This window comes from Furipterus horrens, unplaced genomic scaffold (assembly GCF_987537825.1).
Source record: "Furipterus horrens unplaced genomic scaffold, mFurHor1.1.pri manual_scaffold_1, whole genome shotgun sequence".
NCBI classification, from domain to species: Eukaryota; Metazoa; Chordata; class Mammalia; order Chiroptera; family Furipteridae; genus Furipterus; species Furipterus horrens.
The window spans coordinates 96688578-97185074 of record NW_028327171.1 but is presented as its reverse complement, the minus strand read 5'-3'; the positions used below and the strand labels follow the sequence as shown (position 1 = coordinate 97185074).

General features: G+C 40.3%; 5 protein-coding genes, 1 long non-coding RNA gene and 3 pseudogenes across 12 annotated transcripts; 4 read left to right on the top strand and 5 right to left on the bottom strand.

Moving 5' to 3' along the window:
• The first annotated feature begins 1184 nt into the window (after nt 1–1184).
• On the top strand, nt 1185–64562 carry SPICE1 (spindle and centriole associated protein 1). 3 transcript variants are annotated; one of them, XM_090276687.1, is made up of 18 exons: nt 1201–1412; nt 4571–4666; nt 9439–9486; nt 11298–11441; nt 14219–14321; nt 15148–15254; nt 25440–25552; nt 40652–40794; nt 40994–41131; nt 41493–41758; nt 44349–44480; nt 50371–50515; nt 51418–51642; nt 56270–56760; nt 58852–59062; nt 61128–61230; nt 62178–62265; nt 63474–64562. In XM_090276687.1, exons 2-18 carry the CDS (start codon nt 4571–4573, stop codon nt 63525–63527), a joined length of 2607 nt encoding a protein of 868 aa, XP_090132813.1. In that variant the 5' UTR covers nt 1201–1412; the 3' UTR covers nt 63528–64562. The 3 variants fall into 3 exon arrangements, with proteins under 3 accessions (XP_090132832.1, XP_090132813.1, XP_090132823.1); XM_090276706.1 differs by lacking the exons at nt 62178–62265; nt 63474–64562 and adding an exon at nt 60864–60933 and having other exon boundaries at nt 1185–1412; nt 61128–61178; XM_090276697.1 differs by lacking the exon at nt 40994–41131 and having other exon boundaries at nt 1203–1412; nt 63474–64561.
• A 4111-nt stretch (nt 64563–68673) lies between these two features.
• CFAP44 (cilia and flagella associated protein 44) lies at nt 68674–222241 on the top strand. The gene is made up of 35 exons (XM_090276613.1): nt 68674–68722; nt 77700–77804; nt 83878–84033; nt 84547–84706; nt 86682–86844; nt 89688–89790; nt 96679–96895; nt 100702–100816; nt 104237–104401; nt 106203–106358; nt 106776–106823; nt 107389–107488; nt 117115–117209; nt 121047–121256; nt 121885–121995; nt 132345–132506; nt 133516–133752; nt 142126–142271; nt 142880–143150; nt 145483–145538; nt 145706–145868; nt 147536–147666; nt 166004–166200; nt 168652–168826; nt 183668–183845; nt 197267–197767; nt 203066–203269; nt 203928–204123; nt 208181–208291; nt 209484–209614; nt 210905–211021; nt 212224–212425; nt 218933–219093; nt 220125–220259; nt 221796–222241. Exons 2-35 carry the CDS (start codon nt 77705–77707, stop codon nt 221967–221969), a joined length of 5547 nt encoding a protein of 1848 aa, XP_090132739.1. The 5' UTR covers nt 68674–68722; nt 77700–77704; the 3' UTR covers nt 221970–222241.
• LOC150021554 (ubiquitin-fold modifier-conjugating enzyme 1 pseudogene) lies at nt 167678–168167 on the bottom strand (annotated as a pseudogene).
• A 1148-nt stretch (nt 222242–223389) lies between the features above and the next one.
• Nucleotides 223390–294627, bottom strand: BOC (BOC cell adhesion associated, oncogene regulated). 5 transcript variants are annotated; one of them, XM_090276636.1, is made up of 21 exons: nt 294201–294627; nt 291711–291744; nt 289753–289843; nt 259341–259517; nt 258362–258640; nt 241034–241180; nt 239167–239310; nt 237413–237706; nt 236789–237061; nt 235439–235746; nt 232095–232257; nt 231589–231699; nt 230907–231113; nt 230351–230532; nt 229896–230001; nt 229406–229528; nt 227027–227245; nt 226065–226300; nt 225809–225888; nt 225105–225298; nt 223390–224095 (listed from the first exon to the last, which is right to left on the bottom strand). In XM_090276636.1, the coding sequence occupies exons 4-21, from the start codon at nt 259420–259422 to the stop codon at nt 223908–223910; spliced, it is 3336 nt and encodes a 1111-aa protein (XP_090132762.1). In that variant the 5' UTR covers nt 259423–259517; nt 289753–289843; nt 291711–291744; nt 294201–294627; the 3' UTR covers nt 223390–223907. The 5 variants fall into 5 exon arrangements, with proteins under 5 accessions (XP_090132762.1, XP_090132773.1, XP_090132752.1 ...); XM_090276647.1 differs by lacking the exon at nt 291711–291744 and adding an exon at nt 286357–286534; XM_090276626.1 differs by lacking the exon at nt 291711–291744.
• Nucleotides 293930–349412, top strand: LOC150021550 (uncharacterized). Its single transcript, XR_016511144.1, has 3 exons — nt 293930–294379; nt 298907–299055; nt 349210–349412. It is a non-coding gene; the product is annotated as an uncharacterized LOC150021550 (long non-coding RNA).
• LOC150021551 (transmembrane protein 14C pseudogene) lies at nt 321695–322345 on the bottom strand (annotated as a pseudogene).
• Nucleotides 349413–466908: 117496 nt separating the features above from the next.
• On the top strand, nt 466909–480031 carry RMP64 (ribonuclease MRP subunit p64). The gene is made up of 9 exons (XM_090276591.1): nt 466909–467074; nt 470300–470454; nt 470795–470874; nt 471236–471367; nt 472093–472170; nt 473501–473862; nt 474193–474254; nt 476290–476549; nt 478494–480031. Exons 1-9 carry the CDS (start codon nt 466972–466974, stop codon nt 478954–478956), a joined length of 1695 nt encoding a protein of 564 aa, XP_090132717.1. The 5' UTR covers nt 466909–466971; the 3' UTR covers nt 478957–480031.
• A 2193-nt stretch (nt 480032–482224) lies between these two features.
• Nucleotides 482225–496178, bottom strand: GTPBP8 (GTP binding protein 8). The gene is made up of 6 exons (XM_090276600.1): nt 495798–496178; nt 493146–493244; nt 491280–491410; nt 490278–490377; nt 488364–488482; nt 482225–482794 (listed from the first exon to the last, which is right to left on the bottom strand). Exons 1-6 carry the CDS (start codon nt 496131–496133, stop codon nt 482722–482724), a joined length of 858 nt encoding a protein of 285 aa, XP_090132726.1. The 5' UTR covers nt 496134–496178; the 3' UTR covers nt 482225–482721.
• Nucleotides 484342–484778, bottom strand: LOC150021548 (mitochondrial import receptor subunit TOM22 homolog pseudogene; annotated as a pseudogene).
• Nucleotides 496179–496497: the final 319 nt, after the last annotated feature.

Here is a 496497-nt window from a genome sequence, read left to right as displayed (position 1 = left end):
ACAAGGATGGTAATTTTGTAGGTTGAGCTGAATTCAGCAGACATTTATTAAACAAGCCAATCAAATAACAAGAACTAGAGGTTGGCAGTGAGGAGGGCATGGGAAATAAGCTCTATTTTGACTCTGTTGTGTTTGAGATAGTTGGGAGATGTGTACAGAAGGCAGTTGTCCCGAGGAAAGATATGAATTCTTGATTAGTGACTTGTTCCATTTCACAGTGTGTTTGTGTGCCCAGTGCATTCATAACTTTGTGAAGGAGTTGGGGAGAGCAGTGAGGGAAGATATGATTAGAAACTAAGCTCCATGAGAGCTGGCACCATAGTATTAGACTTGTTTACTGTTGTATCTCTAGTACCCAGCCAGGGCCTGGCATGTGGTAGATTCTCAAAAACAATAACAGGATGGTCTCCAGTGGGAAGAGGAGAAGACTGGGATAGAACTGGGCGAAGATCTTGATTGTGTAGTATGTGAGGAGGTGCTAACAAAGCCTACAAAAAAGTGGAGAAAAGAAAAGGAGAGAAACCAGGAGAACGAGTATTGTGGAAGCCAAGGGAGGGGAGACTTCCAGGAGTGGTAGTCTGTAGAGCTGGAAAGGCCTGAGAAAGAAGGGAGCAATATTTTTAGTAATTAGGAACCTGTTAATATTTTAGATTTTCTAGACTGTGCTAATTATTTGACACCTAGCACTGTAAAACATCAGAATATCTTCACAGTCTCACATGCCAGCATGTAAACTACAGCTCTTTTATGATACCTGGTTTCTGTAAGTAGCACAAAATCTTTTTGTTAGAAGACCACAGAGTCTGATCCTTGGTTAAGAAAAATGTGGTCACCATTATTGGTGATGTTCAAGATGACATTTTTCAGTGCAAAGGTGGTCCCCATGTTGCAAAAGTTTGAAGTGTAACTAGGGCTTAGTAAACAGAAGTGGTGAAATATGCCTCTCCTTTATGAAGGTTGGAAGCTCAGAAGAAGGATAGCAGCTGGGTTACACCTTTGTGATTTTACCATACACAGGCTGCAGTTTAGAGTTGGCCAGTATGTTAGTTTCCTATACTGTATAACAAATGACCACAAACTCAGTGGCTTAAAACAGTATTCATTTTTTATCTTACAATATATGTGGGTCAGGAGTTTGGACATGGTTTAACTGGAGACTGTGTAGTCTCACAAAGTTGTGATTAAGGTGTTGGTGGGATGCAGTTTCCTCTGGAGGCTCAGCTTAGGACAAATCTGCTGCCAGGTCCACCTCACTCAAGTTGTTGGCAGAATTCATTCCCCTGTGGCTGTATGACTGAGAGGTCTCGGCTTCTAACTGACTTTCTGCTGGAGACTGCCCACAGGTCTTTGTGTTTCCTACCACATGGCCCTTTTTAAGAGGCAGTCACAACAGGTCAGTTTGCTTTTTCAAGGTCAGTAGAAGAGAATCTTTTGCTTTTTCTCCTAAGACAGAGTATAATACATATATTAACATCATTGGGAATATACAGGCAGTTCTGTATTCAAATTTTTATATTCTTAATGTGTTTTCTTATGTCATTAATATTCTTTTAATATAATTTTAATTCATCAGATAGATTTACTGACATTTCATGATTCCCTTTTGTTTCTGCGGAATAAATGAAGATCTAAGTGGTTAAAGAGTTAAATACAGTTGAAACCCTTTATTGAACAACTTATATTTTTCCCACATCTTCTTTTATAACAGCTTTATTGGGATATAACTCACAAACCATAAAATTTACCTCTTTAAAGTGTACAAGTCAGAGGTTTTTACTGTACAGTAGTCCGTTTTATTCATGGTTTCACTTTCTGGGTTTTAGTTACCCGTGGTCAACCACAATCTGAAAATATTAAATGAAACTTCTAGATATTTTGAGAGAGAGAACATTTACATAACTTTTGTGACAGTATATTCTTATAATTATTTTATTATTAGTTATTGTTGTTAATCTCTTACTGTGCCTAATTTATAAATTAAACTTTATCATGGTTACGTATGTATAGGAGAAAACGTAGTATATATAGGGTTTGGTATTCTCTGTGGTTTCAGTCATACACTGGAGTCTTGGGACATATCCTCCTCTGATAAGGGGGGACTACTGTATTCGTAGAGTTGTGCCACCATCCCCACTATCTAATTCTAGAACAGTTTCATCACCCCACAAAGAAACCCTGTGTCCAGTCACTCTCCATTCCCTTCTCCCTTCAGACACCACGAACGCTAATCTGCTTTTTATTTCTATGGATTTGTATATCCTGGATATTTCTTATAAATGGAATGATGCAGTATATGACCTTTGGTGTCTGGCTTCTTTCAAGGTTCATCCATGTCATAGGATATATCATTACTTATTATATTGCCAAATAATATTCCATTGTATGTATATACCATATTTTATCCAAATTTATCCATTCATCAGAGATTTAGAATATTTCTATTTTTTGCCTGTTAAGAATAATACTGCTAAAAATATTCATATTTAAGTTTTTGTATGGACACATGTTTTCAGTTCTAGGACTAGAATTGCTGGGTCATGTGGTAACTCTGTATTTAACTTTTTCAGGAACTGCCAAACGGTTTTCCAAAGTGGCTATATGCCATTTTACATTCCCACTAGCAATATTTGAGGATTCCAGTTTCTCCACATCCTTGCCAATGCTTGTTATTTCCATCTTTCTGGAAACCATTTTATAACCATTTTATTGGATGATTTTGATTTCCAATGTCCTAATGATTAATTATGTTGAACATCTTTTCACATGCATATTGACTGTTTAAAATATCTTCTTTGGAGAAATGTCTATTCAAATCCCTTAGCTATTTTAAAAATGGATTATCCATGTTTTTATTGTTGAGTTTTAAGAGTCCTTTATATATTCTGCATACATGTTCCTTATAAGATACATAATTTGCAAATATTTTTCTTCCATTCCTTTGGTTGTCTTTTCATTTTCTTGGTGAAGCACGAAAGTTTTTAATTTTGATGTAGTCCAATTTATTTCTTCTTGGTTGCTTGTGCTTTTGGCATCATACCTAAGAAAACATTCCTTTACCAAAGGTTCATGTTTTCTTCTAGGTGTTTTATACTTTTAGTTCTTACATTTAAGTCTGTGGTCCTTTTAAGTAATTTTTATGTATGTTATGAGGTAGAGGTCCTACTTCTTTGTTTTTTTTTTCATAAAGATATCCAGTTGTTCCAGCACTGTTTATTGAAAAGACTGTTATTTCCCCATTGAATTGTTTCTTGGCACCCTTGTTGAATATAAACTGACCATAAACATAAGGGTTTGTTTGGACTTCTGTTTCATTCCATATTTTTTTAAATGGTATTTATGGCTCTGTTACTCGCTTCGTTACCTTCACTGTTGATTAACTCTTTGTCCCTTAGTTGTCTCATCTTTAAAGTGAGTAATAAATAGTAAATACTTCATGGGATTACTGTGAGGATTAAAGGAGATAACATGTGGGAAGAGATTAGAACAGTACCTGGTCTGTAGTGAGCACTCAGTATGTGTTAGCTAATTGCCATCATTACCACCACCACTGTCATGATCACTATCCTCACCATCATCACTAGTCCCATCCTAAAATTTAAATGTTATTTTCTAATTTTATGTGATTTATCTCCTTTACTGGATTATAAACCCTGAAATAAGATACCATGTTCAAAGAGTGTGATTGATGATATAGGACAGAGAGCAAAGAGGACTGAGGGCAAATTCTTGGGAAATACTTACATTTAAGTATCTTTATTATAGGAGACCAAATGATTTTTTTAAATGTACTTAAGGAAAATACTAGAGTCTTTGTTTTGGGATGATATTGGAGTAAGGCAGTCAAGTGGAAAGTTTTGTAATTATTTAGGTTTATAAAGAAGTTCTAGAATAGGAGTCATGTCCTAGTGTTCAGGGACTATGAGTCTTTTAAAAATTTTGTGAATAAAATGGTTAGTCCAGTGTCCTTAGCATTACTATTTTAAGAGTGCTGAGCAAATGTTGGCCATTTCTAAATTCCAGTTTAGTATCAATAATCAGCCCCATTTAGTATTATGTGAAAACTATACTAGAAATGGTACCATAACTTATTTGTTCTCTAAAATTTAGCCATCTTCATTACAGTAAGCACGTATGCATCTAACAGTGATTTGAGCATTAGAATGCTTAAAAAAGAACTCCCTCTCTTTTTCTCGCATGTGACTGACATTTTCTATATTAATTGTGAATTTATATATCTGATGACAAACCGTATGACTACTGTCTCAGTGCTCTGCTTTACTTCATAATATCTGTATTCCCAGAGTGTTTTTTATTAAGCAAATAAAGAGAAATTATTGCTTTAAGAACCCTTTTTATTATAGTTATTGGTTAACTTTCACAATTTTCTATTAACAGTGAAGTGAAAGAACAAGGTATTTTGGTAATCTGCTCCTTTCACTATGCTTAAATTTTCCTTCTGATGTTTTAAAATTTATTTTCCTAGATCTCTTTTTTCCCCTCTATGGTGATACTTAATTACTAGGTTTTTTTTTTTTACATTTTAAAAGTTTGATATGATTATTACTCCTAGATGTCATTTGTCAGAGTGAACCGTTACAGTCCCCGGGGAGGAGGAAGGAAAGCACTGAAAGTGAAGAAGAGAACTTCAGTGAAGCAAGAATGGGATGTAAGTCTAGGTGGGGTAAGAAACAATGTAGCATAACTCTGGAGGAATAGTTTTGCTAACAGGCCCTAGTCAGTCAGAACAGTGTTCTGAATGGGGCTCAGCATGTAACAGGGTGGCATGGGTCTATGGGCATGTTAAATCCTAGGTCTCAGGGGGAAGAGCAGAATCCTATGCGGAATTTTTTTTTTTTTTATAGAATACGTGAGTTGAGGCTGTATCTTCTACTTCTTTTGAAGAGTTGGGATCTTATGGGGTTGGGAATGTGCTTTGAAAAAGTTCCCTCACCTCCACTTTGAGAACTCACTGCTTTAAGACCACTCTCGCTAACCCGTGTGACTGATGTCTGAATTTTTGGGGCACTTTTTATATTTCCCCATAGCAATCAGTGATGCCATAATCACATGAGGAGCATTTTTGGTGGAAAAAGGAGATGATTCTTGCTCTCTAACCCCTCAACTTGTTGCTCACCTCCAGAGGCTGGTCACTTGCAGTACAAAGATTCTCTTAAGATAAAGGACAAGTCTCAGGTACCTGGGACACGATTCATGGCTTCTACCCTGAATACTGCCTCATATTATCAAGGGAATATTTATCTTCTGTAGCCGGTACTTGGATTTGGACCATGAGACTTTTAAAAAAATTTTATTATTTTGTTTTTTAAAAACATGTTTATTGATTTGAGAGAGGGAGGGGTAGAAAGGACTTTAGATGCCTTTGCTTTCTAGTTTGGAATTCAGGGATTTTTTTAGACTTGGAAACATCTGGATTGTGACCAACCATCTTAGCCAGTTTTCCTGAGCAAAATGATGGCCTTTGGAAGTGGAACAGAGGGATTTCTGTATTTAAATTTGTTTTAGTACCATCTGATTGGCTATAAACTATTTTTTATAAGGGTGTGATTCTAAGGTAATAAAACTGATGGAAGGGAAAAAAATGCACACAATAACATAAATATTGTCCCCCTTCAGAGTGGTTATTTGGGGGGAGTTCAATTTTTATTCCAATATGCTGCCATTGCTGAAAACACAGTTGAAACTCATCATTTGAAATTGCATCAGAACTTTTCTCATTTACTTTTATCTCCAGTGTTGGAAAAAATACATTTTTTGAAGGTAGACTGAACTTGAAAGTAGTTGTAAGTTGTCTGGAGTGAATGTTAAATGAAGGAAAAGAGATAAACTGAATAATACTGTTTTGATAAAAATAGTGAGATGTTTTTTGAAATAGCTTGTAATTAGATTTAAAGGCAATTTTAAAAGAAAATTGCTTTAAGTGGCAATATTATTAATGAAATTATATTTTCTCCCATAAGAACGAATTCCAAGCATATCACTTAACTTATATACCTTAATTCTATTATGATTATTAAAAATAATTCTCACAGACTTCCGGCCAAGATGGAGGCCTAGACAGCCACTCTGCGTCTCCCTCCACAATTAAGAAGGAATACAACTACCTCAAAACTAGAGACAACTAGACTTCCAGCCAAGATGGAGGTGTAGACAGACATGCTGCGTCTCCCTCCACAAATAAGAAGGAATGCAACTACCTCAAAACTAGAAACAACCAGAAGTTCCAGAAAATCAAACTGCATGGAAGTCCAGCAAAAAAAGATATAAAGAAGAAATACCCAGACAGGCAGGAGGGGTGGAGCCGGGGTGGGGAGGATGTGGTGTGGTGGCGGCAGCAGTGGTGGAAAAGTAGAGTTACATGTTTTAAAAAGTTGAGTGGGACCCCTGGGGAGCTCTCCCAGCCCCAGACCAGGCTGCACAGCTCACAGTCCCAGCGCCGGGGAAAATCAAGCCTCATTGCTTCTGACTGTGCAAACCAGTGGGGGTTGGGACGAAGGCAGAAACTGTTGGTCTCTCAGCAGAGTCCGCTTGTTTAAAGGGCCCCCACGGCCCTGAATGTCCACAGACCCAACCATTCTGGGAATGATGGCCAGGGCAACAGCTAGAGAGGCGCCAGTGCCATACGGAAATGACTGAAGTACCTGGAAAAGGGGTGAGTGCTGAGCAAGTGGCATTGTTTCCTCTCAGAGCCCTTCCCCACATATAGCGCCACAAAGTGGTTGCCCTGTACGGACAAATACCTAAGGCTCTGCCCCTTACAACGTAATAGGAGTGATAACTCTACCTAAGACACAGAGGCAAACAAACACAGGAGTCTGTCAAGATGAGGAGACAGAGAAGTGTGGCCCAAAAGAGGGGATGGATCAAGGTTCCAGTGAGAGAACTAAGCAACGAGGAGATAGCCAACCTAACAGAAGAAGAGTTCAAAACACTGGTGATAAAGATCCTCACAGGCTTGACAGATATGCTTGAGTATGGCAACACATAAGGGAAGAAGCGAAGGCTATGCCAAATTAAACAAAGGAAAATCCACACAAAACCAATGGTGAAGGGAAGGAAACTGGGTTTCAAATCAATGATTTGGAACATAAGGAAGAAAAAAACAGTCAACCAGTACAGAATGATGAAACAAGAACTGAAAAAAATGTGGAGAGGCTTAGGAACCTCTGGGACAACTTTAAACATGCCAACATCCGAACCACAGGGGTGCCAGAAGAAGAGAAAAAGCAAGAAATTGAAAGCTTATGTGAAAAAAAAGGAAGGAAAACTCCCCAAATTTGGCGAAGGATATAGACATACGAGTCCAGGAAGCACAGAGAGTTCCAAGCAAGCTAGACCCCAAAAGGACCACATGAAGACACATTATAATTAAAATGCCAAAGGTTCAAGATAAAGAGAGAATCTTAAAAGCAGCAAGAGAAAAGCAGAGAGTTACCTACAAAAGGATGCCTATAACACTTCCAGCTGACTTCTCCCAAGAAACTTTGCAGCCAAGAAGGGGCTGGGAAGAAATATTCAAGGTAATGAAAAGCAAGGACTTACAACCAAGATTACTCTCTCCAGCAAAGCTATCATTTGGAATGGAAGGAAAGATAAAGTGCTTCCCAGATAAGGTAAAGCTAAAGAAGTTCATCATCACCAAGCCATTATTATATGAAATGTCAAAGGGACTTACTTAAGAAAAAGATTAAAATTATGAACATTAAAATGACAACAAACTCACAACTATCAACAACTGAATCTAAAAAATAAAAACAAAATCTAACTAAGCAAACCAGAATAAGAACAGAAGCATAGGTATGGGGATCATTTTGAAGGTTATCAGCTTGGAGGGAAAAGGGGGAGAAATGTGGAAATGGTGCAGGGATTAAGAAGCATAATCGGTTGGTACAAAATAGACTGGGAAGTTAAGAATAATATAGGAGAGGGTGAAGCCAAAGAACTTATATGCACAACCCATGGACATGAACTAAGAGGGGTGGGATTGCTGGAGGAAAGGGGGGTACTGGGCAGAGGGGAGCAAAGGGGAAAACAATTGGAACTACTGTAACAACATAATAAAATATACTTAAAAAAATAATAATTCTCATGATTTTATAGTTGTATCTTTTATTTTTCTAAATGAATATGAAAGGAACAAGAGTTCAAGCATAGAAAGCCTTGAGGTAAATACAAACTATGGCCAAAAAGTTAAGTCTGAATATATCAACAGCTACTTTACCAGGCTCAGTTCTCTATATTTCTCTTAGTAGTAAAACTCTTTAAGTTGTTTTATTTCCTGCCTTATCAAACCTGTGTAACAAAATGGCTGAAGTCATTTTGGAAAGGGCCAAATGGCAGGACTGCTATTTGGAGCTGTCTAGGTTGTGCACTGCACAATGCCAAGAGGGTATTATTTACCCTATAGACTAGGATATTAATGGTACTCCCCTGAGCTGTGCAGTGTGGTATCCCCACCATGTTAGTTTTGTGCCTATTATTTATGTGACTATCTTCATATTTTATGAAATTATACAAACTCTATCTCTAACCATGATAGGTTCCATGCTCAAGGTATTTAAATGGTCACAAATTGAACCATCCTATAATGATAAGCTTATCTTTTAGAACGTTTTAGCAGTGCCTCATTTCGTGGAATACAGTTGGGAAACTACAACTTTAGCTTTTACTTATTTGTATTACATACTACCCTCTTTTATTCATTGTTTTTAATAAATGTATACTTGCTTGCTGAATTTAGTCCTCATTCTCTGTAAGAACTTGATAGTCTGTTGTTTTCTCCAAGACACCTAGAAGTAATCCATACTAATATTTAAATTGAGAATACTGGTTCCTGAAAAGAAAATACTTTTTGGTCCTAGGAATTTGAATTCGTTTTCAGCCATTAAAATCAAGTACATACTCATACCTAAAAACACACAAATGAACAATTATCTGTTAATATGTATGGTATAACTTTCTGAAGAATGTGGAAAAAATATGGTTAAGAAGTTTGAATAACAAACTAGCATTTTATTTCAATTTAAATAAATTTATTTTATATAATATAAAATATACAATAATTTTATTAATATTTCAATTAAAAATGGAAACTTTATCTTGCTAAACTGTTATGATCAAACCTCTTAACTCTTCAAAGAAAGGTTTCTTGGAGAGTAGCATGCTTAATTAAATATAGTCTTTTAACTGAGATTTATCTGGCATATAAAGGAAAACAGGAAAACCAATGTTATGAAAAATAAACTAAAACTTATTTAAAATAATTTTTTAACCTAGTCTAAAGGGAATTTTTCCTGTAAGAAAATTACCCAAAAAAGTGAATAACTTTAAAATCTTACTTTAAAAAAATCCAGTAAATGCTAATATTTTGTAAGAAACTTTTTTTTTTTTTTTTTTAAAGAAAGTTCATCTTTTTTGCAGAATACCGTGAATGATCTAACAGTTCATCGGGCAACTCCTGAAGATCTGGTAAGTTTAAAATCAAAAGTTAAGATTTATTTAGTGTTTTATTTAATAATCAGTTTCTAACTTTCAGAATAGAAGCCAGAGGTACTTACTGAAAGTTGTTATATTTAGTCTTGGTTTTATCAATATAAAATAAAAAAGCACACCTACTGGACTCACTGTTTTTACAAACTAAGAATATCAGTTCGCATGTAGAGTCAAACTTGGGTTCTCAAACGTCTCCCATCCCAACAGTTTGGTTCTCTACCACGTTGTTCACAGAAAAAAATGTCTGTTGTTGGACAAAGCTTTGGTGCTCCACCGGAAAACCCTTTCAAGCTGATATAGTGGAAACTCGGTTCTCAAACTTAAATTATTCAATTTGCAATTGAAGAGGTAGAAAAGAGGGAAGGGAGGATTTTCCTATTTCATTAATCAAAGAAACACTTGGGAAATGGGAAGAACTACAGTTTTATTGAGAAATATCACCCTGACAAAGAAGTAGCAAACCCTGCAATAAACCTTTTCAGTGACAATGCAGTGTTTCACTTTAGGCAAATGTTAAAGCGCAGACAAAAACAGACATCATTGGATAGGTTTTTAGTGAGACAGAGGCCCCAGTGAGCCTGAAGTAAATTCTAGTGAAGCAAGGAGAGGAAAGAGAAAGAATCCCAGAAGAACAGCAACCTGACCTTTTTGTGGAAGGGGACTCCCCTTCTAAACAGTAACATCCCTCCATCCCTCCTCTCCATGTTCAGTCATCAGTAGCTCTCAACATTAAAGGTAAGTTCCTGTGTGTACATACATTTTCATTTTTTACTGTACATTTCATTTGCTTTCTGTTAAATTTTTATTTACAAATCATGTCTTTTTGTTTTTAAAGTATTTATTTTTTGATTAAACTGTACATTAGACACATATAGTGTACAAGAAGGGTTAAAACTGAATCATTTGGGGGTCTGGAAAATAATTCAGTTTACATTACTTTTAATGGGAAAAAATGATTCATTTTTTTAACAAATTGCTCTTGAACAGCCTTCTGGAACTAATTAAGTTTGAGAACTGAAGTTCCACAGTATAAGAAGTTCACTATATGTGTGAGTTGTGTGAGTATTATGAAATGGGTGTGTCTTTGTCAAAGATGACTCAGTGGGTTTTATGCCTTTTATGCTGTGCTCTGTATGTATGTGTAATTGTACATGTAGACATATATGTAGCTGAGAAGTTTAATAAAACAATTCTTTATTATGTGCAATGTGTCTTAACATTTTCTATTCTGTATTCTCGTTTATTTAAAATATATTGGTTTTGCTCCAGCTGGTGTGGCTCAGTGGATTCAGTGCCAGCCTGTGAATCAAAAGGTTGCTGGTTCGATTCCCAGTCAGGGCACATGCCTGGGTTGTGGGCCAGGTCCCCAGTTGGGGGTATGCGAGAAATAACCCATGGATGTTTCTCTCTCCCTCTCTTCCCTTCTTTTCTCTTTAAAAATAAATAAATAAAATCTTTAACATATGTTGGTCTTGACCCATTAGTTGATTTTTACCACCCACAAAGTGAGTCCTAGCATGCAGTTTGAAAAAACCACTAGTTTATTGGATAGTCCTGTACGAAGCAAGTATAAATCAATAAACTTTTTGTTCTGTGTCATAGCTAGGTCTAGTAGTTCTAGATATAGAAGACTTAGAATTTTGGCTGTGAATATATATATATGTAAATATACATATGTTGAATCAGAAATAATTTTAAAAGATGAAATATATATTAAGTGATCCTACCATCTGAATAGGCAACTTTTTTGCTCCTGAAACATTCTTTTATAATTTTTTTTTATATAGATACGTCGTCATGAAATACACAAATCAAAGAATAGAGCTTTAGTGCACTGGGAACGCCAAGAAAAAGCTTTGAAGAGAAAATGGAAGAAGCAGAAACCAGAAATTTCTAATCTTGAGAAAAGGAGATTGTCTATCATGAAGGAGGTAATGCTAAACTGCAATATCTTAGAGTTTGAAAGAGAAGAAAGAGATATCTAGGTTTCTCTGTTTGCCCCCAAATTTGATTCACATTGGAAAGACTAGTAATTACTGCATCCTTATCCAATGATTTACATGTGGATTTTGGAAAAAGCAAAACGGACAGTTCTGGCTCCACAACTCTGCAGTGTGAATCACAGTAAGCAAATTATTAACTTCTCCCTAAATTTTATCATCTTCAGAGTGGGAATAACACTACTTGCCTAATGGTATTATTAAGAGATTTCTACAGTGATTAGCACAGTCCTTGGCAAATAATTTCCGCCATATAATATATATAAACTGCTGTTGTTTTTCTCAATTCATATGTAGTGCTATTAGATTATTTTGCAAAATAATGTGTGTGCTTATCCAACAAGTTATTTAGTAAGCGACTGTCTTTGGCTTAATTTTGTGTATATATATATATTTTCATTTAAATTTTTAAAATTTTATTGACTTGAAAGAAAGAGAGACAGAGACACATTAATTTGTCACTCCACTTATTTATGTGTTCATTGGTTGATTCTTCTGTGTGCCCTGATTGGGGATTGAACCTTCAACCTTGGGGTGTTGGGACAATGTTCTAACCTACTTAGCTACCCAGCCAGGGCATCTTTGACTTAACTTTTTTGTCAGTTGTAGGGTGTTTGAATAAATAATCAGATGTGTCAGAATAAGCAATATGGGAAATAAGAGGAAACCAAAGAGAAAAATCCTTCTTTTACTTGGGCTGAAATCATTGTAAAACAAATGTGCTTCGTTGGTAGCATAGAGTCTTGTTCAGCATTGAAGCTTATGGCACTTGGCTGGCTGGCTGACCTTTCACTGCAGCTTTAAATCACACTCTTAACTTTTGAGAAATTCATTAGGCTTCTTAGTGAAATAAAAAAGTCTTGGTCTTATAAGTCATCAGGAAGAATTATATCTTTCAAATGAATGTTTACATGACTTTCTAAAAAGAACAGTAGATTAAGAGAAACCGGTTCTTTACAGATAACTATCTTTCAGTGATCTTAGGCAAGTCACGTATATTTAAATGTTGTGTGGTAATTCTTAGTGAGAGGCCTAAGAACACACATCTGGCCAGGAAAAAAAGGCAGCTCTTTTGAGGTGACTCTGGGCTTTTGCTTTTTCTTCCTTTTCTTAGTTGCTCCTGCTAATGTTCTGAATTTTTCTTTTCTTTATTTTCTCTCTCTGTGTAATTTTTCTAGTATAAGCAATACATTATAATGCTCCATTTATTTCCTAACCTCTAAATGTACAATTTGCCAGATGGCTAATAAGGGATAGAAATTTAGTGCATGGGATAATATAATTTAAGTTGTAACAGTATTCTCAAATTTCTAGAGCGGTACACAGGTTTCCAATGTGTCCACATCTTTGTAACACCCCTGTGGGGTTAAAGCGGTGTTTATATCTTCATGGACACATCAAGAAACTAAGGTTAAAGAGGTTAGATTTTGCTTAGTGTCTTTTGACTGGACCTAGGGTCCCAATCTTCTGGCTCCAAATGTGCCGTTTGTCTTATACCATTCCAAAGGTTACTCTTTGTGGAAAGAACAAATTCAGGACTTCAGTTTCACCAACTGAGTCAGCCAACCTGCTTCGCCATGGCAGGAAGGGGGAAAAGTAAGAAGGTGACATGTTATTTTTCCCTGTGTTTTAAAACAGTAACTGAGATCATATTATGTACTGAGTACATGGTCTAGAGAAATTCTGGAAAGAGCATTTGTTACTAGATGTCCTATTGACTTGAGCCAGTGTTGGAAACTGGACAGTTTCCAACTTTGAGATTCCTTTCAACTTAATAATGCCCTCTATAGTGATAGGTATAGTTGGCTTGCTTTTGCTCTAGCCTGCTTCCTTGCTTATAATTATGTTGAAAATGCATAATCAGAGGCACTACTGTAACGGTATTTTTAAAGTTCTCATCCCTCCAGGATAAAAACCTGAATTATATAAATTCAGAAACAAGCATCACATGTTTGTTTAATGCCCTCAAACTCATATTTTACATCATGTTTTTAAAGTTGTGGGTTATGAAATCACTTCAGTGATTGAGTTTATGGCTCAGAGATTCACACCTTCAAGTTTATGGCTCAAAGATCCATAACATTAATCTGTGTTTTTCAAACTGATCACAACTTGTTAACGGATTGTGAAATCAAATTAGCGAATTACAATCATCATTTAAAAAAGTAGAACAGAAAGTGCCCTGGCTGGGTGGCTCAGTTGGTTGGAGTGTTGTCCTGTAAACCAAAAGGTTGCAGGTTCGATCCCTGGTCAAGATGCATATGAGAGGCAACTGATTGATGTTTTTCTCCCTCTCCCCACTTCTTCTCTCTCTAAAATCAATAACCATATCCTCAGGTGAGGCTTAAAAACTTTTTTAAAAAGTAGAGCAGAAACTAAAAAGAATTGATTTCCAAAGACTAAGTAAGGTTAAATAAAATTTTATTTTGTTACATATTTACATTTACATTTATATGTGGGTATTGGGTCACAGTTTAATAGTGTACAATATTTCTCAGGATTGCAGCCCAGCATTTGAAATCCACTAATTATTGTAATAGCCCCATCTGCTGGTACTTAAGGATATCATCATGGAAGGATTTTAGTAAGGTAGTGACCCATGATGATTATTATGCTTTTTGCCTTTATATGGACTTCTTTGTGATTTGGTAAGTATATATATATATATTTTTTCTGAATAATAATATTTATCACTAATACATGTCTAGATTCTTTCCGATCAATACCAGATGCGGGATGTGTTGGAAAAATCTGATCATTTGATGGCTGCAGCCAAGGATCTGTTTGTTGATTTTCCTCGTAGGCGCACAGGTAAAGTATTCAATTCAAACAAAAGCCTCTTTTTCTTATTAACCATAGCCACAGATGGCTATTTGAAAGCATTTAAAATATTTTTAGGCATACTATTTGTATTACAAATATCCTAGAATGGGTAGCATACAAGAGTTATCAGGTATTCCTTTGTTATAATTTGTTTGCTCTTCACTAAGAATATTAACTATTATAAATTACTCACCTAAGGAAAAGTATGTTGTTATTATCTACTAAAATATTTTATGGTACGATGTACAAGATTTTATTGTCTAAAATATGACTTAATTTTTAGTTTATCAATATTAAATTAACCATATAATTGAAGTAACTATGTTTATATGTAATTTGAGTAAAGTTTAATTTGAAATCTAAAGCAATTGAAGTTTCTTTCTGAAAGGAACTTCCTTTCTTCTCAGATACATAGTATTGCATAGTATTTAATACATAGTATTAAATGTGCATATAATCCATTGCTTATTTTAATCTTCAAAAAAAGGTCATTAGTTTTTAGATTAAAGGTTTGAATCCTGGCTCAGCCACTTGTCAGTGGGACTCTGGGTCAGTTGCTTCAGGTCTCTGAGTTTCATTTTACTGATCTGTAAAATAATAACAGTAACAACCTCATAGAATTTTGTGAGGGTAAAATGGTTTAATATATGTAAAAGCATTTAGAACTGTGCCTGGCATATATTAAGTACTGTATAAGTGTGAGCTGCTAGTATCATTAAAGATTTTCATATGATACAAACCTATAACGGTGTATAGTGTTTGTGAAATCACTTTAATGAAATGAAACAAAATCATCACAACATTTTTTTTGCAGGGTTTCCAAATGTAACAGTGGCTCCTGATTCCTCTCAAGGTCCCATCCTGGTAAATCAAGACCCTATCACCCAGGCCATCCTCGGTGAATCTGTTGTGGAGCCTCAGGTAATGTGCTCTGCTTGCAGCTGAAGTGCTCATGCTGAAACTAAGTTTAAGTTGATGTAGGCATTGTGGTAACCATTTCAAAGGCTTAAATGTCAACAAATAGCAAGTTGTGGTGGCTAGAATTGTTCTTAATCATATTGCACTTTCTGTGGGTAGTGTTTGTACTAAATAAGATAGGACTAGAAAGCTAACCCATAGTGAGTACTTACCTAGAAGGTAGGCACTATTATCCTCATTTAGCAGATTAAAAAAAAACAACAACCTGAGGCTAAGAAAATTTAAGTGACTTATCCAAGATCACATAGCTAGTTAGCATCAGAGATGACATTCAAATCTAGGCTGCCTGGCTCCATAAACTGTTGCCACCATCTGACATTATAGAAACAGCATGGAGTCAGGTGGATCTGTGTCATATTCTGCTACTTACTAGGTGTTTTAAGGTATCTGAGTTGGCTCAGTGTTTTTTGTTAAATGATAATAGAATATACCTGTTTGGTTGTTAGGATGATCAGCTGAGGTATGTTATGTAAAGTGCCTAGCATAACATTAGATAGTAGTTCTTCATTAAATATTATTTTCCTCTAATGTATTATAGTGATACCTCAGCTAACTAAGATAATTCGTTCTGGAATCACATTCATTAGCCAAATTCTCTGTTTGCTGAAACATGATTTCCTGTAGATTTCAATTGAAGATCATTTAATTCATTCTGGATGCTACCCACTATTTAAAGATAAGTTTTATAAAATAGTAAAAGCACACTATAAAAGGGCAAAAACTCGCCAAAGGTTGAGATGAACAGCTACCCAAATGGATGAAGGAGAATGGAAAGTAGAATGAAAAACTGACGATCTTTACACAATTACAGTACATTGTCATCAAATCTGAAGCAGCTTATCTTATCAGGCCTCTCACTTCTCACTGTCTCCAACGTAAACAACCCAGGCGGGTTGATGGGTCTCCCTGTGTGATGTGGTCAGCTCATTCCTTTGTCACTCACATACAGACGGGAAAGATAGGTTTCTGGAATGGCTTAACTGTTCATGTTTGCTACTTTATGTTAGTGCACGCATCCACGAAAACATTCGTTAGCGAGCTCGAAAACAGTAAAACAAATCTTTATTAGCAGAAAAATTCATTAGCAGGATCACTTGTTAGCCGAGGTATCACTGTAGTATGTTTAAAAAATAGCTATCCAAGAAACTTGGCATTTATTGACTAGTTTCGTGGGAAAATTATATTATAGCAGTGGAACTTTAGCTGTATCCTAACCTAATTAGAACTCTAAATCAAAATGTTTATAGAGTTTTGAGATAATAAACCACTTTTAAAAGCCCATGAAAAGCTTAATACTAAAATAAAACTTCTTATGAATGATTAGGACTCAGTACATGTTTAATGCAATTTCCTAGTTTTTATATCTTCTAGAAAAAGGGGGAATCATCAAGTAGAGGGATAATCTTAGGAAATTACAAGGTCCAGAATAATTAGAGACTTGATAAGTATACTTTTTTCTACAAAGACACTTAAATAGACTGTTATATATATATTAAGTAGTTATATCCCTAGCTGAAAACCACTTATGTTTTGGTACTTATTAAAATGTTAGTTCTCCAATAATTGTGGTCTCTGTCATGGGGGTGGGAAAGTGGCAAGAGCTGCGGTTAGAGAGACAGGGAGGAGCGAGGTTATAAAAGGCTAAGGAACAAGAAAGTAAGAGTAGAGCAGCTAAAGGATTTTGGGAATGGAGTCATGGTGAAATTGGCTGTACCATGGAAAATGGGTTGGGAGGGACAAGACTGGACAGAGCCTCTGGGTGGAAGACTTAGCTTGGGATCTTAATGAGAAGTGGTGAGAACCTGACCCAAAGCAGTGGCAATAGGGAAGAAGATAGAGGGCAAGAGGGATAGCTTGAGAGATGAAAAAGGGGTAGAATTGACAGGATTGGGTCGCTGATTGGATGTGACAGATGAGAAACAAAAATAATTTCCAATTGCTAGCTTGAGGATCTGAGTAGATGGTGATGCTATTTATGGTCATAGGTAATATGGCAAGAATGATAGGAGAGGCTTAAGGAGATGATCAGCTTTAGACATGTTGAGGATATGTGTATAGGATGTTTTACCAGGGACATCTTTTAGGCATTTATGTGGTTGGATATAAATGTCTAGGGCTCAAGGAAGATCTGGATGAAGACAGAAATTTGAAAATTAATAACATTTGACTGGTAACTACAGCTTTGAAATTAAATACAATCATTCAGAAAGTGAGTCAGGAGAAAATTTGGAGAGGGAAGATGGCGGCGGAGTAAGTAGCAGTGTTGTCTGCTTGCTCCTATCGTGGAAAGCTTGGGAGAGAGACAGGGAGACCAGGGAGTGAGTACAAACTTCGGACAGCTCAAGTGGGGAAGGGAGAGCGAGAGCGAGGGGAAAAGGGCAGAAGGCCCGCCAGTGCCCTCGGGAGGAGTTGCTGGACCCACCAGGCCCCACGCTCCTACCGGACCACACCCCAGAGGAACAGCTGCAGACCGACCAGCTCACTGCCTGGAATCTTCTTGGAGATTGCTGCCTACTGTGGGCACGGGGATCAGTGGAGTCCTGTAGGGAAACAATAGAAAGGTTTCCATGAAGCAGCCAGAGGTGTGGGAGGACAGCAAGTGGCCCAGACTGTGGGAAACTGTATGATCTGAATCTGGGTGGAGATCCTCCAGTCAGACAGGTCTGGACTGGCGACCCCATGCCTCCGGGTGCACGTATCACATTGCCACTTAAAAGAGAGAAGCAGAACTGGGCCGGGAGACCTGCGTTAGAAACACGGTCTGGGTCAGAGCTCCAGACCGGCAGGCAGGTCGCGCAGGCGAACAGGGAGACGGTGAGCGACCCAGACTTTGGGAAGCGGTGTGAACTGAGACCGGTGCTGGCAGCACCACATACTGGGTGCACACATCCATCACGGTGCCACTGATCAGAAAAAAGTGGAATTGGGCCAGGAAAGCTGCGTCAGAAACACAGTCTCGGTCAGGGCCCAAAGCGGCCTGGCAGAGCGCGCAAGTGAACGGAGAGGCGCTGCCGGCCAGGGACGGACACAGCTCGGTGCTGCAACTTGGTGCTGTGGCTTGGAAAACAGAGACTTCTTGGGAGGAGGAGTGAAGGCAAGATCCAAGGCAGGGTGGGGACTAGGAACATGCTCACTGGCGCACCAACAGAACAGCAAGCTTGAGGACTGCTGGAAGGTGCCGCAGGACAAATGGGAGAGACGCAATGCTGCAGCTCACAGCAGATAGTTACAGCGGGCCCCTGAGTGAGAGAAAAGCAGCTGCAGAAACCAGCCAGAGCTCCTTAGAGCCAGCCAACCAGGGAAAAAAATTGAAACTCATGTAATTTTGACCAGGTGTGGATCCAGAAAAAGAAGACTGCACACAAAGGCTGAACTGAGTAAAAACTTTCTTTTAAATTTTAAATTTAAGTGAAAGAAGGAAGGAAAAAAAATAAAGGAGAAGAAAAAAAGGAGAAGGGGAAAAAGGTTTTTTTTTCTCTTTAAACTCTCTTTAATCTGTTTCATACCATCTCTCCCTCCCATCCTTCATCTTCAATTGTTGTTTGTTAGTTTTGTTTAGCCTCCCTTACACACTAAATATATAGCATACAACTACTATATAAATCTAATACTCTACCACTTTCTTACTTTATCCTGCATTCTTCCCTCTCTCTCTTTTCTATTTTTATTTTATTTTATTTTTATTAATATACAATGTAAATATTACTTACTGTCTTGCATAGTCTTGACACTACCTGCTACTATTACTACTCTATCATCCCCCCTCTCAAAAATCATCTCTTTCTTCATTTAAAACAACTCTTACCTATTTCTCCTATAGTATAATAGTCCTAACCTCTCTACATTTATATTAATACTGGCTTATTGGCTACCGATAGTGGGATAGAGGGTGGGGGATATTTCTGAGGGTGTGGGTTTCTTTCCTGGGCTGTGTGTTTATGTTTTTAACAGCATCTCCACAAAAGAACTCAAGACAAGGTGGCCAGAGTGACTCTCAACCAACTAGCCAGATGCAAGGTCTCACCAAAGAGTAACGGAAATATAACCAGACAGCATAAATGAACAACAAAGAGGGTATCCCAAGAACGTCAGGCTCAGGAGATCAAAGAGGCTGCATCACTGAAACCCCCAGATGTCCTATAAAGAATTTCATACCACAAAGGCAGGAAATCAAAGCAGACAAATCCAAAAAATAAAAACAAACAAGAAGAATCCAGTATGGTAAGATGCAGAACCAACCTCCCAATGAAAGGAAAAGAAGAATCCCCAGAAAGAGAGGTAGATGGAAGAGACATAACCCATATGTCAGACATGGAATTCAAAATAATGGTGGTGAAGAAGCTCAATGTACTCGAAAACGTCAAAATAACTACGACAACCTCCAGGGAAGTTACCAACAGCTCCAAGAAAATTACAGGGAACTTATGGAGAATTAAACCAGCATAAAAAAGGACATAGAAACTATTAATAAGAACCAGGAAGAAATGAAGAATGCAATCTCTGAAGTCAAAAACACAGAAGAATTAATCAAAAGTAGGCTAAACGAAGCAGAAGATCGGATCAGTGAATTAGAGGACAATGTAGAAAAAAATTCCCAGACAATACAACAAAATGAAAAAAGATTGAAAAAGTGTGAAGAAGGTCTAAGGGAATTACAGGACAGCATGAGACAAAATAATATTGGAATACAAGAGGGGGAAGAGGAAGAACAAGGAATTGAGGGCCTGATAGGAAGAATATGACAGAAAATTTTTCTACCCTGATGACAGGAAGGGTCATGCAGGTCCAGGAAGCACAAAGAGTTCCAATGAAGAGGAACCCCAAAAGGTCCACTCCAAGGCACATCATAATTAAAATGGCAACATTCAAAGACAAAGAGAAAATCCTAAAAGCAGCAAGAGAAAAACAGCAAATAACATACAAGGGAGCTCTGATAAGGCTATCAACTGATTTCTCAACAGAAACACTACAAGCCAGAAGGGAATGGTGAAAAATATTTCAAGCAATGAAAAACAAAGGCCTACAACCAAGAATACTCTACCCAGCAAGGCTCTCATTCAAACTGGAAGGTGAAATAAGGAGTTTCTCTGACAAAGGAAGACTAAAAGAATACATCTCTACCAAGCCAGCATTGCAAGAGATGCTAAAGGAAATGATCTAATAAAGAGAAGGAAAAAAAAAAAAAAAGAGGGAAAGGAACACAGGTACAAGGGGAAATGAATAAACACATGTCAATAATAACCTTAAATGTAAATGGATTAAATGCTCCATTCAAAAGACATAGGGTAGCAGAATGGATATGAAAACAGGACCCACATATTTTCTGTTTACAAGAAACACACCTCAAAACAAAAGACTTACACAGACTGAAAGTGAAGAGATGGAGAAAAGTATTCTAAGCAAACAGACATTAAAAAAAAGCTGGGATAGCATTACTCATATCAGACAAAACGCATTTCAAAGCAAGGGCCATAAAAAGAGACAAAGAAGGAAATTTCATAATACTTAAGGAAACAATCCATCAGGAAGATATAACACTGATAAACGTATATGCATTCAACATAGGAGCACCCAAATACATAAAGAAAATACTAGAAGACCACGAGAAGGACATTAACAGCAACACACTCATAGTAGGGGACTTTAACACTCCATTATCAACAATAGACAGATCCTCGAAGCAAAGAAACACCAAGGATATACAGGCATTGAACAACACACTAAACCACATGGACTTAACTGATATATATAGAACTTTTCAGCCCAAAGAAGCAAAATATACATTCTTTTCAAATGCACGTGGGTCATTTTCAAAGAGAGACCACATGATAAGACACACAACAAGCCTCAGCGAATTCAAGAAAATTGAAATTATATCAAGCATCTTTTCAGACCACGATGCCTCAAAACTAGAAATCAACCTCAAAGAAAAAAATCAAAGACATCCAAACTCATGGAGAATGAATAACATGCTATTAAATAATGAATGGATTAAAAATGACATCAAAGAAGAAATCAGGAAATTTCTGGAAACTAATGATAATGAACACACAACAGCCCAAAACCTATGCGATACAGCAAAGGCAGTCTTGAGAAGGAAGTTCATAGCAATTCAGGCATATCTGAAAAGGATAGAAGAATCTCAAATAAAAAAATCTAACCCTAAAGTTACAAGAACTGGAACAACGACAGCAAACAAAGCCTAGGACAAGAAGAAGGAAGGAAATCATCAAGATCAGAGCAAAATTAAATGACACAGAGACTAAACAAACAATCCAAAAGATCAACAAAAGTAGGAGCTGGTTCTTTGAAAAAATAAACAAAATCGACAGGCCTTTAGCCAGGCTCATCAAGAAAAAAAGAGAGAAGACCCAAATTAACAAAATCAGAAACGAAAGAGGAGAAATCATGACTGATACCACAGAAATACAAAGGATTGTAAGAAATTACTACCAACAACTGTATGGCAAGAAATTGGACAACCTAGATGAAATGCACAAATTTCTAGAAACATATAATCTTCCAAAACTGAATCAAGAAGAAGTAGAAAGTCTCAACAGACCAATAACAAAGAATTAAATTGAAACAGTAATCCAAAATCTCTCTGCACACAAAAGCCCTGAACCGGATGTCTTCACAGGCGAATTTTACAAAACATTTAGGGAAGAACTAACTTCTACCCTTCTCAAACTATTCCAAAAAATCCAACAAGAGGGAAAACTCCCAAACTCTTTCTATGAAGCCAGTATTACCCTAATTCTAAAACCAGGTCAAGACACAACAAAGAAAGAAAACTACAGGCCAATATCACTGATGAACATAGATGCTAAAATCCTCAACAAAGTATTTGCAAACAGGATCCAGCAACACATTAAAAAGATAATACACCACGATTAAGTGGGATTCATCTCAGGGATGCAAGGATGGTTTAATATTCGCAAATCAATAAATATAATACATCACCTAAACAAAATGAAAGACAAAAATCACATGATCATATCAATAGATGCAGAAAAAGCATTTGATAAAGTACAACACCCATTTATGATGAAAACACTCAGCAAAATGGGAATAGAGAGCATACCTTAACGTAATTAAGGCTATATACAAGAAACTGGAAGCCAACGTCATACTCAATGGACAAAAACTGAAAGCATTCCCCTTGAAATCAGGAACAAGACAAGGCTGTCCACTCTCTCCACTCCTATTCAATGTAGCGTTGGAAGTCCTAGCCACATCAATCAGACAAGAAAAAGAAATAAAAGGGATCCAAATTGGGAAAAAGAAAGTAAAACTATCATAATATGCAGATGACATGATAGTATACATAGAAAACCCTATAGACTCCACTAAAAAACTACTTGATATAATAAGCGAATTTGGCAAAATAGCAGGGTACAAAATAAATATACAGAAATCTAAGGCATTTCTGTACACCAACAATAAAATATCAGAGACAGAAACAAAAAAGAGAATAGCATTTACTATAGCAACAAGAAAAATAAAGTACCTAGGAATAAACTTAACCGAAGAGATAAAAGACTTGTACTCTGAAAAGTATGTAACACTGAGGAAAGAAATTAAGGAAGATACAAATAAATGGAAGCAAATATCATGTTTGTGAGTGGGAAGAATCAACACCATCAAAATGGCCATACTACCCAAAGCAATCTACACATTCAATGCAATCCCTATTTAAATACCAATGACATATTTCACAGACCTAGAACAAATACTACAAAAATTCATATGGAACCAAAAAAGACCCCGAATAGCCAAAGCAATCTTCAGACAGAACACAGGAGAAGGAATCACAATACCAGACATCAAACTATACTAAAAGCTACTGTGATCAGAACAGTCTGGTACTAGTAAAAGAACAGACATATAGATCAATGGGACAGAATAGAGAGTCCAGAAGTAAACCCAGGACTATATGGTCAACTAATATTTGATAAAGGGGAAGGAACATAAAATGGAATGAGAAGGGCCTCTTCAACAAATGGTGCTGGGAGAACTGGACAGGGATGTGCAAAAACATGAAACTAGACCACCAACTTACACCACACACCAGAATAAACTCAAGATGAGTCAAAGACTTAAATGTAAGCCATGACAACATAAAAGTCCTAGAGGAAAACATAGGCAGGAAAATTTCAGATATCCCACGTAACAATATCTTCTTGGATACATCTCCTAAGGCAAAAGAAATAAAGAAAAAAATAAACAAATGGGACTACATCAAACTAAAGAGTTTCTGCTCAGCAAAAGAGAACATCAGCAATTTGAAAAGGAAATCAACCACATAGGAAAACATATTCGTCAATGATACCTCAGACAAGGGACTAATCTCCAAAATATAGAGAGAGTTTATACGACTCAACATCAAGAAAACAGACAACCCAATTAAAAAATGGGCAAAGGACCTGAACAAACACTTCTCCGAAGAGGACATACAGAAGGCCCATAGACACATGAAAAAATGCTCAACATCACTAGCTATCAGAGAAATGCAAATAAAAACCACAATGAGATACCACTCTACACCTGTCAGAATGGCCATCATCAACAAATCAACAAACAAGTGCTGGGGAGGATGTGGAGAAACGGGAACCCTACTGCATTGTTGGTGGGAATGCAGGCTGGTGCAGCCACTATAGAAAACAGTATGGAGTTACCTCAAAAAACTAAAAATGGAACTACCTTTTGAACCAGTGATTCCACTGCTAGGATTATACCGAAAAATCCTAAAACCCTAATTCAAAAGAACTTATGTACCCCTATGTTCATAACAGCACTGCTTACAATAGCTAAATGCTGGAAACAGCCTAAGTGCCCACCTGTAGATGAGTGGGTCAAAAAACTGTGGTACATTACAGAATGGAATACTATGCAGCAGAAAGAAAGAAGGAACTCCTGCCATTTGCGACAACATGGATGGAACTAGAGAGAATTATGCGTAGTGAAATAAGCCAGGCAAAGAAAGAAAAATACCATATGATATCACCGAATACAGGAAACGAAGGAACAACACCAACAAATGAACTAAGTAGAACAGGGAGCAAAATAACAGTTATTAGGGGGGAGAGAGGAGGCAGGAGGGAGAGAAGGGGGATAAGTAAGGAAAGGGTTTAGTCAGGAATGTGTATAAATGACTCATGCACATGGACATCGGGGAGGGATATGATTGTGAGAGAAGGGGTGGGACAGGTGGGGGGGAGCAAAGGGGAAAAATGGGAGAACTGTAATTGAAAAACCAAAATTAAAAAGAAAAAAAGAAACTGAGTCAGATGAGAAGAGAAAAAAAGTCCAAAGGAAAAACCTTGAGTCATATCAGATATAAGGGAGGAGTAGAAAAAGAAGAACCAAGAAAGGAGATTGGGAAGGAACAGCCAGAAGAAAGAAGAGCCAAGAGAGTATGTGTAATGGAAGTGGAAAGGAAGAGTGTATCAAGATTTTGAAGGTTGTCCTGACTGGTATGTCTTAGTAGGTTGAGTGTTGTCCTACAAAATGAAATGTCACAGGTTTGCTTCTGGGTCAGGGCGCAGGCCTAGGTTGCAAGAGGCAGCTGATAGATGTTTCTCTCGCACATCAATATTTCTCTCCCTTTCTTTCTGCATCCCTTCCCCCTCTCTAAAAATATAAAATAAACTCTTAAAAAAAGGATTTTGAAGGAAAGAAGTGAGTGGTCATTAATATCTGGCGAGTCAGAGAAATAAAGGAAGGCAAAGACTGACAAATATCTATTTGATTTAGGAACAAGTGTGTGATGTTGACCTTGTAGAAAACAGTTTGAGTGATAGAGCCTAGATGGTGAATGTGATGTGGAGGCTGGATCTTTCTAGAAGTTTGGTGGTGAAAGACTGAAGATAGGTAATAGGGTCAGTATAAGAAGGGAGAGACTTGCTCACATTTGAATGTAGATGAGCTGAAGCTAGTGCAGAGAGAGGTTGAAGATGCAGGAGAGAGAAGGGGCAATAGATGGAGGAGGTGAGAGGGTTTGGGTTGTAAAACATATGCAGGGACCTTAGAAAGAGGGGCCTCTCTTCTGTTATGACAAAAAGGAAGAAAGGATGAGTGTATATATAACCAACTGGTATTGTTATTCTGATTTTTGTGTTGAAAAAGGCTCTTAATGAAGTAGATGAAGAAGAAGAAGAAACTGTTAACAGCCAGTCAGAAGAAAGTGAGAATGAGTTGGATAACTCTCTAAATTCTCAGTCTGACATGAATACAGACAGGTATGTATATATGGCATAAATAGCTACGACATTTTTCTTTTTTCTACAGCTATTTTTTCCAGACTTACTGAGATATTATTGACCTATAATATTGTGTAAGCTTAAGGTGCACAACTTGTTGATTTGATAGACTTACGTATGCAAAATGGTTGCCATGGCATTATCTAATACCGACATCATATAACATGATAAGCATTTCTTTTTTGTGGTGAGAACATTTAAGATCTATTCATTTAGCAACTTTCCAGTATTAGCTATAGTTATCATTCTGTGCATTAGGTCTCTAGAAGTTATTTGTCTTATTATTAGACGTCTTTACCCTTTTACCATCTCCCCATTACCCCTACCCCCACAGCCCATTACCCACTATTCTACTTTGTTTCTGTGAATTCAGCTTTTTTGATTCCACATATAAGTGATACAGTATTTGTCTTTCTCTGTCTCACTTATCTCTGCATAATGCCTTGAAGTTTTTATTTATCTTGTCAAAAATGGTAAGATTTCTTTTTTTAATTATATTTTATTGATTATGCTATTACAGTTGCCCCAATTTTTACCCCTCTCTCCCCCTCCAACCAGCACCCCCCACTCCCTCAGGCAATGCCCCTAACATTGTTCATGTCGATTAGTAACGTGTAGATTCTTTGGCTACACCATTTCCTATGTTGTACTTTACATCCCCATGGCTGTTCTGTAACTATGTAATTGTGCTTCTTAATCCCAGACCACTTTACTCACTTCCCCAGATCCCACTTTCCTCTGGCAACCATCAAAATGCTCTTTACATCTATGACTCTGTCTGTTATTCTTGTTTGCTTAGTTTGTTTTTAGATTCAATTGTTAATAGATATGTACTTTTGCCATTTTATTGTCCTTGGTTTTGATCTTCTTTTTCTTAAATAAGCCCCTTTAACATTTCATTAGTTTTGTGGTGATGAACTCTTTTAGGTTTTCCTTGTCTGGGATGCTCTTTATCTGCCCTTTGATTCTAAATGATAGCTTTGCTAGGTAGAGGAATCTTGGCTTTTCATGACTTTGAATATTTCTTGCCAATTCCTTCTAGCTGCAAAATTTCTTTTGAAAAGTCAGCTGACAGTCTTATGGGAATTCCCCTGTAGGTAGGTAACTGCTTTTCTCTTGCTGCTTTTAAGATTCTCTCTTTATCTTTAACTTTTGGTATTTTAATTATGATGTGTCTTGGTATGGGCCTCTTTGCATCCATCTTGTTTGGGACTCTCCGTGCTTCCTGGACTTGCATGTTTATTTATTTCCTTTACCAAATTAGGGAAGTTTTCTTTCATTATTTTTTTCAAATAGATTTCCAATTTCTTTTTCCATCCCTTCTCATTCTGGCACCCCTATGATGCAAATGTTGGAATGCTTGAAGTTGTCCCAGAGGCTGCTTGCACTATCCTCATTTTTTTGGATTCTTTTTTGTTCTTCTTGTTCTGATTAGGTTTTTTTTTTTTTTTTACTTCCTTAGGTTCCAAATCATTGATTTGATTCTCAGCTTCATCTACTCTATGGTTGTTTCCCTGTAAATTGTTCTTTATTTCAGTTAGTGTAGCCTTTGTTTCTCACTGGATCTTTCTTATGCTGTTGAGGTCCTCACACTAAGTTCTTTGGGCATCCTTAAAACCAGTCTTTTAAACTCTGCATCTGATAGATTCAGTATCCATTTCCATTTTGTTTAGTTATTTTTCTGGAGTTTTGATCTCTTCTTTCCTTTGGGTCATGTTTCGTTGTCTCATCGTTTTGGCAGCCTCCTTGTGTTTGTTTCTGTGTATTAGGTACAGCTGCTATGACTCTGTGTCTTGGTAGTATGGCCTAATGTAATAGGTGTCCTATAAGGCCCAGTGGCACAGCCTCCCCTATCACCCAAGCTGGGTACTGAAGGTTCATTCTTTGTGTGGGCTGAGTATACTCTCCTCTTGTAGTTGAGCGTTCCTTGCTATTGGCAGATCAATGGGAGGGATTTACTTAGGCCAGTCAGCTGCATAGATGGGCTGTGACCACTGACCACCAACCTCTGCCATCCGTGGAGGATCAGCTGTGCAGGGATAGGGTGGTGGTACTCCAGCGTGGTCTGTAGTTGTCCGCTGAGTGCACTCGTCCTGGCGTTTCCTAGGTGGTGCAGGCCAAGGTCAGCCTTCACCTGTGCTTTGCCCTGGGCACCCTGCCTGAGCTATAAAGCAATCTGAGATGGCTGCTACTTGTGTTGGGTTTGGAGATTCCCAGGCAAAGCCAAGCTGTGACTCTAAGCTGACTGCTGCTTTTGCTGGGCCTGGGGCTCACTGAGGCCAGCTATTGCTTGTTTGATAGGATTCAGGAAGTTCTGAAGCATGAATGGTTTCCAGCCATTCATATGGAAAAGCAGCATGGGTGGGGATGTCCCTGGGGATCTCAAAGGCAGATCAAACAGTGTTAGCTAGGTCAATGGAGTCTCAGATATGGCACCAGTTCACTGGTTCTGTGGAGGGAGGGTTTAGAAAAGATATAATGGCCTGCCCTTCTGTCTGGAAGAAGGCTATCCCCCATCTCTCGCTTTGATGCCAGACACCCTCTCCCTGTATGCTACTAGTGCCTTTCAGGCTTCCACCCCAGTGCTGGAACTCAGAGGGAGTGAGTCTGATTAAGTCCATGTGTGATTCTTTACGAGAAACTACTTGGGACCCCAGAAATTTCTTCCATCGACTCAATCCCTGATGGTTTTTGCAGCCAGAAGTTTTGGGGGCTTATCTTCCTGGCACTGGAACCCTGGGCTGAGCTGCCTGGTGTGGGGTTGGGACTTCTCACTCCTAATATATCCCTTCCAAGTTTTTAACCACCACACCTAGATGTGGGACCAGCCCATTCCGCCCCTCTGCCCCTTCTACCAGCCTGAATGGATGTGGTTTCTTTAATTCCATAATTGTCAGACTTCCTTTCAACTCAATATCTGCAGGTTCTGAGTGATGGTTGTTCTACATTTTAGTTGTAATTTTGATGTGGTTGTGCGAGGAGGTGAGCTCACCGTGTTTACCTGTGCCGCCATTTTGACCAGAAGTCTCTGGTAGGATTTCTTTTTTTTCTCATGGCTGGATCACATTTCATTGTGTGTGTGTGTGTATCTGTCTCACATCTTTATTCACTCATCTGTTGACAAACACTTAGGTTGTTTCCATCTTAGCAGTTGTGAATAATGCTGCAATCAACATGGGAATGCACATATCTCCTGGGATCCTGTTTTTGTTTCTTTCGGCTGTATACCCAGAAGTAGAATTAATTACTGGGTCATGTGGTAGTTTGTTTTTAATGTATTGAGGAATCACGGTACTGTTTTCCATAGAGGCTGTACCATTTATGTTCCCACCAACAGTGCACAAGAGTTCCCTTTTCTCCACATCATCACTAACACTTTTTACCTTTTGACTCTTCATAATAGACATTCTAATGGGTGGTTTTGATTTGTATTTCCTTGGTGATTAGTAACATTGAGGACCTTTTTATGTACCTGTTTGCTATTTGTGTATCGTTGGAAAAATGTCTGTTCAGGTCCTTTGTCTCCTTTTTTTTTTTTTTGGCAAGAAAATTAATTGTTTTGTTTATTCTAAGGAAAACTTGAAGGGTTCTTTTGTTTCATTTCTTAGCAAATCCTAGCACATTAACAAACCAAAAAAAAAGCCCTGCTCCTTTGCCATGGTACACTTGAAAGTGAAACAAGATATAACTACAGATAATGATGTAACATGAAAAAGCCAAAAAGAAAAAAAAACCCAAAACAAATCAAAAAACAAAACCCAACCTGGTGGTGAGGGAACCATGCTTGTAAACACAGTGCCAACAGCACTGTTTTGGTGGCTGATATTTGTCAGAGCATTTCTTTTTTAATATTCAAAAATCATCTTTCGAAACCCATGGGATTCTACAAAGTTCTTATTTGCTATTCTTTAATGTGTAATATTAGGCTTGATAAATAAAGGGTGCCTCTGCCCTTTTAGTAGGTTGAATTTTTTTTTTTTTTTTTTTTTTTGCTATTGTATGAGTTCTTTATATATTTTGGATGTTAATCCCTTATCAGATATGTGATTTGCAAATATTTTCTCCCATTTTGTAATTGCCTTTTCATTTTGTTGATTGTTTCTTTTGCTGTGCAGAAGCTTTTTGGTTTGATAGTTTCACACTCATTTTTCTTTTTCTTTTTTTTTTAAGATTTTTTTATTTTCAGAGGGGACAGGCAGGAGAAAGAGAGGGAGAGAAACACTGATGTGTGGTTGCTTCTCACAGACCCCCAGCTGGGGACCTGGTCTGCAACCCAGGCATGTGCTCTGACTGGGAATCAAACTGGCATCCCTTTGGTTCCCAGGCCAGTGCTCAATCCACTGTGCCACACCAGCCAGGGCTCATTTTTCTTTCTGTTTCTTATGCTTTTGGTATTATGTATAAAAAATTGTTGCTAGACTAATGTCAAGGAGCTTTTTCCTATATTTTCTTCTAGGAATTTTACCATTTCAGGTCTTTAATCCATTCTGAGTTAATTTTTGTGAGTGATATAAGATAGGGATCTAATTTTGTTCTTTTATACTTCTTTATCCAGTTTTACCAATACTATTTATTGAAGCCAATACTATTTATTGAAGAAACTATCCTTCCTCCTTGTCAAAAATTAGTTGACTGCTTATGTGAGGGTTTTTTCTTGGCTCTTAATTCTGTTCTACTGGTCTTTGTGTCCGTTTTTTTTTTTTTTAATCCTCAACCGAGGACATGCTTATTGGTTTTTTAGAGAGGGGAAGAAAGAGAGAGAGAGAGAGAGAGAGAAACATCACTGTGAGAGAGAAACACTAATCAGTTGCTTCTTGTATGCTCCCTGACCAGGGACCAAACCAACAACCTGGGCATGTGCCCTGACTGGGAATCGAAGCAACAACCCTTCAGTTTACTGGACGATGCTCCAACCAGTTGAGCCACACAGGCCAGGGAGTTCTTTGTGTCTGTTTTTATTCCAGTCTATTTTCTGCTGATAACAATTTAACTTTGATTGCATACACTCTATCCTTTTACTCACCCCTTTTGTTTTTGATGTCATCGTTTACATCTTTTTATATTGTATATCCATTGACAATGTGTTATAGCTATAGCTATTTTAATACCTTTATCCCAGTGTTAAGTAGTTAACATATCACCGTATTGCAGTGTTAGAATAGTCTGAATCTGACTATATTCTTACATTTACCAGTGTGTTGCATATTTTCAAATGGTTTCATATTACTAATTAAGGTCCTTTCATTTCAGCTTGAAGAACTCTTATCAGTATTTTTTGTCAGGCAGGTTTAGTGGTGATAAATTCCCTCAGTTTTTGTTTATTAGGGAAAGTCTTTATCTTGCCTTTATTTCTGAAGTACATCTTTGCTGGGTAAAGTATTCCTGCTTGGCAGTTTCTTTCTTTTAGCACTCTGATTATATTGTTCCATTCTCTTCTGGCCTGCAAGGTCTCTGTTGAGAAATTAAAGGCCAGTTACTATTTTACATCATCTTCTTTTTTTATTAGTTGAAAGTATATGTTTTCTTTAAGAAAGTTTTATTTTGATAGATATAATTTGAAAAATGTTGTAAGAATAGTATAAAAATTCCTGTATACTTTTCATCTAGATTCACTAAGTGTTAACATTGTATATATTTGCTATATCACTTTTCTGTCTCTGTTTGCACACACATGCATACACACATATTTGAGAGTAAGCTGCATACTTCATGTTCTTTGGTCCTTCAATATGTGAGTGGATATTTCCTAAGAACAAGATTATTCATTTACACAATCACAGTACAATGATTACAATGGATAAATTACACTGATTCAACACAATAATCTATAGATTTTCTTCATATTTCAATTGTCTTTTTTTAAGTATATTTTATTGATTATGTTGTTACAGTAGTTCCAATTTTTTTCCCTTTGCTCCCCTCTGCCCAGTACCCGCCTTCCCTCCAGCAACCCCAGCTCCTTTAATTCATGTCCATGGGTCGTGCATATAAGTTCTTTGGCTTCACCCTTTCCTATATTATTCTTAACTTCCCCCTGTCTATTTTGAACCAACTGATTATTTTTCTTAATCCCTGCATCATATCCCCATTTCTCCCCCTCTCCCCTCCCAGCTGATAAGCCTCCAAATGATCCCCATACCTATGATTCTGTTCCTATTCTGGTTTGCTTAGTTGGATTTTGTTCTTATTTTTTAGATTCAGTTGTTAATAGTTGTGAGTTTGTTGTCATTTTAGTGTTCATAGTTTTGATCTTCTTTTTCTTAAGTAAGTCCCTTTGACATTTCATATAATAATGGCTTGGTGATGATGAACTCCTTTTGCTTTGCTTTGTCTGAGGAGCACTTCATCTGCCCTTCCATTCCAAATGATAGCTCTGCTGGATAGAGTAATCTTGGTTGCAGGTTGTTTTTCATCACATTGAATACTGCTTGCCAGTCCCTTCTTGCCTGCAAAGTGTCCTCTGAGAAATCAGCTGATAGTCCTATAGGCACCCCTCTGTAGGCAGCTCTCCACCTCTCTCTTGCTGCTCCCAGGATTCTCTCTATCTTTTACCTTTGGTATCTCAATCATGATGCGTCCTGGTGTGGTCCCCTCTGGGTCCAGCTCACCCATGACCCTCCGTGCTTCCTGGACCTGAATGTCCATCTCCTTCGCAAGATTTGGGAAGTTTTCCTCACTTTTTTCAGTTCTTGCTTCCTCATTCTCCACTGGTCGACTATTTTTTTCTTCCTTATGTTCCAAATCATTGATTTGAACCCCGGTTTCCATCTCTTCACCATTGTTTTTGTGTGAATTTTCCTCTGTTTTGCTTAGCATAGCCTTCACTTCTCCTCTTATGCATTTGCCATACTCAAGCATATCTGTCAAGCCTGTGAGCATCTTTATCACCAGTGTTTTGAGTTCTGTGTTTGTTAGGTTGTCTGTCTCCTCATCTGTTAGGTTGACTATCTCCTCATCGCTTAGTTCTCCCATGGGAACTTGGATCCATTTCCCCTTTCGGGCCATATTTCTTTGTCTCCTCATTCCGATAGGCTCCTTTGTTTGTTTGCCTCCACATCCCAGGTAGAGCTGTCACTCCTGTTACATTGTAAAGGTCGGAGCCTTAGGGATTCACCATGTTGTGGCGCTGTATGTGGGGGAGGGTTCTGAGAGGGAACAATGCCACCTGCCCAGCACTCGCCCCTTTTCCAGGCACTTCTCCCACTTCTATATGGGACTGGCGCCTCTCTAGCTGCTGCCTTAGCCGTCGTTCCCAGAATGGATGGGTCTGCAGATGTTCTAGGACTGTGGGGGCCCTTTAAACAAGCGGACTCTGCTGAGAGACCGGCAGTTTCTGCCTCCACCCTAACTCCCACTGCTCTGCACAGTCAGAGCAATGAGGCTTGATTTTCCCCGGTGCTGGGACTGTGAGCTGCAACGTCCCCAGGGTCCCCCCCGACTTTTAAAAATGTGTCACTGCGCTTTCTGCCGCCACCATACCACATCCTCTCCGCCCCGGCTCCGCCCCTCCTACCTGTCTGGATGAGTATTTCTTCTTTATATTTTTGTTTGCTGGACTTCCATGCAGTTTGATTTTTCTGGAATTTCTGTTTGTTCCTAATATTGAGGTAGTTGTATTCCTTCTTAACTGTTGGGGGAGATGCAGCATGTCTGTCTATGCCTCCATCTTGGCTGGAAGTCTCTACAGCTTCCAATTTTCTCTTTAGTATTACTTATGATCACTTATTTTTTCGTGTTTTATGAACCAATCATGATCACTTACTACATTTAGTTTTCATGTCTCTTTCATCTTCTTCAATCTGTAAATGTCATTAGTTAAATTTTGGTGTTTGCTTATCTTTCGTAACATTTACAGTTTTGAAGATGTACAGGCCAATTATTTTATAGAATGTCCTCTAATATTGCTTTGCCTGATATTTCCTTGTGATAGGATGCAGGTTATACCTTTTGGACAGGAATACCTCTGAAGTGATGCTAAGTCCTCATTGCATTAGATCAGAAGACAGTGATATCATTGGTTCCATATTGGTGCTATTAAGCTTGGTTGCTTTGTTAAAGTGACATCTGCCAGATTTCTACAATGAATTTTAATGTATTCCTTCTATTATTTATTTTGATGTCCATTTTGGCCAATAGGAACTTTTGAAGTCATTCCTGTTGTCATTCCTGTTGATGACTTATCCCCATCATTTTTTTTAAGTGCTTAATTTCTGGCACAACATAATTTTTCAGACTAGTATGTATATTTTTTCCCTTGCCCTGGAATCAGCCATTTGTTTAAAAAGCCCATGCTTATTTTATTGAAGGGTATTTAGAGGCTAAGATCTAGTGTGCTTGTTCACCCTGATCGTCGTCGTCGGCAGCCGTCCGTCTCGAGAGACGATGGTGTAGCTTCTTAAGAGCTGAAGGTACAGAGCCTGGGCAGGTGTTCACCCTGATATGTCATTGCTTTTCTACCTTTTAAGCACATACACACGTGCATGTGTGCACACACACACACTTATATACATATCCACAATAATATCTATTTATTTATAAATCATGATTTTACACTGATATCTCTAAGTTCAATTTAATACTGTTGGATATTTCTTAGCCTTTGCCATATCATATTTGTAGCTCTTTTCCTTAACACTGAAAAACAGGTCTTGAAACATTACACGATATGGTTGATCATATATAATCCTGCAACAAATAGAATGTAGTTTTGGAATTGTTGGTCCCATACTACCAGTTAAGTAAACCTACTACCTAGAATTTAGGATTATTTGCAGATGTTTTACAGGTTATTTTATTCATTTGGAATATATTAGGTTTATTTGTTTCTGTTTGTATTCAGATTTAATTTTTTTCCTTCATCTTTTTGAAAAATAGTACAAAAAGCTACATTTAGGTTAGTGTTACCCTTTTTCTATCCCTTCCAATCAGTCATTTACCCATGTAGGTAATCAGGTTTATTATGTTTTTCTTCCTTTTCTTTTTGAAAATGTAAGTTGATATATATTTTATTATTTTCTATTTTTTCTTACAAAAGAGTGTACCATATTTACTTTTATAACTTAAAAATATATCCTGGAAATCACCCCTAAGCAGTTTATATATAAGCATTTAGGTTGTTTCCAGTTCTTTTTAATTATAAAAATGCTGCTGTGAATAACTTGTGAGTATGCATTTTTTAAAATATTATTGGAGGTCCATATTTAGAGTAAATTGTTAGGAGTAGGATTTGGGGGTTAAAGGTAATGCTATGTAATTTTGTTTAAAAATTGCCAAATTCTGCTTTGTGAGGGTGTAGTATTTTGGATTTCCACTGGCAATATATAAGAATTCCTGCACCAGAGTGTGGCGTGAGACTATTTTTTTCTGATTTCATAGGTGAGAAATGGTATCGTAGTATAGTGTGTAAGCATTTTTTACATATTGAGGATGTTAATATTTTACTAATAGAGATAAAAGTGATTTTTCTGCTTAGATCTTTTAATATGATACATTATATTATGGATTGCCTAATGTTGAACTATCCTTGCATTCCTGAAATAAATTGTACTTGGCCATGGTGTATTACTTTTAATTACTGTGGTGTTGGATGTTGTTTGCTAATATTTTATTTAGTATTTTGCATGAATATTCATAAATGATATTGTCTATAATTTTTAAAATATAGAATATCAGATTGAAGTAATAGCATTATACTTTATTTCAAAAGATGCATCTATAACGTTCTAATTTCTAAGTATTGGAGCAGATTATGTAGCATTGGAACTATCTGTTCTTTGAAGGTTCGGTAGAATTTGGTGGTGAAACACTATAACAACTTTATTTCTTCTATGGAAATGGAATTACTTAAACTTTGTATTTCTACTCCAGTCAATTTTGATGAATAACAATTTCTTGGGACCTTATTGATTTTTTTAGGTTTATCAATATATTGACATAGAGGTGTATAAATAATCTCTATACTTCTTTTTCATTTTTATAAATTTTTTTTTTCAGATTTTATTTATTTTCAGAGAGAGGGGAAGGGAGGGAGAAAGAGAGGGAGAGAAACATCAATCGGTTACCTATCACATGACCCTAACTGGGGACCCAGCCTGCAACCCAGGCATGTGTCCTGACAGGGAATCAAACTAGTGACCTTTTGGTTCACAGGCCCAGGCTGGTGCTCAGTCCACTGAGTCACACTGACCAGGCCTAATCTCTTTACTTCTAAAAATGTTTTCTGTTCTAGTGCTTATCTCTCCCTCATCATTTCTTCTGGTTCCCCTCCCCACTATGTAAAATTTGTTAGTGGTTTGTCTACTTTATTAAATTTTCAAAGAACCAGGATTTTGATTTATTAATTAAAGAGCTACCATTTTTCTCATTTCTTTGTCATCAGTTTTTGTTTTTGTCTTCATTTATTTTCTTGTCCTTTTTTTCCCTTTTTTTGGTATACTTTTTTCTTCTAGCATTTTGAGTTGGGAATTTATTTTTATTCTTTTATTCTTATGTAACAACTATATTTAAGGTTCTGAATTTTTCTCAACACTGCTTTTAATATGTACTGTATATTCTAATATATAGTGTTTTATTATTTTAGAAATTAGGTAATTTCAGTTTATATTTTTTCCTTTTACCTAAGAGTTGTTTAATAGGTTTTTGAGAAACATTTCCAGATAGAAAAACTTAAAGAAAAATTATTTTTAGTTTAATTACATTACAGTCACAGTGTGGTTTGTAATATTTTTACTTGTTGAACTTAATAATGTTTTCTTTGTGACCTAATAATATATGTTTGTTACTGTTCCATATGTGTGCTTGAGAAGAAGGTATATTCTCTATAACAAGGTATAAAATTCTAAATGTGTATCCACAAGATCTGTCTCACTGATGATGTTGTTAACTTTTTCTGTGTCCCATTTATTTTTATTGTATCTTATATTGAGAGTAATGTATTAAAGTCTCTTGTTATTATTGTGTTTCTATTTTTCTTTGCATTTGATGCTTATATTTAATTCTTTCTTTGAGTCAAAAACCTATCCTTATAAAGGTAATTGTTGTGTTTTGTGTACATGAATATCCATAAATATTATATCTTCTATGGCATTTAGCATGTCACACTGAATGCTTTTCGGGTTCAATTCTACTTTGTTTGAGATCAGGAATGAAACCCTTCTTATTTCTAAGTTGCCTGGTTCATCTTTGCCTATCCTCTTATTTTTAGCCATTCTGAATTATTGTGTGCTAGGTGTGTCTCTTCTATTTAATATAGAATTGGGCTTTGGCTTGTTAGCCAATATGAAAAAAAAAATTTTAAGTATATTTTATTGATTATGTTGTTACAGTAGTCCCAATTTTTTCCCCTTTCCTCAACTCTGTCAAGTATCCCCCTTCCCTCCAGCAATCCTACCCCCCTTAGTTCATGTTCATGGGTCGTGCATGTAAGTTCTTTGGCTTCATCCTTTCCTATATTATTCTTAACTTCCCTCTGTCTATTTTGTACCAACCAATTATGCTTCTTGATCCCTGCACCATTTCCCCACTTCTCCCTTTTCCCCTACCCAGCTGATCCCCATACCTATGATTCTGTTCCTAATCTGGTTTGCTTAGTCGGATTTTGTTTTTATTTTTTAGATTCAGTTGTTGATACTTGTGAGTTTTTTGTCATTTTAATGTTCATAATTTTGATTTTCTTTTAAGTAACTCCCTTTAACATTTCATATAGTAATAGCTTGGTGATGATGAACTCTTTTAACTTTAACTTGGTGGGAAGCACTTTATCTGCCCTTTGATTCTAAATTATAGCTTTGCTGAATAGAGTAATCTTGGTTGTAAGTCCTTGCTTTTCATCATGTTGAATAGTTCTTGACAACCCCTTCTTGCCTGCAAAGTGTCTTTTGAGAATCAGCTGATAGTCTGATAGGCACCCCTTTGCAGGTAACTCTCTGCTTTTCTCTTGCTGCTTTTAAGATTCTCTCTTTATCTTGAACCTTTGGCATTTTAATTATGATGTGTCTTGGTGTGGTCCTTTTTGGGTCTAGCTTATTTGGAACTCTCTGTGCTTCCTGGACTTGTGTGTCTATTGCTCTTGCCAAATTTGGAGAGTTTTTCCTCATTTTTTTTACATAAGCTTTCAATTTCTTGCTCTTCCTTTTCTCCTTCTGGCACCCCCATGGTTCAGATGTTGACACGTTTAAAGTTGTCCCAGAGGTTCCTAAGCCTCTCCTTGTTGTTTTCAATTCTTGTTTCCTCATTCTGTACTGGTTGACTATTGATTTCTTCCTTATGTTGCAAGTTGTTGATTTGAACCCCAGCTTCCTTCCATTCACCATTGGTTTCATATGGGATTTTCCTTCGTTTTACTTAGCATAGCCTTCACTTCTTCTCTTATGTATTTGCCATACTCAATCATGTTGGTCAAGTCTGTGAGCTTCGTTATCACCAGTGTTTTGAAGTCTGCATCTGTTAGGTTGTCTCTCTCCTCCTTACTTAGTTCTCCCACTGGAACCTTGATCTGCTCCCTCTTTTGGGCCATACCTCTCTGTCTCCTCAACTTGACTGTCTCCTGTGTTTGCCTCTGTGTCTTAGGTAGAGCTGTCACACCTGTTATGTTGTAAGGGGCGGAGCCTTAGGTATTCATCAGTGCGGGGTGACCCGTTTCACCACTTTATGGTGCTGTATGTGGGGGAGGGGTCAGAGTGGGAACAATACCGCTTGCCCATCACTCACCCCTTTTCCAGTCACTTCACCCGCTTCCCATATGCTACTGGCACCCCTCTAGCTGTTTCCCTGGTGATGGTTCCCAGAGAAGGTGGCTTTGCATATATTCTAGGACCAGGGGGCCTCTAAACAGACTCTCATGAGAGACGGGCAGTTTCTTCCATCGCCCCAGCCCCCGCTGGTTTTCATAGCCGGAAGCAATGAGGCTCTATATTCCCGGCGCGGGAACTGTAAGCTGCATGATCTGGCCTGGGACTGGGATTGCTCTTCAGGTATCCCTTCTGGCTTTTATAATGTGTGATTGCTTTTTCTGACAGCCGGGCACAGTCATTGCCTTCCTGCCACCGCCGCCACTACAGCTGCCACACTACATCCTCTCCTATTGGCTCTGCCCCTCCTACCTGCCTGAATGGGTTTTGCTTCTTTATATCTTCACTATATAACTCCATGCAGTTTGATTTTCTGGTAGTTCTGGTTGTTTTTTATTTTGAGGTAGGTGTAATCCTTCTTATGGTTGTGGAAGGAGACAATGCATTTCTCTGCCTACACCCCCATCTTGGCCAGAAATGTCTACAATCAATTTTAAAACATTTGCATTACCCTAAAAGAAACGTCATGCTTTTTAACAGTAAAGCCTTATTTCTTCCCAAACTCTTGAGCCCTGTCTAATCTATTAGTGTAGTCTATTTTCTATCTCTGTATATTTGCCTATTCCGGACATTTCATATATATAGAATCATGAAGTATGTGGTCTTTTGTGTCTGGTCTCTTTTACTTAGTATGTTTGCAAGATTCATCCTGTTGTAGGTTGTAGATATATCAGAGCTTCATTCATTTTCATGGCTCCATAATATTCCATTGTGTGGATATATCACATTCATCAGCTGGTGGGTATTTGGCCTCCTAGCTTTTTTAAGTAGCAGTCCAATTGAGAAATAGACAACTGGAGATTAAAATACCAGCTTTATCAGTGATGAAGATGATTACAGCAAAAAGCTTAGCTCTCTAATTTTCTACACTACAGCTCTTTTTTCCACTCCCTCTCTCTGCTCCTCAACACAGAGGCAGAGTCTGCTCCAGTCACTTTACTTTGGTGATGAGCAGAGACAGTGCTCTGAGTGTTACCAAACAGGGACCGGCCAGAGCGGGTCTGCCTCAGGTGGGCCTGTATTGTGTGGATTCTTGACTTAATGTAGGAAAGATTTCACAACATGAGTCCAGGTGATTTTGAGAGGATGTTTATTAAAGGTGGGGACAAACGAAGGAACGACTTTGGATAGAAGAAGCAACAGAAGAGTAACAGCAGAGAGCCTACACAATGCTCCGCTTTGGCTCCCTGGAAACGTTACAAGAAAGGAGTGAGCCAAATTAGGGCTGCTGTTATCTCACTGGGAAGTCAGAGAAAGGGGGGCCTTGGAGACAGGATTGGGGGTAAACCTAGGGTGAGCTGCTGCTGCCCATTGCTCCCCTAGTTGCAAATCTTGTGGGGACCCTTAGAGTCTAGGAGGAAGGGGCATGGGTGTACTCCAGAGTGAGATTGCCCCGAGTCTTTGTCCTGAGGATTTTTCATCTTTTTTTTCCCTGTGGGCAAGAATCTTAGGGGAGAGGGTTTCAGCTGAATATTCATCATCTTTTCAGGTGCATTTTTCATATGCTGATGCATTAAAATCAGCTTATGGGGGTGGGTGGGATTATTTTGTGGTCTGTTTTATTGTTTTACTTTTATCTTGATCTGTCTGGCTTGTAATGGGTTTTTTGTTATTTGTTCCCCTGACTTAATCTGTCCTTGGGTTTAGCTGGCACAAGTGACATTAATTGGGTCTCTGTTTTCTGTTTCCAAGACCAGGATATTTAAGCTATGTAGTCTCTGGTTATGCTCTCAGGTGTCCTTGATTAGGAGAGATAAGGTCTTGTGACTCACCAGCTGGCTGTTAATTGTTCAGATTGTTTGGCCTTGCTTAATAATTTTCTTGTCTCAGTTTCTTTACTCCACTTGCCCAGGAATTTTCCTAGCTTCTTAACTATCCTCTCACATGAGAACAGGCTTCTTAGTAGGAGAGAAAAACCAAAAGGAACCAAGCGATGTACTTTTCGTAGAGAAAGAGAGGGGAAGAGGGACCCATACCACTTCAGAATAGGCAAAATGGCCCTGCTTTAGGAGCCAATATAGTCTGGGGACTGGGAAAGAGATGGAATGATTCCACCTAACACTAAGGAGACTGGCATTTTAACCCTCTGTCTTATAAGTTGAAGCAAAACAGACTTTTTCTTTGATTATGAATTTTGAAAAGTTTCTTCAAATCAAACATGTAAACAGTTGAACAGTCTAAATGGGAGCACTTTTTAATTCTAATATAACTGTTGCCCCATAATTTATAGGTTTCTTCTCCAGCTAAAGGAAGATAATTCTGAGTTAATTAATAAACTGTGGACTGATATTCAGCAGAAAATAACAACACAGTCACAAATAAGAAGCTCTCCAGGAACTCCAACATCTGCCTCTCCATCAGTTGAAAAAAAAGGTATATTTTCCCATTGTATTATTTCTCACAGAGTAATAGCTTACTTTATTATGTTATTTCTTGAACACAGTAATTTTTAAAGGAATTATTTGAGTTTTGACTGTTTTAGTCTGAGTAAGATACTGATTGATTTGCCAGTTGAAATGGTTTAAACCTTTCTTTTTACCTGAAGTACTTTTGGAAATATTCTTTGTTTTAGCTGCTCTGAATGCTACCAGTGCTGTCAAGAGAATCCACACCAGGGTTCAGCCTGAAGAATCCACTGAGTCTGTAGATTTGAGCTATGTTGTGGGACAAGTGCTGAACCCAAGGAAGCAAAAACAGCTGTTGAATAAAGGTTTAGTTCCTTAATTTACAAAGATGAATTATTAAACATGTAACTTCATAGGACTATTTTAATGTCTTAGTAAATGTTTTTCCTTTAAATTCATGCAGTTGGATCTAGCTAAGTGAGACTTTGTTGTGTGGTAGCTAAGAAATACCTCCTTTTATCCCATGTAACTCTGTAGAACAATGATTCTAGTATATTCCTTATAGATAGAGTAAACCTGACTTAAACTGTGTAGATTTTTTTGAGAAAATGGTGGTAACTTCTGTAAAAACCTTTCTAAACTGTGAACAACAGCCAAAGGTTTTTATAGTAGTTTTCTATTATAATTTTCCTGATCTTGAAATAGAGTGATTTCTGTCATTGTTAGTGAAAAGAAAACCGGAGTTGCGTGCTCCTTTGAAGCAGAGGAAAAATATGTTATCAGCTAGTACAGCCTCCACAGACTTATCAAATAGCAATAATCCCAGCCTGGATGTCCTCAAACACATGATACATGAAGTGGAACATGAAATGGAAGAGTATGAACGGTCAACAGGACGTGAGGTCAAGGAGCCACAGAGCAGTCAGGGTCTTACAGGCTTCACTCTGTCGCTGGTGAGCTCCCTCTGTCGCCTGGTTCGGTACCTGAAAGAGGTAAGAGCATGAGGTTATTAGAGTCTCCTCTTCAGAGTGCTGCAGGAAAGGTGTGGGATTTTTCGTCTATACTTAATTGGTTGCAACTTCCAAATAAAGTATAGTCAAGTTTTAATAGCTTTCCTTAGAATACCTCAGTTTTAGATTATCTGCAGCAAAGGTACCCTCTGAATTTCCCTCTCCATTCTGATTCACATATCATCTAGCATGTAGGTACATGCTCAGGTAAGTGATGTTGATTTTAATGTGAGCTTTAGTAAAATATAATTAGGAAAGTAAATTCACTATAAATAAAAGGTCTTGTGCTCATATTGAGTATTATTGTTCTGCAGTTACAGATTAAATAGAACTACTAAATGTGTCCTCATTCTACTGCTTTCCTCTGCTTCCTACTCCAGCTTTAGTTCAGTTTGGAGAGCAGCATGCCTGGTATCTGTAGACCCAGACTGGGAAAATTCTCCCTGTTATCTTTGTGACTGGTAACTTGGGCTTTGCTTTAGCATCTTAGTGGGGACATTTTATTGTTGTGAAATAATCTATAAGACAAGCAAAGATTGTTTCTTTCATTCATTTGTGAATAATAATCAGTCCTTGGAATGCTGTAGAATTAGAGTTAGCTATGCAGTTCATCTTTTAAAGTAATCTATTGAACTATTTTTATGTATTAAATTTGTTAAACATAAAATATAAAGATATTTGAGGAAATTTTATTAATAAAGTTGATTCACCTCTATAATTCAGAGGTTTCAATTTCTCTGGCACTGTCTTTGTAAAATTGCCTTTTCTTTTTCTTTTCTATTTAATTATTTATATTTTGGCGGGGGACCCCTACTCTTTAACAATTCCCCCCTCTCAGACTTAAGAAACTTTATAATCTTATAAAGGACAATGGGCGAAGGCCTCGTGCTCCTCTAGCTGCTTCAAGCTGGACATGGTCATTGTCCTACCTACCCTTGGGTCCAGAAATCCCTAATAAGAGTGGGAGTGTGGAGAGAAGGGTGGCCTTCACATGGGGAAGGATCTTGCAGACTCCAGGTCAATTGTCTGTCCCCAGGCAATGGCATGCTCAGTTTAACAAGCTGGCATTCTTATATTCCAGGGGCAACAGATTTGGCAACAGGGTTAAAAGGCATCATTCAATCCATAATCACTAGACAAAAGGCAGGAATTAATTTTCCAATGTCCTACATTAGGAAAAAAAAGGCTTCTTTGGAGGAAGATGCACAAGGCACGTCACACCTGTCCAGAGCCCTTTTGCGCACTAAACTTAGTTTGGGCTGAGAGGAATATTTTTACCTCTGGGCCCATTAGGATAGAAAAGAGAAACCAGTTTTAAACTGAAGCCCTCAGACCACCCCATACTTCCCCAACCCAACCACTTAGTTCAGCCAAACCATTGAATCTCAGGAGGCAGTGATGCAGACAGGATTAAGTGAGGCCTATATGTACAGACAATCACTCAGGTAATGAGATCGTAGGCTTATGCCCTATGAAAACAGAACACACATGTTAATTTATGCAACATAGCCCACAAACCAGTCTTTAAATCTGTGAGGCTGTCTTATTGGAAAGACATCCAGTTGCAAGGTATTTGACATTCTTCTTGCGTATAAATTAAGCATCTTTGATGATGTCACAGACTTATTTTAACTTTCAAATGAAAATAAACTTTAAAGACAGCTGCACTACTTTATAGTCTACCACTGAGCATTGTGATTTTCCTTGTTCACAATTTTTCTCCTTAAGATTACCCTCCTTGTCATTAAAGGGACTGCATTAAGTCCAGTTTTAATTTATCCTGTTCGTTTGCATAAACACAACAAGAGCAGCAAATGATCACATATGATTTTTAGGTTTGCTTTGTTGGAGCTCACACAAGGAACCTTTAGGTTGACCTACAGTCTGCCCTTCAGGGCACAGAAGCTGAGCCACACACCTTTAGTGAAAGATTTATTGTAGTGTCAGAGTTATGAAAGTCTTAACATTCTTCTACTCTCAAGTCAGGACTCCAGGAGTGCATATTGCTCTGTCTGAAAGTATTACAGGCTTAGAAGCATGTACTGTTTTAGCTAATCACTTGCTTTACAAAGGTCAACCATTTAAACCTGTCATTTATTTTAAATCATGTATCAACAGACTTAATTCTCAAATTGGTGATATATTCACATGCTATGAAAGTCAAAGATACAGAAGGGTGTATGATGAAAAAATCTAGTTCCCACCCCTAACTTCCATTTAACCTGTTTGCTTCCTTGTAGCCAACTATCATTACCAGACACCCATGTGTCCTTCTAGAGATGGTCTACGTATATTCAAGCAATATGTATATGTACTTCCTTCTACAAAATTGTAGTGATTAAGTTTACATACCATTCTGTTTATTGTGTTCTACTTAAAAAATGGAAGAGGATAAAGCAGCACATTTTAATGAAATATAAACCTTTTAATAAAAATACTGAAATCTAATTACTGTCACATAATATATACTTTGTCAGTATTCTCTTCTTTGACAACTTTGAGTAGAAACTTTTAGTTTTCAACATGTGATGCTATTACTGGGAGTTTATTTGATTTTTTTTTCTTTTGATAGAGTGAGCTTCAACTGCGTAAAGAAGTAGAGACAAGGCAGAAACTGGAGCAAATATTAGGTGATCATCGAGAACTCATTGATGCTCTGACAGCTGAAATTCTGCTTCTTAGAGAAGAAAATACTGCTACCCAGGTACTCAGATCAGATCCCAAACTTTTCTGTGTTTAGTTGTACAGTATAAAACATCTTCAAGAATGTATTAGCTTTCTTCTGTTTGCCTTTGGTTTAGTTGTGTTAACATGATTATTTATACTTCTTTATTATCATCAACGGTAGTTTTTATTGACCATCTATTATATGTTGGAAGTAGTATTGTAGAAATTTGTACTACAAGAGGTGTATAGAATAGACTTATTATTACTGTATTTAAGAGACATACTAAATATTGAGAAATACAGAATCTACATTTAAATAACTATCAATGTTATAGTAGTTTATTTAATGTTAATGAGTGATATCTTCCATTTCTTTTTTTATTGTTGTTTTATTAAAGTTGTTCCATTTTCCCCGTTTCTCTCCCCTACACTGCCCATCCCCACCCCTCTCCCACAGTCTATGTCCACAGGTCATTATACTAGTTCCTTGATTAGACCCTTTCCTTTCTTACACCCCTTCACCCTCCCCCACATCCCCTCTGGCCACTGTCAGTCTGTTGCTTGTTTCCATGTCTCTGGTTCTATTTTTTAATGAGTGTTATTATAGTTACTTTAAATTTCAAAACAGTAGAGGATAGAATTTGAGGAACCCTTCTGCAATCATATGTCATTTAAAGTTGTTTATAGGACTTCATATTTCTTGGATGAGTTTTCTTTGCCACTTGTCTGGCTAATCACTCCTTTTTAAAAAGATGTATACAGTATTTCATCTAGAGAACCTTCCTGCCTCCATGCTGCATTTAATATTCTTTCTTTGTGCACTTTTTAAAAGTATATTTTATTGATTGTGTTGTTACAGTATTTCCAATTTTATTTCCCTTTGCTCCCCTCTGCCCCGTACCCTCTTTCCCTCCAACAATCCCACACCCCTTAGTTCATGTCCATGGGTCGTGCATATAAGTTCTTTGACTTCACACTTTCCTATATTATTCTTAACTTCCCCCTGTCTATTTAGTACCAACCGATTATGCTTCTTAATCCCTGCACCATTTCCCCATTTCTCCCCCTTCCCTATCCCAGCTGATAACCCTCCAAATGATCCCCATACATATGATTCTATTCCTATTCTGGTTTGCTTAATTGGATTTTGTTTTTATTTTTTAGATTCAGTTGTTGATAGTTGTGAGTTTGTTGTCATTTTAGTGTTCATAGTTTTGATCTTCTTTTTCTTAAGTCCCTTTGACATTTCATATAATAATGGCTTGGTGATGATAAACTCCTTTAGCTTCACCTTGTCTGGGAAGCACTTCATCTGTCCTTCCATTCCAAATGATAGCTTTGCTGGATAGAGTAATCCTGGTTGAAGGTCCTCGCTTTTCATCACATTGAATACTGCTTGCCAGCCCCTTCTTGCTAGCAAAGTGTCTTTTGAGAAATCAGCTGATAGTCTTATAGGCATCTAGGCACCCCTTTGTAGGCAACTCTCTGCTTCTTTCTTGCTGCCTTTAGGATTCTCTATTTGTCTTTCACCTTTGGCTTTTTAGTCATGATGTGTCTTGGTGTGGTCCCCTCTGGGTTCAGCTTGCCCAGGACTCTCTGTGCTTCCTGGACTTGTATGTCTATTTCCTTCACAAAATTTGGGAAGTTTTCCTCCATTATTTTTTCACTTAAGTTTTAAATTTCTTGCTCTTCCTCTTCTCCTTCTGGCACCACTGTGATATGGATGTTGGCATGTTTAAAGTTGTCCCAGAGGTTCCCAAGCCTCTACTCATTTTTTTCAATTCTTGTTTCCTCACTCTGCACTGGTTGACTGTTTTTATTTTCCTTATGTTCTAAATCATTGATTTGAACCCCAGTTTTCTTCCCTTCACCATTGGTTTTGTGTGGCTTTTCTTTTGTTTCACTTAGCATAGCCCTCACTTCTTCTCTTATGCGTTTGCCGTACTCAAGCATATCTGTCAAGCCTGTGAGTGTCCTTATCACCAATCTTTTGAAATCTTCATCTGTTAGGTTGGCTGTCTCCTTGTCTCTTAGTTCTCCCACTGCAACCTTGATCCGTTCCTTCTTTTGGGCCATACTTCTCTGTCTCATCCTCTTACAGGATTCTGTGTTTGTTTGCCTCCGTGTCCCAGGTAGAGTTGTCGCTCCTGTTATGTTGTAAGGGGCAGAGCCTTAGGGATTCGTCAGTACAGGGTGACCTGTTTCACCACATTGTGGCGCTGTATGTGGGGGAGGGGTCTGAGTGGGAACGATGCCGTTTGCCCAACACTTGCCCCCTTTTCAGGCACTTCTCCCACTTCCGTATGGGACTGGCGCCCCTCTAGCTGTTGCCCTGGCCGTTGTTCCCAGAGTGGGTGGGTCTGCGGATGTTCTAGGATGGTGGGGGCCCTTTCAACAAGCAGACTCTGCTGAGAGACTAGCAGTCTCTGCCTCCATCCCACCCCCACTGGTTTGCACAGTCAGAAGCAATGAGACTTGATATTCCCCGGTTCTGGGATGGTGAGCTGCGCAGTCTGGTGAGGAGCTGGGAACACTCCACAGGTTCCCTCCTGACTTTTTAAAACATGTAACTGTGCTTTCTGCCAGCCTGCCACTGCTGCCGCTGCTGCCACCACCACACTGTGTCCTCTACCCCGGCTCCGCCCCTCCTACCTTTCTGGATGAGTATTTCTTCTTTATATCTTTGTTTGCTGGACTTCCAAGCAGTTTGATTTTCTGGAACTTCTAGTTGTCTCTAGTTTTGAGGTAGTTGTATTTCTTCTTAGTTGTGAAGGGAGACGCAGCGTGTCTGTCTGTGCCTCCATCTTGGCTGACCAGCCCTTTGTGCACTTTTGATACTCTCTAGATATTGCTCTCATTGTACTTACCAAATTGTGTTACACATACATATGCACCTGTCGTCAAAACTGTGAGGTGCCTGAGGACAGAGACATTTTTGTTTCTCTTTTTGTTCTCAAATGGTAGTTATTACAACTTTCATTTATCAGCCAAAAGAGACTATAAAAACAATAGTTAGCAGATAAGTTGTGTTTGTGTAAATGGACAGTAGATATAAATCATGCAGGTTTAAAAAATCGATGTATGGTTTATATACCATTTAATTCACCCTTCTAAAGAGTACAACTTGATGAGTTTTAGTGTATTCACAGAGTTGTGCACCAGCATCATTATTTAATTTCAGAACATTTTTACCACCACAAAGAGAAACCCCATTAGCAGTCACCTTCTGTTCTCTCCTCCTTCCAGCTCCTGGCAACCACAAATCTACTTTATGTTCCTATATATTTGCCTAGTTGGGATATTTAATATAAAGAGAATCGTGCAATATGTGGTCTTTTGTGTCTGACTTCTTTAACTTAGCATAATGTTTTCAAGGTTCATACATGTTGTAGCATGTATCAGCATTTCATCTTTTTTAATCACCCAATAATATTTGATTATATGGTGATAATATATTTTGCTTATCCATCCTTTAGTTGATGGACATTTGAATTGTTTCCACTTTTTATATATTATGAATGAATAACGCTGCTATGAACATTCATGTGCAAATATTTTAGTGAACATACATTGTCAATTCTCCTGGGAAGATGGGCAGTTTTAAAATTTACTATTTGTTCAACAAATTTTTACTGAGCACCTACATGGGCCTGGCACTATTCCAGATACAAGAAATACAGTAGTGAACAAAAAAGAAATCTTTGCCCTCATGGAGCTTATGTTCTAAATAAATCTTAAAAAAAGAAGAAAAAGTGAAGTATATTATAGGTTTAATGATGATGGTGATAGGTACTATAAAGAAAAATAAAGCAGATAAGAGGCATAGGAAGTGCCTCTGATGGGAAGTTGTAAATGGAATGGGCCGTGCCTACCTGAGGGGGTGACATTTGAGTGAAAACCTGGAGGAGCGAGGAAGCAAGCATGCAGATAGCTGGGCTGAGCAGCAGAGCAGAGGAACAACTGCAAAGGTCTTGAGGTGGGAGTATGGGTGTTGAGCTCAGAAACCCCAAGGAGACCAGTGTGGTAGGGGTGGAATGTGGGAAAGAGAGAGTAGTAGGATACCAGAGCAGATAAGCCTGGTCCATGGGGCCCTATAGGCTGGCTAAGGACTTAGGCTGTTACACTGAGTGAGATGGGAGACCACTGAAGGGTTTTGAGTAGAGAAAAGACATGATCTTATATAGATTTTAAGAGGATCAGTTTGGGCTAGTATGTTAATACCAGATCAGAGATCACTGCCCTTTCTTGGTTTATGGTGCCCTCAGTGTCTCAAGACACCTCTAGGCCGAAAGAAATACCCAACAGTTCCATTTTTTGAGTAGTTAGGTTCCAGCAATAAGCATTTATGTCTTAACAACTTAGATGCTGTTTGAAAAAAATGATACATGTAAATTGATAGGAAGAGTCACATTTTTTAATTCATGATTAAATAACCACAGTTATTTACTAATGGAATATGTATGCCTGTTGGGCACTGCAGAGCTTCTGAAAGCTTGGAATCATATTGGACACCATCATTCTTATTTCCGTTCCACAATTATTTTTATGCGGTATTGCTTTATAGTATAACTACTAAAACCCAGCTTTGTGATGATAGGACATCATCAAAAAGAATATATCTTGATCTAACGTAGAATCTGTGAACTGCCTCAAGCTCATAGTTCACTGGTACTGGACAGATATTGAACATCTGTGTTTCCCTTGAAAATTTAAAAGGTCCTGTGGTGCCCCTGTGGGTTCACTCTGTTGCCCCAGGTGCCTCAACCTAGCTGAGAACAGTATAGGAGTAAACTGCAGGTGTGACATGGCAGCCTGGTCTAGGTTAGAAGTGGAAGAGGTTGTGAAAAGTGACCAAATTCTGGATATATTTTGAAGGCAATAAATATGATTTGCTGATGGCTTGGATATGGGGTAAAGGAGAGGGTGTAAGAGAACAAGAGTAAAGGGCAAACACAAAGTTTTGGACTGCGCAGTCAGAAGGGTGCACTGCTGTTACTGATGAGGCAGGATGTTCAGGAGAAGTTTGGCTTTGTACATTTTAAGTTTGAGAAGCCTCTCTTTAGATAGAAATATATATATATATATATATATATATATATATATATCACTGGATATATGAGTGAGGAGTTTGCGAAAAATTTAGACTGATATAAAAATGTTCAGTATACTTCATTCAATAGTCCTACTAATAATATTTCTGACTTCTGATCACATTTGATGAAATGTCTGTGTCTTGGAGATAAATTGTGTATATATGTATTTTTTCACATTATTTTATATATATGACCATAAATGTTTTTAGTTTATGTTTATCATTTAAATGCCTGTGTAATATTCTTTTTTAAAAAATATTTATTTATTTGTTTGTTTATTTATTTATTTATTTTTAGAGAGAGGGGAAAGGAGAATGAGAGGAAGAGAAACATCACTGTATGGTTGCCTCTCACTTGCGTCCCCAACTGGGGACCTGACGTGCAACCTAGTCATGTGCCCTGACTGGGAGTCGAACCAACGACACTTGGCTCGCAGGCCGACGCTCAGTCCATTGAGCCACAGCAGCCAGGGCCTGTGTAATATTCTGTTTAGTTTTCCCCAGCTGCTAAACTGTCTCTTGGGTTAGCTTGAGAGTCAGTCAATATCATCTATATAAAAGGTTTTGTGAGTCCAAAGCCCTATAAAAGGTTAATTCTTATTGTTATAGCAGTGTATATATTCATTAATAATATTCTATGAATTATTTATCAATTCCTTTATCATGGAATTCTAATATATTTATAATTATGTATTCTTATGAACGTATTGTTTTAGTACTTGAATGAAAGTCAGAAATTCCTGGAGTATTTAAAATAATGATATAGTTATACAAATCCAGGTGATGATTTGATGTCTGATGTGCCAGTAATGTTATTTCGTTCTTTTTTCTCTAGGCAAGACTTCGGCAGTATATGGTCACAACAGATGAGCAACTTATATCACTCACACATGCCATTAAGAGCTGTCCTGTTATAAATAACAACAAAGAAAGTCTGGCAACGGAAAGGGGAGCCACGAATAGAATTATGGATAATCCAGGTCAGTGGGTCTTATTACCCCCAGTTGGCATTAAAATACTTATAGAGTAAACAAACAAAACTGTAAACTTATATGGGGTTATTGACTGTTTATGCACATACAGCATTGTCACTGCTATAATTGCCACTAATATTGATTGGATACTTGCTCTATGCCAGATACTTTTAAAGTGCTTTACATGTATTATCTCGTTTAATCATCATAGTAGTCGAATGAGGTAGATGTTATTGTTATCCCATTTTTTAGATGAGAAAACTAAGGCTTAACAAGGATTGGTGACTTAACAAAGTCACACAAATAGAAAGGAACATAACTAGTGTCCTAGACCAGTGGGGCGTACTTAGTGCCAGTACTTTTAATCACTGTGCTCCAGGCTCAGGCGGAAAAGACATGGTCTTGGAAAAAAACAAAACAAAATAAAACAAAACCCTGAACTTTAGAAATTCTTAACTTTTATTTATCTTGGGTAATGTTTTGAAAACCATTTTTTCACCTCATGTGCCATCATATGACATAGGCTGAATAGGATTCTTAGGTTTTTTCATGTTTTTTACTTTGATGAGTATATCTGTGTGGAAAGTATTTTAAGGAGTGTATTCTAGGGAGGGATTCTAAGAAGTGACTGACCACAATATGACTTGCATGAGATAAACTCCGTGGCTAGGGCAGGTCTTCATGGGCTAGAGGCCTTCAGTGCTTTTCTCAAAAACAGCTACTTCTTCCCAGCACTGGCCCCACAGGAACTCTGCCTGTGACTTACTGCTGAAAGAAGATTGTGGCCTAAAAAGTGAATGCTTTTACAGGCCAACTGATTTTTGCTTTCTATGGAAATGCATTTAAATACATATACCTGAATGCACTCATAGTTCCTTTAAGTACTAATAATCTCTCATCTTCTTTAGAGGGGTCAGTTGTAAATGCTAATGTCTCCATGCCATTGATGTTCAGAGGGGAAGAAGTGCTTGAATTCCCACAGGAAGACTTGCCTATTAAACTATCACAGGTGCCAAACCCCCAAGATAGTGTGAATCTGGCCAGCAATTTTCAAGCACATATATTTGAGCCGGCTGTGTTATTAACACCACCCAGGCAGAAGAGCAACTCAGAATTCTCTCCTCTGCAGGATGGTAAGCAGGCTTCTTTTAAAGTTATATGATAGTTGTTTTTATGCTTTATATCTGTAATCTGTTGTGTTCATTATTACCTGATAAACAGAACTTAAAAAGATATTGATTATATATATTTCCTTTAAGCTGAAGGAGGATTGGTGGTTTACATTATGTGTGTTGTACCGATGGTGAAATATGACATTGAATTTCATTATATATATGTTCCATTAGAAAAAAAGAAATTATAAATATTATGCCCCAATTAAGGGACTAAAGCTCTTAGCATTAAAACATGGAGTAGGGGGAATCCTGTTTGTCCCTACGGTCCAGGAGCATAGGAACAGGTAAGAAACAAGAGGAGATTATTCTCAAAAGAGTAATGAAAGTTTAACCAAAGAAAGGTGAGAACGGTGACCTTAAAGATTTTGTAAGTCAGGTCTGGTTATTAACCTCTTTCTCATCAAAACTTTTTAGCTCATTCAGTTGAGGGAAATTTGTAATTAAAGTCTATGGACAATTAAAGATTGCTTTAGAGTCTCTTTTGCAGTATATAGTTTTAAATAAAATTTTGAACAATTATTGTTAATACCTAGCTTACAGATTCTTATTTTTAAATGACAAATATGATTTTTTATTTGTCACCATTAAATTTTAAACAGATTCTTGGACTGGGGGCTCACATCCATCAGCTTGTTCAACTCTAGCACCTGTCTCAGCCCCAGTAGCTTTTCCAGAAAACTGCTGCCTTCACCGTGAAGCTCCTTGAGTTCTCTCAATTCAAATTTGGGGCTTCTTCAGCATTTTCACTTTTCTGACAAATACATTGTGAAGCGGATGAATAGATTAGCAAGCCTTTTCTGTCTTTTCCAATGCTATCTGGAATCAGTTTATTGACCACTTCTTTCAAGTCATTTGTCTGCACCTCTCGGGTCATGATTTCCATCAACCTTCTTTGGGATTTGGCAGACCTGTTGATGCTGAGCATAAGAGGTCTTCCAAATCTGATTATTGCATTTTTTAGTAAAACCAACACAGAGTAGATGAACCAAATAACCACTGGTAGTCTAGATAACAACACGAACTTCAGTCATGGTCTGCCATTTTATGACCACAGAGCACATTTTTCGTGGATAAGATCCATGCCATGGACATTAGGCGGTTTTTGCCCTGAATGTCCTCAGTAATTAGCTTGGATTTTCTAAATGCAATTTCATCATTCTGCAGACCAGCTAGACTTACTTCAGAAACACGACTCTTGAGAATGCCAGATGTGATTTTGGTTCCTTGAGTTTGCATGACTAGTGTTTTACCAATACTTTTTATATTGAATATAGCTGATGCTTTCACATCAAACCAATTTTTCTAGGATCGACCACCTTCTTCTTGGATATGCTTGTTGATTTTAGAGAGAGAGGAAAGTTGGGGTGGGGGAGAAGGGGAGAAACATTGATCAGTTGTCTCCCATATGTGCCTAGACCAGGAATCAAACCCACGACCTAGGTATGTACCTGGATTGGGCATTGAACCCACAACTTTTTTGGTGTATGGGTCAATGCTCTAATTGAGCCCATTGGCCAGAGCATTCTTGGCTCCCTTTTTGCCACCTTTCCTAAGGTGCTTGCACTTGCCAGCTACCAAGATGATGCTTAGAGAGCAAAAGGGCCCTTAGCTCACATATCCTAACTTGGAGTTCGTGGATGGTCTTCAGAAGTTCCATGGACTGCTTCATTGTTTAGAAAATTATATCTACTTGTCCACATGTACATTTTTCTGGACCTATAGCTTTCATTTCATTTTTTAAAATGTATTTTATTGATTATGTTTTTACAGTAGTCCCAATTTCTTTTCCCTTTGCTCCCCTATGCCATATACCCCCTTCCCTCCAGCAATCCCACTCCCCTTAGTTCATGTCCATTGGTCGTGCATATAAGTTCTTTGGCTTCACTCTTTCCTATATTATTTTTAACTTCCCCCTGTCTATTTTGTACCAACCAATTATGCTTCTCAGTCTCTGCACCATTTCCCCATTTCTTCCCCTTCCCCCTCTCAGCTGATAACCCTCCAAATGATCCCCATACCTATGATTCTGTTCCTATTCTGGTTTGCTTAGTTTTTGTTTTTATTTAGTAGATTTTGTTCTTGATAGTTGTGAGTTTGTTGTCATTTTAGTATTCATAGTTTTGGTCTTCTTTTTCTTAAATAAGTCCCTTTAACATTTCATATAATATAGCTTGGTGATGATGAACTCCTTTAGTGGTACCTTGTCTGGGAAGCACTTCATCTGACCTTCCATTCTAAATGATAGCTTTGCTGGATAGAGTAGTCTTGGTTGTAGGTCCTTGCTTTTCATCACATTGAATACTTCTTGACAGCCCTTTCTTGCCTGCAAAGTTTCTTTTGTGAAATTAGGTGATAGTCTTATGTAACTCTGCTTTTCTTTTGCTGCTCTTAAGATTCTCTCTTTATCTTGAACCTTTGGCATTTTAATGATGATGTGTCTTGGTGTGGTCCTCTTTGGGTCTAACTTGTTTGGGACTCTCTGTGCTTCCTGGACTTGTATGTTTATTTCCTTCTCCAAATTTGGGAAGTTTTCCTTCATTATTTTTTCACATGAGCTTTCAGTTTCTTGTTCTTCCTCATCTCCTTCTGGCACCCCTATCATTCAGATGTTGGCATGTTTAAAGTTGTCCCAGAAGTTTCCAAGCCTTTCCTCACTTTTTTCAATTTTTGTTTTCTCATTCTGTACTTGTTGACTTTTTTTCTTCCTTATGTTCCAAATCATTGATTTGAACCCTGGTTTCCTTTTCTTCACCATTGGCTTTGTGTGTATTTTTATTTGTTTCATTTAGCATAGTCTTCACTTCTTCCTTTCTGCATTTGCCATACTTAAGCATATTTGTCACATCTGTGAGCATATTTATCACCAGTGTTTTGAACTCATCATCTTTTAGGTTGGCTATCTCCTCATTACTTAGTTCTCCCACTAGAACCTAGATCCGTTCCCCCCTTTGGGCCATACTTCTCTGTTTTCTCATTCTGACAGGCTCCTGTGTTTGTTTGCCTCTGTGTCCCAGGTAGAGCTGTCGCTCCTGTTACATTGTAAGGGGCGGAGCCTTAGGGATTCGTCAGTACAGGGCGACCTGTTTTACCTCTTGTGGCACTGTATGTGGGGAAGGGTCTGAGAGGGAACAATGCCGCCTGCCCAGCACTCGCCCGTTTTCCAGGTACCTCTCCCACTTCTGCACCGAACTGGCACCCCTCTAGCTGCTGCCCTAGGACCGTGAGGGCCCTTTAAACGAGTGGTTTTTGCTTCCACCCCAAGCCCCACTGGTCTGCACAGTCAGAAGCAATGAGGCTTGATTTTCCCCGGTGCTGGAACCGTGAGCTGTGAGGTCTGGTAAGGAGCTGGGAATGCTCTCCAAGTGTCCCTCCTGACTTTTTAAAATGTGTTACTGCCCTTTCTGCTGGCCTCCCGCTGCTGCTGCTGCTGCTGCTGCCACCACCACACTGCATCCTCTCTGCCCCGGCTCTGCCCCTCCTACCTGTCTAGGTGAGTATTTCTTTATATGTTTGTTTGCTGGACTTCCATGCAGTTTGATTTTCTGGAACTTCTGATTGTTTCTAGTTTTGAGGTAGTTGTATTCCTTCTTCGTTGTGGAGGGAGACGCAACGTGTCTGTCTATGTCTCCATCTTGGCCGGAAGTCGAAAAAACTGAACTCTTGATAATCAACCTTCCCTCAATGTTCTTTTTTTTTTTTTTTTTTTTTTTAATGTTCTTCATCTCAGTGACTACATCACTGCCCATTCCATTGTGCACACCGTCTTGAATGCGTGTTTCTCTTACAACTGGTAGTTTATCATTTCAGTTCTACTGCCAAAATGCTTCTCAAATTTATCTACTTCTCTCCAGCTTTCTAGCAATAATACCTTATTCAAAGCTGCCATCATCCTTCTTCTAGATTACCACAGCTGCTTACTGGTCTCTTCCATTCCTGGATCTTCCAATTATTCACAGCATTTAAGAAATGTAAATTTAGTCATTGCCTAACCTTGTCCAGGTCTCATTGCTCTTGGATTAAACTAGAAAATTCAAAACATGGCTTAAAAAGCTCTGCAAGAAGTGAACCCTGCACACCTCTCCAATCTCATATTTTTCCAGTTTTCCCTGATTGCTATGCCACAGCTGGAATGGCCTTTCTTCTTTGCTTTTTCCTGTTCTGAGGCCTTAACATATGTTGTTCTCTCCCTGTAATGTTCTTTGCTCTACTTTTTGCCACAATGTAATTATTTTAAAATTTTACTTCTTCAGAGATGCCTTTTCTGACCATGCTCAGTTTGCATTATTATCTATACTGTTCCCACCCCCAAGATTCTCATATATGAGTTAATATACATGTTAAAATGTGAATTTGGCAGATGGTTTTTCACAAGGATACTGATAAAGATTTAAAGAATATCAATGTCTCTGCACTTGATTGTTAGAGGCAGCATGGCAGGTATATTTCCTGCTAAAATGATTTAGACCTTTAGAAGCCAAATCCTTGTGTCGAAATGCTTCTTTGCCATGCTGGGCTAATGAGATGAGTGTAGTGCCAATCTATGGCTAAATAATGCATGTTTGTTGTTTTAAAATTTTATCTACAGCATTGAGGAGGACTGTTCAAACTCGTCCTGCTCCACGAATTCCTCCAACTGTGGAAGTAATTGAGAAGGACCAAAATTGGGAAAAGAAGACCTTTCCGACTAGCCCAGACATTCAGAATTCAAGTGAAGAGAGTCATCTCTTCACTCAGAGGTGGAGGGTGTCTCACATGGGAGAAGATTTGGAGAACAAAACCCAGGCTCCTTTTGTTAACCTCTCACAGCCCCTGTGCAATTCCCACTCAAACACTCAGCAACCTAGGAACCCCGCATTCTCAGAAGAGCCCCCAGTATTGGGGGATGGGCAACAGCTTAGAACAAAGGAGGCATTAACACAAAGAAAGGACATCGTGGCACGAATTGCTGAATTGACACTGCAGAATTCAGCCATCAAGGCCCATCTGAATAATATTATTGGGCCAGGGGGAGAGCAAGGGGATGGACTTCGGGTGTTAAACAAACAGGAGACAAGTCACCTGAGCAACATGACTGCTGTGAGTACCAGTTAAGGACTGACATGGACACGTAGGAATTTCAGTACCTTACTGGAGCATCTTCAGGGACTTCTTTCCAAAAGTGATCCTGGTTCTCTTTGAGATTGCTACTAGTTGGCTTATGCTTTGTCATGTCCTTATTACCAAATAAGTAGAAGTTATTTGTCAGTTTATATCTCACATACAACAACAGAGGACAATATAAAATAAAAAAGGAGGAATGAATAGGGAAAATAGGATAAAGGTAAAATGTGTAACAGAGCCAAAATTAAGCTAGTATTGAAGTTTTAAATATAACATGTGGAGTTAATATGACTTAAAAATTTGCCACACAACTACATTTTAATTGAAAGCATTTTTATTCTTAAAGAGACTCATAAAAAAGAATTGTGTATAGTCAGCCCTTAGTTCATAAGTAGTTAATTTTTTAGGACTCATAATGCATTTTCCTTTAGAAATGATTTTAGAGGATTTTTAAACTCAGACTTTAATGTGTTGTACATATGAATCAGCTGGGGATCTTGCTAAAAGGCTTTTTCTGATTGAGTAGGTCTGAGGTAGGCCCTGTGCATTTCTGGTAAGTTCCCAAATGATACTGGTCCAAGGATTTTTTACTTTGTGTAGCAAAAGTCTACATATTATGGTGCAGTAATTTTGTAACTTAAACTGTGAGCTAACCTGGTAACGTAAACTTTCATTTCCTCATTTGTGGGGTGAAGAGGGATCCTAAGCTCCAACTGGGGAGAATTTATAACCTTCATCCTCACGCAGGTCCCAGTGATGGGAGAAGTTTCCTTTTACTTCTTTATGAGCTACAGTGGCTCCTGTCAGGCTTCTGAGAGGGGACAGGACAGAGAGCAGTGGGAAGGAGCTGGCAAGCATCTTGGGTTAGGAGTTCCAGGGGTGATTGCATCCATAAGGACTTTGCCAGGGATGGATCAAGCACTTCTAAGAGAAGATTAGGAGATGGGGGATAGTAAGGTGTGGGGATAAGGGCCATGCCTGTCAGCACTGGCTAATGGGCAATAAGGCAAGATGGGTATGGCAGAAGGGACTGACAGAAGAGGACTAGAGAGGAGTATTAGAAGTGGGCAGTAGCCTTCAGGACAGATGTATGTAAGTATAAACTGCCTCAATTTTGAGTCATTTGAAACACTTCCATGTTTGCAGAGCTTTAAAGATTATTTGAAACAGGCAACTTTTAAAAAAAGGCAGCAGAGTTGAAAGTTGAGTTTGCCTCCTTTTCTAATTAGTATATAGACCAGGCTAGAGAGGACAATCTATCACTGCCCTTTTTGTTATCAGGATTGCAAAGTGACCTTTAACATATGTTTTGCTTATTTCTTTTTAAACTAATAGGCATAAGCTACAAATTACTGATTTCTTTTGGAGATTGTTTTTTTCCCTCCAAAGGGACATATTTAGCTAAATGAAATAATTGAGAATGACACACATATTTCAGGAATTTTCAAATTAAACATGTTATATTCCTTGGGTAACTATTTTTTCCCCCTCTTGTATTCCTTTCCAGTCACCAACTGTTGAGTCATATATATATCTTAGGCCAAAAGTGACCTGGAAAGGCTAGCATATGATTGGAAGGAGTGATAAGAGTTCTATAAATCTTTACCAAATAATTTATGGTGTATGTTTGAAGATTATAATTATAGAATTATGTCTTTCAACTACAGCAGACCCTTTTGTATATTGCAATTCAGAACCCAGATCTTGCATATGTGTTACTTAGAAGCCAGGTCTCTAGAAATAAATAGTCTTTGCTCCTGTGAACTTTTGTGAATTTCAACAAACACTAAGAGATATAGGAAAGCTTTGTCCCACAGACACTCTCCATGGACAGAGGGACTATAGGATTTACGTGGCACCAATATTAGAAGGATTATTATCCCTGTTTTAGTCCCAGTTTTTCAGTTAAGTGACTTGTGAATTCTGTTGTTTATCCACCATTCTAGTTTGCACACAGCAAGGGCTGTATTAACTTGCTCACTCTTAGTGCAAGAGTTTATGTTTACAAAAAGTCAGAATTGTTTGGATTATTTTTAATATGGAATCTGTGCCCTTATTTTTTTAAAGACTTTTCCAGCAGCACAGCCTCTAACACCAAGTAGCATGGAGGAACGGATTGCAGAACTGAACCGGCAGAGTATGGAGGCTCGTGGAAAACTCTTGCAGTTAATAGAGCAGCAGAAACTTGTTGGTTTGAATCCTTCCTCTCCACCACTGTCACTGAGTCAGTCACCTCTCAGAGCTTGGACTGATTGGTCACAAATTCATGATGCAAAAGGTAGAGAGTTTAAAAGCTAAGAAATTTTAACTTTCTTGATTTTGCAAGTATTGATATATATTGAACTGAAAGAAATCTCAGAGAACATATATTTCAGTGCCTTCAATTTTTTGTAGAAAGAAACAGACTAAATCACAGAATAAATGACAGAGATAAAACGGAAGGCCAGTCTCCTGTTAGAAAATGATCCCATGGTGCTGCAGTAATCTTCAGTGTCTCGGTTCTGAAGTTACTCTTAAGTGGAAATGGGACTCATTACAGTATATGGTTTACTTGGGACATATGCTGCATAAAATACAAGCATCAAAATTATGATTTAGAATTTCATTAACAAATTACAAGTTATTCTGTTGAAATCATTCAAACATTAATTTGTAAGTTAAACTATTTTTACCTTTAGGAATGTGAAAAGCTAGAGGGAATTCTAAAGGTACTGATGAAACAAAGTAGATCTCAAATTGTTCTTTAGCCAAACCTTGAATTATTAAGATCCTCAAGGACAGAGCTCCATGAAGGCTGAAAAGAGACTGACTGGCTCAGTATAAGGGAGGGTTCTGTCAGGTGTAGAAAGCTCGGTGGTGTGTTCCCTCAGGCGCTCAGGCATTTGGGCTGTAGAAAGGTTAATTTGTCCTCTGGCTAACTGAAGCAGGCTTCCTTTAAGGGATCTGCCAATAAGACTTTTCTCAGTTAAAAGTTATTTCCTTTTTGAAACTATAGACCCAGAATGCAGATACTTTCAGAAATTACTGGAAAACGTTTTCCCAGGGCCCTTCCTCTTTTTTTTAGGCTTCTTCAGATGACAGCTTCGTTTACTGTTCTTCATAGTCACTAAGTCTAGATGCAAGTTCTAATTAGAATGAATAAATTAAATCACTCAATAAGTGTGTACACCTGCTACATGCCTGCCATGCTCTGGGTATGGGATACTGCATCAGACAGCACTAGTCCCTGCCCAACTTAACTACTTTAGTATTCAACTTGGGAAGCAGGTCATAAACAAATAAGCAAACAAATATATGAGATAATGTCAGTTAGTGCTAGGAACAATGAAGAAAAATAAAGCAGATTACTCTTAAGAATAATTTTGTGATTAAATAAGACATCTTCTGTTTTAATAGTTCTTAAGGTAAAAATATTTTTATTTATATTACTTAGTCCTCAACACACCCTGAGAGTAGATGGAGCCGATATCATACCTGTTTGATAAATAAGTAAACTGAGATGTAAATAGGTTATGTTGTTTGTCCTACGTTCCAAAGCAAATTGGTAAATTTGTGACTATTCTCATCATTTCAGTGGTTATAGCTTTTAAGATATTCTTTTCTTAAGTCTTGGTTTCACAGAAACCACTGTGGACTATAATTATAAAATAAAAATAAATCATATGCTATAAAACCTGTTGTTGTTAAGGGGAACTTAGGAATATGTAAACAGGCGTTCATTACCCTTAAAAGCCCAGAAATCACTGGTTTTCAGTATTCATGGGAGCCTCTGTGAAACTGACTGGGATGGACATAAAACATTTCATTAGTAGATACTTAGTAAATATTGGTTGATTGATGACCTACTTCTGAAATAGTGAAAATATACATCATTATTGCCATTGGCCATGTGAGCTCTTGAGCCAACTTTCCCCTCCTATTTAAATAATAGTAATAATGTAATAGATTAGAAGATTTAAAGTTTTACTGAATGACTTCAGTTTTTTGTGTTTTGTTTTTGAAAAATTCAGATAAGTTACTTTTGACAGAAATCTCAAATTCTTTAGGGGTAGCTCTTAATACCTGTTTTTCACTTCTAGATCTGACATGGTACCACTTGTCTGAAGATTCTGGCTCTCTATGAACTGGCATGCTATTGAATTGACACTAGTAACTAAAGTTTCTTGTCTCACAGCTCATTAAAAAAAAATCCTTCAAGTCTATCTGTGGGCCATAGTGATAAAAATATAGACAGGACCCCAAAATTTATAATGTAAAATTTTCAGTAAGGCAGAAATCAAGTTAAATTTTATGTTTTTATATTAGTGAAAGGTAATGAACTAATATTTATTTTTATATTTTAGACGGAGGAAAGAGGACAATTGAGGTATCTATTCCAGGAGCAGAAGCTCCAGAAAGCTCAAAATGCAGTACTGTCTCTCCTACCAGTGGAATAAATACAAGAAGGTAGGGTTACAATGTGAATAGTTACTTAAAAAGAAAAATCAAGAACATGGTATGTGTGTTACTCTTCGTGAAAACAGGAAGTGCATGATATCTGGCTTAGGTTCAGATTCACTGGTGTAAAGAAAATAAAGTAGTTGAGGGAGGGCGAAGAAGAGGCGTAGGAAGCATGGGTTGGCTACTGAAAACAAAAATGGGATAACAGCACATATATAATGCGTTATGGGTTACAAAATTTGGAGATAATATATGACAGGATGAGTAAATTCACCGCTAGTATTTTCCTCCTTTATAATAAAGAGACTGAAGCTCATAGAGCTAATTGTGTGGTTTGCCTGTGTGGATTACATGTCGGTAAGTGGTGATTCTGGGGATGTACCTGCCTGGCTTTCCGTCTCCACTGCACACCTACTGTTTGTTACACTGCACTGCTGCAGGTCTCCTTACTCTTCCACTCCCTGGGCCTTCTTCTTCACCCTTCACATCCTTTTTTTCCCCTTCAATGTTAAAAACTTATTAGTGTGATAGTGTAATGGTAGATACATATTATACATTTGTCAGAACCCATAGAATGTATAACACAATGCATGTACCCTAATGTAAACAATAGATTTAGTTAATAATAATGTATCAGTATTATCTCGTCAGTTGTAACAAATGTACCACACTGATACTGGGTAGGGGGGGAGGGGTTGAGGACTGTATTGTGACTCTTCGTACTTTACATTCAATCTTTTTGTAAATCTAAAATTACTCTTAAAAAAAGGAAAGTCTGTTAATTTTTCAAAAGACTTAAGTTGGTGGAAATACGTTGCAAATAATTTACCTCATTTGGACCTAAGTCAGCCATAATTTTTCAAGCTCTTGACATTATTGAGACTTGTCAGTCTTATATGATTTCTGAAGGTTAATAATGATAGATTATTCTCTCTCTTATTCCTCACAAATAGGTCTTCAGGGGCTACTAGTAATTCTTGTTCTCCATTAAATGCCACGTCAGGAAGTGGGCAAGTCACACCTGTTAATTCAAGAGCAAAGGTATATGATAAAATGTAATTGTGAAATGTGTTTAGGGGCTGGAGGGTGAGGGTGGAAGGTGGCTATTTTAGTGATTTTTATTCTTAATTATTATTTTTGTTAATCTTAAAGATGAGATAAAATTTTCATAAGTAAAGCAATATTAATTCACCTTCATTAGGAAAACAAAAAGACCACATACTTCTTTTGTTTTCTAGGGTAACTAAGGAATAAGATAAAATTCAATAGGATTTTAACAATCCTTAAAGATTAGAAATTATTAGTTTCATGGAGATCTTCCCAAATAATGTGGCAGGACACAGACATGTGCCTTAAATGTGTTGTAGGTATACCGGGATATTGGTTCCCCTCTGTCCATGCTGTGGCCGGGTGGGGCTCGGGGTTGTCAGAGCCCTGGGGCCCATCACTTTCTGTGACCCCATTGTGCCATATCTGAGGTGCTACTGGTTACAGAGCTATGGCACAAAGGGTAAATAAATGCCTTACATATTTTTCATGTGTTCTTATTTACTGTAGAATTGTATAGAAACTAAGCATCTTACAATATATCCAAAATTTTTGCACAAGGCATTTTTGTGTGTTGGTAATAAAGCAAAATATAGTTCCTCTGAGTGTTTGGTCATAGCAAATTGTGAGGATATCTTTAAAATAACAAACATTACATCTGAAAACTTGAGCTAACAACTTCTGATATAGGGGAAATCTTTGCTGTTCTTATTAATAACTTCAGTAATTGGATCAAATAGTGTTTCAATAAACATCAAGTATTTACAGTCCAAATTAATTGATGAGCTTAGATATCCCAATTGTCCAACACTAGAAGATTTGACCTTTGCTGTTTTACCATGTTTTAAAAATGCTTTAAAGTAAGCTATTTTATACAATGTGCTCTCTGTTTCTGGAATTTAGTCACAAATTTCATTTACAACATTAAATAACTGTTACTTTTTAAAAGTTGTACCTATGATTTACATAAAATACTGGATTTATCATTTTTTAAAAAATTAGTTCTCCGACATCAACAAGGATACCTGTTGACCAGGGAATTAGTTATTTGGGAGTGTCTCCGTTAGAGAATAAAAATTGCCCCTAGCAATTTACTTTTTCAGTACCATTCAGTGGCATAAGATAACTTCGATTCTGTGTACTTGCACGGACTCATGGTTATGATTAGTTTCTAAATCCTTTTTGCCTCTTTGTTTCAACAGATTGAGAAACAAAATGAAGAAGGCTGGTTTGCTCTTTCTACCCATGTGTCATAAGTGAGGTCAAGTTTTACAGCTTCTTCTCAGTAGTATATTCTTGAGCTTCTATTCCCCTTTCCCTGTTCTTGTTTTCTAGTTTTTATGTCCTTTTTTCAAATAAAACTACAAAGATCTTGTAGAACAAAGAAATAAAACAATTATTTTATTTTTGAACTTTCAAATAGATTTCCATCAGTTAACCAACCTGCAATCTCCTGTAAATAAAATTTTGGCTATAAGAAAATTAAAGTTTCATATTCTAATATTTCATAAGTATTTTAAACTTTTTTTGAGTAATATATTATTACTTTTATTCAGGATTTTTTTTGTCTAGTATATCTTAAACATTGATCTATTTTATTTTATTTTTCTGAAGAACTGAGTTGCTTTGCATATAACTTAAAATAGAATGCCTTTGTGTGATTAAAGTCTGGATTTCAGAAAAATTTAACACTCTGTTTGGTTTTTTATTTTGGGAAAGTCACTGTAGTCCATTACTTTTTCCATCAAGTGGAATGTACAGCTTTAAAAAGTAGGCATGAGAGTGATTGTTTATATTTGTGTCAGCAGGTAAGAGTGGTTGTATATATTGTAAAATTCTTATACAGTCTTTAAATGTGAAAGTGTCATCAATAATGGTAATGTGCATAAAATAAATAATGATCATAGAGCTCAAATGTCTAAGTGCAGTGACATTGATTGATTGGTATATTTAGTGTTTGAAACAGAATTGAATATAAAATGTTGCTATCAATTTTCCCAGCCCTGAATCTACTAAGCATTCAGAATAGGTCTTTCCTCAAGGCATCTGTTTGACTTTCAAACATTGGTTTCTATTTTAAACTTGGTTTTTGAATGATCTCTGACCCTTGGCTGTATAATGGGAATTCTCAACCTAACTGAGATGGTTATGGGGTGTTAGAAGCACATTGAAACTATTTGTTTGGGAACTTTGTCAGGTAACATTTTCCCTTCTCCCACAGTTGTAAGTCACTGTTCTAGTAAGTGTCCAATGCAGCTTTCTTTTGGGCCTCTTCATTGTTTCAGTGGCTAAAAAATAATATTATTTTCTTCTGGTATCACTGATTTTATTTACATAAACTCATCTGTATCCATTTGCATTTTTGCAGATTCTTCCATCTGTATTGAACTTTTTGAAACTTGTTATTTAATAAATACCGTCCCTCTCTGGAATATAAACCAATTTAGAGCTATTCCTTATATTACTGAAATGTAAGATTATCTGCCTGATTTGTGAATGAATTCTTTTGACATTCATTTTCCTTATTGTTCTCCAACTGGCTGACTCTTTATTATTATTATTATTTTCCTTATATTCCTGTAAACCTCAAAAGCCATGATTCTCAACTTTGGGAGCATTTAAAAAATGCCAAATTGACTACCTGAGGGGCTTGTTGAGGTCTTGACATGCTATTTTTAAAAGCTCAAAGTGATTTAATGTGAAGCCAGAGTTGAGAACCATTGCAAAAAACTTTTACCACTAGCTCACTGGCAACCTGTGGGACGATGTTTAAGTGTCCATCTTGTTAATGTTGTTTTTTTTACTACAAAAGCAGGTTTAAAAACTCCAAGAATACAAGATGTAAAGAGCCTTTCTTTCTTAGGTCTTCTACAATAGTGCTTCTCAACTTCAACTCCCATTAGCGTCATCTAAAATTCCTAATGCCCAAATCCTGATACATACCAAGTAAATTAGAGTATTTGAGGGCAAGATACAAACATGAGTATTTTTGAAAACTTCCTAAGATGGTTCCAGTGTGCAGCCAAGTTTGGAACCATCATTACAAAGATATTTATTGTCGCCTAATCATAAATTGGTCCATACTTGTTTTTATTAGTTAAATTATTAAAAAGTCTCTTTACCAGTTTTCAGAGCAAACTGTATCAGTGGGTCTCAAAGTCTGAACCCCATTCAGCAGCATGAGCATCACCTGAGGTAATTGTTGGAAATGAAAATTCTTGTGCCCTACTCTAAATCTGTTGTTCAGAAATTCTGGTGTCTGTTTTAATAAGTTCTTTTTGTGATTCTGTTGCATGTTCAAAGTTGGAAAACATTGACCTATAATATTGCAGAGGGGTAAACTGCAGTATTTGACTGAGATGTACTTACTACGGTTATATTTACTTTTAAGATTCCAAAGTCAGATTACTTGTTTTTCTATTGTTTAGACTCAAGGTCTTGGATACCATATGACTTCTCCAATATACAATAGAAAGCTGCTAATCACCTACCTGACTAATAAAATTTATAGTTCTCCAAATGGTAGCTTGGGAGAAAAACTAGGTCAATAATGAAGTCCACAGTTGTGATACAATCATTCCTACACTCTAGAGTGAAATAACTTGGGTTAGCAGAATTTAATAATAATTTACTCTTTACTAAGTGCCAGGCACTCTTTTAGCAACTTTAAATGACTTCATGACACCTTTATGTGGGTAGGTACTACTATCCTTATTTCACAGAGGAGGAGCAAGGAGGTAAGTGCTCTCTCAAGGTCACACAGCCAGGGAGTGGTGGCACTAGAATGGTAACACAGGCAGTCTTTCTCCAAAGCCAGTACTCTGCAGCTGTCCTACAATGTGTGTGGTATGGAAGCACCATAATAATAATCGCTTTCCTTTATTGAGCCATTATTGTGGCAGGCCCTGTGCTAAGCTGCAGTATCCCCATTATTTCATTTAAATCTTATGGTAAAGCCCTGGCTGATGCAGCTTAGTGGATTGAGTGCCAGCCTGCGAACCAAAGGGTCCTTGGTTTGATTCCCAGTCAGGGCACATGCCTGGGTTGCAAGCCAGGCTGCCCCCCCCCCCAGTTGGGGGTGTGTGAGAAGCAACCACACATTGATGTTGTTTCTCTCCCTCCTTCTCCCTCCCTTCCCCTCTCTAAAAAGAAAGAAAGAAACAGATGATTTTTTAAAAATCTTACAGTAAACCTTTGAGGTAGACATTAAATGCCACCCACCCCCATTATGCATGAGAAAATTGAGCCCTAGAGGTGAAGGAAGTTGCCTCATGTCAGAATACTGGGAAGAAGTAAAACCAGGACTTGAAGCTCTTTTTTAAATAATTAATTGGACTTCCTCTGACTTATAGGAAATAACTACTAAGGGTGTAAGTATTGCAATTTGGATTCAAATACTATCTCTGCCACTTAGATTAATCTCATCTTTCCTATTTGAAGTCTTTCCTATAAAGTTGTGAGGATTAAGTTAGGTAAATACATGTAAATTTGCTAAGAACAGGTCCTGAGTCACAATAAACATTCAAACTGACAATTTTTAGTGTATAAATAAATACACTATTTTGTTTCCATGTTTTTAAAGACATTGTGTAGTGAATTTATTGTTTTTCTGATTAACAGTTGGACCCAGTGCTTTTAATTTCAAAGTTTTTCCTGAAAAGATTGAGCATATTATTTGAAAATGTGACTAACATGCTATCTAAAAATAAGTTTATCTTATGTTTTCTGACTTTTCAGACAGTTTGGGTGTTCCATTTAATAATAGCAAGGACAGGCTTTAAAAAAAATCCCAGAGAATACTTTCTAAAGAGAATGTTTGAATATTGCCAACAAATGCATGGTATAAAGTTTTTGGAAAGTTGTTATGTAACAATATGGAAAGAAACCAATAAACAAAATGTAATACAGTCATGTTTCCCCATCAACTTTATTGACAAGTAATGTATTCACAGTAAACTACATCTATTTCTAGAGGACAATTCACTGGCTTTATTTATTTTTAAAGAGAGAGGAAGGGAGGGAGGGAGAGGGGGATAGAAACATCGATGTGAGAGAGAAACATCAATCGGTTGCCTCCTGTACACATCCTGACTGGGGATGGAACTCAAATCCAGGTATGTGCCCTGACTGGAAATCAAACCTGTGACCTTTCACTTTGTGTGATAGTACCAGCCAACTGAGCCACGCCAGTCAGGGCCAGATGTAAGTTTTTATTTCTTTTGGGTAAATACCTTGGACATGAAATATTATCATATATGTTTAAACTTTCCTTTTTAAAAATGTTTTACTTAAAGAAACTGCCAAATGGTTTGCCAAAGTGTGTCATTTTACAGTCCCAACAGCAGTGTGTGAGAGTTCTGTTTGCTCGATATCCTTCCACATGTGGTGCTGGCAGTTTAAAAAATGTGACCTATTCCAGTGAGGGTGCAGTATGTGCATTGTTGTGTGCATCTCCCTGGGGGCTACTGTTAAGCCTCTTCCCATGTGTTTATTGATTGCTCATATATATGATGTGAAGTATTCAAATCTTTTGCCAATTAAAAAAATTAGCGCTTTTTTTCTTATTGAATTATGAATCCTTTATATTTTTCTGGATACAGAGTTCTTTGTCACATGTTATGGCAATGATGTCGGCATTTTAAAACAGTGTTTTGCAATCAATAACATTAGATATTTAAAAATCAGTTTGAGCTCTGGCTGTACCACAGAGCACTTGAGCAGACTGCTGAACAGAAAATGTCAAGCTCTGCTGTGCTCTGCGCCCAGCGCGTCCACCAAGGAGCCCACAACATAAAACTTTACTTCCTCTTGAAAGCCAACAGAGATAAGATAGTGTAAAATAAATAGCCAAGCAAATAAACAAAAGCCTCCCGAAGTATCTTTGCTGATGATAGTACTCGATCAGGGGATCTTTTGGGCCATTTTGTATTATTAGGCATTTTCGAAAGTATTCAAAAGTCATTTGGTTTAACTATAACATCCTTAAGATAATAATATAAACTGGATATAAAAATTAAACTGAGGTAATAAACTGGTAGAATGCTGGGCTTTCCTTTTCTTAATTTTTTTAAAAACTTTTTCTATTACAGTTGTCCCATTTTTCCCCCTTTCTCTCCCGTGCCCCGTCCCCCCTCCCCCCTCTGCCACAGACATTCGCCACCCTGTTGTCCCTGTCCATGGATCATTTATACTAGCTCCTTGAATTGGGCTTTACTATTTGGCTTTGAACCTGAGTCACAGGAGACAGAATAGTGGGGACCAAAGGGCGTGTGAGACTCAGGGTCCCCAGCGACACAGCCGGGCCGCGCATGCGCTTCATGCCTGCCTGCCAGCCAGCCCACCAGCCAGTCTCCGCCCCTAGGAGGAGGGAGGCGTCACCACGGTAACTGCAGTAAACGGAGAGCTTGGGCAGATGCTGTGACTAAGATCTCCGCGGTGGTCAGTTCCTTGGGTAAGTTTGGACCACGGCACTGGGCAGGTCCCACAACCTCCCCGGCAAATCTGTTAGCGAGTCAGGGAGTGGTGAACCTCACTTGGACTTTTGTAATTTTTATTCTTTTTTAGACTGTACTGGCATCTAGACCCTTCCCACGTCCTTCCTATGGATCAATTCAACAAACATTTGAAGTGACTAGCATTCGCAGGCATGGAGCTAGACACTGTAGATACAAAGTGGACACAGTTCCTGCCTGCAAGTAGCCCATAATCTGGCCGGGATAGACTGCAGTAGTATGAGTTAGACCTGGCTAAGCAGAAGCAGGGAGTCTGGTGGCAAAGTGCCTGGATCCCCACGTCAAGCAAGCCACCGCAACCCACGCTTAGCTGTGTGACACTTGGCAACTTGAGTCCTCTGCACTTCAGCTCCCTTATCTCTAAAAAGTAAGATTGATGATAATGTTAACCTCATGGGGCTCCTGTTACAATTAAATAGGATAATGTCGGTAAAGTGAATGACTCAGTAGTTGCACGATAAATATTTGTTGCCTACAAGTAGATATAGCAGCATACAAGTAGTGGGTCCAGTCAATTGTGAGTTGTTCCAGGTGGCTATGGACTAAAACTTTTGAGAATGAGAAGGGACTGAGGAGAAACTAGGGACAGGGAAAGTAACCAGGTGAGCTATGGTCCCTAAGCCGAAGGACCTTTGTGCCATGCCAAGAAATCTGAGTTCTTATTTTATGCCAATGAGGAGCCATTAAAGGCTTTACACAAGAAGAGTGACACATTAAAAGCTCTTTTAGAAATACAGGAGGCAGTGCAGAGAATGGACTGGGTGTGGGAGAGTCAAGGGATGATGCTGTGGCAGGGTAGAGCTGAGACACAGAACGAGGACCAGAATGAGTCTAGTGACAGTGGGAACAGAACGGAAGGGATGCATTCAAAAGACTTAATAACTATACCCTTCACGACAGGACTTGCAAACGAATTGCATCTGCTGGGTGAGAGGGAAGGATTCAAAGAGTAACTGCTCTGCTCTTTCATCTTAAAAAGCATGTAACAGAGTCGTTTTGAGAAATATATGAAACAGTATGTGTAGAATACTTAGAACTATGCTTGACACACACAAAACATTAAAAAACATCAGCTATTATTCTCTCCAAAGTTGTATTTCCCATTGTAAAGTAAACACAATATTCGCTTTAATGCAACAACCTCTGAGTCTTAATATGACCTGTTCTGGTGCACTGCTGAAGTGGAGTGTTTGAGCATTTGAGAGTGAGCACTGACCCTGAACTCTAGTGAATGAATACAAGTAATGTCACCTTGGGGAGCTTTTTGTCTGGCTTCCAGATAATCTTCTTGTAGCAGCACACCCCTCTGCATCACTGTGCACTGTGATTTTCTTTTTTCTTTTCACTTCCTAAGGGTTGACTCAAAACTAGACAGAACTGAGTTGGTTAACAGAATTCGCCAAAGATTTCACTAATGAGCCTAAATCAAATGAAAGTAGATTTGAAAAAGTTTTTCCAAATAGACTCCCAAACCTAGCAAGCTCAGTTGTGTAAGACAGGACATGGTTCAGAGCACAAATAAGATTTAGTCATTCTAATTGATTGCAAACTGATTATGATGAGTCAGTATGTGATGAGCCTACCCTCTCACCCCCAAAATAATATAATATTAGGCTGCCTTAAAGGAAATTGTTGGTATAGGTACAGTGATATTTTTTTCATCTCTTCTGGAAAATGTACAGATTCTTCAAAGAAGATACAAAATTGGGATTCATAGATGATACATTGGAAATTAACTTCTTGAGCTATCAAGATTCTGAAAAGACTTGAAACCACATTAGTGGGGAATACAGTATTCCCTCACTTATCGCGGTTATTATGTTCTAGAGCCCCCCACCCTGCGATAGGTGAAAATCCTCAAAGTAGGAACCTTACATTTATTTTAGTATTTATATATATTTTAAGGCCTTATAAACCCTTCCCACACACTTATAAACCTGTTTCCAGTCCCTTATTAACCTTTCCCACTTCCTTATTAACCTTTTCCACACTTTTATAAACACTACTTATGTTCTTAAACATATTCTACACTCTTAAACTTACGTAACTTTAACAGCATACTATACAGTACCACAAAATCCTGCAATATAGCAAAAAATCCATGATAAATATAATATCTTAAAAAATCCCGCGATACAGTGAGGCCGTGATAAGTGAATTGCGATATAGAGAAGGACTACTGTAATTTAAAGAATTGAGGTGCTTTAGTTGGGAAAAGAGAGGGTCTGGGGAGAAAAGTGAACCAGTTGCAATTATTTGAATGGCTATAATACACAGAAAAAAACTTGTGTCCCCAGAAGAATAAGGCCCAAATAGATCCAAGTTATAGGAAGGAAGATTTCAACTTAATATATAATGAACTTACTAAGAACTAGAGCTGAGCATTAACAGAATGTGTTCACCTTCTTACTTGAAATGGTGGAGCTGAAGCTGATTTCTGTTCATTTATTCAGGAATTAATACATTCAACCATTTGACCATTTTACATACTGAGTGCCTATGTGCCAGACACTGTTCTTAAAGCTTTACTGTATTAAATCATTGATGTTTCAGAACAACCTATGAAGTAGGTACTACACAGATGAGAATGTTAAAGCATAGAGCAGTTAAATACTTAATTACCTCACAACTATTAAGAGAACCAGGCTTTAAACCCAGTCAGTCTGACTCTAGCCAGTACTCGAAGCCAGACCAACAAACCAGACTGCTCTTTCAAAGGTGTTGACTTCTTGGGTGGGAGATTGGACTAGATAAGATCTCTTTCAACTCTGAAGCTTCCATGATTATATTTGTTGAGCCCTAGCTGTATTAAAGAGAATATGAAGTAATTATAGTAAAAACAATTACCAGTTCTGAGTACCTACTGGGTGCTTTATATAAACTCATGGCCCTTAGCCCTGGTTTTTATCCCCGGCCGCACAAAAGAATTACATAGGGAGTAAGACCCTGAGAATGGTATGTCATAAAGTTTTTCAAGTGATTCAGAAGTGCAGCCAGAATTGAGAACTATAGGAATAAAAGGTCTCATTTAATACTCTCAGTAACTGACAGACAAGCTTATCATCCCAATTTGACATAAAAGGAGGCCAAACTGGGATGTGAACACCTTCTGCATTCCAGAGCCTCATCAGTTTACAATATAATTTTCCAGTCAATTCATTCTAAAAAAACAAAACAAAACCACCTTATTCCATCTCACCAATTATACTGCTGATCTCCAGGAGACCAGGAGCTGCTCCTACCTGACCAACCTGCTCAGTTGCTTTTTACAAATTCTTCAGACAAGCTCTTTGACTCAAAAAAGCTAAGAGAGGATCTCAGTATTTTGAACTAGTTCTGTACACGGGGCAAATTCTCTGGGTTCCAGTATTTTCTTTCACATTGTACACAACCTGATGTTAACTGGGTTGTAATATTCAAGTTTTTGCGTGGTAGTGTTAGCCACTTGAGGACTATATTATGATAGCACAGGATAAAACATGGTACTTTTGACACCAATTTTCTTTTGCTGTGATTCAATTCCTATGTTTATAAAATGCTTCTGTTGCTATAATTGTTTCTTACCTACCTTCTGATTAACTTAAGAGTGAAGTGTTAGGTCTTACAGGGCCTTTATTAGAATATATATTAACATTTGATTATAGTACGTTATAAATAAATATACTTAGAAAATAGAAGACCAAAGGGTAGAAAATGATATCATGAAGCATTTATTGGTGGAAAGCAGGAAGGAAAGCAAGACTGAAATCATTGAGAGTCTCTTGACCTGCCACTGCTGGCTTTCGGGGTCCATTAGCCAGCGCGCGCAGATGGCCTATGGAAGCTTAGACCAATTCCTGGCCTACAGCCAGCAAGAAAACAGGGACTTCTGTCCTGCAGCTGCTTGGACCTGAATTCTGCCAACAACCTAAATGAGCTAGAAATGAAGATAGTTCTGCCAACACTTTGATTTTGACCTTGTGAGACTAAGCAAAGAACCAGCTGAATCACAACTGTGCCCAGACTTCTGACCTACAAAACTGTGAGATAATAAATGGGTGTAATTTTAAGCTGCTAATTTCTATGGCAACAATAGAAAACTAAATATGTTTATAGACTAAATTTTTATTGAAACTTGCAGACAAAGAATTTTTCATTTAGTTCTTCACAATAGATTATCAGTTCAGTTTGGTTGGTGAACCCAATAACTATCTTGCCTCAAACCCAGTGACATTTGGAGCCTGTGTCATGGCAACTTAAAAGAGTAGTTTAGTTTCCTGCCAATACTGAAATATTGGCTTTTATCAAGGAAATCTTCAACTATAGTCACAATTCCAATCATGACTATCAGACTATCTGAGATCTGGTCAACCTCAGATAGATATGAATCAGTAATTTTGAAGAGAAGCTTATTCTGAGACTATATTTAAAGATGATGCAGGCCGTATCCCCAAAGACCTCCTCTACGGCGAGCTAGCAGAAGGCAAGAGGATGACAGGGCGCCCAAAACTGCGGTTCAAAGACATCTGCAAAAAGGACATGACACAATGCTCCATCAATCTCAACACATGGGAAGTTCAAGCAGACGACCGCCTAGCCTGGAGGCTCGCGGTCAGGCAAGGTACCTCACGCGCGGAGGCTGCGCGCAACGAGCAGGCGGTCCAGAAAAGATCGAGGCGGAAGCAGCGTCAACAGCAGCAACAACAGCCATCTGCCTTCACCTGTACCAAGTGCGGCAGGGATTGTCACTCCCGAATCGGACTGCACAGCCATTCTCGGCGGTGCAGATAGACTCTCAAGAAGCTACGCCATCGTCTCTCGAGACGGACGGCTGCCGACGACGACGATTTAAAGAGAATTGTCACCCTGACCAGTGTGGCTCAGTGGGTTGGGCATTGTCCTGCAAATCGAAATGTTGCCTGTTTGATGCCTGGTCAGTCAGGGCACATGTGTGGGTCATGGGCCAGGTCTCCAGTTCATGGCATGCAAGAGGCAACCAAATCGATGTTTCTCTTGCACTTCGATGTTTCTCTCCTTCTCTCTCTTCCTCCCTTCTCCTCTCTCTAAAAATAAATAAATTAATTATTTTAAAAAATGTTAAGAGAATTGTCAATTTCTTCTTCTTAGATTGTAAACTATTTAAAATCAGGGGCTCTATACTGCTTATCTTTGTATCTTCTCCATGCCTAGCATAATACCATTTATATATAAATATGCTCAATAGTTTTGAGAACTTAACTGATTTAAATTATGAAGAACCTTGAAGGCAAGGGAGAAAATGGCATTTAGGTATGTTTGTAGCTATCTGAAAAGTTTACCCACAGTATGTGATAATCTGTAACCAAGCTGCAATAATTGACATTGCCTTGTAATGTCCATTATTTTTATAATTATTTTTTATCATTAATTGTTTTTCTTTATTTTTTTGTTTTTTAAGTATATTTTATTGATTATGTTACAGTAGTCCCAATTTTTTCTTCCCTTTGCTCCCCTCTGCCCAGTACCCCCCTACCATCTAGCAATCCCACCCACCTTAGCTCATGTCCATGAGTCATGCATATAAGTTCTTTGGCTTCACCCTTTCTTATATTATTCTTAACTTCCCCCTGTCTATTTTGTAACAACCGATTATGCTTCTTAATCCCTGCACCATTTCCCCATTTCTCCCCCTTCCCCCTCCCAGCTGATAACCCTTCAACTGATCCCCGTACCTATGATTCTGTTCCTATTCTGCTTTGCTTAGTAAGATTTTGTTTTTATTTTTTAGATTCAGTTGTTGATACTTGTGAGTTTGTCATCATTTTAATGTTTATAATTTTGATCTTTTTCTTAAGTAAGTCCCTTTGACATTTCATATAATAATGACTTGGTGATGATGAACTCCTTTAGTTTTACCTTGTCTGGGAAGCACTTCATCTGCCCTTCCATTCTAAATGATAGCTTTGCTGAATAGAGCAATCTTAGCCATAAGTACTTGCCTTCCTTCACTCTGAATACTTTTTGCCAGTCCCTTCTGGCAAAGTTCCTTTTGAGAAATCAGCTAACAGTCCCATAGGCACCCCTCTGCAGAAAACTCTCTGTCTTTTTCTTGCTTCCCCTAAGATTCTCTATCTTCAACCATTGGCATTTTAATTATGATGTGTCTTGGTGTGGTCCCCCCCGGGTCTAGCTTGTTTGGGACTCTCTGTGCTTCCTGGACTTGTATGTCTATTTCCCCCACCAAATTTGGAGAGTTTTCCTTCATTATTTTCTCATATAGGTTTTCAATTTCTTGCTCTTCCTCTTCTCCTTCTGGCACCCCTATGGTTTGAATGTTGACACGTTTAAAATTGTCCCAGAGGTTCCCAAGCCTCTCCTCATTTTTTAAAATTCCTGTTTCCTCATTCTGTACTTGTTGACTGTTTTTTTCTTCCTTATGTTCCAAATCATTGCTATGAGCCCTGGTTTCCTTCCCTTCACCATTTATTTCATGTGGATTTTCCTTTGTTTCATTTATCATAGCCTTCACTTCTTCCTTTATGCATTTGCTATACTTAAGCATATCTGTCAAGCCTGTGAGCATCTTTATCACCAGTGTTTTGAACTCATCATCTTTTAGGTTGGCTATCTCCTCATTTGTTAGGTTGGCTATTTCCTTGTCGCTTAGTTCTCCCACTGGAACCTTGATCTGTTCCCCCTTTTGGACCATACTTCTCTGTCTCCACATCTTGACAGACTCCTGTGTTTGTTTGCCTCTGTGTCTTAGGTAGAGCTGTCACTCCTGTTATGTTGTAAGGGAAGGAACCTTAGGGATTTGTCAGCAGAGGGTGACCCATTTCACCATGTTGTGGCACTGTATGTTGGGGAGGGGACAGAGGGGGAACAATGCCACTTGCCCAGCACTTGCTCCTTTTCCAAGCACTTCTCCCACTTTGTATAGGACTGATGTCTCTCTAGCTGCTGCCCTGGCTGTCGTTCCCAAAGTGAGTGGGTCTGCAGACATTCTAGACTCTGGGGGCCCTTTAAACAAGTGGACTCTGCTGAGAGACTGGCAGTTTTTTCCTCCGTCCCAATCCCCACTGGTTTGCACAATCAGAAGCAATGAGGCTTTATTTTCCCTGGCTGCTGGGACCATGAGCTGCGCAGTCTGGCCTGGTGCTGGGAGTGCTCCCCCAGTGTCTCTCCCAACTTTTAAAATTGTGTGACTGTGCTTTCAGCCGGCCTGCCACCGCCACCGCTGCCGCTACTGCCGCCGCCACACCGTGTCCTCTCTGTCCTGGCTCCATCCCTCCTACTTGTCTTTGTTGGACTTCCATGCAGCTCAATTTTCAGGAACTCTGGTTGTCTCTAGTTTTGAGGTAGTTGTATTCCTTCTTAGTTGTGGAGGGAGATGCAGCATGCCTGTCTAGGTCTCCATCTTGGCCAAAAGTCACTATTTTTCAATCAGTGACTTGTACAAACACAGAAAGCAAGCTTGTGTATCCAAACTTGAAAAAATAGGAAATGTACTGGATGACATAATTTGGATTTAAAAGGTCTTTCTACTTAATATTATTCTGTCATTTGATATGACATACCCCCAACCCAGTGGACATATATTCTATAATCCAGTGAGAGAAAGGAAGAAAGGAAGGAAAGAAGGAAAAGAGCAAATGAGCAAAGAACAACAACCAAGAAGAAAAAAGAAAAAACACCGGACACATACACACTCTTTTTAAAGGGTAAACATCATCTTGGTTACCTAGAAAAATGGCTTCAAGATATTAAACATTAATTTAATAGCATGAGTATCCTCTTAGACATATCTTTCTTGATAATAGTTTATATTGAAACCATTTGGTTAATGTGCTATTGTCCCCCCAAATCAAGAGATGGCATCAGTATAATGTCACTGCAAGGAAACAGATGAAATGAACCCTAATGTCCAGATGAAGGGAGGCAGCAGCCATACTGCACTCTCCATTAGTATACATCATACCTGCTTTGGGCATATTAGTCTTTCTTTAGTGAGTAGGAAGTTATAATAATGCACTACTTCAATTAATTCTCCTAACAGCCTTATAAGTAGTTTTGTCTTCATTCCCATTTTACAGTTGACGAACTGATATAAAGTTTGATTAGCTAGTTATGTGGCAAAACTGGGATTCAAACCTGAATCTAATGACAAATATGATCCAAATAGAGCTATAGTTTTATTCTGTTTGGCAGCCATGCCATAGAAGAATGTTGAGGAAACACGAGGTGTCTCATGTGAAAAGTGAAAGAAGGAAGATATAATAGATGTTTTCACATAAAGAGCTGCAACAGAGAAGACACAGACAACCTGTTGTGTCATCCCCCTCGTTAAAATCTTTGGCTTTCAGTTAACATAGAAATAAGTGCTCAATTCCTTAGCAAAGCTTAGAGACAACTGTACAATCTGCTACCTGCCTCCTCTCCAATGTCCCTTTCACTATCCTACTCTAGCCAATAGACTACTCTCCACCCTTCCCAGACACAGCCCTCTCTCTGAAGTTCCTTCTGCCTGATATACTTCTTTCCATTCTATGTCTGGCCAACTCCTACTCATCACCTGTGTTTCAGACACCTCCTCCTTAATCACTAGGCACTAAAGGAAGATAACAGAGGGTTCATTTGAATGGTGGAACATTTAGGGAAAAGCTGGATTTGGGTGGTGTTTCACTGTGGACCTTTTGATAGCCAGCCAGAGGGCACCACGATGACAAGTTTGCCTGAAGAAAGGGAGTAATCTGGCTGTATTCTGCTATTCTACAGAGGTGTCTGATGGTGGCTGTACCCTCCTGTTGGTGAAGTCATCTTGAATACTGTGCAAATATATGATTAGCATCAATACACCTGGTGTTTGGTGCTTGTGGAATTTGTTAGGGGGAAAAAATCTGTTAATGATTTCTATTTTACAGCTTTGTCTCTTTCTCTGTCTCTATTTTGTGCTTACAGAGGAAATGAGGGAGCCTGATGATCAGGATACTGATGGGGGAAAATCAGATAGATCACAGAGCAATGGAACGCAGTCTCCGGGGTCCTCACAAACCACATCAAGATGTAAGTAAAGGATATAATATACACTTGATTGTTGATGATTAAATTCAGCTAAAATAATTCTTAAAGAGTACATATCTGAGTTTATATAAGATAAATGGTTTACTTGTTTAACTCCCTTTCTAAACTCCAAGTTCTTGAAGAGCAAAGTCTTTAAAAATTTTATCTCTAACTCCTGGAACATAGACAACTCTGTGTGGATAATGACCTGTCTGCATACCTGGTCTTGTTCTCTCCTGTGAGGTCTACAAAGTCTTTAATGGACTTTTTTAATACCGTGTGGCAGAAAGAGAGCTGCAGTTTGGGTTTGAGTCCTGGGTCTACCACTTAGAGGTGTTTGATTGTGGGTAAATTATAGAACCTCAATTTTATCACCCATTAAAATGGTAATTGTGAGCTGTTTCAGGATTAAATTGTGTAACATATGTGGAAGGGTATTATAGGCTGATAAATAGAAGGGAAAGACTCTGGGCATTGTGACTTTAGGTATCTTAGCAGAATCTGGACATTTTTAGTTATAATTCTAAATATAGTTTCAGAAATTAATTTAGACTGTTCACCTAAAGGAGTTCTGTTCCTATGGAAATCAATTCATTTACAAAATTTACATTAAATTTTAATTTGAGACATGTCTCATAAATTCATGATTTCTCTATATTTCTCTTATTTTAGATGTTTATCTCCTCTTGCTTGGACTCTTACCACAAGGAATTCCATTCAAGTCTTCCTGTTCAAGTCTCCCTCCATACCATCACTAGAATTAGCTTTATAAAAAATCAGATTGTATCACTCTCCTCAAAAACATTAGTTTGCTTCTCTCTTGTTTAGTTTCTAGTTTTCCCCACTTTACATTTCTGACACAGGACTATCTGCTTTTTAGTTTCCAGTCCTTGGTAGCATTTTTCTGGATGGCTGGATTGAATGTCAGCCCCTCTCTTCCTCTTGGAGGCAGGCCTGATCAAGTGTGGCCTAGGCCTGTGCTCAGTTCATAAAATAGTTCACACATCATGGGTTTCAGGCTCTCAAATGGTGTGAAAGACTTTGCTGGCATCCTGGAACCCTCTACCTTGGTGCTATGAGAAGAAACCTCTGTCCTCATTCAGCCACATACCTGATAGCTGTGTCCCACGCCCACCCCAAGACCTCACCTTGTTCTCAGTCTTGCTGAAATACTTGAGCAACATCTTACCTTTTGGAATTTTCATGCAGAGTGAGCTTCCAGGTTTTCCACCGAAGCAGAGATTACAGTGGACCCTTTCGCAGACAACAGTGGGTTTGTGTTATAACCGAGTCATGTTAAGAAATTTAAGCAAAATATACCAGCCAAACCATCCAGCATTTCTTATAAGGGTGAAGGACTGTTAATTATTAAGACATTGATTTCTGATTCTGGCTTCATATAGTAAATTAGGAAGTATTTTGGTCTTTTCTATTTTTAGATATATTTTGTATAAATTTGATATTATTATTTCTTCCTTAAATGTTTGGTAGACTTCACCAGTGAAGTATCTGGGCCTGTAATTTTCTTAGTGGAAAAATATAAAGGATTGCCTATTTCTTTAGTAAGTTTTGTAAGTTTATATTTTTTATAGGATTTGTACACTTTTTTCTAAATTGTACCATTTGTTGGCATAACTTCATAGGATTTATTTTTATTTTTGATATTGGAGATTTGTATTGTCTCTTTTATTGATTGAGTGGTCTAGTGGGGAGTTTATTTTGTTGATCTTTTTGAGAAATAAGATTTTGGCTTTGGCTTTGCTAATTTTCTTTATTGTTTGTCCTTTTATTTCATTGATTCTTGCTCTTCATTTTTATTATTTCTTTTATTTCCTTCATTCTACTGTTTGTTTGTTTTTCCTTTTCTGTTTTTAGTCTTAGAGTAGAACTTTAGGTCATCAATTCTTGATTTTTCTTCTTTTTCTTATATGTACTGAAAGCTATAAATTTCTCTGTTAGCACTGCTTTAGCTGCATCCCACAAATTTTGATATGCAGTATTTTAATTATTATTTAGTTTGAAGTATTTTTAATTTTTTGTTGATTTCTCCTTGACTCATAAATTATTTTAAGTATGCTGTTTACTTTCCAAATATTTGTAGGTTCTTCAGATAACTTATTGTAATTTATTATTTTTAAGCATATTTTATTGATTATGCTGTTACAGTTGTCCCAGTTTTCACTTCTTTGTCTCCCTCTACTTTGTACCTCCCTCCCCTCCAGCAATCCCTCCCTCCTTAGTTCATGTCCATGGGTTGTGTATGTAAGTTCTTTGGCTTCACCCTTTCCTATACTATTCTTAACATCCTCCTGTCTATTTTGTACCTACCAATTATGCTTCTTGATCCCTGCATCATTTTCCCTTCTCCTCCTTCCCCATCCCAACTGATAACCCTCCAAATGATCCCTATACCTATGATTCTGTTCCTGTTCTTGTTGTTTGCTTAGTTTTTGTTTTTATTTTTTAGATTCTGTTGTTGATAGTTGTTAGTTTGTGTCATTTTAATGTTCTTCTTCTTTTCCTTAAATAAGTCTCCTAAAAATTTCATATAATAAAGGTTTGGTGATGATGAACTCCTTTAGCTTTACCTTGTTGGGAAGCACATTATCTGCCCTTCCATTCTAAGTGATAACTTTGCTGGATAGAGTAATCTAGGTTGTAGGTCCTTGCTTTTCATCACTTTGAATGCTTCTTGCCAACTGCTTCTTGCCTGCAGAATTTCTTTTGAGAAATCAGCTGCTAGTCTTACAGGAATTTCTTTGTAAGTAACGCTCTTCATTTCTCTTGCTGCTTTTAAGATTCTTCCTTTATCTTTAACCTTTGGCATTTTAATTATGATGTGTGTTGGTGTGGTTCTCTTTGGTCTAGCTTGTTTAGGTCTCTGTGCTTCCTGGACTTGTATATCTATTTCTTTTTCCAAATTATAGAAGTTTTCTTTCATTCATTTTTCAATAAGTTTTCAATTTTTTGCTCTTTCTCTTCTCTTTCTGGCACCCCTATGATTCTGATGTTGATATGTTTAAAGTTGTCCTAGAGGTTTCTAAGCCTCTCCTCATTTTTTTTTTTTCCAATTCTTGTTTCTTCTTTCTGTTCTAGATGAATGTTTATTTCTTCCTTTTCTTTCAAATTGTTGAGTTGAATCCTGGCTTTCTTCCCATTATTGTTGGTTCCCTGTATATTTTTCTTTATTTCACCTGTACAGTAGTCCCTCTCTATATCGTGGTTCACTTATTGTGACCTCATTGTATCGCAGGATTTTAAAAAAATATTATATTTAATTATTTATCACAGATTTTTTGTTATATCGCGGGATTTTGCGGTACTGTATATGTATATTGTTAAAATTACATAGGTTTAAGAGTGTAGAATATGTTTAAGAACATAAGTAGTGTTTATAAAAATGTAGAGGTTAATAAGGGAGTGGGAAAGATTAATAAGGGACTGGGAACGATTTATAAGTGTGTGGGAAGGGTGTATAAAACTTTAAAATATATACAAATATTAAAATAAATATAAGGTTTCTACTTCACGGATTTTCATCTATTGCGGGGGGTCTAGAACGTAATACCTGTGATAAGTGAGGGAATACTGTATAACCTTCACTTCTTCCTTTATTTTCTGGCAATACTCAATAATTTCTCTGAGCATCTTGATCACCAATGTTTTGAACTCTGCATCTGATAGGTTGGCTACCTTCATTTTATTTACTTCTTTTCCTGTTTTTTTTTTTTTTTTTTCTGTCCTTTCATTTGGCCATATTTCTTTGCCTCCCCAATTTGGCAGCCTCCCTGTTATTGTTTCTATGTATTAGGTAGAGCTGCTTTGACTCTGTGTCTTGGTAGTATGGCCTAATGTAGTAGGTGTCCTGTAGGGTCCAGTGGTAGCACAGTCTCCCCTATCACCCAAGCTGGGTACTCAAGGTATGCCCTTCATGTGGGCTGAGTATACCCTCCACCTGTAATTGAGCCTTGGTAGCTGTTGGCAGATCAATGGGAGGGATTTACCCAGGCCAGTCAACTGCAAGGACTGACTGTGACTACTAACCACCAACCTCTGCCCTCCGTGGAGGATCAACTGTTTAGGGGCAGGGTGCTGGTGCTCTGACGTGGTTTGTAGATGTCCACTGGATATGCTGGCCCTGGGATTTCCTGGGTGGTGTAGGCCAAGGTCAGCCCCGACCTGTGTTTTTCCCAGGGCCACCCTGTCTGACCTATAAAGCAATCTGAGATGGCTGCTACCTGTGCTGGACTTCCAAGCTATGAGTCTAAGCTGGCTGCTGATGGTTCTGGGCCTGGAGCTCACTGTGGCCAACTGTTGCTTGTTTGATAGGATTTAGGAATTTTTGAAGCATGAGCCATTCATATGGAAAAGTAGTTTGGGTGGGCCCATAAGTTGGGTGAGGCAGAGCCTCTGGGGATCTCCAAGGTTGGTCAAACAGTGTTAGCCAGGTTGATGGAGTCTCAGATATGGTACCCTGCTTACTGGTTCTGTGGGGGGAGGGTTTAGAAAAGGGACAATGGCCTCTGCTCCCACTGATCCAGACATTTCAGTTTCTCCCTGTATACCACTGGTGCCTTTCAAGCTTCTACCCCAGTGCTAGAGCTCAGAAGGAGTTAGTCTGAGTAGGTGAGACCATGTGTGGGTTCTTTAAGAGGAAGTGCTTGGGGGTCCAGCAGTTTCTTCCACTGACTCAATCCCCACTGGTTTTTGCAGCCAGAAGTTGGGGAGACTTATCTTCCTGGCATTGCAACCCTGGGCTGGTGTGCCTGGTGTGGAGCTGGGACTCTTTGGTCCTGAGATATCGCTCCCAAATTTTTATCACCACACACGTGTAGGAGACCAGCCTGTTCTGCATCTGTGCCCCTTCTACCCATCTCGATGGATGTGGTTTCTTTAATTTCATAGTTGTCAGACTTCCATTCAACCTGATTTCTGATATTTCTGGATGATGGTTGTTCTATATTTTAGTTGTAATTTTGAAGTGGTTGTGTGAAGAAGTGAGCCATGTCTGCCTATGCCTCAATCTTGACCAGCTCTCTCCCTGTAATTTACTTTTAATATATTTCTGTTATAATCAGAGAATACACATTGTTATTTTAATCCTTTTAAATATATATTGAAACTTATATCTGAGCAAGTGATGTATCTTGGTGAATCGCCCATGTACACTTGAATGTGTACCTTACATTGGCAGATCTAGTGTTTTATAAATAGCAGGTTAGCATGTTTTATAGTGTTGTTCAGATCATCTGTGTCTTTACTGCATTATTGACTAGTTCTTCTATCAGTTGATAAAATACATGTACAGGGGTATGCAAAAGTAGGTTGACAGTTGTATGGGAAACAGTTTATTCTTATATTATTAGTTATTAATTATTGTATTATTTTCCAAACAAACAACTGTAAACCTACTTTTGCCAACTTCTGTATTATAATATTAACTAAGGAAACTGTGAAAAGTTGAGGGTATATATAATATAATCTCTGAAGCAACTACATATTAATAAATGTTGGCAAAACTGAAATGAATTAATAATAGCACACTAGCCAACTTTTTCTTAATTTTTTACTTTCTTGTAAATATGCTGTGATAGGAAATAGATTGAAAAGGAAGTGAAAATGGAGGTTAACTCACAGGAAATCCTGTTTTTTTGTCTTTTGTAAAGTTACAAGAATGACCAAATGAGCCCTGGCTGCTGTGGCTCAGTGGATTGAGCGTTGGCCTGCGAGCCAAGTGTCGCTGGTTCGATTCCCAGTCAGGGCACATTACTAGGTTGCACGTCAGGTCCCCAGATCAGTTGGGGGCGCCATTGAGAGGCAACCACAGTGATGTTTCTCTCCCTTTCTTTCTCCTTTCCCCTCTGTCTAAAAATAAATAAATAAACAAAATTAACAAATAAATAAATTAATTATTAGAAAAAAAAGAATGACCAAATGAAATGACTTTCTAGGAAATTTTGAGTATAAAATTCATTCACTTGAGAGCACAAACAAATTGGAAGGAGTAGCCACTTTGGAAATAAGAAAATGTTTAATTCAAAATTTAGAAATTATTAAAAGAAATTATTTTTCATAGCCACTACAGAAGACTATGACAAAGTCTTAGAAGATACCACAGACAACACATATAGTGAAGGGGAGAAATCAGGCTTAGAGGACGATGACTCAGATATGGAACATTTGGAAGGGAGTTCCAGTTTAGTTCAAGCCGATTACCAGGAAAGCACTGACGGTAAGTTTTATTAGTTTTCTTGTCACTGTTTTAAAGATCAATTGACCAAGTTGAACAGTTGTAAACCCATAGAAAGAGAAATCTGCAGGGTGTGTGAGTGTGGTGAAGGGAAAGCATGAACATATACTTCATGGTGGTTAGTAGCTCTGGGGTTGTATTCTCCATTTCTGAGGCTCACAGAGAGAACTCTCATGCTCTGTCTTCTGGAGAGTGGGATGGTCTAAGCAGTGGTCTACCCTCGGTTAGTGAGAAGAACTCTCCCTCGGAACTGATTGGGAGTTGCTCTTTGAGACTGTAGACACCATGACCCCAGCTCGGCATTCACCCCAGCACACACAGGCATGTTGGTTCTTCCTCCCATTCTCACTGGTATGAGTGGCAGCCCATGTTTGGGCCAGTAGTGGGGCTTACTGCTAGAGTATGGCAGACTAGGTACATCCCTCCTGTCTTTGTGAAATACAATTTGAGGATTCACCAGACACTCTTCTTAGTTGAAATATTTTAATTTTTTAGAATCTCAGTATATGGAAACCCCTGGCTCAGCTGCAGAAGAGACAGAGAAGGAAGTTAAGAAGAAAATATCAGAGGGCTTCTTTTATGATTATATGGAGCTGGTTTCCATGCCTTTTGTGACTCCGGATTCGAACATACCACTGAATCTTCTCACACTTGTGTATCCACTCGTTACATATGTATAATTTTGGCATTTCAGCTTCTTAGGTCACAGGTTGTCAAACTATAGCCCATGGACCAAATCTGGCCTCTTGCCTGTTCTCCTACATAAAGTTTTATTGGAACAACACCACACTCATTCATTTACATTTTGTCTATGGCTGCCATAATACTGTAAGGGCAGAATTAAATACTGGGTTGACCAAAGAGTTTGTGTAGTTTTTTTCTGTAAAATAAAAGACACATTTTTAACTTTCACCAATGACTTTATTTATTTGGCTATTTTGAGCATGTCAACTATCTTCTGCATGGTATAATGTTGAATGTCTCAGTTTGATTGTTATCAATTTCAACTGCTGTACCCGACTGTGGAGCATCATATAGTGAGAAATCTCCAGCACAAAACTTTGCAAACCACTTTTGACACATTCGATCAGTCACAGCACCTTCTCCATACACTGCACAAATCTCTTTTTGCATTTCAGTTGTGTTTTTACCTTTCTTGAAATAATAAAGCATAATATGCCAAAAATGTTCTGTGTTTTCTTCCATCTTCAATCTTAAAATGGGTACACAAAAATTCACCAATTTTGACAAGGGATTTTTTTTTAATGCATGCTGATACAACAGCTGTCATAATAAAAACTAACAAAATTGTTTTGAATGAAGTTAAAAACACCTAAATGCTACTAGAGCCATCTTACAGAAAAAACCAAATGAACTTTTTGGCCAACCCAATAGTTACAACAGAATCCATGTGGCCCACAAAGACTAAAGCATTTACTACGTGGCCCTTTATAGAAAAAGTTTGCCAACTCCTATCTTAGGTACTTCTAAGAAGCTTGGTCCTTAGACATGTTGAGATAGAAATGCATGATCTTAATTTAAACTAAGGGTTTGTTTGATGCCAAGTAACCATAAAGAGAAACAATGCCTTTCTGGCTGTTCTTTCATGAGACATGATGTGAAGGAGAGCAAAAGGCCTCTTATCCCTGTTTACTTTCTCTGCCAGCTTGGCATCCCTTTTTCGATGCCTGTCAAGTTAAAATCATTGACCTCCCTTCTTGAAACACTGATATGGCCATTTTCAGACATCAGTACTCTAACATTAATTATCAGATGAATTTTCCAAGAAGACAACCCAGAAAAAAGTGGAGCACAAATTAACACGTTTTAATTGGCCTGGGGTATAAGAGACTGTGCAAAATGTAAGGGTGGGGCTGACTGGCACTTGATGGCATTAGGTTTATAAGACAGACACCAAGGAGACGATACCTATCAGGGCCTTTGGTTGGCAATTTAGTGTGCCTGTCTTCAGAGGGGCAGTGCTTATGAGCACTGACTGCCCTCTGGTGAAAGATGGGCCTACAGAGCTAGGGTGGGCTACTTCCTGACTCAATTTTATTTTTACACAGAAATAGAACATGTTGTTACAGTTTCTATCTGTTTCCATCCTTGATGTAACTAAAATTAACTCACCTTGAATCCTGTAACCTGGAGTTTCCTCTCTTGCGTGCTTGTTTATTGTTTGTTTGTTTGTTTTGTCCTCGGACAAGTTACTAACAAAAATTATGCTCTTAGCCTTCTTCTAGCCTATTTTTTCAAATGGAGTAGTATATGAGAGTCACCATAAACTTTTCCTGAAATGCACAGGTTCTGATAACTTCCTGGACCTATTTTCATGGGCAGAGGGGCTTGGGCTTACGCACTTTGACAAAGTTTTCCATGTGGTTTCCTCCAAAAAACTTAAAATATTATCTAAATCAGAATTTGAGGATTTTTCACCTACTTTGGGAACAAAATTGTGTTAGTAATACATTGAATAAATTTGAGTTTCAGAGTAAAATTCAACTACTTCAACCCCGAATCTTTACCCGTGAATTTAGATTTAAAAAATGTGTTTACTTCATGTTGCTTTTCCTTTCTCTAGGTTGGTTATGTTGTTTCACTTCTTTTCCTCAGCAGTTTTTCCTCAGACATTCCTTTGGTTATGACAGCAAAAAGCGGGCCAACCTTCAACTTCTGGACAGCAACACCATCATGTACATAGCTGGGAACCAGCTGATCCTTCTGAATTTGGAAACCAAGGAACAGATCTACCTGCTAAGCAGCAGTGGTAGAGGAATTGGTGTTGTTAGGGTATGCCTTTAGTAACTTAGAAAAAATCCGTCTTTTCTGATTATTCTGTGAACCAGCCAGGTAGGTGCCAACCCCCATGTGCAGTATTTTGGGGTCACATGAGATGCACAGCAGTCTTTAAGGCATTCTCAGTTCAGTGATTGCAAGCACAACATTCGCTGACATTTTCTCTGTGCAATATTGCAATATTATATTATTATCATCCCATTTTTCAGATGAATCTGAGGCTTATGGAAGTTAAGTGACTTTCCTACGATCATGTAGATTTTTTCACATTGAATGCGCTGTTGCTATTCTGCAAAAAATAGCGAAATGAATAGCACATGAGGAGTCAAATAATAAACAGAAATAAATGCCAGATAAGATGTAAGTACATAACTGAGCATTTGGAGATGAAGTATAGATGGGGTTGAATTGTTTCAAGCAAACAACAAAAGGATTTGTGTGTGATTTGAAGCCTGTGTCTTCTTTCTGCTCAGCTGTTTGTCCCCATCAGTCACCTTCTTTCTTGTATCATCAGCCTCTGCTTCCTTAGGCTTTTCAGCCTCAGCATAAATGCATTCTAAGTTAACTTGTTCTCATTTTAAAAGTCCCCTCTCTTTACCCACTTAGTTTCGATCTTTTCTTCAAAGCCAGGCTTATGCTGTCCTGTTTATCATCACCTCATTGAAACTGCCTTTACTGAGGTGACTGATGGCCTTCTGGTGGACACATCAGAGCACCCTTCTAACTATAGCTTACCTGACTCCATCCTAGTGGTTGGCCCCATGATTAAACTTTGACTGTTTTTCTACTCTTTGCCCCTAGAAATAGGTGTCTCTAGATCTGCTCTAATCAGTAACAAGCACCCTGAGGGGCACTTCTTGGTGTCTTTGGCCTCTTGATAGGGACATCTGTTCAGATCATTCTGTGTGAGACACTGAGGGAAAGGAGGAGAAACATACAGGGTTTGGGGCTCATACAAGCAGTAGTTCTATAAGAGACCCTCAAGAGGGTTTCCAGAAGGATCGTGATCTAAATACAAGTATGCCCTGTCCTTGCTCTGCCTGCCAGGGGTGAGTAGACCAGATGGAACCGAAAGGTGCAGTGCCCACCTCACAGCACCTGCTAAGGCGGAGGGCTTCCAGCAAGAGGGCCAAGGCTGGGCCCAGCTAGCAGGGAGCAGTGGAACATACTTTAGATTAGATGAGACCCAAAAGGACATTTAGATTACAAGTGGAGGTGAGTGCAGAGGTTTAGAAGACTCCCAAGTCCTTAGAATCTACTATTTTTTAGTTCCATTTGCTTCTTGGCTCCAAGATCTGGCTTGAATCCTGTGTCTCATATTTACCAGCTATATAAATAACTTCAAGCAACTTACTTAACCTCTTTGTGCCTCAATTTCCTCATCAATAATGGGAATGATAATGGTATCCAAGCTAACAAGGTTGAAGTGAAAATTTTTTGAAAATAATTTATTTATTTGTTTGTTTATTTTATTTTTAGAGAGAGGGGAAAGGAGAAAGAGAGGGAGAGAAACATCACTGTGTGGTTGCCTCTCACTGGCGCCCCCAACTGGGGACCTGTTGTGCAACTTAGTAATGTGCCCTGACTGGGAATTGAACCAGCGACACTTGGCTCGCAGGCCAACACTCAATCCACTGAGCCACAGCAGCCAGGGTGATGTGAAATTGAAGAGAATTAATTCATATAAACTTAGATCAGTGTCTGGCACACAGTAAGCATGCAATAAATGTTAGCTATTTTCGGTGTTATAATTGTATTACTGAATGTCTATTCTATAAACCCAAGCCTTGTTTCAAGTAGAAGTGATGGGTATTTACTTGTATGGAAGAAGAGATGACTTGCATATAGGAAGACAGCCTAACATAGGTCTTTTCACTGCAGATGTGAAGGGAAGAAAAAGACCTGCAACATTATCTTGGGTGCCAGAACTTCCAGTGAGGTCTATATCGGAACCAAGCTCCATGTCCTTAGATATATAATCAGGATTTGCAAAACAGTAACAAAACAGAAGTTTATAAGTACAATATGTGTGTTAAAATAGCTTATTCTTATAACGACCTATTTTTATTTTTATTTTTGGGCTACTCATTTATTCTTCCAGCACATTGGCTTATAAGTGAACAAAAATAACAAAGGAACAATGAAGCTATTCAATTTATATGGCTATTATTTCAAATGCTGTCACAAATAATTTATCCAGGGCATGTTTACTATATTTTCATCTGTGTCTGATTTGGATATATTGTGACTTTCTCACTTCTAATAAGTTTACATTCATTTGTGGTAAGTTTGTTCAAGGCAAAATTTTTAAAAATCGGTATGTAAACTATTCTGCAAACATACATTTTTTCTATACTAAAATTTAGGTTGATTTATATGAAGGGTAAGCAATTCATCTAAATTAGTGGTTCTCAAGAGTGGTTTTCAGACCACAGCATCACATCACCTGGGAACATGTTAGAAATGTATCAATAAATGGAAATTCTTGAGTCCCAGCCCTGATTTACTGAACTAGAAACTCCATGCTTTAATAAGCCTTCCCTGTGATTCTGATGTACTCTAAAGATTGAGAATCACGGTTTCAGCTCTTCTGAAAGCAATTTAGAAATTTTTAGGGTTAAATTTGATTATATTAATGAAACTAAAACCTAAAACAAATATGCTATTTTTCAGATGAATCATATTCATCATCAAGTATTTATCAGATGCCCATATTTTAGTTTTCTATTGGAGTGGATCCTAATAAATTATAAAATAACAGTTTTGATATGAAAATAAAATTTTCAAGATATGAAAATCTTTGTTGTATTATGTTAGTGAGATTTTATTTTTTGTAGGTTCATCCTGATAAAACTTACTTCACAGTAGCTGAAAAAGGAATTTCCCCAAAGATTATCATCTATGAATATCCTTCCCTGAGGCCCTACAGAATTCTTCAAGGTGAGTCCAGTAGAATCTTTAAAATACCAGTGTTCAAGGTTAACAACATATTGAAGAACATGTAACATTATAATATCAGTCAGAGTCCTACAGAGAATCAGAACTAGTAGAAGATTGAAGAGAAATGTAGTCTCAACCTATTTTCCCCAAAGTCCTTGGAATTCACTATTTTTTTCTTTATTTAAAGGAATTGGCTTATGCAGTTGTGGGGACTGGCAAGTCTAAAGTTTGTAGGGCATGCCTGTTAGATCTGTCCAATTGTGACAGGTGGGTGTCGACATCTCCAAATATAATAGTAGATTCATTTATTTCTTCTTGAAGTTTTGTCTGTTTTTGCTTCGTGGTCTGATGTTATTATAGACATACATGTTAACAGTTATTATGTCTTCGTGTAGAATTGAAACCTGTTATCATTATGTAATGCCCTTTTTTTTATCCCTGATAACTTTCCTTACTCTGAAGTCTGGTCTGTCTGAAATTAATATAGCTACTCTTGCTTTCTTTAGATTAAAGTTAGAAAGGTATATTTTTCTCCATCCATTTATTTTTAATATACATGTGTGTTTATATTTAACATAGTTTATTTTTTAATTTTTTTATTATTGTGACAATCTCTCTGTTTTTTTAAATATGCTTTATTGATTATGCTGTTAGTTGTCCCAATTTTCTTTCCCTTTGTTCCCCTCCACCCAGTGACATCCCTCCCTCCAGCTGTCTGCCCCTCCTTAGCCCATGCCCATTGGTTGTGCATATAGTTCCCCTCAACATCTTCCTGTCTATCCGACTCCCTCCTACTATGCTTCCTAATTCCTGAATCATCTCCCTCCCTTTCTCCCCTTCCTCCTCCCTGCTGACCTCCCCCCATAATGTCCCCCATACCTATAAATCTTTTCCTACTCTCGTTGCCTACTTAGTTTGCCTTTGTTTTGGTTCCCTAGCTTCTGTTGTTGGTTGTTGTGATACAGCTTTTATTTTAATGTTCATAGTTTTGATCCTTTCTCCTAAATAAGTCTCTTTAACATCTCATATAACAGTGGTTTGGATCTGATGAATTCCTTCAGTTTTACTTTGTCCTGGAAGCACTTTCTCTGCCCTTCTATTCTGATTGACAGCTTCACTGGATAAGAGTATTCATGGTTGTAGGTTTTTGCTTTGCATTACTTCAAATATTTGCATTACTTCAACTCCTGCGGCGCACCTGAAGCCAAGCTGTATTGACTCCGTCTTTCCCTTGGACCCTTCAGCTGTGAAGAGAGGGGGGGTCTGCTGCATGGGCAACAACAGACCCTCCATATCACCCTGCCCAGGCTCTGTAGCTTCAGCTTCACTGGAGAGGACACTCCAGCGTCATCACAAGATGTCGATTCAACACGGGAGGAGGCAGATACCGTGTCACTCCCGAATCGGACTGCACAGCCATTCTCGGCGGTGCAGATAGACTCTTAAGAAGCTACACCATCGTCTCTCGAGACAGATGGCTGCCGACGACGACGACGACTTCAAATATTTCTTGCCAGTCTGTAGTGTTGCTTATGATTTCGGACGCTGAAATAAATCCGGCAGGCAGGATTATTGACCAGTAACGAACGGAGGACTGTGGCTCGCTCTGACCATCAGCAGAGAGCGGGAAGCCTCATCCTCTTTTTATTAGGATTTCAAAAGCTACCAGAACAGGGGTGTGACATTCCAGCCAACAACAGGAGAATTTTACAAGTGAAAGAATTCTTACAGTAGCATTAATATGTAAACTTCAGCCAGGGTAACTCCTGGTTTAGCTAGCACCTATCAAGGAAGCAAGGAAGACACACTAATCCTCAAGGCCAGCTCCATTTTAAGACTTCATTAACAAGGAAGCAGATGGAGTACACAACAGAACTTGTTTTACCCAGTTTTCCATGACTCAGTGGCCTCGACAGCCTAAAGCTGAAGGCGGAGACAAGAGTTGCTCATCATCTCCTGAGTCATGGGATGCCACCTGAGTGGAGGGGCATGAGAATGCCCCTCCCCAGAGATCTGTCTTCCTGCAACACCAGTCCCTTCTTGCCTGCAGAGTTTCTTTTGAGAAATCAGCTGACAGTCTTATTGGGACGCCTTTGTATATAATCCTCTTCTTCTCTCTTGCTGCTTTTAAGATTCTCTCTTTATTCTTAATTTTTGACATTTTGATTATAATGTGTCTTGATGTGGTTCTCTCTGGGTCCAGTTGTTTTGGACCTCTCTGTGCTTTCTGGACCTCTAAGTCTATTTCCTTCCCCAAGTTAGGGAAGTTCTGCTTCATTATTTTTTCACATAATTTTTCAATTTCTAGTTCTTCTTCACCTTCTGACAACCCTATAATTCGGATGTTGGCCCACTTATAGCTGTCCGATAAGTTTCTGAGCCTCTCCTCATTTTTCTCACTTCTCATTTCCTCTTTCTGAACTGGTTGACTGTTCCTTCCCTATGTTCCGATTTGTTGAGTTGATCCCTGGTCTTCTTGCCCTCACCACTAGTTTCATATGTGTTTTTGTTCATTTCAGCAGGACTAGCCTTCATTCCTTCCCTGTCTTGTTTAAGATCTGCTGTTAGGTCTGTAAGCACTTTCATAAGCAAAGCTCTGAACTGTGCCTCAGAAAGATGTTCTATCTGCTGCTTCATTAGATTAGAAATTTGCTATCTGGTCAGCTGCGTCATTGCGATCTCTATCATGATCTGTGCCATCCTGAACAGTTTTGTGTTTACCTTTGCTTCCTGGGCAGGGCTGTCACACCTCTTACGCTATGGGTGGGGGGGACTCTGTGCACTCATCACAGTCGGGCGTTTTGTGCGGGGGTGGGGGTCCAAGATGAATTCCTGCCATTCAATCTCCGCTGAGAGACCGGGAATCTCCTCCTTCATTCCCACCCCAACTGGGCCTCACAGTCCAAGGCAATGAAGGTCTGGTTTCCCGGCTTTGGAATCGCAAGCTGACGGGTCTGGTCTGCAGCCAAGGGTGCTCCCCAGGAGCTTCTTGCCTCCCCTTAAATATGAGTGTTGGTGCTTATCATTGTCCTGCTGCCGTCACTGCTGCTGCCATGAACAGCACAGCTTGACCTCTCCTCTCTGGCTTCGCCCCTCCTACCTGTCCAGATGAGCACCACTTCTTTATAACTTCATACGTTGGACTTCCATTTATTTTCTGGAACTTCTGGTTGTTGCTGGTTTTGCGGTAGTTGTATTCCTTCTTAGTTGTGGAGGGAGATGGGGCATGTCAGTCTAGGCCTCCATCTTGGCTGGAAGTCTCCTGTGTTTGATTGCTTCCGTGTCCCAGGGAGAGCTGTCGCTCCTACTATGTTGTAAGGGGTGGAGCCTTAGGGTTTCATCAGTAACGGGTGACCTGTTTCACCACGTTGTGGCGCTGTATGCGGGGGAGGGGTCTGAGAAGGAACAATGCCGCTTGCCCAGCACTCGCCCACTTTCCAGGCACTTCTCCCACTTCTGCACGGGACTGGCACCCCTCTAGCTGCTGCTCTGGCCGTCATTCCCAGAGTGGGCTGGCCTGCTGACATTCTAGGTCCGTGGGGGCCCTTTAAACAAGCCGACTCTGCTGAGACTGGCAGTTTCTGCCTCTGTCTCAACCCCCAGTGATTTGCACAGCCAAAATCAATGAGGCTTGATTTTCCCCGGAGCTGGGACAGTGAGGTGCTTTGGTGAGGAGCTGGAAATGCTCCCCAGGTGTCCCTCCTGACTTTTTAAAATGTGTAACTGCACTTTCTGCCGGTCTGCTGCTGTTGCCACTGCTGCCACCACCACACCGTGTGCTCTCCACCTGGGTTCCACCCCTCCTACCTGTCTGGATGAGTATTTCTTCTTTATATCCTTGTTTGGTGGACTTCCATGCAGTTTGATTTTCTGGAACTTCTGGTTGTTTCTAGTTTTGAGGTAGTTGTATTCCTTCTTAGTTGTGGAGGGAGATGCAGCATGTCTGTTTATGCCTCCATCTTGGCCGGAACTCACAATCTCTGTGTTTTAATTGGTACATTTAGACCACTGACATTCAAAGTGGTTATTTACATAGTTGGATTAATATCTATATTTGTTAGTTTTCTATTTGTTGTCCTTGTTCTTTGTTTCTATTTATTTTTTCTCCCACTTTTTCCCTGCCTTTTGCAGTTTTAATTGAGCTTTTTATACAATTTCATTTTTTTCTTTTCTTAGTATATTTAGTGGTTGCCCTAGATTTTGCAATATACATTTACAACTAATCCAGGTGCACTTTCAAATAACATTATACTACTTCACAGGTAGTGTGTGTATCTTGTAATAACAAAACAATAATTCCTCCCTTCAGTCCTTTATATTATTGCTGTTATTTATTTCACCTTTATATAATCTTAGACTCATTTCCCTTATATAAGCATACTTATATACATAAGCATACATAATCAAATACATTGTCACTATTATTATTTTTAAAAAACTTATCTGTTACAATTAAGAATAAGAGAAATAAAAGTTTTAATTTTACCTTCACTTATTCAATCTTTGATACTTTTCCTTTCTCTGTGTATATTTGAGTTTCTGACCTGTATTGTTTTCCTTCTCTCTAAAGAACTCAACATTTCTTGCAAGGTAGATCTACTGGAAACAAATTTTCTCTATGTTTGTCTGTCTGAGAAAGTTTTTGTCACTTTTGAAGGATAATTTCACTGGGTACAGAATTAATGTTTCTCTTGTCTCAACACTTGAACGATTTCACTCTACTCTCTCCTTGCATGGTTTCTGAGGAGAAGTTGGATTATCTTTTTTTTTTTTTCTTTTCTGTAAGTAGGTGTTTTTTTCCTCCTTATCCTCCTTATCCTCCTTCAAGATTTTTTTTTAATCTTTCATTTATTCAGTTTGGTATTCTCTGAGCTTCCTGGATCCGTGTTTTGGTGTTTGATTTTAATTTGGGAAAATTCTCAGTCATTATTGTTTCAAATATTTCTTTTGTTCCTTTCTTCTCCTTCTGGTATTCCCATAACACATATGTTACACCTTTGGTAGTTGTCCCACAGCCCTTGGATATTCTGTTCTGTTTTCATCAGTTTTTTTTTTCTTTTTCTTTTTCAGTTTTGGAAGTTTTTATTGACATAACCTGTAACTCAGATTCTTCCCTCAGCTGTATCCAGTTTCCTAATATGCCCATCAGAGGCACTCTTCATTTCTGTTAAAATGTTTTTGATCTCTAGTACGTATTTCTCTCTTTTTGGTTCTATCTTAGGATTTCCATCTCTTTTCTTACATTTTCCATCTGTTCTTACATGTTATCTATGTTATCCTTTAGAACGCTTAGCATGTTAATCATGGTTGTTTTAAATTCCTGCTCTGATTATTCCAACATCCATGCTGTGTCTGGTTCTGATGCTTGCTGTGCCTCTTCAAAGTGTGCTTTATGCTTTTGGTATGCTGTGTGGTTTTTTTCTTGAGAGCCAGAGGTGATGTACCGAGTAAAAAGAACTCCTTTAAATAGGCCTTTAGAAGTGGTGGTAAGGTGTAGGGGGAGGGGAAGCGTTCTATAGTCCTATGATTAGGTCTCAATTTTTAGTGAGCCTGTGCTTCTGAATTGTGAACTTTACAAATGTTTCTCAGTATTTTTCTACCCTCTTCAGTGGGATGGGATGGCTAGAGTGGGCTGGATCTGGAGACAGGTAACCTTGGAAATATTGCAGGTTTGGTCCTATACCACTGCAATCAAGCAAAAATTGTGATAGCGTGAGTTGTAATATTTTTGTTGGTGGAAGGCTTGTCCTCAATTTGTAAAGAGCACAGCGTCTATGAAGCCCATTAAGCAAAGAGCAGTAAATGAGTTTGCCTGTGCTCCAGCTGCGTTCTCCTAACACCCCAGCATTTTAGGAGTTGCTTCATTAGATTCTCTGGAGGGCAGGTGCTACTAAGAGCAGAGTGCTCTGGGGTGTTTCCAAATGGCTCCTTTCCTCACCTGCTGATGAAAGTCCAAGGGGATTTTTCTAGATATTTACAGTGGAACCCTGGTCAAGCTCTTGGAGGTAAATATTGCAATATTGTTGGGGCCACCTTATGACAGGGTCCCCCTGCAGTTTTTAACTCTCAGACTTGTCCACACCGAGCTTCCCTCAATCCATCCGTCATGGTTCAGGTTTTCTGATCACCATGCTGGTTCTCTTGCTGTTCTCACCGTTTCTTCTCCTGAGTCTCTGCTCTGGTGAGTTGCAAAGCCCTGTATGTATTCACCTGTCAGTCTCTCCAGTCTTGGGGGTGATGGTTCACCCTGTGTACTTCCCGCTCTTGTGGACCCAAGAAGAGTTGTTTTTTTCAGTCTGTTCGGTGTTTTACTTGTTGTTGAACGGAGTCATGACTTCCTAGCTTTTTACATGGGAAATTGAAGTCATCAGTTTTTATTTTGTGATTTTTTTTCCAGTAGTAAAGTTTAAATTACAGATTGAGTTCCTTCTGATAACATGCTTTTGTGCTCCCTGCTCCACTACATAAATGGAATATGTTCTTAAAGTGTTTTTCTCATGCAAAATGTCATTAAGATTTATTTACTCTCCCACATCATATTAGTCATACTTTCTAAAACCAAGGGTGGTAAAGGATTTTAGAATTATTTATTTAGGGGTTCTTGGCATTCTAGCATCAATACACATCCTCAAGGGGGCACATTTCTTTCTTTCTTCCTTTCTTTCTTCCTTTCTTTCTTTCTTTCTTTCTTTCTTTCTTTCTTTCTTTCTTTCTTTCTTTCTTTCCTTCCTTCCTTCCTTCCTTCCTTCCTTCCTTCCTTCCTTCCTTCCTTCCTTCCTTTCTTTTCTTTCTTTCTTTCTCTTATCTCTCCTGTATGCATGTTTTTAAATAATACACTTTTGAAAATGAAATAAATGCTGCACCTATTTATTACATTCATCCTTTCAGATGGGACTGACCTGAGCTACGCTTATGTGGACTTTAACTACAGCGGTACATTGCTGGCCTCTGTTGGTGGCAACCCTGATCATACATTGACCATCTGGAATTGGAAGGAGGAACAGCCCATATTGAGGACAAAAGCTTTTTCTCTGGAAGTTTTTAAAGTTACTTTCAATCCTGAAGATGATGAGCAGCTTACTACATCAGGATCAGGCCACATCAAGTAAGTCACGTGACCAATACAGGTGCTAGTACATTATAGTAAAGGTATTTTCTAAAAGGATCAACCAGCTGGAGACATTTTTGTTGATGTTGTTAACATTAGGATAGTTTTCATTTTTATTTTTAAATATATTTTATTGATTATGCTGTTATAGTTGTCCCAATTTTTCTCTCTTTGCCACCCTCTACCCAGTATGCCCATTCCCCTCAGCAACCACTCCCGTGCCCCTTAATTCATGTCCATGGGTCATGCATGTAAGTTATTTGGCTACTCCATTTCCTATACTGTTCTTAACATCTTCCTGTCTATTTTGTACCTAACAATTTGAACTTCTTAATCCTTGCACCCTTTCCCTGATTGTCCCCCTCCCCCCTCTCAACTGATAATTCTCCAAATGATCTCCATATTTATGATTCTGTTTCTGTTCTCCTTGTTGGCTTAATTTGTTTTTTAGATTCAATTATTGATAGCTGTGAATTTATTGCCATTTTAATGTGTATAGTTATGATCTTTTTCTTAAATATGTCACTAAACATTTTATATAATAATGGCTTGGTGATGATGAACTCCTTTAGTTTTACCTTGTCTGAGAAGCACATTATCTGCCCTTCCATTCTAAATAATAGCTTTGCTGGATATAGTAATTCAGGTTGTAGGTCCTTGCTTTTCATTACTTTGAATAGTTCTTGCCAGTCCCTTCTAGCCTGCAGAGTTTCTTTTGAGGAATCAGCTGATAGTCATATAGAAGCTCCTTTGTTTGTAACTATCTGCTTTTTCTCTTGCTGCTTTTAAGATTCTTTGTCTTTAAGCTTTGGCATTTTAATTATGATGTGTCTTGGTGTGGTCATCTTTGGGTTCAACTTGCTTGGGACTCACTGTGCTCCCTGGACTGGTATGTCTATTTCCTTTGCCAAATTAGGGAAGTTTTCTTTCATTATTTTTTCAAATAAGTTTTTAATTTCTTGCTCTTCCTCTTCTCCTTCTAGCACCCCTATAATTTGGATGTTGGTGCATTTGGAGATGTCCCAGAGGCTTCTTAGCCTATCCTCATTTTTATTTTTGAATTCTTTTTTCTTCCTGCTGTTCTGATCAAATGTTTTTTTCTTCCTTATGTTACAAATGGTTGATTTGATTCTCAACCTTATTCCCTTCATTGTTGGTTCCCTGAAGATTTTTCTTTATTTCACTTAATGTAACCTTTATTTCTGCCTGGGCCTTTTTTATGCTGTTGAAGTAACCAATGAGTTTTTTGAGCATCCTGATAACCAGTGTTTTGAACTCTGCATAGATAGGTTGCTTATCTCCTTTTTATTTAGTTCTTTTCCTTGAATTTTGTTCTATTCTTTCATTTGGGCCATATTTCTTTGTCTCCTCATTTTCGAAGCCCCCTGTGTTTGTTTCTATGTATTAGGTAGAGCTGCTTTGAGTCGCTACCTTAGTAGTATGGCCTATTGTAGAAAAGTGCACCTGTAAGTTGTATGGAGTGAATCTTAGGTAATCTCCAGGATGAGACAACCCATGTCATCACTCTGTGGCTCTGTGTGGGAGAAGGCTCTGAGGGGGGACAATGTTGCTGCTTTGTCTTTGGAGTTTTGCCTGAGAGGAAGCAGTCTCCTGGCACTTGTCCCAATGCCAGTCACTTTAATTTATCCTTTTATTCCACTAGTACCCTTTCAGCTGTTGCCCTGGTGCTGAATCCCAGAGGGACTGGGCCCTTTAAGAGGAATCTCCTGTGAATTCTGCAGTTTCTTCCCCACCTCAACCCCCACTGATTTTTTTTACAGCCAGAAGTTATGGGGACTTATCTTCCTGGTGCTGGAATCCTGGGCATGGTGATCTGGTCTGGGGCTGGGATCCCTTTTTCCCAAGGTATCCCTCCTGATTTTTACCCACAACACATGGATGTGGGGCTGCCCATTCCATATCTCTGTACCTTTCCATGGCTCTCCACCTTTCCACACCTCTCTGCATGTCTCAGCATCTCTGCCCTCCTACCTGTCTAAATGAATGTTGTTTCTTTAAATCCTTGGTTGTCAGACTTCCATACAGCTTGATTTTCTGACATTTCTGGGTGATATTTGTTTTGTAGTCTAGTTGTAATTTTTGCTGTAGTTATGTGAGGAGGCAAGGTGTGTTTATCTACACCACCATCTTGACTGGAAGTCCATTAGGATACTTTTTAAATGTTTTCTCTTTAAAGCTAAGTAGCAGAATAGTTTTTCTAATTCAATATGGGGATTTATTACTGCAGGCAGTGCAGGTAGAAGAAGGGCTTTTAAATTTAGCCTGCTGCCTTCTCAGAGGCTTTACCTACTAAAATAGTTTGTATATTGTTTTCCTAATGTTGACATGGCATTTCCAAATTCTTATTGAACTTTTAGATTTCCTATTAAATTTGTTGTTCATAGCAATATGTATGATGAGTAAATCATTTTGACATGTCTGAAGTCAGTCTTCATCTGTTGCAACAAGAATTACAATAGGATCATTTCTGACACAGTCCTTTGATACTAAAGGGTAGCAGGGCCTACACTTAATCTCAGGTCTTAGGCTCTAAATTCCATATCTTTTTCACTATGTCATACCCTAGTCTACTTCAAGGATGGAATGGTTTTGTCCTCTTTGTCTGGTTCTACCTGTGTCATGTGTTTATTTAATAACCTTCTACTATCATCCTTGAACATAATTTCTGTCTTTTTATGAAAGAAATTTTTTATATCCTAAATTCTTATTCCAGTGAAAGCTGATCTTAATCAGTAAGATGATTAGAAATATAGACTAATTGAAAAAAATTTAACTGCAATCTTGGGGCAATTCTCCAATAACCCTCTCCTAGCTATAGGCTAAAAATTTCAATTTCCTTACATTTCCCCATCATTTAATAAAGTGCATGTTTTCTGTGCACTATATCTCTGGGGAAGGATAGACATTGAACAGTATCATGTGTGAAGTACTGTAAAAGAAACACAGAATATATGAAAATATGATTAAGGAGTTTGCCATAGCCTTGGAAAAGGATGTTGGTCACCTAGTTTTTGGCTTCTATTATTGGTGTTGATACCTTCCATTATCTATTTTATATCCATTTGGTAGGCTAGATTTTTTTTCTACATGTTTTTAAAAATCATTCTAACTATACATTTGTTTAGACTATTAGTGGAAAAATGTTAGTAACAACAAACATTTATTGATTACCTCTATGTGCTATGCACTTTACTAAGATTTTTTTCAACAGTTTTATGAGGTAGGTGCTACTAATATTCCCATTTTCTTTACGTGAGAAAATGAAGGCACACTGGTCAAGAAAGTCACTTAAAGTTGCACAGCAAGTAAACTGGAATTTTTGGGAAAACTTTTGCATCCTCTAAAACATTATTATAAAACATAAAACAGAATGTTCTGACAGGGTGGGAATGTCCTGTGCTGTCCGTTCCAGTAAACACTAGTCACATGGAGCTATTGAGCAGCTGACAGTGGCTGGTCTGACTGAAACACTGATTTTTAAATTTTATTTAATTACTTTCAATCTGAATTAGTCCAACTTGGCTAGTGGCTATGGTATAGGGCAGCACAGCTCTAAAATATAAGATCTATAAAAGCAAGGAATTTTTTTTCTTGATTCATTTGGCTCAATGCTGAATTCACATTGCCTAGAACTTTGCCTAATAGGTAGTAGACTAATACATATTAATCAGATGAATGATGTAATAATATATGTGACTATGAAATATATAAGTGCTTGGGTCATATTAAAATAAAAAATACTTCATTGAGGTAGGTACATTTAGTCTCTTTCTTGTCTGCAGGTTCTGGGAAATGGCTCAAACATTCACTGGCCTCAAGCTGCAGGGTTCACTAGGTCGATTTGGGAAAACAACCACCACTGACATAGAAGGCTACATGGAGCTCCCAGATGGGAAGGTGAGTACAGCCTCTGTTCTACAATAACAGAATTAGGTTTTGGGGTGACATACACATATGAAGTCACATTATACACTCTAAAAAGCGCTGCCAATATTAGCAATAACAGATACTATACTTATGAACATCATCAACATTTAATTTTGCCTCTTCACATTATCAATTTTTATACATTTCCATGAAATTGTTATAACCCACATGTACATATCATTTGTTTTGTTTTTACTAAATATTATACACACATATAAAGTATGCAAGCATTTTCATATATTAATATAGCAACACATTTGTCCCTTTTAATTGTGTCATGGAGTTGCAACAATTGTATCTTTCCCCTCTCTTTTCTTTGCCATGATGTTTCAAGAGGCTTTACTTAGTCAAAGGCAGAGGTAGATTAAGGTCGGTTGAGGCCCCAGGCGCAAAAGATAGTATTGGGCCCTTAAAAAAAAGAGAGACAGGGAAAATAAAACTACATGTTAACCATATTTTATGCAGCATAGTAATGAAACTAAACTTGGTGTCATTAGAAAAAAGTGTAAAGTTGGGGTTTTGTGGGACCCTTCAGAAGTTGGGGCCCAGGGCATGTGTCGTTAAATCCATCTCTGGTCAGAGATTATATACTGTCTTGTGTCTTTTGTTTTTGTTGTCAGATTATTATTCAGCAAGATTGAGCAACTTTACATCAACGTCTGCAACACTGTAGCTTTAATCTGTTTATTTTTTAGTATTGTTAGATTACTCCCTCTCTTTCTCTTACAAAATTTATAGGCATTTTGCCTACAGAATCATTTCTCTATTAAAATTGTATTTGGTTTCCTATTAGCATAGGTTATTTGTGATCATCTCAATTATAAGTAAAAGCCAGTGCACAAATATTACTCTAAGGAACAAAATGGTCTAGTCCTCTACCTAGTGGGATATTCTCAGTCAGGAATCATGGTGTGTAGGAGGAAATAAAAAGCATTGGATGCTGGCTAGACTATAGTATATCCAAACCCATAAGGTGATTGTAAATTATTCCACCTTCATATTCTGAATACTGTAAGAATTAAGCTACATGAAGATCGATGCAACCCTTGTTAAAAACATGATATGAGATATATCTCTAAAAGGTTCAGTAGAGTTTGTGCAGATGTAGGGGAGAAAAGAAGTCTTTATTTTTTAAATTGAACTTCTTATTTTTAGAGAGAGGGAAAGGGAGAGTGAAAGGGACAGAAACACTGTTGTGAGAGAGAAGCAGCAATTGGTTGCCTTCCATATACGCCTTGACTGGGGACCAAACCTGCAACCCAGGCATGTGCCTTAAAGGGGAATTGAACTGGCAACCTCTCCGTTTGTGGGATGACACCCAACCAACTGAGCCACACCAGCCAAGGCAAAAGCCTTTTTTAATGAGAAAGCCACAAAGGAAATGTTTAGCATTAGGAATAAATATCATGTATTTAGAGGGCTAAGTAGAATATAGCATTCTTGTTAGAAAAGAGTGGGAAATGGAATTGAGAAGTGTGTCTAGGTTCTGGTGTATGAGGGTTTTAACAGCCAGGCAGAATTATTATATATTGGAAGAGTAGAATTGCAAATGAAAGAAGTTATAGATAATTTTGGTTACAAAATCCCAAGTGAATTAGGGAATCTGGAGTCAAGATGAGGTAGGAAGGAAGTTGTTGCTTTCCTCTAAGACAGCAGTTCTCAACCTGTGGGTCACGACCCCTTTGGGGGTCAAATGACCCTTTCACAGGGGTCACCTAAGACCATCGGAAAACACATGTATAATTACATATTTTTTTTGCGATTAATCACTATGCTTTAATTATGTTCAATTTGTAACAATGAAAATACATCCTGCATATCAGATATTTACATTATGATTCATAACAATGGCAAAATTAGAGTTATGAAGTAGCTATGAAAATAATTTTGTGGTTGGGGGTCACCACAACATGAGGAACTGTATTAAAGGGTCACAGCATTAGGAAGGTTGAGAACCACTGATCTAAGAAGAGGTGGTGAGGGCCTAGATTTTTCTCAGGACAATTGGAAAAGGAAAACTAGACATGAATGGCACTTCAAAAACGAATGCCTTATAGGCATTGGTGACTTTTAGTGGCTTTAGTCACTGGGCAGAAGAAACCAAGTCTAAATAAAGACTCTGCCACAAGTGGGCTGAAGCTTACTAGGTAATATAAATAAGAATGGGTAGACAAAGAGGTAGAAAAGACTGGGCGAGGTCCTAAGTCACTCTAGGTGAGTGGGACAAGGGGATGCAGGATCCTAAAGCAGGCAGGAAAGAATTAGGTCAGCTTCCCAATGGGCATTTCATGGAGCATTAGTCTGCATAGAAGCTTGATGAAAACAGCACTTCCTCTCTGAATTCCTTTGTATCTAAAAATTCCTCCTGCTGATTCCCCGTGAGTACTTTTGTGTCAATGAGTCCAAGGAGTCCTAGAGAAAATGACTTTGTTTGACTTTGTTTATCCCAGCAGCTGTCTTCTGAGGTAGTGGTAGTCGGAATGGGAGCTTTTGAGCCATGTTGCCTGGTTTAAAGTCCTGACTCTGAGTAATTTTGACCAAGATACTTATCAGGGCTGTTCTTCAATTTTTCCTTTGTAAAATGAGGATAATAATAGTCAGCGCTTTCCCTGGCTTATGTGGTTTTGTGTGAAGAGAAAAACTGTCTTTCCTGGGAAAATAAAGTGCCCAACTTGCACAACTATATGTATTATCCCCAATAAATGTACCTAGTTCATGATTTTTAAGGTTAAATAACTTTATGTATGTAAAGTGCTCCAGCAGTTCTCAGCACAGAGTCATTACCCCATTAGTATTATTTTTAGGTAACACCTGTTAAATATTCTAAGAACAAGTGTTTGGTGGTATGTATTGATACTTTGGGAAGTGCTGAATTAAGTGGATTATTATGAGGTGGTTCCAGATGATCATTCTTCTTTAAAATTGGATACAGTTATACTATAATTTTATTAGTTCAGTAATGCCCTCACAGCTTATTAAACATCTTATAAGTTGATGTTATGACACTTAAAAAGTATAGCCTCATCTGTCAAGAATTTAAAATATACCTCTAACTTTTGACTCAGTATTTCCACTGCTGGAATGTGTCCTTAAGAGATGTACAAAGAAAGCAGATGTGTTTGAAAAGTTACCAGCAGCATACAGCCTAATCACGACAATGAAAATGATGCATAACCCTCAGAGGAAATATATCAGCATGTAATTAGTGGTTCTTCCTGGGGTAGTGAATTTTCATTTCTATATTTTCTTATTTTTACCATATTTAAAATGTTTTACTATTATAATCAAGAAAAATAATCTTAAAAAATCATTTTTTCCTGTTACCTGAGGCATAAATATACACATTTGTCTGTCTTAATGCACATTCCTTCCTTTCTGCACACCTGCCAGGTGCTGTCAGGGTCAGAATGGGGCAACATGCTGGTTTGGGATGCTGGCCTCATCAAAGTTGAGCTCTGTCGAACTGGAAGTAAGTCTTGTCACCAGGGTCCCATCAACCAGATCGTGCTAGATGAGGGTGAAGTTATCACTATCGGGTCAGATGGATGCATTAGGGTAAGTTTTCCTGATACTTGGACAGTAGCACCCACATTGAAGCTTTGCAGATCACTCAGTTGGTTCTGTCAGTTCTTTATTTCTCACAAAGGTCACTCTATGAAGGAGATCAGTGGTCACTTACTCCCAGGTCAACTCATTAAAAATAATACTTCTCTTGTAAATATTTGAATTCTAGTCAAAATTAGTTTACAGCATCTCAGCACTAAAATTTTCTGAATAATCTTTTCTTATTTTGAATCTGTTGTTTAAATAGTAGTTTCAGAAAATGAAAGCCCATGGTAGCATGATATAAATAGTGGACACAGATATCCTTCCAAAATGCCTGGTGTGAATGGATCATCTTTTAGGGACAAAAGTGCCAAACATTTGTTGGTTATTTTTCACTGAAGTTACCAAGCAAGAATACACTCAAAGATGAGATGAGAGGGTTTGGCTATGGACACTCCCCCTCCTTTCACCTGACAGTAGTGAACTCATTGTCTTCACCGGTAGACACTCTCATGCCCATAGTGTGGGCTAAGCTGGCATGCTGTTCCTCCTTGTTTTGGTCACACCTGTGTATGTGTGCCCTGCTGTTGCTCACAAACCTGGAGCCCCTGATTTATCTTGTGGCCCTCTTCGTATGCATTCCTTCTGGGGCCTTTCATAAGAAAGTCGTAGGGTTCTCTGGATATTATTTAGGTTGTATCATCAGAAGTAAGACTACTTTTTAATCTGATCATTGTTGACACCTCTTGAGCTTACTATGTCTAAAATACTGTTTGTCATATCTTCTACAGTCTGCCCTCTAACAGTTGGCTTTTTGAACCCAAGTATAAATTTTTCATATTTACCACATTAAATTTGATCTTGAAAGATTTTACTCATTACTCTTTATTATGTCATACAATATATTCACTCCTTCCAAGATATGTCTCCCATAAATGTCAAGATACCAAATGGAAGAAATCCTCAAGAGACAAGAAATTAAATATTTCACAGAGAATCCCTTCATAAAAACTGCTAATTTCTAAACTTGCTACCCTTTTCAAAGTCCATCCCCATTTCTTCAGTGCTTTACATTGACATCTCTATCTCTCACCCCTTAGGAAAACTTACCCCAACTCCAGGCATTCATCTAGCCCTAGGACCAGGGCCTCCACCATGAGCCTAACCTATATGGGACAACACCCATCCTCCCTGTCGTTACTTTCTCAGAGCCTGAGTTATTGAGGCCAGGATAACATGGCAGAGTATGTCAACAGAACCATCCAGAGTAGGCTTTGGCACTTCACAGAGGGAGGCCTTCTGAGTCTCTCTGATGCATGAGGTGAAACTGTGCTCCCTCACCCTTCCTGTAGCGTTCTGGTCTCCCATCCCAAGAACAACAACCCTTATCTGAATAATACAGTCTAAACTGAGGATAAGAAAGAGAAACAGGTTCTAATAAACACATCATCACATTCATTTTCTCTGCTTGTTATGAAGATAGAGTTCGAATTATTAAGCAAGAAGGTCTATTTCCCCCTTCCAGGGGGCCTACTGGTATATATAAAGCAGGGCTTATTATGATGTCTTGCTGAACCAGTGAACCATTTACTCCTTATGGCCACTCTATGTGCAGAAAGACCTGGTATGTACATGTCTTTAAACCTTGATATGCAGATTACTTTGGGCAGTAGAATTCTTATTTAGAGCTGTATTTTCTCACAGATCTCTATAAAAACAAATGAATTTTTTTGTATTTCTTTCCTGGTTTAGAAAATATTAATTCAGAAACTGCTCTATGATTAAAGTATTTTCTTATTAATTTTATAAGATATGGGATTTTGAGACCATAGACACTGCTGATATTATAGATGAGACTGGATTGCTAGAGATCGAGCCCATTAATGAACTTCAAGTAGACAAGAATGTTAAACTCTTCTCAATGATAAAAATGAATGAAACTGGAAACAACTTTTGGTTGGCTCAGGTAAGTTGCATTATTCTCTCTTGGTTCTTTTAAAAGTACCTGAACATAAAATTAAAATAGTATTATATTTTTTTGTCATGTAAATCCATTTTACTATTAAGACTCTTATTGATATGAATGAAGAGTTCCTGAATTTGGGTATTTAATTGACTATATTGTAACACAGAAAACCTATTAGGAACATTTTTATTATGTTAAAGTAACTATAAGTATAATGAGATTGCTTTGTTTATTAGGTGGTTTTGTTCTAAGATATGTAGATGTTGATTTAGTTAAAATTCCATCACATTTTAAAATATATATAAGCGTTCAGTGTTATTTTTTGTACTTGCTTTAAATCATAGGAAGAAAATTATTTTAATCTGATGAAAGTTCAAAACGATATGATAAAATGTCATTAGATATTTAATTTTTCAGGATTCCAATGGTGCCATATGGAAGCTTGACCTTAGTTTTTCAAATATCGTAAGTTGCCTATTTTGTTATTTTTCCTAATTTTCATAATAACCTTCATTATTCTTCCTTAAAAGATACTTTATTTTTCTCCATCTTTGATCATTGTTGCCATAAAAAACTTGGTCAATATATTTGATTGCTGAGTACTCATATTGTTTTTCTCTCTCTCTTTTCTTTTGTTACTATTGTACCAGAAAAGTGACAATGACAATGGCTAACATATAGTGCTTTGCAGTTTTCATAAACATAAGCCATTTGCATTTATATTATCTCATGTAATCCTCACCCCTGTCCTATTTAGTGGGCAGGCAGCTGCCATCATTTCATTCTACTGATGAAAAAATGGGAACTGGCATTCCAAGTGGCTTGTGCAAAATCACACAGCCATCAACTCCATTTCTCCTAATTCCAAAGTCTAGCATTTTTTCTAACCTATTATGCCTTTTCTTATGTCTATTAGGATAAAATCACACAAGTAGTTAGAGGGTGTTATTTTCAGTTCTTTAAACTTGACCTTAATTCTATGTTAAGCTGTCTTCGAGTTCTAATAGAATTTTTGTCTTTTTGTTATCAGACACAAGATCCAGAATGTCTCTTCTCCTTCCATTCTGGAGCCATTGAAGCCTTGGCCGTCTCTCCTCTCACTTATCTTATGGCCACTACTGCTTTGGACTGTAAGTAGGAACTCTTAATGAAAATATAGCTGGTCTTTTAGTTTCATTTAAAATATATATTTGTATGTGAAACAAAAGCATTTGAGAATTTTTCTAAAAGGGAAACATTTTAATGCAAGTGAGATGAGTTTTTGTGGAGGGGAAAGGGCACAAAATGCAGCAGCCATGGTTATTGTGAGATTAAAGTAAGTACACAATCAGTAAATCACTGATGAAAATGATGTTCATTTTGGTCTTATATATATTGTGCTCCTCTTTTTCTTTTCATATCCTTTCTTTCTTCTTGACTTATGGAGAATCTATATGGACTGTGCAAAGTGAAATTAGTCTACCAGTGAATCATTGGTTGTCTTTTTTTTTTTTTTTACTTTAAATACTTTTTTACTTTTCATTTACACTTGACATACAATATTATATTAGTTTCAGGTATACAACCTGGTGATTAGACATTACACAACTTACTAAATGATTACCCTGAAAAATCTAATACCCATCTGACACCATGCATAGTTATTACAATATTATTGACTATGTTTCCTATGCTGTACTTTATTTCCCCACAGTTGTTACTATTCTGTAAAAACCAATTTGTACTTCTTAATCCCTTCACCCTTTTAACCCCTCCTTCAACCCCCATCCCCTCTGACAACTGTCAAAATGTTCTCTGTATCTATGAGTCTTTTTCTGTTCTGCTTGTTCATCTATTTTGTTTTTTAGATTCAACATAAAAGTGAACTCATGACATTTTTCTTCCTCCATCTGACTTATTTTACTGAGCACAATACCCTCTAGGTCTATTCATGTTGTTACAGGTAGCAAGATTTCATTCTTTTTTATGAATGAGTCATATTCCATTGTATATATGTACCACTTCTTTATTCATTCATTTATTGATTGGCATTTAGGTTGTTTTCATATCTTGGCTATTATAATTAATGCTATAGTGAACATTTATATGTATGTATGTATGTATCTTTTTGATTTAGTGTTTTGAGTTTCTTCTGAGAAATACTCAGAAATGGAATTGCTGGGTCCATTGTTGTCTCTTTTTTTTTTTTTTAAAGTATATTTTATTGATTATGCTGTTACAGTAGTTCCAATTTTTTCCCCTTTACTCCCCTCCACCCAGTATCTCCCTCCCCCAGCATCCCCCCCCAAGTCCATACCCATGGTTCATAAAAAATAACTATCCCTCCCTCTCAGATATTAAGACCCTTTGTAATCTTGTAAAGGACAATGGGCGAAGGTCTCAAGCTCCTCTAGCTGCTTCAAGCTGGACATGGTCGTCGTCCTACCTACCCTTGGGTCCAGAAATCCCTAATAAGAGTGGGGGTGTGGAGGGGAGGGTGGCCTTCCCACATGGGGAAGGATCATGCAGACTCCAGGTCAGTTGGCTGTCTCCGGACAACGGTGTGCTTGGTTTAGCAGGCTGGCATCCTTGTTGTGTTCTGGGGGCAACAGATTTGGCAAAAAGGGTTAAAAAGCATCATTCAATCCATAACTACTAGGTGGCAAAAGGCAGGGATTAATTTTTCAATGTTCCACATTAGGAGAAAAAAAAAAAAAAAAAGGGCTTCTTTGGAGGAAGGTGTGCTAGGCACATCTCTCCTGTCCAAAACCCTTTTGCCCATTTTATTTAGTTTGGGCTGAGGGAAATAGTTTATGTTTCCCCCCTCTCAGACCTCTGGGCCCTTTCTGTCCAAGCCATTAGGATAGAAAAGAGAAACCGGTTTTAAAGTGAGGCCCACAGACCACCCCATTCTTCACCAACCCAGCCATTTAGTTCAGCCAAACTGTTGAGTCTCCGGAGGCAGCGCTGCAGAGAGGATTAAGTGAGGCTTATGCGTACAGACAATCACTCAGGTAATGCGGTCATAGGCTTATGCCCTTTGAAAACAGAAAACACATGTTAATTTATGTAACATAACCAACAAAAAAGTCTCTAAATCTGTAAGACTGTCTTATTGGGAAGACATACAGTTGCAAGGCACTTGACATTCTACTTGCCTGCAACTTGAATCTCTTTGGTGATATCACAGATATGGTTTAATTTTCAAGTGAAACCATTTTTTAAATGAGAAGAAACTTTTAAGACGGTTAGCTGCCCTACTTTACAGTCTGCCACTGATCATTGTGATTTTCCTTGAATACTGATTTTTCTCCCTAAGATTACTCTCCTTGTCTTTAAAGGGACTACATTAAGTCCATTTTTAATTTATCCGGTTCATTTGCATAAGCATAACAAGAGCAGCAAATGATCACTTATGATCTTTAGTTCTGTTTTGCTGGAACTTACCCAAGGAACATTTAGGGTGGCCCTCAGTCTGCTCTTCAGTGCACAGAAGCTGGGCCACATACCTGGCATTCATCCTTGCCTGTACACACCTGTCCTTTCCAAGTCTTTCTGGTTTTCCATTGTGCCTTAAGGTCCCTTCTAGCCATCTTTCAGGAAAACAACCTTCGTTCCTTCCCTGGAGAGATTGCTGTGGACCGCACAACCAACCATGGCGGCAGGCCTTTTATTTCGCGGGCTTTTATTACCTTTGAAAGTCATTCCCAGTTCCTTAGGGCTTTTTGGTAACAACATGAGCCCAAGCATGTCTCCTTTAGGCTTGACATTCCAGTCAAAGGCTTGTTCAGAAAAAGGAACCTCTATTAACAACTGGTCTTATTAGGTCTATGCAAAGAAACGTAAGTCATTACTTGTTTAGAATGCCAAACTCTGGAGAGATCAAATAGGGAGAAAAATATACAACGTGAAGGAAAATCTTTGTCCTAATATTCACTGACCTGGCATTTCCATTCTTCATATTTTCATTTTCCCCCACTAAAAAAAATTTTTTTGTTTGTTTTTCCATTACAGTTGTCTCACTTTTTTTTTTTTTTCCCCTCTTGCTTCCCTGTATCCTGCCCCTCCCTTCCCCCACATTCAGTCCCCACTCAGTTGCCCATGTCTGTGGGTCATTTATACATGTTCTTTGATTTTACACTTCCCCTTCTTACCCCCTTTTCTCCCTCCCCCCTCCCCCCTTGTTACTGTTAGTCTACTCCTTGTTTACATACCTCTGGTTCAATTTTGCTCATTTGTTTGTGTTGTTCATTAGTTTCCTGTAATAGGTGACAGCATAACGTATTTTTCTTTCGTTGCCTGGCTTATTTCGCTAAGCATAATTCCCTCTAGTTCCATCCATGTTGTTGCAAATGGTAGAAGTTCCTTCTTTCTTTCTGCTACATAGAACTCCATTGTGTAAATGTACCACAGTTTTTTGATCCACTCATCTACAGATGGGCATTTAGGTTGTTTCCAGCACTTGGCTATTGTAAATAGTGCTGCTATGAACATTGGAGTGCATAGTTTCTTTTGAATTGGTGTTTCAGGATTTTTCGGATATAATCCCAGTAATGGAATTGCTGGTTCAAAAGGCAGTTCCATTTTTAGTTTTTTGAGGAAATTCCAAACTGTTTTCCATAGTGGCTGCACCAGTCTGCATTCCCACCAGCAATGCACCAGGGTTCCCGTTTCTCCGCATCCTCTCCAGCACAAGTTGTTTGTTGATTTGTTGATTATGGCCATTCTGACTGGTGTGAGGTGGTATCTCATTGTGGTTTTTATTTGCATCTCTCTGATGGCTAGTGATGTTGAGCATATTTTCATATGTCTATGGGCCCTCTGTATGTCTTCTTTGGAGAAGTGTTTGTTCAGGTCCTTTGCCCATTTTTTAATTGGGTTGTCTGTCTTCTTGGTGTTGAGTCGTATGAGTTCTTTATATATTTTGGAGATCAATCCCTTGTCTGAGATGTCATTGGCGAATATATTTTCCCATATGGTTGGTTTCCTTTTCATCTTGCTGATGTTTTCTTTAGCTGAGCAGAAACTTTTTAGTTTGATGTAGTCCCATTTGTTTATTCTTTCCTTTATTTCCCTTGCCTTAGGAGATATATCAGTGAAAATGTTGCTACGTGGGATATCTGAAATTTTCCTGCCTATTTTTTCCTCTAGGACTTTTATGGTATCACGGCTTACATTTAAGTCTTTGATCCATTTTGAGTTTATTCTGGTGTATGGTGTAAGTTGGTGGTCTAGTTTCATTTTTTTGCATGTCCCTGTCCAGTTCTCCCAACACCATTTGTTGAAGAGGCTCTTTTCACTCCATTTGATGTTCTTTCCCCCTTTGTCAAATATTAGTTGACCATATGAACCTGGGTTTATTTCTGGGCTCTCTATTCTGTTCCATTGATCTATATGTCTGTTTTTATGCCAGTACCAGACTGTTTTGATTACCGTGGCCTTGTAGTATAGTTTGATATCAGGTATTGTGATTCCTCCTACTGTGTTCTTCTTCCTCAAAATTGCTGTGGCTATTCGGGCTCTTTTTTGGTTCCATATAAATTTTTGAAGTATTTGTTCTAGGTCTGTGAAATATGTTGCTGGTATTTTAATAGGGATTGCATTGAATCTATAAATTGCTTTGGGTAGTATGGACATTTTAATGATGTTGATTCTTCCCATCCATGAGCATGGTATATGCTTCCATTTATTTGTATCTTCTTTAATTTCTTTCTTCAATGTTATGTAGTTTTCTGAGTACAGGTCTTTTACCTCCTTGGTTAAGTTTATTCCTAGGTATTTTATTTTTCTTGTTGCTATGGTAAATTGAATTTTTCTTTCAGTTTCTATCTCTGAGTTTTTATTGTTGGTGTATAAAAATGCCTTTGATTTCTTAATATTGACTTTGTATCCTGCTATTTTGCCGAATTCACTTATTAGGTCGAGTAGTTTTTTTGTGGAGTCTATAGGGTTTTCTATGTACACTATCATGTCATCTGCAAATAATGACAGTTTTACTTCCTCTTTTCCAATTTGGATGCCTTTTATTTCTCTTTCTTGTCTGATTGCGGTGGCTAGAACTTCCAAGACTATGTTGAATAGGAGTGGGGAGAGCGGACATCCTTGTCTTGTTCCTGATCTCAGGGGGAATGCTCTCAGTTTTTGCCCATTGAGTATGATGTTGGCTTCAGGTTTCTCATATATGGCCTTTATTATGTTGAGGTATGCTCCCTCTATTCCCATTTTGCTGAGAGTTTTTATCATAAATGGGTGTTGTACTTTATCAAATGCTTTTTCTGCATCTATTGATATTATCATGTGGTTTTTGTCTTTCATTTTGTTTATGTGGTGTATTACGTTTATTGATTTACGAATGTTAAACCATCCTTGCATCCCTGGGATGAATCCTACTTGATCGTGGTGTATGATCTTTCTAATGTGTTGCTGGATCCGGTTTGCCAATATTTTGTTGAGGATTTTAGCATCTATGTTCATCAGCGATATTGGCCTGTAGTTTTCTTTCTTTGTTGTGTCTTGACCTGGTTTTGGAATTAGGGTTATACTGGCTTCATAGAATGAGTTTGGCAGTCTTCCCTCTTCTTGTATCTTTTGGAATAGTCTGAGAAGGATAGGAGTTAGTTCTTTCCTAAATGTTTTGTAGAATTCACTTGTGAAGCCATCCGGTCCAGGGCTTTTGTGTGCTGGGAGTTTTTTGATTACTGCTTCAATTTCACTAGCTGTTATTGGTCTATTCAGACTTTCTGCTTCTTCTTGATTCAGTTTGGGAAGACTATAGGTTTCCAGGAATCTGTCCATTTCCTCTAGGTTGTCAAATTTCTTGCCATACAGTTGTTCATAATAATTTCTTATAATCCTTTGTATTTCTGTGGTATCAGTTGTGATTTCTCCTCTTTCATTTCTGATTTTATTTATTTGGGTCCTCTCTCTTTTTTTCTTGATGAGCCTGCTTAAAGGCTTGTCAATTTTGTTTATTTTTTCAAAGAACCAGCTCCTACTTTTGTTTATCTTTTGAATTGTTAGTTTAGACTCTATGTCATTTAATTCTGCTCTGATCTTGATGATTTCCTTCCTTCTACTTGATCTGGGCTTTGCTTGTTGTTCTTCCTCTAGATCTTGTAGCTGTAAGGTTAAATTTTTTATTAGATATTCCTCTAGCTTTTTTAGGTAGGCCTGTATTGCTATGAACTTTCCTCTTAGGACTGCTTTCGCTGTATCCCATAGGTTTTGGGTTGTTGTGTGTTCATTATCATTAGTTTCCAGAAACTTTTTGATTTCTTCCTTGATGTCATTGTTAACCCATTCATTATTTAATAGCATGTTATTCATTCTCCATGAGTTTGAATGTTTTTGAGTTTTTTCCTTGAGGTTGATTTCCAATTTTAAGCCATTGTGATCTGAGAAGATGCTTGATATAATTTCAATTTTCTTGAATTTGTTAAGGCTTGTTTTGTGTCCTACCATGTGGTCTATCTTTGAAAATGTTCCATGTGCACTTGAGAAGTATGTATATTTTGCTTCTTTGGGGTAAAAACTTCTATATATATCGACTAAGTCCATTTGATCTAGGGTGTTGTTCAGTGCCTCCATATCTTTGGTGTTTCTTTGCTTCGAAGATCTGTCCATTGTTGACAATGGGGTGTTAAAGTCCCCTACTATGAGTGTGTTGTTGTCTATATCTTTCTTGGAGTCTTTCAAAAGTTTCCTTACATATTTGGGTGCTCCTAAGTTTGGTGCATATATATTTATAAGGGTTATATCTTCTTGATGGATTTTCCCCTTAAGTATTATGAAATGCCCTTCTTTGTCTCTTTTTATGGACTTTGCTGTGAAATCTGTTTTGTCTGATATAAGTATTGCTACCCCGGCTTTTTTTTCATGTCCATTTGCTTGGAATACATTTTTCCATCCCTTTACTTTCAGTCTGTGTAGATCTTTTGTTCTAAGGTGGGTCTCTTGTAGACAGCATATATGTGGGTCATTCTTTCTAATCCATTCAGCTACCCTATGTCTTTTAATTGGAGCGTTTAATCCATTTACATTTAAGGTTATTACCGATAAGTACTTATTCATTGTCATTTTTCCCCTTTGTACTCGTGTTCTTCTCTGTCTCTCTCTGTTTCTTTATCTTCTTAGAGCAGACCTTTTAGCATCTCTTGCATTGCTGGTTTGGTGGAGATGTATTCTTTTAGCCTTCTTTTGTCTTGGAAGCTCCTTATTTCACCCTCCATTTTGAATGAGAGCTTTGCTGGGTATAGTATTCTAGGTTGTAGGCCTTTGTTTTTCATTGCTTGGAATACTTTTTGCCATTCCCTTCTGGCTTGTAGTGTTTCTGCTGAGAAATCTGATGATAGCCTTATTGGAGTACCCTTGTATGTTATTAGTTGTTTTTCTCTTGCTGCTTTTAGGATCCTCTCTTTGTCTTTGAATGTTGGCATTTTAATTATGATGTGTCTTGAGGTGGGCCTGTTGGGGTTCATCTTCATTGGGACCCTCTGTGCTTCCTGGACTTGCGTGACTCTTTCTCTCGTCATGTTAGGAAAGTTTTCTGTCATTAGTTTTTCAAAGAGGTTTTCTATCCCTTGCTCTTCTTCTTCTCCTTCTGGAATTCCTATGATACGGATATTATTACGTTTCATGTTGTCCTGCAGCTGTCTTAGAACCTCTTCAGTCTTGTTCAGTCTTTTTTCATTTTGTTGCATTGTCTGGGAGTTTTTGTGTAGGTTGTCCTCCAGCTCGCTGATCCGATCTTCTGCTTCCTCTAGCCTGCTTTTAATTCCTTCTACTGTGTTCTTCAATTCAGAGATCGTATTTTTCATTTCCTCCTGGCTCTTATTGATAGCTTCTATGTCCTTTTTCATGCTCACGTAATTTTCTGTGAGTTCCTTGTAGTTTTTCTGGAGTTCTTTGAAGTTTCCGCTGAGCTCATTCAGCTTCTCCATAATCCATGTTTTGAATTCCATATCTGATAGTTCGCTCCCCTCTATTTCATTTAGCACTCTTCCTGGGGATTCTACCTTTCCTTTTGATGGGAGGTTGTTTCTCTGTCTCCCCATTTTTTTGACTCCTATTGTTTGTTGGTGCTTCTTGGAATGATCTGCACTTCCTGGATCTGCCTCTGGTGGCGTCAGATCATGTACCAGTCTGGCCCTAGGCAGCCTGTTGGAGACTTCCAGGGATCTACTGTTGTTGTCTGTCTTCTTTGTTAATCTATTCAATCTGTGATTAGCTGTCAGGCTTAAGGACTGTGGGTGTGGCAGCTTAATTCCTGCAGGCAGGGCTTTTGCTTCCCCTCAGGCTGACGCCACTTGGAGGGGAATGGTCTACCCGCAGTACTGGGGACGAGTCAGCACTGGGACCCAGTCAGCTGCTCCTCCAGTTCTCCCCTCAAAGCCACCGTGCCAAATTCTCCCCAAGTGTCTCCAGTCCTCTCTGCCTTCCCTCTGCTTGAGCCCAGGGAAGTGGTGGCCAAAATATTTTCGTATGTGATCCACTTAAGAGCTCTTTTTCTCCTGCTGTTTCTCTCCGGCTAGCAAGAAAGCCTGTGCCTTTTCGCTTTTCACAGCTGATACTATTTTACTTTCCACTCTGTCGCTGTAGGCTGGGAAGCCCAGCTGGGGGTTTAGACCCTGCCCTTCTCAGGGGGAATCCCCGGCTGCTGAGCTGTTTCTCAGTCCCTTCAGCAGCCACCCGTGTGAGCCCAGCCAGCCCTTCCGCGTCTCCGCACTCCCTACCGGTCACGTTGTGATGTAGCGGCCTTTTCTGTCTCTCCGTGGTTATAAGACTTCTTTCCAGCTAGTGTTCCGTTGGTTATTCCAGATGATTTCTCCAAAATTAAGTTGTAAATCCAGACTGGTCCTGGGAGGAGGTTAGTGTAGCTTCCACTTACTCCTCCACCATCTTGGATCTCCATTGTTGTCTCTTATTATAGCCTTTGTATAAGTATTGCTAACCCAGCTTTTTCTTTTTTCTTTTCATTTCCATTCATCTATTGATGGAGACTTAGGTTTTTTTCATATCTTAGCTATTGTAAATAATGCTGCAGTGAACAAACTCATATGTATGTATCTTTCTGATTTAGTGTTTTGGGTGTCCATGAAATACCCAGAAGTCGGATTGCTGGGTTCTTCATTTTCTTTTGTTATATCATTTATTTTAAAGTCCATTTTGTCTGGTATAAATACTGATACCCCAGGGAGTTTTTCATTTCCACTTTTATCCATTCAGTCTCCATATGTCTTTTGATTGGAGCACTTAATTCATTTGCTTTCAAAGTAAGTGTTGATAGATATGTATTTATTGCCATTTTATTACTCATATTTTTAATCTCTTTTTCTTCTTCTGCTAGAAAAACCTTTAACATTTCTTGTAATACTGGTTTGGTGGTAATGAACTCCCCGAGCTTTTTCTTGTCTGAGAGGGTTTTTATCTGTCCTTCGATCAAAAGTGATAACTTTGCTGGGTATAGTAATCTTGGTTTAGGTTCTTGCTTTTCATCACTTTAAATATTTAGTGCTAATTTCTTTGGGCTGCAGAGTTTCTGAAGATAAATCAGCTGACAGTCTTGTGGAGTTCCTTTATAAGTAACCAACTGATTTTTTCTTGCTGCCCAGTCAAGGGGTATGCGTAGAAATCTTTGACTAAGGAAAGGTTATTGAATTATCAGTTGGTTTAGTTATTTATGAAATTTCTAGTTATAATGTTCAACATATAAAGTGAGCTGAGGTTATTTTAAAATGATTATGTATACATTTTTTCTTTTAAAACTGTCTTTATATAGGCTCTGTTCGAATCTATGATTTTGCCAGCAAAACTCCTTTGACTCATGTGAAATTCAGACAAGGAGGTACTGCCCTTGCTTGGGTTCCCCAACTGGTAAGTATATTATAATGAATTTCTACCAGATTCTATTCATAATATCAATGCTATTTCTGGGAAATAAATATATTTTCTGTCTCTGGTTTTCAGAAAAGAATAAAATTTTTCAGTTAGTTTATTCACTTAAAACATGATAGAAATCATATCATGACCTTGCTATTGGTCCTGTTTTAATGAAAATCTTTTTTATGCTACCTGCAGATTAGTAGTAGTTCTGTGTTACAAAGTAATTACCCAACAGAAATTTTGTATATAATCTCTATCTGCCTGGCTCTAATTTTATTCCTTCTATTTATATTTCCAGCATACCTACTAGGTGTTGGGCCTTGTTCTGGATTCTGGGACTACAGCAGTGGTTCTCAACCTTCCTAATGCTGCAACCCTTTAATACAGTTCCTCATGTTGTGGAGACCCCCCAACCATAACTAAAGCATAGTGATTAATCGCAAAAACAATATGTAATTATATGTGTTTTCCGATGGTCTTAGGCGACCCTGTGAAAGGGTCGTTCAACCCGCAAAGGGGTCGCGACCCACAGGTTGAGAACCACTGGACTACAGCAATGAACAAAGAAAAAACTACTTGCCTTCATGGCAACTTACACTGTAGTGGAAGATAGGAGATGAGACAGACAATAAAAAAATAATTAAAATATATGATGTTAGATAATGACAGAGCTATGGGAAAAAATTTAGGCAGAGACAGGGAGTTGTTCTAGTTATCTATTGCTGTGTAACAAACTATCACAAAATGTAGTGGTATAAAACAGCAATCATTTTATTTTGCTCAGATACTCTGTAGATTGGGAATTCAGACAGATGACAGCAGGGATGGGTTATGTCTGCTTCATGTGTCTGGGACCTCAGCTGGCAAGACTTGAATGGTTAAGTCCTGGAATCATCTAAAGGCTTATGTATTATAGCTCTGGTACCTGGGTTAAAGGCTGGACTAAACTTGGATGTCAGCAGGAGTGCTTACCTAATAGCCCCTCCATGTGGCTTGGGCTTCATCATAACTTGGTGGCCTTAGGGCAGCCCCACACTTCTTACACAGCAGCTCAGGGCTCTGAGATCTAGTGTTCCAACAACAAGGCAGAAGCTGCTGGCCTTCCCAGCCTCAAGAGTCATATAATGCCACTCCTACCATACTCTATTGAGTGAAGCAGTCATGAGCTCCACTCAGATTAAAGGGGGAGGGACTTAAAGCCCATGTCTCCATGGGAGGCATGTCAAATAATTTGCAGCCATGTTTTATTTACTTATTTTTTTAATATCTTTTTTTTAACCCTCACCTGAGGATATGTTTTCATTGATTTGAGAGAGAGTGGGTGGGAGGGTGGAGAGAGAGAAGGAAAGGAAGAAAGAAAGAAAGGAAGAGAGAAAGAAAGAAAGAAAGAAAAAAAGGAAGAAAGAAATAAAGAAAGAAGGAAAAAAGAAAAGAAAGGAAGGAAGGAAGGAAGGAAGGAAGGAAGAGAGCTGGGAGCGGGGGAGAGGTTGCAATGTGAGAGAGAAATATTAATTGGTTTCCTTCCATACAACCCCAACCAGGGATGGAACCCATAACCTAGGCATGCTCCCTGACCAGGAATCAAACCCACAACCTTTTGGAGTACAGATGATATTCCAACCAGTTCAGCCACCCAGCCAGCGCTTGCAGTCATATTTTCTGAAATATCAAGGGAATATTTTGAGAATGTTTCATTTTTACTGTTTTGGGTGAAATAAAAAAGAAAACGTTCCAGGCTCAAAGTAGATACAGAGATGGCTGGAATGAAGGGGAATTTCATGATGGGATCAAGATCAGAAGGAGAATTTAGGCCAGGGAATAGAGGCAGAGCAATGATTAGGCTAGAACAAGTAGAAATCACAGCGTATTTGGATTACCAATCCTGGCTCACTCTTTTTTTAATTGAATTTATTGGGGTGACATTGGTTAATAAAATTATATAAGTTTCAGATATACAATTCTGTAATATATCATATTTTTCCACTCCTACTGAAGTCTTTAAAATACAACCCAAGTAACTGAATTCTTTATTTGGATGGTTTTCTGATGTCCATAGAATATTCTCCATTTTAGCCTTATGTCCAACTAATGATCATATGAATATTACACTAGAATTGAAATGCCCCTTTCCATACTCCCTGCCTTCTTGAAAACTCCACATCATTCTTGACAACTGAACTTAGGGCAAACATCATCTTCTCTGCATAGACCTTTGTGACCCTCACCTTCCAATAGAGCTACGTGTTCCTTCCTCTGTTATATTTTTGTTTGTTAAGGATTGCATATATACTTCTTTTTTAGCACTTACCACAACATAGTAAGATGATTTGCTTTACTGTCTTTCCTTTCCACAAAACTATTTGTTCTTCATGGTGACAATCATACCTATTCTTTGTACCTCTAGTGCCTCTACAGCTACTGGTATATCTGACACTTAGTAAATGGCTGTTGAATTAACAACCCGTTTTTTTTATTTCCAATATTATTACAATTGCCTGGCCTCAGGGATGGTCACTCTGCTCTAAAGAATACCAGGACTGTCTCCCTTCTGAATGCCTTTCAAGACAACAGATTTAGCATATTCAAACAGTGCTAGATTTACATCTCCAGCCCTCTAAGCTGCAGACTGTATGTCATCTCTATTTTGAAATCTCCAGGGGACCTCAAACTCAACATGGCCAAGACCAAATTAATGCTTTTCTGCTTGCCCCCAGCTATTTCTCCCACCAAAACAATGATAGCAGCAACAAGCCACTCACACATCTGGCTCCCTTTCAGTGTTCCCTGACATAGTATATGTCTTAGTTGTCCTTGATACCTCCCTCTGCCTCATTCCACATACCCAGTCATTACCATAGGGCGATTATACTTCTTGCTAAAATATACATATGTCTATACCCCCATCTCCACTACATCACTTCAGACCAAGTGACTATAATCACTCTCCTAGAGTACGGCAGCTATCTCTTTAAAGGACTCCCAAAAGGTCCCCCTGCCTCCTAGCCGGCCATCTCAGATCTACTTTCCACATAGCAGCGATGATGACTTTTCTGTAATAGTAAATCTGATCATGTCACTTCCTACCCCAGCCCCCAACTAAAAACCTTCTGATGACCTCTCGCTACTGTTGGGATGAAGACTATGCCTAAGGTGCCACGTAAGGTACCTTGTGTCCCGATGCTTGCTCATCTCCCTCTCCAGCCTCTTGTGGAAGCACTGTTTCCTCACTCAGTCTGCTCTAGTCAAATTGTAACTTTTTTCCTGAGTTACTTGTTCTACTGCCACATGATTTTTACACAAGTTATATCCTCTCCCAGGATAGCTTCTCCTACCTTCTTGTTTGTTAATTCCTGAGGCTTTTTCTGATCTCAGCTCCACCATCTCTTTCTTAAGGAAGTCCTATGTCTAGTTCAGCTTGCTTTGTTATGTGCTCTCAGAGAATATGTTTCTTTCCTTTAACATTCATTGCAGTTCATAATTCCTCACTCATTTGTGTGATTAATATCTGTCCTTCCCACAGACCATAAATTCTGTGAAACCAGGGACTGAGACTGTTTATGCTCACTCTTGAATTGCTGGTGATAGGCACCTGCCATGTTGTAGACAGATGCTTCACCAAGATTTGCCATCGTTTTCCTGTCTCATAGTCAGCAGTGACAGGATCTGTCCTAGAATAGATGGAGGTTACCAGAAAGTGACATAAAGAATTACCAACGGGCAGCCATTGTTAAATTACTTAAGTCTAAATAAATACAGAGGTATATGTTGTGTAGCACAACTTTCTTAGCCAACTAATTTCAGGTTTCTTGTGTTTAATTTTTGTTCAAGATTAGCTACACTGGAGCACAGATTATTGTAGGATTTGAAGATGGGGTTGTTCGAGTTCTTGAACTCTATGATCCAAAAGGGCTCACAATTTTTGCTGGACGGAAGAAGTTTTTGGATGCAGATCTTCATTTGAAACATGTTTTCAAACCACACACTGCTCGTGTCACGGCTTTAGCCTTTGAACGTGATGGAGAAGTTCTAGCCACAGGGGTGAGTAGTAGATTTTTTTGTTTTGGTTTCTGTTGAACTTGCATGGTTAGTTTGAACTTGCCTTATTAGTTTTTCTACTTAATGGTTCTGTATTTGGTGATATTCATTTCTTTGTACTCATATTCTTTCAATGTGGTCTGTGCATGACATTTTAGAATATTCTTACAAATTGAGTTCTAATGCTTATCTGAATTAATAGAAAATTTCAGTGGGGACTCATGCAAGGTGTTTTATGTATAATCAATATTTTAGAGTGCAGGTATGTTCATATATAGAACTGCCATAAATGAAGAGAATGACTATGCAAATTCTTTGTGTGTTAATAGATGAGCATTGACATTGTGGAATTTTTTTCTGAATTAATCTTATATACAGGTTGGTGACTGTTTTTCAGAACCACATACTGGAATACCTTGTTTGTCAAGTACTTTCATGGGGAAAATGAAGTAAATATTTTGAAATAAGAATTTTTCCATAATAATCTGGGATATGTGGTCATTGTAGATATAAGTGTACATTCAGGTATAAATGTACAGTGGATATGCTATAGCTATTAAATGCTTCTTTGTACTCTGTGGAATGGATTTCATAATAATACATATTTGGCTGATATTTCTCATTTTCTTAGAGTAAAGATAAAACTGTGTTCTTCTTTGAAGTGGAAAAGGATTATAAACCAATTGGTTATATTACTACTCCTGGACCTGTTTGCCAGTTGATGTGGTCTGCAGCATCTCATGTAAGTATTATTAGTCTTTACACTTAAATCTTAATCACTGCATAATGAGGTGATATGATCTGAGAGAGAATAGCAGGAGCAGTTACCTCTACTCCTGGATCCTGCACAGAGGGACCAGGCCATTCTCTTTTGCAAATTCAGACCTTTACCCACTTCCCTGTTTATGTTTTTGTTGTCACAAATTATTCCTGTTTATGCTCTAAGTTTGTTGGTGATCTTACTTGTAGTTCTGTGACCTTTTGTTCTTTGTTTCACGTAGAATAACCCCTTGAATATTTCCTATATTGGAAATCTGGTGATAAGTTCTCTCAGCTTCTGTATATCTGGAAGAGTCTTTATTTCTTTTTCATATCTAAAGGATAGCTTTGCTAGATACATTGTTCTTGGCTGGTAATTTCTTTTAGTAGTTTGAATATTTGATCCCATTCTCTTCTAGCTTGAGAAGTTTGATGATAACCTAATGGGCTGCCTTGAGAATTCTTTCTTTTTTATTAATTTTTGACAGTTTTAATGCAATGTACATTGGAGAAGGCCTTTTTTGATTGGAGTAATTAGATATTCTGTTCACTTCTTGGATTAGGTATCTAGCTCTTTCCATAGGTTTAGGAAGTTCTCATCAACTAGCGTTTGAATAGGCTCTCCATTTCCTCTCCCTTCCTTCTTCTTTCAGTATGCCTATTATTCTTATATTGCTCTTTCTGATGGAGTCAGCTAGTTCTTGTAGAGTTCTTTCTTTCTTTCTTTTTTTTAATGCTCAACTCTTTACTTTCCTTTGCGTCATGTCTAGATTTTTATCTTTGATACTACTAATTCTTTCCTCCATCTGTTCAGCTCTATTTCCTATGCTCGCTAAATTCGTTCTTGATCTCTTTTACTGAGTTCTTCTTCTCCAGAATTACTGTTTGGTTCTTTTTTAGTTTCAATCTCTTTGGTAAAGAAATCATTTTGTTTATTGATTTGTTTTCTGAGCTCATTAAACTGCCTGACTGTATTTTCTTACATCTCTTTGAGTTTTTTCAAAACTGTAATCCTGAATTCTCTATCATTTATATTACATATTTCCATGTCTATAACTTTGTTTTCTGCAGATTTTTCATTCTTTCTGAGCTGCCTTGCTACCTTGGTTATTCATGCTATTTGAAGGATTCCTTTTCTGTCGATGCATTTATGTATGAGTGGCACTTCTCTAGCAGATTAATAAGAAAAGGTTTTTTTTATTTTCCAGTAGGGGGTGCCAAATTGCAAGGGTTTTTTTGCTTTGTTTTGTTTTGTTTTGTTTTTAGCTCTTATACTCTTCTCTGGCTTTACAGGTCTCTATAGGGCGGTAAAAAATGGGAGGTGGGTGCCTCTCCTACCAGCCAGTTGCCCCATCTCAGGGGACCAACCCTGCAGGGGAATGTGGTGGGCAATGGAACTCCAAATTCGTGAAATCTCAATGCTGTCCCCTGAAGCCAGATGCTGCCATCAGTGTAGCTGTGATGTGTGGGTGTGGAGTGGGCTGGGGGAACTTGGCAGCTTTCTGTGTTGTTTTGCCCTCCTGGTAATGGTGACCATGGACCTTCATGGGGTCCCCCCTGCACCCTGACCCCAACACCAGTCACAGGGTACACCCTTTGCTCAGGGAAAAAAGTGATTATGTAGTACCAGTTCTCGGATTTGCAGATAATGTGCTCTGCACCCTGGCACTGAGGATGAAGGGAGGCAGGCTCTGGGAGATTACAGGGCAGTCAGGCTCCGTAGCTTTGTTTCTATGACTAGAATGCCAACTGCCTGACAACTGCGGCCACACTTCTGTGCTTGACTTTGCCCAGGACTCTGGGCTCAGCTGCAGTTCATACTGCCCACTCCTGCAAGAATGCCCACCAAATCTCTTTGCTCCTCCTGTTGAAGGGACTGCCAGCCACAACCTGATTCTTCCCCTCTCCAAACTGGGCCCCACCATGAGCTCCTGGCTCCGGGGCTGCATCCATGGCTCTTTTGAACTCTTCTCCCTTCTCACCTCCTGGGTTTGCTCCCACTGGCCCACCTTCAGATGTTTCAATGCCTGGATCTCTCAGGCATATTTGTGTGTTGAGCAGGGAATCCCTTGTTGCATTATAGCTGTTCATATTATTGAAACTTCAAGGGGAGAGACCAAGGGGATCTCTCGTGACACCATTCCTCTGATGTCTGCGGTTAACACTTGTGTACTTTCTTTTTGACTCTTACTCTCCTTATTTTTCTTGTTTTATTTGCCTTTATCTGTACTGATTTTTTTAAAAATTATTGTTTTTCCTTCCATTAGTTTAGAAATTATACATCTGTTTCTATTTTTTTCAATGGTTGCTTTACATTTTAACATGTATCCTTAACTTAGCTTAATGTTAATTCTTTACCCTCTTACTAGGCAATGCAAGGACCTTAGGACTTTCCCTCTACTTTCCTTCTAGAATGATATTCTATTGTGTATTTTTAAAATAACAACATCTCATAAGATTTTAAAATACTTACATTTTATATGTTTTTTATATACAAACATTTTAAAATCTCACAAGATATATTCAATTAAAGTACACTAAGAATTTTCCCTATGTTCTTTATTCTTTATTCCTTCTTACATCTGGGAATATTTATTTCTGTATAAAGTACACTTTTCAAAACTTCTCTTACTGCAGGTCTGTTTTAATAAGCTTCCTCAATTTTTTTCTTTCATTATTAAAGGATTTTAAAAAATCTTTATTTTTGCATAGAAGTCTAGATAGCAGTAGTTTTCTTTCAGCTTATTGAATATAATATTCAAGTGCCTTCTAACTTTCATTGCTTCTGACACCTCTTGGTGTAATTACTCCTTTGAAGGTAATTTGCTTTTCCTTTCTGGCCATGTTTAGCATTTTTCTGTTTTTGGTGTTCTTCAGTTTTATTCTGATGTGTCTAGGTGCTTGAATCCATTGATTTTGCAACATATCAATTTGGAAAAAAATTTAGCCACTTTGTCTTGAAATGTTTCTTTTGTTCCCCCACCATTGGGTGTTAGGATTTCTCAATCTTATTCTCTAAATTTCTTACCCTATCTTTTGTCTTTTCTAGCTTGAAAATGTCTCTCTAAGCTCTATTTTACAGATTTTTCTCTCATCTATTTTCTACTGACTATCTCTTCAATCATCTTATCTTATGTTTAAGCCTCCCTTTGTGATCTTAATTTCAACATTTTAATGTTTTAGTTCTTGCAGTTTTGTTTTTTTTATAGATATCTATAGATATTTTTGTGTTAGGTTTTATGCTTATATATTTTCTGTAGGTATTTCAAGGTTTTCTTTTATTTCTTTAAACATAATAAGCACAATGGTGGTGCTGTGTATGATAATTTCAATATCTGAAGTCTTTTTTTTCAAGATAAAGAACCTCTTTTTATTTTTATTTTAAAATTTTTTTAGTATATTTTATTAATTATGTTTTTACAGTAGTTCCAATTTTTCCCCTGCTCCCCTCTGCCCAGTACCCCTCTTCCCTCCAGGCAATCCCACCCCTTAGTTCATATCCATGGGTCATGCACATAAGTTCTTTGGATTCACCCTTTCCTATATTATTCTTAACATCCCCCTGTCTATTTTGTACCAACTGATTATGCTTCTTAATCCCTGCACTATTTCCCCATTCTTCCCAGTCCCCTTCCCAGCTGATAACCCTCCAAATGATCCCTATACCTATGATTCTGTTCCTATTCTGGTTTGCTTAGTTGAATTTTGTTTTTATTTTTTAGATTCAGTTGTTAGTTGTAAGTTTGTTGCTATTTTAGTGTTCATAGTTTTGATCTTTTTTTTCTTAAGTAAGTCCCTTTGACATTTCATATAATAATGGCTTGGTGATGATGAACTCCTTTAGCTTCACCTTCTCTGGGAAGCACTTCATCTGCCCTTCCATGATAGCTTTGCTGGATAGAGTAATCTTGGTTGTAGGTTGCTTTTCATCACATTGAATACTGCTTGCCAATCCCTTCCTGCCTGCAAAGTGTCCTCTGAGAAATCAGCTGATAGTCCTATAGGCAACCCCTGTAGGCAACTCCACACCTCTCTCTTGCTGCCCCCAGGACTCTGTCTTTATCTTTCACCCTTGCCATCTCAACCGTGATGCATCCTGGTGTGGTCTCCTCTGGGTTCAGCTTGCCCGGGGCCCTCCATGCTTCCTGGATCTGTATGTCCATCTCCTTCGCAAAATTTGGGAAGTTTTCCTCATTTTTTTCAATTCTTGCTTCCTTATTCTGCACTGGTTGACTGTTTTTTTCTTCCTTATGTTCCAAATCATTGATTTGAACCCTGGTTTCCTTCCCTTCACCATTGGTTTTCTGTGGATTTTCCTTCATTTCACTTAGCATAGCCTTCACTTCTCTTACGCGTTTGCCACACTCCAGTATATCTGTCAAGCCTGTGAGCATCTTTATCACCAGTATTTTGAATTCTGCATCTGTTAGGTTGTCTATTTCCTCATCTGTTAGGTTGGCTCTCTCCTCATCACTTAGTTCTCCCACTGGAACCTTGATACATCTCCCCCTTTTGGCCATATTTCTCTGTCTCCTCATTCTGACAGGCTTCTTTGTTTGTTTTCCTCCGTGTCCCAGTTAAAGCTGTCACTCTTGTTATGTTGTAAGGGGTGAAGCCTTAGGGATTTGTCAGTACAGGGCGACCTGTTTCACCACATTGTGGTGCTATATGTGAGGGAGGGGTTCGAGAGGGAACAATGCTGCCTGCCCAGCACTCGCCCCTTTTCCAGGCACCTCTCCCACTTCCGTACCAGACTGGCATTGCTCTAGCTGCTGCCCTGGCCATCGTTCCCAGAGTCAGTGGGTCTTCGGATGTTCTAGGACCATGGGGGCCCTTTAAACAAATGGACTCTGCTGAGAGACCGGCAGTTTCTGCCTCCACCCCAATCCGCACTGGTCTGCACAGTCAGAAGCAATGAGGCTTGACTTTCCCTGGTGCTCAGACTGTGGGCTGTGTGGTCTGGTGAAGAGCTGGGAATGCTACCCAGGTGTCTCTCCTGACTTTTTAAAACGTGTGACTGCACTTTCTGCCAGCCTGCCACAGCTGCCACCACACCGGGTCCACTCTGCTCCAGCTCTGCTCCTCCTACCTGTCTGGATGAGTATTTCTTCTTTATATCTTTGTTTGCTGGACTTCCATGCAGTTTGATTTTCTGGAACTTCTGGTTGTTTCTAGTTTTGAGGTAATTATATTCCTTCTAGTTGCGGAGGGAGACCCAGCATGTCAGTCTACGCCTCCATCTTGGCTGGAAGTCAGTATCTGAAGTCTTAATGGATTTTTTCCCTGTATTATCTTTTGTTGACTCTCACTCCTATGGCCTTGTATCTACATGTGTCTGGTTATCCTGTCATCATGGATGTGGTTGACTATATCTTTAGTGACTGAATAAATGACTACCCTTTTACTTCAAGAAAAATTTTATCCTGAGGGCACAGGAAGATGGGGTGGGGTGGGTTGGTTCCTACATCTCAGAATGTCTTTGTCCAGCGATGGTGGTCTGTGGAATGCTGCCATGCTTTGCACTGCTTCTCTGCCCCTTACCCAGGCTCAGCCTCAATGTGTGTTGGCCACCCAGGCCTGATTGCTCTCTCTGCTTCTCTGATTTGCCAAGTATGGTTCACTGCTGTTACATCTGCTGGGGCCACAGTTAGTGGTAACAGAATGCATCTTGTGGCTCTCATCCCTGTCTTTCACCACCCCTCCCATCTCTCCTGTTTGCTCTATAGTCCTATCTTTAGATGTTGCTTTGTGTGGATCTCTCAGATGTGTTTGTGGGTTGAGCAGGGAACCTTTGTTGAATTACAGCTGTCCAACTTGTAACTGCAAGGGGAGAGAGCTTGAGGTCCTCTCACATTTCCATGCTGCTGACATTACCCTCTAATATGATCTCATTTGTGGCAACATTTATATATTACTTTTATGACTTGAAACTCATAAAATTAAGATAAAAACACTGCTCCTTTGATATAATTCAGCTATATCACCTTGTCTTTCTTTACCTTGCTATCATCTTCTGGTCACCTGATCAGTCCTGTCTCTTTATTAAAATCTTGAGAATATGATTCACTTCCCTTTCAAAGTGCAATCAATTATTCTGAATGATATTAACATCATGTACATGACTGATTGAACTGCATCAGCCTCTGAGCTTCTTGACCTACTCATTTTCCATGATCTTTACAGCTCATCCAGACACTTTCACAGCCACCCACTGGGAACTGTTTCTACTAGTTCATTAGTTTTCCAGGGCTTCCATAACAAAATACCACAGTCCAGGTGACTTAAACAACAGAAATTTATTTTTCACAGTTATTAAGGCAAAATGAAAGGCTGACAGGTTTATTTTCTTCTGAGGTGTCTCTCCCTCTCTTGTAGATGACTATCTCCTCCCCGAGTTTTCGGATGGCCATTCCTTTTTGTTCTACTTGTCTCTTCTTATAAGGACAGCGGTCATATTAACCACCCTATTTTTAACATTATTACTTGCTTAACGGCCCTCTCTTCAAATACAGTCACATTCTGAGAGGTAGGGGTGAGGACTTCTGTATATGAATTCTGTGGGGTGACATACTTTAGACCACAACAACTTGTAAGAACTCAACCTTAAATGTCAAATATTTAAACATGTCTCATTCTGACCTCAACCTCTCTCCTTCCCAGCCTGTTCAGTTGGCTACCCCTGTTCTACTTGTTCTCTAGTGTTACAGAAACCTCTTTTTCATTCACCATTTGCTTTCTCTAACCCATTAGTTCATTCTTGTCCTAATGTCCTTTCATGTCCAACTCAAATTTCATGATTATTAATTTCAATAAGGATAAATAAAGTTCATCCAAAGCCTTGATCTTCCTGTCCCTCAGTCTTTTCTTTATATCTATGTTGCAGAAATTTATCCCTGAATGCCTCCCAGCAGATTTATATTTACATGTAGTAATCACCCCAGGACATCTGGAGATCCTCATGAATCAGGGAAAATTAGGTCCTTCAGAATTTAGTGATTTAAGTGGCCTTAAAACAGTCCATGGGATGGTTCAGAAATCCTATATCAACTTCATCTCTCACATATGATGATCATTTTAAAACTTCTCTCCTCAGAACTTCAAGCCTCCCACTACCACTCTTTCTAATTCTCAGCATTCGTTTTATCAGAGAAAAACTAGTAGCCATCACACAGGGACCCCTTCACCTTCCTGCTACCAAACACAAAATCTTGTTAGCTCTGCATTCACCTGCTCCTCTTTCCTCGATTACCATAGACAACTGTCTTCCTTCCTACTTGAGGCCACTTCTGCCTCTTGACCTTTGGATTCTACTCTCTTATACTTTATTTTCCCAGATTTCAGAGAATGTTTTTTTTGTATTTTTATTTTTTAATTCATTTGTTATTGTTTTTCTATTACAGTTGTCCCATTTTTCCCCATTTACTCTCCCCTGCTCCCAGGGATGCAAGGATGGTTTAATATTCACAAGTCAATAAATGTAATACAGCACATAAGCAAAATGAAAGGCAAAAATCACATGATCATATAAATAGATGCTGAAAAGGTATTTGATAAAGTACAACACCCATTTATGATAAAAACACTCAGCAAAGTGGGAATAGAGGGAGCATACTTCCACAAAATAAAGGCCATATACAAGAACCCTACAGCCAACATCATACTCAATGGGCAAAAACTGAAATCTTTCCCCCTAAGATCAGGAACAAGACAAAGCTGTCTACTTTCTCTTCTTCTATTCAAATAGTTTTGGAAGTTCTAGCCACAGCAATCAGACAGAAAAAAGAAATAAAAGGCATCCAAATTGAAAAAGAGGAAGTAAAACTGTCATTATTTGCAGATGACATGATCGTGTACATAGAAAACCCTATAGACTCCACAAAAAAACTGCTCGACCTAATAAATGTATTTGGCAAAATAGCAGGGTATAAAGTCAATATTCAGAAATCAAAGGCATTTCTGTACACTAACAATAAAATATCAGAGATAGAATCCAGAAAAAAAATCCCATTTACTATAGCAACAAGAAAAATAAATTATTTAGGAATAAACTTAACCAAGGAAGTAAAAGACCTGTACTCAGAAAACTACAGAACACTGAAGAAAGAAATTAAGGAAGATACAAATAAATGGAAGCTTATACCATGTTCATGGATGGAAGAATCGACATCATTAAAATGTCTATATCATCCAAAGCAATGTATAGGTTCAACACAATCCCTATTAAAATATCAACAGCATATTTCACAGACCTAGAACAAATACTTCAAAAATTTATATGGAACCAAGAAGACTTTGAAGAGCCTCAGCAATTTTGAAAAAGAAGAATAAAGTAGTAGGGATCATGATACCCGATATCAAACTATACTACAAGGCCACTGTAATCAAAACAGTCTTTTACTGGTACAAGAACAGACACATAGATAATGGAACAGATTAGAGAGTCCAGAAATAAACCCAGGTTTATATAGTCAATTAATATTTGACAAAGGGGGAAGGAGCATAAAGTGGAATGAGAAGAGCCCCTTTAACAAATGGTGCTGGGAGAACTGGTCAGGGACATGCAAAAAATAAATAAATAAATAAAACTAGACCACCAGCTTACACCACACACCAGAATAAACTCAAGATGGATCAAAGACTTAAATGTAAGCCGTGACACCATAAAAGTCCTAGAGGAAAACATAGGCAGTAAAATTTCACATATCCCACACAGCAATGTTTTTGCAGATATATCTCCTAGGGCAAGGGAAATAAAAGAATAAACAAATGGGACTACACCCCTTTATTTATATTGTGTTTTCTGTCATATAAATTTAACCTTACCTGTTTTCTGGATCATTTCCATCAGTATTTAAATATGTTCAAGTCTCTCCCACTTACAAAAAATAAATTCGTTGACATCATGTTCTCCAACTACTGTTTCATCTTTCATCTCCAGGTTTTCTCATGAGGATTGATTATTCTCACAAATTCTATTTCCTTATATCCCATTGTCTCCTTTACACTCTCACACCAGTATCTAGTCTAATTATTCCACTAAATTAGCTCTTCTAATGACACCACCGATATCCACTTAACATTTTTATTTCTTACCTTTCTTGATCTCTTAGCCTCATTTGATCCTGTTGACCCTAATTTCTTTTTGAACTATCATCTCCCTTTGACTTTTGTGACATTTTGTTCTCATGGTTCTCTCTCCTGCATCTTGTAATTATTTCTTCTTAGTCTCTGTCACCCAGCCATTGAGTGTTGTTTCCCAAAGGCTCTGTCCCAATCTTTTCTCTCACTCTGTTCTCTTGACCTAGGTTATGCCATCCAAGCTGACAACTTTCTTATATGCCCAGTGTGCTTCAGTTTATTTGCACATCGTATTTTCTTTATATAGCATGTTCCCTCAGATTCTCCTTTAACTCATTGTGTAATTATTCTCTACTCATCCTTCACATGAAGCATAGGTGCCTTCTTCTCAGGAAGCTTTGTACAACCTTGTTGCTCTCATGGCACCTCTGCAACACTTGTTGCAGTTATAATTTACATCTGCTTATGATTTGTTAAATGATGTTCTCTCCCATTAGTGGGAAGCTCTATAATGGCAGAGACTGTACCTTTTCTTCTTATTATAATTTTACCCCTAGCACTTTACAAAATGCTGAGTACATAACAGGTGTATAATAGGTAACTATAGAATAAAATAACTAACTAAATAAACATTTTGAATAAAGTATGGAATACCAAGATGGGGACTTGCCATATGTGGTTAAATACATGATTTTGGAGCTCAAGAGAAAGGTCAGCATTAGAGAAAATAATTTGGAATTTAATTGCATATCATTGGTAATGAAGCCTTGATAAATATCTAGGCAATGTTTACGAAGAGAGAGGAGAATAGGGTAAAGGACAAAAACCTTGGAAACATTCACATTTAATAAACTCCGGCTGGTAATGATCCATCCACAGAATCTGGGATTCTTGCCACACACTGCAGATTTTTCCTTGGCAGTCCTAATTTTAATATTCTGTTCTTTAGGCTAATGTGTTTCACAACCACATTATTGGCTCAAAAATATGTATGACATCTACAAGGGAAATAAATCTAAATCTAATTTTAACACTTACCTTATTAATTATAATAATATAATAATTAGCATTAGTAGTTGTATATAGTGATTAATTAGATTGACTTATGAATAATAATTGCAACAAGGAATTAAGCATCCTTCAAAAATGGTTAGTATACAGAGCAATTATATTTTCCCTGGCTTGTAATCTTTTTGAACTGTGCTTCTAAAAATTTGCTGAAGTGTAAATAATATGTTTAATCTCTTTTTTCAGCCCGATAGTACTTTACTGATTATCTGTGAGAATGGCTATGTTCTTGAAGCTCCATTTCCAACCATAAAGGAGGGAGTAGAAAATCATGATGTCATTTCCTATGAAATCAAAGACATGAGCCTAAAGTGTTTCCATTTCTCAAGTGTCAAATCTAAGATTCTGGTATGAGATATTCTTGAATCATCATCTCCTAATATTTTTTTCTTTCTTAGAATATAAAATATCCTGTGTTAAGTGCTGGGAAAATACAAAGAAAAGTAAGACATAGACCCTGTATTTGAAGGAAGTAGTGAATACATATTAAAATCACAGTACAAAGAAAAGAATTTTAGGGGCATGCAGAGAAAAAAAATACAGGTTCTGATGGAAGAATGAGAGGAGGTCAAAGATGACTATATGGAGGTGACATTCAATACCTAAAGAATGCGAAGAATTTGGAAGGGTTGAAAATGAGGACGAAGGCAATAAGAGCTGGGAGAACACTGTAGGGGAAGGCAGTCTTGTTTTTGGTGTTTGGGGAAATGAAGAATGGACCTGTGAAAAAGGGATGCAATTTGTGGTGGGCTGTGGCAAGAGTTGGTGACCAGCGCATGGGACTCCTTAAGTTCTAGCCAAGATGTTTTAATTTATTTCTTAGACCATTGGAACTCATTGTGAGTTTTTGAGGAGGGGATTGATGCGATGACATCATGTAAATTAGGAAGATAATTCTGAGGTAAACAGTATAAAGAGGTAAAAGATGAAAGGTAGGGATGCCAGTGTTAGGGGCTAGCTGATAGATGCTGAGGGCCTAACTCACAGTTTTACTAAAAGTAGAAACACCATCCTTCATAGACTGTTTCAGTTCACCTAATTTATGGGCTGACAGGGATAGCCTGACAGAAACTGTATTTAGCTTCTCTATTAGAGGAAAAAAACAATGAAATAGTTTCTGTAAAACCAGGATCAATGGGGGATAATACAAAAATAAAGTTATTTAAAAGATTTGAAAAATTTAATGATAAAAAATGTATTGCCAAATTGATCATTATTTTTAAATGATATTACTTGTTACATTAGAACTGTGAGTTTGTCTAGGACCCCTATCTTCCTTCTACTTTGTCATCCAGAACAGTGTAAATGAATGAATGAATTAGTTGTTTTCACATCTCTTTAATGTCTCTTTTGCAAGAGATTTATAGAAATTGAAAAGAGAAAGAGACAAAAGGAGATGAAGGAGAAGGAAAAGGAAGAAAGGAGGAAGCAGCTAGCAGCAGAGATGGGGAAAGATGAAGAAAAGGAATCCCAGGAGGAGGAGGAAGAGGAGGAAGAGGAAGAGAAACCATTACCTGAAATCTTTATTCCATCAACCCCTTGTCACATCCTCTGTGGATTTTACTCTGGGCCAGGGAAGTTCTGGCTTTCTTTGGTGAGTAATAATGTAATAAATACATTTTATGTCATCCTAAATTAATTTATTTGATAGTCATTATTTTCTAGTACATTTTTAATTTCTCACTCTTATAGTAAGACTCCATTTATTAACTACTGTTAATGGTGTGGATTTTGAAGAATGAATGTGAGTTATAGTTTTTTTTATATCATCTTATTATATCTCTTATATGTCTACTTGTTATATCTATTATCATCTATGATAATCATTCATGTTACAGGAGGTCAAAGTGGATAAGAATTGAAGTTAGAAGGGCAAAAGACTAAGTGGTTTTCCAGCTGAGTCTGTGTTTTTAAATTTTGAAAATAATAACAGTGCTATCCAGTAGACTTTTGCTTACATTTTGCTATCTGCAGCTACGCTGTGTAAACATATGGAAGTCTGGGAAGATGACTGTTTTTAGATAGGCAAATTGCCACCCTGAACAAAATTAGAACTTGGGTAATAAAGAATAGAAAAATGAATATTGGGGAGACAAGTACCAAGGACTGTTTCAATGATGTGATCATTGCATCCTCTTATGTACTCTATTTTTATAAAATATTTTATTGATCTATTGCAAAGCAAGGTTTCCTTCATTATAAAATTGTCACAAATTTTAATTCAATTAATCAATAAAGTAATAATTGACATACAACTATATATGAAGGATTGTCAATTTTTCCCAGTTTTATTGAAATATAATTGATAGACAGCACTGTATAAGTTTAAGGTGTACAGCATAATGATTTGATTAAATGCTTACCACAGGAAGTTAACATCCATACTGTATTTTTATTTGCTAAATATGAAAACTCATCATGTACCATTCTAAGTGATCTACCCAACCATACTCTAAAATAATTGCTCTTTACATTTTACGTAAGAATAAACCAAGGCATAGAGAGGTTAAGTAACTTATCTAAGGTCACATAAGTGAGGTGGAACCAGGATCTGGACTTGAACTGTCTAGGTTTAGAGTCCATGCTCTTAACCATTAAACTACACCTGTGTATAAGATTAAGTCATAGTTCACAGAGGTAGTGACACTTGATCACCTACTTGCAATCTGTAAGCAGATGCTGTGGAAAACCAGTCTAATTTTGAAGTCATGACCACAGTTCTAAAATCAGTACTTACACTGCTTTCTGGTGCTACTGCCCAGCCCTGTTCACTTTCCTATTTTCCAAGTTATTGTTTTAGTTCTTTCTTCTCCCATCAAATATTTTGTACCTTCCCTCACTTTTCATTGATAACCTCACCTCATATTTCACTGAGGAAATAAAATAAAAACAATCAGGTGGAATTTCCTTATCTTGGCTCAGCCAGATCTAATGCTCTACAGGGATCCATATAACTTTTATCTGCTTTGCCTATTGTACAGATCTTGAATGGTCCCCTGCAACTTCCAAGGACACTTCCAGATAGCCTCTTGATCCCATCCCCTCTCAGTTCCTCAGAGATGTTGCACCTGAAATAAGCCACTTGGTCTTCTGTATCATCAACTTTTCTCTATTTACTCAAATTTTTTATGTGTAATTTTGATTTCCAAAGATTTTATTTATTTATTTCCAGAGGGGAAGAGAGGGAGAGAAACATCAATGTGTGGTTGCCTCCCACGCGCCCCCAACTGGGGACCCGGCCCACAACCCAGGCATATGCCCTGACCGGCAACCAAATGCACGACACCTCGGTTCGCAGGCTATTGCTCAATCCACTGAGTCACAGCAGCCAGGGCTATTTACTCAATTTTTTTAAGTATATTTTATTGATTATATTGTTACAATAGTTCCAGTCTTTTCCCCCTTGCTACCCTCTGACAAGCACCACACCTCCCCCAGCAACGCCCCCCCCCCCCAACTACCACCAAGTCCATGCCCATGGGTCGTACATACAAGCTCTCTGGCTTCACCCTTTCCTATATTATTCTTTTTTTAAAAAATTAAATAATTTTTTTAACAAGAAAAAATAACAATTTCTCCCTCTCAGACTTAAGACCCTTTATAATCTTATAAAAGACAATGGGCCAAGGTCTCGAGCTCCTCTAGCTGCTTCAAGCTGGACATGGTCATCATCCTACCTACCCTTGGGTCCAGAAATCCCTAATAAGAGTGTGGGTGTGTGGAGGAGAGGGTGGCCTTCCCACATGGGGAAGGATCGTGCAGACTCCTGGTCAGTTGGCTGTCCCCGGACAACGGTGTGCTTGGTTTAACAGACTGGCATCCTTGTTGTATTCTGGGGACAACAGATTTTGCAACAGGGTTAAAAGACATCCAATCCATAGTCACTAGATGACAAAAGCCAGGGATTAATTTTTCAATATCCCACATTAGGGGGAAAAAAAGGGCTTCTTTGGAGCAAGGTGTGCCAGGCACACCTCACCTGTCCAAAACCCTTTTGCCCAATATACTTAGTTTGGGCTGGGGGAACTATTTTAGGTTTCTCCCCTTTCAGTCCTCTGGACCCTTTCTGTGCAAGCCATTAGGATAGAAAAGAGAAACCAGTTTTAAAGTGAAGCTCACAGACCACCCCATACTTCACCAACCCTACCACTTAGTTCAGCCAAACTGTTGAGTCTCAGGAGGCAGCAAAGCAGACAGGATTAAGTGAGGCCTATATGTACAGACAATCACACAGGAAATGAGATCATAGGCTTATGCTCTATGAAAACAGAAAACACATGGTAATTTATGCAACATAACCCACAAACAAGTCTCTAAATCTGTAAGACTGTCTTATTGGAAAGACATCCACTTGCAAGGCATTTGACATTCTTCTTGCCTGTAAATTAAACATCTTTGATGATACTGCAGACATAGTTTAACTTTCAAATGAAAACAAATTTTAAATGAAAAGAAACTTTAAAGATGGTTAGCTGCACTACTTTATAGTCTACCACTAAGCAGTGTGATTTACCTTGAATCACGATTTTTCTCCTTAAGAATACCCTCCTTGTCATTAAAGGGACTGCATTAAGTCCATTTTTAATTTATCCTGTTCATTTGCATAAACACAACAAGAGCAGCAAATGATCACTTATGATCTTCAGTTCTGCTTTGCTGGAATGTAGGGTTAAATTTTTTACTAGAGATTCTTCTATCTTTTTTAGGTAGGCCTGTGTTGCTATGAACTTTTCTCTCAGGACTGCTTTCGCTGTATCCCATAGGTTTTGGGTTGTTGTGTGTTCATTATCCTTTGTTTTCAGAAACTTTTTGATTTCTTCCTTGATGTCATTGTTAACTCATTAATTATTTAATAGCATGTTATTCATTCTCCATGAGTTTGAATGTGTTTGAGTTTTTTCCTTGAGGTTGATTTCCAATTTTAAGCTATTGTAATCTGAGAAGATGCTTGACATAATTTCAATTTTCTTTAATTTGTTGAGGCATGTTTTTTGTCCTACCATGTGGTCTATTTTTGAAAATGTTCCATGTGCACTTGAAAAGAATGTATATTTTGCTTCTTCGGGGTGAAAAGTTCTATATATATCAACTAAGTCCATTTGATCTAGAGTGTTGTTCAATGCCTCAATATCATTAGTGTTTCTTTACTTTGAAGATCTGTCTATTGTTGACAATGGGGTTTAAAGTCCCCTACTATGAGTGTGTTGGTGTCTATATCCTTTCTGAAGTCTTTTTAAATTTTTTTTACATATTTGTGTGCTCCTAAGTTGGGTGCATATATGTTTACAAGTGTTATATCTTCTTGATGGATTTTTCCCTTAAGTATTATGAAATGTCCTTCTTTGTCTGTTTTTATGGCCTTTGCTGTGAAATCTGTTTTGTCTGATATAAGTATTGCTACCCTATCATCTTCTTATTACTCCATCCAGCAAAGCTATCATTTAGAATGGAAGGGCAGATAAAGTGCTTCCCAGACAAGGTAAAGCTAAAGGAGTTCATAACCATTAAGCCATTATTATATGAAATGTTAAAGGGACTTACTTAAGAAAAAGAAGATCAAAATTATGAACATTAAAATGACAACAAGCTCACAACTATCAACAACCGAATCTAAAAAATAAAAACAAAATCCAATAAAGCAAACCAGAATAGGCACTGAATCATAAGTACAGGGATCACTTGGAGGGTTATCAGCTGGGGGGGGGGGGGAGAAATGCGGAAATGGTGCAGGGATCAAGAAGCATAATTGGTTGGTACAAAGTAGTCAGGGGGAAGTTAAGAACAGTATAAGAAAGGGTGAAGTCAAAGAACTTATATGCATGACCCATGGACAAGAACAAAGGTGGTGGGATTGCTGGAGGAAAGGAGAGTACTGGGCAGAGGGGAGCAAAGAGAAAAAAATTGGGACTATTGTAACAACATGATCAATAAAGTAAACTTTAAAAAAATGGAACGCTCCTTTTACCTAGCAATTTCACTTCTGGGACTATATCCTAAGACTCCAGGAACACCAATTCAAAATGATATTTGCACCCTATGTTCATAGGAGCATTACAATAGCCAAGATCTGGAAAGAGCCTAAGTGCCTATTAGAGATGAATGGATATAAAAGCTGTGATACATTTATACATGGAATACTACACAGTATCAAAAAAATAAGGAATTCTTACCTTTTGGAACAGCATGGAGTGACTTGAAGAATATTATGCTAAGTGAAATAAACCAGTCAGTGAAAAGCAAATACCATGACCTCACTTATATGTGGAATTTAATGAACAAAACAAACTAATGAACAAAATAGAAATAGAGGCATAGATACATGGAACCTACTGACAGCTGTTGTGGGGAGAACTAGATGAAAGAATGTAAAGGGATTAACCAAATATATGCATGACTCATAAACATGGCCAATGGTGTGGGGATTGCCTGAGGTGGGGCTGGGTGGAGTCAGTCAAAGGGGGGAAAATTGGGAACAAATGAAATAGCATAAACGATAAAATATAATTCAAATCACAGGTTAAAAAATAAAGATTTTTTTGTTGTTGTTCTGTATAAGGATTGCTACTACAGCTTTTTTTTGTTGTTGTTCTGTTTCCATTTTCATGAAATATCTTTTTCAATTACTTTGCTTTCAGTCTCTGTGTGTCTTTCAGTTTAAAGTTATTCCCTGTGGACAGCATATGTAAGAGTCTGTTTTTGTTATCCACTCAGCCATGGTATATCTTTTGATTGGAGTATTTAATCCATTTGCCTCTAAAGTAATTGTTGATAGATATGTATTACTGCAATTTTATTCATATTTTTTATCTTTTTTTCTTCTTCTTAAAGAAGACCTTTTAACATTTCATGTAATACAGGTTTGGTGATGATGAACTTCTTAGCTTTTTCTTGTCCAGTAAGCTCTTTATCTGTACTTTAATTCTAGATGGTAGCTTTGCTGGGTAGAGTAATCTTGGTAGATTCTTGCTTTTCATTACTTTGAATATTTTGTGGCATTCCCTTCTGGTCTGCAAAATTTCTGTTGAGAAATCAGCTGACAGTCTTATGGGAGGTTCCTTGTAGGTAACTAATTGCATTTTTCTTGCTGCTTTTGAGATTCTTTCTTTGTCTTTACTTGTTGGCATTTTTATTATGATGTGTCTTGGTGTGGGCTTCTTTGGCTTTATCTTGTTTTGGACTCTCTCCCCTTTCTGGACTTTTATGTCTATTTTGTTCATGAGGTTAAGGAAGTTTTCTATCATTATTTTTTCAAATAAAATTTCAATTCCTTGTTTTCTCTCTTCTCCTTTTGGTACCCCCATAATGTGAACTTTGGTACTCTTGAAGTTATCCTAGACTCCTTAAAATCTCATCTCTCCTCATTTTTTGGAGGGGGCGGTGTTTTCTGCTTCCTTATCTTCTAAATCACTAATTAGATGATCTACTTCATCTACTCTACTGTTGATTCCCTGTAATATATTCTTCATTTCAGTTATTGTATTTTTCACTTTTTACTGGTTATTTATATTTTATATTTCTTTTTTTAATGTTTCCTGTATCTTTGTTCTTACTAAGTTCATCTGCTCTTCCCCTGAGTTCATTGAGTATCCTTATATACAGTGTTTTGAACTCTGTATCTGGTAGATTGCCTCTCTCTATTTTATTTAGTTGTTTTTCTGGAGTTTTGTTGTTTCATTGGGACACGTTTATTGACTCCTTATTTTGGCTGCTTCCCTGTGTTTGTTTCTATGTATTAGATAGAGCTTCTATATCTCTCAGTGTTGATATAGTAACCTTATGTAGTAGGTGTTCTGTGGGCCCAGTGGTGCAGCCTCCCTAGTCACCAGAGCTCAGTGTGTCAGGTTTACCTTCCTTGTGAGCTGTGTGCCACCTTCCTATTGTAGTTGAGCCTTGATTGTTTTTGGCACATCAATGGGAGGGATTTACTCCATCCTTTTAAAAACTTTCTTTTCCTGGCTTCAAAGACACCACATTCTACTGGCCATGTTTTAGCCTTTTCTGCTGGATTCTCATTTTCTGAACAAGGTTTGAAATCTGAAGTACTCTAGGATGTGGTCTTGGGCCCCTTCTTTCTTGCTAGGTGACATCATCTAGTCCCATGACTTTAAATATCTATTATATGCCAATGAATCTCAAATTTTTGTCTCCATTCTTGACCTCTACTCTTGTTTTTGGACTTGTATACCTATTTAACTTGATGTCTCTTCTTGGCACCTCAAAATTAACATATTCAAAATATAGTTTTTAAACCACATTTGCCTCATGTAATCGTGCTCCGTAAATGAGACAAGCATGCATCTAGTTACCAAAACAAAACTCAGAGTTATTAATGATTGTTCTCTTTCCTTTGCCTTTAATACTCTTATAGTCAAAGTATGCCTCTTTAAAGCAGCATTTTGTTAGGCTTCTTTTTAAAAAATCTTGTAGGTTGATCCTTGTCTTAATTTTAATAGAGTACTATGTCCATTGTATTTCATGTAATTACTAATATATTTTAGATGAAATCTACCATCTTATTAACTATTTCTATTTATCACACCAATTCTATGTTCCCCTTTTCACCTTCTATTTGATGATTAAGGCATTTTCCTTCATTTTTCTGCTCTGTTAAGTTATTAGTTTTACACTCTTTTACTATTTATTTAAAGGTGATCCTAAAGATCATACTATGCATTCTTAACATAATATAATTTGATATAAATTTATTTTTTTACTAGTTTTAGAGAAAAAAGATTGTAAAGCACTTCATTCCATCCATCTTCCTTCATTGTCATGCATTTTATTGTTATATATGAGGTCTGTCTGGCAAAAGTCCAGCCTTTGTTAATATAATAAGAATGGTTTGTGCAACATTGATGTAACCTGGCAGCCAAGGAGAGTGGACTAGACTGCACATGTGTGAACAAGGACAACTTCTCTGTCAGTGAGGGGTGGTAGACACGGTTGAGTGAGCATGTGTACTGTATAGCTATTGCATTCAAAATGACGGAGTAAAGTAACGAATCTGCATCACATTTTGTGTTAAGTTTGAACACCACTCCATGGAAACTATTTGGATGATCCAGAAGGCCCAGCTATGGGCAACTGGTGATTGGCAGCTTTATCACATCCATGCACCCATCATGCATCACGTCCTATGCAGTTTTTTAATGAAATATTAAAACGCCCATGTAACTCAGCCCTGCTACAGCCCAAATTTGGGCCCTGCAACTTCTGGCTTTTCCCAAAACTAAAATCACCTTTGAAAAGGAAGAGATTTCAGACGATTGATGAGATTCAGGAAATTATGACGGGGCAGCTGATGGTGATAGGGAGAACCATGTGAGGTCCCAAGGTGCCTACTTTGAAGGGGACGGAGGTGTCATTGTACTATGTACAATGTTTCTTTTATGCTGTATCTTCTTCAATAAATGTCTGTTTTTCATATTACATGGCTGGATACCTTCTGGACAGACCTCGTATGTATTTGTGTCCCCAAAAGGTATTTTACTATTCTTTTATATTCTTGGTATCATTTTGGTAGATTCTTTTTCCTGCTGCTATTCCTTTCTATATCTTTGTAATTACATCTGTGTATAAAATTGCCTTTGATATTTTCATTAGTGTAGGGTGTGCTGGTGACAAATTCTCTGGTGTTTGTCATGACCTATAAAATTCTGTTATTTAACACTTCTTATTTAGGTTAATACTTAAAATGGAATTCAGTACATAGAGGTGAGAACTCTTTTCTATTGACTTATAAGTGGAAACAGTTATTGTGCTCTATCATTATAATTTTATAGTTGCATATAAATGGAAAATAAAGATGCTTTATAAAACCTATCTATAATCAGAGAAATCATATAAAATAGATGTTTTAAGACATCTATTTTATGTTTTAAAATTTGAAGTAATAAAAATATTCTCATGTGGTCATATGTGTCTTATATTCAAGTACCACTTTCTATGCTATTTACCTCTTTTCTAGGGTGGCTATGATTCTGGTTTTCTATATCACTGTGAGTTCCCCCCATATGCCAAAAGCAGTGATATCACAGAAAAGAAAGATGAACCTTTTGATTTCCGTTTTCTTGAGGATACAGAAGATAATCCCATCCAAGCCATCACTTTCGGGTAAACTGAATTTCAGAAAGCTTTAAAAATTTATAACCCATTGGTGTATATAGTTTTTCTATTATGAATACTGTCAGTTTTTAAAGATCTCTCCAAATGGAGGGGTATTCAAACAATGTTAAATAAGTCAAAGGAATAAACAGAATCAAAGCTAATCCTGAAACCGTATTCTAATCATCTCTAGCAAATATTCTGTCAAAAATTCTGTTTATCACAAAATTGAATTGTATGGATTTACTCTGTTATTTAGGAGGATGCTACTGCATGGTCAGATAATGTAGATTCAGGGTTACGATTCTGGAGCAATCATAAGTTAAATTATTACTCTTTTAATGATTAAGAATGAAGCATATATACCAGTCATTCTTCTGGAAACCAAATGCAATAGCTCCAGCTTTCAAATGGGCTTCCTCCTACCCTCTGTCTTTTTGCATAAGGTTGCTAGATCTTTCACGATTAGTTAGGGCTCCAACATGTGAATTTTGAAGGGGATATAATTTAGTCCATAATACCTTTGTTACTAAAAATTTAGTCATTTGTCAATTAATTTAAAATTAAAGATTCTCAGGTTAATATGAAAAGCAATTTACTTCCTTTTTGTTTCATAGTATTAACCAAGATATGATGTTTTGTGGGATGCAAGATGGAGCAATTCGAATCTATATTCTAAGTCAGAATGACTCTTCATTGACCAGTATAAAAGACTACTGGCACTTTAGTATCCATGACAATGATTATGGATGCATTAAAGGCATTTCTACCAGCTTTGATGACCGTTTTCTGGTGACTATTGGAGCAGATAGTAATATCTTTGTTTTCAGCATTTTTTCTGTATTTGAGTTAAGGAAAAGCTTCAAAGCCAAAGTGCCATCTCCCAGGGTATGTAACTAACTAACAACAACAACCACAAAAACCCTTTATTTTAAAATAGTAATGCTAAAATTATTCATATTCTTTAAAATCTGAAAACTACTTAGACACCTTTACCTTATAAACTAATCTTTCTACTGGTATTATAATCTTGAATTTCTGGTGCCTCTTTTTCAAATATTAAAGATGTTGAGTTCCCATTATTACTAAAGGTATAGAATTCCCCAAATTAAAAAACTGGTGTCAATTTTTCTGTATCAATAACTTAAAGTTTGTTTTCCAAATGCACATTTTTTTTCAGTTATATATTTGGGTTTTTATTTACTCACTCATTGAAAAGGCATATTATGAGATATACACTATAATTTTTGCCTTTGGAAGGGTTTTTAAAAATATTATTGTCTGTAGTATTAGAATATGACAATGTGGATCATGAATAAAGATTCAGTTAAATTATTCTGTTTTTAGGAAGAATACATTATTGGTTTTTAATAAAGATTGTGTATTCAGTTCCCCAAATTATATACTTTTGTCCTATCACAGGACCTGAATTTTCTATTATCAAAGTGGTTCCTTTAGATAAAACTATTAGTAAATGTTGGAATTGCACCTAAGGAATAAGGATTGTATTAGAAAGACTATAGTTAAAATTCATATGAACACATTGGCTTCCCACTTAACAGGTAGCCAACTTCAAAAGAACATACAAAAAACAAAGGGAAATTTTGAGAGATAAGTTTTTCATTTCTATTAATAGCAGAAAAATATGGAGAATGGACGGTTTTCTAAAGAGGTTCAGCTTAGGAGGAAGAATTACAGAATGGAAAGTGTGTGAACAAGAAGAAAATATCATGCTACCTAGTCTCAACTCTCTCTATGGAAATACATACTGGAGAGAAAAAAATACATTTCAAATATGTATAATAGTGTCCTTTTATTTATGACTGCAATCAATATTTCTTAAATTACTGAAGCACACTCTGCTTTGAAGAAGATGAAATCATAAAGAATTGAATAAACAAATCAAAAACTAAACTCTGCATAGATCTGAGGCTTTTACCTTACTGTACTTTAGAATCAGCTATGGAGTCCTTAAAAGTACATATGACTGAGCACTACTCACGAGTGATTAAATCAGATCTCTGAAGGTGAGGCCCAGGTATCCATACCCCTTCCCTCCCCCAGCCCCTACCATTTCAATGTACAACCAAGATTGAGAGCAACTGACATATATTTTGGAACTGTTGGGAGCACCTTTGTTTAAACTTAAACTTATTGTAAACAGCAGAGGCCAGGAGATCCTGGAAATCACACTAATTTGGAGAACTAAGGGGCTTAGCTCTGGGCAATAAAAGGATGAAAAAATAAAATTGAATCAAGTTATGTCCTAAGTGATTAACAGTCACTACAATATATTAGTGATCACTGTCTCTAACATTGGTCATGATTTATGACTTCACTTTTACTAAAGCCATAAACCTGTCTTACATAAAAATATGTACACTTATATTTCATATGTATAAAGACTAGTACTGTAATAAAACAGTTTGATCAAAAGTCTTTGTGTCTTTATAATGACAGCAAAATAGAGACCTGTTATAGAAGAGAATAGAAAATAAACAAGTTCGATTTTGCTTAAGACTGATTAGCTAACAAACCTCGATTCTTTGTTTAATTCACCAGGTTATAATTCCTCTTCTTGAGCCAGCCTAAGGCATCTTACAGCACAGCACCTGAATAAACAAAGTACTTCTGAGTGATTTACTTCACAGTGGCCCTTAATTTAAACTGATTTTCTTTCTAAAGAGAGATTCATATTTCTGATTTAATAGCTTTCTTAAAGAGAGGAATTATATACAGCACATTTCCTGCTGTAGGTCTTCTTTTGATAAGGTCAAGGGAAATACTTACTAAAAATTATTTATATATAAATCTATCTTCCTAGTACATACCTGAGGTATTTTGGGGGAATTATGTATGTATAACAGGGATATGCTAAAAAACCTCATATTTTAAAATGAGAAAATTTTTGTGTGTATTCTTTTTTAATAACACAAATATTAGTAATTCACAGTTTAAAGGATCAATGTGGTGATATTAACATTTTGCATACATATGATTAAGTTTCAAGACTTTCTCTACCCATTCCTTTCAATGAAGTAGAAACAAATAAGTTTAATCAACTACAATATTTTCCCTAGTTTATTTTTTGTTAAAATACTTTTCAGGCCTGCAGTTGCTAGAAAATGGTGGAGAAAAAACCCTCAGTTTACTTATGATTAGATATTTTAAGGGCAATATGCAATTTAAAAGGACTGACTTTTTATTCCTTTTCCTACAGTCTGGAATTGAAACAGAAACAATTCCAGAAGATATTGTAGATCCCAAAGCCTACAGGTATGGGAATTTTTGATAAATACCTACTAATCCTGAGCTTTTGCACAACAAACCAACATTTTATAGAAGTTCAGTAAGCAAAATGAATTTCCAAATATTTTAATGCTAATTTCTTTTTTGCTGTTTCTGTATCTTAATTTGTTGTGCTTTTATATTTCTATTTTCAGTATAGAGAATGCCAGAAGGAAAAGAGAACATGACAAGCTAATGAAAGAAGTGGAAGAAATAAAGGCCAGGAAGAGAGAACAACTCAAAACTTTGAGGAATCAATTTCAGAAACTACTAAAAATGAATGAAGGATTACCAAAGCATATGCAATTTAAACGGACAGTAAGTAAAAAATAAATTTGACTTTAACATATGCTGTCCCTGGTTTGAGACTACTAGTACTATTCGGCTAATAAGTAGGAACACTTAAAATAATCTTTGAGCTTCTCTTTATCTGGCCAGTCAGTATTTGGCAGCAACTAAACTATTGTAGAACTTGTCACACAACTTAGTTTAGATGCAGAAGAACCTCTTAATACAAAGTTTACTTCTGGATTTAGCTACTTTACCTTGATTTTGGTAACAAGATATACAAATATAAGTTTGAATCTGGTTATCAACTCTTGTCATATGTAGTCAAGATAGCTAACTATTGAATACATAATTTGATTCTCAGTGGCTCCATTTCTGTAATTCATCAGATCGGTTGAAAAGATAGTACCTACTTTATCCACAGAGTTTCTGAAAGATGACTTACTTAATTTATTTTTGGGTATAGAGGTGATCACTCAATTGTTTAAGCTAATTTTTTCTACCTGCTAGTGATTTTTTTCATTTTGCACTTCTTTCTAAATAGAAGTACTGTCAAAACCCTAATGAAATAAAAACCCAGAATTGTCATCCTGACTATATCCATGGTTTGCCCAGTCCTATAATTTTAGAAGCACTTAGGCAATTTCATATTAAAAAAGTGCTTCAGTGAAATAATAATGGTTAACTCATATTGGTTATGATATTTATACTCTTTTACTAAAAGAAAGGTAGATACTTGCAGAATATGGATGACATAATTAAAAATAAAGAACAACTGGAGAAAGTTCTGTAGCTAAGCACTTTGCACACATCATTACTTATAAAGCAAGCACCTCTGGGAAGGATAATTTCTATTTCCAATTTAGTGAGAATGAAGGCCCTGACAATATTCAGGAGTGAAGGTAAGAAACATGAGGCCTCTAAGTATACTTATGGGGAAAATAGCCTCCTTGGTGAAGAGCATTCAACCAGAACTTGATGTTAAGAAGATGCCAAATATTTTGCTATCTTTCCTGTGTAGGGTCACATGGGAGGGGATGTTCAGCTAATGATCAACTGCATGAACTTCTACACTGCGTCCAGCTGATTATGTAACAACAGTTGCTTTCGGGTGAAGGGAATGTATTTTCTAAAACTTTATGAAGGGAGCTCTAGCTAGGTGGCTCAGTTGGTTGGAGCATCACCGCATACACCAAAAGGTTGTGGGTTCAATTCCCGGTCAGGGCACATGTCTAGGTTGTGGATTTTATCCCCAATTGAGGTGCATATGGGAGGCAACCAATCAATGTTTCTCTGTCACATCGATGTTTCTCTCTCTCCTCTCTCTCTAACATCAATAAATATATTCTTGGGTGAGAATTTAAAATTTTAAACTTCATGAAGGGAGTGTTTTTTTAAACTTTGTATACTCTAAATATTCTGTTAACATTCATTATTTTTATTGTGAGAAAAATTGTTTAGTATGTAACTTTATTTATATTCCTGTTAATTATTTCTGAGAACTTTTTCCATTTCTTTGAGGAAGTAAGATCAAAAGTATGTTATTTTTTTCTAGAATGGAGTTTATGATATTTGGGAGACAGTAATGATGCTGCATGAAATTGAGGAAAAATTTAAAATTCATATGTATAAAATAGGATTGATAAAGTACATTGATAAAAGTACCCATTTTGATGAACAAATCTACCTGTCCACAGGATTTTGATATAGATTCCAAAATTCGTGCTGGGATTAACAGAAAAACAGTTCATAAAATTCAGCAAGTGGAAAAGGAATTAGCTTGGGAAAAAGAGAAACATGAACTTGGCCTAATGAAGCTACAGAATAGGTAGGATCCATATATCTTGCAACTTAAGATGTTTGAGAGAATATATTTGAATAAAATATTTTACAGTTGCTTAATCAAAATGTTCAGATAAGAGAGGTCTCCTGAAAGATGCACTAATTCTTAAAATCTCAAGGAATCTTCTTGTCACTGCTACTGATATCTTTCTGAGCTTTCTGATAACAAATCTGAGAAATTTGTTTTACAACTAGATATTTTACCAGAGAAGTTATATATTACATATTTACTTTTTCACAAATTACTTATTTATTTTATCTGATACAACATGTAAATATTAAAACACCAAAAATAAAAATAGAACCAAAGGACTTATAATGAAAGATCACAGCTTCCTGTCCAGTCTCTCTCATGTACCAATTTGACTTCTCAGGAAATATTAGTTTTCTTTGACTTTTTGAGATGTAACTTATATACAGCAAAATGTATAAATATTAATTGACAGCTTAATAAACCATTACAGATGTATAAACACATATATCTGATAGCCTGATTAAGAACATTTATAGCACTGCAGAAAGTTCCCTCATCATCACTCCCAGTAAAAATTTACTCTCCAGAAATGAATGTTTATCATCATAGATTAGTTTTGTCTGAATGTCATATAAATGAAATATTGCAATATGAACTTTTTGATATCTGGCTTCTTCACTTGGTATCATGCCTAACTTTAGCCATGTTGTTGCAGGTAGCTCATTCTTTCTCATTCCTTTGTAATATTCTATTAAATGGTTATACCACAATTTATCCATTTAACTGTTGATAAATAGTTGAGTTGTTTCTTCTTCTTTTTTATTTTTAGCTACTATGAGTACTGGGGCTATGAACATTTATGTGCATGTTTTTATGGTGGATATAAGCATTTATTTGTTTGCTACATAGCCAGTAGTGGAACTGCTAGGTCCTAAGTTACATGCATATTTAACTTTATTAGAACAGTTTCCCAAAATGGTTCAACCAATTTATACACTGATCATCAGTATATGAGAATTGGAGTTGATGCACATTGTATTTATTTCCTAGGGCTTCCATAACGAAGTACCACACACTGGGTGGCTTAAACTAACAAAGATATACTGCTTGATAATTCTGGAGGCTGGAAGTTCAAAATCAGTGTTGGCTAAGCTGTTTTTACTGAGAGCTGGGAGGCAGAATCTGTTCCATGCCCATTTCTGAAGTTCTGGTGGTTTGCAAGCAGTCCATGGTGTAGATTAGTCACTCCATGCGTCTGCCTGCACAAGGTGTACTCTCTGTGTCTCTTCACATAATCTTCTCTCTGCACATTCCACATTTCCTCTTTTAATAAGGACACCAGTCATGTTAGAACCCACTCTAATGATCTCATTTCAACTTGAATACCTCTGTCAAAACCTATTTCCAGATAAAGTCATAATCTGAGGTACTGGGCATTAGTACATCAACACCTTCAGAAGACACACAATTCAACCATTAACAGTTCTGCTTTTCATCACTTGGTATTGTCAGTTCTTTAAATTCCAGCCACTGGCATTTCCTGGTGTGTGACGGTTTTGAGCCCCCTTTTCAATACTTATTGATTACTGTTACTGTCTCTTTGTTACGTGTTTGTTCAAGTCTTTTGTTCATTTAAAAAATTGGGTTGTAGGAGTTATTTGTGTATTCTGGACATATGTCTTTTGTTATGCGGACGGCTGCCGACGATATATGACACATGTGTAAGCATGTAAGTATCTTGCTCTAGTTTGGCTTGTCTTTTTATCCTCAGTATGATGTGTTTTTGAACAAAAGTTTTAATTTCAAAAAGTTCAACTTACCAATTTTTTTCAATTTATTCATGGTTTTACTAACTCTTAGTGCTTTTATGTTGTAGGTAGGATTATTTGTCTATTCCCAATTCATGAAATAATTCTCCTTTTTTTTCTTCTAGAAGCTTTATTTGTTTTGCATTATCTATTTTGAATAATTTTAATGGATTGTATAAAACAGATCAACTCATAAATTTATAACCAGGCAGGTCACAGTGGGTAGTCACACCCCAGGTGTATAACTTCTTTAGTAAAAGTCTTACTTTTGTTTTTGTTTTCCTCGAGATTTTTATTGAAATCACATTTAATTTATATAAATTCAGGAAAAATTGACATCTTCTCATTTCATTTTTTTCAACATTTTTGTGTTATTATATATTTTTTAAAATTTATTTCTGTTCTTTTTCTATTACAGTTGTCCGACTTTTCCCCCGTTGATCCCCAAACCCAACCAACCCCTTCTCCCACAGTGACTCCCCACCCACCCCGTTGTCCATGTCTGTGCGTTATTTATACTAGTTCCTTTACTAAACCCTTCCTCTACGTATTCCCCTTCTCTCTCTCCCTCACCCACCCCTGATAACTGTTACTCTGTTCTTTTTATACATGTCTCTGATTCAATTTTGCTCATTTGTTTCTGTTGTTCATTAGTCTCCTGTATTAGGTGATATCATATGGTATTTTTCTTTTGTTGCCTGGTTTATTTCGCTAAGCATAATTCTCTCTAGTTCCATCCATGTTATTGCAAATGGCAGGAGTTCCTTCTTTCTGCTGCATAGTATTCCATTGTGTAAATGTACCACAGTTTTTTAATCCACTCATTTACAGATGGGCACTTAGGCTGTTTCCAGCACTTGGCTATTGTAAATAGCACTGCTATAAACATAGGGGTGCATAAGTACTTTTGAATTGGGGATTCAGGATTGCTCAGATATAATCCTAGTAGTGGAATTGCTGGTTCAAAAGGCAGTTCCATTTTTAGTTTTTTGAGGAAATTCCATACTGTTTTCTATAGTGGCTGCACTCATTAACATTCCCACCAACAGTACACTAGGGTTCCTATTTCTCCACATCCTCTCCAGCACTTGTTGTTTGTTGATTTGTTGATGATTGTCATTCTGACTGGTGTAAAGTGGCATCTCATTGTGGTTTTTATTTGCCATCTCTCTGATGGCTAGTGATGTTGAGCATTCTTTCATTTGTCTATGGATGCTCTGTATATCCTCCATAGAGAAGTGTTTGTTCAGGTCCTTTGCCCATTTTTGAATTGGGTTGTCTGTCTTCCTGGTGTTGAGTCGTATAAGTTCTTTATATATTTTGGAGATCAATTTCTTGTCTGAGGTATTATTGGCAATTATATTTGCCCATATGGTTGGTTCCCTTTTCATCTTGCTGATGTTTTCTTTTGCAGAGCAGAAACTCTTTAGTTTGATGTAGTCCCATTTGTTTATTCTTTCCTTTATTTCTCTTGCCTTAGGAGATATAGTGGTGAAAATATTGCTATGTGGGATATCTAAAAATTTCCTGCCAATGTTTTCTTCTAGGACTTCTATGGTGCCATGGCTTACATGTAAGTCTTTTCTCCATCTTGAGTTTATTCTGGTGTGTGGTGTAAGTTGGTGGTCTAGTTTCATTTTTTGCATGTCCTTGTCCAGTTCTCCCAGCACCATTGTTGAAGAGGCTCTTTCCACTCCATTTTATGTTGCTTCCTCCTTTGTCAAATATTAGTTGACCATATAGACCTGGGTTTATTTCTGGGCTCTCTGTTCTGTTCCATTGATCTATGTGTCTGCTCTAATGCTAGTACTAGGCTGTTTTGATTACAGTGGCTTTGTAGTATAGTTTGATGTCAGGTATTATGATTCCTCCTACTCTGTTCTTCTGTCTCAAGATTGCTGTGGCTATTTGGGGTGTTTTTGTTGTTGTTGTTCTATTTAATTTTTGAAGTATTTGTTCTAGGTCTGTGAAATATGTCATTGGTATTTTAATAGGGATTGCGTTGAATCTATAAATTGCTTTGGGTAGTATGAACATTTTAATGATGTTGATTCTTCCCATCCATGAACATGGTATATGCTTCCATTTATTTGTTTCTTCCTTAATTTTTTCTTCAGTGTTATGTAGTTTTCTGAGTACAGGTCTTTTTATCTCTTTGGTTAAGTTTATCCCTAGGTACATTATTTTTATTGTTGCTATAGTAAATGAGTTTTTTTTTTTTTTAGTTTCTATCTCTGATATTTTATTGTTGGTGTAGAGAAATGCCTTCGATATCTGAATATTGACTTTGTACCCTGCTATTTTGCCAAACTCACTTATTAGTTTGAGTAGTTTTTTCATGCAGTCTATAGTTTTCTATGTACATTATCATGTCATCTGCAAATAATGACAGCTTTACTTCCTCTTTTTCAATTTGGATGCTTTTTATTTATTTATTTTGCCTGATTGTTGCAGCTAGAACTTCCAAGACTATGTTGAATAGGTGTAGAGAGAATGGACATCCTTGTCTTGTTCCTGACCTCAGGGGGAATGCTTTCATTTTTTTCCATTGAGCATGATGTTGACTTCAGGTTTCTCATATATGGCCTTTTTTATGTTGAAGTATGTACCCTCTATTCCCATTTTGCGGAGTGTATTCATCATAAATAGGCGTTGTACTTTATCAAATGCCTTTTTTAACATCTATTGATATGATCATATGTTTTTTGTCTTTTATTTTGGTTATGTGGTGTATTACGTTTATTGATTTGCAAATATTAAACCATCCTTACATCCCTGGGATGAATCCCACTTGATCGTGGTGTATAGTCTTTTTAATGTGTTGCTGGATCCTGTTTGCCAATATTTTATTGAGGATTTTAGCATCTATGTTCATCAGCAATATTGGCCTGTAGTTTTTTTTTGTTGTTGTTGTGTCTTGACCTGGTTTTGGGATTAGGGTAATAGTGGTTTCATAGAAAGAGTTTGGGTGTCTTTCTTCTTCTTGGATTTTTTGGAATAGTTTGAGAAGAGTAGGCATTAGTTCTTCCCTAAATGTTTTGTAAAATTTGCCTGTGAAGCCATCCAGTCCAGGGCTTTTTGTGCCAGGAGTATTTTGATTACTGCCTCAATTTCACCCTCTGTTATAGGTCTGTTCAGGCTTTCTGCTTTTTTATTTTTTTATTGATATGTTTTATTGATTATGCTGTTATAGTTGTCCCAAAATTTTTCCCTCTACTCCCCTCCACCCAGTGACACCATTCCTCCAGTTGCCCCCCCCCTTAGTCCAAGCCCATTGGTTGTGCATATACTTCTTTTCAACATCTTCCTGTCTACTCCACTCCCTCCTACTATGCTTCTTTTTTTTTTTTTTTTTTTTGTGGTCATTCTTTTTTATTTTTTTAAAAGGTTTTATTTATTTTATTTTTTTTTCAGATTTAATGTGTTTTATTGATTAAATTATTACATTTGTGCCAATTTCCCTTCCCTCTGCTCCCCTCCACCCGGTGGCCCCCCTCCCTCCAGTTGTCCCCCCCTTTTAGATTATGTCCATTAGTTGTGCATACAGTTCCTCCCAACCTCTCTCCGTCTATTCCATTCCCTCCTACCTTGATCCCCAATTCCTATATCATCTCCCTCCCTTTCCCCATTCCCCCTCCCTGTTGACCTCCCCCCAATATGCTTCCCGTACCCACAGTTCCTCTTCCACTCTCGTTGCCTATTTAGTTTGCCTTTGTTTCATCTCCCTAGCTTCTGTTTTTTTTTTAAACCAGTCCCTTTAACATCTCATATAACAGTGGTTTGGATCTAATGAACTCTTTCAGTTTTATTTTGTCCTGGAAACACTTTCTCTGTCCTTCTATTCTGAATGACAATTTCGCTGGATAGAGTATTCGTGGTTGTAGGTTTTGGATTTTCATTACTTTGAATATTTCTTGCCAGTCTCTTCTTGCCTGTAGGGTTTCCCTTGAGAAGTCAGCTGATAGTCTAATTGGGACCCCTTTGTACATAATTCTTTTCTTCTCTCTTGCTGCTTTTAAGATTCTCTCTTTATCTTTAATTTTTGACATTTTGATTATAATGTGTCTTGGAGTGGTTCTCCCTGGGTCCAGTCTCTTGGGAACTCTCCTTGCTTCCTGGACCTGCAGGTCTATTCCCTTCCCCAAGTCTGGGAAGTTCTCCTTTATTATATTTTCACTCAATTTTTCAAGTTCTAGTTCATCTTCCTCATTCTCTGGCAAACCAATGATTCTTATGTTGGGTCTTTTATAGCTGTCCCAGAGGTTTCTGATCCTTTCATTGGTGCTTCCCATTTCCTCTCGCTGCATTGGTTGACTGCTTGTTCCTTCTCCATATTCCAGTTTGTTGAAATGAACTCTGGATTTTATTTCCTTTCCTTCTGTCTCATATGCTGTTTTGTTCCTTTCGTTATGAAAGTTTTTCGCTTCTTTCATATCTTTTTCCTGCTCTTTTGTGAATTCTGTAAGCCACCTGATAACAATGGCCCAGAACTGAGCCTCTGACAGGTTTCTTATCTGTTCATCTGTCAGGTTCTCTATCTGCTGCCTGGTGAGTTGTGTTACCGGTATTTCTAGAGTTGCCTGCCTCATTTTGACAGATGCGTTTTGTTTTCTTGGGCTGGCTGTCGGGGGCAGTGCCTGTGTACACGTCACAAATCAGCGACCGGCCGGCGCCTGCCTGTCCGCGACCTATTTCGCAGCCCTGTGGTGCTTTCTTTGGGGGCGGGGGTCCAAGATGGATTCACAGTTATTCAGCTAGGAGACCGGGATCCGTCCTCCCGCCCCCCTGGGCCTCACTGTTCAAGGCGATGTGGCGGCCGCTCTCCCCAGCTCCGGAGTCGCGCACCGCCAGGGGCTTGGCCACCGGGACTCCTCGCCGCCGCCGCTCCGGGTGCGACCGCAAACAGCACTGCCCACTTTAACTCTTACCTGCCCAAATGGCACCGCTGGTTTATAACTTCATATGTTGGACTTCCGTGTAGTTTTATTTTCTGGAATTTCTAGTTATCCTTTGTTTTGAAGTAGTTGTATTCCTCTATAGTTGTAGAGGGAGACCTAGCGTGTCCGTCTAAGCCTCCATCTTGGCCGGAAGTCCTACTATGCTTCTTAATTCCTGCATCATCTCTCTCCCTTTCCCCTCCCCGCTGACCTCCCCCCATAATGTTTCCCATACTTATAATTATTTTTCCACTCGTTGACAATTTAGTTTGCTTTAGTTTTGATTCCCTAGCTTCTATTGTTGGTTGTTGTGATACAGTTTTCATTTTAATATTCATAGTTTTGATCCTCCTTCTTCTAAACAAATTCCTTTAACATCTCTTATAACAGTGGTTTAGATCTAATGAACTCCTTCACTTTTACTTTGTCCTCGAAACACTTTCTCTGCCCTTCTATTCTGAATTACAGCTTCATTGGATAGGGTAATCATGGCTGTATGTTTTTGATTTTCATTACATTGAATATTTCTTGCCAGTCCCTTCTTGCCTGCAGAGTCTCCTTTGCGAAATCAGCTGATAGTCTAATTGGGACCCGTTTGTACATAATTCTCTTCTTCTCTCTTGCTGCTTTTAAGATTTTCTCTTTATTCTTAATTTTTGACAATTTGATTATAATGTGTCTTGGTGTGGTTCTCCCTGGGTCCAGTTTTTTTGGAACTCTCTGTGCTTCCTGAAACTGTAAGTCTATTTCCTTCCCCAAGTTATGGAAGATCTGCTTCATTATTTTTTCATATAATTTTTCAATTTCTAGTTCTTCTTCTTCACCTTCTGGCAATCCTATAATTCAGATGTTCTCTCTCATGTAGTTGTCCCAGAGGTTACTGAGCTTCTCATTTTCCTCACTTTTTGTTTCCTCTTTCTGCACTGGTTGACTGTTCGTTCTTTCCCTATGTTCTGATTTGTTGATTTGATCCCTGGTTTTCCTTTCCTCACCACTTGTTTCGTATGTGTTTTCATTCATTTCAGCAGAACTAGCCTTCATTCCTTCCCTGTCTTGATTAAGTCCCACTGTTATTTCTGTAAGCTCTCTTATAACTAAAGCTCTGAACTGAGCCTCAGAAAGGTTATCTTATCTATTCATCAGTTAATTCATGTATTTGCTTCTGGTCAGCTGCATGATCGTGATTGGGATACCTATCATAAACCCTGCCATCCTGGCAGTTTTTTTGCTTCCTGGGCGGGGCTGTCATACCTCCTATGCTATAGGGAGCGGAGCCCCGTGCACTCGCCACTACTGGGTGACCCTTCTCACCACACTGTGGCACTTGGCGTGGAGGCAGGGGTCCAGGATGCATTCCTGTCGTCCTTTCTCTGCTGAGAGACCAGGAGCCTCCTCCTATGTCCCCATGCCCTCTGGGCCTCACATTACGAGGCAATGGGGGTCTGCTTTCACTGGTGTTGGAATCATGAGCTGATGGGTTTGGTCTGCAGCTAGGGATGCTCCCAGGCACTTCTCACCTCCCTTTAAAAAAAGCATCTGTGCTTACTGCAGTCCCGGTGCCTGTCGCTGCAGCTGCTGCTGCTGGCACAACTTGATGTCTCCTCCCCAGCTTTGCCCCTCCTACAATGTGGGTGAGCACCACTTGTTTATAACTTCATACGTTAGACTTCCATGTAGCTTTATTTTCTTGAACTTCTGGTTATTTCTGGTTTTGTGGTAGTTGTAGTTCTTCTTATTTGTGGAGGGAGACAGAGCATGTCAATCTAGGCCTCCATCTTGGCCAGAAGTCCTCTGTGTCTTCTTGATTCAGTTTTGGAAGATTATGTTTCTAGAAATTTGTCCATTTCATCTAGGTTGTCAGGTTTCTTGCCATACAGCTGTTTGCAGTAATTTCTTACAATCTTTTGTACTTCTGTGATATCGGTTGAGATTTCTCCTCTTTTGTTTCTGATTTTGTTTATTTGCGTCCTTTCTCTTATTTTTCTTGAGCCTGGCTAAAGGCTTGTCGATTTTGTTTATCTTTTCAAAGAACTAACTCCTAATTTTGTTGATCTTTTGAATTGTTTGTTTAGTCTCTATGTCATTTAATTCTGCTCTGATCTTGATGACTTCCTTCCTTCTACTTGCTCTGGGCTTTGTTTGTTTTTGTCATTCTAGTTCCTGTAGCTGTAGGGTTAAATTTTTTAATTTGAAATTATTCTTCTATCCTTTTTAGGTATGCCTGTGTTGCTATGAACCTTTCTCTCAGGACTGCTTTTTCCGTTTCCCATAGGTTTTGGACTGTTCTGTGTTCATTATCATTTGTTTCCATAAATTTCTTGATTTCTTCCTTGATGTCATTGTTAACCCATTCATTATTTAATAGCATGTTATTCATCCTCCATGAGTTTGAATGTTTTTGAGTTTTTCCCTTGAGGTTGATTTCCAGTTTCAAGGCATTGAGATCTGAGAAGATGCTTGATATTATTTCAATTTTCTTGAATTTGTTGAGGCTTGTTTTGTGTCCTACCATGTTCTCTACCTTTGAAAATGTTCCATGTGCACTTGAAAAGAATCTATATTTTGCTTCTTTGAGGTGAAAATTTTGTATATATCAACTAAGACCATTTTGTCTAGAGTGCTTTGAAGATCTTTCCATTATTGGCAACGGGGTGTCAAAGTCCCCTACTATGAGTGTGTTGCTGTTAGTATCCTACTTATAGTCTTCCAATACTTTTCTTATATATTTGGGTGCTCCTATGTTGGGTGCATATATGTTTACCAGGGTTATATCTTCTTGATGGATTGTTCCCTGAAGTATTATGAAATGTCCTTCTTTGTCTCTTTTTATGGCCTTTGCTATGAAATCTGCTTTGTCTGATATAAGGATTGCTATCCCATCTTTTCTTTTCATGTCCATTTGCTTAAAATACTTTTTTCCATCTCTTCACTTTCAGTCTGTGTAAATCTTTTCTTTTGAGGTGTGTCTCTTGTAGACAGCATATATGTGGGTCATGTTTTCATATCCATTCTGCTATGCTATGTCTTTTGATTGGAGCACTTAATCCATTTACAACTTAAGGTTATTATTGACAGGTATTTACTTATTTCCCTTTGTGCAAGTGTTCCTCTTCCTCTCTCTTTTTCTTCTTTTTTTTAAAGTATATTTTATTGATTATGTTGTTATAGTAGTTCCAGTCCCCTGGCTGGTTTGGCTCAGTGGATTGAGTGTCGGCCTGCGAGCTAAGTGTCGCTGGTTCGATCTTCCAGTCAGGGCACATCAGAGAAGGAAAACTCTGACTCCAAAAAACCTCCGCTGCCTTGCGGCATACCTCTTCAGGGGAAAGGCTAAGGGAGTAAACCCCGACAGAAAATCCGGAGCCAGAGTCCCTAAGGCGGTTTGACGTTGTAGTCAACACTGGCAACTCCTGCGGCGCACCTGAAGCCAAGCTGTATTGACTCCGTGTTTCCCTTGGACCCTTCAGCTGCGAGGGGGGGGGGGTCTGCTGCATGGGCAACAGCAGACCCTCCATATCACCCTGCCCAGGCTCTGTAGCTTCAGCTTCACTGGAGAGGACACTCCAGCGTCATCACAAGATGTCGATTTAACACAGGAGGAGACAGATACCGTGTCACTCCCGAGTCGGACTGCACAGCCATTCTCGGCGGTGCAGATAGACTCTTAAGAAGCTACACCATCGTCTCTCGAGACGGACGGCTGCCGACGAGTAGTTCCAGTTTTTTTCCCCTTTGCTCCCCTCTGCCCAGGACCCCCCTTTCCTCCAGCAATTCCACCCCCTCTTAGTTCATGTCCATGGTTTGTGCATATAAGTTCTTTGGATTCACCCTTTCCTATATTATTCTTAATTTCCCCCTGTCTATTTTGTACCAACTGATTATGCTTCTTAGTCCCTGCACCATTTCCCCATTTGTCTTTCTCCCTCCTCCCAGCTGATAACCCTCCAAATGATCCCCATACCTATGATTCTGCTCTTATTCTGGTTTGCTTAATTAGGTTTTGTTTTTATATTTTATATTCAGTTGTTGAGAGTTGTGAGCTGGTTGTCATTTTAGTTTTCATAGTTTTGATCTTTTTTTCCTTAAGTAAGTCCCTTTGACATTTTATATAATAATGGCTTGGTGATGGTGAACTTTTTTAGCTTTACCTTGTCTGGGAAGCACTTCATCTGCCCTTCCATTCCAAATGATAGCTTTGCTGGATAGAGTAATCTTGGTTGTAGGTTGCTTTTAATCACATTGAATACTGCTTGCCAATCCTTTCTTGTCTGAAAAGTGTCTTTTGAGAAATCAGCTGATAGTCTTATAGTCACCCCTTTGTAGGCAACTCTCTGCTTCTCTCTTGCTGTTTTTAGGATACTCTCTTTATTTTCACCTTTGGCATTTTAATCATGATATGTCTTGGTGTGGTCCCCTCTGGGCCCAGCTCACATGGGACTCTCCAAGCTTCCTGGACTTGTATGTCTATTTCCTTCCCAAAATTTGGGAAGTTTTCCTCCATTATTTTTTCACATAGCTTTTCAATTTCTTGTTCTTCCTCTTCTTCTGGCGCCCCTGTGATTCAGAATTTGGCACGTTTAAAGTTGTCTCAGAGGTTCTCAAGCCTCTTCTCATTTTTTTCAATTTTTGTTTCCTCATTCTGTACTGGTTGACTGTTTTTTTCTTCCTTATGTTTCAAATAATTGATCTGAATCCCGGTTTCCTTCTCTTCACCATTAGTTTTGTGTGGATTTTTCTTCATTTCATTTGGCATAGCCTTTGCTTCTTCCCTTATGCATTTGCCATACTCAAGCATATCTGTCAAGCCTGTGAGTATCTTTATCGCCAGTCTTTTGAATTCTGCATCTATTAGGTTGGCTATCTCCTCATCTGTTAGGTTAGCTATCTCCTTGTCACTTAGCTCTTCCACTGGAACTTTGATCTGTTCCCCCTTTTGGGGACTATTTCTCTGTCTCCTCATCTTGACAGGCTCCTTTGTTTGTTTGCCTCTGTGTCTTAGGTAGAGCTGTCACTCCTGTTATTTTGTAAGGGGCAGAGACTTAGGGATTCATCAGTATAGAGCGACCTGTTTCACCACGTTGTGACACTGTATGTGGGGGAGGGGTCTGAGAGGGAACAATGCCACTTGCTCAGCCCTTGCCCCTTTTCCAGGCACTTTTCCCACTTCTGTATGGGACTGGCACCCCTCTCACTGTTGCCCTGGCCGTTGATCTCAGAGTGGGTGGGTCTGTGGTTATTCTAGGATCATGGAGGCCCTTAAATAAGCAGACTCTGCTGAGAGACCGTCAGTTTCTTCCTTTGCCCCAACCCCCACTGATTTGCACAGTCATAAGCAATGAGACTTGATTTTCCCTGGTGTTGGGACCATGAGCTTTGCGGTCTGGTGAGGAGCTGGGTACACTCCCCAGGTGTCCCTCCTGACTTTTTAAAACATGTGACTGCACTTTCTGTTGGTCTGCCACTGCCACAGCTGCTGCCACCACCACATCATGTCCTCTCCTACCTGTCTGGATGAATATTTCTTCTTTATATCTTGTTTGTTGGACTTCCATGCACTTTGATTTTCTGGAACTTCTGGTTGTTTCTAGTTTTGAGGTAGTTGTATTCCTTCTTAGTTGTGGAGGGAGACACAGTGTGTCTGTGCCTCCATCTTGGCTGGAAGTCTCTAAATAACCTTCTTTTTCTTAAAGCATTCCCTTTAGCATCACTTGCAATGCTGGTTTGGTAGAGATGTATTCTTTTAGTCTTCCTCTGTCTGGGAAACTCCTTAATTTACCTTCCATTTTGAAAGAGCGCTTTGCTGGGTAGAGTAGTCTTGGTTGTAGGCCTTTGTTTTTCATTGCTTGAAATATCTTTTTGCCATTCCCTTCTGGCTAGTAGTGTTTCTGTTGAGAAATCAGTTGATAATCTTATCAGAGCTCCCTTGTATGTTATTTGCTGTTTTTTTTGGGGGGGGGGAGGGTTGCTACCTTTAGGATTCTCATTTTGTCTTTGAATGTTGTCATTTTAATTATGATGTGCCTTGGAGTGGGCCTTTTGGGGTTCATCTTCACTGGGACCCTTTGTGCTTTCTGAACTTGCATGACTTTTTTTCTCATCAAGTTAGGAGAGTTTTCTGTCATTACTTTTTCAATCAGGTTTTTTTATCCCATGCTCCTCTTCTTTTCATTCTTGTATCCTTATTATACAGATATTGTTTCATTTCATGTTGTCCTGCAGTTCTCTTACACTCTCTTTATTCTTTTTAAGTCTTTTTTCGTTTTGTTGCATTGTCTGGTAAGTTTTTTGTACGTTGTCCTCCAGCTCTCTGATCTGATCCTCTGCTTCATTTAGCCTGCTTTTGATTGCTTGTACTGTGTTCTTCAGTTCAGAAATTCTATTGTTCATTTCTTCCTGATTCTTATTGATAATTCCTATGTTCCTTTTTATGCTGCTGTAGTTCACAGTAAGTTCCTTGTAGTTTCCCTGGATATCTTTTTAGTTCCCCTGGAGTTCATTGTTCATTACTGTTGTTTCAAATTCCGTGTCTTATAGGTGGCTTGCCTCTATTTCATCTACCCCTTCTCTTGGGAATTCCTCCTTTCCTTTTGGTAGGGTGTTGTTCCTGTTTCGTGGAATGTTATCCCCCCCCCCCCAATTCTGGGTGACTGGTCTTGTTTGTTTCTGCTTCTTAGATTGATCTACTTTTATTTTCTGCCTCTGTGGTGTGACCTTCTTGTATATAGTTGTTGAGTTGCCTCCAGCTGATGCCACTTGGAGGGGAGTTGTCTGCTTAAGAGATTTCGCCCATAGCACTGGGGATGATTCTGTACTGGGATCTAGTCCATTGCTCTCCCAGCTCTTTCTCCAGAGCCAGCACCCAAAACCATTTACAAAGTGCCTCTAGTTCACTTCACCCTCCTTTGGCCTCATCCAGGGGTGGGTGCACTCCCTCGTGCATTGCAGAGGTAGGTTGACTGGTTGTGCACTGAGGCGGGTGGGTCCAAGGCGCTTTTGCGCACCAGCACGGGCCGGCAGTGAGCAGACTAGTTGCACACCTGTGTGGGTGGGCTGGGGGCACCTGGTGCGTTGGCAGGTGGGTTGGTTGCGTGCCTGTGAGAGCAGACCGGGGCGCTTCCATGTGCATGCTTGCATGACCCAGGGGGAGTGTTGCGGAATGGGCGAGTGTGCTGCTGTGCCTGCATTCCTCAAGAATCTCTCCCCACCCCAGCCTCTCCTCTCTTGTCCGTAAAACACAATCAAAAGAGAAAAATAAAAAAGAAAAACACATTCACACACACACACGTACGCTTTTCCTTGCCTCTCAGAGCCAGATGCCACCTGGCCTACTCCTGGCTCTACCAGTAGGTAGAGCCTTACTCTCCACCCGACTCCTCTCAGGGGAGACCTAGGGCCACTAAAAACATCTTTGTGCACTGCCAGCCACAGTTCAGGGAGCCAAGTCAGTCAGAAATTCCATCTCGTCTCTTTCTCCTCCACTATCCTCACCAGACAAGTTGCTCCCAGATGGTCTTCTCTTATCTAGCAGTGCCAAGGCTCAACTCTTGCCAGTATCCAGATGTTAACTGAGATGCTCTATCCACGATTAGCCTAAACTATAGACAGGTCTCAGGAGCAAGCAAGTGCATCCTCCCCTCACTCCTCCGCCATCTTTGGTCCAAAAGTCTTTATTTTTGCCTTAAGCAATCTCTGTCTATTGTTTCTTTGCATCTAGGTTAACACATCTTTGAAATCCTCCCCCTGCCCCATTCTAATGTGTGACCACATTCAAGAAAGCACATAATCTAACTATACTGTAATTTAATCTCCACTTTGCTTTCTCCCACCTTTATATAATCCCTCTTTAAACTCAAATGGATAAAGAAACTGCAAACTGTTATTCTCTGAAGCATTTATTTCAGTATGTTGAGATCTTCCTTCTAGGCCTACCCTCTATTTGGCTCAAATACATTTTTGTAAAAATTTCCCCACCCCCCAAAAAAATAAAGGGAGAGAGAGAGATAGAGATCAATTGTCATTTGTTTCTACATGGATATCCAATTAACCTAGTTATCATTTGCTGGAAAAACTATTTTTTCCTCACTAGATTGTAGGGATGCTACAGTTAATGGTGTATATGTGGGTCTATTCCTGAGCTCTTCATCTGTTCCGTTGACCTATATGCTTATGTGCTAGTATCACATTGTTTTAATTATTCTTGACCTCTGATGCTATAAATCCCCTGGCTTTGTTCTTCATCTTCAGTATTGTGTAGGTCCTTTGTATAGAGTCAACTTGTCAATTTGCACAGAAAGACATACTAAGATTTTTTATTGGAATTACATTGAATCTGTAGATTGCCTTAGACATTAACAGACATTTTTTAAATATTGAATTTTTTAGTTTATAAACATGATATATCTTGAAAAGAATCCACTTTTTATATTTATTTTAGTAGGTGCTACCATACATCTAAATAATATATTTCTATGAATTTATTACTAATCATTATTTGTTGACTTCCTAGTATGATAGGTGAGGATTTTGTTCACTTTAACATGCTCATGCTTTTTTTTCTTTTTTTTAACCTTGGACATGTAAAATATAATAACCACTTTAAAATCCTTCTCTGCTAGTTATATAATCTATGTCATTTCTGGATATGTTTCTATTAATTGATATTTTTCTCTTTATTTTGGGTCATATTTGTCTTCTATTTTGCCTGCCTAGAAACTTTGATTGAATGCCAGACATTGCAAATTTTATGTTGTGGGTACTAGATGTTTTTTACATACTTTTATAATTCTTGATCTTTGTTCTGGGATTTAGTCAAGTTATCTGAAAGTAGCTTGATTATTTTGAGGCTTCCTTGTTAGGCAAGATCACACAGCCTTTAGTACAGAGCTAATTTTTCCCACTACTGAGATAAAATTCTTCTGAGTACTCTACCCCTATGTCCATGTGTTATAAGACTTGTGATAACACAAGCTATTCCAACCTGTGTGGGGACTGGGGATTACTATACCTGCTTCCTTTCTGGTGTTTCTTTCCCCAGCCTCAGGTAGACTCCTTACATGTTATATGCTGATAAAGACTCTCCTGAGGCTGGAAAGGAGCCCTTTGCAGGTCTTCAGAGCTCTCTCTCTCTGCGCAGCTGTCTCCTCTTTGGTACTCTGCCCTGTGAGTTATGGCACTTGTTACTTGGCATCAAATCCTTGAGTATTTGAATTATTAGATAATGTTTGAATATATAAATCATTAAATTATATCTAGATTGCTACCCACCAAGAGAATATGTGAACCTATTAATTCACATATTCAGGTATATAGGCAATATTGCTGGTTTTAACTTTTTTTAAAAATTATTTGTTTGCTTGTTTATTTTTATTTTTAGAGAGAGGGGAAAGAAGAAAGAGAGGAAGAGAAACATTACTGCATGGTTGCCTCTCACTCGCACCCCCAACTGGGGACCTGACGTGCAACCTAGTAGTGTGCCCTGACTGGGAATCGAACCAGCGACCCTTGGCTTGCAGACCGATGCTCAATCCACTGAGCCACAGCAGCCAGGGCTTTAACTTTATTTAAATTAACTTAAATTTTACTCTGGGCTCCTATTCTACTAGGTTGGCAAGAAAGTCATTTTTAGTACCACTGAGGCTCATTGCCCCAGCCTGTCTACTTTTTTCGGTTCTTCAAATCTGTGGTTTCTCTGCTCTGCTGGAGCAGGCAGTCTTTGGTGAGGTTCCCAGGATTCAATCTGCTTGCAGCCATCATCCTTGAGGCCTGTGTCTCCCAGATGATGTCAGAAGCAGGATGACAGCTAGTGGTTGGGGAGGGGATTGAGCAAAAAGGAAAAAGGATTCATGGACATGGACAGCAGTGTGGTGATTGTGGTGAGGGTGGGGAGCATTGGCAGTATAAGGGAACCAAATGGCAGTACGAAAAAATACAGTAAAGCTTAAAAGAAAAACCCTAACCCTAAATTTAAAAAGAAGAAGAAGAAGCAGGGAACATGTGCCCACAACTCTAGGACCCAATTTTCCCATCATCCTCATCAGGTGGAACTGCTTCCTCGCCATTCTGCTTGCACTCAAATACTTGTTTCCTTAATTCCCTGTTTCCCAACCTGATCCAGGTCCCTGACCCTCCATTGCTTGCTGTCTTCAATAAACAAATGGAAGGAAATATTAAGTACTTATCCCTCCAATTGGAATTGATGAGAGGATAAATTTGTACCAGTGAATAACAATGGGTATTACCAGTGTTTTCATCTTCACCAGCCTAATAGGCCAAATATGTAATGACTCTTGGTTGAATATATTATTTTGATTATGGATGAAGTTGAGCATTTGTTTTCATGATTCTTAGTTCATTTATCTTTATTGTAGAATTCCCTATTTAGTTTCCTTGTTCATTTTTCTTGGAGTTCTGTTTATTTTCCCCCTATTTTTATAGTTATAGTTTCTATTTCTGTAAGTATTCACCTTGTATTATACACATTGCAACTACTTTCTCCTACTCTGCCATTTGCCTTAAACCTTGTTCATATTTTTTTAACTGTACAGAAGTTTTAAATTTTGATGTGATCAAAAGTATCCATTGTTTCTTTCATGTTATCTGGGTCTCATGGAAAGACTAAAATTTAAAGAGAAATGGGAAAATTAAGAAGAAATAGTAAGCCATTTTAAAAGGAGAAATAAATTTAAAGGATTAAGTTAGAAAAACAATAAGAAAAGCATACAAGCTAGGAATAGTTACTATGTACATAAATGAGTTAAATTCTAAAATTAAAACATAGGGGAATAATTATGAATAAGTGCCAAAAATAGCAACAACTTAATTGATGAAGAACTTTTGAAAAATAAATCTCATGAGTAGCTCAGTTGGTTAAGCATTGTTCCATACACCAAAGGGTCATGGATTTGATTCCCGGTCAGGGTGTGTTTAAGAGGCAATCAATCTCTCTTACACTGATGTTTCTCTCTCTCCCTCCCTTCCTTCCTCTCTATCTCTCTAAAGTCAATATGCATGTCCTCAAGTGAGGATTTTTTAAAAAAAGATAAATCTTTGTGGGCTGTATGAGAAAGGTGAACTAGAAAGCAGTATGAATTTCAGAACTTAATGTTTCTTATAGAGGCAAGTGGGATAATATGATATATATGAGATATATGGTATATATCATCTTATTATTATTTATATTTATAATGTATAATATATGAGGTATATATAACATGGAGACATGTATATAATATATGAGTTAATGGAGAGGTAGATTACATTTTCTTAGTTTGAGTTGATCCATTTACCATTAAACTGCAGTCAGCTTGAAATTTTTAAATTTTTCTTTACATTACCAAAACAGTAATATTACACTGATTAATAATGGGTTGTTAATACTTATGTTAGGAGGAAAATTCTACTTGCTCTTTAATGAAGTCCTGTCCAACTTCCATCACATCCTTGGTATATGTATGATTAAATTTTGGATCCAGTGTGATATAATGATATTATTTATAAGCATAGTGTATTGCAGCCTTATTTTATTACTTAATAATCATGTAGAATGATTTTAAAATAGTGTGGATGATTAAAATAGTGACTAGTGAAATCCTTGTTCTCTTTTTTCAGGTTTCGTGATTCATTGGAAAGTGATACTATTGTGGTTCATGCCATACAAAGTGATCACAAGATCTCCTCCTATAGGCTTGTTAAGCCCTCTAAGTACTCCAAATCCAAACGGGCCAGTCAGTCAGAGAGAAGAGCAAGCAAATTGGAGAGGTTTGAAAAAGAGGGACTTGGAAGAAAGGATAGCCAGAAAGATACAGGTAACCTAAATAAAAAGCTTTTAAATCCTCATTTATTAAGACTTCAAAACTGAATTGTATTTTTGTGGGCAGAACATTGGAATGCTTTCTGGTGGCTTGAGCTGAATCTCTTGTCTCCTGTCCTTTATTTCTTTGGAATAAATAATCTAAAGAACTATGTATGGTTGAGAATGAGAGGCCAGGTTTCTCCAGCAAATGCACCACACCAGCTTTCCTATTTGAGACAGGCTGCTAAAGAAAACACCCTGGTCGTATGATGGAGAGAATAAGAGTACCCAATGCTGCTGTTTTGTTTGTTTGTTTGTTTGTTTGTTTTGCTTCTCATATTCACCTATTCCTAAATCTAGGATTTCCCCAGATGCTACTTTCCAGGCATTGTTTCTTCCCAGATTCGTGGGCTCCATCCCAGAGTCTGGGGCTAGAACATACTATTTCAAACTATTTTCCAAGAGCATGTGCTTTAAACAGAATGATGAGCTGAGAATATAGATGTGAAAATAGTACATCTAATTCCTGCAACCTGACTCTTGTAACAGTCCACACGGTGACTGCAGATGGCTGGAAGAAGGACAAGAATTCAGGGAATGGCTTGGAGAGCCCAGTCAAAAACAAATTAAGGGCTCTGTAGCCTGGCCACATCTGGACTAGTGCCTGTGATACAGAACTGGCATTGGACCTGGTTTATCCTCTTCATTAAATCTTTAATGGCTCTTTTCTGCCTCTAGGACAAATTCTGAAACCATTATCCCAGTATTTTCTTCCACTATGTATCTCTTTTCTGTTTCCTATTAATGATGTGTTTTCATACTGTTCAACTTGTATTTTTAACCTATTGTCCTGCTTGCTGCTCCCTAATTATGCTTGATGCTTCCATATCCAAGCTTCTGGTAGAGTGACCAATTCACTCTTCTCTTGGAATTCTACTAGTTCATGGGGATCCAGACTGAATTACATTTAAATTAAAAAAAAAAAAAAAAAAAACTTCCATGACCCTCAGGCTACATTAAACTTTCTTTTCCATGCTATCATATACTTGAAATATGACATGGTGAGGTATAACTATATGACCATCTCATTAACTTTTTTCACATATATCTAAAGTATATCTCTATGTAGCTTGAACATGTATTGAGTAATTCCCCCAGATACTTACTGATAAAGCCAATAACTCCCCCCCAAGAGGAACAGTTTTAACTGATGTCATCTCCAGAAACCAAAAGATCATGTACCCACTTTTAGTCACCCCTATCCCTTCAGAATCTCACATTGTTTTACTTGGGGAAGGGATATAAATTGTCTTTTGATTTTCTAAAGCCCTAGTCTTTCCCTTCCCTGTGTAGCCTTAGAAATTCAGTATCAATACTGTTTTGTTGTTTTTCAGCAATGCCTGCTGCATCTACTTAGTAGCAGTGGGTGAGAAAGTGGGAGGGATGCACAGGAAATCAGCCGCTCTGTTCAGCTCCAATGGCTTGATCCTTCATCGACTGCATTTCTTGCTATGCTATATCATACCTTTCTGAATCACATCCAAGATTTCCACTGCCAGTTATGGACCCAGCCCCAGAGCCAGAGAAGAGCTAGACTCATTGTATGTTAGTGTTCTACAAAGGCTTAAAGCAGTCAGTCAGACATATTTTGCCACCCCTATACATCTTGACTGTTTTCCCATCCAGGTCAGGGGCTTCAGTGTCTGGAGCAGTAGTGGGACATGTGATAATTTGGTATGTCAAACTCATATTTGAGGAGATCATGGATGTACCAGTATTTTCCACACCACCAAGTTTGTTCCTTGTTGGACAGCAGTTGGAACCAATCATTGTCCACATTCTTGTTGTTTTCCACATATCAGATAAGAGGCTGATATTCCTCCTTGAATCACTGTACCTGCAGCTCCTGATCTCCAGCCCATTGTTAGTTTTCAGTCCTGGGATCTCAGACATGACATTCTGTGTGGCCTTGTCCATCATCTTGAACAAGGACCTAAAGCCAATAACTTTAAAATTATGGATTTGATTGTATGTTTCTGATCACTTTTTAAATTGCCTACAGACCACTGCAGTTGGTAGATGTCAACTCAAATTATATACGTCAAACAGGACTCACTTGCTTTCCCCTTCTCCTACTATCATATCACAAGTACTCCTTCCCAGCTTCTCGATATGGTCCATCGTTATTTTTCTCACTGTCTAATTATTTCATATATATGTCTTATCTTCCCAAATTTTCAATAAGGTTCTTAAAAGCAAATACTGTACTCTAGATCTCTTTATTTCAGTATTCTAAATACTTATTATGGGGTTGAATTCATGGTAGTTGCTTAATAAATACTGTGATTTACAGATTTATTATAGTCTGTAGATTGAAAAAAATGTGATAAATTGAAAACAATATTTGAGAATTTCATTTTCATGTTTCAAAAAGATTGAAAAAAATGTTGACTCTCTGTATTAGGTGGGAGTATTAGTGTGCCAGAAGAATCAATTATAGAAAAAGGGAAGCTATTCCGGCCTAAAACCCTAAGTCAAATTATGGTGGAAAATCAAATTGAGAAAACGAGGAAACTTGTATTAAAAGCTGAAAGGGCACAGCAAAAGATTCAGCAGCGAAAAAAACAATGGGAAGAACTGTAAGTTTTTTATGTAAACTTTTAATATGAGTCTCAAAATATCTTTAACAATATTAATAAATATAATTTTTTTAATTTAAATTAAAAAGTGAAAGAAATAGAAACAGAGATGGAAATACTGGAGACAGGTCAGCTGGATCTTTCATGGTGCTGATACATTGGTGGAACTTCTATGATCCTAAGAGTTTCAGGTCCAGAAATTCCATTTTCCTGATACACTCAGAGCAATTTTTAAGGATTAAGAAATTCTTTTTATCCCAGCATTATGAAGATATTTTTCTGCTGTTCTTCTACCATCTTACAGTTTTGACTTTCACCTGTTGGTCTCTAACCAAATGAAATTTGCTTCAAAATCTAATATGAAGTACTTTTATTTAACAAGCATGTATTTTCAGTTGTTTATTTGCCACCTATATATCTTTGGTAAAATATCTCTTCATGTCTTTTTGCTCATGTTCAAATAAGATGTTAGTTATTTAAGTGTTGAGTTTTGAGAGTTTTTTTACAATATATTCTACAGACTAGTCTTCTGTCAGATATGTTGCTTTCAAATATTTTTTCCTAATCTGTAGTTTGTTTTTTCAGTTCCTGAACAGGGTCATTGCAGAGCAAAACTTCTCAATTTTCTTGAAGCCAATTTATCATTTTTTCCTTTTGTGAATATTGGTTTTAGTATCAAGTCTAAGAATTCTGCCTAACACTGGGTCCCAAAGATTTTCTTCTCTTTTTATAAAAGTTTTGTAGTGTTATACTGTATATTTAAGTCTGTGATCCATTTAGTGTTCATTTTTGATAAGGTGTGAGATTTATGTTTATGTTTGTATATTTTTTTGCCTGTAGATGTCCAATTGCTCTGTCATCTTTTGTTGAAAAGTCTATTTCCTCCATTGAATTGCTTTTGCATGTTTGTCAAAAATTATCTGGGCATATTGGTGTTGGTCTACTTACCACTTCACTTTCTAGTCCATGAAATATGTGTCTGTCCCTTTCTCAACATACATATGTGTATTACTGTAGCTATGTAATAGGTCTTGAAATTGGATAGACTGATTTCTCTCATTTTATCTTCTTTTTCAAAATTATTTTAGCTATTCTAGTTACTTTTATTTTTCATATGAATTTTAGAATAATCTTGCCTATGTTTATAGAAAATTTTCAGATATTTTGATAGGAATTGTGTTAAATCTTGTATTAGTTTGGAGAAAATTGACATATTTATTATGTTGAGTCTTTTAATACATGAACATGGTATGACTCCATTTATTTAGATTTTCTTTGATTTCTTTCATGTGTTTTGTTGTTTTTCATGATAAAAGTACATATTTTGTTAGACATACACATAAATCATTTTTTATCAATTGTTAATAGTATTGTACTGTTAACTTTTGTGTTTGTGTGTTCATTTGCACTGCCATTATAGACATACAATTGATTTTTGTGTTTATCTCAGTACTCTGACTGTGCTGCGCTGAGAGGGGTATTTTAGGGGAGGGTGAAGTTCCTTGGGGTTTTCTCTGTAGACTCTCATGTCATCTGTAAACAGGGACAGTTTTATCTCTTCTTATTCAATCTGTTCACTTCTTATTTCCTTGTTTTACACTGGCTAGAACTTTTAGCACTATATTGAAATAGAACAAAAAGAGCTGGCATCCACATTTGTCCTAATCTTAGCTGAAAAGCATTCAGTATTCAAACAGTATAACTGTTTTCATCTGTTCACTTCAGCCTACCTACATTGCTTTTTTTGAAGTTAATGTTGTATTGACAGCATATTGTTGGGTTACGTTTTTTTAATTCACTCTGTCAATCGCAGTTCTTCAATTGGTATATTTAAGCCATTTACACTTAATAAGATTATTGGTATTTGAGGCTTGTATCTGCTATTTTTATATTTTATTTTCTATTCTCTTTTGTTTTTGTTTAGTTGAATATTTTAGAATTCTAGTATGATTATTCAGTGTTTGTGGTAGATAACTTTATGTAGCTATTTTAGTATTTGCTTTAGGTATTACATTATATGTATACAACTTAATACAGTGAACTAATGTTGACATATTATCATTTTGAATGAAGTGTAGAAACTTCACCTGTTTTTATGTTCCTTGCCCACCCATTTCCCCTGTTCATGATATAATTGTATAAATATTTCTTCTACATACATTTTAGAACACATCAATGTTATAGTTATCTTTAGTCATCAAACATAACACAATAGAAATAAAATATATTTGCCCATATTTTTGCTATTACCATTTTAATTTCTTTTTTCTGTTCCTAGGTTTCTTTTATTATTTCACTTTTTTTTAGAGAACTTCCTTTAGCCATTCTTTTATGGTAGGTATGCTTGCGACAAATTCTGTTAGTTTTTCTTCATTTAAGAATTGTTTGATTTTCCTTCTTACTGTACATAGAATTCTGTGTTAACAGTTCTTATTTTCAGCATGCAAAAATATTGTGTATCTTCCTGCTGGCCTCTGTGGTTTCTTATGATTTGTATACTGCCATTGAAATTGTTTTCCTCCTATATATTTTTTTTTCCTCTTGCTGATTTCAAGACTTTCCCCCCTTGTCTTTAGTTTTCAGAAGTTTTATTATGCTGTGTCTTGGTGTTGATTTATTTAAACTTATTCTTTGTTGGATTCATTTAACTTCTTGACTGTATGCTTGTGTTTCCTGCCAACTTTGGGGAAGTCTTCAGCCATTATTTATCATAGTTCTTTAGAAGTCCTCTTCTTCTCCTCCTGGGACTTCAATATTAAATCCCTGAAGCTCTGAATGTCTTGTTGTTGCTGTTGTTTGCTTGTTTGTTTCTGGTGTCTTTTCTTTCTGCTGTTCAGACTGGTTAATTGCTATGTTTCATCTAAAAGTTCACTGATTCTTTCCTCTGCCTCTTCCATTCTGGTATTGAGCCCATTCTTGAATTTTATTTTGGTTCTTTTCTTTTTCAGTTCTAAATTTCTATTTGGTTCTACCTTATATGTTACATTTCTTTCCGAGACTTTCTATTTCTTTCATTTGTTTTAAGCATCTTCCTAATTATTTGTTGAAAGACTTTATGATGGCTACTTTAAAATCCTTGTTAGATTATTTTAATGTTCTCATCTTGGAATTGGCATGTGGAATTGTATTTTCTCATTTAAGTTGAGGTCATCTGATTCTGGTATGACAAGTGACTTCTTAAAATTAAAATCTGGGTATTTTTGGGGTACTACGAGACACTGGATCTTATTCATATATTGTTTTAGCTGGATTTCTCTCACTTCAGCAGGATAAGGAGGAGTGCCATCTCGTTATGAATATAGATCCTAGATTACTCAATTTTCAACAGCTGACACCTGAGGAAGGTAGAGGCTACTTGCTGGTCAAGAATTGGAGTTCCATATATCACTAGGCCCCCATCAATAGCACTTTGCTCTTCAGTGGGCCTCCAATGATACTGTGGAGGGTGGTAAAAGTCATCACTCTCCAATAGGCATCCTCCAACACTACCTGATCTGGGAGGGATGGATCATCTTGTTACTACTATAGGCAGTTGAAGTTCAAGCTATCTTATGGGGTTTCCACTGACACTGGTAGTATGGCTTGTTACTTCACTATGGGGATAAAAGTCCTGGTTCTCGGGACTTACCTTCTTTAACACCAACCCCTAAGGGGTTGTTTTGCCTTGTTAAAGCCCAGTAAAGGTAGAAAGCTGGACTCCCTATTTGGTCTTTGCTGGCATGGATGGAGGTGTGGTCACAGTTTTTTTCTGTGGTGTTTGGCTGGAATAGAGTACAGTATTCCCTCACTTATCATGGGTATTACATTCTAGACCTCCCCGTGATAGGTGAAAATTCTCAAAGTAGGAACCTTACATTTATTTTAGTATTTATATATATTTTAAGGCTTTATCAACCCTTCCCACACACTTATAAACAATCACAAGTCCCTTATTAACCTTTCCCACTTCCTTATTAACCTTATCCACACTTTTATAAACACTACTTATGTTCTTAAACATATTCTACATTCTTAAACCTGCGGAACTTTAACAACATACATATACAAACCTCAAAATCCTGCAATATAGCAAAAAATCCATGATAAATAATTAAATATAATATTTTTAAAAATCCCGCAATACAATGAGGCTGCAATAAGTGAACCATGATACAGAGAGGGACTACTGTATAATATTTTTTAAAATCCCGTGATACAGTGAGGCCGCGATAAGTGAACCGCGATATAGAGAGGGACTACTGTACTCAGAAAACTACATAAAACTAAAGAAAGAAATTAAGAAAAATACAAATAAATGGAAGCCTATACCATGTTCATGGATGGGAAGAATAAACATCATTAAAATGTCCATACTACCCAAAGCAATCTACACATTCAATGCAATCTCTATTAAAATACCAATAACATATTTCACAGACCTAGAACAAATACTTCAAAAATTTATATGGAACCCAAAAAGATCACGAATAGCCATAGCAATCTTGAGGAAGAAGATCACAGTAGGAGGAATCACAATACCTGATACCAAACTATACCACAAGGCCACGGTAATCAAGATAGTCTGTTACTGGCATAAGAACAGACATATAGATCAATGGAACAGAATAGAGAGCCCAGAAATAAACCCAGGACTATATGGTCAACTAATATTTGACAAAGGGGGAAGGAACATAAAGTGGAGTGAAAAGAGCCTCTTCAACAAATGGTGTTGGTAGAACTGGACAGGAACTTGCAAAAAAATGAAACTAGACCACCAACTTACACCATACACCAGAATAAACTCAAGATGGATCAAAGACTTAAATGTAAGCCGTGACACCATAAAAATCTTACAGGAAAACATAGGAAGAAAAATTTCAGATATCCCACGTAGCAATATTTTCATAGATACATCTCCTAAGGCAAGGGAAATAAAGGAAAGAATATATAAAACAGAATATGCATCAAACTAAAGAGTTTCTGCTCAGCAGAAGAAAACATCAGCAAGCTGGAAAGTGAACCAACCATATGGGAAAATATGTTTGCCAATGATACCTCAGACAAGGGCTTGATCTCCAAAATATATAAAGAACTTTTACAACTCAACACCAAGAAGACAACCCAATTAAAAAAATGGGCAAGGGACCCGAACAAACACTTCTCCAAAGAGGACATACAGAGCATTCAAAGGCATATGAAAAACTACTCAACAGCACTAGCCATCAGAGAGATGCAAATAAAAACCACAATGAGATACCACCTCACACCAGTCAGAATGGCCATCATCAACAAATCAACAAACAACAAGTGCTGGTGAGGATGCGGAGAAAAGGGAACCCTAGTGCACTGTTGGTGAGAATGCAGAAGGTGCAGCCACTATGGAAAACAGTATGGAATTACCTCAAAAAACCAAAAATGGAACTGCCTTTTGAACCAGCAATGTCATTGCCAGTATTATATCTGAAGAATCCTGAAACACCAATTCAAAAGAACCTATGCACCCCTATGTTCATAGCAGCGTTATTTACAATAGCCAAGTGCTGGTAACAGCCTAAGTGCCCATCTGTAGATGAGTGGATCAAAAAACTGGTACATTTACACTGTGGAGTACTATGTAGCAGAAAGAAAGAAGGAACTTCTGCCATTTGCAACAACATAGATGGAACTAGAGAGAATTATGCTTAGTGAAATAAGCCAGGCAATGAAAGAAAAATATCATATGATATTAATACAGGAGACTAATGAACAACACAATGAAATGAGCAAAATTGAACCAGAGGCATGTAAACAAGGGGCAGACTAACAGTGACAAGGAGGGAGAAGGGAAGGAGAGAAGGGGATACAAAGGGGAAAGGTCTAGTCAAAAAACATTTATAAATAACTCACAGACATGGACAACTAGGTTGAGACTGACTGTGGGAGAAGAGGTGGGCAGGGTGCAGGGAAGCAATAGGGAAATAAGTGGGACAACCATAATAGAAAAACAAACAAAATTTTTTATGGAAAAAAAAAAGAAAGCAAAATAACTTAATAAATGAGCCAAACAAACAAACAAACACACTGAGATATCACCTCACACCTGCTGAAATGGCTATTACCAAAAAAGACAAGAGCTAAGTGCTGGGAAGATGCGGAGAAAAGGGAACACTTGTGCACTGTTGATGGGAATGTAAGTTGGTGCAGCCACTAGAGAAAACAGTATGAAGTTTCCTGAAAAATTAAAAATAGAATTACCATATGATCCAGTCATCCACTTATGGGTATTTTTTTTTAATGAAAACACTCAATAAAATATATGTACCCCCATGACCACTGCAGCATTATTTATAATAGCCAAGATATGGAAACAACCTAAGTGTCCTTCAATGAATAAGTGGATAAAGAATATGTGATATATATTATTTTATTCAGCAACAAAAATAGTATAATCTTGCCTATTGCAACTACATGGGCAGACCTTGACTGCATTATGCTAAATGAAATGTCAGACAGACAAAAAAAATACATATAATCACACTTACATGTGGAATATTAAGAATAAAAACAAGTTAATAAATACAGAGGATAGATTAGTTGTTGCCAGATGTAGGGGGTGGGGTAGGTGAAATGGGTCAAGAGTGTCAAAAGGCACAAACCTCTAATGTAAAATAAGCCATGGGGATGTAATGTACAGCTTGGTGACTGTGATAATATTTTACTCCATATTTGAAAATTGCTAACAGAATATATCTTAAAAGTTCTCATCACAAGAAAAAAATCCTATAACTATGTATGGTGATGGGTGTTAAACTAGACTTATCTTGGTTATCATTTACAATACATAAAAATATCAAATCATTATGTTGTACATCTGAAACTAATGTTGTATGTCAATTATACCTCACACATATTTTACAAATAGAAAAGATCAAGAAAAAGAAAGACATGATTCAAAATAAAAAATTAAAGAGGTATTATAACCAATACTACAAAGGATCATGAGACTACTATAAACCATTAATTATACAGCAACAAATTGGACAATCTTGAAGAAATAGATAAATTCCTAGAAACATAGAGCCTACCAAGACTGAAACATGAAGAAAGAAAAAATATGAACAGACCCGTTATTAGTAGGATATTGAATCAGTAATCAAAACCAGATGGCTTTACTCATAAATTCTATAAAACATTTAAAGAATTAATACCAATCTCCTCAAACTCCTCCAGAAAACAAAAGAGAAGGAAACACTTCCAAATTCATTTTATGAAACCAACATTACCCTGATACCAAAACCAGACAAGGACACTACAAGCACATAAAATTCAAGTAATTTTAAAAAAAGAATAATATGCAATGATCAAGTGAATGCTGATTTAACATTTGAAACAATCACTGTGACCCACAATATTAAGAATAAAGTAATATGGTCATCTCAATATACATATAGTAAATTATTTGATAAAATTTAACACCCATCCTAAATAAAAATTTTTTAAATTATTTGAACAAAGTAGGAATAAAAGGGAATTCCATATGAATTGCTATCATATTTGATAATAAAAAAACTTAATGCATTCTCCTCAGTTGGGAATAAGACAAGAATATTCACTCTCATCATTTTTATTTGACATTGTAGTACATATACTAGACAGTACAATGAGTCAAAAGAAATAAAAGACACAGAGGTTGGAAAGAAAGAATCTATCTTTACTGACATACATTATCATTTCATAAAATACTATAAAGAATCTGAAAAAAAAGTAAGCTTAGAAAAATTGTTGGATTAAAGCTAAATACAAATTAAAAGATCAGTTGAGAGAAAGAACTTCTATTTCAGGAAGGTGGAATAGACCCACATTTTCCTATTTTTCCTGGTATATACAAATAAAAACCTTGCACATTATATGCATATATAAAACAAACATAAGATTCTAAAATGTGGAAAGAAGAAGGCAGACAACAGAGAGCCTTGGGACCTAAGGAAGGATATGATGGTAAGTTTTCTGGATTTTCTTTCTGCCTCATATATTTCAGACTTGGAGCCAAAGAAAACAGCAATTCAAAATGGGAGGGGAGTTGGGGATGGGTGAATAAAGTGAAGGGAATTAAGAGGTACAAATTTCCAGTTGTAAATCAGATAAGTCACAGGATGTAATGTACAGCATAAGGAACATAGTCAACAATATCGTAGGAACTTTGTAAGGTGATATAAGATTAGTAGACCTGTGGTGATCACTTTGTAAGGTATGTAAGTGACAACTCATTATGTTGCATGCCTGAGACTAATATAATACTGTACCTCAACTACAAAAACAAAAACAAAAAACCAGCAACTCAGAAACTCCAATAGGTTTAGACAACAGAATCTAAACAAAATTCTGCTTTCTCTAGTTAAGCGATTAAAAAAGGAGCAGAATAGCAAGACATAAAACTTCTAGACAATAAGTACATATTACATTTACTGATTTGTGAATATTAAACCATCCTTGCATCCCTGGGATGAATCCCACTTGATCGTGGTGTCTGATCTTTCTAATGTGTTGCTGGATCCGGTTTGCCAATATTTTGTTGAGGATTTTAGCATCTATGTTCATCAGCTATATTGGCCTGTAGTTTTCTTTCTTTGTTGTGTCTTGACCTGGTTTTGGAATTAGAGTAATGCTGGCTTCATAAAAAGAGCTTTGGAGTCTTCCCTCTTCTTGCACTTTTTGGAATAGTATGAGAAGGATAGGACTTAGTTCTTTCCTAAATGTTTTGTAAAATTCACCTGTGAAGCCATCCAGTCTAGGGCTTTTGTGTGCTGGGAGTTTTTCAATTACTGCTTCAATTTCACTCTTTGTTATTGGTCTGTTCAGGCTTTCTGCTTCTTCTTGATTCAGTTTTGAAATATTTTATGTTTCCAGAAATTTGTTCACTTCATCTAGGTTGTCAAATTTCTTGTGATACAGTTGTTTGTAATAATTTTTTACAATCCTTTGTATTTCTGTGGTATCAGTTGTGATTTCTTCTCTTTCCTTTCTGATTTTATTTATTTGGGTCCTCTCTCTCTTTTTCTTGATGAGCTTGGTTAAAGGCTTCTCAATTTTCTGATCTTTTCAAAGAACCATCTGCTACTTTTGTTGATCTATTGAATTATTTGTTTAGTCTCTATGTCATTTAATTCTGCTCTGATCTTGATTATTTCCTTTCTTCTACTCTCACTGGGCTTTGTTTCTTGTTCCTCTAGTTCTTGTGGCTGTAGGGTTAGATTTTTTATTATAGAATCTTGTATCCTTTTTAGGTAGGCCTGTATGGCTATAAACTTTCAGGACTGCTTTCGCTGTATCTTATGGGTTTTGGGTTGTTGTGTGCTCATTATCCTTTGTTTCCAGAAACTTTTTGATTCCTTACTTGATGTCATTGTTAACTGATTCATTATTTGATAGCATGAGTTTGAATGTGTTTGAGTTTTTTCCTTGAGGTCGATTTTCAGTTTCAAGCCATTATGATTTGAGAAGATGCTTGATATAATTTCAATTTTCTTGAATTTGTCGAGGCTTGTTTTGTGTTCTACCATGTGGTCTATCTTTGAAAATGTTCCATGTGCACTTGAAAAGAATGTATATTTTGCTTCTTTGGGATGAAAAGTTCTATATATACCAACTAAGTCCATTTGGTCTAGAGTATTGTTCAATGCCTCAATATCTTTGGTGTTTCTTTGCTTCGAAGATCTGTCTATTGTTGACAATGGGGTGTTAAAGTCGCCTACTATGACTGTGTTGCTGTCTTTATCCTTTCTGAAGTCTTTCAAAGATTCTCTTACATATTTGTGTGCTCCTAAGTTGGGTGCACATATGTTTACAAGGGTTATATCTTTTTGATGGATTTTTCCCTTAAGTATTATGAAATGTCCTTCTTTGTCTGTTTTTATGGCCTTTGCTGTGAAATCTGTTTTGTCTGATATGAGTATTGCTACCCTAGCTTTTTTTCCATGTCCATTTTCTTGAAATATATTTTTCCATCCCTTCACTTTCCATCTGTGTAGATCTTTTGTTCTAAGGTGGGTCTCTTGTAGACAGCATATATGTGGGTCATGCTTTCTAATCCATTTAGCTATGCTATATCTTTTGATTGATGCATTTAATCCATTTACATTTAAGGTTATTATCAATAGGTACTTATTCATTGTCATTTTCCCCTTTTGTACTTGTCTTCCTCTCTGTCTCTCTCTCTGTTTCTTCATCTTCTTAAAGCAGACCCTTTAGCATCTCTTGCAATGCTGGTTTGGTGGAGATGTATTCTTTTAGCCTTCTTTTGTCTTGGAAACTCCTTATTTCACCTTCCATTTTGAATGAGAACCTTGCTGGAAAGAGTATTCTTGGTTGTAGGCCTTTGTTTTTCATTGCTTGAAATATTTTTTTGCCATTCCCTTCTGCCTTGTAGTGTTTCTGTTGAGAAATCAGATGCTAGCCTTATTGGAGCTCCCTTGTATGTTATTAGCTGTTTCTCTCTTGCTGCTTTTAGGATTCTCTTTGTCTTTCAATGTTGCCATTTTAATTATGATGTTTTTTGGAGTGGGCCTCTTGGGGTTCATCTTCATTGAGACCCTCTGTGCTTCCTGGACTTGTGTGACTTTTTCTCTCATCAGTTTAGGGAAGTTTTCTGTCATTAGTTTTTCAAACAGTTTTCTATCCCTTGATCCTCTTCTTCTCCTCTGGTATTCCAATGATACTGTCATTATTACATTTCATGTTTTCCTGCAGGTTTCTTAAAACCTCTTCATTCTTTTTCAATCCTTTTGCATTTTATTGCACTGTCTGGGAATTTTTTTGTACGTTGTCCTCCAGCTCGCTGATCCAATCTTCTACTTCCTCTAGACTGCTTTCAAGTCTTTCTACTGTGTCCTTCAATTCAGAAACTGTATTCTTCATTTTCTCCTGGCTCTTAGTGATAGCTTCTATGTCCTTTTTCATGCTGGTGTAATTCTTAGTAAGTTCCTTGTAGTTTCCCTGTAGTTCTTTGTAGTGTTCTTTGAGCTCACTGATCTCGTTGAACTTCTCTATAATCAATGTTTTGAATTCCATATCTGATAGTTTGCTTTCTTCTATTTCATTTAGCATTCTTTCTTGGGATTCCTCCTTTCCTTTTGATGGTGGTTGTTTCCTTGTCTCCCCATTTTTGTGACTCTTCTTGTTTGTTGCTGCTTCTTATATTGATCTGCACTTCCTGGATCTGCCCCTGGTGGCATCAGATCGTGTGCAAGTCTGGGTCTAGGTAGCCTGTTGGAGACTACCAGAGATCTACTGCCTTTGTCTGTCTCCTTTAGTTGTTAATCTATTCAATCTGTGATTAGCCATCAGGCTTAAGTACTCAGGGTGGGGAAGATTAATTCCTGCAGGCAGGGCTTTTGCTTCCCCTCAGGCTGGTGCCATGTGAAGGGGAATGGTCTGCCTGCAGTATGGGGAATGAGTCATTTGGCTGCTCCCTCAGTTCTCTCCTCAATGCTACCGCCCAAAATTCTCCCCAAGTGTCTCTAGTTTTCTCTGTCCTCTCTCTGCTTGAGCCCGGGGTAAGTGTGTACAAAAATATTTTTGTACATGATCTACTTAAGAGCTCTTTTTCTCCAGCTGTTTCTTTCAGGTCAGCAAAAAACCCTGTGGCTTTTCACTTTTCACAGCTGGATGCTATTTTACTTTCTGCTCTGTTGCTGTAGGCTGGGAAGCCCAGCTGGGGGGTTATACCCTGCCCTTCTCAGGGGGAACCCCTGGCTGCTGAGCTGTTTCTCGGTCCATTCATTTGCCACCCATGGGAGCCCAGCCAGCCCTTTAGCGTCTTCATGCTTCCAACCGGTCACATTGTGATGAAACGGCCTTTTCTGTCTCTCCATGGTTATAAGACTTCTCTCCAACTAGTTATTAGTGCGTTATTCCAGATGATTTCTCCACAATTTAGTTGTAAGCCCAGATTGGTCCTGGGAGGAGGTTAGAATAGCATCCATTTACTCCTCCATCACCTTGGATCCTCCAAGTTTTCTTCTTGATCTCAGTGTGATTTTAGTTTGCATTTTCCTGATGACTAGTGATGTTGAGCTCATTTTCGTGTACCTGTTGACCATCTGTATGTATTTGTTGTAAAAAAAATGTTTATTAAGATCCTCTGTTTATATATTAATCAGAATTTTTTTTTTACTATTGTGTTATATAAGACTTTAAAAATATATTTTGGATATTAACCCATTATCAGGTATATGATTTCCAAATATTTTCTCCCATTCAGTAGGTTGCCTTTTCATTTTGTTGATTTTGTTTGTGTGTGTGAGAGCATTTAGTTTGATATAGTACCACTTGTTTATTTTTGCTTTTGTTGCTTGTGCTTTTGGTGTTAAATAAAAAAAATCACCACCAAGACCAATGTCAAGGTCCTTAGCCCCTATGTTTATGCTAGGAGGTTTATGATTTCAGGTCTTACATTCAAGTCTTTAATTTATTTTGAGTTATTTTGTGTATGGTATGAGATATTGATCCAATTTTATTGCTGATATTCCTCAGCACCTTTAAATGAAAAGACTGTCCTTTCCTCATTGTCTATTCATAACTTCATTGGATTTATGTAAATTGTCCATACACATGTGGGTTTATTTCTGGTCTCTCTGTTCTGCTCCGTTGATCTACATGTCTATTTTTATTTCAATATCATACATTTTGATTATGATACCTTTGTAATTAATTTGAAATCAGGAAGCATTATGCTTTCAGCTTTGTTGTTTTTTTCTTAAGATTGGTTTGGCTGTTTACGGCTTTTTGTGGGATCATGCAGTTTTTAGGATTGTTTGTTCTATTTCTGTGAAAAATATCATTGGAGTTTTGAGAAGGATTACATTGCATCCGTAGCTTGCTTTGGGTAATACAGACATTTTAATAATACTAATTCTTTCAATCCCTGAGCACAGAATATATTTCCATTTCTTTGTGTGTTCAGTTTCTTTCATCAGTGTCTTACAGTTTTCAGTGTACAGGTTTTGTTTTTTTTTTAACCTCAGTTAAATTTATTTCTAGGTATTTTATTCCTTTTAATTTAATTATAAATGAGATTTTTAATTTCTTTTTCTGCTAGTTTGTTATTATAGGGACAAAACTGATTTTTGTACATAAATTTTGTATTGTTAATTTTACTGATTTTGTTTATTAGTTCCAACAGTATTTAGTGGAGTATTTAGGATTTTCTGTAAATAATATCAAGTCATTTAAAAATACTGACAGTTTTACGTTTTTTTGTTTTTTAACTTTATTTTTATTGTTGGCACTGTTACTGTTGTCTCCATTTTTCCCCCCTTTGCCCACGTCCACCCAGTCCCCCAATCCCCTTCTCTCAGGCCATCATCACACTGTCGTCTGTCTATGGGTTATGTGTATATATGATATTTGGCTAATCATTACTTCTTTCTTTCCAATTTGGATGTCTTTCATTTATTTTTCTTGCCTAACTGCTCTAGATAGGATTCCCAGTATTATGTTAAATAGAAGTGGGGATAGTGTGCATCATTCTCTTGTTCCTGATCTTAGAGGAATATCACCTATCACTCAACATCTGAACATAGGTGTTTCATATACTTTTGTTAGGTTTCTTAGTTATTTATATCATAAGAATAATTATGAGCCTTCTTTCTCTAACATTGCAGAACAGAAGCATATGCTTACGCTTGCACTCTCTATCTCTCTCCCCTCTTCTTTCCTTTCTTTTAAAAATATTAATCCTTCCTTTTAGTTTTGTATATACAGATGCAATGTTGTCACTTAATACATTAGATACCAGGCAGTACCTCTGCTATTTTATGTATTTATTTTCCTAAAAAGCTGACCGCAAGATATCTACATGTTCATGTTAACTGATGGGCTCCACTTTAAAGCATAAGATAGGCAGATTAAGGAGTCTCAATGAAGAGTCCTACAGTGAGATGTCAGCCTATATCCCAGATGCTGATGGGTCAGTTTCTGTAAAGATAGTTCTTCAGTTTCAGTCTAGGTATAAAGGATGTTTTGTATGTATGCATATGGAAAGCTGAGAAGGCCCAACTCATCTAGGCATTCCTTTTCAATCCTTAAATTTATTTTGCCAAATAATGTCTAGCATTCCATTCCCTGCTCCATACTTGTCCCCTCCATGCTTGAAGCCTCCTAGAAGCTCTGCCAAGAAGACCATATTAATGCTTTTATAGCCTTCTCCTGGAAGCATTCTGGGCTGGTCTGGTTTATTTATTGATATAATTATATCTTATGTCTTCTAAAAATGTAAAATATTATTGTTTGTTCATGGCTATTTATACCATACTCAGCTTTTCTAATGATTTATTCCCTTTGGTACCTCTACACTATCATTTCCATGGAATTTAGTTAGAGAGAGGAAGACAAATCAATATATCTATATGTATAATTGATTTAAGCACCATTTGGTGCATTGATGACCTAAATAATCTGAATCATTCCTTGACTTTGGTTCATTTCTAAGCAATTTACATCAACATTGTTATTTATTCCTTCAATAGAAACTGAGGCTTAGAGATGGGCTAAGGTTTATATAATCGTATATATGCATAACCCATAGTCACAGACACCAATGTGGTGATGGCCAAAGGGAAGGGGGCAGGGGGTGCAGGAGCTATGTGGAGATGGGCAAAGGGGGGAAATGGGGACATATGTAATAGTGCCAACAATAAAAATAAAATAAAAACAATAAATAAAAAGTCAACTTTAAAAAATACTTGAACTCTATAAACAAAAGTAACCTCGCAGACTAAGAATTATACTATTGCTTCATGATTTAATTTGATTATATGCCTATAATAAAGTAGACAATTTAGTTTATTGTTATATTTGTGGCTGGGTAATCTATTTTCCTCATAGGTACAAGAGTAAACCTGCTGATGACTATGAAGATCCCAAAGATGTTCAAGCCATCAAAGAGGCTCAGGTGTATATGGGAGACTTCAATCTGAAGACAGCCCCAGACTATAAGATACCTGAGCACATGAGAATAAATGCTGCCAAGAAAGAAGAGGAACTGGGACAGCTAGACTCTATGGTACTTACCAACAGCTTATATGACAATAAGAGGCACCTGTGCTTTTAACTGAATTCTGCTAATACCACCCATTTCACTATTAGGTCAGACCTTATTGCTTATGTAGGCCTCAGTTCCCTCATTTGTAGAAAGGGAGCTTTATTCTAGGTAATCATGAAAAATATTGTTGGGAGTTTTTTTATATTACTGACTTAATCTCACTAATAACTGGTGTATTCAAATTTTCTATTTCTTCATGATTCACACTTGGAGGAGTATATGTCTCTAGGAATTCATTTCTTCTAGGCTGTCCAATTTGTTGTATGACTGTCAATAATAGTCACCTATTAATAGCACTTCTGTGGTATCAGCTGTAACTTCTGTTTTATTTTCTATTTTTTCATGGTGAATCTAGCTAAAGGTTTGTCAATTTTGTTTCTTTTCAAAGATTCAGCTCTTAGTTTCATTGATCTTTTCTATTGTTTTTAGTCTCTATTTTATTTAATTTTACTCTGATTTTTATGAACTCTCTCTTAGATCTGCTTTTTCTGCATCCTGTGTGTTTTGAAATGTTGTATATCCATTTTCATTTGTCTTCATGTATTTTTGATGTCCCCATCAAGTTCTTCATTGACCTATTGGTTGTTGAAGAGCATATTGATTAATCTCCACATATTTGTGATTTTTTCAGTTTTCTTATTGCAATGGATTTCTAGTTTTTGTACCATTGTGGTTAGAAAAGATGCTTGATGAGATTTGAATCTTCTTAAATTATAGAGACTTATTTTATGACCTAACATGTTATGTACCTTGTACAGTGTTCTATGTGCACTTGAAAAGAATGTGTATCTTACAGCGTTTGGATAAAATCTTCTGAATATGTCTGTTAAGTGCATCTGGTCTAATGTGTTGTTTAAAACCTATGTTTCTGTATTCATGTTCTGTTTGAATGATCTAGCTATTTATGGAAGTGGGCTATTAAAATCTCCTACCATTATTGTATGCTATTATTTTTTCCTTTTATGTCTGTTAATAGTTGCTTTATATATTTTGGGACTTCTAAATTTGTGCATGAGTTTTGCAAATGTTGTATCCTCTTGTTGGTTTGACCCCCTTTATCATTATAGAATACCTTTATTTGTCTTTTATTATAGTCTTTGGTTCAAAGTCTGTTTTGTCTGATATAAGTATAGCTACACCAACTTTCTTTTCATTTTTATTTGCATGAGGTATCTTTTTCCATCCCTTTACCTTTGATCTCTGTGAGTTCTTAGATCTGAAGTGGATCTCTTGTAGGAAGTGTATAAATGAGTCTTGGCTTTTTTAATCCATTCAGCCATTCTGTCTTTTTGATTGGGAAATTTAGTCCATTTACATTTAAAGTAATTATTGATAGGGAGTGCTTATTACCATTCTGTTGTTTTCTGACCATTTTTGTAGTTCTTCTTTGTTCTTCTCTTCTTCTCTTCCCTTGTGGTTTGATGACTTTCCTTAGTGTGATGTTTAGATTTCTTTCTCATTATCTTTTGTATATCTACTATAGGTTTTTGCTTCGTGGTTAGTCTGAGGTTCATATAAAACCGGATACATATACATAAACAGATATGTGATGTATCTTGTAGAATGTTCTACGTACACTTGAAAAGAATGTATATCTGTCTGATTTAAGTTGATAGCAACTTAAGTTTGAATGCATTCTATAAACTACATTTTTCCCTGGCTTGTGTGACTCAGTGGGTTGAGCTCCAGACTACAACCCAGAAGGTTGCAGGTTCAATCCCCAGTCAGGGCATATGCCTGGGTTGTGGGCCAGGTCCCTGGATGAGGGTGAGTGAGAGGCAACCAGTGGACATTTCTCTCTCACATTGCTGTTTTTTTCCCTCTCCTCCCTCCCTTCCCTCTTTCTAAAAACATAAATACATAAATCTTTAAAATAAAATAAAATAAAAACTCTACATTTTTACCCCTCCACATTTTATATTTTTGTTATCATGTTTTACATTTCTTTATTTTGTGTATCCATAACTATTTTTTGTAGTTATAGCTAATTTCACTACTTCTGTCTTTTAACCTTCATGCTAGCTCTATACATGGTTAATCTACTACCTATAATTGACTCTTATCAGTGATATTTTTACTTTCTTTTGTTTTCTTACTAATCGATGGTGCCTTTGCTTTTCAGCTTGAAGAAGTCACTTTAACATTTATAATAAAGCTACTTTAATGGTGATAAACTTACTTAGCTTATCTCATCTGGGAAACTTTATCTCTCCCTTAATTCTGAATGATAACCTTTCTGAGTAGAGTTTTAGTTGTAAGTTTTTTTCTTTTAGCACTTTTAATGTCATACTACTCCCTTCTGGTCTGCAAAGTTTCTGCTGAGAAATCATCTGATAATCTTATAGGAGTTACCTTGTACATAACAAGTTGTTTTTCCCTGTTTCTTTGAAGAATTTTTCTTTATTTTATTTATAATGTGCTTTGGTGTGGATCTCTTTGGGTCAATCTTTTTTTCTCAGCTCTCTGTGCTTCCAGTGCCTGATGTCTACTTCCTTCACCAGGTTAGGGAAAATTTCAGCCATTATTTCTTCAAATAAGTTTTCTGCCCCATTCTCTCTCTCTCTTTTCTTTCTTGGACTCCTGTAATATTAATGTTATTTCATTGATGTTGTCCCATAGGTCCCTTAAGTTATATTTACCTTTTAAAATTCTTTTTTTTCCCCCTGCTCTGTTTGAGTGAGTCCTACTGCCATGTCTTCCAGGTTAATGATTTGTTTTTCTGCTTCACCTACTCTGCTATTGAGTCACTCTAGTGTGTTTTCCATTTAATTTTATTTTTCAGCTCTGTGACTTCTGTTTGGTACTTTCTTATATTTTTTTATTGCTTTGTTGAAATCCCCACTTTGCTTATCCACTTTTTTCCCAGGTTTGGTGAGTATCTTTATGCCCATTACTTTTAACTCTTTGTCAGGTAAGTCACTTATCTACATTCCATAAAGGGTTTTTTTTTCTTCTGAGGCTTAACTTGCTTTTTTATTTAGAACATATTCCTCAATTTCCTCAGTTTGCATGTCTCTTTGTGTTTGTTTCTGTGTATTAGGCAAAACAACTATCTCTTCTAGTCTCAAAGGATTAGCTTTGTATAAGCAATGTACCTTAAGCTCAATCTTGCCCTACCTCTTTGTAATTTCTCAAGCCTTTGTGAGCAACTGATTTGTTCTTGATAGGTCCCAGTTGTTTAGGGCATGGCAAGACCTGTCAATGTCCCAAAGGTAGTATCTCAGCACCTAGTTTCAGGCTTACTGGAAACCAGACCCTCAGGAGCACCTTTTAAAGTAGGTAAATACATATAGTCCTGTGAGACTGCACTCATGACCTCTTCTGACTTCCATATAAGACTATTTGGAGGTGTCTTCTTGGTGACAGTTGCACAAATCAGGACTCCAGATGAATGTGTAAACTCCTTCCTTAGATCAACCTATAAGCTGTAGTGAAGTTGAGGGAGAGCACAAAGGTAGTGTCCCTTAGCCCGTGTTCTCTGACAGCTCCTTTGTAACATCTAGATGAGTGGTAAACCTAAAGTATGCCCCTTGGGCTGATGCTTCAGGATAAGTAAATAGTCCTTTATCACCTGAAGACTGGATAGATGCATTAATCTGCTATCTGTGCCAAACCATGGGGGAGTGGTGGCTTGCCAAGAACTGTCTCTCTGATTGTTTCAGACCTGTGGGGCCTAAAAACACAGTCCCTTGGGGCCACAGTTGCCAGGCACTCATGGGGTGTCCCTTGTGTGGACAGCATTCACCTGCTGACTTCAGTTGGCCTGCAGGAGTGCACAGGGGTGGGACAAGCCTGTAGGTACTAGAAGGTAGAGGGAGTAAAAATGTACCTACCAGAACCAGCGATAGCAAGGTGGACTGAGAGTCAAAGTGGCACCCACCAGCACCTTCATCCCTAGAGAAAGTCCCAGGAGACACTTTAAAATCAGCTAATAAGAGGGTCATAAGATGGAGAACTGAGGGGAGGCTGTGCTTGCTTGCTCCTGAAACCATTCTCGAGTTTTGGCTAATTGTGGACAGAGCATCTCAGTTACCTTCTGGATACTTGCAGGAGTTGAGCTTTGGCACTGCTGGCAGCAGAGGAGGTCACCTCAGAGCAACCTGTCTTGTGAGGATCGCAGAGGAAACGTGGCAGAGATAGAAGTTCTGGCTGGCTTGGTTTCCCGGGCAGAAGCTGGCTGTGCAGAGAGATTTTTCAATGGTCCTAAGTTTCCCCTGAGAGCAATCGGGGGTGGAGATCGAGGCTGTGACCACTGGTAGAATGGAGAGTTGGTCAGATGGCATCTGGCTCTGGGAGGCAAAGAGCAGTGTATTTTTTTGTGCATTTTTTTGAGGGTTTTGTTTGTTTGTTTTTGGCTGATCAGGGAAGAAAGGTTAGGGATAGAGCGAGATTCTTGAGGAGTGAATGTGCAGGAGTGCATTTGGCCCACTCAACCTGGTATGTGGCCAAAGGAGGGTGAAGTGACCTAGAAGTGCTTTGGAAAAGTTTTGGGCACTGGTTTTGGAGAGAGACCTGGGGGAGCAGTGGACCAGATCCCAGTGCCAACACATCTCCAGTGCTACAGGGGAAATATCTTAAGCATACTATTCCCCTCTGAGTGGCATCAGCTGGAAGGTGAGCAGTAGCCCCTTCTAGAGAATTTACTCAGCCCTGCTCCCCATGGTGCTTAAGTCTGACTGCAGATTACAGAACAACTGGAGCAAAAAAACAACTGAAAGAGACAGACACAGGCAAGAATGCTAGTAGGTTTGAATAAGCTGACTACATCCAGACTGGGACATTGGGGGTGAAACCTGAAAGAGAAGAAAGTGGAAAAAAACCAGATACTACAGAGACCAATTCCACTGAAGTCTTCTACAGGAGTTTTCTGTCACCTGCATATCCTTTTAACAGTCATTTTTGTCCTCACAGTCTATGCATTATAAATAACTAGTCTCTATATTATAGTTTATTTCAAATCTCATATTTTGCTCATCCCTTTGCTTAATCAATTATACCATATGATTTCCTCCCATTTTTGTTTTAAATACTATAGTTTCTCTGAATACAACTCACTTTCAATCTGCACTCATTATTTCTCACCTATCCACACCATTTTACCTATGATTAGTCACTTCACATTATTCTTTCCATCATAAAATACACTAACTCTCTCTCCAACTTGATTAATCAGTGCCCACTGAATGGGAGAGGGAGGTAGTTGTGACATTCCTGCAACTTTATTCATAGATCTCTATTTTAGTATTCCATATTTCAAATCTTATCACCCTTCCTACTCCATTTTTACCTTCCTCTAGCCCTTTTCTTCTTTCATTTTAAATTTGAAATTTTCCCTGCCTTAGCCTAGTTTTCATTCCTCACTCTTGGTATTCCTTCTCCCTCTAGCATCTCAAAATCACTTCCCTTTCCTCCAGATATCTCTTAAGCTTCTCTTTCTTTTTCTTTTTAAACATTACTTCCATCCCACCTTTATTAATCTTAGCTCATATGTTATTGGCAGTGCTGTGGTGAAACATTTTCTCTACTCTGGTGCCTATTTGTTTTTATGCTCATTCATCTACCTTATTTTTGGGTGTATGTGTGTGGGGGTGTTTGTTCTTTCACACACACTATATATATGAAACAACTTCTGTTTAAACCTAATACTACATGTGTCCCCTCTATTACTTCATTCAGCCTTCTACCTTCCCTTTTTTATATATAATATAAATTTTACTTTCTTTCTTTCATTGCCATGTCCCAAATCCATACTATTATAGCTCCTTCCCCTCCTCTCTCAAAAATCACCTTCCTTTCAATTAGTCCACTCTTATTTATTCTTCCTTTCCTATAATATATTAATCACTATACTTCCTAATTAATACCAGCTCATTTGCAATTGATATGGTGATTGAGGGTGGGGAATATCTTTGTGAGTGTGGGATTCTTGCCTGGACTTTTGACTTTGTTTTAGCAGCAGCTCAACAACTGTTTATAAGATGAGGTGGGTAGAGTGAACCTCAGTCAGCTAAGTTAAGGAAAGGACCCACCAAAGAGCAACACAACAACCAAAACCAAAATACTACCAGAGGGTCCAAATATAAGGAATAAAGGGCATCCCAAGAGCATCAGGTTCAGGAGATGAAGGGGACTTTACTACTGAATTACAGAGGATTCCTACCACAGAAGGTCACACAACAAAGGCAGGAATTAAAAGCAGATCAATTTAAGAAGCAGAAACAAACAAGAAGAGTCGCCTAAAATGGGAAGATAAAGAAACAACACCCATCGAAAGGAAAGGAGAAATTCCCAGAAGGATGGATAGATGAAATAGAGGCAAACAAAGTATCAGACATGGAATTCAAAACAATGGTAATAAGCAAACTCAATTAACACAACAAACTCAGAGAAAACTACAATGAATTCCAGGGGACCTACAAAGTACTCCAGGGAAGCTACAAGGAACTTACTGAGAACTATGACAGCATTAAAAAGGACACAGAAACTCTCAATAAGCCAGGAAAAAATGAATAATATAATTTCTGAACTGAAGAACACAGTAGAAGGAATCAAAAGGCTAAATGAAGCAGAGGATTGGATCAGTGAGCTAGAAGTCAACGTAGAAAAAACTTGCCAGACAGTGCAACAAAATGAGAAGAAGAAGAAAAAAAAGTCTGGAAAAGAATGAAGGGGTTTAAGAGAGCTTCAGGACTACAAGAAGTGCAACAATAACCATATGATAGGGATACCAGAAGGAGAAGAGGAGCAAGGGATAGAAAACCTGATTGAAAAACTAATGACAGAAAACTTCCCTAAATTGATGAAAGAAAAAGCCACACAAGTCCAGGAAGCACAGAGGGTCCCAATGAAGATGAACCCCAAGAGGCCCACTCCAAGGCACATCATAATTAAAATGACAACATTCAAAGACAAAAAGAGAATTCTAAAGGCAGTAAGAGAAAAACAGCAAATAACATACATGGGAGCTCCGATAAGACTATCATCTGATTTCTCAACAGAAACACTACAAGCCAGAAGGGAATGGCAAAAAATATTTCAAGCAATGAAAAACAAAGGCTTACAATCTACTCTACCCAGCAAGGCTCTCTTTCAAAGTGAAAGGTGAAATAAGGAGTTTCTCAGACAAAGAAAGACTAAAAGAATACATGTCCACCAAACCAACATTGCAAGAGATGCTAAAGGGAATGCTTTAAGAAGAAGAAAAAGAGAGAGGAAGAGGAATACAGCTACAAAGGGAAATGAATAAATACCTGTATATAACAGCCTTAAATGTAAACGAATTAAATGGTCCAATAAAAAGTTATAGGGTAGCAGAATGAATATGAAATATGACCCACATATATGCTGTCTACAAGAGACACACCTCAAAACAAAAAATTTACACAGACTGAAAGTGAAGGGATGGAAAAAATTATTTTAAGAAATTGGACATAAAAAGAGTTGGTGTAGCAATACTTATATCAGACAAAATAGACTTCACAACAAAGACCATAAAAAGTGACAAAGAAGGATATTTCATAACTTAAGGGAAAATCCATAAGGAAGGTATAACCCTTGTAAACATATATGCACCCAACATAGGAGCACCCAAATATATAAGGAAAGTATTAGAAGACACAAGAAGGATATCAACAGCAACACACTCATTATAGGACTTTAACACTCCATTGTCAACAATGGACAGATCTTCAAAGCAAAGAAACACCAAGGATATGGAGGCATTGAACAAACTCTAGACCAAATGGACTTAGTTGATATATGTAGAATTTTCAACACAAAGAAGCAAATTATACATTTTTCAAGTGCACATGGAACATGTTCAAAGATAGACCACATGGTAGAACACAAAACAAGCCTCAACAAATTCAAGAAAATTGAAATTATATCAAGCATCTTCTCAGATCACAATGGCTTGAAACTGAAAATCAACCTCAAGAAATAAACTGAAAAGCATTCAAATTCATGGAGAATGAATAACATGCTATTAAATAATGAATGAATTAACAATGACATCAAGTAAGAAATCAAAAAGTTTCTGGAAACAAATGATAATGAACACATATTGGCCCCAAAACTATGGGACACAGTGAAAGTAGTCCTGAGGGTAAAGTTCATAGCAATACAGGCATACCTAAAAAGGATAAAAGAATCTCAAATAAAAAATCTAACCCTGTAGCTACAAGAACTATAGGAAAAACTACAAACAAAGACCAGAATGAGTAGAAATAAGGAAATCATCAAGATCAGAGTAGAATAAAATGACATAGAGACTAAACAAACAATTCAAATGATCAATAAAACAAGGAGCTTGTTCTTTGAAAAAATAAGCAAAATTAACAAGCCTTTAACCAGGTTTATCAAAAAAGAAAGAGGACCCAAATAAACAAAATCAGAAACGAAAGAGAAATCACAACTGATACCACAGAAATACAAAGGATTGTAAGAAATTACTACAAACAACTCTATAACAAGGAATTTGACAACCTAGATGAAATGGACAAATTTCTGGAAACATAATCTTCCAAAACCGAATGAAGGAGAAGCAGAAAGCCTGAATAAACCAATAACGCCTAGTGAAAATGAAGCAGTAGTCAAAAAATTTCTGGCACACAAAAGCCCTGGACCAGATGGCTTCACAGGTGAATTTTACAAAACATTTAGGGAAGAACTAACTCCTGTACTTCTCAAACTATTACAAAAAATCCAAGATGAGGGAAGACTCCCGAACTCTTTTGATGAAGCCAGTATTACCTTAATTCCAAAACCAGGTCAAAAAACAACAAAGAAAAGTACAGGCCAATATTGCTGATGAACATAGACGCTAAAATCCTCAACAAAATATTGGCAAACCGGATCCAGCAACACATTAGAAAGATCAGACACCATGATCAAGTGGGATTCATCCCAAGGACTCAAGGATGCGTTAATATTCACAAATCAATAAATGTAATATACCACATAAACAAAATGAAAGACAAAAATCACATGATTATATCAATGGATGCTGAAGAAGCATTTGATAAACTACAACACCCATTTATGATGAAAATTCTCAGCAAAATGGGAAGAGAGGGAGCATTCCTCAATGTAATTAAGGTCATATACAAGAAACCTGAAGCCAACATCATACTCAATGGGCAAAAACTGAAAGCATTCACCCTGAGGTCAGAAACAAGACAAGGATGTCCCCTCTCTCCATTCCTATTCAACATAGTCTTGGAAGTTCTAACCACAGCAATCAGACAGGAAAAAGAAATAAAAGATATCCAAATTGGAAAAGAAGTAAAATTGTCATTATTTGCAGACGACATGATAGTATACATAGAAAACCCTATAGACTGCACGAAAAAACTACTCGACCTAATAAGTGAATTTGGCAAAATAGCAATGTAAGAAGTCAATATTCAGAAATTGAAGGCATTTCTGTACACCAACAATAAAATGTCACAAATATAAGCTAGAAAAAAATCTCATTTACTATAGCAACAAGAAAAATAAGGTACCTATGAATAAACTTAGCCAAGGAGGTAAAAGACCTGTACTTGGAAAACTATAGAACACTGAAGAAAGAAATTAAGGAAGATACAAATAAATGGAAGCATATATCATGTTCATGGATGGGAAGAATCACCATCATTAAAATGTCCATACTACCCAAAGCAATTTATAGATTCAACGCAGTCCCTCTTAAAATACCAGTGACATATTTCACAGACCTACAACCAGTACTTCAAAAATGTATATGGAACAACAACAAAAAAAAGAAACCCCAAAACCTGAATAGCCACAGCAATCTTGAGAAAGAAGAACATAGTAAGAGGAATCACAATATCTGATACAAAACTTACTACAAGGCCACTGTAATCAAAATAGTCTGTTACTGGCATAAGAACGGATATATAGATCAATGGAACAGAATAGAGAGCCCAGAAATAATCCCAGGAAATAAACCCAGGTGTATATGGTCAACTAATATTTGACAAAGGGGGAAGAAACACAAAATGGAGTGAAAAGCCTCTTCAACAAATGGTGCTGGGAGAACTTGACAGGGACGTGCAAAAAAATGAAACTAGACCACCAACTTAAGCCACACACCAGAATAAACTCAAAATGGATCAAATAGTTAAATATAAGCCATGAGATCATAAAAGTCCTAGGGGAAAACATAGGCAGGAAATTTCAGATATCCCATGTAGCAATATTTTCACTGATTTATCTCTTAAGGCAAGGGAAATAAAGGAAAGAATAAACAAATGGAACGGCATCAAACTAAAGAGTTTCTGCTCAGCAAAAGAAAACATCAGCAAGATGAAAAAGGAGCCAACCATATGGGAACACATATTTGCCTATGATACCCCAGACAAGGGATTGATCTCCAAAATATATAAAGAACTTATATGACTCAACACTAAGAAGACAGACAGCCTAATTCAAAAATGGGCAAAGGACCTGAACAAACACTTCTCCGAAGAGGACATAGGTACATGAAAGGAAGTTCAACATCATTAGACATCAGGGAGATGCAAATTAAAACCACAATGAGATACCACTTTACACCAGTCAGAATGGCCATCAACAAATCAACGAACATGTGCTGGCAAGGATGTGAAGGAATGGAAACCCTAGTGCACTATTGGTGGGAATGCACACTGGTACAGCCACTGTGGAAAACAGTATGGAATTCCCTCAAAAATCTAAAAATGGGACTGCCTTTTGATCCAGCCATGCCATTGCTAGGATTATTTAGAAGAATCCTGAAGCACCAAATCAAAAGAACCTGTGCACTTCTATGTTCATAGCAGTGCTATTTACAATAGCCAAGTGCTGGTAGCAGCCTAAGTGCCCATCTGTAGATGAGTGGATCAAAAAAAATGTGGTACATTTACAGAATGGAATACTGTGCAGCAGAAGGATTGAAGGAACTCTTACCATTTGTGACAACATGGATGAAACTACAGAGAATTATGGTTAGTGAAATAAGCCAGGCAACAAAAGATAAATATGGTATGATATTACCTAATACAGGAGACTAATGAACAACACAAACAAAGGTGCAGAACTGAACCAGAGGCATGTAAACAAGGAGCAGACTAACAGTGACCATAGGGGTCATGGGAGGGAGAGAAGTGGGGTAAGAAGGGGAAGGGTCTAGTCAAGGAACTAGAATAAATGACCCCTTGATAATGGAATGGGGATTGACTGTGGGAGAACATGGGTGGGGTGGGGGGTGAGCAATGGCAGAAAAAGTAGGACAACTGTAATAGAAAAAGAATAATTTTAAAAAATACATAAAATCATGTAGAACTGAAAAAAAGATTAGCTAATGAATCTTTCAAATATGGTCAAGGCACTTTTTAAACTGCTGCTTTTGTGCTGGAGGTAGGTGAGGGAGCCTGCACATGAGCTCTTAAAGAGCTGACTTGCCTTCCTTTAGACATTTGGGTCTTCTGGCCGTAAACCTCATTGGCTTTCAAAGCCTGATATTTTGGGCGCTTATCTGCATGGTATAAGTATGAAGAGTACAAGTCCCTCATCAGGACACAAATACCTTACCTTGCTCCTTAGGGAGATGCTTTGTGTTTGTGAGATCTCTTCCCATTGTGGGTCTTTGTGCTGGGGGTGGTTTTGACAAGATGGCATTTCTGTTTCTCCTACCCATCTTGATGTAGCCCTTTATCTTTTGTTGTGGAGGAGCTGGGAGTCCAACTCAATTTAAGGGCTTTTTCAGAGGGAATTGATGTATATACATTATAGCTGTAGATTTGGTGTGTCCATGAGAGCAGGTGAGTTCAGGATCTTCCTACTGTGTCATCTTGAACCACCCCTCCCCCTTGAACATTTTATTAGTGACTATTTGGTTTGCTTTTCTAACTGTTCATCTAAGGTAATTCTTGTTTCATCTTTCATGTTTCATCCATCACCATAGAATAATATTCTTTGACCACCATTTTTCAGTCATCCAACCTGAAATTTCATAGTCTAACTAGAGCTGATAGACAGGTGAGATGTCTTAAACTGATATGCATTACACTGAAATCCACTTTATTAAAATGGCAATATAAAATAATGTAGAGCACACTGTTCTACAAGCCAGAAGACTGGAGTTCTGTTTCCATGTCTAACACTTAATAGCTATGTGAACTTTGTTAGTTGTGTAAACCTCCCTAAGCCCCCATTATGTTGTTTGTAAAATGGGTATTAATACCAATTAACAACAATAAGACCTGTCTAATCTATCTCATAGGGCTAATGTAATGGTCAAAGTCAATAAATGGTTATTTTTGTTATGGATAAATTAAAAATCATTGAAAAATATCAAAGACTTTTAAAATAGTGTATTTGTGCATCCCTTTTCCCCATGGCCAATGCATATTTGGAAATGTAGAAAGAAAGGGTTGGTGTGTAAAGAGGGCTCCTCTTAAGAGGTAACCTTACAGCCACTAGACTGGTTTGGGTTTCTACTTTTAGGCAGACTTCTTAGTCCTCCAGGTGCTTCAGAAGTGGTGCCCAATCACCTAAATGCTGGTTTTGGAGTTTAAGCCTTAATGCTTTAAAGGTTTATTCTTGAGTGTGTTTTATTATATAAGTAGTAAATATACAGGTTTAAGTTTTGTAACACTGCTTGGAAAAATGCCTTTTGCTTTTTTATTTCTTTAATCTGTATATTTATTCAAGGAAACTCTTAATAGCCTTTGGACCATGTAGTTGCCTAACTGCACACGGAAGCAGGGTTGCCTGGACCCATAGGCTCTGGTATGGGCATTGAGGAAACACAGACAAGGGAGAGAGCTGGTAATGAGGAAGATATGGGCCTGTATGGCATAACTTGGCTTAGATAAATGGAGAAGGAAATACAGAAGAGCCCTGGAATCTCTTGGTGTGATATGATGCTGAAATTCAAGACCATTAATATGTGGCCAAGACGCAGAATGTGAATAGGTTAAATTATAGTTTGGCCCTAGGCAGGCAAACCTAAATGAGTCCTAAGCCAATGATAGTTGAGTTTCCATCAGAAAACAAGTTTCTTGTGTGTTCCTGACCAAAGAATGACCTTCCCCTCCCTGGGACTTGACTGAGTACAGATCTTCAGGAAGGACTTCTATTGAGTGGTGGGAGGGGAGGACAGGGAAATTCAGCCATATGATCCAGCTGTGGGATACCACAGGTCATATTCAGACTGTCTCCCCCTTTGGGAGAAGCAAAGTTGGGAAAAGCCTAAAAGCTAGAGAAAGAATTATTTAGTAGTGAACAAGAACATTCAGGTAAATGTTTATCTTGAGGTTTTGTTAGGCATACCAGTCAAGGGACAAAAGCAGATCATATATGAAACTGTCCTTTGTGAGTGGGTTGTCATTTTGCTTCCTTTCTGTTCTTTTTATCAGACCCAATCAAAGAAAACACACATGAACAAGTGTATCCTCTCTCTTCGAGACCTGAAAGTGGCTGTCATCGAGGAAATACAGTGCCTGGTACAAGAGCTGAAGCACATTCAGTCAGCTCTTCACATATCCAAGCACATCCCCATTCCACAGATCCCTCAGATACACCCAGAAGAAGTTCCTGAAAAGAGATTTCACTATGATGAGGAAACCCTCCTAGTTTTTAAGCAACAGCAGATGAAACGTGAGGATGAAAAGACCCATCGAACGGAAGAGACAGGGTCTACAGGCACAAGTGGAGGATTCCGTAGACTCTCTTCTTTAAAGGATGGGGACTTGACAACACAAGACTCATGGTCTAGATCATCAAAGGCATCAACATTCAGTCTAGAAATGTCAAAGTTAACGGATTTTGAAAAAGCTGATCCAATTGATGTAGAGCTGGAGATTATGAAGAGAAATGAGATTAAACACATGTACATGCAACAGTATTTGGCCAACAGGGTAAGGGGTGACACGGTGTCTATTTAAAGATAAAAGAGAGAAGAGCAGGGATGTAAATCTAGTTTCTTATTTATTTGTTTAAAAATTTTCTGCATTAACCTTCCCCAAACACTGTCCAGCCCACAACTCACTACCGGCTTGGCTTCCTCCCCATCCTGGTTTTCTGAAAATTATTGTACTCTGCTCAGAAATTTGGAACTTTGGAACTTCTTCCTTTCTGAAAAGTTAACTAAGCATTAGGGGAAAATCCATGTTATTTGGCATCTAATTGAAGTCATGGGAAAGAGGAAGTGATAGAGCAGCTTTCATGTGATGGATAGAACATCATAAAAACCTTCCAGAGGGAATGGGTCACCCTCTGTTTTTTATACTGTCCCCTTTCTCTAATGTGTGATTTGCTCCAAGAGTGTGAGTGTCCATGATGATAAATGGCTTCAAAATTGTTCTTGGGCTAGAATGACAACTATTTTTATTTCTAGGAAAATCAGGACCGGACTGAGGCCAATTGTGTAGGAGGTACTCTGAAAATGGGAGGAAAAAGATCTTTCCTGGGTAGATAGCTCCCTGCTACATGTGGAGTCCTTTTCATCATTTTGTCTTTTCAAGCTAGGTACCCCGCTATAGCTTTACAACTTTATTCTTCATCCATTATCTCTACTTTATCCAGCCCAGTATTCTCACCCTTCCTGCTTCTTCCTACTCCCCTCCTCCAATTCTGAGATTCATATTCATGCTTTTTTTTCTATTTCCTTCTACCTTCAATGACTTCCTTCCAAAGCTAACTCATCATTCAAAATTCACCCCAGTTCCAAACTCTTTCCAGATCTTCTGCCACATTACATACTCCTTTTTTTAAACCTTCATTTTCACCTACAATCAGTACATCATGTTTTGTACTTAATTTTCTTGCTGTTTTGTGTGTTAGTTTTGTCTTGCAAATTAGGTTATACAGTTCTTGAGGAAGGTACATAAACTTTTTCTGATTTCTCTGCAGTGTCTAGGACAATGCCAGACATATAGTAGATACTCAGTAAAAAGATTTGATTTATTGATTAATTTACTTTATTAATTACAAAATATTTATTGGATATCCCATGATCAGGGACAGTGTTTAACTATGTAATAATGATTTAACCATACTCAAGTAAGACGTGTTCTCTATCCTCATAAAACTTATAGGCTGTTAGGGATAAGAGAGAATAGAACAAGTGAAACCCTTACAAACTTGAACAACTGTGTGGTACAGTTTCAGAATGCTGTTGTACTAAAATATATATAGTCCTTCCTCCAAAGAAATACTAAAATAACTCAGATTTGTTGAATAAACTGTTATAGGAAGCCCACTTAGTCCTATAGCCATACATAAGCTTAATTTTTTTTCTTTTCCTTGTTTTTTGTTTGTTTGTAAGCTATCTGAAATTCTCCAGTAATTTTACTGCCCCAAGCCCACAGACCTCTATGCCTTTCTCAGCACCAAACTGGCCTCTCACTCATTATATGCCTTTGACAATCGGGGCTTCCCGTAATGTGCAGCCTAATGAAACACATGGAGTGGTGTGTCTTCCTCCTATTGTACTACTTTCCTCAGGAGAATCAGCCCTTGAGGCTCCCTCTTGATCTCTTCATCTCCTTTTGGGTGGGGTAGAGAAAAAGCTGTGCCAAAATCAGAGCAAAGCCAAGGATTTAAGATCATTAGGACATCAGATCAGTAAGGTCTAGACCAGGATTTGGGATACTTAGGTTCTTATCCCAGCTGTGTGAAAAATTAGCTTTGATCCCAGGGAAATCACCTTTAGCCTAAATTACTTCATTTCTGAATTAAGAAGATGAACAAGATTTTTGTGGGTCCATGATTATATTTATGGACTTGAAAATATTTGTTCCAGTAAAAATGACAGAGTAGGCAGATGTGGCTTGCCTCTTTGCACAACCACATCAAAATTACAACTAAAATGTAAAACAACCATCACTCAGAACCATCAGAAATCAAGTTGAATGGAAGTCTGACAACTGCAAAATAGACTTGAATGGAACTCTGACAACTATAAAATTAAAGAAACCACATACTTACAGACTGGCAGGAGGGGCACAGACATAGAATGGGCTGGTCCCACAATTCAGGAGAGATATCTCAGGAGCAAGGTGTCCCAGTCCCACATGAGGACCCCTAGATAGATGCAAAGAGGCCCACTCTTAGATACATCAAAATAAAAATGTCAAAGGTAAAGATAAAGAGAGAATCTTAAGAGCAGCAAGAGAAAAGAACTTAGTTACCTGCAGGGGAGTTCCCATTAGATTGTCAGCTTATTTCTCAAAAGAAACTTTGCAGGCTAGGAGATATTGGCAAGAAATCTTCAAAGTCATGAAAAGCAGGGACCTACAGCCAAAGTTGCTCTATCCAGCAAAGCTATCATTTAAAATCTAAGGGCAGATAAAGAGCTTCCAAGACAAGAGTAAGCTAAAGATTTTCATCACCAAACTATTATTATATGAAATGCTAAAGTGACTTATTTAAGATAAAGAAGATCAAAACTATGAACAATAAAATGGCAAAAAAAGGACTTGTAGCCAAGACAGAGGCATAGGTAGACATGCTGCATCTTCTTCACAACTAAGAAGGAATTTACAACCATGTCAAGACTAAAAACAAAAACAAAAAAACAGAAGAGCCAGAAAATTAAACTGCATGGAAGTTGAACAAACAACGAAATGAAGAAATATTCAGCTAGACAGGCAGGAGGGGCGGAGCTAGGGCTGAGAGCATGAGTTGTGGCTCTGTGGCAGCAGATGTGGCACAGGGGCTGTAGCCATGATGAAAATCACAGTCATACACTTTAAACCTGGGAAGTGATCCCACCCCCAGACCAGATCTAGCAGCTAATGGTTCCAGTTTTAGGGAAAATAGAGCTACATTGCTTCTGACTGTGAAAACCCATGGGGGATTGGGGTGGAGAAAGAAACTTCTGGTGTCTCAACGGAAGCAGCTTGTTTAGTACAGGAAGAGGGGAAAGTGCTTGGAAAAGAGGTGAGTGCAGGGTAAGCAGCACTGTTCCCTCTCAGATCCCTCCCCCACACACAGCGCCACAACATGGTGAAACGGGTCACTAGCTCTGACAAATACTGTACATAAGGCTCCACCCCTTACAATGTAACAGGTGTGACAGCTGGTACCTAAGACACAGAGGTGAACACCGAAAGCTGTCAAGATGAGGAGACTGAGAAGTGAGGCCAAAATGGGGGGCAGATCAAGGTTCCAGTGGGAGAGCTAAGTGACGAGGAGATAGCCAACCTAACAGATGCACAGTTCAAAGCACTGGACCTAACCATGCTCACAGACTTGATAGAAAAGATTAAGCATGACAGGGAAGAAATGAAGGCTATGCTAAGTGAAATGAAGGAAAATTCACATGAAACTAAAAAATTTGTGAAGGTGAAGGGAAGGAAACCAGGGTTCAAATCAATAACTGGAACACAAGGAAGAAATAAACAGTCAAACAGTACAGAAGGAGAAAACAAAAATTGAAAAAAAAATGAGGAGAGGCTTAGAAACCTCTGGGATAGCTTTAAATGTGCCAACATTTGAATCATAGAGGTGCCATTTGAAGGAGGAGAGGAAGAGAAAGAAATTGAAAACTTATGTGAAAAAATAATGAAGGAAAACTTCCCTAATTCGGGGAAGGAAATAGATATACAGGTCCAGGAAGCACAGAGAGTCCCAAACAAATTAGACCCAGGGAAGACCACACCAAGACACACCATAACTAAAATGCTAAAGGTTAAGGAAAAAGAGAGAATCTTAAAAGCAGCAAGAGAACAGAAGAGAGTTACCTACAAAGGGGTTCCTATAAGGCTTATCAGCTGATTTCTCAAATGAAACTTTTCAGGCAAGAAGGGACTGGCAGGAAATAGTCAAAGTGATTAGAGGCAAGAACCTACAACCAAGACTACCCTATCCAGCAAAGCTTTCATTTAGAATGGAAGAGCAGACAAAGTGCTTCCCAGACAAGGTAAAGCTAAAGGAGTTCATCATCGCCAAGCCATTATTATATGAAATGTTAAAGGTACGTATTTAAGAAAAAGAAGACCAAAACTATGAACATCAAAATGACAACAAAATCACAACTATCAACAACAGAATCTTACAAATAAAAACAAAACAAACTAAGCAGACAACCAGAATAGAAACAGAATGATAGGTATGGGGAGTATGTGGACGGGTATCATCTGGGAGGGGGAAGGGGAGAGAAGGAGGGAAATGGTGCAGAGATTAAGAAGCATAGTAGGAGGGTGCAGAATAGACAGGAAGATGTTACAAATAGTACCGGAAAAGGTAAAGTCAAAGGACTCATATACATTACCCATGGACATGAACTAAGGAGGGTGAGGGTGATGGAGGGAGCTGGGATGCTGGGCAGAGGGGAGCAAAGAGAAAAGAAATTGGGGAAATACTTAACAAAATAACAGTAAAACATTAAAAAAATGGCAAAAAATACATATTTATCAACAATTGAGTCTAAAAAACAAACTAAGGCAACAAGAAGAACAGAGGCAGAATCATGGATACAGAGAATATTTTGATGGTTGCCAGGTGGGACAGGGTGCAGGGGAATGTGAGAAGAGGTGAGGAGATTAAGAAGTACAAATAGGTAGTTACAGAATTGCTATGGGGATGTAAAGTACAGTATAGGACATGGAGTAGCCAAAGAACTTATATGAACCCATGGATATGAGCAATGGTGTGGGGATTGCCTGAGGGAGTGGGGGTGCTGGGTGGAGGGGGACAAAGGGGAAAACATGAGGACAACTGTAATAGCATAATCAATAAAATTTAATTTAAAAAAGAATATTTACTGTTCTCTAGGTTTGAAATTTTTCAAAATAAGTTAAGGGAAATTCTTATTTAGTGTTTACTATATGAAAAGACCATGTAGAAATACTGTGGAGATATAATGGAAGTAGATATAAACACTACCCACAAAGAGCTCATAGTCTCTGACTTACACCATCCAGTACAGTAGAAGGGGCATTCTTGACTGATGGCTTTTTCAATGGTAGAGAAATAGCTAGAAGAACTATAGGTACAGAATTTTTACCACTTAATAAGTAAATTTATGTGAATTTAAGACAAATGATTAATGATTTATATGACTGGATACAACCACACACACCCATGTAATTCTCCATCTATAATGACATAATGAGAATATGCTTTCATCCAAACTAATTAGTATTTTTAGGTAGCTTTGAAAATACATTTACTTGTCTTCTGATATATCCTCAAATCTTTTTCTACCTCAGATCAAAGAACTGATTGTCACTTTTGATGCAGAACTCCATCTCCTGAGACATCAGAAACTGAAACTAGATATTCAGATGAAACTATCTGACCTGCACCATGTCACGTTATTTCAAGAAATGCTTCTTCTCAAGAATTTTGAAAAACAGGAGAACATACTTCAAGAGCGTGTTAATTCACTAGACAAAGAGGAACAGGACATGCAAGTATGAATTGGGCGGGGGAAAGCTAGCTGGCTGCACCCTTAGTTATGGAGGGAATATAAGTCTTTCTTATTCTCAACTTAATTTCCCCTCTTGTTCTAGTCATTACCTCTTTCTTGTCTTCTCTCCTTTCTCCTTTTCCCCATTAGTTAAGCTTGCTCTCTGTTTTTGGTATCCTTGATCAGAGAGAAGTGAGTCAGATTTTTTAGTGATTTTGATATAATATTTTGTAAGGTATATTAGAATAAAATTTTCAAAAGTGAACCTTATATTTAGTTTATCTGTGGATTTCAAAAGTTTATGCTTTTGTTACTATCATCCATGTGAAGTTGAGTTTTGATTCTACACTATCCTTATACAACTGGAAAAGAAGTTAGTGAGTTTCTTAAATATGATAGCTAGTGTAAGAGTAATGTATAATTAAATATTACAGGAAGTGGTTTCTCTACTTGTTATACATGTTAAATTAAAAGGGGTAAATTATACTATCTCTTTGTCTTAAAGGAAGAAAGATTATATTAAATAGATATTATATACTAATAGAGACATTAGTTTTTAGGTATTTCAGCTTCACTAAGATATAATGTATCCTTTTTTGTTGTTGTTGTCATATGAAGTGGGCAAAAAACATTTTCATTTGTTCTTGTTATTGTTCATTTAGTGGAAAATAAATGAAACTCTTAAGGAGATGGAAGAGAAAAAGAATGAAATTGCCAGGCTCCAAGACCAAGAAAAGGCACTCTATGCTGGTTTCCAGACTGCCATTGGAGAAAACAATAAATTTGCAAACTTCCTCATGAAGGTCCTGAAGAAGAGGATAAAACGGGTGAAGAAAAAGGAGATTGAAGGAGATGCTGGTTTGTATTTCTTTCTTATATATGGTAATATTTTTTATTAGCATGAAGTAGAAAAATGGAGAAATTGTCTATGTTCACCAGAACATGGACAATGTAGAGGCATTGTGGGATTTAAAGAGATGATACAAACCTCTTAGGTCTCCTACAGGTGAAGTATCACTTTCTCTTCACAGTCCTATCAGACATTGTGTGTGTGTGTATAATCAACTTGAAAATAAAGGGAAGCAAAAGGTATGTCATGCAAACATTAATCAAATCAAAGCAGGAGTGGCTAAGTTAATGTCAGATAAAGTAAATTTCAGAGAAAAATAATTGCTAGAGACAGAAAAAACATTGTGTAGTGACAAAAGTGTCAATCTACCAAGAAGACAAAGCAATCTTAAATGTGTATGCATAAGACAACAGAGCTGCAAAATATGTGGATCAAAAACTGATAGAAATGAAAGGAAAAATAAATTATGATTACATTTGTAGACTTCAAACCCCCCTCAATATTTGATAGAACAAATATACAGAAAGTCAGTAAGGATATGGAAGACCTAAACAGCATCATCAACCAAAAGGATCTAATTGACAGTAATAGAACACTTCACCCAAAACAGCAGAATATACACACTTTGCAAGTAAATGCCCACAAAACATATACCAAGATAAACCATATGGTAGACTATGAACAAATCTCAATGACTCTAAAAGAATTGAGAGCATATAGAATGTGTTTTCTCACCACAGTGGAATCAAACTAGAAATCAAGAATAAAAAGATAACAGAAAAATCTCAAAATACTCAGACCTAAACAACACACTTCTACATAATGCATGGGACCCAGAAGACACCTCAATGTAAATTTTGAAACTACATTGACCTAAGACAAGAGCATATAGCCAGTGCTCAACCACTGTGAGGAGAATGAGTGACTGAGCAGGTGGAGTGCGAAGGTAGGGAGCATGGGGAAAGGCATGGAGCACCAAGCCAGAAATCCAGAGCTTCCTGTGGGAGTGCTGGTTCTGCCTCGATCCTGCTGTGTATGCTTTGGGGAGTAACCTTCTCTCTCTCTAAAATAAAGGAGCTGAACTTGAAAAAAAAAAAAACTACATTGACCTAAGTGAAAATGAAAATACAACTTATTAAAATTTGTGGAATACAGCTAAAGCAATGTTGAGAGGGAAATTTATAGCACTAAATTAGAAAAGACGACAAGTCTCAATCCAGTAATTTAAGCTCCCACCTTAAAACCTCAGGACAGAAGTGCAAAATAAACCCAGAGCAAGCAAGGAGAAGGAAGGTAATAGTAAAGATAAAAGCACAAATAAATAAAATTGAAAGCAGAAAACCAATAGAGAAAAATCACTTATATGAAGAGCCAGTTTGTTTCTGAGGAAATCAATTTATTGGCAAAGCTCTAGTAAGAGAAAAAAAGAAAAAGAAAAAAATATATATACAGGGTACCAATATGAAGAATGTGAGGGGTGATATCATTGAATATCTCTATGCACAAAAATTTGGCAACTTGGATGAAATAGACCAATTCCACAAAAATTACTACCATGACTCATTCAATATGAAGTAGATAATTTGATAACTATTATGAACATTGAAAAATGTTAATGAAATCCACTGGTCTAAATGGTTTTACTGGAGCACTCTACCAGACATTTAAAGAAGAATTACCACTATTCTACACAGTATCATCCAGAAAGTCAAAGAGGAGAGCAAACTTCCTGATTCACATTCTGAAGCTAGTATTATCCTGCTACTAAAACCTGGAAACGTCCTTATTGTATTATGAGACTCTGTATCACATTAAAATCTTGTTTTGCTTTGCTTTCTCTAACACTGCTCTGCCAGAAAAAGGGGTGGGTGCCTACTCCTTTCTGCTAGGTGGAGGTAACCAGCCTTCATTGTCACCCAAAGGAAGGGGAACCTCCTGTTACTGCTGTGTGCAGATGCGAGTTCCAGCTCCCCTTGTAATCTCTGTTGACAACATGCTGGGGATGGCCTTGGTACCTCTGGGCAATGGTCCAAGTCCTGAGTCTCCACGAGGGCTCTTCCAACACCACTTCTGTGGGGAGTGTGGAGGGAACCTTGTTACTGCCAGGTGAGAGTGGAAGTCCAGGCTAGCCACAGGATCTCTACAAATATCTTAATGGTGGTAAAGGAGGCTGATAATCAGCCAGCAGGAATAAAATCCTTCTTTCCCACTTGGCATCCTGGTGGGAATGTTGGTGTGCCTCATTACAGCTTTGCAAGGGTGGCTGTCTAGGGTCCCTGCTTGGCCTTTGCTAATGTGGGTGGGAATGGGACCAGTTTTTCTCTGTGGTCTTTGGATAGGGTATTGTCTAGAAGTCTGGCTAAGTGGCTGCTTTCCTGGTCATTTGGCTAGAGAGCAAGCTCTTGTTGGGCCTTCTTGTGTCTCCACTTGTTGGTGTTTCCAAGTCGCCAAAATATTCATCTCCAAGTCTGAGATGTGAGGCAAAAGAAGACCCAAGGAACTCATCACTGTGTAGTTTTGGGGGTTCTGAGGGGCATAGTTGGTCTGTCTTCTTTCTGCTTTTCAGTCTTCTTATGTTTGTTTTACGTGTAATGTCCAGAGTTTTAGAGGGAAAAGTAGATCTACTCCATCTTCCTCAAAGAATGTTAAGGTCTAATTTTATATTTTGATGCTTTATTTCATAAGTTGGTATAGATCAATTAAAGTAATTTTAAGAGAGATATTATATTTAAGAAATCTTCTAGAGAGTATAAGGTCCACCTCTTTAATCTGATGTTTTATAAAGTAGAAATTTCCAATTAGTGATCTACAGTTCATGCAGGTCCCCAAGATATTTTAAAAGAAAACAGAGTTGGGTGGGGGAGGTCTACAATCCCTTATCTAAAACTCTTGGTGGCAGGTGTATTTGAGTACTCAAAATTTTTATATTTTATAAAAGATATTTTATATGACATTGTTAAATAAATCATTCATAACACTTGTTAAATTATTCAACATACTTGTTAGAGGACAATGAGGTGGACTTTATTTGGGAGGGCATACTACAATGGGATTTTGTAGAAAGGAAGAGAAATCAGCTCAACCCTGCATACTGCAAAGACAAGTGGAGATTTATAAGCCAAGGAGCAGGATGTGGGTCAGTGGGTGAAAAATTACTCAGAGGTAATTCCTAAACTGACTTAACAGGATTTTGACTGAATGCAGACCAAAGTGACAAGATATTATGGGCACGGAATAAGAAATTTGATCAGATATCAAGGGTGGGGATTTTACTAAACTCACCTACCAGGATTCTTCATAAAACTGGACTAAGTGGACCAAGGACAGTGCCCAAGATCAAGCACTAGTCAGAAAGAGGCCTGAGTGGGGCCTGAAGCTTGGTCAAAGGAGAGAGTCTTTGTCAGCTCATCCCAGCAGGGTTTGCTGCAGAATCTCTAAATCAAACATCTCAATACTTCTGCAGCAACACATGAATATTCACACTAAGTAGGTTAGATAAAAATTATAAATAACATTTCTTCAGTTCCTATAAGTTGTGAAAATCTCCTCTGCTTTTAGGGTAGTATGATTGAGGAATTGTGGACTTGTATAACCAAATGTGTGTTAGATGGGTCACAGCACAAGCATTTGGCAATTTGTTCTCAACTCTCTCTGACTTGATAGATTGAAATTAGTTGCACAGCCTTCTACAGGCATTTGAGTTTGTGGTTTCTATGTCTTTAACCATTTTAAACTCTTCTAAAAATATTGAGTAATTTCCTGCTTTTTCTTTGTTATTTTCCTAGTGACTAACTCATTGAAAAATACCTTACTTTATTTTATTATTTTTCTTTTCTTTTCACTTTTTAAATTGTATTGTTGTTCAATTACAGTTGTCCCAATTTTTCCCCCATTGCTGTCCCCTGCCCTGCCCATACGCTCCCTCCCATAGTCAGTCCCCACCCTGTTGTCCATGTCCATGGGTCCTTTATACTTGTTCCTTGAAAAATGCCTTATTTTAAATATCTGGAATTTAGCTTAACATAGGAACTTCAACGTATTAATTATGTCTTACTCTCTCCTTAGATGAAGACGAGGAGAGTGACGAATCAAGTGAGGAAGAATCCAGCTTGGAGAGTGATGAAGATGAGTCTGTATCTGAAGATGAGGTTTTTGATGATTCTATCTGCCCAACAAGTAAGTTGGATAAAACCATGTGTTCTCTGAAGTGTGAACACGGATTAACTATACCAAGAAGGTCCTTTATTTTTTGTCTTCTCAACTACATCATAATAACATTTAAGAAAAGGGTGGTTTAAGATATAGTTTAGTGTATGTTTTTGCAGATCCTCTGGATAATTGCTTTTCTGTTTCTTTAGGCAGCTATGTATGAGTGACAAACTATAAATTATCTGCAGACATCTATAGTTGACTGAGCATCATTGGTGCAGCAGGTTTCATTTTATAGAGAAACGAGATTGTTATATATATATATTTTTAACGTTTTTTTTTTTTACAAAGGTCTCCCTCCTTGACAAACCCATTCACATTTTCTGTTTCAAATCTGCTTTCTGATGGCAGTTTGTACCCATTTCCTGGAGGGGAAACCAGTCAGAAGTATCTTGACCAATATTCTTACAGTTTCAATAGATAAATGATTCAGTAGAAAAAAATGTCTTTTTAGTTTGAAGTTTATTTTTCTAGTCATTTTCTTAAAATTATAAATCAAATTTTAAAGCTTAATTTCAAATAAATTTTAAATCTTGTTTTGATTTTGAAAATAAGAGTCTTCTCAAAATTATAATATTTATGAGTGGAAGAGAGCTAAAAAACCTTGTAGTACAACTCATTATTTTATACAAGGATTCAATGGCTTACAATCTAACAGCTAGTTTAGTGGTAGAACTAGTGCTAGAACTAAGGTTTCTAAATTCCCATTGTAGTACACTATTATATTTTCACATTCTTTGTCTATTACCGAGAGTTGGTGGATGAATGTGGAAATTAATACAGAGGTACTGTACTTGAACCCCATTCTGCCACAAATCAGCTATGTGACTTCTCTGAGACTTAGAGTTCCTCACCTATAAAATGAAAACAATAGTTTCTACCTTGCAGGACCTATGAGCCTTGAATGAAATAATGTACATAAAGGACCTGGTACAAAGCCTGGCTCAGTATTTCTCAGAATATCAATACTAGTATCATAATTACTATCATGATTATCAATAATTTCTACTTGAAATAATGGAGCCCTAAGTGTAATGAAACCTTGCTAGAGTAGATCCACAAGTGAACATTAATAATTCTGAAGCCTCAAAGTCCACACTTACTGTATCACTACATTCCATAAAAAATGGGGCTTTTTAAAATTTGACTGTCTTTTCAGATTGTGATGTGGGTCTTTTTGAACTGGCGCTTCAACTTCGAGAGAAAAGGCTGGACATTGAGGAGGCCTTAGTTGAAGAAAAGAAAATTATTGATAACCTCAAAAAGGAAAATGACACATTGTCCAAAAAAGTACGGTGCTTTGCCTTTTTCAGGTTTATTTATCTTCTCCCAACATGCTGCACATTCTCCCAGCTAACATATTGCCATTTCATAGCAATGACATAATTTAGGACTTCTCCAAAGAGATGAAACATTTCACATATTACGTCCAGTCTTTTTTTCTTCAAGCACAGTTGTGGTGGGGGCCATTGGATTTTTGTTACGTACATCATTAGTTCCCAAACTTTTTGGCTTACATACTTCTCTACAAAACAAAAAAATTTGTGGCATGTGTATCCACACAATAAATATATATTTATTTATAAATTGTATTTATGAGCTATTATAGTAATAGACAATTCACTCAAACAACACATGTTTGAACTGAGCAGATCCGCTTATAATGCAGATTTATTTTTCCAGTAAGTTCCACATCCCCAGGTTTTGCATCCATAGATTCAACCAAACCACTGCTTGAAAACAGTATTTTTGTTCCATGGTTGGGAACCCGTGGATGTGGAAGGCAACTTAAATTATACGTGGGTTTTCGACTGTGCAGGGGTTGGCTCCCCTAAACCCCCACATTGTCTGAGGGTCAACTGTATTTTGTATATTAAAAAAAAATTTACAAAAACAAAAATTAAAAAGAATAAGATAAAAGTAAATGGAAATAGAAACTTTGATATTTTCTTCACTTTGTTGACTCTGGGGTATATGCTAAACTTTTGGTGTAATTATATTGGTTAATATTTGCCTTATCTACTCATTTTCCTTCTTAGGCATCTTTCCTAGAGCGACATCACTTAACTTGCTTTATATTCAGAAATATTTTTGATAGATTGCTTCTCCTCTTTCAAATAGGAAGTGATTTGGAAAACTTTCAAGTTTTTTAGAAGATGAAGAATGTGCTACAGAAATACTATGATTAGTAGTTTTATTACTTTGAAGTCTGCTTCCTTTAATTTATTGAGTCCATTATGACCAAGCAAGATTCATACCATTCTGACAAAGACATTCCATACTGAGAGAAACTTTTCATGCAGAAAATAGAAGGGAGATGAGGACATGTATTCTGAGTTCACATTCACCAAACCTTTACAGCTCTGGGACATAGGAGTGGCTGAAAAAGTGTAGATCATGACTGAGCAGGATAAAAATAATATGCATTTCTGGGCTGCAAACTGGGACCGTCTACTTAATCACAGCCCAACAAAGCAGTTTCTGCTCATGCTTTTACCTCTCCCAAGATGCCCTCATTTCCCACCTTGGATATACGTTTGCTGAATCTTGTCAACATTTCACTCATGGGCCTTCCCACAGGTCAAAGTTGTGGCAACTAACCTGAATGCAGCAGAGGAGGCCCTGGAGGCTTATCAGCGAGAGAAGCAGCAGCGGCTGAATGAACTGCTGGTTGTGATTCCGCTCAAGTTCCACCAGGTGATGGGTCTAGAGAGGCTGCCCCACCATGTCTGAGCAGAACCACCACACACAGGCCTTTCCAAAGAATGATTCATGGGTCACTAGTGGGGAGAAGAGCAGTCTTTTGTTGAGAATTCTACCTGCAGAATGACACCCCAACTTTTCTTATCCATTCTCAGATTGTTATAAAAGAGTAACATCAAAACATGTGCATTTCTCTGCAGCCTGTTACTCACCTTTGGAAGTGGAATCATTTCAGGTCTGGAAAATGAGGAGCCTGTAACTTAGGAATGGAGTGGCTTGGTGGTTGAAATCTTGGATCTTGCACATATATTTCTTTTCACATCAGATTAACATAGATATGAACTAATGATGCAAGAATTATCTTCAATTAATCTCCACTCATTAATGAGAGAAATCAAGACAAAAGGAAATATTCTCTTTTTTTCCTTTTCTTTTCATTTCCACATTCCACTTGAATTATAACATATTAAAATGCAGAGACACAGATCAGTGAGAGCAAAGGCCCATTGTTCTATGTTTTGTCGGGTAAAGACAGAACACTGTATTTTAGAAGAAAAACCCAAGATCAGCCTTATGTGTATTGTGCGTCGGTGTTACGTGCTGTTGAGTTGGCTGACTCGGGTGACCCTATGAATGAGTGATGTCCACAACACCCTGTTCTCAGCAGCCCTGCTTAGCACTTGTAGACACATGCCTATAGTTCCTTTTATGGAGTCAATACATCTTATATTTGGTCTTCCTCTTTTCTTGCTGCCTTCTATTTTCCCAGCATTATTGTTTTTTTCCAAAGAACCCCACCTTCTTAGGATGTGCCCTAAGTAAGACAGTTTCAGTTTTGTCATTTTTGCCTTCAGCAATGTTTCAGGTTTAATTTGCTTTGTGTAACCTGATCCAAACTGGGTTAGTTGTTTGTGCCAATTTGCCTAATGTGCCCACCCTGCAATCTGAAATATTTATTCCATCATTGTGCTGTAGATAACAGCCATGATCTGTGTGCAAAGACTTGCTGTCCCAGAGGGGTATAATCTGTCTTACCATCTGAAGGCAACCTGCTGCTTTCACATACTTAGTGTTGAGAAATATGCAAGTCCAAAGATAGTGACCTAAATAAACAAGGACCAGAAGGAAGCGTTTCCCTCGTGCTTTCTATGACTTTATATTTAGTTTGATCTTAGTTTTGATTTTTGTTTTGTTAGATAGAGTGTGTGGTATTTGGAGAAATACCTAGTGATCTTTCTGGAACTTTGGTCTTTTCTAACTGCTCATTGGGACGACTGCAAGAACGAATTGTGCAGCTCCAGGAGGAGAATTCCAAGCAGCAAAAACTTAACAAAGAATGGCGGGAGAGACGAAAACAGCTTATTCGAGAAAAGAGAGAGATAGCAAAAACTATAAACAGTGAGTAACTAAGCCTATGGCTCATCTAGTAATGTTTATTGATATTTACTGATAAGTAATATTTATTGATAAGAGGGAACTCTCAAGTGACCGTCTCCCACTTTGAAAACAGTAAGTAACCAAAGAATCAAGTGAAAATAAGAACATCTTATATTCCCACTTACTACCTCTCCTGATATCATTAAATGATCACTGTCCTATTTTAAAGGGATGAATCTTTTATCATAGAAATAATTTCTCTGAATTATAAAAGGTTTTATTTATAATGAAATATAGGATAATATAATACTAACCCATGTACCAACTTAAGAAATAAAACACTGAATATACAATTGAATTCCCTTTCTTTCTGATACTATTCTGCTATCTCCTTCCCAGGATCATGCACTAGGTGAGTACACAAATATGTGTATGTGTCCACATACGATATGTGAAACTACTTTTAACTGTACTATTATACTATTCATATAATTTTATATTTCACTTTGCTGCAGTGACTATTTATTTTAACTGCTGTTATAGTGATTTTCAACTGGTCTTCTGCAAGAATTTTTAAATTATATTTTATTAATTATGCTATTATAGTTGTCTTGATTTTTCCCCTTTGCCCCGCATCCACCCAGTACCCCCCACTCCCTCAGGCAATTTCTATACCATTGTTCATGTCCATGGGTCATGCATATAAGTTCTTTGGCTACATCATTTCATATACTGTACTTTGCATCCCCATGGCTATTCTGTAACTACCTATTTGTACTTCTTAATTTGCTCATCTCTTCACCCATTCCCCACATGCTCCTCCCAACTGGCAACCATAACAATGTTTTCCATATCCGTGATTTTGTTTCCATTCTTCTTGTTTGCTAACTTTGTTTTTTAGATTCAATTGTTGATAGATATGTATTTTTTGCCATTTTATTGTTCATAGTTCTGATCTTCTTTATCTTAAATAAGTCCCTTGAACATTTCATATAATAATGGTTTGGTGATTATGAACTTTTAGTTTTTTCTTGTCTGGGAAGCTCTTTATCTGCCCTTAGAAAGCTCTTTATCTGCCCTTAGATACTAAATGATAGCTTTGCTGGGTAGAGCAACTTTGGCTGTAGGTCCCTGTTTTTCATGACTTTAAAGATTTCTTGCCAATCCCTTCTAGCCTGCCTAGTTTCTTTTGAGAAACCAGCTGACAGTCTAATGGGAACTCCCCTGTTGGTAACTAATTTCTTTTCTCTTGCTGCTTTTAAGATCCTCCCTTTATCTTTAACCTTTGGCATTTTAATTATGTTGTGTCTTGGAGTGGGCCTCTTTGCCTCCATCTTGTTTGAGGCTCTCTGTGCTTCCTGGACTTGCATGTCTATTTTCTTCACCAAATTGGGGAAGTTATCTTTCACTATTTTTTCAAATGGATTTCCAATTTCTTGCTCTTTCTCTTCTCCATCTGGCACCCCTATGATGCAAATGTTGGAATGCTTGAAGTTGTCCCAGAGGCTGCTTATACTATCCTCATTGTTTTGGATTCTTTTTTGTTTTTGTTGGTCTGATTTGTTGTTTTTTGGTTCCTTATGTTCCAAATCATTGATTTGATTCTCAGCTTCATCCACCCCACTGTTGTTTCCCAGTAAATCGTTCTTTATTTCAGTAAGTGTATTCTTTGTTTCTGACTGGATCATTTTTATGCCATTGAGGTCCTCACTAAGTTCCTTGAACATCCTTATAACCAGTGTTTTGAACTCTGCATCTGATAGATTGCTTATCTTCATTACATTTAGCTCTTTTTCTGGTGTTTTGATCTGTTCTTTTATTTGGGTCATGCTTCTTTTTCTCCTTATTTTGGCAGCCTCACCGTGTTTGGTTCTATGTATTAGGTAGAGCTTCTATGACTCCCTGTCTTGGTACTGTGGCCTCATATAGTAGATGTATCCTGTAGGGTCCAGTGACACAGCCTCCCCTATCATCCAAACTGGGTACTCGATGTGCACCCTTCATGTGGGCTAAGTACACCCTCCTCTTGTAGTTGAGCCTTGGTCATTGTTGGCAGATCAATGGGAGGGATTTACCTAGGCCAGTTAGCTGCAAGGACTGACTGTGACCACTGGCCACCAACCTTTGCCCTCCGTGGAGGATCAGCTATGCAGAGGCAGGGTGGTGGTGCTCTGACATAGTCTGCAGCTGTCCACTGGGTGCACTGGACCTATAGTTTCCCAGGTGGTGCAGGCCAAGGTCAGCCCCCACCTATGTTTTGCCTGGGGAACCCTGCCTGAGCTATAAAGCAATCTGAGATGGCTGCTACTTGTGCTGGGCTTGGAGATTCCTGGCAAAGTCAAGCTGTGAGTCTAGGCTGGCTACTGCTAGTGCCTTGCCTGGGTCTCACTTAAGCCAACTGTTGCTTGTTTGATAGGATTTAGGAAGTTGTGAAGCATGAGCCAAGACCATCCATTCATATGAAAAAGCAGCTTGGGTGGGCCCATAAGTTGGGTGGGGGAGAGTCTCTGGGGATATCCAAGGCAGGTCAAACAATGTTAGCCAGGTTAATGGAGTCTCAATTATGGCACCAGCTTGCCAGTTCTGTGGGGAGGAGTGTTTAGGAAAGGGACAATGGCCTCTGCCCACCTTGATTCCAGGCACTTCAGTTTATCCCTGTACACCACTGGTGCATTTCAGCTGCTACCCCGGGTGCTGAGGCTAAGAAGGTGTGAGTCTGAGAAGGTGAGTCCATGTGTGGGATCTTTAAGAGGAGCTGCTTAGGGCTCCAGCAGTTTCTTCCACTCAATCCCCGCTGGTTTTTGCAGCTAGAAGTTGCGGGGACTTATCTTCTTGGCAGTGGAACTCTGGGCTGGGGAGCCTGGGCTGGGGCTGGGACTCCTCACTCTTGAGAAAACCCTCCTGAATTTTTATCCACCACACATGGGTGTGGGACCAGCTTGTTTTGCATCTGCACCCCTCCTACCAGTCTGGATGAATGTGGTTTTTAAAATTCTATAGTTGTGAGACTTCCATTCAACTCGATTTTGTAGTTGTCGGACTTCCATTCAACTCAATTTCTGGTGGTTCTGAGTGATGGTTGTTCTATACTTTAGTTGTAATTTTGATGTGGTCACACAAGGAGGTGAACCATGTCTGCCTACACCACCATCCTGACTGAAGTCAAGAAGTTTTGAAACATGGAAAGCTGACTATTTATTCAGGGGCACTGACCTCTTTTTCCTTAGATTGTCAAATTTAAAAAATGACAAGAGCCAATACAATAGTCATTTGGTGTGAATGAATCAAAATTATACCTATTTTTTTTTTTTGAGATCGGCAAGAAATATATTTTTTGGTGTGCTGTAGAATTTTAGTAATTTGTTTACCTGTATCATGAGGTGAAAAAGGTTGAAAATCATTGATCTTTAACAATATTCCATTGTAGGACTATAAAAGAACTTATTCCTTCAGTCCCCTATTGATATTTAAGGTAGTTCTAATTTTTTGTGATTACAGACAGTGTCATGGTAAGCCTTCCTATATACATTTCCCTGAGTGCATGTGTGAGAAGGTGACTCCCAGAATGGGATTTCTGGGTAACAGGGGGATGTGTACATTTTCAGCTCTCTTGGATATTGCTACATTGCCCTGTAAAGTGGTTGTACTATTTTACCTTCCCTCTGGCAGTGAATAAGAATTGCCCAGGCTTCATATTCTCATCAATGCTTAATAGATACTATCAGACTTTAATATGTTTGCCTACCTGGTAGATAGTAAATTTTATTTGACTAAGGTTTTTATTCACATTTCCTTGATTCTGGTGAAATTGAACATCTTTACATATATCTATTTGTTTCCTTTTCTCTAACTTACCTGTCATATCCTTTACCCATTTTTTTACTTTTTTTTTGTTATTAATTTTAGGGAGTTCTTTCTATATTATTTCTTTGTCCATTCAATATGCTTCAAATCTTTTCTACTTTGTGGCTTGCCTTTTACATTGTTTAGTGTGTCTTCTGGGGATATAGACATTTTAAATCTTAATATAGTTAATTTTATCAATCTATTTATTTGTGTGTGTTAAGAAATCCTTTTCTATTCTAAAGCCATAAAGATATTTTTGTACAGTGTCCTCTTTTAGTAGTATTTTGTCATTTGCATTTTTAATCCATCTGGAATTGAGGTACATAGTACAAGATGCAGTGTAAAGATTATCTTTTAAAATACTTTTTATAATATTTGACATATGGAATATAGGAGTAAGTGATGAAATATTCCAGCTATAATAAAAGTATTTCCAATACCATAGCATCTACCTTAATGCCACAGAACTGTACACTTTAAAATGTATCATTTTAATCATCTTTTGCTATGTTTATTTTGCCACAATTAAATGATTTTAAAAAAGAAAATTTAAAATGGGAAGAATGTAGTGGTCAACCAATCCAAGTTGCTTGAATTTATAGAGGCCAGTTTCCAGAGAGTGCTCATGGTTCTGCTCTCGCGGGTGGACTAAAAAAAAAAACGTTAGTGCTCCATGTTTGCATAACTTATTTGAACAGAGTTTTCTCAGGTGTAAGCCTTGAGGTTCCAATGTTTCTCACGTATTTCACATTCCTTTGGCTTCTGTAGCCTGCTAACATTATTTATATTTGGAAGTACTATTCATCAAACCAAGGAATAAACTAGTATGAGAACGAGGAAGCTTGTTTCAATTTGGGTAAACTCAGCTTGGGAAAATGTGTGAAGAAAATGAAGTGAAGTATCACTCTTTTGGAGTGTTAGTTAAAATAAAATTTTAAAAAGTTCCATGTGGTGGGAGTTTTATTCAGTGACTTTCAGTTCTTCTCTCACCTCCAGCCCATTTTCTGAAAGCAATTTGTGAATCTAGTTAGACTGATTTCCTGATTCTGAGTGAGAAACAGAGTGAGTTCCTTTCCTGCAGCTCAGAGACAAAAGGCTTAACAGTGATGAGAAACACTGCAGGTATCTTGCAGTTGCCTTCCTCTATCCCTAGACCCAGTGGGGAAGAGGAGGAGAGGCCAGAACATGGGCACAGAGAGGGCTAAGTTCACTCCATTCCAAGGAGGGCATGGCTCACAGCCCTGGAGAAGTGGGTGCTGAGTGTTCCAGAAGCCTGGTGTTCCTAACAAAAACTAGCTGGTCTAATGGAGTTGGGAGAAGGGCATTAAGCTGGCTCTATAGGGGGGATGGCAAGGACCAGAGTCCATGTCCTGGTACACTGGCATGGGAGAGGTTAGCCCTTTATAGGAGGCTAGCTGCGAGGAAGTCAAGATTCATTCTAAGGAAGGCAGAGGCAGCCATAGGGGCAAATAATTTCACTATTTTATTTTCCTCACTGATTGTCACGGCCACTGTGTTACACAAGTCAATGGTGTCACTCACTACTCACACAGAATAGAAATAAATAGCCCCTTCCTGGTTTGTGCAAAAGGTTAGCCTAACCATTTATACTGTGACAATTCAACTGTAACAATGACACCTGAACAGAATTTCTTTACAACAATTGTATCATGTTATACTGTAGGGGCTTCAGACTTCACTTGAAGCGAGTCTGTGACTGAGAGTCTTGTTGCAAGATTACATTTTCTTAAGGTGCTCAGATCCCCAAAATGGATTTTTTTCCAGGTGTTCCAGTGTTCTCACATTGGAAAAAGATGATAAATAGACATAAAATATGTTACTTGTTAATCGGAGACGATTGTTCCAACATTATAAAGGACTGGGGTGAGTTGGTGCTGAGGTCCGTAGGAGGATGGGAAGAGCTCTTAGAAAGGTGACAGACCTAACAAGACGTGGCTCTTCCCAGTTAGAGGACAAGGACCTGCTGTTCGTTACACCTTCGAAATTGAGTGGATTGGAAATGAGTCTTTCATGGGTCTCACAACCTGCTTTCAGAACATGGGCTGGGCAGAGTGAGCCATGGGATTTTGGGGAAACAGCATTCCAGACTGTGGGAACTGAGATAGGAGTGATCCTGGAATATTGGAAATGCAAAAAAGGAGTCCAGCACGTACAGCATAAATGAAGAGAGAGTCTGGGAGAGGAGGTAGGGGAGGTAATCCGGCCAAGGCAGGGTAGACCATGTAGGGTCTCGTGAAACACCACAAACACTTAAACTTTTTACTTGGAGTAAAATGAAAACTTCTGTTAAATGCCTGCTCTATTCTTAACACTGATGCTATAGAGATCAATAGAAAATAATTAAAAATGGAAGAGTTTATAATCTAGGTAGAGTCCATGAACAGTCTGAGGAGGAGCAGATCAGGATGTGTAAGCCAGGTGGGCAAAATGACTCCTTTTACACAAGGTTTTGAAGTAGATCAAAAGATAATTACAGAAATGGGCGTTTTAAGTGAAGAAAGTAGCAGCTGAAAAGTTATAGAGGAAAAACCAACTAGTAACATAAAATCTTTTTCCATCGTCTCACAAAAGCCCTTCCTTAGAATGTTCTTGTGATTGGTGTTGCTTATTTAATAACAATGGGAGCCACTAAACAATCTGATAATGACCATCTTCTTTTAGAAATGGAAGAAACAGTCCGTCAACTAATGATCAGCAAGTTTGGCCGTGTGATAGATCTAGCAGCTCTTCAGACACTTTCTGTGAATACAACACTTGAAGAACTCAAGATCAAAAAACTTCGAAAGGAGCTATTGAATGCAAAGGAAATGAAGAAGTGGGAGGTATGGATGGGAGGGCACAGGACCTACTTGGTTCAGTCTAGGTGGAGGCAAGAACTCCTGGTGAGCTGTGTGGTTCCTGCGAAGCATCCGTATAGCTGTAGATGGGTCTGGTTCTGTGAGCCCGGCTCCCTGCCCCACTCCTGCACTGTGATCTGATCTTAAGCCTATCTCAGCTTCCTTACCGTTCACTTAGGTGGAGGAATTAGTCTATCTTGAGTTGAAAGCACCAGCACTGTGGTTGGGGGTCCAGGGTACATGTAAATATGATGGCAAAATGGCATGAAAGATTACAGAGAAATTTCATTTTGAGGTCTCAGAGCTCTAACAGAGTTAGAAACGGAACTGCTATACTCTGGGGATCCTAAGTGTATTATTCTCTATAGCTTTTATATGCTGTTATATCTGGAAATTAGGACACATCTGAGTAATGAATTTTATAGCAAGGTGTGGACTACTCAGCTGGTAGGGTCTTAGAAGAATTTAATGCCCACACTGTTTGTGGAGCTGTGAGATGAGGCGGTGCCTAGTTACAGCCTGATTCAAACCCAGGAGCTTTTACAAAGATTTGAAAAGCCTGTAAATCATTATGCCTTCTCCAGTTTACTGTCTTGTTTCATCAGTAGACAGGGAAGGTGGAGAGGTTCATAGTGCTATCTTGTCTCATCATTTTTTACCCAAAATTTGCCACTGTGCTGTGAAGAAGTAAATTACTTATGCTTGTGTTTGTATCAGTGGGACTGGTCCCTATTAGCACTCAGTCTGCATACTCCTTTCATCCACAACAATGGAGTGATATCAATGTCTATTTTATTTTTACCTACTTTTATCCATGATCATACTTACATTCTTCTTTTCTAGTCAAACCAGACCCAATGCAGTTGCTTCTGGTTGCATTTTCATACTGATGTCTGATTATATATTTCCATGTGCCTATCACTGCATTTGCCTGGTGGTTTAGATCAAATAGGGACATTCATTTCTCTATTTCCTCTCATTTACTTAATCCATTTTGCATCTCCCTACACTGGTAGGAAAAGATTGCTCAAGTGCGATGGGAACTGATGATGAAGACGGAAGAACACACCAAAAAGCTTCACCAGATGAATGATTTGTGTATTGAAAAGAAGAAACTTGATTCTCGGTTGAATACACTACAGAACCAGCAAGTATGCTTCTTTTCTTCAGAGCCTTTGTTGAATTGGGGAAGTTCTGTGAACGTCACTCACTCTTCACAGGGATATTAAGTGCTGGCAATTAAACAAACCTATTTTTAGACAACATCTGGCCCCACGTGGGTCCCTGAGAACATTGAATTGATACTGGCCATGTTACAGTGAGCCTGAGGGCCTGTCTTCATTGTAAGCCTCTTGAGTGTCATGAACTTACATACGTGCTAATCTGTGGGGTTTGCCTTGGCCCTGGAGAGGTTATTTAGGGATAAATAACACTAATATACTATCTGAATTTGGTGTCAAACATCCATTTCCAATATCTGTGAGATGAGGCTTATTAAATTTGACCTAAGCAGGTCAGAGTCACAAGAGAGCTGCCTCAGCTTGCTGTTTCATATCCACATCCACATGCCAGCCTCTTCTGTGCTTTTCATTAATAAAGTGTAATTTTTCTTCTTATGTTCACTTAGCTACCCCTAGCTGGAAGAGAAACTGGGTAATGGTAATGTTTAGCTTCCACAGTTTCTAAAGTGAAGGCAGGCAAGAGAGAAGCTATTGGGTAACGATACTTTGTCTTACTATGAAGGTCTGTCACAGGAAGTGAGGGTAATGGACAACTCATGGACTTTTGGCTTCAGGTCACCTGCATCCAGTCCTTAATAATACAGTGACTTGGGCCAGTTCTTGCATCTCTTAGTCTTAGTTTCTGTAGCTGTGAAATTGGGAGAACACCACCTAGTTCAAGGAGTTGTTGTGAGGATTAAATGAGACAGCAGATGTAAAGCACCAGGCAGGCTGCAGAGGCAGGCTGAGTGGCACGTCCCTTCCTTCAGTGTGCATTCAGCTTTTACAGAGCATCCACTGACATAATGAGCTCTCAGGTGAGTGCTGGGCAGTGTGGTGAGAGCCAGGCACACTGGGCCCCATCTCTAAGAGGCATAGGATCTCAAAAGAAAGAGACAGTTCAACCTAAATGCTTGCTTGATAAAAAATTTGCTTAGGTTAAAAAGTGGTCTAATGTCATAAATTTCAAGGGTTCAATCTGATAATTACAATGACACACCATGGCTCTTTTGATAGAACAGAGCAGGAAATCCTAGCTTAGTCCACAGGGCAAAGGCCTCCCTAAAAGCGATGTCTGACATATGATCAGGAGTTGGCTGCCCAGGGATGGAATCAGATAAGGAAATACAGGTGATTTCCTTTTTGGAAAACAAAATATGACTGTGGGCTGTACAGAAAGGAGGAGGTACTTGTCTTTCATGATTCCAGTGATGAGCCCTCTAAGGTATGAGTGGCCGCTAGCTTAATGAGTTACCCATCTAAAGGATATTTGCATTTCAAGAGTTGTTAGCCCATGGGACACATTTCTAATGGTGGGATTTCAGTGGAAGAATGAAAGCCCCTTAAACTAAGGAGCAATGGCTGTTTAAATGGACTATGAGGCCGGCACTCCTAACTGATATAAGGACAGAGAAGTTTTCACATCCCAGATGATGCCTAAAGTAGGGAAGTGTTTTCTTTCAACAGGGCAATGCCTTCCAGAGCCCTCGGAAAGCAGACATCATGGCAAGAGAGAAGGTCACTGAGTTGATCCAACTCCAGGCAGAAAGGATTTTGGCCTTAAAGAAAGAGATTGAGCTTCTGAGAAAGAAAGGTGGCATTATCCTCCCACCTATTCAGTCTGCGCAAGAGAACAAATGAAGCCCTGGGCCTTTTAACTTTGCATCATTTTCCTCAAATCCACCCAAGATTTCTTACATAAAATTCAACAGAAGTTGTCTTTTTTGTCTCCTGCAACAATCCTGTTTAATTTTAAAGTGAACTTATCTACAAGTCTAAAACAGATCCAGTCATGCAGCATCCAACATCTATTATTGAATTGAACTATTTCAGATTTGTTTGGAATCAACTGGATTGAAATCTCAGAAGGCTGTATCTCAAACTGCAAGAAAGCATTTTTAATATATCCTGTTTCAGAAAAAAGAACTTTTTTTTTTTTGTTATCTAAGTTTTTAGCCATTGGCAAGAAAAACTATTATTAAGAGCATTAGCCCGGTCACGTCTTTGTTGTTGTTAAAGCAGGGGAGTTACAGCCCAGATTTGAGGGCCCCTGCATCAGCTAAATGCAGATTGAGAGCATCAGCCAGGTCCCACTCCTGAAAGCCATCTATGCCCTCAGCCAGGTTGTGCCAGGAGTTCCATCTTATTTCTCTTACCTGTTCTACTTCTCCTTTATTATCACTCCCACGTTACTTACAGCCCTTCATTTGATTTCTTAAAATATTTTTAAAATACTGCTTTTCTGAACATCATGTTGCATCTCGATGAGTTTTTCCAATTTAGCTTTGGATTGAAAAAGGATGCAACCATCTACCAGCTCACACCATTTCTATGGCCAGCAGAGGGCGCACTCGTCCTAGACTGCCAGTCAGTCCTGGGGCTTTCCTAGAATCTTATCAAATGGGCGACAGGAGTGAGAAGCCAATCTCTGGCACAACGCCTCTTAAGGAGATTAAATGTCTCAAGTGGCATTTCATGTGTAACTCAATTCTAATGAAATTGAGATACATTGCAAGCTTCAGCTCCATGTAGTGCCAGATATAAAAGAGGATACTGTGTTGGACAGCAAGCAGTAAGTAAATGTTGATTTTAAACAACCAGTGAGGCAACTCTTCTGGCAATGCTGGTGTATCTTTGGAAAGAATGAAAGTGAATTTTATCAGGCACATGGTCATGTAGAGCATAACTTAACTAAATGGAGAAAATACGTGGTCTTCAACACACACATACCCCTATATAGAAATGATTAGTTTCATTTCTTTCACATGAATAGTTGTACCTTAAGTCCAGTCAATAAGAGAACTGTGAATCTGGTTCTCCTTTCCTACCGTACACTGGCCCCCTCTTTGACTAAACAGTTACTAACGAATTCCACATTAATAAAAGCACAACTGATATTCAGCACTTAAAAAGACAAAAAAAAATTAGAAATATCTGCTACCTTTTCCAAATTTCATCTCTTGACCTGAAAATGTCACAAGGGGATATTTTCTTCAGATACTTGAAGACTGAATCCTAACATCTCAGGAGAACGCTGACTCATCCATGACTAAGCTGAAAGTTACAGGGAAGACTAAACATTTATTTAGAAGTTACAGTGTTTGTTTTTACAGAGCTATGTTGCCACAGAGTATTGATTCTGGAAGGTTTGTTAATGCTTATAGTACTGTACACACGAGTCTATTCTCACGGGCATCTTCTGCAAACGTTTCCCATAGCACCAGATCTGGCCATCTTCACAGGTGGCTCCAGCCTGTGACTCCACGCCTCTGCTTTGCCTGCGGTGGCACGAACAGTGCGCCTGGGAGTCTTCCCTTCAGCAGCCTCTTGCCGCCTCCTCAGTCTGGGTTCCGCCCAGTCTGTGTTCCTGGCTTACTCCTGTTATGTTGTGGCTTCTTTGTTTCACCTCTCATACCTCCATGGGTAGGATTCCCTAGTCTTTCCAGAATTATAAAAACATATACATTTATTTACAAGTGCATAAATATATAAATATGGCTATTATAGAAAAATAAATACCAATTTTCTCTGTCTCTTTTTAAAAAACAATAATAGTCTTTCTGGAATATTGGATTCTGCCTAAATTGTGGGGGGTGGTGTTTCAAAAGACAGGTGCACTGGTGGGCTGGGGGAGAGCTGTCTCCCCGGCTCCTGTCCCACGTAGGTCCCCGTGGGGTGCTGGGGACACCACTCTCCTCCACCCATTTGGCAAGAGTCAGGACTGTCCACTTCTTCAACCGGTACAAGGCCCACACAGCATGGGGGCCCTGAGGGAAGAGAAAAGTGGGAAATGTTAAAGCCCAGACTGACCAGAGGTGCTGGGTGAGTCTCTTTGTGCTGGGAGCTGGTTCCATTGATCCTAAAGGACAGAGAGAGGTTATTTATGCTCCCTCTTAGGTCTCTCATAGGTGGGGGTGAGCTGCCTACACATTTCAGTGGGGGACCATGCAAACTCTCAGGCACTTGGCCTGTACCCCGGGGCAGATGAAGTCAGTGTAGCCCATCAAATGTGGAAGAAAGTGCTGCTCCTTCCAGATTTAGGCTGCTGGTCCACTGTTCTGGTCAGGATCACCCTACTTACTACCTCCTCTGGCGAGAGGGTGTAGTCTCATTTTAATGATGCTGGGTGGCTCCTCTAGGAGGTGAATTTCCTCTCCCAGACACGAGGCTGAGAACCTGCGAGTGGAAACGTCATCCACGCCTCTGCACCATCCTGCACCAACCAAGTATCTACCCTGATCCCCAAGGCACTGGTACAAAGAAGACAAGGGGATGGGGCTGGTGTGCATTGAGCCCCTCAGAGAAAAACGTGCTATGGAAGTACAGAGTTTCGATGATGTTTGTGAGCGCTTGGCTCCTTAACAATTGATGTGATCATAGTCCTTAATTAAGAGACAAGACCCAATGAAGCAAGGTATTTTGGAGTGATTGGAGAACACCTCTTATTATGATGAGGCAGCAGGAATTTGTGGCTGGCCTTGAAATGCAGGAACCAAAGGTCTTCTTTCTCTGAAATGGGAAAGTGTCCTTTTCTTTCACCTTTGAGGGCACAGCTTGCCATGCTGGAGAAGGACCCAACTGGTACACCCCTGCAGATCTACTAGGCTTTCTGGTAGGAAGGAGGGTCTCTCCTGAGTAAGAGCTGTGGATAGTTCCTTACCAAGCACCACCTTCAGCAACTTATCTCCCCTTCCTCCAAGTCACTCCTGCATTGCGGATGCGTACCTCACGTTATCTCCAGCCTGTTTAATTTCCTGCCCTGCCCCTGACACGGACCTGGGTGAAAAAGAGGGTCCCATGTTGCTTCCAGCCCAGGATCCTGGGGTACACTTCTCATTCCTGACTGGCTGGCTGAAGCAGGCTGCTCGTGGAGGTGGTGGCAGTCCTGGTGGGTCTGGAGCAGCTGGTGGGTTGAGTCATCAGGCAGTGTGTATAGGAAAGAGACCTCGTCTGGGCTAGCTTTGGTTCCCCTGCGTGCAAGAGATCAAACGGGGAGGTGAGGTATGGGCAGAGTGGGTCCATCTCTCCACCACCCGGCTGCTTCCCTGTCTGAGAGCACCAGAGAGGCTAAGGTCTCAGACAGCAGGGACTGCTCCCCATTGAACGTCAAGAGATGCCACACCATTTCCGTGGGTAGTTCTTATCTATCTCCATTTTATTCCATGCCAGTCCTAATGTGTTAGAGAGTGTGGTGTTGGGTGTCCGGGGCCTCTGGGCAAAGCCAGCAGTACGTGGCTGCTCTGACCTGCCAGGTGAGGGGAGGGTATGAAGAGGCCATCCCATGCTCCAGAGCAGACTGCAAACACAACAACTGCTCATCGGGTAAGAGTCCCGTGGAGCAGGTGTTGGGTGTGGAAACCCCTCCGTGAAGCCTTGGTGCTCACCTCTTGGTGACTGATATTGAATGGGAGGGCCTAAAAAGGAAATGAGGGAGCTCTGGGGCTTGAGAAGAAGGCAGGGACAGGGCGGGGCCTGCTTACCTAGGAATGTGGTGACTGTGGACGACATCATACCCATTGCCAAGAATGGTCTGCCTCAGGAGGCTGTTGGTGTCATCCTGCTGCTCAAAAGAAACAGTCATGAAAAGGTCATGTCAGAGAGTCCATCTTTAACAAGAAGAGCCTGGCCAGAAGCCCAGAATCAGAGGCTGGAAGGGAGGTAGCCCTGGGAGGCAGCCCCACCACTCCTTCCGCGGCGGCGCGTACCTGCTTGCCCACTCACCCAGGACCTTGTTACCTGCTGGAGCTCTGCAGGGCAGGGCTGTGGCGCTTTCAGGGCTGGGTAGCCCATGGCAGTTGCAGGGAAGCCCCTGTTCACATGTACCCCATTGGCACAGGCCCGTCCATTGGTGCCACTGAGGTAGGGCTGCCCATTGGCTTGGTGGCCTGGAAGTCCGCCCAGTGGTACCATAGTGTACTGGCAGGAAGAGGACAGAAGGGCACTTCGAGGAAAACCCAGGTCTGTTGTATGTTCTGGAAGGACAGAAAGACAGAGATCTGCTTAGGCCAAGGAGGCCTGGGCAGCTTAGAAAAGTCCTGCATGAATCTCAGAAACCCCCTGACCACAAGGTCAAATGAGGTAGGCAGGGAGTTGGCAACCCCCAGAAATGATAATATCCTCCCTCAGAATATTCTTCCTGTCATCCATTTTTTCTAATACCTAGACTTACATTTTTGTAGTGGGGATAAGTGTGAGGAAATATAGTGACAACGGTTTAGGAGAAGGAGCTGGCGAGCGAACAGGAGGAGCAATATTTAGGTGAGGCGAATTGACTAGGTGTGTTGCTAAATGAAGCAGAAATTAATGGATAACAGTCAGTCACTCAGGATAAGAGGAAGAAAATGTCTGGAGGAAAGAGGCAGATAAGTGTGAACGTGCGGTCAGAGCAGCGGCTTCAGACATTGAAAGGAGCTGGAGCAAGCTAAGTCCTGAGCTCCCGAGATGCAGAGAGGACAGACTTCCACTTCTGCATACTCCTGCATCTGCCAAGGTCTGTGAGCTGGGAGGGAAGGACCCGGTGCTGGGGCATTCTCCGATTCTCTCCAAGCCCTCTGGGGGACTCAGGAGCTTGAGCTCCAGTGCGTGGGAAGCGGGGAGCCTCTGATCCTGCCCTGCGGAGAGGCCTCCTGGGAGGGCTAGGGGCCCTCCCCTGGCCCCGGGCTCCTTCCCCTTGGTGCAGAGCAGGCTCACTCACTCACTTTGCTTAGACCAGGCCCTCCACAAGCAGAAAGGGATGAAGGCAACGATGATGAGGACGATAGAGCCCAGGACGACCCCGACAATCAGGTAGGGCAGGTCGCTGGAGCGCGCCACCATGGCCCCTGTGCCCACCGGCCGCTCCATGGTTTCGGGGGGTGGCGGCTGAGGTGGTGCCAGAGTTGGGGGTGGGAGGCCACCAGGCTGACCAGACTTCCGAGCTGTAATTGCGAACACAACTCACGTCAGCATCTATGTCTTCGAAGTTGCTTTCTAAACAAATACAAAATATTCTGATTCCACGGGTGTGGGAAATAGGGTCAAACTCACAAGACAGAACCTCCAAACTCTTTATTAGATGAGTGAAATTTGGTATTACTGAAGAGGATTTGAACCTTTGATTTCAAAATACAATCTGAGATATCTGTGAGCTAAGCTCTAGTCAGACTGGTCTTCTGGGAAGAAGTGTTGTGAGGATTTTCTGAAAGAAAAGCTGGTGAACTTTAGGAAGAAAATATTTTAAAAATGCATGGAACCATCAAAAAAAGTGGAAGAATTTACCCATGAATTTGCTCTTCCCAGGCAGATTAACAGATGTGAAATACCAGGTATGAGCCCAAGTCGCACAGCTGGAAGATAGGTATGTTGGGTGGGCCTCCCTGGGAGTAATTGTGAAACGCTAATTCAGAGGTGACACGTTAAGATGATAAACTCCTCATGGGGGTCTTGCTATTATTGAAGTGTATCTGACATTGTTAACTCCTCTTCACAACTATCTTCTCCTTGACTTTCTGCTCCTGCAGGCTTCTGACTTACCTCAGTCTCTCTGACTGCGGCTTGTAACATTTCTCTTTTCCCGCTCTTTCTTTCTGGCTCCTCAGATGCTGAGAAGTCTTCCCAGCCCCTCTCAGCAGACATTCTGTACTCTCATCTCTCCCCACGATTTCAGCCTAATGACTGCTATACACCCACACCCGCGGCCCTCGCCCAGGCAGGAGCCCAGCTGGCTTCTCTCTTGCAACACTTGCATTTCAGACTCAGTAAGTCTCCAAAGGGTTTCACCTTGTTCCTTTCTCATAGGATCTGGTTCTCTCCCAGCCTTCCCCCATTTTAATAAATGGCAATGTCACCTGGGTGTTACTTTAAGCTAGAAACCTCAGTGCTTACTCTGAACTCCTTGCACCCTCTCCCAGCCCCAACACGCTGTCAGTCCCTAGCCCTGTGCACACGTCTGCAGAAAGGAGACCGGGCCTTCTCACTGCCTTCACTTCCTGCCCTGTTCTCTGCCCCCAGGCTATGACTGCAGGGGCACCAGTGACCCTTCTCGACAAACAAATCCACCAGTGACCCTCCTCGACCTCACAGCCCACAGGGCCCTGGATGACCCAGGCCCACCAGCTTCCCTGGCCTCCTCCCTGAGTATTCTCCACTCTTGTCCTCCTTCCAGGAGCCACAAACCTTGAACCATGGAGTTGCTTGCCACGTATCCAGTCCCCCAGGCTCCTCCCTCCTCAGTCCCCACTGAAGAGTCGATCCTTCCACCAGACCAGTGTGAAACTTTTGTAATGTCTCTGTTCTCTGCCCTGGGCACTCTGGGTGTCCCGTTAGAGGATTTTCGGCTATGGATGCACCTGCCCCCTCACTTCACTGAACATGACAGGAGAGGGCAAGACGTGCACGCAGCAGGTGCTCCTGTGTGTTGAATAAGTGATGGAAAGCATGCAAAGCTGGAGAAAGAATGTTGCCAACGATGGGAAAATGGGCTGTTTTCTTGTTTCTATTCCTATTCCTTGGTGATCTCCTGATTTTGTTCTTTACAATACACCTACTTTAAATACTTTCAGTAATTGCAAAACGGACATAATATCTACCCACTTGGCCCATGTGAAAATATTAACAAGTTATTATGTGAATATGTTTAATGTGTTTTAATGCAGAAAAGAGTCTGGGCTTGTTAATTAGATGAACTTGGCCCCAAGTGTGCTCTACTGCTAACGGCTGCACAACCCTTCCTGGCCAAAGCATGTAACTTCCTTTCCTGTCTCATGCAGTTGTAGTTAAATTAACTAAAATAGTGTAAGCATCAAACATTATCATAGGAATAAAGTGTTTATAGAAAGTTTCCAACCTAATAATGGATTCCATTCCATGAGTTCATGTATGAGTTAGTTCCCAAGTTCCTTATAGCCATCATGATAGCAAGCCATCCATGCTTAATAGGAGGCACAGCAAATGAAGGGTTAAAAATGACAAAGTTTAGGGGTACTTAGAAAATAAGGAGTCTTCCTGAGGTGGAGATACCCAGCAAGGTACGTGGAACAGTGACTTTGTCCTTGATTGCTGAAAAGAGCCAGAGGAAAGCAGAGAACCCAGAGACTCACCTTTGGTTTCACAGATCATCACGTTGCTGAACTCACTCTCGCCACCTTCATTGAAACACTGCATCTTAATGTCGTAGGAGGTCTCCGGCTGCAGGTGGCTGATCGAGTGCCAATATCTATCCCCTGGGAAAGAGAGTAAGAGAGTCACAAGTGGAAATGTGTACCTGGTTTGCTTGGCCTCCGATGGCAGTCAGACTCTGTCAGGGCTGTGTGCTGGGGCTGGTGCCCCTGAGTGGCCATGCGCCAGGTGGTGGAAGAACAGTGGAGAAAGTGCTCTGTGCTTCCACCCATGTTCCTATTGTCCCCTTACCATGGGAGGGAGCCATGTGGATTTATTGACATGAACTTGATGACCCCAGTGTGTCATGAAAGAGCCAGTAGTGTGGGGCACAGATGCTTTGTATCACACCAGCCCAGGTTTTATATTTTCATCAACAGCAAGACCCCTTTGCCAGCAACAGCAACTAAACCACACAAAAGTGTTTCTCACCTTCCACCATATCCTTCTTGTAGTCACTATCATTGTCACTGTCTGTAGGTCGATAATAGATATAAAAGCCATGGATTGGGGTGTTGTTGTTACTTGCTGAGATATACTGTAGGGAACAGAGAAGAAGCATGATGACAGTGGAACAGAGAAATCATCAGTGAGCACAACCTCTGGGGGACCCTGGCAGATGTTCCTGATGGTACCCCCAATGCTCTCTGGAGAATGCTGTGGAGCTCGCTCATTTTATTTAGCCTAGAGGTCCCCTAGCCATTGGAGACAAGAAACAAACTGCCATTTCCGCAAAGAGTTAAGTCCTCTCTGAACCTGCCTGGGAAGGATAATGGATGGACAGACACACTTAAGGGAGGCATCTTAGAAGAAAGGCTGAGGAAGAAAAGTGGTTCCTTCCCGCCCAACATGGAGCTCAGCCCACTGTGCTATGCAAAGCCACTTACCATCCACTTGAGCATGATGGTGGTCTCATTGACAGCATCAGTGAAGGTGATGTAAGGGCCTGCCACGGGCCTCTCATACATGCGGCCGCTGTAGCCTGACACCACGTATGGCTGGGAGGGGGCGCTGGGTTCACTCTCCCCCAGCATGTTGAGAGCCCGGACTCGGAACTTATAGGAGGTGCCTGGTGAGAGAGACACTCGCTGAACCCAGGAGCTGGGAAACACCTTCTGACTTTCAGGCCCCGGACCTGGAGCAATCATCTGGGCAGCCCTTCCCTAAAAGCAAACCCCAAAGGACTCATGAGAATTCCCACCCTCATCAGAAAGGAGCCACACAGGAGATGGCTCTGGACCTCTTGAGGGAGGGGAGGAGGAGGAGGACTTGTGGGACTGAGGCACCACCACCAAGAGCATCCACAGGAACCTAGTGACAGGTGGAGGGTGAGCAGTGAGAAAAACCTCCAAAGCTCCCGCTGTCCTCTAGGTGGCCAGGGGGCAACATGGGGGTGGGGGTGGGGTGGCGATGAGGACAGCAGGCAGACGGCCAGGCCCCTACCTTTCTCTAGGCCTGTAATCTCCACTGAGAGCCGGGAGGGAGGGATGGCGCTGGTGGCTAGAATCCAGTCCCCCACTTTCTTTAGCCTCTTGTACTCCACACGGAAGGACTGGATCGGGAAGCCCCCATTCCCACGGGGAATCCAGGTCACATACACTGATGTCTCAGAGGCCATGGAGATAGTGGGCCTGTCTGGAGCTTCGGGGGCTAGGGGAGACCGTACATGAGGGAGGAAGGAAGCAAAGGAAGACACGATGGAAGATGGCTGTATTGCAACTGGACTCGGCCTCTTCCTCACAGTACACTGTTCCTCCCCACAGCCTTCCACCTCTGGTGGCTGCACTGGATCTTCCCAGGGTCACCTGCCTGGCCCTCCCCTGAGGGCTATCCTTCTGCAGCGTCACAGTGTGAAGGAGCCAACGGCCACCTGCTCTCCCTCCACTGCCTCCGGACCCACAGGGTCTGCAACCCCGTGTTAGATTCCAGTGTTTTATGTGATGAGCTCCAGTATCTATTTCTTCACTGAGGTTAACTGGGGGGATGCCAGAAAAATGTCACAGGGATTCCCAGACCCACAGAAACAAGAGCTCGTTCAGCCTTCAGCGATGAGCCCTGAGCAGTGGGCCCGGTTCCCGCTATGACCGCTCATCACTCCGACCCCTGTGGGCAGCTGGGGGCTTACGGGAGAGGCGGCCGTGGTCTGGCTGGCTGCTGCTCTGGGGGCTGGCTCCAGGGTCATCTCTCTGGATCTGCTGCTCCTTGCTGGCCACGATTTCAGGTTTAGGCCGCCGTCCTGGGTAGGAATGGGATGAAATCAGCCAGGGAGCATGCGTTAGGTCTCCCTTTCCTCAGAGTCCTTTCTGCCTGAAGCTCTGCCAAGGGGCATGCCAAGGAGATTCGAGTGGCTCAGGGCATTGCAAGTATCATCTGATCCTCCGCTCTGCCTGAGTGTCACAGTACATAGTGCACCTGGCCTGAGTGAAAGGAAGACAAAGGGATGCCAGAGGCTGGCTGGTGGCTTTCCTGCTGAGAGGTATAAGTGTGCCTGATCACATGAACCACAGGGAGGCAGGGGCTGCAAAGAAGGTGAATAGCTGGGATGAGGTGAGCAAGGCTTCCCACCTGGGCCTGATAGGGTTTTCTCAGGCCCATGGAAACCCTGAGCGGGGGGCAATGATTGACCCTTACCAGTTCGGAAGGTGACCATGGCTGTCTGGCCTTCCCCTGCGCAGTTGTGAGCTGCCATCTCCACTTCATATAAGCTCCCAGGGTCAAGTCTGGTGAGGGTCAGGCGGTGCTGGTTGGCTGGAATGTCAGAGATGGTCCAATCATCAGAAGCATTTGTGACCTGCTGGAGAAGATGGCTTATATAAGGATTGGCACCTCAGCCTGGAGCTGTGGTTTGCAACGAGAGCAAGACCTGAGCCCCACAGGGTGGGGGCAGGAGGAGGAGGAGAATGGGCCGGGTTGGGGGAAAGGCAGTGCTGGAGGGGCAGACTGGTCCTGCTGGCTCTGGGACAGTGAAGTCAGGCTCCCTGATCTCCCATCTAATGATCCCATCAAAGAAAACCCGATGGGGTGGGTCAAAAGGTCTGACTGAAACTGCTGAGAATTTCTCCAAAGATCTCCTCTCTCTTTTGGAAAACCTCCATATTTAATTCTCTTTCTCCTTGCTCTGTTTAAACCAAACACAACTCCTTCAGTTTATATTCTAATAAGAAGATGATGAGAATGATGATAAAAGTAGCAGCACCAGTAGAAAAGGCCACACTTGCCAAGTGTTTACTACATGCTGGGCATGGACTGAACACTTTAAATGCGCTATCAAGTGCTTTCATGACAACAGCCCAAGACAGATGAGTAATTTGCCGAAGGCCACATCACTAGTGAACAAAGAAACCATGAGCACATGCTCATAATATTAACCTATTTAGAAAGAAAAACAATCTGGGAGCCACAAAATCTTGGGTTCAATCCTGGTTGGGTCTTTTACTAGCTGTGTAACATAAGCAAGTTCCCTAACCTCTCTGATCCCTAAGCCTTTCATTTGTAAAATAAGGCAAATAAAATCTCTCAGGTCATTCTGAGGATTAAATGAAATGATTTATGTAAAGTGTCAAGCTTTGAACAGAGTGTACAGTAGATTCCCGGCAAAGGCCTGGCTCCTCTCCTGCCCAGCCCACATCCTCTGCTCAGTAAGGTGTCTGCCATTTCAATCCTCCTTTTTCTGCTCCTGCCCTCAATCCTTGCTTAGAAGTCAAAAACTGTGGATGAATTGTAATGATTATGGATTAATAATGGCTTCAAATTCCCAGCTGTTTAAAGAAAAAAAGGAACTCCAGGCTCCTGGACAGGTGATGCTGAGAGGTTGCTTCCTCTCAGCCACCCTACCTTTCAGGACAAAACATATAACTGCCAACACTGCAGATCTCAGAGAGCCTGCTGGTATGTGAGGCTGTGGTTTGCTGAAGGAACTCAACAGCTGATAGGAAAGCATAGTCCCAAGCAGAATATTCCAAAGTAGAACAAAACCTGCTATTCAAGGGACAGGGATGGTCTGGGCTCACTAATGTCAGGCTTCCAGGATTTGTCCCAAGGGGAGAAGATTTTACAAACTGAGAATCCCCAGCGGTGCTGGAAACCCAAACACAGTAGCCCAGAGTCTGCAGATGCACCAGGAAATGAAACTTGCTTCATTGTGTGAAAACATGAAAATGAGCTGAATGATTCCCAGACTCCAGCAAGAGAAAGGGGGGCTGAGAAAACACAACCCAAATGCTGATTTTTAAAAAAATTTCTAGATTCTTTCTGATGTGATGATCCTTAAGACATATTAGTCCCTAAAGAAAGGAACTTCTTTCAAGACATAATTTCCGCCTTGGCAATGCCCACCTACTAGCTCCAAATGCCCCCCCAGGCCGGGGCCTGATAGAAGCCAGAACCAGGGGGGCACTGTCCTCTATCCTGTATCCCTTCTCCTCAGCCATCCCAGCTCTGGCCTCACACTTCCACTGGGAGCAGAAAAGAAAATAAGAAATGGACCAGTAATTAGTCACTGTCACACACAGCAAGAGGGTGAGTGTGGCCTCAGCCTGGCATTTCCGGATCACTATGCATGGCCTTTGCCAGCCTGCCTCTTGGTGAGGCCATTTCGAGGCCACCTCTTGGCCTGAAAAATATTATTCTTGTTCTCATGCTGGTTCTTATCTCCTGGGGACCATGAGCGTCCGGCCTGCCCTGATCTTTGTCTACAACTCTGAGGTGGAGGTGTCCAGTTACTCAGGGAAATAAGGATTAGGACCAGCCCTGCCCCATAACCTGAGCTGAACAATGCTGCTTTTTGTTAAAAACTTATTCACCCCCTTTTCTGACTGGCTGCAAAGAGGCCAGCAGGCTGAGTGTTAATAAGAAACTGCCCTGCCTTGGCCTTCACTTAGCTGGCAGCTTTGCCCTAGGTGTCTTTCTGACAACCGCGGTGTCTCTGTGGACTTGTCCTTACCCAAGCCCTCTTAGCAAAGGACAGAAGGAGGGTCCGCTGGGTCCAGGACAGGGCAAACGGCTTCTGCACAACCAGCACTTCCCACTGTGTTTTTTTGTTTGTTTTTTGGAGGGCAAGAAGAGTCAATAAATAGTTTTAGTTTCACATTCACCTATTTTCCCAAATTTTCTTCCAAGTGCACATAGCACGTTTACAAGCAAAAATAATATGAGTGTATAATAAAGTCTAGCATTATCTTATCAAGTAAGACTTTTAAAAGCCCATTTGAGAGCAGTAATTGTCTACAGTCTGTCTAATGACCTGAGAAAGAAAGCAGCATGCACCTGAGTGAGTAGAAATGCATTTCAAGGGCATTTTCCTAAAGGGAACTTCAAGGTAACAGCAAGTGAGGATGAAGCCTTGAACAAGGATAACAGCCTGGGGGCCCTTTCCTGCGTCACAGGACAAAGTATCCAAGGGGACGGGCTGGCTTGGCCCTGTCCCATACCCATCAGTCCTTCCCTGACAGCTCCCAAAACATTCACTCGGACAGACTCCCTTCTGTCAAGGTCTGAACAACATGACGTGCTTTCAGCTCAAATGCCTGCTTGTCAAATCTGAGCCATGATGAATCCTGAGAACTGAGGGTGTCTTTTACAGCCCTTAGAGAAAATACTTGTTCACAAATATTTGTTTCCCTGGCTCTAGAGCTAGCCTGCCATGCCAGCGTTCATGCAGGTAAATACCCAGTAGAGCTCAGTTTGGTCAGAAAACAAAGCAATATGAACAAATGAGAGGGGGAAAAGGAGAGGATGGGTGACAGGTAACAGGGAAACCGTCCACTCTCCTCTGGGACTAGAAGCTGGTGGTGTGAGTTTCTGGGAAGCCTGTGTGTGGAGCTCAGACCTGGAGGCAAATGCACAGCTGAGAGGTGGTAGGAAAGTACACTGGAGGAGATGGGGGGTTCAGGCCACAGGAGCTCGAGGGGAGAGGGCAGCAGACAGAGACCCCCGCCCAGCCTGAGAGAAGATGGGCACAACACCAGGCCCCGTACCTTGCGGTATTTCACCACATAGGAAAGGATCCGTGCCCGGCTGCCACCCTCGTGCCGAGGCCTCCACACGAGCTCGTAAGAATCAGTCTTGGACGTCCGGGGTGAGCTGAGGATGACAGGCGCCTCGGCAGGCGCTGCCTGCCCTTTCTCTCCAGTGCACCGTGGGATAGCTGGCTGCACTGATGTTGGCAGCTTTGGGACACCTGGGTGCTCCCTCAGCATCTGGTCAGGGCTTCTGGGTGTTGAGGGTGGCAGGGGAGGTGTGGTGGTGTCCAGTTTAGCATCCCGCCATGGCCTCAGGGTTGTGCCTGGAATACCAAGCAGGAAAGAGGAAGGAGGGAACAGGGTGTCAGTCTCCTGATCACCTGCTGAGCTGTTGCCCCATGGATATAAAAAAAAAAAAAAAAAGTCAGAAAAAAGACCTGACATGACCATCAGCCCACTCAAAAGGCTCTGTGGGAAGAGGGAGGGTCATGGCCCTGTCCGCAGTAGGGAAAGGCAGCCTGGTGTCCCATGCCTGGGCTTCCTGCCCTGGCCCAGGCGTGGTAGGCAAGCATCTCTGCAACCTGCCTGTTCTCCTAGCCTCATCTGAAGTGAACTATCTCAATTTGCTCCTGAGGTATGGGAACACTGTGCCCACTTTCTCATGTCTGATACTGGGATGGGGGCATGCCTTTCCCCGTAGGATCTGAACACCATGGCACAACATGGGTCTTTCCCTACTCCACGGCATTGACCCGGAAGTGGGAGATGTGAAGCCAACTGTAAATGCCCTCTGAGGACATGAGAAGCCAGGAGAGACAACACTTCCTTCAGAAACCCTCCACAGGCTTTGCCAACACTGGTTTCTCCTCTGCCTGACCTCTGGCCCCATGGGAGGTTGGCATCTGATAATGTTAGTTCAGCATTTCATTATGTGGTATTATTTTCAAATTATTTCATTGGTAAATTTTATCTCCTCCATGAGAAAACTCTTGAGGCTGGGTTCTTTGCTCTGTTCCCCTGCACACCCGGGTTACCGAGCCCGGCGACTGCTCAGGCACCACAGCTGCCAGCGGCAGAGAAGCAGGCTGAGGGCACACTTGCTTTCCTTTAGTCTAGAGCAGTGGCTGCCAGACTGGGTTTCATGGACCATGAAATTTTAAAAGGTGTTTTTTAACAACAACACAACAGTTAAATGGGTTATTTTCACTTGTGAAAATCTGCACTCTGATTTTTTAATAAGTTAATATAAAGTTGAGCTTACAATTAAAAGCCACTTTGTTTTATATATTGGGGCTCTATTTTGGATTTCATCTGAGGGAAGGGTTCTGTGACTATCCTCAGCGCCTAGCCCTGTGTGGCACTCACCTGGCCTGGCGGTCCTCAGCTGGACCACAGCGTGGGCACTCCCAACTTCATTCTCGGCCATGCACTGGTAGACACCTTCATCCTCAGGCCCCACGCTGACCACTCGCAAGGCCCTCCGTGACAGTCGGAGGCGCTGGCTGGAGGTGAGGGGCACGGCGTTCCTCAACCACAGCACTGAGGGCGGGGGGTTCCCGCGCACCTCACAGGTGAGCTTGGCACTCTGGCCCCATGGGATGACCAGCTGAGACAGCTCTACAGTGACCTCAGGGGGTTCTGCCGGGAAACCAGAGCAGGGGTTAAGAGAGGCTGAGTCTTCCTGTCCATGACCAGTCAGTCTGGGGAAGGGACTGCAGTCACAAAAGGCTCTCTCTCCTTCCAAGTAGCTGCTGATGGAGGAAAGGAAAGGACCTACATTTCCTTCCTCAGAGCCACGACAGGAAAGGGCATAAAGAGAGCTGCCAGGCCCCTGTACCCTAGTCCCTGGGATCTAAGGATCTCCATCCCTCTCAGTACTCCTCTGTCACTCACCGGGGCATGATGACCCTGAGCCTGAGGTTAAGAGCTTCCAGAAGGGCCATGCAGCTCAAAGAGAAGGTCAAGGAGAAGGTCTGAAGAGACACTCACCAAACACCTGGACATTGTAGAGGATGACCGCTGCCCCAGGCTCCCCCACCCCATTGTCAGCCATGCAGCGGTAGGTCCCGGAGTCCTCCTCGCTAGTGGTGTCAATAAGGAGGTTGCTCAGCAGGAAGCGTGTCTTGTTATAGCCCGCAGCACTGGACCCATCCTTGGCCCAGGTGACCCGCGGGGGTGGAATCCCACTGGCCACACACTCCAGGATGAGACTCTGGCCTTTGGTGACGATGATAGTCTGGGCCTCTGGTGGATAGACGATGCGGGCCGCTTCGGCCGTGGAGCCTAGAGGGCCGAGGAGGGAAAGGACAGCATGTGGGACCAGAACTTAGTGTAGAGAAGCCCTTCTGTGCCACCTTGTGTGGCCCAGACCCAGGAGGCAATCCCAAAGATCATGGATTTGGAATGAAACAGCTTTCAGGGGCTTATGGCCTACGTAAAGTGGGGCAAGTTACCCAGTTCCCTTGGATCTTGGTTTTCTTATGAGAAACAAGGACTTCTGAAGGAGCTGTTATAACAAGAAATGAGTAGCATCGTGGACAAAGCATATGAATGCATAACTATGTGTCATTGGCAGTGAGAAAGATGAGGCAGGGGACAGAGGAACAACTTCAATAATGCAGATGATTTCTCTTGCTCAGTAAGTGAACTCTAAGGATGAGGATGAGATGAGATGCAAGGATCCATGGTGTCCCCAAAACACCTCTCATGGGTCACAGTACCCAAGTGTCTCCCACAGCATGAGCATTTTGCTGAGCTGAACAGAATCTATGGTTTAAAGATACGCATTTTTCAGACCACAAAGCCCTCCAAAACTAATCAACTATTAGCACTTCATTAGGTTCTCAGCTGAGGAAGCAGCAATTTTTTTTTTTTTCAACACTGGGGGAGAGACTGGGATGAACTGATTGACAGGCATGTTGCTCTCCAATGCGCCACCTTCCTTGGGCACCTTCATGAAGTACGTTGACTATATGTGATTTTGCTTTATGTGCTAACCTGGGACAGATAAGGTTTCATAAGACCTGAAACTCATACATCTTGGTCAGCCTTCTTTCAGAAAAAGAATACAAAATTATCCATACAAAATCAGGCAAGCGAGGAACCATCTAAATTTTGCTTCAGTAACTTCACGGTAAATCTGACACTGGTACTGACTCTAAAAATCGAACTCCACATTAAGATGTCACAACACTGAATACACAAGGAGTCCAGGAGAGAGCCTGGCACATAGAATGAGCTCAGCAAAGGGAGCTGTTTTCATATAACACGGGAGTGGTGGGCCCACATGGATTTTCACCAGAGAGGGGTGTTGGACAAACTTCAATAGTGCAGACTTGTGGCCTCAACGTGGGCACAAGTGCACCATCATCTTTCCTATGTGCTCGCCGGCAACTGCAAAGCGTCAGACCGTCCTGCCACAGCCCACACATCCCAACCCATTCCCGTCCTCCGAAGGCTACCCAGTGAAGGAGAGCTCTCAACAGGCAGGAGGAAGGGGGTGTCCCCCACAGTGCTCTGCTGTGAGTGGCCAGGAAGCACAGCTGCCCCCTGAGCCAAGCCCAAGGGCCGTGGGCTATGAAAGCCTGGCGGTTGGGCTGGGAGAGGCACCCCCACCCCTCAGAGTCCCGGATGCCCCACTAGTCGGAGCCCTACGACCCTCACCCTGACCTCAGAGAGCACAGTGCTGGGGCACTCCGTGGCACCCAAGGCCCCGCCGCCCCCAGGGACCCCCTGCCCCTTACGGCGCACGCGCAGCCTGTCACTAGAGCCCGAGGTTTTCACTTCTTGGGTCACTGGGTTGTAGGCGGCGCACTTGTACGTCCCCTCGTCCTCCTGGCTGGCGTTCACTATCTGAAGGTTCCCCGATGGCATGATCAGGTAGTTATCTGAGGAAAGAACAGGGGAGGGGAGCATGGGTGAGTTTGGACCTGAAATACTACACCCGAAGTTCCCACGGAGGGGGAGGGGACAGGAAGGGCAGGAGCCAGGAGCTGTGCACCTGACAACAAGCCCACACCGGAAACGCAATTCTCCCCATAAAACCTCGCACCCTGTGGGACGGAAGCGCCAGGCAATGAGGACGACTAAAGAACCAGCTAGCTGACAGGCTGACTCTCCCCGAGTTAGTACACAGGTTTGTAAAAGAGCATTTTGTACTTTTCAGGGAGCTGGGGTAGGGTGAAATGCAGCAGGATTTGGGGTGGGCCAGACCTGGATTCAAGCTTTGGACCTGCCTGTACTTACCTGTATGATCTTGGGCAAGGTAATTAACCTCAGATTTTGTTTCCTCATTTCTAAAATGGCATAACGTGTGCTGCCTCAGCCACTGTAAGGATAGGGAGGCCCATGCTGCATACATGGGAGATGACATGAGAACATCATCCCCACAAGCCAATAGGAGGGAGAGAATTTGACTTTAGAACTTCCCATCAATCCCTATCACAGTCACAGCTTTGAGCCACCTCACAGCTGAATTTTCACAACCAGGGAGGAATATTCTGACTCCCAACCTCCACCCTCTGCATGAACACCACTGTAGCCCTTCCCTCTGTATCACTGGCCTGCTAGGCTGTGTCTACTTCTGGACCAGGGGTGCTAGGGGGTGGGGCCCCAGGGCTGTGCTCAGTCAGCTTCTTTCAGTAGGACACACCAGTGACTGGAATAGAGTCCAGCTTCCAAGAAGGCAAATGACGGGCACTCAGCACTGAGCTTCCTGGTGGCCTGCCCTGGGAGGGGTGGTGTCCGGTACTCGGGGCTCACTCAGCCTGGTGCCTGCCTGTCCCTGGATGTGCGCTGCTTAAGGCTAACACCAGACAGAATGGGCAAAGCCCTTGACCCTGTGGGCTGGGCAGGCCTTCTCTGGGGGCTCACTCCAGGCTTCTACTGGGAACAGTAGAGATCAATGCTCTTTTTTCAGTCTCTAGTTATTTCTGAGGCGTGGGATTAGGACTTTTATACTTTCAAAAAATAGTTTTGTGTATTTTCTACAGTGAACATATATTCCTTTCATAATCAGAAAAAGTTAATAAAAATATTTAAAAACTTATAGGCTATTTAAAAGGTACACGTTTTGAGCTGTGGGGTTCTGTCAGTAGGGTCTGCTTGGCCTTGAGTGCAGGGTCAGTTGTGGAGGAAACATCCTGTCTCCCCGCTGGCACTTTGTGGACCAAAGCTTGGCCTCCCTTCAAATGGGGAGAGGGAAAAACTCAAGTTCCACTAAAAAGATTGCTGTGCTATGTGAGGACGAGCTCCACCTCCCACGCTGCAGCTACAGGAATGGCTGGGTTTGTTGGGCAGCCTTTCTGTGTCTGCCTGGGGGCTGGGAGCTCTCGTGGGGAGGAAATCTGGAACCTTGGGCTGACAGCCCTGCTCACATGGCAGCAGCTCAGCTGCCTCGAAGGGTAAAGAAATGCCTCATGACCAGGCAAAAGACTTCCATAACAGAAGCCAATCCCTTTAGGATTCCACAGGGATAAATAAATATCAAGGTTTAAGACAGCTAGCCAGCATGAGGAGGGGTCTATCGGGTGTTTATGGGGGTTGGGAAGCAGGGGTCAGGGGCAGCCAGCTTCCCTCCTGGCCTCGGCCTCTGAGCTCCTGCTTGCTCACCTCTGGATGCCTCCAGCCACTCTTGTTTGACACTGTATCGGACCTGTGCTTTTGGGTGGCTCTCAGGAAGGTGGCAAGCAATGACCGCCGTGTTCCCCTCATCTACTTCAATCACGTGTTGCACGTCCAACTTGAAGTCCTGAAGATCTGTGGGGAGAAGGAAAGGTGCCGGTTGGGTCTCGATGGAGGAAACGTGCAATGTTTCAGGGTGGATTGTGGTTTCGTGTCTTTAGGTACAATAAACAGCTGCAGAACCTCACACATAGGAGGCTCTCTGGGGGTTCTCCAAGTCTTTCCTCTAGCCCTTTGTTGCCTATGGGAGTTTAAAGGTTGGAATGTGTAGCCCTCAGTCCTGCATGGAGTTCACTTGATATATATAAGTTGCAGGGTGGGGGTGGGCATAGAGAATTCTGTCAGGAGGTGCCCGTGATGCAGACTGGCTTCTTTTGTTACGCTGAGACCTGGGAGCGAATTGACCAGGCCCATCAGCTCTACAAAACCTGGTCAGGGTCAAGGCACAAATGTCCTGGCACAGCTCAGCTAATGGAGACAGAAGGGAAAAATAAAAGAGAATGCTACTGTCTTCTGTAGTCCAATCAAGAAGAGCCCTTCCTGGTTCTGCTCAGGCAGCCACCATGAAAAGTGGCTGGCCCAGGATTTTGCTCAATTACCAACCATGGTTATAACCAAAGGTGATTCCTGCTACCCAAGAGCTATACTCTGCAACACAGCTAATACTTTCTTAGGGCTGGGGTGAGGATCTGTGGATACCCTAAGGGTTTTCTAAGGCAAAGAGGGACCTCCCTGGTGTGGTTTAATGGCAGGACTACATGGAGAAGCTGAGGATCCTGACACCAGGCTGCAGTCTCTGGCAGCATAGCAGCCATCTTGGCGGGGGGGGGGGGGGGGGGGGGGGCAAGAAGACTGGGATCTAAACTAAGAGAAGATGGATATCCATCTGAAACAAAAGCAGGATGCTTCCCAACCAAGCCAACAGTCCAAATTACAAAACTCTCTTTGTAGGAGCAGATTCACTGATATTGCTCAACAGAATGGGCATTTGTGCAACAAAACCAGAGTAAGATAAGAGAGATAATAGTATTTAGCCAGGCTTCATAATGTTACTTAGAAAATACCCTAGAGGCACCCTCACTGCATGCTGACCACACCGAATTCTGCTCAGCTCCTGAGAACTGTGATACCATCAGAGTTTACCACAATTCCACTGCAAGACCCCACCTGCCTGTGTTGTTGTTTCCCCCAAGACCCAGAGAAGGCAATAGGAGCAGTGGGGAGTCAGATTTCTTACAGAAGAGATAATTAGTAAAAACAAACTACTGTCACCAAAGAAGAGCCCAGTGATGGAGGCACTCAGTGAGGTCAGGAGGTCCCTACTTAATGGAATTTTCCAGAAGCTCTCAGTCAAGCCAGGGCAAGGGACCCCTTTTGTTTCTAGGAAAGGATTGCTGTCCCTTTGATTACTATATCAGTTGTGAACTGTTTAGGGGCAGGGACCAAGTCTTCATATATATATTTTCTGAACTTAACCCAGGCCTGACCCAAGTAGAAGGCCAGTAAATGTTGAATGACTACCTTGGAGCTGGTTCCTCAATCAGGTACAAGGTACCCATTTTTGCTGCCCGTGTACTCAAATTTCTGAGCTGAGTTGGTCTAGATTGTGAGCTCAAGGATAAGGGCCCAGCACAACAAATTTTCTATGAACCTTTTATCCAAATGTGGCCAACCTTTTATCAAAGTGTGGCTATTCTGAAAATAGAATGTTTCTTAAGAAGTTACTTCTAGGGTCACAGGAAAGGGATATAGCAGGTCCAGTAAGTGTGGAGTAAGAAATACATGCTATTCGCGGAGTGGTGTGGCAAAACAAGGACAAACTGCCCAATTCATTTCTGAGTCCATTTCACTTTCCAGGCTTACCAAGTGATGCCTATGACTCAAGGTGAGACTCTCACGAATTGCTTCCTTTGGATGGGTGACCTTCCTTTCTTGCCACAGAACTCTGTGCTTTCTGGGAAAGCCCATATTAGTTTAGGGCCTTGTATACTTTTAAAGAATTATCTTGTCATTATTTAATTTTGTGTGTGTGATATCTGACCCTAACTGTACTGTGAAATCCCAGTGCGCAGTCTGTTTTACACTCCACACCCCCAACTCCACTGCACAGTATTCAGGAAGCAGTAAATGCTCTCTAAATCCTTGTTGAATACTTTGGAAGGCTGAGCCCAAGGCCAGCTTCATGAATGTGCAACCCGCCCAGCTGCACAGAGCCCAGTGCTTGAAAGGGGTCAAGGCTTGGTTTAAGGGTCTGCTGTCACCATCTTGAAATTCTTAATAATGTTTGAACAAAGGACCCCACGTTTTCATTTTGCACTGGGCCACCCAAATTTCATCACCTAGTTTATAGGTAAGCCTCTCAGCCAAGACATTGGATGCGTGTTCTCTCAGAAAGGAAGATACGGACTATGGGAAAGGGTGGGTTGCCTGTGCTCAATGTGTTCTAGCTAAATATTGGTAACTGCTTTCCAAAGCAATGCAATTAAACAGTACAAAGGTCCTAATCCTTCTCAGCACAGTGCGTGTGTGCCTGCCAAGTCAGGAGGCGCCCCACAAAGCGAGCTGGGAGCATTGTGAGCTCAGAAGCATCTGGAAATTTTTCCGTCACTGAGAAGCACTCTCTTCAATGGTCTAATAAATCTAAAAATACTCCGCTAAGACTTTTTGAGTTTTTTCTACCCTCCCCCTTATCTTTACCTCATTCCAAGAAAATTTGCCTTGAGCAAGAATATATTTAAACCTAACAGATCATTTTGCAACAAAGATGCAAGCAACTGAAAGGAGTTTGGCACCAAAATGCCATCTCCATCTTAATGGCCCTGAGCTACTGCCCCATTGTAATCGAGGGCTTATCCAGGCAGGGAGCCGGCACTCCTCCATGCACCCACCTCACCCACCCAGTCCTAGAAACACCATGGCCCTTTAAGCCTCTCTGGCTCCTTTTGCACCTTCTGACAACAGCTGGGCTAGAGACAGAAGGCTGTGCAGTGGGGGAGGCACAAAGCTGGGCACCGGTCAGCCATGTGGCCACACAGCCCCTCTGTTCTGATGCCAACATATGCACAACAGCCCGTGCAGGCAGGTCCAAGGCCACCCCAGCTGGGCACCCAGATCCCCACAAGGGCCGACTGGCAGGCAAGCCTTCCTGGCTTCAAAATAAATAAGCAGCAGTTTAGTCCTTGGCCTTGTCCTCTCCTTGTGCCTCCTAAACTGAAGCCTCAACTGTTGCTTCACTAGACAAACTCCCAATTTGAATCCTGCAGCAAAAGCTGCGTTTCACTAAGGGATCAAAAGCAGAGTAATGATAAATGATTTGAATATCAGAGCACCCCTCTTCTAATGTTTTTGGGCAGGTAAGAGATCAGGGATGGATAAAAGCTTCATGATCAATAACAGCCTCATCAGCCACCAGGCAGGGCAGGTGCAGAGGGAGCCAGTTGGCTGCATGTGAAGGAAAGCAGCCTGTTCCCAGGCCCCTTTGTCTGCAAAGCTGGTTTCCTGGCCAGTCTCTGGGCTGCTCAGGGCGTCTCACTGGGAATGAGGGGCAGGCCCTTAGTTACAAATGGAGTTAGCAGGCCTCGATTCAGAAGGAAGGATCAGGTTTCACAGGGAAATGGTTTGACAGGACACCTGTCCTTGCCTGTTGGCTGGTGTGTTTGAGAAATCCATTAGCTGAATGTTTTTGCAGCCTTAATCCTCTTACCTTCCCTCAGACCCTCTTTTGCATCCTCTTTTAGTGTATTCTTTCAGCTATTTTATTAACTTTTCTGCATAATCAAATGCCAATAGGCCCACTTTGGTTTCTCAGCTCTCAGCAGGCCAGAATCCCCCATCACTGGGGCCATCTCAGAGTTTATTGACCTTACTTACTTTCAACAGAACTTGGTGCTTTCTGAGAAAGCCCATATTAATGGAGGTTCCAAATGGAACCCTGCTCAGTTCCTTGCCTTCTAAGTGCTCGATTTCTTAAGGGAACATTTATCTTCTGATCTATCACTTGCGGAGGACCTTGGATACACACATTACAGGAATTGGTTCAGACACAAATCACGTTGATGAGATCTGTGTTTCCTGTTCACATTTACAGGGTGTATCAGACATGCCAGCAGGGACAGGGGCAAATAAAAGACATTTAGAAGCACATGGGTGTGGCCGCCATCATCAGGATCACAGGAGACACCACAATTGACAAGTTTTAGCTTGACTGCCTTTTGAATTTCTTTCTCACCACCATCTAGACTCAGTCCTTTATTTAAGAAAAAGCTCAGTAGAGCTATGGGTTAAATTACAATATTTGGTGTATGTTCATGCATTCTCATAATGCGAAATCATCAAATCTTAATTAGGCTCAGCTCCCTGATTTTCCCAGAATTTACACACCCAGTTACAGGTGCAATGCGCCTCAGCAGAATACTCCAAGCGTAACTCTTAAGCTTAACGAGAACTTTCAAGGAGTGTTCCTATCCATCCTCTTCTCCCTGAGCCCTCACTTAGGCTACAAGTCAAAGTTCAATTCTGTTTAAGAAGTCAGGTAAAATGGTGCCTTTGGCTGGAGGCTGCGTGGAATTACCAACATCCCCATTTCCATGAGCTCACTTTAAAAAAATTGGCTTTCTACCCATTCAGGCATTTCTCACGTACAGTCGGTCCTGTCCTCCCCCTGCCTGTTCTCAGGAATCACAAGACAAGCCTGCACTCATCTGCTGAGGCTTGGATGGGAGCCACCGGACTGTGGGGGCATCTCAGTGGGCTCCCTTGGCAATGCTGCCAGGACGGCTCTGTAGCCTCGTGGCCATCGGCAAGTTTCTGGGCTGACTGATATTTCTACTCCCTACCTCTTGTGGCCTCCAGGTCTCAACTTGTCCCTGTGATGGCGTGTTGCATCTGTGGCTAATGTTACAAAGTACAGAAAGGTTTTGCTCTAACAGAGCACTCCTCAGTGGCATACTGACCCAAGGCCCTTCCCCACACCTCAGACCTTTCTTCAAAGATGGAAAAGTATAAGGGAAACAAAGCTCCGAAAAGCTGTGGCTCACTGCCCTACAGATGGGCTTGGAGGTGGAGTCGGAGAAGAAGGGTCCTTGGCACTGCCTCCTTCTGTGGCCTCGGACAAGGCAGCAGCTCCCCAGGGCCCCCGACTGCTTTGCTGACAGGCAGAGAATCAGCACACGGCTCTCTGCCTCCAATCACCTGAGGAAGCACGGCCAGGCGTGACCCCAGATTAGTCTTCTCAAAGAAAGGGCTCTGCAAGTGAATCAATTACAGAAGCAGAGTAGCGGGTGGAGCTCGGCAGTGCTCTCATTAGGTCTGAAAGCCCACCTTCTGGCGAGTGGCGGGGGTTTGGTGTGGGATGGGCAAGCATCTCAGAAACCACACATCCTGGCTAGTGACTAAGCCCTTTGCCAGTCTGTTGCCCTGGCATGCAGACCACTGAAACCAAACCCTCTGTAACTCACAAGGCTGGGCAAATCAGGATACTCTGTAGTCAGCATTAAGCACAGTACCATCCCTCCAGGCATCACTGAAACATGCAAGCAGCCAGCCAGGAGTGGGGATTATGCATTATGCTAGGCACTACAGAAGATGCCAGAAGACATAGTTCCTAGTCATGAGGAACTTTAATAGACAAGATGTACACAAGCACACAATTCAGCAGCGTGGTGTCCCCAACAAAGTCCACCTCCACCAGCACTCCAGCCTAGGCCAGGTCACTTGGATCTCCTGAGAAAATTTAAAAAGGAGCCTGACAGAGTAAGTACTCCTCCTCTCTTTGCAGGAAGGATGAGTGGATAAATAGATTTGCCCTCTTTGGGACTTTCTTTTTTCCTTCCCGTTCAATTGCACAAATAATTTTGGCTCCAAAGCACTCTCCTGACAGCCATGGAAACATGACATAAAGTTTCTCAAACACACTTTCTGATGAAAACAAGACACACTCTCTTTTATTTAAATAAAAAACAGTTTCCATGGGGGAAAAAAAAAAACCTTTGCAGATGCCAAACACATTAGTTATTAAGTCTTGTGTTTCTTTCCTTTCCTTTGAGTTGAGGTGGGGTTTGCACCCAGATTTGAGCAGTGAGAGGAAGCCGAGGATGGAGAAGAGAATAAAGGGTCAGGGATGAAAGGGAACAAAGATCAAAGTCACGACAGAAGATGGGCAGGAGAGGAGAGAGGGTGTAAAGGGAAGCTTGTGAGAGGAGAAGGAGAAGGAAAAAATTAAAATCCTAGTTTGCAACGTCATTAAGTGATTTGCAATAAAGTGGCCTAATGCTTCAGGAATTTCTTGGCCTGAACCAATTAAAAATATATTTTGAAAAAAAGACATAAGAAGAGAATGAGAAATGCTATTAATCCTTGAAGGCAAGTCAAGGATGAGAGCCACATCTCCACTGAGTCTGGCAGCCAGATGAAGGGAGATGTCTGCAGACCATCTCGTTTATCTGACTTCGGCACTGCTATGAGGTAGGGCTGGTTAGCAGAATTTGGGAGTTTCTTCTGGACTAAAGGAAGGAATGAAATGGTTTGAAAAAATACACTGAAGAAAAAGAGAAGGAAAAAAAGATTTACTTGCCAACAACCCACATCACACATATTTCTCTGATCAACTCAATATAAACTATAAACTTTAGCAATGGGAAAATTAATGTGAATCCTGGTGGTCTGGACTCATCAGAGCCAGAGCTGGGTCCTGGCACAGTCTCTGGCAGGCAGGCAGCCTGCGCAGGAGGAGGGAGAGGAGCGAGGGAGCCCAGGCGCTCAGAGGAAGAATGAAGATGAGCAGCAGCATGCCCTGAAAGCGGAACTCGAGGTGGGAGAGGCAGGGACACGGTCCTAAGGCCACTGAACCCACAGTGGTTTGTTCTCACTCCTGCAGCACAGCTGGGGACCGTGTAGGCCTGGAGCGGTGGCCTCTGAGGCCAACCACCCCCACCTCCGACAGGGTCCCCTGAGGTGTCTGGAAGGACATGGAGCCACCACATTCCCTGGTATCTCCTTTCAAAGGTTCCAAAGTTTCCTCCAAACATCTCAATTTATTTTAAGCAGCCTTTTGTTTCTCATATCCATCAGTTTTTCTAAACCTTCCTGAATTTCTTCATATCTTTAACCTGTTCATATCCCGAGTTCTTGTTTCATCCGTTGTTATTTACTTCCTTAAAACTTCTAATATATCGGGATTTGGTGAAGAAGACTTTGTTCACGTTCTGCAAGCCCTTTTTGATCTTCCAGAATTCAAGCACATTACATCTAAAGTCTTCCTCTTTCTAGACACTCACGGGAGGCCTGCTGTGTGCCAGGCCCTGCGTAAAGCAGTGCGGTCACAGAAATGAACGGCAACACCCCTGCCTCTGGGCAGTGAGACCACGGGAGGCGGCTATCAGAACACACCCAGGATGGTAGTAAGGAGGCTGGGAAGAAGAGACCCTACTCCAGACACTTGGGAAGTTGAAGGAGTCAAGAAAAGATTCCTAGAGAAGAAGACACTTGAGTCTTGAAAATTGAGAAGGAATTCATTAAACTGAGGGAGGTAGGAACTTTCTGGGGAAGAGAATGGAGAGGAAGATGCTGCAGGCAGATGGGGCACCATTCCAAGGACAAGGGGCAAGTGCCAGAGGAACTGAGAAAATGACAGAGTTCGCTGGGTCTGGTGTGGAAGGTGGGGCTCTGAGACAGGCTCACGTTTACCTTGCTACAGCGTGAGTCTTAGTCTGTGATTCCTGGAATCTTCAAATGTTTTTAAGTAGAGGCAGAGTACAGTCACTCAAAATTAAACACAGTTTTCCCTATAAAACAAAAAAAAAGTGCTGCTTTTTTTTTTCCCTTAGCAAGGATTCTTTTCGTTTTGTTTTTTGTTACATTTTTTTCTCACATTTTTTTCTCACTATTAAGAAATGGTTCTTCATCTTAGATATGAACATTTGGTTCACTTGCAGGACAGACTCACTGCTCTTTCGTTCTCAGGGTTATTACCAGATCCTAAAAATGGTTGAAACTCTAAAAACAAGATCAAAGTAGAAATCTCTCAACTTTTCTACACACAGAAAAGGTATAGAGCCAAGGGACTCACTTGTTCTCTTAATTCTTTCCTGTGATTTTATTTATTTATTTTTAGAGAGAAGGGAACGGAGGGAGAAAGAGGGAGAGAAATACCTACATATGAGAGAAACATCGATTTGTTGCCTCTGACACGCCCCCAACCAGGGACCTGGCCTGCAACCCAGACGTGTGCCCTGATCAGGAATTAACCGGTGACCCTTCAGTTCACAGGCCAGTGCTCAATCCACTGAGGCACACCAACCAGGGTTGATTCTTTCTTTTTCATTTTAAAGAAATCATCTTGGCCCTGACCAGTGTGGCTTAGTTGGATGGGCGTCACCTGCACAGCAAAAGGTCGCTTGGTTCAATTCCTGGTTGGGCCACAATGCCTGAATTGAAGGTTGGGTCCCAGGTCTGGGCACTCAAGGTAACCGCGATGATTCTCTCCCTCCCCTTCTTCCTAAAAATAAGTGAACTTTTTTAAAAAAGAAAAGAAATTGTCTTGCATCATGTTTCCTAAAGGATTCCAGCGACTTCTACCAAGCTAATTACAGCAGTCCCCTGCTTTTATTTGTGAAGGATACGTTTTAAGACCCCGATCGACAGTGGATCACAGTACTGAACCCTATACATACTATGTTTTTTCCTAACAATCATGTGCTACATAATGACGTTTTGGTAGACAGATTGTATATATGACAGTGGTCCCGTAAGATTATAATGGAGTTGAAAAATTCCTGTTGCCTAGTGACACTGTAGCTGTCATAATGTCATGGCACATTACTTGTATGTTTGTGGTGATGCCAGGTATATATAAAAGTATAGCACATACAATTATATACAGTGCATAATACTTGATGATAATGACACAGGTTTATGTTTTACTATATTTTTATTGTTAAGAGTGTACTCTTTCTACTAATAAAAAGGTTTGCTGTAAACAGCATGCAGTGCTGTGTCAGCAGCAGCCTCAGGCATCTCATGTTTACTGAACTCTGACTGCATCATTTTCTCTCATACTTCATTTAATCTCATATTATTTTGTACAGTAACACACTGCGCAAGTTTGTAGCCTAGGAGCAACAGGCCTTGTGCAGTAGGCTATACCATCTAGGTTTGTGTACAAACAGTCTGCAATGTTTGCACAGCAATGGAATCAGCTAACAACACATTTCTCAGTATGCATCTCTGTCATTAAGTGGCACATGACTGTATATACAAATTTATGAAAGTTGAATTTATAAAGCAGGGGTCCCTAACCCCCGGGGCCTCGAACTGGTACTGGTCTGTGGCCTGTTAAGATCCGGGCTGCACAGCAGGAGATGAGCAGCAGTGAGTGAGGGAAGCAAGCTTCGCTCACATCACCACCTGAGCTCCGCCTTCTCTCTCCCTTCCCTCCCCCTTTCCCCCAACCCATGGAAAATCATCTTCCATGAAACCGGTCCCTGGTGCTGTTAGGCACACTAAGAGGTTAACAACAATGACTAATAATAAAATAGAACAATTATAACAATACGCTGTAATAAAAATTATGTAAATGTGGCATTATTAAGTAAAGTAAGGATTATTTAAACCCAAACACCGCAATACTGTGACAGTTGATCTGATAACTGATATGGGTACTAAGTGATAACAGCATGGACGCACTGGGCAAAGGGATGATTCACATTGTAGGCAGGACAGAGCAGGATGGCGTGAGATTTCATCCAGCTACACAGAACTGCTCAACGTTAAAACATATGAATTATTTCTGGAATTTTTCCATTTAATATTTTCAGACTGCAGTTGGCCACGGGTAACTAAAATTGTGGAAAGTGAAATCACTGATAAGGGAGGCACTTTGTAATTCTTCCTTCATCTTCTTGTGCAAAAAGCTTCTCAAAGTGTCCTGGCTCATTAAATCTATAACTCTACTCAACACACTATATGATTCTCCCCTTAGCGTAGAAAATGTTCCTAGGATTTTATTTAAGCATGTAGCTGTATGTGCAAAGAACAGACTGAGGAGAACAGTGGGCTACAGTAAGAGTTCTAAGCGTCCTTAGTAGAAGATGCGCCATGGTCTTGAGGTCTTCCTTTGATAAATATCGACAATTACTAAATAGAGAATCAGAACCCTGGCTTTTTAGGGCAGACAGCTGCTGCCCAGGTGCCCTGAGCAGAGCTTGTACCACGTTTGCCTGGGCACTTGCACCAGGTCTGATGCAATTAGTATGGCCAATGACATCTGAACAGATTATATGCGGGACATGGAAAATTCCATTTTTCGCAAACTGTGCATAGAATGCCTTTATCTTTCATAATAACGATGAAGGATACATTCTAAGGTAAACAAATCAAAGTTTCATAAAGAAAATTCAAAGTAGTTTTCAATTTATAGTGATTTTATGTAACAACAAAATTCGCTCGCATATTTCAAAAAACCTCCCGTTCCTACCAGAATGCGTCGGCACAAAACACCTGCATTCAATGTGTGAATATCAAGGACGTTCTTCTGAGTTGGGAATTTCTTTTTGTACTCAGTGGAAAACAGAAAGGGTTAATATGACTTTGACCTAAAACTCTAAGGTATTCCTCAGTCATTTCCTTTTCAGATTTCAAGTTGCTTTGCACCTTTTGGGACTAAGCTGTCTCTCAATAATGTTGTCCAACTGGCAAAATACAAACAAAGTAGCTAAGTTTTAAGCTCAAGCTAGTCTCCTTTTCCAACTACGTACCCCCATATGGAGCTGTTTTCTCTCCCGGCAAAGCAGATCCCGTCAGCCTAGCAGGTGTCTCCAGCCCCAGCTTTCAGATGCAGACTCCCTTCTCCCTTCCCCTTCGGAGGCAGCTCAGGAAGCCACCTGTTTTTTTCCTCCCCCAACACTTCATAGTGTGGCTGCCAGCCCTTCATCCCCAAGTGAAGGGCTTGCACAGGTTTCTCAGACATCCCAGCCAACGAGTGTTTTTCCAGTTTGCAATGAAGGGTTCCTTCTTGTTTTGTCAAGGAATCATTGGCTGGCTGAACCAGACACGGGGAGAGAGGTGGTGTTGGAAAAAACACTTAAGATTTTTTCTTTCTTTCTTCTTAACCACAAAATGTACATTCCCCATGGGAAAAAGGGAAGAGAAACAGGGAGCAATGGGGGTTGGGAGTGGAGTGGGGAATAGGATGGGGTAGCAAGAAAGAGACAGTCACTTGGTGGTTAGATTTAGGACATGTTCGAACTCACCATGGAAATATCGCACTGGTAATGCAACTCACTATGTATCTGCCCGGGCCTGGAAACTGCACTGGGCTTAGGCCTAAGGACACAATGCTGAGAGCTGAATTTAGTTGCTGAAGTTCTGAGGAAGGTATGTGAGGCCTCAAAAAATTTGAGATAAAGGTCATCTCCTACACATTCTTCAAGCTCAACTCTGAGTCTTCCTAGATCTCCCCCCAAAACCCCCACCCAAGTGAATCACTGCTCCCCTGAGCTCACCGTTAGCCTGATCTCCCACTAAAATCTGTTTACATGTCTGTGAGGCAACTCATGGGTCTGGCTTGCTTTATGGTTCACATGTTACTGCAGTCCATCTCCATTAGACTAAGAGATTCTCAACGGTGGGGACTAGGTTTCACTCTGTTCTGCTGGGAATTCTAAACACTCTCCAATTCTCAGGACACCAATCTCTGAAACATCCAAATATTGAACCCAGCATTGGAGAAAGGATGGTTTGCTGTTTCGCAGGTGGGACTCATGAATCCCTATGGATTCTGGACTTACCAGCAGCCACAATCATGGGAGCCAATTCTTCTTGTTTTTTTGGTTAATATAAAAATTCCTTTTATCCCTGGCTGCTGTGGCTCAGTGGATTGAGCGTCGGCCTGCGAGCAAAGTGTCGCTGGTTCAATTCCCAGTCAGGGCACATTACTAGGTTGCACGTCAAGTCCCCAGTTGGGGGAGCAAGTGAGAGGCAACCACACAGTGTAAAAAAAAGAAAAAAAAAAAAATTCCTTTTTAATGTTTGGTAAACTCCAGCATGTCAGGCCTTTTCTCTGCAGAGGGGCCTAAAATGATGTTTTGTTTTGTTTTTTTATCCTTACCCAAGGACATTTTTTCATTGTTTTTACAGAGACAGAGAAAAAAAGAAACATTGATGTCAGAGAAAAACATTGATTAGCTGTCCCAACTAGGGATCAAACCTACAACCTAGGTTTGTGCCCTGACCAGGGATCAAACCTGCAGCCTTTTGGTTTACAGGCTTATGCTCCAACTGAGTCACAATGACCAGGGCCGGGAGCCAATTCTTTAAAATAAATCTCTTTCTCTTTCTCCCTCTCCCTTTCACCCTTTCTCTCTGTCTCTGTCTTCTCCCTCTCTTTCATGTAAAATTGATTCTGCTTCTCTGAAGAATCCTGACTAAAATGAATAAAGGAAGCTAGAAATATTTTAAGAAAGAAATGTTTACAGTGTTCCTAAAGGGCCTATTCTAGTTCAGGGTCAGAGCCTAGAAGTCCTTAATGAAGTATCTGAAGGGAATCAGAGTTGTGGGGAGCGGAGGGGAAAGAGACATGGCTTCTGTTTGTGGAATTCACTATTCTGAGGGCCAGGGTCAGCCCAGCTGGCCAGCGTAAACCAATGACTGTCTGGTTGGAAGAATGAGCAGCAGTGTACCAACAGAGGTGTAAACAAGAAGCCCTGTGGGCCATAGTGACGACAGTGCAGTGACACCATCAGCTGCTCTGAAAGGCAGCTGGGAGGTGGGACACTGGGTTGGAGAACCCATGTACACAGGGAGCAAAAAAATTCAAAGGAAGTGGGTTAGTTCTCACTTCCTAACAAGACGGTCCTCTCTCTGGGCTCTGGCTGTGATTGGAAGCTTTGCCACCCCCTGAACTCTGTCTTTCGAAGGGCTGTTCCGAGAATGAAGTTGGGCAGCTCAGGGCAGGACACAGGCCCAGAGACGCCTGCAAGAAAACACTACAAATGCTTGTTGACGAAATTGGTGAATGAATAAAGCCTGGAATTTACAAAATGCTTAAAAATATTACCAGCACATATTCTCTCATTTGGTCCTCAAAAAAGAAAAAAAGCTGTGAGAGTGATGTTGTAATTACTATGCTCATTTCATAATTGTGACAATCTGAGAGATTAAGTGACTTGCTCAAAATCACATTAACTCAGTGTCAGAGTTCAAACTTAAACCCAGTATCTTTTTTCCCCAGTTTTTTATTTTTTTCCATTACACCAATTTGGCTCTTCATTGTATTCCTGAAATAAATTATGGTAACAAAGGGCCCTTGTCACCTTATGACCTTTCCTCAAAGTCACAGAGTCATGGAGACAGCTGCCTCCCTTTCCTGTCAGCTGTCTCACCTTCTGATCCCTGATGCCAGAGAGAGGATAGTTCAGGCGCATGTGCCTGGTCTAAGTGCGGAAAGGTCTTCCTGGAGGAGTCACAGGTCTGCCTTCAATTACATCAGCACCAGCTTAAGATATCACATTAGTTTGAGGACTAAAATTCCCAAATACAGAATTATTAGGCAGTTACTACCTATTTTATTTCCAACATCGACTGGAACCTAGGGATGATAGTATAATTGGAAGAATGAATTTAAACTTTTAGGAAAAAAGCAAAAAATGAAGAATTATGTAGGAGTAATTATCTGAATGGTAGCTTATGAGCAGTAAAGGATAAACAAACGGCTGTTACACTGAACGCCAGCCCCGGTACGCTAGTTGTGAGAACGAGTCCCAGGCTGAACCGGGCCAGGTAGGAGGAATAAGGTGCCACTGGCAGTGTCTGCTGTTGGTTCAGGTGCACAGAGCGGGAACATTTGAGCCGTGTCAAGTGTTTGGTCTCTTGGTATAAAGTTTGTGAAAAGAAAGGTAAAAGGAATAAAGGAGATCAAAGTCACAAGCATTTCAAAAAGCAAGAATTGGATAAGGAGGTCTAAAGTAGCGCATTAGCAGCAAGAGAGATGTACCACAAATGAAGTTTAGGCTCAAAAGAAAAAAAAAATCTCTACAGAGGAGACTGGGATAGGCACCTCCACAGAGTGTGAAGACAGCCATTAGCCACATGGCTGGGACAACCTGGAGTAGGGGGTAGCAGTGCACAGGTAAGACTCTTCGGTGGCTCAGTTTTACCTGAAGACCAGAAGCAGATGTCACCAGGTAAGGATGAAGTCTAAGTACAACTCCCACCCCCCAGCATCAGGGTAAAAGAGGGTTGGACCAGGAAAGTTCTGCAGGAGGCCTCCTCCATACCCTGAATCCTCAAGTCATGTCCCAGCCCCTGTCATCAAAATAAGTTCATTAAGATGCAGAAGGAGGCAGAGTCTTGCCAGGTGGGCCACATGGCAAATGCTCTGTCTGAGGATAAACATCTGAATGCATGCACCAGAGGTGCCAGAGGAAAAGGAAGTCTCACATGCTGAGGGGCGGGGGGGGGGGGGGGGGGTTGTGCGTGCGTGCACACCAGCACGCTGCTACCCAGCCTTGCCTCTCAATGCAGACTGTGCCTTTGGTAATCCCTTCTACTGCTCAGCCTCCCTCATACACCAGCCAACCAGCAAAACACAGCCCCCATTCTGCTCAGGAATGTGCTTTCGGAAACCTAATCTAACTGCTGAGTCCTGGCCAAATGCCCCATGGCATTAACCCAAAGACAGCACCCCTTTTCCAGCCTCTCCTGCCTGCCTGCTGCCTCCTCCAAGTTTGGGAGGCTGCAATCCCACTCCACCAGCTCCCAGTCCTCCATGACACAACCCCCTCCATGCCCGTCTCCTGATTTCCAGAACCTCTCTGTCCTTCTAGTCAGGCCCAAACACTTCACTTCTGATTCATGTCTAAATGACAAGCCAATGGTTCTTGGCTTTCAAACAAGACTCGGTTGGCTTCTTCACAAGCCCCTTCTTCTCTTGCTGAGCCTTTCTGGGTTGCAACCAAACCCTTCCCTTTGTCCTCACTGCCAACTGCAGATCCCTTCAAGCATTAGAGAAAGAGGTGGCCAGGAATTTTTTAAAAATAAAGCTATAAATTGTCTTTTCTCACACAGATACACCTTGAAGTAGAGGGAGAGCTCCAAAATAAATCTCCTACTCTCCAGCTCTCCCTTCCTCCAAACAATAAAAGGTCCAGGCTGGCTTCTAATTAGGCCAAATGAATGGTTATGGGGTTTTTGAGCCTTCACAGACATATGCTGACCATTTGCAGATGAACTCTCCTCCTAGATGAGCAGTGTTGCCCTTCAAAGACCCAAATGTTGCTAAAAAGCACATCTTATTTGTAATAATGAACAACTGGAAGCAACCTAATTGGCAATAGGAAAAGAGTTCAGTAGATCGTGGCAGAGACACTCGGAGGACATTCTAGGGCCATGAATAATGATGATCCTGCTGCTCTGGTGGGGATAGGGGCAGACAAACTAGGAAGAGGCATGAGGGAACCTGCTGGAATAATGGTTACTCAGTGTAAACATGTGAAAAACGCATCAGGTTGTTCACTTCACATTAGCATACCGTGTGTGCTTTGCTGGGTGCATTTTATACTCAATAAAAAAGAAAAATTAAAAAGGGTCATATGGCCAATGAAAAATGCCCTTCATACCATGTCAAGGGGACGAGAGTAAGGGTACAAACTACATATTCAGTAGTATCATTACAACCGTGTGAAAATGTGAGTATGGATACACAGTGCAAGGGTGTACTCCAAAATGATAATGGTGGTTGTGTGACGATGGCAGGCTTAGGAGGAACACTGTTTTCTATATATTCTAAACTTTCTATGATGTGATTTTAATTATAATTTAAAAATATAAAAGAGGACTATGATGGTAGGAAGTGCAGCTCTGACATCAACCTTTCTTCTTATGAAGAGATGACCCTTCTGCACCCTCCCCCATCCTTACTCAAATCTCCCGACTCCTCCAATCACCCCACAAGCACAGCTGGAGGAGAGGGATCAGCTGGTAGCCTGCTCCCCAGAGGCCTGGCATGCAGGCTCAGTGGGTGCTCCTTCTGCCACAAAGTGGCTCCAAGATGCAGCCAAGGCTCAGCTTGGCCCCTGGGGGGATGGGGATCCCCCACCCTGCCTTTCTCCCTTCTGAGGAATGGGCAGTGCTGTTTCACTGCTTCCCACGGAGTGAAGTCTCTCCAGGGCTCTGAGAACAGAGGGCAGAGAAGGGTCTTCTCTTCGCTGCTCTCCTACTTCCCCATCTCTCATCACTCTCCTCCCAGGACTCCCGCCGCAGAGCCCAGGGACTTTGACAGGGGCGTTTCAGGAGTCCGCTACCTTAGGCCGGGAGGGCAATGATGGCGAGAACATGGAAGCCCTAAGCAGAGCTGTCAGGGAGAAGGGGGCACCACTAAGTCACAGGGGAACAAACTCTGAAGGTCTCACAGTTTAAATCCAAGTGCCCTTAAAGTCTCAGCGCATTTCCCTATGTGCTACACTTTAGGGTCCAGGAAGGGGAAGGTAATTCTTAATATTTCCTAGCTCTAGACTCAGCCTGTAAGGATGGGTGTAGGGACTGCTCTCCAGCCTTCAGAAGTTGATTTAAACAGTCAAGTGTCATTTGCCATGTGTACAGTGGGCAGAAAACCAGGTAACGTGTGTGTTGTGCCTGGGCACCATAGCAGACAGACCCAAGTGGTGATTATATGTAAGAGTAGCATGTAGTCCTCTCCTGGGAGCCTCCTTGGACCAAGCTGTCACTTAACCTCTTCCTTGTTTCTCCTCTCTAGGCCTTTCTCACAGTTTCCTTCTCATTGTGTTTATATTCAAGGCATTTGTAATATGCTGGCCCCCTCACAAAGAGGGGATGGGCAGGCTCTGCTCAGACCACACATAGCCCTGCAAATACTCCAACGACAACCTCTGTGCAGAAGGCACAGGGGACAGTGAGTAGTTGGCACAGTCACCTAAAACCACATAGTGGCCAAGTAGAAAGACATGGTGGGGCCCACTTCCGGGGCCCACAGAAACGGTGTGACCATGTCAAGATCCCCTCTTACTAGATGCTCACCCTAGACACTCCATGTCCCCTACTCAAACAGTGGCTTCATGAGGGCACATGGCCCTCCCACCATTGGCACTGTTGGGCAGCTGCCATACTCTAATTTAAAATTTCAATGATCAAGACCCCTTTTATGTTAAGACTAAAGATGGGTTATGAAGGGTGGTGGGGAGAGAGAGAATGGGAGAGTGGAAGAGAGACTGCACCATAGCACAGGAGCAAAGGGACAGCACTCACTGGCTAGTGTCACAGTGGCTGGCACGCTGGCCACGGCCCCTGCAGGCATCCGGGCCACACACTGGTACCGTCCCACAGTGCGGTTGTTGAGGGCGGTGATGACGAGGGCTCCACGAGAGATGAGGATGCCCAGAGCATCATCTGAACCATTCAGTTCCTTCCCATTCAGGCGCCAGGTGGTGTTCATCCATGGGGGCTCCACCACACAGCCCAGGATCACAGTCCCTCCAAGCTTCTGGACAGTGGAAGGAGGCTGGACAGTCACCTGTGGGACTTCGTCTGGAGGAAGAACAAGGATGCAGAAATGAAATGACACTCTTAAGAATCCAACAATGGGACCTTTTTAGAAGCATGGCCCCCAGGCAGCCATTCAGAGCTGAATAACCCAGAGGAGTTGGTGTTTCTCTGAAGAACTCAACTGTGCTTGGGACCATTTGCTGGCCTGTCCCTGTTCCTGGACAGTAGAATGGAGTGGCAACGTGGTGCAAAGGCAAACACTCAGACTTTGGAGTTGGACAGACCTGAGTCAGAATCCCAGTCCCACAGCTTCTGAGCTACGTGACTTCGGCCTTTTTGGGTCTCGGTTTCTTATCTATAAAATGGGGCTAATAGTACTTGTCTCACAGGGTTGTTGTGAAGCTTAGAAACAATGTAAACTGCGTGCTATAATCTCAGGTAATAAGTGCTCAGTAAAAGGCAGTTATTATTATTGCTCCTCCTCCTCTGGTATGTAGTGGAAATGATTAAATGATTAAAATACCCAAAATAACCCATACGGTGTTGTTGAGATCACTTCTCATCTTGTACTATTGAGCATGTCCCTAAAGGCCAGTGGGAATGAAATGTTCTTGGCAATCCTGAGGGAGGAAGGGCTTTTGAAAGGCTTCTGGTAGAACATGTGATGCTTTCATTTGACATTGGGGGCAAAGTGCTCCTCCAAGAGGGGCAGGCTGAGGAAGGTAAGGGTGGCAGCACTCACCCAGGTCAGCAAGGCAGCCAGCCGTGGCCAAGAGGAGGCAGGCGAATGTGACCTCGGGCCTCTTTCCTCTGCGAGTCGTCATCGTCCCACGCAGCAAGGTGTGTTCCAAAGAGTCTGAAGCCAATGTCCCATAAGCCACCAGTTCACTCAGAGAGGTTCTATAGCCCCTGCAACACCCTGTTGTGTGTGTGAAAGAGAGAAATGGCTGTAGTGAAAAGGCCTGGGATGCCCATATAGCAGCCACAGGGCCTGGCTTTGTCCCCTCGCCCCTTCTTTTCTCACCTAAAAGAAGCTTCTTCTAAGTGAACCCCTACCCCCTGGGCTAGCAGGTGATTTTATGATGGCAAGAATGCTAGACCCTTGTCCAGTGCACCGACAGCAACTAGGACAGGGGAGCCCTGGACACAGAGAGGCAGCAAGTAGCTAGCGCAGATGCAAAAAAAGAGAAGCTATCGTTACCATTTGTTTGCAGGAGGCCAGATGTCTATGGCCCCATGCCACTGGTACCGACGATGTGGACAGCGCTGCCATCTTGCTGAACCCCTTTTTTAGAGGATGCTACTAATTAATGAGTCCTCAAGAGTCAGAGACTCATCAAAGGTCCCAGGTTTTGAGTCTCCCCAACCCTATAGCTGTATCTCTGTGAACTTGTTACTTTTATTCTTAGAATCAACTTACCCTCCTCAACTTGTGCGTAACCTCTAGCCCCACAAACACAGACAAAAGCCATGCATCAGCCAAGGCCCCCCACCTTCTCTCTCCCCTGGTGCTGGAATTCTGGCATTTTTTAATTCTACAAAATCTGCACTCTTGACGACGGACTGACCAACCATACAGCCTCTCCACTCCAGAACAACACTCCTTCAGAGCCCCCGAAATCAATGCCCCTCCAGCCCCTGCTGACCTACCTCTGCTATCAGCCACCCTCTGACTGACTGCCACAGTGTTCTTTCTTTAAGCCTCCTTCAAGCTACAATCCTTTAAAGATTCAGGAAAATCACAGAGAGACAAGTGTACATGCGAACACACACTTCTGTCACAACTGAAATGATGGTCTGGCTTCCATGCTTTTCATCATTGTACTTACAGAACACGAGGCTACTAAGGAAAGGAAGGTGTGCCAGCCTCCTTATTGGGCAGAGAGGCAGCAGAATGAGCTTCAGAGAACAGTGACAGCCACATGCCGATAATCTACACAGTGGATTCAGTGTCCTGAACTATGCACCAGTGCAAATATTAATAGTGATTTCCAGGAGGGCGACATATATTCACAATGTTAACTCCTCTGGACCAGTTATCTAACCAGTGACTCTCTCAAAGACTTACAGGGAAAGTAGTTAAGCTACTGAGCTGAGTGATGCGTGGTGCTCACCAGCCTGGAGTTCTGGCTCTTGCTTTGGGCCAGGGGTGTGCCTATACCTTTACCTTCTCCGATCTCTGCTGGTTCTTCGGCTTTTTTCCTAGCCGCTGAAGGACAAGAGGGCCACATTCACTCTGCCCAGCAAGCACCCCTCCAAACCAGACCAAGGATGAGTGTGATGGTCAGAATGCTTTCCAAGAAAAGAGTTCTTTCCCTCTGATTTTTAATCCCTCCCTTTTTGCCTTGTGTCTTCAATATCAGAGACTCCTCCACTGCTCTCAGGACAAGGAGACATTTTCTATAACAAGTGAAAGAAAAACTTGAAGGAAGCTTCTCAAAAGTTCTTTCTTGACAAGTTAAAATATTTTTCTCTTAGTATAGAGAGCTTTTGCTCTTTTTTGGACAATCCAGTAAATTAAAGGGTCATGTTATTAGCAAAGTGAAATAAAGGAAATATGCAAAAGATGTGAGGGTGCCTGGGAAGGGCTTGGGGTTGGGAGTTGGGGTGGGATGGGGCAGGCCTTCTTCTACCACTATAGGTTTCTTGCTGAGCTCTTATGTGGGAGGTATTCTTTTAATCTTCAGAAAAACCCTGTAGAGGGTAGGGGCTGTTATCCCCCTCTTATAGGTGAAAACTCTGAGTTTCAGGGGTTAATAACCTGCTCTAGGTCACATAACTGCAGGCCTGGAATGGAACCCAGGCTGGGTTCATTCTAAAGCTCTGGGCTTTAAATCCCCATTGTAGCCTTTTCACACCTTTTCTATCAGTGCTCTGCACCTAGTGGGTGTGCAACCAAGTTGGAATATGAGTGATGTAGAATAGTAAGGAATTTTAACAGTGATTTCTAGAGAAAAGGTTCATGAACATGTCTACAAACCAATACCAAAAAGCAAGCTTTTGGTGTCCTCTCAATTTTCCAGACACTTGTTCAATTCTCCACTTTCCGCCAAATGAAATAACACATTCATCTAGAACACTGCATGAATTACTGGTTATAGGAATTTAGGGAACTTGAGTGTTCATGACACCCTCTAGTTTCCTTAAGGAGTCTGTGGACACCTTTTCCTTCCCAGCATCAAGGAAGGAAGGAAAAAAGGAAGGAAGGAGGGAGGGAAGGAGGGAGGGAAGGAAGGAAGGAAAGAAGGAAGGAAGGAGGGAGGGAGGGAAGGAGGGAAGGAGGGAAGGAGGGAAGGAAGGAAGGAAGGAAGGAAGGAGGGAAGGAAGGAAGGAAGGAAGGAAGGAAGGAAGGAAGGAAAGAAGGAAAGAAGGAAGGAAGGAGGGAGGGAGGGAAGGAAGCTGTGAGGCAGAGAGGAAGAGACAGAAAATAATTATAAAGTAATAAAGGGCAAAAAAGAAGGCCAGCAGACAAAGAGGGATAGGAAGGCTGTCTCTTATCTGAGCACAGGGTGGCTGCAGAAGCGCTGGGGTTGTAAAGTTCACAAAGGTTTTACTGAGGAAATTCAGCTCCAACCCCCTCCTGCTTAACAAGGACCAGCCAAACACTTCCTGTTACTTCTGCACCCTCAGTAATTTATAAGGTTCAGAATGGAAACAGACCCCACTGCTGCTGCCTTCCATCATCCTGCTTTTAAAAGCAACAAGGAGAAAGGAATGTAGCTGGGGAGGAAGAGAGTGAGAGGAAGCAGGTAACCCAAAGCAGGACACTGTGAAGTGGGACAAAAACATGGGGCCGGGCTGGGGTGGGGGGAGTCACTGTAACTACAATGCACGTTATTTAACAGCTGGGGAAACTAGTTACTTCCTGGACCAAATTACCCAGTGAGTTTGGTCTAGAGAGAGAATTCCACAGATACAGATTGCTGAGCACTTTGCTTTAACGATTAAAAAAAAAAAAAAAAAAAAGGCAAGTAAGGCTACACTGGAGTCCCATCTGCAGTGTAACCTCCCCTCATTGTGAAACGAACAAGAACAATTGCAAAATTGGGTGAAAGCAACAGTAAGGCCTGTTATTTTTCTCACCAATGCAAAGTACATCTAGATCCTTACTGTCTACACATTTTCTCAGAAAAAGAGATAAGAATAAAAAATTAAAAATAACAGAGAAGGGAAAATGAATTCTTGACATGAATCCCTGAGGCACTAGGTTCCTGCTTTTTAAAGGGTTGTTTGGACACGAAACAGAAAACTGTCTGAGAAGTTTAACTGCTGACACACATGTTCCCACCGAAATGATCTCCACCAAGCAGACGTTTCTGAGCCTTTCCAAAAACAACAACAACAGAATCCATTTCTGAGGTTGAGAACAAGCATGAGAAATTACAGCCTCAGTTATTTATTTTTCAAGAAAATTACAAACAACTGAGAGCTGATCATCGGCAGGAGACGGCCAGCTCCAGCTTCTCCCAAGAGGGCGGCTGACTGGCTGGAGCAAAAGTGAAGAGGCGATGGCTAGGGGGCCGCGTGTCCCCAGGTCACCCGGACCCTGCGGCTCTCACACAAGGGAGGCCTCCGTGATCTAAAACACAAAACACACCCTTCAGATGGCCGGTGACCAATACGCAAGAAGAGCTGAACAGGAGAGCGAGAGCGTGTGATCCAGCAGAGAGCATAGAAGAGACTTGAAAAACATTCAGTGGCAAGAAACAGACCTGACAAAATGTTTCTTCCATTGGTTGGAAGGGGCTAGCTACAGAGGAAAAGAAATACTTCTAACCCTAAATTACATTTTTCGCATGTTCCCAATTCTGTAGAGTGAAATTCACCCTTCCCAACTGTCTTCGAAGGCAGAGAGAATTTTCCTTCTAAAAGGTGATGGATGACAAGTGGCGGCGTGAGTGCTGGTTGCGCACTGGCCTCAGGAAGCGGGTGGTGTTCCTGCATGAAGCAGTGGCGCTGGGGGAAAAGGGGAGGGGGCAGCAAGTGAACTGAATTCTCAGAGGGCTGAATATGTGAGTTTAGACAGATTTAAGAGAAGGATTAAAAAAGGTCATTTTTATTTAAAAAGTTGTACCCATAGACCTAATTAAAGGGAAACATTTTAAATTAGGAGGGACCCTTAGAGAAAATAAACTAATAGCTTAGAATAATACCTAATGGGTATTGAGTGTTATAAATGAGTAAGGAGAGTGATTTACAGAAGGTCTCCCAGCTAATTAAGAAGGCAGACTTAGGGTACGAGTCGGGTCTGACTCCTAGTCCAATGCTCTTTTCACTATCCTGACACTGTCTCCCTGGGGTCAGATTAACCACCTGCTAGAACTGCTTTTAGAACTCAAGAAACCATGTTTTTAAATTCACTTCCTTACGCATAAAAGTAATGTTACCTGGGTCACTATCTGTTACAGGAACTTTCTGTGTGATCCTTTTCACTCTTTTACCATTAATACCCTAATCTAGAACAATCTCTTACTGTTCTTCCCCCAAACCCCTCAACAGAATTTTCTACAGTGATGAAGATATTCTATATTTGTGCTATCCAAATGCTAGGTAGCCACTGGCCACTATGGCTTTTAAATCCTTAAACTGTAGCTAATGTGAATAAGAAATTGCATTTTTTATTTAAATTTAAGTGGCCATATAGGGCTAGTGGTTACCACTAGAGGTCTAGTTCTTGAGCTCTTAACTGCCCGGCCCAGAAGTGACGCAGGGTGCGCTCTTACGTTGGACAATGCAGTTCTAGACTAGTATTTAGAATACGGACCCAGACCACTTCTAATGTCAAACAAGGCAGAATACCTATTGCTTTTATGTTCTTAAGTATGAGCCAGCCTCTAAACATACGTCTAGCTTATTCTTTATCCAAAGTTTGCATATGGGTCTTCTACTTAAAAACTGTATATTTTGATTTTATTACTATTGGGAGGAAGGAAAATATTACTGCAATCTACTACATATAAGTATGTAAGGCACCACTGTAACAGAAAATGGATTCAGTCCTAAGAAGTTGAAAGCAAAACACAGGCCATCAGTCAGCTAGTGCTCAGCAGACACTCATAAGCTCCCTGCTTCCCAGCCTCCTCTGCCGGAAGCCCAAGGCCGTGGACTAGTGCTGGCCCAGGAGGTGGAAGTGGGCATGTCATGTGACACTTCCAGAACAAGGCAGTTACAGCTAGAGAATTAAGAGAGCTGCTTCTATTTCTCCCTTCTCCAATCCCAAGGCAGCACAATCTATGCCAGGAAAAGAAACAAACCTTTGTTGCATAAAACCACTGAAGTTTAGGGATTACTCTCATGGAACATCTTCCTCTACAACCTTCACTGATCACCAATTCAGTCAATAATGGGAAATGGCAAATGAGAGCAGAGCAAGGAGACCGTTTTTAATTTAGCGTTTTCAGGAAGGGTTTCCTGGATCTAGGGTTTGAAGCTGGGCCTTCTGGGATGTGCATGGGTAAGGAGACAAAGGGCAGAAAGGAGCCAGTGACGCTGGCCTTGGGGGCGCGCAGAGGTTGGGAAGGGGGTGCATCAAGCAATTTGGCTGCTGATCTAGAACCAGAGTCTCTAATTTTTCGGATCTTGCTCTCATGAATAAAACATTCTGGGCCAATATCCCTTATACATGTGAGTGTATTTATAAATTAAGTGCATGTACTGCTGAACTAAAATGTAAAAAGGAGTAGGTAAGAGTGAAACCATATTTAAATGGCTTGTTAATCATAGTTGTTTTGTAATACATTAAGCTAACACTTCATGCCTATTTAGGATTAGGTTCATCACTGACTCTTTCAAATAGTCTGTGTGAATGTTAATTATTTTGGAGACTTCGCATCAGATGTGGTTCCATTATCACTGTTTTTACTTCCTAATGTGGCTTGTAAAGGGTCAGCTCTGCTGTGTTTCCCGTTTGCGTGTGCATGGATTGTCCGGCATACTCTACAACCCAGTTTCTTTGTAGCAACCTCTTTAAGCCACTTGTCATTTTGTGAGAGTTAATTTAGTTAAAACTAAATAATATAATCTGTAAATCCACTTAACAGAGAGCAGGACAACTGAGGAGCGAACGAGAAGCCACGACGTCCCATGGTCTACGCCGTGAGCATCCCTCGGTGCTGTTGTGACGTCCCGCTGCCTGACACTCCGACCACAGGCACCTCTGTCAATCCTGACATTAATATCAGGAAAGCTTAATTTCTTTCCTATTCCTTTTTTAGATAGAAATAAACATTAAGAGAGCCTCTAGTATTTTCTTCCAGTGTGCCAATGGAATTTCTTGTATTTCCCCTTTAGGAACTTGCACCCCACTTTGGAGACTATTCTGGAAGAATGAAAAGAGCAGGCAGGAATAGGAGGTCAGCATGCTGCGGGAGACCAGGGAAAAGAGTTTGAGATCAACACCACAGGCCGGTGGGAACTACCAGCGGTTGTGAGAAGGGAGTACATGACCAAAGCGGCACTGGGTGAGAGCAGCAAACCCTGGACTTCCCGTTCTCGGGGAACCCGATATTTATAGCAGGCTGCTACCAAGCGTGGCCGGAGCCCGTTTCACTCCCCGTGGGTGGGGTGTGGGAAGGAGGAACCTGGACCCAGCCCCTTGGCTCCGGGGAGCGTCCCCCACAGGGAAGTCACCCCTGCCTCTGAGCAAAGGGCAGGTCCCATCCCTTGATTTGCCCACTAGGCAAATCTAATCTTTCCCACTGCCACCACTTGAGGGAGAACTTACTGGGGAGTCTGCTTTCTTTGTTACACATACCTCTTCCTGGAAATAGCCTCATTTCTTTAAAGAGATTTTAAAAATCTACTGGGGGTGGGACCACAAACCTTTATTGCTAAACTGGAAAAAAAAAAAAAGACAGAAAAGGAAAACCAATTCCTTTCATCTGCACCCCTTCTCAATCCCCCCCACCCCTATTCCATATAAATTCAATTTGACAACCCTGCTAATTGGATAAACGCAACTCCTACTCTCCTAGAAGGACATTCCCTTTTCTTTCTTTCGTTCTCTCTCTCCCTCTCTCTCTCTCTCTTTTTGGAGGGCACAGAACAGGGTGATAATGCTGTTCTTTAACACGGATTCCATCTGCTTTATTTCTCTCTCCATTCATGCGCCTCTTGAATATTTATGAAGCCTCCTCCCTGCCTGTCCCCTGACCACCCCACCCCCACTGCCTTCCTTCCTCAACTCGGTCTCCCCGCCCTGCCAGCAGCCTCCTCTCCGCTTCTCTCGGAGTGGACAAAACCTTCCAAATGCTCCCCTCCCCCCACTTGCTGTAGATAAACACAGGCAGTGTCAAGTGTGAGGCGTAGGGGGAGGTGGGAAGGGGGTTCAACTGCCAGTCAAGCCCCTGGCCTTCAATGAGGCCCAGGGGCCCACCCTAATCTGCTGCATGCTTGCCATATGGGGGCTGTGTTGCCCCGGGAAACACTAACAGGCAGAACGGAGCTTAATAGAGTCCATAGTCATTGTAATGCAGTGAGACAGCTCAGGGCACCACTGCCCCTTCAGTCGGTTTCATGCTCCTGTTTCCCTCTTTCTTTCTGTTTTCCTCCCTTTTCCTTCTTTCTTCCCTTCAAAAGGACAGTGTCCGCAGAGGGCAGGAACCTGGAGAGGCCTGGCTGGCAGAAAGGCTGGATCTGGGGGTTAGAGGTGAGGAAGGTGATGGTGGTGTCGGGTTGGAGGTTGAGGTTGCCGGGGAGAGGTGAGAAGTGGGAGCTCCCAGGAGAGCAGAGTGGGGTGCGCGTGGGCTTGGGATGGAGCGTGCGTGCAGCACTGTGTGCAGGTAAGCACAGGCCTGAGTCTGTGCCCCTGTGGAAGAGAGCGTGGCAGGCGGGTGTCGCCCACCAGGGAGCACAGAGACCTTCGTATGTCTTCAGCCACCTGTGCCTAGGTATCCCAACACCACCCCATCTCTAATTCCAGGTAATGTAAGGTCATAAAAGCCAGTGACACTACCCTCCCCGGGTGTCAGACCAGCAGCCAATTCCCAGCTCTCCACAGTTGCCCTGGGAAGTCACAGGTGTTACAGTGAAATGAAACCACTTTAGGAATTAATTCCTAGAGGGTCAGAAGACTCACCAGCCTGCTAGTTACAGCCTGTCTGTGGCTGATGGAGAGCTGAGGAAGATGTGACAGCTGTGGTCTGCCACAGCCAAACCAAGGGCACATGGGGCTTCTTGGCATGGAGAGTGGGCTGCCTGGCAGATGAAGCCTTGTCATGAGTGTATCTGGCAGAAGTGAGACTTGGGGCTCCCTGAGGTCAGAGGTGATCTTTCCCCAGGCTCAGAAGGGAAAGAGGGAAGAAAATGTGTGAAGGGAATTGGGTACAACTTCTCAGAAAAAGTAAAATTGGTCATCGAGATACTAAAGAATTCCTCAAAGCATAAAGAATCAGGTTCCTAAGTTGTGAAACAAAGCTATTCGTTCCGTGACTGTAAACATCACAAATTTAAAATCAAGATAGAAATAAAAGAATAGCTATAAAAACTTGCATATGCTCTACCACAGTTAAAATTTTAATCCCATGATTTCTAGTCTATAGGCAGAGCTCAATAAACGGTTTTTGAATGGTCAAATCATATACATGCTCCTATAGTTTTACTACTGCTGGCTGAGAGCTTGAAACTCTACCCAGCTGACAACTACCATCAGGGTTCGAATGGGTGGCAATGGCTTTAGCAGCAAGATGATGCTCTGCATTAGTGACGCCGGTATCTGTCACAGAGGCCTTTTGTTATTTGCCTTGTCCTATGCCAAAGTCAGGCAGGCGAAGACAGATAAAACTGCTCAACCCAACGCAGATCTGGTCCTTGTTGTGGTTTGGGTTTTGTCTTCCAAACTTGATTTTCCTTGCTTTTACTTCACAGGGGTGCATAATAAATCTGTGGTTCCCTAAGCTCAACCCAGGGGGAACCAACTGTAGGAGAGTGTATGCAAGTTCTTATAATTTTTCTTTGCTTCTATTTTTTATCTTGATTTTTAAGACCCTATATCCAAACAATCCTTCAGGAGATGGTACAATGGATTTTCAAGAGCCAGGCACAATTTCAACTCCTGGCTCTAAAACCTAAATGGTATTTGGTTATCTGAAATGCCACCCAGAAACCCGCCTCACCACCATGTCCATTTATGGGGTTGGCCAAAAAAGTTTCATTTGGCTTTTTCCGTACGATGGCTCTAGTAGCACATTTAAAACACAAGTGAAAATAATGTTAATATCTTTTAACGCAGTTCATCTAAAATGTGATCATTTCAACATAGAATCAATACAAAATTGTTAATGAGGTATATTATGTTTTGTTTTATACAAAGTCTTCTAAATGTAGTGTTTCTTTTATCTACACATCTCAGTTCAGACTAGCCACGCTGCAGGTGCCTGAGAGCCACAGTGCTGGTGGCTACCGTACTGCGCAGTGCAGGTCTGGTGCCCCTACATGGCTCCTGACTCTCCTCTCCCCTCCTAGTCAGGCTCCACGCTGCCACCTGCCTTCTTTATACAGTATCAATCCCAACAACAGGAAAGGTTATAAACAGGCGACTTCCATTCATGCAGCAAGCACCTTCCACAGGGCATAATCCACAATGCATCTAGTTTGATGCAATTCTCACAATGGCCCTGTAAGGTAGGTGCATGAGCAACTCATTTTATAAATGAAGAAAATTAAAGCTCAGAGTGACTAGGTAGTTTGTCCAAGGTCACACAGATGGTAAATCACAGAGTCAGGATTTGATTTTAAACACCTTGTCTTTTCACTCTACCATACTTCCTTATGTAAATGTTGGCATAATAATCGAACCATTAAGCAGCCATTAAAAATGATAATTCTAAAGATCAAGTAGCAACATGAAAAGTGTTTAAAAGACGTTAAGGGAAAAAAAACATAGATCTCATTTTGTAAAAAGCAGGCAAGCATCGAGTGAGACCTAGTAAGAATAAGAAACAAATAAAAAGCATTTGAGTTGAAAATGTGAAAGAGTTATGAGTAATTTTCCCCCTTTTGAGGTCAGTTAAAAACAGAGAAGCAAAAAAGCTAACAGACCCACCTTTGATTGCTCCTTGACTGAGTATGATTAATTAAAGTTCAAACTCCTTTCAGGTTCTTTGTAAGTGAGCTACAGTCCACCTTCCCCATGTCTTCCTCCCACAAGCCCTAAAATCTGGGCAAGTGGCATTTTCACACCGTCTCTTCCCTCTCCTAGAATCATCGTGTTCTAGAAGGAAATGACTATAACCATAGCCTTTATTTTTCAAAACCAAACGGCCCCTAGATGAGTATAGGCAGCCCTGGAGGGAGGGGCCGAATCAGGGTCCCTGTATCTGCTCCTATGATTCAAGGTTTCATTCAAGGACCTTCTTTGTTTTCCTTCGTTATGTCTTCTCCCAAAACAAGTACCCAGCTAAGCTTGAGACTGCAGGCAATCAACCCTAGGATTATACCCTGAGTAGCTGTCACCTAGCCAGCAGAGACCTGAGCTTGAGAGCAGGGCAGAAGAGGCAGGTAGAGTGGTGGGAGAAGGAGAAATAAGAAAGCTGTTGAGTGAGAAGAGGAGGATGGGTTCAGGTCTGTGGAGGGAGCAGGCGGAAGGTGGGAGGGCTGAGAGCAGAGATGTCAAAAAGACAACTAAATAAACAAGCTCCTCCTGTGCTGCAAGCCCAGTGCTGGGGGCCTCATATGCATTGTCAACTGTCACCTTCATGACCCAGGGAGAGTTACTGTCCCCACTTTACAGATGGGGAAAGAGCTTATCAAAACCCTTCTTGATGCTTCATCACATAAAGACTTGAGGACACAGTTCAAATTTTTGGTATCGACATAGTTCTACACTAATTGACAATGTTGGAACTCAGCAGGATCAGGTACTAAAAAACCAAGCCTAGGGTTTGGATATGAGCTCTGCCACTTGCACCCGTGGTAGGAGGTGCTTTGGGTGAGTACTGAGCTGCTGAACCTCAGTTTATTCTCTTAAAATGAGAATAACACGAGTCTTGTAGAGCTCTTAAAAGTATTAATAAGATTACGCATAACAATGATGCAATAATTTGGGGAAACAGGTATCATGAAACTTTACTAAGAGCCATTCACCTGAGGTCTAATTTCATACAGGGGCATTGCCACTTGGAGGGCTTTTACATTAATGTCCCTTAAGACTTAAAGACATGATATCATCTCTCTACTCATGGTTCCTTATAAACTATACAAAATTAAGCAATGGCCTGGGGGCTTTGTGTTTTGTTTTTTTGTTTTTGTTTTGCCCTACACACACGCATCAAAAGTTCAAGAAATGTTCTTTGTTGAAAAAAAAAAAGCAGTAAAAGCTGCCCCTACATAGTGTTTTACAGAACCTCACAGTAGCCCCACGGGACAGGGGATCTATGAGGAGCGCTCCAGTGTTCCCAAGTGTGTGGCAAGACTTAATTTCTAGTCTCTCAATTTCCACCCGACACTACTCAACATTTATATCACTTAAGCTAAAAACCTCTCCCCACCACCAATTTCCACCCCATTTATGCCCTCTCTACACTCTCTTGATATGATGATGATGATGATAATAATGATAATAATAATAATAACGATAATAATAATAATAATTCTATAGTATCTCTACTTGTTCAGAGAGAAAGCAGAAAGCAGAAAGATCCTCATCACACTGTAGGTCATTTGGGACAAGAAATCATAAAGAAGTGTTTACAGAAAGGAAAACATACCCCCAACCCCTCTGTGACCCTCATTCCCAGTGCCAGAAAGAAGCTCACCTCTGACTGCATCAGTGAATGCACAAAACTGCAACGTATCCACCTGCTCTTTTCCACTTACCTGTTTCTAATTACAGCTTATGGCCAGGGCTACATCCACAGAAGTAAACAATGAAGTAACACAGTAACATGGAAACAGGAGCATCCACTTCCAAGCACTCTGGTGCTCACAATGAACAAAAGACCCAATGTAAAGGGAAGTACTGGTAACCAGAGCCTGAGTAGACAGCACAAATAAGGTTAGGAATGATCCTGACCCAGGACCTGAATGGCACGTAAGGCAGATCTCAACAGCCTAAAGTCCTGTCTCTTGGGACGAAGGAAAACCGATCCCATTTGACAAGTGATCTGTGTGTGAACACAAACCTTACTGTCACTAGAAGGCTCTGGGGAAGAGGGCTGGGACGCCAGCCAGCTGAGAGCTCCCACTGAAAGCTGAGAAGGATCAGAGGTATTATCCCAGGTAGCAAGGATCTCAGTCTGCAACGCACATGCAACCAGAGGAAAGGCACTTTCCCCAGAGCATCCAGAAAGGGAATAGGCACCATGCACTATACAGAGGGTAGAGGGGATGTAGAGAAAAACTAGGCACAGTTTCCCATTCCTGAAGAATGTGGAACCTAGTCAACATTTAGCTTTGACAACATCTTTTTATTACACCAAAAATAAAATGGAGCATGGCCTCAAGAAAAGATCAGAATCAAAGATAAATTGCAGATTTTACCCAGTACAGGCGAGAAACCAGACCACTAGCAAAGGCATCAGAGAATGACAAAAGGAATGTGTCACACACTTGAGCACACTCACATGTGCACACTCAGGCCTTGCTCAACCCAAGTCCTTCCTCCAATGTAGCACCTTTCACAAGTCCTAAAAGAATTCCCCTATCACCCATGTTCGTTCCTAGCAAAGTCCAGAAGATTCATCCAAGTATACAGTTAAGGCAGAAAAAAGCTGGGAACTAAGAGAAGCCTGTGAGGACTTCTTAGGCCTCAGCTCTGTCACTGTCACGTCTCATGATATAGTAACTTATCTGTTTACAACTCTCTCTTCTGAATGTTTGCTAAGTTGTGAAGACCTACCTCCAAAAATCACTTCCAAGCTTAACTCTTTGGTCCTTGAAGTCTGGGTCTGATGAACCCCAGGGGTGCTCCCACTGCAAAGCAGAACTTGGGCAGAAGGTGATGTGTCTACTATCTCCATTCCTAGCTCCCTTCAGGATCTGGCTTGGGTTCTTATCCAGGGGCGGGGGCGGGGGGGTGTGGGCAGGCAGGCCCCAGGTCTTCCCTGCTGTAGCATGAGGTGGTTGGGGAAGGAGAACTAGGCACCAAGAAAAGGTGCGTCTTTCAGTTGGCAGGACCTAGCACCTGTTCTCTGTGAGGCAGTGGTTAGGGACCAGCTCTTGTCCCTCTAGAGCCAGGGACTTCCCCTGCAGAAGCACCATCACACTCATTATTTCCAGTTTGCTTAACTGCTAGATCAAAGGCTTCAGGAATCAGGAATGGCATTGATCCTGTTCACAAGGGCATCATCAGCTCTAACACGGTTCTAAGTAATTCAGCAAATACCTGTTGAGTGAACGAATAAAGACCTGAGACACAAAGGTGACAGATCATGGCAGAGAAGAGAGAGAACTGTAGTCGTATAGTCAAGAGAGAGCTTTTTCTTAATACAAGCTGGGCATTTAGGACGCTGCAGGGGTTAAAAGGCTTACTTTGATTTACTCTGTCAGGTAACACAATGACCAATTCCAGTTAAGTTGTCACCTGCAGTCCTTTTCGATGCACCTTCCTCAGGATGAAATGGCACCAGGCCCACATCCACACTCTCCACATGACTCAAAACCACTCTCAGGTTCTGTGACTCAGACTGAATGGAGATCAGGCCGCTGCTTCTTGGCCTGTCTGGTTCTGGGGCTGATTCAGGCAAATGTCAAGGCAAAACTTCCTCCAACCCCAACATCCCAACAACACCCCAACACACACACACACACTCACACACCCCTAACAGGCTCATGCATGCTGGCAAAAAATCCGAAGCATTCCAATGAAAAACTAAGCCTTGGGGTAAAATCACTGAACTGCTAAAGATGGCAGATCAGAAGCTCCCACTCCTCAGCTGGTGTCTGACTGCACCGTGACAACCTCTCAGACTTCCCTGCAAGTAATAAACCCTTACCCTGAACTTGAGGAGGAACTGCTTTGAGGGAGAACAACAAAATCTATCTCACATGGGGATGTTGAAGGAAAAACAGGTCACATAAGTAAGTCGTCTACAGCAGCGATTTTCATCCTTTCTCATCTCCTGGCACACAGAAACTAATTACTGACATTCTGTGGCACACCAAAACGTATATATTTTTGCCAATCTGAACAAAAAATAGGTAAAATTTTGATTCATTCACACTGGATGGCTATTGTTGTGTTGGCTGTTGTCATTTTTAATTTTTAATTTTTATTTTTTGACAGTCTAAGGGAAAAGAGGTCAGTGCCCCTGACTAGTCAGGTACTGCATGTTTTAAAAATTGTTGCTGTGCACTGGTTGAAAATCACTGATCTAGAGCAATGACTGGTACAACGTAGCTGTTCAATAAGTGACAGCAGCTCATTAAGTTTGAATAACTCTCTCGAGGGTTACTTTTAGGCATACACTGTATCTTCATTCGTGTGACCCTTGCTGCAGATTCATTCTCAGAGGTAAGAGAATAGGTAATAACCTTAGGGGCCAGACACCTCAGCCTGGGCTTTCCAGGCTTCCCGCGCTCGGCATGTGCCCTCACTCCGTCTAAGACACAACACATGCACACGCTCAGGCACGTGCATGCATACGTGTGCTCACAGCAACCAACTCCAGCTCCAGCTGGTAAGTGTGCTTTAGAATCATGACAGTTTACTTTCTTTCCCATCTGACCTCATACAAACACACTTTCTTCACCACCTCCCTGACCCCTAAATATACACATTCCGTCCCCAGCCCCCCCAAGCTTTCTCAATTACAAAGCTCTTTTAAACCAACTAAAACTTAAAATAAATACCAATTTGAAACCTGAAGCACGTCTGTCAGTCCCTGCCTGCTGCTGGAAGCCCCCAACTCCTCTTAGCTGCCCCCAACTTGTGAAGCGCGGTGGCCTTGGTGCAAGGCTGGCACGGGCAGAGAAAACAAACACATGGAATCTTGCCAGCTGGGTCAGGCACCGCTATTTATAGCAGGAGCAAAGTGTAGGCAACTGGAAAGGCCTGAGAAGGAGGGTCCGCAGAGAGAGGCGGGGATAATCCCAGCCTGCAGCTCCCAGCTGCACCAGCTGCAGAGGATCCCCGCTGAGGGCCTGCCATCTCCAGGCACAATCCCTCCTGGGTTCGCCTAATGCCAACACTGTGCTGGAGGGTAGAAGCCAGTCTTGGAGGGCAGAGCCCCTGCTATCTCACTCACTACTGTAGCCCCAGCATCTGTCACATCACAGTGCCTGGCACATAGTAGGAATGCATAAGTATTTTTTGATTAAATGAATATATGAGCTTTTTGTTTTTCTGCCTACACCACAAGGTTACAGATGGAGAAAAGGGAGGGAGTTGAAAGGGAGGAGTGAGGAATGCCTAAAACAGTGCTTCTAAAAACCCATGGGAGGTTAAAATATGCTAGCAAAACTAATTTAAGGAAATGCAATGTTAAGAAAAGCTAATTAAATTTATTTACTGCAGGCCTTTTCAGAGCCTTTAATATGCTACTGCACATCGTGAATCACCGAGATGGAGAGAGAGTATGCACTGAAGCCCGAGCTCCCTTAACCACAGGCCTGGACTTAGTGACCACAGGCCTGGCCTCAGTTGACCACACTGCTCTTTTTTTCTCCAAGTACCATTAGTGAGGGGAATTTCGTCAAATACACTTTGGGAAATGTTGGCCTAAGAGGTTCCTGGAGAATATCCCAAAAGCAATTTGTAAAACATCACAATCCCATTTTTGTAAATAAAAAAATAACATATAAATAGGTTGTATGTAGCAATTCGGATTGTCATAGGAAAATATCAAAAGACACTTAAATGTTAACATCAGTTATTTCTGAAGATTAGGAGATTTGTACCTTTTACAGTGAACACTTTGGAAATATTCAAAGTGGAGTATGTTATCACTTTTGTAATTAAAAAGGCAAATTTGAAAGAAAAAAAGTTATTTCCAAATATTATGATGTCATCATACACTATTTTAACTCCATAGGCATGTAGGCCTAACTTCCCAACAACCCCCTGGGCCAAAAGCTGTCACTCTTTGTCTACTGTCCACATTTTCCTGTGTCTAGATCTCCAGCATTCAGCTCCTTTGGCTTGTAGAGAACACCTCCCCTAATCCCAGGATTTTGTGGTTTACATACAAGATGGTCAAGTGTTTTGGGAAAAAAGTGAAAACTTTTAATATTCTTGTTACTAACCATTACAAAGCAAATTAGTTTTTTTTAATAAGCTGTATAAAATATCCATCAAGTACTAAGTTTGCTGAAATTATCATGTTGGGTATATTAACATTTAAAGACTGCCTTTTCTCCTGCTAAATTACTAATTTCCTAATTTAACTGAGTTGTAAATGTAATCATCATAGCGTAAAACAAAGAAAAGTATTTGACCACCTGTTGAGTTACTACGTGTGAGACAACGTATGTGTATTGTCTAAACTGTAAACACTCTATGAAGTAGGTAGTATTGTCATCCCCATTTTACAGATGCAGCAATTGAGGTTTAGAGATCAAGCATCTTGCTCAAGTAAAGGATACAAAGCCAGGGCTTAACCTGCTTTACCTGTCTGCTGGTCTTGGTGTCTTTGGTAGATTCAAGCAGATACACAATGAACTGTTTTCTAACAAAGGTACTGAAAAAGGCCGGAAAAAAAAATACAGTCTGAGCTGGACTCATGTATCAGCTACCATGTTTCTAGAGGGATCAGGTTGGCAAGTCCCACAGTGCACTCTGCATCCAACTCCTGGAGATGGGTTGTCCCCACCTAGCCCAGAGTCAGTCCTGACGTCCGAGTGCCTAAATCCCACCCAAAGGTCGGCAGCAGCACTTTGAATCTGGCTCCAAGTTATAGGCACCAGCATATGTATGAGAGACAATAAAATCCTCCTATTTCTGAACCTGGCTTCTCTAATCTTCATTCCGTTCTTACACAAGCACTAGAATGTAGGTTCCCAACTCAGACTGCATGGAAGAACCATCTGGGGACACGAAAGTTCACCCGTGCTTGGGCAGCCCTTCAGATGAAGAAAGCTAGAACCAGAGGCGGATTAAGGTCAATTGAGGCCCCGGGTGCAAAAGAGAATATTGGGCCCCTTAAAAAAAAAAGAGATGGGGAAAATAAAAATACATGTTAATCATATTTTATGCAGCGTAGTAATGAAACCAAAGTTGGTGTCATTAGAAAAAAGTGTAAAGTTGGGGTTTTGCAGGGCCCTTCAGAAGTCGGGGCCCAGGGCACGCACCTGGTGTGCCCACCATTAGATCCGCCTCTGGCTAGAACCTCTGGAGGTGGGGCTCAGACATCAATCAGTCTGTATTTTTAAAACTCTTTCCTGGAAACTGCAATGTGTAGCCAGGGTTGGGAAGCAATGGGTGCATCTGCCCTGGGCTGGGGGTCATCCTGATCAGGAGTGTCTGCCAGGAATGCCCTGATTGCGTGGATACCAGGACTGGAACCGAGACTTCTGCACTAAAATGTTCCTGACTATATTATTTTAAAGAAATTCTTGTCATTTTTAAAGCTAATTTTTTTCACTTCAGACATTTATTTTGAGGAATAAAACATTTTCTCAAAGCTTCTGCTGGATTTCCGCAGATATTTTCTGGACTGTTAAGATTTCAATTTTTATCCTTTTCACATAAAAATGAAAACCCAGGAAGAGGCCACCACTGCAAATAGCACCCTCTTTGGAGGTCAAAGCAGGCTCCACAGCAGCAAAGGAAACACTCAGAGAGGTCCTTAGACTAGCCACCCTGCTGCCTGGGGCCACCAACTTCTGGGAGGTGAGCAGGAGCCTAGAAGTCTTCCAAGCATATACACATTTTAAGGCTTGCACATCAAAACCTGAAGTGCCACCAGTGATTTCCCTAACAAACCCGAACAATCTCCAGGGGCTCACAGACCACCAGGAAGCGAAACAGGTGTTGGCCATCCCAGGGGTCTCCTGTCCACTTAACACCAAATCACATCAGAAGGCTCTGCCATCGCTGGAACCGGACATTTCAAAGGGTTAACAGCTCAGCCTCTAGCTTCCGGCTTTCCATGAGTTGGATTTTCAGTTGTGTCCCTACTAGGGAGGAGACAGCTCCCCACCCCCAACTTATAGACTTGGGTCCCACCCAGCCCCTCCCCTCCCTTTGGCCCTCCCACTCCAGGAATGAGGCTGCTGCTGCCCAGCATATACCCAGACTGGTTTCATCTCCTTCCAAATCCATTTTGTGTCTTAACTTCTGCCAAGAATAAAAATTAAAACACTCTCTCACACACACACATCATGCCTGTATGGGAGGGGAGGACAGGGCTGGAGGTTTAAACTGAAAAAGACCAGGCAGGGAGTGGGAGGGGCAGGTCCCTGATGAAAGTCAAGGCCTGAAGCCTTCCTCAGGGGTCTGTCTGTCCTGTCCTCCCTGAGGCCCCTGCTGGCTACACGCGGGGTCAGATCTAAGGGCAAGTGTTGGCAGCAACCCCTCTCATGTTCCTGGGACACCTCATTTCACAGCCTTTAACCCCCCGCCTCTTCCCAGAGGGGCACAGAGCTGCCAAACTGCCCGCACTCCAAGGGCCGGAAGCGGACTCCATTCCCCATCTCAGAGGAGCCTATTGCTTGCCAACTCCAAAATGAATAAAGCAGGACTTGGAATGACACGCGGCCCAGCGATGCAGGCGGCTTGCAGGCTGCTTGTGGCCACCCAGGAAAACGGGTCTGGAGCTGGAGCCTCTTTCTCAGAATCCTGTCCCACCACACCCAGGGCAGGCAGATGCCCGAATCTGGAGCCCAGGCAGACAGCAGCTCCGACCCAGCTTGCTCTGGTCCTCTCTCACTGCTGACTGCTTCCTTCTCTACAAAACCAGAAGCCCCCGCACTGCAGAACCATCACACCTAATGCTTCACCCACTCAGGTTCTGCAGGGTTCATATAATGGCCGCTTACTCAACTCTGAATTCCATCATTTGCCCCCTGTTTCTCCCTCAAATGGTGAACTAAGTACTCACACTCACATTACTTAAACCTGTCCAGATGGAACCCACCCTGACTCATGGAATCACTTGCCTTACAAGCCAATAAACACTTCTTAGCCACCCATTCGATACGAGTGGCTTTTCTAAGAGCTCAACATCCTGGCAGGGCGAAACACAGAAACACCTCAGCGCAGTGTGGGACGACTGGGAGCCAAGCCTGAGTGGCCGAGGCTGGGGCTCTTTTCTTTCCCTGCCACCGTTAGGAAGGGGTGGGAAGGTTGGATCACACACTCCTTTCGGAAAGGGTAGCCATGTGGCATCCATCCTTGTCCCATCGGCATACGGAACACAGTAATGAAAACAGATTAGCAGTTCAAAAAGCCCTTTATTTGTCTTGATAATTGTTGAATCTGGGTGATAGGTTCATAGGGTTTGTGATACTCTTCTTTCTGCTTTTGTGTGTTTGAGTTTTTACATAAGCAGATAATAATGACTTTTTCCACCCAATAGCATAACTAGAATAAGATACTCCTAAACCTTCCCAATCCTTCCCCAGCTTCCAGGAACGCCCTCACCCTCCACGACCACCACCACTATCACACCTACCCAAGGTCTTCTTAGCCAAAATTAGCACTGTTAGGCAGGTTTCAGTAGGTGCCCAGGTTCTGGTGGGTGAGGTGGTGTACCCCCTCTTTGACCTTCAAATGCTCCCCAGGGTTGTGACAAAGAGGCAGCCCCACCCCTGAAAGGAGACCACTGGCTGCAGCCAGAGGAGACCTGGGCAGCCTATCTCCCTGACTCTGTCTCAGGGAACCTGGAGCCAGGCGGCTCCCTATGTCCTCTGCATCCTTCATATCCTTTATGGGGCTTCTCTGTCCAGACAGGTCCTCCCCAGGACCCCGAGGACACCTCACCAACAACATGTTCCCAGCCCTGCCTGGCTTTTCCCTGACTGCAGAGACAACCGAGTGCATGGGCCTTGAGGTCCAGGTGAAAGACCCCTCCTTTCCTCTGGGTCTCCATTTCTCCACCTACAAAACCCTCCAACATACCATCATTGACAAAACTCTTTGAGTAGCCAAATTGTCTAAGAATATGGGCTGCTGGGAAAGAATTATAAACCAGCAGCTTATCCAAGCCAAAGTACTAATGCTCACGATGATAACAATGGTGACCACGTAGCACTTCCTTCTGAGCCAAGCACTCTGTTAATGAGAGAGTGTGGGCAGTGCAATTCAATGTAGAGTGGCCCTCCTGGCTGGATTTGGGAAATATGCAAAAGCTAGGCTGGAAGTATCTTGAGGGCAGCAGGCACAGTGCTCAATAACCTGTGGGCTGAGCAATTGCAAGGCCGCTCTGGAATGGTTACAAGCATGTCCGGGGCCCACGTGGAAACCGCTGAAGAGGCCGCACAAGTGCTGCTCTCAGCAGGGCTCCTCACTGGGGCTCAGTGCGAACCCTCGAGGGACTGAAGAGAGGCAGGCTGCAGGGGGTCGCGAGTTTCCATGAATGGCATTCTTCACAGGAGGGAGACGCGCCAGAACTCCCCAGCCTCGGGAAGGGTACCACATCTCATCTTAGCTGGGATGAGAACAAGGTCTCTGCTTTTCCTCCATCCAGACCACAGGCGTCAACACTGGCATCTGGCTCCTTTCCTTGGGTGATGAAAATTAGTTCTGCCTGCCTGAGATTCCATCTCAGCTGGGCATTCTGTTCCCCTTCCCCTCCTGACTTCGGAAGCACACAGAACTTTGTTTTTAAGGAGCCTCCTTGCTCCATGCCAGGAAGCCCTGCTTTTTCTAGAGAGCAGAGTAGGTGGGCGGTGGGTAAAACTGGAACCCGACCCAGGTTTCTTCAGATTGTTCTGGAGAGGAAGGACTAGAGAAGACCCAGACTGCACTGGAGAGTTCCTTCCACCAACACTTGCTGAAGCTCCTAAACGAGCCAGGCACACACCAGCCTCCCTGCACATCCGACTCTGACGAGCGACCGCCCTGCTCACGGTTCGGGCACGGCCCCTGCTGTACAGAATGCCATCCCTTATGCTAAAAATGATGTTTTAAGCCATCACGTTTATAAATTTATACTTTTATAAATATAAAGGCTATTTATGAAAACCTTTCTGAGGCACTCCATCCCACCCCACCACCAATCAGGAGAAAAAGAAATGATTTGTCCGATCACATATTTACCTTTTGGTTCAGAAGCTGTGGCCCCTGCCCCCGGACACACACTCCCTGGCAGGTACCTAGAGAGGCCAGTCTGGGATTCTTTCTCAGGGCTTTCACTGGACCTCCTGGGGACAGAATGTGAGGAGTGATCGAGGGATAAAGGCTGGATTTGGTAAGGAACACAGGGCTCACACTCACGTGATCCTGCTGTTCTCTATCCTCTGCCTCCCCAGACAAACTGAGGCCATGGCCAAGGCCTCTGGAAGCGCTGACGGTCAGAAATCACTGTTACAGACTCCCGGACTCTGGAGCTAGACCCAGGAAGCCGAGGACCCGGAGGCTCTACCCCGATTACAAAATTAACAATAAAAGCAAGAACTCGTGGCCTGCAGAGTGTCATCCCCAGAAAAGTGTAAAGAGCTTTAAATGCTCCATTGCATTAGTGCTCACAGTCTTAGTGGCAAATCTGGGACGGCTGTAATTAGTCTTCACTTGCACGGGGGACAACTAGGTAGAGCCACTGAATGGCAGTCCAGAGCACTTAGGCAGTCAGTGGTCAGGCTCCTGACTGGAGGGCAGGCTAAGGCAAGAAAGCTAACCAGAGGAGGAGATGGTGTGGGTTCAGGTCGTGAGCATGGAATGTGCCCTTCCTGAGGGGGCCAATGAGTCTTCTTCCTCCCTCAGGCTGAACTCTGACACACCTGGCTGGTGTCCTTCAGCATGAGAAGGTACCAGCTGGCCTCAGCTCTGTTTATTCCAAACAGGAAGCCATGGAAGCAGAGCCCCAAGCTCAGTCCCTGCTCCCAGCGTTAGAACTCTACCTAGTACCATTTTCCTCAGCGCCTGGAAATTTCCAACCTGGTTCAACTGGGTGAGCCACATGGCCGACATTCATATGCACTGTCCTTTCTCCTAACAGGGGTCCAGAGCTGGAGTGGGGTTGGAGAAGACCTTTCTTTTGCTTCAGCTATAAAACCCATCATCACCTAGCCCCCAAAGGGCCTCACTGCCCAGAAGGACTGCCAAGCACTACTGCATACTGAGGCTCCTGTCACCAAGCTCCGAAGGAGTCCTAGTTTGTGAGGCTGGCTGGAGAGGGCAGCGTGTCTTGGCAGAGAAAATGTTCTCCATTCCTTTGCATCTGGTGGGTCTTCCTCCTGAATGACCACAAAACAGGCCCCAGGGCTCTGCCACTCCCAGGGCCCAGCACAGACACTACTGGGACCTGAGCTGACCTGCGGGCGGGTGGTGGCCCCCACAGGATGTGGTGTGAAGGAGGTCTGCTGCCTGGGGGCGCTCACTTCCCCACTGCTAGTCCAGGGCTCCAAAGCAAGTAAAACAAACTACGGAGGAGGAAGGCAAACAGCCCGGTGCTCCTACTGTCTATTTGGGAACGGGATGGGAAGGTCTGCACAGCTGACACTTCCAGATGTGGAACCAAAACACAGGCAACTCCTGACAATTTACTAGCCTGGGCTAAACTCCAGTAGCGCCAGGGCCAGGCCTGCTCAGTGGACGGGGATAAAGGAACGGCACTGCAGCCTCTGCTCAGGTGGGTCTCAGCACAGGGCGCCGGGCCCCTCCTCGGCGGTGGGAGCTGGATAGACGGGGGTGGGGTGTGTGTGTGTGTGTGTGTGTGTGTGTGCGCGCGCCGCGCAGGGGGTTTGGGGAGAAGGCCATGTTTACAACTGCAGGAGACAGCTAACTGAAAGAAGCCGATAGACGGGGGTGGGTGGGTGGGTGTGTGTGTGTGTGTGTGTGTGTGTGTGTGTGTGTGTGTGTGTGTGTGTGTGTGTGTGTGTGTGTGTGTGTGTGTGCGCGCGTGCGCGCCGCGCAGGGGTTTGGGGAGAAGGCCATGTTTACAACTGCAGGAGACAGCTAACTGAAAGAAGCCAACCTGGAAAGACTATATGACTATATACTGCGTGATTCAAACTATATGACATTCTGGAAAAGACAAAACTATGAAGACAGTAAAAACAGCAATAGTGGCCAGGGTTTTGGGAGAGGGAAGGAAGGAAGGCTAAAGAGTAGAGCATAGGGGATTTTAGGCAGTATTATTCTGTATGATACTGTAATGGTGGACGTGTCACTATGCATTTGTCAAATCCACAGACTGTACGTATAATGCAAAAAGTGAGTTTTAATGTAAACTATGGCTTTAGTTAATAACAATGTGTCAACATTGGCTCGTCAGCCGTTAACAAAATTACACCAGCATGTTAGTAATATGGGAAACTGGTGGGGAGTGAGGGGTATGTGGCAACTCTCTGTAATTTTCACTTAATTTTTTCTGTAAAACTAAAGTACTTTTTTTAAAATCCTATTAACTTTATTTTATTTTTTTAAGTTAAAAAAGAAGCCCTGACTGGTGTGGCTCAGTGGGTTGGGTGTTGTCCTGCAAACTGAAAGGTTGCTTGTTCGATTCCCAGTCAGGGCATGTACCTGGTTTTGGGTCTGACCCCTGGTACGGTGTGCAAGAGGCAACCTATCAATGTTTCTCTTGCACTGTCTCTCTCCCTCTCTTTCTCCTTCCCTTCCCCTGTCTCTAAAACTAAATAAATAAAATCTTAAAATTAAAAAACCTAGAGGAGGCGGCTTGGGCCATTCCATAGCTCTCCGAGGTGCTGTAGATGTTTGACCTGGAGACTTTGGAAGCATAGTTTCTCAAACACATTTGTTGTCAGCACAAGACCTCTTGGGATCTTTATCCCTATTTTTATTCTCTCTCAGCTTCCAAACCTCAAACTAAGTCAGAAATGGCTGAGATGCAATCTGAAGTCAGATCTGTCCCCTGAGGGCAGACATCCAAACATGCTGTTCTTCTTCCTTCCACGCTTGTCAGCTCCCCAACAGCAGAGACCGTCTTTGTGGCCCGTGTGCCTAGCAGGGGGCCTGACAACCCCCTCCCCCCAGGCCCTAATGTCTGTGGGGACTGAACTGTTCTTAAAATCATCCCATGTTCCTCATGTCCCTGGCTTGTGGACCCAAACTAGATTCAACAGAGCTCCAATGCAACGCAGGTGCTGTGCTAGCAGGAAGGGGGCAGCCCAGTAGACGGCCCAGGAAGTTAGGAGACCCCAGGTGAACGACTAGGCTCTATGCTCTTGGTGGGTAAGAGGATGTGCTGGGCTTCTCTGCATTTCCTAGCCAGGCCTTGCCCAGTGCTGGGCATAAGGCAGACGTTCAATACATTCTTCTTAAGTGAGTGATGTGGAAGGGCCAGGGGGGCATCCATTCTTACATTCTGCTTCTACATGGCACAGCTGGCAGACCTGCCGACGTTCCTGAAGTCAGCTGCCTTGGGGAAGAGGGAGGAACTGGGCTATGTCTGCTGCAGCCTCACGCCCTGCTTCCCGGCTTCTCTAAAACAGACGCTCTGATGTTCCTAGGATTGTTTCTCCCACATAGCCCTATAACACATACCCAGAATGCATTTTTCTTACATAATTCTGCAAGTAACTATTTCATTTTGCTTGAAGCTCATTCGCCTCTTTGAGATTCAGAAGACCCATATAGATTAGTTAAAAAAAAAAAAAATTGAACACCAATTACATGTGAGATTCTATTCTCGGCACTGGGAAGAGAGTGAAAGACAAAACAAAGTCCCTGATCTCATGTATCTTTCACTCTAAAGGATAAGCAGGCAATAAGCAAATGAACAAATAGATATATGTTGGGAGGATAACAACACTGAGGAAAATTTAGTCTGAAGGAGCGGGAATGGCAGTGGCTGTGCAATTTAATAAAGGGTGGTCAGGGACCTTCGTGAAGTGAGGGAAGGACTGTGCAGATGTCAGGGAAAGAGCCTTCCAGGCAGGGGGCAAAGCAAGTGCAAAGCCCCTGAGAAGGCAGATTGCTCAGCTAGTTGGAGGAGCAGGCAGGAAGCCAGTGTGGCCTTGGGAGTGGGCAGGGTGGGGGAGAAGAGGAAAGACAGGGCAGACGGGCAAGGAGTGTTGCCGAGGGCAGTGAAGGTGCTTGGAGTTGTCTCCAAATGAAACGGTGTCATGGAGCGTTCTGGCTTCTCTTTTGGAAGCTGATACTTAACTTCTCTATAAATAGCCTACGGGACAGGGAGGTCTGGGGCCTGGAAGCAGGGAGAACACTAAGGAAGCTCCTGCAATAGTCCAGGTAGGAGATGTCAATGGAAGACTTGGGCGCTGAGAAGTTGCAGGACTCTGGATATGATTTTAAGGTAAAGCTAGTACCACTTGCCAACTTAAGGTGGAATATGAGCGAAAGTACAGAGCCAGAGATGACTCGCAGGTTTGTAGCCTAACGGGTAGAACAAAAGACACTGAATTAGGGCAGATGCAGAGAAGGCTGGATGTGAAGTCTTTCGCAGTGACCAGGTCTGAGGACTACTACCTAGTGGTGCTCTCAGGGCTGGGCCTTGCCCCGCGGTGGGCTCCTCCCTCGCCCTGCCTTTCACGCCTTTCTCTCTGTAGACCTTGGACCAGTGAGGGTTCCATCAGCACAGCCTTCCACCTACTCATCCCTCTAGCTGCCCAATCTATCAATAGCCCTTTTTTCATTCTGTCCCTCTTTTCTTTTCTCTTCTTTCACTAATAACAGCCATGTTCTACTGAATGCTCACAATACCTTTTATTTGCTTAATATGCAGTATCTTGCTTCCTCTTTGCAACAACCTTAAGAAACCGGGCTCTCAGTTTAGTTTAGGTAACTGACCCAGGGACATACACCTAGTGACTGGCAAGGCCAGGGTTCAAATCCATGTCTGTCTGGTTCTGAAGTCCCCCTTAACCAGGATGCCACACAATCCTCAACCTGAAAGTGGCCCCAGAAATACTGCTCCCTCCTGGAGCCATCTTTCTCCAGCACTTCACCCTTTTCCTAACAAGCTTCACTTCAAACTTCAGTCTTCTCTGGTGGGGTCCCCCAGACCATCCCCAGACTCCACTGTTCCTTCCTCTCTCAGGAAGAATGTTAACCAGGATCCCTCCGCCAGAAGATCTTTTCCTCTCCCAACTCTTATAGGACCCTGATACCGTTCACGGTCTCTTCCCACCATGGAGAAAAAGGCAAGTTAGCTGGAGTGGCCTGGACGGGTCTCTGGCGACAGGACTGACCCGACTCCAGCCAGGCTCCCCTTAGAACAGAGAAACATCACAGAAGTGGACGCAGCCCTTGCACTCAGACTCTGACCTGTTCCTTAGAATGTCCCGGTCCTAATTCACTGTGGGTGGGCACAGACGCCGGAGGCCATGGGTGTTTGTGGTGTGCAGAAACCCTGCAAACCAACTGATCCTTGTACCATCTCATGGCCTCCTCACAGCGCTCTGAGGAAGCAGCTTGTGTGGACGGGGAAATGAAGGCTCAGAGAGTTTCCATGACTTCCTCTCAGCTACCCAACTCGTTGGTCACATAATTCTATCTTAAACCCTGATGTCCTGTGTTCCCACCTTAACCCAGAACGTCCGAGCTTTGGGCTTTACATGTTTGTTAAAGAAAAACAAGGAAATGGGGGTAACTACACGTCCTCCACAGCCAAGCCTCCGCCATGCTCCTCAGCCGGGAGGGAGAGGCTGGTTTCGCTTCGCTCTGCTGCAGGTAACTGCCTGTAGAATTCTTCCTGCTGGCTGCCCTGGGAGTGTGTGCCTGCAAGGCACCCTCTCCTGTCAGTTACCTGTCTGTCAAAGCTGCTGCCTCCTTCCTTGGGGTATTTTCCTGTGCAAGCTGCCACTTCTCCTGACCAGCGAAAGTATCTGCTCGGTCAAATGCCTTCTCCACCTCTACCTGGGGCACAGAGGACCTGCCTGATCAGACTTGTAGACACCCAGGGAGCAATGGGATTCAGCTGGCATCTAGAGTGAAGCAGAAAGTGAGACAGCCAATTCAGACGATGTCCCAGGGGTAAAAACAAAATGTCAGGAGACATGTCCTGAGATGAGACCCAAGGCGGAGGCGGTTTTTGCCCTGCCTGCTCACAAAGCCTGGCCTCCTCGTGCTGCTGCCCTGAGCACGTCAAAAGCTCCCAGCGGTGGTCCCAGGCTCCCCTGTGTATCTCTTACAGCAAGTCATGTAATAGGCCCCCCTGCCCTTTACACTTTGTTGCAAAATAGATAGCTCCCCCAAATGAAGGGAGCTCTGCTGTGGAGGAAGAGATGGTCTGGGCCTTACTTTTTCCTTGCAAGCCTAAGTTTTGGAGTCAGCAACCTTCCACAAAGATCTTGGCCTAGCCCCTCCCCAGCTGTGTGACCAGAACAAGTCACTACAATTATTTAAGTTTCAGCTCCCTCATCTGCAGAATACGATGATAATGCCCATCTCCACGGGCCTTCAGGGGCAATGCTTGCAGGGCCAAGCACAGGGCTGGACACACAGTAGGTGCTCACTACATGGTGGCTATCGCTCTCCACATCACTGGAAGATGGCAGAGGCTGCCTCACTGGTACTGAGATTCCCCAGTCTCAGCCTGCCCTCCAGGTCCACAGTTTATTCTGAGTGACAGGGTGATAATTCTTCCCTCCCATGATGAAGGTGGCCTGCTGCTCCTGTGTGCTAATCTCTTGGGAGAGAGGTATGACACTAAATGCAAGGCTTCATTTGTAAATTTGGAGAAACAAAAATGAACACCATCACAATACTGGCTTCAGCAACCTGTTCCACTCTTTTCACCAAAACTCAAGACCTTTGTGGTGTTTCAGCGATAGCGGATTGGTTGCCAACCTTGTTGTTCCCTTTGGGCAGGAGAGCTGAGCTCCCCACCCCTCTTCTTTCCCATTGTCAAAGACCACCCAGTGAAACTTGCTGGCAAGCTGCCACAGTCCGGACAGGAGAAAGCCAGGCCTAACTACCCAGCCTCCATCCCTGCAACAGAAGGCTATAGAACCAAAAGCACCTGACTGTGGGGCTTTCACCTGCAGCTGACGCAGCCCTCATGATGGCAGACCACCAACAGTGTCAGGGGAGGGTTGCAGGTGACTGGTTCCAAGGCCCGCACATTGGAAGAGCTATTAAAATCGAATGCGTGGCTGTAACACAGCAGATGTTCATAGAACTTGTTCACTACAAAACATCCATTCATAATGACAGAGGTAAACAGCTGTGAATTTCCATCACTTCATGTGGGCTCACTTGCAAAAGATGGCACTGTGCTGACTGGTCGCATTATAAAACCCTGTTCACATGGGCACAGGTACATACAAAGGAAGGGCTACAGTAATAGCACTGGGGGATAATTGTCGTTAGACAGAAAGCAGAAAGAGTCTAATGGGGGAGATGACTTATGAAATAATCTGCTTTTCCAGAAAAGCAATAAAGCCAGAACCCCCCAATTTTCCTCTTCAATGAATTGTGACCCATACCTAATAAACCTGCTGGGATTATAATGTTAGGTAAGTTCAGACTAGTAAAGGCACTTGGCTGGGGCTAATCTGGAAAAATGTTGGCAGAGCCAGGGAAGGTCAGAGAGGGCTCTCGTCAAGAATCCAATTCCAGCCCAGCCTGGGGGGCCCTCTAAGGCCAGCCGGTTCCACATACCCTCCTCCTCTTACCTGTAATTCCCATCCTGTGTGACAGTTAGCTCTCAGCAGCCAAGGAGGTTCCTGGGCAATTGCAGAGCCATGTGACTTTTATTTGTCCCTAAAAAAAATGTTTCCTCACTTGCTACTCTGGGAATGATTTCAGAGCCGAGCAAACCTACCCCAGACAGTAGAGCAAAGGGCAAATGGAATTGATAAGTAAAAAGCTGAATTCAGGCTTTCTAGAATTCTCAGCTAAAACCTCACATAGATGAGGGAAAAAAATTACACATTTGTCCTTTTTGCCATGAAAGCTATTCAGTTACTGGTTTTAGAAACCTATCTAGTAGTCATGTTTCTGAGATTCTATATTCAGTGCAGAGACTTTAACTTTCCTAAAATAAAAATAAAAATTAAACTACTCTGAACTTAAAATCTCCCGTCTCAAAAATACTTCAGCCTATCAGCTGCTGAGAAAAGGGACATTTTCAGGGAAAAAATAATGATGGACAAAGGTTAGAAAAACACTTCAGTACTGCATCCCATCGCTGCCTGTAAGCCTTGGCCTGAGATGTTGTCTCTCCTCTGTCAAGAAGCCTTTCTTAATCGACACGGTCCAGGTACTTTAACACTGGAGTTTGAATTGCATGGCTCTGCATTTCCCTTCCCTTGAGGAATGGGATTCTGATACACAGGAATGGGCTCTGGTACACAGCAAATACTCAATAAACGCTTGTAGAAGGGACGAAGGCTGCAGTCTATACACAGGTCATCATCCTCATCTTGTCCAATGCTGTCCACACTCATTTTAGAAGAGAATAAACATTCCTTTGCCATACTTTCTGCTGCTCAGCTCTTTCTGACTTATTTTTTATTCAATCCTACTTACTCTGGCCATATTATGTATTTTCCTGCTACTAACCAGGAGAACTAGTTGAGACTTTCCTCAACATTTTCTCTGGCAACCAAGTTAAGTTGACTGCGTATTACTGGCTCTGATCTTTCTCCTGTGATTTCCTCTTACTGCCCAATAATCCTGTCCCAAACATCAAAGGCCTTCTTTGAAGATAAGGCCAAATTCACCATTAGGAAAAGAAAAATTATTTCCTAACTTCCCTTCAGAAGATAGAACGACACAGAATCCTTCTGGGTTTTGTGAGATAAACACTGCCCGGGACATCGGATCACAAGACATTCGCTGTAATACCACTGACGGAGACATAAACACAGGGCTTTCCCTGCCCAAACCTAAGCACGACTTTTCCACAGCAGCCGTAGACTCCAAATCCCACAGAAAATGGTTTGTACCCAATATGTCCAACAGTTTGCTTCAGAGAAGGGGGGGGCCACATGGCCATCCCAGGGGAAAGAGGCCACCATGGGCTCTGACTAAAATGTATCTCAGCCAGACTAGAACGTGTTTAGTCCACATTCCACTCTAGCTGAACCCTTCCAACACAAAATGATGAAGAACATTCTGTCTTCAAGTGGCAACACAAAACATGGGAACTGACAGACCCATCAGGCCAGAGATACTATACCGAGGGCAGAAACCTCACCTGCTTCTTCTACTTCATTGCTGCTCACTCAGATGGTATGAGTGTTGACAAGACTTCATGGGTCATGGGTTCCGGGAAGCTTGTGCTGGGACTGAGGAAAAAGAAAAGAGTTTCATCTTTTGAACAACCAAATAAACAAACACTTATGAAGTATTTGCTTTTAATAAAGTACATTGCTACAAACCATAGTAATTCCTTATTAACCCATTTTATAAATAAGAAAACAAAGAAAAAGCAGTTTTTCTAAGATCAGAGGTTTCCTTAAGTCTCCAGTTACCTGGCTCCTTGCTAGAAATGAAGTGAAAAATGGAAGAAGGATGTCCTGGACAGTGTGGCTCAGTTGATTAGAGCATCGTCCCATAAACCGAAGGGTTGCGGGATCGATTCCCAGTCAGGGCTCATGCCTGGGTTGCGGGTTCGGTCCCCAAGTGGGGCGCATGCGAGAGGCAACCAATCAGTCCTTCTCTCTAAAATCAATAAGCATGTCCTTGGGTGAGGGTTTTAAAAAATGGATGAAGGACAATGATTATATTACAAAACTATTACCTATGTGTCCAGCAGCCCATTTCCATAAATATTCACCAACTATCTCAATAGTCACCAACTATCTCTCAAGAACACATTATCAGTTGGCTTCATACAAAATAAGGTGGGCTAACAGAAAGGTTTTTTGGGTAGTAAGGCAGCAAGCAAGAAATAAACCCAGCAAAAGTCAAGGGTTGGCTACCAGATGGATCAGGCCGGAGCAGAAGGCTCCCTATGGAGGTGATATTATCATGAAGTGGGACAGAACCAATTACGAGAGCACTAAGAAATCTGGATTGTAAACTTAGACTGTTTTTAAGGTGGGTGGTGACTTGTTTGTGGGACTGATGGAGAATGGGTGGGGTATGACAGGTAGAGAGTGGGCAGTCCAGTCATGTGTCAGCAACAATTGTCAAGGGCATTAACAAGTGTGGAGGTAGCAAGACAAGAAAGATGATGTGGATGGTGGAATAATAAAAGGAAGGGCAGGAAAGGCTGGGTAAGCTTGTGGAGGGAGTCTAATTCAGTGGCAGTGGAGATGTCGGAATCCATTTGCTCAGTGGTTTCAACCAGCGGCGTGGAGTCCGTGTGCAGAGCCAGGACCCCCAGCCCTGGTTTCCCAAGGCAGAGCCCAGCTTGAGGTGGATCCTTTAAGCCTTACTTCCTCCCCCCTTTCTCTCCCCATTAGCAACCCTGAGGGCTCCATGGAGGCAAAAGCCCAATTTAGGAAAGCTTTTAGTAAACATGAATTTCTAGATTAAAAACAAACACTCTTCATCCCAGTCCCTGGCCCAAATATTTGATTCAGCCTCACAAATGATGAAAATATTACATGTGAAGGCTTCATGTGAGAGCACTCTTAGGATCTGGGTCATTTCAGCCACAGCAGTGGGATTGGACATGTCTGTTTTCTGAGTGGCTGTCTGACTACAAAAGAGTCTATACTTTTATCATAACTATGTGAAAAGCATGTATGCACATGGATGAAGAAAAGCAAGTTGTGTTATATATGGGATTGTGGGTAATTTTCAAAAACAGTTTTTTAATTATTAGTAGAAGCTTGTGCAATACATTAAAATTGGGAGGGGGAGGTAGTTCAGAAAACCACCCTTGGTCTAAGAAAGGTTATTCTCCTGGCACAAGACACTCCCAGCCCTCAGTCTGATGTGCTATAAATGTCTGTCTGCTATATTGAAGTATGGAGATGACAAGAAGTTTCATGTATTAAACTAAATAGATTTTTTTAAATCTAAGAAATCACTTTTTCCTCTCCCTCTCCAATTTCCATGTTCTTCCCCTCTTTCTTATTTTTCCAGACAACAAGGAAGTTTGGAGTTTGAAGGAAAGAAAGTAAACTCCAAATGTATAATATATTTTAGTGCCAGGTTAATACTTTCTTATTCAGAGGCCAGAAAGTACTGGATAGTAATTACCTGTTGCACTTGGGTCTTCATTGGTTTCTTCTCACTTGTTTGAGAGACACAAAGAGAAAAATCCTTATTCATTAATCATATCAGCATCTTTGCTGAAATCTGAACCCAGATCCCCTAGGGGCCTTTGAAATACTGTGACCACCAGCCTCACTTCTCTCCCTCCTTGCTTAAACCCTGGGGTTCCCTGGGGAAGTCAACTAAATTACCTCATGAGTAAAACCGACTTCTGCTTAGGGCATGGAAACCATAGATAAGTTGCTAAAGAGAGCTGGGAGCCCAAATACTTGAAAGAGCCCTTGAAGGGTAAGGAGAATCCCTGCACCCCTTTGTAGGATGGAAAGGAGCATAAATCATCCTCTAATCACAAGCTGGCCAACCAGTCAGCAGCTAAGCAGGGTCCTCTCTGTCCCCTTCCCAGATGTAGTCAAGGAACCAACAACCATCCTGGCCTCTATCAATCTCCTCTCCCAAGCAAAGTCAACTCCAGTGGTTGGGGCAAATTCTCCTGAGAAAATGTCTCTTACAATGTAACAAATGTCTGTTACTCGTCTGAGATCTTTTAAAAGAGGACAAAACAGACAGTGTCTGCTGTCTCAATACTGGGGTTTTGTAGGTGTACACAGCCTCTAGCCACCTGAAGGGCCAAATCTGAGTAATAAACAGGGACAAGCAGGGACGGCAAAGTGGCACAATGAGACAACTCTTACTTCTTTCACTTTTACCTCTTTCCATAAACTCATTCCAGAAAATCATTTGGCAGGAAAATCATAACTCCACTGCTATTCCTACCCTGCCTCTGTCCCACTGACCCCAAGGTGCTTTGAGATTACTATGGGAACCTTCTGGGTTTCAATTATGAGACCATTAAAAAGTGCCAATTATAAGACCTCAAAAGCGTTCCTGGGTAACCTGCTACACACCTCAAAATGGCCAAGCTCTATGCCTCAGAGTCACTTTAAGTAAAGTTCAGAGAGCAGGTCACCCAGATGTCCTGAGCTCCCCTCCCCCAACCCCCACCTCAGTCTGACAAGACCATGTTTTAATACTGTCCACACTGCTCTTGAAAAAATGGGGATTGATTTATTAGCTGTAACCAGAAGGATGAAAAAAACCATCACAGAGCTGGGCTGCCTGTTCAGGGCCTAGTCATGGAATAAGTCAGAAATGTACAGGCAGTCAAGATTTTTGAAAATGACATTTATTCAATGGCCAGTGTCTGCAAAGTTCAGAGCAACAAAGAACTAGGTGACAAATGTGAGCTGGGTACAGGGCATTTGGAGGTGGCCCAAGGGCCTGACACCAAAATATGCTTTTCACTTAGTCCGTTCGAAAAGGTAACTCTGGGTCAAAAAACGTATGTGAACCCATTTGAACTAGCTGAGAAGGGATGGGGGAGGGGCGGTATACCCCGCCACACCCAGAAAGTGCCTGTTTAGGACTGCTGGTGTGCGGTTTGGGTATTCTTAGCTCTACTGCCACATCTCTGGAGGACCACAACAACCATTCAAGTAACCCTACCACTGCCATCCCCATCTCCAAAACAAAACTAAATAAAACAATCCCCAGGGCTCCTTATACTCCTCCAGGTTTGCCTGCCCACCATCCCTCAAAATCCACCCATCACCTGGAAGAGCAAACAAACCTTGGACATCCTGAAAGTTTAGTAGAGCCTTCAAAAACCCAGCAGAAAATTCTTCCTGGGTCCCTTGCCCCTTCCCACTTGTTCAGAGGTTCATTGCCCCACCTTCTCACAGTTATACAAACAAAAACTCCAAGAGCACAACCCCAGGAGTACGCTGCGCCCGAACACATGGGCGCGCGCGCGCACACACACACACACACACACACACACACACACACAAACCCCCTTTTACTGCTGACCCAACCCCAAGGACACCCCACTTCAGCTTCCTCCTTTTCACCCCTCCAGCTAGGGATGCTCTTCTGGGGCTGTTTCGCTCCCGGTCTGTGTGGTCCCTCTTGTTAGTGTTTTCCGTTTTAAACGCCAATACCATAAACCCTCACTCCCGAAAGACACCAAACGGGTGTTGGGTGGTTCTGTGTATTTGCCCGATCGGTCTGCGGTCTTTTCCCCATGTCCTGGCGCACGGAGCCAGGACACTGGTGTCAACCTTCGGGGTAAGTTTGGGAGGCTGTCCCGGCGCTTCTTCCACCCTTGGAGCTTCCGGAAGCCACCGGCCAGACCGCACCCGCAAGGAACGAGATGCGGCGCCCCAGGCACCCCGCTGCCCGCCTTGTCCCAATTCCTTGGTCCCGCGCCGGCGCTCCCTCCCTCGGCCGCAGCCCCCGCCAGACCCGCGGGCCGAGCGCTCGGACTGACTCCTGTCCCCCGCGCGTCCCCATCAGCTACCCGCTGGCGTTTCGTTGGCGTGGCCGGCCTGCGGTCGCCTCTTGCCTCCTCCCCTCCCCAAACCAACAAATAAACACAACTTTTTATGAAAAGAAAACAACTTCAGCGACGTGACTCACCTCTGGTGCAGCCGGCTCCTGGGAAGGGAGAGCCGGGGCCGGGGGCCAGCGTGGTGGGCTCGGAGAGAGTCACACAGCACCACGCTGCACCGACACACAACCCGCACAGTGACACCCAGGAACACACAAAACGGGAGACGGCCACAGCGGGAGCAACAAAGGAGCCCCAGACCCAGAAGGTGCCGGCTTGGGAAGGAGGGCGCGTGCGGGCGCGTGCGGCTGCGGCGGGCGTGAGTGTGTGTGTGTGCGTGTGTAATGTGTGTGCGCTCGGCGCCTGACACAGGCGGGCCGGGGCTCAGGGACCCAGCGGCAGGAAGCGGGGGCCGCTGCGGCGGTGGCGCCGGCAGGAGGATAAGGCAGGGGACGCCGCGCCCAGCGCACCCGGTCCTTCCATATGGAAGAGGCTTTTTTGGATGACTGAACTCGCAAACAATTCCTTCTTTTGCTTCTCCTGCCTAGGAACCTCCCATTACCGCGCGAGGCGGAGGAAGAGGGGGGCAGAGGAGCCGGGAGGGGAGGAGGGGGAGGAGCAAAACGGAGCAAAGAAAAAGTCTTGGAAAGGAAGCTGGAAAAAAAAAGTCTCCCAAAGTCAGTTTTTCTCCTGACACCTATCCTCTTTCTGTTGTGCCTTAGTATTGAGCGTTCCCCCAACTTCTCTTTCTTTCCCATACACATGGGATGTCCCCTTTCTCCCATACCCACAGGCTTCCCTTGAACCCCATTTTCTCTTTAGCTTCACCTCGGACCATTGCTCCTTTCGCCCAGTTACTTATCCCCAAGTCTTTTTCTGACACTCCTCCCCTCAATAGTCTCCTTCAGCCTGCAAATTAACTATTGAATAAAATCATTAAAACCAAAATTGTTATTAAACTCGCCCCCGCCAAAAAAGTGGGGTAGCGGTTGTCGAAAAAATTATAAGGAAACCAGTCTCGGGGTAGCCCCAAGGCCACCTCCCCCGACCCACCGGATGGGTTGGGAAGGGAGCGTTTGCCGCGTCCTCTTTGACAGCGCCCTGCCCTGACCTCCATTCATCATCCCAGGATAGAAAAGCAAGGAAATGGATGAGAAGGGGAGGGCGAAAGAGGGGTAGTGGCCCCAGTGAAAAGTTATGTACCTCCTAGTGTGCGTGTGTGCGCGCGAGCGCGCGTTAAACCCTCTCTTTAATGTTCGGCAGAAAACATGCTGAATATCGGTTCTCAAACTTGAGCTGCATCAAAACCCCTAGGAGGTTATGAAAACACATTGCTGGGCCCCACCCTCTGAGTTTCTGATTCAGTGGGGTCTGAGGTAGGTCCCGGAATTTTCATGTCTAGTAACGTCCCAGGTGCTGCTGCTGGTCCAGGGCCACATTTTAAAAGCCCCTTTTCCAGGGTATTGAGAAGTCAAACATATGCTGTGTTGGTGGCACGTCGGGTGCCCTTCTTATTCTTTAGAGATGAAACATAGATTGTGAAGGGTCATCCAGTCCATACCCTTATGCAGCCACTGGGGAAACCAAGACCCAGAAGGGTTGAAGCGTTGCTCAAAGTGCACCTCCAGTTTGTGCCAAGATCGCGTGCATGCTGGGTGCTGCCTCCCTTCTGTGGCAAGATAGCTGCACTGAGGTCAGGAAGCCACTGTGCAACTTTGAGAAAGTCACTTAACCTTTCCGGGCCTCAATATTGCTGTCTTTAGTTCCCCATCAGTAAAAATACATGCTTTATACTGAATATATTTTAATAAAATCTGAATTGGAAGATGTTTACAGAAGGGCAACATAAATATATTTTATTCAATACATTGTACCGTGTTTATCCCTTCACGTATTTGGTAACCCAGGCAGGAACCAGTTTCTTTGTTGATTTACTTTAAGCTCAGGTTCCTGGGTTTTGGGGCCTGTGCCTGTAGCAAATGGATAAAGGGGATGATCCATTTTCAACAAGTTGAAAAATATTTTGAACCCCCTCTTTGAACTATACACTTGTATTCTTTCCTATCCTTTCTCCTCCAGTTTCTTCCCTACCCATTTTCCTTCTCCTTTAATCTCCGACATTCTCCCTGCAACATTCTCTGAGACCTATTTTTCTACCCATTCAGTTACCATGTTAGCTTCTACTTTCTTATTATCCTCCTTTCTGAGGCACAATTCAAGACTACAAGCCCTGGGGTCCACGCTGGGTACAGGACTCTTCATTCCCCAAGGGAGTGGGCCGGCCAGCCTTCCACTGCACTGAAAACACCCCCTGGCCCCAGAGCTCCATGAAGGGGATTCAGCTGTCTGGTTTTCAGAGATGACTCCAAGTACTACCCCCACTGGCAAGTAGGATTCCAATGAGAACACAATGCATGAAGTTCTCATATTCATTCTTCAATATTCCTATATATACTAGTCATTTCTCAAAATCTCGAAGATGTCCTTACCACTTCTCCCAGGACTCTCCATTCCATCTATTCCGGCTTCTGGGTCTCACCCTGGGCTCTGAGTCAAGGAGTCAGAGCACAGCAGAAAACAAAGACTAGCACAGTCCTTACCAACACTATTCAGCCAGGAGAAAGACCCATGGTCTCGTAGTTCCCTCTGTCCCGGGCTATTCATGCAGCTGCTCACCTTTACCATACAGTTTAGACAGAATGCAAATCACAGCTTAGTTTGAGAGAGCTTGATTCTGCATGCTGTTGGCACCTCAGATAACATCTCTTATTGCTTTTACTGCTGTTTGTATTAGCACAGTTGTGCTTATTGTTATTATGCTGGTAAAGAACATTGTGTCTGAACTCTCCTCCTTTGCCTGAAGCAAGTTCCTTGCTTAATTCTCCTCGCCCCTCTCCAGATGGAGTCTAGGCTATGGTAAGGTGCTTTCTATTGCTCTCTTCTCTGTGGGTCATGATTTCCCTCTGCCATCTTACTTTCTTAGGGGCTTTCTGAGCTTCCATCAAGTAGGAAGCATTTGGTATGGAAGCAATCATCACATTTATTATGTTTGAGGGGCAGGCAGGGACTGTAGGTCTAATGAGTTACCACATCACTGAAGGCCATGCAGAGTGAACTGGAAGGAATCCTGGTGAACGACATGAAGAGAGGGGTGTTCCCTCCTCAGTGTGCTACAGACAGTCTACCTGTATCATATAAGCAGGGAACTAGGTTATGAAGGATATCTGGAGAGGATTGTGCTGAGAAAATTACTAAGATGTAGACAAAGAGAATAATTTCTTTCTATTTTAATACAAGTCTGTTCTACTCAGAGCAGAGGGGGTTGGGGGACTGGGTGAAAAAGATGAAGCGATTGAGAAGTAGAGATTGGTAGTTACTAAGTAGTGATGATGATGTAAAAGTATAACATAGAGAATATAGTCAATAATACTGTATTGGGTTGGCCAAAAAGTTTGTTTAGTTTTTTTCCCTACATACCTACAGTAATGCTTAGTTGTCTTTAACTTCATTAGAGAAAATTGTGTTAGACTGTATTGTGACAGCTGTCATATCAGTATGCATTTTCTAAAAAAACATCAAAATTGGTGAAATTTTGTTAAGTCATTTTAATATTGAAGATGGAAGAAGATACACAACATTTTTGGCGTAGTATGCTTTATTACTTCAAAAAAGGTAAAAACGCAACTAAAATGCAAAAAGAACATTTGTGCAGTGTATGGAGAAGGTGCTATGACTGATCAAACATGTCTAAGGGGTTTGTGAAGTTTCTTAGTACTACTATTTTGGCCAAATAATTCTTTGCTGTGGGCTGTCTTATGTATTGGAAGATGTTTAGCAGCACCCCTGGCCTCTACCCACTAGAAGCCAATAGCAAGAGATAGCCGACACTCTCAAAATATCCAAATCAAACAAATTATTGTTTTAAAAGTTGTTTTAAAGGGCAACATAAACAGATACCCTTATTTAATATTTTGTACTATTTTTTTCTTATGCATTTGGTAATTTAGGCAGGAGCCAGTTTTTTCATTGATTTATCTGGTACTTTTGCATATTTTGCAAAATTGTGTTCATTGTACAGTATCGTATCGGCAGCCGTCCGTCTCGAGAGACGATGGTGTAGCTTCTTAAGAGTCTATCTGCACCGCCGAGAATGGCTGTGCAGTCCGACTCGGGAGTGACACGGTATCTGTCTCCTCCCGTGTTGGATCGACATCTTGCGATGACGCTGGAGTGTCCTCTCCAGTGAAGCTGAAGCTACAGAGCCTGGGCAGGGTGATATGGAGGGTCTGCTGTTGCCCATGCAGCAGACCCCCCCTCTCTTCGCAGCTGAAGGGTCCAAGGGAAAGACGGAGTCAATACAGCTTGGCTTCAGGTGCGCCACAGGAGTTGCCGGTGTTGACTACAACGTCAAACCGCCTTAGGGACTCCGGCTCCGGATTTTCTGTCGGGGTTTACTCCCTTAGCCTTTCCCCTGAAGAGGTATGCCGCAAGGCAGCGGAGGTTTTTTGGAGTCAGAGTTTTCCTTCTCTGATGTGCCCTGACTGGAAGATCAAACCAACGACACTTAGCTCGCAGGCCGACGCTCAATCCACTGAGCCAAACCAGCCAGGGCTAATTGTACAGTATATACAGGTTATTATCCTACTTTTTAAATTTAATATTCTAATGTGATTTTTCCCCATGTCATTACATCTCCAAAGTTCAATTTTAACAGCTGTGTAATATTCCATCAAAAAGAAAGATTATTTTATTTTATTTTTTAATTCTTACTCAAAGATATATTTATTGATTTCAGAGAGAGAGAAACATCAATTGGTTGCCTCCTGTACCCATCCCGACTGGGGACAGGACCCACAGCCTAGGTATGTGCCCTAACCAGAAATCGAACCTGCAGTCTTTTGGTGTACTGGCTGACGCTCCAACCAACTGAACCACCTAGCCAGGGTGAGATTGATTTTTATTTAACTATCCTCCTATTGTCATATATTTGGATTGTTTCCATTTTTGTTATAATCATGCATTGCAGTTGACTAAACATCTTATCATAAATCTTTATTTAAAATTCTGATTATTTCCTAAGGGTGTATTCCTATGAATAAGAGTTTTGACTCAATAGATATAACATTATAGGGACTTTTGGTTGGTATTGCAAATTGTCCTCTAGTGGCCCCAATGTACATTTTCGTCTCTTGGATCTCAACAGCAATGAGGTCATCACACACAAGGCCCCAAGTGGAGACTTGATTGAATTATATAATTTGGGTGACTGTACTGACCAGATAAAGAAAACAACTGCCAAATATTCACTACAGTGGAGACAACACCCAGGGGGGGAGTGCGAAACAGTAATTGCTGACTATGTGAGCTCTATTATATTTATGGCCTTACTTAACCTCTTCAACAACCCTCTGAGAAATAAGCTAACTTTTATTGAGGACTCACCTCTCACAGCCTCTGTGCTGGACTCTGTGTGCACATTTACTCTTGAATCCCCACAACAACACTTTGCTGTAAGTTTGATTATCTCCATTTTACAGATATGGAAAATTAAGGAACTTGCAACTTACATGGTTGTACTAATTCCAAAACCAGAGGTTTTCCAGTCCAACACACTTTTTTCCTGCAACTGTTTCATGAGTTACAGGCTGCTGGGGTAATAATTTGGAAGATGCTTGAATTTTGTCAAGCCACTGGGCTTCCCAATGCCTGTTGTTTTAAAGGGCATCCAAGTATATTCAAAGGGCTACAGTCACTTACTAACTATAATTAATAAAGAGTCCAAAGATTGTACTGTATACCTTAAGAGAATGCAGTTTTAGTGTATGAGTTAAGATTAAAGGGTAGATATTAAAATTCACATTACTGACAGTAATTAATAAATTGACTTTTGTATATATTCCTATTCTCATAACTAATGTATGGATAAAGACTTTATTTTGATCAGAGGTGCTAGAAATAAAATATTTGTGAATCCAACTTTTGAGGCTCAAATTCTAGCTGTTGAATATATAAAGTTTACATGTAGTAAAGCAATATTTGAATACAGTTGAAAAACAAATGCAAACATTAATTCATTAATTTATTATTTGAAAACGTTGCCTTCATTTTTTTCTTTAGCAGTCCATTAACTAGTTACCTGAGTTGGTCTACCTCTCCATGCTAGGCATCACAGGGGCTGCTAGGGAAGCAATGTGCATAGTTGCTGCAAAATATTTGATGACTGAATGAAGAATGATAAATGAAAGTATAAGATTGACCTCTGCAACAATTAGTAAACAATGCACGACAGCATATAATTAAAGCCTAAATTGCATGGTTCAGGCAGAATAACAGGTGAGTCTTGTTCAATGCCTTACAAGTTAAGCTGGCTGGGACTGACTTCACTAGCCCACCGCTGCCAACTCAGGCGTTCCTACAGGCCATGTGTTCTGTTGACTTTCAGAGATCAGTCTCTAGATTCCTTCGAAGCTGCCTACAGATGAGGGTACCCTAGGGGAGGATGACATAAAAAAGCAAGGTTGTGGAATCAGGACTGAGTTTGGATCCAGTCTTGTCCAACCTGTATGAGCTTGAACACTCTGAATCCATTTCTTAACCTGTAAAAATTAGAAATAATATATATGAAGTTTCTCTCTCATATATGACTCTTACTGGGTTATCTGGTATAAAACTATACCAGCTGTTTATGGCTAGAGCTTGTTCTGATTGGTCAGTTCCCATGCTGTGCACATTTGGTGGGCACTCCATGTTAGTTATTTAGTAAAAATTTTGAGTCAAAGGTGAAGTTAGAACAGAGAAATGGAAAACAGGGTAATTCAAGACCATTTCTGTGACCCGTGCTGCATGCCTGATGTTTGCACACTCCTTAAGTCCCAAATAGAATCTGTCTTAAACTGAGTTTTAAGAGACTGCACTATTCCAAGATATCAGATTCTCTGAAGCTAGTGCAGGGCCCATTTAGTCCCACATGAAACTCCTACCCTCCTCAACAACCTCCATCTGTTCCCCCCAACCCCCTCAGGTGTTAGGCTGAGAAGCTTGGATCTGGTCCTGCCCAGACTCCAGCTGTTTGATATTGTGTAGCTGACGGCAGCAGAGGGCAGGGGGTGAGAGACTCCAGATGAAAGCAAAAAACTCAAAGAGAACTGGACCTCAGAGCTTTGATACCCAACTCAGTGGGTAACAGCCTCCGTTAAATTTGTTCAGTCAGCCATTTAAGAGGGAAGGAGTTTCTCACATACCCTATAAGGGTTTTAGCGACGGGATGCTTCCACGAATGGGGATCAATGTCCCAGGGACTGAGCAGAGCAAAATAAAATGCCAGAACTGTCCTTGCAAGCTTAGAGACAGGTAATGTGCTGGCTTGTTTTGCTCCCAATATGTTGTGTATTTTTCCCCCCTTAATGAGGTACCAGGGATTTACTGGGACTTTTGGTCATAACAACAGAAAGTGACTGTGCCCCACCCCGACTCTACTCCACCCACTTCTTTGGGTTCTTCCCTCAGGGGAAGGCTATGAAGAAGGGATGGAAGCAGAGAGGAAGACAGAGCTGCTGGGGCTGGCAGCGTTGTGGGAACCTCCCCACTCAGAAACTGGTTTCATGTTGTTTGCTTTCTACCAGTTGGATTCATCAACTAGGGAATGGATTTGCTTGAGACTTGGTGGGTCCAATTTGAGAAGCATCTTACCTATGAACCTCTGCCTGGAATAAGGACAAAGTAGCAGTACTCAAGTGGCTCTTGACACATTTGTCTCTGGGATAATGACCAACAGCCCTTTCTGCTTGCTATATAATTTCTTAGACACATTAAGATATTTACAGGTTTTGTTACTGTAAAACAGTCAGCCGGAGCACTGGGGAGTCTCCCGCATTGGCCAAAATGGTGGCAGAGGGAAGCTCTTAGACTGAGCACTTGAAGAGCTAGCAAGATAACTGAAAAGCAAAAAGCCCTTCCCCCCACCTTTCAGTACCAGATTGGGCGTGGGGTCAGGGGAAGGCAGACACATGCTCCACAGAAGTCAAAATGGCACATGGGTGAGGTACTGGGCCAAAGAGGCCTGTCTGTCAGTCTAGCCTGGGGAGAGAAGGGATTGTTTGGGAAGTGGACCCACCCAAAGCATGTGAAAGTTTGTAAAGTTGATTGATCATTTTGAGAACACACCTGGTCTGTCTCATACCCCAGCTAATATAATCCCAGGGGAACAAAGAAGCTCTTTCACTTCCTCATGACCTGCACTCGGCAGGGTACACTTGCATATTCTCTCCATGGATCTGGGAGTGAGCCTCTTGCTCTTGTTAGCCCACCTGGTGATCCACTCACTGGTGCATTCCAGTGCCCTCTTGCCCAGGAGCATGCGCTTGTGTGGCCCCAGAAGCCACAGGGCCCGTGGCTATGTGGACTCCACAGGCAGGATCCAGGAGGGAGCCTGAAGCGAGAGCAGCCGGCAACAAGCTAAGCTGCCTGGGTGGGGACTAAGACCATTCAGCAGCTGCCTGCTGCTCCAAAGGACTGTACTTTAAAAAGGAGCATGAACTCTGGACAGTAGCTTTTGTCTTGGCCTTGCTGAAGACAGTTGGACTTTTCCTGGCAGTCCACCATTCTTCCAGGTTGTGCAGTATCTGAATAAAACCTCTTTCCTTTTGTACCAGCATCTGCCTCATGAGTTTGGCTTTTGTGGAGACAGGCAGCTGAACCTCCGTTGTTGTTAGGTTACAGTTTAGCAGCCATTCTACCTCTAAAGTGACTTGGGATATCTCTTGTTTTCTATTAGAGTTAATTTTATACTTTAATTCTCACAAGCAACCTTATTTCCAATCTAGTCAACTATTGGCTTAGACATGGTATCCATGACCTCCTCCATGTCTCTCTCAGTCAAAGATATTTGAAATGAACAAGATGTTGAGGCAACTGGCCGTGAAGCTGAGCTATAGCCTGGTGCTGAGGCGTGAGGGTGGTGGCTGACTTGTCTGTGTCCCCACTGATAGCCAGAGTTCCTTCAGCAACTGTAAATCACGGATCTGTGCGCAGAAGACCTGAGACAGGCTCCTGGTGCCAAATTTCCAGCTGTTTGGCATTAAACAAATCATTAAACTTTACAGTTTGTTTTTTCTTCTATAAGATGGAGATAATGATAATACCTGTCTCACAAGATTATTTTGAGAATTAATGGAGATATTAATGTGAAAGTGTTTTTCAAAGGGTAAAACACTTTACAAATGTTGAATTTAATTTCACTGTCCCAATACAATGAAACATATGGCATATTTAAATGTAAAAATAAAAACATTTTTAAATGTAAAAAAGGCACATGTTTTTAGATGCAAATAATTTCAGTAACACAATAATTTTTTTAACCTCAATCATATTTTTCAGCACTTAGCTATGCAGTCAGATAGTAGACGCAGTGGATTCTTTTCTATAGTGTCCTTAGAAGTATGAGCCCAGTCTGGTTGCCAGGACCATAAAAACAGAAGGCTGTTGATCATCAGTCAGTCTGTGTAAAACACAGCACTTGGATATCTCACTTGGAATTTGCTTTTTAACTTGTTTCAAGAGGTGGCGCTTAGAACTGAAAAGAGTATTGTGTGCCTGAATGAGTGCACCAAAACACCAGGCCAGTCTGGGGTGTGGGCACACACTTATGTGCGCAACTGCCTTTTTCCCTAATTAATCCTCTTCCTGCAAGCCTGAACCCGGCCTGTGAACTTCACATTCCACTGGTAACTGGAACTCTGGGTCCTGCAAAACCTGGAGGCTTTAATGGAACATTATTTGTTCAAGGCCCTTGAAGCAATGGTATCTAATGGAGCAAAAGCAAAGAGAAAATGCCTGGAGCTTTGGTAAGCACAGTTGATTTCCATCACAGATTTGGCTCTTTCACTCCCTGGCTTAGAAAGCCGGGAGGGCTCCCCTCCTGGACAGAGTCCAAACTCCTCTCAACCAACCCTGGTCTCATCTTTCCACACACTCAGGCCACTCCCACTCCCTCCACCCTCTCCACCCCTTCCCCCTTCCAAAGCTGGGCCTGTGCTTCTCAAAGTGTGGTTTGTAGACTGACTACCTGTAAGAAAATAAACTGGCAGTGTTTGTTTAAAAGGCAGAATGCCCTGCTGGACCTCAGAGCTACTGAATCAGAATGTCTGGGTGGAGAGACCTCAGGAATCTGCATGTCAAACTAGTCCCTTCAGCAATTCTTATAAACCGAAAGGTTGGGAGACCCTAGTCTAGCCACACTCAATGAACTCTGTTCCTGGAACATAGCATGCATTTTATTTCCCCTCTGCCTTACATTTCTTTTCCTCTCCACAGACTTACTAAGCTTCCTTTATTGAGTACCTTCTGTATGCTAAATGCAGTCTGTACGGTAAGGCTTCAAGGCCCGGCTCGCATTTATGAATTCTCTGACACCTTCCTGATCCCTCTCAAAGAATCAACAAAATTAACTGAGTATCTACTAAGTTAACAGCTTCAACATGCTGAGAGCAAATAGAAATGAACTAAATTCAATCTCTATCCGCAAGATCCTCACTCACAGTGACAGATCTCCTGTGTCTGTGCCCCTAGGGTTTCACAGGAGAGACTGGACCCTCAGAAGCACAGTGCTGGAAGGGGAGGGAGTGTCAGCCAGCCTGCATGGGGAGGCTCTTTCTGGCATTAATGTGCATAGCACCTTTATAACTGGAATTCGTTGTGTGCCCAGCCTGCTGTCCTTTTCATTCAAAAACATCTATCATGGAGGGAATGCCAAAGTGCTTTTTGAATAGGTTTGATTTGGGTACAAGTTTTATGCAAAGTAAAACTGAAGCAATGACATATTAAATCTCCTTCTCTAGGACTTAGAGTAAGGTTATGGCAGAACTGAGTACCTGAAAACTTCTCCAAATATGGATGAGCATGGGCCACACATAAGAAGCTCTCACTAAACCTGCACCAAGTAACAGAACGTATCAGTGAATGATCGCTCTGCTTTATAATCTAAAAAAATCAACTGCCTCCAATAGCATTAGACTAAAGCCTGAACGTCCCTTGCATTCTGGGACTTGGAGTTTATCCATTTTTTTAGAACTTTGTTCTCATTTCAGATTTTTAGCTTTAATTTGTTAAAACTGTATCTCCCCCTTCCCCACCCCATTTTGCAAATTAATGTTTTTTCTTCTTTCTAGGTCTGTCATTTGGTACTTTCTCCTTTCACCGTCTTTCCTTCCTCTCCCCACCCCTCCCCCTCCTGTCTCTCCCTCTGGTTGTCCCCTCCCTCCTGGTGTCCCACATCCTGAATGTGAATGCAGGCAGGATTAATCCAGCGGGAGCACGATGTCTGATGTCTGTGAGCCATGACAGGTGCACTAAAGCGTGCAGCAGTGATAAAAGGCAGCTCTGATGGGCTCTGTCAGGAATACCTCAGAAACACTGAGGGGAAACATTTGCTAACCCCTCTCCTGGCTCCAGGCCCCTGGGGCCCCACAACACGATCATACCTAGAAAAGTCAAGGGAGAAAAGTGGTGAAACTAGAAAGTCTCCTTGCCTCCTGGAACCTCACTGAAGAAGCTTTCCCCCAGAGCCCAAATTCTCTGGCTCTTTACCTAAAAAACCCTGGCTTAAAATTGTGAGTGGCCACAAATTTTGATTAAAGCCCTAGTTGTTGAAGGAATACTGTCGGGGATCCTGGGAGAGAAGATTGTGTAACCTACTTCTGGCTTGCAAAAAGAAAGATGAGCGATAGGGAAAAAGATCACTTTAGTGCTGTTTTTAATCCAATACCCAGCATGCGCTCATATACACATATGCACATGCATAAATGTACAAACACATGTGCATTTAGCTTTTATTTCCCCTCCAGACACATCCAATTAAAGAGGATTTGCCTAATGCAGTGAGCGTGGTTATACAGGACAAGAAACGGCACTTGGTTTATGACCTAGTGGATTTGGTCTACCAAACACCACACACATTTACTCAGGCCAACCTAATTAACCAAGCAAGTGATCATTAGTAACTCATTCTGTGTCGAGGAGGTATAAGGATCAGGAGAATGCCCAATATCGATTCATGTTTACTTCTTGGTTTGGTCCTCTGGGTCTCATTCTATTTCCTAGACCCATCGCCATCCAAGGCCTCCACCAAGTCACTGCTAGGCTGTTTGGACAGCAATCGCCTTCCTTGTTTCACAGGGTTGCAGCCTAACTATTTAAATGTTGCCCCACTGGTGCTGTCTGTCTCTGGCTCTGCCCCTCTCACCTAGATTTCTGGTCTCTCCAGCTCCATTATCCAGGCAGGGGCCTCACCAGGCTAATCGCTGACTTTTGGGGTCTTTTGAGATAATAATGGCTGGATTTCTAAACAACCTCAGCTAAAATGCTCACTGCTTCTAGAGAGCCTAAATTACAGCTCTTTTCCACTACCACTTTAGCATAAATTAGTTTATTAGATTTATCTCGCTGATACTAAGGGGATACATTGAGGGCTTTAAAGTTTCCATAGGGAAAAACAAAGTGGTAATAACATTGAACCATTTATCAAATAGTGTTCAAGTGCTACCACGTGCCAACCACTAAATGCAGTGGGCAGGGGTCTGCACTGCAACCTTAGGAAAGGGCTTAAAAAGAGAGACAAGAAAATTCAGTGATTTTGCTTGAACAAATAATTTCTGAATTCTTATTATGTGCCAGCCACTTCACTTGGTCATAAAGACATGGGGTGAATAAGGCAGGTCTCTGCCCTCAGGAAGTTCATACAGGCCTTCAGTAACAGGCGTAGAGGGAGGCCCAGCCAGTGTTCTGGGAGAGTCCACACTTGGGGAATTGGTGGAGATGCTTGAGGGGAAGTGAAAAAAATAAATAAATGAAGCCTTCCAGAAGGAGGGAGCACCTTAGGTAGGTAACTTAAGAAGGTTAGCTGTTGTGTGAATAAAGTGGAAAATAAAAAGAATAAGACTTCCAGCTGTAGAAACGGGAAATAAGGACATTCTAAGAGGAAGAAGATATCTGATAAATGACATAGAGATAGGATTGCTCACAGGAGATATTATTAAGAACTTTCAATGTTAGGCAAATTTTAGGTTTTTTTGTTTGTTTTTTTACAGTTATTTGGGAGCATTAAAATTTTTTGAGCAGGAAGTTGACATGATTTATGTTTTATGGAAGATGATAGAGACATCAAGCTAGAGTGACTAGTTAAGTAGTTATTGTAACAACTTAGGGGATCTATAGTGAGAATCAGAACTAAATAGTGGAAATTGGAATTTAAAAAATAGGTGAATATGAAAGATATTAATTTGTAATTGATATGTATTATAGGTATCAGAAAAAAACATAATTGAGGTTTTAGAGAGTAACGATATTAAGAAAGAAACCTCTGGTTAGTTGAGCATGCACATTTATGTCTTCTCTCCCAAAAATATATTAAGTGATACTAAAGGAATAGTTAAAAAGTTGTCATTCCTCTTTGACCAAGAGAGAAAGAGGGGGCATCAGGGCACAAGGGATTTTAACATATTTTTGAAAGACTAAAAATAGATGAAGGACTAGTGACTGATGAAGTGGTATGGAGGAGAGAGAACTAAGAACATACATCCAGAGATGGCTGTAGCCAGGGAGAAAATCAGTCTATCCTGCAGAGCTCTGGAGAAGCTAAAGAACTCAGGAGAGAGGCCAGGGCCTAAACACAGGGGAAAAGAGCAAGAGTCTGTATATATAAGTCACCTTTCAACACATCCCACCAACTGTGTGCAAAAGTGTGAGGTAGTCAGCTATATACCTACAAATGGAGGAAAGGAGGAATCAACACTAAAAGAACAGAATAGACTATTTGGGGAAAGCTAAGGAAACTATTATGGAAGTTGGCCCCTCTGGCAGTTAGGACTCTCAAAGCATAGTGCCCTGTTTACTGTCCCCTTGCCCTTTTGACCTGTTCCACCTGTGTACACAGAGCTCACAGTATACCTATTTGTTGCCTTATATTTAAATATGAATGAGAATTAAAGATCTTATAATATGAAAGAGAAACATGAAAATAAATTAATATGAAAAAACTGGAAGAGGAGAAAATTCAGAGAATCAAAATAGAACTGTCAAAAAAAACTACAAGTCTTGTTTTATGAGTGCCATGATTTCTCAAATCTCACTGAAAATTCAAAAATAAAATAATAGTAAATTTCTCTTCTGGGTTGGAAAGAAAAATAGAAAAATAACCCAGAAAGTAGAATTTAAAAGACAAAAATACATTAAAAATGAGGGAAAATATAAGAGACAAAAATATCACCCCAACTGTTCTTATATCTGATTAAAAGAAATATCAAGAAAGGAAAAAAGGAGAAAAAATTATAAAACAAATAAAAAATAATTTCACAGAACTGAAGGACATGAGTACTCATATTTAAAAGTTCCTTGAGTACTAAGCATGGTGAATGACAATAGTTTTCTCCTAGACACCTATTTATGAAATTTTAGAACATCAAGGGGAAACAGAAGATCCAAACGCTTCCAAGAAACAAAATCCAAACACACAAAAATTGAAAATCAGACTAGAATCAGTATAAGATCTCTCAACAGAAACAACTGAATATAGAGAACAATACCAATGTCTCATATTATGAGAAAAATTATTTTCAATCTATTCTACACCCTCCCAAACCATCAGTTAACAGTTGAATAGACATTTTCAGAAGCAAGAAATCAAAACATTTACCTCCTGTATACTTTCTCATAAGGTGTTATTTGAAGAGAGAGAGAAAGAAATATATGAGGTCTGTCTGAAAAAAGTTCAGGAATTGTTAATATAACAAGAACAGTTTGCGCAACATCAGTGTAACCTGGGAGTCAAGGAGAGTGGGCTGGAATGCGCATGTGTGAACAATGACAGCTTCACTGTACTAGTCAGTGGGCGCAGTAGATGTCATTGAGTGAGCATGTGTACTGTGTGGCCATCCCATTCAAAATGACTGAGCAAGTACAGCAACAAATCTATCAAATTTTGCATTAAGCTTGAAGATTCCTCCATGGAAACTATTTGAATGATTCAGAAGGCCGCAGCTATGGGCAACTGGTGATTGGTAGCTTCATCATGACAATGTTCCTGCTAATGCATCATGTCTCGTGCAAAGCTTTTTGGCCAACCATCAAATCACCCAGGTGATTCAGCCCTGCTACAGTCCAGATTTGGCACCCTGTGACTTAAGGCTTTTCCCAAAACTAAAATCACCTTTGAAAGGGAAGAGATTTAAGACCACTGATAAGATTCAGAAAAACATGACTGGGCAGTGATGGAGATTGGAAGAACTGTGTGAGGTCCCAAGGCACCTGCTTTGATGGGGACTGAGGCATTACTGTCCTATGTACAATGTTTCTTGTATCTTTTATCTTCTTCAGTAAATGTCTCTATTTTTCATATTACATGGCTGGATACCTTTTGGACAGACCTTGTAAGTAGTATCTAGAAAATAATGGATTCAAACCAGAAGATCAGTGAAGCCCCAGTATAATAGCTGTGCAGTGCAGATCAATAAAGCAGCCAGCCTAAACTAGAACAGGAGGGTAGGTCTAGAAAAAATATCTTCCAGAAAAAAGTGGGATGTATCAAAAAGAATTACAGCTCTAATAAGGAAGTCTTATTAAATGCAACTCTAACAAAGGCAAATAAAAAAGAACCCCTGCTTCCACAAAGGCAGTTAGAAAAGCCAGGAAAAGATCAAGCAATTAAAAAAGTAGTGAAGTGTAATCATTGTGAGGCATTTGGTACTGTAGTAAATAATTATTACATAGCCATAATAATGTTAATATACTTTAATAATTTTAAACTTTAAAGTCAATCTACAGATAAACAATGGAAGACAATTTCAGCTGAGAACAGAAAATACACATTTCCAACCTTGACAAGCTAAAAGTTTAGAGGACAAGGATATGGAAAAACGGGAAAAGGTAAGAGTGCTAATACTTTATTTTCAAAGTGGGGAGTAAAGTGGGCAGTCTGCAGGTGACAGAACTATACATAAAAGTATGATTTAAATTTATAATGAGTTGACTTCCAGCCAATATGGAGGCTGAGACAAACAGGTTGCATCTCCCTCTACAACTAAGAAGGAATACAACTACTTCAAAACTAGAGACGACCAGAAGCTCCAGAAAATTGAGCTGCATGGAAATCCAAAAATAAAGATATAAAAAGGAAATACTCATCCAGACAGGAAGGAGGGATGGAGCCTAGATGGAGAGGACACAGTGTGGTGGTGGCAGCAGCAGCGGCAGCAGCAGCAGGCTGGTGGAAAGCACATCACATGTTTGAAAAAGTAGAGAGGGACACCTGGGGAGCACCAAACCACCAGACCACACAGCTCATGGTTCCAGCGCCGGGGAAAATAAAGCCTCATTGCTTCTGAGTGTGCAAACCAGTGGGAGTTGGGGCAGAGGAAGAAACTGCCGGTCTCTCAGTAGAGTCACTTGTTTAAATGGCTCCCACAGTCCTAAAACATTCACAGACCCACCCACTCTGGGAACGACAGCCGGGGCAACAGCTAGAGGGCCACCAGTCCCATACGGGAAGTGGGAAAGGTGCCTGTAAAGGGGGCGAGTGCTATGCAAGTGGCATTGTCCCCTCTCAGACCCCTCCCCCACATACAGTGCCACAATGTGGTGAAACAGGTCGCACTGTACTGACAAATACCTAAGGCTCCACCCCTTATAACATAACAGGTGGTACAGCTCTACCTAAGACACAGAGGCAAACAAACACAGGAGCCTGTCAAGATGAGGAGAACGAGAAATATGGCCCAAAAGGGGGAATGGATCAAGGTTCCAGTGGGAGAACTAAGCGACAAGGAGATAGCCAGCCTAACAAAGGAGGAGATAGCCAGCCTAACAGATGTAGAGTTCAAAACACTGGTGATAAAGATGCTCACAGGCTTGACAGGTATGCTTAACTATGGCAAACGCATAAGGGAAGAAGTAAAGGCTATGCCAAATGAAATGAAGGAAAATCCACACAAAACCAATGGTGAAGGGAAGGAAACCAGAGTTCAAATAAATGATTTGGAACATAAGGAAGATAAGAACAGTCAACCAGTACAGAATGATGAAACAAGAATTGAAAAAAATGAGGAGAGGCTTAGGAACCTCAGGGACAATCTTAAATATACCAACATCTGAATCATAGTGGTGCCAGAAGGAAAGAGGAAGAACAAGAAACTGAAAGCTTATGTAACAAAATAATGAAGGAAAACTTCCCAAATTTGGTGAAGGAAATAGACATACAAGTCCAGGAAGCACAGAGAGTCCCAAACAAGCTAGACCCAAAGAGGACCACACCAAGACACATCATTATTAAAATACCAAAGGTTAAAGATAGAGAATCTTAAAAGCAGCAAGAGAAAAGCAGAGAGTTACCTACAAAGGGGTGCCTATAAGACTATCAGCTGATTTCTCAAAAGACACTTTGCAGGCAAGATGGGACTGGCAAGAAGTATTCAATGTGATGAAAAGCAAGGACGTACAATCAAGATTAGTCTATCCAGCAAACCTATCATTTAGAATGGAAGGGCAGATGAAGTGCTTTCCAGACAAGGTAAAGCTAAAATAGTTCATCATCACCAAGCTATTATTGTATGAAATGTTAAAGGGATTTATTTAAGAAAAAGAAGACCAAAACTATGAACACTAAAATGAGAGCAAACTTACAACTATCAACAACTGAATATAAAAAGTAAAAACAAAATTCAACTAAGCAAACCAGAATAGGAACAGAATCATAGGTAAAGGGATCATTTGGAGGGTTATCATCTGGGACGGGAAAGGGGGAAAAATGGGGAAATGGTGCAGGGATTAAGAAGTATCATTGGTTGGTACAAAATAGACAGGGGGAAGTTAAGAATAATATAGGAAAGGGTGAAGCCAAAGAACTTATATACATGACCCATGGACATGATCTAAGGGTTATAGGATTGCTGGTGGGAAGTGGGTACCTGGTGGAGGGGAGCAAAGGGGATAAAATTGGACTACTCTAACAACATAATCAATAAAATATACTTAAAAAATTATAATGGAAATAAGCTGAAAAACCAAAAATAGGAGAGGTAGTGATCTAATTTCTCATCTACCATAGCAGGAAGTTTTCCTACCACCAACACTATTGGGTCTTCTGTATCATATGGCACAAGAGATGGGGCTGCTTGCATGGCAGCCAGGACCTGCTGCAGAGCCCTTTTCTGCACTGAGTCTCAGAGCAGGCAGCCTTGTTTCCCCCAGGACACAGGCTGAAACAGTGGGACGTGTTGCCTCTAGAACCTAGAGAGGCCTATCAGCAAGTTGCTTCCATGTTTGTGCCAGGGAATGCTAAGTACAGCAATTTGTCTTTCACTTTGGAAGGGGTTTCCAGTATGTCCTTGATCATTGGATCCCTAAAAACTTCCAAGAAGTGGTAAATCGTTGAATCTTCATACAGTTTATCTTCCATCTTCTGGAGCACATGCGTACCAAGGTCTTCAATGAGTTAACCACCTGTTGCTCTTCCTGACTCATCGTCAAGGTCAGCCATGGCAGGTGTGATATTCTTCAGGAGGGCCTGGAAGTCTAGATCTCTTTGGGCTATTTTATGTCAGAGGCAGGACAGTTACTATAGCCTTCAGGCAAAATGTAAATGAATATTGCTGTTCCTTTCACATGAATGCAAACTGTTTCTGATTGTCTTTTCTTATTGGGATTCAAAACAATAAATTCACCAGCTCAGTGGCCCCATAGCATCTGCTTGTGGCCATGTTAATCTGTTCTAGGAAAGATTCTTGTCTGTCATGGAAGCTGTGGGCAGGGCTAATTTGGTTGTCTTTGCAGTGGTCTACAGTCATTCTTCAGGATGCATGCAGTCTCTGCAGGGGTCAGACTGGTGAGTCCTGCATCCAATAGTCCTCCTAATGTCTGGGTATCCCCCTTTTTGCAGTATATAGTTTCTAGAGTAAGCGACCATATATTTCTTTGAGGAAGAATGAGGAGAATGATCACAGTATATACTTGCTATAATGTCACACCTCCTGACTCAGTAGGTTCTAGATCTGAAAACAGGCTCAGGTCTGGGAATCGAGCAAGAGATCATGACTTTTTTATTAGGGTGACTGCTCTCAGTCTCCAGGCTTTATTCTTAATTTTTAAAAAAATACATTATGGGTGTGAAGCAACATCCTTGTTGGCTGCCCATCTACTTTGTCTTGCTCATCCTTTATCAAGTCCAACACCTCCCCAGCCCACTTATGCTGGAATTTAATCCTAATTATCAGCCAATCATCCAGGAGAGAGGGGAGTTGGGGAGCAGCTACTGAGAGGGTGCGTTCTCTGGGGGTAGGGATCTCTGCAGTGTCTTCCAGCACTGGGGAAATACTACCTCTGACTAAGGAGTGAGCCACCTGTACAAACTCTGAAGGTCTAAGGAACTGATGGGTGTAGAATCAAAATGTTCAGGGACATCTGTCCTAATGATCCCATGCTATGATGTTTCAGGGACCTAGTATTTTCCAGAGAGGGCCCTGATTTTAGCATAGCATACCTGCCTCAGCTGAGCACACAAATGTCTCTGGAGCTCTGGAACTTTAACTCTGAGATTTGTTTTCTGCTCATTCTTCTCTTAGCTGCATCTTTGTAAGCCACTAAAGATGCCTTCTAGCTCTCACATTTAGTCCTTAACTGCTTACTAATTGCCCTCTTTCACATTAGCTCTCTGTAGGGAGTCAATACCTCTTAGCAGTAGCCAGAGGCTCCACCATCTTTGTAGATAGTTTTCTCCATGGTTTTCTAAATATTACCTAATTCACCATATCTGCCATGGCATCTCCTTCCACAGAGATTGTTTCACCTCCAATGAAATCTTCAGCGATTGGACCACCACCGTGTGACCATCTCTGCCACATCACTTATGACAGTGTCCTCTTGGCACACTGGTCACTAAGGAGTCAGCCTCAGAACACTATTTACTAACCTTATTCTTGGACCACTCCTGGCACCACTATGTTATTTAGGTTCTCTGAGGAGCAGATGCCAAGACAGGATTAGATGTGCAAGAGATTCATTGGAGAACATCTGTGAGGGAAAATGAAGAGGGAGACAGAAGAGGCTAGGAAGCTGGGTCTTCTCTGGGTTGTGAAGGTCTGTGAAGGAGAGAAGGTTGGGCAGAAAAAAAATCTCAGATGAAGTATAGTACAAGGAAGCTTCAGCAAAGCTGCTGGGTAGTTCCTGAGTGAAAGTTGTCTGAGGAGTCTCACTTCTCCCAAGAACAGGCCTGTCTTAGTATCCCTGCAAAGCTTAAATCATGGCCTCTCTGCATGAGGATGGATTTTAGAGAATGGCACCTAGGGACCCTGGCCTATGTCTCAGGCACATTTTTATGGCAGCCACAGATGGTCCTTTTTACACTTTTGGATTTTTTTTTTTTTACCATGTGCATATTTTATTTTAAAAAGAAAGAAAAAGGTGATGTAAGCATATTATCAGAGACATGGGGGTAACTACCAGAGAAAATGTTCAACAATTATATCTGTAGAGCAAGGCTAGGTTTGGGAAGAATGGATGAAGTAACTCTTGCTTTTCATTATCATCTCTTTAGTACTATTTGTTTTTCAACCATGTGCATTTATTACTTTGACAGTTTTCTTCATTTTTAAGAAACAGAGAGAGGGACAGAAAGGAAAGTCAGGGAAAATAGTAGAAGTGGGAAGATACATTTAATTCTGAAAATAAGTTAATAACACCTATTGAATACCTTATATCACTAATCCTTGAAACATTTACAAGGCATAGGAAATAGAATTCTGTTTGACAGATCATGACACTGAGATTTAGAATGAAATCTAAGGTTAAAGATTTTGCTAAAGACCACACAGCTAATAAGTGTCATCAGGATTTGAATGCCGGTCTCGGTCTGTGCTTTCCACAAGTAAATAGGGAAGAGGCAGCTGACGGATGAAGGCCACATGGGGGTGAGCCATCTTCCGATCCTTGTTCAGCCTAAACAATGCCTCAGCCCAGTGGAGTTTACAAGTAGCTGAAGGGGCCAGTGTTAGTCATTGTTTAATTATATTATACATATTTAGCCTTTTAAATCTTTTCTGAGAAATCATTTCTTTCTACTCCTGTAATCATCCTTGAATAGCTTCTTATAATGAAAATACATAAAGGAAGATGTCTGTGCCCAGGAGATGGGTCTATCTGCAGCAGCACTGGAAGCTAGATGAAATCAGCAGCATGTTTCTCTAGGGCTGGACCGAGCATGTAATACCAGCCCAGAGGGCAGCCAGTGACTCCCTTTGTTTATCCTACAGCCTGAAAAAGACTCACTGGTGAAAAGTATAATCATTCTTGATAAATGTATTAGTTTTCATGTCTCAGTTCAGTGGAAATGATCCCTGGATCTGTGATATAATCTCTAATATTTTCTTTTTCTATGGTGACTTCCAGATGGGCTTAGACAGTAGAGGAGCAAGTTGGAGGGGACCAGCGTCCGCAAAACGGCAGTCATTGGCCTCAAAACTAAGGAAATCACAATGTGTTCTTCTGCTGCCATAGATGGGCAGGTGACTGCCAAGCAGGCCAGTTTATGCCCTAAGAAGCTGTGCAAAAAGAGAGGAGCAAAGTCTTGGGGCCAGTAAATGTCCTGGGTAAGTTGATAGGTGCTTGGCTAGACCACCCCTGTTCAGCTCAGCTTACTATTTACTGCTGGTTACTCTGGCACCCCTAAGTCAGAGGTTGGTACTAATAGCATCCACCTGGCAGGAATAAATAATAAGCAAATTAAGTATTTAGTAGAGAGTTTGACAAACACTCAATACGTGTTAGCCATAACTATTAAGAAACCTGCTGTAAAAAAGTAGAGCTTGCCCTGGCCAGTGTGGCTCAGTTGATTGGAGCGTTGTTCCATAAACTGATCAAAACTGAAGGGTAGTGGGTTCGATTCCTAGTCAGGACACATACCTAGGTTGTGGGTTCCATCCCTTGTTGGGGTGTGTATGAGAAGCAACTGATCAATGTTTCTCTCTCCCTCCCTTCCCTTATCTCTAAAATCAGTAAGCATGTCCTCAGGTGAGGATTTAAAAAAGTGTACATCTTAAAAGTTTTCATCACAAGAGAAAAAAAGTAATTCTGTATGGTGACGGATGTTAACTAAACTTACTATGGAGAGCCTTTCACAATATATACAAATATCTAATAATTATGTTGTATACCTGAAACTAATATGATGTTATATGTCTATCATATCTAAATAAAACAAAAAAACCATAACAAAAAAGAAAATTCTTAGTGTACCTATTTTATTCTCAGAGGGTAAATTTATGTTGATAGGACTTTTGAAATAGAAGAGTTTTGAATTTGTATGCGTTAAACCCATCAATCTTTTCCTTTCTGTTTTCTTTCTTGGCTTTTTTTCTCCCTGTGATAAAGGTAAGTACATTCCCTCACTTATTGCGGGTATTACATGCTATGCCCCCCCGCAAAGTAGGCATCTTACATTTTTCTACACTCTTAAACCTACATAACTTTAACAACATACATATACAGTACCACAAAATCCCGCATTATAGCGAAAAATCTGCGATAAATAATTAAATATAATATTTTTAAAAACCTCACAATACAGTGAGGCTGCTATAAGTGAACCACGATACAGAGAGGGACTACTGTACACACTATATTTTCTTAGGTTTTTGTTTTTTTTTTTATGGTTTACCTTTTTTTTTTATACTTACCTCTTTAATCAATCTTAAATGCATTTTGGTATATGCTATGAGGTAAGAAGTTTTTTTTTTTTTTCCAAATGATCAATTTTCCCAAAGCCATGTATTAATTTAAGATAAAACTTTTATGTTATACTGATTCTTATATACAAGGTCTTTCCAGAAGGTCATGTAATAAGAAAAATAGAGATATTTATTGAAGAAGATACAAGATACAAGATACAAGAAACATTGTCCACAGGACAATGATGCCTCAGTCCCCTTCAAAGTAGGCACCTTGGGGCCTCACATAGTTCTCCCACTCACCGTCAGCTGCCCCATCATATTTTCCTGAATCTTATTGATGGTCTGAAATCTCCTCCCTTTCAAAGGTGATTTTAGTTTTGGGAAAAGCCTGAAGTTGCAGGGTGCTAAGTCTGAGCTGTAGGGGGCCTGAGTCACCTGGGTGATTTGATGATTTGCCAAAAAACTGCACAAGATGTGATGCATGTCGTGATGGAGCTGCCAATCACCAGTTGCCCAGAGCTGCAGCCTCCTGAATCATCTGAATAGTTTCCATAGAGGAATGTTCAAGTTTAATGCAAAATCTGATGCAGATTTGTTGCTCTACTATCTCAGTCATTTTGAATGTGATGGCCACACAGTACACATACATGCTCACTCAGTGGTGTCTACTGCCCCCAGTGAAGTTGTCATTGTTCACACATGTGCATTCCAGTCCACTCTCCTTGGCTGCCAGGTTATATCAGTGTCATGCAAACTGTTCTTGTTATATTAACAATGGCTGGACTTTTTCTGGACAGACCTCCACCAAATTGTTGTTTTACTCTTGGCAATTTTTCCTGATGAAAAATAAGAAATTCAGATATATATATACACACACACATATACACATACATATATGTATAAAGCTGCCTATGCTGCCATTATTTGTAACAGCAAAAGTTGGAAACTTTTTTGAAGGGTACACTTATATAAATTATATTACATTTATAAATGAAATGCAATTAAATCATATTTTTGAAAGAAAATAACATAGGAAATGCATTTTTATATCAAGTGAAAATGCAGTGTATGACATTTTTATGTAATATTTCATCATGTTTTAAAAATAAGCTTTCATCACAGTAGTCTTTCAATTCCCTGAACAAAATCTTTCCAGCCTCAGGGATTTTGCAGATTCTTTTTTCTCTCCCTGGGAAGATTTTCTACCTGTTCTTTATAAGATTGGCTCTTTTTCATTCTTCAGGTCTCTGCCTAAATGTATAATTTCAGAGAAGCTTTCTCTTACTATCCTGTTAAAATAAGATTCAGGACCCTTCTCTGCTAGTCCCCATACTTAAGCATCTAACTATCCTTTCCACATGAGTAAATTCTGCCTCTCCATTTTGAAAGATTTTCTTCTAGAAACCTAAGACTATATTTTTAAAACTTTCTTTCCAAAGCATCCATTCCTGTGATCTGAATGGAAGAAATATGCACTGAATATTGCCTGACCCACTTTTCCATTTCCTAAGGATTTTAAATCACCTTATGTCTGTAAAGTAATCCACATATAAAAGAATAAAACTAGACCCTATTTTACACCACTCAAAATTTAAAGACTTAATGGAAGACCTGATACCATAAAACTCCGAGAACATAGAAAAAAATCTCCTTGGTATTGGTCTTGGCAATAATTTTATGAATATGACAGTGAAAGCACAGGCAACAAAAGCAAAAATAAACAAATGGGACTACATCGAACTGAAAAGCTTCTGCCCAGGAAAGAAAACGATCAACAAAATGCAAAGGCAACCTACTGAATGGGAGATAATATTTTCAAATCATATATCTGGTAAGGGGTTAATATCCAAAATATATAAGGAAAAACAAAACTCAATAGCTAAAAGAACAAATTCAGGAAGCTGGAATGTGTGAAGATGGTCAAAGGATACAAACTTCCAGTTATGAGAGGAATAATTAAGTTCTGGGGATCAAAAATCCAGCATGGTGACTATAGTTAACAATACTCTACTGTACACTTGAAAACTGCAAGAGAGGAAATACCCAAAGTTGTCACCACACACACGCATGTAGCTACTTGAGATGAGTTAATTGACCTTATCATGGTCAGTTTGCCCTATATACCTGTATCAAGCTATTGCACTGTACGCCTTAAACTTACACAATGTTATATGTCAATCGCATCTCAATAAAGTGTCAGGGGCATCTCAGCATGCAGACTTTGTTACCAGGGAGAATTGTGCAGAGGAATAAGTATATTGCTGGTGATAAAACTTAACGCATGTATAAAATATGAAACAGTGAGTGTATTTCCAGAGGGTGTATGTCAATAGCCAGGGCCCCCTCTGCCACCTGTATTCCTTTAAATTCATGTCTGAAAGAAGAGGAGTGTCTGGAGAGAGTGAAGTCAGGCTGGGAATCAGAGCCAGATGCAGCTTCCCTTCTAGGTAGATGGGGCCCTAGATAATTGGACCCAGGTGCCTGGGATAGGGGCCCCAGAGCTCTCAAGGTGTAATCAAGCCTACTTAACTTACGATTATAAACAGCATGTGTCCTTCACTTTTCAGAGTCTGGGTCTCAAATTTGACAGGAATCTCCAGTCCCTCCCTTCAAGCTAAACTCTTCCCATCCCCCTGCTGTTTCCCACAACCCAGTTCCCTTGACTTTTGTTCTTCCTGCTACTGAAGGGTCACTGCTTCAATTCCTCTTCCAGACTCCAGAATCAATGAGGTCAGTCTCCAATCCATGAGATCCAGAGTCAAGAACTCCTCAAGTGGAACTCCAAATAGGCAAAGAAACAAAGTCTGGGCCTTCTGCACAGATGGGATTTCCACAAAGAAGCCCGTGGGCAACACAAATTCGTGGAGCTCACCCACCTCACAAACTTTGCAGCAATTGCCCAGGTCCTAGCTTAATGCCTGGACTACTGAAATCACACCATGGACTTATCACAGACAGCACCTGACCTTCACAATTAAGTACTTGCAATTTTGGAAGTCTTGATCAACCTTCAGGACCCATTGAAATGCCAGGCTTTCATTTTCCTGAGGCCCAAATTTGAATTTCCTCCATGTGGGGCTAACCCATAGGGACTAATGATTGAGTTGAGTCAACTGCTCAGTATACAGATTTCAAAACAACTTTATATTTTCTTATAGCATGTGGGCAGTGATATAAGCTGTCCTTTGGGGATAGAAGGGACTCTAACATTTCCACTTACACCCAGCTATAATTTCTGAGAGAAATTATATGTTACAGAGGTATATACAAAAGTAAACCTCCATGAGGAGATTCTTTGATTTTCACAGGTCTCTTATACGTAGTCTTTTTTTTTTTTTTTTTTTAAAGCTCTTCCCCTAGGTTCTAAGATAGAGCAGGATAAATTCCATGTCCTCACACAGACAAGGTTAATTGAGTATCTTCAGGCTGTCAGAGAGAGTCATAAAGTAGCTTAGAAAAGTGCACATTTCACAGACCTTAGTCACAGAGGTGAGCAGGCTTTCCAGATGCCCTCCAACTGTGTTCCGGGGTTCACCTTTCCTACTGTAAATGAAGGAAGCCCCTATTGCATCCTGCGCAGGGGTCAGCTATAGGCAGTCCAGGGCAGGCCTCCAAGGAACCTACCAACCTGCCCCCCTACCCCACTTAGGAATGGTAAATGCAGGGTCTCCTCCCCAGTGGAGAGTTCATTGGAAATGTTACACTTCAAGGGGAAAAACAAGAGTAATGGAAAAGGCATCTGTGTGTGACCAAAACCTTAACTGAAAACAGGCTTTCTCTTCTTCGAGTCTGGGAAACCAGGGAGGAGATGCAGCCAGGGAGAGAGCAAATGTGGATGCTCATCTGGGGATGGAATGTCGTGGTGGGGGTGTGTGTGCAGAAGGGAGTCATGTGTGGGGGTTGGAAGATTTGGGGGAGAGGGAAGATTGGTGTGAAGAACACGGAATGAAGCAAGGCTATGGTGGGTGGCTAAGTAGAGGGGGGGTTAGAGACTCATTCCTTTTCTACTTTCTTTTGGGGTAGGGTTAGGGAGAGGAGAAAGTGACTAGGGTTTTATATGGTGTCCTCTGAGGAGACTGGAGCTTTTGATTAATTAATGATGTAAGTAATTCAACAATTAGCTACTCAGACCTGCGTTGTATCCCCTACTCTCTTCTGAACTCATCCTATCTAGATTAGCAGCCCCAGCCTGCCCCTCCCCTCCCCATGCTGCTCTTGGTGCCCTTCTCTTTGTATGAGCCTCTGCCACACAGCCACACTGACTTTACTTTTATAGTGAACCTTTTTTTCTCAAACCAAACTATGGGGACTGGAAATCCAAAAATTATAAATGGAGCCTCCTGGCATGGTATTATCTTATCTGTGTGATGACGTGGAATTTATCTTGCTGTGGACCCAGTCTATTGATTTGAAACACAGTAATGCCATAAACTTTTGCTGAACCCATTCTGAGCCGGAAATGGTACCAGGCACTGGAAAGAAATAGAGACATAGTCACTTTCCTCAATTCCCCAAGTGAGGAAATGAGATACAACAGGACAGAAAAAATCATGAAATCCCAGAATAAGGGCACCTGACTCAGTTTTTTTTTTTTTTTAATTTATAGTAAACTTTATTTCCATTGATATTTCCTTTAACATAATTTCAAAGTAGGTCTGTGCTCTAATATGGGCAAAAGAATAGATATCCCAAATCTCATAAGATTTTTTTTTTTTTTTATAATGTTCCTATGTAGGGTGTGAGGGGTTTCATGGCCCCCAATGTTGACACCTAACATTTCACCCTTTGAGACTTTCTGTAAAAATACATAAAGAAGAAATAACATCAACATATAAGAATCAAATTATATGAGGGTATTATAACAATAAACTCTTATGTTATACGCTACCCATCTCTTTAGGGTTGTAGTAATAATGACGGATATTTTTCTCTGGAAAGTTCAGTTTGTTTTTTAAGTAAAATGTCAGCATATGTGAAAATGCTGCACTTATTTCTCTTAATATACTAAAAGTAGTGGAAGTTTTAAAATTCTTCAAGAGTCCAAGCTGGAACATGACTATGACTGGTCTATTTGGTCTATTGAACACACTAATTCCAAGTTTGGCAACCATCAGCAAACTGGCACCAGCAATTAAGCCTGCAGGCATAAACTTTCCAGAGTGGTAGAATCTCATGCCCATAATGCCAGCCAAGGTTCCAGATGTAGCTAGGAAAACCCAAATGTTCCTTGGATCCTGAGAGAGCTGATAAGCACCCAGGCCTGCTAAGCCACCAAAGAGGAGCCCAGCAGCCAGCGATGGGACGCTACCTGCTTTTGCATAGCCAATGATCCCACCAGAAGCAACCAGTGCTGCATAGCCAAAGCCAATCCAATGTAAAGGCACTAGTGGGTCAGAGTCCTTCGGCATTGTTCTCCTTCACTCAGTCTAGACAGGAGACTACACCCGGGCCTGCGCCACCGTGCCGCTTCCCTGCAGGCGAGCTCCGATCGAAGAGGGAACGAAGCCTGGGGCGGGGAGTCCGGCGCCGGAAGTCCTGACTCAGTTTTAAGAGAGGTGAAAACTTCCTGCCGATTGCATTTGAACTGGTTCTGCAGGCACAGAAGAGGAAGAGGGGAACTTGGAGACAAAAGACTCTGCTCACATCCTAGCACTGCTTCTTCCAAACTGAGGGAGCCTAAGTTTGGTCATCTATGTATTGGCTCTAGTAACAACTATCCCATTGGGTGGTTATGAAGATTATAAAATGACTACAAGGTGCTATATACAGTCTAGCCTTCTGGTGTCTCAGTCCCACTGGCCTCCATCAGTACCCACCTGAGTGACCACAACAGAAACCTCTCATTGCTTAGCTGTTCAACCGCTAAGATCTCAAATCATGAAAGTCCCTGTGCCTTACGCTCTCACCTTCTCACCTCTCTCCCACTCATGCCAATGCTGAACTGGCCCTGTATCTGCTTTGTGAACTTGAGTCCCTTGATCTTCCCCTACTCAGTTCATCTGTCCCTATGTTCATGTGCCTTTTTTCCCATGTGAGGCCCCATGGTCAGCCAATGAGTGATTCTTTCTGGTCCTGTCCATCCCCTTGCCTCATGGCTTCTGCTATGTGTATCCCCAGCCCATGCTCAACTGCACTGTCTTCTCCAGATTCCTGCTCCTGGCGTTTGAGAATGCTAGAGACAGCCCAGACTGCACAGTTCCACTACACCTGCATAGTTCCAATCACCACTGGGCCCTTGCTACTTCTTCTTTTTCCTTTTATTTATTTATTTTGCAATAACGCAGTGTATGTAAAGGCCCTAGCACTTAGCCTGAACACATAGTAGGAGCCCCATATGTTCACTTCCCTTCCTTTTCCCCCCGATTCCTTATCACATTACCAAGGATTCTAGTCCAAACTTTTTACATTCTTCTTACATCTCTGATTTCCTTCAACCCTATGTTTTTGCTGTCTTGCACAAGCTCATTCCATTTCCCAATTCTCAGCTTACAAGCAATGATTCAGAGCACATGGCTTCAATCAGCTAGCCTGGTCTAGTTATATCTCTAAGCCTCAGTTTCCTCTTCTGTAAAATTTAAATTATAAATGAGATTATAAAAAGTACCTGTGTCATGGGGCTGTTCTGAGAATTAAATGAAATATATGTTAAGTACCGAGGATTTTTTACATGGCACACACAATAAATGTTAATCGCTATGATGGTGATGATAATTTTTGACACATTTAAAGCTTTTTTATCTTATTACTCTCAGAGAAATAGAGTGGCCAAGAACAGACTTATGCTTCAGTCATCCTCTCCTGAACCTTAGAAGACCTTCCTCTTCAATGAACCTCTTACTTCTTCAATCTCTTCCTTTTCATTGGCTTCTACTTCTGAATCTATAAACATGCCTTGTCTTCATATCTTAAAAAAATAACAAATTAAATACCATGTCTCAGCTCTGCTATCCCCTCTAACTTTCCCTATCTACTCCTCAATTCACTGTCATACTTATCCAATTGTTATTTGTAATATCAGTATTTCTCTTTACCACTCCCTACGTCATGCCCACCTGTAAATTCCTTGACACGTTGCTTGCACCATCATAGTCAACAAGCCAAAAACAGCTTAAAGATCACTGACCTTTTCCCAATATTGATCCTTCTCAAACCATTTTTGTAGCATCCTTTGATCCTGATTTCCCCAGTTTTCAAGAAACTCTTATCCCTTGGCATGCTCAACCACCTTCTCTCCTAGTTGTGCTCCCTCTCCTCTGACCATTTCTTTCTCTTTCATTGGCTCTTCTTTCTCCAGTACATACTTGAATGTAGATGTTTCTAAGCATTAGACCTCAGTCTTTTCTTTTTCTTGCTTTAAATGGTCTCCCTGGACAAATGCATCTACTTACACGACTTCAACAGTCACCTCCCTAGTTATACCTCTCACATCTTTGTCTCATTGGCACAACTACTTGGAAAAACATTTAGGCCTTATCTTGAAGTGTTAACATTTGTATACTTTATGACCCAGCAATTCCACTCCTAAGGATAAGCCCAAGAGTAACTATTACATATATGTACCAGGAAACATGTGAAAAGATGTTCAAAGCTCACTGTTCAGAATAGGAAAAAAAAAAAAAACAAAACCCAAACTAGAAACAACTCAGCTGCCCAATGACAATAGATAATTGTGTATTTTCACACAATGAAATATTATACAGTAATGATATTCAGCCACACATAACAGTAGGAATGTTAGTGACATAATGTTGAGTGATAAAAGCCAGTTCCAACAAAAATTATAGCACAGCCTCTTTATAAAGTTAAAAAACAAGCAAAATCAATCAATTAACTTTTTTGAAAAGTATATATATGTAATAAAACAGAAAACTGAAGAAATTATAGACATAGAAATCTGGACCATGGTGTCCTCTGAGGCGGAAGGACAGGATATGGATGAGCACTTGGATAGGTTCATAGTTATTAAAGGTAAAATAAATAAAAGAGGGTCATGCATAGATCAATGATGAAGAAAATCTAGTTCAACCTCTCTCCTAAACTCCAGTCCTGTTTTTCTAATTCCTACTGGCACCTTCATTTGATTATTTCATTAGCAATTAAAGCTCAAAATGTAAAAAATTGGCTTTATATTCATTTTCAAATTTGCTCAGCCTCCTCAATCCCAAATTTTTATAAATGACCATCACCTCCTCCAAGGCAGTCTGACCTATGCCTAGACATTTAAAAGACTCTTTGTTTCCTCTTAATTCAGCTGCTTGCTAAGTCTTATTTTAATTTCCAGTGAGATACATGTAGAAAGAAGCAGAGCCAGAATTCTCACCCATACTGCTTGTTGTCACAGCCTACACTTTTAATCACTTCTGTACAGATGATAGTGGAACAAAGCAACTTTTAAGTTATGACTTCTGGCCTTGAGGCTTCAGGGTTCATCTGCCCTTCCCTGAAGGGTAGCTGATGTATACCCATCTGCTTTTTCCATAGCCCCTGCCTTCTTTTGAGCTCCTGCCTCTCCAGATCCAAGCTGCTGAGCACCCAGATCCATCCCCTGAAGTCCTGCCCAGTGTTCTGGCTTGGACAAACTTTGCCAGGCCTGCTGGACAGCTCTTAAGGCCACCCTGTAGGGAGGAGGGCTACACTAGGCTTAGTGTTGTTGGGAATAAACAGCTCTTGTGAGCAGCTAGGCCAGATGGAATCGCTGGATTTTTTCTTTTCTTGAGCCCTGCTGGGCAGCAATCTTCAAGAGCAACCAGAGTACAGCCTCAATGGGATCCTATAGGACCAATGGAGAGGATAGGCTGGGGCCAGAAGGGAGGAAGGAGGTTGCAAGCAGAGCCTCAAAAGCCACTTCACTGCCTGGAGAAGAGCTTATTCCTAATAAGGGCACAGCAGTTCCTGTTTACAGTTGTTCCAAACATCCCTTACACCACAATCCATTGCAAAATATGTGCCAAGGACCAGCAAGCTTTTCTGTTTAAAAGACTCTTCTGACTTTACAGCTGGTCTACAACCTTGCTGGATGTTGGCCCCTGCTCCCTGATAGAGCAGGCACATTCTCGCCGCGCCTCCTGATGCACCTTGCACCTTCTCTGCAACTCTTTCTTTTTTGTGTCTATCTACATGGCTGCCATTGTGAGCTTAAGTAGGCGGGCACTGAACACCTACAGACTTGATGGCAAGATCGTTAGTATTTCTTTAGATGTTCAGTCACCAAACACAGGAATTCTTCAAAATGTAAGGTAGACAATTCCTAAGAGATTGCCTGTAAAGGGAAATTATGTAATTCAAATCCTACTGCTTCCTGTTCTGAGAGAGGATGTTTCCTGACTGGCTCTGCCAGCCATGCATTAAGAAGTAGAGTAAGAATTGGAGATGAGGAGTCTCAGGACATAGAAGGGAGAAATCTCCTATAAGAAAGTTTTCTTACTTTAGGCAGTTTGAGGAAATCCTGTTGTTTTTGCTGAAACACTCAATATTTATTAAGTATCTACAGTATAAAATATTGCTGTTTCCAGGACTGTTGTCTTCTTGAGGTTTTTAAAAAAATACTTTCTTTTCCTCCCTTCCTCTTCTTCTTACTCCCTTTTTACCTCTTTCATTGGAGAAACATAGCTCCCACACTTTAAGGTCTGGAGTCATTTAAAAGCATTTTCGATTGCAATGAAGGAATAGGAAACTATTACAGTATCTTTCATGATAGGAGCCTAAGCTCTAGAGTTAGCAGGGTCTTGAGATATCAGCTCTGCAGATAATTAGCTCTGGGACCTTGGACAAGGGGTGAAATTCTTCATCTCCAGTGTAGAGATTAAAATAGTTACCTCATAGAGTGGCGGTGAGAATGAGATAATGAATGTAAAACACCAGCATGGTTAGCATTATAATGATCAATAAATGATGGCAATTGTTATTTTCATTAATATCATTGCCTCATCTAAATGCAACTCAGATCTAAGAACCTCATTCATCTGGAACTCAGCACAAGACTAGAAAGGCAAAAGAAAAAGGTTTCTGAGCAGCTAAAATTAGCGTCTGTGGGCTGAGAAACAAAAACTTTATTCACAGATGAGATTCTTATTTTGCGCCTCTTTAATATTGTATATAGAACTATATCAAGCCCACAGAAAATGAGAGGAACAAACTAAACAAGGAAGCATGTGGAGAGCATTAAAGTGTGAGAGGTGAACTCTGATGATTAGCAACCAGAACTACAGAAATAAGATGTAAGAATTATAACCACGCATTATTCAGGGGCATTTAGAATAAGGCAATTTATTGAGTACCCATTGAGTGATAGATATTCTATTGGGTATATTGGGCATACCATTTAATCTATATAGCAGTCCTCTGCAGTGTGTATTTTTATGCCTGATATCATAGAAGTAAACTTGCTAGTCCACAGAATTTAAGAAAACTGTCACAAAGGTAGGAAGGGGGAATAATCTCAGAGCCTGCACACATTTACAGCCTCCAGGTGTCTGATATGCCACACTCTCTCCCGTATAGTTTTTTTAGATCTCTAAAGGTCCTGAGTCTCTTCCTCCTTCTCCTCCCTTCCCTTTTTCTTTCCTTTCTTTCTTTCTTCTTCTATTCACCCACTTGATAATTGAAAGAAAATTTCAGGGTACTTAAAAAACCCTAAATTTTATTTTAAATGATTTTACACTCACAAGAAGCTGCCAAAATAGTTCCTATGTACCCTTCTCCCAGCTTCCCCCAATGACATCATCTTACATAAGCACAATCCGTTATCAAAGCAAGGAAATCACCATTGGTACAATGCCATCCCAGACCTTATTTGGTTTTCACCAGTTTTTGCATGCACTCATTTCTCAAAAAACTTATAGTCTAGTATTTCTCTTATTATAGCATAATTTTAAATTGAGATTCCTGAAGTGAAATTAAGTTCACATTTAAGAAGTTAAGAAAAAGTATATGCCTTTGGGGAAAACATCATTCAAAATCACTGAAATAAAGTTTTGGCACTTAAAGGAGTGAACCCTTTGCTCTCTGGAACATATACTCTGTAAAACAATGAATTTTCCAAAGCATTCTAGATAGCCAGAGGTGAGAATCTCTGACTTCTAATCAGAATATGATGGAATTGGCCAAGTCCTTAATGAAATGGAAATATTGTAAAAACTTGGTCCATTTTCAAGGTGTCCATGTTTAACTGTGCAGAGGTTTTTTTCCACCATGTTGCTCTTCAGTTTCCAAAATGCATCAGGATGCCATATTACACAGTGTGGGCAGAATATTTGTAAGTTTGGCTATCTCTTCAATTCTTTCCATGTGTGCCATGGAATTGAAGTGCTAGAGTCAGGCATTTCTGAATACAATTTTCCATATGTATTAGATTCACCACTATCCACTGAAGCACACATCTGATCCAGTTTATTGGGGTGTGGGATTCAGGCAGGATAGTAAGAAGCCAGGAAAATTCCTTGGCAAGTGGAATGGGGAAACTGAGAGAGTTAAATGGCTGAGAAATTTATAGCCAGATAATAAATCAAAAGGTCTTATCTTCCTCAACCAAAGACACTTAGGAGCAAATGGTTTACACATTCCAGACCATGCTGGAGCAGACCTGCATCCATGTGGTCCTCTCCTTTGGTAACATTCTTTGAAGGTGAAGCTGACCAGAGAATGACCCTGATCTATCCACATGCTCATTTTGATAAATCAGCATATAAAAGGACACACTCAGAAAGCTGAAGAACATTCTATTGAGATCCTCCCCTGAGACGTTCCCCTAAAATTTCTGCCTTAGGAAACAGATAAAACCCTTAAGACAAAGGACTCAGTGCACACGCTCTGTGGAGCACACCTGTGCCTCCCCTTCTTTCCTTGGTTGTGTATCTTTGCTTTCTTTCTCCTAAGCTCTAAAGGTTCCCAGGAAACTTGCAACCAGGGGAGCAGTGGGAAGCAGCAGCTCATTCTGGGCTAACCCCCTGAACCTCACTCACTCTAAGGGCCTTCCTTTTGCTCTGTAACTTGTTTCCTGAGTTCACGCGGCTCAGCTGGGTCACTTCTTATGTCTCTGTGATGTTCTTTCTAGAGGGCTACACCTAGGCTCAACTCCTCCTCACGTTTCCAAAGGGCCAAGGCAGCTCCACCTAGACTCACTCCTGTCATTATGATCTTGCCTCTTCTACCATAAGCCCTTCCTTTGTTTCACTGTCCCCAGCTTTAATAAACATACTCTCAAAATCACCAGAACTCATCTCATGAAACTTCCTGCACAAAGTCAAGAACCTACACATTCCAGAGTGTGCCAGGGCAGACCTACCTCAGTCTCAGTCCCTTTCCAGTGACAAAATTACTTTTTTTTTTTCACTTTGAGAACACTTAGAGTAAAAAAGTGAGACAGAATGGTATGTGCTAGTTCTGATCTGGACATGCTCAGGTCAAGATAGCCAGCTGTTTCTGCTAGTCTCTGACTGGCACAGCACACGAGAAAGAAGCCCCCACAACAATGGCTCTCATGCTCTCTCACCTCATTCTCTTCATTTTGCTGCTGGTGTATGATCTTTCTAGGCAGCTATTATTTTCTCCCAAAATGAAAAAAGAAAGGCCTCCCTAGTGACATTTCACAGAGATATGCCATCAGACCCAGCAGATAGGTTCCAAACTGGCCCTGGCTCCTTCAATCTCAAATGCTTTTCTCTTCTGTAATCTCCAATTCTGATAGTATCACGAAACTTGAATGGCGTCCTTAATGCTGCCCTTTCCTTTGCCCCTGACATCTGCTAAGGGCTTAGTGCTGTTGATTCCACCCCTTACTCACCTCTCCTTCTGTCCTGTCATTTCCATTCCCACTTCCTTGAATCTTCAGCAAGAAGGAAGCTGGCCACTCTCCTTTGCCAGACTGTGAACTCTCTGGGGGGTGGCATCTGCATCTTAGCCACCATTGTGGCTCTGAGACAGCTGTAACATGCTTGATAGATGGCAGGCCCTCAGTGATGTTTGAGTGGTTCGCTCAGATGCAGAATACCATCCTGAGGGACTAATTCCCCAGGCAGGACTCCGCTCTTTTTAGCTGGGCTCCAAGGTTGCAGAAGAGGGAAAACAATGGGGAGACAGGCCAAGTGACCTGGGGTACAAGGGCCTCCCTATGGCCCTGCTTCTCGTGACTTGTTTTAGTTATTGCTACCTGCCCAGCAACCATCTTCTATTCCCCCATAACCCCAAACTTCCATATCCCCAGGTTGGAACAGGTGAACCTATTATCTGAGAGCTAACAGTCATGGTTCCAGATTTCCTGTTACGTACTCTCAGCAACATGCTGTCACTCCTCATTCAACAACTGTTCATTAAGTTTTTTGTGTGTGTTAGGTACCCTGTAGTTTTTCTTTCATCAGACTATCTTATATTCTCTATTGCTCACTCACTCATTGTGTCTATAGAGGACGTGTGTGTGTGTGTGTGTGTGTGTGTGTGTGTGTGTACACCAGCATTGCTTTGGAACTCACCCACTCACTCATTTTATCATTTCACCTGTATATGAATCAGAACTCAGAAACCAAAGTGGTATCTCTCAGTTTCCAGGGCCAATTTTGGACAAGGCCTTACAAGGCAACATGCACCATCCTACACTCCCTGCCTCATGCCCCACCCTGACAGCAATCAGATTACTGAAAATCCAGCCCGCAGAACTACATCTTTGAGCTGCATTCTGGTGGATTTTCTTTGCCAGGTACTTTCAAACTTCAAAAGTTGTCTCTAACACCCCAGGATTTATGTTTTATCTGTTTAAGAAGATAATCAGGGCACCACCAGGCATTTTGTAGGAATACCCATTGAACAGGCATCTGGAGTATTTGTTGTAAAATATGCTTGGGAGCCTCCAGACAGATTAAGCTTTGTCACCGTTGGGTATTGAAGGGTCACAGATTCCAATGAAGTGTAGCAGCCTGAGTCTGCCAAGCCTGGGACTTCAAGCTATCCTTTGATTCACCAAAGCAAAAGGAATGGAAGCTTGGGCTGTGCTGACTTTGAACCCCTTGAGCCTGCAAAATCAGATTCTGGAAAGGCCCACAAATCTTGTTGTGTTAAAGGCAATGTGCTTTTGGAAAAACACAACTTCCTGTTTTTAATCCTGAAAGCAAGGTTTTTAAATTTCCAAATAATACTCATAAAGTTTCTCAGACATCAAACAGATCTTGCATAACAATATTTTGAAGATTTAAGGGTAAGTAAATTAAAAGCATGTGCATTAAATGTCCCTTAAAATACACACGTGTTTTAAGATTATGGGAGGAAAGTGCTTCACAAAAGGCATATTGGGTTTCATGAAACCCTGAATGTTTGAAAAACAGGACATTTGATGAATTCCAAACAAAACCAAGTTCTCCTATCTATGGCAGAATGCTGTAAGCCAGTTTTCTGTATTTCCAAGACAAATGGTCTGCCCAACCCTGGATGAGAACAGCCTCCATGCCTCACAAGTGAAGCCCTGCAATGTGAACCATCAGTTTCAGGGGAGAAAATGGGAGTGAGGTAATGGTCACAGCCATGTGGCCAACCCTCTGGAGCGGCCTGATTTACAACTGCTTTGGGAGCCTCACAATATTATACCGCTTGCCTTTGTACACACATAATGTCTTAGCCTTCCCACCCCACAAATGTGTTAGGTAATAGTAAAGGTTTTTCCATTAGGGCATGTAAAATCTTGGCTTTGGTCCAAACCAAAATTCAGCTACTCCTTGGGCATAATACTTGAGGTCTAAATAGAACTTGGCATCGTCCTAGGGTCTCTCAATCAATCAACTAGCATTAAATGCCCCCTAGAGCAAGGCAGTTTTAAGATTGAGGGCAGGGGGAACGTGGAGAAGAGGGCCTATAAAAAGTTCAGAAACTCAGAAGACAAAGTCCCAATTTCAAGTAGCTAATGATCCAGCTGAGGGGCTAACACACATGGGAAATTATCAAATGCCTCCTGGCAGCATAGATAAGGAATGAATGCTGGATTAGAAAGAGACTCTGAAAGAGAAGAGAATTTTGATGGGCCTTGAAGACTAAGCTGGCTCATACACTTGTGAAAGTTCACTTGTGAAATGTTTATGAAACACCTACTATATTCAACACACTGGGCTAGTAGGCGGAATACAGAGTTAAACCAGACAGGCCCGGTCCTTGCCCTTGAGTTGGGAAGATAGGCATCAAACAGCTAATTACATCATTTATCCCTAATGGTAATTGTGAGTGCTAAAAAGGAGAGGGATGGGGTACTGAGAGATGCCTCCAGAAGGGGTATTTCACCAATTATGAGTTGAATTGTCCCAGACCCTTAAAGTTTGCTCCACCTGCCTGCTTGTTATAAATTCAGAATCTCAGGCTCCTCCCTAGTCCTAGTGAATTAGAATCTGCATTTTTAACTTAATTCCAGGCAATTCTTAATGCACATTAGATTTCTAGGAGCAGTGCTAAGTTAACACAGTATGCAGCAAGAGAACAGAACTCTTGGATTACACAAGTGTTCAAATATCTGGATTAAATGGAAGAGACACTGCTTTTCCTGGATGATAGTTATACACCTGAGTCAAATGTGGAGGAGTCCACATCTCTTGCATAGATGCTGAAGGATACCTAAGGTCAGTTAACAGGCCATTCATCTTTGCAACTTATGGGGGCTGATTTGTCTATTTGTATCTTATTTTCAGTTATGCATCTACTGGGTCAGGATCCTTTCATGTTCTAAAATAGAAGATCTATTCTGTTTGGCATCAATATTTCCCTCCTGTTCCCCTCCCTGCACTCTCAGTGCTGGCTAATGCTTTCCAGATGAGGTGTGAGCAGCTGTTAATTGTACCCGGATCAGTCTTGATTTGTGTTTCAGTCAGCAAGGCACCTCACTAATGGGTCTGAAACTTGGCAATAGGCCTGGGACCAGTGTCAAAGGAAACAGATCCAAAAGACACACTGAAAAAGGCAAGAAGACAGGGAGTGGATAAAAAAGGTTTGGGGGATGAAAGGAGGGGGAGGGAATCAAAGGGACAGGAGAGAACTATAGAGCCTACTGGGGCAACTCAGCAGAAAAACAGATCTAGGAAGGCAGGAGAGGTGGAGGAGGGGGAAGAGAGGCAAACCCAGTAAGAAGGTGGCATCTGTATCTCTGAGGCAAGATAATCAGACTGTATTTTGTGATATGACCCCGAGTGGTCGCTCACAGTGACACTGTACTTGGGGAGCGTCAGTCAGGCCAGAACCACTCCTTTTTGCAAGCAGTAACCTGACACCTCTCTCTCCTCCCCAGCCCCCAGCTTTCAAGGGCTAGGCAGGGAGCACTGAACTCTGACAGGAGCCAGTGAGTGAAGGCTCAAGTTCCAAGCCGGACAGAGTGGAGGGGCCCAGACACACCTTGGCTTTATGAGGTGAGGCCTGAAGAAGGGCCTCTCCTGGCTTGAGCTTCTGGAGCTGGCTTTCCTGGAATTGAGTTGGAAAGGGGCCTTGTTAAGGGAGGGGCTGAGAACTGAGGCCTAAGGCCTTTCTGAATTGGACACATTCATTGTATTTATTTTAAAAATATCACCTCTAAAGAAGGAGGAAATCAATTTGCCAATATGAATTCCAAAGTGTTTGAGTGGGGGAGAACCCGCATATCCATGCAAATTTGTGCAGGGAAGAGAGAGTAAAGAAAATAGCGGAAGAGATTAACAAGAGGCACAAGAACAGGGGTGGATAGGCTGAGCTTTGCTTAGGCATTTGCAAAGCAGTGGTACAGCCCCCACCCTTACACTACCAAGAGACAAATAAACAAGCCTATGTTTTAGAGAAAAAAATACTTCAAAAAAGGCATTCATGTTCAAGCAAAAACTTATACACAAATGTTCATAGCAGCACTGTTCACAATCACTAAAAGGTGAAGACAACCCCCAAATCCATCAACTCATGACTAATAAACAAAATGTGGTATATTCATATAGTGGAATATTATCCAGCCATAAAAAGAAATTAAGCACTGATAAACAAAATGTGGTATTTGCATATAGAGGAACATTATCCAGCCATAAAAAGAAATTAAGCACTGATAAACAAAATGTGGTATTTGCATATAGAGGAACATTATCCAGCCATAAAAAGAAATTAAGCACTGATAAACAAAATGTGGTATTTGCATATAAAGGAACATTATCCAGCCATAAAAAGAAATGAAGAACTGATGCAAGCTATAGAACTGATGAACTTTGAAAACATTATGTAAAGTTAAAGAAGCCAGACACAAAAGGCCACATATTGTATCATTCCATTTATATGAATTATACAGAAATGGCAAATCTATAGTGACAGAATCCAGTTTAGTTGTTACTGGAGGCTGAGAGGGGACAGGGCAGAATGGGGAATGACTGCTTAATGGACATGGAGTTTTCATTTGGGGTGTTGCTAAATTTCTGATACTAGATAGTGGCAATGGCTGCACAGTATTGTGAATGTACTTAATGTTACTGAGCTGTGCATTTTAAATTGGTAAATTTTATGTTGTATGTATTTTACAATTAACATGCAAAAAAGCACTAATATAAAATAACATCATTGTGAAAATCTGAAAAAAAACAACAATTTGTTCTCCCATAAACTTATTTTATAGTTAGGTACTGCTTTTATTTCGATTTACATGTGGAGGGGCAAATTCACATATGACCCTGAAATGGAAAGACAATAAGAAGTGCTGATGAAGAAAAGAAAAATGGTGATGGAAATAAGAGGGTAAAAGTCAAAGAAAACCAGTTACCTATAGGGTAGGAAATAAAAGACAGGGATGGCTGCCAAAGAGGGTGGCCAGAAAAAAGTGAGAAGAAATAAGCTTATGATGTTTCACCTAGGAGGGAAAGACCTCAGACATAAGGAGAAGGAAATAGAGAACAAGGGAAATCTTTGAGTAGTGCCAATCACACAGAAAAAATAAAAAATCTAAGATGAACTAAAAGAAACTCTTAAACAACAGAAAAACAAACAATGTGAACAATTATTTATCTTACACCACCTTTTATTTCCCAAGAGATGAGACCTTAAAACTGTGATGTGCCATAGATCTTGGAGCAAGGATCTGAGAGTGGGAGTTATATGGGGATGGATCCTTCCTCTCCATAAAATGGCCCTTCTTAACTAAGGCCATTATCCACCAATGGCTGGTCTCTCAAAACTGTGGTCCCTGTGTTGGACATGATTAAGCAGAGACTAGGGGAGCCTCAGTCATGGACACAGCAAGGAGAGTCGTATGTTGAGTGGGCAATCAGGGAATAACATTTCTGAAAACCCTTGCAATTCTGTGATCTTGGTGTGAATGATTCTAAGCCATGTGCTGGTGCCTAAGAAAAGGTCGGTCAGTGGGTCAGGAGATCAGTCTGTGAAAGTTTACTACAAGCACATGCCCTATTTAAAAGATTTGCTGGATGGCTTGTGATGTTGACCATCCTCTTTCATACAGCAGCATTATTTACAATAGCCAAGTGCTGTAAACAGCCGAAGTGTCCATCAGTAGAGGAGCGGATCAAAAAATTGTGGTACATTTTCACAATGGAATACTATGCAGCGGAAAGAAAAAAGGATCTCTTACCTTTTGCAACAGCATGGATGGAACTAGAGAGTATTATGCTAAGTGAAATGAGCCAGGTGGCGAAAGACAAATACCATATGATCTCACTTACAACAGGAACCTGATGAATAAAACAAACAAACGAGCAAAATAGAACCAGGGGCATGGAAACAAGAAACAAACTGACAGTGACCAGAGGTGAGGGGGAGGGAGTAAGTGGGGGGAAGAAGGGGAAGGGTCTAGTCAAGGAACTAATGTAAATGACCCATGGACATGGACCACAGGGCAGGGATTGACTGTGGGGGGAGGGGGGTAAGGGGCAGGGGAGAACAATGGGGGAAAATTGGGACAACTGTAACAGAACAACAATAAAAAAGAATTTTTTTTTTAAATTAAAAAGATGATAAAATATTTGTTGGAGAGACTTATAAGGCCCTGTCACATAGTGAGTTGTTAGACAGGAGATTATACTGAACACACTGTTTTTATGTGTATATTTTTCTAGGTCAGTGATTTTCAATCTTTTTCATCTCATAGCACACATAAACTAATTACTAAAATTCTGAGGCATAAGCAAAAATATCTTATATTTCTTGCCAATGTGACAAAAAATAGGTATGATTTTGGTGATTTACCAAAAAATAATAATAATAGTAATTACCTACCCTTTTTGCTCCATATTGACTTTTTTAAAAAGTCAGGTGCTGGAGGGTAGAGGCAGGATAAATGATGATGGAAACAGACATGACTTGGGGTGATGAACATACAATATACAGATGATGTATTATAGAATTGTATACCTTACACCTATATAATTTTATTAACCAATGTAACCGCAATGAATTCAATTTAAAAATCAGGAGCCTATATTTGTACATAACGATTTCTGGTACCAAGAATTAACCAATCAGACGCAACTTTATTATGTCACATGACCAATAAGATGCAACGCTATTATATGACCTGTATATTTATGTTTCAAGACAAATAAGACAGCTATTGATGTGTTGGCTGTTGTCATTTTTTAAATTTGACAATATAAGGGAAAAGAAGTCAGTGCCCCTAACTAAATAGTCAGGTATTGCTCATTTTAAAAATTCTTGTGGCACACCAGTTGAAAACCGCTGCTCTAGGTGATTAAATAGTCTTCAACAGCATTGTAATGACTTGGGTGTGTGTTTGTTCAAGAGCATTATGATAAAAGCAAAACAGGGAGATGGGAGCAAGACAGTGATTCTGGGCAGACAGTATGGATTTACTGTACCAAAGAAAGCACAGAAGCTGTACGCTGTTTTGCAAAAACTATCAATGGTTGAGAATAATTCTGATGTGATGATAAGCATGTTGTAGATAGGGACTAGGCCTTCAGCCTCAGTCCTGGAATGAAGACAGGATGGATCTATAGCTATCCACAATGGACATGTAGCATGAGCAGGACATAAACATTTATGTTATAAGCCAAAAACACACATGCACAACACAAAACAGAACAAAACATACAAACAGCAATAGGACCACCTGCATTTTCTAAGGTTTAAAGGAAGGGTATCTGTGAAAGAAATCAGTTTCTGGAATCTGGGTTCCTTCATTGTGCATATCTGCTAATGCATTTGAATCTTATGAGGAATGTGGGTTTTTCCAGACTGAGCCTATAAACACTCATTCTTGAACCGTATGGAGACTTAGGGGATGTCTCATTTCCTATGAAAGGAAGAAGCTTGTGAAGGCCTACCAGTACTTTGTCCCAGATGGAAGAAGATGGACATAGCAGGTGTCCTCCTAGGATCTCTTAGCAGAGGTCTAGTCTATGAAGAGGTTAGGAGCAACAGCCACTTACTTGTGTAAGGCCCCACTCAAGTAGGAGGCCAAGGCATCCACTCCCTATAAGGCTGCACTTGTAGCTACCACCATCCAGATGAGGAGGCTTTGCTCAAGTGGCCTGCGATTTGCAGCCTTTATGCCTTTCTCCCCTCTTCAGGCTACTCTGCAGCCCAGAACTACACACTTAGCAATTGAAGGGCACAACTGTTTTCCCTGTAATTGGGGCTGGGGAACACAATTTTTCACAGGCTAGGAGGTAAGTACAGCACTGGAAAATCACACTTACGTGATGACAGTGTCTTCCAGGCCTTCCAGTAAATTGATGAGTATATGATCCTCCAGCAGCCTCTTACTGCACTCAGAATACATTCCTAAATCCTTACCATGGTCCTCAAGGCCCTATCTGATCTGCACCATGACACCCCCTCCAACCTCTGTGGTCTTATCCCCTGTGATGCCACCTTTACTCACTTGTTTCTAGCCATGGGGGCCTCCTTGAACACTCCCATCTACACACTCCCACCTGTCTCTGAGCTACTGTGCCCTTTGCCTTGGATACTTTTCCCTCTGTGTTTGCATGGCTCTCTCCCCGCCCCCCTTCATTCTGGCTCTGCTCAAATGTCACATCTTACCACCAAAGCATTCTATGACCACCCTTATCTAAATGGCATTCTTCCTCCAACATTTACCTATCTATTAACAGTAGGGATAAGTGCTAATAGAGCCAGGGAAGGGGACAAATAGATTAAGTGATGGAGGAAGAACATATATAAATGCATAATTATATAAATATATATTAAAATACATATTTATATATCTTGTTTATCATCTGTCATCTCCATTAGAATATAGGTACCACGAAAGCAGACACTTTGTTTTGTTCACGACTGTTTTCCTGGTACCTTAAACAGTCTCTGGAACACAAGGTTCAGTGAGCAGTTGTTGAATAAATAAATGGCCACTCTTGTGTCTGGCTGATTACCTAAATTACTAAAAATTACTAAATTTTTAGTCTATAACTTAGAGCCATTTCTTTAATGGTTCTTGATCTCTTCTTATTGCACTTAAGCCTCAAGTCATTGCCATAGTTCCAAACAGAAAATATCTTTAAACCACTTGAATCCCACTCAGAGGGGGAGCAGATGAACCTGCCTGTAGAATTCCCTTGTATATAGCTACTTCTTCATTGGACACAGCCTCATACCCATCAATCCTGTCTCATGACTCAAGAAACTCCTCTCTTCTTTCTACCCAAATCAGAAATAGGTAGGCTCCCATAAAGCCAATGAGACTATCCATGTCTCTGTGGTAACTGATACCCAAACGTTAAATGACCTTATTATATATATCCAGCTGGTGACTATGCAGGGCAGCAGAAGAGCAGCTCCAGGCCTCCACCATATTGGCTCTCAAACAGAACTGTTACCATGTCTATAACAAACCTCCTCTATCCCTCAGCCCCCACTTCTAACTCTACTCCCAAGATCCTATGTCCATAATGTACTCCATGACACTGACTTGGGATGACCTGGCCTCCTGGCACCTAAATCTCCTAAGTCTGATCTCTATGGCTGCCTGTCACTCTGTCCTGCTGGACCACAAGCAGCTTCACCATTCATTTCCCTACAGTCCAAGCCCTGGGAGCAGTGATGCCTGAGGCTAATATCTTTAGAGTAGCCCATCATGTATGACCCAATGACAGCTCAGCTTCTGACCACTCCTCTCAGTGTAGAACCTTGTGTAAGCACATTATCTCAAATGCCCTAAAAATGAGAAAAATCAAAGGACAAATCCTTAAAGCCTGAGGGGTTCTCCGTCAAGTAAGTCAAGATGCTCTGGACTCAAGTTTCGGTTCGTAAGTGGCCAGCTTCTCTGCTCTTTTGATGTTGAAAGGACACTAAGAGAGGGGCTGTTGCTTCTGAAACTCAGATGGTGCTGTCTCAGGAACTGCCCTTCCTAACTGATGGAGGCTTTCCAATCCTGCAGGAGGGCAGCTTTTCCTATTCCGGTGCCTGTCTGGGATAGTGGCCTCATCTAAAAAGGATAGCTGGGAACCCTGTGGCAGGGAGGTTGTGACCGGGAAAGACAGGACAGAGAGGCAGGATGGTTCTAACTTGTTATAGGTGCCTGCTCCATTACACATATGTCAAGCCTTGCTCAACTAAGGAGTGTGGATGTTGATTCCCCCTCCCCTGCAATGTATTTGGGGATTTTTTTCCCCAGCTGTAATGAGTTTTACTGTATCTCCCATGCCAGAATCTTTTTACCTTTGAGGAGTAACAATAATAACAACATTATGTAGATAGGCAGCATCTAGATATTCAGCAGAAGGCATAACATTGTGATATGCAGAGTTTAAGAATTTAAATGTTTAGTTACATGTCATTAAAACATTTTAGAATCCTTTCACACACACCTAGCCTGTGGTGCCTTGGGCATATTCACTCGCCTACAGCAGAGAAATAGATGGAGTGGGTGTCAAAATAAGTCCAAGCCCTCTCACCTACCAACATAATCAGGAGTGGAGAGAATTTGAACCAGATTCTCACCATTCACAAGTGCCCTGCCCCCATACACTTTGATTCCTGATCATTCTCTAACTTGCACCAGTCACATAAGAAACAACTTACTCTTTGTCAATATAATGTATGATTAAGAAGGTAAAAAAAAAAAAATCCTATTCCATCAGAAGGCTTTTCTAAGTATGAAGTAAAACCTAGAAATCAGAAATGGGAAGGTTAATAAATCTGACTACATATTAACTAAACATCTTGGCAAGGTAGTAATCCTTGATAAGCAGAATCAAAAGACACACTAGAAAAATATCTGCTTCCTATTTCACAAATGGTTTTACTAATAAATACAGAACTTGAAAAATTTCAATAAAAATCCTACCAACCCAATAAAATAAAGAGTAAAGACTATATAAATATGGAAAAGACTATATGAATAACTCTGAAATGTGTGAAAGATGAACATGCTTATTCATAATAAGAGAAACTAATTAAAAATACACTGACATAATTTTTCACCTATCAAATTGACAAAGTCCAAAAAACTTGATAAACTAAGTTTGTGAGAGTTTAGGGAAATAAGCACCCCAATACACTGTAAGTGGAAGTGTAAAATAATATATTTAATGAAGAGAAATTTGGCAATATTTACCATAATCACAGTGCTCATACCATTTGACTCTCTCTAGGAATTTATCTTAAAATATACTCGCATCTGTGAAATGTATATGCAAAGTTATTTAATGCATCATTATTTTAAATAATGAAAGGTTGGAAACAACTTAAAAGTCCATCAGTAGGGGGGCTACTTAAATTATGATACATTTATACAAAGAAACATTTCCAACTTAAAAAAGTGACAATTCTTTTTAATATGCTGACATAAAAAAATTTTAAGACATATTAAGTGAAAAAAGAGACATACAAAAAAGTATGCAATATATACCATCTTTTTTGTGGAGCAAAGTGAGAAAATAGCTGTACGTATTTACTTTTATATAAAATAGCTCGGCAAGGATACACACACACAAAAAAAACTGGTAATGATGGTTGCCCTGAAGAAGGCAGCAAGGTGGGGAATGTAAGAGAGATATTTTACTTATATCTTCCCAAATTTCCTATCTGGTGAATGTATTGCCTCTTCAAAAAAATTTTAAAGCAACTTATTTTTGTTTTTGTGAAATATCAATTAATCCAACCATCACCTTCAATAATTAAAATCTTAGATAACACTTTAATAAATGCAGGAAATAACCTTTGAAAAGTCATTTTTTTTAAATTCATGGTTGGATAAGGGAGATGAGCGATTGAAAGTGTGAGAAAGTAGGAAGAATGGATGTCATCCAGAAAACTAGAGAGGGATGATGGTGAATGAGGAAGGGAGTAGATAGGGAAGGAGGAATGCACAGATGGGGGGGAGGGTCACAAATCAGGGGGACAAGCAGCAGTTGCTGAAATGGGTGCTGAAGGAGGAAACGGATGCTACTGCACTGGGGCGCTCACCTCAGGGTGTGCCTCACACCAAACTGTCTTGAGTTACTACTGCTCTTTGAGACTGAGTTTATTTTTCCAGGGACTTCTTGGGGGTTTCTCCTGTGCGTAAGGAATTGACAAAGGTTTGAGAGATTTACTTAGGAAACATGGAGGTCCTCTGACCCCACCAGAGAAAATAAACAAGTGTAAAGTGGTCCTTACAGGAGCATAAAATAACTGTGACTTCATGATTTGGCAGAGTATATCAATATCATGAATTGTGGATATTTAGTGGGTTTAATCGGATTTACTTATATGTGTACAAGTATTATAAGGTGTGAAATAACGTCTAATTCCACACAATTTACCCTAGTGTAATTCGCTTCTTTAATATTGATGACTTTGTTTCCGTAACACTTTAAAACACGCATAGTCACTACACTAATGGTTTGCTTAGGTACCTTCTCTCATGCACTAGTTGGTGAAATTTTTGAGAGTACTGGGTTTTACCTGTCTCATCTTTGTATTCCGAAACCAGGCACATCACAGGTAATCATCGCTGAGTTTAACTGACTTCAAACTGCTATCAGTTAGGAGTTACGTTCAGCTGCATGCAAGGAAGCCCCACCCACACAGGAAAAACCACGGAGGTGGCAGTCCAGCACGTGTGCGGTGTTTGCAGAGGACCATCCAGGGCCTGGGCCTGGGCCGATTCGGCGCTTCCGCTCGCGGACTCAGCACTCCGCCGCCCCTGTCAGATAAAAACAGCGGCGGGGAATGGGGGGGTGAGGCGTCCTCACTCCCCACGGGACTGGAAATAACGACACAGTGCAAGACACCAAGCCTGGGATGCCTTATAGCCCCGCCCAGCGAGCTCCGCCTACATCTCATTGGACAGAAGTGGATCACGTGCCTCCCCAGCTGCTGGGGAATCTGGGAGTTCAGTGGTTTGAGAGCACTGCTGTGGCTCCCAATAAAATTCAGTTTTCTTAATAAGTAGAAGGGATAATGAACAGGCGTATTGGTCCTAGGCGTTAAAAGGCAAAAACAAAAACAAAAAAACACATTTCCAACCGTGAAACTTTCTTTTATTTTGTGTATTTCTCCTGTGTGTAGATTCGTGGTGGTGACGTTCCATTCCCTTGCATATCCCTGTAAGTTCAACCTAACTATAGACCTGAATCGGAAACCATGCATTACCTTCCTTCTACCACCCCCATGCCACTGGCGATGTGTCTGATGTATTCAAAGACTCTAAAATAAGTACCAAGTATCGGGGGTAGTGCATTTCCCAGACTGCATACTCGGTCTTCAGAGTTGAGGATTGGATGGATATTCCTGAGGGGCAGAATTGGATGCAAATTACTTTTCACTCTGTTGCTCTTTGGCAATGTTAGCCCCCTCTCCACAATGCAGCAGTCCTCTGTGGATTCTATCACCGGATTGTCTCCATCAGTGGATCTTTTACAAAAGTCTGGCAACAGAGCTTTGCCTGTTCCAATCCTCCGAGTCCTCCCCAGACCACAGGCGTTCTCCTGTATGGTTAAGTGATCTCTCTCCTGAGTCTGAGGAGGAAATGTGTGCTGGTCTCCTGTGCTTCTCTCCAAGCAGGGGAAGGTTGTTTATTTCACATAATTAATGAACGGAGAAACTGGGCCTAATTTATTTTACTCATAGGAATGAAAGTCTGTTCTTTCAAGAGAAAAATGTGTGTCTTTGCCTCACCCAAACAGACAAACAATTTCCCATAAGTGGTAGATACACTTGGGACAAAGGTGAGGGGAAAAGGCAATTCTCAAAAAATCTAAAAGAGAAAAACTAAGCACAGTTTAAAAAAAAGTAATGTTTCTGTTTTGGTCATGTCATTTTAAATGCTATATGTTATCACCTAAATTATTATTAAAAGACATTTAATGAGAATTTTTGGATGAAGATGATGTGCTACAGACAGGATTTCTGTGGCCTTTCTGAATTTTCTAGCTGTTAAGCCTGCTGGCTGTTAAGCGGCCTTTAACTTATTTTGAATCAAGATTATTGGATTTTACTCACATGTCAAAACTAAACAGGGAATGACACATCTCAAATACCTGCCTGCTGTAGACAAAGCAGTGTGCTGGGGACAGCGATAAATTACAAAGGCTGTGGCTCTGAGGCCCTGTCAAACTGCATTTGCAAAACTCTTTGCAGGTGAGTTTTATGAATCCTTTAGAGTAGGCCCATGAAACCTATGTCCTTCTCAGCAAGGGCATTAATTTCAAACCAGTAATAGTCCTGTGCCTGTGTAGTTTTAAAAAGGAGGTTGTGGATATAGTCAGTAATATTGTAATAACTATGTATGGGGCCAGGTGGGTACTTGAAATATTGACGGGACCACTTTGTAAAGTATATGATTGTCTAACCACTATGCTGTACACCTTAAACCAATACAGGGTAATATTAAATGTAAACTGTAATGGAGGAGTAGTAGAATGAGAAGAACTTGGGTTATAGCTTCAGGCCTATCTATGTGTAGATTCCAGCTTTGCTGTTCATATTAAGGAAGTTACCTCTAGCAAGTACACCTCTCTGCATCAGTTTCTTCATCTGTAATTGCCTTGCAGGATTGTTGTTGCTGAATGTAAAGCTCTTGACTCATGTCAAGATAATTGATAGATGGTCATTATAATTAATACGCAGAGCATTTTCCAGTGAAAACTTCTAAACAAAACGAGGTGGGCATTGGCCTAAATACTACCTCCTGAGACATGAATGCTGTTGTCACTGACTTAGTTGTGCTTGTCCTACTCTCCCACCTCCTAATTTATTCTGCCTGGAACAATTTGTGCTAGACATCATCTCCTCTGGGAAACTTCCTTGAGCAGCAGGATTGGGTTAGGTGCTTGAGTGCTCCCAGAGAGCCCCCTGAGCTCACTTCTATGGCAGCCCTTAACTGACAGTGTTCTAACTGTCTGCCTGCTCTGGGACTATGTTTTGCTTTGTTTTGACAGTAAACAGGTTATTGTAGCTACCCATTTAAAGAAAAATCAACTTTATTGAAGTATAATTTAAATAACATAGAATCCAGTCATTTTCAGTGTACAGTTCAATGGTTTTTCAGTACTTTTATAGAATTGTACAATCATCACTACAGTCTAGTATTAGATCAATTCCATCACCCCAAAGAGATCCTTTGTGCCCATTCCCCAGCCTCAGGCAACCACTAATCTACTTTCTATCTGATAGATTTCTTTTTTTCTGGGTGTTTCATAACAATGGAATCATGCAATATCTATTCCTTTACATCTCACTTCTTTCACTTAGCATGAAGAACTTTTTGAGGTTTATATATATATCAGTAGTTTATTTCTCTTTCTTGATGTATAGTGTTCCAATACATGGATACATAGGGACCAGGTTCTGTGCACTATTGTGTACCCAGTGACTAGTTCAGTGCCGGGTATTACAGTTAAAGCTGAGAAAATGATTCTTGCTTCAATTAAGTTGAATTGTGATAATATTGAAGTTGGTTTGATGTATCAATGCATACCATAGTGAGGGGGGCAGATAAGAACACATAGTCAAATACCTGTGCAATGTTTTGGCAATGTCAAGTCATTGACATGTCATTAAATTTCAAGTCATTACCTGAAAGGACTCTCCAGTAGCTTCTTACCTTACTACTTTATTTTGTGTGGATTTAAAAAAAAGATTTTATTTATTTATTTTTAGAGAGAGAGGAAGGGAGGGAGAAACAGAGGGAGAGAGACATCAACGTGTGATTATCTCTCTCACACCTTCAACTGGGGACCTGGCCCACAACGTAAACATGAGCCTGACTGGGAATCGAACTGGGGACCCTTTTGTTTGCAGATGGGCACTAAATCCACTGAGCCACACCATCCAGGGCTCTTTTGTGGATTTTTAAAATTCTGAAGTGAGAACCTCCCCTCACCTCAGCTGTTTTGACCTTTTTTTCTCATTCTCCCTGAATACTCTGATGATTAGTGATGTTGAGCATTTCTTCATATGTCTATGGGCCATCTCAATGTCCTCTTTGGAGAACTGTCTATTCAGGTCCTTTGCCCTTTTTTTAATTGGGTTGAGTTTAATTTAATTGAGCTTGTTGTCATTTTATTGTTCATAGTTTTGATCTTACTCTTTTTCTTAAATTAGTCCTTTTAATATTTCATGTAATAATGGCTTGGTGATGATGAATTCCTTTAGCTTTACGTTTTCTGGAAAGCACTTTATCTGCCTTTCCATTCTAAGTGATAACTTTGCTGGATAGAGTAATCTTGGTTGTAGGTTCTTGTTTTTCATCACTTTGAATACTTCTTGTCAGTCCCTCCTTGCCTGCAAAGTTTCTTTTGAGAAATCAGCTGATAGTCTTATGGGAACTCCTTTGTAGATAACTCTCTGCTTTTCTCTTGCTGCTTTTAAGATTCTCTCTTTATTCTGAAACTTTGGCATTTTAATCATGATGTGTCTTGGTGTGGTCCTCTTTGGGTCTAGCTTGTTTGGGACTCTGTGCCTCCTGGACTTGTATGTCTATTACCTTCACCAAATTAGGGAAGTTTTTCTTCATTATTTTTTCACATAAGGTCTCAATTTTTTGCTCCTCTTCTTTTCCTTCTGGCACCCCTATGATTCAGATGTTGGCATGTTTAAAGTTGCCCCAGATGTTCCTAATCCTCTTCTCATTTTTTTTTTTTTTTGCATTCTTGTTTCTTCTCTTTGTTCTGGTTGAATGTTTATTTCTTCCTTTTGTTCAAAATCATTGATTTGAATCCTAGCTTCCTTTCCTTCACTGTTGGTTCCCTGTATATTTTTCTTTATTTCACTTTGTGCAAACTTCATTTCTTCCTTTATTTTTTTGCCATATTCTATGAATTATCTGAGCATCCTATCACCAATGTTTTGAACTCTGCATCTGATAGGTTGGCTATCTCCATTTCATTTAGTTCTTTTTGGAGGGTTTTGTTCTGTGCTTTCATTTGGGTTATTTTTCTTTGTCTCCTCAATTTAGCAGCACCCTGTGTTTGTTTCTGTGGATTATCTAGAGCTGCTTTGACCTGTAAATTGTGTGGGGTGGAGCCTTAGGTAATGGCCAGCGCAGGGCCACCCACTTCACCACTTTGTGGTTCTGTTTGTGATGGGGGAGGGCCTGGAGAGGGGATAATGGCCCTGCCCAGCTTCTGGTGATTTGTTCAGCTCTCACCCCATTTCTAGTCCCTTCACCCACTTCCAGTATGTGACTGGCGCCCTTCCAGTTGATCCCCTGGGGTTTGCGAACATTTTAAGACCATGTGGGCCCTTTAAGCAGAAAAGATCTGGCAGTTTCTTCCATTGTCCCAACCCCCACTAATTTTTACAGTGAAAGGCAATGTTTTTTTATCTTACCAGTACTGGAATGTGGGCTGTGCTGTCTGGACTGGGAGCACTCACTCTCAGGTTATCCCTCCCGATTTTTATACACCATACATGAATATGGGACCATCTGTTCCACTGCTGCTGCTGTCACAACTTGTCTCAGCCACGCTGCCTCTCTGCCCTGTCTCTGCAACTCCACCCCTCTTACCTATCTAGATGGATGTGGCTTCTTTTAATCCTTGGTTGTTGGACTTCCATACAGCTCGATTTTCTCACAGCTCTAGTTGTTATTTGTTTTTGAGATCTGGCTGTAATTCTTTCTATGGTTGTATGAGGAGGTGAAGCATGTCTACCTATGCCTCCGTCTTGACCAGAAGTCCAAATTTCTTTTTTTTTAAATGACTGTCCAAAGGAAATAATTTAGAGAAAATATTATACCAGAACTATTAATAAAAGAAAAAAGACTGGACATATTTAAATGTCCCACCATTTCAGACCTATTGTATGATAGGATGGACTACTCTTATCCACTAAAAAAATTAGAAGACTATACATTTTATGATATACAGAATATATGTGCATACAAAAGAACATTAGTTAAACAAAGAATGAAAAATGTTATATACAAACTGATTATAGATGTATAAAATATGTACCAGAAAAGAGTATAAAGTGATACACTTATTTGTATTTGAGAATTTTTTATGACATATAATGGATTTTTAAAACTCAATGCCCCCCCCCCCCAGACCACAAAGTATGACTTCCTTGTAAAATATGGTCTCCATTTCTACCTCTTTTTCCAGTTTTTTTGCATCAGTGAATTAAAAAACAAAACACTATTCTTCTCCTTAGGCATGACACCGAGGCCTACTCTATCAATACGTAGAAAAGCAGGGGTAGAAAGAACCTAAAGGCCAACCAAGTCCCTCTTTCACTTTACAGAGGCAGGAACTGATGTCCACAAATGGTCTTGTCCAAAGTGTCCCAGCAGGTTGGTGGGAAAGATAATATAAAACATAGGTCTCAATCCTCTTCACCACCTAACATAGTCTCTGGTATGTAGAAGGTATTCAAAAATATTTGTTGAATTAATGACTGACTTCTATAACAGAAAACTGATACGCCAGAATTCATTGAAATGCCCACATCCTGGCAATCTCCCCTCTGGGTACCCAGCTGAGGATAGGAAATGATTTGCTCACAGAGCAGAATTAAAAAGCAGACCAAAACAAACAAAAAACTCAAGAAATAATAGACGGAAACCAAAAGCAGCACTCTCCCTTGGTAGAAGGCCGCTGTTTGACTTAAAATACTTGAACAGTCTTAATTTTCATGGGTGTGCCTGCTCTCCTGCTGATCTGGGTCCTGGGCCAATTAAAAGCTATGGGTTCATTTTGGTTTATTTTAGGCAGCCTGCTGTGGCATCTTCCTGTTGTGGTTGGTGATACTTGTATGGTTGAATTAGAGCATAATGCTCGTTATTTTATTTCAAAAGGAAGCAGAGCTCATTATTTTATTTCAAAAGGAAGTGTATGGAGAACCCTTGGGGGAGAAGGTGACATCTCTCATTGCACAACTGGGACAGTATGAAAAAAACTGAGATGGAGAAGGCCATGTGGCAACTTGTGAGTTTTGGAGGCCATCCCAGAGAGGGGGAGCTCTCTATGCTAATGTGTGGGACAACCGTGGGCAAGTCACTCTGCTATCATTTTCTTCAAGGGTAAGTAATGACTCCGATTAAGAGATTCAGAGGAAGTAACAGATATGAAAGAATTTTTTAAAATATGAAGTGCTATACCAACTTGTAATGGTGATGATGGAAGTTGAAGTTGAATTTAGCATGGGCAATATTTTTTTTAAAAGCAATTGGCGTGATGTCGTTTCTTTTGAAGTGAGGGTGAGCAGGATAGAGTGCTCAGAGGCCATGCTTATAAGGAGGGAGGGAAATGACCAAATGATGGGGTCATATGGCAGGAACAAAGGGGAAAAATCTTTGGCTACAGTTTCCTCTTGTCCACTCATCTGCTTTCCAGCTACCACTAAACACCAAACACTTGTGGACCTTGAGACTACAGGCCCTTGGTTATTTCCCACCTTGGCCAAAGTTTATCTTTCCCTTTCCAGTGACCTTTTCCTATCAGTGCATGTTCATCATGGGACCCTGAGAAATAGCTGTGGTTAAAAAGAAAGGATGACAGATTCCAGAACTTGAGTGTGGACCGGAGTTCTTCCACACATTAGCTGCGTGACCTGGAGAAGTTTTTTCATATGTCTCATCCCAGGTTTCCTCTTCTGTAGCAAAGGAAAAACAACCTGTATAACCTACCATATAGGGTGTGTCCCAATGAAATGATGTTTTTGAGAACTCTTTACAAACTTCAAAGTGCATTGCAAATGCCTTTCCTTGTTATTCCTTAGACCCCTTTCGCCTCCCTTTCTGCATTTGTAAAGTAGAGGGATAACGCCCTCTATTTCACCAGGCTGCTGTGGCTCTAGGTGAAAGCCCTCTGCATATAGCTGGTCTCATGTTACAGCGCACCCTAAATCTGGAAGTTCCTATTTCTCTACCCTATACTGGAACATTTATTTCCAATCTGACATGTTTTCTATTCCATTGTTAAATTTCGCTCTCAGAGAGCTTGCAGTTTACTCGGTAAGCTAGGACCTGCCTGTGATTTACCTGACCAGCCTTCTCTTTTCACAGGGGCCCGCCACTGTAGGAAGCTGAGATCCTTATCTGAGACTAGAGACCCTTCGTTCTATCCTCCAAGGAGATTTGGGCATTTTGTCTGCTCCAGTCACTCCTGCCATGCTGATTAGGGGGAGACCCTGGATGAGAGGGAAAAGCCCAGAGGACTGCGGCAGCTGGAAGAACACGAAGAAAGAGCATGCAGCCCTGGGCTGCTCAAAGCCTTACTAAGGACACTGAGCCCTAAGGACACTGAGCGAGGTGAGGGGCCGTGTCCACTGAGCTGGCTGGCTGTCTCCTGTCTTCCTTCCCGAACAGAGAGCCCCTTCCATTCATGTCCACATGCATCTATTCTCCGCCTCTTGAGTGGGTCTGAAATGGGAAAACATCTGCACTAATTTCGTCAGGGTGTGATTTATAAGGACTCCCTGCAGTCTCCCCTCTCCCTTCTCCTCCTCTTCACCTCTGGGGCTTGGGGGTTTCGTGTTTTTTGTTTTTTAACAGGCTTGTGTTTCTTGAGACTGGGTCACCTTGATTTATTATGCCCTGGACTCATTAACAAAAGACTCAGGGACAGGTCATTTATTTTCTGAGTGGCGATTTCCTGTCCTACCCCAGCCCCGCTCAGCAGGGGCCGAGTGGAGCACAGATGTATGAGCTGCACTGTCACCATGGGAGAACAGACCGGAGCAAGGGAGGTTCAGAGGGCAGAAAAAGGCTCTTTTCTTAAGAGCTTTTCTCCTCAATTTAATGATTTCCTTCAGAGTCCCTTTCAGTAGTTCTTTCTTTTTCTCTTCTCTCCGCAAATGGGACAAAATTTAACAAATAAGTTATGGGGCTTCCTTCTTAAAGGAACAAACACTGACCTTTTCTATTTCATATTTGACTAGTTTAACATTTACATACAAAATGTATGTGTGTGTGTGTGTGTGTGTATGTGTGTGTATGTGTGTGTGTGTGTATGTGTGTGTGTGTGTGTAAGATACCAGTGGGCAACCAAGCTGAGCATAAATTAGATAAATTAAACTTTATCTTCACTATGGTCAACCTTTCTGTGGGCCCTTGTTAAAATAGTAGACTCATGTTTGGGCACTAAAACCTGAGATGTTAATAATTTAGAGAGAGACACCATTGGCAAAATAAAATTATTCAACATTTTCAGATGGGACCTTGGGAGGAAGGTTAAAGAACTGGCACTGTGTAGCCTGAAGTTCAGAGACTGAATAATAATTTACTAACTGTTCTCAGGTCTCTGGATGATAGTTATATGTAAGAATGATGGTGACCACCAGCTTTCTGACATCACTAAAGATAGAACAAGAAGAAATGGAATTAAACTTATGACAGAATAAGTAGTCATAAAGGTGATTCACTATGGCTAAAGTCTATCGAGAAAGATGAGATATACCTATAAGGTTGTTAGTCCCATTTTATAAATTAATGAATGGAGGCTCAGAGAAGTTAAGCAATTTGCCCAAGGTCACACAGTGACGAAGTGAAAAAACAAGGTCCAGCTGACTCCAGAGTATATGATAAGGCTGACATATAGGGCAAGGGAATTAGCAAAAATAAAAATAAAAATAATCTTATCAAGTTTTCATTAGTCTTAGATTGGTTTATGTTCAGAGAATAGGGTATTGGATTCTGTGGATTTAAGGCCTTGGGATTCTGTGCTGTACCTGAGTCTGAGCTGGGGAGGCAGTATTCTCCATTCATCCTCAGCCAAAGAGACAGGCAGAGTGGGCAGGTCCAGCATCACCATCCCCCTGAAACCCTGTGAAGATGTACGCTCTGTCTGAGTCAGCTGTCTGTTCCTTGTCACCGGTTGCACTTCCAGAAGCTCTGGTTTCAGGAAGGCTGTGGACAGGTGTGGTGGTTGTGGATGGTCAAGGCTCCAGAAAGGCATGCCTACTGCCCACAGTGCATGTCCTCCCAAAATTCATCCCCACTATGGGGATGCTAGTTAAGGAGTTTCTGGACTTTACTTTGATGAAAGGATTGAGGTTTATCCAGAGCCATGGAAGTGGCTGGACGCCTTCTGAGGAACATGCAGAGCAGGGGGGAGGAGCAAATCCCTGCTGGATTATGGCCCTGTACATGGGTAGTTTGTGACTAGCTCAGGCTCTAAGAAACCAGAATGGATTTACTAGACGGAAAGGATGGCTACCGTTTACTGCATTTACTCTGCCAGGCACTGGTCGAAGGGCAGTGAATTATCTTAGCTCATTCAGTCTTTGCAACAACCATATGAAGTCGGTACTATTATTATCCTCATTTACAGAAGGGAAAATGCAGTACAGAGAGGGCAATAACTTATTCAAGTTTAATAGCTAGGGAAGGATGGACCTGGAATCCAGACTCAGAGACAGTCTGAACCTGGAGGCTGCATTCTTAACTGCCGTGGCATGAGATGAGGTGCCTGGGTCCCCTAACTTCCTTCTGCCCACTGTGGAGAAACTTTTGCTCTAGGGTCACTGACTCAACAATGACATACCTTCTTGCTGCCTGGTTTATAAGAAGAAGCCCTAACATTTGTTAACTTTGTTCTAATTTAGGGATTTCACATTTGTTCTTTCTCTGCTTCTCTCATTATCTTAGAGAGCAAACATTTATCATGGAGCAAACATTTTACACTCCCCAACTCAGACCCTGGGCACTTATGAGTTAATTCTTGTCTAATTGCTTCTTTTAATTACTTTGAAGGTGTAGGAGACAGTAGTAGTAGAAGAGGGCATGTTTCTTCACAGTAAATCCTAGTGGAAGGGGTGAGAAGAGAGAACTTCTATCTGCTATGTGCAGACTTGAGCTGACAGTTTTCCCATTAGTTTCTTCATTTTCATCCTCCTCGTAGTCTTTGGAGGTAAGTCTTATCAGCACAATTTTACCAATGAGGGAGGTTGTGTAACTTGCTGAAGTCTCATTGCCTGTGTAATACAAAGAGACTGGGATCTGAACCCCAGAATGTCACCCTCAAGACCTGTCCCCAAGACACCATACACCATCCAGTGCTAAGCCCAAGACAACTGTAACAGAGGACTCAAAGGCTCAGCCAGGAGCACAGCTGAGAGCACATGGATGGGGTGACCCTGGCAGCATCCTCTAGCACAGCCTGAGCTCAGCCCTTCTGCTCTCCCGGGAGGATCTCAGACTTCGGCATGTGAAGCAGCAAACTGGACAAACAAGAAGCCATCCTTTCTGGGTTCTGCTCTGCCAGAGGCCTGGGGCGTGACAGGATGGTTAATGCAAAGCTTGGCAAGTCTTCCCTTCTTCATTTAGGCCTCCTCCCAGGAGGGAATCCAGAGGCGGGGAACATGAGAAAGGGAAAGGAAAAATAAGAGATAAGTGAGAAAAGAGAATATTTATAGGGCTTGGAACATCTAATGAAAACCAGCTGCCTGATTGGGGGTGGGGGTCTCTGTTTTTGCCTGCAAGGGATTATTAAGTCTTTTCTTGTATATACCTGTGTGAGGAGGGTGTCTGGGGACAGACAGAGAGGAGGGGGTGTGAGAAAGGGAGGGAAATAATGGGGGGAGGGCAGGAGGGGGGAGGAAAGAGAAAGATTGAGAGATTGAAAGAGATATTGAGAAAGCTATCAAGAGAGAAGCTGGGAATCTTAGGGGAGAGCTGTGCTCTGGGTACATTGGACAGGAGAGAGCTGATATCCCCTCCTGGCTTCACTCCACCCCCACCCCTGCTTCATTTTAAACTGGAGCTGATTCAAACCTGCTGCTCTTGGAAAGAGTCCATCAGTACAGGCTCCAACAGAAAGATGATCCGCGAGGGGATATGAGTGTGAGAGTGGGGCAATCAGAAAGAATGAGAAAATGAGACAAGGAATGGAAAAGGTGAATAAACAGGGGATAATGAAGGAGAGAGGGAGATTGAAAGATTAAAATGTTGGCCCTAATGGGGAGCTTGGAGGGAAGGGAGTGAGTTGGAACAAATTCAGACCTAATCCTTCTGGGCCCTGTTCTCTCTCCCGCAGATCCAGAGGGTTGCAATAAAGACGTGTCTGTCAGAGATTTTCCAGGTTCCTTTCCCATAAATCTGTTTCCTTCTTAATCAAGTTTTTTAGGACCAAAGGGTCATCCAAGAATTGTGTTAAAGATAAGAGCAGGTTTCATAAATGGGAGAAGTGACAACGAAGGGCTGGAATCCAGGGCACATATTTAGAAAGACAGCAGTTAACAAAAAAGGCACTTTGTAGAGGCCATTTTTTCCTGAACTAAAGCCTCAAATGCAAGACCCTGCCTTTTACTTTCAGCTCTCACTTTGGTTCTTGGGTGAGGATATGTCCCAGAACCATGGAGTCGAACTCCATGTGTATTTAATTGATGTGAATTCAATGATACGTGTTAGAAAAAGAAAGAAAGGGGAAAAGAATCATTTAAATAGTGAAGCTGATTTGCCCATCTTTTTACTCAATTAGTAGTGTTAGGCTGAGACGAGAGATGTGAATCTACCTCTTCCTTTTGGTCTTGGTTTATAGATGTAGCTCATAATACAAGATAATTTGTGTTTATAGAAACAATAATATATTTCGTAAAAAGACCTCTTAAAGTTCACTACTTTATCTCCTACCCAACTGAAGGAAAACACCCAACAAATTATGTTGCACTTATTGAAAGATGGTATAAAAATGGTGTAAGAGCTTGTTGAGGGATTCTATAACATGCAATTTAAGGGATTTTCAAAAGTCATTTTTAAATTAGACTTTTTTTTTAACTTAAAGTGTTGCTTTTAGACTTCTATATCTATTAGGGTAAGTGAGTGTGTGAAAACTTGGGGTATTTGGACTTACGGTTAGTTAATGAACTGCTTTCTCCTGATTACCCAGCAAGTTCATGGGTATGTATAATACACTGATTACGGTTCATAGATCCTTAAACTCAAGCAGAGCCGCAAGAAATATGACAAACATGATGAAAACTCACTCCTTTCAACTGTGCCCTTTCCTCTTATTTTATTGTGTATACTCACTCTTATACCTTAGTTTGAAACAAGTGGCTGCCTTGCTATCCTGTAGCACCACCCTGTAAATTAGAGTGCGTCCTGTGTACCATCAGCATCAGGCTAACAAAGACAAGCCTCTACTTTCTAACTCATTCAACATGTTGACACTCTTCATTAACTCAAAACAAGTTTTCTGTGCCAGAAGGATTAGAAAAAAGTTAGTTCAAAGACCATGCTAACAAAAATGCCAACTTTCCTTTAGGAAAGAATTATTGCTACTAGTTTAAGAACTTAAAAAAAAAATCGGACTTCCAAAAAAAGGCAAGGATGTTACTGCCTTTGGGAAGAAAGTCCTGATCGAATTGTCAGATAGGCTTATCACAGACCACCTCCTCAGACTGGCAGGTCATAGCTCTGTGGCAGCCTCATTTGTCTTTCAGAAATGAAGACTCTTCTTGATCATCCACGGTTCACATATTCCTGCGATTTGTGAAAATGTCTAGCCCATTAACTCAAGCAGAAATCTTGAAGTCCTAGGTAGAGAAGGGATTTCAAGAATATTTAAGTCTCCCTACTTTGACTTCCAGGTCAAACTGTTGCTGGATCCTTATTCTTGAAGACTTACCTGAAAAACAATTCTCCATCTTTCAAAATAATGCTAGAGAAAAGGTGTTTGGGCACTTTACAATTTTATGTGCTGGACTCTGCTGATTTGGTACGTTTTGATCATAATGTGCCACTTTTCCAGGTGGTTCTTTAGATTATGTATTCTTTTTTATTTTTACTTATTTCTCAGTAGATCCCTTGCCTTTTTAAAAACAATGAGTTATCTCTATTTGTGTCTTGATGAATTGTAAAAGACATCTTCCACCATTCCTTCCATCCAATGACAACTTCTCTTCTCTTTCTACTGTTGCCCTCTCCTTTGCATGAATTTCACACAGAATGCTAGATGTAGGTCAGTCACTGTGATTGTGCTTGTCAGTGAGTATTAGTAGGAAAACATAACATAATTCATATTTTTCAATGGCAAGAACATCATGCGGGGAGTTAGCATTTGAACTTACTCTCGCTACACGAGGCAGTCTAAATGAAAACATTTATTCATGTGCTATAGCATACACAAATGCCAATTTGAATAAAAGGTCTCAGTGCTCTAGAACTTGGAAATATAAAAGTCTCATGTGCTTTTGGACACAAATAGGATCATGGATTTTCATGGCCTATAGTTAGGTCCTAGAGAAAGTTATCACCTTTAAGGGCAGCAAGTACCTCTATCTATTGTGACAGCTCATACCATGGGAACTCCAGAAGTGTAATCTTGGTGTGAGCTGAGTTATTTTAAAGAATCTACTCTTACTTCTACTGGGTGAATGGCCAATGGTAGAAATGGGAATAATATGAGCAGTGGCAGATTTAGGAGCAAGAGTTAAATATAATTTTGGTCCAGTGATTGAACCAGCTACAAATATATTTAGTCATGCTTTTACCTAGTCAACTGAAAATTGCATGGAGGTTTGGCCAGATCTTTGCAGATAACCCTTTCCTATGCATTCTCTAATCCAGCAGCCCCAACCATGGAATGCTCACTCCTGTCTAGATACTCCCAAACGGTCATGGGCAGTGTGAATGAATGGCGCATGGAGGCTGAAGCTTGTGAGTAGTGTTGTACCGAGCATTCAGGTCCCTCAATAGAGCCATCCAGCCTGACCCTCCCACACATTGGTGTCTAACATACTCTTTTACATTCTCTTCTCTCTGTATAGTTTCTTCAACCTGAAATTCCCTCACCATCTGTTCACATAACTGAGTCCTGCTCATTCATCTTTTTGTATTTTCTTTTTTATTGTATTTTCTGTTACCATTTATCCCCCCTATACCTTCTTCCACCTCCACCTACCCTCATCCTCCCTGCAATTACCACACCCTTTTCCATATCCATGAGTCCTTTCTTTTTAGCTTGATCCCTGCACCCCTTAACCTGTCCCCGACAAGAGTTGTCATCCTGCTCTCTATCTATGAGTCTCTCTATTTTGCTTATTAGTTTAGTTTGTTCATTAGATTCCACATATGAGTGAAATCAAATGTTATTTGTCTTTCTTTGACTGGCTTATTTCACTTAGTAAAATGTTCTCCAGGTCCATTCATACTGTCACAAAGGGTAAAATTTTCTCCCTTTTTATGGCTGAGTGGTATTCCATTGTGTAAATATATACCATAGTTGTTTTATCCACTCATCTACTGATGGACACAGTGCTGCTTTCAAATCTTGGCAATTGTAAATAATGCTTCAATGAACACAGGGGTGCTTATATTCTTTCAAATTAGTGTTTTGGGTTTCTCCAGGTAAAGTCCCAGAAGTGGAATCACTGAGTCATAAGGTAAGTCCATTTTTAACTTTTGGAGATAAGTCCATACTGCTTTCCATAGTGGCTGCACAAATCTGCATTCCCATCAACAGTGTAAAAGGGTTCCTCTTTCTCCACATCCTATTCAGCACTTGATTTTGTGGATTTATTGATGATGACAATTCTGATAGATGTGAGGTGATATCTCATTGTGGTTTTAATTTTCATTTCTCTGCTAATTAGTGACATTGAGCATCTTTCCATAAGTCTATTGGCCATCTTTATGTCCTCCTTGAAGAAGTATCTACTGTATTGAGGTCCTTTGCCCATTTTTAAATTGGTTTATTTAGTTATTTATTTATTTTTATATGTTCTTTATAAATTTTGAATATAAACTCCTTATCAGATGTATTAGTGATTATGTTCTCTCATTCTGTGGGTTGGTCTTTTTATTTTGTTGATTTTTTTTCCCAACACCATTTATTGAACTATCATTAGCTTATTATATGTGCTTGCTTCTTCTGTTGAATATTAATTGACTATAATGGTGTGAGTTTATTTCTGGACTCAGTTCTGTTTGATTGATCTATGTGTCTTTTTTTTTTTTAATATGTTTTATTGATTATGCTGTTACAGTTGTCCCTATTCCTTTTTCCTTTGTTCCCCTCTATCCAGTGACACCCCTCCCTCCAGTGGTCCCCCTCCCTTAGTCCATGCCCATTGGTTGTGCATATAGTTCTTCTCAACATCTTCCTATCTATTTCACTCCCTCCTACTATCCTTCTTAATTCCTGTACCATCTTCCTCCCTTTCCCTCTCCCCCCTTCCCTCTGACCTTCCCCCATAATGTTCTCCATACCTATAATTCTTTTCCCATTCTCATTGCCTACTTGGTTTGTCTTTGTTTCGATTCCCTAGCTTCTGTCGTTGGTTGTTGAGATACAGTTTTCATTTTAATATTCATAGTTTTGATCCTCTTTCTCCTAAACAAGTCCCTTTAACATTTCATATAACAGTGGTTTGGATCTGATGAACTCTTTCAGTTTTACTTTGTCCTGGAAGCACTTTCTCTACCCTTCTATTCTGAATGGCAGCTTCGCTGGATAGAGTAATTGTGATTATAGGTTCTTGCTTTTCATTACTTTGAATATTTCTTGCCAGTCCCTTCTTGCCTGCAGAGTTTCTTTTGAGAAATCGGCTCATAGTCTTATTGGGACCCCTTGGTATGTAATTCTCTTCTTCTCTCTTGCTGCTTTTAAGATTCTCTCTTTCTCCTTAATTTTTGACATTTTGATTATATAATGTGTCTTGATGTGGTTCTCCCTGGGTCCAGATTTTTTGGAACTCTCTGTGCTTCCCAGACCTGTAAGTCTATTTCCTCCCCCAAGTTATGGAAATTCTGCTTCATTAATTTTTCACATAATTTTTCAATTTCTAGTTCTTCTTCACCTTCTGACAACCCTATGATTCGGATGTTGGCCTGCTTATAGCTGTCCCATAGGTTTCTGAGCCTCTCCTCATTTTCCTCACTTTTCATTTCCTCTTTCTGCACTGGCTGATCATTTGCTCCTTCCCTATGTTCCAATTTGTTGATTTGATCCCTGGTTTTCTCTCCCTCACCACTTTTTTTGTATGTGTTTTTGTTCATTTCAGCTGGACTAGCCTTCATTCCTTCCCTGTCTTGTTTAAGATCTGCTGTTAGGTCTGTAAGCATTCATATAACCAAAGCTCTGAACTGTGCCTCAGAAAGATTTCCTATCTGCTGCTTCGTTAGATTAGATATTTGCTGTCTGGTCAGCTGCATCACCGGGATCTCTATGATAATCTATGCCATCCTGACAGTTTTGTGTTTACCTTTGCTTCCTGGGCAGGGCTGTCACACCTCCTATATTTAGGGCACTGAGCCCTGTGCACTGGTCATTACCGGGTGAGCCTTCTCATCATGCTGTGGCGTTTTGTGTCAGGGCAGGGGTATAAGATGGATTCCTGCCGTTCACTGTCCACTGAGGGACCGAGAGCCTCCTCCTCCGTCCCCATGCCCTCCAGCCCTCACAGTCCAAAGCAATGGGGTCTGCTTTCCCCAGCATTGGAATCGCAAGCTGACGGAGTTTGGTCTGCAGCGGGGGTGCTCCCCAGGTGCTTCTTGCCTCCCCTTAAATACGGGTGTCTGTGCTTACTGCCATCCCACTGCTGTCACTGCAGCTTCCACAACCAGCACAGCTTGACCTCTCCACCCCGGCTTCTCCCCTCCTTCCCATCCAGATGAGCACCACTTGTTTATAACTTCATATGTAATTTTCTGGAACTTCTGGTGTATTTCTGGTTTTGCGGTAGTTGTATTCCTTCTTAGTTGCGGAGGGAGATGGAGCGTGTCATTCTAGGCCTCCATCTTAGCCAGAAGTCCCATTCTCTATGTATCTGTTTTTATGCCACTCCCATGCTGTTTTGATTAGTATGGCCTTACAGTATAGCTTGATATTAGGTAGCATGATTTTTCCAACTTTGCTCTTCTTTCTCAAGATTACAGTTGCTATTCAGGGCCTTTTATAGTTTCATATAAATTTTTGAAATATTTGTTCTAGTTCTATAAAATCCATAATTGAAATTTTGATAGGAATTACGGTGAATTTATAGATTGCTTTGGGTAGTATGGACATTTTAATGGTGTTCATTCATCCTAACCATGAACATGGTTTGTGTTTCCATTTAATGTATCTTCCTCAATTCCCTTCTTCAGTGCCTTATAATTTTCCTACTACAGGTCTTTTACACCATTGGTTAGATTTATCTCTAGGTATTTTTTTTTTTTGAAGCAACTGTGAATGGGATTGTCTTCTTAACTTCCCTTTCTGTTAGTTCATTACTTACATATAGGAATGCAACTGATTTCTGGATATTAATTTTGAATCCTGCTATTTTACTGAATTCATTTATTAGTTCTAGTAGTTTCTTGGTGGAATCTTGAGGGTTCTGTGTATAGTATCATGTCATCTACAAATAATGACAGTTTTGCTTCTTTCTTTTCTATTTGGATGCCTTTTATGTCTTTTATCTAATTGCTATGGTCCAGACTTCCAGTCCTATGTTGAATAAGACAGGTGAAAGCAGACATCCTTGTCTTGTTCCTAATCTTAAGGGGAATGCTTGTAGTTTTTGCCCATTGAGTATGATGTTGGCACTGAGTTTCTCATATATGGCCTTAATTATGTTTAGGCATGTTCCCTCTGTTCCCAAATGTGGTGAATCACACTTATTGTTTTACAAATGTTGTACTAACCTTGCATCTCTGAAATAAACCCTGCTTAATCATGGAGTATAATTTTTTTGTTTTATTTTATTCAGTTTGCTAATATTTTGGTGAGGACTTTAGCATCAAGGTTCATCAAAAATATTAGTCTATAATTTTCCTTTTTTTTTTTTTTGTAGCGTCTTTATTTAGTTTTGGAATTAGGATAATGCTGGCCTCATAAAATGAGCTTAGGAGTCTTCCCTCTTCTTGAGTTTTTTGGAATAATTTGAGCAGGAGATGTGTTAGTTCTCAGAATGTTTGGTAAAATTCATCTGTGAAGCCATTCAGTCCAGGGCTTTTGTTTGTTGTAAGTTTCTTGATTACTGCTTCAGTTTCACTTGGTGAAATTTGTCTATTCAGATTCTCTTATTCTTACTGATTTAGTTTTGGAAGATTGTATGTTTCTAGGAATTTATCCATTTCATCCAGGTTGTCCAGTTTGTTGGCATATAGTTGTTCATAATATTTTCTTTCAATCCTTTGTGTTTCTTTGGTGTCAGGTGTTATTTCTCCTCTTTCATTTCAAATTTTATTTATTTGGGTCATTTCTCTTTTTCTCTTGATGAGTCTGGTTGATGGTTTGTCAATCTTATGTATCTTTTAAAAGAACCAACTCTTGGATTCATTGATCTTTTGTATTGTGTCTTAGACTCTATTTTGTTCATTTCTAATCTGATCTTTATTATTTCCTTTCTTCTACTCACTTTGGGCTTTGTTTGTTGTTCTTTTTCAAATTCTATTAAGTGTGAAGTTTAATTGTTTACTTGAGCTTTTTCTTGTTTCTTGTGATAGGCCTGTAATACTATGAATTTCTCTCTTAGGGTTGCTTTCCCTTGTCCCACAGATATTGGGTGGTTGTGTTCTCATTTTCATTTGTTTCAAGGTATTTTTTTTATTTCTTCCTTGATCCTGTTGTTGACCCATTCATTGTTTAATAACATGTTATTTAGCATTTATGTCTTTGTGTATTTTTCATTTTTCTTCTTGTGATTGATTTATAGTTTCATAGCATTATGTTCAGAGAAGATGTTTGATATGATTTTGATCTTTTTAAATGTATGGAGAATTGTTTTGTGTCCTAACATGTGGTCTATCTTAGAAAACATTCTATATGCCCTTGAAAAAAAATGTATATTCTTCTGCTTTGGGATTAAATGCTCTGAAGAAATCAATTAAACCCATTTGATCTAGTGTGTCCTTTAAGGCCACTGTCTCCTTGTTGATTTTCTGTCTGGAAGGTCTAACCATTAAGTCGATGGGGTGATAAAATTCCCTACTATGATTGAATTTCTGTCAATCTCTGCCTTATGTCCATCGATATTAGCTTACATATTTAGGTGCTCCTGTGTTGGGTGCATAAATGTTTACTAGGGTTATATCCTCTTGTTGGATTGTTACCTGTGTCATTATTTAGTGGCCTTCTTTGTCTTTTACTCGTCGTCGTCGTCGTCGTCGTCGTCGTCGGCAGCCGTCCGTCTCGAGAGACGATGGTGTAGCTTCTTAAGAGTCTATCTGCACCGCCGAGAATGACTGTGCAGTCCGACTCGGGAGTGACACGGTATCTGTCTCCTCCCGTGTTGAATCGACATCTTGCAATGACGCTGGAGTGTCCTCTCCAGTGAAGCTGAAGCTACAGAGCCTGGGCAGGGTGATATGGAGGGTCTGCTGTTGCCCATGCAGCAGACCCCCCCTCTCTTTGCAGCTGAAGGGTCCAAGGGAAAGACGGAGTCAATACAGCTTGGCTTCAGGTGCGCCGCAGGAGTTGCCGGTGTTGACTACAACGTCAAACCGCCTTAGGGACTCCGGCTCCGGATTTTCTGTCGGGGTTTACTCCCTTAGCCTTTCCCCTGAAGAGGTATGCCACAAGGCAGCGGAGGTTTTTTGGAGTCAGAGTTTTCCTTCTCTGATGTGCCCTGACTGGAAGATCGAACCAGCGACACTTAGCTCGCAGGCCGACGCTCAATCCACTGAGCCAAACCAGCCAGGGTCTGTCTTTTACTATATCCTTGGTTTTAAAGTCTATTTTGCCAGAAATAAGTATTGCTACCCCAGCTCTTTTTTTCTTTCTATTTGCATAAAATATCTTTTTCCATCCCTTTAATTTTACTCTGTGTGTATCTTTGGTTCTGAGGTGGGTCTCCTGGAGACAGCATAAATGTGACTCTTGTTTTCTTATCCATTCAGCTCTCCTATGTCTTTTGATTGGAGCATTTAAGCCATTTTAATTTAAAGTGATCATTGATACATACATATTCAGTGTCATTTTATTTTTTAACTATTTTCCTGTTTTGTTTTGTTTTTCTTTTCTTCTTTTCTTCTTCTCCTTAAAGCAACCCTTTTAACATTTGTTGCAATGCTGGTTTGTTGTTAACAAACTCCTTTAGCTTTTTCTTTTCTTGGAATCTTTTTATTTCTCCTTCAATGTTAAATGGTAGCCTTGCTGGGTAAAGTAGCCTTGGTTGTAGGTCCTTGTTTTTCATCACCTTAAATATTTTATGCCAATCCCTTCTGGACTGAAATGTTTATGTTGAGAAATCAGATGACAGTCTAATGAGAGCTCCTGTGTAGGTGACTTACTGCTTTTCTCATGCAGCTTTTAAGATTCTCCCTTTGTGTTTAAGCTTTGCCTTCTTAATTATGATGTGTCTTGGCATGAGCCTCTTTGCTTCCAACCATATTGTTTGGGACTCTCTGTGCTTCCTGGACTTGTATCTTTTTCCTTCACCAGGTTAGGGGAGCTTTTGGTCATTCTTCAAATAGGTTCTCAATCCCTTGCTCACTCTCTTCTCCTTCTGGTATCCCCCTGATACAAATGTTGTTAAGCTTTATATTATCCCATAGGTTTCTTATGCTCTCCTCATTAAAAAAAAAAATCTTCTTTTTGGCCCTGCTTGGATATTTTTTTCTACCTTGTCTTCTAAATCACTGATTGTTCCTCTGTTTCATATAAGCTACTGTTTATTCCTTTCAGTGTATTACTTATTTCAGATATTGCACTCTTTATTTCTGACTGGTCCTTTTTTATGGCTTTGATGTCTTTCTTCATGCTGTTGAGCATCCTTATAATCATTACGCTAAATTCTATATCTAATAAATTGCTTCCCTCCACTTCATTTAGTTCTTCTTCTGGAGAATTCTTTTGTTCTTTAATTTGGGGCTTGTTACTTTGTCTTCCCATTTTGGCTGCCTCTTTGTGTTTGTTTCTACGTATTAGGTAGATACACAAGACTCTAGTGAAGACCTATGTCAGACACTGCCTGTGACTGGCCCTGTGAATCCTGTCTGGAGCTCTAAGTGATCCACAGCTTGTGACTCCCTCTGCTTGCCTGGGTGAGTGCAGAAAAAAACAGGCTTCACACCAAAGTCACTTTTACCAGCATTGGACCTGGGGGAGGGTCAGCTAAAGTCTCAAAGCTCTGAGAGATCTTTCACCTGCAGGCTTTCTATTTGGCTTAATCAATGAATGTGCCTCCAGCTGTATTCCTCAGCAACCCGGCTTAGGTTCCACAGGGTGGGGTGAGAGGGGTTCCTTCAGGTGCGGCTATTGCTTCCCCCAGGCTGCTGCCACATGAATGGGAGTGCTCTGCCTGAGAAAGCTGGTTTCATCAGTATGGGGAATGACTCAGCAGAGGTATCCTGTGGGTATCCTTCAGTTCTTGACCCATGCTGCTGACCCTAGACTCTTCTCATATGTCTAAAGTCTACCCTGCCCTCCCTCTGCCAGAGCCCAGTGTGAGTAACTGTAAGCAAAAATTTTGTGTTGGCTCTTTAAGAGGCTTTCTGCATCTCTGCACACTTCTCAGGTGGAACCCCCTTGGTGCTGAAATATCCTTCCAGAACTTTACCAGCTGCCTGAGGGAGCCCAAACAGCCCTCTCACACCTCCACACTTCCTACCAGTCCCCCATATGGTGCTGTGTTTGTCCCGTAAGTTTTTGGTTATAAGGCTTCACTATAGCTAGTCTTCAGTTGATTATTCAGGGTGATTCTTCTATAATTTACTTGTAATCCTAGTTTGGTGCTGGTAGGAGGTTAGTGTAGCTTCCACTTACTCTGCCAACATCTTTCTGCTCATTCTTTAAGACTCGAGTTCATTTGCTATTCTTCTATGAAGCTTTCCTCAATTCTACAGTTTGCCATAATTTCCTTCTGACAGCTTTAGTGCTATCTTGTACTCCTTCTTAGGTTTATACACTATCCTGTACTCTTTGTTATGTTTCTGTACTATCTGGGTGTGAGAAACCAGTCTCAAGAATTCTTTGCAGCTGGGTTCCCCTGACAGAGAAATTGTGGAGTTATCATATTGGACTTGGAAGGGATAAATTGTGGGGTAGGAGGACTCGCATGAGAATGAGCAGCTGCTATAGTTTTCTTCATGGGATGATATTTAGCACAGGTGGCATCTTTCTTTTCCTTCTCCTTTCTTTGTCCCTGAGAGAGGATGAGGAGACCCAGGCTTGAACCTGAGGATAGCTGACTGGCCTAGACAGGAAATACTAGGCTGAGCTGCAGTAAGCTGTTTGCAATTTACAAACAAGTTCTGACATCCCAACTTGGTTGCTGGCAAACAATGTCATCATCCCAGTGAAAGTTCTCAGAGATACTCCAAGGCCCTAGGCTAAACTGTAAAGTAGGCAAAACTCTTCCCCACCCCTCTTTCCAGTCTCACAGTTCCCTGATACCATGGACACTCCCAGCCTTCACACTGCCTTCGCTGGGCAAATTTAGCCTTTCTCCTTCTTACCAGGTACTGATCTCTTAAAACCTGTAAGATTTGGGTGATCAGTTGGCTTTATCTTCTCAGTAGGTTCCACTACAGTGATGTAATTTTGTAAGGGAGATATTGAGGGCCTATGGGCTTTGCCTGTCTCTATCAGCTGCTCTCCCCTCCCCCCCAGCTAGATACGTCTAGATTATCAATTAAGTGACTTAAAACATGATATTTTTTTTCTCCCAGACCTCCTTTGTACCTTCCTCTTGTAACCAGCCAAAGAGTCATCCTCATGGGAAAGACTGAGAGTGGGCACAGAGACTACTGGACAGGTGATCCAAGAACAGAGCATCTCCTGAATGTCTTATTAATTCAAGCTTCTTAAGAACTATGTTTCAGAGGGTCCTGGAAACTTTGGGAGGGTCTCTCATTGTTTAATTTTATACCCTGTGCAGGATAACATTTTATAATAGCTTCAATTGGCAGCAGCCAACGTTGGATGAAGTATTTCCTCTGAAGGAAGTTTAGTTTTTTCTAGGGCAGCCTGTTCTATTGTCCAACAGCTATACTTGTTGGAAAGGTCTTTTCATATAAAACAGAAGTTCAGTTACAGTTTTACCTTTCAAGGGATGTGGAACACGGCTCCTCTTTTCCATGACAACTCTTCAAATTACAACAAGGCAGTGTGGTTCTCACTACCCCTCTCCATCCCCCCATTCTCTCTCTCTCTCTCTCTCTTTCTCTCTCTCTCTCTCACACGCACACACACACTACTCTAGGTTAGACATTTACAGTCCCTTAATGCTTCTCATATGACATAGTTTTAAGACCGTACTACCCTTGATTACTTTCCCTTCTCTGGACATTTGAATTTGTTAATATCTCTTTTTAATTGATGATGATGATGATGATGATGATGATGATGATGATAGAGAGAGATATTTCTGCTTACAGGTTGGTTCTTGTGTGCTCTGACCGGGATTAAATCAGCAATCTTGGTGTAACATGATGATGCACTAAGCAACTGAGCTACCTGGCCAGCGCTGTTGATATCTCTCTTAAAGTCCGATCCTCAGATGGCTCTGTTCCATTTCTAGAAATGGGCTGGGGTTGAGACTCTTGCCTCCCTTGATATGATTGGAGTTAACAAATATCTCTTGAGCATCTAATAGATGTGAGACCCATACATTAACAAGGAACTTGTCCTTAAAGAATTCTTTTGCATGCCCTGAGCAACCATAGTTCACAACAAGATTGTTAGCATTTACAAAGCCAAAATTTTGCTATAAGAACCTTCATCACTCAAAATTTTCCCATCCTATTTTATACAAATATAATTCACATTCATCTATGGCTTTTTCCCCTTTTGTTATTAGGCATTTTTCCTCTTCTCAATATGTGCTTCTCTGCTGTCAGGTAAGATCTGAGTGATAGTTCTACTTGTTTTCCTTCACTTTATGCACATATTAGTTAAGTTGGCTGAACTGCTACAACAAACACACCCTGAATCTATAATGGCTTGAGCATAATACAAGTTTAGTTTTCATATAACTGTTCAAGGAAGGTGCTCCTGACTGGAGCACAGTTCTCTTCCCCATGGTGGTTAAGGGATCCAGGGTTCTTAGACTCTGCAAGCTCTTACAGCCACATCACCGAGCTCACAGATAGTGTGGAAAAGCACAGAGGAATTTTTATGGTCCAGGCCTATAAAGGGTACTTCTACTTCTACTCACATCATTGAAAAGAATAGAATTTAGTTACATGGCTCCACTTAACCACAGGAAGACTGGGAAATGTAGTCCAGCTATATGCCTAGGAAAAAGGGAAGGAAGGGTTTTAGTACATAACCTGCAGACTTCCACAATGACATAACTCTGTGTCTACTTTTTACCACTATTGTTCATTACCCTACTTTAATTTCTATAAAATTTGTCATTTCTTGGCAATGTTGTTGGATGACTACTGTAGTCAAAGATAATTGGGTGTGTGGTTCAAGCTCAGGGCAAGGACTTAGGGATGAGAGAGCAGGGTTATCCAGAGGCAGCTGATGGCAGCTGATGAATTTAGAAGACTGGAGGGGACCATAGTGAGGGATGCCAGAGGTAACTGGGAGGGTGAGGCCAGAGGCCCCATGTGGAGGTTAATCTGAATAGTGAAAAGGGGCAGAAGGCAAGACAGGAAGAAACAGGAAGATGGTTATCTGGGTTTGGAAAGGACTTTCTAACAGCCTTGTAATGGCCAAGCATATTATATCCTTAATACTATATGACTTCTGGGCAGTTTCCAAGTAGTGAAATAATAGGTAGTTTTTCCAGCCATGTGTTTATAACAATTCAATCAGTCCATTAAAAGCTAATTTTTGAACTTTCATTATGTATCTGGATCTATGCTAGCCACTGATACAGGCTCTAAGTTCCTCAAAGAACTTACAATATAATTAATCAAACATGACATGTGCATGAAATAACTCAATAACACAGGAGAAACATGAGTGCAAAATACATGATGTCAACTTTCTAGGTTAAAGATTCAAAGGAAAAGTTCACTGAGGGTCAAGATAATTAAAGAAGGCTCCATAGAGAAGGTGGGGCTTGATTTGGACCATAAAAAATGAAAGGATTTTTAGAAAGGGGGCAAAGAAGTGTGCACCAGGCCAGATGGAAAAGGGCAGAATGAACAGTAAGAGCTCCAATTCACATGGAGAATTAATAGGAGTGAAAGATTATAGAGGTGGGTACAATCAGGTAGAGGCATTCAGACTTGGTTTGGTAAGGAACAGAGGAAACAAACAAAACAATTTACAGTGTTCTTTTGAAAATTAAATAATGTACTTGAAAGCAGCTACTGATCCTTAATTGGATAAGTGTTTAGTAACCATTTATTCCCCCCAAAGAAGTAATAGTAAAATGACAAGTGGTGTGCAGAAAATACTTCATTTACTTCAGTCATTTATTCTTTAAGCATTTACCAGGTGTCTTCTATATGTCACACCCTGAGAAGCCAGACACAGAAGAGACAGAAATAATAAAGTCATGGTATTTACCTAAGCTTATACTCTCATAGATGGGACCTTCCTGTCAGGTAGCCTTGCTCTGAGAAATCACCCGGAGATTATTCTAGGATTAAACGATGGGTTTATTGCGGGAAAAGGGGAGATGAGTGGAGGAAAAAAGGAAACTTCTGGACCAACTTGAGGGCCCATAGGAGCAAGGGAAGTGGGGGAAAAAGTGACTCCCAGTCCACCTTGTGGCACCCATCAGAGCAAGGAGTAAGGGGGAGTGGAGACTCCCAGTTACCCATGAGGGCCTGTAGGAATCGCCTCCCCAACTCTGCACAGGTGCCATCTCCTCACTTTGGCAAACACACATTTTGATTAGGGTGAGTTGACCCATCAACACATTCAGCAGGTTATTTACATCTCCTTGCTTTTCCTCCACCAGGCCAATCAATATATCATGCTAGGTCTATCAACATTTCTTCTGAGAATGAGCAAAGTCCATTTTTATTTCCTATGGGAGAAGCTAGGTCCAGGTTAATTTGCATGCAGTTCATTTGCATATGTCAAAAGTCTGGGTGGGCAGTCCAGCTGCTGCCATGTTCTGACACTTCCTACCTACTGATATCCAAGAGGTGCACAGTTCCCTTACCTATGCCATATGCCCACCTTGCCCCCTTCCAGGGTAATGCTTTTTGTCCTACTTAGATCTGACCTCAGGGATCACCTTCTGGTCATCTAAAGACCAGGCCTTCTGCATATTTCTTCATATTTATTAAGGAAAATTCACAGACACACACACACACACAAAAGGTCTGTCCAGAAGTATCCAGCGATATCATATGAAAAATAGACATTTATTGAAGAAGAGACAAGAGACAAGAAACATTGTACCTAGGACAATGACACGTCAGTCCCCTTAAAAGTAAGCACCTTGGGACCTCACACAGTTCTCCCAATTGTCATCTGCTGCTCCATTGTATTTTCTTGAATCTCATCAATGATCTGAAATTTCTTCTCTTTCAAAGGTGATTTTAGTTTTGGGAAAAGCCAGAAGTTGCAGGGTACCAAATCTGGGCTATAGGGGGTGCTGAGTCACCAGGGTAATTTTATGTTTCACCAAAAATATCTCACAAGACATCAAGCATGTGTGGGTGTATTGTTGTCATGAAGCTGCTAATCACCAGTTGCCCATAGCTGTGGCCTTCTGAATCATCCAAATAGTTTGTGTGGAGGAATGTTCAAGCTTAACGCAAAATTTGATGCAGGTTCATTGCTCTACTCACTTGGTCATTCTGAATGCAATGACCACACAGTACATATGCTCACTCAACAACATCTATCACCCTGCCACCACTGACTAGTACAGTGAAGGTATCATTGTTCATGCATGGGCAATCCAGTCCACTCTCCTTGACTGCCAGGTTACATCGATGTCACACAAACCATTCTTGTTATATTAACAATGGCTGGACTTTTTCTGGACAGACCTTGTGTGTGTGTGTGTGTGTGTGTGTGTGTGTGTGTGTGTGTAAAACAGTATCCTAGTATGGTTTGGAGTAATAGCTGAGCTAAGTCACCCAACCTATGCCAGCTGGGTTTTAACCATCACCTCAGAGTCATGCTGATTTATCTAAGAGGATGAAGTGATTATTACTTCTAAACTGATTTTAAAATACTGACATAAAAACTTTCAGTTTCCTGCCTAGCATATAAGGAGTTTAGAAGTTGTCACTGTGTCCTTACAAGTAGAAAGCTGATAAACTGAAAATTCAACAACTCTTCTTAGATTGGTTAGAGATTTGAGATCATAGAGTAAACTGCTACCCCCAAATTGGAGAGGCAGACAGACATACAGAAAATCACAAATTCCCAAATAGAATCCCAGGAGCAGCAACCTCTGAAGGAACAGTAGGGGAGTAGAAAAACCTGAACTGTGGAGACTTCCGGCCAAGATGGAGGCTTAGACGGACACGCTAGGTCTCCCTCTACAACTAGAGAGGAATACAACTACTTCAAAACAAAGGATAACTAGAAATTCCAGAAAATAAAACTACACGGAAGCCCAACATATGAAGTTATAAACCAGCGGTGCCATTTGGGCAGGTAAGAGTTAAAGAGGGCAGTGCTGTTTGCGGTCGCACCTGGAGCGGCGGGGCGGCGAGGAATCCCGGCTGCGGTCAAAGCCCCTGGCGGTGCGCGACCCCGGCGCTGGGGAGAGCGGCCGCCGCATCGCCTTGAACAGTGAGGCCCAGGGGGGCGGGAGGACGGATCCCGGTCTCCTAGCTGAATAACTGTGTGAATCCATCTTGGACCCCCGCCCCCAAAGAAAGCACCACAGGGCTGCGAAATAGGTCTCAGACAGGCGCCAGTCGCTGAATTGTGACGCGTACACAGGCACTGCCCCCGACAGCCGGCCCAAGAAAACAAAACGCATCTGTCAAAATGAGGCAGACAACTATAGAAATCCCGGTGGCACAGCTCACCAGGCAGCAGATAGAGAACCTGACAGATGAACAGATAAGAAACCTGTCAGAGGCTCAGTTCTGGGCCATTGTTATCAGGTGGCTTACAGAATTCACAAAAGAGCAGGAAAAAGATAAGAAAGAAGCGAAAAACATTCATAACGAAAGGAACAAAACCACATACGAGACAGATGGTGAGGAAAAAAAATCCAGAGTTCATTTCAACAAACTGGAATATGGAGAAGGAACAAGCAGTCAACCAATGCAGAGAGAGGAAATGGGAAGCAACAATGAGAGGATCAGAAACCTCTGGGACAGCTATAAAAGGCCCAACATAAGAATCATTGGTTTGCCAGAGAGCGAGGAAGATGAACTAGAACTTGAAAAATTGAGTGAAAATATAATAAAGGAGAACTTCCCAGACTTGGGGAAGGGAATAGACTTGCAGGTCCAGGAAGCAAGGAGAGTTCCCAAGAGACTGGACCCAGGGAGAACCACTCCAAGACACATTATAATCAAAATGTCAAAAATTAAAGATAAAGAGAGAATCTTAAAAGCAGCAAGAGAGAAGAAAAGAATTATGTACAAAGGGGTCCCAATTAGACTATCAGCTGACTTCTCAAGAGAGACCCTACAGGCAAGAAGGAACTGGCAAGAAATATTCAAAGTAATGAAAATCCAAAACCTACAACCACGAATACTCTATCCAGCGAAATTGTCATTCAGAATAGAAGGACAGAGAAAGTGTTTCCAGGACAAAATAAAACTGAAAGAGTTCATTAGATCCAAACCACTGTTATATGAGATGTTAAAGGGACTGGTTTAAAAAACAGAAGCTAGGGAGATGAAACAAAGGCAAACTAAACAGGCAACGAGAGTGGAAAAGGAACTGTGGGTACGGGAAGCATAGTGGGGGGAGGTCAACAGGGAGGGGGAGTGGGGAGAGGGAGGGAGATGATATAGGAATTGGGGATCATGGTAGGAGGGAATGGAATAGACGGAGAGAGGTTGGGAGGAACTGTAAGCACAACTAATGGACATAATCTAAAAGGGGGGGGACAACTGGAGGGAGGGGGCCACCGGGTGGAGGGGAGCAGAGGGAAGGGAAATTGGCACAAATGTAATATTTTAATCAATAAAACACATTAAATCTGAAAAAAAAAAAAAAGAAAAACCTGAACTGTAACTGACAAGCAGCTGGAGGCTCAGGATGAAGAAACCTGAAAGAAAAAACTCCCGGGGATCCCACATATGGCTTGGGGGTGGGGGATGGATTAACCCTCACACTTTTGTCTTTTGTGAGCTTTAACTCCAGAAGTTCCATCAGGTATTCACAGTGAGGATCAGAGAAAAATCCCTTCAAGCTGCTTAGGCAGGGAAAAGTAACCATTCTGAAATACACCCAGAACATTCTGTCCTCCTTAACAAGGCCTTTCCTCAGGAGAAACATTTGAGTGAGAGCCTCATCTGCTGGAGTGTTATCAGATGCTAACCCACATGGGGAAAGGAAGTACCCAATTCCAGTGTCCTCCAACTTCCACATGGGGAAAGGAAAATCTCTGGCCCCTACCCTCCCTAGCCATCCTGTGCCACCAAAGGGAGGAAAAAAGCCACAGATGAGGTGCACAAATTCACCAAAAGACAGAGACCCAATGATAGGGCTATAAAATGCTCCTTCTGCCCTCACATCTTACCACTGTATTACTAAAGGACTAATTACCACCATTCCCTTTAACCAGTACATCATATCTGCCTTCAACAAAATATTACAAGGCGTAGTAAAAGGCAAAAAACAAACAAACAAAAAAACACTTTGAAGAGACAGAGTAAGCATCAGAATCAGATTCAGATCTTGGCAGGAATGTTGGAATTATCAGACCATAAATTTAAAACAACTTTGATTAATATGCTAAGGACTCTAATATAAAAGTAGACAACATGTAAGAACAAATGGGTAATGTAAGCAGACAGATGGAAATTCTAAGAAAGAATAAAAAAGAAATGATAGCGATCAAAAACACTGCAACAGAAATGAAGAGTGCCTTTGATGGGCTTATTAGTAGACTGGATACATCTACTGGAACAAGCCCTGGCTGGTTTGGCTCAGTGGATTGAGCGTCGGCCTGCGAGCTAAGTGTCGCTGGTTCGATCTTCCAGTCAGGGCACATCAGAGAAGGAAAACTCTGACTCCAAAAAACCTCCGCTGCCTTGCGGCATACCTCTTCAGGGGCAAGGCTAAGGGAGTAAACCCCGACAGAAAATCCGGAGCCGGAGTCCCTAAGGCGGTTTGACGTTGTAGTCAACACCGGCAACTCCTGCGGCGCACCTGAAGCCAAGCTGTATTGACTCCGTCTTTCCCTTGGACCCTTCAGCTGCGAAGAGAGGGGGGGTCTGCTGCTTGGGCAACAGCAGACCCTCCATATCACCCTGCCCAGGCTCTGTAGCTTCAGCTTCACTGGAGAGGACACTCCAGCGTCATCGCAAGATGTCGATTCAACACGGGAGGAGACAGATACCGTATCACTCCCGAGTCGGACTGCACAACCATTCTCGGCGGTGCAGATAGACTCTTGAGAAGCTACACCATCGTCTCTCGAGACGGACGGCTGCCGATACGATACGATACGATACGGATACATCTAAGAAGAGAACCTTTGGGCTTGACGATATGTCAATAGAAACTTCTGAAATTGAAAAGCAAAGAGGAAAACAGCTGGGAAAAAAAGCAGCAGAGAATATCCAAGAACAATGGGACAACTAAAAAGGTATAATGTATACTTAATGGGAATACCAAAAGGAGAAGAAAGAGAGAAAGGAATAGAAAAAATATTTGAAGTAATAATGACTGAGAGATTTCCCAAATTAATGGTAGACACCAAACCAGGAAGCTCAGGGCACAACCAAGCAGAATAAATACCCAAAGCACCATACCTAGGCATATCATAACTCTATCTGAATAAAGGCAAAGATTTTAGAAAATTCTTGAAAGAAACCAGAGGAAAATGTTTTTTATCTTACCTCTAGAGGAGCAAAAATAAGAATGATATCTGCCTTCTCAGAAATCATGCAAGCTAGAAGAGAGTGCAGTAAATATTTAAAGGATTGAGAGAAAAAACCTCCAAACTAGAATTCTGTATTCTGTGCAGTTATCCTTCAAAAGTGGAGGAGAAATAAATTCGTTCTGAGAAAAACAAAAGTTGGGAGACTTCGTTGCCAGTAGACCTGTATTGCAATAAATAAGAAAAATCTAAAATCAATAGAATTTAAGTTTTCACCTTAGGAAACTAGAAAAAAAAAAAGAGCAAATTAAATCCAAAATAAAGAGAAAAGAAAAAAATAATAAAATAAGAGCAGAAATCAATAAAATTGAAAACAGAACATCAATAGAGAAAATCAATAAAACCAAAAGCTTGTTCTTTGAAAAGAACAATAAATGCAATAAGCCTCTAGCAAGGTTAACTGAGAAAAAAGGAGAAAATAAATAAATTACTAATGTCAGAAATCAAAGAGGGAGCATTACCACAGAGCCCATGAACATTAAAATAATAATAAAGGAATACTGTGAACAACTCTATGCCCACAAGTTTAATAATCAAGGAGAAATAAACAAATTCTTTGAAAGACACAATCTGCCAAAACTCACATAAGAAGAAATAAACAGACACACAGACACACACTCATATATAAAGTCGATAATTAATAACTTTCTAAAACAGAAAGCACCAGGCCCAGATGGGTTCACTGGTGAATTCTACCAAATATTTAAGGAAGAAATTATATCAAATTTTTATACTCTCTTCCATAAGATAGAGCAGAGGAAATATTTCCTAATTCATTTTATAAAGCCAGCATGACCTTAATATTGCTATGTGAAAGAAACAAATTTGAAAAGCCTACATACTGCATGACTCAAACTACATGACGTTCTGGAAAAGGCAAAACTAGGGAGACAACGAAAAGATCAGTGGTTGCCAGAGGTTAGAGGAGAGAGAGAGAAGGGTAGGCAGAACACAGCAAACTAAACAAATAATAAAAGAGGGCTATGCATTGACCAATGATGAGAGTATGCTATGAATCCAGAATGGTAGTTAATTCAATTCTGTGCCAAAAACAAATTTAGAAAAAGCCTACACAACAAAACTGATGGAGTGCAATTAGAATCAGTGCTTAGAAAAAATTCATAGCCTTATATATTTAGAAGAATAAACAAAAAGTGTAAAAATGCAGGATGTATCATATTACACAAGTAGTTAATAAGAAGAACTGAATGATAATAGAAATAATAATAAACCTAAGCAAAGCTGAGCATAGAAATTAATCAAAATAAAAGCAGTAATTATTTAACTAAAAACAAAAATTAGTAGAGTACTAAATCCAAGAGCTAGTTCCTTAAAGGAGAAAATGATACACATAAGAAAAAACAAGTAAATAAAGTAAAAAATTATAAATGGAGACAATAACTGCAAGTACAAGGGAAGTGAAAAGAAACAGAGATTGTTTCTTCTATTTTAAAGAATTTATTTATTTATTTTTAGAAAGAGGGGAAAGAAGGGAGAAAGAGAAGGAGGGAAACATTAGTGTGTTGTTTCCTCTCATGCGCCCTCAAATGGGGACCTGGCCCACAACCCAGGCCTGTGCCCTGACTGGGAATCAAACCAAAGACCCTTTGGTTTGCAGGCTGGCACTCAATTCACTGAGCCACACCAGTCAGGCACAGAGATTTTTTCTTAATATTTGCAAATAAATTTAAAAGACTTGGAAATACATAATTTTCTAAAAATATAAGTTACTTAAAATGTCTCTAGAAGGCAATAGAATAATAACCATTTAAAATACTAATGTTTTTAAAAAACAAAAATAACAGATAACAACAAAGTGCCAGGGGTTCACAGGAAATTCTACTACATTATTAAGGAACAGATAATTTCGATGTTCTTAAAATTGTTTCCAGAAAATAGAAAAAAAAAGAAGAAAATTTCTGAGATAACATTGATATGAAACCGACCAAAAACAGTATAGAACAATTTTATCCATTATTATAATATCAATAAACAAATCCCAAATAAAATATTATCAAAGACAATGCAACATTAAAGTAAAAGAATAATATACTATAACCAAGTGTAATATCCATTAGGAATACATACATGATTTAAGAATAGAAAGACATTAACGAAACTCACTCTATTAATAGACATAAATAGAAAAAAACATATGACCATCAACATAGACATGAGAAAGCTGTTTGTTAATTTTCAACAAATACCACAAACGAACAAAATAAATAATGAGAAGGGAGGTATCTTTCCTTTCTTAATATAATTATGTGTTTACCAACCCCTAAACCAGTAGTATGGGAAACACTAGAAACATCCCCTTTCAACTGGAAATAAGAGAAAAATGTCTACAATTATCACTATTACTTAACATTGTTTTGGTTCTGGTTAGCCAACACATTTAACAAAATAAAGAAAATAGAGATTATATTAGCTTGCTAGGGCTCCCGTTACAAAATGCCAAAGATTGGGTTGCTTAAACAACAGAAATTTATTTTGTCACAGTTTTGGAGACTAGAAGTTTAAGATGAAGGTTCAATAGTGTTAGTTTCTGATGAGGACTCTCTTGCTGGCTTGTTTTTTGCTGTATCTTCACATGGTGAAGCAAGAAAGAGAGAAAAAAACTCTGGTATCTCTTCTCATAAGGACACTAATCCTATAAAATTATGGCTCATTCACTCTTACAACCTCATTTAACCTGAATTACTTCCTTACAGGCCCCATGGCCAAATACAGCCACATTGGGAGTTAGGGCTTCAACATATGGGTTTTCAGAGAACATAACTATTCAATCTACAATAGGCATACAGAATGAAAAGGAGACTAAATTATCATTATTGAGTCATGATATGATTGTATAACCTGAAAACCTAAGAGATTATTACAAATAATCTGAGAATTCAGTAAGGTGTCAAGGTACAAACTGGGTACAGAAATCAAAGCTTTCATATATATACCAGCAACCACTTAAAAAAGAAGGGACGATCCTTCTTGTAGAAGTCAATACAAATAAGAACACCTAGGAATAAACTTATGAAAATGTGTGAGCCCTATATGAAGAAAATAATGAATTGTTACTGAGGATAAAAATGAACTCTTTACCAAATGAAAGGCATCCATAAAGAGACTCAACATCATAAAGATATCTCTTCTTTCTAGGTTAATCTATACATTGAATGCAATTCCAATAAAAATTCCTACATAATTTTTTTGAAGGGAGGAGATAAAAACTGATTCTAAAGTTCATATGGAAAAGAAACAAGCAAGAATATTCAGAAGAATCTTGGAAAGTAGAGCCATAAGGATGGCTGGGTGGTGAGGATGCAGACACAGGTGTTCACACTCCTGTGGGGACAACTTCTAAGAAGGGCAGTTTTGCGATATCTATTAAACTTACAAATACACAGACCCTTTAATCCAATCATTCTACTTCTAGGAATGTGTTCTTCAGACATATGCTTGTATGAGCAAAATGACATACGAACAAGCTTATTCATGGCAGAATTGTATGTAATAGCATACAACTGGAAACATCCTGGTTGCCTATCTGTAATGGTCTGGTGAAATAAATTATGAACTGTCCATAGAATGTAATGCTCTGAGGCTATGAAATAAAAGAGAAAAATTATTTCTGGATTGATATGAAATGATTGCCAAGATATACAACACGAGAAAAAAATCAAGTTGCTTTCATGTAAAGTATGCTATGATTTGTGTTAAAACAAGGAAAAATAAAACACACACACACTTACTGCTTGTATATGCATGTAATATCTCTGCTTCCAAGGAGAACTGTATTTTTGGAATTTTCAATCACACAAATTTATTTCTTTATTTTTAAAGAATTAAAGAATTGAAATATTAATTTATTTTGGACTTTTAGAAACATGGAATTGAATGAGCATTTAAATTTAAGACCATGAACTACAGCAATGTAGTTTTAACTTTTCTAAATTACGTATTGCGAAATTCCCTTTCAGTTAAGAGAGAGAGACTGTAAGAAACTTAAAGAGGATAAACCACAGGAGGACAAGGAGAGCATGAGGAATGAGAGCAGGAGTTGGACAGGAGTCTAGGAACCTGTCCAGAGTGAGAGAACCAGAGGATCAGAGAAAGCTGACTAAACAGGAGGAAGTGTGGCCATAGGAGGTCTTATGGTGAGGACAGTCAGGTGAAAGTTCTCTCAACACTTTGCTACCCACTGGGGACATGAGCTTCAGAGAAAACTATCCTGTTTCACTGCCTTTAAAATTATTATGTGTAAACAAAAAGTTAATTTTCCATTGAAATATAAGGGGTTTCTCTAGCATGAATGGAACTGGCAAAGGTCTGAGAAAATCACTTAGAACCTAGAGTCTTTTTTTGCCATTAAAAAGCGGCCTAATGGCTTTGTCTTTGTTCTTCGAGAGTTTGGATTATACTCATTTAATGGTATCAGGAAGTTATAGTTGAAAACATCATTTTATTTTACCATTTTGAGACTCCCTTAACCAAAAATAAATCTAATTTGTGCAACTATAAATGATTTTGCCATTATTTTCAATTTTTCAACTAAAAGCATCAAACTCTTAGAGGAGCCTTCCTTAGAAATCGAAGCACAGCAGGTGATCAATGAGAAAAAGGTTATGTGTCTGGCTACAGTATCTTGGCTTGAACAACTGCACCTCATAGAATGCTAGTGTAAGGCAGAGGATAGTGCAGCTGAGGCCCAGTCAAGTACTGAAGGTTCCCATCTCTGGCTTATAAAATAATACAAGTTTAATATCTCCTCAGACACAATTATCTCTATTGCCACCTGCTGGTAAACTTATGTCTCCTTTCATTTGGTAGTGGCTTACCCACCCCTGATTAAATGCATTCTGGAGCATGGAGATAGATTTGCAGCGAAAGAACTTTTACTGCTTCAGAAATGGGGAGCATGGATTACACCAAGTTATGTCCCTAACTACTCAGGACAGCAAATGACAAAGACTGCTCTCATGTGAGGAGTTGGATGTTTTTCTCTGACAGTGCCTCCTGCCCAGCTGATTCTTTAAGTCTGTCTTCTTTCTTGAATTCATGTAAATACAGGGGTTTCCTCCCCCTACCCCTGAAAGCGACTGGTTTTTAAAAACACTCAATGATTTTAAGCATTGATTTTTTAAAGTTTTAATCATGCGCGCACACGCGCTCACACACACACACAGCACACACAGGCACTTGCGTCACTTTTGTCCTGGGGTTGACGTTGATCTACATGGACAAACAGAGGTTCCTTCATTTATTCTGCATGCAGACTTTCTTTGGCTCCTCCCAATCACATACATGCCCTTCTATGCTTTCAAAACCTACAATTCATATTCAATACTTAGACATAACACATTCATACACATGCAGTATGGCTAACTGAAGCATCAGGGAACAACTCGCACATTTCCTCATGTTTGTAGTGCAAAAAATCTTCATTTTATCTAGGTTATTAATTAGTAGATCAGAACATGTGATTATTCCCCTCTTCTGGTACCACCTGTTGACACTAATTGTCATAATGTTCCCACCCCCCAAAGTGCTGTAAGATTCTGAAGTAGCTTTTGTTTACCCATTCACCTAATGAAGATCATTTGGGTTATTTCAAGTTTTTGGTGATTATGACTAGAGTGGCTATAAACAAACATGTACAATTTTGATGTGAAAATAAATGTTACTTTCTCTAGGGTTAATATCCAGGAGTGGGATTGCTGGGTCATATGGTTTGTGCATGTTTAACCTTTTAAGAAACTGACAAACCATTAACCATAGCAGCTTTATCAGTTTACATTTTCACCTGTAATGCATGAGAATTCCAGCTGCTCTGTGTCTTTCATAGCACTTAGTATTGAGTGTTCTTTTCTTTTAGCCATTATAATAAGTGGTGACTTCTTTTGGTTTTAATTGGAATTTTCCTAATGACAAATGTTGTTGAACAACTTTTTACATGCTCACTTATCCAGATAACCTCTTTGGTGAAGTGCCTGTTCAATTATTGTACCTATTTTTCCCTCAATGGGTTGTTTGTTTTCTGTTGTGTTTTGAGAGTTCTAATATAGTCTGGATGTGACTTTTGGTGAAATAGTTCTTGAATCATTTTTAAGAAGTGTAAATATTTAGGGTCTTTTAGTATACTGCTATTTTATTCTATTCACTTCTTGGTGATTTACATATACAATACACAGTTAAGTCTATAAACTAAAGTTTTACATTGACTGGAACTGTGGGTATTTTGGACAATGAGGTTCTATTTAAGAAGGACCAGAAAGAAAACTGGTGAGCTGCCCAGATGGGACACTAGAAAGGGCTATTTACCTCCATGAGTTCACCAAAGGTTAGGGTTTAGTCTTAGGCTTTGAAAGTTTAGAAATGTGATTTTGCCAGTGTCCCAAGAGCAGATCCCAACATTGACAATGACAGCAAGGGCACTTATTCATCATAGTGAAGTGTGGATTGAGGGCACTTGTTCATGATAGTGAAACTCCAAAGAGACCGGTGTGCAATGCCAGCGTGACAGCTAATGCATCAAGGCAGCCTCGGCACCTTCTTCTCCTATAGACTCATACGATGGTTGTAAACCCCCTTGAGGATGCTGGCATTGGGGCAAGGGGCACTTAGCCATGTCAAGGGCTGTGATGAATTTTCCATTGGAAATAAGCATTATATAATTAATGTTTTTAATTGGTTTAATTTAAGGAACTATCTTTTATTCTGAGGTTATGTCCTTTCTACAGCTTTGACCAAATCTGTACAAATTTGGTATAGTGATGGCTTACTAGCCAAGTAGATATTCAGGAAGTGAAGAGCTGTTTTCTGCTCTAATGTTATCCTTATCTCCTAAATGTCTGAGCCTTGGGAGGTGCTTCCCTGACCCCCTCATCCCCACCTCCACCTATATATGTCTATTAAATTAAACTTGGCATTGAAGACTCTATACAGTCTGATACCTAGCTTCCAATTTTATTTCAATACACCTTCCCAGGGGATTGCTCTCCAGGTAAACCAGTCTGCTTGCAATTCCCAGTGTGCCATGTGTTTGTTTTTCTTTTTTTTTTTTTTTGCCTCTGGATATTCGCTGTGCGATTCCTAGTCCATCTCCTCCTTTTCCACCTGTCTTCCTTGATGTGTTCTGAGTGACTGGATATTTTTCTGGATTTCTACAGCACCTGCCTTCAGTATCACTCCTCAGTTATTTGTCCTACAATATTTTTCACTGTGGGTGGCTTGTGTATAACTCAGTGAATGATAAGATGTAATAGTACCTCCACCACGTGGTAAGCTTAGGAAGGGGGAGGAATAGAGACCCATATTTTAGAAATATTAGTATGTATCACAGCAAATAGCACAGTGCTTCTCACAGTAGGTGAGAATAAAGGTTTGTCAAAAGAATGAAGAAAGAAACGAATATATGAGACATGGTATATTTAAGTTCTTGCAACCAATTTTCTCTTTTTACCCATGGTTGCCTAGGTATTTTGATACTTGAACACCCTCTTCTACACACCTCCTGTATAAATATACAGATAGAGGGCTCCCTTGGGCTCTGTGCTTGCATGTGTGAGACTGTGAGTGTGGCCTGTACATCAGCAAACTCAGGCAGAAGGAAAAACAAGCATGCGCTCCCAAATCAGGGAGTCATTTGCAGCTCCTCCCATTATTACGGGCTGAATCTTCTTCTTTAAAACAAACACAGAGCTGGAAGCAGCATTTCAAGTGGCTGGCTATTAGTAAGCTCAGTTATCAAAACACAGACTTACTCTTTAAACACATAAAACAGCAAACCCCAAAAGTCAACTCCTGACCTTTTACATCTCTGCTGCTAGAGCCCCTCCTTGCATCTCCCTTTAGGACCCTTATGGGTCCTGTGTTCTTATCACATGGAGGCTATTTTTAGATTTTACTTGGTTGAGAGTCCTTCCATTAATCTCAAAGAGTTTTATTTCCTTTCATTTTCTTTCTGTTCCGCAGTGCAAGGACTCTCTGCAAAGGCAATCCAGGCTACCATCTTCAGTCTAGTTCATGGTTAATCAAGGAAGTTTCTGAGTGCTACAGGGAAGGTAGTCCAGGGACAAGAGGGCTACTGTAAAGCCAGCAAAAATGACCAAAGGAAGAAATCAGGACATGATCCAAGGCACGTTACAGAGATGTGGTTCATTTCTCGTTTCTGATGTCCACTGAGTGGTCCTGTAATCTGAGCTGCTCAAGTGCTGGCCTATCCAAACACAAACCAAGGGAGGGAAGTGTCATTAAACCTCCTTTAATCTGTGATGCTTATGAATTATCACCATGGTCATCATCATGGACCCCTGTTCTCACTGTGCTGCAGATGGAAAGGGGGTGGAAAACAGAAGAAAGTTTATGGCCACCACAAGCCACAGCTTGGCATTGTATTGTTTGAGTTTTTAAAATAATTTAGATCTATCAGCTTATTTGTTGTCTTTCACCTCTTTCTCTAATAAAACAATGAAGTGCATTGAAATACTAGTTGCTTGGGACAATTGTAATAGAATAACAATAAAAAATGACTAAAAAATAAAATACTAGTTGCACAAATATTCTTTTTTTCTAACAAGGTTACTTTATTTTATTTTAATTTTTAAAAATTTTTTATTTTATTTATGTTTTTAAAGAGAGGGGAAAGGAGAAAGAGAAGGAAAGAAACATCAATGTGTGGTTGCCTCTCACGTGCCCCCAAATGGAGACCTGGCGTGTGACGTAGTCATGTGCCCTGACTGGGAATCGAACCAGCGACACTTAGTTCGCAGGCCAACACTCAATCCACTGAGCCACAGCAGCCAGGGCTTCAAATATTCTGATTATTTGATTATATAATGTGTATCTTATAGGGTTGAATTAAAAAGAGATATTTTAATTTAATTGAAACCATTTGTCACAGTGCTAGGCATACAGAAATAATTAATAAATGGCAATCTGTTCTTGAATTCTTATAATCAAAGATTTTGTTATATTAAGGTGAATTACCTACTGAAATCATTCTTGGTCTCCTGAAAACAACATTACATACTGTTGTACTAAGATCTCAGATGTGTGTATAATGAAAAGGGAAGAAAAAAAAACTTGGGAGAACTATACCAAACTTAACAGTGATTATCTCTGGGTGGTAGAGTCATAGGTTGTTTTTCCTGCTTCTTTACACTTGCATTACTTTCCAGACTTTCTGTGAAGAGCATTTATTACTCTGTTGATCTGGAAAAATGTTTACTAAAATGTTTTTAATAAAATTACATTGTTTAGTGCATAAAGATTGTTTTTAACCTAAATAATCTTTCAGAGGCTTTGTCAATTTCAACCTGTGTCACCTTGGGTAAGTTACTTAACCCTTTGCATCTTAGTCTCCTCTTCAGTAAGATGGGGAAAGGAAGTGCTTCCTTTAAGGTCGGTGTGAAGATTAAATGAGGAATCACAGGGGATAACCTGGTACAGAGTCTCTACCAGGCACTCATAATAGATAAACAGTACTGCACAGTAACAAGGCCCCCTTCCAACAGGACAAGCATCTTTAGGAGCCTGTTTGGACCAGTACTGAAAATGGAGTGACCCCATTTACTTATTGTCACTGTCATAAGCTGCTTACTGCATGGTTTCTTGATTTTCTTCAACTAGGCCTGAGAACTGCCTGGCCCAAATTTCAGAAGATTAATGCAGTCCAAAGGGCAATTACATGAATGTAAATAATGGAATGATGTGGTAAAACACAGGCCCATGTGCTTTGGATTTGGAAAGACCAGAGTTTAAACTTTACTAATTACTAAACCGTGTGATCTCAGGCAAGTGACTTAAGTTTTTGGAGTTTTGATTTTCTCATATTTGGTAATTCCAACTAACATCCGTTGAGCCATTGTTATTTGCAAACAAGAGGCTAAGCATTTTATTTATATCATCTCATGTAATTAACACAGCCATGCTGAGACATGCAATTATTATTTCCATTTTACAGATGAGCAAGTGGTAAAATAAGTTGCCTGAGGTCACTCAGCTGGTAGAGTCTGGATTTAAGTCTGACACCAGAGCCTATGCTCTTACCCACTCTGCTATAAAAGCTCCCTTTTATCAAATGGGCATGCAAATATAAGCTGATGGGCTTATCACAATAATTAAATTGAATAATATATGTGAGGTGCCTGTGCATAGTAGACACTCCATACATGTCTAAGATTAGAGTAGGCCCTCTAATCTTAGAAGATATTTAGAAGTGCATATAGGGGAATTTCATACATAATATCCCCAAAGATTGTATATTGAGAAATGTGTATCAGTTCTATCACACCACTGACTTCTCTTGCGAGCATTATTTGTAGTTATTGGTGCATATCTCTTCCACATTTCTTTCCTTGACACTTAGTAAAGTATCTAAAAAAGTAATAATAATAAGGCAAAAATTTAAAAATAGCCTTTGGATTTGCTACACAATTTCTTTCGAACATGGCCCTGATATTTGCTTATTATTCCAATCCTAATACTACCAATAATAGTTATCACTTTCTGAGTGCTCATCAGTTGCCAGGCACTGGGCTAAGGGATTTTCATCATTGATCTCAGGGTATCCCAATGATAAGCTTCTGAGTTAAGCTTTCTTGGTCCCATTTTGCAGATGAGGCAACAGACACAGAAATGTTAATACATTTTCCCAAGTTCACATGGGTAGTAAATGGTGAAACCAGGATGCAAATCCAACTGTCTGGCTTTAAAACCTCTGCATTTAATAATCACATCACTCTATCCCCCTAACTCTCTTATCTCCATTTTTGTGTATGGGTGATGGTCTATATGTCTAGATAATTGCACAAAGGGTCACCCTGGAATCAGACCAGTCTAGAGACCAGTGTTAATTGTGTTTTCCTGCTTTCCTTTGAGACTGAAAAGGCAAAATGACTATAGTGAGACTGAAATTGCCTACTGGTCTAGCATCTTAGGGTGTGAATTAGCATCTGTTAAATCCACTACACACCACTGTGGTAAGTCACTAGTGCTATTTGCCAAATATTTCATCTTCCTCAATTCTTGGCACAGATTAAGATTGAACTTCCTGGCTTCTTTATGGTTGAATGGGGCTTTGTCACTAGTTATAGACTTTAAATTTTGTATGAAAGTTAACATGTGACACTTCCAGGCCAGAATCTAGAGCCTGTTTTTGAGTTTCTGGAGCCTTCTTTTCCCTTTGATACATTCACCAACAACATTTAAGATGGTAGCTGCTCCATCATCTTGGGTCTCTAAGTGACTAAAATATGCAAAGATCCTTGCATATTTCTGATGAGATATGTGGCTTGAGTGAAAAACAAGTCTTTGTTGTTTTAAGCCACTAAAGTTTTGGGGTTATTTGTCACTACAGCCTAATCTAGCCTATTCTGACTGATAGAAGCCATATAACTAACTGTGAATCATACAAAGCAATACCTGAATGTCAGTGTGCTAGTTGCCAACATGATCTGCCCAGGGAAGGGAAAGGAAGAAAGGAAGAGAAGGGAAGGAAAGGGAAGGGAAGGGAAGGGAAGGGAAGGGAAGGGAAAGGAAGGGAAAGGAAGGGAAGAGGGGAGAGGAGAATTTCAGTTTGGGCAGAACCTTTAGGAAGCTACGTCTTTTACCTTGAAGAAGCATTCTCAAGGAACCATGAGGGCTGAGACTGTGTCTTGCTCAGTATTTCCAATGCTTACTAAGGTGACTGACACTCTCATATTTGTCAGATTCATAACATGTTGGATTATCATTCTGCAAACAATAGAAACTGTTCTTGGAACATTTTACTTTGTTTTGGAATTCACTTCAGCCAAAATTAATACAACTTTCCTAGTTAGCTTTATAAACAAGGCTAGTTTCCATCCTTGCTTTTTCTCTCTCACTTGTCCAAAGTTTCTAGCTGTAGGGGATCTCAAGATTTCAGGATCATGTATTTTGATAAATTAACAAAATCCTATGAAGCCCATTCATATTCAAATAAGAGTCTTCATTCTTTAACCTCTTAAAATAAATTAACAGTCCAGTCCAAACTTCAGCTCAATCTGGAGATCCTTGCTCCTTTCATGAGGCAGGTGCTGCTCAGTGGGTGGAGATGACTCATCCTGAACCTCAGCAGCCACAGCACTCAGATGGGGAGAACAGCCAGACTCCAAGCCAGGAGGAAAGAGTGGGAGGACAAGGAGAAGGAAGAAAAAGGGGACCAGGACTCCCAGAACAGGAAAACAGCCCATGCTTCCAGAATGGACTGTGAGGTTGGTCGACTGCCTCTTCAGGTAAATCCAAATGTTCCTCTTCTTGCCAGTCATTTTCCCATAACTTATTCCAGGAACCACTTACCAGCAAGTTAATGCTCCCACCTTCACTAGACTGGAATCCCTGGGTCTTATTCATCTTTTCTTCATCCGACACCCACACTCCATGCCTGGCATATTGAAGGCTCCTAGTAGATGTTTGCTGAGCAAGTGATACTTGAGGACCTGGGATCATCTTGAAAGCTACAACTAATGAACTGACCCCAAATGAGGAGAATTCAACGTCTGGCTCCTGCCCTACTTGAGAACATGGGTTCCTTACTTTTCAGTTCACACACAGTTATTTGCAGCTGCTTTCATCCCTTTTTCATTCCTCTGCTGTTCATAAAGTTGCTGTTTGGAGACTCAGACAATTATTACCCAGTTCTTGTGTTCAGTGTGGGAAAAATGTCTAGAGCTGGTTTCACCTAAGAAGTGAAGGCTACTGTCTAATTCAGAAAAGGGGAAATAGATGGAATGTAGCAATTCAGTGTCTACCTCTGCCACCCAGGACCTGTAATTTTGGGAGAGTTTGCACCTATCAGAGGATTAGAAGACATTGCAGGGCCTAGAGGCCACAGTAAGATATGTTCCAAGACTTTGGAGATACAGTTTATTATAAGAGTTAAACTACTAAAATCCATATATAATGAATGTGATTAGCCATCTATGGAAGCAAACCAGGAAATCATTCCTAAATATATGAGACAGGGGCTTGGGAAAACCTAAGATACCAATCAAGATGAACTAGTAGAAACCCAAGGAAGTAGGCAGGACAGTACTCAGAACCCAACCAACAGAATGCCCACTGTTTAAAGAAGGCCTCTAACCAGATTTGTTTGTCTTGAGGGCGGGGTAAGGTGAGGAAGGGAAACGCTCCCCTATAAGAATAAAGTAAAAGGAGTTCTGTAGAGGCAAACACTGGTAAGCTCACCCAGGAACAATCCTGAACAAAGGTTTTCCTGGCCTCTGACTTGGTGTGAGTGCCTAAAGCTTCTTCATGGAGACATTTCTGAAGCTCAACTCATCCTTCCGCACTTCATTCTGAGGGAATGTGCTGATTAGGCCAATGTGAATGGCCTGTACTTTTATCAGTTATATTTGTCAGGGCTAATGAAAAAATTAGCATTGATTGATTGATTGATTGATTGTGTGTGTGTGTGTGTGTGTGTGAGAGAGAGAGAGAGAGAGAGAGAGAGAGAGAGATGAATGTACTATACAGGCTTAGAGTTTCTGTGTAGGCACCTGGAGGGTGAAGAATGCTATTCTAATGATATCAGGAGAGTCAGGATTCAAAGCCTGAAAGAATGATGATGAGTCCCAGAGGCCAAGGCTAGCTATTACTGGACCTTCTATACATCCTTGTGGGTCACTGACTGAGCTTCCCATTTTCAGGCACAACAGAAGATACTTTTCAAAGACAATGGTCATCCTTTTGCTTCCTGACAAAACTATAGTTTTATCCAAAGTTCTCAAACTTGTTAAAACTATGGCAACCTCACAACTCACTTACTGTATCACCTACTATATGAAGAACTCCCCCTTCTAGACCACCTCATAGCCTATCGTGAATGGGGACCACCTTCTAGAGATCACTGTCCCAGCTGCAAGCCAACTTTTATTCGAATTTTACAACAGAATAGTCCCTATATAGGCAGTCTGTTCAACTCTGCTGACATATATATATACTATGCCCACTGTGGGCCAGTTGCACAAAACATCTCCAACTTCTTCTAATAAAAGATGCCACCACAGCAGAAAGTAATTTTAGAGATGGAGAGGTAAATGCCAAAGAGCTGACAGATCTGCAGAGGCTATGTTTTTTTCTCCGGAGAGAAAGTTGAGTGGGTGATGATGAAGGGGTCTGGAGATTTCTAAATAATTCATACTAGGAAAACTATTAGAAAGCAACAGAGCCACCAGAAGGTCTTTCTCAACAAAAAGATTCCCAGTAGTTTCCCAACTGCAACAGCTTTCTTTGCTTTGCTCACAAACCTGGCCAAGAGCATGGGCTCCCTCTGTGGTGGTGAGGAAGAGAGGTCTGAAGCAGACAGACTCAACTCACCAGCACCTCCATGAGGAGTTTAAAGTTCTCTGTTCTGGGATGATGCCTGAAATTATTTAACACCAGGAAGTTACACCTGGACTACAAAATCGGGACTGTGGACTGCAAAGTATTGATGAAGGGAGAAGAAGTGGGTTTGGTCCCAAATCAGGGGTGTTGCTCAGAGAAAACCTCAGGGCTAGGACTAAGATCAAGAACATTTTAATGGAATGACAAGGGCCACCTAATTCATAGATAAGAGCAAGTCACAAGTAGGGAGAGGAGCACAGCAAAGGAAAATAGCTGAACCCAAGAGAAAGAAACATCTTCTCCATATGTTTTCCAAACAATTAGTTGTTACAGATATATTTTAAAAGAAGAAGTGATGTCCATCATCTCCTGGTCATGACAACTCAACAATTTTGAACCCCACATCTCATTCCCATTGTTTGTAAAGAAATACTGAACGCAATAAACTGTGTTCTTTGTTTGCAGGATTCTTCATTTCATTTTTATCCTAGACTTTTCAGCCAAAAATATTTGCCCTACAGCTATACAGTGAGTAGCTCATTTGAAGATTGCACAAAGGCTGCAGACAGCTCCAGCTCCTTTTTAAAGACAATGTACTTAGGAGACAAACAGGGAAAATTTGGGGCACTGTAATGATATAAACAATAAAATATAGTTTAAAATAAAAAATAAAATAAAAAGACCATGCTCGTTAGTTGAAATGCTGATACATACTCAGGCATGCAAATTTATTCAGATTCCTCTTGAGAAAAATGCAGTGTATGATAGTACAGGGCAGCAAGAGGTCACATGAAGAAAAACATGTGAATACAAAACAAAACAAAAGCCAGTAGTAATTTAATTTTGTGAGTCATCCTAATAATATTTTCCAGCATCTGTCAAAGATACAGAGTGTGGCATTTAGATTAGCATGGAGGGGGAGCATCATGCCCCCGCTTCCCAGAAAGTTACTAGTTGTTGTGTGGCATCCGAATTGCTAATCTTCCTTCTAGCATTTACCTATGAAAGGATAATGTCAGTCTTCTCATTCTCACCGTCAGTTCAGGGACAATGGCCATACCTGTTGATGAAGTCGGCCTGTTGATGACAGCAGTATACTGTGGACATAATGAGCCACCATAAGAAACACAACCTCAGTTTTCCCACGTATAAAATGAGATATGCATAATTGAAACCTACTTCACTAGAAGGATGTTGAAATGCTAAAAAAAGAGGAAGAAAAGAAAGAAAGAAAGAAAGAGACTCACTTCCGGCCAAGATGGAGGCATAGACAGACACGCTGTGTCTCCCTCCACAACTAAGAAGGAATACAACTACCTCAAAACTAGAAACAACCAGAAGTTCCAGAAAATCGAGCTGCATGAAAGTCCAACAAAAAAGAAGATATACTCATCCAGACAGGTAGGAGGGGCAAAACTGGGTCGGAGAGGATGCGGTGTGGTGGTGGCAGCAGTGGCAGCAGCAGCAGGCCAATGAAAAGCGCAGTTACATGTTTTAAAGTCAGGAGGGACACCTGGGGAGTGTTCCCAGCTCCTCAACAGACCGCTCAGCTCACAGTCCCAACCCCAGGGAAAATCAAGCCTCATCACCTCTGACTGTGCAAACTAGTGGGAGTTGGGGAGGAGGAAGAAACTGCCAGTCTTTCAGCAGAGTCTGCTTGTTTAAAGGGCCCCCATGGTCCTAGAACATCCACAGACTCACCCACTCTGGGAACAATGGCTAGGGCAACAGCTAGAGGGGCGCCAGTCCCATACGGAAATGGGAGAAGTGACTGGAAAAGGGGCGAGTGCTAGGCTAGCAGCATTGTTCTCTCTCAGACCCCTCCCCCACATACAGTGCCACAACGTGGTGAAACAGGTCGCCCTATACAGTACTGATGAATCCCTAAGGCTCCACCCCTTACAACGTAACAGGAGCAACAGCTCTATCTAAGACACAGAGGCAAACAAACACAGGAACCTGTCAAGATGAGGAGGTAGAGAAGTATGGCCCAAAAGAGGGAACAGATCAAGGTTCCAGTGGGAGAATTAAGCGAAGAGGAGACAGCCAACCTAACAGATGCAGAGATAGACAACCTAACAAATACAGAATTCAAAATACTGGTGACAAAGATGCTCACAGGCTTGACAGATTTGCTTGAGTATGGCAAATGCATAAGAGAAGATGTGAAGGCTATGCTAAGTGAAACGAAGGAAAATCCACACAAAACCTATGGTGAAGGGAAGAAAACCAAAATTCAAATCAATGATTTGAAACATAAGAAGGAAAAAAACAGTCAACCAGTACAGAATGAGGAAACAAGAATTGAAAAAAACGAGGAGAGGCTTAGGAATCTCTGGGACAACTTTAAATATGCCAACATCCAAATCATGGGGGTGCCAGAAGAAGAAGAGGAAGAACAAGAAATAGAAAACTTATGTGAAAAAATAATGGAGGAAAACTTCCCAAATTTTGGGAAGGAAATAGACATACAAGTCCAGGAAGCACAGAGATTCCTGGGCGAACTGGATCTAGAGGGGACCACACCAAGACACATCATGATTAAAAAGCCAAAGGTGAAAGATAAAGAGAGAATCCTAAAAGCAGCAAGAGAGAAGCAGAAAGTTGCCTACAAAGGGGTGCCTATAAGACTATGAGATGATTTCTCAAAAGACACTTTGCAGGCAAGAAGAGACTGGCAAGAAGTATTCAATGTGATGAAAAGCAAGGACCTACAACCAAGATTACTCTATCTAGCAAAGCTATCATTTAGTATGGAAGAGTAAATGAATTGCTACCCAGGTAAAGCTAAAAGAGTTCATCATCACCAAGCCATTATATGAAATGTTAAAGGGATTTACTTAAGAAAAAGAAGATCAAAATTGTGAACACTAAAATGACAACAAACTCAACTGTCAACAGTTGAATCTAAAAAATAAAAACAAAATCCATCTAAGCAAACCAGAATAGGAATAGAATCATAGGTGTGGGGATCATTTGGAGGGTTATCACCTGGGAGGGGGAAGGGGGAGAAATAGGGAAATGATGCAGGGATTAAGAAGCATAATCAATTGGTACAAAATAGATAGGGGAAAGTTAAGAATAATATAGGAAAGGGTGAATCCAAAGAACTTATATGCACGACCCATAGACATGAACTAAGAGGGGTGGGATTGCTGGAGGGAAGGGGGTACTGGGCAGAGGAAGCAAAGGGGAAAAAAACTGGAACTACTGTAACAACATAATCAATAAAATATACTTTAAAAAAGAGAGAAATAAAGGAAGAACAAGAAAAAGGAAAAAAATTCCTAGATAGATGTTTCACAGAAAGCATGGTACAAAGTATTACAACTGCTATATTATGCTTAGAAGCTAAAATGACTCCAGGGCACTAAAAGATTTTATTCAGAAATTCATGCAGAAATTTCATTTTGAGCCTCATATAAGTGTTTCTTGGTTTAAGTGTAAAAGAATCTTAATTAAGATGAAATTAAACTATGAGCATTCCTAGAGCATAGCCTAAAAGGTAGTGTTAAAATGAGGCTTCCTTCAGTCATATCAGCTATCACCTAATTCCTCAGGTTCTTTGTTTTTCCATCTTTGTCTTTCCCTTCTGGAAACCTGTAATTCCTTCAATCTCTCTCTCTCTCTCTCTCTCTCTCTCTCTCTCTCTCTCTCTCTCTCTCTCTCTCTCTGTGTGTGTGTGTGTGTGTGTGTGTGTGTGTGTCTCTCTCTCTGTCCTCAGGTCTCAGGGAGAATGCAAAATCTGCCTGGATTGCCAACTCAGGCTGTGATTTCCTTTGTTTCTACTGCTGGAGCCTCCTTGGCTGATTAAGTCCTATGCTTCTCCCAGGTTTTGTTGGCCCATGAATGGAGCCTCTTCAGTGCTCACTGGAGTGCAATAGCATTGATACTTCCTCCTCCTCCTGCCTGCCTTCCTCTCTGAGCCCAGCTGAGCTGATGGATTAATTCTGCTGTGTACTCAGAAGCACACAGGCAAAATGCAAAGTAGGGTAGAAAAAAAGGGCTAGGGTTGGAAAGGACAGCAGAGACCTTCCTTCTGGGCTCTCAACTCCTCATTCTGCATAATTGGGGTTAATTGAGGCCCAGGATGGAGCAGTCAGGAACCTGGCCCAAGTCTTGCAGCCGTGCGTGAGGGTGAGCCCTGACGTCCAGGGCTTTCTGCTCTCCCCTTTGCAGGCTTTCGCAGAGGAAGCTGCCACAGCTCTGCTGCCCTTGCTGCGGAAGAACACATGGCATCTACAAACAGAATGATAATAGCCACAAACAATGAACCTAGCCACCTTTCACAGTTTACAGCCAAGCAAAGGACCTGGTAACCAAAATCACAGATCTATGGTCATATGATAAAGTTGTATACCTGAAATTTATATAATACTGTTAACCACTATTGTCCTAATAAATTTAATTTAAAAATAAAATAAAATCATAGATCTTTGTTGGGAGAAACCAAGGGGTCTAGAATACTTTCTAATTGTCAGAAAGGTATCTTGTTTGCTAGTGATTGCTTTGCTTGTAATTTTGATTTTCTGGCCACATTTCCCATTCTTACATACAAACCATAAACCCTTGAGTCTGTAGATTATCTACCCACAGAGTCCTTCTCAGAGACCTGGGCTTCTGACAATTTTCCTGTTTAGAGACAACACTTAACAGCATTTATTACTTTCTAACATCATATTATATATGTATTTGAATATCTCTTCTCCCTAAGCCTCCTTAGGACAAAGACTTTGTCCTGATCACTGATGTTTGCTATCTACTTCATGGTGAGCACTACGTATTTTTATGTGTGGAATGAATGAATGTATGAATAAACACTACTTTCCTATGCACTAACATGGTTCCCTTGGTTAGATGGGGAGGGAACAGACTTGCACCTTCTTTCTTCTTGGTTCTCAGTCTCTCCCCAACCCTACCTTCACCCCTCACCCCCAGAATTCCAATCACTGTCTCCTGGTTCCCTTTCCTTCCCCTCAACATAGTCTGCTTCTTCACCTTCACAGCAGAATATAAATAATTGATAGACATTTAAAAATAACACTTTCCAGAGAACGTTTTAGAAAAACTCTAAGCTTAAGTCAAAAGGATGAGCCCCTAATGGTAGACTTAAATGTATTAGCCAAAAGAAGGGAGAAGGGGTAAGGAGAAGTGGACCTTCAGGGAGGCTATTATAATCCAGCATGTTCACAGATTTCAAATGCTACTGGCCACTGAAACAAAATTCCTGAGAACCTTTGGCATTGACCATGGATGCGTGGCCAGACAGTTGCCAAATTTCATCAGCAGTCAGGCAGTGTTGGAAAGGATTTGAGAAAAATAGGTCACTCATATAGTGATGTTCTCAGTGTAAATTATCAAAACCTTTTAAAATGCAATTTGGCAATACACGTCAGAAACACTGTAGGGGCGCTCTTTGGAGTGGGAACTCTAACTCCTCATGTCAGAGAAGCTACATGGTCTCTGCAGAGCATTGGTTAGAAAGGTTGTAACATTAAATGTTAACTTAGAGTTAATGTGAGGCCAGGGCAGGGGAAAGATGGCCCAGGTGGCCCAGGTGGCTGGGGAAGAGGCCAAATGCAAAAACCAGCCTGTTAAAGAGCTCAGGGACTTAACAAAATTGTACGGTTCAACCTGTGCCAAAATTACCTTGAGAGCTTTAAATGTGACAGTTTTCTCAATTTGAATAAAATTATAGCAACAATCAATCATAAAGATATAGTTTACATTATAGGTTATATTGTTGAATTAGACCTTTGACTTCACTCTAAATGATTCTTATGATATAATTTATTTTCTGCTGTAACATTGCTCTGTGTGTTGTATCTGTTTATCATCTCAGGGACCTTGAAAAAATGGACTTGACTGAATGTAAATAATTCTAAGTAATTTTTGTTTCTACTAATGTATGTATGTTTTTTAAAACAAAAAATGGCAAAAAAATATTTTTTAAACCATTTGATCTTACTCTTGTGAACTTATTTTAAGAAAATAATGAAGAATAAAATAATGAAGAACAAGAGAAAGGCTTTATGTTCAAAAATTACATTGTCATATTATTTCTGGTAGTTAAAATTTTGGGGGAAAAACCTACATGACAAATAACAATGAAAAATAAAATGTAAGTTACATAACAATGACAAACTGGAGTTACAGTGCATCTGATCTATTTACTAGCTGTGATAACTGGGTAAATTATTTAGCCTTCTCAAGCTTCACTTTCCTTGCCTGTAAAATTCTGTCTCCGTAATAACAGTGCCTAGTTCATGAAGCTGCAGGATTAAATGAGATCACTGTAGATAAAGTACTCAGCACAAACAATGCCAGTTACACAATTATCTCCTCCTCCTCTTTCATTCCATGCCATTATTATTGTTATTATTATTATTATTATTATTATTGTTATTTCAATAGGATCAGAGAAGGAAAACTCTGACTCCAAAAAACCTCCGCTGCCTTGCGGCATACCTCTTCAGGGGAAAGGCTAAGGGAGTAAACCCCGACAGAAAATCCGGAGCCGGAGTCCCTAAGGCGGTTTGACGTTGTAGTCAACACCGGCAACTCCTGCGGCGCACCTGAAGCCAAGCTGTATTGACTCCGTCTTTCCCTTGGACCCTTCAGCTGCGAAGAGAGGGGGGATCTGCTGCATGGGCAACAGCAGACCCTCCATATCACCCTGCCCAGGCTCTGTAGCTTCAGCTTCACTGGAGAGGACACTCCAGCGTCATCGCAAGATGTCGATCCAACACGGGAGGAGACAGATACCGTGTCACTCCCGAGTCGGACTGCACAGCCATTCTCGGCGGTGCAGATAGACTCTTAAGAAGCTACACCATCGTCTCTCGAGACGGACGGCTGCCGATTTCAATAGGAGGTATTATATCTTTAGGGAATAAATTATTAGGTCAAACAGCTAATCTCCCAATAGCCTAGTTAACTGAATTATTACAGGAACCATATTGAAGCCTAAGGCCCCATTACAAGTATACATCTTAGCAGTATGGGTTTGGAATTTGATTCCAAACACAGGGCTAGAAGGTATTGAGTTGACAGAAAAATTTGTATGGTTTTTTTCCATAAAATAAAAGACACATTTTTCCTTTTCACCAATAACTATTGATTTGGGTATTTTGAATATGTCAGCTATCTCCCATGTGGTATAATGTTGATTGTTCTCAATAAATGTCTCCATTTGATCACTATCAACTTCAACTGGTCTACCCGAACATGGAGCATCATCCAGTAAGAAATCTCCAGCATGAAACCTCGAAAACCAATTTTGACATGTTCCATCAGTCACAGCACCTATTCCATGCACTACACAAATCTTTTTTTTATGTGTTTTAGTTGCGTTTTTACCTTTCTTGAAATAATAAAGCATAACATGCCGAAAATGTTGCATATTTTTCTTCCATCTTCAATATTAAAATGGCTACACAAAAGTAAACCAATTTTGATAACTTTTTAAAAAATGTATGCTGATATGACAGCCACCACAATACAGTCTAATAAAATTGTTTTGAATGAAATTAAAGATAACTAAGCACCACTAGAGTCATCTTACAGAAAAAAACCAAACAACTTTTTGGTGAACTTAATATCTTTGTTCAGAGTTGCCTCACATATTGACCCTTAATTAATAAAAAAATAACTAGGATTTGAAGAACAGGCCTGATGATCCTTTCTTTTTTCCAGCTGTTTTGCTACATGGGGAGAAGAATCATGGACAGAATGGGAAAGGCAAGAGGTGAACGGAGTCCAATTAAAGAGATAGCTTCTTCAATGGCTTTTCAGCTGTTCCTGAACTTGTTCTGTCCCACAGAGCCCCTGAAAAATCTTTTACCTGCTCCCCTTTTCCCCTCCTCTCAATTCCCAACCCAGTCTTCAAACTTGATATTTTCACTGAATTGTGAAGATCTGGAACCTCTCAGAGAGTAGGAATTCCTAACTAGGGAAACTCTGAGCCATCATTAGTGAGCATTCTGGTCTTGGACCTCAGAAAATAATAATACACACATTAGCTCAATTTGCTCAGCTTTATCCCTTTTCTCACTCCTACTTTCCCCTTTATTTACCTACTGCAGATTAGGCTCCAAAGCTGGGATTTTTCTCTTTGTAACTCTTCATGGGATGGTAATTTGATCTTGGCTCCTTGTCTGTTTGTTTTATTGTTGGAGAAGTTTATGTGTGTGTGTGTTGGTGAATATGCTTACAGTGAAGTTCCTAGGACTGCCCCCTGGTGCTTGTGAATGTATGCCCGTGGGCAAGTTGGGGTACACAGTTCTTGGATATAGCTTGTGCATCTTGAGCTTTAAGTATCTGTTCACATTTGTATATTTGAGTATTTGGACATATTTGTATCAACTTTTATGTTAGCCAAAAAGAACAGCCCGCCAAGAGAAGCAAATGTTTCCTACTTAAGGATTTCTGTGACACCCCAAATGAATGAATACAAGAATTATAATTGCACATCATAACTTTCTATATTATTTCAGAAAACAAGCAGCACCTCATTGTGATTGTCATGGACCCTAACTACTTTTGACTTCATGTGCTCCTTCCCCCATTACAAAGTATTAAAAACTACCCTTTATAACTCCATTGGTATATAGTACATTCATTTTTTTCTTCTGATTTTATGATACATTAAAACATTTTTGCGAGTCCTTAAAAGGATGGTGCGTTCATGGCCCAGTGCCTGATGTGCCCAGTGGGTGTCTGCCCAAAGCTGGGCCATGGCTGAGGAAGAGAGGGATTGTGGTGAAGGGGGCCCAAAGCCCTTCCCACAAAAGCTCCACTGCTGCAGGATTCCATTTCCGATGATCAATAGCTTAAGAATTTCTCATATAAAATTTATGGCTGACATTTCTTACTTATCAGCAAGAATAAGATACTGTAGTGGTTAGAAGTATGGTTCTTATAGTCCATTGGACTTAGGAGTAAATTCCAGCTCTCCCACTTACTAGCTATGTGACCTTGGGTGATCATTTAACATTTCCAAGCCTCAGTTTCCTCGTTTATAGTATGTGGAAAATAATACCTTCCTCACAGTGCTGTGAGAATGACAGGGGATGACAAATGCAAAATGCCCTAGTCCCAGACCTGGCACTTGACTTCTCATTTCTGTTTTGGGGCTTTTGTATATGAATTTAGTCACCTGGCTCAAGGTTCAGGTAAATCTTGGGGTAGATATGCATCCAGGTGAGTAGAATCAGGTGTTCCTAGTGGGGAGTCGCCTTTGATGCTGTGAGATACACTGACAGGTTCTTGGCACACCCAGTAGGCAGGTCCTTACCCTGTGTCAGCTGAGTGCTGCCCATGCAATGCCTTATTTACGCTTCCAAGTAATGCCACGAGGTAGTTACAACAGCCATCGTTTCTACTGATGAGGAAACTGAACCTCAGAGCAGTTAGGTCACTTCCCCCAAATCAACCTGATAGGATTTGAAGCTAGATCTTTCTGGTGCCAAGGCTTATAGTATGCTTTTTCCACTAATTAGGTCCACAATCCAGTATCAGCAATTGCCACATCTTAAAAAGAACTCTAAAAATCAGAAAATGTTTTTCTCCTCAAAGCTCAAGCACTTGGTGCGAACTGATGAGGTTGATAATACTGCTCATTTATCACAGTTAGTGTGATTAATAAAGTTAGAACTTCCCTGCGCACTTTTTTCCTGATATCCCATGCCAATACTTAAAGTTTAAAAAAGAAGCAATAAGACCAGACTAGAGTACTCCCCTACCAGCCCTAGCAGAGCAGGGCCCCATGCGTCCTTGAGATGACCCAGCAGAGTAAGTGAAGACAAGCTCAATGGAACTCTGAACCATAATCCTGCAGCTAAGCCAAAGCAATATTCCATGTGGGCGGATGCTGCATTTCCTATCCAGGTCCCAGAGCAGAGCTGATGAGAACTGGCTAAGCAGCTTTTCCCAATAAGCAAACTTGGGTCATAGCAGAGTAAAATAAGTCTCCCAAGTTGGCTATCGAGGGGCAAAGATTGAAACCTGCTGCTGACAGAGGGCTCCATCGGGACAGCTCATGTAAAAGAGACAGCCAAGTGTCCTCTGTTTAGGATAACAAAATGTTTGCACTGCATGAGACAGCATATATGTAAGTGTCTGGTTGAGTACCCCTTAGTACCAATTCCTACCCAGCCCTTTAAATGCTAGGATAGGCAGAAGTATTGATATTCATACTGGAACTCTATGGGCCCAGGAGAGAGAGATACTAGCTCTAAGGACTAGAGCCTAGGACCTGAAACATCTCCCCTTGGACATCCCTCCATGGTGAGTGGTGTGCTTTATCTCCTCCTGATAATAGGTAGCTGAAACTCTGCCAAAAATATAGCCTCTCCAGGTCTCTCAGATTTGGAATCCTGACCAGAATGTGACATGGGAAGGGAATGATAGGTTTAAATGTGGAGATTAATGGTGGAAATCAACTGCCAAACTCTCCTCTGTGAGGCCAAGAAGTGCTGGTCTTCCTTAGGGAGCTGTCAGAAGTGAATTGGGTGTGGCTGGAATCCATGCACATGCACTGATGGTTCTCGCAGGCAGTGGCTGTAAGCCAGCGCAGTCCACAGACCTTGTCCAGTGGGGAGAAAAACAAGTGGGAAGTGAGCAGTCACCCAGAAAAGCTCTCAAAGCAACCCCCAACTCATATCTCAGTTCTCTACCCTTATTCAAGAAATGGCCAAGGACAGACCTTTGCCTTCTCCCTGTTTGTGTGATGTCATTTCTGTGTTAGGACATGGCCTTAGTGAAATGGTGTGATCTATCCCTCACCAGACAAGGGAAATAATGCTTTCAGACAGGAACAAAGCCTCATTTACCATACTCTTGGGCTTTGTCAAAGTATTTGTACATTGTGTGCATCTTTTATTTCTGGCATTGTCTCAGTTGACTCTGGGGAGACATTGGGAGAGGAGGTTCATATAAAAGTGGATAACATCGAGTATGGGTACTTAGTTATTCATTAGGTTCTCTTGTCTCTTAGATGAAAAAGTATAAAGAATAGCCCATCATTTCCACTATCTTTAGGCCCACAGAGACACTTGGATGCCATCAGAGGCAATTGCTAGTGATAGACTAAGAAGTATTCACATCTGAAGAACTATAGATTTGAAGAGAGCCCTAGATATCATCAGGGACAAGAACACTAATGCCCAGAGAGATGAAAGGACAGTCTTAAATGGCTAAAGTAATGCAGATTGAGAAACCACATAGTTCATCTAAATGGCCATTGAGGCATCTTGGCATAGTACATCTACTTCTTGATAAAAGGGAGGAGAATCAACATATAAAAACTTTTCTCACATTTAAAATGAGGAAGCTGGATACTGCCAAGTGTTGACAGAAATGTGGGCACGGAGGACCCTCATACTCAGCTCAACGGCTCTTGCTCTCTGCATAAGGGTTTTCTAGAGTCTTTCAGAGCTCAAGAGTTTTATTATTTAATATCTGAGGCATAGTAGATAAGACTCTTTCTCTCCGTCTCCTATATTCACAGTCTTGTTGGAAAAAACAAAGAGAAAGGTGCTTCCCTTAAATTTATAAACCAAGGATACTTGGAGGAAAGTAACAGCTAGGATTTAACTCCTAAAAATGACCCTATCTTTGGTTTTGCATTGTTTTTCCCTAACAATAGGGACAGTAATAGCTGGTTCTGAGTGGGCAGTCCAGACAGTGGGCAGCTCTGCTTTTCAGGTCGAATATTCTGGGTGGGCTGAAAGGTGGGCCAAATCCAGGTAACTCATAACTTACTTGTTCACCTTTAGTTTTCCAGACTTGGAGAATCCTGAAGCTGGGAAGGGTCTCACAGATAATCTGGTCAGCTGTTCCCAAACTAAAGTCCTTGAGCAAATAGGGGATCCTCAAAGGAAAATAAAGAAGTGTTGAAAAGCTTTTCTTCAATAACTTTAAAAGTCTACAAGGAATCATACACTTAACTTTCAACAAACTTCCCAACTGATGATGATGCCTGGAAATTCAGTGGTCAGGACTGATAGCTCATGTGAGTTCAAAGCTCTGATTGGCTGATGATGATATCATTGCAAAAAATATAGGAATGGGGTCTTATTGGTGACAAGATGGGAAATACAAGATGTAAGTCAAATCTCACTTTGTAGGTTTGGTAACTGAGATTCTCAGTGAGTTGTGGAAAGTTATACTGAATGATTGAAACAGGCTTTTCAATAGCTACTAGGGCAATAAACTAATTCTCTGCCCCTCAGTTAAAGTAAAACCTCTGAATGAATAAAGATTTTAATGTTCTTTTTTTGTTTGTTTGTTTAGTTTAAAATTTCATTTGAATAAGTAACATTTTATTCTACTCAGAATAAGATGCTGGAGCAGGGATCTGAAATATAAGATAGCCTGTTTTTTCCAATTTTTCCTGGAGACCCAATATTTGGCCCAAACCTTAGGGTGGGATGCAGACAAGTATGGTCTCATTCCTTCTATTTTACAAGACTAGCGCAGACACCTAGACCTAAAATCCTGTTTGTCTAAGCAGTCTGCTACTGATGTTAAGTGGTGCTTAAGATTTAGAAGTTTTCTTTGCCAGTACTTAACAGGCAACTGAAATAAGCTCCACATGGAATACTCAGATAATTGTACTGTGTATAAGTTAAGTACAGAATCTCACAAAACTGAAGTGTCCAAACAAAACAATAGTTTCTAATACTAGGAAGGTGTCTGTGTATGTATACAGATGTCTGTATATTCTGAATGGATAGGAGTTTGAAAGGGCTGGCGAATCTATTGCTAGATTTCATTCTTCGACATCCCATCTGGAAAATCATTTTTGTTTGTCTGAATGTCTTTGACTGTCAGGGAAGAGAAGGTGTTTCATAAAGGCACTTGGAAGGCCAACATACATTAAGATTAGGTAATGCTGCCATAGGTTCCCTAGAATGTCTTTGCTGAACCTCTGAGCTGGGACCATGTGAAGAGGTTAGTGTTAGGACTATTGGAGCATGAACAGTTTACATGGTTCAAGAGAAAACTCAGCCCCTTTTATTTAGCCCACTCATTCCTATGAAGTCTAACCATCCTTGGTCTCACTTAGATTTCAAGAGAACTTAAAAATCCAAGAAAAATTTGAAAAAGGCTTTCTAAGGTCACTATTTGGCCCGTGTGTTCTGAGTAGTGAGGGGATGGGAAGACAACCCATTGCTGAGAGTAAATTGGAAGAGAAATGCTAGTAACGACTGTTTGCTTCTCCAAGGCTATAGCTTATGCTTTTTAATTTATTTTATTGATCTATAATTTGCTTACTATAAAATTCACCATTTAAAAGTGTACAATTCAGCAGGTTTTAGTACATTCACGAGGTTGTACAACCAACACCACTATCTACTTCCAGGACATTTCACCCCTACCCCACCCCACCCCCTGAAGAGAACGCCCATAACCATTAGCAGTTTCGTTGGCTTGCTTGTATGTATGCCTGCCTCAGGTATACAACATTACTAATTTATTCCTTCATTCATTCAACAAACACTTATCAAGCACTTTCCAAGCTCCAGGCGTGAGATAATTCAGCCTTACTGTTTGCAGCAGAGGTATGCACCCAGCCACCAAATAACGAACTATATCTTAGGCAGCAAAGTGTCTTTTAGGGTTACAGTAAAGTTTGCAAATATGGGAGTGTGGCAACTAGGGGCAGGTCATTTATCAATGGCTGGTCAGTGTTGTGAGGAAGGAATTGTGATAGATCGCAAGTATACAGAGGGGTTACGTGTTCTTCAGGAAGGTTTGCACTGATGCTTAGATTCCTTTTAAATGCTCACCAGCTCATGGCTTTTAGAAGTGATTACCTTCCCAAAGGAGCTGGTCAGCAAACCAAACCCTGCACATTTCCAGACACCGAGGCCTCTTGCCTCTCGTCCACATTTCCTGCTCAGTCTCTGTCCAGCTGCAAAACTTCTTCCCATCTTCCACATTTTCCATTTTCTTTCACTTAGTTTTCTTTTGCACGTCTTTTTCTAATTATTTCCCCTATAAATCTTCTTTAATTTAAAAAAAAATACTTACTGATGGAGAGAGAGAGAGAGAGAGAGAGAGAGAGAGAGAGAGAGAGAGAGAGAGAATTCCTTGTTCCACTTATTTATGTATTCATTGGTTGATTCCTGCACGTGCCCTGATGGGGGATCAGACTCACAATCGCAGTGCATCCTCGGGATGATGCTCCAACCAACTGAGCCATCCAGCCAGGGCAAATCTCCTTTACTTTTATCATTTCTTTTCTCTTTCTTTCACTTTTCTTCCTTTTTACAAGTTTTTTCCTTCATACCCATTTAGAGAAAGTATGAACACGGTGGTCTCTCCTTTCCTGCAATGCCATTATTTAAAATTATGTCAGTATAAAATAATATGTATTAAGCTCTTACTGTGAATCAGATGCTGTACTAAATTCTTTACAAGCTTTATCTCATTTATTCCTTATCACAATCCAATAAGGTGGTGCTGTTAGGATCTCTAGTTCACAGCTTGGAACCCCAACCTTGGTTATTTGTTTAATATAATAAGCTAGGATATGATAGAAAGTCACCCAAAGCTGCCTCTGTTTGAAGACCAAGCTGTGACTTTATAATGCCTTACTTACCCTCTGGGTTTCTATCTTTCCTCCCACACACCTCCCACCTAAGCCAGCCCCTTCTTTCTTCCTGAAGTGAATTTGCAGTCGAGTTGGCCTCTTTTCAGCATTAGCTTGCTGGAGGATGGTTGGCAGGGACTCAGCTGGAGCTCCATGGAGCATTGTAACTGCTGGTACTAGGGCAATAAAATCTTAACGGTCTCCAGAAGAGAGGGCTGTAAATTCTTCTCCGTCCCACTTTGGGTGTAAAGGTTCACGCCCCTCCTCTTTCTTCCCCAGCCCCAGAATCTCCCCTGAGTTTCATGAAAGGGACCATGCATTAAAACAAGGCACAGAAATCCCAGCAGCCTCCAGCTGCAAACCAGAGTTGTGTTTTATATAAGAAATGTCCTTTTAAAAAAAAGCCCCGAAACTTTGGAATCAACTTTGTTCAGGATTCTAGATACATAGCTCATGCTTTGGGAAGCAATATAGATGGAGGAAAAAAAGAGGCAGAGGAAAAACAGCCAAGGAGGACAAGAGAAGGCAAACATGTAAGGACGATCAGAAGAAACTTTTGTGAAAATACCACCCAAGGGGTTCTGGGATTTTTCTTTTTTCGGTTATTTTAATATTTTTACCTGGACCCTGACACACCAGCTGTGGTCTTTCTGAAAAATTCCTTCAGCTCTTTGGAGCTGAGTTGGAAAAGAAATATCAGCAGAGGCCAGAGAGGGAATGAAAGCTCATTTCTCCCTGCAGGGAGCATGAGAACAGACCTGAGGAGCACCTGTGGGGCTGGGGCATGACGAGTAACAAAGGGGTCCCTTTTAGTGTCTCCTTTCTGCCCCAGCCTAGTAACTAATTAGGAAAGTGGGGAAGTGACCTAGGGAAGTGACCACTGGGACAGATATCTTGATGTGACCGAAATCCCAGCCATCATGCCAACAAGTTGCTTTGAGTCCTCTCTCCCAACGAGAGGCGCTCCAAAGGCCAGGGGCCGCAGGGCTGAGCTCAGACCCAGAATGTATGTGCAGTAAGTCAGGGATGAGTGAAAGCCAGGGGCCTTGGGCTTAAAAACACAACCAGAGGGTTTTATGTGTCTTGTGTGATAAAACCCAAAATGTATTTGTTCAAATCCTGCTTCTCTCTTAGTCTCTAACCCCCTGTGCATTTCACAGGAAATTAAATCTGTGTTTGCCAGATTCCTTTACCTTTACTTCACTGAAGGGAGGTTGGGTTGGAGTTGGCTCATGTACCAGAAACTGCTAGGATTTGTTTCTGTAATGAACTCATAATGCTTTTCTGATGAAGAGTGAATACAGTCAGTGGCAGGGCCAGCAGCAGCTAGGTCGGCCCTTTGCTGGCCAGCTGGGCGGGGACACGGCGGCTGCAGCAGGGTGTGCAAGCAGACACGCATGCTCAGGGACGTAAGTGTGGGTAAGGAGAGGCATTGGGAATGGATAATTTGCATTATGACTGTGTGCTGAACTCCTAATCTCAAATTTGAGCCAAATGTTTAAAGAAACTTTGGGAGTTGACTTGTTTTCCTCATATTTTCAGTTATCATGTGCACAGTTTTCTATTTCATTCAGTCTTTTTTTAAAGACTCCTTGAGGGGAGGAATTGCGTCCTCTGCATTTCTGTCTTTCAAGTCAAGCAGAGTGCCTGGCAGTAGGTGCTCAATTATTATTTGCGGAAGGGAAATAGAAATCTTAAAGGAGCACTTCGGCCATCCCATGAGCTCCTCTTGTGCCTCCGCCTCCTTCTTTAGCCTCTCATAGATCTGAATATGTTCTCTCCAAAGCCCCCAGACTTCTCTTTCCTCTTTTTCTGATACCTTTAAAAAATTACCATTATACAGATGACTTTCAAATTCCTTTGTTCTCTCCCCTTCAGACTGCCTTCCTCAGTCTCCACCTTCTGGCTCTTTGGGAACCTTTTGGTAGGAGAAAGCAAGTGTCACGGAGAAGATATCCTCTTGATATTTCAAAGCAGCGTGGCTGAGATTGCTCTTCTGTGACCCTCTTCCTGGCTGGGCTTCCCTCTTTGTACAAGTCCAGAGCAGGAGCCTCAGACTTCTTTGCTGCGCTCAGCTGGTGACTGAATGGGGCAGGGCCAGCTGCCTAAATCCCAGTGCAAACCGGGGCTGGAGGTATCCCTGGGTCTTGGGATCTGGGGAGGGACTAGGGCGTGGAGGGGAGAAGGCATCTGAGGTTGCAACATCCAAGATGCTGTCTGGGGTGGGGCTTTCCAACAGTGCTGTTGTACAAGGTGTTACCGGAGAGAATCCTGTGGTTTGGTTGGACAGTCCAGGCTGCAGTCCCTCCCAAGTGCCTCTTCTCCCAAACCCAAGCTCACAGTAGTGTCTTGGTTTCCTGTATAGAGAGCTGAGTCTGACCTCCTTTACTACAAACTGCTTGACCCTAAGAAGCTTTTACTTGCTTGCCAAGCCTCCAGCCTCCATCCTGAAACCTACCCCAGGGGTTCTCTAACATCAGAACGGTACAGAATCGCCTCTGGAGGGCTTGTTAAAACATAGAAAACATAGGGTGCTGAATCCCACCCCCACAGTTTCTGTTCAGCAGTTCTGGGGTGAGGCCTGAGATTTTGCATTTGTAACAAGTTCTCAGGTGAGGGTGATGCTGGGAAGGTGGGTGTGGGGGGTGAGGGACACAAATCAGACCAACAGGCCCACTGGACCTCTCTTTAGAAACTGCTCACTCACAGGTTTTCTCAACGTAATTGCTTCCATTGATTGAATTTGATTTCTGCTTAGCTTTTTAAATATTTTATCTCATTTAACCCTCATGGCAACCCTATGAAAAAGCTCCTGTTAATATTTGCATTTTAAAGAGGAAGAAACTGAGGCACAGAGAGGTTATATATCTCACCCAGCATAAGTGGTGAGGCTGTTTCCAAGCTGGGCAGTGTTGACTCTGAAGCTTGTGTGTTTAATCACACTGCCATTCTGCCTTAATGGTTCAAGAATTTTTTCCCCCCACATGGACGTCTTCCACCTTAAAAACGTGGGGCTTTGCAAACAAGGTGCCCTTTCATTCTGAAACCCCCACCTCAATGTCTCCTTGCTGCTGGCTAAGTGCAGCAGGAGAAAACACATATTTAATCTCCATTAAGGCCTTCAGAGTTTTTGGAGAGGAAGTCTAGTCTGACTTGGGGAAGAAGCCTGAAGTACTGAAATTTTTAAAGAAAGGCAGTTTTATTGCCTCCAATGACATATGGTAATACAAATGAGTAACTAATGGAGCATTTCCAAGAATTCCTCTTAGCCTTTTAAAGTAAATAAATATGTCTCATTTGCATACAAACAACTGTATTAAAGATCAGGGGCTGATAATTTGAGCTTTGGTTAAAAATACATTAGAATGTTGCAGCTGATTTTTTAGAGGCTCAATGTGGATTAGTAACTCATGTTTTGAAACATGAAGACTTTAAGATCATCCCTTCAAAAGGATTGCTTTCTATTTGCTTCTAGATTTGAGTTTTGGTGTCTCAGGAGAGCTCTCTGACAAAAACTACAAACATGTAACTGTTATGTGAAGGCAAAATGTGACACATACTGCGCAGAATTAGGATTTGATTTTAAATAAAAATAGCTCAGACATCTTGGTACTTTGCCTCAGCAGGGGTTCCCACACTTAGTGGGAGTTTGTGGAGTGATAGAGTTTTTCCAGAGATTCTACTATATAGTATTTCAGGAGGGAGTCCAGGAATCTGCAACATACATAATCTCAAATTTTATTTTGTTCCTTTTTTTTTTTTTTTTTACCATTTGTTTTTCCTGCCTATGCAATTCAAATATACCACACCTTGAGAAACTGCCAGGTTGTGGAGAGGAAATGGGGATGTGGCAGGTTCTCAGATACTTCTGTGGTTCCAACTCTACTTGCTTATTAGACTCACTTGTAGCTCTATGAAAAAACACCAACTCCCAGTGCTCTATACAAGACCAGCTAAGGCAGAAATTTTAGAAGTGGACACTGGCATTAACAAACAAACAAAGCAAAACACTCCCTGGGTGATTCTAACATGGAGGGGCCAATGTTGAAAACCACTAAAATGGTCTTGTTTGGAGCAACATTATGGAGGGTAGATTTGGTCGAGAGAAAAATAGAAGAGTGGGTGGATGGGTGTGTCTCTTTTCCAGATTAGAATAAAGTCCTGTAATAAATCACCCTAACTTAGGAAACAGGTGCTGCCCACGTAGAAAGCCTCAGCTGGTCCTTCCTATGACACGGTTCATTCTAGCCCCGCCCTGTGGTGTGGGCCCACTGCCCAGGGCCACCTCCATGTGGCCTGCTCAGATGCCTGGGGCAGAGCCTGGTGCTCCGACCTGCTAGGTCCTGCCAGCACTCGGCCCTCAGGCCTGGGCCACTCTCAGGCTGCTTCAGTCTGGCAGCCACGCAAACCCCTGCAGCTTGGTGGCTTCTGAATATATCCCTTCAGCTGAAGCCCAGGGGCTCTGGCTTTTCTGTTTGTTTTCTTTTTTCTTTCTTTTTTAAGAAGCTCAAAAGAACTTAAAAGCAGACCCTTGAAAGCTAAGCATTTCTAATCACATAAAGGTGTCTCTGCAGGGCCTGGACTGAAGAGGGTTTGTTTGGGGGCTTTCATCTTTCTGTGTACCCCCTTCCTTCTTCAAACAATCTTTCTGGGCTCTTATCCACCCAGCTTCTTTGCTGGACACTCACCCCCATCATCTCCATGTTTGGGGCCCAGAGGGAAAGGAAGCAGAGGGGGTTGGCCAAGGGCCTGAGGGGGAAGGGAGGAAACAGTCAGCCCCCATGCTGGGCCCAAGGGGACTTTGTGAGAAAGCCCCTCTCCATCTGCAGCCCAGCCCGGTGGGAGTCAATTAATTCTGAATAACCTAAACCGACAGAGGTATTTGCATTCACAACCTGACTGATGACCGTATAAAATTGATTTATGAATTAAAGTGCTTCCCCCCCCTTTATCCCGATTCAGGCTGTAATTGATTATACGTGCAGCAGCGATATTAAATAAAAGAAAATTAAAAAGAAAAGAAAAAGGAAAGTGGGAAAAAAGAGAGGCCCTTGCTTGGCAGTCCAACATTCTCAGGGCTCTCCAGGATTAGCCATTCTATTCATCACTTATCATTTTTTATTTAAAAAGTTACTTCCCCCTTTGTCTCCACCCCCTCCACCCCCTCCCCCCCATCTCTGCTGTTACCAGTATTCTCCTCTCCGGCTGCCTCCCACTTGCTGATCCTTTGGGATGTAAGGAGCCTGTTCTCTGGACAGGGTGGGAGATGAACAAAGAGGGGCTTCTTCCAAGTAGCACTGTGCCCACAAAATTTGGGGAGTAAGCAAAGGTGTCTTCAATCTCTGCTGCCCCTTTCTGTGTCTCTCGTTTTATCTCTTGTCTCACTGCCCCCCACTCCATATGAACACAATCAAATTTTCCTTGCAGGAAATTCTCTCATAAATATGTTCTTCAGTCAGGGCACATAACCAGGTTGCATGCCAGATCCCCAGTTTGGGGAGCATGAGAGGCAACCGCACATTGATGTTTCTCTCCCTCTCTTTCTCCTTTCCCCTCTCTCTAAAGACAGATAAATAAAATAAAATAAAAATAAAAATAAATAAATAAAATAATTTAAAAAAATGTTCTCAGTAAGGAAAACTTTTTAATGGCTCCACTCCTTTCAGCAGAAATCCACTAAAGAATAAAATTTTTAGAAAAAAAAATACATCTCTAATTGTGAAAATTCAAACTCTTGCATACGGGACAACAGTTTTCTTCGGGGGAGGAGAATCTTAAATAGGGGAGTGGGAGAGCTGAATCCAAATGGTCTATGCAGCACGAGAACAGGGTGTGGAAACAGACCAAGACTGACAATTATTAGTTAAGTGTCCTTGCACAAGTGACTTAATTTGCTTGCTTTCGTTGATTGCTGTTTTAGAGATAATTGCCTACACTGAGTAATGCATGTAAATCCCCTTGGAGTATGGCTCAGCAAACATGGCAGATACTGCAGAAACATTAGAGCCTTCTTCCTTATGCTACCTAAGAAGCAAGCAGCACTGACTCAAGTTTTCTGATAGTAAGATAACCCAATGGCATTTTCTCAACTCAGATCCAGTGCTACCATTTGAACGACAAATGGAGAACTGGTTCCCATGGCCAAACCAGATCTTGAGAGCTGACTACCTTCTACTTCTGTATCCTCAGAGATCCTGGCTCATAAAATACATCATAATTAGACCATCGCACTCAGTTCACCCTCACTGCCTCCTCACCTTTTCCCCCTCCACCCAGGACTGCCAAGCTTCCACCCCCAGGTCCTGCTACTTCTCTTCCTGCCTCAGTTGCTCTGTCAAAAGCCCACTTCCTACTGTCCACTTTTACTGTTTTTGACAGTACAGTTGCGACTCCTGTCCTCCAAAGTGTTAATGTGCAGTTTTAGGGATAATCGCACATTAAGTGCTGTTGGCCACATTTCACAGCTAAACACAGTAGGGAGCAGTTGCTTGGGCCTGGCTGGAAGCAGCCAGTCTGTTGACACCAGAATGATGCTCACATTCCCAGATGGACTTGCTCTTCTGGTGGGAGGTTTGAACTCCCAAAGAATCACCACACACACAAAAAATACACCCAGAAAATTGGACCCTCTTTAGGAAATGTTCAAGAGGCAAGTTATGTGATGAAAAATTTCTAATGTACATTCAGGCAGCTCTAAGTGGAGCTAACCCAGAAAGGAAGCTTTTAAGGGGTTTGGAACCTTCCTTCTCACCATGTCAGGAGAGCCGAGTGCTGCCACCTGGAGTGGGGTCAAGTGTCTTGGAACTTTGTGAGTGTGCTGAGCCCAGCGATCCCTTTGTGAAATGCAATGAGGAAGGGAAGATGCTTAAACATTTTTAGCCCTTTAATGCTTGGGGGGGTAGGGGTGGGGCGGGTGATGAAAGCCTGAGTCCAGGTGAGTGCAGAAGCACCACAGGGTAGGTGAGGAGGAAGTGGTTGAGGGGAACCTGAGGTCACAGACCACCTCTGCAACTTTGTTTGTGGGACTCCCCCTATTCATAAAAAAGTGAAAATAAATTTTAAATGCATATAGAAGTCAAGGTGATGATAACCAATTAACATAGAGAAGGGACTCATGGAAGAAATCTGAAGTGGAGAATGCTAATTCATAAGAACCTCTTTTTTTTTTTTTTTTTTTTAAGTGAAACGAAGAACCTGACAATTCTTTCCTTGAGGCTGAATCGGGGTTTAAAACATAGGTAGAAAGGTGTTTAGAGAGGTGTGTTAAGAAAAGTATCTAGCTAGCTGGGGACTGGATTTGGAAGATGAAAGTGGTCTGTCTGTGGCACATGGCTGGAAATGGCATCTCCAAGTGACTTGTAGGACAGCAGTCCAAGTTCCAAAGGCCAGAGGTTAGAGTCCCTAGCTGAGACTGCCTCTCCTTCACAATGGTGATATCTTTTTTTTTAAGTATATTTTATTGATTATATTGTTACAATAGTTCCAATTTTTTCCCCTTTGCTCCCCTCCGCCCAGCAACCCCCTTCCCCAACAAACCCCTTCCCAAGTCCATGCCCATGGGTTGTACATACAAGCTCTCCTGCCTCACCCTTTCATATATTCTTCTTCTTTTTTTAAAATAATTAATTAGTTAAATATTTTAACAATAAAAAATAACAATCCCTCCCTCTCAGACTTAAGACCCTTTACAATCTTATAAGGAACAATGGGCGAAGGTCTCGAGCTCCTCTAGCTGCTTTAAGCTGGACATGGTCGTCGTCCTACCTACCCTTGGGTCCAGAAATCCCTAATAAGAGTGGGGGTGTGGAGGGGAGGGTGGCCTTCCCACAAGGGGAAGGATCGTGCAGACTCCAGGTTGGTTGGCTGTCTCTGGACAACGGCATGCTTGGTTTAACAGGCTGGCATCCTTGTTGTATTCTGGAGGCAGCAGGGTTAAAGGACATCATTCAATCCATAACCACTAGATGACAAAAGACAGGTATTAATTTTTCAATGTCTCACATTAGGGAAAAGAAGGGCTTCTTTGGAGGAAGGTATGACAGGTACATCTGACCTGTCCAAAACCCTTTTGCCCATTATACTTAGTTTGGACTGAGGGAAATATTTTAGGTTTCCCCCCTCTCAGGCCTCTGGACTCTTTCTGTCCAAGCCATTAGGATAGAAAAGAGAAACCAGTTTTAAAGTGAAGCCCACAGACCACCCCGTTCTTCACCAACCCAGCCACTTAGTTCAGTCAAACCATTGAGTCTCAGGAGGCAGCAATGCAGACAGGATTAAGTGAGGCCTATACGTACAGACAATCACTCAGGTAATGAGATCGTAGGCTTATGCCCTTTGAAAACAGAAAACACATGTTAATTTATGCAACATAACCCACATACAAGTCTCTAAATCTGTAGGACTGTCTTATCGGAAAGACATCCAGTTGCAAGGCATTTGACATTCTTCTTGCCTGTAAATTAAACATCTTTGATAATGCCACAGACATAGTTTAACTTTCAAATGAAAACAAATTTTAAATGAAAAGAAACTTTAAAGACAGTTAGCTGCACTACTTTATAGTCTACCACTGGGCATTGTGATCTTCCTTGAATCTTGATTTTTCTCCCTAAGATTACCCTCCTTGTCATTAAAGGGACTGCATTAAGTTCATTTTTAATTTATCCTGTTCATTTGCATAAACACAACAAGAGCAGCAAATGATCACTTATGATCTTTAGTTCTGCTTTGCTGGAACTTACACAAGGAACATTTAGGGTGACCTTCAGTCTGCCCTTCAGGGCACAGGAGCTGAGCCACATACCTGGCATTCAGCCTTGCCTGTAAACACCTGTCTTTTCCAAGTCCTTCTGGTTTTCCATTGTGCCTTACACAATGGTGATATCTTAGAGCTCACCTTGCCCTGGTCTAGAATCAGCCATCACACTATGACCTTAACCTCTGCCATGTTAAGTTTGGAGGAAGACCAAAAACAGTTGTGAGGAATCAGTTACCAGAGCCTTAGAGTCAGCTAGTCAACAAACCAGATGGCGAAGTGTGGGGAGAGAAAATTTCAAGAGGTTTTCTTTGGCTGCTCAAGTTCAAGATGAGAAAACCTGCACATGGATGTTTATAATGGCTTTATTCATATCTGTTAAAACTTGGAAGTAACTAAATGTCCTTTGGTAGGTGAGTGGTACATCCTGTAGGTGACAGAATATTATTCAGTGATGAAAAGAAATGAGCTATCAAGTCACAAAAAGACATGGAAGAACTGTAAGGGAATATAGTTAAGCGAAGAAGCCATGTGAAGATTACATTCTGTACAATTCTAACTATATGACTTTCAGGAAAAGGCAAAACTATGCAGACAGTAAAAATAACAGTGATTGCCAAGGTTAGAGGGGAGGGAGGAATGGAAGAAGGGATGAATAGGTGGCACAAGAAGATTCTATAGAAGAGTGAAACTATTCTCTTTGATACTGTCATTATGGATAACTTTCATTATTCACTTGTCAAAACCCATAGGGTGTATAATATAAAGAATGAACTCTAATATACATTATGGACTTTATGTAAGAAAGATGTATAAATATAAGCTCATTGGCTATAAGAAATGCACCACACCAATACAAAATATTAATAATAGGAAAAACTGTGGAGGAAGGAGGAGAGGGAGTTCTGGGGAACTGTGTGCTCTACATTCAATGTTTTTTGTCATTTTTGACTTTTAGCTACTTGTTAGAAAGCTCCAACATAAATGTCAATTTATTTGGTCAATCTTAATGGCAGGCAGAAATGATTTCTGAAGACAAAATTAGCTCGCTAATATATAGAAAAAGATATAGCTTGAAACAGTAGCACTGTTGGGTCTGAGTGGGTGTCATTGCAAAGGGGCCATGGTGAGCTCGGGACAGTTCACTAGGTGAGACTCTGCTCTCGCTAGCAGAAGCTGGTCCTTCTTCAACAGTAACTTCCTCAGAGCTTTCAAAGACAAAGAGAATGAAAGGTCAAAAGTTGTACTTATAGTAAGGAGGACAATCTTCAGAGAATGGAGAAAGAGTTGTTGAAACCACAAAAAATGAGATCTTGGGATCAGTTTTGTCAATCAGACATTCCTGGCAAGTCACTCAGCCACATCAGTGCTTTCCTTTGAACATCTTCACCTCTGGTGGTGCATGGGTTTGCTTTCAATTCCCAGAGCAGATGTTTCTCCTGGACTCTTTTCTACAAACATGACAGAGAATACCTCCTCTTTTGTTTAGAGAAAATCTGATCTTATGTCTGGTCTGTAATTTCAGAATATCCCAAAATTCGAGAAAGTCCTCCCCGTATGGTCCTTCTACCACAGAAGGGCCCAAGCTGGACTCCAGCTTTCTCTCTGCTGCCATCTGGGCTCCTGTTTTCACTGAAGATTGTCTTTCTATAGGCCAGGATCTGGTCCAGTCTAGACCAACTTTTCTCCTGTTCTTGCTGTCACATTTTGTTCACTTGGCCCAGTTTCCCAATTAGTTCAGTACTCTTGTACTCAGCAACCACAATTCAGGGAAATATGTCAGTTATATATAGCAGTCTCCCTAATTCAGTTCAACGAATATGTCTGACCTACAAAATAAGACTCAGCAGAATCCGCAAAGAAAAAGAAAAGTCTTTTGCCTTGGAACCTGGTTCTGAAGCTAAGATGTATGTCAGTTAAACGAAAAGAGAACAATTACAAGCCAAGATAATAAACAAGGGCTTGGCGGCAAGATACTGTCTATATATATATATATATACATATATGTATATATATATGTATATATATATATATATATATACATATGTGTGTGTGTGTATGTGTGTGTGTGTGTGTGCGTGCCAAGAGAATTCAAAGAAAGTAATAGATATCTGTGGGAAAGGCTTGTCGGCGAAAACTTCTGGGAAAAACTAATGTGTCAGATCTAACTGAAAGATTGGTCAAATGTATGCACTTTCCTTGATTCAACAAAGCAATGAAAACAATCATAGTTTGAAACTTCAAGAAAAGATACAATAAAATAGGAAAACCAACCCAGAAATAAAACACAAGAAAAAAGTAAAGAAAGTAATAGCAAAAAAGTCCATCAACCAAATTTTTTTAACTGAGTTATCAGTATACTTTCCTCACTTTATCTGATCATCAAATGAAGTTTAAACCAGGTGATTTCAGAACACCTCCTATATTGTCCTTTCCTTATCCTTTTATTTTGCCTTAACTTCTGGTGGTGTTGGAATAAAAGGTTAGCAGAAAAAATATATAAAAACAAGAAGACCCAAAGGAAAGTTGCCAAGTGAGAAGTTGCAAATAGTGTAGAGTTCAGGGCAGACTTGGAGAAGTTAGATGGAGGAAAAAAGAAGAAGAAGGACCATATTGACTATGTTTAAAAGATAAGTCACTTTCCACTATGCAAATGAACAGACCATCATAGAACCTGATGTTTGGTCAGTAATCTCTGAAAAACAACCATGTACCCAGAACACTGTTTATGTCATTAATATGCTCTCTTTGGAAAGGAGGATAATACTTCATAGAGTATGTGATGATTGGATAATTGATGCATATAATACATTTAGAATACTGCCTGGCATATGATAAGTACTATGGTATTGACTTAAACTGTTCATACGTGACAAATACACATAAAAGGTTAAAAAAAAAAAGCAAACAAAAACCCACTCACTCTTAACAGTTGCTTGGTATATTATTTTTAAGTAACCACATATTTGGTCCTTCCAAAGTAAATTATATCTAGGAAATGAGACAGGTTAAAATAATGCTAGTCTGGGTTTAATAACAAATCCATGTTTTTGTTCATGAATAAATAAACCTAATAATTACATTAGAATAATCTTTGATTGACTGATAAAAAGACATCTAAAACAGGCAAATATTCAGCCGATTTAAAAACACTATAGTTTTCTCTAACTGTGAATTAAGGGGATAACCCAACATTACCAAAAATTGGGACTTGTTTCATTAAAAGGACTATTTTCCAACTTTGCAAACCTTCTGGAGGAGTGCGTTGACCAATTCCTTGAGTTTCCCTGGTGGCCCTCACAAGACTCCTTGTGCCACGCCAAGGCTCTCTCTGCTTGATTTGGATGGATGGCCTCACCATGTAGTGTTCTCTGATGTGCTCCTGTAAGGCTGTGCATTCGGTGTAGGGAAGAGCAGCAGTTGGAGAATTCTGCCATCCTGACAATTTGGAGAAGAGTGTGCCCACGGCTGCCTCTTTAAAGTCTGCTTATTTAGTTCTGTGAAACTGAAAAGGAGAAACACACATCTCTTAGCTGCCTGAATGATGTCTCTTTCCATTCCTTGCAGCTCTCAACATCTGTCGCTCTAATACATTGTGTTTCTAATGTCCTCAGTTCCTCATGGTCATAATAAGGGAGACCTTTGCATCATATTTCAACCCCTACTCTTCTTTTGAAAAGACACATTTCACTTCTCCAAAATGACTTTTTCTCAAAGTATGGGACCTTTGCTTATCTGATTTCCCAGAAATACTTCCTCTGAAGCCAGAGGCAAATCGTCCATAAAATGGTGCTGGACAACAGAGCAGTGAACTGGAGAGTGAAGAGTGAGCACTACTTACTACAAGGAGAAAACTCTTCTCTGCAGAAGGTCATGGAAGATTGGAGGTGAAACGCAATTTTAGGGGAAAAAAATCTGCTAAGAAAAATGTGCTAAAAATATATCCTTAATATCAAAAATCCAAAATTAATTTTGAAAGCTTTTTTGTGTGTGTATGAAAAGCCAAATTCTCATTTAAATACTATATTTGAAATAAAAAACAAATGCAGAAAGGTGACTCCAATAATATAAGGTAAGAAAAGTAAAAGTCAAACCCATAAGTTTGTAGGTACCTGATAAGCAATTGTGGTTTTGAAAAACAACTTGGGATTTTAAAAAATCAGTTCAACATTTACAACTTCTTGTGATATTCATAGCAGAGGTAACTGCTTTATTTTTATTTTGAATATCTTTACTATTAAAGATTACATTCTAGGAAGTAAGAACTTTTAAAATATAAAGATCCTTGGAAGATAATGTACTGTGAGTCTATGGTGAATTATTCTTCAAGGTGTGATAATGATACATCTTTTTCAATTTTTTATTTGGGCTAAAATGTTTTAGCACATAAACATCATGAGTGGAAAGAAAAAAAGTCCCTTATTTTTAAAAACATGAGACTGTTCAATAAGTAAGACCGTTGTAAAATTAAAAATTTGATTTCAGCTTTGAGGATGAAGTTGTTAAGTTGGCCACTTTTGATTCTGAAGGGGGTTTTTGTAGCTGGTTTTTCAACCCGTGAAATAAAGAGGGCTGATTTGTGATGGGATCTCTGGAGCCTGCAGTCATATATTACGATATGTTGTAAATCCAGAGGGTACAATATAGATTTCACAGGGAACCCTGAGGTTAATTGAAATTCCATCTGTTTCTTCTCTGTGGCAAAGTTAGTATCCTGGGATATTAGCTCAGGATAATATATGAGATTTATAATTTTTTATTTCTAGGCTAAAGTAAAAGTTTGCCTAAGTTTGCTCCTCCCTACTTTCTACTCCTACCTTCAATTAAAAAAAAAAAAAGTTTACAAGACAGCCTTTATTTTCCCCACAGCTTCCTCCCTGGGGCAGCCCCCCTTCTTTCCAGTGCATGCCGGGCAATGCCATGTATTCTTAGACTCCCAAAGGCCCCCATTACTGTCAATTAGTTACGGAATGCTACAGGGATTCATGCCTGACAGCTCGGTAAAGGCAGGAGAAATGGGCTCAGTAGGGAGTAAGGGGCCTGATTCTTTTCTGTGCACAAGAAATACCTTTCTCAGCAAGGCTTTTAATGGCCCTTCCCCTCTTTCTTTCCCTCTGTCCAAGTGCATTGCGCCCCATCATCCCAACACACATCATATACACATACACTCTTTTATTCACACACTGAGGTGTTTGTGTGAATTATTGCACAGGACTGTGAGAACTCTCAGAGAAGGGGGCTCTGAAATGTCTTTTTAACCTCTGAAAATTACAAAGCCTTAAAATTCCAGGTTATATCTTTGCTATAAGCTGATTCCTAACTTCCTCTCTTCAGAAGGTTTCTTGTTCCTAAGTGCATCTTTTGCCCCTGTTTTATTAGATATTTTTCTTCTGCAGCTCTCCCTCCGAAGACGTAATGTGTTCTTTTTTGGGTAGGGGCTCGCTCCACTGCATAGCTGTGGCTTTGGCAGTGGATTGTGGTTGGCGTCACCTACCACTCCCATGTCTTCCTGACGTCTCCCCTCTACCTTCTACCTTCCTCTCCTTTGCTTTCCCACGTCTCTCCCTCTACCTTCCTCTATCCCTGCCTAGATCATTCACTTACCCTGGAAACTCGAGGGCAACGGTTGTGTTTTACTCATTTTGTTCTCTCTCCCCTTCCTTACCTACTGCAAATACTTCTCACCAACATGTCTGCACTCCATAGAACAACACGTGGCACAAGTGGGAGCTCAATGATATCTTCTGGAAATGAATGCACAAGCTTAAGGCCTTGAGCATTATTGGGTGGACACTGCTCAGAGCAGGACTCTGGTCAGGAAAATGCAGGTGTCTTATAGTGTCAACCCATCACCACTCACCTATTGCTTTAAGATTGCTGCAGAGTCAGCAAGCTTCACATTCATGCTACTTGAGATGAATTTCCTATGATGTCTGCTTACCAAATCTACTTCACTGCTTTTCCAACTTTAATGTGAGTATGAGTCAACTGGCAAGATCACGAAAATGAAAACAGAATGACTGTGAGGAGTGTCCTGAGATTTCACATTTCTAACAAGCTCACAGGTGATGCTCTTGATACACTGAGTGGCAAGACATTACTTCACCAAGTTGGCAAGAAATGGAGAGAGCTTTGTAAAGATGGATTGATGCTAACCTGAATTAAAGAAACAAAAGTCTCAGTAATAAAGACTTTGATTTCTCAGATAAGGAGAAAAAGATGTATTTACATATATCTATGATTCTCTTATCTTCCCTTTTTGGTAAATGAGTGTAGAAGGTGCTTGAAATAGTAAATTAACTCATGATTGAGATATACTAAAGCTGTCCAGTGTAACTTTAATTTTTTCTAGTACTTGAATCAGATTTCTTTTTATTTTTTGTTTTAAACAGTGAAGTTATTTCATCAGGAAGAAAAATAAAATTAGCCACTGTATGATAAATGAGTTTACTTGGAATCCAACAAGCTGTCTACCTTACTTCTTTCCTACCTGCTAAAGAAAATGCAAAATAGAAGAGTAGGTAGGTTACATGCAATTCCACTGGTAGCCAATAAATAAGATTTTATTTGGAAAGACATACAACAGAATATCCACACCTGCACATATCCAAGGTGTCTGCTCTCATAAACCACAGGCTTGGGACTCAGTTTCAAGTTATATTTATAAAAGCATGACAACTCTGAAGAGAACAGCTAGCATTGACTAAATCCAGTTGGGAGTCCAAATCTAAAAGACACAGACAATCTATTTAGAAAGATAATGTAACAGAAATTATTCAATAATTTAAAATATACGCTGTAATTTTATATAACTTCATAAACTGCCAGGGGTTTATGGGAGTTAAAGGGAATTTATGGGAAGAAGGGATTAATTTAGATGGAGATGGTCAAGGAAGGTTTTCTAAAAGGTAGGACTTGCGTTGGAATTTGAAGGAAGGTTAGGCCAGGAGAGGTGGGAATAGAGGGATGAGAGCATCAGGGAGGACAAAACAGTTGTATTGATACAAGAGAACAAAGTGTTTGAAAGTGTATGAGCAGAACAGTTTGCTGGAATGAATTTTTTGTTTAAGGAAAACATGGTAGAGGGAGAAACAGAGGAAATGACAAAGTTGGGATAGAATTAAGAAAAGTCTTGAATATAAGCTAAAAAGGTTAGACTTCATTCTGTAAATAATAATAATAATGGGGAACCATTGAATGTTTTGAGTAGAGGAGTACATTTTAAGATAACTATTTTAACAGATTAATCTCAATAGTCCAAGTGTAGGTAATGAGGGCTAGAATTAGGATGGTGGCCAAGGAACTGAATAAGTGGAATAGAGTGTTGATCTAAAGGAACTGTAGACTTTAATGACTGATGAGGTACTATAGTTAAAGATATACAGTGATCTTGAGGCTTGAAGTTAGTAGAATATAAAATAAACAGTTGGGAGGGCATAAATTCAATTTGAGATGTTTTCAGTTTGAAGTAGGACAGACAATTTGAAAAATTCCAACAGACAATGGGAAGTGGGACAGTGTGACTCTGCTGAGAGATGGTCATAACTGAGGCCTTGGGGTGAAGACATCTCAAAGGGAAAACATGCAGAGGCTGAATCCTGGGAAATGCTCACATGTGCACTCTAGATTGAAAAATAGCAGGAGAAGAAATAAGGGCACACAGGAAATTAAACACATGAAAGGAAGAGGGAGTATCAGGACAGAGGCAGTGGCCACAGCATCAGCTGCTACAGAGAAACTAAGAAATTAGATCCAGGAACGGCTTCAAGAACACTGGTGCCTTTCCCAGTGTGGACAGTGCAGAGGGAAACAGAGCAAAGTCAGTGACAAGAGATTCAGGAGTGAACAAGTCATGGCAACGTTAGGGTTTATGGTGGATTTCCTTTCAGATTTTTTTTTTTAAGTACTTTAAAAAAAAACATTCATTAGAGCAACAACATAGATTTCTTTGTTTATTGATTAAGGAGAAGAGAAAAGAAGAAGAGGAAATGGATGGTATCTAAAAATTGCAGAGGGACAGGAATTTAATGTGGTAAAATCTCGAAGAGGATAGGCCTTCTGATAGGGGTTAAGCCTAATAAATGGTAAATAAAACCCCTGAACAACCTTGCCTCCACATATTTGGAAGCAGAGGGCTGCAGAGATGGAGTATTCAGGCTCGTGCAGGTCCCATCACTTCAATAAAGTAGCTCCTGAAATTGATTTTAAACTCTGGGTCTGGACATAAAGGGAAAGAATGGAGAATATTTGAAGTGGCCAGTTGTATTAGAAAACTGGCAAAAGATGAATGAATGCATTGCTAAAAACAGTTGAGATGGGCATAAGTTTTCTATGTAAGCACAAACACACACCTAAAGACAGTAGACAGTGCGCATGACTTAGGAAATTGGAAGCAACACAACAGACTGGGGCAAATGAAGCAGCAGAATACAGGGTGTTGAGGCTCAGAAACTTATTGGATAGCTATAAGCAGGCCAACATCAAAATCATAGGGCTGCCAGAAGGTGAAGAAGAAGAATTAGAAATTGAAAAATTATGTGAAAAAGTAACGAAGCAGAACTTCCCTAACTTGGGAAAGGTAATAGACTTACAGTGCAGAAGTGGCTGGCCAGGGAGTCCACATGGGCTTAATACATCTCAACTGGCATGATCCAGAAATCATTGCACACCAACAAGAGGAAGATGATTAAGAAAGATGGAGAAGAGCAATAGGGAGACTATTTAAAAGTCACTGACTGGGAATTGCACAAAGAACAAGAACTTGCAAAGAACCATACGCTCAGCACTGGGAGTGGGCATGTTGGGGATACAGAAGCGTTAGACAGTGTTCCTGCCCGCAAGGAGCTTTTGTGTACTTAGAGAGAGGAGATAAGCACACCTGAACCCTGCAGACACATCCCAGTTGTGCAACAGAGATAGGCCTTTGAATACTGTGAAGAAGAGTTGGTTGGAGCAGAGCTGGCCCAAGAAGTGTCCAGGTTGGCAAAATGAGAGTTATTCTCTCTTCTGCCCCACGATTCACAGCCAAGGCACAGAATTGCACCTTTAAGAAATTTGAAATGGAAAAATACAGGAGACTTCCGGCCAAGATGGTGGCCTAGACTGGCACGCTCCATCTCCTTTCACAGCTAAGAAGGAATACAACTACCACAAAACCAGAAATAACCAGAAGTTTCAGAAAATAAATGGAAGTCCATCGTATAAAGTTATAAAGAAGTGTGCTCATCCGGAGAGGTAGGAGGGGCGAAGCCGGGGAGGAGAGTTCAAGCTGTGCTGTCCACGGCAGCAGCAGCGACGGAGGCAGGACAGCGGTAAGCACAGACACCCGTATTTAGGGGGAGGTGAGAAGCACCTGGGGGCACCCCTACCTGCAAACCAGACCCATCAGCTTGTGATTCCAAAGCCAGGGAAAGCAGACCTCCATTGCTTTGGACTATGAGGCCCAGAGGGGGTGGGAATGGAGGAGGAGGCTCCTGGTCTCTCAGCAGAGAGTGAACAGCAAGAATCCATCTTGGACACCCACCCCCGCAGAAAATGCCACAGCATGGTAAGATAGGTTCCCCGGTGTGATGAGTGCATGGGGCTCTGCCCCCTATAGCGTAGGAGGTGTGACGGCCCTGCCCAGGAAGCCAAGGTAAACACAAAATGGTCAGCATGGCACAGATCATGATAGAGATCCCAGTAATTCAGCTGAACAGACAGCAAGTACCTAATCTAACGAAGCAGCAGATAGGAAATCTTAGGCTCAGTTCAGAGCTTTGGTGATAAGAATGCTTACAGACATGACAGCAGATCTTAAACAAGATGGGGAAGGAATGAAGGCTAGCCCTGCTGAAATGAACAAAAACACATATGAAACTAGTGGTGAGGGAGAGAAAACCAGAACAAATTGGAACATAGGGAAGGAACAGTCAACCAGTGCAGAAAGAGGAAATGAGAAGTGAGGAAAATGAGGAGAGGTTCAGAAACTTATTGGACAGCTATAAGCGGGCCAACATCCGAATCATAGGGCTACCAGAAGGTGAAGAAGAACTAGAAATTGAAAAATTATGTGAAAAAATAATGAAGCAGAACTTCCCTCACTTGGGAAAGGAAATAGACTTACAGGTCCAGGAAGCACAGAGAGTTCCAAAAAATCTGGACCTAGGGAGAACCACACCAAGACACATTATAATCAAAATGTCAAAAATTAAGGAGAAAGAGAGAATCTTAAAAGCAGCAAGAGAGAAGAGAATTACGTACAAAGGAGTCCCAATAAGACTATGAGCTGATTTCTCAAAAGAAACTCTGCAGGCAAGAAGGGACTGGCAAGAAATATTCAAAGTAATGAAAAGCAAAACCTACAACCACAATTACTCTATCCAGCAAAGCTGTCATTCAGAATAGAAGGGTAGAGAAAGTGCTTCCAGGACAAAGTAAAACTGAAGGAGTTCATCAGATCTAAACCACTGTTATATGAAATGTTAAAGGGACTTGTTTAGGAGAAGGAGGATCAAAACTATGAACATTAAAATGAAAACTGTATCACAACAACCAACAACAGAAGCTAGGGAATTGAAACAAAGGCAGGCTAAGTAGGCAACAAGAGTGGGAAAAGAATTATAGGTATGGGGAACATTTTGGGGGGACATCAGAGGGGAGGGGGGAGGGGGTAAAGGGAGGGATATGGTACAGGAATTAAGAAGCATAGTAGGAGGGAATAGAGTAGATAGGAAGGTGTTGAGAAGAACTATATGCACAAGCAATGGGCATGGACTAAGGGGGGTGGACAACTGGAGGGAGGGGGCTCACTGTGTGGAGGGGAACAAAGGGAAAAGAAATTGGGACAACTGTAGTAGCATAAACAACAAAGTATATTAAAAATAAAAAAATGAAATTGGAAATGGAGCCAAGGGAAGGGTAACTATGATTTTCTTATCATGTGAGAGAGGTCTGAAAGCTATACTCATCTCCCTGCTCAGAAAGATTTGAAAGCAATCCTCATCTTCCTTTTATGCCCAATGTAGGGTACTTTGCTTAGCAGAGCAAACTTTATTAAGTGGAAGGAATGAGATTTGTGAGAGGTGAAAAGAAGTCTAAAGTCTTTTTTAAAAAAATTATTTATTTATCCCCCATCCCATTTAATTGAGATATAATTGACATATGTTGACATAGCATGCAAACCTGTAGATAATTTTTATGAGTTTATTTGAGCCAAACTGATTACAATTGCCAGGAAGTAAAATCTCAATGGATTGAGAAAATGCTCCAGAAAATGGCAGTCTTACCTCTTATTTTATATATCAGGATTGAAGGGGAAGACTTAAACGGGTTACATAAAATCCATTGGTGGTAGATTAGGGAGGCAGAAGAAAGCAAGGCTGGGAAATTGCTGAGATTGGATAAAAAGTAAAACAGATAGACACATACTTCTTGTACACTGGTGGATATAGAATAGTGACAATTAACATTTACAGCACAGAGTGATGGTATGCGAGCAACAAGATAACAATGAAGGGTTCTGTGGTTTTGTGTTCTGGTGGGAGATTGTGCCCTGAGGAGTCTGTAAAAAAGGAAATACTTTGAAATTTCAAAGGTATGTTATTGTAGATGCAAAAAGACAACAGACAGGCTCAGTTAAGGTAAAATTTGATCTCTTTCAAGGAAGATTACCCCCTAGGACATGAGTATCCACCATGATTCATTTTTGGTTGAGAAGATTTAATTTCAGACCATCCTATGTGGTTGCTTTGGGTCTCTGAGTTTGTAAGACTGCCACACAGACCTCCGCTGAGCTCGTCAGCTTTGGTGTGTGGGCCCTTTTTTTATCCATGCAAGTAACACTGTGTTAGCTTAAGGTGTACAACATAATGATTTGATATATGTACATATGTTGCAAAATGATTACCATACTAAGATTGGTTAACATCCATCACCTCACATAGTTGTATTTTCTCCCCTTGTGATGAGAACTTTTAAGCTCTACTCTCCTAGCAACTTTAAAATATACAATACAGCATTGTTAACTATAGTTACCATGGAGTCGTTGATGAGAAAGACAGCAGCCAGGAGCCACTCCACAGCTCACAGCCATTGCATGCATGAGCAGCTTTTAGGAGCATTCCTACAGGCTTCTTCCCCTGTGCCCCCTTACTCCTATGCCCACTCTTGGGATCTCCTCCACTTCAGAGAATGCTGCTCAGCTCATTCAAGCCTGAGGAGAAATTCTGGCTCTGCTACTTATAGCTGTGTGACCTTGGGCAAAAACTTAAGACAACTGAGTCTCATTTCCCTCTCCAATGGGGTAATAGTTCTTGTAGGAAAAATGCATGGCACTAAGCAAATGCTTGATGTTATCGTCATTTTCAATTACTGTCACCTTCCCTTTATATTCATTTCTTGGTAATGAAAATGGTAAGTCCCTCTTTCCCATTTCTTTCACTCAGCCATACTGAATAGCAGAGAGCTTACCCCTGGTGGACAGGTTTGGCTTAGAACTCCAACATTTTGCTTGGCACTAGACTAGTGACGGTTATTTGACTAATGTTTCTCTAACACACACACACACACACACACACACACACACACACACACACACACACACACACACACACCCTGAGCCCCATTCAGAGCTACTGAATCAGAATCTTGCAGAAGTGAGACCTGAAATCTATAGTTTTAAAAGCTTCCACCCCTGATTAAAAACATTGTACCTATTCATATGGTTTGAAAGTAGATGAATTCTTTTCTATCAGTCTATCTTCAGAGAATGCAGCTGCCTCAGTGATAGACGTAGAAATGAATTTGAAAGGAATTTGTCCAATTGGGGAATGAAAATTTTATAGAAGTCCACCATCAAAAACAATGTTTTTGTTTGTTGGGTAGAGTTCAAGCTAGGATTTGCTCCGCATTTTTTTTTTTCCTTTTGGAGTTGAAAATAACCATCACTCCATCATGGACCTCCACTTTGCCTATTATCATGTGATTCATGTCTTTCTAAAGAGTCAAGAATGGAGGCACCCACTGAAGGAGAAGAGAAGGGGCTGTGTAATAGAGGAAGGAGGGATTAGAGGCTGGGTTTGGGGTGCTGGGAGAAGAGAGGCAGAGAGCAGTGATGAGGAGTGGCTGTGAATTGAATGTTCCATGTGTTCAGTTCTGTCAGGTAGATGTAAAATTCAGCAAATCTGCTCTGAGGAAATAATTTTTCAGACACTTCTAATGTCTTGCTCAGTGTCCTGCACTTTTAGGAGTGTGTGTGTGTGTGTGTGTGTGAGAGAGAGAGAGAGAGAGAGAGAGAGAGAGAGAGAGAGAGAGAGAGATGGGGGTGGAGTGGTTTTATACTCGGAGTTGAAAATAAAAAAGCTCCCTCTATTGACTCTTGAATGGCTGAGATAAAGAGAACCACATGGGACTCATTGTCAGAAGTGAGAGCTCAGAAGCTGGCCTCCTTTTTCCCATTATTGTGCTATTCTCCTCCTTCCCCCACCTCTCCCACCTCAAAATGTTTCCCCAGCCCCCACCCAACCCCAACCCCCCTCCTCCTCTCCCAAAGGTCCGAAGACCCTTTTTTCAAGCTCCTACTGCCTAGGGCCCCTCAGTGGAACCCAAGACCTCCATTCAGAGTCACTGGTTTGGGTAAAATCCCTTATTCACCCCCCACACACCGCCCTGCCCTATCAGCTGAGCCTCGGTTCAGACCTCACAAAACAAAACAAAACCAGCCCATAGAATTGATGGCCGCTGCTGCAGGACCCCCCTCCACCCCTTCCCCCAGGGGCTCCTGCCCAGGCAACTCCTATTCTTCATGGTTCCCTCCCTCCCTGTCCCCAGCTCCTGCTGAACTTCTGTAGTTAACAAGTGCACACGGGGTTATTATTGTTCCCCCTATCATATTTATTCCCTTTCAGAGCTGATTTGCACTTTTGTCAGGGGCAACTGACGCATCTCCTGACATTTCAGCCTTTCTGTCTGCTGGGGTGCGGGGGATGGAAGCAGTGGCAGTAGGGGCAACCCTTGCTCCTGGGATGCAGCCCGCAGCGCAGGAATGAGGAAGGAGAGAACAAAACCCCAACGCAAGGCGACTGGAGAGAAAAGAGGAAGCGTGGTAGTTCGTTAGTGACCCCACTGCCAAAGAGGCGAGGGGAGGGGGAATGTTAATGAGTTTGATGACAGTTGTATTTAAAAGAATTGCACTCCTCCCACCCCCCCCCCCCCCCGCAGGACTGCAAGGTGGCTAACTGTTAGAATACTCAGCTAAACTTTCATTTTCACAAGTTACCTAAATTTAGGGAAATCAGAGAGAATGAGAAAGCATGAAACCCAGGGAGATTCAGAGAAGAGTATCAACAAAGAGAGAGAGAGGAAAAGATGAAGAAAGAAATGAAAACTTATTTTTGGTGTTGTTAATGTAACACAAAGGTCTCTTATGCCTTTTTTTTTTTTTTAATGGAAAGCTTAGGAAATGTGACCAGAGTCCCTAAATTGTAGTGATTAGTAAACTCCTCAGATTCTTGTATGTTCATTTCCATTAAGAATTTTGTGGTCATGAGATAGAAATAATGCCTGGAAGTGTTGTTTCATTAATGACTGGAGAGCGTGCTGAAATATCAATGGACAGGAACTTAAAGAACACCCAGCTAATTAATTTTCACTTGACCTCCCAGAGAGTGGCATTTTATTCCAATTGTACAACTGAGGAGAGGAAATTGGACAGCGCTGTGCTCTGCCCACAGCCCGAGGTGGAGAAAGCCATCAAGAACATCTAACTGCTGGCCACAGCCAGCTCCTGGGAAAAGCACAGCTTTCACCTTTCACTGTCGTATTTCTAGGAAAGAATGCATTTGTGTTGGTGAGCTCCGAATGACAAAATTTTAACATAGTCCTCTAGGAAGAGAGACTGAGTAGCTCACATTAAGGGATGAGATTAGTTTGTGGGATTAGTCATCTCCTGACTTGTTGTTGTTTTTCCTTATAAGAGAAAAAAAGGAAGCTCATGGAAAGGCTATGTAGGGGGAGACTCTCCAAGTCTTCTTTGAGAGTGTTCTTTCCCTTTTGTAAATAATGAGATGCATTCTTGAAAATATCATACTTTCTAATTGCTCAAAGCATTTACAAATATTAATCAAGCCTCAGGACAGTTGAAGGTAGCATATATTATTACCATCAGCTTTCAGATGGAGAAACAAGTTTAGAGAAATTGAATCTCTAGTGCAAGCTTACTCAGAAACTCTATGGTAGAATGAGGTCAAGAAATTATCATTCCTAGGCTGAAACCCACCCACCTTTCTGTGAGATCAAGGTCATGCAACATGTCCTTCAACACAATTTCCAACAGCTTATTCTTATTTTTATACCCAAGCTTTTCCCTTGTCTCCCTCGTGTATGGACTTAAAGAGGTGCCCATTACACCTTTTACTGTCTGTCCTGAGATAGGAAATATAACATTCTCACAGCTTTTTAAAAATCCTCACTCGATGATATGTTTGTTGATTTTAGGGAGAGAGAGGGAGGGAGGGAGAGAGAGAGAGAGGGAGAGAGAGAGAGAGAGAGAGAGAGAGAGAGAGAGAGAGAGAGAGAGAGAGACATTAATAGGAGAGAGAAACATTGATCAGTTACCTTCCATAAGCACCTCAGTGAGGGATCAACTGGCAACCTAGGTATGTGTCCTAAAACCCGCAACATTTTGGTGTATGGGGATAATGTTCCAACTGAACCACCTGGCCAGGGCCATTCTCACAAATTTTACTTCAGAATAAACCCTCCAACCTTTACTTTATTCTCCCATCTTCCAATTTCTTTACACTAGGCTTTCCTCACTTCTATCTGCAGGCAGAAGCCTAGGATACCTGCCCCAAGTTCCCCTTTTCAGGAATACAGGTACCCCAGCTGGTATTAGCACAAAAAATATTGTTCAAAATCACAAAGCTAGGGAGTTGTGTGTGTGTTGGGGGTGGAGAAGTGGGGAGTTGGTGGGGAGAAGAAGAGAATCAGGTCTTCTAGGATTCAGGTACAGAAAGTTTTAAGCCAGGGCAGGAGAGAGTGGTTGGAGAATGAATTTTCTCTGTTTATACTGATAAAATTAATATTGGCAATACGGTCTCTGAAAATAATTCAGGCTCAAAGAAAACCTATAGGTTTGATAGGGTAAAGTATTTCTCGAGTCTTATTAAGGAACCTAGAAGCACTACATAAAAGTCAGGAAGACAGCAACAAATATAAGGTAAACTGTAATCTATTTTGATGCATGGAGTTAAGATTTGGGTGACATTGAAATATTCCACCACTTTGTGAGCATAATTTATTCCATGAGCATGTATAAGTTTGAGGGTCAGAAATATCACCTATTGTTAGAAAAAAAACATGTGTCTTGTAGGTAGATGTTAGGTGAAGTGTTCTGAAATATTAATCAGGCCATGTGATCAACAGTGTTGTTCAAATCATCTATGTCTTTGCCAATTTTTTTTGTCTAGTTCTATCAATTGCTAAGAAAAGGCTATTAAATTCTCCACTTTGACTATAGATATTCTTCCTTTAATTCTGTCCATTTTTGCTTTGCGTATTTTGAAGTTCCATTATACAGTGCTTATTCACCTAATTTATGTGTTCCTGAAGAATAGACTCATTTATCATTATGAAGTGCTCCTCTTTATCTCTGGAAATACTCTTTGTCATGAAATTTACTTTATCTGATATTAATATAGCCATTCCACCATTCTTTTGCTTACTGCTTACATGGTTTATCTTTTTTCACCCAGTTACTTTCAACCTATATTATCCACTCAGTATCAAATGCACCTAAATTTCTGTTTATTTAACATTCTTTTGTAAATTTTATTAGTTTGAATAAGATATTGAATGTATTATCATCTCTGGATGAATCAATACAAGAAAATTTCTGAACCTAAAAAGGAAAAATCAGGCGTAAATGGTGCAGTTGACAGAAGTGGCTGGTTCCCTCGAACCGTGTTAAAACCTCATCATCTAAACTCTCCACTTCTTTTCCTCTTTCTTCTCATTGAGATGTCTTCCTAGTCTTCTCACATTTCCAGTGGCCTTTTCTTTTACTGTCCAGAAATTAAATATTAGGCCATGGTTTTGTGACCTTCATCCATGATCTCTAACTTTTCTTCACTTGGATATCCCTGTCTCTCCTCTCCAATCAAGAGACTCAAGTGGGGACTCTAATTGAGTTTTTTTTCTTCTTTGGAGACTCTCTCCTTAATGATACTTTGGTTTCCTTTTTAAACCCTTGGTTTGGTAACCCTTCTTGTATACCTCTTGAAATAGCTCACATTTTTCACGCTCCTTTTTCCTCATCAAATCCTTCCATAAAATTCACTTCTTTTTTCTTGGTCTTCCAGTTTTTTCCTTCTTTCCAGCCACATTAACTCAACGAGATGTCTCACTGTTTATTCAGTGTTTTGTTTATGTCTAAATCAGACAGTCAACGCCTTGAGGCTGGGGTTTCATTCTTTGAGTTCCTTGCTTTGCGAAATGTCATCTGCACTTACCACACTCTATAAATAATAAATAATCAGACCAAAGAATCAGTAAACTAGTGCCAGATCACTGATCAGCATAAGTACTCAACACATTGAAAGAGTTGCTGCTGCTGTTGCTGCTGACACAAAACCTTTTTCTCCAAGGAAAACAGAGCAATCCAAAAAGAAACTTGGAAGAGATACTTGGTCACAATTCAAATTGGACGAGGTAGAGGACACAGGAACTGTGGCGGAGAAGGCTCCCAGGGCTCCTTCTCACACTCTGCCTTAAAGGAACTTCCACATGGACCGAGAGGTTTTTAGGTCTTATTCTGCTTCTGTTCCCAGCCTTTGGCACAGTGCCTGACATGACGTAGCCATAGAATAGACATATTCTTGAATTGTTGACCTGCACTTGAAGAATTAGGGAGACATTTAGCTCATTCTAGTACCTAGCTATGGATTTCTTCTTTGAGATAGACTCTTACTGTTAACTAATTTTTAGACATATCCAATTGCTTCACAAACTGGATTACGATCTTAAACCATATTTGATAATCATAATATGATGTTCAGAACATAGAGAATTATGTGTAATAGGCTTGGTTAAGAAGGCAGATGGATACACACACACAGAGTTATACACTGCATAACAATGTTTCAGTCAAGGACAGACCAGATAAGCAATGGTGGTCTCATAAGATTATAGTGGAGCTAAAAAAACTTCCTCTTTCCCAGTGACAATGTAGCCATAGTAATGTTGTAGTACAACACATTATTCATGTATTTGTGGCAATGCTATTGCAAAAAATATTACTGTACTGCCAGTTGTGTAGCACATGCAATTACAGTAGCAGTCTATCGCATCTAGATTTGTGTAAGTTCATGTTGTGATGTTTGCACAATGATGAAGTCACCTAATGACACATTTTTCAGAATGCATCTTTGTCATTAAGTGGTGCATGACTGTCTGTGTGTATAATTTTCATTTTCTATATATATATATATATATATATATATATATATATATACACACAAACATATATGTATAAACATATGCTATACATATGAGGTCTGTCCGTAAAGTATCCAGCCACATAATATGAAAAATAAAGACATTTACTGAAGAAGATACAAGAAACATTGTACACAGGACAATGATGCCTCAGTCTTCTTCAAACTAGGCACCTTGGGACGCCACACAGTTCTCCCAATCACCATCAGCTGCCCCGTTGTACATTCCTGAATTCCATTAATGGTCTGAAATCTCTTCCTTTTAAAAAGGTGATTTTAATTTGGGGAAAAAACAGAAGTTGCAGGAAGCCAAATCTGGGCTGTAGGGGGTGTTGAGGGCCCTGGGTCATTTGATGTTTTGCAAAAAACAACTGCATGAGCCATGATGCATGAGCAGGAGTGTTGTCATAATGAAGCTGCCAATCACCAGTTGCCCATAGCTGCAGCCTTCTGAATCATCTGAATAGTTTTTGTATAGGAATGTTCAAGCGTAACACAAAATTTGATGCAGATTCGTTGCTTTACTTGCTCAGTCATTTTGAATGTGATGGTAACACAGTAAACATGCTCACTCAACGGTGTCTACTGCCCCCACTGACCAGTACAGTGAAGTCATCATTGTTCACACATGCGCATTCCAGTCCACTCTCCTTGGCTGTCAGGCTACATTGATGTGCAAATTGTTCTCGTTATATTAACAATGGCTGGGTTTATTTCAGACAGACCTTGCATGTAAACATATGTGTGTAGCAAATAAAAAAATATAAAATATATATGAAAATGAATATGTCTATAATTTCAAAATAGTTCAATGAAAAGATTTGATCCTTAAAGGGTTATATTCTCAGCTACATAGAAAACACATGATAGAGTACTTGTACTGAGGGTCCCAAGGGGTGGGGGTCAAAAGTTCAGTTCACAGTCATTATATATTCTAGCTGTATACCTAGGTATATACATTTCTAGCTTGCTCTAGAAACACATATACTATATGTTCTCATATGAGGTATGGAGTTGGAGTTCTCCGATTGCTAATGTGTATTGTTTAGGTACTCTGCACACTGATCTCCTCAACATTCACACCCAATAAGGTTGAGAAGGAACATTCAGCACACATTTCCTGAGCTCCTTCTATAAAGTGCCTCTTCATGAATAAGATGTGCCAGCCCTTTAGGAAGATGACAGCAAGGCCCTCAAGTTCTGCATAACTTGGTAGGTTCTTATGCTGTAGCATTACTTTGGGTGAAGTAGCTTTACTTTGGGAGGTGAGGTTGAGATTGATATAGATATGACATTATGGTTGAGGTACATTGCCTACATCTTCTCAGTGGCAAAAAAAGAAAATTCCCCTCTAATCTGGGACTGACCTGCCACTGACTGGGCTAACAAACAGAGACCTTCAGGGCAGATACAAGACAGAAGTAAAAGAAAAGCCAGAGAAAATAAAGTAGAGAGAATGTGAGGGAGAGGAGGCAGATGCAAAGTGAGGTGTACTCATGGTGTAGGGTTGGTCCAGTAGGAATCTTGGCCATGGTATGGGACCCAGTGTTTGTGGAGATTTGTGCTCTCTTTCTTGATTGGAGTGGGGTCTTGCAGCACCAGGCAATAATTAGCTAGACAGGAAGGATTTAAATGGAAAAACAGTGGCTAAGTAAAATAGTTTGAAGCCCCTGGAGTGCTTGGGTATAGCTTCTCATTAGGAAGTCTAGGACGATGATATATATTTTGGATTTCCTAAAGAGTAGTCAGCTGCCACTTCATTTAAGGGGCTCTGAATCTGTGAACTGGCTCAAGGCTAGGACTTGGTTCAGGGGCCACAAGTCTTTGTTTTGGTGATTCCAGTCAGACTTCTGTAGAGTAAACCTAGAGCTTTTTGGCTTTTACAAATCAAGTAAGACTTTAGTAGACTGTCTATCTATGCAGTTCTAGGGACACCAAGATTAACTAGCCAGCACCAGTGATCTCTGAGGTTTAAACCATTCTGTTTATTGTGTCTGGCTCCATTGCCCAGTATGGTAACCATATCCACCTTGTCTTTGGTGATTATCTGCGACTTAGTCCCTGCCATCCTTGGATCCCTTCATCCCCACTCACTTCAGGGGGACCAGTCAGATGGCAGTACAGGGCAGATCAAGGATGCTGTAGCTCCCTTCACGACGATATTTCTTACAGTCTTAGCAAAAGGAGTGTCCTCTGGACTCTCTTGGGACACATAGTAGGAAGGGGCAGGTCTTACAAGGCAAATCTACTTAGCATTCAGATCTGATTAAGCTTTTGGATATCTTCCTATGTTGCAGTCTATCTAAAACTTTTTGGTCTCGGACTTTTTGGCATTCTTAGAAATTTTGGAGAACTTGAAAGAGTTTTTGTTTATTTGGATTATATATATTGTTGCTTACTGTATTAGAAATTAAAACTGAGAAGTTTTAAAAAATATTCCTTTGATACTATACCAAAACTTGGTAAGTGGTACTTTTTCAAAGGTTAATTACAATATGCAATTTAAGTTATATCAATTAAAATGTTTTTACACTATTAAAATATACTGGCTGATCTTCAACTTTGAATGGATCTTTTATGATATGTAATGTTATGCAGTGGGCATCTGCAAAATATTGGTTCACTGAGTTATATAGATCTTCCAAATGTTGACATGTTTTATTACACAATATTAAAAATCACATTTGTGCCATGGCTGGTGTGGTTCAGTGGACTGAGCACTGGCCTGTGAACTGAAAGGTCACCGATTCAATTCCCAGTCAGGGCACATGCCTGGGTTGTGGGCCAGGTCCCTCCCTGGATGTGGGCTTGCAAGAGGCAACAAATCACACACATCGATGTTTCTTTCCCTCTCTTTTACCCTCCTGTCCCCTCTTTCTAAAAAATAAATAAATAAATAATCTTAAAATAAATCACATTTGTTAATATCAGAAATTGAAAAGGTGTCAAGCTTATAGTGGCAGATACAAGTCTTCCAACAACAAATGATGTCAGTCATTTTCACTAAGGTGATACAAAAATGTCAAGAAAAAGGTGCATAGTTTGTCTGTCAGTCAGTTTTTTCAAGTCAAGTATCATATTCTTTGAAAAAAAAACGGGCTACTTCAGCTTCCAACTCAGTCATACAAGAGCTTTTTCTTGAGACAACGATCATCTTTAGTATGTATCAGAAATGCTTTATATGAACTTCCCATTTCATTATAAACAATATTCAACAGATGTGTATTTGAGGGTTGAAATTTAAGATAATTGACATTTTTGCTCTTCATCAGAATATTCTCAAATGCAACTGACATCTTCTTGCTTATTTTGAGTGGGTGACAGTGAAGTCTCCAGTGATGACTAATAGAGTTTGGTGATCTTGCCTTGATTCTTGCTGATGCACTAGCAGCTTTATTCACTATTGCTTTTGCACTATCAGTGGAACTTTCAACATAGTGAAAAATGGCACAAAAACAATTTTGATCTTTAGACCCTGTGAAAGGGTACTCTTGCAGTAGATCAAGAATTTCTGGCATTTTATTTAGGATAGGCCACAGTTGCTTCCAGAATTCAACCAATTAGCCACTATTGAGCCCTTCTCAAGCTCTTGAGCTGGTACTTTTAATCCAGAAGCTCAATCTAAGGCACCTGTATCAATGAATTAGGCCATGTCCAACATTATATTCCTTCCAGTCCGACCCATCACTGTTATGTTCATTCCCATACATTTCCCTAATATTCTGTCAGTAAAAATGGGCAAAATTGTGCAATTCTTTTCATGTATATTGCATCTTCTTATGCATCATCAACTCTTTGCATTATCCTTTAGGTCTGCCAAGACTTGAGGTTGGTTGTAGGTTTAGAAGCAAGAAGAATGCATGGGGGTAAATCTTGAAGTTAAGATCAGCTGTCTCGGACTTCTGGCCAAGCTGGAGGCCTAGACAGACACGTTGTGTCCCCCTCCACAACTAAGAAGGAATACAACAACCTCAAAACTAGAGACAACCAGAAGTTCCAGAAAACTGAGCTGCATGGAAGTCCAACAAACAAAGATATAAAGAAGAAATACTCATCCAGACAGGTAGGAGGGGTGGAGCCAGGGTGGAGAGGACATTGTGTGGTGGCAGCAGCAGTGGTAGGCCAGTGGAAAGCACAGTCACACGTTTTAAAAAGTCAGGAGAGACACCTGGGGAGTGCTCCAAGCACCAGACCAGACCACGAATCTCACGGTCCCATGGCCAAGGAAAATAAAGCCTCATTGCTTTTCACTATGCAAACCAGTGGGGGTTGGGGAGGAGGGGGAAACTGCTGGTTTTTCAGTAGAGTGCACTTGTTTAAAGGCCCCATCCCCGGTCCTAGAACGTCCGCAGACTCATCCATTCTGGGAACCATGGCCAGGGAAACAGCTAGAGAGGCACCAGTCCAATACAGAAGTGGGAGAAGTGCCTGGAAAGGGCGAGTGCTGAGCAGGCAGCATTGTTCCCTCTCGGACCCCTCCCCCACACACAGTGCCACAACGTGGTGAAACAGGTCGCTCTCTACTGACAAATACCTAAGGTTCTGCCCCTTACAATATAACAGGTGTGACAGCTTTACCTAAGACACAGAGGCAAACAAACACAGGAACCTGTCAAGATGAGGAGTCAGAGAAGTATGGCCCAAAACAGGGAACGGATCAAAGTTCCAGTGGGAGAACTAAGTGATGAGTAGGTAGCCAACCTAACAGATGAGGAGATAGCCAACGTAACAGATGCAGAGTTCAAAACACTGGTGATAAAGATGCTCGTAGGCTTGACAGATATGCTAAGGAAGGAAAATGCATAAGGGAAGAAGTGAAGGCTATGCTAAATGAAATGAAGGAAAATCCACACAAAACCAATGGTGAAGGGAAGGAAATTGGGGTTCAAATCAATGAATTGGAACATAAGGAAGAAAAAAACAGTCAACCAAAATGAGGAAACAAGAATTTTAAAAAATGAGGAGAGGCTTAGGAACCTCTGGGACAACTTTAAATGTGCCAACATCTGAACCATAGGGATGCCAAAAGGAGAAAAGGAAGAGCAAGAAATGGAAAACTTATATGAGAAAATAATGAAGAAAAACTCCCCAAATTTGGTGAAGGGAATAGACATACAAGTCCAGGAAGCACAGAGAGTCCCAAACTAGCTAGACCCAAAGAGGACCACACCAAGACACATCATGCTTAAAATGCCAAAGGTTAAAGATAAAGAGAGAATCTTAAAAGCAGCAAGAGAAAAGCAGAGGTACCGACAAAGGGGTGCCTATAAGACTATCAGCTCATTTCTCAAAAGAAACTTTGCAGGCAAGAAGGGGCTGACAAGAAGTATTCGAAGTGATGAAAAGCAAGAATCTTCAACCAAGATTACTCTATCCAACAAACCTATCATTTAGAACTGAAGGACAGATGAAGTGCTTCCCAGACAACATAAAGCTAAAAGGAGCTCATCATCACCAAACCATTATTATATGAAATGTCAAACGGAGTTATTTAAGAAAAAAAAAATCAAAATTATGAACATTAAAACGACAACAAACTCACAACTATCAACAACTGAATATAAAAAATAAAAACAAAATCCAGCTAAGCAAACCAGAACAGGAACAGAATCACAGGTATGGGGATCATTTGGAGGGTTATCAGCTGTGAGTGGGAAGGGGAAGAAATGGGGAAATGGTGCAGGAATTAGCAGCATAATTTGTTGGTACAAAATAGACAGGGGAAAGTTAAGTATAATATAGGAAAGGGTGAAGCCAAAGAACTTATATGCATGACTCATGGACATGAATAAGGAGGGTGCGATTGCTGGAGAGAAGGGGCATACTGGGCAAAGGGGAGAAAAGGGGAAAAATTGGGACTACTGTAACAACATAATCAATAAAATACACTTAAAAAAAATCATCTGTCTCCTGCAAGGCAGCTACCTCAGGATTGGCCAATTCAGATTCTTCAGGGGAAGGGAGACTTACTTCCACTGAGAGGAGAGGAAGGAATGCTCCTCCTAGCAAAGAAGACTCAGCAGAATGTAAGGATTTAAGGCCAGTATTTGCCTACATGTCCCCATTAAAGTGTGAACTGGGAATTTAAAGCCTTGATTTCACCATTTTCTTTCTCTCAATTTCCCCAGCATACTAAGGCGCATCCAACTAGTTCTATTATATTTCTTATTGTTACTAAAATGTTAAATGACAGCAGATGTTTGTCATAAAGAAGCCTCAATTTGTACTGGCAAATGATTATAGGTGACATGTGTAATTAAGTTTTGCCTCAGCATGCCATGGACTACGGATGTCTCCTTTACCACTGCAAAGAAAGTATTAGTGTCTTTAAATTTAATCAGCTCACATGAACAATTCCAGAAAACCCAAAGCCAATTCAGAGGACCTATCTTTAAGGCTCTGCTCCTCTGTAACCACTTCCAGTATTAATTTCTCTATCAGTCAGGGTTTGATCGGAGAAGCAGAGCCACGAGAGACAGAGTTAGGGACATCTACAATAATAGGGATTAGGCCTTGCACAGTCATGGGAGCTGGTTAAGCAATCTATTTAAGGCTATACTTCAGCATGTGATGTTGGGCCTGAAGTCATGAGGGCCAATAGCCAGGAAATAAAATTAGACATAAACTTGGGAGAGAAATATTCATTAAGTGATAGTGTTATGTGCTCTCTGCTCTTCTGGACTCCACAGTCCTCTGGCTACCTGGTCAGTCTTGCTGGTACGCCTGGCTAAAGTCAGTGGCTGGCATATGCTTACTTAGGTCCCTTTTGGCTTGCTTGGGGATAGTAACCATCCCTGGAAGTCTTGCCTTATCTGTGGATCCCTCTGGAATTGAGCTAGGACTTATATTTGACCTTGGTCCATGTGGTTCCCTCTACTGAGAATCACTCCACCTCCACTGCAGGTTGGCAGGCCCTCTTGGGCAAGTTATCCAGGTAGATTCTCAGCCAAGTTTAGGTTCCATATGTCATGGGTAATTAAAGGTGGCTTAGGAAAGTTAAATTCACATGCTTTCCTCTGTTCAACTACTCAGCACCCCTGGTTTTACATTTAAGTAACACATTCCGCATTGATCAAGGGCAGCATAGGATGTAAGCTCCTTCCAGAGTTACAGCTGAGGAACCAGAATAAAGACTCCTCTCCTCAGAATTCACCTGACTACACTGGGTGCTTCTAAAGTACCCCTGGCATTTCAGATCATGGTCTGTGTACATATGTGATAGCAAGAGAAAGGATGAGTTCTAGTGTGCTAGTCATTTAGATCTGTGAGAAGAAAAAAGCCCTGGTTTGTGTCTGGCAATTTCTGTGGTGTAAGCACTTCTACCATGGCTGATCTGAAGCTACCAATGATTTAACAACTTGCTCAGAAAGTTTCTGAATATTTTTAAAGTGACTGTGCTAGCCAGTGTAAGCTGCCTCCAACTTCAGCTGCCTGGTACATTCCTTCATCTACCTTTGTTTCTTTCTCATGTATTTATTTGTCTCTTCCCACAACTCCTCAGACAAAAAAGTAGGCTTTCCTTTCATTCCAAAGGTAAGCCTATGGCTAGAGGAAACATATAATTTATTATCCAAATCAGAACATTTTTGAGAGTAAAAGGGAGCACACTCAATTATTCATCAGGACAATAGAAATAAACCAGGACTGTCCCAGCGCACTGGAACGTATGATGACCGAGCTCATGACCTAGTCTTCATAATCATAAGTTGTAACTTCTATAAAATATGGGACATAATCTATGATATGAGTTTTCCATGATTCCTTCTCAAAGAAACTTAGGAAAATTTGCATTGCTGCCTGTTTTTTAACCGTTTCCTTGTTAAACAGACCTCCAATACGGAGCACTACAAGGAAATATCTACTTATTTCATACATATTTTCTTACCTTTCTCTGTCAGTAAATCTCCTTATAGGCCATTGAAAGGAGAGTTCTGACTTTGAAGTCAGATGGGGATATACAGTCAGGTCTGCCATCAAATAGCACATGATCTTTTTAAATTTCTTGGCATGTCAGTTTCATAGTCAGTAAATTGGGGGACAGGCAGTGCTGGAGTTTAATGGTGTTACCAGCTCTTCCTGGTTCACCTGAAACTATCTTGATTTTAAAATTAAAATTCTGCACCCCAGGAAAACTGGGATGGTCAATCATCTTAAAACCCAGCAGAACTGCCATGAAGATCACACATCACACAACAGTACCTCTCATCCAGATGGGGCTGCTGTCCTCTGGGTGCGCTGAGTGAGTATGAGGGGACAACTAGCTAGTAAGTGTTTTCAGTTTTGCTTTGCTCCGTGTCTCTAGAGTTCTAGTTTATTCCCAACTATGTGGAGTCACAATCTATTTAGTAGACATATCTAAATGATAGTTTGGTGTTTATTTAATTTTTTTTCTTTTATTGATTCCAGAGAGAGTAGAAGGTAGGAAGAAAGAGAGGAAGAGAAACATTGATGTGATAGAGAAACCTCGATCAGTTGCCTCCTGCATGCGGCCCAACCCAGGCATATGCCCTGACCAGGAATCGAACCAGCAACCTTTTGGTTTGTAGGACAATACCCAACCAACTGAGCCACACTGGCCAGGGATGATGAGTTGGTCTCTTAAGTCATCTCAGTAATACAATTAATTATTAGACACAAAGTAAGAATTTTGAAGATTGGTTTGATATAATCCTTCTTCCTCCAGACTACTCCCCCAAATGACTCTTTAAAGAAAAGCTCTGTAATCATCTCATCAAGGAAAGCCCACATTGCTACAGGTGGACTTAATTCTCCTATAACCTAGTTTGGAACATTCACTGCAATCAGCAAAGCAGAGGATCGATGAAGCTATACTTTCCATCCACCTCTTAGGGTCCCAGCGTGAAACTGTTCTCTCACAAAGGCTCTATTTAGGCTGGCTTAATTAGAACCTCTCTTCTTAAAACATAATGTGAGTTTAATGCTGATGACAGGGATTGGATGGCAAGTGCAGAAGCAAATCTTCTACTCCTTGAAAAGGTTCAGCTGGTGCCGTCACAGCACAGGTTTCTCTCCCCACGTCTGACAGGCAGGAAATAGCTGCAGAGGGGCCTGTTTGGTCTCAGGGACTCATTTCATTTCTGACACCTCTGCCACAGCTGCCCCACCATGCCAGGCAGAATAAATGACTCTTGCGGAGGCAAGGCTTGGGATGACATCAGCCTTTTCCGTCGGGAAAAAAATTGAAATCACCATCAATTTTGGTAGTTATGTAGGGACTAAAGGTTGTGATTTGAGAATTATGACTTGGAACTCAATGTAGGACAAAAGGCACCTTTTTCCAATTACGCCAGATGGTACATACACAGCATCCTCATTAGCAGCTCTTCAACCACACATCATTTTCTAAGTTGGCAGGCCCTACGAAGTTGGATTTAATAAACTGAGTTCTCCTCAAAACAACATATATTCAATGTGCTGGGTGGGAGGAAGAGATTGATGAGTTTCAGTTCATCTTTTAATTCCACCCTGCTCCTCTCTACTTGTGAGTGAGTCATATTGGACACAGCAGTAGAAAGAACAAGGATTAGGAACCGTCACAGTGCCTGGTACATAGTAGGAATAAGGAATGAGATCTGGTTTCTGGCCCTGGCTGCATTCTTAACTGGCTGTATGACCGAGGTGTCATTTTACCTCTTTGGCTCTATTTCCACAACTCTAAGGGAAGAATTGAGTTGGGTAATTGTCAAGGCCTCTTGCACCTCTAAAAGCCAATGCATTCTATGCTTCAGTAGTTTTTGTACCTTCTGATTTCTTTGTGTTCCTCTCTGCCTCTCCATATAACTGAATAGGTGGATGGGTAGGCTGATGTGATTGCCCTGGTTGAGAATGAGGTGGGGAAAATGATTAAGACTGTCTAGGAAAAACCACAGGTGTTTCTTTCCTCCCCTTTACTCAAGTGCTATTTTCAACAGAAACCTTCCCAAGACACTAGATAGTTTTGCCCTCTTCTGGATACTGGCCTTATAGGAGCCTCCCTGTCCTTTCTCACATCAGTTCTCATATTCCTTCTAAGCTTGGGAGATGGTAACTGGCAGTGATGTCCTGGTAGACGGGCTCTCTAAAAACAAAGTCCTAAGTTGTAGTGTTCATCTATTTTCAGTAAAATTATGACTTTTGTGGCTGATTTCAAGCTAACAGTGGTTTACCACCTGCTGAAGAATTTCCTGAATAATTAACTCTCTGTCCTCATGGGCCAGTGTGAGCCAATGCCAGCACACCACTGGCCTGCATAGATTACAGGTAGAAACCACATCCATTTGTTTCATCAGTCACGGTATCAACATAGCACAGTGCACACAGTAGAGACACAAGTGAAGCCCTTGATTGATTGGGCATCTTCATGCCATGATTAATACAACCTTCCTTACCTTCTACTACAGACTGAAGGTTTGTATTCTTCCAAAACTCATATGTTGAAGCCCAGTCCTCAATGTGATAATATTTGTTGGTGTGGCATATAGAAGGTGATTCGGTCATAAGGGTGGTGCCCTCGTGATTAGGATCAGTGCCCTTTTAAAAGAGACCCCAGAAAGCTTTGTCACTCCTTTCTGCCATGTGAGGACACAGTGAGAAGACAGCCATATGTAAACTAGGAAGGGGACCCTCACTAGACACCAAGTCTGCTGGCACCTTGATTTTGGTCTCCAGTTCCTCCAGAACTATGAGAAATTGAATTATATTGTTTATAATCCACCAGTCTATGGTGTTCCATTTTAGCAGCCCAACAGACTAGGACAGTCTTCAAAATCTTTCCTGTTGGAAATAATTGTAATAATTTTACAACCTGGGCTTGGCCCCAGCCCCAATTCATTTTATATATTGTGATATTATTTCCAGGTTACAAATCAGTTCAGTTTGTTTTTATTTTGGTTCCTTTCCTCTCTTGGTACTTTGATTGTTAATGCAGATATATATGCCCATGAAAATACAATCACCTTTAAGCTTCTCTGTTTGTATCTTGGAAAAGAGAAGATTATCCTAGAGCTAAATTTAAGCAGCATGAACTCCATGTCACACAGGAGTTTTCTTGTGGTCCAAGCCAGTCTGTGATTTACTCAAGGGTTCCTTCTGGAAATGTCATCCGTAGTGACCTCTGGGAATGACTATTAGGTCAGAGAAAGATTTTAGAGACCAACCTATTACTAGCAAAGCAGATATTGACTAAAGACAGCTTTAATAAATTAAATTAAAGAGCATTCATCTGTTGGACTCTTCTTTTAATTCTTTTTGTTTAACTTTTGCCTGACTCTGTTGTGCAAAGCTTGCTTTGCAGGGCTGTGCCAGTTGTGGCTCTGAGACAAAGTGTTCCTTTTTCCTGCAGATATGTTTTATCTGGAGCCAGCCTTGACTTTTCTTTCAGCCATAATGTAAGCATGAAAATACTATGAAAATGAACAGCATAAATAAGGTTTTATGACTTTCTCCAGAAATGTAGGCAGCCAGGAAAGGCAATAACAGAATTCAATCATTCATCTTCCTTTCCTATTAACTTGATTTCAATTTCTCTTCCAGAATAAATATTTGACAAATTTCTTTATTAGTGTGGAGTTGGAGAAAGTGCAATAACTTTTGGCTCAGGTGGGTTCACACTGTTCTGCGCTGGCAGTTTTGGCCTCTGGAGTTTAGTGTTGGGTTTATGATTCACACCAGACTATATAGAAGAGACTAAATAAAGAGAGCAATAAGGTTTCTGGGTGGGGGTCCAAGGTTGAAACAACGAAGAGCAGAGACATATGTCAAGGCTGAGGTGTGCTGGCAGAGATGGGCAAAGGACAGAACTGTATTCGTTAGCTATAATCATTCTCAGAATACAATCCATTCTTCAACATGACAAAATACAAGAAGTCTACTACAAATAGAGTGAAGTCTTCAACAAATTAATTTGTCCTTCCAAATAGGCACATGAAATAATTCTGAGAGGACACAGCCAGGGTCAGGTGAAAAAAAATTACGTGACTTCTCTCAGCTTTCCCTGCTTCTACTATTTTACCATTTAGCTTGCTTCTCAAGTTTTATGACTCCCCACCCTTTCCAGAAGCCTCCCAACTCCACCTACTCAGTGAGACACTGAATTCTCGATAAAAAAGGGATGCTTCCAGGAGAATGTCATATGGTGAGTCTGATAATTTGGGACTCTGGTTTAGATATAAATACTGCCTTCCTATTGCTCTCTAGTCCAATGATGTGCAAACCTGCCTGCATACTCAGCATCACTTGGGAAGCCTTTTAAAATATCAATCAATTCTCCTCCCTTCTCATCTTCCTCCAATGAAGCAGGGCAGTGAGCGGGGGGGTGTTATGATGATGTTGTGGGAGGCAGCCTGATGACTGAGGAATAAAGTTGGGAAGATGCAGAGGTGACAGGGGAAGGAGGCAGGTTCAGGATGGGTTACCTTCAGCAGATAAGCTAACTGAGCAAATATATTGAAGATTATCAGGTCCACATTTCTCACCCTTTGAGATAAGATTTTCAGAGATGAAAATAGAGAAAGCTAGAAAGATCCCAAGGTGTTGGCTTGAAGTTAGAAGTATTGCCATAAATTCATAAATTTTTAGATATATGTAGCAATGAGCACAGTAAGTCCACAGATCTTGGCTTTTAAGTACCTCCTCCATTAAAAGGAGCCAAGTCTCCTTAGAGGAATGGCTGATTGTAGGGGTAGGGCAAGGAAAGAACAAGATGACCCTGAATTATCTTGTTGTGATAGAAAATAAATATTCAAAGAATAATAGAGACATGTCCATACAACACACAAGGCAGCTTATAGGAGCTCTTAATGATCAAGTCTAGCAAAACTTAAGCATCAAAATAAATAATAAAAAAATGAATGTTAACTCAGTGAATGTAATAAAAATCTATAAGTTCACTCTGATATAAATAAATATATAAATAAACAAATGAAGGAGAAGGAAATGTTATTCTTTACAGGAGGATGGCAACTAAATGTGGAGGTTTGATGAAGAATACTATATTACTAGAATATCTCCCCACAAAATACTAATAAAGTACAAGGGGAAAATGATAACCCACAGCGGAGAGCTTGGCAGAAATAAATTTAGCCAGGTAACCAGGTTAACATAACCAGTAGTGAACAGGAAATATAGCCCCCTCCTGTGATACATTGAGAAGAGCACAGCATCATTTCTCCTATTTTCATGCCAAGAATGCAAGGCTTGAGTCTGAGGAAACATCTGACTGATCCAAGACAAGTGTCTTTTTGGTGAATGAAAGTCTGTGTTCTTTAAGATTGTCCAGGACACAGAGCCAGGGAAGGAAGGGGGACTGCTTCAGAATGAAGGAGAACAATGAGACAATGTGTGTTCCTAGAGAGGAATGATGAAAAAGGAACATTGTTGAGACAGTAAGAAAAATTTAAATGAAGGTCAGTTGGAAGTTGGTGTCACGTTGATGCTGACTTTACGATTGGGAACATGGTGTCAAGTACCATAGAGGAGTGCTCTAGTTTTGTGAAAATAGGCACAACATATTTAGGTGTCATGGGTCAGGATGTCAGGAAAACAACTCTCTCTCTCTATATATATATATGTATATACACACAGAAACACATAGAAAGACATGTACATACAAGCAAATAAAAATATTTACTTCTCTATATACTTTTAAACACACATAAATGTGTGTGTGTGTGTGTGTGTGTGTATACACACATATGCTTGCCAGAGTTACCAGAATTAGCCTAAATACACAGAGCCCTAGAGGAGTCATCCAAGAAATAAAATAGTAACTTCTAATATTTTCCCCATCTTTACTCGTCATTATTTGGATTAAACACACACAAGACATCATGGACCTATTCTACCTCCTCAGAATCCTTGAAATAGCCATCTTTGGTTGTCATGTTAGAATGCAAATCTATGACTGACACTATCATTCATACTGATATATTAAAGATTCTTCAAAACCACAAGTAGCATTCATTCACACAGCAAATGTTGAATGAGTCAGGCTCTGTTCAGGTTCTTGGGACACATCAGTGAACAAGAGGTAAGATCCCCTGCCCTTGGGTTGCTTCTACATCAGGTGATGATTTATATACATTGTCTGTGATGTAAGAACAGTGGTCATTTGGTTGGTGCCACTTCACTAAGTTGTGACCACGTCACAGCACTGTTGAAATATACTGTGTTTGTTTTGACTGAAAGGGAAACTGTCCATATTGTACCTACAGGCAAGACCTTCGCACAACACCAGGAAACCTGGAAAGGCTCTTCAATGACTTAACCAAGTTTCCTCATGATCTCCATGTGTCTCCATACCTCTCCTCCTTTGGGCTATGGGAACACATGTGCCGTCAAAACAAACAATTCTCAGCACTGGCTGTCCACTGAACAGAGCCCCATGCTCTGGTGTGTCAGAGGCAGATACATGTTTTCTGGGCTGGAAGTCAGAATACTGTGTCCTCATTATTATAACTTCCAAATATGAGGGCACGAAGGAGGTGGACAAACCCTTACAATGCTTGGTTACTTCTGTCTTTACCTGAGTGTGACTCTGACAGGTCCTGCTGATGGGGCTTAATATGCAATCAATTTAGGAGAAGTGGGACATCTATGGCTTGGTCCCTGGAGGGAGAATGGCAGTGCCAAAATGCTCCTTCTTCACTGGGTAGGAGCCCTGGCCTTGGCCTTGAGCCTGGCCTACCCCTGGCTGCCCTGGCAATGACCCCAGCTTGGCCCTGGCTGAGCCAGCCTCTCCATGTATAAGAAATGCATGTTCAGGAGGTTGGGGCAGGAGAGAGAGGTTTAGGTGAGGGACTGACCTAAAGGTTTCTTTTACCACAGTGTAGACATTGTGGTTTTGTTGGAATCACATTCCGGTTTATGTGCATTTGGTTTTTTATGAAAAACCCAGGGCCATTGCCCAGGAGTGAAATGAGTTGACCCAGCTCAGCCACAAATGATATTTTGGCTAGAGATAAGCTCCTGTAGGGGAGCGGGAGAAGGTGCCCTTCTCTAACTTTAAGACAGTTGTGGGAAGGGAGGAAGAACCCTGGAAACATGGGTTCTGCGGCTGCTCTGCCAAACGATTGCTGTGTGACCGAAGGCAACCCCGCTTGCCTTTCTACATCTGTTTCCTCATCTCTAAAGTGGGTGGGGTGGCACAGATGACTCTCAGTCCCTCTAGCTCAAACATCTACAATTCTATGCAGGGCTGTCTACATCATTTATGGGGTCAAGTGTAAAATGAAAATGCAGGCCCCTTTGTTAAAAATTCTTCAGAATTCCAGGACAGCAACAACAGAGCATTAAACATGGAGCCCTTCTAAGCACAGGGCCTCGTGTACCTTAGCAGATAGCGTGTCCAAAAAGCTGGCCTTGATTCAGTGAATGTCCCTCTCCTACCTGTTACTCATTCTGTTTAATGGAGAGTCTGTTAATGTAGTAAGAAGAATAGGGCCTGCAGTCAGAAAGACCTGGTCTTTAATCTTGGCCCTGTGTACTATGCTTCGTTCTCTTGGGTTGCTTCTTGCCTCAGTTTCCTTGTGTGTGTAAAACAGGGATAATCACACCCACCTCGCTGAGCTTGTGGTGGGGCTGAGGACAGCACCACCAGTGTCGCAAGGCCCACAGAGGCCCATTACACTGAATTCCTTCTGAAAGGGGATTGCATGGAGCTGCTGCTTCTCAAGGCAAGCTTGTGTGCTGCTGGAGAAACTGATTCAAAACAGACTTTCTTTTTGCCAAAAAAAGGTCACGCGTGGTTTTTTTTTTTTACAGTAACAGCATCTGTGGTGCTCTGCTTTCTGGACCACACACTCTACGATTTAGGAAGTCATTCCATTCCAACTGTAAATTATCTCTTGGGCCTGTTACTTTTTTCACTCAGGTCCCCATCCTCCCACTCTTTCCCCTGCTATTGAGGACTACATTTGGGTTTTGAGAGCAAGCATTTGAGTTTCACATTTATTTCATGGATATTATTGGTCTTGTTGGCTTTTAGTTCACGTGTATCCACACGTGCAGCTGCTCCCTGCACATGTGAGCCAGAGATGCCCCGCCTCTCCTCGGGCCTCTCTCTGCTCTAGTAAACAAGTCAGCTTCCACCAGGGCAGGGATTACCATTCCTTCACGTACAGGGTTGGGCAAATGTAGGTTTACAATGGTTTGCATGGAAAATGATACAATGCTTAATAAATAGTAACACAAGAATAAACTGTGCTCACAACTGTAAACCTACTTTTGCCCCACCCATTCCTTCATTCATTCACTCCTCACTTTTGAGCACTTAATACATACTGGCCATGTTATGTTGCCAGGCACTGGGAATATAGAGATGAATTATGACCTTTGAAAGGCTCAGAAACAAGTGGGAGAGACAAATGAATGAAAATACAACTTGATATACAACAAGGTAAGTATTTTAATAAGGATTGAGGGGTTTGGAGAGGGGGGAGAATGACTCCCACAGGTTCAGTTTCTAGCTGGGTGAGTTAGAGAAAGGAACATTTGCGCTGGGTCTTGAAGGGTGAGTAGGAGTTTTCAGGAAAAGACATGTCCCTCTAAAAGGAATCCCGGAATCTCACTGCTGCTTTGTCACCCTTTAAATTGTCTCTTCACGTCCCTGAAACATGGCGCAGGACCAGCCTCACGTATCTCTAGCTTCACAAACTGGGCAGCCTTGGCACACGAGCTAAGCACTAGAGCATGAGAGTGTCTGGAGGTGAGGACCCTTCGCTCCCCTCTGCACCTGAGTGATGTGATTCTTCACCCTCCCTCATTTCCTTCCTTCTCTCTCAGCAGAACAGGTCCTTTTTCCTTCCAAAGCCATCCTGCCTCCTCTAAGACTTGCTTATAAAGTTTTTTCTCTCACAGCTTTAAAATCCTCTACTTTCCAGTTCCTTTCCCTCTGTCAGCAAACAAGTTTGGCCTAAAAACAAACAAAGCCTTTGTGAACCTGCCATGCCCTCAAGCTCTGGTGGCACTGCTCATCTCCCAGTTTACTAACACACTTGTGAGGATACTGGTTTTCAGGCGTGACATTCTCCCTGCTCCTTCAGTCCTTACCTTCTAGCAGTCTGGCTTTCCGCACACCCCCACCCCCAACGCACACACACCGACTCCTATCACTCAGAAGTCCACAAGCCAATCTCAAGCCCCCATTCTCGCCCACTTCGGCATCATTAAAGTTCTTGGAATGTCATTCTCTTGGCATTGTACTTCCCACCTCTTCCCTCTTCCCCTGTTTGCCTCCTCACCTTCCCTACCTGCCCCTCTTCTCTTCCCTTGTCCCAGATCCCACTCCTCAGTCATCCCATATTTCCCCTTGGCCTCAGCTGTATAACTGACTCCCAAACCCTATTTTTGGGTTCTTCCACTTCTTGAAACCTTGTTGATGTCCTCCCAATTGTCTCTGTGATGTTTTTATGGGAGTGGTTCACTGACTCCTCAACTTCTGAGCTTGTTACCTTCTTCTCCAAATTTTGACAGTTTGGTGAGTGATATTGTCATCACCCCAGTGATGACAGTATCATGATCTGAATGATACTATTTATTCCTACTCCTCTCTCTCCCTTTCCCACTTCCTGTTAAGTACCAAATCCTGCTTGGTGTCATTTTGAAATGATTCCTGCCATCTTTGCTGTTATCAAAGCAATGGTTTTACCTTGCCCTTGCACTGTTGTGGTTGCCTGATAATGCAACTCCATTCTTTTCTAACCTGGATAAATTAATCTTTCTAAAGCTTCACTCTGATGGTGTCACAATTCCCTTCCTTTCTGAGCTGACTCACATTGTCTCTGGATATTAACTGAGTGTTTTTAAAACAACTTCTGATTTTTCTCTTCAGTTTGACAAATTCTTGTTTGAAGTCTAGTATGTGCAGGTCACTTGATGAGGATCTGCTGAAGTGAAAAGGAAGATAGAGTATTTGCCTTTAAGGAGTGAAATCCAACTTTAAGAGAAAACCATTGGGATAAGACAGATAATGAGGAGAGCTAGAATGTAGAAGAAAAAAGCAATGGTGCTTACAGAAGGAAGAGATCACAGCACAGGTGAGTGTCTAGGGTTGTGAAAATAGAAGTAGTATTTGCAAAGGATTTTGACAGGGAGAAATGAGAATAGAACTTTTCAGGTGAAGACAACAATTTCAACAGTGTAAAGATGGAAAAATACTATGCACATTTGGAACATGGTGAGTAATCCAAATTTGCTGAAGCATAGAAATCTAGTGTAGTCTAGTCTAGTTTAATCTACTTGATACATATGAAAATCCACATATTCCTTTAGGAAACATTAAGGTAATGATATAACTTAGGACTTGGGCTTATGCTACCATTAAAGCATCTATTTGAGTGCTGTGTATATTTGTTGGGACACATACACACTCACACACAAGACCATGCTGGGGACATTTTAAATGTCTCCCAGGGGACATTTTATAATGTCTCTAGACATTTTTTAATTGTCATGACCTTGGAGAGGTGCTACTGGCATCTAGTGGGTAAGAAGCCAGAAATGCTGCTAAATATCCTACACAGGACAGCCCCTTACAACAAAGAATTATCCCATTCAGAATGTCAATAGTGCTGAAGTTTAAAAACCCTTGGGGAGAGTATGGCAGTCCTAGAGAGAAGTGGCAGGGGATGAGGTTGGACAGCTTGATTGGTTTTAATTTGTGAAAGGTGTTAAATGATATATAATATAATGGATCTTTCTCAAAAGGTACAGGTTTTATTTTTTACCAATTTAATTGGTTTCATTTTACTCAATGGGACTCATTTATATTATAGTTCAATAAAAAGTGATAATGCTTACAAATGACTCAAGGAGCATTTTCTTTAAAAATTCTATAACTAAAGACTTGAGGTCATTTGAACAAAGATTTTCTTATGGAAAGGCATCCATTAGTATCGCCTCCCTGGTTACTAGCTAGATTCCTCTGCCCTCTGCCATTCCTCCCATCCCTGCCCTGCCCCTCCCTCTACCCAAAGCATCCAGGGTTATCCACTGTGCCTTCTGGCTAAGCTGACCCACGAAGTACAAGGGCTGAGCTCTGGGTAAAGGTGGACCAGTCCCTCTGAGACTGTAACCAGGAACTGATCACTTATTCAGAATTCCAGCTAGATATGGGTTCTTGGGAAAGACTGGCTCTGGTCTAGGACTAAAACTGGATGTTTGTGAACAGAAGTCTGTGGATCACTTTTTCTAAGCTGTATTCATGTTGGAAAAGCTAAATTCATGTTATCATCACCTAGTTCAGTACTCCCCGCCCCCACTCTTGCATTTTGAATCCCTGTCTCATCCCCAGAACTGGGTGTAAGATCCACTTGATGATTAGGAGGTAGATAATTGTCTGGAAATTACTTAGAAACACAGGACCTCCTAAGCCTAATTTCAACATTCTAAACAAAGGCATCTGCCCATAAATCATTTCCCAAAGTAGAGGGGACAGAGAAGACTATATGGCAGACCCTTCATTCTGATCAAAGACGACTGATTACCAAAGACTATCTACTAGTGATTTTCAAAACTATGAGTTCAGGGAACACTTCCAAATACTGGAATTTTTTATAGCACACCTAAAGGGATTAAGCAGAATTCATTGCCATATTGTGATGGTATTCAAAAGGATACAACCTATGTGTCCAAAGAGAAAAGTCACAATTTAAGTTGGATAATTTGCCCAGCCTTTTCCTGAGAAAAATATATGCTGAGAAGATTAGGGTTGCCAGATAAAATACAGGGTGTCCTGCCTTGGCCAGGTTGTTCAGTTGATTGGACTGTCAACCCATACACCAAAAGGTCATGGTTCAAAACCTGGTCAGGTCACATACCTGAGTTGCAGGTTTGATCCCCTGTTGGGGCAGGTATGGGAGGCAACTGATTGATGTTTCTCTCTCACATTAATGTTTCTCTCTCTCTACCCACCTTCCACTCTCTCTAAAATCAATAATCATATCCTCAGGTGAGAATTAAATTAAAAAGACCCAGGATGTCTGGTTAATTTCCTACCCTTCTCGACAGCATGGATGGATGTGGAGACTATTATGCTTAGTGAAATAAGCCAGGTGGTGGAAGACAAATACCATATGTTCTCACCTATAAATGGAACCTAATGAACAAAACAAACGAACAAAATAGCATCAGTGACATGGACATAAGGAACAAAGTGACAGTGACCCGAGGGGAGGGAGGAAGGGGATAAGGGGGGAAAGAAGGTGAAGAGTCTAGTCAAGTAATTAGTATAAAGGACCCATGGACATGGACAACAGGGTGGGGATTGACTCTGGGGGGACTGGGTAGGGCAGTGGAGAGCAATGGGGAAAAATTGGGACAACTGTAATTGAACAACAATAAAGTAAAATATATGAGAAAAAATAAAAATAATAATTTCAAATTTCAGATAAATAATGAATTTCTTAAAGTAAACGTATGCCCTAAGCTAAATTCATTTATTTGAAATTCAAATGTAACTGAGCACCCTATATTTTTATTTGCTAAATCCAACAGGCCTACCCTGAGTGTGAGATGGGACCCTTCTATTTATTCCATCAGTATCTGTCCCTCATGCCTCTCTGGATATGACTGTTGTTAAAGAAGCATACAGCATGGGCTCTTTGCCCAGGACAACTACTTCGCTAGCACTCAACTGAAGAAGAAGTAGGGGAAGACTGAAGTTGACTTACAAAGAGATATTGGTCTCTGACATGGTACATTTCTTAAGTTTTTTTTTTAATCCTCATGGAGGACATTTTTTCACTGCTTTTAGAGAGAGAGAAAGGGAGAGAGAATGGGAGACAGGAAGGGAGAGAGAGAAATAACAATGCAGGAAAGAAATATCAATTGGTTACCTCTCACACGTGCCTGGACTGGGGATTGGACCCACAAAACTTTGGTTACGGGAGGACACTTCAATGAACTGAGCCACACCCACCAGGGCTTAAGTATTTTCTTCATTTGATAAATATTAATGGAGCATCTGATCTGTTCTAGGCACTTAGGACAGAATGAGGAACAAAATAGGTTCTTGTTAGGGCAAGGAACAAAACATTCCTTTTCCCGTGACACCTAGATGCTATGGCTAATTTCAATATCCTTAATTTTTGTCCTAGAATTGACCTGAGTTAGATATGACTCCATGTATTGGCTTTGTCACACTTGAGTACCTTGCAACTATTTGAATACATCTGCTTATTGCCCTGATCATGTTTTCTTATACACTCCTGAGGCAAGTCTTGCTATGCCAGCACCTCCCATAGTAGATTTTACAAGAACAGACAGCAATATATACTGGTGTTAAAAAAAAAAAGAAAGAAAGAAAGAAAGCTTCTAGGAGGTTGCTTCTCAGGAGAGCTTTTTGTTTTGTTTTGTTTTTTGGCAAGTGTGCATGCATGTTTTTGTGAGTGGATCCGGGGGCACAGATGATGGGTCTCTTGGAAATGTTGGGTGGACAGAGACCACTTCTTAATTAAAAAAATGTTTTTCTTGACCAGTTTAGTTGCAAAAGCGGGCCCTTGAAAGGGTCCAGTAACAACTTTTTGGGTTGAAAAGATGGCCGCTGCTCGGAGATCGTTTCAGCATCAGACACTGAAAGGCGGCTTGGCTCTGTCCCTTGGCATAGTACTAGGGTGTTATGTTCCACTAGAGGCCCTGGTACCTTTTCAGAAACTCGCCAAATCAGGCACAGACTGCTATGCTGGCAGCCACAGTACAGGGATCTTAGTGATCCATGCCCAGCTCTCAGGAGGTAACTGGCAAGAGAAAAGAAAGCAAAACAAGCAACCAAATCCCTATACACCTTATAAATTTGACTTTGAAATTTTGTCTCAAGGTTGTCAAAGAGTAGAAATAATGATTCCATTTTCTCCAAGGGCACTTCTTACCATTTGGTCTTCAGTGTAGAAAAAAATACATCCGATTATCTAATTATCAACATTTTTTTAAAAGCTTAGTCACTCCCAGGGTCAGGTGACTGCTCATGGAAGATAAACTCAGTTATGCCACTCCTGGCCAAAGCTAGACCTTTAGGTCCTGTGAGCTGCTTCCACTTCAGGGGCCAAACCGTGAAATCATGTGCATCTACTTTGGCTGTGAGACATCTGTTTATCTGAATCTCTTCTGCCTGGGCTAAGTAGAGTGTCTCCATTCTGTCTGAGGCTGTGGAGCTGGGATTCCATTCCAATGGCGAGTTGGAATGTAGATTAGGTTGCTTGGCTTGTTTTGTAACTGAAGCTAGAACGAGCGAGTTAGAGAGTAATCTGGAACAGCCTCTTGCCGCCCTCTGGTGGAAAAGATGGGTATTGAACAAGCCATTACAGGACTTCTGAGCAAATGCTGTTAAGATGTAGGTGAAAAGGTCCACGGGAAATAATTACTCTTAAAACAATATATTAAGTTACACTAAAAGTGAATCCAAATGTTATACTAGACATATATATATACTAAACGAATAAAATTTCAATATTGCTGTATGAGAGTCTAATTTCTAATGGGGAGCTTTAATTCCACCCCCTTTTTATTTGTTTGCTGGGAACTCTTCCTCATTTTTCACTCTAAACTCTACCTTTTCTTTAACCATAATTTTATGTTCTTGATGTAATTACAAGATTATCTTCAGGGGTTGTCTCTAAATATTTCTAAAAAGTGAAAATTAGCATTTGACCCAGGAAAGTTTTAATTCTTATATACTCAGATCTTAAACTAGGATTTATACCTACACATTCAGATCAAAACCCAACCCAAAATATGTATTAGTTTTATGTCTCCTGAAAGTCCCTGAATGTAAGTGAGAGGCTGTCTCCTAAGACTGTTGCATGAAAATTACATTTTAAAAGAAAATGTTTTTTTTTAATGCCAAAATTCTCAAGAAGTATTGTCATTTAGAAGCATGCATTTTTTATTAAAATCTATGACTGACTACTTTTTGGAATCAAGAAAAAATTTTGGATTATTAAAACATTATGCATATAAGTATGACTGACCTTTCAACTGTGTTCCAGTGACTTCCAGAGCTATCATGTTTTTTGAATTCAGAAATAAATTCTTAATGCCAGGCCTAGTTCTTATTACAAGACACTTTTATTCATGAATTAACTCATTCAGTATTTATTCAGGAAGTATTTACTGAGCACCTGTGTGCCAGCAGGAGGAAGGATATACATTCCATGCATAAAAGTGCTTACAGAACTGAGCACAAGTATTTCAGGAACAAGGCAGAGTGTGGTCAGTATCATAAAAGAGGTAGAGCTTAGTGAGATGGGAGTTCAGAGATGGAAGAGATTAGTGTCAGCTTTGGAGGTAGGTGAAACGTGAGGCATCTGAAATAAGAATTAAATGATGAATATGATTTGGACATAAAATTATTCCACATGGCAGAAATTTCTTCTAAAGGAATAATTTTTCTTAGGGAAATAAGTTATAGATAGACAGTAACTTTCATAGAAATGACTTCCACCCATTCAGGTGACTCATGAAATGTGAGAATAACAGTTCGGATACTGTCAATTCTTGATTGACCTCTGACCTTTCCATGCGGAAGAATTTCTGTTCTTCTCCTCAAAATACTCTTCTCTCTGCTGATCAAAAGTAGTAAAGAAGAGAGGAGGAATAACCATTTCATTCCTTCTCTCTGTCTCTTATCTTTTCCTTCAGTCCAAAGCTATTTATTTGATATGTATTTCTTGTGCACCAGATATTCTGCTAGATATTGAAAGGCAACAATTAACAAGCACATATGATCCTTTTTCTGAAAAAGCTTTTACTGAATGGAGACAGCCAATTAAGAAATAGAAATAGAATAAAATGTTTAATGTGTAATAAGAAAAACAATACACAGGAGTTATTGACCTCTGGTATAAGGTACTCTGGATTCAAATTTGGTCTCCATTAAATATTGGCCATGTAACCTCTTTGCATTTCAATTTTTGATGGAAATATATTCCCAGCTCACTTAATGGTCTGAGCAGGTGTTCCTAGTGGGCAATGGCTTTCCTCCAGGCAATGATTTCACCTTGTGGCCTTGCCGTCCCCTAGGACTTCATCCGGGTCTCATGTGATCATGCCACATGGGAACTCCAGGCCTAGAATTCCACTTTCCTCTCCACCTCGTCTCTCCCACCATGTCAGGGGCTCATTGCCGAGAGAGTTCCAGCTCCCACTTTCCACATGGTGGAAAACTGGTTCTAGGGACACGGCAAGGTATATGCTGCTACTCTGGCTGCTGGGCTTGTTGGGGTGAGGGCAACACAAGTTGAGGAAAGATGTGCTCTTGCTATCTTAATCTTGATTATGGAAACAACATTTTTGTCATAATCCTGGGGTTCATAGTTGGTCTCTATAGAACCAATGGCAGGTATGTCAGGTATGGTTATAGTGAAGTGGGTTTGGTGGGCTGGTCTGGATTCCAATATCATCCTCTACAACAATTTTACGGGAGAATGCATCTGACTTCAAATAATGGACTTAGAAATGGCTTTTCTAAATTATGGATTGTCTGTACTAAAATTGTGTGCTGGCCTCTAAATACCTCAGAATAGAAAAATATCATTTTTCTGGTTGCCAGAGAAGAGGGGTTTTGGGAGACTGGGTGGAAAAGGTGAAGAGATTATTAAATACAGATTGACAGTTACAGAATAGTCAGGGGATATAAAATACAGCCTAAAGAATAGAGTCCATAATGTAATAACTATGTATGAGTAAGGTGCCAGGTAGGTGCTGGAAACATCACAGGGAACACCGTGAAATGGATGATTGTCTAACCACTATGCTGTACACCTGAAACTAATACAAAATAATATTGAATGTAGAACGTAGTTGAAAAAATAAAAAATATATTAAAAATATCATTTATCATGTTGTAGAGATAATCTGTATTCATTGAACACAATTCTGAAAATGAAAATAGAAAATAAAATTCTTCTCTATTCTTACCAACCAGAAATAATCATTATTAATATCTTGGTATCATTTTCACTTCAGATAGACATCTTTCTTTGACTTTCCCCACCTTGGAGTCATGCTGTATGTAATGTTGTATACCCTCTTTTATTCACTCACTATAATGTGAGCTTTTCCCTGTACTATTGCACATCTTTAAAATATGACTGTGGCAGAATCTTCTAGCTGTTCACCAAAATCCATTTGCTCCATCTTGGACATGCACTAGACTATGCTTCCACTGGCAGTTCAGTGTAGCCAATGAAATATGAGTGAGTGTGACACATGCTATTCTTGAGCCTCTGCTTCTAAGGGGCAGATGCGTTTGTTCTTTTTTTATGTTTTCTATTTCCCCTTCTTCTAGCAAGATGCAGATGATAACAAGCCCTAGGGAAATTCAAAGTCACAGAATGCAAGGACTCTACTTTTTTCAATAACCATATATTGAACACTGTCCCTGGCTGGTTTGGCTCAGTGGATTGAGCGTCGGCCTGCGAGCTAAGTGTCGCTGGTTCGATCTTCCAGTCAGGGCACATCAGAGAAGGAAAACTCTGACTCCAAAAAACCTCCGCTGCCTTGCGGCATACCTCTTCAGGAGAAAGGCTAAGGGAGTAAACCCCGACAGAAAATCCGGAGCCGGAGTCCCTAAGGCGGTTTGACGTTGTAGTCAACACCGGCAACTCCTGCGGCGCACCTGAAGCCAAGCTGTATTGACTCCGTCTTTCCCTTGGACCCTTCAGCTGCGAAGAGAGGGGGGGTCTGCTGCATGGGCAACAGCAGACCCTCCATATCACCCTGCCCAGGCTCTGTAGCTTCAGCTTCACTGGAGAGGACACTCCAGTGTCATCACAAGATGTCGATTCAACACGGGAGGAGACAGATACCGTGTCACTCCTGAGTTGGACTGCACAGTCATTCTCGGCGGTGCAGATAGACTCTTAAGAAGCTACACCATCGTCTCTCGAGATGGACGGCTGCCTACGATATTGAACACAATGTGGGTGAGAATAAACATCTTGTGTTTGAACCATTATATATTTTTGGGTCTGCTTGCTATAGTAGTTTTCTCTGCTCTGTTTTTCATTCCATGGATGTACCATAATTTTTTAAAGAAACATTTATTAGACCAGAGTAGGTTGTTGAAAATGACCTCCTGGGAATGAAACATGTCTTCCTGTGTCCACGCCTCTTCACAGTGTGTCTTTACTACTTTTTCCAATAAGATCTAGAGTCTGCTTCCCCATTCCTTAAATAGGGGCTACCCTTATGATTTGTTTAGGCTAAAAGAATGTGCTGGAAGTGGCATTCAGGGGCTTCGAAGCGCAGACTCTAAGAGGCCTTGTAGTATCTGCTTTTGCTCAGGGTGGATCCCAGCTGCTATATAAAGAAGTTCAGGTTATTCTATTGATGAGAGTATCTATGTGGGGAGACAGGTCCTGGAGGAAGAACATAACACCTGGAGAGAGAAGCCATATAAAGGAGAACTGAGGCCCTAGCTAATGCCATGAAAGAGAGGGATCTGGCCATCCCAGCTTACCCTCAGCCATTTGAGTCATTCCAGAGTGGGGGGAATGCAGGACTTGTGAGTGAGGCCATTTTGCATCCTCTAGATCGAGTCAAGTTCCCAGACAACATCTTGTGGAGGAGAAACAAGTCATCCTTGCAGAGCTCGGCCTAAATTCCTGATCCTCACAACTGTGAGCAATAAAATGATTATTTTAAGTCACTAAGTTGTTGATGGTTAATAAGCAATAGATAACTGATACATGGATAATATATATTCCCAAAATTTTGTTACTGTAAGTGACAGTGATGAGCATCTTTCTTATTTATTAAAGGAGTCTATGTTGTTTAAGTCTAAATATTGGGTAAGAAGTCACATCTATCCATTTTGGCTCCTGCTATAAAGATGAAATAATATTTTAATAGTCTGTAACCTACCCAAGTCCTATAGACACCGTGATCAATTAGTAACCACTAAAGATCCAAGTTAGCCAAAACAATCGGTTAACATTTTGTCCCTATTGCCTATTATAGTAAAACCACCAACCTTGTCTCTCCGTGTTAGTTGCTGTCATTTGCCTTTGTCATTCTGGAATCCCATCATCTCCACTGAAATCTGCTATCATCACCCTAGCCTACAGAAGACAGCATCATAGAACCTTGTGAAGGTACAGGTGGCCCCTCATTAATGTTCTGCTCGGTGCCTCAGTAGAGGGAGTGACCTCTCAGAGGACATAGTCAGGGGTACCTAGGTGGATATGTGTGCAGATCACAGATTATATACTCATTCCATCATTCCAATCTCCCTAAGTCTTTGGATTCCTTCTTCTACATTATGCCAGGAAAATTCTAGCATCTTACCTTCACTAAATATAGGCTATATTTGAGTTCAAGTGTTAATCAACAAAGGAAACTATTCGACACACTTTCAACTGCAAGAGTCTCAATAACTCATATGATGACTCATATATATTGATTTGGTCTAATCCAGTTTTTAAATAATATTCTGTCCTCTTTAGTCTAATAATCTTAAGATCCACAATTACTGCAGTTTCTGTCAATAAAAATTAACAACATTTTTGAGTATAAACTATCTTCATGTCATTGTACTCGTCCCCCTGGAGCGAACTGAGATCTGACTTGAATTGCAGCTCTAGAGGTGATGAGAAGTGGCTCTTATGGGTCTTGAGGTTATTACAGGGTCTTCACACAAGTCTCTTCAGATACAAGCAGGTGGGCTGCTCCAAGATTTTCAACTTTTCCCAAGTCAAACTAGGTAATTCCTGTTCCAAGTTTCTGCTTCTTTCTTACCAATCAATGCCCTAACTTCCACATACAAGACTTGAAACTTAAGGATTCAATTTATGTTGGTATTCAGCAACCCACAGAATTAAATTTTAGGTCAAGGTCAGCCCTGTAGCTATAAGAAATAAGTAATTCTTTGAGGGGCCCTATAGAAGTTCTCTGATTCCCTATGACTTGAGCTAAGAGTTAAAGTTATGAGCTTGTCATTTTTTTTTTCAGATATAATGTGTTTTATTGATTAAAATATTACATTTGTGCCAATTTCCCTTCCCTCTGCTCCCCTCCACCCGGTGGCCCCCTCCCTCCAGTTGTCCCCCCCCTTTTAGATTATGTCCATTAGTTGTGCTTACAGTTCCTCCCAACCTCTCTCCGTCTATTCCATTCCCTCCTACCATGATCCCCAATTCCTATATCATCTCCCTCCCTCTCCCCACTCCCCCTCCCTGTTGACCTCCCCCCACTATGTTTCCCTTACCCACAGTTCCTTTTCCACTCTCGTTGCCTGTTTCGTTTGCCTTTGTTTCATCTCCCTAGCTTCTGTTTTTTAAACCAGTCCCTTTAACTTCTCATATAACAGTGGTTTGGATCTAATGAACTCTTTCAGTTTTATTTTGTCCTGGAAACACTTTCTCTGTCCTTCTATTCTGAATGACAATTTCGCTGGATAGAGTATTCGTGGTTGTAGGTTTTGGATTTTCATTACTTTGAATATTTCTTGCCAGTTCCTTCTTGCCTGTAGGGTTTCCCTTGAGAAGTCAGCTGATAGTCTAATTGGGACCCCTTTGTACATAATTCTTTTCTTCTCTCTTGCTGCTTTTAAGATTCTCTCTTTATCTTTAATTTTTGACATTTTGATTATAATGTGTCTTGGAGTGGTTCTCCCTGGGTCCAGTCTCTTGGGAACTCTCCTTGCTTCTTGGACCTGCAAGTCTATTCCCTTCCCCAAGTCTGGGAAGTTCTCCTTTATTATATTTTCACTCAATTTTTCAAGTTCTAGTTCATCTTCCTCATTCTCTGGCAAACCAATGATTCTTATGTTGGGCCTTTTATAGCTGTCCCAGAGGTTTCTGATCCTCTCATTGTTGCTTGCCATTTCCTCTCGCTGCATTGGTTGACTGCTTGTTCCTTCTCCATATTCCAGTTTGTTGAAATGGACTCTGGATTCCTCACCATCTGTCTCGTATGTGGTTTTGTTCCTTTCGTTATGAAAGTTTTTCGCTTCTTTCATATCTTTTTCCTGCTCTTTTGTGAATTCTGTAAGCCACCTGATAACAATGGCCCAGAACTGAGCCTCTGACAGGTTTCTTATCTGTTCATCTGTCAGGTTCTCTATCTGCTGTCTGGTGAGTTGTGCCACCGGGATCTCTATATTTGTCTGCCACATTTTGACAGATGCGTTTTGTTTTCCTGGGCCGGCTGTAGGGGGCAGTGCCTGCGTACGCGTCACAAATCAGCGACCGGCCGGCGCCTGCCTGTCCGCGACCTATTTCGCAGCCCTGTGGTGCTTTCTGTGGGGGCGGGGGTCCAAGATGGATTCACACAGTTATTCAGCTAGGAGACCGGGATCCGTCCTCCCGCCCCCCTGGGCCTCACTGTTCAAGGCGATGCTGCGGCTGCTCCCCAGCGCCGGAGTCGGCCCGCCAGGGGCTTGATTGGAGTCGCGCACGCCAGGGGCTTGACTGCCGCCCCGGGATTTTTCGCCGCCCCGCCCCGCCGCTCCGCAAACAGCTTTGCCTTCTTTAACTCTTACCTGCCCAAATGGCACCGCTGGTTTATAACTTCATATGTTGGGCTTCCGTGTAGCTTTATTTTCTGGAATTTCTAGTTATCCTTTGTTTTGAAGTAGTTGTGTTCCTCTATAGTTGTAGAGGGAGACCTAGCGTGTCCGTCTAAGCCTCCATCTTGGCCGGAAGTCGAGCTTGTCATTTTTGGTAAGCACTCCAAGTGCACTTAGAAGCATCTTTGCTACTGCTGGTAGCATAGTAGTCATTTGGTCTCTAGGTTTTCAGAAAGCATTTCATTACCATCAACCTCAGGAAATTAAGCACTATGTCACAGCATAGCGTGATTTCTCACACCCCATTTCCCCTTGGAAAGGAGATCACTACTGTGTTCAAAGCTCAGGACATGGCCAAACCAGCCTCAGAATCTCATTTTGAGGGGCTGTTTCCTAGGACTACTTCTCTTTCTAAGTATCGTATCAGTCAGAGCCCATTAGTATAGCAGAATCATGTGAAGTATCTCACCAGAGAAAAGTTAATATAAGGAATTGGTTAAATGGATGTTTAAGAACTGAAAAGCACACGTGTAGCACTGAGGTAACACAGAGATAACTGCTGAAAATTTTACATATAACCCCTGGATCTGGGGAAACAAGGAACAGAGTTTGGGGTTATCAGAATTTAGACTTTCAGAAGAAGGGATCTGCAGAATTGGGACCCAGAGTTTTGAGGGCAGAACACCATCCAGTTGCTGCTAGTACCTCTGAGGGGTAAACTAGTTCTGCGGGTGTGTCAAAAAGAGTTAGGGACTAGAACTAGCTGCCATTACTTGAGATGAAGAGCTGCTGTACAGCTAGACTCTCCTAATAAGGGAGAAAACACGAAGGAACAAGTGCTTTCTCTCTTCTCCTGCCTTCCAATCGCCCTCTAGTGGTCCTTACTGGTATAACTACCAAATGGCAAAGACGATGTGGTTTTGCAGAGTTCCAGCCACAGAATCACAAAAATATAGAAAGGTGGGATTGAAGCTCAGATTCCATAGCTGTACGGGCCAAAAGTATTTGTCTCTGAATATACTGGGTGCGCACGTGCACACACACACACACTCATAAGACTTTGGTACAAACTATTTTGGCAATAAAAATATTTTTTTTTCTCATTACAATGACAATACATATTTATTACTTTCCTTTAAATAGAAAATACAAATAAGCTCATAGACGAAAAAAGGTCCATCCTGCTGGAAAGATAATCATTGTTAATACTTTCATTTAGATCCTTCCAGATTTTTTCTCAATGTGTACATGAGTATTTTTTCATGGAATCAACATTTTCCATACAGTTTTCTAAACTGCTTTTAAAAATGCTTTACTGGGCTTCCAGCCAAGATGGAGGCATAGACCAACATGCTCTGTCTCCCTCCATAACTAAGAAGGACTACAACTACTGCAAAACCAAAAATAACTAGAAGTTCCAGAAAATAAAGCTCCATGGAAGTCCAACGTATGAAGTCATAAACAAGTGGTGCTTGTCTGGACAGGTACGAAGGGCAAAACCGCAGCTGAAAGATCAAACCGTGCTGGAGGTGGCAGCTGAAGCAGCGAACAGCGGGACCCGGTAAGCAGACACCCGTACTTGGGGGGAGGAGAGAAGCGCCTGGGAGCTAGCCCTCGCTGCAGACCAGACCCGTCGGCTCACGATTCCAACGCCAGGGAGGGCAGATCCCATTGTCTCAGACCGTGAGGACGGAGAGTTCCTCAGTGGAGAGTAACAGCAGGAATCCACCTTGGACTCCCGCCCCCATGCAAAGTGCCACAGTGTGACAAGCACATGGGGCTCCAAACAATATAGTGTAGGAGGTGTGACAGCGCCCCGCCCAAGAAGGAAAGATAAACAAAACAGTCAGAATGGCAGAATTAATGATTGAAATACCAATCACACAGCTAATGAAAAAACAAATTAAAGACTTGACCGATTGAACAAATAGCGAATCTTTCTGAGGCTCAGTTCAGGGCTATAGTCATAAGGCAGCTTACAGACCTAACAGCAGGGCTGAATCAAGACAGGGAAGTAATGAAGGCTAGCCCTGCTGAAATGAACAAAAATACATACAAGACAAGTGGTGAGGAAGGGAAAGCCAGGGATCAAATCAACAAATGGGAACTTAGGGAGGGAACAAACAGTCAACCAGTGCAAAAAGAGAAACAAAAAGTGAGGAATATGAGGAGAGGCTCAGAAACTTCTGGGACAGCTATAAGCGAACAAACGTTCAGATTATAGTATTGCCAGAGGGTGAAGAAGAAGAAGTAGAAATTGAAAAGTTATGTGAAAAAATAATGAAGCAGAACTTCCCTAACTTGGGGAAGGAAATGAATTTACAGGTCCAGAAAGCACAGAGAGTTCCGGATAGGCTGGACCCAAGGAGGACCACACCAAGACACATTATAATCAAAATGTCAAAAATTAAAGATAAGGAGAGAATCTTAAAAGCAGCAAGAGAGAAGAGAAGAATTATGTACAAAGGGGTCCCAATTAGACTAACAGCTGATTTCTCAAAGGAGACTTTATAGGCAAGAAGGGACTGGCAAGAAATATTCAAAGTAATGAAAATCAAAAACCTACAACCATGATTATTCTATCCAGTGAAGCTGTCATTCAGGATAGAAAGACAGAGAAAGTGTTTCCAGGACAAAGTAAAACTGGAGGAGTTCATTAGATCCAAACCACTGTTATATGAGATGTTAAAGGGACTTGTTTAGAAGAAGGAGGATCAAAACTATGAACATTAAAATGAAAACTGTATCACAACAACCAACAGCAGAAGCTAGGGAATCGAAACAAAGACAAACTAAGTAGGCAACGAGAGGGAAAAAGAACTATAGGTATGGGGAACATATTGAGGGGAGGTCAGAGGGGAGGGGGAAGGGGGAAAAGGGAGGAAGATGATGCAGGAATTAAGAATCATATAGTAGGAGGGAATGGAGTAGACAGGAAGATGTTAAGAACTATATGCATAACCAATGGTCATGGACAAAGGAGGGGGGGACAAATTGAGGGAGGGGGCATCACAGGGTGGAGGAGAGCAAGGGGAAAAGAAATTGGGACAACTGTAACAGTATAATCAATAAAATAAAAGAAAAAGAAAAAAAACAAAAATGCTTTACTCTATCACCAAAAATTGCTCATATAAATACATATTTACTTATTTACAACAGTGGGTTCCAAACTATTCTTAGGAAGTGTTTTATGTGCCACCTGTGGGAACCTGCGTAGGAGGCCTTAATGGGAGAGCCTTATGTTCTACATACACCCTTATCCACTGCAATTCTGCTTTTACTTTTTTTTTTAATGTTTTTAATGTCTGTGTAAGATATCGTGGGGAAAAAGAATTCTACTGCCAAAATATTAGAAAACAACTGATTCACTGTGTGAATACAATATAACATGATGATAACAAAAAAGGATCACCTCTTATCTAAAATTGTATCTAAAGCCTAGTAACATGGGACAACATGCTTTTTACTGTTTGTCTCTTTGACAACACTTCAAAATTATTTTAATCTACATTTCTTGGACTACTGATGAGAAAGACAAGGTTTAATGTAGTTAATGATGATTTATGCCTGCGGCAGTCTTTCTTTAAAGACCATAAAATTTTAAAGTGTGGCCCTAAAACCTTACTTTCTCTGTAAGTTATATAGCCCATGACTTCCACATCCCTCAGTTCAAGGGAGCTCAAATATCCACTGCTCACCAGAAACCCCATCTCTCTGCCCTCCACTCTTGGTAATGGTCACAAATCCTCCTCCACCGACAAAACAGAAGCTCTCTTTTTGGGGACTCCCTCATCTATCCATTACCCCACCCCAAACATCCACATCTAAAGTTACCTTTAATATTCTTCTGGCTTTTCAAAATTTAAGTCTGCCCCTCCAACCTAAGCACTTGATCCCATCCCTGTTCATCTCTGGGACCTGGCGTGGTACCTGGTGAACAGTTGAATGGGTCTTGCTCTGTCAATTCCCTCCCCTTTCTCTCTTTAGTATGCCCATCTTCTCTCATTGTTTTGGCTCTTTTCCCTTAGCCTATATGTGTGATCAAATTATCTCCTGTCTCTGATGGTCGTTTTATGTGCAGTTTGGTTAGGCTCTAGTACTCAGTTATTCAATTAAACTGTGGTCTAGGTGTTGCTGTAAAGATAGTCTGCAGGTGTGATTATCAGATACAATCAGTTGACTCAATGTAAAAGAAGTTATCTAGGGTAATTTTGGTGAGCCTGATCTAGTCAATTTTCAAAGCCTGAAGAACAGAACTGAGGTTTCCCTGAAGACAGGAAGGAGGAAGAAGAAATTTTACTGAGGAGAGCAGCTTCAGCTCCTGCCTGACAGTTTCCAGTCTGCCCTTCCTGATGGTCTGCCCTATGGGTCTGAGACTTGACTATCCAACCACAACAATCATGTAAGCCAATTTCTTCCAATAAAGCCCTTAAAAATTATCTGTCTGTTCTCTGTGTCTGTCTCTCTCCACCTTCCTCCTTCCCTCCTACTGGTTCTGTTAGACTGGTAAAACCCTGATATACTATCCTTAAAATCAGAACAAAACAAAACAATACCCTGCACACCCTGCTTGATCCTGCATCTCACTGTTACCATATAAACTGTCTTCCCTCCTCACCTAAAATTTTAAAACATCCTATATTCACCATCTCTACTTCCTCTCTTTGACCCTGGCTGGTTTGGCTCAGTGGATTGAGCGTCGGCCTGCGAGCTAAGTGTCGCTGGTTCGATCTTCCAGTCAGGGCACATCAGAGAAGGAAAACTCTGATTCCAAAAAACCTCCGCTGCCTTGCGGCATACCTCTTCAGGGGAAAGGCTAAGGGAGTAAACCCCGACAGAAAATCTGGAGCCGGAGTCCCTAAGGCGGTTTGACGTTGTAGTCAACACCGGCAACTCCTGCGGCGCACCTGAAGCCAAGCTGTATTGACTCCGTCTTTCCCTTGGATCCTTCAGCTGTGAAGAGAGGGGGGATCTGCTGCATGGGCAACAGCAGACCCTCCATATCACCCCGCCCAGGCTCTGTAGCTTCAGCTTCACTGGAGAGGACACTCCAGCGTCATCGCAAGATGTCGATTCAACACGGGAGGGGACAGATACCGTGTCACTCCCGAGTCGGACTGCACAGCCATTCTCGGCGGTGCAGATAGACTCTTAAGAAGCTACACCATCGTCTCTCGAGACGGACGGCTGCCGACGACGACGACGACTTCCTCTCTTTGTAATCACCCTCTGAGCTATAGTCTCATTTATTTATCTGGTGAATTGGATATATTCTTGTGGACAGCTCATGGGTAATCTCAAACTCAGTATATCAAAAGTTATCTCATTATCCCTGCCTAAATCCATTCTTTTGAATACTATCTCTCAAACTCAAGGTAAAAATCTGGAAGTCATACTGGATACCTAAATATCTAAATACTAGACATCTAAGTAAGTCATACTGCCCATCTTCAGTGCCAATGTTTAAATTCAGGCCCCCATGATGTCTTGCCTCAGTTTTTGTAATAGACTACCTTAACCCCTGCTTCATCTTTTTATTTTTGAAATGAAATTTTAATTTTAGAGAGAAGGGAAGGGAGGGAGAAAGAGAGGGAGAGAAACACCTATGACCCACAACCCAGGCATGTGCCCTGCCTGGGAAACGAACCAGCAACCTTTCAATTTGCATCTGGTGCTCAGTCCACTGAGGTACACCAGCCAGGGCTAGCCTTATCTTTTAAAAATCTCTTCTCCACTGTGTCCTTCCTCTGATGCAAGGTGACTGAAATTGCCCTGCCTAAGACTCAGTGACTCCTTTATCACCTACAGCAAGGGCTCCCCAACCCCAACCACCATCACAAGAAGCTTTTAAAAAACATCAACTAGAGCCCTACTCAGACCTAATGAATACGAATTTCCAAAGCGGGGCCTGAGAAACTCTATTATTAAAAGTTATCCAGGTAATTCTGATCAGCCAGGTTCAGGAACCACCAGCCTACAGGGTAGAATCCAAATTCTGCCCATGACCTTACACCACTACCCCAGCTTCATCCCCCAGCACACATCCTGCTCCTGCAATACTGATCCAGTGCCAATGGCTAATACTTCTCTGCCAGGAATGTCTTTTTTCCCTTATCTACCCAGGAAAATCCTATCCAACCTTCAAAAACTCTATTCAAGCATCATCTAGTCTCTTAATCAGCCAGTGAATATTGATAAACTCATGAAATTGTACACATTAAATATACACAGTTCTTTGTATATCAATTATACGTTAACAAAGCTGTTAAGTTTATGGAGGTCCTACTACATTTGAGCTTTGCCAGGCTCTGAGCAAAGCATTGCGATACAGAGATCAGTAACCAATATTGGTGGTACTGCCTTCAGTAAATTCACATGCCATTGGAGCAGACATACAAATATACAAATTAATACAATAAAATGAGGTAAATTTTGTGAGTCAGTGCTAGGCTGAATAATGCTCCCCCCCATAATGTCCACATCCTAATCCCCAGAATCTATGAATATATTGCTTTACATTGCAAAACAGATTTTATAGATATGATTAAGTCAAAGATTCTGAGATGGGGAGATTATTCCATTATTTTGGTGGGCTCAATGTAATCACTAGGTTCCTTTTGAGAGGAAGGCAGTTAGGAGGGTAAGACAGAGGGTGGAAGGAGACTGGAAGATGCTATGATACTGGGTTTGAAAATGGAAGATGGAGACATGAACCAAGAAATGCAAGTGGTCTCTAGAAGGTAGAAAAAGCAAGAAAGTGAATTCTCCACTAAAGTCTCCAGAAGGAACCAGCCTGCTGATTTTAGTCCAGTGAGATTGATTTTGGACTTCTGACCTTCAGAAATGTAATATGATCGTACTGTTGTTTTAAGTGATTACGTTTGTAGTGATTTGTTATAGCAGCAATAGAAAGCTAATACAGAGGCCAACACAAGACACTGTAGTACATAAAGGGATCTCTATATCAAGATGTGGAGAGAAGAAGAAACATTCAAGAAGAATTACACAGAGGTGATGACACCCGAGTTGAGGCAGGGAGATTGTGTATTAGAAGGGCGGTCCAGCTAGTGAGTGCAAAGCATGCCTGGAGCATGGGAAGTGTTTCAATAAGGCAGTGCTACTTGTATTAAACACTAGAAATAACATCAACAATATTAATTCTGGCAAATGTTTCTATGTCAGGCACTGTTCTAAAGTATTTACAAGTCTGTGAGGTAGAGACTATTATTATTTTTATTTTACTATAAGGATACTAAGGTTTGGAGGAATTAAGTAATTTTCCTGAGATCACGTAGTCAGTAAAGGGGCAGGGCATAGCTTTAATTAGAGCCTCAGCAGTGTGTCTCCGAAACCCACAAACCGCCTCTCTTAATACATTACTGTAGGAGTCTTAAGTAAGGTGGCATCAGTGTGGCTGAAGATAAATTATTTATTTATTTATTTTTGGATTTTATTTTTAGTGAGAGAGAGAGGGAGAGAAACATCAATATGTAAAACATTGATGGGTTGCCTCTTGCACTCCCCCAACAGGGGATCTGGCCTGCAATTGCATGTGCCCTGATGGGGCATAGAACCAGAGACTTGTTTGCTGGACGATGCCCAACCCACTGAACCACACTAGTCAGGGCTGAACTATTTAAAAGATAATAATGAGGTAAGGATCAGCAGAGTTTGGAATATTGTCTAGTCTTAGATATTTAGGTTGGAATTGATAGTCATCTGACTTCCAAGTTTCTTTGACGTGATTGTGGCTTTGCTATTGCCCAAGATAGAGGAGGCTTGGCTATCTCAAAGTAAATTACTCCTGTGTTACAAATTCTACACTTTGCATAATCCTCTTTATTTAATTTCGTCCTTTCCCCTAATGGCTGAGGCAGAGTTGGGGGCGCGTGCACCAACTCAATTGTGTTGGCTTCGGTTTCCATAGCTGTAAAATGCCTTCAACTACTGTAGTTCCACACTTGCTTGTGTCTTACCCGATGCCTAAGGATAAAAAAAATGCAGCTTCCTCGCTCCATCTCCGAGATTCTGATGGAGTAGTTTCAGGATAGGATTTTCCCCTCAAAACTCTCAATTATGCGTCCAGGTTTAGGAGACTACCTGGGTTCTTTCCCGTTCACAGGGTTTGATCCAAGATTCAGTGAAGGACCCTCCCCCTGCCCCGCCTCTGCCCCACCCCTTGCCCTTCCCCTCCCCCTCCCCCCGCCTCGTCTCCTCGCATCAGATTTGGTGGATGTTAGTCTTGCCCAGCTCCGCCTTTCCCGGCCCCTCCCTCGCCTCGCAGGATGGTTGCGGTGTTGCAGGGCCCGGAGCCTTGGAACCGCGTGAGAATCCCTAAGGCGGGGAGCCGCAGCGCAGTGACAGTACAGGACCCGGGCGACGCTCTGGGTGAGTGAGGCGCCCCGCGAGTGTACAGACGTTTCGGATGTGGCGTCCGGCCCAGGCGGCGCACGTGCGCAGAGGGCGGGACTTCCGGAGCTGGCGGGGTGCTGGAAAGGGGTGCGGGACCCGCGGAGAAAGTCCTGTGCTTTGGGTTGACCAAGGAGTGTTGGAGGGTCTGTGGCTTCTCACCCTCTCCGTGAACCCTCTGTTCCTACCGCAGGGCCTGGCTGCAGCGAGCCAGCCCCAAGGCCCAGCCCCTTGCCGAGGGGGCGGAGAGAGCCAGACATGCCTAGCGTTGCGGAAGAGGGCTGCGTGTAAACCCTGTGCTCGCTCAAGCTACCAGGGGGCCGATTCGCCTGTTTAAAATGTAGTCTCTCAAACAGCAATATTTATAGTTATAAACAAACTTGGGAAAAGTTCTTGGGAGCATAAATGGTAGTAGATTAGTTTCACATTTTCTTTTAAATTTTCAGTTACAGTTGCCATACTGTATTAGTTCCAGGTGTACTATAAGTGATTAGACATTTATGTAACTTATGATCACCTTGTAAGTCTAGTATAGGGGAGAGTGCTCTTAAACTAAAGTGTTTTACCATTGTATGATGGTGTTGCCATTTTTAGGCAGTAGGGCTTAGTAGCCAGATTGCCTAAGTTTGAATTCTGGCTCTTCCTTTTGCTGGGAATTGTCATTATCGAACCCAATGATTTTCAACCTTCTTCATCTTGTGGCACACATAAACTAATTATTAAAATTCTGTGGCACACCAAAAGTATATATTTTTGCTGATGTGACAAAAAGTCGGTATAATTTTGATTTATTTACACTGGATAGCTAGTGTTGTATTGGCTTTTGTTGTTTTTTTATTTGACAGTCTAAGGGAAAAGAGGTCAGTGCCCCTGACTAAATAGTCAGGTATTACATGTTTTAAAAATTCTTGCACTGAGGATGTGGAGAAAAGGGAACCCTAGTGCACTGTTGGTGGGAGTGCAGACTGATACAGCTGCTGTGGAAAACGATTTAAAAAAAAAAAAAAAAGGATCTGCCTTTTGACTCAGCAATTCCATTTCTGGAAATAATCTCCTAAGAATCCCAAATACCAATATAAAAAGAATATATGCACTGCTATGTTCATAGCAGTGTTATTTAAACTAGCCAAGATATGGAAAAAGCCTAAGTGCCCATAAGGAGATAAATAGATAAAAACACTGAGATACATTTATACGATGGAATACTATGCAGCAGTAAAAAAGAAGGAACTCTTAACCTTTTCTAACAGCATTGATGGACCTGGAGGACATGATGCTAAGTGAAATAAGCCAGTCAGTGAAAGACAAATACCATATGATCTCACTTACATGTGGAATCTAATGAACAAAATAAACTAACAAACTAATGAACAACACAGAAACAGAAGCATTCATATATGGAACAGACTGACAGCCTTTGTGGGAGGTGTGGGGAGGCTGGATGAAAGAAAGTGAAGGAATTGATTAGCTAAAGAACATACATGCATGACCCGTAGACATGGACAAAGGTATGGGGATTGCCTGAGGGAGAGGAGGGCTGGGTGGAGGTGGGCAATGAGGGAAGAAGTGGGAACAACTGTAATAGCATGATCAATAAAATACAATGAAAAAAAAATTATTCTGGCACCAGTTGAAAATTGCTGGTTTACCCTTTCTGTGCTTCAACTCATTTTCAAATGGGGATAAAAATAGTACATACCTCTTTGGGCTATTTTGAGGAATGAAAGAGTTAATGTTATAGGTAAAGCATTTGGAACAGTGCCTGATACAGTAAATAAATACTTAAATGATAGTTGATATTATTATCAAATGCTTTTAACCCATCTAATCATCACATCCTCCTTCGAATCCATCTCTCCTATGCAGTTTACAGATTATTTTCTGTCTTCCTCTATTCAGAAATTCCTTAATGGGATTCCTATCAGGTGTGGAAATTCATGAATCCACTCCTCATCCTCAAGGCAACCCATTCTGGCTTCAAGTAGCTGGGACAAAAGCAAGTGTGTAGAGATCTGCCTTTGTGTTACTTCCGTCCAGGATGATAGTGCTGCCCGTCGAGCCATACAGAACACACGGCTTTTCTTTTTTGTTTTCTTTTTTAGCATTTTTTTTTTTAAATCTTCACCATAGGACATGTTATTGATTTTAGAGAGAGAGGAAGGGAGGGGGAGAGAGAGAGACATCGATGTGGGAGAAACATAAGTCAGTTTTCTCTGCTGTGTGCCCCGACCAGGGATTGAACCCAAATCCTAGGTATGTGCCCTGACTGGGAATTGAACCTGTAACCTTTTGGTGTATGGGATGATGCTCTAATCAACTGAACCATCCGGCCAGGGCCAGAACACAGCTTTTCTGAGTCAGAAGTGGTTATCCCTTTCTGCTGAGCCCCTACAATCAGGCATTCATCAGGTAATTTCCAGTTGCCACGTTAGTTTCTCTTAATATATTCTTATCTTAAAGTGGTACCCAAGTATGGTACCTTTGACTTTTAAGAGCATGAATTTATCCATTCTGTCTTGCTTTTGTGCATAACAAAATAGGGGATTCAGATAAAGTATACAATATGTGCCCCACCTTCAAGGTACTTAAGATGTTAAGAGTGCACCAAATAACTGAAGAGCATTCCTATGGAAGATTATTAAAATAATAAAAATGTGATATAAAGATAGACATACTTGTTTAACAGACATTCTCTTGATTTCTGGACTTTATATAATCTGTCGCCATTTTCCAACTTCTCACATACTTAGAATCATTAATTACATCTTTACAGTTAAGGCTAATTATTTATTTGTTCTTGGTTCCTTTAAAATAGCAATTTTCAACCAGTGTGCTTGTGGCAGGCACACTGGTGTGCCGCAAGAATTTTTAAAATATGTAATATCTGACTAGTTAGGGGCACTGACCTCTTTTCTCTTAGATCGCCAAATTTAAAAGAGAAAAACAAAAGCAAAAACCAACACAACAATAGCTGTCTGATGTGAATGAATCAAAATTATATACCTATTTGTCAGACAGCCAAAAAATATACTTTTTGGTGTGCTGCAGAATTTTAGTAATTAGTTTATGTGTCCATGAGATGAAAAAGGTTGAAAATTGCTGCTTTAAAACAAAAAAAGGAAAGATGGTTCTTGCATTGTATTTTTATGTGATACAACTAATGCAGAAATACATATTAAGTCTTATTAAAGTTCTCTGCTTTAGACCTTTGTACTGCAGCTGTAATTAAAGAATGCTGTCTTGTCACACTGTCACTGAAGAGCCAAACCTTAGATGCAGAAACAGATGTGTTATGTGCAGTCCTTTACAGCAATCACAACAGAATGGGCCGCCACAAGCCTCATTTGGCCCTGAAACAGGTAAGGAGGAAGCCCTGTGCTCAAGACTCAATATGTTTACCTGATGGAGATCACACTATTATTTAATATTTTGTTATTTATGGAAACTGAGTAAATTACTTGTGACTTGTAAGAACTTTAATTCTTTCCAAGTCTTGTTTCTAGTGGGAATTTTTCTGAACTGTTTTTCATTATACACAGTCTGTAATAAATTACAGTGCTTTTGCCTAGTTCAAGGATACAGTGGTAGATAAAATAGACAAGATATATTGTGCTCATGGAACTTACAGCTTTGCTGGTCATATCAGTGGCCTTGTCTGTATTATACACACATGAATTTGCACTTCTCTTGCCCTTTCAGGTGGAACAATGTTTAAAACGTTTAAAATACATGAATTTGGAGGGTTCAATTCAAGATCTGTCTGAGCTGTTTTCTTCCAAGTAAGTGGTCCAGTTGCTCTGTGATGAGCTTTGTGGTGGGAACTCTGTCTTGCTGTGATCTCCTGTTGGATTTTTTTATGCTTGGTGTTGGAGTATAACCAGTTATACCTCAACTCTACAAATTGTGTTTTAATAAGGGGCATCTGGTATTTATGGTAATTTCCCTTTGTTGCCTTGTGGGAGGGACTGGTGTGACTTGAAATCCGGGATTATATTGAAACATCAGTGTCCATAAACTTCACTGAGTCATTATGGAGAACTAACTCAAATTGAACTTAAAGCAACTCTGGACTTGAAAAGTACTGTATATGATTTATATTTAATAATGAAAGTAATGTACTTTTATGTTTTTTTTTCCAAGTGAAAATCAGCCTGTAACCACCAAAGCGTGTGTCATCCCTAGCCAACCAGTGGTGGAGTTGGTGCTGATGAAGATTTTGGGAGCCTGTAAATTGTTACTTCGGTTGCTGGACCGTTGCTGTAAGACATTTTTGTATCCTTGAATCAAGTGAAATACTGTGCCTTCTTCTCAACTGGAATTGTTTGGATAAATTTAGTAGTATTTCTATTTGAAAGCTGGGGGTGGGGATGGTCTGTAGGAGTTATAACCAATGAGAATTCTTTTTTTTTTTTTTTAATCCTCACCCGGGGATAGTTTTATTGACTTTTGAGAGAAAGGGAGAGAGTGAGAGATGGAGACATTGATTTCTCACATGAGTTGGTTGCCTACTGTATGTACCTGCAACCTAGGCATCTGCCTTGACTGGTAATCTAACCTTCCAACCAACTGAGCTACCCAGCCAGGGCCCTATGGGAATTCTTAAATTTTGCTTCTTGACCTTCTTTTCCCAGGAATTACTTGATACAACCACTGCCAGAGATTGCCTTTCTTTCTCTAGCTTGTATTATCCTAAGAGCATTGATAGTTAGAAATTCTTAGTCTTAGAAACTAAACTTTAGCAACAAACAAAAAGCAAATAAAAATAGAAGAAAACAAGTGAAAAAAAATAGAAAAGAAACTAAACCTTGGAAACTAAATTTAATAATGAGAGCTCTAGCAGAGTGTATATTACTTTAAGTTTCCATGAATTAACTAGAATATGTTTTAAGGCATTAATTCCTCAAGAACATTATTTTCAATCTAGTTCTTTCATATGTGTAACTTACAAAATCCAAATTACTTTGGTTTTGTTTTCCAACTTTAACTTAATCTTCCAGCTTTACTGTGAAACACCTAGGTTTGCAAGAATTCATTATTTTAAACCTTGTGATAGTTGGGCTGGTGAGCAGATTATGGTATGTATGTACACACCTTTGAAATCTTTTAAGTTCTTTCTCATCTCTTTAACTCAGCCTAGGTTTCTCATTGGTCTTCATGTTTCTTCTACCGTGGGATGCTGAAGTTGTGGGAGCTCTGTTTCATTTGATCAGAGTTTATGTGGAGTAGATTCAGAAGCTAAGTGTTGATGGTTATGTCAAAAGATTAGGCTTTGAATCTGAAGCCAAGAGATTACTTCAACATTATACAATTAAGCAAATGAATTCCTAGGATTAGCAACTGGAATGATAATAATAATAATAAAAAACAAGGCTGCCATAATCATACAGCAAATGGCCCATTTAAAATGAAGGTATTCCTGGACAGACTATCACTTTTTGCCTCTAGGTTTCTAATTTTTAATGGCAATGACCTTCCTTGTGTGCTCCAGATTTTTTTTTCCACCTGAAATACCACTGCTTTTTTTTTTCTTTTTAAACTAAACACCTCTACTGCTTAATTAACTAGAGCCATTTCTGTGTCTTGCAAACAAGAACTATGAGTAATGCAGAACCCTCTTCTGCTCTAGGACTAGAATGCATAGGGTCTGGGAAGACATACCACTGCTTTTTGAGATATAGTTAGTTGGTGTAAAGAACACTGGAACTGGCTGCAAACCAGAGAGACATTCTCTTGCATCTCTCAATATATATAATTGGACTCGAAATCTGCCCATATTTGTAAAGATACCTGTTTTGGGCCATTTTAGACAATTGGGATGATTATCTCTAATTTGAATTAGAACTACAAACAAACAAAATTCTGTCTTTTGAGATTAAAAACATTGTGTTGATGTCTTGACCTGTGTATCTTGAATACTATTTCCAGTCATCTTTTTTTAAAATTCTGCTTATTCTTAGAGGTAACAATGTAAAATTACTGATCATATTTTCAATGTCAAACATTCATTTCTCTTTTCTATAAAAAAAATAAGTTTTACTGATTACAACAATGATACATTCTTAAGAAATTTTAAAACAGAGAAAAAATGTGAAGAACCTGAAATCTACCTAAAATCTCACCACCTAGATAAAACCGAACTTAGGATTTTGATGCACATCCTCTGAGACAGCCTTCTGTCTAGAACTTTATTTAGTTTTAAGTAACATTTTGCACTTGGGTTTTTCTGTTACAGCTAGACTTACCTAACTATTTGCAAATATTTGCTATAGTTTTTGTTTTTGGTTTTGTTTTTACTCTGTAGTGGCAGGTCAATGGGTATTTATTTTCAGCTTTGAATTGTTGTGGTTATATAATCTGCAAATTGTACTTACTGGTTGATTCATGAGCTCCTATTTCTTTCTCTAGGGTTCTCTATAAAGGTGTTTTAAAAAGGCTGATTTCTTTATATGAGCCATTGTTTGGATTGCTTCAAGAGGTCTCTAGGATTCAACCATTGCCTTTCTTCAAAGATTTTACCTTTCCTTCTAACATTGTTGAATTTTTAGGACAGCCCTTTTCTGAGGTCTTTAAAAACAAAATGCCTGCAGCTTTTGCAGCTAAAGGAGTAACTAAATTGCTAAATAAACTGTTCTTAACAAAAGAGCAATCATTAAGGTGCAGTGAAGAAAGTTTACTTAGAATTTCCAAAAAAGCTAAACAAATGAAGATCAATCTACAGAATAATGTGGATCTTGGAGAGCCAGTAAAGAACAAGAAAATCTTCAAAGGTAATATGCTTTGATATAGCACATACTAAAAAATAAATAAAAATAAAACTGTTGAAATTACAATATAATCATGGATTCTGTAGAAAGAACTCCCATACCTTTAAATTTTAACTCACAATGATTACCTTTAGAGGGGTATGGTAATACCTGTGTGCGTTTTCTAAGCTTGAGCATTTAAAGTTGTTTGTTTCTGTTGTTTCATAGTCCTTTGCTTGCTTCCTTTACTTACTTCGTAGTAATTTGGCAAGAAATATGGTCATGCACTTAAGAGTTTGTTGGTTTGAAAATAGTGTGCCTAAGTTTTTGTGTTTGATCTTTCCATCTCCACAGAAAAGGCATCAGAATTTGATGTGAGGACTTTCTGCAAACAGCTGAAACACAAAGCCATTCAGGTTTGGCTTATTTTAATATAGCTTATGATTGCTGCTAATTTATAGAATAGATGCCACTTACCAAGGATAGAGACTAGAGACTAAATCTTACTGTTGATTTTACACCTAGCTCTAAGCTTAGTATCATCTTAGTTCTCAGTCTGTGCTTCTGAATGGAGGCACTCCAAGGGACTTCAGTGCATCTGGTTACTAAAATCCTTCAGAAATATTTTATTAAGAGTTTTGCTAGAATTTTAAAGTAAGCCTAGTATCCATCATAGGTGTAGATTGTACTCTAGCTTAAAAGTATGGGCTTTGCAGTCAGATAGGACTGCTTTGAGTCCTGGCTTTAGTTTGTACTAGCTGTGTGACCTTATGTAAGTTTCTTGACCTGTCCATACCTCTGTTTTCTAATAGTGTATACTTGATAGGGTTGTCCCCATTTTAATGCATATAAAGTATTCAGCACAGAGACAGTACGGTAGGTACTTAGTGGTGTTAGATATTATCTACTTTCAGTATCATTATCATCATCCTCATCCTTTGTAAGAAGGCTTCTGTTTCTTCCTATGAAGGTTCAGATTTTAACATGATTCCTCTTCTTAGTCAGTGTCTGTGAATTCTGTTTGTTCTGGACTTCACAACAGATAAGTATGTCAGTGTTACCCTCCTTCATCTGGTAACTACTTGACTTATATTACCCTCTGTCTTCTCAAAATTGTTTTTTTCTGCTTAGCTTCATTCGTTATTTCTTCCGTTCTATTTAATAATTCTTAATCATTTTTCATAAGTCAGAGTATTTTCTTGAATATTTACAAGGCTTCCACCTTGCATTTACATTATGTCCAATTCACAAGTTCCAGAGGGAGGAATAATAATAATAATGATGATGATAATGGCTGATATGCACTTATATTGTATTTGCTCTTTGCCAGGCATTGTTCAAAACGTTTTAACTCATATAATCCTCACGAAACCCCTGTGAGATAGGTGCTGTTATTATTGTTTTCATATTTCAGGTGAGAAAATTGCATAGAAAGGACAAGAAACTTGCTCAGGCTACACAGCAAATATGGGGCCGAGCTGGGATTTGAATGTAGGCAGCTTGGTTCATCATACTCTTTGTTCTTTACCCTTTACACCAGTCCCCAAAATAGTTTTGTTAACTGTTTTGAGAATATGGCTCTCTATGACCCTTGAAACTTCTATAGTCCATCCATCTTGTCCTAGGTTTTGAAGCTGGTTGGTCAGTATCCCTCTTATTCATGACTATTACTAGCACATTTTAAATAATTAGCATTAATGTGCTTAGTTTGCTTTTAGGTAAGACTTCTTTACTGATCAACACAAAGCACTGATAGATTTCTACTTTTATATTTTCTACTACTTTTTACTTTCTCAAGGGTAAGAAATTTGGAAGAAGGTAAGCTTTGATTGAAAGATGGAAAACAGACCTACTAGGTGACATGTTTTCATAAACAGTAAAAGTTGGTAAAATTCAAACTTGAGTCGATACAGAAAAGGATTGAAGAGACAAAGGTGCCACATCAAAAGATGACTGAATTAGAATTGGAAATGGTACTCAGTTAAGCATTTTTAACATACGTTGCGCAATCATCCCTGTCTTCGTGTGTTTTGGTAACATTTATAACCCATTATTGAGGAGGGTGACTCAGGGAACCGAAATAAGTGAAAAACAAGTGTGGTAGTCCAGTAGTATAGAGGAAAAGGACTCTTCAGTGATCCCCCCCACCCCCACCAAATAGGCTTTTACCAGTATTTAATCATGTGGAGTTTTATTCTTATGTGTAGGTAAAGAGATGTGTGTTAGAATATTTATACTGTTTCCTGTGTATAACTGAATTCAGCTATGGATGGCACAGCAGGGGGAAATAATTGTGTTAGGAACAGTGGATAAAAAATTAAGTTTTTGAAGACAAAAGGAAAGTACAGTGAGCTTAAAAAAATTTTCTTTAAAGATGAATTTTTAAATTTTGATAACTTTCATGTAATTCAGAAACAAATCATGTATTTTTCTCACCTTTCCATATTTCAGGAGGCCAGCTCTGAGCTTAAATGTCCTCAATCCCCACTAAAGGCAACCAGACATTCTTCTCAGAAGGTGATAGGAACTCTCAGTGCCAAAAGTTTTGTGCAAAGATTCCAAGAGGCTGAGACTTTCATGCAACTTTCTGAAGAAATCCGAATGGCGATTTTATGGTGCAGGAGCAAAAAGCTCAAGGTTCGGGCTTCCTTTCTGGGCAACAAACTTCTTAAAAGTAATCGCCTTAAACATGTGGAAGCTCAAGGTTATAGGTAGGTATATTACAAAAATTATATTCCTTTTTGTGTTGTCATTGAGAGTAAGAGCATATATATTCAAGTGAACTTTCTTTAAAATGGGATGTCCAGTAGCCCAAGGGTGGTTAAAAAGGGGATCTACGTAAACTGCAATTTTGTTTGCTGCTTTTGTTGGGCAAAGTTATATCACTGGGAGGAATAAACTTGGTTAATTGAGTTTATTCATTTGTACTCTTCACCATTCCATTCACTCCCCCAGAGCATTAGAAGTGTCTGGGAATGAAATTATGTGTAAAACAGACTTAATCCTCACAGAGCTCTAGCTTTAGTAGGAAAGATGGCCAGTCTGCCCACAGCTTCAGTGCAGCCTGAAGAGTGTGTAAGAGCAGAAGCAGAAGGTGCCTGCCTTCTATAAGGGCACACGCCAGTCTCTGAGGTCAGGGTCAGGTAATATTTGTTCACAGGAGCTAGAGTCTCCATGTATTGATTTCTTCCCTTCCTGTGATTTCTTACTCATAGAACTGCTTAAGGATGGTCATATTTGATTGTGAGTCAGTATGCTTAAAATAATACATGAAGTTAGACACTTCAGGGTTTTATTTTTATTGAAAAAGTAATAAGATGCCTATGGTAATAATATCAGCCACAAATGGTTATAAAGATCCTTATTCCGCTTTCACAGCGGCAGTCATTCTTCTGAACAGTTTTTAATGTATCCTTCAAGAAATACATGTGCTCTGACCAGGGACTGAACTGGCAACCCAAGCCTGTGCCTTGACTGGGAATTGAACCTGCGACCTTTCAGTTTGTGGAATGATGTCCAACCAGCAGAGCCATACAGGCCAGGGCTGCTGGATGGGTATTTACATTGGAATCCCTAAAAGGCCTGTAGTCTTCTAAAAGGGATCTTTCTTAGGGTGGAAACTCAGCCTGAAATGGAGAGAATTGTTCAAAACTGGGTTTAAAGTCAGGGGTAAAATGAGGCAGAGATGATAAGCATTAAAAGTTAATGATAAAGATAACCAACTGATGTTTATTTGGTTAAACCATTATTTTGTTCCTCACAAAAACGTAATGCTCTTTCATACTGTTTTGCTGTTTCACTAATGCATCCGCACTACATTTTAAATCTACTTAGTGTCCACAGTAACTGTGGGGTAGGCGATATTATTCCCATTTTATATGTGAGGAAATGAAGGATTTTGCTCAGATGTTGGAGACCTAGATGTCAGTTCAGATCTTCAGATTCTTCTGTTTTCATTCTATTTTCATTTCAATTGGGAAATATACCTACCCTCTCCTCACGTAAAAATCACCACTCATATTAAGACAAGTAAAAAGCTTGGAAACAGAGATCATGCATTACTAACATAATGGGCTTCCACAAATTTCTATATTTGTTTAAAAAGGAAGAGGGGAGGTGTTAGGGTAGGAAGTATAGATACATGCTAATCTTTATGAAATCTGATTATCACAGTGAGGCAGTTAGAAGAGTACCTACGTACTTCGTGGTAGTGCACCCTACTCAGAAGTGAAACATCTAAAATATTAGCTATTTGAGTTCTGAATTTCCAAACTGGACGATAGATGGATCAAATTGGGTAGCTCAAGACTGTCAGTTTGCCTGTGCCAGAAGCCCTTTCTTCTCATTCTTACATAAACTTGGTCTTCACTTTTATTCCTTCTTCCTTGTTCATTTCCTGCTACAATACAGTTCTTTATCCAGAAGCAGAATAATGCACCCTCACAGAACTTTTTTTCTATATGAGATACATCCTTTCTCCAGTTCCATTCCTCTTGATTTTTTTGTCATGATTTTGGGGTTGTATGCAGGCATGGGACTTAGATAAATTGTGTATTTTCTGTTGGAAGTTGGTAAAAAGAGAAGTTAAGATTATGAAAATGTTTTCTCTGCATTGTAACAATCTCAAGTGTTTCCTTTCTCTCTGCCCTTTAAAGTTTGCCCAAGAAACTAGAGTGCATAAAAACATCTATTTGCAACTGCCTTCTTCGTGGCTCAGGTAGCAAAACTTCAAAGCACCAGCAGAGACTAAGAAGATCACAGAATAAATTTGTACCAAAACGTAGAAAACCACACAGAAGGTTGCAGTCGCCTCTTCAAAAGGAAGTTCAGCAGTCCCCTCACGGGACTCAGACATTTACAGATACCAGCAAACAGAGACTCTCACACTGTGCAGGTCATGGAACTAATCTCTACCCTAACAGTAAGAAACCCTTAAGTAGCAGAGTTTCAAATCCTGTCATACAAACTAAGGAGAAACAAAATCATGAAAATCTAACAGGAAGCAATGAAAATGAAACTGATTCATGGACAAAGATGCAAATAAACAAATATAATACATCAGGAACCATTAAGGAGACAGATGATATCGATGATATTTTTGCTTTAATGGGAGTTTAGATGCTCTTATATGAGACTTCTAAATGATTTGCAAACTAGTCCAGTGTTTTACTATTTTAAAAGAAACTCCTGAGATCTGGAGAGATCTGGAAAGGTCTGAAAACACCACAGGGACTCAGAGAAGAACTGATTTAGTGCATTTCAGTTCAATAAACATTTACGGTAGGTTTGTGTCATTTAATCATTTAATGACTATTAGAGTCGGATTTGACTTTGACTAAATGCCAGTTGGTGAGATGAAAAATCTACTATATCCTGCCCTTGAAAAGCAGTTGTAATTTTTTCCTTGATTTAAGCTCATAGGTCCCAAAAATTGAATAATTTTATGACTTACCAGGGAATTAAGACCTGATTAATTACGTTTACAAAAACCTACCCTGTGCATTAAGATAAATGGGGAGTAAAGGTGGGAAGTAGCAAGAAAGCATCTAAAAGGCCACTTGGACTTTATTGGCTCCGTTATGGCAAAGACCAAGGTCTGTAGCTTCTAATGGTATTGCTGTCTTGTTTATATATTACAATTGATCATCAAAGGAACTCAAAAGTTTTGCCATTAACTGTATTACTAAGGATTGGTCACAACTGTTATTTCACTTTATATATTCACCATAATTCATAAAAGAGTATAGTAATATGCTTTTGGAATTTTCCAAAAGTTTGTGGGGTTTTTTTGGTTTATGTATTTATAGGGTACAAGTGACTGATTCCAAAAAGGATGTAACATAACTCATGGTTACACATGAAATACATACAACGGGATAACAAAGAAGTAGGTAAGAAAGTTAAATGAAAAAAATAAAAATAAAACTAGGAGATACAAAACAGACCCAGGAATGATGCTAAACATAAATTTATAATTTGGGACTGATGCTGTCATCTGGTATTTTTATGTTGCTCATTCAATTGTTCTGAGAGGGTAAATATGTATTTTCAAATAATGATGTGAATTTTGAGGTAATTTTTCAAATGTTCTAGCTTACTAGAAAGTTTATTAGGCTTCTCTTTGTTAATAGGTTGTAGCCTTAAGTTTTATGTTATATACAGACTTATACAAAAATAAAACAATGCATTGGTATGTACTGCATCCTTCTCTTCCTCAGCCATCCTATCATTTTCTCCTATTTCCTTTCCCTTCTTTATCTGGCCTTGTTCTTCTCCTGTTTTCAGCACATTTTCCCCCTTATCTATACCATACCAGTGGTTCTCAAACTTTAAACTGAGAATCAGTGTGGGGGCTGCTTTAAAAGTGCAGACTCCCAGTCCCTTCTGAAGAGATAAACACAGCCAGGGAATGGAGCCAGAAGTTTGCAAGTGTAACAAGGAGCCCACGTGATTCTGATGTATAATAAGTAGCCTGAAATGCAGTTAGATAAACACTGGTTGAGCTTTCTTTCCCCAAGACTGAACACCCTGACTTGAGTTTTTAATCTTGAATGACTTTTCACTGTATATTTCTCCTAGCTCCTACCAAGTGGTAGTAGCTACAAAGTGCCTTCAAGCATGGGCAATCCCAAGAAGAGGTCATTCACAAGTCTAGAAATAGCCATCAGCTTCTAGGAATCTAAGACTTAAGGTCCAGTCTTGATTCTGCTTTTATTTGCACAGGACTCCACTGAGCTAGTGAGTTTCCCTGAGCTTAGGTTCCTTCATCTGAAGTGGCGTTATTGTTTAAAAATCAAACTTTTACAGTTTGAGATAGTCCCTCATTGGAAAAACCAGGGTGGTTTAGTCAGTTGTCTAAGGAGGTAAAAAGCTCTGACTGGACTAAAGGCTAGCACTTTTTTTCCCTATTTCATTAATGTTCCTTTGGAGTAAGTTTCTTCATTTCCTTTTCTCATCTTGTGCCCCTTATAGTTCTAGGAAAAGTAGAATATGGTATGTCTACAAAACAATAATTTATATATATTTATAAGGAATGTAGTATTCTATATCAGTTAATTTTCCAAACAATTTGAATGCAAATGTTTTAAATTTTTAAAAGTTATAGGTAAAAATAAACAAAACCGAAACAACTAGTAAGTCAGACTAGAAACTACTGTAGTGAATACAAATTTAATCATGCTGGGTGGCATTAGAACACTCAAGTCATCTGTAAGAGAAGGGTGGTGAGACTTTCCATGTATCCTCAAATCCTTGACCTTCTTACTTCAGCCACTGGCCATGGCAACCAATTTGGAACAGAGCTTCCTGCTCTAGGGACTGACCTCTCACTTCCTGGCTCCAGGCTTTTGACAATCTGCAGAAACTGCTTGGCACTTGGACATACATGACTTGGAAGAGGTGTGGGGTCACCCTCTCTCCCTTCAAAGACAATTCAGAGGCACACTTCATAAAGCTCCTCAGAAGGGTCCCTCAAGATCAAGCACTAGTGCTTATGTGGTATCCAATTCAGTGCATCCTTGATTAGCTTTCCTTCCATTTCATTTCTTCATCGCCATCATCCCTGTTCCCTGTTACCACATGCTAAATAAACTGCATGCAAGTCTTGGGCTATGCTTTTAGGAGAACCAAGGAAGACAAGCAGTAAAGTAACACCAGCAAACAGAAAGATGATTTCTAAGAAAGGTAATTCTATCATCACCATGTATTTTACTTTGACCATATAAAGTTGTTTTTTTTTAAGCTTAAAATGCTGTTGGTTAGAACAGACCAGTGCTATCAACTATAAAACTGAAAATATATTCAGAATTGAATTTTCTAAAAAAGCCACAAAATTGTTTTACAGCCTTAAATTTTTTTTTATCCACTGCTATTGCTATAACCTAATATTCAGCCTCACTTTGAAAATCTAAGCCACTTACATGAATAGGCCAGTAACATCTTCATAAAAATCTTTTCCATTAACTTTCAGTTCAAAATAAGGCTTTATCTCTCCATTCTGATCTTAATGTACTGATGCTGAACAGCCTCATCGACTTTGTTCTCTTTGCAAATCAGTTTTCTCAGTTAAAACTTTTTTTTTTGTCTTTAACTAGAGAATGTTACTTCCTCCATGACAAGATATTTTCTGTGATAAATCTACCAGTATATTCTTGGGTTGGTTTCCCTTTATAAATATGCAGATATCCTTTTTTGCATATAATACCACTTTTAATTTTCATCACTTATGAGGTTAGTTACAAATGAAGCTCACAGAAATCAAGGTCTCACATATAAAAAATAAAACTGGAACTTAAATTCTGGTCTTCTGATTCTGATCCCACGTTCAGTTGAAGATGACTGACCCCAGACTGAATTTACTGGTATTTCCAGCATGCACTGACTAAAATTTTATCAAGAATAGTTTTTTTAATATTCAATAAGGACTCAGAAAAGAGATAAATTATAGACATACATAGGAGCACTTATCTTCGCCTTATCTATCAGTGCTTAACAAAAAGGCAACTCCCTTTTTACCTACTCCATTTTAATATTTAAAAATATACATAATAGACATTTTCTTTAAAAGATAGAGCCCAATAAATAACATTGTAAACCCTTCTCTACACAGTAGTAAACAGGTTTTCATCTTATGGACTTTTATATGCTGCTTTTGTTTGTCAGTTTGTTAAAACAGGAAAAACTGCTAGCATCTGTTCTAATGAGTGGCATAATTCAATCATTTATAAACCCTCCCCCTGTGCCAGGCACAAAATTCATTCTTGCTTTGGGAAAAGGTAGGTTTTAAAGCTGAACTGATCCTCTGCAGATTACACACACATTTAAAACAATGTTGAAATTCTAGGTGTTTAACTCCAGTTGAGTCTTCAGCTAAAGTAGATACCATTAAGTCTTAAGATTTCCTGTTATATTTGCTATAAAGCATCTCAACAGATGGATTCCAGAATAGGTCACAGCACTGTGAAAAGAAAAGAAAAATCATTTTCTTCCTTACTTCAAGAGACATAACAGATCTGAACTCATCTAACTTAAAAAAATTGTCCACAAACTGAGTTCCATCTTAACTTGTCCTACCTTCCCTCTCTTCTCTCAGCCTCTTGTAGTATTCTAGATCTAGTGGTCCACACTATCTGATCTATTTCCTTCATGATTCTAAGAATTTAACCATATCTACTACTTTTTTTTTTAATTTGCCAGACTAAAAGTTGTTTTTAACTTTTTTATGGAGGAGTAATGGACATATAACATATTAGTTTCAGGTATACAATATAATGATTCAGTATTTGTATATATTGCAAAATAATCACAGTAAGTCTAGTTAACATCCATCACTATACATAGTTACAAAAATTTTTTTTTTTTACATCCAGATGTCTATACTTTTTGACCCTTCACTCGTTCCTCCCGTCACCCCATCTCCCACCTCTGGCAATCACCAATCTGTTCACTGTATCTATGAGCTTGGTTTTTTGTTGCTTAAATTCCATGTATAAATGACATCATATGGTGTTTGTCTCTCTCTCACTTATTTCACTAGCATAATGCCTTCAAGGTCCATCCATATTGTCACAAATGGGCAAGAGTTCATTCTTTTTTATGGTCAAATGGTATTCCATTGTATATTTATCCAGCTCTTCTTTATTCATCCATTCATAGACACTTATGTTAATTCCAAATACTGGTTATTAAAAAAAAATGTTGCAATGAACATGGGGGTGCATGTATATTTTCAAATATGTTTTCATTTTCACTGGATAAATATCCAGAAATGGAATTGCTAGGTCAAATGGTGGTTCTATTTTAAATTTTTTGAGGGCCCTCCATCACGGCAGTACCAATTTACATTCCCACCAACAGTGCACAAGGGTTCCTTTTTCTCCATCCTTGCCAATACTTGTTTCCTGTCTTTTTTTTTTTCAGTTGGAATCAGTTTTAATATTTAAATACAAAAGTGAGCACTGACTTTTTTTTTTCCTTAGACATACAAAGGTCTAACAGCCAAAATGTGCAGAGAAAATAGGCTCGGCTCTGCCCTCCAGTCCCCATCCTGTGGTTTAAGCTGCTGCCAGCCCTCCTCCTTTTTCAACATACATGGACATTCACAGTGGCTGCTTTTACTCTATAGCTGTAATGCATTTTGTATTTCAGATAGTGTGAACTTCAAAACAAAAAAGTCATTAATTGTCTGGGGTACATCCTTCCCAATGGCCCCCACAATGAGATACTGAGATCTTCTGGTCAGAAGTCAATTTAGCGAAAGGCACGGGATGGACAGAGCTGGAGTAACCATCTGCACTGCTGCACTCTGGTATCAGAGTGAGGACAGAAGTACTGGTAGTAAGTAAGGATAGCTTGAAAGGCACAGCTGCAAGCAGGGAGTCTCCATGAGACAACGTGGGGAAAATTCTCCCAACCAGGTTTAGATAGGTCAATGTGACAAAGGTAAAAAAAAAAAAAAAAAAAAAATTCAGCAGTTCAAACTACTGAATTTTCAAACTTCTCCCACAAAAACAGGTCAAATATAGATCTTTTCAGGAAGTAAAGGCAGAACTCCTGGTGTTCCTCCTGACGGCCCTGTGGTAGGTCCTAGAAATATCTGCCGCGGCTGCAGTTGCTGCTGCTGCTCCATTCGCAACTTCTCAGTCTCAAAAACAACAGGACGAACCAGAATCATAAGGGAAACTGTCCCAATCCACAGGAATGCCCTGGAAAACCTGTACATTTTTTGAGCCACAACGAGGAAAAGATAAAAAGTGGCTCCGCCCCTGAACAGATCCTCTCAGGAAACATCTCTATCAGACCCCAGTCTCTCCCACAGGGTGTCACCTAGCGCCTCTTGTCTTCCTCTTCCAGTTCCTCCTCAGTCTTCTCAGCATCACCTTTGGAAGCAATAAGTCCAGGGAGAGGGGAGCCCCAGGACCAGCAGCAGCAATGATGATTAATGATGTTCAACATCTTTTCATGTATCTCTTGGTCATCTATATGTTTTCTTTGGAAAAATGTTTAATCAGCTCTTCTGCTTTTCCTATTGAGTTGTATGAATTTTCTGTGTATTCTGGTTATTAATCCTTTATTAGATATATGATTTATAAATATTTCCTTCCATTTAGTAGGTATCCTTTTTATTTTATTGATGATTTCCTTTGCTGTGCAGATGCTTTTTAGTTTGATGTAGTCCTACTTATTTTTGTTTTTGGAATCAGTTCCAAAAAACCATCACCAAGACCAATGTCAAGGAGCTTACCACTTATGCTTTCTTTTAGAAGTTTATGGTTTCAGATCTGACATTCAAGTCTTTAATCTATTTTGAGTTAATTTTTGTGAATAGTGTAGTTTAATTTCATTCTTTTGCATTTGGTTGTCCAGTTCTCCCAATGCTATTTATTGAGGATACTGTCCTTTCCCCATTGTATATTCCTGGCTCCTTCATTATAAATTAACAGACCACTATGCGTGGGCTTATTTCTAGACTCCTTATTCTAGCCTGTTGACCTTTGCATCTGTTTGACAATACCGTACTGTTTTGATTACTACAGCTTTGTAATATAGTTTGAAATTGGGGAGTACAATGCCTCCAGCTTTGTTCTTTTCTTTCTCAGGATTGCTTTGGCTATTCAGGGTCTTTTGTGGTTCCATATAAATTTTAGGATTTCTTTCTATTTCTATGAAAAATGCCACTGGAATATCTTCTGTTTTGCTTTTTATTTCCCAGACTGAAAGATTTGATCTTTTAATTTGTTCTTTTTGTGACAAGATGTAATCCCCTTGATAATTTAGGCCTTTTTTCATGATTAAAAAGCAAAATCATCATCACTATTATGGTATGTTATTTATCTTACTATATCCATTTATATCCATTCATTGAAGTGATCACATGGTTCCTCAGGATATATGGTCTTTTATAGATATACTATGACTTTTAGGGATACAAGTATAGTGTGTATCAATATATATGTATGTAAAACAGGTAAACTCTTTTCTCCTGCATTGCTAATTCCCTTGATAAGAGTATAGCATTTTGGACTCTTTGACCAAACCTGTCTGCTTAAGAATAGCCAGTTATGATTCTTGGGTTATAAATGAAGTTATATACATATATAGTTGAAAGGATATATACAAGTTAGTCTATACACTAACTATGACACCCTGAACTCGTCTGCAGCATTTCTGTCAACTCATATAATTTTCTTTGTCATTACAATTAGTTCTCATTTGCTTAGAATTTCACTATATAGAAAAACATGACTACTTATATATTTATTCCATACAATTGATAACAACAGACTGATCCCAGCATCAATCTTTAGGAGCCTTTCACCATTTATACTTCTCTACTCAGCTGGGGCAGAATTCAGCCATGAAGGTTAGCATTAACTTTTGCCAATAGTATTAAAGGACAAACCTCTCTGGACTTCGTATCTACTTACATTTCCACCTCTCTCCTATCAAGATCATACAGGAAGAGAAAGAAAGAAAATCTAACTTATTTTACAATAATTATCCTGTGAACAGGCCAAACTCCATCTGGAGAGATGGACTGGGATTGGGTGATGCTAGTAAAAGTAAGGATTATATATAACTACTTTCTGAATTGGATTTTGCAAACTATAGAGTACAGCCTACCAATTTCCTGTATGTGTTCACTGTGGTACAGTGAACACTGATGTTCTTGAAAGTCAGCAAGCTCCTGTGTTCTTAAGACTTTAAGTGCTGTGTGGCTTCTACAGTGCCACGGTCACCTACAATGAGCAGTACATGATGGCAGTTTTCAGGGTTATGCAGGAGAGAATGCTGGCATATTGAAAGAAGGGAATGCCTCTAAAATATACTAGGAACCTAATATTCTGGGTTCTTGGCCTGACCCTGCCATTTACTGATTAACTGACTTTTGCAAGGAAGGAAACTAACATTTATTATATTATGTGCACATCAGTCACAATACATTTTATTTAATCCTTCTAACAATTACATTTTTACTAGCAAGAAAAGACTCAGAAAATGAAATAAGTTGCTTTAAAAACTATAACTAGGAAGTAGAGGAACTATGCAAAACCATGACCTGACTCTACAGCTCATACTCTTTCTATTATAGCCAATATCTTTCTGAACTCACTTTACTTCTCTGACTTGTAACTATCAAATAGGGATATTTACTGTGAGAATCAACTAAGTGTTTTGAATGATCAAGTGACATAATCTGCCCGAAGACTCTCAGTTTTCAGATAGTTCTAGCTGCTCTTAATGTCAAACCACAATCTTACTTGATTAGTACGGGGGCATAGAGCTCATAGCAGGGTGTGACTACTGCTTGATCATTCCCTTGTTTTAAACACTATAATTCTATTAATTGTAGCTCAAGAAAACATCAATTTTCCCCTAGCCCTATTATACTGTTAATTCAGCTCAGCTTCCAGTCAACTAAAACTCTATTTTTTTTTTCAATAAATGCTGCTATTAAGGCATAATTTACACATCTTATGTTTGTGTTGCCTTTTAGCTGAAGTATCACTTCCTTATTATTTAATAGTTAAAAGGAACATCTACTCTTCTATGACAATGCTCAGGGCTCCAAGAAGAATTAGGATTTCATTCTTGCCCCTAAATGTTTCATTGTATATATGGGACACAGACAAAGGAATAGGATTAGTACTCAAAAGTAAGTAAAAGAAGAGCATTTTGTACGAATAAATGAAGAGGGATTTTGACAGGCATGTTCTTAATACAAACAATTTAAATGTGATTTGCATTGGTAGGATCCAGAATGAACAGTTTCATATATAACTGTTACTTGGTTTCGTTATTTTTCATAGCAAATCCCAGAATGCCTTTCACAAAGTTAAGAGTAAGAAACCATTGGGGACTGGCACTGTATCTCTACAACAACACAGGTTACTTACTGTGTCTAAGGTATATACTGAAAGTAAAAACTCATGTTTCATTACTAAACCACATCTAATATCTCAAAAATTGCCAGCTCAGGAAATAACCATTCCATCTGCTACCAATGCTTAATTCTAATTTATATGAAGCATTTTTTCTTTACATATCATCCTTTTAAAGGAATTTTTTTTTTAAGGAATATTTTTATCCCTCACAGCCTGAATGAGTTTTCTACCATAAAGATAAATGGTTTCTCTATGAAGCTGAGAAAGGGACGGTTGTACCTTTATTGTGGTGGTTGTTTAGCTGATTCTAAAAAGTAAAGAGTTTTCACTTCTGCTGTGGTATAGGGCTGAGCTAGGCCAAGGAGGAAAGAGAATGAAGATATCTACAGGGAAGGTACAGCAAAATCTGCTGAAGGAAACAAGAATAGAGGGAAGAAAAAAATAAAAGTACTGATATTTTGTACCAATAAATTATGACTAAGTTCATAGTCTTCCAAACTTCCCTAATTTAAGTGGTATCTCAATTTAAGAAGTACTGATTTGTACTTGATCTTAGCCAAAAGGCCAAAAAGTAATAAGAAATACTGATATAATACTAAAGTTTGTTAGTACATAAAGCTGTAAAAACAATTCGACTCTTACCTTACAGGAAACAACTGAGGAAAACATCCTTGTGTTTTAGTGTCAACAAATTTCTGGATCTGAAGCACTTGTTTTAAAAGATGTCCCGTGGAAGATTTGTCAATTTTTGTTAGTACCATCTGAAAAGAAAACAATATTTTAGCATTAGAAATAAAGTACTTTTTTAATATATAGTTTTAGCTACAAATTTTCAGAAACTACACCTGTTCAACTTTCTTAACCTCTTTATACTTGTTTCCTCATCTATAAACTAAAAGCATTATGTGCTAGATTTCTGTGAAGATTAAGTGACTTAATATATACAATGCATAAAGTATGCACTATGTGTTTGCTGTTTAATGGTGCTTGAACTACACAGGACTATACTGCCTTGAATTCAAAACCAGTGGAAAGGACCCTGGAGCCATATTTGCAACTAACATAAACCAGTTTCATATAATCACTATATATCTTGCGGCTGAAAATGTTCAGTATATCAGTAAATACTATTAGGTTGATTGGTATAAAATTGCCAACTTATAATTATTTTTGACCTACAAAATGGTTCCGTCTTATATGTAATAATCTAAAGAAAAAATTAGAAATCAGACTGTACGTTGTATCCACTATTCCAAGTTATACATAGTTATATTCCAAGTTAAGCCTCAAATTTTCTAGGCTTACTGAAACACTTTGAATAAATATATCTATTCAAAGATAATTACATACTAGAGGAAGGTCAAGGCATGGCTTGATTATAAAATCTATTACAAAGTAAAGCCTTGATCTATCAGATTTTCCTGGGGAATTTCTATAAAATTAAACTTCCTGACTCGTCATTTATGCTTTTCAGTTATAAAAAATGTAAATGGCAGAGGGAGTGAGAAGCACAAAGTGTATGGTTTCTAATGACCTGTGAATTCTTCCAAATAGGAGTCTTTCCTCATAAAGGCAAATGCTGACATTTAAAAGGAAACATAATTCCTCTATTACAAACTTTTTCAAAAGAGAAGGTAGTATTTCTTTAAACTTAAAGCTGAAGAAAATATACAATTTCACAAACTGGCACCTATAATACCAAATCAGAAATATTACCACCTTAAAAAAAAAAGTTTGGCATTATTTAGGCATCTGCACTACATAGACTATGTTTATCAATCCTTTGGCTCCTCATAACTGTAGGTTATCACTAATGCTTCACAGGGCTTTGCAAACCCCAAGAACTCCATAACCAGAAGAATACAAAGAGGTTGCATTAAACTCCACTGTTAATTTTAGTGGTTTTCTGACATTTTTTAAAAACCAAATTATAGTCAATAAGTTCTTCATTTTTCCTTAAGAGTGCTATTTTATTTGAAAACTCACAAAGCAAAATAAATATAAACACCAACCTATTAATCTGTATTCTATTCTAGAGCAAATAACAGAAAGAATACTGGTAAGATATTCCCAAAAGAAATTCTGTTTTCTTTAAGAATACAGTATAAAAATCCTACTTGTATGTGCTGGGGCCTGATATGTTCTTATAATGGTTCTGAAGTTCTGAAGTTCCAAATTAGCTTAGCAAATTTTCAGTTGCAGTTTTATTTACATACTGATAAGTACTATCTGCCAAGCTGCTGTTAAAGAGCTACTAAAATGTTTTAGACAAATGTTTATATTGCCATTAAAAAAAAATCATAAAGAAAAGCACCTAGGAACACTAGTTTAAAAAACTTAATTTTGACTATAATTTTGAAAATAAAGCGGAGAGAAGAAAAAATAAAAGTAGCACAGAACTTATTTTATTAATGGCTAACAATCAAAAAGATATTCAAAAGGTATTCCTTTATCTCTTGAAGAGGCAGATGTACTTATTCATTAAAAAGACAGACACACACACACACACAGGACTGGTATTTCTAACTGCAAACATAATTTTAAAAGAGTACTTACCACATAAGGTAATGAAAACTCTTCACACATTTCTATGGCAATACTGTCTGCTTTTTGAACTCCGACAACACTATCCACTAACAAAAATGTTCTTATCAAACTGTAAGAATGCAGAAATAAAGATTAATGGCAATATAAAAATTATTTCTCCCCCCAACCCTCACAATACTAATAAATTTTCCTGTGACTAATTTTCAATCAAAAATTTAAAAATTTCTTTAGGCAAAAGGAATTCTCAGTTCACGAGGAAGTTTATCCTACAGTCCAATAGTTAAATAAGTTCACTAAATATTAATTTATTTCAGTAGCATATATGGAACATGGCATTATATTTGAGACTGGATACAAAGGTAAGTGAGCACCTTCCTCTAAGAGCTTGAACTCTAGTGGGAGAAAGAAACATGGACCCAATTAACTATGTTATCATAAAAATGTCTAAATTTTCAAATATCATTTAAAGGCTAACAGATAATACAAACCAGACACATTATATTTTGTATTCTTTTGTGTAAATATTTCACATTAGTTCCTATGTAAAGCCACAATAAGCAAGATATTTGTTAACATTTTTTCATACTTCAAAAGTTTAACATAAGTTTTTCTTACATGTACAAAGCCTGAAACATACAACTACCATTTGACTACCTAGGGAGATAAAAAATTTAACATTTACCGAGGATGTGATGTCAGAAGTGCTTTAAGAATGATTAGAATTTACAAAAGTTTATTTACATTTGGTAAATGCCACATTAACCAACAGTTCTCATTTTCAAAGTTAGCCATCTAATAGTTTGCTATAAAAAAATTAGTAAACCCTGCTGAAGTACCATTTGTAGTCTCAATTTAGAAAAACACTTGAATTTAAGATTAAGCCAACCTACAGGGAAAAACAAAGCAAGCAGTAATTACCTTGGTCCTAAATACTGTATTGCAAAACATTAGGAAAATAATAAAAATATGCTTTTGGATTAAATCTATAGTATAAAAATTTTTTTTCCTTACTTGTTTCGTTCTTTTAGATAAGTCTCTACCATATCAACAAAATCTTCAGGTGCTCTATAGCCATAACCTGGCATGTCCACTAGTGTAAAATATTTTCCAACTTTAAAAAAATTCATTTTCTTTGTGTGCCCCTGATAAAGTAAAAGGAAAAATGAAAGCTTCCTTAAAATGTCCTTTATATACTTCATAACTCAAAATATTTCCTATTCAATCATATTTATTAATATATTTAAGTATTCTGTATATAATCCCAGCTATGCTGATGATGATACAGGAAAAGAAGACAGAAATGGCTGGAGATAGGCTTAAGTGATACTACTTCTCTCCAATTCATAATTTTAAGAGAAATATGTCTTAAGAACTTTAGAGTCCATATTAGAAATACGAAACAAAATATATTGGAGTCTTTCCTATTTCATTAGGTCTCGCTCAATGAAAAAGTTAACCTGTTCTAAATGGTGTGACTGTACTAGTCAATATTCTCTGATAGGTAATATATTTCTAAGATGAAATGAATTATAACACAGGTAAGTTAAATTAAATGCTGTTAGTCATAGCCATAAAACCTGGATGCAAAGCCTGATAGATTATTGTGCTTAGATTACTGCTTCCCTAAAATCAACATGTTTTGTATGTTTCATTAGATGGGTTTTAGTGCTTTCATCAAACCATTTTTAAAAAGCATGTACAACGCTATGAAATATCTGCAAAACTGATGTACAGATGGGATGATAAGTGGTTTATTCATGATTTTGTGTCTATGGACATTAATCAGAAAAGGAAGGATTACGATAAATAACTTTAAAAGTCAATTGTTTGGAAGTTAGAACAAATATTTTCAGAGGAAAGATTTTATAAATGGTGCTTAGGTTCCTAGTCAGCTATACACCTATCTATAGGAAAATGATTTTAGAATTATAGATTTGGAATGTCAAAAATACATTTCTTGCATTGTCCTCTCATAGCAGGAAGGGAACCATTCTACCTAGAAGTGAGAGTTTAGCTGGGTTATTTGGTGAGGCAGGGCAGGAGTAAAGGCAGGAAGACTAATGAATGACAACAGTCATCAGTAACAGAGCCAGGGAAACAAGACAGCTAGACAGAAGCAGTGAAGCCTCCTGGAAGAGTTCCAATGCAAGGAAAAGTGATACTGAGCATCGGGTTGGTGGGAACGTTTTGCCAGGAATAGATAATAAGGTGAGGGGAACTGCGGGCAAGTTTTGAAGAGACGGTACCTTAGATATTGGTGGAGTCTGCATCATTGAGGGGGAAGTAGAGGAAATTAGAAAATGACAGAGCTACTACAGGAGACTGGGTGGGATAATAAGTACATAATTTGGTCCAGGGTAAACTGGTGTGTCTGTATAGGTTAGCAAGGTATAAAAGATTACAGGAGGGAAAAAAACACTTTAAAATTTTCCTCTGAAATCAATGTAAAACTAAGTTGATGATAATTCTCAGAAACAGTTATAGAATGACAATAGAACAACTCTGGAAAAAATTCAGACCAATGAAGATTTCCTCAAGATACTGGCAAGACTACTAAAATAGAACTAAGGGGTGGGATTGCTGGAGGAAGGCAAGGGGGAAAAATTGGGACAACTGTAATAGCATAATCAATAAAATATACTTAAAAAATAAAAATAAAAATTATATACTTATAAAAAAATACTAAAATAAATCTAGACATATTTCCTTTTCTTCAAATATACACAGGCATTAATGAAATATCTTACTTTACTACCTGTTTGAAAAAAATCACTTTCCTAGGAACTTGGCAATTATGATTTCTTATACCTCCCAACATTCACTATTCAAGTTAGTCAATTCAGAGGTAGTTCAGACAGATTTTATATTTCAACATACCGGTTTTTTGGAGACTCTGACTTCAACCTCTGGAGCCAGTGAAAATAAAGCCTTTATTAGAGAGGATTTTCCAACATTGCTTCTGCCTATAAAACACACCTTATATAAGAAAAAAGAAGAGGGGCTAGGTGAAAAAGCTGAAGGGATTAAGCAAAGAACAAAAACAAAAAACAAGTTCATAGACATAGACAACAGTACGGTGATACCAGGGAAAGAGAGTGGGGGCGGGGGGAGTTAAAAGAGGATAAAGGGAATAAATGGTGACGGAAGGAGACAACTTTTGGTGGTGAACACACAATACAATATACAGATGATATATTGAAATCTATATAATTTTATTAACCAATATTACCCCAATAAATTCAATAGAAATTTTAAAAAATAATTTAAAAAAAAGATAAAAGATAATTGAGTATGTGTGTGTATGTATGTATTTAGCTGCAAAAACCTGTCAAACTATTCAGTCTTGCCTAGCCATAAAAAGTGGCTTATGCTTAGTCAAACCTCAAACTCTAACATAGAGTTACTATCTACTGAATCATTGCAATGTGCCAGGTACTATTCTAAGCATTTAACATACATTTTTCTGTTTACTTTTTACAACATCCCTATAAAATAGGTAATATTATTATACCCATTTTACAAATGATAAAACAAGGCAGAAAGAGGTTAAATAATGGGCCCCAAAGTGTACAGCTAGAAAGTGAAGGAATTGAAATTTGAACTCAAGACATCTATATTCAGAACCTGTGCTTTTAATTATACTATGCTACTCAAGAATATCTGCAACATTTATTAAGCATTCTAAATTTATACTTGCTTTTTGAAGTTAGAACCACATTTCCCCACAAACTTGCAGACTACACTGTAAGGTTATTCCTTTCTCTTCTTGTCTTCCAATTAAGCTTTTCTCCTTCAGTCCTCTATAGCAGTGATTTTCAACCTTTTTCATCTCATGGCACACATAAACTAATTACTAAAATTCTGCGGCACACCAAAAAACATGTATTTTGCTGATCTGACACAAAAATAGGTATAACTCATTTACACTGGATGTCTCTTGTTGTGTTGGCTGCTGTAATATTTTTGTTTGACAATCTAAAAGAGGTCAGTGCCTCTGACTAAGAGTCAGGTATTGCATGTTTTTAAAATTCTTGTGGCACACTCCAACATGAGTTTTGTGACTACAGCGGTTGAATACTGCTGCTCTATAGTGTAGAAAGCAACAAAATATTCCTGATAGTAATCATTTGCTTTTTAACAATACCAATCAGTGGTTCTAAATGAGGAAGTACTGAACGCTGGGGCACGTTTTGGACATTTGTAAAGAAATTTTTGGTTACCAATATGATCAGATAGCATTCAGTAAGTAGGGGCCAGGGATGCTATATATTGTGCAAAACTGGGGTCAGTCCTTCAAAATGAATTGAGCTGAATCCTGCATAGATTTCAAATGCTCTGCCTAATTTAAATACAATGATAATTAAAAAAACAAATTACACAGAATGTCCACTAATTTAAAAACTTAAATGGAAAAGTGATGCTACCTTACAATCATTAAATGCTACGCATGTTCTTCAGTCCTGGCAGTTCTAAATAGAGTAGAAGGAAATTTTCAGTGCAGTGGCGCAGTTACTACATATACAGCAGATCCTCGAATCAATGTCATTTTGTTATACCATTGATGAGGGGAAAAAATAATCAATTCACCGCCATAAGTCTACATGTTCTCCCTGTGTGTGGGGGGTGGGGTGGGGGCTTCTTCCGGGTACTTACACATCCCAAAGCTGTGCCCACGAGGTGAACCTGTGAGTCTAGATGGTACCACTCTGGTGAGCATGCGTGTGTGGGGGTGAGCCCTGCGGGGCGTCCTGTGCAGCGCTGGTTCCTGCCTTCTGCCCTGAGCTGCCATGAGAGGTTCTGGCCCTGCTATTCCTAACTGGAATAAACAAGTTGGAAAATAATGACCTTACATGTTTTTATTAATTGTTCTTAAATGTTTGTGTAGTTCGTTCATTTAAATGCTTAATGTTAGAAATTTGGGGGGTCTTTATTTAGATGTTATGCGATGTTTTGGGGACCAGAAATATGCCATAGGAACTTAGCCTTAGGCAAAATTGATTTTGGTTATGTCATATCGCTTGAAGTCTATTTCCAAGAGACTATCATATGTAAATGAGAACTTACTGTACGTAGAGATCTGAGGTTTCTTTTACCGTACTGAGAACAAAGTATTAGTAAACTGCAGTACATGCATAAAATGTACAATCATAAAGCTGTTTTTAAAAATCTACATTATTGCCATCTCTATCATTTTTCTACAAAAAAGGACATTTAAATGGGGTGAAAATTACATATTGATAAAGGTCACATCGTTTGTGAAAATTAGGCCTTTCGCAGCCTTCACTTTGTTTTCTCTGCTTTGATTAATAGAAAAAAAGTTAAAATGATATTTTGAACGGTTTGGGTTTTTACACCTTGTAAAGTCTTCTATATTCATTACGAAGATTAAAACTAGATTTATTTATTCAGTTAAAATAGTTACATGCGTCCACACAAAGTTAAAAAAGCTCTCTCGTTTTGTGACAAGAAACAGGTTTTGGCAAAATTCATTCCCAAGCCCTCACCGCGGCCTGGATGTTGCGCTCTCACCTCAGGGCGGGAAAGGTCCGGGGCGTGGTCGAGACGCACAGCGGAACTGAGGTACTCGATGCGGTTCCTGGGTGTGGCCATAAAGAAGCTCTCCGCCCTCGCGATGTCCTCCAGGCTCGGGTCAAAGGTCTTCAGGTGAAGGTCGGGCCTCGAGTCGGAGAGGAGGTGCCGCTGGAGTTCCTGTAATGGGAACACGAACTTCGTCAGTTGCGTTTTCGGCAGCTGTAGAACCTCCGTGAAAGCTTGGGGCTTGCTGTAAGCTCGGCTCATGCGCACCAGCGCTACGGGAATCTCAAAGAGCCTGCCCCCTCCAGGCAGCAACCCGGACGCTGCCATTTTTCTCTCCCAGAAGCTCCGCTGCAGGACCTCATTGCCAGCGTCTGAGCTGTGCGTGCGTGACCCCGCTCCCTCTAAGCCTACTGGGAATTGTAGTCTGCTCTGGTCTCCCGTTCCCGCCCTAAGGTCCTCCCCACTAGGGAGCCGCAGGCCGGCGTTGCCTGGCGGGGGGTGGGGGTGGGGGTGAACCCTCTAGGTTCCTTCCACACTGTGGCCCTGATGACGACCTTTGACTTGTTTGTCGCTGTCGGGAGGCTGTTTACTGATTTCCAGAGGTCAAAAGGCACACCTGGCTGTGTAGCCCTTAAATCTCAAGGGAAGGAGAAAACGTGTGAAGCTCTGGTGGACTTCAGGCCCCTTTACC

Excerpts from the sequence above, each read along its gene's own strand:
- SPICE1 (XM_090276687.1), top strand. The coding sequence starts at position 4,571 with ATGTCATTTGTCAGAGTGAACCGTTACAGTCCCCGGGGAGGAGGAAGG. Across the intron at positions 25,553-40,651 it reads TCTGACATGAATACAGACAG|GTTTCTTCTCCAGCTAAAGG; the intron begins GTATGTATATAT and ends CATAATTTATAG. Across the intron at positions 40,795-40,993 it reads TCCATCAGTTGAAAAAAAAG|CTGCTCTGAATGCTACCAGT; the intron begins GTATATTTTCCC and ends TCTTTGTTTTAG.
- BOC (XM_090276636.1), bottom strand. The coding sequence starts at position 259,422 with ATGACGACTCGCAGAGGAAAGAGGCCCGAGGTCACATTCGCCTGCCTC. Across the intron at positions 237,707-239,166 it reads TGACAGGCTGCGCGTGCGCC|GCTCCACGGCCGAAGCGGCC; the intron begins GTAAGGGGCAGG and ends TCGGCCCTCTAG. Across the intron at positions 230,533-230,906 it reads GATTACAGGCCTAGAGAAAG|GCACCTCCTATAAGTTCCGA; the intron begins GTAGGGGCCTGG and ends CTCTCTCACCAG.
- GTPBP8 (XM_090276600.1), bottom strand. The coding sequence starts at position 496,133 with ATGGCAGCGTCCGGGTTGCTGCCTGGAGGGGGCAGGCTCTTTGAGATT. Across the intron at positions 490,378-491,279 it reads TATCTAAAAGAACGAAACAA|TTTGATAAGAACATTTTTGT; the intron begins GTAAGGAAAAAA and ends GCATTCTTACAG. Across the intron at positions 482,795-488,363 it reads CCTCAGTTGTTTCCTGTAAG|TGCTGTGACCTATTCTGGAA; the intron begins GTAAGAGTCGAA and ends TTCTTTTCACAG.
- RMP64 (XM_090276591.1), top strand. The coding sequence starts at position 466,972 with ATGGTTGCGGTGTTGCAGGGCCCGGAGCCTTGGAACCGCGTGAGAATC. Across the intron at positions 470,875-471,235 it reads TCTGAGCTGTTTTCTTCCAA|TGAAAATCAGCCTGTAACCA; the intron begins GTAAGTGGTCCA and ends TTTTTTTCCAAG. Across the intron at positions 474,255-476,289 it reads TGAAACACAAAGCCATTCAG|GAGGCCAGCTCTGAGCTTAA; the intron begins GTTTGGCTTATT and ends TCCATATTTCAG.
- CFAP44 (XM_090276613.1), top strand. The coding sequence starts at position 77,705 with ATGAGGGAGCCTGATGATCAGGATACTGATGGGGGAAAATCAGATAGA. Across the intron at positions 89,791-96,678 it reads GCCCTACAGAATTCTTCAAG|ATGGGACTGACCTGAGCTAC; the intron begins GTGAGTCCAGTA and ends TCATCCTTTCAG. Across the intron at positions 204,124-208,180 it reads GGAGATTGAAGGAGATGCTG|ATGAAGACGAGGAGAGTGAC; the intron begins GTTTGTATTTCT and ends CTCTCTCCTTAG.